General features: G+C 39.6%; 13 protein-coding genes and 1 long non-coding RNA gene across 17 annotated transcripts; 8 read left to right on the top strand and 6 right to left on the bottom strand.

The window, feature by feature from the left end:
- Nucleotides 1-1,028: 1,028 nt before the first annotated feature.
- Nucleotides 1,029-26,106, top strand: LOC134677987 (tRNA pseudouridine(38/39) synthase). 2 transcript variants are annotated; one of them, XM_063536423.1, is made up of 10 exons: nt 1,029-1,152; nt 1,233-1,357; nt 2,781-2,916; nt 3,913-3,978; nt 7,303-7,457; nt 8,911-9,116; nt 14,774-14,921; nt 19,725-19,877; nt 24,041-24,210; nt 25,977-26,106. In XM_063536423.1, the coding sequence occupies exons 1-10, from the start codon at nt 1,078-1,080 to the stop codon at nt 26,054-26,056; spliced, it is 1,314 nt and encodes a 437-aa protein (XP_063392493.1). In that variant the 5' UTR covers nt 1,029-1,077; the 3' UTR covers nt 26,057-26,106. The 2 variants fall into 2 exon arrangements, with proteins under 2 accessions (XP_063392493.1, XP_063392494.1); XM_063536424.1 differs by lacking the exon at nt 19,725-19,877.
- On the top strand, nt 20,033-21,197 carry LOC134678005 (uncharacterized). The gene is made up of 2 exons (XR_010100147.1): nt 20,033-20,686; nt 21,006-21,197. It is a non-coding gene; the product is annotated as an uncharacterized LOC134678005 (long non-coding RNA).
- Nucleotides 26,107-26,950: 844 nt separating the features above from the next.
- LOC134677798 (dendritic arbor reduction protein 1-like) lies at nt 26,951-136,301 on the top strand. Its single transcript, XM_063536225.1, has 9 exons — nt 26,951-27,386; nt 30,422-30,618; nt 31,600-31,661; nt 37,566-37,622; nt 78,385-78,469; nt 127,954-128,017; nt 133,778-133,855; nt 135,877-136,112; nt 136,183-136,301. Exons 3-9 carry the CDS (start codon nt 31,650-31,652, stop codon nt 136,299-136,301), a joined length of 651 nt encoding a protein of 216 aa, XP_063392295.1. The 5' UTR covers nt 26,951-27,386; nt 30,422-30,618; nt 31,600-31,649.
- Nucleotides 136,302-155,491: 19,190 nt separating this feature from the next.
- Nucleotides 155,492-169,411, bottom strand: LOC134678049 (CUE domain-containing protein 2). 2 transcript variants are annotated; one of them, XM_063536493.1, is made up of 7 exons: nt 169,026-169,411; nt 165,054-165,182; nt 162,040-162,124; nt 160,670-160,802; nt 159,660-159,823; nt 158,911-159,040; nt 155,492-155,931 (listed from the first exon to the last, which is right to left on the bottom strand). In XM_063536493.1, exons 1-7 carry the CDS (start codon nt 169,189-169,191, stop codon nt 155,869-155,871), a joined length of 870 nt encoding a protein of 289 aa, XP_063392563.1. In that variant the 5' UTR covers nt 169,192-169,411; the 3' UTR covers nt 155,492-155,868. The 2 variants fall into 2 exon arrangements, with proteins under 2 accessions (XP_063392563.1, XP_063392562.1); XM_063536492.1 differs by lacking the exon at nt 165,054-165,182 and adding an exon at nt 164,902-165,030 and having other exon boundaries at nt 155,493-155,931.
- An 11,540-nt stretch (nt 169,412-180,951) lies between these two features.
- LOC134677974 (P protein-like) lies at nt 180,952-215,950 on the bottom strand. The gene is made up of 17 exons (XM_063536404.1): nt 215,779-215,950; nt 212,464-212,689; nt 207,647-207,812; nt 207,418-207,454; nt 205,965-206,100; nt 205,265-205,422; nt 204,768-204,986; nt 191,830-192,033; nt 191,008-191,123; nt 190,004-190,142; nt 188,660-188,795; nt 187,807-188,009; nt 185,980-186,073; nt 184,425-184,567; nt 183,440-183,550; nt 182,781-182,928; nt 180,952-181,507 (listed from the first exon to the last, which is right to left on the bottom strand). Exons 2-17 carry the CDS (start codon nt 212,663-212,665, stop codon nt 181,329-181,331), a joined length of 2,391 nt encoding a protein of 796 aa, XP_063392474.1. The 5' UTR covers nt 212,666-212,689; nt 215,779-215,950; the 3' UTR covers nt 180,952-181,328.
- A 5,795-nt stretch (nt 215,951-221,745) lies between these two features.
- On the bottom strand, nt 221,746-289,563 carry LOC134677971 (P protein-like). 2 transcript variants are annotated; one of them, XM_063536402.1, is made up of 20 exons: nt 289,289-289,563; nt 255,083-255,396; nt 241,818-241,998; nt 241,352-241,388; nt 240,284-240,419; nt 238,970-239,166; nt 236,541-236,668; nt 235,919-236,048; nt 235,468-235,557; nt 234,125-234,238; nt 232,442-232,557; nt 231,584-231,722; nt 230,581-230,716; nt 229,603-229,682; nt 228,639-228,761; nt 227,218-227,311; nt 226,269-226,411; nt 225,153-225,263; nt 223,821-223,968; nt 221,746-223,324 (listed from the first exon to the last, which is right to left on the bottom strand). In XM_063536402.1, exons 2-20 carry the CDS (start codon nt 255,270-255,272, stop codon nt 223,146-223,148), a joined length of 2,472 nt encoding a protein of 823 aa, XP_063392472.1. In that variant the 5' UTR covers nt 255,273-255,396; nt 289,289-289,563; the 3' UTR covers nt 221,746-223,145. The 2 variants fall into 2 exon arrangements, with proteins under 2 accessions (XP_063392472.1, XP_063392471.1); XM_063536401.1 differs by lacking the exon at nt 289,289-289,563 and having other exon boundaries at nt 255,083-255,637.
- Nucleotides 289,564-300,893: 11,330 nt separating this feature from the next.
- LOC134677797 (IQ and AAA domain-containing protein 1-like) lies at nt 300,894-341,755 on the bottom strand. Its single transcript, XM_063536224.1, has 21 exons — nt 341,627-341,755; nt 340,044-340,219; nt 338,981-339,083; nt 337,853-337,960; nt 336,369-336,432; nt 335,850-335,940; nt 334,687-334,812; nt 334,052-334,172; nt 332,783-332,931; nt 332,231-332,381; nt 331,416-331,583; nt 330,845-331,002; nt 324,588-324,738; nt 313,017-313,126; nt 311,555-311,718; nt 310,570-310,718; nt 306,700-306,799; nt 305,652-305,775; nt 304,255-304,374; nt 303,139-303,217; nt 300,894-301,055 (listed from the first exon to the last, which is right to left on the bottom strand). Exons 1-21 carry the CDS (start codon nt 341,735-341,737, stop codon nt 300,894-300,896), a joined length of 2,685 nt encoding a protein of 894 aa, XP_063392294.1. The 5' UTR covers nt 341,738-341,755.
- A 7,401-nt stretch (nt 341,756-349,156) lies between these two features.
- LOC134677795 (uncharacterized) lies at nt 349,157-364,642 on the top strand. The gene is made up of 8 exons (XM_063536223.1): nt 349,157-349,211; nt 349,740-349,820; nt 350,634-350,840; nt 352,663-352,812; nt 354,249-354,452; nt 360,240-360,368; nt 361,673-361,867; nt 364,500-364,642. Exons 1-8 carry the CDS (start codon nt 349,157-349,159, stop codon nt 364,640-364,642), a joined length of 1,164 nt encoding a protein of 387 aa, XP_063392293.1.
- A 5,172-nt stretch (nt 364,643-369,814) lies between these two features.
- LOC134677771 (uncharacterized) lies at nt 369,815-377,544 on the top strand. The gene is made up of 8 exons (XM_063536198.1): nt 369,815-369,937; nt 371,927-372,121; nt 373,096-373,260; nt 374,709-374,786; nt 375,687-375,796; nt 376,438-376,569; nt 376,787-377,006; nt 377,175-377,544. Exons 1-8 carry the CDS (start codon nt 369,880-369,882, stop codon nt 377,414-377,416), a joined length of 1,200 nt encoding a protein of 399 aa, XP_063392268.1. The 5' UTR covers nt 369,815-369,879; the 3' UTR covers nt 377,417-377,544.
- Nucleotides 377,545-378,229: 685 nt separating this feature from the next.
- On the top strand, nt 378,230-379,548 carry LOC134678027 (zinc finger protein 808-like). The gene has a single exon (XM_063536463.1). The coding sequence runs from the start codon at nt 378,495-378,497 to the stop codon at nt 379,479-379,481; it is 987 nt and encodes a 328-aa protein (XP_063392533.1). The 5' UTR covers nt 378,230-378,494; the 3' UTR covers nt 379,482-379,548.
- A 1,523-nt stretch (nt 379,549-381,071) lies between these two features.
- Nucleotides 381,072-382,862, bottom strand: LOC134678009 (uncharacterized). The gene is made up of 2 exons (XM_063536449.1): nt 382,622-382,862; nt 381,072-381,273 (listed from the first exon to the last, which is right to left on the bottom strand). The coding sequence occupies exons 1-2, from the start codon at nt 382,859-382,861 to the stop codon at nt 381,127-381,129; spliced, it is 387 nt and encodes a 128-aa protein (XP_063392519.1). The 5' UTR covers nt 382,862; the 3' UTR covers nt 381,072-381,126.
- Nucleotides 382,863-385,095: 2,233 nt separating this feature from the next.
- LOC134677998 (serine/threonine-protein kinase BRSK2) lies at nt 385,096-468,414 on the top strand. Its single transcript, XM_063536439.1, has 26 exons — nt 385,096-385,476; nt 387,959-388,099; nt 395,827-395,921; nt 396,947-397,032; nt 397,915-398,055; nt 399,303-399,453; nt 411,638-411,754; nt 412,124-412,222; nt 412,711-412,845; nt 413,375-413,439; nt 415,919-416,054; nt 431,319-431,392; nt 432,787-432,842; nt 433,972-434,037; nt 435,062-435,133; nt 436,731-436,829; nt 438,189-438,275; nt 439,949-440,062; nt 442,146-442,315; nt 444,191-444,295; nt 446,994-447,075; nt 458,883-459,014; nt 459,826-459,947; nt 463,706-463,765; nt 466,975-467,062; nt 467,595-468,414. Exons 2-26 carry the CDS (start codon nt 388,024-388,026, stop codon nt 467,726-467,728), a joined length of 2,562 nt encoding a protein of 853 aa, XP_063392509.1. The 5' UTR covers nt 385,096-385,476; nt 387,959-388,023; the 3' UTR covers nt 467,729-468,414.
- LOC134677831 (kinesin-like protein KIF23) lies at nt 402,679-405,529 on the bottom strand. The gene has a single exon (XM_063536258.1). It carries the CDS (start codon nt 405,309-405,311, stop codon nt 402,681-402,683), a length of 2,631 nt encoding a protein of 876 aa, XP_063392328.1. The 5' UTR covers nt 405,312-405,529; the 3' UTR covers nt 402,679-402,680.
- Nucleotides 406,292-407,974, top strand: LOC134677838 (uncharacterized). The gene has a single exon (XM_063536263.1). The coding sequence runs from the start codon at nt 406,433-406,435 to the stop codon at nt 407,531-407,533; it is 1,101 nt and encodes a 366-aa protein (XP_063392333.1). The 5' UTR covers nt 406,292-406,432; the 3' UTR covers nt 407,534-407,974.
- Nucleotides 468,415-473,758: the final 5,344 nt, after the last annotated feature.

Raw genomic sequence — 473,758 nt, 5'->3', positions numbered from 1 at the left:
AAACATGAAATGATGGCATGGCAAGCATCATTATGTAAATTGTCCCATTATAGGAGGTATGCAGTTTTACAGCTCCTATAATGGGATTGGGCCAAATACCACTATTTTTTTACATCTGTGGAGTCACAACATAGTATGTTGTATACCTTATCTCATGGTAAATGCAATTAACAAAACACATTCTAGTATTCATCAAGTATTAATTAATTAAAATTTAATAAATTAACTCAACTCTCTTAGCGAAGTTGTTAAGAATTCGTAGTGGTATTTTTTTTCAGTAACACGACAACTTTTGTGTTGACGCCAATTTCTTAAAAAACAACCAAATTTAATAAAAATTCTAACTGAAACAGCTCTAGGACTCTTATTTATGATAATATACAGGCAGTGTTTATAAACTACTTTTAGACACTTATTTTAGAGGATTTGTGGTTTTTTGTCCCATTACTGGTTCCACGCCCATCATAGGGTACACTACTATATATAATACAATCAGACACTTCCAATATGCCAGTAGAAAAAGGCGCGAAATTACATTTTTCTATGGGAAGACCAGGGAAGACTCGACTGTTTGCGCCTACATTTTTTTAAATTTTCCGCCTTTTTCTACTGGCAAAGTGAATATGCTAGAGTATAGGTTTAAGTTCTAGGTACTTTTATATTATTTTCTTTTGAACATCCTATCTTGGGCTTATTTCTAGCTTTGTCTAAGTATCTTACTACGACAATCTTGTTTTAAAGTCACACTACGATAACAACAACAACAAGAAAAATGACTAAATTTAACTCAATCAATATTAATTAATTAAAGTATTTTTATGTAAATAGTTTTTTTTTTCACGGTTGTACCTGACTGTACTGTATGTCGTAAAGTTTGCTTTTAACATTAAGTAAAGTTTACAGTGGCATACCATACGGCAGTATGGCTTAAGTGCTTTAGTCTAAACAGAATGACGAAAAAAAATTGGAATGACATATGTCACTGTCATGGCATACAAGTGTCAAAGATCTTTGCAAGTTTACTGAGTTTGTAAACATTTGTTTTATTACTTAAAATATAATAAAATACCTAACAAAATGGACACAGTGCCTCCTAAACCGAAGAAGCTTAAAAGTGCCACCAGAGAAGAGCTACTGAATTTGAATAAAGATGTATGGTTAAAAACTTACGGCGAGATGACAATCTTAACCTTTAAGACAACATATTTTTCAGTTAAAACGTTTATTTTTAGGATTTGGTGGATAAAATATTGCAGTTAGAAGCTCATAATGCACAGCTGAAGAATATAATTGGTAAAAACATTTCTGGCGATGAGGAGACTGAGCGAAAAAGGAAGAAACCGTTTGATTTTAGCAGGTTAGTATATCATCATCTTAGCCATAAGACGTCCACTGCTGAACATAGGCCTCCCCCTTGGACCTCCATACGTGCCGATTGGAAGCGACCCGCATCCAGCGTCATCCGGCGACCTTAACAAGGTCGTCTGTCCATCTTGTGGGTGGACGTCCTACCTGCGCTTGCTAGACCGTGGTCTCCACTCGAGCACTTTTCGACCCCATCGGCCATCTTCTCTGCGTGCAATGTGGCCTGCGTGGCAAAGGTTAGTATATAAGCAATAATATTTTATTTCCTGTTTACAAATTGAATCAGTGTCACCTTGTTCTGTATAAGTACATATTTATCAAAAAGTTATTATACTAACACTAGATGACCCGGCGAACTTCGTTTCACATACCTATCTATTTTTAGATAAGAACATTCTCCTGACAATAACAAACAACAAAAAGAATCTGTGAATTTGGTTCAGCCGTTCACGTGTGATGCCATGATCAAGGGAAATAAGGATTAATTTTTATATATAGATAAATAATACTACAAACGCGAAACTAATTCTGTCAGTCTGTCTGTTACCTCATCACTCTTAAAACGCTAAACCAAATAAGATAGAGTTTGGTATGAAGATAAGAGTCCCGAGGAAAGACAAAGGATTGTATTTATCAGTCAACATTCTCATTTTCACACATGAAGTCGCAGACAGAAACTAGTTTATTATAATAGAGGCACAGAATAAATAATAGTACTAGGTACAGAAGACTCACTCTCTAACAAAACGCGTCTGTTACGATCAGCACAGATATAGCCGCTAAGTGGCTACAGCGCCACGCGCGGCTTAAGGCTTTCCCCAAAATTGGTGTGGAACAGATGTACTTTTAGCTGCATGTAGCAAAGCGACGAAATCGCGGAGTGAGCCACGCCTGATAGAGGTGAAAAACTTAAGATAATTGTGCTCCTATGTTTTACAGTCATGTTCTGCAGTAAAGTAACTGAATAGTCAATCATAAATTTTTGGGAACTAGAGTTACTGCATGATTTATGTGATGTGGCCGTACCGTATGGTGACATATAGACAATAGAATAGATAGACAGTGACCTACATACCCCTTTATTTCATTGGAGCTCATCAGTGCGGCTTTTATATACTGATAATAATGAAACCCACGTAATACATATATACATTTGAAATTCTGTAAATATATATTTTTTTTGTTAGCCTGTTGTAGTGTCCCACTGCTGGGCAAAGGCCTCTCCCTCTGATTTCCATGACTCCCGTTGTAGTGCCTTCTCCGGCCAGCCACTGATGAAGGCATCCAAGTCATCCCGCCATCTCCGTCTGTAAATATGTTGTAAATATAAGTTGTAAATTTTATTTCTGTAAATATTATGTAAACCTGTGTTGTGTGCAATAAAGTGATTACTACTACTACTACATTTGTCACAGATGCCAATACCGCAGAGTCCTGCTCCGCATCCTGTACTTCGGCTGGGACTACCAGGGGCTAGCGGTGCAGGAGGACACCACGCAGACCATTGAGCATCATCTCTTCCATGCGCTGACTAAATCCTGCTTGATACAGGTGAGAGAATTAGATATTTCTCTTAGGGGCTGTCCATAAATTACGTCATCGATTTTTGACGTTTTTTGACACCCCCCTCCCCCTACCCCCTATAATCATCCAAAAATCATGCTTCAAATGACCCCATTTCCTCCTACTTCATGCTACCGTCATCCGATGTCCAGACCCCCCCCCCCTAATTTGAAATGACGTAATTTATGAATAGCCCCTTAGAGCCACTTGCACCATCCCATTAACCCGGGGTTAACCGGCTAAACCGTTAACCCAGTGTCAAATTGTACTGGTTACTCCAGGTTTAACCGGTTTACCCCGGGTTACTGGGATGGTGCAAGTGGCGCTTAGAGCATTTAGTGACAACTGACAGGCCGATACCGTCCGGCGGACTGTTGATCAGTGGGGCCCTTTAGATACATTATAATATGGCAACAGAAAGGCCATCCTTCACCGATCGGCCTGACGGATGAAACTTATATTTTATGAAAGAAATGTTCCTGAACATAAATAAATAGGGTTGCATAAACAAATATGGTCAAGGCTATTTTTAATTAATTTAAAAAGAATTATTGTTTCTTCAAATTTCACCGACTTGCTTACTGAACAAACAGTAGTTTTTATTTTTATTTATACGAATACCGGTATATTTTTCATACAAATTAACCGGTATTCATCTTCGGTATCTTACTTACTTGGTTGGCGCAGTGACCCAAAATGAGTCTTGGCCTCCAACACAAGAGCTCGCCACTTTGCTCGGTCCAGAGCGGTATCCCGCCAGCTTTCGCCGACGCCAAGCTCACGGAGATCTGCCTCCACTCTATCTGCCCAACGGTATTTAGGACGACCAACAGGACGGTGCCCAGTTGGTCGACCCAAGTAGGCCCTTTTGGCTGCCCGATCGTCACCCATCCTTTCGAGATGGCCAAGCCAAAAAATAATGTGAATGCTATGAGATATTTTGATTTTTACTTATGCCGGTAATGGTCCCTAATTTATTCACAGAGCCGTGAGACATCACAGTACCATAGATGCGGAAGGACTGATAAAGGTGTCAGTGCCTTTGGGCAGGTTAGTAGACTTTTTATTTACTTTTATTAGCCTAGTATCGTTTTTCTCTAGTTGGCCCTTTGATATGATTTTGAATAAATATGTTTTTTTTTAGTATACACGGTGTAACATGAGGAAACCGAATCATTTTAACCACGCATTTCTGAGGTCAAAAGAAGGAAAAAATGTAAAACGAGTTAAGTTCAATTTCGCCAAAAAAAAATTTTTTTTTTGTTTTGTTTTTTCAATTTTTTGAATGTATTTGTACATAAAAAATAAATTTTATTGGTAAACTTGTTACTTAAAATTGATATTTACATTTTTTTTTCGTACAACCTTTTTGCAAAGTGTTACTTGTCACTTTTTGACATCTATCAATAAGGATATTTAGACTACGTCCCATAGCAGCAACATCAGGGGCGTAGCTAGAGGATATGGCGCCCGGGGCAGACACCAAATTTGCCCCCCCCCCCCCCCCCCAAACGAAATGAATGTAAGGTGGCCACTGACAAGCCTTCCAACAGTCCAAATAGCGTGGCTGCAATCCAAAATCGGTCCGTGAATGTCAAAAACGTACAATGTTTAATATTAGGATGCCGTCCATTTGGATGAATCCATTGTAACGGCATCCATTTGGAAGGCTCGTCAGTGGCCTGCTTAACGAAACGAAAGGGTTATTTTTTGCTTTAATAAGTTTACTTTTAATGTAGACAAATACAGTGTAGGTACCTATGTTTTTTTAGTACATCGGTGGCCAACAAGCTTATGACCCACCTGATGGTAAGCGGTCACCGCATCCTATGGACGTCTACACTCCAGGGGTGTTACATGCGCGTTGCCGACCGTTTTAAAACTTATAAACTTCTTTTTTGGAAATCTCTATTCATAGGTACTGCGCGGCTTTGGACTGATTTGAAGGACCCAAGGTGGCATCCAGGTGCTCCTGTCCAAAGGTGACAGCAGTACTCAATTTATGGGATCAGTCTACCCCAGAGTAAAGTATGGCGGTGGCCTCCCTTTATTGAGCACACCGAGTTTTTTTTTATACGAGCGCAGCCTACCCAGCAAGGTGGCTACGAAATTATTGGACGTCACTAATGGAGATGTCAACACCGATCGAGGCTCCCAAGTCCCAATACTCCCTGACATGGGAAGGGTTGTGCCTTGAAAAATGAGGTTTTCTTAGCGGTAAACGCGCAAACTTGAGTCATGGTAGGATTGAATGGGATTAAATTGTCCTGATCCCACACCGAAACTCTGGATAGAATGCCTCGATACCTGACACAGTTATTTCTACTATTATTTTATGGGGTCACTTCCCCATCGCTATTTCAGTTCAGTCCAGTTCAGTTATCAGTGCAAATACCACGAACAATTATTAGAAGGCAGAAAAGCAAAGCAAAGCTTCACCCCAGAATTTCTTAACAAAAGTTATAAGACTCGAAAACTACGAAAAATCGGCTAACATCTGGTACATGGGGTATATTCTGATAACCCACGACGAAGATTCTAAAAAAAAAAAATGGGCGTCAAGGTTTGGACCCGCCTGTAGGTATACAGGGTGGCTAAAAAATAACTGCATTTTCGTTGCCAGGCAGGTTTTTGGATTATACTGAGCAACTTTTACTATTAGTCCAACCCCTAAGTCGCGAAAAAAAATTTGGCTGTTTCCTACATTTTAGCTGGTCCATTTTCTATGGGAGGGTAAACTTTTTTTTCGCGATTTCGGGGTTAGTCCCTTAGTAAAAGTTGCTCAGTCCCAAAACCCAAAACCTCCCTGGCAACGGGAATTTAGTTATTTTTTAGCCATCCTTGTATAGTACTGTCGTCCGCATATCGATGAATGTCGTCGATAGACAACATGTCACAGATATGCAGCAGCTATTGAAGCAGCCGGCCTAGCCAAGGTTACAATCGCTATCGCTTCGACAACGAAAAGCATTATGTCTCTCTATCACTCTTCCTTATTAGTGTGACAGTGACAGTTGCGTTTCGATCGCTACAGAGCGTAAGCGATTGGCATCTTGGCTACGCGGCCAGGTTCCGTCTACTACGGCTCATATGCGCCTGCCGGACAAAGGGCTAGCGATCCATCTGCATAGGTAGTCTCTTGGAGAGTCCATAAGATGGTAACTTCGACAGGAGACCCCTAACGGAAAAGACGCGCTAACACGGGACACAACTCTGAAGCACTCGGCCCGCTCGCCTTATAAAACGAAAGCATAGCAACTCCCGCCTTGATGGAAGTTTCTTGCATAGAGTATTCGCACTGCGGGATGGTGGGCGGTAGGGCGCTACCGTCGTCTGTCAAGGTCGAGTTCGAGGCAAAAAGAGTAAGAGTAAAAGATCGGCTTTCTCTTTTGCGCTGTGGGCCAGAATACCATCCGCATTTCACACTTCACAGTGGTGGTAAATATGACTGACAAAAGTTTCCCTGCTGCCTTTTAGCAAGGCGGAGAGGTACAGGTCTTTTGCTCATTTTGGCGCCCCCCCTTGGACGGCGCCCGGGGCACGTGCCCCCTCCAACCCCCCCCTAGTTACGCCTCTGAGCAACATTACCATCAAAAAAGCCTTTTACATTATGTAACAACAAAAACTTGTTTATTTTTAAATTATTATTATCTCTGAAACTAGGCGTTTTTAAAAAAAAGTTTATAGGACATTTTTGTCTCTAAATATGATCAGCAATACGCTGTTAAAATTATTCGGTTTACTCATGTTACACCGTGTATACCATTATTTTTATTATAACATACTATAATCCGAACGCTTCGCCAGTCGCATTTTTTTGAAGTTCGGATTATCGAGGCCTACTGTATACCTTTTTACCCGACTACGGCAACGCAAAAGGAGGGTTATGATTTTGACCGGTATGTATGTGAGTATGTATGTATGTATGTTCATCTGTTCCCTCATAACTTCTAAGGTACTTATCTATGTATATAAATAAAAAAACCGGGCAAGTGCGAGTAGGACTCGCGCACGAAGGGTTCCGTACCATAATGAAAAATAAACAAAAACAAAAAAAAGCAAAAAAAAAACGGTCACCCATCCAAGTACTGACCCCTCCCGACGTTGCTTAACTTTGGTCAAAAATCACGTTTGTTGTATGGGAGCCCCATATAAATATTTATTTTATTCTGTTTTTAGTATTTGTTGTTATAGCGGCAACAGAAATACATCATCTGTGAAAATTTCAACTGTCTAGCTATCACGGTTCGTGAGATACAGCCTGGTGACAGACGGACGGACGGACAGCGAAGTCTTAGTAATAGGGTCCCGTTTTACCCTTTGGGTACGGAACCCTAAAAACCCTTGCATAAAGGTTTTCTCTCAAAATTTCAGGTCATATCAATATCACTGCGTAGCAACCAGGGCGAAAACGGCGATGTTGGTAAAGAGATGCCGTACTGCAAGATCTTGAACCGACTGCTTCCTAAGGATATCAGAGCTGTGGCTTGGATGCCTATACCGAGTGACAGGCCTGAGTATAGCGCTAGGTAAATAGTTTTGAGAATTAATTAAATGGAAAAACCGAAAAGTAGGTATAGTTCCACTGGCCGAATATTTGGCCGATGGTCAGGCCGTACATCCGGTATCCGGCCAAACAACTATCCGTTGCATGTCTAATCTAAAGTATTAAGTATTATTATGTATGTATGTATGTCACTTTATTGCACATAAACAGGTTTACATAAAATGGACAAAAACAAAACAAAAATAAAAATGTTATGTACAGTCACCTGCAATAATATTTTACACAACGAAGGCCGCAAAAATATCTGACACGATCTTGTTTGTAGAGCCATAAGAGCGTGTCACATATTTTTGCGGCCTTCGAAGAGTAACATATTATTGCAGGTGACTGTACAAAGGCGAACTTATCCCTAAAAGGGATCTCTTCCAGCTAACCTTTGAGAAAATGCCTTGATTATTTGTTCCTGAATTATGGATCCATCAAGCTTACTCTGGGACTAGTAGAGTTGCCAACTTTTTTTTGGTGGAATACCTATAGTATTTTCCAAAATAAGGCATCAAAAATATAGTACTTTTAGATAAAATACTAAACATGAGTGTAAATATACGTTTAATCGGAAATATAGTATTTTAGCGTACTATACATTTTTCCAAAAGTATATACCTAGTTCAGAGAGCCAAAATATAGTACAATACTATATAATATGTTATATGTTTTAGTGAGAGCTGTTAAGGAAATAAGTGAATGTCCTTAGTGTGTCTCTGTAAACTTATCTCCTGCTCACTTATTTCTGTTTGCTTTCCAAATAAATAAAAAAAAATATAGTACGGTTGGGAGCCCTAGGGACTAGGCCGATCTGTGAATAATTATCCTATAATATTTATTTATTTATTCGGTTCGAACTGAAACTTTTTGCATTTCTTTTTTAGATTAGTATATATTTTTCCACAAGCTTTTTTATTTAAATATATAACAAATATAAAAACCGGGCAAGTGCAAGTCGGACTCGCACACGAAGGGTTCCGTACCATAGTGCAAAAAAGAAGCAAACAAATAACGGTCACCCATCCAAGTACTGACCACTCCCGACGTTGCTTAACTTTGGTCAAAAATCACGTTTGCTGTATGGGAGCCCCATTTAAATCTTTATTTTATTCTGTTTTTAGTATTTGTTGTTATAGCGGCAACAGAAATACATCATCTGTGAAAATTTCAACTGTCTAGCTATCACGGTTCGTGAGATACAGGCTGGTGACAGACAGACGGACGGACGGACGGACAGCGAAGTCTTAGTAATAGGGCCCCGTTTTACCCTTTGGGTACGGAACCCTAAAAAGTAATATTATAGAAATTTACAGGCTAGGGTCGATAGGTACCCGGGTAAAGTAATTTATTTATTTATTAAGGCCAGGAAACCAGGATTAAAAAGATGGATAGACTCTTTTTGTCGAATCTAATCTGCTATTTAATTCCAGGTTCGACTGCACCCAACGCCAATACAAATACTACTTCCCCCGCGGAGCCCTCGACCTGGCCGCCGTGCGCGCCGCGTGCGCGCAGCTTCCGGGCGCGCGCGACTTCCGCCATCTTTGCAAGATGGACGTCGGAAATGGCGTCACGCAGTTCGTGAGGGAGGTGAAGAGAGCGGAAATATTACCCGTGGATGAGGAGGGAGATAGCCGTTAGTATATAAAAAAAATTTTTTTTGGCTAAAATTTCATTTTTGGTACAAGCTTTTATCGCTGACTACTTTTCTTACGACAGAGAACTAATACTCATCGAGACAATTCTAAAGTTCCCTAACACAATTAACGTTGTTTCATCACAGATAGGAACTATGGCCACCTCCTGTCTCCATCATCAGATCAGCTCGATGGTACCATACTATTGCATTGTCATCCGATTTATACATGCATGCAAAATTTCAGCTCAATCGGAAACCGGGAATTGGATCAAATTCAACTTGCAAGATTTGATTAGAATAGAATAGAATAGAATTCTTTATTGCGAAACCATGGTACATTTTGTTGTTACAGTAAAAGGTTGTGAGAACACATGGCACCCTGTTAGGGCATTGCAAATAAAATCTTACATCTAGGTAGTTTATAAGCATTAGGACTATGCCTAATTTAAAATTAAATTAAAACATTTTCTACTTACAATTAAATAGTTGTACCTACTTAACTACATTATTATTTACACAGGGGATTAGTATTAGTACCTGGTAGTTACAAAAGAAAGTTATCTTCCATGAACTCTTGGACGGAATAGTATGCCTTCTCTATTAATACGAATTTTAATTTTGATGTGAATGAATTTAAGTTTTCTATGTTTCTGATATTGTTAGGCAGTTTATTGTAAATCTGGATGGCCCTGAAATAAGGGCCTTTTTTGTAGATGTCTAAAATTGGTTCCGGAGGGACGAGCTTATTATTTCTACGTGCGCTTTTACAATATTCAAATAATTTTATATTCTTTCTGACAAAAATTGAAATTTCTAGAATGTACAGAGAGTGGAGAGTCAGAATTTGGAGGTTGGTGAAATGTTTCTTGCAACTGTCGATTTGTTGTATATTAGTAAGTATGCGGACACATTTTTTTTGGGCTATAAAGAGATCATGAACGTCACTGCTATGACCCCATAATATAATACCGTAACGAAGCCAAGCTTGAGCGTATGAGTGGTATGCGGACAAGGCGCACTCAGTATGTGTGTTTGCCTTTAGGATGCTCAGGGCAAAAAGGAAAGAACATAATTTAGATTTTACTTTTGATATGTGTTTTTTCCAGTTGATATGGGTGTCAAGAGTTATCCCTAATAGAGTGCAGTCTTTGTCTTCTTTTATTTTTAGATCCTTCAACAGCGGTGTTAAATCGGTAGGTTTTTTCTGGTAGGGCCTGAATTGTATTAACTTTGTTTTATTTGTATTTATTACTAAATTGTGATCCTGTAACCAGTCAGAGATATTTGTGAATGTTTCTTTAATGTGCGAGTAGTCATTGGAGTCGTTGTCATGTCTAAACAGGAGGGTAACGTCGTCAGCAAATATGATAGATTTGTGGTTGGTAATTTTAGAGAGGTCGTTAATGTAAATTAGGAATAGCAAACATCCTAATACACTACCTTGGGGAATAGAGCTATTAATAGTGTGCCAGTTAGATTGCGGTTTTATTAGTTTGTCGGAGTCTTTACAGTGGTGGTCTATTTGTACGTACTGTTGTCTATTGTTCAGATATGATTTTAGCCAATTATGAGCATTTCCGCGAATTCCTATTTCATACAGTTTGGTGAGTAATATGGGGTGAGAGACCCTGTCGTAGGCCTTGGACATGTCCAACATAAGACCAATTGCGTAGTTTTTAGTTTTAAGGTGTTCCAGTATTCCTTGGATAAATGTGTAGACTGCTAAGGTGGTTGATCGATTTTGGCGGAAGGCAAATTGGTTCTCTTCTAATAGGTTGAACTTTTCGAGAAAGTTATAAATTCGGTCTGCCATACATCTTTCAAATATTTTTGAGATTGTGGGTAGGAGAGCGATTGGTCTGTAGTCAGCAAGATTATGCTGGTTTCCGCCCTTTTTTAAAATTGGTTTTATAGCTGTAATTTTTAACTTGTCAGGAAAACAACATTCATGGAAGGACTGGTTAATTAATAATGTGATCGGTGGTGTTAGTTCGTTGTTACATGCTTTTATTAAAATTGGGGGTATCTCGTCAAAGCCGCAATTGTATTTGTTGGGTAGGTTATTTATTACTTTTTGCACTTCTAATTCTGTCACGGGCTGAAGGAATATTGATTTGATGGACGGGGAAGGACAAGGGCGACCACGGGGCTGATTTATGTCGCTTTGGCCTACAGAGGTAAAGTAATCATTAAATGCATTGGCGATGATCTGAGGATTATCAGTTGTAGTGTTATCGATTGTTAGTTCTATATTTTTGTGTTGTTTACTGGTATTTTTTCCTGTTACCCTTTTTATTACTTGCCACATAGTTTTAGTTTTGTTAGTTGATTTTTTCATGTCCTTGATGTAACTAAGCTTTTTCGATTTTTTAATGCATTTTTGTAAGATTTTAGAGTATGATTTATAATGCTTCTTTAGAACATCGTTGTCATTATTATTAACTATAGTTCTTAATAATCTCTTGTGGAGGCATGATTTTTTAAGGCCCTCTGTTAGCCAAGGTTTAGGTTTACTTTTATTAACCCTAATTTTTTTTGCGGAATTATCTCATTTAGTAGTTTCTGTAAATGACAATGAAATATATTATAATTAGTGTTAATGTTATTGTGTTTATCTAAAATGTTGTTCCATATGATATCATTTAGGGCTGCTTTAAATCTCTGTACATTGTTATTATTAAAATTTCTTTTGAGGGTGAACATGTTATTCAACAAATTTACATTCTGCTTAAAGTTATACGTTAAAGATTTGTGATCGGAGAGTCCCTCATCTTCTACTTTCACCTCAAAGTTTCTATAGTTAGAGAATATGAGGTCAATACAGGTGGCTGAATTACTTGTTTCTCTGGTAGGTGCATTAACAATTTGGTGGAGATTAAGCTCAAGCATTGTATTGATTAGTCTTTGGTAGTGCACAGAGTTCTGGAACTTGTTACCGACACACAGACAGACAACGGGACAGGTGAAACTAAATAAAAGCTTGTATAAACCATGAAAATGCCTCACGTAATGGGGCTGGCCGGTCGAAGTATTTAGCAGATGGCGCCAGGGTTGGGCAAAATACTGGCTTCCACGTATTTCAAATACAAATTACAAAATACATTTTTAAAAGTATTTGAAATACCAAATACAAACTACTTTGGTGACTGGTATTTGAAATACAAAATACAAATTACAGTGTTTAAAATAATGTATTTCAAATACAAAATACAAAATACTTTTAATTCTTTTTGTCTAATCGTTTAGTTTGTTTAACGAATATCCTTTCCTAAAAACGTATAGGGTCATTGCGCTTGTTTTTGTCCAGCTCTAGTTTTCATCCACTTGACGAAATTTGAATATAAACCTACATTGCTGCAAATAGTAAATTAAAAATGAAATATATTATTTGCCTATCTGTCAAGTGGTCGAAAACTAGAGCATGGACGGAAACTACTGTAATGACTCTATCCCCTGGCTGTTGACGAAAAGTTCCGCGCAGAATAACTCGCGCATGGTACATATTTGCCCTCGTACAAGTTGTACATTATATTTAAAAAAAAAACGTTCCATTTTAGGATCATAGAATTTAATAAAATGTATTTTGTAGAAATGTATTTTGAAGCTTGAAGTATTTGAAATACAAAATACAAAATACATGTGAGTGCAGTATTTGAAATACCAAATACAAAATACTTTTCCAGGTAGTATTTGAAATACAAATACAAAATACTACAATGTATTTCAAATACGTATTTCAAATACATGTAATTGAAATACTGCCCAACCCTGGATGGCGCCATCATAGAATTGTCTGTCAATCCCTAGAATTGTGTCAATTTTTTGTTTTTTTTAATGGAATTTTTATACCCTGGATTCCTGCCGTTTAAGCCAAATCTCAGAAAAGGAGGCCAGGGAGACAAGAGGTGGCCACAGGAACTCTGTGATAAAACAACGCAACATAATTGTGTTTGGGGTTTTTAGAACTGTATCGATGAGTATTATAATAGTCGCACCAAACAAAGTCTGCAGCGGATTTGAAATGAAATGAAATGAAAACATTTATTTTCAGGCAACTATTGGCCCATAGATAAATACCTTAAAACTAGCATACATATTATTACAAAATATATCTTAAAACTAAAAACACAATTATGGTTGCGACGCAGTTCGCAACCCCGCAGTGTCAGGGAGCCGGCCGCGGAACCGCCGGAACTTGACACCCTTCGGCCAAAACTCCTCCTTGGTGAAGGTCGCTAGATGTTCAGTCGGAACGCTCAGCACAAAAGAATGTGAATTTTAAACATTGTGTCGAGATTCCAACTTCACGACCCTCAGGATCAATCCGGACTTGGCTCGTACATACTCGAATCTTCGGATTTGATAGCCCACGCAGTGTAAGTGTTATGTATACGTCATAATTTCATAGAAGTTTGACGTTTAAAATTACACTTGCACTGCGTGGGCTATCAAAATCGCTGCAAACTTTTTACGGTCTGTTTATAGTTACTTGTGGAAAGATAAGTAGGTACAGTCAGCGATGAAAGCTTGTATGAAAAATATTTCTTTTGCAGAAAAACATTTCTTACGACAGGCCTGGCCTAGTTAGTGACCCTGCATATGAAGTCGATGGTCCCGGTTTCAAATCCCGGTAAGGACATTTATTTGTGTGATGAGCACAAATATTTGTTCCTGAATCATGGTTATTTTGTTTGTATAGACCAGCGGTCGCCAACAAGCGGCCCGCGAACCTCTCACTTGCGGCCCGCGAGCCCCTCCGGCTATTTTGTATGTAATATTGTCAAACAACAATGTCTGATAAAGTCACACATTCAACAAAGTGCGGCCCGCGTCAACTTCCTTAACTAGGTACTATGTGGCCCTTGGCTGCTAAAAGGTTGCCGACTGTTGGTATAGACAACAACATATATGATATACATATATGTCGGCGGCCGATCGTAAGCTCAGGCGTATCGTGAAATTCCTAAGCATATCGTGAAACGTGAAAATCTTTGACTCGTTCCCTGAGTCGACGGAGCCCCGCTACGCGGGGCTCCTATTTCTGGACAGTTTGCCCTTCGGGCATCTGAAGCAACCTAACGAACCTATCTTACCTATACAGGGTGTCCCAGAATTCGACGTCAAGCCGTAAACGGATGATAGACCAAGTCATAACAGTTATCATAAAAATACAAAAAAAAAACCAACTCATGTTCTTTAAAAAATATGGTCACTTTAAAAATTCACTAAAAAATCCACACCCTGTAATTATTCAAGATTACACAATAATAAAAAAATTAGAGTAAATTATGGAATTTGTAGTAACAAGAGTTAACGAACCATTACAGGGTGTGAATTTTTTAGTGAATTTTTAAAGTGACCATAATTTTTAAAGAACATGAGTTGGATTTTTTTTTTGTATTTTTATGATAACTGTTATGACTTGGTCTATCATCCGTTTACGGCTTGACGTCGAATTCTGGGACACCCTGTATATTGGTTATTGTACCTCAAAACAATACACAGGAACATTACGATCTGCCTGATCTTACGATCGGCCGCCGACATATATATCGTTGTCTGAGTATCCACAACACAAGCCTTTTTAAGCTTACCGTAGGGCTTAGTCAATTTGTGTGAAAATGTCCTATAATTTATATTTATTTATATTTCAGCGTACTCAATGTACTACCTACTGATAGAAGGCAACGCGTTCCTCTGGCACCAGATACGGTGTATTATGGGAGTCCTACTGCTCATTGGTCAAGGCAAAGAGTCGCCAGATGTCATTACCGAGCTGTTGGATATCGAGAAAAATCCTAGGTACGTTTATTGCATCAACTCAATCACATTGCTTACCGTGAAACACGACAGTCGAAAGTTCGGTTTCTGGGCGTTTTCAGAAATAAATATTGAAAACCTGATTCTTTCACATCTGGACGTTCTTGGGCTCATTCTACTCAGAATCGACAGCATTCTCCATCCCACCATTAAAAAAAGATGTCCCAAAATGTCCATTCCATTACGTCACGTTTTAGTACGAAAAATGTTTTCACTTGTATGTGCGTGACGTAGTGGAATGTACAATTTTCATACAAATTTTTGGGGCATTTTATTTTATCATCAAAATTGAATATGCTAGTGATTCTGAGTTGAAAGAACCCAAAAACACCGGGATCCGAGAAACGATCGGGTTTTCGATATTTATTTCTGAAAACGCCCTTCGGCCTCTCTATCATAGATCGATAGAGAGGCAGATAATAAAATTTTTATTTTCGCGTTTCCCAGTAGGCCCTCTGTAAGCAAACCGCCTCGATGTATCAATGTCATATTTTATTGTCTGTGAAAACTTGTCAAAAACCGGGCAAGTGCGAGTCGGACTCGCGCACGAAGGGTTCCATACCATAAAGCAAAAAAAAACGGAAAAAATTGCAAAAAGAAAACGGTCACCCATCCAAGTACTGACCACGCCCGACGTTGCTTAACTTTGGTCAAAAATCACGTTTGCTGTATGGGAGCCCCACTTAAATCTTTATTTTATTCTGATTTTAGTATTTGTTGTTATAGCGGCAACAGAAATACATCATCTGTGAAAATTTCAACTGTCTAGCTATCACGGTTCGTGAGATACAGCCTGGTGACAGACAGACGGACGGACGGACGGACGGACAGCGAAGTCTTAGTAATAGGGTCCCGTTTTACCCTTTGGGTACGGAACCCTAAAAATCAGTTTTAAGGCCTAGTATGTATAACTTACTCTATGGTTTCCTAAACAAATTAGTGCTGCACTCTGGCGGCAGAACATTGCAGTAATACTATTGGCTCCCAAAAATAGGATAGATTCTGTAAGCAAGTGTTTTTACCCGACTACGGCAACGCAAAAGGAGGGTTATGATTTTGACCGGTATGTATGTGGGTTTAACAAACGATGTGTCATTCGAATCGTCTTAATCGTCCGCTGGTTATAGGCTATATGGCATCACAAAAAAATGAACATTGCGCCCTCTAGAGGTCATAAAGTCACGAACCAAAAAACTAAAATTAAGTAATGATGATGTGTTATACATCATTGGAAAGAGCTCAATTAGCACATTTCAAATATATAAATATTGTTAGCTTTTGCACCCGGCTTTGCTTGCATGCGCCAGATAAAACATTAATTTATCGGTTAGGTGATTCGAACTATGAATCTACAAACGCTCTGGATTCTATCCGCGTGTTACTCGACTACGGCGATACAAGAAGGTTTTTGCAAAAGAAATTTGTTTGGCCGCTATACATGGTGTTTTTTTAATGTCCTGCAACATTTTATAACGTGAACAGGTATAGAAGTCCTGATCAGCCAAAATGTATGAAACAGTCAATTTTTTTACAAGATACGAACGTGTTCCGAAGCCGGGCGCCTTCGGCGCCCTCGTACTAAAATTGTCGGGCGTAGCCCGACGTACGCGTTCCAGAGCCGGGCGCCTTCGGCGCCCTCATACTAAAAGAGTCGGGCGGAGCCCGACATACGCGTTCCAAAGCCGGGCGCCTTCGGCGCCCTCATACTAAAAGTGTCGGGCGTAGCCCGACGTACGCGTTCCAAAGCCGGGCGCCTTCGGCGCCCTCATACCAAAAGAGTCGGGCTACCGCGTTCCAAAGCCGGGCGCCCTCATACTAAAAGACTGGGGCGGAGCCCGACGTACGCGTTCGAAAGCCGGACGCCTTCGGCGCCCTCATACTAAAAGTGTCGGGCGTAGCCCAACGTACGCGTTCCAAAGCCGGGCGCCTTCGGCGCCCTCATACTAAAAGACTCGGGCGGAGCCCGACGTACGCGTTCGAAAGCCGAGCGCCTTCGGCGCCCTCATACTAAAAGAGTCGGGCGTAGCCCAACGTACGCGTTCCATAGCCGGGCGCCTTCGGCGCCCTCATACTAAAAGAGTCGGGCGGAGCCCGACGTACGCGTTCGAAAGCCGGGCCCCTTCGGCGCCCTCATACTAAAAGAGTCGGGCGTAGCCCGACATACGCGTTCCAAAGCCGGGCGCCGAAGGCGCCCTCATACTAAAAGCATCGGGCGTAGCCCGACGTACGCGTTCCAAAGCCGTTCCAAATTTTTTTACAAGATACGTACGTGTTCCGAAGCCGGGCGCCGAAGGCGCCCTCGTACTAAAATTGTCGGGCGTAGCCCGACGTACGCGTTCCAGAGCCGGGCGCCTTCGGCGCCCTCATACTAAAAGAGTCGGGCGGAGCCCGACATACGCGTTCCAAAGCCGGGCGCCTTCGGCGCCCTCATACTAAAAGTGTCGGGCGTAGCCCGACGTACGCGTTCCAAAGCCGGGCGCCTTCGGCGCCCTCATACCAAAAGAGTCGGGCGTAGCCCGACATACGCGTTCCAAAGCCGGGCGCCGAAGGCGCCCTCATACTAAAAGACTGGGGCGGAGCCCGACGTACGCGTTCGAAAGCCGGACGCCTTCGGCGCCCTCATACTAAAAGTGTCGGGCGTAGCCCAACGTACGCGTTCCAAAGCCGGGCGCCTTCGGCGCCCTCATACTAAAAGAGTCGGGCGGAGCCCGACGTACGAGATCGAAAGCCGGGCGCCTTCGGCGCCCTCATACTAAAAGAGTCGGGCGTAGCCCGACATACGCGTTCCAAAGCCGGGCGCCTTCGGCGCCCCCATACTACAAGAGTCGGGCGTAGCCCGACATACGCGTTGCAAAGCCGGGCGCCTTCGGCACCCTCATACTAAAAGTGTCGGGCGTAGCCCGACATACGCGTTCCAAAGCCGGGCGCCGATGGCGCCCTCATACTAAAAGCATCGGGCGTAGCCCGACGTACGCGTTCCAAAGCCGGGCGCCTTCGGCGCCCCCATACTAAAAGAGTCGGGCGTAGCCCGACATACGCGTTCCAAAGCCGGGCGCCTTCGGCGCCCTCATACTAAAAGTGTCGGGCGTAGCCCGACGTACGCGTTCCAAAGCCGGGCGCCTTCGGCGCCCTCATACGTACGCGTTCGAAAGCCGGGCGCCTTCGGCGCCCTCATACTAAAAGAGACGGGCGGAGCCCGACGTACGCGTTCGAAAGCCGGGCGCCTTCGGCGCCCTCATACTAAAAGAGTCGGGCGTAGCCCGACGTACGCGTTCCAAAGCCGGGCGCCTTCGGCGCCCTCATACTAAAAGAGTCGGGCGTAGCCCGACATACGCGTTCCAAAGCCGGGCGCCTTCGGCGCCCCCATACTACAAGAGTCGGGCGTAGCCCGACATACGCGTTGCAAAGCCGGGCGCCTTCGGCACCCTCATACTAAAAGTGTCGGGCGTAGCCCGACATACGCGTTCCAAAGCCGGGCGCCGATGGCGCCCTCATACTAAAAGCATCGGGCGTAGCCCGACGTACGCGTTCCAAAGCCGGGCGCCTTCGGCGCCCCCATACTAAAAGAGTCGGGCGTAGCCCGACATACGCGTTCCAAAGCCGGGCGCCTTCGGCGCCCTCATACTAAAAGTGTCGGGCGTAGCCCGACGTACGCGTTCCAAAGCCGGGCGCCTTCGGCGCCCTCATACGTACGCGTTCGAAAGCCGGGCGCCTTCGGCGCCCTCATACTAAAAGAGACGGGCGGAGCCCGACGTACGCGTTCGAAAGCCGGGCGCCTTCGGCGCCCTCATACTAAAAGAGTCGGGCGTAGCCCGACGTACGCGTTCCAAAGCCGGGCGCCTTCGGCGCCCTCATACTAAAAGAGTCGGGCGTAGCCCGACATACGCGTTCCAAAGCCGGGCGCCTTCGGCGCCCTCATACTAAAAGAGTCGGGCGTGGCCCGACATACGCGTTCCAAAACCGGGCGCCTTGGGCGCCCTCATACTAAATGTGTCGGGCGTAGCCCGACGTACGCGTTCCAAAGCCGGGCGCCTTCGGCGCCCTCATACTAAAAGAGTCGGGCGTAGCCCGACGTACGCGTTCCAAAGCCGGGCGCCCTCATACTAAAAGAGTCGAGCGTAACCCGACGTACGCGTTCCAAAGACGGCCGCCATCGGCGCCCTCATAGGCACTAAAGGAGTCGGGCGTAGCCCGATATAGGCGGCGCTCTGCGTACATTTCTGTACTGAGGACGCCCGCGCAAAAGTAATATAAAGTGACTTCAAAAAGTTAGTAACGAAATCATGACCCCAAAATTAATTAAATAAAAAATAAGTTCAAAAACTAAAACCCGACTACTGCAAATCGCGCTTTAAAAAGTATGAAACAAGATAGAATTCTTATCTACAATTATCAAGCAGGAAATATTATAAATGTTACCATTTTTTTTATATAAAAATACAACGTAATATAATTTACTGATTTTTTTTATATATTTACAGAGATTCAGAGAATAGCCGTGGTCGTATGCCACTTTACTTTTAAGTTTATAATCGTGGCATACGACCACGGCGATCCTCTGAATCTCTGTAAATATATTTAAAAAATCAGTAAATTATATTACGTTGTATTTTTATATAAAAAAAATGGTAACATTTATAATATTTCCTGCTTGATAATTGTAGATAAGAATTCTATCTTGTTTCATACTTTTTAAAGCGCGATTTGCAGTAGTCGGGTTTTAGTTTTTGAACTTATTTTTTTTACACATTTAATTGTATACCTATTTTTCAACAAATATTACAGGAAACCTCAATACAGTATGGCGCTGGATGTCCCACTAAATCTGTTCCATTGTAGTTACGATATGGAACAAACGCATGAGTGGATATACGATAGAGACGAACTCAAAACGGTCATAACTCAGTTGCAGGGTGAATGGACTATACATAATATCAAGTGAGTTAATATTAAGTTTAGTTTAGTATACTACATATTATCTGTTATTATTGTCTGTTGTTTTTCTGGTTAGCTAACAAAAATATGGATCTCATGGTCTGAAATAAACAATTTTATTTTATTTTATTTATTTATTTATTTATTATACTCTGCACCTCTAGCACATCTTGCATCCGCGACTTAGACCGCGACTCGAGTCGCCATTCCCGCGGCTGTCAAATCTGTCGATTTCCGTAGCATAACTTGTACCCGCGACTGCAACAGCCGCGTAGAGAACTCAAAGTCGCGGCGCGACTCGTCAGTGTTACCCGGCGAAATCAAAGTCTAAACAAATCGATATTTGCAAGTGGCAACACTGAATCGGAAACCAGGGATGCGCTAAATCATTCGTTCTTTGGTGGTAAAAAATCTAGTTTTTTGTCGATGGTTAAGTTTTTCCTGTCAAAGTCAAAGAACTTTCAAATTTTGTCAGCATTTAATTATGGGAAAAAATATGAAAAAATGTAAGTAATAGAGCCTTATATAATTAATATTGATAATATTCCTTAAAATATATATTGTTTAAAAATTTCTGTTTAATAAACCTTTTAAATAAAATATTTTTGTAAGTAACTATAATAATGGAATTGCTGTTATTGGGTTTGTTCTCATATTCCTGTTGTAAATAGTGTTTTTCTTTTTCAGAATAAGTTCAGCATTATCCTAGACACGATTGATATCCCAGCACCCAAAGGAAAATATTATTAACAGGAACGTGCCAACGGGACCCGAAGTGGAGATTCAGGAAAAGAAACACACTAGGCAAGCTTGTAGGTTTCAAACGCGGAGCTGTCCGCTTTTCTAAATTAACTAAGATGTGAGAACCGCTTTAGCTTTAAGAACACCACCGACGAAGTGAACTATTAATAATAACCCTAATGGTTATGGCGTACCTATCTAAGCTGCCACAGTAACTCTCAAATAAGTTTCATATAGTTTTTCTTGTGCCAATAATGGATGGCATGTGTGTGTACTGTGTACCTAACTGTTTATGATGTGACAAATTGATATGAGAAGCTTATTTCATAGTCCTCGATGAAGTCATGACCATATTTTATTGTCTTGTTTATAAACCAATTTTCTTTCCAGGGTGATATTTAATTGTCCTACGCCGCATGTCGAAGAAAAAGGAAGAGAGAAAATACTTTTCAAGGGTAATAAAGAAGATTCTTACAATTTCTCTATAGTGGTTCTAGATGTTAATATATATTAGGTTTAATAATAAGAAGTCGAATATTGCAAGAATATATAAGGCAAAGCAATATACTATTAATTTAAATATTGTTTTTTTTCTCTCCTGTATTTTTACCTGAAAAGAAACAAAAATAAAGTAGGTAGGTAAGTACCTAGAACTCCTAGAAGCCATGATTAATTAGCTCCCCAAGGCCCACTTCATACCTAATGCTGACAGCAACTTATCATAGCATGATCGTATCAGGCCCTGTCAAACATGAAGTGAAACATCTAGAACACGGGTTTGATCTAGAGGAGTTTCAATATGGTAGACCATATGATAACCGTACCTATGCTACCTACGCAGACTATGACATGAGCGTAATAACTCCTTCAAAATATTGTTGGTCGGCTCGGTCCAGTCACGTCACGGTATGGTGTTGTCAGGGGACGGAATGGTTTAGTGGGTGATGACTGATAATATTTCATACAAAGCATGATTTTGAGCCGGACATGATCCTGTTATGTTATAGCCACGTATTACATCATTCTGTTACAGTACGATGCAGCGGGCACAGGCCACATGTACATAGGTATGTTTTGTTGAAGTCGAGGAAGGTTCCAAACGGTACCTAAATAGTAAGAGATTGTTGAAATTAGACATGTAACCGTGATCCTAAATATTACTACTAAGACTATGGCTTACTTAATAAGTTGGATAGTTTGTTTTGAACATTTGTACCTACCCACCTCATCGGCTTCATTTATGTACAAGCAAGCGGGCTCCGTTGTTAGGTTGATGAAAGTTTTGTGTAAGGAAGTCTTAGGATTACTTTTACAAACTTACGAACCTGAATTGAAATTTAAAAATCCTACATATGTACCTAATTACTTAATTGAGTACCTACAAACTAGCTGCTTGAAATTAAAGTTGTAAACATGATGGGTGTGTTGTGGTACTTGTAGGTATCACCGTGCATAATCAACATAAGAGTGCGTAAAACGCATTTAGTGATTGTTCCATACTTCCGTATTCCTTAGGGCAATAAGTAATTATACAAATTATATTATTACATAATATATGAAACTTGTTTTTAAGTTATAATTATCAAGAGTTTAGTTAAAAAAGTACAAGCAAACCACCCGCGAGAGCGAGTCGCGTTATAAAGTCGCGTAGACTTCGACTCGCGGATTGACATAAAGACGAGAGAATATTTTGTCTCAAAATAGGCAGTTGTGCTACGGATTTTAGTTCAAAGTCGCGATCGTTGTCATTTTCTGACAGTGACACCTGATCGCGAGTTTGTCGCGGCTCTCGCGCGTGAGTTGTGCTGCCAACACGCGACAAGCCGCCAAGTCGCGCCGATCTGTCACTTCTCACGCCTGTCGCGGCCAGTTGTGCTAGAGGTGCTGGGAAACCCATTTTGTCAGTAGGAAAAGTCGCGAAATTCAAATTTGCCGCCTTTTTTTTACTGAAGGAAATGGTTAGCCAAACCATAGAGAAACAAGACCGAAGTGATCCCATAAGTGTTCCGTAAACAAAGTTTTGTACGGAACACTAAAAAATACATAGAGTGCTCACTCCATACATCAGCAGTAGCAGGTAGACTTTCCGGCCGGTGCTACATGTATTGTCACTTGACAATACTACTACTGCTACTTAGCAGTGCTGATAATTCCGCTACTCGATGCTAGATGTCGACTATGAAAATAATAGTGTTTTTGGTACCAATACTCAAGTCAAGTCAAAGTCAAAAATAATTTATTCATGTAGGCCTAGTAACAAGCACTTATGAACGTTTTACATAATAATATATTATCTTAAGCTAATTATCAGAGCAATTTATTGAAGTTAATATTATTCCATAGTAATATTGGATTATTATACAGATCAAATTTAATACTAAGAATTTCACAAAAAGATCGTCAAACATAAAAAAAAAATTGTATAAAAAAATACTAGTCTAGAATAAAATCTAAATGTCAATAACAAATGTCAATAAAACTTAACAAAGAAGTACATACATTGAATTATCTATTTCGAGTCACCATTAATCCCACGTTGTTTTATCACTCATGTAGTCTTGTGTGGTATAATAAGCTTTAGAAATAAGTTTACGCTTTACATAATTTTTAAATTTATTAATTGATAATTCAGTAATATGGTTTGGAAGTTTATTATAAAATCTTACACAATTACCCATGAATGATTTTTTAATTTTATGGAGCCGTGTGAACGGCACTGCGAGCTTATGTTTATTTCTAGTATTAATATTATGAATGTCACAATTTTTCCTAAAATTAACAATATTTTTATGTACATACAGAATATTCTCATAAATATATTGACAGTGCACTGTCATTATGTCAATTTCCTTGAATTTATCTCTAAGTGAGTCTCTATGGTTCAATTTATATATTGCTCGAATAGCCCGCTTCTGCAGAACAAAAATGGTATTTATCTCTGAAGCACCGCCCCACAGTAAAATACCATATGCCATAATGCTATGGAAGTAACTAAAATATACTAATCGAGCTGTTTTCACATCAGTTAACTGACGGATTTTGCTCACTGCAAAAGCTGCAGAACTCAGTCTACTCGAAAGAGTAGCAATATGGGGACCCCACTGAAGTTTAGAATCTAAAGTTATATCAAGAAAAACTGTACTATCAACTAATTCCAATTCCTCATCCTTCACAATGACACATAGACTGCTCACTCCATACTAGTGTAGTGAGCAGTCTATGTATTTTATTCTCTATGACTAAATAAATTATACACCGAAACCTTCCTCATGAATCACTCTATTGATATGTTGAAAACCGCATGAAAATCCGTTCAGTAGTTTTTGAGTTTATCGCAAACACACAAACTGACAGACGCGGCGGGAGACTTTGTTTTAGATGTAAATTTAAATATCCCGTTTTTAAGTAAACTTTTTTGTTTTTAGATCCACTATGATAAGAGACGCCTTAAAGCAATTAGAAAAACAATACGAAGACACGTGTAAAAGCGAGACGGACGAGTTAGAAAGAGACAGAGTGACAGCACACACGGATTGTCTACTACACGGTGTGAAGCCTAAGGTTTATAAGCCTCTTTTGGAGAGACAGACTTGTTGTAAGTATTAAAATTAACACGTAGTCGCTTTTCTCAACAAAGCGGAAAAACGCTGGGATCTGCTACGAGCGTAGCACTACGATAACGATGACGGGAAATTTAATAGGCCCCGTACATGAACTATAGGGGGCAGCATTCCGCCGTCAGAATTTTGGCGCGAGGCGTAAATGTGTCGTTTATGCTTCCGATGTATCCCACAAGATGGCAGCACCTACTATGCACAAGGAAACGTACCGACGAGAACGGTAGATGGTAACTTGCTTTGGCAATGTACATGTGCACATATGTTTCTGATTCAGGCCACAAGATGGCAGACCTCTAAGTCCCTATAGTTAGTTAGTTAGTTAGTAAAATAAGATGCTACTTATTTATTTCTTACTCAAATCATTCATCTCTATCACGCACATAATTTCCAGGTTGAATTCTCATAACAATCATGTGATTTAATCGGAATTTTGAATTTAAATAAAACTAAAAAAAAAAGTAACTACTCAACGCCAGATGGCGTTAACATGTAAGTTTAGAAATAAGATAGTTAGTTAGTCCACTCAACGCTAGATGGTGCTAGCTTGTAGTTTTATAGAATGAGTAGGGCAATGGGCTTGGCCCTTCGAGCAACACCGGCTTCCGACATGTCGGAAGGGAGGGGCCCAAGCGATATCTCGCCGTACAAATCTTTCTGCCATTTTTCGCGGGGGGAAAGGTGCACACAGTCGCATTTCTCACACACTTATACAAAATCCAATCTGTAATGACGACACAAATACATAGAAAATGACACACGTCAAAGACAAATCTTGCAAACCTCGATCTCTTTTTGTGTACGGACGAGTGACTAGTGTCACAACACGCACACTAACACATTTTCGTTGAAGTATGTCATTGTATTCTGAGAGATGAGAAGTCGGATTTGTCGCTCGACCGATCCGCAATTTGTACTGAGCGAGCAAAATCGATAAATCCAACAATTACTTGAGACTAAAATATAATAATTGTATTTAAATGTAATTTAACGTATGATATGTAAAAAAAAATATTACATGTGAAATGTAACACTTTCTTTTTGTAAATTTGATGTCCCCGACCTCTTTTTATAACAAAAAACCGAGCAAACAGGCATTTTTGTGCAGCAGTGTTCACGCGCGCGTCTGGACTCGGTCTAGTGAAAAATCCAAGTGCAACTAGTTTTATTACCCGCGCTAGATTAAATTGACGCGCTAATCTTGTACCTCGGCAGAGGGGAAATAGTGCGAATGCCGCCTCCCTTCCGTGTTGCTCGAAGGGTTGGCCGGTCGAAGTATTTAGCAGATGGCGCCAGCATAGCTTGCCCTGTCAATCCCTAAAATGGTGTCAAATTTTGGTTTTTGAAGTGAAAACTTTTCTAGCCGCGCTGTGCACTTTTTGTGATGGGGAAAAAATGTTAAACTCGCGACAGGTCACGTGGCCGTAATATTCGTAAGACGGACACGTGACCTGATCGAAAAAAGTTTTCACTTCTGCCGGCACTCCCGGAGTGCAACCCGTTGTTTTTTTAATGGAATTTTATGCCCTGGAGCCCTTTAAGCCAAATCTCATAGAACTAAACTATTGAAAGAGGCAAGCTATGATGGCGACATCTATGCAAATCTTTGACAGTTGCCAACCCCATTCACAATACCAAAGAGAATTTGTCAACACATAGTAAGGAATCCATGTATGGAGTGAGAACTCTATGCTTAATTTATGTCTCTTTGTCTAACTAATGGTATTTCTTTTCTTTTTTCCAGCAAGTCTAGAAGAAAGGATAGAGTATTATAAGAAGAAAAGAAAAGTTCAAAACGATGGCGATGTCAGCTCAGATGTTTAATATAATTGATTGTTATATACATATTTGTGACGTTCCACGGCAAAAGGTACCCTATGGCGGCTGGCGCTTACGTCGCATAGCGCCGCAATAATATTGGAGCGGCGTTAATAATAGCGTAAGCGCCAACCGCCATAAGGTACCTTTACCCGTGTGACGTGACATTTACATATGTAATAAATATAATTTTAACAATTTGATGTATTTATTGTTTATGAGAGACCCCAAACACAAAATTAGAAATGGAGAGTCAAATAACGAAATATCGATTCTATGAGACGATAATCCTTCGCGCCTACATTTTTAAAATTTGCCACCTTTTTCTAATGACAAGATTTCCTTGACCAAGTATAATTATCTATACTATTTGGCGGTTGGCCCTCTAAAAAGAAAACAGCGCCATCTAGATATAATATTGAGGCAACTATCAGCTTTAGACAAACACCGTATATTCTTTCTCAGTGCCTCAGTCCTACTTTATAAATTATAATTTTAGCATATTTGATAATTAGTCCTACTATTATTAATGAAGCAATTAAAGTTACAATGGCATCAATGAATCGATAGAAACAATTCAGGCACGCGCTACAAACACGAACGAATTTATACATTAATTCATTAAATACCCAATTCCTTATCGATGTAAACTTGCAAACTATTCGCGCGTATTGCACGCAAAGTTTCAATTCTACAGTAATTTTAACTTAGGAACTAATAATTAAAGTTATTAAAGAATGATTATATCACTAAATGCTACAGTCCTACAGTAAAAGATTAACCGATTCAAGCATTCGACCTCCAAAGCGTGGTTTGAATTTGTATCCGTAATTGTTCAAGTAATTATTATGGCATTGTAAGTGCATTGAACACTATCGGTTCGGTAGGTAACGAACCGGGTTTCGCTATCCCGCGTTGAGAATAAACACTTAAACAGTATTAGAAGGCCGCTTCGCGCGGACAGCGGTCTGTGTCGCGGGCAACCAAGCGAAACTAAATTTATAAGTAAATTTAATATAAAGCCTATAGGATTTTTAGATTAATATGCTTAATGTCTAAGCCTCGATTGTAAAAAAATATAATTATGAAAAAAAAAGTGATATTAACCGTCTAAGTTGACAAGACACGTGTCATGCATTGTTTGCACGCTAGTTGTCTTTTTCAATAAAGTCGGTTAATAATTTGACAGTTCAATGAAAACATTTGCACAACTTTTTTTGTAGTTTATTTTATCCGCTTCATAAGTTCTTATTCAGTTGATATTTTGTAGTTTTTGTTATGAAGTTTTGAAACAGTGATAACGGGATTGCAATGTAGTGTTGCAAAAAGGATATAGGTGTGTAGAGTTGGTTTTTATTCGTTTTATTAGGCTATGTTTATTTATTATGTTATGCTCTAGTATTTTCGTGCATTTTGCTTAATTTTGGGCCAATTTTCGTGTTTTATACCCGTAAATCTGTAGTCATTACGTTGTTCATGTTTATAATCCATTCGTTATCCCTTTAATGATTATTAATTGCAAAAGCCAAAGTAATTATTAGTTATCTATTTATTTTCGTTTTCTGCTTTTAAATTAGTGGGTTGAAGCGGATATTTAGCAACAATATGGTTCAAGTTAAATATATAATTAATAGGCATAACTTAAAAAGATTTTACTAATCCTACACTTTGTGCCTGTTTTGAAAAGTCACATTAAAATCATTATGCATGATACGAGGGCTGCTACTTATGTATCCGGAAACACAAAAAATAACAAATATCTATAGTTATAAATGGTTTTATTGCCTTTGTATTTGTCCACCAAGATGAATGATGCACTTTTGCATAATGTTGAAACGACTTTTCATAGCACTTTTTCCATTCTGATCTTGGTATACAAGACGTGCATTTTGTACGCAAGAACGGCTCTTTCGCAGGTTTTTCTTTTTTTTTTGAGCCAAATGTTCATGTAATATCGTACAAATGCTCGTCATACTATTGCCATGAGATGCCTCTATCTTGCGATATATACTATGACCATCTTGCATTATGAGTTTGTCCACAGCATCTATATTTTGTGGGATAAAAGCCGATTTTGAGCGTTTTTTTTTAATTCGTCCTACCGTAATTACCGTAATATACTACGACCACAATTTATTCACTAAAACATTGACCTTCGATGGAACTTACTCCCCAAAAGTCGAAAAAAGTCGATCTATGCACTATTTTTGAGTTTAACCACTCCGAACATCGTAAAAAAAACATCTGCACGAAAATTTTCACAAGTAAATCCGTTGAAGATGAAACAAAGAATTTAAAAAAATAATTCTACTATGTAAAACCAATTGATAGACATGTGAAACAAGCTGTATTTTGCTTTCAAAGAGTTCCATTTTTATATGTTATATATATATTTTTAATACAGTTCCAGTAAGTGGCCCATTCCGGATACATAAGTAGCAGCCCTCGTATACTCTGTTCCTGTTAGTATTAGGTAGTTAGTGTGTGTGTGTGTGTGTGTTTCATGAGTAACTATCATGGTAATCAAACACAATATTCTTAAAAAGTAAATCAAATATTAAAGTCAGTCTATAAGTGCACACGGTCTACAATAGTGGTGGTCAAATTTTCGTCATGGGGAGCCAAAAACTTTAAAGAAATTTCAGAGGGCTCAGAATTGCAGCATAAATGCATTTTTATTATTTCACAGGCCATATACTAATTATTCCGCAGGACCTTTGGTGGGCCGGATAAAATTCTTTTGTGGGCCAGAACTGACCCGCAGACTGTACTTTGCCCACCATTGGTCTTATCTTATCTTATTTAGTAGGGGCTATACTCCAAAGGCATAAGGCTCCAAAGCCTATGTATCACTGCGACCATTCCTGATCTATTGTGATCGCCACCTAGGGCTCATCCATTAATTACGTCACACGAATTTCTAGGTTTTTAGACCCCTCCCCCCCTCCTTGTCACACTTGGTCACATTTGGCAAACCCCTCCCCCTAGTGTGACGTCACGTCACATTTTTTCTACGAAATCGCCAAATCGAATTAAGTAAGTACCTAAGTATTATTAATATTATATCAAAATATTTTTGACGATACAAGTATTAGTAATTTTATAACCCAAAACTGCTTAGGAAAGAAAATTAAACGAATAAAAACGATTATCGTTTTAAAAACTTGTTATTTAAATGTACAGCGAATAAAATAATTTTAATAAATTTTCGGTTACGATGAAGCTAATGTGACGTCACAAAGTTTGTGTCTCCCCCCTCCCCCATGTCACAATATGTCACATTTTCTTGACCCCTCCCTCCCCCTAAACGTGTGATGTCATTAATGGATGACCCCCTACTACAACTCTCGATCCAACCCTGCAACTTCAAACAGCTGCAGGATCCTTTTGGTTTCGAGAGACTTTACCTCCTCTGAGTGCAATATGTGTCCGCCCAAGATTAGGTCACGAGTACGCATTAGGCAAGGGCACTCTGTGAGGATGTGCAAGGGCGTCTCTTCTGTCTCCATGCAGAGTCTGCACCGTCCTATGTCACGTTTCCCCACCACTGGTCTACAAGCTCTTTTGTCGTTTTTAACTCTTGTGTTTGTACAAATACACTTGCAGAGGGTCGGTAGAGCGGGAGGAACTATGTTCCTAACTGTGTCTGAGCGATATATGTAGGTATACAAATATGAGAGTTGTTGCCCTATGAGGGTCTTCCCAACCAAAAATGTTGTATACCAGTCTTCCCTGTGTTGACCTCATTAAGATGGATTAAATTACAATATATTACATGAGGGATAAAATTAATAACAATTGCAATAAAAATAAATTACCATACATTAGTATAAATTAAATAAAAAACAGGTACACGAGCAAAATGTCAAAAATTCTAATTATATAATGCTATGTAGATTCGCCTCGCACCTCGCTTCGCTCGGCCGTCTATATGTCTTTGGCCGGCAACCCCTTTCGTCCCGGCCTCTGTAATAATGTACTACTTCAACACAGATTAATATTGTCAATATATGTCTCGGACCGTTTTGCTTTTTTTGATATTTTTGTTTTTTAAGGCGCTAGAGCCCTTCAAAAATGGCTCAAATGGCCTAATTGACTATGCCGCAATGAGAGGCGTAGTATTCAAAACAGATATCAATTAGCCAAAAAAGAAAAACAGATAATTTCATAATCATTTAGATTTCCAAGTTTGATTACGATTGGTTAAGTTTTGGAGGAGGAAACAGTCGAGTACGAAACCTCGATTTTTGAGATTTTTACGCGGGATTTTTCGCCTTGTCCTTATCGCACTAGTTTTAGGAGCCGCTTCCGTTACTACAACACTCGGTCACTAATTTCACTTTTAACAAAATATTTTTGCCCTTGTTTCAGATCATGCCCCAACATCGATATATTAACCATTTGAATGAAATAATTTAAAATTCTATAGAAAATATTTGTACTGCGAACGTAAAAAGCGAGTGTTTTACTAAAATACTATGTGATAACTTTGTATGTAGTTATTAGGCCAGTATTAGTTCGTAAAATGGTGCTACATGGAGGTTGTGAGACAGAGATACAAAGATTTGGTAAGTTTCGTCATATTATTGACTATGCGCATGACTCTTGCCGCCCTAGTGGCTTTAAATAAATAATAGTTATTTGTTTCACAAGGGGGCAAAGTTATTGTTTAACTGCTCGTCCTAATATTGATACCCGAGCGAGCGAAAGATTCCAAAATTAAACCACGAGCGTAGCGAGTGGTTCAAAAAATTTAATCTTGAGCGTTGCGAGGGTTTCAAAGCACGAGGGTTAAACAAAATTTGCCCCCGAGTGAAACACAAAATTTTTCACCACACCAACCCGAAGCAAATATTAAATGTAAAATAGCAAACAAAATCAAACCAAATAAAATCCAAATGAATGTTTTAAAATATTTATCATTTAAAATCATAATTTAATAAAAGTCAATTCTACCAGCAAACATAAGAAAACAACTCAAAATTTGCATTTGACTAAGTACTTTGCCTCACATGTGAATAAAATGCAACTTTGCTATCAGTTTTTGAAGTGCAAAGTAAGACTTTCCGAGCTGGTGTGGTGAAAATAAATAAATTCTTTACATAAGACCATCGACATATTTATATTTATGGGACGTATTTAGTGTGTTTTTTAGGGTTCCGTACCTAAAAATGGGACCCTATTAGGTAATAAGGCTTCACTGTCCTTCTGTCTGTCACCAGGCTATATCTCATGAACCGTGATAGCTAGGCAGTTGAAATTTTCACAGATTATATATTTCTGTTGCCGCTATAACAACAAATACTAAAAACAGAATAAAATAAAGAGTTAAGTGGGGCTCCCATACAACAAACGGGATTTTTGACCGAAGTTAAGCAACGTCGGGCGGGTCTTTTTTGCATTATGGTACGGAACCCTTCGTGCGCGAGTCCGACTCGCACTTGCCCGGTTTTTTGTGTAATGGTACGGAACCCTTCGTGCGCGAGTCCGACTCGCACTTGGCCGGCTTTTTATATTTATTTTATTTTGATATTGTTTATCTTTCACAGACCATGAAGCCATCATATAGCGAAGGTGGTGTCGGCACAAGCTACACTTAATGGTTTTCATGGTGAGTTCCATTTGTCCATACTTTACTGGAGGCTCTAAACCGTCACACAGGGCGTTTTGCGGACGGCGCGTGAGCGGGGCGCGCCGCTTTTACATATAAAACGCTCACGCCGCGCCCGGAAAACGCGCCTGTGTGACGGAACCTATAGCAGGCATGTGTCACTCCGCGATTTCGTCGCTTTGCTACAGGTAGCTAAAAGTACATCCGTTCGACCCCAATTTTGGGGTTTGCCGTATGCCGCGCGTGGCGCTGTCGCCACCTAGCGGCCATATCTGTCCTGATCGTAACAGACGCGTTTTGTTAGAGAGTGAGTCTTCTGTACCTGGTACTATTATTTATTCTGTGCCTAATATAGCAACAAACTGGACCAGCCGGCCCGGTTTTCTGGCCATAAACTTTTATGTAAATTATTTTAAAATTAAAACCTCTGACCATTTCTTAGAGACGTCAAAGAGAGAAGAAGAAAAGAGATTTCGTATATGTAACATCTTTCACATCAATCGAGATAAAGAAGTGTTTTTTTTTAAACAATGTTTAAAAAAATCATATTATCATAAAAAATAAGTATTCATTCAAAATCCGATAGACAAAAATGGAGATAAATGATTGAACCGATAGCCGTTTGTCTTATAATTCTATATGTAGTGCAAAAGTAGGAGATACGATTCAAAACTTGTCAAAAATCGATGAAAACCTCGGTAAGACCCTTAAAAACGAAACAAGTATTTTCATTTAAAATTTTTAAAGTGTGTGAATCAAATTAATGTGTACTTATTTACTCAATGAAGCATTAAAGAGTAAGGTCAGCGCATCAATCTTAATTGCGAAACGCTCATCTCAAAGAGACTCCAACAAGGCAAAATATGTCCGGAGCCGGAGTAAGTGTAAGGCCTGAGTGGACGCTCGAAGCGGAGCGTTCGGCGAGGCGTGAAGCGTGGCGTCGGGCTCACAAGTGATTTGATTGAGCAGCGTGCACTAAGGCCGCTCCTATACATTTGCATTTGTTTAACATGCACGCCGCACGCCCCGCCCCGCTGCACGCCCAACTCGAGCGTCCACTCAGGCCTTACACTAAGGCTGCGTTTCCACCAGAGATGTGCGAGGAAGCGTAGCGAGGGATAATGTGTGTTTGTTAAGCACAGACCTAGTTAACAACCAATAGATTATAGAAGGATAACATAGGAGAGCGCTGGTGGCCTAGCGGTAAGAGCGTGCGACTTTCAATCCGGCGGTCGCGGGTTCAAACCCCGGCTCGTACCAATGAGTTTTTCGGAACTTATGTACGAATTATCATCAGATATTTACTTACGTACTTACGTACATAGTAATTAGTACAGTGCAGTCTGAAACCGAATGGTACCTTTATACGCAACCGAAACAGGAGCAGGCGTGGCTCACTCTGCAATTTCATCGCTTTGCTACAGGTAGCTAAAAATACATCCGTGCCACCCCAATTTTGGGGTTTGCCATAAGCCGCGCGTGGCGCTGTCGCCACCTAGCGGCCATACCTGTGCTGATCGTAACTGACGCGTTTTGTTAGAGAGCGAGTCTTCTGTACCTAGTTACTCTTATTTATTCTGTGGCCGGAGGCATAGATTAAATAAGGACGCGTGAGTAGAATCGATCAAAGCTTTAACATCTCGCCGCGCCTGCGTTTTCTACTGACAAGATTTGCTTGACCAAGTATATCTTTTAGGGGAGACCGAGGTGACTTGTGACAGAGGAGAGTTGTGACATCGTCTATTTTTTGGAATCTATTAACTAGAAACTAGGTCGCAACAGTGTGCGTTTGTTAGCTCGTAACTTGAACTAACAAACGCGCGCTATTGCGACCTACTTTCTAGTTATAGATTCTAAAAAATCGACGGTCACAACTCTCCTCGTTCTCCCCTAGGTATCGCTGTCTATTAGGATGTTACGAAATTAGACTGCAAACTAACGCGATACAATAGGATTAGTAATACTAATTGGTGGTTCTATCCACGATCAAACTTCGATCGAGGATGCTATGAGTTATGGCGATTTAACACGCTAACATTTAATTTAGTTGTGTTATCCACAGAGTCGGAATATAGACAGAGGTAGAATATAGCGTGCAGCCAGTGTTGGCCGAAAGTTAATGCGAATTGAAAATGGTGGCCATTAACCACTATAAATTGAACCTTAAACCGTAACGGACGATTACAGTTTACGATTCAATTTATAATGGTTAATGGCCAGCATTTTCAATTTGCATTAACTTTCGGCCAACACTGCGTGCAGCACAAGAGCAGTAAATAAATAAATATTATAGGACATTTTTACACAAATTGACTAAGCCCCACGGTAAGCTCAAGAAGGCTTGTGTTGTGGGTACTCAGACAACGATATATATAATATATAAGCACTTAAATACATAGAAAACAACCATGACTCAGGAATAAATATCTGTATCATAATACAAATAAATGCCCTTACCAGGATTCGAACCCGGGACCATCGACTTCATAGGCAGGGTCACTGTCACTACCCACTAGGCCCGACCGTTTGTCAGCAGTGGGGAGAGACTCCTGACTTCGGGCAAATTCGGCTCCGTTCGGCTCAGCATTGCTCCGAGAAATTATTAGGGTTGACACTATTTGACGTCCTTTTGCGTGCACGACCACAGATAAGATATAATAAATGATTTAAAAAAAGATAAGATAATGACTTGAATTTTGACAACCCTAAATAGCCGAAAGGGATAGTGCCATAAGTTAGAAAGGGATAGCAGGATTCGTCTCTGAATCGCTGACAAACTTCGGTTTTGTAGAAAGCGTCCTTTCTGTACGGTAGTACTATTATTCTGTGGCTTGATGCAAAGGGACGTCAAGATAAGTCAAGATACGACAAGTGTCAACCCTAATAATTGCTCGGAGCAATGCTGGGCTATAACCGCGAAAATCGAAGTTCTCAAATTGCGGGGATTTTTCTCTGTCACTCTAACTACGCCTTCATTGGAGTAAAAGAGAAAGATCCCCGCAATTTGCGAATTTCGGTTTTCGCGGTAGCCGCGCTGAGCCGAACGGAACCGAGTTTGCCCGAAGGGACAAGTTTCGCGCCTCTGCGTGACTTTTAACTCTGTGTTAATCTAATCCCTTACAATGTTCCGCTTCGCTAATTTTCTATTATTACGATTTAATAAGTGCGGTTAATCGTTTATCGTTATTTTAATAGTTTTATTAATGCCACGGCGGTGACCCGGTCACAAACAAGTCAAACAACCAAACGCCTCTTGGTACAGTGGAGCCAGGCGTGGCTTATGGTATTTTTCTTAATTAGGGGTCATCCATTAATTACGTCACACGCATTTCTAGGTTTTTTGACCCCTCCCCCCTCCTTGTCACATTGGCAAACCCCTCCCCCCTAGTGTGACGTCACATTTTTTCTACGAAACCGCCAAATCGAATTAAGTAAGTGCCTAAGTATTATTAATATTTAGTAGGCTTGTGTCAGTCGTCAGTCATGTGACCACGATAAGACGGGAAGAGAGTACCAGGCGGAGTATATTATTATACCTGCTTTTAATTAAAGTAATTCACACGAAACTGATCTATTATTCGAATTTAGAGCCTCCCGTTCTAAACTAGACCAGCCGCTGTACCGAGATCATGCGTAAATCAAATGTAGCCGTTGACTACCTCCTCTAGATGTAGCATTATACCGCGCGATCAGTACCGTGAAACATGGTAAAACCACCCAACTTCCGTGTAACAAAACTGGATCAATTGTTATTTAAAAATAAAGAATGTGCGATGCGATTTAAGAGGAATTTCCTCCCGCGGACGCTCCGGCTGTGGAATGAGCTCCCTTCACTCCTTTCCCGAGGGTTTACAGTATGGGGTTCGTCAAAAACCGGGCAAGTGCGAGTCGGACTCGTGCACGAAGGGTTCCGTACCATAATGCAAAAAAAGGCAAAAATCGGTCACCCAACCAGTACTGACCCCGCCCGACTTTGCTGAACTTCAGTCAAAAATCACGTTTGCTGTATGGGAGCCTCCACTTAAATCTTTATTTTATTCTGTTTTTAGTATTTGTTGTTATAGCGGCAACAGAAATACATCGTCTGTGAAAATTTCAACTGTCTATCTATCACGGTTCGTGAGATACAGCCTGGTGACAGACGGACGGACGGACAGCAGAGTCTTAGTAATAGGGTCCCGTTTTACCCTTTGGGTACGGAACCCTAAAAAGGAGTGTACAGGTTTTTAAAAGGTCGGCAACGCGCATGTAACACCTCTGGAGTTGCAGGCGTCCAAAGGCTACGGTGACTGCTTACCATCAGGCGGCCCGTATGCTTGTTTGCCATCGATGTGGTAAAAGTAAAGAAATTTGTATGGTCTATAGTAGTTATACAACTATGATCAACACGTTCAATACGTTTTATTTTGTATTTATTTCTACAATTTAAATGTTTATACCTGAGTAAGTCATTGTTATAAAGTAAATTATAATGTTGTGTTTTGTACATTAATAGACACACATTAAGATACGTAGTAAGCACAATCTTATTGTGTTCTCTGTTTTAAATGGCGATGTTATAACGTTAAAAAATTAAAGTTGGAAATTGCGGAACGGCAGATGCCAGTTCGTCCAGAAACTGACTTATGTACGGAACCCTAGAAACGCGAGTCCGACTCGCACTTGGCCGGTTTTTATTGGTTAAATACGCATATATATAAAATAGAGCGGATTAATTGATCTAATTAAATTTATGAGTAATAACGCTGTTTTTGTCTATCCTGCTTTGAAAAAAAAATTACACGTGATATCATCTCTGACCCCCCTCCCCCATCGTGATCGTTCCTGATATTTTTCTTACCCCCCCCCCCCCCCCCCCCCTGTAAACGATCGCATGATTTCTGGACTATGCACTGTCTAGTGGGCTCCGTCAGTGTTAGCCGAATGCGCGCACGCAGTGAAAGCGCGAAATGCTAGGTTCCCACGCCGCGGCCTCGCAGGACGAGCCTAAATGATCGAGATCGATATAGATCACCGTTTACGAGCTTTTTAGGGTTCCGTAACCGTATTGGTGAAATCGGTTCTCTTATCAGCGACGCAATTTATACAGGTTAGTCCATTTTGACCCATTGACCAACTATAATGGCTCCTCTACACGATAGGCCATCGCCGGCAACTCCAAGGGACGCAGCCATGCGGTAGAATGAGATAGCAATATCACTTGCTCCCTCTAACGCATGAATGCGTCGCTTGGAGTGGCCGGTGCTGGCCCATCGTGTAGAAGAGCCATAACACATACACGACGATGTGGAATTCTTCTTAGGAACTATGTCATCGATTTTAGTAACAAGAAAAACTGCATTCATACATTTAAAAAAATAGATTACCGCCGCTCATAACATCAGAGAGGTTGCAAATGCGTTGCCGGCATTTATGAAGGGAATACGCTCTTTTTTTGTCGTCAACTGCAAATGAAAACCATAAAATAATGTCATACTGGTTGTGAACTCGGTTCTGTTTTGTTACCTGCTTTTAGTTTTGTATTGTTTTATTGTAATTACCATTTTTTTTACAAGCTTTTATTTACTTTCACCTGACCGTTGTCTGTCTGTCTGTGTGTAATCAAATCTTGCAAGTTAAATTTGATCCACTTCCCGGTTTCCGATTGAGCTAAATTTTTCATACATACGTAAGTCGAGTGACAATGCAATATTATGGTGTCATCGAGCTGATCTGATGATGGAGACCGGAGGTGGCCATAGGAACTATGTGATAAAATAACGAAACCTAATTGTGTTTGGCGTTTTTAGAATTGTCTCGATGAGCATTAGTTGCCTATGGAAAGAAAAGTACAGTCAGCGATAAAAGCTTGTACTAAAAATGAAATTTTGGCCAAAAACTTATTAAATATGGCTGTTGTTTTAGGATGAGCGGGAGGGCGCGGGGCGTCGAGAGGACGCCGTGCTGCCCACTACCATGGAGGTATGTTATAACTATTCATTAGGGGGGGGGGGGGGGGGGTAATTGGTTAACCAACCAAATACAAAAAACGTCGCAACTGTCACATCACATCACATATGTCATTAAACGACCTGACTTTAACCTACATTATTAGATCATGTAATGTTTTCGTCTACCCTCAACTGGCTTAAGAAGCCATTTGAGGGTAGATTTTGTTTACTTTTATTTAAATACCTAAAGATACAGAGTATAGTAAGGGGTCATCCATTAATTGCGTCACACGAATTTCTAGGTTTTTTGACCCCTCCCCCCCTCCTTGTCACACTTGGTCACATTTGGCAAACCCCTCCCCCCTAGTGTGACGTCACATTTTTTCTACGAAATCGCCAAATCGAATTAAGTAAGTACCTAAGTATTATTAATATTTTATCAAAATATTTTTGACCATATAAATATTAGTAATTTTATAACCCAAAACTGCTTAGGAAAGAAAATTAAAGGAATAAAAACGATTATCGTTTTAAAAACATGTTATTTAAATGTACAGCGAATAAAATAATTTAAATAAATTTTCGGTTACTGATGAAGTTAAAGTGACGTCACAAAGTTTGTGTCTCCCCCCTCCCCCATGTCACATTTTCTTGACCCCCTCCCTCCCCCTAAACGTGTGATGTAATTAATGGATGGCCCCTAAGAGGCATTTATATTTTAAGGTGTTATGAAAAGAGCCCACGAAAATGTAGGTCCCCCCCCAATGGTGGGGCAACATGGTTACCAGATACAAATTTAGAATTGCCTGACAAAATTCCTGATTTCCGAATATTTTTCCTGACGACCGGTCTGGCCTAGTGGGTAGTGACCCTGCCTGCGAAGCCGATGGTCCTGGGTTCGAATAGTAAGGGCATTTATTTGTATGATGATACAGGTATTTGTTCCTGAGTCATGGGTGTTTTCTATGTATTTAAGTATTTGTATATTATATATGTATATCGTTGTCTGAGTACCCACAACACAAGCCTTCTTGAGCTTACTGTGGGACTTAGTCAATCTGTGTAAGAATGTCCTATAATATTTATTTATTTATTTCTTCATATTTTTGACGACGACGACGTCTAGCAGTCAACGCGGTACGATTCGATTCGATTTCTATGCTTGAGTACAGATAATAATTACGAAGTTATTGATAAGTTGAGTGGATCTCAATTTTTTTTTTCAATGTTTTTGGATTAATTTTAATATATAAAAAGGTACTTTATAAAAAAGTCTCAATTCAAAAAATTCCTGATATTTTCGTGTTCCGTCCCCATTCCCGACAAAAGGCTAAAATTCCTGACATGTCAGGAGAATTCCCGTCATCTGGTCTGTCTACATGGCGGGCCACTTTTGCCGACCAACGGTTTACGGACGTATTCAAATGCACAGAATGCCCGTTTGTGCAATTGATCCGATGATGAGATAAAGTTTCGTCACCGCGCAAATACACAGAAATTGTATGCAAAGTAGGCGTAAAGCCCGATTCCATGTGACAGACTGAAGTCAACGCGCCTAGGGTTACCATTACCACCAGACGTAGAAGTTTTAGTGGTAAAATAAAGTGATTGACAAAATAAAATATCGGCATGTCTGTTATCCATGTTACCTTAACATTATACTTACTTACATATTTGGGCTTGTGCACAAATCACGCGAGGTTCGATGGGGGGTGGGGGGGTCAGGAAAAACTAACGATAGGTCACGTTGGGGGAGGGGGTATAAGGAAACCTCACGTGTATTTTTCTACAGTGAACGAAACTAACCTAATCTAACCGTAAGCGACTTTGGATTTATGTAAGTAAATTTGACTAAACACTTTAAACTCGCGTTTTGTAAGCATATTTGTAACGTTATCTATGAAAAGGGACCTTATTGTTCGACGGCGCTTACGCCATTATTAACGATCCGATCCGGTACAAATACCTAATACAATACATAATACAAATACCTGTCGGCGTCGGTCCAGCGCTATGGAAAATGACGTCGCTGCGCAGTTGCGTCGACGCCGCGTCGACGTTGCGTCGACGTCGGCCATATAATTGTAGACGCCGACGCTCGAAAGACGCCAGATGTGGGGGGGCCCTTACGCGACGACGCGGCGTAAGCGCCATCGACAATAAGGTCCCTTTTCATAGATAATGCCCCATTTAATTACACAAACTAAACACTACACACTAACTGTATAGTTATACAGTTATTTAATAGAAACGTCGGAGTTTAAGATAAAAACAATGAAATTATATCGCGGTAGATCCGTTTGTGTAATTTTAAATAGTTAAATTGAATAATGTACCTTTTAAGGTACAGTCAAGGAATTTAAATTCCGACCCATTTCGTACTTTGTCACAGTGACAATCAATATGAAAGCCGCTAGAGACCTCATACGGTTGTCACTGTGACAAAGTACGAAATGGGTCGGAATTTAAATTCCTTGACTGTACCTTTTAAGGTACATAATAGAAAAGTCTGTTAATTCACTAAAATTCCTGACATTTTCGTATTCCGGACAAACGGCCAAAATTCCTGACATGCCAGGAAAATTCCTGGTATGTCAAGAAAATTCCTGACATCTGGCAGGCGTGGCTCACTTCGCGATTTCGTCGCTTTGCAACAGGTAGCTACAAGTACATCCGTTCTACAGATGCGCAGATAATAGAAGTCTGTTAATTCACTAAAATTCCTGACATTTCCGTATTCCGGCCGCATTCCTGACAAACGGTCAAAATCCCTGACATGTCAGGAAAATTCCTGACATCTGGTAACCCTAAAAGCGCCCCAATTCTGTACATTTGAATAGTTATATAAACCGATCGATATCCGGTAATTGATCTATTGATTTGTCACTTATCGTATCGTTAGACTGTGCCCTTATATGAAGTGTGCTACAATGAGATAGTGAGGTTTGAAAGTACGCAATAGAGTCGATTCGAGTACTTTAATAACTTCATTATCTTCCATCATTCCTTCCGTCATTTCTGATTCCATCATTCTAATCAATTCACTGTCAGTAGTAATGTCATTTCTAGTATCATTACTTTGACATAACTCCAATACTGACGGAAATTATTTAAATAAACTTCATTACTTGCCGTCATTCCTTCATGACAATCTCTACACTATCACTAAAAATGTCGTTCCTTCAAAGTAATGTCAGTATTCATGATAGTGTCCGGCCCATGTACAGTAGACAATTTCATCATAAATACCCACACAAATCATACAAAATTTAATTTCGAATTATACAATTTGTGTAGGTATTTTTTTTAATTGTCAGGTAAATCACATTCTAAGTTTTGTTCCTATTCACCCCAGCCATCTCTATTCACCTCGGTTGACGGTATATAGCGGTCGAGGTGGTTAAAGTTAAAACACCTGAAAACGCACTCTAGCGCACTGACAATAGGGGCGTGTTTACATATTTGTGGGCACCTTGGCCGCTCCGATATATCTGATGGGGATTCTGCAGATTGGATTGTGCACAAAGTGCATAAGTAAAATTATCCGATTTTTATTTTGCTATCAAAAAATTTTTCGTCAGATTTCGATAAAATTGGGTAATGAAGTAGGATAAAAAATGTTCCCTATTCGGTACAATATAAGCGCAATTTCACAGTATGCCCTTAAGACGAAACAGGAGCTGAGTTTTAAATATTTTAGGTAAATATACCCGTCTCACTAACGGAAGCGGCTCCTCAAACTAGTGCGATAAGGACAAGGCGCTCAAAAATCTAGGTTACGTACTGCCCAAGTCTGCCCAAACAAGTAGTAGAAACCCTAGAAAAATATCCTGATAAAGCAAAGAGTACACTTAAGAAAGCACTGATTAACATGAATTAATGTAAGATAGTCCCTAAGATAACGGCAGACCTAGAAGGAGGTGGCGGCACGATCTCGACGTCTTTCGGAAAGATTGGCCTAATATTGCCATAGAACGAGACGCGTGGAAGAAAGAAAGGGAAGCCTTTGCCCAGCAGTGGGACACAACAGGCTAACAAATAAAAATAATGTAAGATAAAACTAGTAAGCACTAACTACTAACTGTAACAAAACAATAAAATTTTACATATAATTAAGGCTAAGCTTAGTTAAAATAATCTCCAAATATAGAGATTGTAACTGAGATTGATTGTAAAACTAACCTATTAAGTGAAAAAAAAAAACAGATTAAGTTTTTTTAATTCTTTTTTTACTCGACTGTTTCCTCCTCCAAAACATAACCAATCGTAACCAAATTTGGAAATCTAAATGATTATGAAATTGTCTGTGTCGGACCGTTTTGCTTTTTTGGCTAAATGATATCAGTCTTGAATACTATGCCTCTCATTGCGGCATAGTCAATGAGGCCATTTTGGCCATTTTTGGAGGGCTCTAGCGCCTTAAAAGACAAAAATATCAAAAAAGCAAAACGGTCCGACACAGATGTTGACAATTTTAATCTGTATTGAAAAAATCATTGCTCTATAGTTCGTTTTTTTAGCATTAGAAATAAGGTAAACAATCTTGATGTGTCTTTTAATTGAAAAACACATTTTAAAAATAAGTCACGGCAGATTTGTAACTATTATGAATCTAATACGATCATTTATATTCTTCGGCTTTCATAAGTAATAGTTTTTGATTTTTAAAAAGCGTTTTTCAATTAAAAGACATGTCAAGATCGCTTACCTTCTTGCAAGTTCTTTCTAATGCTAAAAAAAACGAACTATAGCATCAAAACCCACGGAGGAAACAGTCGAGTACGTTTGTATGGAGAAATGACCACTCCTGTTGGCTCTTAAAACTCTTCCTGTAACCTAAGAAAACATACCAATGGTCATATTGTAACTCAACAGAAAATCAGGTCAAAAGTTTTAAACCTGTTTTCAAATTAGCCTATAGGATTTGTTCTGTCCCTACACTGAGAGAAAAACCGGACAAGTGCGAGTTGGACTCGCCCACCGAGGGTTCCGTACTTTTTAGTATTTGTTGTTATAGCGGCAACAGAAATACATCATCTGTGAAAATTTCAACTGTCTAGCTATCACGGTTCGTGAGATACAGCCTGGTGACAGACGGACGGACGGACGGACGGACGGACAGCGGAGTCTTAGGAACAGGGTCCAGTTTTACCCTTTGGGTACGGAACCCTAAAAATCATCACCAGGGGTCCGTTTCTCAAAAGCTTGTAACTTGTAATAAAAGCGGATGTCACTTTTTGACAGCATATGTTAGAAAGGGACTTCCACTTGTATTACAAGTTACAAGCTTTTGAGAAATGGGCCCCAGAAATTAAAAAAAACAGTTCTGTACTGGGGGAAAAAAATGAAGTTTTAGTAATAATTATGGACGTTTCCCTATTTCTGTAAAGTTTATTTATTTCTACAAACAGCTCAGTAATCCCAAATATAATTTCAACAAACAGATAATAGAAATTGCAAGAACTAATAGAAATTACAAAAGTCAATTTGTTCCTATTAGTTAACTCTCCTTGTCCCCGGATTAAGTTTATTTTTGTAATTCTAAGTGTATTTTTGTTGTACTTTTCTCTCAGTGTAAGTCAGCGGCTCTCAAACTTTTTTGGCGACGGAACAAATATTTGACGGAGCCCCAAATAAAAAAAAATCGTTCGTCAGTATTTAACTGTAGACCGGAGATATAGAAGTGCTGTTTATTGATTTGTTTTCGCTTTTTCTCGCGGCGCCCCACAGAGGCTTTGCGGAGCCCTAGGGGTCCACTTTGAGAATGGCTGTCCTGGGTAATTTCTAGAACGAAGCCCCCCCCCCCAACCTAGCTAGATTTTGATGAATAGCGACTGATTGCCCCCTTTTAAGGAGATGCCTGGATTGTATAAGTAGCCGAAGATTAATTGGAAAAGTTTCGAAATTGCTATTAATACTAGTCTATTATTGAACTAGGTTTAGCCTGCGGTTTCGCCTAGATTTCTAGCCCACACTTCTAAGGGTGTTATATTCGGGATGTAAGGAAAAATACTTAACTAAAGCTTTCTACCTCTGTACATAATTGTTAGGGCCCAAGAGCTTAGCAGTCTTAAGAGCCAACAGGAGTGGTCATTTCTCCATACAAACGTGCTCGACTGTTTCCTCCGCGGGTTTTGATGCTAGAGCAATGATTTTTTCAACACAGATTAATATTGTCAATATCTGTGTCGGACCGTTTTGCTTTTTTGATATTTTTGTTTTTTAAGGCGCTAGAGCCCTTCAAAAATGGCCAAAATGGCCTCATTGACTATGCCGCAATGAGAGGCGTAGTATTCAAAACTGATATCAATTAGCCAAAAAAGCAAAACGGTCCGACACAGATAATTTCATAATCATTTAGATTCCCAAATTTGGTTACGATTGGTTAAGTTTTGGAGGAGGTAACAGTCGAGTAAAAAAAAAAATTAAAAAAACTTAATCTGTTTTTTTTTTCACTTAATAGGTTAGTTTTACAATCAATCTCAGTTACAATCTCTATATTTGGAGATTATTTTAACTAAGCTTAGCCTTAATTATATGTAAAATTATATTGTTTTGTTACAGTTAGTAGTTAGTGCTTACTAGTTTTATCTTACATTATTTTTATTTGTTAGCCTGTTGTGTCCCACTGCTGGGCAAAGGCCTCCCTCTCTTTCTTCCACGCGTCTCGTTCTATGGCAATATTAGGCCAATCTTTCCGAAAGACGTCGAGATCGTGCCGCCACCTCCTTCTAGGTCTGCCGTTATCTTAGGGACTATCTTACATTAATTCATGTTAATCAGTGCTTTCTTAAGTGTACTCTTTGCTTTATCAGGATATTTTTCTACGGTTTCTACTACTTGTTTGGGCAGACTTGGGCAGTACGTAACCTAGATTTTTGAGCGCCTTGTCCTTATCGCACTAGTTTGAGGAGCCGCTTCCGTTAGTGAGACGGGTATATTTACCTAAAATATTTAAAACTCAGCTCCTGTTTCGTCTTAAGGGCATACTGTGAAATTGCGCTTATATTGTACCGAATAGGGAACATTTTTTATCCTACTTCATTACCCAATTTTATCGAAATCTGACGAAAAAATTTTTGATAAAAAAATAAAAATTGAATAATTTTACTTATGCACCTCGTGCACAATCCAATCTGCAGAATCCCCATCAGATATATCGGAGCGGCCAAGGTGTCCACAAATATGTAAACACTATTGTCAGTGCGCTAGAGTGCGTTATCAGATGTTTTAACTTTAACCATCTCGACCGCTATATGTGACGTTATCTATGAAAAGGGACCTTATTGTCGACGGCGCATACGCCGCACAGCGTCGCGCGGCATTGTATTTATATCGGAGCATCGTTAATAATGGCGTAAGCGCCATCGACAATAAGGTCCCTTTTCATAGATAACGTCACATATAGCGGTCGAGATGGTTAAAGTTAAAACATCTGATAACGCACTCTAGCGCACTGACAATAGTGTTTACATATTTGTGGACACCTTGGCCGCTCCGATATATCTGATGGGGATTCTGCAGATTGGATTGTGCACGAGGTGCATAAGTAAAATTATTCGATTTTTATTTTTTTATCAAAAATTTTTTCGTCAGATTTCGATAAAATTGGGTAATGAAGTAGGATAAAAAATGTTCCCTATTCGGTACAATATAAGCGCAATTTCACAGTATGCCCTTAAGACGAAACAGGAGCTGAGTTTTAAATATTTTAGGTAAATATACCCGTCTCACTAACGGAAGCGGCTCCTCAAACTAGTGCGATAAGGACAAGGCGCTCAAAAATCTAGGTTACGTACTGCCCAAGTCTGCCCAAACAAGTAGTAGAAACCGTAGAAAAATATCCTGATAAAGCAAAGAGTACACTTAAGAAAGCACTGATTAACATGAATTAATGTAAGATAGTCCCTAAGATAACGGCAGACCTAGAAGGAGGTGGCGGCACGATCTCGACGTCTTTCGGAAAGATTGGCCTAATATTGCCATAGAACGAGACGCGTGGAAGAAAGAGAGGGAGGCCTTTGCCCAGCAGTGGGACACAACAGGCTAACAAATAAAAATAATGTAAGATAAAACTAGTAAGCACTAACTACTAACTGTAACAAAACAATATAATTTTACATATAATTAAGGCTAAGCTTAGTTAAAATAATCTCCAAATATAGAGATGTAACTGAGATTGATTGTAAAACTAACCTATTAAGTGAAAAAAAAAAACAGATTAAGTTTTTTTAATTTTTTTTTTTACTCGACTGTTACCTCCTCCAAAACTTAACCAATCGTAACCAAATTTGGGAATCTAAATGATTATGAAATTATCTGTGTCGGACCGTTTTGCTTTTTTGGCTAATTGATATCAGTCTTGAATACTATGCCTCTCATTGCGGCATAGTCAATGAGGCCATTTTGGCCATTTTTGAAGGGCTCTAGCGCCTTAAAAGACAAAAATATCAAAATAGCAAAACGGTCCGACACAGATGTTGACAATATTAATCTGTGTTGAAAAAAACATTGCTCTAGCATCCAAACCCACGGCGGAAACAGTCGAGTACGTTTGTATGGAGAAATGACCACTCCTGTTGGCTCTTAAAACTCTTCCTGTAACCTACGAAAACATACCTATGGTCATATTGTAACTCAACAGAAAATTAGGTCAAAAGTTTTAAACCTGTTTTCAAATTAGCCTATAGGATTTGTTCTGTCCCTAAGTCAGCGGTTCTCAAACTTTTTTGGCGACGGAACAAATATTTGACGGAGCCCCAAATAAAAAAAATCGTTCGTCAGTATTTAACTGTAGACCAGAGATATAAGTGCTGATTATTGATCTGTTTTCGCTTTTTCTCGCGGCGCCCCCACAGAGGCTTTGCGGAGCCCTTGGGGTCCAATTTGAGAATGGCTGTCCTGGGTAATTTCTAGAACGAAGCCCCCCCCCCCAACCTAGCTAGATTTTGATGAATAGCGACTGATTGCCCCCTTTTAAGGAGATGCCTGGATTGTATAAGTAGCCGAAGATTAATTGGACAAGTTTCGAAATTGCTATTAATACTAGTCTATTATTGAACTAGGTTTAGCCTGCGGTTTCGCCTAGATTTCTAGCCCACACTTCTAAGGGTGTTATATTCGGGATGTAAGGAAAAATACTTAACTAAAGCTTTCTACCTCTGTACATAATTGTTAGGGCCCAAGAGCTTAGCAGTCTTAAGAGCCAACAGGAGTGGTCATTTCTCCATACAAACGTGCTCGACTGTTTCCTCCGCGGGTTTTGATGCTAGAGCAATGATTTTTTCAACACAGATTAATATTGTCAATATCTGTGTCGGACCGTTTTGCTTTTTTGATATTTTTGTTTTTTAAGGCGCTAGAGCCCTTCAAAAATGGCCAAAATGGCCTCATTGACTATGCCGCAATGAGAGGCGTAGTATTCAAAACTGATATCAATTAGCCAAAAAAGCAAAACGGTCCGACACAGATAATTTCATAATCATTTAGATTCCCAAATTTGGTTACGATTGGTTAAGTTTTGGAGGAGGTAACAGTCGAGTAAAAAAAAAAATTAAAAAAACTTAATCTGTTTTTTTTTTTCACTTAATAGGTTAGTTTTACAATCAATCTCAGTTACAATCTCTATATTTGGAGATTATTTTAACTAAGCTTAGCCTTAATTATATGTAAAATTATATTGTTTTGTTACAGTTAGTAGTTAGTGCTTACTAGTTTTATCTTACATTATTTTTATTTGTTAGCCTGTTGTGTCCCACTGCTGGGCAAAGGCCTCCCTCTCTTTCTTCCACGCGTCTCGTTCTATGGCAATATTAGGCCAATCTTTCCGAAAGACGTCGAGATCGTGCCGCCACCTCCTTCTAGGTCTGCCGTTATCTTAGGGACTATCTTACATTAATTCATGTTAATCAGTGCTTTCTTAAGTGTACTCTTTGCTTTATCAGGATATTTTTCTACGGTTTCTACTACTTGTTTGGGCAGACTTGGGCAGTACGTAACCTAGATTTTTGAGCGCCTTGTCCTTATCGCACTAGTTTGAGGAGCCGCTTCCGTTAGTGAGACGGGTATATTTACCTAAAATATTTAAAACTCAGCTCCTGTTTCGTCTTAAGGGCATACTGTGAAATTGCGCTTATATTGTACCGAATAGGGAACATTTTTTATCCTACTTCATTACCCAATTTTATCGAAATCTGACGAAAAAATTTTTGATAAAAAAATAAAAATTGAATAATTTTACTTATGCACCTCGTGCACAATCCAATCTGCAGAATCCCCATCAGATATATCGGAGCGGCCAAGGTGTCCACAAATATGTAAACACTATTGTCAGTGCGCTAGAGTGCGTTATCAGATGTTTTAACTTTAACCATCTCGACCGCTATATGTGACGTTATCTATGAAAAGGGACCTTATTGTCGACGGCGCATACGCCGCACAGCGTCGCGCGGCATTGTATTTATATCGGAGCATCGTTAATAATGGCGTAAGCGCCATCGACAATAAGGTCCCTTTTCATAGATAACGTCACATATAGCGGTCGAGATGGTTGAGATGGAGATGGAACAAATATTTGACGGAGCCCCAAATAAAAAAAATCGTTCGTCAGTATTTAACTGTAGACCAGAGATATAAGTGCTGATTATTGATCTGTTTTCGCTTTTTCTCGCGGCGCCCCCACAGAGGCTTTGCGGAGCCCTTGGGGTCCAATTTGAGAATGGCTGTCCTGGGTAATTTCTAGAACGAAGCCCCCCCCCCCAACCTAGCTAGATTTTGATGAATAGCGACTGATTGCCCCCTTTTAAGGAGATGCCTGGATTGTATAAGTAGCCGAAGATTAATTGGAAAAGTTTCGAAATTGCTATTAATACTAGTCTATTATTGAACTAGGTTTAGCCTGCGGTTTCGCCTAGATTTCTAGCCCACACTTCTAAGGGTGTTATATTCGGGATGTAAGGAAAAATACTTAACTAAAGCTTTCTACCTCTGTACATAATTGTTAGGGCCCAAGAGCTTAGCAGTCTTAAGAGCCAACAGGAGTGGTCATTTCTCCATACAAACGTGCTCGACTGTTTCCTCCGCGGGTTTTGATGCTAGAGCAATGATTTTTTCAACACAGATTAATATTGTCAATATCTGTGTCGGACCGTTTTGCTTTTTTGATATTTTTGTTTTTTAAGGCGCTAGAGCCCTTCAAAAATGGCCAAAATGGCCTCATTGACTATGCCGCAATGAGAGGCGTAGTATTCAAAACTGATATCAATTAGGCAAAAAAGCAAATCGGTCCGACACAGATAATTTCATAATGATTTAGATTTCCAAATTTGATTACGCTTGGTTAAGTTTTGGAGGGAGAAACAGTCGAGTACGAAACCTCAATTTTTGAGATTTTTACGCAGGATTTTTCGCCTTGTCCTCATCGCACTAGTTTTAGGAGCCGCTTCCGTTAGCGAGACGGGTATATTTACCTAAAATGTTTAAAACTCAGCTCCGGTTTCGTCTTAAACAGGGGGCATAAAAGTATTGGTCACGCTCTGAGTTCCTGGTACGGCTGGTACATAGTTTCAGGGCCCACTTATTTGAGAAATGCTTTATTATATGTAGTGTTCCTCTGTAAACATCCTCTTACACCAACTTAGGGGTCATCCATTAATTACATCACACGTTTAGGGGGAGGGAGGGGGTCAAGAAAATATGACATATTGTGACATGGGGGAGGGGGGAGACACAAACTTTGTGACGTCACTTTAACGTCATCAGTAACCGAAAATTTATTAAAATTATTTCATCGCTGTACATTTAAATAACAAGTTTTTAAAACGATAATCGTTTTTATTCGTTTAATTTTCTTTCCTAAGCAGTTTTGGGTTATAAAATTACTAATATTTATATCGTCAAAAATATTTTGATAAAATATTAATAATACTTAGGTGCTTACTTAATTCGATTTGGCGATTTCGTAGAAAAAATGTTACGTCACACTAGGGGGGAGGGGTTTGCCAAATGTGACCAAGTGTGACAAGGAGGGGGGGGGAGGGGTAAAAAAAACCTACAAAATTCGTGTGACGTAATTAATGGATGACCCCTTACCTTAGGTATACATGTTTACTATGCTTGATTTCATTTTTGCGCGAAATGAGTAAAGTTTCATTCAATAAATACATAATAGCTTAGTAATTAAAACTTCGTGCAACATTAACAAATTTACATACATCAACACACAACTAATTGTATAGGTTATTAAAGTTATCGTGTATTCGTTGTTTGGATTTCATTTTTTTGGTAAATATTTTGTGATTTCGGAGTTGGTCCCATAGAAAAAGTTGTTCAGTATGGCCTACCCAATCACCTCGCACAATATGGCATATGGCTAACGGTCCAAAAATTACCCTGTACATATACACATGATGAAGATGGACTACTTACTTTATTACACTCTGGTTGTATGGGTGCGGTGCATATGGGATCGGATTGTGGGTCTAATTGCGACGCTCATCGCTGTCGTAACGGCCACGCCTAGGCATGCAACTATGCAAGTATGCAGTTATGCATTACTATGTTTACTACCTACTACTATGTTTACTTTATTACTGGGTGCACTTATTTTTAATACCGTTGGAGACCGTTTAAGCTGATGAGATGAGGAACTGAAAAAGATTTTGCAATTTCATCGAGAAAGTGCGGAAGTGAAGTGACACTATAAACATCATATTTTCATAGCGCATTGCGGGATTGTTATGACATCTATTAAATTATAGCATTTAGTAACGAAAACACGGTCTCATAGCGAAGTGTCTCGACCAACATCTTGAGAGACTCTCGCTAGGTGGTGAGGTGATTTCGGAGTTGGACCCATGTAAAAGTTGCTCAGTATAATCCCAAAACCTCCCGGTAACAGGATTGCAGTTATTTGATTAGCCACCCTGTAGATTTTAAACTCGGTACATTCTTATACATGTTCCTTATCGCAGCTTTTCAATGTCTCAAGTATTATCTACTTCCTTAGAGTATTAATAAGAGTCGGAGTAAGGAGTCGGTCTTAAGGTGCAGTGAGTTCAGAAAACGGAGTTTTTTAAAAGCCGTAGCTCTTTTTTGGATCACAATACGGCTGCCATACATTCAATTAGCAAACTTGAGGGCTTTTTCTAGTGAGTGGAGTGATTAGAATCCTAAGTTTTTGACTTTTGCTCGATAGAAAACGATCACGAACATAGGTCTAAAACGGACTTTAAAGATTCGTAACAATTTGTGCACAAAAGATAGAAATATGAAAACTGCTTCTATGTACGCGCAATTGTATGCTTGAACGACTACCAGGATTACTTTTTTTTTTAATTTCACATTCACTAAATAAGTTCGAAAATATGATATCAGCGGTTCCGTGCACGCAACTTCTTTGATCAGATGCCCGCTGGGCTCGGATCAAAGCACACGTATCGCGAATTTAATTAAAATGACAGTTGGTTTTCGCATTTATTTCGACATTAAGTCATATCATATACATATACGAAAAAGTATACCAGTAGACAAATAGTATTTAAAAAAACAGGGTAAATAATTATCATCACATGGAGCTCGAGTCTCATCTTAGATTTGATTTGTTGGGGCATAATGGTTGAAAAAGGCAGTAAACTATCTTAAAACAATACGATTCCAATATCATCAGAAAAAAGTTTGAAGACTCATACTTACTGATTGGAATTAATTTTCATTATGCTGGTATTAATATTGCATACCTATTTGACGTACTTTTGTACGTCAACGTCAATGAACTGTTATGACAATGTTGTGATCTTGTATTTATGTTAGAGAACTTTTGATCTTCAAATATTACCTATTAATACGGAACATTATGTAAATATTTCGTGTACTACTTGAAAATCGTGCAGTGGTAAACCTGTTTTGTTGCTGTGAGGTCCGTCTAAGATAGATGTATAATGCGGTTACGTACTGTTCTGCAAACCTTCATGAAATCAAGAATAAATAAACGGCTATGGTCTAGACTCAGTCCTAGCGAGTTTTTGCGGCTTGTGAGGCCGAGATATACCTACTGGCCTACGAGGCTTACAGCCCAAAATCGCTGCGGCCTGGATTGTGATTGCCTGTGTATCGAGTGTTATACTAATTTACTATAAAATAAAACAAAGTTTTTAATTCAATGATATTCTGTGCATATTTAATTTTATTTTTTATACCTCGTCGCTAAAAAACAAGCATACGGCCCGGCCCGTCTGATGATAAGCAATCTTCGTAGCCTTTGGACGCCTGCAACTCCATGCGCGTTGCCGAGTCTAACACTCCGCACCCCTCGTTGATAACTGGCAACCATACTCACCGGCAGGAAGGACACTATGAGTAGGGTCTAGTGCTAGTGTTATTTGGCTGCAGATTTCTGTAAGGTTGAGCTCTGCTCTAGATCTGGAATGACATCCGCTGTGCTGTGCCCTACCACACAAAGCGAGATGTCATTCTCAGTTCCCATTCCCATACCTCTCTTTGGACGTAGTTCAAGGACCAGAGGTATGTCCATATATCTTAAATATTTTCGTCTTAAATGACTATAGAGATTCAGAGTCTGAACATATAACCGTAAGTTTACCAAAAAATTGCCGTAATAGCTATAGGTACAGTCAGATGCAGAGAGAAAGAATCCGCCAAAATGAAAGTTCCACCCTGCCAGGACTTAATTTATTGATAAAGATAACCATATATTTATTTGCAAAAAATACATATAGTGATGAACATAGGTGGACAGTAATTTTGGATGCGTAGGGTAGAGCGGGGAGAAACGTAACACTTTGTACTTTGACCTTAGTTTCTGGTTAACCCTTATTATTTTGATGAGTTTAATGTAGTCATATATAACGTCAGTGCATGTTCTGTACATTAACGTCTTGACTAACATTATAATTGTGTATTTTGTTTTAAAAAAATCGTCTTTTGTTACTAATCACCCCGTTGGCGTGCAGAAAGTAACACGTTGTGGGTCAAAAGTAACAAGACACAGTGGGCTGTAATTTAATATAATATGACATATCAAATCAAAATAAAAACCGGTCAAGTGCGAGTCGAACTCAAGTCCCAAGGGTTCCGTACTGCACACATTTTTGAACGAGCGAGCAAAGCGAAGTTCTTAAGTACATTCAACTGTTTATTCAATTTGTCCACACACAGCTGGCTATCTTAGGATAGTTAGTTACCCATTTTTTTTTTGTTCAAGTATTATGTTAAGCATAGTGCCTACATTTTTTTTTCATTGTTAGGTGTATCTCTGTTAATTCAAGATAACAGGGCTATAACCGCGGAAATCGAAGCTCGAAGTTCGCAAATTGCTGGCATTTCTCTGTCACTCTAATTACCTACGGTTTCATTGGTGTAATAGAAAAATCCCCGCAATTTGCGAAATTCGATGGTCGCGATATACGGCAGTTCAGCCTTCTCACTTAGCTACTCGTACTTAAACCAGTTATTTGTTCTGTTTGAGCTCTAACCTCCTAAAGGTCATGCTTCGACCTTGCGTGGAGGTGCACCTCTCTCGGATGCGTCAGGCCTTTGGCCCAACGCAGAGCTTGGCCATCAACCTTCGCACTAGCTGTCCGCACCACGTTTCACGTAAACCATTACGGCTGTGTCCTTAAAACAGCCCAACCGCGTTTTCTTTCTTAAGTCCGACTCACGCTTGACTCTAGATTTCTAATAGGTTTTCCTGTCATCTAGAGGTAGAAGGTTGTGTATTTTTTTTTTCAAAATTTTAGACCCTGTATTATCGGCGATAAGGGGGGGGGGCGGTCATTTTTTGCCTATTTTCTTAAATAATTTCTTAACTGTTTTATATAAAATTATAAAAAAAATATATTTGAGATCCTCAAAATAAGCCCTTTTAATATGTAACACGATATGGTTTGCAAAACTTGGTTTTATAATTTTCTCATATTCCCCTTAAAATAGCCCCCTATACTTAAAATTTATTTGTTTATGTTACATGTCCGTCTTTGGGTAGCAGACTTCCATATGTGTACCAAATTTCAACTTAATTTGTCCAATAGTTTTGGAGAAAATTGGCTGTGACAGACGTATAGACAGACGCACGAGTAGGCGTCACAAACCCGGTTTCACCGAAATCGAAAAAACCGGAAAAACCGGGTTTACAGCCAATTGTCAAAACCGGGTTTTTACTTTAATAAAACCGGCTTTTTCGAGTTTTTCGATTTTACACTTTTGTAAACATAGTTTCATTATTTTGAAGAGCAAATTAAAAAAACAATACACTATACGCACTAACGCTACGTCTTACGTAGGCGAACAACGCGCGAACGCGGCGCGGCGCGGCGCGGCGAAATCAATCCTTTGATGCCCATAGAAGTGTCCTACGTAAGCGATCTCGTTGCGAACGCGGTGCGGCGCGATTTGCACGCGAATGTCAGGCGGCGCGGCGCGGCGCGGCGCGGCGGCGGCCGCTTTCGCCGCGCCGCGCCGCGCCGCGTTCGCGCGTTGTTCGCCTACGTAAGACGTAGCGTAATTGTATAAATGAACAGCTTTTTAGTCTCCAACGTTATATCTATTTGCCCAGTTTTGCAGATAGACTGCTTTGATGGTCCTTGAAGTTAAGGCTTCAATCCAGGATGCTTCGGAGATATTTAGGAAGGAAGTTGTGTCGGAGAAGATTGCCTCTGAATTTTAATATCAGCTCCGTGTTGGCTAGTTTGTTGCACTGGTGAACGCAGAACACCTCGGTCTTGGAAGGGCAGGGGCACAAACGCCACTGAGAGAAATAGTCATCTAATAGATCCAGGTCCTTTTCCAGGATATTTAGTTCAATTTTCAAGCTGTCTTTTTGTGTCACAAGGGCATCATCAGCATAAGCAAACTTCCGCGATGTGGTGTTAGGCAGGATACGACTCAGACCTTTTCAGACCTATGACAACTAATACTAGGCTGTGTTGAGAGTGTGGAAAATCCGCTAGCACGTACAGCTCGGCGGCCACTGGGGTACCGTCTATTGCTCTTGTTGTGAAGACTAGGTCCGGGTTCACTTCTCCATCGAGCTGATTTGAACGTTCCTTTGCCTTTGTGAGAAACGACTAAAACAGTGTTGTTTTGTTCCTATCTGCCCAGTCCATGATCGCCTTCTCGTTGGCGTCAGATTTCCTTTATTCCCAGCCGGTATGGTGGCTATTCAAGTCTCAAATGTAAAGGGATGGGTGTTCCAAGTAAGGAAGGCGTGGAGTATGCCAGCAGCTACGTGGAGGATTATATATGCTGCATATCCGCGTTCCGCCGATTTGAATAATCGTGGTGGCGATATTGTTGCCATCGATGTTATTTGAAATCACGTTGACCAGGGCAGTAAGAGAAGACCGGCCGCATGTCGAAGTTCTATATTAATTGTTTATGGTATTATAATGCCGCTACCAAATCAAATCCTGGTATTTTATCTCGTTTAGCGAGTTGGGCATCATCAGCGGTGTATTTCCAGAAGGAGGACTATGTCAACACCGTTGTCATATAATAGGTTGCTTAGGCAAACCGGTTTAGAATTACTGCTTAGTTAAAAACTTTATTGATGGATTTGGATTGATTTATTGATATGGTCTTGGTAAAGTAAATAGAAATGTCGTGGAAGACGTAATATCAAAACATTGAACCTAAAAATAATTGCTTATTTTACAAATTATACGTAAGATCGAAATCACCGAAAAAACCGAAAACCCGGTTTTGCAATCTCACAAAAACCGAAAAACCGGTTTTATAAAATACGCACGGTTTTGTGACCCCTACGCACGAGTGATCCTATAAGGGTTCCGTTTTTTTCTTTTTGAGTTACGGAACCCTAAAAGTACCTACTAATCATGTAAATTATTATTGATAAGAGTGACGTCACGGACGGGAGTGACGTCACGGACGGTAACACACACTGTCACACTCGCGGTACTTTATTTGATTAAAATAGTAAACGTGATATTTACCTGCATCCGCAGTCATCGCTGTGTGTATCTGTGTTGTCCTAAACTGTGTGAGTGTGCGTGATCCGCGCGCGCTTGTGATAGTGCAATAAAATTGATAGCGACTGTTTACTGTGTAACACTAAGTGACTTTTTTGCGTGTGGGGGTAGGTGCTAATTAAGAAAATACAGCCGTTTATTCAGTAAATAACTTTGAAACTTTTTCTTAAAGAAATACAATTTGGTACTACGACGGCATACACTTACAAACTCTCAATAATACCACCGCAATCGGAATATTATCATTTTATATAAATTATATAGACACAACTTTAATATTAGAGCCATCTAGTGGCTCCCGTAGGAACTTCTCAGCTCTAATCCATAGCGAGCAAAATGGTTGTCTGCGCCGCGGCTTGTGGTAAACCCCTTGGTGCGACAGGTGTCGCTAAGTGCGGCTGCGGCCAATCATACCATAAAGCTTGTGTGGGCATGGGCCAAAATGCGCGTGTCGCAAGCACATGGGCGTGCCCGGCGTGCAAAGCGACGACCCCTCGGCGTGACAACTCCGACAATACGCCGGTGAAGCCGAGCGGGGCCGGCGACGGCGATGCGCCGTTGGATCTGCAGCCCGATGTCGCTGAGCAGCTGCGCTTGCTTCGTGGGGACTTCGGCGCTGTGCGCGATGAAGTTGCGGGCCTGCGCCAAGAGGTGGCGCGCTTCAATGAGCTCCTTGGTGGTCTCACTGGCCGTCTGGATGTCCTGGAGGAGAAGGTCAGGCGCCTGGAGGAGCGGCCCGTGGAGCTCGTCGACGGTGAGCCAGGAGACAGATCGCCGTCAGGAGCAACGGTGGAGCTGCAGCAGACAGTGGCGCGCCTTCAGCTGGAGCTGAATGACCGCGACCAGGACGCGTTGCTCTCGGACCTCGACATTGGCCACGTTCCGGAGACGAAGGGCGAGAACGTTGTCCACACTGTCACCGTCCTCGCGGCCAGGTTGGGTGTCGCCCTGGAGCAGCGCGACGTGGTGTTCGCCGAGCGAGTCGGGGCGGTGGGCCGGGCCGGAGAAGGGGCCGACAGTGAGGCTGGAGGCCGGCCGCGTCGCGTCGTCGTTAGGCTGGCGCGGCGGCAGCTGCGGGACGAACTGCTGCAGGCCGCCCGCGTTCGGCGAAATTTCACCTTCTCTGTTGACGACTTGCCAGGCCCCCCGCGTCGCGTTTTCGTCAACGAGCGCCTCACACGCACGAACCGCCTCTTGTTCCACAAAGTTCGAGAGCTGTGCAGGGAACATCAGTGGAGGTTCTCGTGGACAAGGCGGGGCCGAGTCTATGCCCGACAAGGCGAGGGAAAGCCAGCTTTCTCCATTCGCTCGGACGCAGACCTGCATCGTGTTTTTGGAGTCAGCACCGTCTGAGGTCTGGGCGGGCGAATGTAGCATATATTGTTTTATCATTACACAATGGGGCGGCAATGTCTGTTTGTTCATCTCATTAATTTTCAGCATTTATATAATTATAAAGTTGTTGATAATCTGCAGGCTCTGGTATCTACGCGACACTGGTTCTGTTACTGTTATACGTTTTGTTAAAGTAACGTCATCTGTCTGGTGGTCTGTCTGGTCTGAGGTGTATCTATATAACTATAGTAGTAAATAAAACACTTAAAATAGGTTTGTACAATGCAGGTTCTCTTGGGACAAATCATGATAATTTCATAGCGGCTGCTACTCGGCAGGATGTTGATGTGTTGGCGATCAACGAATCATGGTTAAGGGCGGGCGAAGAAGGGCGGGCGCCGAGACTTCCTGGATACAGTTTCCGGCATATTCCTAGACCGCAGGGCGACCGGTCACGCGGTGGAGGCGTAGGCTTTTATATTAAGTGTAATCTCAAAGCTCGGACCTGGCCTCATCCCGTTGACCCGTTGCATAAGCTGGTGGAGCAGATGTGGATCACTTTTACTCTCAACGGAAAGAAGCTGGTAATCGGAACGGCATACCGACCACCTTGGATGGATCTGCAATTATTTTTTGATGCCTTAACTGACTCAGTTAGTGCAATCCGTAGCTACGATAATCTAATTATACTTGGTGACTTCAATGTTAATTTATTGAATAGCACCGACACAAAAACCACTCAGTTCAATAACTTCATAACGAGTACTGGATTATCTCAATTGGTGTCACAGCCTACGCATTTCACTGACACCAGCCAGACGCTGATCGACGTTGTGTGCTCTGACTTGCGGGCTGCTAGCACTAACATGGATCATGTGGGTACCCTGTATGGTCATTGTCTTGTTATCTGTAATTTTAATATTAAGCGCGAGAAACTAAAACCTTACCACATTACCTACAGGCCTTTTAAAAATATCTGCGACATAGATTTAGATGTGGACTTGCAGTGCGTGAGATGGGACTTAATATCAAATCTTGAAAATGTAAATGACATGATTAATGCTTTTAATCAACAAGTACTTAGTCTATTTAATGTACATGCCCCTATAAAGACGTCCCTAGTTACAACACATTCCTACCCCTGGATTACTGACACCATCAAACATATGATGAGGCTGCGTGACAGTGCTGCGGCAGACTTCCACAAAAACCAGAGTGATGTTATAAAGAAATACTACAAAGATCTTAAATCTGTTGTAAATAAAGCTTTATATTTTGAAAAAGTTGCTTATTTCAAACAAAATATAAATAATAAAATAAAAGAACCTAAAACTTTATGGAAAAACTTGAAATCAGCAGTCTTACCTAAAAAGGATAAAGAATTACCTACTTTTTTCAATAACCCCGATATCTTAAATAAACATTTTCTAGAGCTGCCGGGAACTACAGGTGTCACTATATCACAGTTAACTTATTTTGAGTTCCATAAGTACAATGACTCTGTTTTTCACTTAGACACTATTAATTCTAGCCAGATTATCAAAATAATTAAATGTCTAAAATCTAACGCTGAGGGTTTTGATGGGATAAATTTGAATATGCTTCTCTTAACTTTCCCATACACAATTGACATCATTACAAGCCTAATAAATACCTCTATTGTTACATCCACCTTTCCAGATATCTGGAAGTTAGCATTAGTAAACCCCTTGCCTAAAGTATCAAACCCAACCATGCCTAAAGACCTCAGGCCCATAAGCATACTACCCTGCCTATCTAAAATATTGGAAAAAGTTGTCTGCTCACAGTTAACCACCTACCTAGAAAAAAATAATATTTTGCCAGATGTCCAATCAGGTTTCCGCAAAGGACGAAGTACAATGACTGCTCTATTGGATGTCACTGATAACATTTTGGATGCTCAAGACAAGGGAATGTGTACACTTTTAGTACTCCTCGATTTTTCAAGGGCATTCGATTGTTTGAATATTAACCTGCTATTATCGAAGTTGAGCTACTATGGTTTTGACCATAAAACTATAATGTGGTTTGCAAGCTATCTGTCCAACCGATCGCAAATTGTAAAAGTGCATCTCAGTGATGGTTCTTCACTTTTTTCTGAGAAAGCTGAGCTAACTAGAGGAGTTCCGCAAGGATCCGTGATTGGCCCGCTCCTGTTTATATTATATTCCGCAGATATTACATCTCACATCACGCATTGCAAATACCACATCTATGCAGATGACATACAAGTGTATATATCATGTAAGCCAGCCGATATCAACAGTACCATAGGGAAACTAAATGAAGATCTCACCAGAATTGCTGGATGGGCTACACAAAACTGCCTACTACTTAATCCCAGCAAAACAAAATACCTTGTGTTTGGCAGCAAGCAGCAACTGGCTGGTGCCAGCATTTCAGTGGATGTTCTGCTAATGAATGAACCAGTTGAGAGGGTGTATGAGGCGCGTAACTTAGGTCTCATAATGGACTGTGGACTACGATATGAGAAACATACCGCTGAGGCCATTAGGAGTTGCTTTTATAAACTTAAGGTACTATATAAAATTCGGCCATATTTAAGTGAAAACCTGCGCATTCAATTAATTGAATCACTCGTCTTATCAAAGCTGAACTACGTGGATGTTGTGTTTGGGCCTAGACTTCTTGCAAAAACTAAACGACTCATACAGCGTGTTCAAAATGCCTGTGCTCGCTTCTGTTTCGATATTCCGTTGAGAGCTCACGTGACCCCATATCTGAATAGCCATAGGATGCTCAAAATGCAACACCGCCGTAAACTACACTTGGCTTGTTTGCTCTTTGGCGTACTGAACTATAAAACTCCTTCATATCTCTTCAACAAGCTATCTTGCATCAAGCTCCGCGAACGCCGTGATTGTGGGATTCATCTGTTGACGCCGCGTCATGCCTCAGCCGCTTTCCGAGGAAGCTTTAAATATTCTGCGTCCCGCTGTTGGAACAACATTCCGCCTCCAGTGAGAAACCTGCAAAGTATATATAGTTTTAAAACAAAGCTCAAACAGTTTATGCTCAATCACCAGCTTAACCAGGAAACCTGCAGATTAGAAACCAGTTGCCTGTAGTCAAAACTCTTGCTATTGTTGTACTGTATTGTATTGTATTTTTGTTACTTACCACAATGTTTTTGTTCCTTCCGCATAGGAGACGACACCATTCCCGACACGCCATCCTTATTATCTGTGTCATTTCATTATAATGTTTATATTTGTTTCTTTCGTGTTGTTTTTGTTTATGTATTTTAGCCAACTTTGTAACTTGTAAGAAGTAAAAACTGATTGAGATTTTATATTAGGTTAACTCACTTTATTGTTTGTCAAATCTGTCATCGAATTTAATTTCACGTAGCTACCGCTGGCGCTAGTTATGCGCGCTTAATGCCGCGCCACGATATGACCCGACCGGATGGTACAAGTTCGATCGGTTCTCATTGTCATGTATTCACTTATGTCGTCATGTTGTATCTCTTTTTTGTATTAGCTGTGTAAAATGTTTGTAATCTATTTTTTGGTTTATTTTATGTTTCTTTCCTTTATGTTTCTTTATTTTAGTTTTTGTCTGTTACCTTCCGTGAATATTTCTCACTTGATGGTCTCATCGGAAGATCAGCGCTGGAAGTCGCCAGCAACATGCTGAGATGGTACCATTTCGTGACACTTTATTTTACACTGTTTTTTCTTATGTATGTCTGTTCTCTGTGTGTTTACGAATAAAAACCTATTCTATTCTATTCTATTCTATAACACACTTTAATATTTGCATTTCAACTACATAAACATTAGTATTTTAAGAAAACAAATCAATATTAATTCCTCGTTAGAAATTGTTTTTATTTCAAGTGATGAGATAAACATGTTATCTCATCAGATAATTCAGGGGTCAGAGTTTTTTCACTTACAAATATGGCATACATCGTTTACTAATATGGCATAGATCCAATAGGTATATTGTATGGGATGTAAATGTTACTTTTGTATGGCTTTGTTACTTTTGTACCCGACCGCATTTTTCTGAAAACATGAAAGATATCTTTGAATTTGAAACGCAACGTGTGCGAGAAAAATAAATTGCAATCAATCTAATCAATATCCCTTCGGGTGGCAGGGCCTCCGGTTGAACGGTAGGAAAAATGGCGCGGCCATTTTTAAAACATGCCCCTGCGTGGCAGAGGCCGGGAGCCAGACACTCCCCAATTAGCGGTGAACCGGGAGACGGTTCCGTCACAACAAGCCCGTGTGTGGCAGAGACCGTCTCCCGGCCTCTGTGCGACGCCGTATTTTGCGCCTAAAATAAAACCATTAAAACTATGCCTTGCTTGCTCACTTTTGCAAGATGCATTCTTCATTAAACAAGGATGGTATTCCTTAAAGGTTGAATTCCCGCGTAAAATAATGTTTTTTAGAAATGGCGTGATGTTCATGCCCCACCAGACCTCGTAAGCAACGACCGTCGAGCCGCGAACATTCAGAAACCAGAAATTTATTTGCTAACAACATTGTCCTTACAAAGGTACACAAATGGAATACGCAGTGATAAAAAGTGAAATAAACTGTGTGAATCGTGTTAAATGTAATGTTTTGTCATAAAGACTGCTTTTTTTCAAATTCATATAAATATTATCAAACTGCACAACGGGACTTAATCGCGTATTTGTATTTGCGTGGTCTTCTCCGAGACCACGGGGACAACGCCGTCCTCGAAACGTCGGAGGTAAATCTTAAAACTTAAATACGCGATTAAGTCCCGTTGTGCAGTTTGATAATGTTTAATAATCGTGAAAGTTTAAATCAGTGTTTCATATAAATATAATGAAATTCATTGGTACCTATACAATTAATTCAATTCAATCATACATATTTTTGAGAAATGGTCATATTTCTAGCACACGCCAAATTCGCGATGACCACCCATGGAGGCGCCGCCACTTGACGTATATTTTTCTAAAATGGCCGCACCACTCAACCTCAAGCCACCGTTAAATCTGAGGCGCCGCCATTCAACGGCATGTTATATCTGTCCATCTCCCGGCTCCCCACCACCATAGAGACCTAGCCAGACAATGCCACTCTAGGGGATATGCAAATATTCAGAAAATGTATGAATTTTAATACAACATAAACATCAAATAACTAAAAGTCAAAAAACGTACTTTTGATTCGAAAAATTTTGCGTCACGTTGCGTCCTCTCACACAACCTAATAGCACGTGGCGCTCGTTTCGACTGAATGCGCTGACTGAGTGAAGGGGGCACCACTGTCTATCACTTAATAGCAGCGGAGTGGTATTTTGTCTATTAGATAAACCTACAGAGCAATAGTTACTTTCCACCCGCAGTTACCTTTGTCCCCGCTCTCCCCTATATTTCACTTGAAGAAGCATGCAAATTTTGCTTAGTAGCTAGGTAGTATAACTAAATATATACAAATTGAAGCTAAGCTAAGGTAAGTTATATAATAATAACATCATCGGAATACACATATGATTTTAATGAAATTGTCATTGAATTGATTTGTGCCTTATCGAAAGCCCTATTAATTAGAGTAGTACCTAAATAATATTTTTCATTTGACGACTTCTGTATTTATTCGGTTTATTTAGTTCGAGTATCTAATGAATTCGATTATTTAGTTAATTTACATTTAAGTACGTCACATGTGACATGAACAGACAAGGAGAGCAAGATAAAATATATTGTTTTGTCTTCCTTCTTTTTTAGAGTTTCTCTTCCTCAAAGGAGGCTAGTGGTTAAGACGAAACTCAAAATACTCTCTTTTGCATCTTAAAAAAAACAGGATGGGTCACTGACCTGTCCCGGTAAAGTGAGGTAGTGTGAGTGACGTTTGCTTGTGTGTGAAATGGGGTAATTTGACAGAATCTGAAAATTTTCCCCGGGCATACCTCACCTTAAGTACCCCTCTGCTGAAAACCTTGCAGAAATGTGCATACTTTTTTATGGACTGACGTTTATCTGACATGGCTATTTCGTACGTAACGTAAAATTTGACGTTCCACGGCAAAAGATACCTTATGGCGGCTGGCAGCAATAATATTGGAGTGACGTTAATAATAGCGTAAGCGCCAACCGCCATAAGGTACCTTTACCCGTGAGACGTCACAAATAGCCATACATTGGACGTGCCCCCTCCCCCGCAAAAATCGGTAGACTGTTTTGTACAGAAAATGACAGACAAGGCGTCCCCAGTTACTAAGGCCCACTTGCACCATTCCACTAACCCGGGGTTAACCGGTCAAACCTGCAGTTGCCATGGTTACCGGTACAATTTGACACTAGGTTAACAGTTTAACCGCTTAACCCCGGGTTAGTGGGATGGTGCAAGTGGGCCTATGGTCTAAACTCACTTCTCAATTTATGCACTGCCTGCATGGAAGGGAAGATGGCACAAATATCTCGGCGGGCGTGGCACGGCACGGTTGCACAACCCGAGTTGCGAGACAATTGTGGTCAGGCTCCACTTTAAGCGGAGAAAGACTGTAGTCTATATTTTACTGATATTATAAATATAGAAGTAACTCTGTCTGTCTGTCTGCCTGTCTGTCTTACTGTCTGTATGTCTACCTGTCTGTCTGTCAGGCTGTTTGTCTTACTATATGTTGGTCTACCTGTCTGTGTGTCTCTCTGTCTTACTGTCAGCCCTCTCAGCCTGTCTATCGGTCTGTCTGTCTTTCTGTCTGTTTGTTTACCTGTTTGTCTGTCTCAACCGATGTATGCACTGCCTGCATAGAAGGGAAGATGGCACAAATATCTCGGCGGGCGTGGCGCGGCACGGTTGCACAACCAGAGTTGCGAGACAATTGTGGTCAGGCTCCACTTTAATCGCATCAACAAACTAGAATAACTAAGTATACAAGTCTGACTGGAGCACTGAACTATTATTACTAACGTATAGAACCGGCACAGAGAACCAGTATTTTGCGCCATGAGTTGCTGTCGTTTTGACAACAAACCATAGAAGAGGAGCGTGAATCTCGCGACCTAAACGCGTGTGATATGAGTCAGATAAATGTCAGCCATATAGTGCGTTTGCCGAAGTCAAAAATGTATTGAGACCTTCGTCGATATATACAGGTTGCGTTTGCTATCACTGACCAAACTCTGAGGGGTGAATATGTAGGTCATACTGATTAACTTTCACGATGGCGCCAACCCCGAAATCGCGAAGAAACATTGAGTCTGATTCACCGAAGTATGAGACGGCAGATTTTTTTTTGTCACGATTTCGGGGTTGGCCCCATTAGCACAGATAATAGTTCTTACGAACAGATACTTATATCTCAAACAAAACGCAAATACCTATATGTCCCTGCAGTATCCGCAGTGTTTACACCGTTTTATAAACCGCGTAATAATCCCAGCAAGAATTAGTTTTAAAACTTCGTGTAATTTAAAACCAGATAGAGTTTAAAGTTACACAATAAAGAAAAATAATAGAAACTCCATGAATACAGGTACTTAATTAATTATAAGTTAACCAGAGCAAAACTGAGTAGGCACTTTCCGGTGTAAAGTTAACTTACCTACTGTCGTTAAAATAAACATTTACCAAAATAAATTAAAAATTTGCTTCCTATTTCAGATATCTAAAACTATACATTTGTCATACATAATAAACATTACGTGTTTAATTAAAGAAATTCAATAGTAGGTAGTACTACGTAGCTTGTAGCTATCGTAAAAATTGACAGTGCGGCGCGCGGTGACTTGCGTACGTGCTGAGCGTGTGTGGCAACCAACTGGCTTGCTTTTCTACCGTGAACGGGAGCAGATTCGTAGGTATTAATCCGAGCTCGCGCGGAGAGTTCCATAGGCCTGCCATTAGTAAAATTGCTCAGTATGACCTACATATTCACCTCAGAGTATGGCCGGTGATAACAAAATCAACCAGTATATTTTACCCACCAAAAACATTCTGTAAAAAACTAGCCAAGTCTCGATGGAGCTGCTTGTTTATCTCTAAAAAGTAATGAAATCTAGACAAAGTCGTGCCAAGTCTAAGGTTCCTTACTGCGATTTCTTTATTATTATAGTTAATGTTGTGTGACTTGGCCGTTGAAGGGTACACAAGGGTACAAAACCAGGTGCTCCATGACACCATTGCACCAATCTGTCGCCAGAACCGCTACCCATTGACGATGGAAAATTGCCACTTGGAAAACGTTGATTCAATAACCAGTCAATTGTAGGCTTGATAAAGCTGCGTATTTCAATAATACTTATGTATGGGCGAGCCTGAAACAAACACTTCTTTTTGGTGCAATGGTGTCATGGAGCACCTGGTTTTGTACCCTTGTGTACCCTTCAACGGCCAAGTCACACAACATTAACTATAATAATAAAGAAATCGCAGTAAGGAACCTTAGACTTGGCACGACTTTGTCTAGATTTCATTACTTTTTAGAGATAAACAAGCAGCTCCATCGAGACTTGGCTAGTTTTTTACAGAATGTTTTTGGTGGGATTTCACTTCTTTTTGTAGAAACGTGGGCATATTGATTTATTTTATTTATTATAAAGCGTTGCGAGACTTGCACCTTTTTACATGTAATGTTTTTGATGGGATCTCATCTCTTTTTGTAGGCAGTCCTTCTTTTCGGGTACTCATACCCATACTATGTATACACATATCACAACTAAACATATCTTCATTCATACTCACATCGTACATCGTAGTGTACCTTTACTTTACCTACTATTTGTAGGAACTGCAACAGTAACTTTGTAATATCATATATTTATATGGGATTACAAACTTACTTATGCAGTTCTTAGATCTTTAAAACGTGACTGATATTGCAATATTTTTAGGTTTTCCCTTTATGTGGCCGTTAAACCCTAACTCTGTACCAAATTTCAGCTCTCTGAGTTTATGGGAAGTACTAGTTCTATTCTGATGATCATGAGTGAGTTTCATAAATGCGAAACTTTGCTTTCGCTTAACTTCGGAACTAAATGACCTACAGACTTGAAATTTTGGATTTTAAGCATGTGATTATAGCTTACTGGATGACCAAAATTTCTGCGTTCTGGTCTTATCCAGAGGTTCTCAAATAGGGGCCTGAAAATGCGGCGAAATGGTTCCAGTAAAGGATGGTACGGCAGTGTTTGCTTCGCGCTCGACTTGGCGGGGGCACTGCCGTGCCCCCCGATACTACGACAGTTTCGAAGTGTCCCGCTGTAACTGGCGCCGCGCCAACATCAAGTAACTATGTTGTATACGCTAAGGCCACACACGGACACGTTTGCAAGTCGTTTTTAGGTTACACGATCCACGGGAAATGGTCCAATTAGGCTTTGAAAGCATAGTGTTACGTGATTTTATTTATTTATTTAAAATTAATTGTACAAAAGTAAACTTAATTGTGTAAAACTTAATCAGTCGCGCTTTCATAAATCCCGGCCAAGTGCGAGTCGGACTCGCGCACGAAGGGTTCCGTACCATTACGCAAAAAACTCTGTAGATCATAAATCTCTTGAGAAAAATTAAAACCGGGCAAGTGCGAGTCGGACTCGCGCACGAAGGGTTCCGTACCATTACGCAAAAAAGTCTGTAGATCATAATTCTCTTGAGAAAAATTAAAACCGGGCAAGTGCGAGTCGGACTCGCGCACGAAGGGTTCCGTACCATAATGAAAAAAAAAACGGAAAGAAATACGGTCACCCATCCAAGTACTGACCACGCCCGACGTTGCTTAACTTTGGTCAAAAATCACGTTTGTTGTATGGGAGCCCCATTTAAATCTTTATTTTATTCTGTTTTTAGTAGGTATTTGTTGTTATAGCGGCAACAGAAATACATCATCTGTGAAAATTTCAACTGTCTAGCTATCACGGTTCGCGAGATACAGCCTGGTGACAGACAGACGGATGGACGGACGGACGGACAGCGAAGTCTTAGTAATAGGGTCCCGTTTCACCTTTTGGGTACGGAACCCTAAAAACTAAATTTCACCCCATACAAAAAGCTCCACTCCGTCACATTTTTTGCGGAAAAAAAACAAGAGAATGAAAATAATTTTGACCCAGGTAACATGGATGCTGGTGAAGAGGATTGCTTCCCTAACGGTGCCTCTCTGTACTGTCTACGGCGCCCCAAACACAGAATAAGTAATAGTACTACCGTACAGGAAGGAAACTTCCTACAAAACCGAAGTTTGACAGCGGTTCAGGGTCGAGTCATGCTGTCCCTTTCTAATATATCGCACTATCCCTTTCGGCTATTTAGGGTTGTCAAAATTCAAGCGATTATCTTATCTGTGATCGTGCACGCGAAGGGACGTCAAGTTGTGTCAAACCTAATAATTGCTCGGAGCAATGCGGATGAGATAGCCGGACGGAGCCGTGGTTGCCCAGGGCGCCGCGGCGCACAGTTTGGGAACCCCTGACCTAAATGGATACATATTATTGCGCGTGACCGGCCCCGTCACGCTTAAAGACTATGGTTTTTACTGCATTTATTCCTACTACCATATACGCAGCGAATTGTCTGCATGTATTACTTTTTAGGGGCCCGTATAAAGAAACTCGGTTAAATGTATGAAAAAACATGTGTAAATATGCATTAATCATTCCGCTAAATGACTCATGTAAAATTTACATGGTTCATTGATAGTGACAGAGAAATAATGAAGTCTGAAAAAAAAAAAGATTTTCTCGACTGGTCTGGCCTAGTGGGTAGTGACCCTGCCTGTGAAACCGATGGTCCTGGGTTCGAATCCCGGTTAGGGCATTTATTTGTGTGATGGACACAAATATTTGTTCCTTAGTCATGGGTGTTTTCTAAGTATGTATTTATCTCTATGTATAATATGTGACGTTATCTATGAAAAGGGACCTTATTGTCGATGGCGCTTACGCCATTGTTAACGATGCTCCGATATAAATACAATGCCGCGCGACGCTGTGCGGCGTAAGCGCCATCGACAATAAGGTCCCTTTTCATAGAAAATGCCCCATATGTATATATGAGTCGCTTAACTTCAAACTCGGGTAAATCCATCTGTCAGATAAGTCAGATTATGCGATTTTGGTATTAAGAAAAGGTAACAGGGTAGATATTTGCTGAGAGATGATGATATTTGCGAATGGATTTACCCGAGTTTGAAGCTTAGCGACACGTATATAGTCGTCTATTAGCACCCATAGTATAAGCTTTGCTTAGTTTGGGGCTAGGTTGATCTGTCAGATCTGTGTAAGATGTCCCCTAAAATATAATATTTTAAACTTTCGCGTTTTGAACACCCGCTCAAAACTCCCAACTCAACTCCTCGCGTTTTGATTCGCGTTAGACCCGTCTATAAGGGGTCATCCATTAATTACGTCACACCAATTTCTAGGTTTTTTGACCCCTCCCCCCCCTTGTCACACTTGGTCACATTTGGCAAACCCCTCCCCCCCTAGTGTGACGTCACATTTTTTCTACGAAATCGCCAAATCGAATTAAGTAAGTACCTAAGTATTATTAATATTTTATCAAAATATTTTTGACGATATAAATATTAGTAATTTTATAACCCAAAACTGCTTAGGAAAGAAAATTAAACGATTAAAAACTATTTTCGTTTTAAAAACTTGTTATTTAAATGTACAGCGAACTAAATAATTTAAATAAATTTTCGGTTACTGATGAAGTTAAAGTGACGTCACAAAGTTTGTGTCTCCCCCCTCCCCCATGTCACAATATGTCACATTTTCTTGACCCCCTCCCTCCCCCTAAACGTGTGACGTAATTAATGGATGACCCCTAATGTGAGTTAATATGTCCCCTAAAATATTTTTTTTTCCTAGGCGGACAAAGTTGCGGGTGGAAGTTATTTTAAACGTACCTATACAACACCATAAATATGTATTAGAATATTTTATCATACACCTTTCCTAAACCATGACAAACGTTTTTGCTCACATGTGGCATAATGTCATCCATTACTGCATTTTCAAGCGTTTCTTAATACAGATCAACATAATTATGGATGTTTCATACAATAATAAGCGTTTTTAATTAATAATTATGATGATCTTTAGCGGGAAGTAGTATTTTAATGTGTTTGTCCACAGATAAAAGGGGCATTATCTATGAAAAGGGGCCTTATTGTCGATGTGGCGCATACGCCGCACAGCGTAGCGCGGCATTGTATTTATATCGGAGCATCGTTAATAATGGCGTAAGCGCCGTCGACAATAAGGTCCCTTTTCATAGATAACGTCACAAATAGTGCACCCGTTTAGTAATTAATCTTAAGAATAATAAAAAAGGGGCCCGTGAGATCAATGTACATTCGTCATCAGATATATCGGAGCTGCCTGGGTGTTCCCAATATCTGAACACGCACTCTAAACGCCCTGACAATAGAGGTGTGTTCAGATATTTGTGAGCTAATTGGTCGCTCCGATATATCTGATGGCGAATGTACAGATGTAGTGTAATAATTATTTTCCATCGTATTTTCACGGAAACGTACGAACGTGTCTCGCTATCTCAGTCAGTCTCGGTACAAAAAGTACTGACGTTGTGACTGAAGTAGCATGACAAATACGAACGTTTCCGAGAAAATACGATGGAAATTAATTATGCACTACATCTGTAATAATGGGTTAGATTGCGGTTTATGGCATCTACAGTCGCCATCAGATATATCGGAGCGGCCAAGGCGCTCACAAATATCTGAACACGCCTCTATTGTCAGGGCGTTCGAGTGCGTGTTCAGATATTGTGAACACCTTGGCCGCTCCGATATATCTGATGGCGACTGTACATACGTCACCGATAATCGCATGCGATTTGCAATACATTGCAGCATTTAAGGCGCCATTCATTTATTACGTAAGATGATTTTTGCTAGTTTTTGATCCCCTCCCCTCCCTCCCTCCCCTATGTAAGAAAAAATAAGAATAGCCCCCCTCCCCCCTGTCACAGTATAATAAAGAGTACTAACGTATAGTAGTTATGGACACTCCCTGCCTCCCGTTGAAAGTGCCGCCCACCCGCTCTCGGTTACCTCACAGTTACCGGCTGGCAAGGACGCGACGCCGCGGTGCGCAGAGCGGAGGCCACGTAAAATATTCAAATACTAAACAAATATTTACAAAACCTATCAGATCACACTGAAAACAACACAATATCTATATGAACAAAAAAACATGTTTTCAACTTACGTAGGTATTATTTTGGTGGTCTGAATTTCCTTACAAAAAATTTGTTACTTCGTTTATACTGATTCTAAATAGGAAATTATTGTATAAATCGAGCTTAGATACCCACATTACAGCATAACACGATTCTTAGTTCTTCCTAATTCGCGCAATGAGTTTCGAGTCATTGAGGTCATCGAACTTGACAATAAAATGGCGGGATCCCTAGCACGTCTTATCTCACTCACACAAGCATGGTACGCGTTGTCGCGCGTCGTGTAGGTGACACGAGCTTAGACTGTGTGCGTAGGAACGCGATTGTTTCATACATTTGATCGCCAGTGTCCGAGGTGTGCCGCTGTTTAATATTTATTAAATCATTATGTAAGAATCTAAAATTACTTTTATTTTTCGGTAATAATCAATTTTGGTTTTTCTTTGGTTCAACTTCGGGCAAACTCGGCTCCGTTCGGCTCAGCATTGCTCCGAGCAATTATTAGGCTTGCCACCACTTGACGTCCTTTTGCGTGCACGACCGCAGATAAGATAATGACTTGAATTTTGATAACCCTAAATAGCCGAAAGGAATAGTGCCATACATTAGAAAGGGATAGCATGATTTGACCCTGAATCGCGGTCAAACTTCGGTTTTGTAGGAAGCGTCCTTTAGTTTATGTAGGTAAAAGGCTTGCTTTGCTACACGGTCGCCGACAAGCCCCCAGACCGCGTGGCCTTGGCCGGTCCCGGACCGTGTAGACAGTTGTTACCAACAAAATTTGACCAAAAGGCTTGCTACACGGTCGCCGACAAGCCCCCAGACCGCGTGGCCTTGGCCGGTCCCGGACCGTGTAGACAGTTGTTACCAACAAAATTTGACCAAAACTGACCAAGGACAGACCAAGGTCAGACGGTTAGAAGGCTTGTCGGCGACCGTGTAGCAAGCCTGCCCAACTAGCAAAATAGTCGTATAAGAATTGATTTACTCAGCCTGTAATCGTATAACAGCCGAGTTACGGTTGTTGAAACACCAATATATCGTATAATAGCGGTTAACTCGACTATTTAGCAATTTTCGCTAATTAGTGCTATAATCATGTCGTATAAACGTTTATAGCACTATCTTTTAGCACTTTTATTCCACCTTTTAATAAATGCTGAATTAGCGCTACTAAATCACTTTTATTCAGCATAATTGTTCTATTAAAATCATATAATAGCTATAGAATAGCTAATTGTCTGAATAAGGCGCTTTAATACAACTGTTACTCAACTCTCTTCTCTGTTGCTATAAAAGCCTATTAAAAGCAATCCAATAACCATTTGGCAACAATGCTGCTGTAACAGCGCGCTTATATCATAATTCGGGTAATGGGGCTCAAACCGCTGTTATAGGAGCTGAAGTGTATTTACAGGTTTTATTCAAAATGTATTCAGCTTAGAGTACTTTTAAAGAGTTTTGAACTACATTAACAGCACAAGTCAGCCATGTTGTACGTTTCAATATAGTCCGGTGGCCAACTGCATGAAACCCTACCTGATAAAAAAATAGAAAATCCTACTCTGTAGGGGTAGCTGACTTTTAGTAGCATCAACTGCTCTTGGTCGGCCGCGGCTTAATTTCGCAAATTTTGCGTAAATGGCAAAATAGTGGCACAAAAATTCATCAAAAAAAAAACCCCATCGTATAATAGAATGAAACTTGCAGGGTAGGATAGCTGCCTTTGAGGACAGCAAAACAAAAGTGGTCAGCTACATCCTGTGTTGGCAGGTTCCTGTGTTCGACCGAATTTGTGGTACCACGTGACAACTACAATTTACCTCATCGAAAAATAGAATTAAAAAAACTGATTGTAATACCTGTAGGTATACGTATGTCTTGGTCGGCCTCACCTTAGCCTGATAGCTTTTGCAGTCCGTCCGCATTAAAAAAAATGTGAATGGCAGCAATCCTACCATACAAGTGACATTCTATTTTTCGATGAAGTAAATTGTAGCTCACGTGGTACCACAAATTCGGTCGGACACAGGAACCTGCCAACACAGGATGTAGCTGACCACTTTTGTTTTTTTGATGAATATTTGTACCACTTTTTTGCCATTTGCGCAAAATTTGCCAAGTTAAGCCACGGCCGACCAAGAGCAGTTGAAGCTGCTAAAAGTCAGCTACCCCCACAGAGTAGGTTATTCTATTTTTTTATCAGGTAGGGTTTCATGCAGTCGGCCACCGGACTATAAATCCATAAACATGGCGACAACATGTGCTATAAGTGTAGCAGTAAACGCAGTTACTCGACTTATAGTCGAATTAATGAGATATAACAGAAACTAGATCGTGTAAGCAAATTTTTACTTATTTTAATTAATATTTTTTTATTGAAATTTAAGAAAATAGGCGGCCCATGAATATATATGAACCAGTGCCTTTGGTTTTATCAATAAAGTATTTTTCGCGCTAGGTTTTACTGTATTACGTGTACTTACAGACAGTAAAAACTTATGTACACAATCACGGTAAAAATAAATGTCATGGATGACAGCAGTAAAAAAATACTTAAGTACCTTTTTGTTTTATTAGATACGTGAAGACGATTAAGGCCTCAAACTTATTAATCAAATAATTGAAATATAATCGCTTACCTGAGATCGTTTTTAGCACATATTAGTTGAATAAAAGCATTTACTGCACTCTTACACATTTAAAATGCCGAGTAAAAGCAATTCGGCTACTTTTACGAAACATTTTTGCCGAGAAAAAGCAGTGCGGCTGCTTTTATAGAACACTTTCACTGAGTAATAGCAAATTGATAATGTTTATAGAACAAATAATCGAATAAAAGCACTATCGTTGCTATTAAAACACTAGAAGCGCTTTATATCAACTTTTACTCAACTCTTACAGCATCGATTTGCTTCTTATACAGCGCTTACTCTATTTTTATAACACTTTTAGTCTGTATAAGTGCGCCTTTTCGCGTTGAGTAAACGCTTACAGGACTTTTATTCGACTGTTTTTACACCGTTTATAGCACCAAAAAGCGAAAATAAAAACGTGCTCTCAACTTTTATAGCACATAGATTTGCTAGTTGGGTGTACTCTTATTTATTGTGGCCGTAGTCACTGTTTTCATAAAAGGCTTGCTACACGGTCGCCGACAAGCCCCCAGACCGCGTGGCCTTGGCCGGTCCCGGACCGTGTAGACAGTTGTTACCAACAAAATTTGACCAAAACTGTCCAAGGACAGACCAAGGTCAGACGGTTAGAAGGCTTGTCGGCGACCGTGTAGCAAGCCTGTACTCTTATTTATTGTGGCCGTAGTCACTGTTTTCATAAAAGGCTTGCTACACGGTCGCCGACAAGCCCCCAGACCGCGTGGCCTTGGCCGGTCCCGGACCGTGTAGACAGTTGTTACCAACAAAATTTGACCAAAACTGACCAAGGACAGACCAAGGTCAGACGGTTAGAAGGCTTGTCGGCGACCGTGTAGCAAGCCTGTACTCTTATTTATTGTGGCCGTAGTCACTGTTTTCATAAAAGGCTTGCTACACGGTCGCCGACAAGCCCCCAGACCGCGTGGCCTTGGCCGGTCCCGGACCGTGTAGACAGTTGTTACCAACAAAATTTGACCAAAACTGACCAAGGACAGACCAAGGTCAGACGGTTAGAAGGCTTGTCGGCGACCGTGTAGCAAGCCTGTACTCTTATTTATTGTGGCCGTAGTCACTGTTTTCATAAAAGGCTTGCTACACGGTCGCCGACAAGCCCCCAGACCGCGTGGCCTTGGCCGGTCCCGGACCGTGTAGACAGTTGTTACCAACAAAATTTGACCAAAACTGTCCAAGGACAGACCAAGGTCAGACGGTTAGAAGGCTTGTCGGCGACCGTGTAGCAAGCCTTTAAAAGCCGAAGTTTGGCAGCGATTCATGGACGAATCATGCTATCCCTTTCTAATGTATGGCACTATCCTTTCAAGGGGAAAAACAATTCGTTCTTGACTCTTCCGATAAACGGATTAAGCACTAATTGATTACATTAGGCATAATGGCGGCTGGTTGCGCAAACGCATGTAGCTGCGATTAGCGGCTTGTATACTAATACGGAAACGGCAAGCGTGAGTCGGGTTTAAAGCCGCCCGTACATGATTTCAATGTGAAACCCGCCTACATCTCATATAGAAATGAAAATTATCCTTTTCAGGCCTAATAGTTGGCCCATAGATAAATACCTTAAAACTAACATACGTATTATTATAAAATATATCTTAAAACTAAAAACACAATTATGGCTGCGATGCAGTTCGCAACCCCGCAGTGTCAGGGAGCCGGCCGCGGAACCGCCGGAACTTGACACCCTTCGGCCAAAGCTCCTCCTTGGTCAGGTGTGGCTCACTCCGCGATTTCGTCGCTTTGCTACAGGTAGCTAAAAGTACATCCGTTCCACCCCGATTTTGGGGAAAGCCATAAGCCGCGCGTGGCGCTGTCGCCACCTAGCGGCCATATCTGTGCTGATCGTAAGAGACGCGTTTTGTTAGAGAGTGAGTCTTCTGTACCAAGTACTATTATTTATTCTATGCCTTGGTGAAGGTCTAGAATAATAAAAAAGGGGCCCGTGAGGTCAATGTACATTCGTCATCAGATGTTCAGTCTAGATGTTCAGTCGGAACGCTCAGCACAAAAGAATTAAAATTAATTAATTTATTTATTTAATCTTTATTGCACGTAAGAAAACACACTGTGCAAAAGGCGAACATAATGCCATAAGGCATTCTCTACCAGTCAACCTTTAGGCAAAGCAGATAATTTGTAGGCGGTTCGGAAAATTCATGGATAGATTTGCATTCCGGGCTATTACTCGTAAAGTGGTTAAGGGCGATAATGAACCATTGTGAACGTCAGCTGCCGCTGCGCTGCCAATCAGTGTTTTGTGTCAGATAAGTGATAAGTGTCAGTCATCATTATCATCTCAGCCATAAGACGTCCACTACTGAACATAGGCCTCCCCCTTATGGGGGGTGAATGCCATAATCGCCTTGCTTGGCATTGGCAGGCGGGTTGGCGATCGCAGTCGAGTACACCGAATTTGAGGGACGCTGTTGTCTGTCCACCGGTGGTCTTGGACGTAGTTTAAGAACATACCCGGGTCCCGGTTCCGGGTACCAAGTGTCAGTCATATGGACTGTATTCTGAAGTCAAACCTATTTTTCCATAGCTTCGTCTATATAGCTGACTGGACCCTAAAATTAACAAATCATTACAATTGCAATGTTAAGTGGATTAAATTAGTTTGACTACTGCTTACCGTTAAACTCCGTATAAGGTAATCGATTAATGTATTATGTCTAGTTCCATTTCAGTGTTTAAGAGTCACACGGACTTAGCCGCCGCCATACAATCGAAGCTACTCTCTATTTATGAAATAGCAAGAAATTTGACATGAATATTCAAGTAAATTTAATGACAAAACTTCCGTGATACACAGACATATTAAATATTATTGAAAACCAGACATGTCGAGCGTTTTTCGACTTAAAATACGTGAGTGACCAATTTTTAATATATTTAATATTCAAGTATGTCTGCTACTAGTTTTCGTTTCTAAAGAACGCTTACCACGGACGCGTAGCACAAGGAATTTCGTACATTGACTCGCCTGTTTTTAGCTCTATTGTTGTGTGTTCCGCTCGCATAGTAGCAGTACAGCAATATAATTTTGCTCGTGCAATAGAGAGAGGAACTTGTAGGACAATGTACGAAATTCCTTGTGCTACGCGTCCTTCCTTTTCGAAATTGTAATAAGAAGAGAGAATAGAGCGAGTATAGGTAAAGAGGTAAAGTTTTATACATACAAAGCTTCTACCCACTCTATTTTGTTTGTACAATCGCCATCAGATATATCGGAGCGGCCAAGGTGCTCACAAGTATCTGAACACGCCTCTATTGTCAAAGCGTTAGACTCTAATGCTTTAACAATAAAGGCGTGTTTGACAATAGTGGAGACAAAAATATCTGAACACAAACTCTAACGGTTAGAGTGTGTGTTCAGATATTTTTGAGCACCTCGACGGCTCCGATATGTCTGATGTAGGGCTTGCATTCCGGAATTCCGGAATCTCGGACAAATTTTCCGATATTACAATTCCGGAATTGAGACCACTGAATATCGAAAATTCCGGAATTGGATTTAAGTACTTTTATTAGATTTTAGTACGTTTACTATATTGAAAATTGCCAAGAAACTACACTATGCTGGTGGTATTAGTCGTGGCTGACAAAAGTCTGATGTCTAGCAGCATGCCTCATTAAATTAACCATTGATTTTTTTACTTTTGATACTTGCTAAAGCAAAGCCATACCTACATTTACTTGCACAGAATCCTACCTTCGCGAAACCTTTGAATTAAAATGTGCAAATATTTGGATATTTATTTCTCAGTTCAGAAATAAATTTCCTCAATGACAGATTTCGGATTTTATTATTTTACACTTAATAAGAAAAAGCAATCAGGAAATTTACTTTTTTTCTCACCAGGCTGTAATGAAGCGCTAATTAAATCATTTAGCCCATTTGGTTTAATCTCAATAAGGCTTGCGTTTTGGACACTAGTCGGCAATGTATAAAGATAATACATACCTATTAGCCGAATAGGTACTTAAAAAACAACCTTAATCCAGGAACAAATAATCGTTATACTTTAACACAATAAATGCCCTTACCGAGATCGGAACCCCATCAGCACCTTCATCTTCGTAAACAGAGCCACTAGGTAGTGTCTGCGAAGCCGTTATGTGTATACATAGTTCGTTTTTTTTTAGCATTAGAAAGAACTTGAAAGAAGGTAAGCGTTCTTGACATGTCTTTTAATTTAAAAACGCTTTTTAAAAATCAATAACTTTTACTTATGAAAGCAGATAATGATCGTATTAGATTCATAATTGTTACATATTTGCCGTAACTTATTTTTAAAATGTGTTTTTCAATTAAAACACACATCAAGATTGTTTACTTACCTTATTTCTAATGCTAAAAAAATGAACTATAGACATTATATCAAATTAGGCATCAAATGGTTTGCCAGCTTTCGTAGTTTCCCCAAATAAATACGCCGTATCATTGAAGTGAATAAAAGTGACCATAGTAATACGGTGCTAAAATAAGAGGTGCAAAGACGGCACTACTCAATTTATGAAATTTTTTTCGATTAATAATTCTGCAAATTAAATTCCACTAAAACAATACTATCTTTAATAAACGCAAAGTATCAGAATTTCACATTTTTTGTTATTTTTTATTAAAAAATCGAATACAAATATGATTAACCCTAATTCCGGAACCAGTTCCGGAATTCCGGAATTGGGAGCCAATATCGAAAATCAGTTCCGGAATTGGAAACCGTCCGATATTGCAAGCCCTAGTCTGATGGCGACGGGTATTATGGCTTCTCTACAAGATGGGCCAACGCCGGTCACTCCAATGGACGCAGCCATGTGGTAGAATGAGATAGCAATATCACTTGCTCCCGCTAACGCATAAATGCGTCCCTTGGAGTGGCCGGCGTTGGCCCATCGTGTAGAGGGCCCTTTTACACTTTCTATACCAACAAAAACTAATACCACAGATACATGTTATTTCTGCTTGTCATTTTAAAGTGAGAGAGTAACTTCTATTGTATGGGAGCGCCTTTTTAACAGCGGATTCGTTTGACTCTTAACTTAATATGGTTTAGTATTTATGCTTGCAATAGTGCGCTGGAGCGTATAAATATTTCGTTCAAGCGAATGATTTGGAAGTATTTATTTGACAAAAAAACTGACCAAAATCATGTCGGACAATGCATAGGGTTCCTAGCTAGTTTGTAAATACATGTTGATCTAGGGTGATAAAAAAATGGGACAATCTACGGGTCTAAAGCACGCAAAGCTTTATGCAAGGAGTAGACTCCGGTTGGAGCAAAAAGCTCCAAAATACCAAATCAAAACGAGGGTGTTTACTGGCCCCTATTTCACCAACGTGACAGGTGCGACAATTTGACAAGTCTCGTTGTTGCTGACGTCACAGGCATCCATGGGCTACGGTTATAGCTTACCATCCCCCCTACGTTTAATTCATAGTTTGGTAATTATTTTATGATAAACAAAGTTATAAAAACACGAAACCATTCCCGCTCCGAAACCCCCGACGTATGAAGATAAGATAAGGGTGATAAAAATTGAAAAACCACTATGTATACAGGGTGGGTTATAAATATAATAATGCGATTATATTGTTACAGGCTTGCGGCCCCCCGGTACAAATGGAGCCGGTGGACTTGAGCCTCAAACGACCCCCCACTCCTAGGAGACGCGGCCGGCCTCCTGGTAAGTACTAACCTAAGAATTCCTTTTTTAGACAATTTTAGTGTCCCACCGCTGGGCAAAAGACGCCCACTGGGCAACTTTAACGCCGTTTTTAGGGTTCCGTACCCAAAGGGTAAAACGGGACCCTGTTACTAAGACTTCGCTGTCCGTCCGTCCGACCGTCCGTCCGTCCGTCTGTCACCAGGCTGTATCTCACGAACCGTGATAGCTAGACAGTTGAAATTTTCACAGATGATGTATTTCTGTTGCCGCTATAACAACAAATACTAAAAACAGAATAAAATAAAGATTTGAATGGGGCTCCCATACAACAAACGTGATTTTTGACCAAAGTTAAGCAACGTCGGGAGTGGTCAGTACTTGGATGGGTGACCTTTTTTTTTTCCTTTTTTTTGTTTTTTTTTTCATTATGGTATGGAACCCTTCGTGCGCGAGTCCGACTCGCACTTGCCCGGTTACAATTTAAGTGTCCCACCGCTGGGCAAAAGACGCCCACTGGGCAACTTTAACGCCGTTTTCACGTGGTCGTCCAAATCGTCCAACCGTCTCATTATATATGGGCTTTTTCACTTAAAAGTGTACCGTTTATCTTTATTCGAACATCCATGAACTTTTTTTATTTCTACTGGGTTGTTTCTCCTCAAAATTACGAGGACTATCGATTAAAAGCGAAAAAAACCGTTGTCCAAAAAAAACAAGACAGCTTTGTAACGGATTAAATATCACATACATTTTGTATGGACCGTTACAAAACAATATGTATGAAAAACTGGGCTTTTTTTCTCTGTCCCTTTCAATAGTACTCGTTATTCTGAGTCTAAATAACCCAAAAGTTGATGGTTTTTCGGAAAAAAGGAAATGGTACCTTTTTTTTGAAAACCCCTATAATCAGGCGGTTTTCTGTGCCTATACCTAATTTAATAATGGTTATATTCAACTCCTCAATTCGTGACATGTGAAATGGGCATGCCTGGAGCTAAATATTGTAGCTCTGTTACGATAGTAAACGTCGCAGCCTAGTTTATATTTTATTGATTTAGTTTTCTTTTGTTTCTAAATATGAACGATCTTCACGATCTGAACGAAGGTCGCGGGAGTCCGCTGGATGCGGGTGGCGCAAGGCCGGTCATTGTGGCACTCTTTGGGGGAGGCCTATGTCCAGCAGTGGACGTCCTCTGGCTGATATGATGATGATGATGATGATGAAATAGGCATCATCATCTCAGCCATAAGACGTCCACTGCTGAACATAGAGGGAGGCCCCTTGGACTTCCATTCGTACCGGTTGGAAGCGACTCGCATCTCGTTGCAGTCGTCTGTCCAGATAGATAGATAGATAGACATCGGCCATCTTCTCTGCGCGAATCTCTGTGAAATAGACATTAGACATGCCTGGAGCGAAATATTGTAGCTCACGTTACAATACTAAAACGTCGCAGCCTAGTTTATAGTTTATCCGCAATTAGACTTTAATGTAGAGAAAGCTTGCATTATTCGCAGCGGAATGGGTTTCGTGGTTATTGTTGTTCGATTTATACCTTCCTTATACTAAACTTCAATTGCTCAAAGGTTAACTGGTTGACAACAGACGGACAGTGGAGTCTTAGTAATAGGGTCCCGTTTTTACCCTTTGGCTACGGAACCCTAAAAAGTTGATGATGCACCAAAACGCCAGTATATGAACGCCCTTATCTCAATGTGTGTTAGCCTAAGCCATAGATAAAAATACATAGAGTGCTCATTCCATACATCAGTTTTTGTACCAAAACTACTATTATTTTTCGTAGTCGACATTTAGCATCGAGTAGCGGATTTCTCAGTACTTTAAGTAGTAGTAGTAGTATTGTGTTGTCAAGTAGACAATAGATGTTCCGACGACCGAAAAGTCAAATGCTCAGTGTTGCCAACTCGGATTTTGAAAAAATGCTAGACTAATGTCTAGATTATGCCAAAATTATGCCAAAGATTTTTGAAACACCTATGCTAAAAAAATTCTAAAATATCACTTGAAATTAGACACTTAAAACACATATTTTTTTCAAATTTACTGCCTTTTAAGATCTGCTTCACCAACTTTATATAGTCCGTTTCCGTCGACGTCCATCCGTCCGCAAAAATCAAAATTCATATGAAAATATGAACCACATAAGGCGATGGCGCATATTGTTGCTGCCAAGTTGGTGCAAACTTTGCTTAAACTAAAAATATGCCACATTCTAAATGGAAAATTTTGGTGCCAAAGCGAGTGAAAATATGCCAGATCTGGCTTCATTTATGCCAAGTTGGCAACACTGCAAATGCTCAACAATTTTCAGCTAATATTAAAACCGGATTAACCGGAAGTCCATTTTCAACACCTTCTGCCTTTAATATTAGTTGTAAATTGTTGTTCAATACAATTTTCGTGAGTCGCGACTAGAGAATTCCAGTATCAAGTAGCGGTTCTGATAATTCCGCTACTCGATGCTAGATGTCGACTGCGAAAATAACAGTCGTTTTGGCAACAAAACCGAAGTATGGATGACCACTCTATTCTTACTATATTTCTGTATGCCTACGCCTAAGTGCTATTACTGAATCACAATTAAAAAGGGATTGAGATAGCTGTCAATCCATATTGATTTTGACGTAAGTGTATGGAAATCTGTTATTTCTAATCCCTTTCTGATCGCGGCATGATAATAGCATAGTCAGGCGTGGCTCACTCCGCGATTTCGTCGCTTTGCTACAGGTAGCTAAGGGCCCCCCCACATCTAGCGTCTTTCGAGCGTTGGCGTCTGTCGGCGTCTGGTCAGCGCTATGGAAAATGACGTCGCTGCGCAGTTGCGTCGACGCTGCGTCGACGTTGCGTCGAGCAGCGGCCATAGAATTGTAGACGCCGACGCTCGAAAGACGCCAGATGTGGGGGGGGGGGGGCTAAAAGTCCATCCGTTCGACCCCAATTTTGGGGTTTGCCATAAGCCGCGCGTGGCGCTGTCGCCACCTAGCGGCCATATCTGTGCTGATCGTGACAGACGCGTTTTGTTAGAGAGTGAGTCTTCTGTACTTAGTACTATTATTTATTCTGTGGCATAGTGCTAGTGAAATCGCTAACAAGGGCGAACCGTATAGTATAGACAGATTTATCGGCCCAGGAAATCTGCATTAACCATCTAACAAGCCTGATACATGATTTATATCTTAGTATATACGGCCTATGTGTAACATCGTGGAACTAAGTAGGTACAGTCAGAATCACTAGTAGCTAACGAACTAGAATCAGGCGTGGCTTACTCCGCGATTTCGTCGCTTTGCAACAGGTAGCTACAAGTACATCCGTCCCACACCAATTTTGGTGGCTATGGAAGCCGCGCGTGGCGTTTGCGCCACCTAATGGTCATATATGTCCTAATCGTAACAGACGCGTTTTGTTAGAGAGTGAGTCTTCTGTACCTAGTACTATTAATTATTCTCTGCTACTGTTCATTCTGACTGTACCAACGGCAACATGACTGATCGTAAATGTGCCTTGTGTCTTCACAATAAGGTTTATGTACTGTCAGTTGTGTGGACGATGCTAGTAGGCAATTATTTAATAGAAATACAGAAGAAAGTTACGACAGAGAAAAAGAAGTTTACCATAGGTAGCCGTACAACGCCATCTTGTTTAGCTGTCGATGTTATGAGAACAAAATTTTCCTAGACTTTCTAAGATTAAATGTAAATCGATGACTCTTAGCTAAATGAGCCAAACCCAGTGGGGAGACACTCCTGGCTTCGGGCAAACTCGGCTCCGTTCGGCTTAGCATTGCTCTGAACAATTATTAGGGTTGCCACCACTTGACGTCCTTTTGCGCGCACGACCACAGATAAGATAATTTCGTGAATTAGTGCCATTAGAAAGGGATAGAATGATTCGTCCCTGAATCGCTGTCAAACTACTTCGGTTTTGTAGGAAGTGTCCTTTCTGTACGGTAGGTATGTACTACAGTGAAACCTGGATAAGTGGGATCTCAAGGGACGAGCAAATTTGTCTCACTTAAAGAGGTTTTCCACTTACACAGGCTCCCAGTTAGCCAGGTACAAATAAATTTCTGTCTCATTTACAGAGGGTTCCCTTAATAGAGGTGAGAATAGAGTATATTTCAGTTATAGAGGTGGTTAATAAGGTATTTAGTAATTATCTTTAAAAATAAATAAGGTAAAATAATCCTTGTCCCTAAATATTTTTTAAGTCTGTTTAAATATTTCTTTGAATTTATTTTGAATGATTCTCCAAAGGATAGATATTTCAAAATTATTAAATTTGATACGGACTTCATTGCGTATTTTTTCATTAGAAATTTAATAAATGAATATTTATTTTTTCGTGTTACAAAATTACAGCTATCTTTTCGATAGTTTTAACTACTTACATAAATTAACTAAATCAAACTTGAAGTTGGTTAGACACAATTAGGCAAATGCGGAATTTGTGGATAGACTAAGAGTTAGTAAGAATACGGAAATTGTTCAATGAAGTCCAAGTTAGAGAGATCATAGATTGACGTTATCTCAGATACAGAAGTCAATTCCCTATAAAATTCTAAAAAATAATTAGGAAAATCTTATCTTATAAATATAGTCTCAGTAAAAGAGGTAAAATATACTCTCTGTCTCAATTATAGAGGTAAATGTGACTATAAAATCACAACAACGAATCCCAGTTATAGAGGTTCGTTTTTTCTCAGTAACAGAGGTAATTCAGTGCTAAAGTGTCGGGACCGCACCATGAGTCCCAGCTATAGAGGTTTCTCACTTATCCAGGTCCCACTTAACCAGGTTTCACTGTAATAATTTATTCTGTGCCAAAGCCGAACTCTAAATTGGCCGCAACTTGACACAACACAACACAACACAATCGTGTCCATGTCAAGATTGTTAAGTACAGTCGCCATCAGATATATCGGAGCGGCCAAGGTGTTCACAATATCTGAACACGCACTCTAACGCCTTGACAATAGAGGCGTGCTCAGATATTTGTGGGCACCTTGGCCGCTCCGATATATCTGATGGCGACTATACTAGCATCCGATAAGGCATATAACGTGTCTAAATTCGTATACTCTCTTAAATGCACTAAATCGTGTAACGCCATGTAAGCTAGTGCGTCTTAGGCTGGTACACACAGCTAGGACAGCCACATAAAGGCATTTACAGTACATATGGTCCTATTTTCCCGCACTAGTGCGTAAAAAGCAAGCTTTTCGTGCGTATGTCAAAAGTTTAAACGGTACCATACGAGTATGTACTGTAAAAAGTTGTACGATACACGTGCGAATAGGTAATTAGCAACTCGTGTCGGTTTAAAACACTGCCTTCGGTCGTGTTTCAATTTATGGTCTTGTCAAATTTTTAGGGTTCCGTACCCAAAGGGTAAAACGGGACCCTATTACTAAGACTTCGCTGTCCGTCCGTCCGTCCGTATGTCACCAGGCTGTATCTCACGAACCGTGATAGCTAGACAGTTGACATTTTCACAGATGATGTATTTCTGTTGCCGCTATAACAACAAATACTAAAAACAGAATAAAATAAAGATTAAAATGGGGCTCCCATACAACAAACGTGATTTTTGACCAAAGTTAAAGCAACGTCGGGAGTGGTCAGTACTTGGATGGGTGACCGTTTTTTTTTTGCTTTTTTTTTGTTCTTTTTTTTTGCATTATGGTACGGAACCCTTCGTGCGCGTTCCGACTCGCACTTGCCCGGTTTTTTTTCCTGATTATATAGAAAACGATACTGGTTATGTTATGGTGGTGTGTCCTACGCTTTACTGCACTACATCCGATGTATCAACGATATACTATACAAAACGGCCTATGTTTATACACGACTCATGGCGCTTACGACCTTCTGTCCAAGGGAAGATAGCGTCCCTTTCACTGGGGTGTACCTTAATTAGTTACGTAGATGTTTTGGTGTAAGTACACATTTTACTATGGGCCCGATTCGAATTATGAAATAGACATCTATTAGACATCACCGAGATACGGTAACGATATATTTAAGATCTAACCTGTCAAATTTGACATTTGCGCGATTCTGGAGATACTCTTGAACGATTTCCACAGGATATGGCTTAGAGATCTAATTCACATCTAATAGATATCTTATACTCTTGAACGATTTCCACAGGATATGGCTTAGAGATCTAATTCACATCTAATAGATATCTTATACTCTATCTAACGTAAAAGTGACATAGCGCTGCAAAAGAGAACTAGTTGATATCTAAATTATAACGTATCTAGAATGGATCTAGTACGTGTCGTCTCTTGTGAATATCTTGAAGTTCGAATACGGCAGTAAGTACTTAAGCTTTACCAAAGAGAATTTGAAATAGAGAGTTACTGTCACGGTATATTATGTAGCTACAGTACATTTTGGTACAAAAAAATTTAAGAAATAAAAATCGAGGTGGCAAAGTAGCAATTAGGTACAACTCCTTGTATGTATGTTATTGTTAATTTCGGGGATCCCGGAAACGGCTCTAACGATTTCGATGAAATTTGCTATATGGGGCTTTTTGGGGGCGAAATATTGATCTAGCTAGCTCTTATCTCTGGGAAAACGCGCATTTTTTAGTTTTTACACAGAATAATTAATAGTACTACCGTACAGAAAGGAAACTTCCTACAAAAACGAAGTTTGACAGCGGTACAGGGTCGAATCATGGCCCTTTCTAATATATGGCACTATCCCTTTCGGCTATTTAGGCTTGTCAAAAATCAACTGATTATCTTATCTGTGGTCGTATACGCAAAAGGAAGTCAAGTGGTGCCAACCCTAATAATTGCTCGGAGTAGGTAATGCTGAGCCGAGCGGAGCCGAGTTTGACCGAAGTCAGGAGTTTCGCACCCTGGTTTTTATACGTTTTCCGAACAAAGCTCTCCCAGATATTGTTATTGTTATACCGGGTGTGACCTGTAACATGAGCAAAAAATTAAACTGTAGGCTGTACCTACTCCTCATACTGACCAACAATTGTTCAGCGAATTTAAAAAATAACTTGTGGTTTGATTTTTAAAACACTTAAAATTTTATTCTAAGACGCAATGTATTGCGAATTTTGTTATGTTTAAGGCGTGACAAGCAACGTCAATCACAATGACATGGCGTGGCGATAACGTCCATTGAAAATAGTATTTATTTTGTATGAAAGATAGGGAGTCTAAATACTTCATAATGTTTAAAAGTTGTTGAACAAAAGTGTCACCGTTTGAGGAGTACAATCTATGTTTTAATTATTTGCTTGTGTTACAGGCCACACCCGGTATACAGTTGTATGTTAAGTCGGTATCTTCTTTACAATATTATTGGTATGATCGTGAACTATACGGTAGAGCGAGGTCGCTTGCTGTCAGCTTGAGCCGGATCTCATGTTTTACATTAAAAATACTCGATAAACACTTGTAGTAAACGTCTCTATTAAGGCATGTGCACACCGGTTGCGTGTGCGTAGACGCGTTGTAAAATACAGATCCTTATGGGAGACGGCACACCGCTTGCATGACGGTGACGCACTCTATCTCCTTGATAATCGAGGCGTGTTCAGATATTTATGAGCGCCTTGGTCGCTCCAATGTATTTGATCGCGACAGTACTTTTTATACAATTTTATGTTAAGTCGGTATCTTCTTTACAATATTATTGGTATGGTCGTGAACTACGGTAGAGCGAGGTCGCTTGCTGTCAGCTTGAGCCGGATCTCATGTTTTACATTAAAAAAAACTTACTTGATCATCTTTTAACCGACTTTGAAAAGGAGAAACTTAGTTTAGAGTCTGGCCAGCGAGTCGTGGCACAAGAAAACGCGGGAATTTCAATAAAAACCGCACCTGAGGGCCGATTTTTGAATTTCGATCGTTCGAGTTCGTCTCACTCGAAAATCGGTGGAAAACGGCGAAATGCTAATTTTTGAAATACGAGTGATCGAAATTTGTAATCTAGTGGTATTGACCACTCGATTATAATTCTATTAGTACAATTTAAACACCTAGTAGTGGAGATATCATTTAACGAAATACACGAAATCGAGTGGTCGAATTTCAAAAAAATTGTATGAAATTAAATAACAGCTTGAAACTTACAGCTTATTTGATAGGAAAAATAGTTGCCATATAAATAATTTTAAAAAATAGCTTGTTACACGACTCGCTGGCCAGACTCTACCGACTTTTCTTGCCCGCCGCTTTTTACTCGTTATTGAAACTTGAAATTAATTGGTTGTAGATCCAGCTCAGGGTCCAGAGGGGTAATAAACAGCAGTGTTGCCAACTCGGATTTTGAAAATTATGCCAAAGATTTTTGAAACACCTATGCAAAAAAAATCCTATATTTTAGGATTGAGTTAAGACACTTAAAAAACATACATTTTTAAAAATTACCGCCTTTTTCTACTGACAAGATCTGCTTGACCAACTTTATATAGTCCGTTGACGTCCATCCGTCCACAAAAGTCAAAAATCATATGAATATATGAACCACGTAAGGCGATGGCGCATATTGTTGCTGCCAAGTTGGTGCAAATTTGGCTTAGACTAAATTATGCTAAAAAATATGCCAGATGCTAAATGGAAAATTTTGGTGCCAAAGCGAGTGAAAATATGCCAGATCTGTCATCATTTATGCCAAGTTGGCAACACTGATAACAGTGACAATATATTGATTTAAACTAACACCATTTTCACTTATACTTTTATTTATTACTACTTTACTTTTACTTTTTACTTTTTACTTTTATTTTTTACTTTTTTTTATTATCCCGGGACTTAATTACTTAAAACCACAGAATAAATAATAGTAGGTACTAAGTACAGAAGACTCACTCTCTAACAAAACGCGTCTGTTACGATGACGACAGATATGGCCGCTAGGTGGCGACAGCGCCACGCGAAATTGGTGTGGAACGGATGTACTTGTAGCTACCTGTAGCAAAGCGACGAAATCGCGTAGTGAGCCACGTCTTCTGGTAAAACTTTCGTTTTTTTATGGCCTGACGTGTCGAACGTAGGGTTGCCAACTTTTTTTTGGTGGAATATAGTATTTTCCAGAATAAGGCATCAAAAATATAGTACATTTCAAAAAAATATAGTACTTTTCCCACCCACAAGATGGACGGACGACCTTGTTAAGGCCGCCGGAAGACGCTGGATGCGGGTCGCTTCCAACCGGTGCGAATGGAGGTCCAAGGGGGAGGCCTATGTTCAGCAGTGGACGTCTTATGGCTGAGATGATGATGATGATGATAGTACTTTTAGATAAAATACTAAACATGAGTGTAATATACGTTTAATCGGAAATATAGTATTTTAGCGTACTATATATTTTTTCAAAAGTATATAGTACAGAGAGCCAAAATATAGTACAATACTATATAATATAGTACGGTTGGCAACCCTAGTCGAACGTGACGTTACGTTCGTCAGGCCACAAATGACGTCCCGTGTATTTATAAAAGTATAAACAGTAACACGTTCTTATGGCTCCTCTACACGATTAGCCAACGCCGGCCACTCCAAGGGACGCATTTATGCGTTAGAGGGAGCAAGTGATATTGCTATCTCATTCTACCGCATGGCTGCGTCCCTTGGTCGGCGCTGGCCCATCGTGTAGAGGAGCCATTAAATCTGAATGAGGCTCCGGAAAGGGTATTTTATCGCATTAATAATAATCATTAAAGTAATGTAATAAGCTACCGGACACCGTCCACCTGCAATACAAATATTAAATAGGCCAGTAAACGCGTTTAAACATGTACTTTACTAGTAATTTTATATTATACTTACATATAAATGTGTTATTATAATTTTTACTGTGTTGTCGACCTCTGACATTGTCACAGTATACTCAAGTAAACAGTAGGTACACTTGCACTTATATTTAAATATACACCGTGTTTTTCTTTGATTTCCGTTAATTTCAAGGGTGCATTCCTGAGCTTAAATCAAGTAACTTTCCCAAAGACACCGTTATTCTAATTAACTCCATTTCGGATTTCGGAGTCGGAATCAATTATTATTTTTTCCTATAAGGCCTCTACAAGCGTGTGTTACACTTGCCTTAGGGCCGGTTTACATATTGATTAGTGTTTAGAGCGAGTTCGTACATTTACTACTAAACTTAAGTACAATCTCGCTCGATCGTTGTTCGAAATAACATTGATATGTCACAGATTTCAATTGTTTGGTTGAGTTAAATGTAATGTCCGTGTTACAATAACGCTATATGCTCCATTTAATTACTTTTTAAACTTAAAAAAAAAATTAAAAAAAGTGTTTTTAATTGCCTTCAGTTTTAAATTAACTTTGCCATTTAATTCTCTTAAACGTACTTAACCATGCCCCGAAGTTAACGGAATTAAAAAAAAACACGTTGTATACTTACCCCGATTTGACAGGTGACAATTATCACGTAAGACACCATTATGTAATTTTGTTATTATTCGATGGAATAATTATTGTCAGAATGGCTTTTAAGTCGGTTATCTGATATTTTCAATTGGGTAGGTAAAGTTTTTTGAAGATAGGCAAATTATATTTTTTCCCGATAGTATTCATTATAGCGATCACGGAAATGCAGCTCTTTTATTTTTATATCATTTTATTGATTAAATATAATTTTTTAAATGATCGATATGACGTTTGTGAGATGGAATGGCAGATTCGAGTAATTAATTCCTTTGCGCCTAGTAAATGGGACGAGATAGAAAAAAAATCGATGTCAACTGTCAGTGTCATTCTTGGAAAATAACTTGCAAATAATTGGAAAATAATGGTCGTACGAAACATTTGTGTTTTCTTGTAATTGGATGTCGGTGTGATTTCTAGAATAAGTATTTTTAACGTCCCTAGCACGATCAACACGGATATTTTGATAATGATAACGATTGCTTTCGACTACTTGGCACTGCTTCTTGGAGAACATTTTCATTAACGCCTCCACCACGACTCTTGGACTGCTACACGAGTCATTTTGGATCTCAGTATCAACACAATAGATGGAGACGATCCCGGAAACGTTCGAATGGAAATAGAATATTACAGAGATGAACTCAAAGTGCGTCGTACCGTCTTGTAGGAAGTACAAACGTTACTTTCCAAATTCAGCGTATTTGAGCACACCAAAGTCTTTAACAGCGATTCGGTGCCAAGCTTTGAAGATATATTGGCCAAAATGGTAACTTATACGTTTGTGAGGACTATATAAACGTGATTGTTGTATTATACATACATAATGATTAAGATTGTAATAGTCTTATAACTAGGTCGTTATTGGCTATTACATATGGGCTCGGCAAGGTGTTCACAATATCTGAACACGCACGCCCTGATAATAGAGGCGTGTTCAGATATTTATGAGCACCGTAGCTGCACCAATATATCTGATGGCGACTGTACTTTAGAAAACTTATAATATAAATCCAAAACAATATAATATAAATCCAGTAAATTTCGTTTCGTTTTATTTCATAAATCTACAAATTATTATCCTGTAGCATTAACATTACAACAGTTATATAGAATCACGCTGTGTGGCGTGCCCTTGAAGAGAGTTGAGAGGTTCAAATATGGTCAATATGGATAAGTATGTCTGTAGGGTAAATGTGCTTCACGTTGGGGCCTGTTTACATATTGATTAGTGTTGATTGCGGGTTTAATACATTTGCCACTATACACAAGTAGCAAGTGTATCAAATCAACTCGCAAAAATACTACATTTTTGCTTCCATTGAGGTATACATAGTAAGCACTATTCTCAAATTATGTGAGGAAATAAAACAAATTCAATTTAGTAAAGCGTATTTAATAGGGGTAAAGTGACGCGAATACAATTAAAAAAACAACGCATATTCTTAGTTTATATTAAATGTAGATGGCTTTTTAGTTTTCACTTGGTCACAGAAGTTTCAGAGTAGGTGTTTCTTGCGTTTTGGCTGTCCTTCTTGTGTCCTTCCACAGCATGAGCATGTCGTAAGTCCTGTTGTATTTGTCCCAGGACTTACCAGGAAGCTAGTTATTCATTATTAAGTTTGCTTCTGCTTTCAAATGAGGCGGTGTGCCGTCTATTCCAGGTCGTTTTCGTCACTTGAACTCATTTTGTTTATTACGAGTATTAAAATAACAAGCGGTAACTTATTGAGTATTGCACAACGAATAAACTTTGCCGCCTTTTATTTGCATATTTTTTAAAATTATATTACCATAGATACGCGCATACGGTACGCGCATGCGTCAATCCGCGCGCACCGCGCAGCGCCCTTTCGCGGTGCTAAAGCGGTATCCAGACGGGACTGAACAAATCGGTCGATTTGATCAGAAATGAAATTGGCGTCAATCTCCAATTTTAGATTTATGGTGATATTAGACCCATTTAAATTGAATAAATGCCCCATAACGAAAATACTAGCCTCACAAATTGGTGTTCTTGTGTCCGCACCTCATTTTATTGGTCATTATCGGCGGTTGAATTGGGCGAGCCAAATTGGCGTTTGCGTCCGTACGTCCCGATTCGATCGGGCAATTTAATCAGATTGGCGAAAAATTTACTAACCGGGATACGCCTTAAGCAACATCGAGTTCACGATAATTTGACATATAATTAATAATAGATTTTTAGCATAAGTTGCATTTCATAAAACTTAACCCAAATCATTTGTACATTTTCAAGTCAAAGATAAAGACATGTTGGTTTTAAAATTTTAATAAGTATAGACCATAACATTGTCATGATCTTGTAACATTGTTAAAATAAGAGAGTCTCCCATTTTCATTTTATTGCATTTTTTATAAAATGACTTTAGATTCTCGGGATATCTTGGTCCTAATTCGATTGCTCTTTTTTATGGAAATAATTATATCCTTCAGATTCACAGGATGCTCGAGGCTTAGCCGAATAACACTGCAAGGAAGTATGTCATGGCTCAATGGTTCTAATTAGCCATCAGTATAATACCGCCAATGAATGTTTACATCCACCTGAAAATAAGAACAACATTCATAAAATGAGGATAACCACACAAAACTAACAGATGGTTGAAATTGTTAGAAAAAATTAGACCGATTTCTTGTTTACGAACTTAACAGCTTATGGCAATTTAATAATAAAAATCAAAACACAAGTGAAGAAAGTTTTATGTACCTATGTATTTCACGGATACGTACTCCTGTACGGCCATTCCTCCTCTAATTCAACGGCATTGTGCTTATCACTGTTATGATAATAATTTCAAATTTGTAGAATCTGCTCGCAATCTCGTATGAACTCGCTTATTTTTCTTGCAAAACTCTGTCCAAGGGTCAGCGTAGGGGCCGTCGTGTAGGGGTGGGGAAGAAAACGTTGTCCAATAATTATGCAGTGCCAAGTTATCGAAAGTATATTCAATCTTTGTCCAAATACGCGCAGATGTCGTGGGGAATCAGAAGTCCGTGGGTCGTGCTGAGGTCGTCGAAAATCACAATGATAACATTAATAGCAATTCGCAAGGTAACATGAGGCTTGTCCGTTATTTTTCGGGAATGAGAGCTAAGTGACACTGACAGTTGACATCGTTTTTTTTTTCTATCCCGTCCCATTTACTACGTGCATGGAATTAGTCGGATCTGCCATTCCATCACACAAACGTCATATCGATCATTTAAAAAATTATATTTAATCAATAAAATGAAATAAAAATAAAAGAGCTGCATTTCCGTGATCGCTATAATAAATACTATCGGAAAAAAATATAATTTGCCTATCTTCAAAAAACTTTACCTACCCAATTGTAATAAGTATAAATGAAACACGATTTCAAAGAGGTAATGAAACTAACGCTATCAATTAATAATGCTTACTTCAAGAATGAGTCACATCTTTTTTAGGGTTCCGTATCCAAAGGGTAAAAACGGGACCATATTACTAAGACTCAGCTGTCCGTCCGTCTGTCCGTCTGTCTGTCACCAGGCTGCATCTCATGAACCGTGAAAGCTATAGGCAGTTGAATTTTTTACAGATGATTGCCGCTTATAACAACAAATACTAAAAACATAATATAATAAATATTTAAGTGGGGTTCCATATAACAAACGTGTTTTTTTTCCGTTTATTGCGTAGGTGGTACGGAACCCTTTGTGCGCGAGTCCGACTCGCACTTGACCGTTTTTAACCTTGTCCAATACCCTTTTAAACCACGTATCGATATTCTAATTCTCTACCTGAACATATTCATAAATATGAACCTTACGCTCATCTAAATAAGGTCGTAAATCATCTAAAGTTAAACTCTATTAGGCTTAAGGCCTGTGCACACCGGCTGCGTGTGCGTGACGTGCACGTGCGCGTGCGGCGTTGTAGTATACAGATCCTTAAGAGAGACGGCACACCGCTAGCGTGACGTGTGCGTGTGCGGCTCCAACATTTTAGCGCACGCACACGCGCACGACACGCACACGCAAGCCGGTGTGGCTCGGCCTTTAGCCTTTACCTATGCATGGAAAGCCTATAAAAATTGATTTAGTGCAGAGCGCGACGCACTAGCATTCAATTTTACACGCATAGGGAAGCCGATGGTTCGACCAGATAGCTGCTGATATAGATGCATATCTGAATATCAGAAGTGACACTTACTGCCGTATTCGAACTTGAAGATATTCACAAGAGACGACACGTACTAGATCCATTCTAGATACGTTATAGTTAAAGTGGCCCACTGATTAACAGTCCGCCGGGCGGTATCGGCCTGTCAGTTAGAACTAAATTTTGACAGTTCCGAACAACTGACAGGCCGATGCCGTCCGGCGGACTGTTAATCAGTGGGCCCCTTTAAACTAGTTCTCTTTTGCAGAATTCGGGCAACCAATGTCACTTTTACGTTAGATAGAGTAAGATATCTATTAGATGTGAATTGGATCTCTAAATCATATCCTGTGGAAATCGTTCAAGAGTATCTCCAGAATTGCGCAAATGTCAAATTTGACAGGTTAGATCTTAAACATATCGTTATCGTATCTTGGTGATGTCTAAAAGACATCTAATAGATGTCTATTTCAAAATTCGAATCGGGCCCTTAGTTACTACGTACAATTAAATAATAATAAGTACCTATAGTTGTACACTCCACTAAAAAAGGGTCCCCAGATTTTTAGGGTTCAACTTTCAAAATGTAAAAATAGTTTCGATTTTGTTTGTTGAACCTAATTTTGTTTGGGCTTTTTAGAATTGTCTCGATGAATATTTGTTGCCTGTGGTCAGAAAAGTACAGTCAGCGATAAAAGCTTGTACATTCAACGGTAAAAATATGTGTGTAGACAACTTACTCAAAAATATGTCCCATAGTTCTTATTTCACTGACATAAGAGTTATGGGATATATTTTTGAAATGATTTGTACACCCATATTTTTACCGTTGACTGTACCAAAAATATTTTTGTTGATTGAATTATGATAATGAACATTTTGTACCAAAAAATAAGGGCATTTTTTTGCCAGGGAGGTTTTGGAATTATACAGACCAACTTTTACTATGGGACCAACCCTGTAATCGCGAAAAGAAAAATTTCTCTCCCATAGAAGCAGCCAATTTTTTTTGTCAGCCTGTATACATAAAAATGAATCCCTATTTCCCTTGGTCACGGCATCACGCGTGAACGAAAAAATAAGAAAGTGAAAAAAAAATACATAGATATAGGTAGGTGAAACGAAGTTCGCCGGGTCATCTAGTAAAATATAATGTTCAACAGACTTAACGTATATAATATAATTGATTTATAAAATATATGTAATCCATAGATCTTAATCCTATATCTTCAGAGATCGCCAGAGCAGATAGCAAGTGATATAATAGCAGATGGCTATCTAACTAACACCTTATGAATTTAGAAACGTTCCCATTTCAAATTATGGCTAGTGGCAAAACTGTATAGGGACCGTGCGCGTTGGAGGGTCTGCCATCTTGTGGCCTGAATCGGAAACATATGTGCACATGTACATTGCCAAAGCAAGTGCTACCATCTACCGTTCTCGTCGGTACGTTTACTTGTGCATAGTAGGTTCTGCCATCTTGGCGGCTACATCGGAAGCATAAACGACACATTTGCGCCTCGCGCCAAAAATCTGACGGCTCCTATGCTGCCCCCTATAGTTCATGCACGGGGCCTATTAGGTTTGTAACAGGGGCAGATATACTATGTTTTTAAAGTGAGGGAAATCCTTAAAATATATAAGAGAAGGCTCTGCCCGCGATTTCGTATGTGTTGAATTACGAGTAACGATCCAAAATACGTTGATTTTTTTATTACCTACCTAAATGTTTTTTGTTACGTATCATTAAGATTAAAACTACTATAGTTCGTTTTTTTTAGCATTATAGAGAACTTGGAAGAAGGTAAGCGATTTTGGCATGTCTTTTAATTGAAAAACGCTTATTAAAAATCAGTAACTATCATTTACGAAAGCAGAAGAATATAAACGATCGTATTAGATTCATAATTGTTACATATTTGCCGTAACTTATTTTTAAAATGTGTTTTTCAATTAAAAGACACATCAAGATTGTTTACCTTATTTCTAATGCTAAAAAAAAACGAACTATATCAGTGGACAAAAACAAAACGTATTATCTAAGGCTAAACTGGTTAACGGTTATAGATTTCACTTTCAACTATTTCATATTGAAATAATAAAGTATATTAAATATGGTTCTATTCCTTATTAAGAATTGCCATTGTATTGGCCCAGCTTTCGTAACATGATTATTATTGTATCGTATTTAGTCAATAGTTATGCTCGTTAGTATGATAAGATCTTGTTAAGTAAGTAGTCTTTTCATTTACTAAGTACGAGTATTAAATAAGGGGTCATCCATTAATTACATCACACGTTTAGGGGGAGGGAGGGGGTCAAGAAAATGTGACATATTGTGACATGGGGGAGGGGGGAGACACAAACTTTGTGACGTCACTTTAACTTCATCAGTAACCGAAAATTTATTTAAATTATTTTATTCGCTGTACATTTAAATAACAAGTTTTTAAAACGATAATCGTTTTTATTCGTTTAATTTTCTTTCCTAAGCAGTTTTGGGTTATAATATTACTAATATTTATATCGTCAAAAATATTTTGATAAAATATTAATAATACTTAGGTACTTAATTCGATTTGGCGATTTCGTAGAAAAAATGTGACGTCGCACTAGGGGGGGAGGGGTCAAAAAACCTAGAAATTCGTGTGACGTAATTAATGGAAAACCCCTAAGTAGATACAAACACAACTTGGTCTAGGAAATGAAGTTTCTTCGACCACTCGTAAGTCATACATTTATTAATATCAACAAAATGAAAAAAAAAAAACTAAACGTTAAAATTAAAACTAAACTATAACAAATATTAAACTAACTAATAAGTAAAAAATGCTCCCCAGGTCACTTTCATGCGTTATGGTGCCCAGAAGGCTGGCAGCGTTACCTTTTTGGTTGCCCACTGCCCAGGCTTATCCTCTGGCGGAGGGCTGTCAGCCCTCCGGTCACTTTAGGTGTCAATGAGGCGCTGGGACATTTCCTTAAAGAAGGTTTTTGCGCTAGGCCTCCACGGTCCCAGAGTTTCTACGCCAAACGGCGTAAATATGTAGCGCTCACCGATGACAGCATTTTTGCGCCGCTTGTTCTGTTCTGCAGTTATATTTGATAATGATAATTCTGGTACCTAAGGGGTCATCCATTAATTACGTCACACGAATTTCTAGGTTTTTTGACCCCTCCCCCCCTCCTTGTCACACTTGGTCACATTTGGCAAACCCCTTCCCCCCTAGTGTAACGTCACATTTTTTCTACGAAATCGCCAAATCGAATTAAGTAAGTACCTAAGTATTATTAATATTTTATCAAAATATTTTTGACGATATAAATATTAGTAATTTTATAACCCAAAACTGCTTAGGGGCTGTCCATAAATTACGTCGACGATTGTTGACCCCCCCCCCTATAATCATCCAAAAATCATGCTTCAAATGACCCCATTTCCTCCTACTTCATGCTACCGTCATCCGATGTCCAGACCCCCCCCCCCTAATTTGAAATGACGTAATTTATGAATAGCCCCTTAGGAAAGAAAATTAAACGAATAAAAACGATTATCGTTTTAAAAACTTGTTATTTAATTGTACAGCGAATAAAATAATTTAACTAAATTTTCGGTTACTGATGAAGTTAAAGTGACGTCACAAAGTTTGTGTCTCCCCCCTCCCCCATGTCACAATATGTCACATTTTCTTGACCCCCTCCCTCCCGCTAAACGTGTGATGTAATTAATGGATGACCCCTAAGTGAAAAAAATTATTGAATAATGTTTATCCTTTAGGTACGGTTAGCATTCATCCCATTTTGTATTGTATTAATTTTATATATGCACAGAACAATTTTGCTGACTGTAGGTACCTATAGAACTGACTGTAACTAACGAACCTGTAGCTTCTAAAACCGGCATTACTAGCGCATTGTCTTCCCAGCATCATATCTTACACGATTTCTAATAATTATTTATAATAGTACCTAATAAGGGCCTGCTGTACTAATATACCGGGTGTGGTCTGTAACATGAGCAAATAATTAAAACATAGATCGTATTCCTCAAACGGTGACACTTTTGTTCAACAACTTTTAAAAATTATGAAGTATTTAGACTCCTATTTTTCATACAAAATAAATATTATCTTCAATGGACGCCATCGCCACGCCATATCATTGTGATTGACGTTGCTTGTCACGCCTTAAAACATAACAAAATTCGCAATACATTGCGTCTTAGAATAAACTTCAAAGTGTATTAAAATTCAAACCACAAGTTATTTTTATAAGTCGCTGAACAAATGTTGGTCAGTATGAGGAGTACAGCCTACAGTTTAATTTATTGCTCATATTACAGGCCACACCCGGTGTACACGGTGGCCAAAACATAAGTGCATTCCCGTTGCCAGGGAGGTTTTGGGATTATACTGAGCAACTTTTACAATGGGACCAACCACGAAATCGGGAAAATAAAATTTACCCTCCCATAGAAAATGGACCAGCCAAAATGTATGAAACAGCCTTTTTATTTCGCGATTTCGGCTACCTCGGTACAGTCAGCAGCAGATATACCTGAGCGGGCAAGGTGTCCAAGAAAACATATACACTTCAATCGTCACAAAAATAAGGACATCTTAGATGTCATTTTCACGTAGGCTTTCAGATCGTCACAAATACCTTAACTTCTGAGTTTTTCTTTAACACATACACCCTTATTTAATCACAATGACAATAACGGTTAAAAAGTCAGTGGTAACTAAGCAATCAAATTCAAGCTGCTGTCATTAATACCTACACGCACTGCCAATCACGTACGTCAGCAGCCAGGGTGCCACCAGTTGCTAAGCAGTTGTTATTTCAATGGTAACTAAGCATCAACATTTTATCTGTTTAACTTTAAAATAAATACTGTAGCACTACGAATTGACACCTCCTTTCTTAAAGAAGTATTTTATCGTTAAGTGTCAAACTTATACAATAAATAAGTAGGTTCTACTAGAATGATCGGTTTTTTTATTTTAACTGTCATATGCAGCTGTTCTTCCAAACCGTTGATCATATTATATACCTATGTTAATATATTTATTTAGCCCACTTATTGTAGTAAAATATACTATACAGGGTGGCCCATTTAGATCGGCCAGTATGGGAAAATCTGATACTATACGATATACACCGATCTCTTCTTAGGAATCATGTCATCGATTTTAGTAACACGAAAAACTGCATTCATACATTAAAAAAAATGTGTACTCAGCTCGGGAATCGAACCCCGAACGTTTTGAAAAATAAAACTAAGACTATTTCTATTTAGATATCGATTGTGTAGGTCTTAAGCAATAAATGTTACTATGAAACATGATGTCTGAAATTAATAAAATGCATTGTTTTCATATCCTTTAATTTAATTTAGTCAGTTTTCGAAGAGACCAGCATTTTTAGGGTTCCGTACCCAAAGGGTAAAACGGGACCCTATTACTAAGACTCTGCTGTCCGTCCGTCTGTCCATCGACATCCGTCCGTCTGTCACCAGGTTGTATCTCAGGAACCGTGATAGCTAGACAGTTCAAATTTTCACAAATGATGTATTTCTGTTGACGCTATTATAAGTAACAAGAAATACTAAAAACAGAATAAAATAAAGATTTAAGTGGGGCTCCCATACAACAAACGTGATTTTTGAGTAGTAAATATCAAATGGCATTCCGCACAGGAGTAATGTAAGTAACGCCCACTGCGGGTTCAAACCTACAACGTCCTGATAGAAAGTCGTACATACGCTACATGTGACATTATCTTCAAAAATTATATAAACTAATGCGAAATTAACATAAAACCAGAAGACACAAATTAATAATAGAAATGAAATCCAAAAAAAAACAAAAAGCTGTAATCTCTAGGTGCGTACGACTGAGACTTGAACCCGCGGTCTCTGCTTTGAAAAGCAAACGCCTGTTACTGAGACCACGACGTGCCTTGACAATTGGCTCTAAATTCGGCTTCAGTTAGCTTTTGCTATGTGTCATTCGTCTTGACGATTCTGTTAAAAGAAATAGTTTGCAGTAAGTTGACCGAAAGGCTCCTGTCAAATGGTTGAAGGGCAAAACGTGAGATAGATGTATGTGATGACAAGACTGTACTGCTTTCGATGATTGTCAAAACGCTTTACCTGAAATTAGCATGGCTATCTTTTATTCAATATTCGACCATACTTGTATGCTTTAAAGTCTATTTTTCCATATTGTTCAGATATATTTGACACGTTGACCGCTTAGATACCATTGGTTTTTTGACAGCTAAGGTATCAATGACTTGTTGTAAGTGTAGAAATTAATGAATAGCGACTGTTAACATATTTGTGACACGTTGAGCGCTCACAAGTAAATACTACCATGACAGTCAACAACTTTTTGACAGTTTAAACGTTTACCTCTCTTTGAGCACCTGGAGTGTATAGCGACTTCTGCTGCTGACTGTACTTGATATACCTAGACTGGCTAAAATAGCAAAACACGTTCGTACGTTTCCGTGAAAATACGTAGAAAAATAATTATGCACTATAGTTCGTTTTTTTTAGCATTAGAAAGAACTTGAAAGAAGGTAAGCGATCTTGGCAAGTCTTTTAATTGTTAATTATTTTAATTTAATCAATAACTATTACGTCTATTACTTATGAAAGAAGAAGAATATGAATGATCGTATTAGATTCATAATTGTCACATTATTGTTGTAACTTATTTTTAAAATGTGTTTTTCAATTAAAAGATACATCAAGATTGTTTACCTTATTTCTAATGCTAAAAAAACGAACTATACATCTGTAACGGGCGAGGCAGATGGTTTGAGGGTTTGAGGCCTCACGACTTGCATCTACACACACACACACACACATCACACTTGAGGTCAACGATGAGTGTGTGTACTTGTGAGTGTTAGATATTTCTTTGATAATGACAAAACACGTCCCCATTCTTTATTCATGTTCTCCAACATATAACGAAACCAGTAATTAATTATATATTTTTTTTTAAGTTTTTCATAGAAATTAGAAGATTTGGTCAATTTTCAGTACTTTGAAGGCCATTTTCTCCTAACAGGTTGAGTTTGGGCAGCTAAAAAAAAATACGTGTCCGTTATTTTAGACTACTCTATAACATATATCAAAATAAATCAAATCGGAGTCGGACAGTTGGGTACCCTTCCTTGTTAGTGAAACTTATTAATGGTAGCAGAGCCGATTGTAAAATCTCGAACCGACTTGATACCGCGATGAAATGCACAATGGTTTCCGATAAAAGTGACGCCAAGTCCGAATTTGGCGGAACTATAGGGTCCCACTGATTAACAGTCCGCCAGACGGTATCGGCCTGTCAGTTAGAACAAAATATTCACAGTTCCGAACAACTGACAGGCCGATACCGTCCGGCGGACTGTTAATCAGTGGGCCCCTTTACCGAAAGTACATTTTAAGTCGATAAACGCTCGACATGTTTCACTCCGTACCGAGGAATGTCATCAGGAGCTTGCGTTGACGACACTCGCGAGCGTTTTTCGACTTGAAATTCGTGAGTGACCCGTTCTTAATATATTTAATATGTCCGTGTAACACGTTTATCTCTGTAAAATCAGCTCCCGTATTTCCAACATCAAAATCCTATCTAAATCCAATATTCTAAGATCGATATACATAGATTGAGTATCGTATCAGCTTTCCCCTCGATCTACAACAATAGATCGCATCTTAATTGTAACCAGTTCACAGTTTATAGGGCCGCCTTCGGCGAGTTGCGATTCGTTTCGCTGATTGGAAAGGTTTGGGCGCAAGTTGCACGATCTAGCGGATAATAAAGCCGGATACTCATTAGCGAGCCGTAACCGTAGCCCGTTGCATGTACTGTAACCAAAAAAATATGTGTTAGAGACCGGTCACGTTAAGTTTTCCTACGAAGTGCTACGTCAAATATTGGGCTATGACACTTGTCCCAGTACCGGCGAGGATGCGATTAGCTATTGTGTTTTTTCTAGCTCAAGAAACGAACAAAAGATATACATACTTTAATCCTATGTCAGAAAAAAGTCTGTCAAGACATTTCCGTTAGTAGAAAAAAGCGGCAAATTTAAAAAAATGTAGGTGCGTAGAGTTATGGTCCCATAGAAAAATTTAATTTTGCGCCTTGTTTTACTGACAAAGTTGTTTGACAGACTATATATTAACCCGTCGACTGCCTTGTCCCGTATACGTCACAGACAATTTGAACTTTAATTTACAATTTCAAGGTTATTAATTCAATACCAAATTTTTGACACGGGCGTTCGATGGGGTTAATAGTTGAACAGTGGCCGTTCACACTGCCGGCGAAAATTATCTTTTGACGAGTTTGTCGCAGCGATTAGAGTTATCGAAGGTAAAACTCGCTCGGCGGTAATAGCTTAGCGAGCGATGCTCGGCATTTATATTAAGAATAAATATTATGGAGACACGTTTGAGAACGATAACCAAACCAAGCCTTGTCTGTAATTTTCGGTACAAAACAGTCTGCCGATTTTTGCGAGGGAGGGGCACGTCAAATGTATAGGTAACGTAAAAATAGCCATGTCAGATAAACGTCAGTCCATACAATGTGTATGACCATGGGCCGCCTATTTTCGACAGAGGGGAACGCCTGTTAATGACTACTCCGTTTGCTTATATCCTGTAAGACCGTACACCTTTCCGCTTAATTTTATTTTATTTATTTATTTAAAAACATAATATACAGCATTACAATCGAAACCAAATCACTGTACACATCGGATTACAGAATACGTAATGTATTTTGTGTATGAAACGCTCTGCTATCCCTCAGGTAAAGTTCGTATAGCCCTCATGATAGCCGACCTCCGGTAGGAGATGGCACTGGAAGAAGAAGAAGATCCCTCAGGTATTAGATAAGCGGGTTTTCCTGTGTCCGCTAATCGCTCATAGCTCGCGCCACACGCGAATTGATTCTCACACTTTACTCTACAATTACGTACGATTTATTTTATTCGGTAGCCATTGTTGCCTTGCGAAACTGTTGGCAAATGAACCGTTACGGCTATATGACAATAAATTAATGCTTTAGTTTTACTTGGATTTAGTAACTTGGGGTTAAGCGGTTAAACCGTTAACCTACTGTGAAATTGCACTGGTAACCATGGCAACTCCAGGTTTCACCGGTTAACCGCGGGTTAGTGAAATGGTGCAAATGGGCCTTAAGCGTCTAATATCTGGGAGACCGAGCGTTGCTCGGAAAACATATAAAGACTCAAAAATTGTGTAGCCACCGTTGGCGCTAGTAGTATATGCAGCTGTAATGCTCAGCCAAGGTATGGTCGGACCGGATCGATACAGTGATTGTGAGCACGATGCTTGTTTATGTATTAAATAATTTTAGTTGTAAATAGTCGTTATGTTGTAACTTCTTGCTGTGTAATTTTTTTCTTATTTAACTATTTGTTTACTGTATGTTATTTCTATGTCTTTTTTTTCTTCTTGTATGTTACCTCCCGTGATTCTTCTCACTTGATGGTCTCATCGGAAGATCAGCGCTGGAAGCCACCAGCAACATGCTGAGATGGAGCCATTTCGTGGCACATTAATCTTATTTTGTGTTTTCTTGAATCTAATCTATTGTACCGATTGTTTGTTTGTGTTTACGAATAAATCAATTCTATTCTATTCTATTCTATTAAAATGTGCGTTTTCCCAGAGATAAGACCTAGCTAGATCGATTTTTCACCCCCGAAAACCCTCAAATGGCAAATTTCATTCGAGCCGTTTTCGAGATCCCCGAATACAAGAATTGCTTTTATTCACATGTGAGGCAAAGTAATCAAATGTAAATTTTGAGTTGTCTTCTTATGTTTGCTGGTAGAAATGTAGATATCTAATAGATGTCTATTTCAAAATCCGAATGGGGCCCAAACTCCTAGTTGTTGCACACGACAAGCGAACTAATTTAGTAATTTATTACAATATTACAACTATCAACAAGCATCGATACAATTCCCACGTGTTACGGATTGCCAAATACATCTGCGGTAGTGCCGCGAAGGGCAGAGAGCGGGGTATTGTCGCGACATCCTTTCTAATGACCATAATGCGCGCGCGCAGCTCTATGGATCACTGGATGTGGCTTAAGCCAGACAGCTTTATAGTTAGGGCATACTGAAAATTCGTGGACTGGCCAAAAAATAAGTCGTCTCATACCGGGTGTGGCCTGTAATATGAGCAAAAAATTTAACTGTAGGCTGTACTCCTCATACTGACCAAACATTTGTTCAGCGACTTTTAAAAATAACTTGTGGTTTGGTTTTTCACTTTGAAGTTTATTCTAAGGCGCAATCTATTGCGAATTTTGTTATGTTTAAGGCATGACAAGCAACGCCAATCACAATGATATGGCGTGGCGATGGCGTCCATTGAAGACAATATTTATTTTGTATGAAAAATAGGAACTCTAAATACTTCATAATTTTTAAAAATTGTTGAACATTAGTGTCATCGTTTGAGGAGCACAATCTATGTTTTAATTATTTGCTCGTGTTACAGGCCACACCCGGTATATCAGAATCCAGAAACTTTCAGTATGGCCCACGTGTACTTCAAAGGAACCGACAGGGAGAAGTGGAGAGCTTGGAGAAAGAAAAAAAACCGGGCAAGTGCGAGTCGGACTCGCGCACGAAGGGTTCCGTACCATAATGCAAAAAAAAAACAAAAAGAAGCAAAAAGAAAACGTTCACCCATCCAAGTACTGACCCCTCCCGACGTTGCTTAACTTTGGTCAAAAATCACGTTTGCTGCATGGGAGCCCCACTTAAATCTTTATTTTATTCTGTTTTTAGTATTTGTTGTTATAGCGGCAACAGGAATACATCATCTGTGAAAATTTCAACTGTCTAGCTATCACGGTTCGTGAGATACAGCCTGGTGACAGACGGACGGACGGACGGACGGACGGACGGACAGCGAAGTCTTAGTAATAGGGTCCCGTTTTACCCTTTGGGTACGGAACCCTAAAAAATTAGCAAGCGGAGTCACGATCCTCAGCAGCGAGGGACCGACTTAGGCCCACTTGCACCAGCCCACTAACCCGGGGTTAAGCGGTTAAACCGTAAACCTAGTGTCATATTGTACTGCACTGAGGGAAAAATCATCACCAGGAATTAAAAAACAGTTCTGTACTGGGGGAAAAAATGAAGTTTTAGTAATAATTATGGACGTTTCACTATTTCTGTAAAGTTTATTTATTTCTACAAACAGCTCAGTAATCCCAAATATAATTTCAACACACAGATAATAGAAATTGCAAGAACTAATAATAGAAATTGCAAAAGTCAATTTGTTCCTATTAGTAAACTCTCCTTGTCCCCGGATTAAGTTTATTTTTGTAATTCTAAGTGTATTTTTGTTGTACTTTTCTCTCAGTGTGGTAACCATGACAACTCCAGGTTTAACCGGTTCACCCTGGGTTAGTGGAGTGGTGCAAGTAGGCCTTAGAAGACAGATAGTGTAGTCCCATCCAGTAGCTCTACATTGCTCTATGCGGTGTTGTGACATGTTTGGATGGTTGCTCTATATGCAGCTTAACGTAAGTTGCGTTTATACTAAACGACTAAGTTAAACATCAAACATCAACATTTATTCAGCAAATAGGCCACAAGGGCACTTTTACACGTCAACATTGAATTTACACAAAAGCAAAAATAATAACATCAACAATTTTATAAAATAAAACTAACAATTCAATCTAACGTATTACAATTACTAAGAGATGTATATGGTCTCTTAATGTCGAATTACATACAAAATACAGATAAAAAAAACACACAAAAAAATCTATAATATTTAGAGGTGTAAATGTCTCTAGGTGTCAGAACTATAAGATTATATAGTTTATCAAGTTATCCTTAGAGATGTATAGGGTCTCCAAGAGTCAATATCCTGTATAATTAATACATTCATTAAGAGAAAAAAAACATACGAGAACAGAATGAGGCGTCTCACTGTAATTAATTAATAAAAATAAAGTTACTAAGTATAATAGCTCGTGTTAGCTTAAACAGACCAGTCTCCACAAACAGCACCCGTTCACGAGTATGACGCGTATCTCAGCCATCGCCTCCCTCAACCTTCATTCGGGAAAGTGGCGACCCGTTCTAATGTAAGAAAGTAGATCAATTTGTTATTTAATCAACTAAAACTAGTTAGTTAATCATTGTAAACAGCGGAGGTAGATAGATAGAATACTCTTTATTGGCACAACTCAGTAAAAAGATACAAAAGAAAAGTACAATTGATTAAATGTAGAGGCAGACAACAGGCGGTCTTATCGCTAAATAGCGATCTCTTCCAGACAACCTTTGGGTAGCGGAAACAGAGAAGTAATCGAGATAGTAGGTGTTGCAAAGAAAACATTATATAGGATTAAATAGGAGGATTATTATATAGGAGGTATATAGTTATGTCTTTGGGTTTCATTTGTTATCTGTATTTAAATAGAGTTATGTATTTTTAACCTTATCGACGCCGTCAAACACGCGGACACGCACATTTCTAATAGGTTTTTCTGTCATCTATAGGTAAAGAACTATTTTGTGTATTTTTTTCAAAATTTTTGACCTAGTAGTTTCGGCGATAAAGGGAGGGGGGGGATGGTCGGACAGACATATAGACGCACGAGTGATCCTATAAGGCAGCGGGCGGCAACAGGCGGTCCGCGGGCCGCATCCGGAACGCGAACCTCTCACTTGCGACCCGCGAGCCTCCCTGGCTATTTTGTATGTTATATTGACAAACGACAAAGTGCGGCCCGCGTCAACTTCGTTAACTAACTACTATGTGGCCCTTGGCACAGAATAAATAATACTTAGTACTAGGTACAGAAGACTCACTCTCTAACATAACGCGCCTGTCACGATCAGCACAGATATGGCAGCTAGGTGGCGACAGCGCCACGCGCGGCTTATGGCAAACCCCAAAATTGGGGTCGAACGGATGGACTTTTAGCTACCTGTAGCAAAGCGACGAAATCGCGGAGTGAGTCACGCCTGCCCTTGGCTGCTAAAAGGTTACCGACCGCTGCTATAAGGGTTCCTTTTTTCCTTTTGAGGTACGGAACTGGGAAAATACTCTGTAATACGTAAATCATGCTCATTTATCTTTACCTAATACATTTTTGGTATTATTGCCGAGTTTGTCCATATCATCGCTCGCGTATCAAGCGACATTGTTACCGAAAGCGCGTGACGTCCCTTCACCGTTTTACATGCGTATGTTAATCTCGTGGGAAACCGGACCGACTGGACAATGTGAGCGTTTCAAAGAAACACACGGCTCGATTCGGGAAATGAATTAGAAACTCACTAGATATGGAATAGTAAAGATATGTGACGTTCCACTGCAAAAGGTACCTTATGGCGGCTGGCGCCGCGATTCGGGAAATGAATTAGAGATTCACTAGATATGAAATAGTGAAGATGTGTGACGTTCCACGGGAAAAGGTACCTTATGTCGGTCGGCGCTTACGCATAGCGTAGCAATAATATTTGAGCGGCAACCACCATAAGGTACCTTTTTTCGCGGGACGTCACATATCTTTACTATATCGTATCTAGTTAGTCTCTAATTCATTTTCCGAATCGCGCCGACAGTTAAAGTCAGACAATATTTCCTTTACCTATCATTGTTTATACCTCCTTAGCGCCACTTGCACCATCCTACTAACCCGGGGTTAACCCGTTAAACCAGCGGTCGGCAACCTTTTAGCAGCCAAGGGCCACATAGTTAACGAAGTTGACACGGGCCGCACTTTGGTAATATTTGTGACTTTAGCAGACATTGTCGTTTGTCAATATTACATACAAAATAGCCAGGGAGGCTCGCGGGCCACAAGCGAGAGGTTCGCGGGCCGCATGCGGCCCGCGGGCCGCCGGTTGCCGACCGCTGCATTAAACCGTTGACCTAGTGTCAAATTGTACTGGTAACCATGGTAACTCCAGGTTTAACCGGTTAACCCCAGGTTAGTGGCGCTTAGGAATTTTGTCTAATAACTAGTTTGCCCATATCTTCGCTAGCATATCACAGCTGCCAATACTGTAAGTAGTAACAGCCGTCCACTGGACAGATAAACGTATGGTAATAAGATCTTGTGGGAAACTGGACCGAGGGGACAATGCGTTCGCTCCACAGACATATACATAAGTAGACCACGCGAACGCACTGAGCCATGGGGCCAATTGCGTCGTTCCTTTCTTAGAATTTGTCCAGTTGCGTCCGAAGCTGCTGGTTCGGATCCAGTGTCCAGGATTTAGCATTTTTAGGGTTCCGTACCCAAAGGGTAAAACGGGACCCTATTACTAAGACTTCGCTGTCCGTCCGTCCGTCCGTCCGTCCGTCTGTCACCAGGCTGTATCTCACGAACCGTGATAGCTAGACAGTTGAAATTTTCACAGATGATGTATTTCTGTTACCGCTATAACAACAAATACTAAAAACAGAATAAAATAAAGATTTAAGTGGGGCTCCCATATAGCAAACGTGATTTTTGACCAAAGTTAAGCAAAGTCTTGCGTGGTCAGTACTTGGATGGGTTGGTTGGGCTTGGATGGGGTCTTTTTGCATTTTTTTCCGTTTTTTTTTTTTGCTTTATGGTACGGAACCCTTCGTGCGCGAGTCCGACTCGCACTTGTTTAGAGTTAACGGAAGTTAATGTCGTTTAACTTCGCATTCTTGAGGAGAAAGAATATCGCTAGAGCTTTATCTATAGTTCAGCAGGTCCTGGGCCAAGTGATAGGACTTCAAATACACCCCATTAAAATAATGAACACCTTATACTTTATTTTGAAGCTAAACACTATATAAACCGTAGTTTAATTAGAAAATATCGGATATGTAACTAATTATACCTTATTTTTTCCCAATTATTGGGATACTAAATAAAAATATTCGCTCACATAGCAAATATTCTGTAGGGATAAATAAATAAATAAATTGACTAAGTCCCACAGTAAGCTCAAGAAGGCTTGTGTCGTGGGTACTCAGACAACACACACACAGGACAGGGTTGACCTAACGAGAACATTGGCTTCCTGTAATGGTGCCAAATAGCAGTAAGATTCCCTAATAGTACCTCAGTGACTGCACATAGAGCGCCGTTTTTCACACAATCGCGCATGCACATCTATCGCCATATATGTCTGTGGCTCGTTCAAATTATGTCCGACTCGGACGCCTTGGGTGGTCACGACAACTGACTTATGGGTGACTGAATTGGGTGATGATAAATCTGAAGTGTGACCATAGCTTTACACTCTAGAGTGTAAAGCTATGGTCACACTTCAGATTCCCTACATCATACAGGCCTAGGCCTGTGACTCTCACACGTCGGGCTAAGGTGTAGTTTTAGTGTAGTAATTTTTTGTGTGTGTTTTAAAAATGAAAGAGTACGTAAGCGCTGAGTTCCCTCAAGCATAATATTAGTGTTAGGGTACGCCAAAAAATGCTGCAAATTGTGTTAAAAACATAAAAATTGGTACGAATGATATTTTTTTAGAATTGGGTCAAAAAGCCCATTTATTTAACACACACGGTATTAGGTATCAAACAAAAAAAGTTTTTTCAGATCCAAAAAAAGATGACGTCATAATTTCTCTTTTTTTTATTTTTTTGGTGCTACGAGTCAAATTGATTCAAATGGCCTAAATATCAATACATAAACTAAACAACTAAATACTAAAAACCCTCGGTTGGCGATACCGACTCGCACTTGTGAACTATAACTAAGTACACATAAACTACTACTTCTACTAAAATGTGTACGTAGGTACGATCCATGCTAGAGTATGCCTTGGTTGAACGTCGTAACCCAATTGGTGCTCTTTTTGTTCCTTGTTATATCATTATCATTTAAAAGTCGGGCAAGACTGCAGGATGGTCGTTGGACGAAAGCAGCTACGGTGTGGCCCGGACCCACAGGAAAGTGCGGCAGAGACAAGCCGCGCACGCGCTGGTCAGACGACCTCACGGCGGTCGCTGGCCCAAACTGGATAACGACAGCTTCAGACAGAGAGCTCTGGAAAACCTTGGAGGAGGCCTATACCCTATAAAAAACCGGGCAAGTGCGAGTCGGACTCGCGCACGAAGGGTTCCGTACCATAATGCAAAAAAAAAACAAAAAAAAAGCAAAAAAAAAAAACGGTCATCCATCCATGTACTGACCCCTCCCGACGTTGCTTAACTTTGGTCAAAAATCACGTTGTTGTATGGGAGCCCCATTTAAATCTTCATTTTATTCTGTTTTTAGTATTTGTTGTTATAGCGGCAACAGAAATACATCATCTGTGAAAATTTCAACTGTCTAGCTATCACGGTTCGTGAGATACAGCCTGGTGACAGAGGGACGGACGGACGGACGGACAGCAGAGTCTTAGTAATAGGGCCCCGTTTTACCCTTTTGGTACGGAACCCTAAAAAGGGGTTCTCATACATTCTTTTAATCTTTTTATTTATCGTCAAATTCTTAATATCTACATTATAAAATAAATTACAAATCATTATCACAGCGTACTCACAATGGTAATATACAACTTAACTACTACACTACACCCAAATTACAAAACTACAAAACCTATAAATAACAACACATAATTACAAACTACAAATTACATAACATAAAAAAAACACACACACACACAAGTCAAAAACCAAACAGTCACCCGTCAGTCAAATATCCCACCCAGCGTCATCCCTGGCGCAAAGGTGCCCAAAACGCTTGCCGCATTACCGCGCTGAATCGCGATGGACAACCTCTGCACCAGGAATGACCCGGAGCGGGGATCCAGGCCTCTATCTCGCAACCGGTTCCCAACCTCCTTAAAAAAATCTCTAGCCTCTGAGCACCATCACTGAGCAGTTTTTTATTTTGTAAATTATAATATTTATTTTTGTGTTTTTGTGTGTGTGAGAAATTAAAGGCTTTTTTATTTATTTTATTTATCATTTAAAAAACCTTTTCGGGAATAGCTCTTACACTATAAAGTGTTAGTTACGATCCATGCTAGAGAATTCCTTGTTCGTTGTAACCCATTTGGCGCAATTAAATCCAAGTGTCATGCTACATGGCGGGCTAGCATGTACGCTAACGATCTTCTGTGATGGCGAAATATCAATGTACTATTGAGATCACGAAGTATAGTCCAGTCTATAGAGCAAGGAATATAATACTCACGAGGTCTGAATCTTTAGGTATTTAAATAAAAGTAAACAAACAATTTGTACATTTTCGGGTAGTTATAACATTTATTGATTAACCAACCAAATACAAAACCGCCTGGATCAGTCACTGAACGACCTGACTTTAGCATACATTATTTGATCATGTAATGTTTTCATCTACCCTCAACTGGCTTAAGGAGCCATTTGAGGGTAGATTTTGTTTACTTTTATTTAAATACCTAACGATACAGATTATAGCTGTAGAGGCGGTGTCATGACAATATTACAATTAAATCCAAGTGTAATGCTACATGGCGGCCTAACATGTACGCTAACGATCTTCTGTGATGGCGAAATATCACAGTAATATTGAGTTCACGAGGAATAGTCCAGTCTATAGTGCAAGGAATATAATACTCACTAGCTATAGAGGCGGTGTCTTGACAACATTACAATTAAATCCAAGTGTCATGCTACATGGCGGGCTAGCATGTACGCTAACGATCTTCTGTGATGACGAAATATCGCAGTAATATTAAGATCACGAGGTATAGTCCAGGCTATAGAGCAAGGAATATAATACTCACTAGCTATAGAGGCGGTGTCATGACAATATTACAATTAAATCCAAGTGACATGCTACATGGCGGGCTAGCATGTACGCTAACGATCTTCTGTGATGGCGAAATATCACAGTAATATTGAGTTCACGAGGAATAGTCCAGTCTATAGAGCAAGGAATTTAATACTCACTAGCTATAGAAGCGGTGTCTTGACAACATTACAATTAAATCCAAGTGTCATGCTACATGGCGGGCTAGCATGTACGCTAACGATCTTCTGTGATGGCGAAATATCACAGTAATATTAAGATCACGAAGTATAGTCCAGTCTATAGAGCAAGGAATACAGGGTGATTCATGAGACGTGAGCAGGACTAATCCTGCACACTCAGTAACTGATAATTGATCGATCACCGTCGTATATAGGTGAAACAACCACACTTTTTCCTATTTTTTAACTTTTTGGCGAGGGCAAATTTAATTCTCTACAATCATGGTCACCCTACAAGACCTAATTAATAAACATAAAACCTCTTTAACCGTAATGACAGCATTATGATTACGAAGAAAATAAACTGTCAAACTTGAGTGAGATACGAGTTTTCAAAAGTAACCAGACCGTGATGACATTCAATTTGACACAGAATATCGGTAGTTTAGTATTCTAATTGTAGGGTGACCGTGCATGTCGTAAATAAATTAATAACTTTTTTTTTTCAACACGACTAAAAAATTTACGTTAACCTCACTAATACTGATACGAAACAGTTGCTTATAATTTACGAAATGCGCTGTGTTAGTCCTGCTCACGTCTCCTGAATCACCCTGTATAATACTCACTAGCTATAGAGGCGGTGTCATGACAATATTAGTGTTGGTTAAGACTCGAGTCCTTTGAGTCCTCTGCTTCAAAAATCGACTCAGTTTTTCAGATTCTTATAATTAAGTCAAACTATATTTTAATTTTATCTTATTTTATTTAGTATTAGTTTTTAGTTTTAATTTAGTTTTATTTTATAGATAAGTTAGTTTATTTTCATTTTTAATATTTGTATCTATCTTATCAATAAACCTAAAGTCACATCAGTCAAACTCGAGTTCTTTTGAATTTGTTCGAGACCGGAGTCTTTTGTATAGACTTGAATCCTTTTCATAGAACTGTTAGTTGAGGTTTGAACTTCGAATTTGTCCCAACTCACCCCATTTTACGGTACATAAGTCTAGGTTTGAATGTTGCATATACCTTAGAAACCGACTGCCTCCTTGATTAGAGTATAGGCAAATAAAGGAAAGCTTCACAACTGAGTCCATCCATTCGCAACACTTTCGACGACCAAATCTAGTTAATAGTGAACAGACTTGGTGTGATTTTGCATAACATATTTATGCTCACGACTTGCACTAAAGAAAGGACGCGTAGCACGAGGAATTTAGTATATTGACCCGCCTGTTCCTGTCTATGGGCCCGATTCGGATTTTGAAATAGACATCTATTAGACATCTTTTAGACATCACCAAGATACGATAACGATAAGTTTTTAAATCTAACCTGTCAAATTTGACATTTGCGCGATTCTGGAGATACTCTTGAACGATTTCCACAGGATGTGACTTAGAGATCCAATTCACATCTAATAGATATCTTACGCTATCTAACGTAAAAGTGACATTGGTTGCCCGAATTGCGCTGCAAAAGAGAACTGGTTGATATCTAAGCTATAACGTATCTAGAATGGATTTAGTACGTGTCGTCTCTTGTGAATATCTTGAAGTTCGAATACGGTAGTTTATCGCACGCGCGTAAGGGCCCCTTACACCATCCTACTAACCCGGGGTTTACCGGTTAAACCTTGAGTTACCATGGTTACCAGTACAATTTGACACTGGGTTAACTGTTTAACCGGTTTGTCCCGGGTTAGTGGGATGATGCAAGGAGCGCTAAGTATATTTATTATTTATTATTATTTATTTATTTATTATTTATTTATTGGAAAACCAACAGCACATGAAACGTATTAGCACTATGTATAAAAATCGAAGGCCAATTATAGGTTTTCACAGATAGAAATTACATAGAAGATAACTTCGCTAAGTAAGTATATATAGTTTACAATTCTGCGTAGACTAAGCAAGTACATACATAAATTAAGAATAAAAACTATTGAGGACAAAAATCATTACAGACAAGATAGAAAGGTCAAGCTCACTCAAAGAATTTAAGCGTTAAAATACGTCGTATAGACTGCGTATTTATATTAAACACATCAATATCATGCTCTCTTGACAGACTGTTAAGTGTTCTACCCGCACGAATAAGGAAACTGTTACGTCTGTAATTCGAGGATGCAAAGGGAACAGAAATAGGGGGATAATACCTTTTAACTCTATTAGGAGTGTTGAACACAATACTACCTAGAAGATCAGGACAGTCAATGGTGCCATTCGTAATTTTCAAGAAATATATAATGTCAGCAATTTCACGTCGCTGTGACAAAGGTAACAAATGGTGTTTTTTGCACACGCTAATATAATTAGATGAGTTATATGGGGTACGTAATTTATAGCAGAGAAACTTTATGAATTTTCGCTGAATCCGCTCGATCCTATCTATATAAACGTTGTAACAGGGGTTCCATATCTGGGAAGCATACTCGAGTTTGCTTCTTACAAATGAACAATATAGGATCTTGAAAGTTTTTGCCTGTGTAAAATCGGAACAACTGCGCATTATGAACCCAAGAGACTTAGTAGCGCTCTTCACAATGCTATCAATGTGAGCGTCAAATAGTAATTTGGAATCGTGTATTACGCCCAGATCTCTTAGAAAAGATACTCTTAATAAATATTGATTATGTATAGCATAAACAGAAGTGATCGGTGATTTCTGACGTGAGAAAGTAACTACATGACATTTAGATGGGTTAAGATCCAACTTATTTTCTCTACAGTACATACCAAGACGATCGAGATCGGCTTGTAATAGAGCAACATCTTGAACTGATTTAATCTGAGCAATAATTTTCATATCATCTGCGAAACAAAGCAACCTAGAAAACTTAAAGCATACAGAGATATCATCAATGAAAATATTGAAAAGCAAAGGACCGAGCAAAGATCCTTGTGGGACACCACTCGGGACATTAACCCAACTAGAAACATAATTACTTATAACAACAGCTTGAGATCGGTTATTAATATATGATGAGAACCACCTCAACAGGTCACCATTTATCCCTAAGCGTTGGAGTTTCACAATAAGCAACTTATGATCAATACGATCGAAGGCTTTACTATAGTCTGTATAAATGACATCTACCTGATTACCTTTATCCATTGCCCCTGTAATAAAATCATTTAGTAGCACCAGGTTGGACACCGTAGATTTTCGCTGCATAAAACCATGCTGACTATGATTAAAAGAATGTTTAATAGCATCATAAACTTGAACATATACTAATTTTTCAAACACTTTAGCTAAAATACATAATTTAGACACAGGTCTGTAATTAACGATTTCTATCCGAGACCCTTTTTTGTAGACAGGAGTAATAAACGCAGATTTCCATACATTAGGAACAACACACTCACTAAGTGACCGTTTAAACAACAGTTCTATAGGCTTCAATAGACCTTTAGCACAATTCATTAAGAACTGAGCCGGAAGCTCATCAGGACCTGCAGATTTAGAAGGGTCAAGGGTCAAATTGCTCGTAATGTTTTCTTTGGCCACCGGTCTGGCCTAGTGGGTAGTGAGTAGTGATCCTGCCTATGAAGCCGATGGTCCCGGGTTCGAATCCAGGTAAAGGCATTTGTGTGATGGCACAGATGGAATTTAAACTGTTGTGAGCAAACTAGAATTGAATAATCTGAACCGTGAAATGATTCAATGACACAGATATTTGTTCCTGAGTCATGGTGGTTTTCTATGTATTTAAGTATTTATTTATATCGTTGTCTGAGTATACCCACAACACAAGCCTTGAGCTTACCGTGGGGCCTAGTCAACTTGTGTAAAAATGTCCTATAATATTTATTTATTTACTAATATATTTCATCTGAATAAATCACTTTCGATAAGTCATTTCCTTTTTCTGTGAATATACAAATAATCCTAGTTTAATAGTAGGTACAGTCACCTGCAATAATATGTTACACAAAGAAGTACGCAAAAACTCTGACACGATTTGTAGAGCCATAAGAGTGTGTCACATATTTTTGCGGCCTTCGAAGAGTAACATATTATTGCGGGTGACTGAATAATGAAGCGCTAGTGTCCTAGCGGTAAGAGCGTGCGACTTGCAAGCTAGAGGTCGCGGGTGCAAACCCGGCTCGTACCAATGAGTTTTTCGGAACTTATGTACGAAATATCATTTGATATTTACCAGTCGCTTTTCCGTGAAGGAAAACATCGTGAGGAAACCGGACTAATCCCGATAAGGCCTAGTTTTCCCTCTGGGTTAGAAGGTCAGCTGGCAGTCGCTTTCGTAAAGACTAGTGCCTACGTAGGTCAGGAAATGAATGCTCAAAAAACGTTGTAGAGGGAAATGCTAGGAACACAATTTTTGACTCCGTAACTTTGTTTGGACTAGTTAGAAGGTGAACATATCAAAAGTCCCCGGCTGTAGCCCCGGTGCTGGGGGGTAGAGGGGGGTAAGAAGACTAAGAAGGTCGAATTTTTCGGTTTTTCATTGATATCTTGGAAACTTTGCGTCTTAGCGACATGACTACTAAGACAAACCGAAAGCTGATAAAATTAGTTACAAGTTTTATCCAGTCAAGTTTTTCGATATCTTGAATAGTTTTTGAGATACCCGCTCTTGAAAGTTTATTTAGGGATTTTAATTTTATCTTGATATCTACATCAGTGAAGCTGTTAGGCCATGTTTGGTATCATTTTCGTATAAATCGGGGGTGCTGAATTCATTTTTGGTATCACATTGACACTATTCCGAAGTAAAACCAAAATTTAAAAAAAAAATATTTTTTTAAATCCCTCTTCACTCTTAAACCGCTGAACCAACTTCGTTGAAATTTGGTATAGAAATAGTTTCAGTTTCGACACGGGACATAGGATAGTTTTTATAACCATAAACATCTTTTGAAGGTATGAAAAGTGGGGTGGAAATTTGTATGGGGAGTCAATAACCGCTGAACCGGTTTAGATGAAATTTAGGATGGTATACATCTGTGATTTATATGAAAATGATACCAAGCATGACTTCAAACCTTACCTTAAGCAGTATTAACCTCAAGAATTCAGTTTAGTCGACGAAGTTGAATTCCCCCCATACTCCATTTCACAACTTTAAAGGATGATTATTGAGATAAAAAGTATCTTATGTCCTGCCATGGGACTCAAAATATCAGTATACCAAATTTCAATTAAATCGGTTGAGCGGTTTAAGCGTGAAGAGGAATTTAAAAAAAAAGGTATTTGTTTAAATTTTATATGTTTTTTCTTAGGAATGGTGTCAATGTGATACCAAAAATGAATTCAGCGCCCCCGATTTATACGAAAATGATACCAAACTCGGCCTAGCAGCTTCACTAAGGTAGATATCAAGATAAAATAAAAAGCCCTAAATAAACTTTCAAGAGCGGATATCTCAAAAACTATTCAAGATATCGAAAAACTTGACTGAATAAAACTTGTAACAAATTTTATCAGCTTTTGGTTTGTCTTAGTGGTCATGTCGCTAAAACGCAAAGTTACCAAGATATAAGTGAAAAACCGAAAAATGAGACCTTCTTTCCCCCCTCTACCCCCCAGCACCGGGGCTACGGCCGGGGACTTTTGATATGTTCACCTCCTAACTAGTCCAAACAAAGTTACGGAGTCAAAAATTGTGTTCCTAGCGTTTCCCTCTATAACTTCTTATTGCTTGGCCTAACGCCAATTCTTGGGATCAGTTGCCAAGCGGACCCCAGGCTCCCATGAGTCGTGGCAAAATACCGGGACAACTTTCAGAAAATATTTTAATTTGTTTATATCAAGTAGAAACAGTACTATACAAATTATAAACTGAAATAAATGTCATATACTGAGAAAAAGTGACCGAGGCCTCCAGTGCCCCAGGCTGGAATCGAACCAGCGTCCTCTGCTATCGCGGCAGGTACAACCTGGGGCACTGGAGGCCTTGGTCACTTTTTTTAGTAAGTATACCGGGTGTGGCCTGTAATACGAGCAAATAATTAAAACATAGATTGTACTCCTCAAACGGTGACACTTTTGTTCAACAACTATTAAAAATTATGAATTATTTAGACTCCCTATTTTTCATACAAAATAAATATTATCTTCAATGGACGCCATCGCGACGCCATATCATTGTGATTGTCGTTGCTTGTCACGCCTTAAACATAACAAATTTCGCAATACATTGCGTCTTAGATATAACTTTAAAGTGTATAAAAAACCAAACCACAAGTTATTTTTAAAAGTCGCTGAACAAATGTTGGTCAGTATGAGGAGTACACAGCCTACAGTTGAATTTTTTGCTCATATTACAGGCCACACCCGGTACGACATTTATTTCAGTTTAAGATGATGATTATTGCAGGTGACTGTACCTATAGAATTTGTATATGCTTAAGGGGCAAGACGGCCTAATGACGCAAAACCCCGTGTTACCGTATAAGCAGCTGTCATTATCCATTTAGCGCAATTTACGCGCACGCGCACATTCCACGCGGGAAAAACGCCTCTGTGAGTAATGGCGGCGGTTCCGTGCAAAATAGTTTTTAGGGTTCCGTACCCAAAGGCTAAAAACGGGAATGTAAGACTCCACTGTCTGTCTGTCACCAGGCTGTATCTCATGAACCGTGATAGATGTAGTTCGTTTTTTTAGCATTACAGAGAAGGTAAAGTGATCTTGACATGTCTTACTTGAAAATAATCGTACTCATTTAAACGTTTCTATTAGAGTTTATATCCGTGAGAAACTGTACTTCATCTAGCTAGATATCTTTCGTCAGTACCTACGGATGTAGATATTACCATACCAGTATGTCTAATTACTGCTATAAAAGGCCTGGTTTTGTATATCATTAGTAATCATACACTTGGAAATAAGTTTTTATTTTAACTTCGATCTCCATACACTGCCCCTCTAATACCTGGGCCATTTTATTTAAAGTTGTCCCCTACACCTTTTTTTTCAAAAATGGGATTTTTTATGTTATTTCTACTCAGAATCATGAGCTCTTTTAGGAGAATAATAGGAGAAAAAACCGGGCAAGTGCGAGTCGGACTCGCGCACGAAGGGTTCCGTACCATAATGCAAAAAAAAACAAAAAAAAGCAAAAAGAAAACGGTCACCCATTCAAGTACTGACCCCTCCCGACGTTGCTTAACTTTGGTCAAAAATCACGTTTGTTGTATGGGAGCCCCATTTAAATCTTTATTTTATTCTGTTTTTAGTATTTGTTGTTATAGCGGCAACAGAAATACATCATCTGTGAAAATTTCAACTGTCTAGCTATCACGGTTCGTGAGATACAGCCTGGTGACAGACGGACGGACGGACGGACGGACCCGTTTTACCCTTTGGGTACGGAACCCTAAAAAAGTGTCCCAAGATTTCCATACATTTTTCGATCTTTCCATTCCGAAACCGCCATACAAAGTCTATGAAAAAATGGTAACGGAATGGGAAAAATACCTTGGGACACATTTTTTGTCCTATTAGGGTAGAAAGAGCTCGTGATTCTGATCAGAAAAAAAAAAAACAATCCCAATTTTGAAAAAAAAGTCCTTAGCTGAGATTTTGTTCAAATATTAAAAAGAAAATTAAACATTTATAAAAACAATAGTTCTTTGTTTTCAAGAGGGCAAAGTGTCTGTTTAATCCCTGATTGATAACCGAGCAAGCTGAATATTCCAAAATGTAACTACGAGCGAAGCGAGTCTAACAGCGAGTGGTTCGAAAAGTGGAATCTTGAGCCTTGCGAGGGTTAAACATCAGCTCACGAGTGAAACGCAAAATATTCTTCACCATCTCAAAGGGTCCTCCCTACTAAATACTAAAGGGGCCCACTGATTAATTTGCCACAGGAGTGGTCATTTCTCCATACAAACGTACTCGACTGTTTCCTCCGTGGTACTGGAGTCAGTTATGTAACGCTGCCATACATGACCCAAAAAAATTTTATTAAGCTATGAGCTTCATCACATCTGATATTTGAGTAATTCTAAGCATTTCTAGCGTGAAGTGGGGGGGAGGGTGGGGTACAAAGACGGCCGCCATCCGTCATCTTTAAAAAAAATCTACTCTGATCCTGGTGGGTACTAGGGCAAGTTTGGTATCATTTTCGTATAAACCAAAGACGTAGAATTCATTGCTGATATTTGTTTTTTCAATTTCATAGTAATTTTACAAGAAAAACGTAAAAAGGTGAAAAATTTGGTTGGAGATTTTTGCTACGCGGAGCCGAAACTACAAAAGATAGAAAGTTGAAATTTGCACACTAGATTACATTTATAAAGTGTACAAGAGATAAGAAGCGATTTTGAGAAATTCAACCCCTAAGGGGGTTAAAAAGGGGATGAAAGTTTGTATGGGGTTCAAGTTTTATTTTAAGCTAGGAATTTGAAACTTCGTAAAACGATATATTATTAAAATACAAGAAAACTAATTTCAGCGTTTTTGAAAATTCATCCCCTAAGGTGGTGAAAAAGGAGTTGAAAGTTTGTATGGATATCAAAAAAATTTTCGAACGCGGGACTGAATCTTTGTATTTGGGGATATTATTAAAAGACAGGAAAAGTAATTTCAGCGTTTTGTAAAATTCATCCCCTAACAGGGTTAAAAAGGGGTTGAAAGTTTGAATCCATTACAAATCCGAGTAGACACACATTTCTTATTGGCTCCCAGGCTTGAAATGCTTAGAATTACTCAAGGAACATATGTGATGAAGCTCATAGCTTAATAAAAAATTTTTGGGTCAACTTTATAACTGCTTCCGCTAGTGGGTTATGATGCTAGAGCAATGATTTTTTCAACACAGATTAATATTGTCAATATCTGTGTCGGACCGTTTTGCTTTATTTGATATTTTTGTTTTTTAAGGCGCTAGAGTCCTCCAAAAATGCCCAAAATGGCCTAATTGACTATGTCGCAATGAGAGGCGTAGTATTCAAAACTGATATCAATTAGCCAAAAAAGCAAAACGGTGCAACACAGATAATTTCATAATCATTTAGATTTCCAAGTTTGGTTAGGATTGGTTAAGTTTTGCAGGAGGAAACAGTCTAGTACGAAATCTCGATTTTTGAGATTTTTACGCGGGATTTTTCGCCTCGTCCTTATCGCACTAGTTTTAGGAGCCGCTTCCGTTAGCGACACGGGTATATTTAACTAAAATATTTAAAACTCAGCTCCTGTTTCATCTTAACAGTCCGCCGGACGGTATCGGCCTGTCATTTAGAACAAAATATTGACAGTTCCGAATACTTACCGGCAAAATAATAACAAATGCTTATATTTAATTTTAGTCTATCTGACAGTGTCAGTCGTTCCTTTTGTGATATCCATAATCGCAAAAGGAACGACTGGAATGGAATAGATGGATGAAGGTAATAATTCTTTAAAGTAAATAAAGAAACTTGAAAACGAATTAAGCTGGGATTTAAGACGAATTTTATAGGTAACTTCGAGTGGCATCTACACAAATTGCTAGTTTTATATAATCTCAAGAATTTGGCGCTTAACCAAGATGCCAATCGTTTGCGCTACGAAAACGAAACGCTATCTGTCTCTCTATCGCTCTAATAGTCTAATAAGTAAGAGTGATGGAGAAACAGAAATCGTTTCGTTGTCGTAGCGCCAACGATTGGCATCTTGTCTAGGTGCCCAGGACCTAGGAACAAGAAAAGTAGCCAGACGAGATTGTGCCGACAAAGCCTTCGATAATTTATGGTCGGCGCAAAAACAACAGGAAGACTGGTCCTGATTAGCTAGCGGGGCTTAGTCTATACCATAGACTAGTAGATATTTAAGACCGACAACCTCCATACAAAACCGCGCTCCCCGCGTGCTTTATCATTGTGGGTGGTGCTTTTTATATAAAACAACAGGAAGACTGTGTCAATAAAATCAAATGCGGTTGGTAATGACAAAATTAGCAGAGTGATGATTGTCCACATCTTAGAGTGTATCTTACCTGTTGTCACGCATATTGTCAACTTGTCCATGCGCTCTGGTGTATTTCCTGGTTTATGGCGAAATGCTCACGTCATTCCACTACCGAAAGTCTCTAATCCTACCGCACTGAAAGATTTTCGCCCTATCTCCATACTGCCATTTCTGTCAAAAGTCTTGGAAGCGATTGTGCATAAGAAACTGTCTTCACACATCTTTAATAACAGTCTTCTCTCACCAGTACAATCCGGTTTTCGTTGTGGCCATAGCACGACTACTGCATTACTGAAGGTTATTGAGGATGTGAGGCAAGGTATGGAGTCTTCTCAATTAACTGTGCTTGTTCTGGTGGACTTTTCAAACGCGTTTAATGCCGTCGACCACGAGCTCTTACTTACCACCTTGAAACACCTGAATATCTCGTCATCAGTGGCTGATTGGTTCGCTTCTTATCTGCAGTGTCGTCAACAGGCTATTCGAGCTGATAGTACCATCTCCGATTGGTGTGAGCTTTCTTCCGGCGTTCCTCAGGGTGGTATTTTGTCTCCTCTTTTGTTCTCTGTATTTATAAACTTAATCACAGATCGAATTAAATGCTCATATCACCTATACGCTGACGATCTGCAACTTTATGCCCAAGCAAGTCCAAGTAACTTGGATAAAGCGATCCAGAGAATAAATGATGATCTAGAAAGCATATCTGCGTGGTCTCGCAATTTTGGGATTTCTGTCAACCCCAACAAGTGTCAGGCCATTATACTGGGTAGCCCACGTCTGCTGTCCTTACTTGACATCACGCTTATAGATCCGATTAAATTCGAAAATAATGTAGTCCCGTTTCAGTCTGATGTGAAAAACCTTGGTCTAATCGTAGACAGTGGTTTGACTTGGACCCCCCAGGTGTCTGATGTTTGTCGCAAAGTTACCAACATGCTGAGATCTCTTTATAGATTCAAGCACTTTCTCCCCATTAGCACAAAACAACTTATTATTCAGGCATTGGTGTTGCCCGTGATTGACTATGCAGATGTGTGTTATTCCAATATTAGCCAGGAGTTACTCAACAAACTAGACAGGCTACTGAATAGTTGTATTAGGTTTATATATGGGCTTCGTAAATACGATCACGTATCGGCCTTCCGCCGCAAACTGAACTGGCTTCCCATCCGTGAACGTAGGTCACTAAGAACTCTTTGCACACTTTATTCTATATTATTTGATCCAGCCGCTCCCGATTACCTTAAATCTAAATTTAATTTTGTAGCACCGCGTCCCGGTTGCGAGTTGCGTACATCTCGAAGTCTTAAACTGACTATTCCATATCACCGCACTGGCTTTATTTCCAACTCTTTCGCCCTTCAGGCTGCTCGTCTTTGGAATGATCTCCCCCTTCCCTTAAGGCAAGCACAGAGCAAATTTTCTTTTAAAAGCAAGTTACGTAAACACCTCTCTAACTCGCTTAAAGATAAATGATCCGCATTTTACTTATATTCTTGGGTACATAACAGAATATAACATATTTATTTATATATGTATGTATGTATGCATGTTTGTATATATGTAGGTGTCTATTGCTATTATCTTTATATGTGTAGTTTATAATTAGAATATTGTTTAGAATAACCTGATTTGTGATTCATAATTCTTCTCGTTGTCTACAATCCTGCACTAAGTACAAGTTTTCTGATTGACCCAATGGTTGACTGGTAGAGAATGCCTTAAGGCATTAAGTCCGCCATTTGTACATTTTGTTATCGTGCAATAAAGTTTAAATAAATAAAGACTGGTCCTGATTAGCTAGCGGGGTTTAGTCTATACCATAGACTAGTAAATATTTAAGACCGACAGACATACATACAACACCGCATTCCCCGCAGGGAACTCGAAATATATATGGGTGGCCCAAAATTACGTTGCCAGATCGATGGGTAATACAATTTTTTAGAATATTATACTTACACATCATTATCATTAAAATTTAATATTGTTCTTTACCTTCGATAGTGTAACGCAAACGTTTGTGAAAATCAACAGTAGTAGGCCAGGTACCCTGTAAAAAGGGCGACCTACAACAATGTAGTACCTAATAAACACTTGTACAAAAAAATATCGGTTAGCAGATAATTTATAATGGTGTAGTACAAAGGCGTACTTATCCATATGAGGGATCTTTTCCAGCTAACCTACAATGATGAGGCACTCGACTTGTACGCGCACGCATAAATAGAGGATGTCAGTCTTCTATGTTTACTAGCCTCTGGTATATAACAACATTTATACTTCATTACTGTCCCATCGTCTACGCCTGATAATTAGTACATAGACCTTATTGCAATAGCATAAGGTCCACCGCTGGTCATTTAAAACGCTTTTAGTAACTTAGGACTTAACGGCATTGTTGTTAATATAAAAACGTAACAGCCGCATCTAAAGACCCCAGTACACAATGGGCCATCGCCGGCCACTCCAAGGGACGCAGCCTTGCGGTAGAATGAGATAGCAATATTACTTGCTCCCTCTAACGCATAAATGCGTCCCTTGGAGTGGCCGGCGATGGCCCATTGTGTATACTGGGGCCTTAAGTTATGTTAAAAGCCTACTGAATGGACCATGGAATTCTATTTTTATTACAAGCTTTTATTTAGTTTCATTCACCTGACCGTTGCAAATAATTAAATCTTGCAAGTTAAATTTGACCCACTTCCCGGTTGCCGATTGAGCTGAAATTTTGCATACATACGTAAGTCGGGTGACAATGCAATATTATGGTGTCATCGAGCTGATCTGATGATGGAGAACGGAGGTGGCCATAGGAACTATGTGATAAAACAACGAAACCTAATTGTGTTTGGGGTTTTTAGAATTGTCTCGATGAGCATTAGGGGGCCCACATCTAGCGTCTTTCGAGCGTCGGCGTCTACACTTGTATGGCCGCGCTCGACGCAACGTCGACGCAACGTCGACGCAACTGCGCAGCGACGTCATTTTCCATAGCGCTGACCAGACGCCAACAGACGCCGACGCTCGAAAGACAGCCGCTGCAGCGGACATGGCCCTGCCCCTCCCCCGCGCACTCCGAGTGCCTCTGGATATCTTTACCCATTCACAATGATAATATCAATAACATGTACTCACAGCAAAAATACTTAAATATAGGATGCACGTATATCCCGCCCGGCACGAACCATAAAGACACTGTCGTCTCATTTTTTGATTTAACTTCTCAACTTATATACGATCACCCAAACGATTTATTTCTTATCACCGGGGATTTTAATATACCTCAGGCTGAATGGATGGAACTGAGCTCGTGCGAATTATCACTAAATCCTTCTAGTAATATTTTAGTAACGTCAATGTGTGACTTTATGTCGCTTAATAACTTAAATCAATTTAACAACATCGCTAACGTTAACAACCGCATTCTTGACTTAATATTTAGTAATACCTTTTGTAACGTTAGTAAGTGTGATTTTCCGTTAATTTTAGAGGATGTACACCACAAAGCATTATATCTAAACTTAAAACTAAACTATACAGCCCCACTTAAATCTGCGCAGTCACTTGTTTATAAATTCCATATAGCTAATTTTGAAAATATTAATAGTGAAATATCAAAAACAGATTGGGACCTATTTTTTGGAGGATTAAACGTCGAAGACTGTGTAAATAAATTTTATAGATTACTACATAACTTATTAGACAAATACGTGCCTCGTTTTCCTTCTAAAAATTCGAGCTCAGCTCCACTATGGCATAGCAGATCTTTGAAAAAAATCTTAAAGGAAAAAAGAAAGTATCATAAACTATGGAAACGTTTTGGAAATCCATTAGATTATGAAACTTTTAAGAAATTAAGAAAAAGAGCTGAAATGGTTGAGAAAGTCTGCTACAAGAATTACATAAAGTTCTCCGAAGATCAAATTAGATTTCGCTCAAAGTATTTTTGGAAATTTATTAAGTCTACTACATCAAATAAAGGTATACCGCAAACAATGTGTTGCAGTGGTGCCTCGGTCTCTGACGGTCCAAGCATTTGTAACATGTTTAATGATCATTTTCAATCAGTATTCGAAATCCCTAATATACCACCTTTGGACGTTGACTGCTTAGAACCTTCTTTAAATCCAGTCTTTAACATTAGTTCTATTAATTTATCAAACGACTTAGTTTTAAAATATTTAAAATCAGTCGATGTAAACAAGGGAGCTGGACCCGATAAAATACACCCATTATTAATAAGGAAATGTGCTAATACATTAGTGGTTCCCCTTACAAGAATTTTCATGCAATCAATTAATGAGGGGTGCTTTCCACAAATCTGGAAAAGAGCGTGGATTACACCTATCCCCAAAGGTAACATAAGTCAACATATAGAAAAATATAGACCTATTTCTAAATTGTGCCAGTTTGGCAAAATACTGGAAAAAATTGTTACTGACCAGCTCTCCCAAGCCGTACGCCGTCATATCAACCCAGACCAGCACGGTTTCTATAAGGGTCGTAGCGTTGAAAGCAATCTCTTATCATTCACCGAGGTAATTCGTCATGCCATGGATAATAAATATCAAGTTGATGCTGTATATACAGACTTTGCAAAAGCATTCGATAAAATCTCTCATAATACGCTTTTGTTAAAAATATGGAACTTGGGTATACACGGTGATCTTTTTCGGTGGATTAAGTCTTACGTAGAAAATAGGACACAAGCTGTAGTATTAGGAGGCTTTACATCAGCGTTCAAACAAGCCACGTCAGGCGTCCCCCAGGGATCCCATCTGGGGCCTCTGTTATTTGTATTATACATTAACGATATAACGGAGTGTTTATCTAACTCAAAAGCTCTTCTCTATGCCGATGACACCAAAATATTCCGAGTTATTAAGACCCCTGCCGACTGTTCTATGCTGCAAGAGGATTTACTCAGATTTGAGGATTACTGCGCTGGAAGTAGTTTGTTTTTAAATAATAGCAAATGCTCCGTTATCACATTTGCACGTAAAAAAAATCCTATATTATACAATTATAAATTATGTGGCAGTACTCTAACGCGTCAGAACAGTATACGTGATTTGGGTGTATTAATTGACACTAAACTAACCTTCATTCCTCATATCGACAACATTTTAAATAAGGCTTATAAGCAATTAGGGTTTATTCTCCGTATTGCTAAACCTTTTCGTAGACCGTTAACCTACAAGATACTTTATAATAGCTTCGTCAGAAGCCGCCTGGAATTCGCTTCGGTTGTATGGAATCCCTACTACGACGTACATAAAAAGAGAATAGAAAGGGTACAAAAGATATTTATTAAAGCTCTTGAATTCCGAATAAGGGGTAACTATGAAAATTACGCCTCCTCAATCTCAAGACACAGGCTCCAACCTCTGTCATTAAGGCGCTCTTGTAATGATGTAGTATTTTTATTTAAAATAATTAATAATCTTATAGATGCTCCTGAACTGCTCCATAATATTGGTTTTCGAGTGCCTCGTAGAACAGAACGTGGTTGTCGGAACAAAATGCTGTTCAGTGTTGGAATATGTCGAACTAAATACGCACAACAATCATACATTAAACGCGCATGCAGGTTGTATAATGAAAAGTGTATGAATGCGGATATATTTGGCAGTTCGTTAGGGTTATTTAAGAAGAAGATTTATTCTTTATTAAATACCTCAGTGTGAAAGTTAGGTTAAGTTATTTATGTACATTATGTGTTCTTTGTTGTTTTTTTTTTTATAGTTGTTATACTTAGATAGCATTTCATAGTATTAAGTTTATTACAAAATATGTTTTACATATAGGGAACTATAGGTCTACACTATATGAAATTCTAGCTGTTAGCTTACTTACCTACATGTTTTATAAGACTGTTTGTTTCTAAATAAAAAATTAAAAAAATTAAAAAGACGCTAGATGTGGGGGGTGGCCTGTGGAAAGAAAAGTATAGTCAGCGATAAATGCTTGTACCAAAAATTATTTTTTTGCCAAAAACTTATTATTTATTTATTTATTTTATATGTAAGCCTGTTGTGTCCCACTGCTGGGCAAAGGCCTCCCTCTCTTTCATCCACGCGTCTCGTTCTATGGCAATATTAGGACAATCTTTCCGAAAGACGCCAGAAGATCGTGCCGCCATCTCCTTCGGTCAAAGGTTAATCATAGAAAAATACCGGGTGTGGCCTGTAACATGAGCAAATAATTAAAACATAGATTATACTCCTCAAACGATGACGCTTTTGTTCAACAACTTTAAAAAAATATGAAGTATGTAGACTCCCTATTTTTCATATAAAATAAATATTATCTTCAATGGACGCCATCGCCACGCCATTTCATTGTGATTGACGTTGCTTGGTACGCCTGAAACATAACAAAATTCGCAATACATTGCGTCTTAGAATAAACTTTAAAGTGTATTAAACATCAAACCTTAAGTTATTTTTAAAAGTTGCTGAACAAATGTTGGTCTGTATAAGGAGTACAGCCTACAGTTTAATTTTTTGCTCTTATTACAGGTCACACCCGGTATAAGTAAGGAAACTGTGGTAATGTATGAGGAAGGTTGCAAATATGTACATTTAAAAAAAATATTAAGGAAGGAAGATATATCGGCGGCCTCAACGCAGCCGCAGTAATGTCGGTACGGTAATGAAGCTGCAGTTGAATTCCGAATGTCACCTTTAAGGTGACAGTCCATTTCCAACGACAGCTGCATTACTGTTCATTTTACTATGGAAAATGACGATGACAATGACAGCGACGCGTTCAGTACCAGTAGTGCAGTGCTGCGGTCAGAAATGGAATGTTACCCTAATGGTAACATTCCATTTCTAACCGCAGCTGCACTACTAGTACAAACGCGTCGGTGTTATTGTCAATTTCCATAGTAAAATGAATGGTAGTGCTGTTGTCGTTGGAAATGGACTGTCACCTTTAGATTTACGAGGGTCTAATAAAATCCTTTTTGTATTGTTTCAGCCAGCGCAATGCCTACATCATCGAAGATCAACAGAGAACTGCCGCCCACGCAACTCCCTATTGAGTAAGTAAATTATACCGGGTGTGGCCTGTAATATGAGCAAACAATTTAACTGTAGGCTGTACTCCTCATACTGTTCAACATTGGTTCAGCGACTTTTGAAAATAACTTGTACTTTGATTTTTAATACGCTTTAAAGGTTATTCAAAGACGCAATGTATTGCGAATTTTGTTATGTTCAAGGCTTGACAAGCAACGTCAATCACAATGATATGGCGTGGCGATGGCGTGCATTGAAGATAATATTTGTGACGTCCCACGGGTAAAGGTACCTTATGGTGGTTGGCGCTTACGCTATTATTAACGCCGTTCCAATATTATTGCTGCGCTATGCGACGTAAGCGCCAGCCGCCATAAGGTACCTTTTTCCGTGGAACGTCACATTTATTTTGTATGAAAAATAGGCAGTCTAAATACTTCACAATTTTTAAAAGTTGTTGAACAAAAGTGTCACCGTTTGAGGAGTACAATCTATGTTTTAATTATTTGCTCGTGTTACAGGCCACACCCGGTATTAGCGATCCGCCCCGGCTCCGCATGGGTTTATAAAACCTTAACAAATTGTACACCTAAACCTCTCTATTGATAGGTGAAACCGCATGAAAATCCGTTCAGAAGTTATTGAGTTTATCGCGAACATGCGTAATTGCGTACACACAGACAGACACGTACGGCCGAAACCGAAATAAATTCAGATTCAGATTCAGATGTTTTATTGGTAAAAGGCAATCATTTTACAAGTCAATGAATAAATGTACAATATCTAACTGTTATTTACATTTCAGGTATTTACTGATTAATTATTATTACATATTGATATTAAAAGAAGCAGTGGTAGCCGAGTGGATATGACGTCTGACTTTCAATCCGGAGGTCGCGGGTTCAAATCCTGGCTCGTACCAATGAGTTTTCGGAACTTATGTACGAAATATCATTTGATATTTACCACTAGCTTTTCGGTGAAGGAAAACATCGTGAGGAAACCTGCATACATCTGCGAAGAAATTCAAAGGTGTATGTGAAGTCCCCAATCCGCATTGGGCTAGCGTGGGGACTATAGCCCAAGCCCTCTCGCGCATGAGAGGACGCCTGTGCTCAGCAGTGGGACGTATATAGGCTGAAATGATGCCTCCAGCTGGAATCGAACCAGCGTCCTCCGTTTACGCGACTGAACCGCTCGGCCACTCGATCACGGTGGTATGGGTTGAAATTTCCAATTTTGGATTGTGCACGTGCACAAATCTCTCGAGGTGTTTTCGGCTACTCTTTGACCACCCTCCCCCTGGGTGATAATTTGGTGAGGTTTTGGCTACCGCACTGTAGATAAGTACATGTGAGGTCTCTTTATACCCCTCTCCTCCAACGTGATCTGTCGTGATTTTTTTTCGTAATCTCACCCCACCTTCTATCGAACCTTGCGTGATTTGTGCACACAAAACAAAGAAGTAATAGAAGTGAAACGTATGTCTATAGCGTGTGGCAAGATTATGGTTAGCTGCATACACTTTCAGCACAGACTATTGTCAGTCGTGTGACAGTTCAGCATGGCGCTTTTGACATGTCAGATGTGAAAACGATTCCAGTAAAAATTAGAAATAATTACGAATATGCCGTGCTGCTCCATTTTGGAGTGTAAAAACACTAGCGGGACAAAAAATATTAGATATGGAGGCATTTCATATGATCGGTAAGTATTATTTTATGTAATATTTCAATTTTTTTTACATTTTCGGTTTCCGCAAGGATTTTTGGATTGTTTAGTACAAAAATCAGATTTATGTAAATGAGATAAGGTTGATATCTACTTAGCGTAAAAGTCATGTACGGGTGCGCTATTCGCCCACAGTGCGAGGACCATATCAAAAAAGTTATCGATGTCGATGTTCGTATAAATATACACAGTTCGGTTTGTTTATGTTCATAGGTACATGTTCTTAATAATTTATTTTTGTTTTGCCTCTGGATGATCATATCAAAAAAGTCGTCGCTTATGCACATTTTATATTATGTAGGTACAAAATATGTTCTTACTTATTTATTCCAATTCAATGGATTATTTGATTTTAAGTTTTTCTTATAGTATAGTATCTAGTATCCATACATATTTGTAAATTTTCTCTATTAAATACGAGTAGGTAAGGTGTCAGTTTTAAGCTGTCACATAATTTTACTGCCCGGTATTTGCTGGCCAGTCTAAAGCCCGCTCCACAAGCTTGCACAAATCTTGAAGCGGTCTTCACATTGGATGCGAGTACACACCATGCTCCGGTAAAAACGTGCATAGTGCTATCTCGCTCGTACATCAGAGCGGCATTTCTATCCGCATTATTGCGATAAGTTGATAACCGTCTAAGTGCAAAAAATATTGTTAATATTTCCATTGTTTATAATTAGCATTTTTTAATAATTTTGCATACGAGCTTATATCGGAGATTCATATTGATGTATGACACAACATTATTGCTTTGTTTTGCCTTAAAATAATAACGTGCTAGTTAATAAGTATTGTGAACACTTATTAACTACACTTACTTGCGTATTTTTTACGCACGCATCTAGTGAGAATATTAATTGCAGGTAAAAAATACGCATCTCGCGTATTTTTCACGCACGCACACACGCATCGCGGTGGGAGGGTAAGAAATTTGATTTAATTAAAAAAAACTATAAGTACACAATGGGTTAGCACTAATTGGCTAGCAGGTTATTATTTCGCGTCATTACAAAGCAATATTGTTCTGGGGTGTGCTAAAGAGTAACAGTTTTTATTATATACCTACTCGCTTACAGTTATATGCGTGGTTGGTGGCGTGATTACTTTCAATACGAGATTTTTTTTATTAAAAAGTAAGTAGGTAAGTACCTAATCGCCGAAAATAAAGTAATACATATGTATAAAAAAAACTGAATAGTTTACGTGTACATTGATAATTAATAAGCGTTTATCGATATCACACCGAATCATGCACATCCCTATCGCATGTGTCAACCTCATAGTCGAATATTATTTTATCTTATCGCATTCACTCTTGGAAAAACCATGCAAGTGTAAAAGGGATAGAGCATAAATGACAATTTGTCAATGATTTGTGTATTTCTACAAAAAATAAAAATCGTAGTGCAATTTTGACATAATTTTCTTGACTGTAAAGTTCAAATTACTGTGATGGGCAAGGGCTCATAATTCCTTTCGAAATAAGAAAATATGGCCAATTTTTGTGACAGCGTTTTGGCGACATAGGTTCTCATACTAATCCAGGCACATGCCGTTTCCCGTCAGAGCGCGGCGCGCTCATTCTTTCTTCCGTGTTTGTGCACAATCCCTTTCTTCAATATGTATCTTGGCTAGTCCCCCAGTTAATTGCGCGGTAACTCCCGCCTAAAAGAAAAGGGCCAGTGATTTCGATCGTTAATTCGAATTATGCCATCCCAGTGAAAGCGAACCGCCTAGTTACTTCTTACTCGTATGTGTACAAATTAGTGAAAAACATGTGCCTGCTCAGGTGTGTAAACGATTCGTTGTAGCAACTGCTTAGGCTCAGTGAAAATTGTGCCGCGGGGCGGATTAGGTTGTCTAAATCCGATATTTGTCTGTGATTCTTTTATCGCTTTTAAAAGTTCCAAAAATACGTCGACAAAGATTTTTTAGCTCTTTCATTCTTACTTAAAGGTCTTTTAATGGCATTAAAATTAAAATGATAATTATTTAACTAGAATCTTTAAAATATTTACCTAAATCTTTGTAACATAAGTTTATTAATGTATTTTTGAAGATTACCTACTACCCTGTATGAAAATTCTTCTGAATCCGTATAGTGAAAAAGTTATAAAGATAAAATTGGTGTCTGTGCCTGCAGTAGGTACTGATAGTGCGTTTTATTAGAATAAAAGAATAGAAAAAAATATTCGCAAGAACGAACACAGAAGAGAAAATTATAGAAAACAGAAACATATTGGATGAAAAAGTGCCACGAAAAGGTCTTATTTCAGGAAGGACTTTCAGCGCTGATATTCCGATGATACCTTAAAAAGTAGACGAACATGAAAGACTAAGTTCCGGAAGAATGTAAGGATCCATCTTCAAAAACCAAAAAATATTCTAGATAATGTTTATAGTTGCTGTGAAACTGAAGATATTTAACAGAATGTGTTTACAAACTGAAGCTTACATATATTGACATAATAGAAAGAGTATAAGGTATAGTGCCTGTATCTTGGATATCATTAGCGGACCTTTTGAAACAGAAGCTGGGGATGCAAACGTGATAAACGCTACAGGAGAGAGAAAAGTAAATATTTAACTCTACAATAAAATAATATCCAAGTTTGCGGATCTTTTATTGCCTTTATGGAGCCTTGGTTTATTGCACTTAGTGTTACAACAGTTACAATAAAATTGAAAAGACTATCTAATGAGCAGCAAATTGGAAGAATCTTGGGTTTTTAGGATAATATGAGAATGACAACAAAAGAACAAGGCAAGATACCTATCCTAATCCATCCAGTTTGAAGCAATTCAACTCCAAACTAAATTTGTGACGTGAGAAATATAAATTAGGTTGATCAAGAAGCCAGCACAATGGATTTCACAGAAGAATCATCAGATCCCTGGAAAAATGAAACAGAAAACGCTAACTTGAATACCAGACCTATTGAAAGCACTGTACAAGGCTTCACAGGCAGCGATTGTACAACCAAGCCTTCTTCCGCAATATATAGTGCAGCACGAAGAACCTCAACAGTGACTAGCTATGCAAATATGGCCAGCATATCACGAGCTAGACCTTACACATATACGAGTATCACGGATTCAACTACATTGTCTAGTTTAACACAGGAAAGAACTCTCACTGACATAAGACCTCAAAAATTTACTAATACATCATTAAAAGGATGCTCTCAAGTTAAAGGCGATACTTCAGCATTTTCAAAAGTTTGTAAAACTGATTCAACTGCCACATCGTCTACTAGATTTCTAGAAGATTCCACGACGATCGGAGATTTTTCGACAACGTCCGGAAATAGAAACGATTCATCGACATTGTCAAAAGCTTGTAGAAGTGGTTCAACTGCTGGCACATCTAGCAGATTTTTAGAAGATTTTACGATCGGAAGTTTTTCGACAGTTAATAAAGGATTAAATGCGGTACCCTCACCTAGTACGTCTTCAGGATATAGCTCTACAAATATTAAAGGGACCATCCAAGGATGCTCAACGAAATATAGGTTCGCGTACATTCATTCATAACTTTAACAGCTTTTTGTTTTTAGTGTTGAAATTTTAATGGTGGACTTCTGTGATTTCTGTAACTTTTGGGGTGTCACATGTGCGGCTGCTATCAGTATAAGCACACAATATTTACAGAGCTGTAATTCTTAAACATTAATAATAGTTTAATTAATAATAAATAATAATAGTTTATAAACTGAAATAAAATACTAATGATATATTATTGGTGGCTGTGGGGCGCCACAGCGGTTCAGTAAGAAGTGCATATACTTGGAAAAATTCGACCTATGCCGCTGTGGCCCGGTGGCCGAGTGGTTCAGGTACCTGCCGCGATAGCAGAGGGCGCTGGTTCGATTCCAGCCTGGGGCACTGGAGGCCTTGGTCACTTTTTCTTAGTATTTATATGACATTTATTTCAATTTATAATTTATATAGTAGTGTTTCTACTTGATAAAAATAAATGAAAATATTTTTGTGAAAAATAATTTAATTTGTTCAAATACTTCTAATAGTATGATTTAATATTATTGCAGATTGAGTCACGAGATACCGAAAATCAAGGTGGGCCCGGATCTCCGCAACGCGAGAAAACCTCAACACAGCACGACAAAGTAAGTTTTCTTTTTGCTTTGAAACAATGAACTAGAATAACCATAGAAGGGGCTTTTCATAAATTACGCCATTTCAAATGGAGGGGGGAGTCTGGATATCGGATGATGGTAGCATGACGTAGGAGGAAACGGGGTCATCCGAAGCATGATTTTTGGATGATTTTAGGGGAGGAGGGACTCCACGTGTATTGTGCAGCTCAACTGTACAGTCTCACCTTCAATAATATGTTACTCTTCGCAGGCCGCAAAAATATGTGACACGCTCTTAACTTTACTGACTGATCACAACTATTTTTTCTAATTAGCGGGATATAGAAGAAATATATTTGCGGAGAAGGGATAACTTAAGTGTCGCAATGTGACAAAATAAGGTAAATGAAGGTATTAACGCCCCCCTTAAGGCAGTTTAAAATTCGACCATAGTTTTTAAGTATACAGGTTGCCCTCAAATTCACTTTTCCATTTTTATATGCTAATATCATGTTTGTAAAAGGTAATTACTAAGTTGCCTATACATAAATAAAGGATTAAGATGTAAAAAATCATTTATAAAGTTACTGAGTCAATTGTTACTATTACCGACCCATAAAAATGGCTGTGAGGTTATTAACGATTTTAAAGCTGCTAATTCCGATCGTGTATAAGATAAAGTATGTGACCAGCAGTGAGACGCATATGGTTGCTGGTGTAGGCTGGTGTGGTGAAACAAAATAAAAATGCAAATATTTGCTTCTATTTAAAAAAATAAAAATAGGACCACTTTTTTGCTAAATAATTTTACTTTTAAGAAATAATCAACATGAATTTATTATGATCTCAAAAAATATATCAAATTTCATGACATCCAGACATAAACTTGTATAACTTGGATGTATTTATCTACATAAGTATGTATATCGTTACCTAGTTTCATAGTACACGCGTGTATTTATAATAATAGATACCTAACACAAAATTAAGTATAGTAATATCGATGATCGGTAATACTTTCTTATGGTTGCTATTACCGATTCCTATGAGTCGGTGATAAAATATGTAATTACGAATATAAAATGTATTACCGACCCAATTTTTTTTTTAATTTTTTATTTAATTGACCTTATGACTACAAAACACTGTGATTATGTGACTTAAAAAATATAAGCACTAACACGCAGTTTTAACTAATAAAAAGTTACATATTAATGAATCTTGTTACTACACAACATCGGTCCTCCAAAAATTACATAACTTTGCGTAATTTTACAATGTTGAAAGAAGAAAACTAGATAATAACGTGTATGTCGGTAATAGATTTTTAAAAAGAATAATTATTTAGATTTATACGGGTCCATTAAAATAATTGTTTTGCTATGATATAATATTATAAAAGGAAGAAAAACTAAACCTTATGTTATGGTCATTACCGACTTACGGGTCGTTGATAGCTGCTATAACTAAAAGAAATGAAGCCATTACCGTCCAATTAAAATTTAATGTTTTATGGTTGTAAATGACTTTTTTTAAACAAATTGTTATACAAAATCAAGAATTTACAATAGGAAGAACACATTTAGTAATAAATAGTAAAGTACAGGAGTCAATTGTTAAAATAAATATCTTAAACAGAAAAGTCACGTACTTACTTGAAGGTACAAGCGCCAGTATGACAAGACTTGCGTACACGCCTCCCGCGGCTTAATTGGCGTATTTCATCTTTTTTTCGGACTACCACTCAAACTAACATAAAACTACCCGGTACTCAAGGAACAAACGTTTGTGGAAGTTTACCTACCTACCGCTGAAATAGTTCAGGCAACGAAAACATATCTAATTAGTTCAATAGGTCGGCAATACCTGCAGATTTTTGGTGGGGCGTTGATAGCTGCGTTTACCTTATATGGTCTTACTATAGTCCTAGCCGTACGCCTGCCGCCCGCACCTTCCCCGCCACCCTTAGTCGTCCTACCCCGTCGCCCCCGTACCGCGCAGGCGAGGACTCATTTAAGCGGTCGGACTATAGATTCAATATGTATTTCCAGATTAAAACCACCACATCAAGATAAATACCCGTTGATACCACCCCACCTAAAACCCGGCTACAACCCCGAACTGAAGAACTTCTTCCTAAATACCGCGCTCCAGCTCTCCGGCCTCAGCCAGCTGAAGAAAGAAGAAGAACAGGACAGAAGGAGACTGCACAAGTGCGATGTGGCGGGGTGCCTTAAGGTGTATACTAAGAGTTCGCATCTGAAGGCGCATAAGAGGACGCATACAGGTAAGAACACTGATCCCATCCCACCTAAAACCCGGATCTGAAGAACTTCCTTCTCAACACCGCGCTCCAGTTCTCCGGGTTCAGACAGCTGCAGAAGGAAGAAGAACAGGAGAGAAGGAGACTGCACAAGTGCGATGTGGCGGGGTGCTACAAGGTTTATACTATGAGTTCGCATCTGAAGGCGCATAAGAGGACGCATACAGGTAAGAACACTGATCCTATCCCACCTGAAACTCGGATCTGAAGAACTTCTTTCTGCATGAACACCGCGCTCCATCTCTCTGGTTTGAGCCAGCTGAAGAAGGAAGAAGATCAGGACAGAAGGAGACTGCACAAGTGCGATGTGGCGGGGTGCCACAAGGTGTATACTAAGAGTTCGCATCTGAAGGCGCATAAGAGGACGCATACAGGTAAGAAAACTGATCCCAACCCACCTAAAACCCGGATCTGAAGAACTTCTTTCTGAACACCGCGCTCCAGCTCTCCGGGCTCAGACAGCTGAAGAAAGAAGAAGAACAGGACAGAAGGAGACTGCACAAGTGCGATGTGGCGGGGTGCCACAAGGTGTATACTAAGAGTTCGCATCTGAAGGCGCATAAGAGGACGCATACAGGTGAGAACACTGATCCCATCCCACCTAAAATCCGAATCTGAAGAACTTCGCTCCAGCTCTCGGATAAGAACCAGCTGAAGAAAGAAGAAGAACAGGACAGAAGGAGACTGCACAAGTGCGATGTGGCGGGGTGCCACAAGGTGTATACTAAGAGTTCGCATCTGAAGGCGCATAAGAGGACGCATACAGGTATGAACTTGACATAGAAAAAATATATTTATTTTAGGGCCATCATTGGAGCGCGTCAATACCCTTATTTGTGGACACACTTGACATATTGGCTGTTTTCAATTATTTTGTAGAAACCCTGTTTTTTACCAGCTAATTGCAAACGCAGGTAATCAAAATTCAAAATATAATGCAATATATACAAAAAGTTGATTTGGAAGTGACGCTCAAAAAATCACGTGAGCAGACGTCAACTAAATTAACGCCATATAAAAACAGAAAAATAAATCAACTGTTAAAATTGGGTTACAATGTTTTCTTGCAACATTATGTAAGTAATTACTTAGAAACCTTTAACGAAGTTTAAATCGGAAAAGGCTGTTTCCATTTTATAATTGCAGATGAGCTGAATAAATGCTCTATTAAATAAAATGCATTACTTTACTAATCCAGCTTTAAGACGAAACAGGAGCTGAATTTTAAATATTTTAGGTAAATATACCCGTCTCGCTAACGGAAGCCGCACCTAAAAGTAGTGCGATAAGGACAAGGCGAAAAATCCTGCGTAAAAATCTCAAAAATCGAGGTTTCGTACTCCTCTGTTTCCTCCTCCAAAACTTAACCAATCGTAACCAATTTTGGAAATCTAAATGATTATGAAATTATCTGTGTCGGACCGTTTTGCTTTTTTGGCTAATTGATATCAGTTTTGAATGCCATTGCGGCATAGTCATTTAGGCCATTTTGGCCATTTTTGAAGGGCTCTAGCGCCTTAAAAAAACAAAAATATCAAAAAAAGCAAAACGGTCCGACACAGATATTAACAATATTAATCTGTGTTGTTAAAATCATTGCTATAGCTTCAAAAACCACGGAGGAAACCGAGGAGTACGTTTGTATGGAGAAATGACCACTCCTGTTGGCTCTTAATACCAGATATGTACAGTCAGCGTCATATAGTAGGTAGCATCTAAAGTATTCCAATAGTTCAGTACACCATATTATTTGTATGGCGTAACGAACTACTCGTATTTGAATACTTTGGATGCTACCACAGAATAAATAATAGTACTAGATACAGAAGACTCACTCTCTAACAAAACGCGTCTGTTACGATCAGGACAGATATGGCCGCTAGGTGGCTACAGCGCCACGCGCGGCTGATGGCTTTCCCCAAAATTGGGGTGGAACGGATGTACTTTTAGCTACCTGTAGCAAAGCGACGAAATCGCGGAGTGAGTCACGCCTGATGCTGGGTTTTTAGAATTGTCTCGATGAGTATTAGTTGGCTGTTGTAAGAAAAGTACAGTCAGCGAGAAAAGTTTGTACCAAAAATGAAATTTTTGCCAAAAACTTAACTACAGACAAGTTGGGTGTGTTTGGGTATAAATATATATTATTTATTTTCAGGCGAGAAACCCTATTCGTGCGGTTGGGCCGGCTGCGACTGGCGTTTCGCTCGCTCCGACGAGCTGACTCGACACACACGTAAACACACAGGGCATCGTCCTTTCACGTGTCCCCTGTGTAGACGGTCCTTCGCACGCTCCGACCATCTAGGACTGCATATGAGACGGCATTGAACATTTTATTATCATTCTCTACCATTCTAGACAGACTTTTTCACTATACCAGTATCTACAATTAATATATGAGTTGTAGCGCCAGTGTCATAAAACCATACCACTGAGAATACTGCTTCCACTGCAGTTAAATTAAAGATAAAATTAAATGGTCAAAGCATTCACATTGTAAATGCGAGATACCCTATTCGTGCGGCTGGGCAGGCTGCGATTGGCGTTTCGCTCGCTCCGACGAGCTGACTCGACACACACGTAAACACACAGGACATCGTCCTTTCACGTGTCCCCTGTGTAGACGGTCCTTCGCACGCTTTGACCATCTAGGACTGCATATGAGACGGCATTGACCATTTTATTATCATTTTCTACAATTCTAGACATTTTTTCACTATACCAGTATCTACAGTATGTGTAGCGAAAACCATACTACTGCGAACAATGCTTAACTGCCTTCGACGAGTTGGCTCGACACACGGGGCATCGTCCTTTCACGTGCCCCCTGTGTAGACGCTCCTTCGCACGCTCCGGCCATCTAGGACTGCATATGAGACGGCATTGACCACTTTATTATCACTTTCTACCATTCTAGACATTTTTTCACTATACCAGTATCTACAGTATGTGTAGCGCCAGCGTTATAAGACCATACTACTGCGAACAATGCTTAACTGGCTTCGACAAGCTGACTCGGCATACACGGCATCGTCCTTTCACGTGTCCCCTGTGTAGACGCTCCTTCGCACGCTCCGACCATCTAGGACTGCATATGAGACGACATTGAACATTTTATTATCATTTTCAACCATTCTAGACACTTTTTCACTATACCAGTATCTACAATGAATATGGTTGTAGCGTCAGGGTCATATACCATACCACTGCGAATCCTGCCATTAATGCTTTGACCATTTATCTTTAATTTTCCATCATCTTAGTCTGCACATAGTCTCTTCAGTGGTGTTGAAATACTTGAAATTAATAAACCATATGGGTTTAAACTGCCGGTGCGAAAACTATACTACATGCTAACAATGCTTAATTGGCTTCGACGGGTTAAATATATTAGTTTATATTCAGCTCTCTGCACTGGTTTCATGAGTTGCAGAAGCCGAGTCCAAAAACCATACTACTGCGAGCAATGCTTACAAAGTTGTTTGACAGACTATAATTTTACGAGTAAACAACGTATAAGATTCAGTAAGTAGCCGTCGAATTTTACAAGGCTTTCTCTATTTAATTTGAAAGGCTACGACTACGAATAATTATGTAAATTAATGTACCTACCTAAGGATTATGAATAAACTTAGTACTCAATGTAGGTAATTAAAAATTCGAAGAATCGTTAAGATTATAATAACATTTATATATCGATAAAATATACAGATTTTAACACAAAAAGGACTGAATTATGTTTCTGAATGGAAAAGACATTAAATGTGACGTTCTGGGACAAAAGATGCTACTTTTGCAGTTATCAATTAGTGGAATTTCTAATTGTAAAATGCCCGTAGGGCCTTATCGACAAAATTGGCACCTTTTTCCTAATAACGACACATAGATATACTTATTGTGGCATTAATACTTAAACTAGGGCCAGTATAATTACATTTATATTTTTAAATAATTATGTTAAAGTGATATTTTATGTGTTTCATTACTAGATTAGATATTACATTATTATGAATAGCTAAATATATTTTATATGAGTATGTAGTTACTTTTTCAGAGAGTACTTGTAAGTATTTGTTAATTTGATGACTTTTGAATATATTTAAGTTTTGACTATTTTTATGTGCTAATGCTCAAAAAGTTCCACAAAAAAAAAATACAGGGCAGTTGTGGCAATATTAGATAGAGTTAAATATGTAAGACGAAAATTCCTATATTTTAAGTATTAAAAATATATTTTTGTACTTAAACTTAAATGTTCTTAGAACTTGTTTTGTTTCAGATGTTTAATGATTAATGAATAAATGAATAATTAATATTTTGATATTTGTATACAATAATTAGACGTAAGTAGAACATAGGTTTTTTTTTTACATCACAACATGACGATATTGTTAATTTAAATAATTATTAAAATGGGTGAAAAATTGATAAACTAGAAAATAAAGGTGCTTAAAATGTATACAATTTTTAGGTATTGTGATATATTACCGATTTATTCAAGAATTCCCAAAATAATCCGAATGTACGATAATTCGCATCGTATTAAAACTATTAATGATGTGAAATTCAAGAAACATAATATACAGGTTGGCTCAAAAATTCCTTGTAAAGATTTTTTAGGAATATTCTTTTACATTACAATTTTTTTTCAAACTGAAACAAATCGTATTAGATAAAAAAAAGACTCCTTTGGCTTTATATTATACAGAAACGCAAACTTTTCTTAAAATTATTAACAATATGCGACGCAGTGAAAAAATTTGTCAACGTATTTTTTACCTGTCACCTGTATTGTAAAAAAAACAAGTAAATATTTAGAATAGATACGTGCCAGTAATTCTGGGGCCAGTATTTTGGAAATTAAATAGATTTAGGCGAATAGTTATGATATCCTTTTAAAACATAGGCATTAAGAATCTTGGAAATTTATACTGAATGCAATGTATTGATCTCAAATTGGTATTCCTGTCTACTAACTACGGCTGATCTCAAAAATTATGCGCAAAACTAAAAAAAACGTATTTTATTAAATGTATTTCCTAAGTAAAAAGGATCTGTGAACTTGTGCCTAATGTTTTTTCTACATAGGCAAATCAAAACGAAGTCATTTTGAATTGAAAAGAAAAACGAAAGTGTATATTGTTTGTTGTTTTCATTGATGTTTAAATTATTGCACTTTTTTATTTTTCTGACAGATGTATTTCTTAGTGTTATTTTCGGGCATACATTTTTACTTTTAAAATAATATAATAATAGTAATAACCAGCATTTTGGCGGCCAGTAAAAAATGCAAATTTTTGTATGACAATAATTTTAAGATTTTATTACAATAAGCATAGGTAGTAATATTTTAGTGTAAGGAGCTGATCTAAAACAATGAAAATATGGTCATGTGGGGTAAGACAATTTATTTTGCTTGGGGCACAACAGCCCAAATGATCACAAGTGTATGTTTTGCCCCAGTGTTAGTCTTACCCCATCTTACCCAACTAATAATAAAAAAAGAAGAAAGAACCTATTGATTGTATCACAAACAAATAATAGTCTTTTTTTTTTAAACACGCACTTACTGTAGTTTATAAATATCAAAGAGTTATTTTTTTTAAATTAGTCATTTCCACATCATAAAACTGTATAAAACGAATTTAAATCGCAATTTGTACTTAATTATTATGTATTTGAAATCACCTTGTTGATCACATCACATATGTACCTTTTTCATATTTTTATGTATTATAATAATACACCTAAACTTGTCTTATTTTTTAATCCTCTCCTCGGATAATCGCTTATCTGCTGAATCAATGTTTCGTGCATCTAGTTTCCAAAGTTACGTCGCCTGGGTCACACTTTAAAATGCTATTCTAGTTTGACGTCAATCCATGAAATTAATAAAAAAAATAAAACTTGCACTATCAAAATCGTTGCAGACTTATTTTGGTCTAATAAACTAGTTCGTCACCCTGACCAAAACAATCATATGCCTGTCTTCACCACATGGTTAATCTAGAGATGCCCCGAATATTGGTTTTGACCGAATACCGAATATTCGGCCCCTCGGCCGAAGCCCCGAATAATCGGCATGACATGCGAACATTTCGATTTTGGCGTCATAATTATTATGAAAACTGTTCGCCAACAAAGCACGTTTGCGTCAATATATTTTTGGTTGAACACAATTAATGACTGTAGTTGGAGTCAATCAAATCAGAGACCCATGAAAATTTAAAATAATTTTTGTAATCAACAAATGCTCAAAAAACGGTCTTCGTATTTAACAACTTTCTATATATATTAGTATTATGTGTTCCGTACTCCACATCGGATATCTTCATTGAGAGAGTAACGCGATCGTTGACCAATGATGCCGCTAGCGTCTATGTAGTCGCTCCGCCCCACGCCGTGACGTAGTTCCGCTTCCACTTCCTGCGAACCGTTGCTCGCTTCCCGCCACTCGCCACCGCCATGTCATTGTTTCGTCGACCGTCTTGACCGATGGTCCGCAAATATTTTTTGCGTATATTTTTGCAGCATGGTGCTTTAACATTTCCGATCCAAAGCTCGGTCGATTAAATAGTGAGATATGGCAGAGATCGCCACTATTAGTCTTTTGGCGGTCTCGCGATCGAAGTCATCGAACGGTGCTTTTCGATTCTACCCACTTTTTTCTTGCTAAATTAATTTTCACATTCCATGCTGCTAAAATCGTTACCGTTAACTCGCATTTTCGAGATCGAAGTAGGAAGTGCGTCAGTGGTTTTTGTTAACAAGTGGTAACAAGTCGCTCCGCATCGGAGAGGGAACGTGCGGTCATCGTGCCTGCGGCGGCGGCGGCGGCGCCCGGGCGGCGCGGCGGCGGACGGCCTGCGCGCGCTGCTTTCGGGCGCCGCGCTTCGCTGATAAGGAGGTTTGGATTGTCTCGAACCATCCGGTGAGCCAGTTTAAGATATTCTAATTTTATTGGCGTTCAGAAGTTACTTCGTCACTCGCGGAGGGTTCTCAGGCAGTAGCCTGGGAGTACCTCGTGTTGTTAGTTGCGGCGCGCCCGGGGCGCCCCGTCCCCCGGCGCCCGCCCCCGCCCGCGCGCGCCTCGCCGGCGCCGCGTCTTCTGCTGTCGTCCAAGGTGACTCCGAGACACCGCGACGCTGCGGGCCACGGTGGACACCGCTCCTGTTACTGCAGTCGCGGTGCGGACGCCTCCAGTCCGCGGGACTCCGAGAGACGTCACACGCCCGCTCCTGTTGCTGCAGTCGCGGTGCGGACGCCTCCAGTCCGCGGGACTCCGAGAGACGTCACACGCCCGCTCCTGTTGCTGCAGTCGCGGTGCGGACGCCTCCAGTCCGCGGGACTCCGAGAGACGTCACACGCCCGCTCCTGTTGCTGCAGTCGCGGTGCGGACGCCTCCAGTCCGCGGGACTCCGAGAGACGTCACACGCCCGCTCCTGTTGCTGCAGTCGCGGTGTGGACGCCTCCAGTCCGCGGGACTCCGAGAGACGTCACACGCCCGCTCCTGTTGCTGCAGTCGCGGTGCGGACGCCTCCAGTCCGCGGGACTCCGAGAGACGTCACACGCCCGCTCCTGTTGCTGCAGTCGCGGTGCGGACGCCTCCAGTCCGCGGGACTCCGAGAGGCGTCACACGCCCGCTCCTGCTGCTGCAGTCGCTGTGCGGACGCCTCCAGTCCGCGGGACTCCGAGAGACGTCACACGCCGGCTCCTGTTGCTGCAGTCACGGTGCGAACGCCTCCAGTCCGCGGGACTCCACGAGACGTTACACGCCCGCTCCTATTGCTGCAGTTGCGGTGCGGACGCTTCCAGTCCAGCGGGACTCCGAGAGATCCGCGTGGCTCTGCGCGTCATACGCCCGCTCCTGCAGCTGCGGGCGCATCGCGGGTGGATCGCGCCAAGGTGAAGGCGGACCGCTTCTGCGTCCCGACTGCTCGAGCAGAAGGAAGGTAAGTTACGTGTAAGCAGTGGAAAGGCTACGAGTACAGCGACGATCGCCGCGTTGGTTGCCGGCCGTCATGACGTCGCTGGTGACCTACGCGCCGGTGGTGGCCACCACGATGGCACCGCCGAGGGCAACAGCGTCGCCGTGATGATGCGTGCAACTACGAGCCTAGCCATCGGCGCCTCCCGTGCCGGTAACGTCCGTCACGCGCACCGGCGCCTGTCGAGCTGGCCGCCACGACGGCGCCTCTCGCACCTGAGCCTGGCGACGGTGGCCGCCATGATGGCGCCGCCCGCTCGATGACACCGCCTGCCCCCCGAGCTGGCCGCCACGATGGCGCCTCTCGCATTACGCATCGACGCGGCGGCGGCGGCTGCCACAATGGCGCTGCCCGCCACGATGATGCCGCCCGCCACGATGGCACCACCACCTGCGCACTGGCGCCTCTCGAGCTGGCCGCCACGATGGCGCCTCTCGCCTCACAGCAGTGCCTCCCAGACCAGCCAGCCAGACGGCGACCGCCTCATGCACCGGTGCCTCCCGAGCTGGCCGCCACGATGGCGCCTCTCGCCGCACGCACCGGCGCCTCCCGAGCCGGTGGCGGCGGCCGCCACGATGGAGCCGCCCGCCTCACGCGACAACGCCTCTAGAGCGGGCCGCCACTATGGGTCCTCGCCTCACGCACCAGCGCTTCCCGAACCAGTGGCGGCCGCCATGAGCCGCCCGGCCTCAGGCACCGGTGCCCCACCCCCCCCCCGAGCCGGCCGCCACGATGGCGCCCCTAGCTTCACGCACCGGCGCCTCCCGAGCGGCGGCGGTTGCCACAATCACGCCGATGCTGTCCACCGATGCTGCAACTACGACGATGTCGTCCCTTGCTCGCTGGGCGCCACAGTATCAGTTTTGTCCTGTCCACATGGTTCCATTGAGGTACGCAGGCGCCTATAGCTATGGTGCAGGTATAGGTATGGTATGGTACAGCACGAACAGACCGCTAAGCTCTTGGTTTCGGTTAAAGAATCCTCCGGCGACGGCAGACAAGGTCGTAAAGAGCCCCGTCCTAGCGCGGCTCGACTGCCCGGAGTTGAAAGCGGTAAGATATGTCGATACTCAGAGGAAAATACGTCGTGTTCCCGGGCTTCATAAAGGTGCTGATCGACTTCGCTGTGTCGCTTCGAAGCTCCTACGACTTCTCGAGGCCATGGAGTGGTCCAACCGGAGAACAGCTAGCGACAAGGCCCTGTGCGACCGCTCGAAACCGAGGTGAAAGGCATCGAAAAGGTCTGCAGACTTCACATAATTATCTCTACTTGCTCGCGCTCTCCAGCTTAAGTTCCGTCTTACAAAGACGAACTCGTGCGAAAAGCCATAATAAACAAAATGGGACAAATAAACCCGCTGCGCCTGAACAAGCTTGAGTTTCCGGTGCTAAGAGAAAGGGGCCAGGAGGACTCCAGCAGTTTCCATCTGTCTGTATTCGACTTTATCGAAACAGTTTTGTTACGCAAAGCGCCAAAATCGATTTTAGACTTGATTTCATCAGTTCGATTTCCTTAAAAGCATGCTACTAACTCGATGCCCTATACTAACTCGATATAGGGTGTCTCTTCGGATAAAGCGAATTAGACCATCACGCTCCTAGACATCACGTGGGACACGCGGCACAACACACCGATTGAAAGTTTTCTTTTTCGCGACATACAGGCCTGCCTTGCTGCAGAGTTTCTCGCAGAAATGAGACTCAATGCCTTCTGTTCAGTCTCAAATTCGCAAACTTTAGTTCATGGAGGAAGGTGAAGCCTTCGCAGTCCCCAGCAACACGGAGCTGCCGAAAGCCTCGCACCACTTTCTTCCTCATCTTATGCAAGCAGTCCGTTACAATCTCCAATATTGGTAGACAATGTACGAGGTAAGGCCCTTTCAGCGAAGAGTAACCGTTAACGGGCCGCATCTGCAGCGCTGACGACAGAAGTGTAAACATACAACCGCACCGGTACAGTATACATAAAACGACGGCGACACTACATCCCTTCCGTTACTACGGCTGTCGCAAAAACTGCTGATGCCAGCAGACCGTCTACAGGTCGCGCTGGTTGCTTGCTACTTGCCAGGTCGGTACAACCCCCGAGGGCAACGGTTTATCAAGAAGTCACTGCGCGCCCGAGTGGCAGCTGCGCCCAGCAGCCGCCGAGACTGTCTTCACCTGACAGGCGCCTTGTTGGCCGGCCTCCGCTTTCGAGAGCCCTCGCACTGTGCCACGGTATTTCTTAACAGACTCATTGAACTGCTACCACGACCTTTGACAGCTGCCTGTGAGACTTGGCATGGATGTCTCCACCTCCCAGCCTAGTCTGTGTACTGCGACGGCGTGATAAGGAGTCCTAAAGCAGCTGTGGTAAGCTTGCAATTTACTGGCGGTCCTAGTGAACACAACGTCAGACCGCCCTCCCTTACGAGTCAACGACCTTAAGAATGAGGCGTAGCTCCTGTCAGATAGGACGCTCCAACACCGAGCTGGCGGGATCAGGAGTGACGTCCGCTACTGGCGTGACTGGCGCATGCATATAACATGCCAAGGTCTAACGCTACGTAGCGAACGAAACGCAACTGTCTAATATGGAAGAACCGGATATTCCCGATTCCGGTACTGTGTTTGTATAGAAAACAGTAACGGGAGCCCCTAGATCGTCCCCTTGTCTAGGCTGCATGTACGGCCACAATGTAGAAACGGTCTTTATGGTGCATCAAAAATAAGATAAACTGCCAGGTACCTCTATCCAGTGAAGTAGCGAGCTATCTCAGACGTCTATTTCTATTATCCATGTTAGCTTTCAGAACGATACTCGTTCATAAGCCTCTCACAAGTGCTGTGTATGAACCACTATCGGACACTATGCCTTCTTCCAACGCCATTAATAGCGAGACCAGCGCCTCCCAAAGCACCAGCTTGGGACGCGAGACATCTACTTGCCCTAATTTAAATAGCCCTACAACGTTAGGTACGTTAGAAGAAGTACGATAGAATAGCTGCCGCACTTATGCTGTTAGCATCAGGCCGCAGGGTCAATGACCTTACTCTACTACACTGTAGCCCGGGCAATTATATAGATAACTTTAACGCTATTATTTTGTGTCCGAAATTCGGCTCTAAACCAGATAACGTGTCTTACCGACTGGACTCTTAGAAGCTCCGGAATAAAGTATAGACCCAGTATAAGTAGGTAGTCTGGGTACGTCACCTTGCGAGAATTACACAAAATGTTAGGGGACACTTCGCTTATTTCTTTCAGCCACAGTCTCATCCAAGCCGGCCTCGCCTACGATTGCTTTTGATCCACGATGTACTTAATAACTAAATTGGCTGGAAAGCTATTCACTTAGCGATATTTTCGCTTATGTTAATTGGGAACATGACTCGCCGAGATTCTGCGGATCGGATGCGATTTCGAATGAGAATTCTCTTAAACCAGTTTAACGTCAGATTCGAACCTGAGATTACAATTTCAATTCTCAATTTCCTGTAATTCACATTATAACGAGTCACTGTGATTTCATGGGTTGCAATATGGTGTATACATATTTATTCGTTCTCTGAGTTCTATGACAGTAGGTGTAGCCCTATCGCTTGCGCGCCCGCTAACTCGCCACCAGGAGATAATAAACAGGTCTCAATGAAGATATCCGATGTGGAGTACGGAACACATAATATAAAAATTTTACCTTCCAATAAAATTATTATTATGTTTCCTATCCACATCGGATATCTGAGTAATGCCTTCCTGGCAGGCTACTAGGCTACTTTTATGCCGACGGTACTTCTCCTCAACAATGACATGGCGGTGGCGAGTGGCGGGAAGCGAGCAACGGTTCGCAGGAAGTGGAAGCGGAACTACGTCACGGCGTGGGGCGGAGCGACTACATAGACGCTAGCGGCATCATTGGTCAACGATCGCGTTACTCTCTCAATGAAGATATCCGATGTGGATAGGAAACATAATAATAATTTTATTGGAAGGTAAAATTTTTATATTATCTAGTTTTGGTTATTTCTGTGTAATTTTTCTTTTTAGGTAGGTGCAATAGATATTCGGTATTCGGCCGAATAGTAGGCAAAATTCGGCCGAATTCCGAATATTCGGCAAAGTGGCCGAATACCGAATAGCTTCTGAATATTCTGCATTTGCTGCGATTTCGTTCGTAATTTTGGGGTTTGCCATAAGCCGCGCGTGGCGCTGTCGCCACCTAGCGGCCATATCTGTGCTGATCGTGACAGACGCGTTTTGTTAGAGAGTGAGTCTTCTGTACCTAGTACTATTATTTATTCTGCGCTGTCGTCAATATTACCGCTCCAGCGCTGAAAGGGTTAAGAGTATAAATAAAACCAAGAATAAGAGGGGTAATGTATAATTTATACATTTCACATCGAAAATGGAGATATGACAATGCGCCCAGTTTCACGTATAAGGTACTTGCGCCTAATAAGGCCCACTTTTAATTAAATTTTTTATTTTTTTCATTTTTGATATGAACTTGCAATTTTGTCTATGGTACTAACGAAACATGGGCGAGAAATTTAAACTCATTTACACTTATAAAAGTATGATATTTTGAAATTGAGCAAGCTTTAAAACTGGGCCTTATTAGGTGCAAGTACCTTATTTATTCCTACCTAAACTAAACAATAATAACAGTATAAAATAAATGCTGCCACTGTCCGCTGCCTTTTGGGATGCCGCCACAAATAATAGCAAAAAAATATAAAAACTCGAATATTGTTTATATGATACAATTTTTGAATAAAAAAATGTTAGAAATCTGTCAATAGGTAAAACAAGGACGCTAAGCAAAAATAATTTCGTACATTGACTCGCCATTTCCTATCTTTATCGCATGCGCATAGCTATATTGCTGTCCCGCCGATAATGTCAGTGGGGAGACACTCCTGACTTCGGGCAAACTCGGCTCCGTTCGGCTCAGCATTGCTCCGAGCAATTAGGGTTGGCACAATTTGACGTCCCTTTGCGTGCACGGCCACAGATAAGATAATGAATTCTGACAACCATAAATAGCCGAAAGGGATAGTGCCATCAGTTAGAAAGGGATAGCGATATTCGACCCTGAATCGCTGTCAAATTTAGGTTTTGTAGGAAGTGTCGTTTCTGTAAGGTAGTACTATTATTTTGTGATGATGTCGGCGGTCAATGCCACTGTGCGAGCGGGACAGCAACATAATTATACGAGTGTATAGAGATAGGAAATGGCGGGTCGATGAACGACATCCTTCGTGCTCATCTTTACTGCTTTTCACTCACATCTTAAAGATTAAAAATAGATGGTATAGTCTGTCGATTTGTAGCTGGCCCCGAACTGCTAATCCTTTGTCTATTGTTAAGTAAAACCGCACGTGCTACTTACCTGCTAAAACGGGTCTTAATTATTCTAATTGGCACCTGAGCGCGGGCTAGTCCAACGGTCTAAAAACCAGTGTACGCCTTTGTTACGCATCTCGATGACACATTTTAGACTGGGTCGACTCGCCAGCTTTCAATAACCGTAGAGAATTACACGACCCTTTTTTACAGGTAGGGGTACGTGCGGTTTTACTTAACAATAGACATACAAATCGACAGACTATAAATTTCATATTTGCGATCGACATTTGACAATTGTGCCAACATAACTATTAACTAATTCACATTTAAGGTGACATTTCGTAGTTGACTGCAAAAATTGTACCTTAATAACAAAACAGTGTTATAAAAATAAATATAAAATGCCAGCATCCCATCGCATCTGTGAATTAAGATAAAACTTAACCTAACATTTAAAATGTAATTGCAGTCAAAAATAAAATAACCTATAAAATAAGGGGCTTAATACTAAATTCAGATCGTCAGAGATAAATAGTTAAATAATTTATACTTAAAAATTAAAACTTATCTAAAATAATGACAGAGTTTTAGAGATATTAATTTAAATAATAATATTTGTATTTGCTGGCTGTTTTAAGATATTACGAAATAATAATTAACAATTAACTAAAAAATATCAATTTTTATTCTTATAAAAACATTACATTTTTTCACGAATCCATTTAAAATATCCATGTACCTATATAATACTGGTATCCTCTTCATAAAATTGCTAAGGACGCGCAGCGCAAAATCATTTAAAGTATTTGAAAATACTATATTTTATTGAAAAATTAACAATTTAAAAATGAAGCATCAGTTTGTCATATTTTAAAAGTCATACATTTAAAAGCTGTTCAAATGGCTCATATTTATAATTAGTATAACTAATATTTTGATGAAGAAAAATATCAGAAAAATACACCTAATCCTTGTGACGAATATTTTACTAGACGAATTCTGAATACGGGCACTCAGAGAGAACGCAAACCGGTTTTTAAATGTATGAAAAAAAAAACCGGTTATTAACCGAAATTCCGTACAAATAAAAACCGGTTTGCATTCCCTACACTCACAGTAGTCATATAAATATTAAACGCTTAAAACGAGACACATCATGTTAAGACTGTTATAAATTTAAGATACTTTCAGTAGCTTATAAATAAATAATAATACATTTCACAGATGCTTAAAGACAGCGTAGTAATTAGGAATCACATTTTAGGAATTAATCATATAAATATCGTTAACAATTCAAAAATCACAGGTCTTAAGACAGATCTAATACTCTTAACACTATCGTAAGAACTTGCGTTACCCGGAACATATGTGACGTTCCACGGTAAAAGGTACCTTATGGCGGCTGGGACTTAAGTCACATAGCGCCGCAATAATATTGGAGCGGCGTTAATAATAGCGTAACCGCCAACCGCCATAAGGTACCTTTACCCGTGGGACGTCACATATGTTATGTTATATAACGCATGAAATAAATAATACTAGACTTTCTAGGATTTTAAGATAGGATCCACACTTGCCCAAACAAAAAGCCGCTCCCATACAATCTAAGTTACGTTCTCATTTCAAAACGACATGCGTATATTACATGAAACTTGGCATGAACATTAACAATATGCCAGCTATGTTGGGCGTAATGTAAATTAATTTGTAATTGCATTACGCATTAAATTACACTTAATGCAATTACGTATTAAAATTAAAAAATGTAATTTCTAATTGCATTGCGAATTACATTTTGTAATGCAGTGAAATTCAATGCAATTTGTCTTTTTCTTCGTATTTAACAACTTTCCAAGAAAACATGTTAACATTAAATATCGTCGGCTGACAAGCAAAAGTCACTAACTAACAATGGTGTTATTGGACAATAAACCGTGTTACAAGTGTATTGTGTAATAAAGTGCATTGTTACTTTAATTTTTTGATAGTACTTAGTGAATTTTGCTTGTTACCCGACGAATTATAGTGATTTGCGGTTTTTTTTATTGTGTAATTTTTCTTTTTAGTTAGGTGCAACAGATGTTCGGGTACAGAATATTCAGCAATATGGCCGAATAGGCCGAATACCGAATAGTTGCCGAATATTCGTGGGCTCGTGGCATATCTACTTATACTCGCTCAATATTTTTTGTATTATAATTTCTAGAAACGTAAGTATGTATTGAATGTGAATGTTAAATTTCATGCTATCTCAAAATGTCGTTTTAAAATGAGTGTAACTTCGATTGTATGGCGGCGGCTTGGTTCGATACTCTTTAGGTGTTTTTTTATCTAGTTCTCTATGTTCTAGTATTATTTATAGTTGTTACTTCACAATCTGGGAATGTATCGATATAACAAAATGTATTGCGGGCGTTCAAGCTATATTAAAGTCACTTTCAAAAGTTTTATACTATACGATCTACATATGCGAAGTTCCACGGCAAAAGGTACCTTATAGCAGCCGACACAACGGAGCCACGCCGTTTTGTCGTCTAAATAGTGTTTAGTTTTAAGTTTATAAAATACATATGTATGTTAGTCTGTAAGGTATTTGTAATATGGGCCTTGTTGCCTGAATTAAATATCTAAATAAATAAAGTATAAATAGCGGCTGGCGCTTACGTCGAATAGCGCCGCAATAATATTGGAGCGGCGTTAATAATAGCGTAAGCGCCAACCGCCATAAGGTACCTTTACGTGGGACGTCACATATAGTTGACTAAAATGTAAGTTAATTTGTGATGAAACGACAATCTAAAAAGGTTTAATTAATGTGAATCTGGCTAATTCCATCAAAGGGGGCTATTCCGTCCACTAGCGTTATTCTGTATTGCTTATAGTTTCAGCATTCAAAAGCAAATGGTTTTTTTTCCTACGATTGAAAATCAAAGAAATATACGCTCTTGGACGGAATAGCCCCTATGACGGAATTAGCTATGTTGACCTTGATATAAATAATTCATTTTCATGACATATTTTCTAAATATTCCCTAATATATTACTGAATATAAATTGCTATAATAAAATAGGCAACTAAACTTAACTATTATGAAAGCGGCTTTACTGCAATTTTTTTTCTTTTAACAGTACCTATTTTTAACAGACTTAAAAAAGAAAATAATTGTATGTAATTTGATTATCAAGCAGATATTAAAAATTCATCTCAATTCTTCGAAAGAGTCACTTTTACTCATTGTTTTAACTATATTTTTTTTATTATTCGTAGTCAACATCAGATATATCGGAGCGGCCAAGGTGTTCACAAATATCTGAACAAAGCCTCTATTATCAAGACGTTAAAGTGCATGCATGTATAGATATATTTGAGCACTTTGGCCGCTCAGATATATCTGATGGTGACTGCACAATAAGTATGTTATAACATAAAGAATAACACGGACAAATGTTAAGAAATGTTTAAAATAATTGTGATTATGTTAAAATCCATTCTGCATTTAGTTAAAGTACTGTTCCATTTTCGACTGCAGCCAGATTGCTACTGTCGTGGAACAATACTTTAAATAAATATGACGTTCCACGGCAAAAGGTACCTTATAGCGGCTGGCGCTTACGTCGAATAGCGCCGCAATAATATTGGAGCGGCGTTAATAATAGCGTAAGCGCCAACCGCCATAAGGTACCTTTACCCGTGGGACGTCACAAATATCAATATTATAGCTGAAGTAAACTGACATTTGTTTTATGCAACATATAATTACGGTGGAATATTTTAGTTTAAGTTTTTTAATTATTAAATTTATCCTAATACTTTTAGTGCTTTAACCTATACCTATTGTTATGTCTAAATATTAAATTATTTAAATACATACTAGTCAATTTAATCCAGCTAAAATAATTACATTTAATCAATCAATCATACTAAATTCTATCATAGTGATGTGCCTGCATTATTACTATCGATATCGATACATTCCCCTAACTAATCGAATGAACACTTCCCATAGACTAGAGTTGTCGCGACGGGACGGCCTGACGCCGGTCGCTGTATGGTTGGTACTAGTGATGCGCGTAATGTTGCCATATCGATATACTTATATATTTTAATAAAAATATATGGCTGCAAGACAATAGTGTTTTCAAATAGATACATAGATGAATTCTGTTCCTAGAGGTATGTAAAATTTATTCATTAAAAATATCTCAGAAAACACATGAAAAATGCCAGAATTATCATTATTAATAGATTTAGATGAAACCGAAAAGTTTGTAGGTACCTATTGTAGACAGAATAAATAGAAATAAATAGTAGTAAAACTACATAAATAAACAATAAATATTAGTAAAGGCATACACGCATCACCTATAACAATATAGTTCTAATATAAATAAATAAATCACGCTGGTGTTTATATGCAATGATGAACAGATCTAGTTATTAGCCAATTAAAAAAATAAGTAAGGTGCAGCGGTGCAATTTCGACTGTGGGGTAATTTCAAGTAACCAAAAAATTCAAGGTTTAAATTATTAACTAGAGTCACACGCAACACACATAGCACAACTTTTTCGCTATCTGGACGTATGACACTTTAATTTATAATATAAAACATGGAAGATATTTCGATTAGTTGACATTACTCCGCAGTCGAAATTGCCCCGCTGCACCTTAATTAATATAAAATCAACGACGAGTAAATGACGTTATCTCGACATTTAGGGAAACTTTAATAATGGTTTAAATATTTTTTTGTGAGGATTAAATATCACCAAGGGTTCAACTTTATAAAAGTCAGAGAGAAAATAAAGTAAAAAAAAAATACCGAGTATTTTTACTTTTCATGCAATGATTTTTTTAAGTTTTTTTTAAACTAACTAGATTTGCTCCTCGTTACATATAAAACAGTATCCAGCTTAAAACGAATCTAAAACATCACAGGCCGCCTACAGGCGGCCGATAATCAGACTAGCATATTTTTGGCCAACTCTTAAAGCGCCTAAGTTCATTTCTTTTCAAGAAATTTCATTAAATAGAAAACAATTGAATATCTATTAAACTAGTTTGATATGCGGGTAAATATCGAAATGGGATCATTTTAAGTCCACTGTTAGAAAATTGGGTTCAATTTTTGAGCCAAACATCGACTTTAAAAAATTATTTAGTATTGTTTTAGTAATGTATAAATGTGACGTTCGACGGCAAAAGGTACCTTATGGCGGGTTGCACTTACGTCGCATAGCACCGCAATAATATTGGAGCGGCGTTAATAATAGCGTAAGCGCCAACCGCCATAAGGTACCTTTACCCGTGGGACGTCACAAATATTATTTCGACTTTTTAAGTGTGATACTTTGACTTGAAGCGCTATAAAAAACGAAAGATTACACTCACAGCAGTGATTATTTACAAATAATACTAGAAAATTCATTTAAAAACCTATCTGGTACAAGTTTGTGTTCAGTTACGATATAAAACTGTGTAAAAACAATATAAGGCTCTAAACAAAACTATCATAAGCTTACTCTTTATTAAAACATTATTTCACTTCCCAAATATTATCAGTTTATTAAGTATATTAATAAAATTACAGTCAATTGTCAAATGTCGATGTTTTTGTAAAATTTACATGGGCGGCCAAATAAAATTTTAAATGTATCCATTTATTGAATAAAGAATACAGGATGGTCCCATATAAATTTCGTTTGTACAGTCGCCATCAGATATATCGGAGCGAACAAGGTGTTCACAATATCTGAACAAGCACTCTAACTCCTTGACAATAGAGGCGTGCTTAGATATTTGTGAGCACCTTGGCCGCTCCGATATATCTGATGGCGACTGTACAACATGTAAAAAATTTTAAGCAGTAAGTAGTTTATTTAATGAAGATTGCCTTCATCTTGACGTTTTTCCATATACGAGTATCATACTGCAGAAACGTAGCGTCCGCTCAGACATCTAATCCCAAGTGTCAATGCCATCTAATCATAAGACCCAAGCGGATAACTGTCAATTTTGATGCAAAATCAGCATCATAAGCTCTTTTAATGGCGATACGAGATCTTATTCAATTTCTCGCATATTTAATTACAACAAAATGACAATAATTGACTTCATTGATCCACATTTCGACGTCAACCCGCACACACAAACTATACACTAAAACCATATAAAAATCTTAATCGACCGCGCGTCAGACCCCGTCGCGATTCGCAACTCGCACTAATAAAAGACCTATTTGAAATAATACTGCCAAGAGAGAGCGTAATAGTAAACTTAAGCACTAAAATCATCAAAACCAAAATCAGTACGGGGAGGGAATGAACGCTACACATGAGGGGAGAGCTAGGGCCGCAGGGGCCGGGGGCAGGGCGGGCCCGGTACTGATGTGGTTGTAATGGTTAAGGGCAATGCTGTTTTTTGGGCTTTTTCAAGTTTTCCTCGTCGACTCCAGACCTTGGTACCTGGAAAATTTCGCATTATAAGGGTGAATCTTTTTCTTGTCACTAGTTGCCATGGTTACGGTCTCCTATTACTAAGACTTTGCTGTCCGTCCGTCCGTCCGTCCGTCCGTCCGTCCGTCCGTCCGTCCGTCCGTCCGTCCGTCTGTCACCAGGCTGTATCTCACGAACCGTGATAGCTAGACAGTTGAAATTTTCACAGATGATGTATTTCTGTTGCCGCTATAACAACAAATACTAAAAACAGAATAAAATAAAGTTTTAAATGGGGCTCCCATACAACAAACGTGATTTTTGACCAAAGTTAAGCAACGTCGGGAGTGGCCAGTACTTGGATGGGTGACCGTTTTATTTTTGCTTTTTTTTGTTTTTTTTTTTTGCATTATGGTACGGAACCCTTCGTGTGCGAGTCCGACTCGCACTTGCCCGGTTTTTTTAGTAGTAGTAAACACTTTATTGCACAAAACAAGTACATAACACAGAGAGAATACAATAAATGTGTACAAAGGCGAACTTATCCCGTTAAGGGATCTCTTCCAGCTAACTTTTAAGTAACTGAGAGATACATATGAAATTGTAGTTTTTTCGTATTTAAATGAACCAAACTTAAATTTTTTGGTAGTTATAAGGCCTTTCCATAATGGGACATCTACCAAGCACGTTTGTAGAACATGGTACAGCAGCTCTTCTAACAAATTATGCTACTATTGTCTCCTGGCTGATGGGACAGAATAACAACAAGAAATAGTTGATCGACCCATAATGTATTGCACATTTTTTGCATTTTCGGCGGTTATAACACTGGCAAAGTATCCGGTTGTGGCGAGTTAGAAGACCTTAGGACTACCAAACATTAGTGAACTATGCTACCGTTATTCGCTATATATAATCTAACGAGCAGGCCTCGGAATTTAGGGTGTTTCTATATAGCTAAATTAAATTATCGATAACTTTCCCTAATACTAGTGATCGCCCCTAGCTTCGTTAATAATCGCCAGGTAAAAAAAAATGATGATGACTTAATGTTTCAAAACACACTTAAAAATGAAAAAGGGAATTTATTTATTGTTTTGTTTCATGTTAATACTTTCAATAAAATTATATAGTGCGTCAAGCAAATCTTGTCAGTAGCAATGTAAAGCAAACTAAAGAAGGGCAACACTCAAAGAGTAGTATTGCGCTAAGAAAAGCAGCAATGTACAATGTACATCGAACCAAAACTTTTTTTTCACCACACCAGCTCGAACAAGGGTACTTTGTCTTATCTCAAGGGTACTATCTTAAAACTTAAATACGCGATTAAGTCCCGTTGTGCAGTTTGATAATGTTTAATAATCGTGAAAGTTTAAATAAGGGTACTTTGCTTCTTAAAAACAGTGAGCAAAATGCGATTTTGCTCACTGAGTCATTTTGTCTCACTCAGTGAGCAAAATCGCATTTTGCTCACTGTGTGAGACAAAATGAGTGAGCAAAATCGCATTTTGCTCACTGAGTGAGACAAAATGTCATTCAAGTGACCTTTATAGTCAAATGTCATTTCAACATGCGGGGTCTAATACAAGTTCGATATACTTGGGTTCTATTATCTCTGTCCCTCTAGGTATGTTCTCACTGCTTAGGGTGAAAAATTTTGTGTACGACACGAGATCAAAGTTATTTACATCTCGTGCGCTTTTGAATCCCTTACTACGCTCAAGATTCTAAATTAGATTCACTCGCTACGCTCGTGAATCTATTATAGAATCTTTCGCTTGCACGGGACTCAAAATAAGCACTCGAAGAAATATCAAACTTTGATCTCTTGTTGTACAAATAACTATTTCCGCTGAGCGTGCCTTGTCACGTACGTCAATTCAAATTGTCACTCGCGGATTCTCTATTGAAAATGTTTGAAATTGTTATTAATACGTATGGACGGACAATTTAAAAGCGGTGTGTGATGTTGATAAAAATGATTAACTAATTTGAAGATCTCAAAATAAAATTGTAAGTGGACTATGCCGTTAAACAAGAATGTATGAATAAAATCATTGCTTCAGCAGGTAGATGTCATACTGGATTTTCATATTTTATTAGATTTCTCAGTTGGCACTGTAGGCATTGTAGGCACCTTAGCTTTAATTAAGCACAGTCTTATTTTAATATATTGGTATTTAATGGTGACACAGCAGAAATATCTCTTGAAATAGAATCGATTCAGAATGTAAACATTGTAAACCATTTGTAAACAAACAAGATGATGGCTGTCATTCGCGATCCACATTCCACAGATAAAACACAGATGACACGCGATTTTCGAATTATTCGAACACAGTGTTGCTAACCCGCGATTTTTCAAATTTGCCGCCGTTTGCTACTGACAAGATTTGCTTGACCCAGTATATGTTTACAAACAAAACTTGGAGCGATCACTAGTTTTAGGGGAAAAGTATCGATAGTTAAATTTGTCGATATAGGGACTCCCTACTTGTCAATAAATGGTCCATCAAGCGGACCATCTCGGACTAACTTCACCTACTGTATGTGATGTATGTAACCATGTCACACTCACCTCAGTGTACCGCTCGCCCTTGAGCGACACTATCTTGTTGTCCCGGTAGGGGACTATCTTGGACTCACTTCACCTACTGTATGTGATGTATGTAACCATGTCACACTCACCTCAGTGTACCGCTCGCCCTTGAGCGACACTATCTTGTTGTCGCGGTAGCGGACCATCTTGGACTAACTTCACCTACTGTATGTGATGTATGTAACCATGTCACACTCACCTCAGTGTACCGCTCGCCCTTGAGCGACACTATCTTGTTGTCCCGGTAGGGGACTATCTTGGACTCACTTCACCTACTGTATGTGATGTATGTAACCATGTCACACTCACCTCAGTGTACCGCTCGCCCTTGAGCGACACTATCTTGTCGTCCATCTTGGACTAACTACTGTTTGTGATATATGTAACTATTGTAACCATGTCACACTCACCTCAGTGTACCGCTCGCCCTTGAGCGACACTATCTTGTTGTCGCGGTAGCGGACCATCTTTTTCGGCTCCATCTTGGGCGCGAGTGGCTTGTGCTCCTTAGTATCAGAGTTCTTGTCCACGTAAGAGTAACTAAAACAACAATAAATAAATAAATATTACAGGGACATTATTACACAAATTGACCAAGTCCCACGGTAAGCTCAAGAAGGCTTGTGTTGTGGGTAGTCAGACAACGATATATGTAATATATAAATACTTAAATACATAGAAAACATCCATGACTCAACAATAGTCATGTTAACTCTCGAAATAATAAGTAAAATTTATTATGGTTAGTTTATTCCCTGATCCCTATAAGACAGGTTTGATAATAGTCTGTATCTTTGGGTATTTAAAAAAGAGTAAACAAAATCTACCCTCATATGGCTTCTTAAGCCAGTTGAGTGTAGATGAAAACATTACAGGATCAAATAATGTAGGTTAAAGTCAGGTCTTTCAGTGACAGATCCAGGCGCTTTTGTATTTAGTTGGTTAAACAAAAAAAGTTGGTTGGTTATATCTTTATTTATATACCTAAAGATACATACTACGTTTTAAACACTCTCGAAATAATAAGTAAAATTTAATGATGCCTGTGGGCTCGCGGCGGTGCAGCAGCGTCGCCACTGCTCGCTCCACGTCACCGCAAGCGATGGAGACGCAGTGCTTCATCTGTAGTAGTGAGATTTAATGTTTCTGTAGTACTGACCGAGCGATGATACGGTTCTTGAGCTCCGAGTCGTCGCAGAGCGGGGTCTTGCTGGCCTGATGCAGGGCGGCGGCCGACAGCGCCTGGCCTTGCTCGCGGCGGTGCAGCAGTGTCGCCGCTGCTCGCTCCACGTCACCGCAAGCGATAGAGACGCAGTGCTTTATCTGTAGTAGTGAGATGTAATCAATGTTTGTACTGAATTCGGCTTTAGTCTGTAGATTTATAAATGGACCCGAGCCGCTAATCCTTTGTCTATTTTTAAGTAAAACCGCACGTGCCTCTGTAAAAAAAAGGGTCGTGTAATTATCTACGGTTACTGAGTGCTGGCGAGAAGAACCAGTCTAAAATGTGTCATCGAGATGCGTGACGAAGGCGCGTTATCGGAGAGCGCACCTACACTGGTTTTTTGAGCGTTGGACTAGCCCGCGCTCAGGTGTCCTTGGCCTCTAGCAGGCTTCGTTAACTCTCGGCATCCTCAAAGCTCGCCATCCTCAAAGTTACTATATTCCACACCATGGGGTCCTGAGTCCTAATACTATTACCACTGCCCTGAGTAGCGTCTTCGATGCAAGCGCTTACGATGTTATATGAAAGATCCTGAATATCCCTTGTGACCCATAGATGATATAAGCAGTGATAGGCACGGACGGTGCCACACCGCGGGTTTCCATGTACAAATCATATTGAAAAACTCGTATTTTAAAGAACACTCAATAGAATTCCTTTTTCGAACAAGATCGCGGCATTTGAGTCATGTCCATTCATGTCCATAGAGTCAGACCAAGAATAGTCTGCAGCGGATTTGATAGCCCACGTAGTGAAAGTGTTATTTTAAACGTCAAACTTCTATGAAATTATGACGTATAAATAACACTTGCACTGCGTGGGCTATCAAATCCGCTGCAGACTTTTTTTAGTCCGATTCTATTAAGATTTTTGTTCGGTAAACCCAGGTGTGGCACCATCCGTGCCGATCACTGGATATAATATATTTATATTGTCAATCTTACCTCCATGGCGCAGGTATTCGGGAACATCTCATGCAGGACCGCGCATTGGGCAGCGAGCATGGGCAGATCCTCGGCCTCCAGGAGGCTTCGCTGACGCTCGGCCTCCTCGGAGCTCTCAGAGCTTGAATGAGAGCTGGAACAGAGATTCTAGTTTCTAGTTTTTATACAATATTTTTTGTTTGACGATCCTTTTGTGAAATTCTTAGTATTAAATTTGATCTGTATAAGAATCCAATGTTATTATGGAATAATATTAATATCAATAAATTGCTCTGATAATTTAGATTAAGATAATGTACCTAAGTAATAACTATTCGTAAGTGCTTGTTCCTAGGCCTCCTATATGAATAAAGTATATTTTGATTTTGACTTTTCCAAACAAGAGTAAAGATGAGGTTTTTTTTTAATACACAATACAATTTTTAAAATTAAGTTAGTAGGGTAATTCGCCAGTAACTGGCCACTTTTAAAACTGGTCGCCCTAAACTAAAAATGAATTCTATTCACCTATACACAGAATTCATTTCTTCAATAACTGGCCAGCGTTCAATAACTGGCCACCCTATACTAAAATGAATTCTATTTATGGGTGAATAGAATTAATTTTTGAAAGTTTCAAAGGTTTCTTTGAGTATTCTTAAATTCATGCTTCAGAACTACTGCGTTTTGCCAAAAAATGGGACACCAATCGTTTTGAATATATTTTCTTGTTTTTAAATGAGTTGGGAGGATAAAGGAGAAGGGTTAAAGATAATTAGGCATTTAACCGAATTTCAATTTTTAAGCGCCACTAGCACCATCCCAATAACGGAGTTTAATCGGTTAAACCGTTCACCCAGTGTCAAATTGTACTGGTAACCATGGTAACTCCAGATTTAACTGGTTAACCCTGGGTTAGTAAATGGTGCAAGGGGCCCTAAGTCGATTTAAACAATATATAGACTGTCAAGCAAATCTTGTCAGTGGAAAAAGGCGCGAAATTCAAATTTTCTATGGGACGATAACCCTTCGCGCCTACATTTTTTAAATTTGCCGCCTTTTTCTACTGACAAGATTTGCTTGACCAAGTATAAGGGTCCATATTGGGTTGCATAATAATTGATTGTCCAAATGTAATGTTACGCATAAAACTCATTTCGCATAATTGTTATTGTGCTGGAAATATTAACATTTCTGAAAAATTATAGCACAAACCTAACCTAACCTACCCTATACAACATATTTTAGAAAATACTTTCTGTTTCAGCTGGAGAAAAAATATGCGAAAAGAGTTTTATGCGCAACATTACATTAGGACAATCAATTATTATGCGACGAGATAGGATCCCCAAGTATAATTATGTAACTACTGTAATTATTGATCATCTCACCGGCTGGGCTTGGTGGCCGTGGGCAGCATCTCACTCAGGGTGTGAAGAGTCATCGTCAGCTTGTCGCTGCTGCTCGACGACTCCTCTGTAACAAGAAATTACAAATTAATTGTTAACAAGCAGAAACGGCTGCAATCAATCCTATTAAGCTTTGAATAAATTTAAAAGTGGAAAAGCTACTGCCTTGGATGAGACTTGAACTCACGGCCTCTGGATCGAACCTCGGGTTATTTGAGCACAAGCCCTTACTACAAGTTAACTAAGTCAAGTAACAAAGACAATGAAGTTTTCGCTGTCTATGAAGGACATAAAACTAGCCTTAGACTAGATTTTACGCCTTCAAGGCAGTTAGGAACAAGTTGTTCAAACCTTGACTCAAGGACTTCAAGCAAATCTAGGCTGCTTAACTTAACATTGTAAGGACATATTCCTAGCGGCCTGTTTACATATTGTGCACTATAGTCTATCTTTAGGTATTTAAATAAAAGTAAACAAACAATTTGTACATTTTGGGGTAGTATGTAAGGCTTGTTCACGTAATAAAGTAGCCACCTAGAACTAAGTCTTCACAGGAATATAGAAACTTTTTGCAATGCTGGTACGTGACATTCCAAAAAATATATAATAAAGTTTAAAAAAAGTATAAAATAGATGTCATTGAGTAAATAGAATCAAAATGCCGAGAATAAATGAAAATATTCGTAAATTAATTATTGTCGCCTATTGCAGCGAAAAGGGTGTCTCGATACGACAATTAGCAAAACGATATAAAATATCTAAGGATGGTGTGCGAAAAGTGATCAATAAATTTGGGCAATTTCATATTCTACATGATCTACCAGGTCGCGGTCGAAAAAAAGGCTGCGTGAAGCCTAAATTGGATGCCGCAATAGCTTCCTCGTTCCGCCATAATCCATCGGCCTCTGTTCGAGATATCGCCAAAAGGGTAAAGACATCGGTTGGAAATGTACAAAACGCTAAGAAGAGAAATAATCTTGTGACCAGAAAGAAACAAAAAATCCCAAAAAAAACCCCTGCTCAGATCGAAAGAGCAAAATGTCGTGCCAAAATTTTGAGCAAGTTTTGTCAATCAAAATCGCGACCGATGCATTTTAATGGATGACGAAACATATGTAAAAAAAGACATGAGAACTTTACCGGGGCCTCAATTTTATACGTGTGTGGCTGGCCAGGATGTATCGGAAGAGCATAAGTCCATCGCTTTTGAAAAATTCGCCCCCAAAATCCTGGTATGGCAAGCTATTTGCTCATGCGGGCTGAAGAGTTCGAGCTTTTTTACTACTGGCACAATCAACGGAGATGTCTACCGACAGGAGTGTATTATGAAGCGAATTTTGCCCTTATATAGGAAACATGAACGGCCCCCTATATTTTGGCCTGATTTAGCTTCAGCTCATTACGCTCAAACAACCTTAAATTTGCTCGATAATCAGAATGTTATTTATGTGGCGAAAAACATGAACCCGCCAAATTGCCCAGAACTTCGCCCGATAGAAAGGTATTGGGCGAACATCAAGCGATACCTGCTCAAGAAAGGTGCAGTAGCGGACAGTGATGCTGACTTCAAAAGAATATGGAGCGCAGCCGCTCATCAGTTCACTAACACGTCAATAACTACACTAATGGCAGGCGTTCGAAAGAAAGTAAAAAAATTCGCCAGTTCTTAAGGATTCCGCAAAAAAATGCATTGTATTTAATTTTTTAAATGTTTTCTTATATAATTACCTGTTTTTGTTACCTGTAGCGTTTGAAGTAAACGATTAATTTACATTTGCATATGGCTACTTTATTACGTGAACAAGCCTTATGTATGTATTTACTTTATTGTACATAGAAATATAAACACGAGAAACACAGTTACAGAGTCAATTAAATACAACAAAGGCGAACTTATCCCTGAATGGGATCTCTTCCAGTTAACCTAACACATATAGTTAGTTATAACATAGGTAGTTATAACATTTATTGGTTAACCAACCAAATACAAAACCGCCTGGATCAGTCACTGAACGGACTGACTTTAACCACAGAATAAATAATAGTACTACCGTACAGAAAGGAAGCTTCCTACAAAACCGAAGTTTGACAGCGGTTCAGGGTCGAATCATGCTATCCCTTTCTAATACATGGCACTATCCCTTTCGGCCAATTAGGGTTGTCAAAATTCAAGTGATTATCTTATCTGTGGTCGTGCACGCAAAAGGAAGTCAAGTGGTGCCAACCCTAATAATTGCTCGGAGCAATGCTGAGCCGAGCGGAGCCGAGTTTGGCCGAAGTCAGGAGCTTCGCACCCCTGCTTTAACCTACATTATTTGATCGTGTAATGTTTTCATCTACCCTCAACTGGCTTAGGAGCCATTTGAGGGTAGATTTTGTTTACTTTTATTTAAATACCTAAAGATACAGAGTATAAGCAATAGACGCTATATGGACACTGAATGTCGTTGGTGCACCAATTTCAATTAGAAATAATCTAATCCTATTCTTACTGGAAGCTTATTGGACGAAGTTTAATATAATCTGGATATCAGTATAGTAATACGATCTGATTGAATCTGGACATCAGTATAGTATAGAAGATGTATGAAGATGCGGTAGGGGAGGCCTTTATATTTGAGAAGGAGGCTGGCTCAACTGGAATCGGCTGGAAAGAGCTGAAAGTAGCCGCTCAACATCGTGACAAAAGGAGGATTCTTCTGCGAGCCCTATGTCCAGGGAATGTGGGATAACAGGAATGCATCATCATCATAGATATTTGTAGGTTTTTTTTTCTCAGTTAAATCTGCAGCTGTTCTAGCCATGTTTGTGAGTGGCTAAAATGATGTAGGTAAAGTAACTAACCGTGGCTAGACGGAGGGTCGCTCTCCTCGCTCGTGAGCAGGGCCTCCAGGTCCACGACCCAGGAGCACACGCGCTCCACGTCAATGTTGGCGAACTGCGGCACATACGCCGCCATCATCTCTATGAACCCTGGGTTGGGGGTTGTTACTAACCGTGGCTAGACGGAGGGTCGCTCTCCTCGCTCGTGAGCAGGGCCTCCAGGTCAACGACCCAGGAGCACACACGCTCCACGTCAATGTTGGCGAACTGCGGCACATACGCCGCCATCATCTCTATGAACCCTAGAAGGCAGATAAGAAATAGGCTTGAGAATTGATTAAGTATATAACCATAGAATAAAATTTCGCTAAATACGGTAAATACTTTTTTTAGTTCCGTCGGTAAGAATTTAGCGGAGGTGACGCTCAATAGAATGGGAGTAAGTGAGACGTACTTGGCCAAAATGCACCAGGGTGAATGTTCTCCGGTTTCGTCATTCTTCCTCCGACCTACAGACACTCACGAGGTAGCCTCTTTTATTGGTCAATTAAAGGTTGGTAGTTCCCCGGGATTAGACGGTATCACACCAGATTTATTAAAAATGACTGTGACTAGCGTTACCGAGCCGATCACTTATTTGTGTAATCTGAGCATAACTTCCGCTACTTTCCCAAATCTTCTTAAACTAGCTTCAGTAACACCAATTTACAAGGCGGGTAGTAGAGAACAAGTCACTAACTATAGGCCAATTTCCTTGCTTAGTATAATTGGTAAACTCATTGAGAAAATTATCAATTCGCAGTTGTTGTCGTTTCTTGAGCGCAATAACAGCCTGTCGCCTAATCAATTTGGCTTCAGACAAAAGAGATCCACCGAACAAGCGATTGACCTACTTGTTGGTAAAATAGTAGATTCCTTAGATAAAGGCGAAAAGTGCGTAGGCTTATTTTTAGATCTTGCCAAGGCCTTCGATACAGTTTCTATTCCGATCCTTTTGGCCAAACTCGAGAGCCTTGGCATCAGGGGACTCGCACTTAAGTGGTTTGAATCTTATTTACGAGATCGTAAACAATGTGTTCGGGTGGGAGACAATGCCAGCGACTTTGCTAACGTAGAATTTGGGGTTCCCCAGGGAAGTGTACTCGGCCCAACTCTGTTTTTGGCTTATATCAACGGCCTCTGTAACCTTAAACTAACAAATGCTATAACCATATCTTTTGCCGATGATACAGCTATTCTGGTACGCGGAAAAAGCTGGCCAGAAGTCCAGAGCGCCGCGGAGCTTAACTTAAAACTAGTTGTAGAGTGGCTCGATTCCAACTTGCTGACATTAAACGTACAGAAGACCAAATATGTTTGTTTCTCAATCGACTCCAGAGGCCAACCTCATGACGGATTTTGTATTACGGTTAGACATCAGAATGACGTGTTATCAGGGTCCTCTAATTTAACTAGTGCTAGCTTCTTAGAGCGTTCAAACACCATGCGTTACCTTGGTGTACTGCTCGATACTCACCTCACGTGGCGGCAGCACATCGAGTCACTCAAAAACCGTCTTCGTAAGCTTATGTATGTCTTTCGAACTTTAAGAAATATTGCATATCCCGAACTGTTGAGGACAGTTTACTTCGCTCTTTGTGAATCCGTGCTATGCTACTGCAATTCAGTGTGGGGAGGGGCGGCAAAGACGCACCTCATTACTCTAGAAAGAGCTCAACGGTCTCTTCTCAAAGTTATTTACCGGAAACCATCACGATACAGTACTAAAGAACTATACACGCTTGCCAATGTTCTCTCAGTTCGCCAATTATATCTCAGAAAAATCATGTACAATTATGGAAAACTGCATGACAAGATTTTTGAAGCAGACACAAGACGCCGTCAGCGCTGGAAAACCACAAAAACGCGTACAAAATTTGCCCAAAGATTTCACCCCTTCATTTCAGCTCTAGTAATGAAATCATTCTGCAAGCTACATCCTATAAAGAGACCTCCTAGTAAACGGTATTTAACTAATTGGCTTACCCAACTACATTACCACGACACTGAACTCCTCCTAAACGTCTTAAAATAAAATAATTAATTAAATATTTACAATACTTACATATATATACATTTTATAATAATAACATTGAAATAATACTTCCTTATCATAAATATTATAGTATGCATTTTTACACACTAACACACACGCACACCCACACACACACACACACACACACACACACACACACACACACACACACACACACACACAAACACACACACACACACAAATAAACAAACACTCGTACACACGCAGTTCACAAATAAAAACAATATACATGTTAAAAGAGGCATAGCTATCTGTAAGTTTCAGTGTAACTCTCTGTACAATTTGTACCTACCAATAGGTATATAGATTAAAGAAACTAGTATAAGTAACGAAACTGGGTCCTGTAACACAGGGTTTCCTAGATCAGGACTCAGGGACGTGATTTACTGTATGTGTAATTTTATACAATAAACTTTTTTCATTTTTTTCATTTTCAATAAGTAATAGTACGACCATACAGAAAGGACACTTCCTACAAAACTAAAGTTAACAGCGATTCAGGGTCAAATCATGATATCCCTAACTTATGACACTATGCCTTCCGACTATTTAGGGTTGTCAAAATTCAAGCCATTATCTTATCTGTGGTTGTGCATGCAAAGGGATGTCAAGTTATGTCAACCCTAATAATTACTCGGAGCAATGCTGAGCCGAACTGAGCCAAGTTTTCCCGAAGACAGGAGTGTGTCCCCACTGATATAACTAAAGCTTTCTACTGAGCCCATGCTAGTTTGCTAAGCCAACCAATAAAGAGGTGTGCCCCGCCAGGGGTGCGAAACTCCTGACTTCGGCCAAACCCGGCTCCGCTCGGCTCAGCAATGCTCCGAGCAATTTTTAGGGTTGGCACCACTTGACTTCCTTTTGCGTGCACGACCACAGATAAGGTAATCACTTGAATTTTGACAACCCTAAATAGCCGAAAGGGATAGTGCTATATGTTAGAAAGGGATAGCATGATTCGACCCTGAACCGCTGTCAAACTTCGGTTTTGTAGGAAGTTTCCTTTCTGTACGGTAGTACTATTATTTATTCTGTGGCCCCGCTGGTAGGAAATTCTTTCATTACATTCTTACTATACAGAGAGCCTTATACATTGCTTATATACTTTGAATATTCACATTAAAAAATATTCATTTATATGTCTTTCGCCATTAACATTTTCCTAAAAACTTATTTGTTTCTAATGAAAAAATTGCAGCTGCAATGGATACACATGCAGTCAAATGTCAAACTTTAATTCAATAAATAAATTCTCTCTTAATCTTTTGATTTGATGGAACTCATATACTGGAGCAATACTCACTAAGAAATACTTCTTCACCACACCAACCCGAAGCAAATATTAAATGTAAAATATAAAAAAAAACCCAATCAAATCCAAAATGAATGTTATTAAATATTTAACATCCAAAATCATCATTTAAAAGTCAATTCTACCCGCAAACATAAGAAGACAACTCAAAATTTGCATATGATTTACTTTGCATCACATGTGAATAAAATGCAACTATGCTATCAGTTTTGGAAGTGCAAAGTAAGCATTTCCGAGCTGGTGTGGTGAAAATACTTTTTTTTGTGACATTTACCCTGCTGCTCACAAAATTAACAACATAGGTGCAGCTGACTCCACCCTGTATTGATTGATTTTTTTTTAAATTGTTTTTACAGTTATTTTCTGATATTAGCCATTTGTAATCCAGCTGTAGATTAGAGAATACATTTTTTTAAAGGAATACAACTGAAATCAACTGATTTATACAACTTGTTTTCTTCAATTCATACCTATTGATTTTGTATAAAATTTTGTATATATTTTTTAGATCTCTATTTAAATAAAGCGTAAATACATTATATGTTACTACCTAAACTGCATTTAAGTAGTTTATAAAGTAATTTATAAAAATAATGTGTAGCAACTAGGAACTTTGACACGAAATGCAAATTAAGTATTTTATTCAGACGAAAATAGTTCGTTTTTCGTCATATTTTCCATCCCAAGACCTAGTTTACTTATTTATCTATTGATATATAACATTTTAAAATTATTTACCTTCAACATCGAAGCAGGGATCTTGTGAAGATTCCTCCACGAAAGAAATCACATAAGACAGTACTATATCGTCAATTACGTTCAAGTCCGCCGAGGGGACGTTCTTAGTTATAAATTGAAACAAACTCTCCTTAACAGCAGACTCCTGCGAGGCTGTAGTGCTCATTTTCACTTACAACAATATATTTTTCAAGAAAACTAGAGTTAGTAAATTCTATTCGCACCCAGGCCGCGTTACGCCCCGGTAAACAGGTAAAAGGGACGACGTTTTAGAGCAATGGGCGGCTCTTGAAAACCTTTTCTCTTATAACTAGCTGGCTTGTGCGTTAATATTAAATTACAAGGAAAAACTGGGCTATTCCGATGGAATTCCCGAATTCGGCGACGGAAAATCAATAAAACACAATGCAATGTTTTTTTTTCTTATGTCATAAATTTGTTTATGTTGCGCGGGCATAGACTCGCGAGTATACAGCCACGGGTGACATTATGACAGATCGTACAGATTTAAAGGCGCCGTACACTTACCAGCATTGTTGTATAATGCACTGTGCTTCGGCCTTCGAGCAACACGGAAGGGAGGCGGCATTCGCACTATTTCCCCTCTGCCGAGGTACAAGATTAGCGCGTCAATCTAATCTACCGCGGGTAATAAAACTAGTTGCACTTGGATTTTTCACTAGACCGAGTCCAGACGCGCGCGTGAACTCTGCTGCACAAAAATGCCTGTTTGCTCGGTTTTTTGCTATAAAAAGAGGTCGGGGACATCAAATTTACAAAAAGAAAGTGTTACATTCCACATGTAATTTTTTTTTTACATATCATACGTTTAATTACATTTAAATACAATTATTATATTTTAGTCTCAAGTATTTGTTGGATTTATCGATTTTGCTCGCTCAGTACAAATTGCGGATCGGTCGAGCGACAAATCCGACTTCTCATCTCTCAGAATACAATGACATACTTCAACGAAAATGTGTTAGTGTGCGTGTTGTGACACTAGTCACTCGTCCGTACACAAAAAGAGAACGAGGTTTGCAAGATTTGTCTTTGACGTGTGTCATTTTCTATGTATTTGTGTCGTCATTACAGAGGGCCTACCGCGAACCATGTTTGACGTGTTGCCTCCCTGTCACACTTACGTATGAATTTACAAGTGCCATAGAGAGGCAACACGTCGAACGTGGTTCGCGGTAGGGCCTCTGATTGGATTTTGTATGTAAGTGTGTGAGAAGTGCGACTGGGTGCACCTTCCCCCCGCGAAAAATGGCAGAAAGATTTGTACGGTGAGATATCGCTTGGGCCCCTCCCTTCCGACGTGTCGGAAGCCGGTGTTGCTCGAAGGCTTCGGCACTATCCCTGAACGCACCCGTTGTGTAGGGACTTTTTATGCCGGCTACATACGTAACGATAAATCGTTGCGATAAAACTGTGCAGATAAATCGAACCGTAGTTATGACAAATCGTTACGATAATCGACAACGATTTGTCATACACACGGTTCGATTTATCTGCACAGTCGGACTGCACAGTTTTATCGCAACGATTTATCGTTACGTATGTAGCCGGCATAAGTTTTTATTCTAACTTTTTTCATGTTGTTTTGAAGTTTGAGTTTGAGTCATACCATTTACCTTGTTTTTTACACCGAATTCGTCGAATTCTTTTAGGTCTTAAGCCCCCTCCAGACTATGCGCGTGAATCGCGGGCGAAGCCGCGAACGCGAGTGTGGAGTCGATTTCGCTGTCTGCGAAAATCGACGACACACTCGCGTTCGCGGCTTCGCGCCGCGATTCGCGCACGAGTGTGGAGGAGGCTTTAGATCTTGTATGGGTCTCGTGAAAATAGTGGTATAGAATTTAAATGCATATTTCTTTAAACCAGCATTTACTTAGTGCTAAGTGGTATATTGTTATTGGTATTGTTATTGGTAAATACAAAAGACTGTGTCCTAATAATGTGCAATAACATAACAACTAATGTAACTCCGGAAATATCTTAGACACAGACTTATTATCTTAAATACAGGAGATAATTACAGTAGTATCAAGTCAAGTCAAGTCAAAAATACTTTATTCATGTAGGCCTAGTAACAAGCACTTATGAACGTTTTACATAATAATATATTATCTTAAGCTAATTATCAGAGCAATTTATTGAAGTTAATATTATTCCATAGTAATATTGGATTATTATACAGATCAAATTTAATACTAAGAATTTCACAAAAAGATCGTCAAACATAAAAAAAAATTGTATAAAAAATACTAGTCTAGAATGTTTCTAGAATAAAATCTAAATGTCAATAACAAATGTCAATAAAACTTAACAAAGAAGTACATACATTGAATTATCTATTTCGAGTCACAATTAATCCCACGTTGTTTTATCACTCATGTAGTCTTGTGTGGTATAATAAGCTTTAGAAATAAGTTTACGCTTTACATAATTTTTAAATTTATTAATTGATAATTCAGTAATATGGTTTGGAAGTTTATTATAAAATCTTACACAATTACCCATGAATGATTTTTTAATTTTATGGAGCCGTGTGAAGGGCACTGCGAGCTTATGTTTATTTCTAGTATTAATATTATGAATGTCACAATTTTTCCTAAAATTAACAATATTTTTATGTACATACAGAATATTCTCATAAATATATTGACAGTGCACTGTCATTATGTCAATTTCCTTGAATTTATCTCTAAGTGAGTCTCTATGGTTCAATTTATATATTGCTCGAATAGCCCGCTTCTGCAGAACAAAAATGGTATTTATCTCTGAAGCACCGCCCCACAGTAAAATACCATATGCCATAATGCTATGGAAGTAACTAAAATATACTAATCGAGCTGTTTTCACATCAGTTAACTGACGGATTTTGCTCACTGCAAAAGCTGCAGAACTCAGTCTACTCGAAAGAGTAGCAATATGGGGACCCCACTGAAGTTTAGAATCTAAAGTTATACCAAGAAAAACTGTACTATCAACTAATTCCAATTCCTCATCCTTCACAATGACACTTGTTTGCACATGCCTTACGTTACTACTAGTGACAAACTGAATACATTTAGTCTTTTTCTCATTTAACAATAAATTATTAACATTGAACCAATTTACTACCTTTGAAATAGCATCGTTTACATCATTGTACGCTTGTTGCTGTCGTTTGACTTTGAAAATAAGTGAGGTGTCGTCTGCAAACAATACTATGTCATGGTGGGTCTTTACAAGGAATGGCAAGTCATTTATGTAGATAAGGAACAGGAAAGGCCCCAATATTGACCCCTGTGGTACACCCATAGAGACCAATGACCCCGGTGATCGCTGTCCACTCACATCGACCCTTTGTATTCTACCATTTAAGTAGGACTTAAGTAAATTCAGTGCCGATCCTCTAACTCCATAATAGTGTAGTTTCCTGATCAATGTTTCATGACAAACGCAGTCGAACGCCTTAGACAAATCACAGAAGACACCTAAAGCATCTCGTGACTCCTCCCAGGCATCGAAAATATGCTTAATTAGCTCAACACCAGCATCGGTTGTTGAGCGACCCCGTGTGAAACCAAACTGCTTATTATGCATTAAATTATTGCCGTTAAAATGTCGTACTAATTGTGAAAGAACTAATTTTTCAAAAATCTTGCTGAATGTTGGTAGCACAGATATCGGTCTAAAGTTAGTGGGGTCAGAGCTGCTACCAGATTTAAACAAAGGAGTTATTTTACTATGTTTCATTAAATCAGGAAACTCGCCGCAATCGACACTGTTGTTAAATATAACTACCAAGTCAGGCGCTACAATTTCTACTAAGGATTTGACAGCATGGACAGAGACTCCCCAGAGGTCATTCGTTTTTTTGACATTAATTGATTTAAACGCCTTTATTACATCTGAGGTACAAACATGTTCAAAATGAAGGTCTCTACAACACTCTGGAGCGTTATCTTTTAATAATGTAACAGCAGATGAGGGTGATGAATTTAAATCCTTAGTTGTGGATACTGGTACCTCGGTGAAAAATTTTTCAAATTCAGTAGCTACTTCTAAATTGGAATCTATAATTTTGTTATCAATATTTAGTTTCAGTTCTTTCATTGTGTGTTTCGAGCGACCAGTCTCCACATTAATAACTTTCCAAGTTGCTTTAATAATGTCCGGACTATTTTTAATTTTCTGACTTAGATAATTCCGCTTAGCTATATGACAATCTATTTTAAACTTCTTCGAATATTCCTTGACATGTTCTTTAAATTCATCACTCGTATTAAACCGCCGTTCCTCATACAAAGCATACAGTTCACGTCTCCGTTGATGTAAGTCCGCAGTAGCCCACTCACTAAAAACAGATGCACCACTAACTACGACCGATTTTGAAGTAAATATCGCGTTATAATGTTCCATAAAAGTGTGAAAGAATGAATTATACATACTATTAGGACTCATATCGGAAGACAAAAAGGGTAGCGCCTGAACTAGACTTTGCTTCATTCTTTCCACGCGGTCCGAGGTTACTGGTACAAAAGTAATTTGTTTTCTCAATGTATTTTTCCTTAAGGCCTCAAATACCATTAATTGGCCTAAGTGGTCTGATTCTAAATTGCTGATAACTTTTTTAGTAATAGGAAAAATATCACTGAAAATATTATCTATACAGGTGGCACTAGTAGCAGTCACTCTAGTAGGCTCCATAAACATGTGGTTGAGATTAAACGATTTGAAAAGATTCAACAATCTACAAGACATTGTTGAATGTTCCAAAATATTTATATTAAAGTCGCCGCATATAAGTAATTTCTTACTAGAAGGTGATAGTTTAAGTAGGACAGATTCCATTGTTCTTTCAAATATTTCAAAATTACTTAATGGCGGCCTATACACACAGACAACAATAAATTGCTCCAATTCTACTGCACTTAGTTCTATAGTCCGTTCAACAGACATGGATACAATGTCCTTACGTTCCTTAGATTTTAACTGACTATTTAAAATAATTAATGACCCACCATGTATGGAACTAAGTCTGGTGAACGAACTTCCCACCTGGTGATTATTAAATTGAGGCATTAATTCATTATTATTTAACCAGTGTTCAGTAACGCATAAAATATCAATATTGAAATCATTCAAAAAAAGTTCAATCTGTAAATCTTTTCCTCTAATACATTGAATATTTTGATGCACCAGGTGGATATACTTTCCATTTTTGCAGTATTTTTCATTATATTTATTTAATTCTAAATTGCCAGAGACAGAATCCTTTGTCTTAACAGCTAGTTTAAATCAATTAAATCATTGGTTATGACTGGAACCAATTCCAAGTTCATGCTAGGCTGCTCAATAGGAGCAGAATTATCTGCCAAATTCTTGGCAGAAATGTCAAGTAAATAGGATAGCGATAAAGCTATTTGTCTTTTGTAATAATTTGAAAGGCAACACTTGCCTTTACTCAAAAACACCATAGGCATATGGTATTTACTAACAAATTTGTTAATGTCAATTATTTACTTGATAAACGTAACTTAAAATAATTTAAATAAACGCTGATGTCAGTACAAGGTGTAGGAACCTCAGAGGTTCCAACCTGCACTGGCCGTTTCTTTGCCATATAATGATATACCATACTTAATGTCGACACGTCAGTTTTTGACTGTTAGAAAATTCTCTTATGTTAATTTATGTTCAATACGAATTAGGGGTCATCCATTAATTACGTCACACGAATTTCTAGGTTTTTTGACCCCTCCCCCCCTCCTTGTCACACTTTGTCACATTTAGCAAACCCCTCCGTAGTGTGACGTCACATTTTTTCTACGAAATCGCCAAATCGAATTAAGTTAAGTACCTAAGTGTTATTAATATGGGGGATGAAAGTTGCTCACGTCCGTAGGAATTGCCACCATATAACCCTACACGTGTCCCCTGGGTGGCGCTAATCGAGCAACAACCTTTGGCTGCTGTACCTGTCTGAATAGACCTCACAGCACGTAAACCGAGTCGCTTCACTGGAATGCAATATGATGGATACTTCGAACACTATGTCACAAAGTCCCAATACAACCCCTCCCACAATAGATATTGGGCCTAACTTAATAATCTGCCAGTTAAACATTGAGGGAATAAGTCTGGCAAAGTGTGAACACCTACACAGAATTTTGACGATACATAAAGTTGATGTCTTACTGGTACAAGAAACCCACGCTAAAGATGAGGACAACTTGAAGTCTAGAGGCCAGATCCCAGAATATAACATTGTTCACTCCATAAACCACCCAAAGTATGGTATTGCAACTTATGTAAAAGAAAATATTACCGATGTCTCTGTCCTACCCCAAGACTCACATCCGAATTACTTTATCTCTACAATACAAGTATGCGGCCTTATAATTTCCAACATCTACAAGCCGCCCAACTCCACTTGGGAAGTCAGCCCACCGGTGTACCCACACCCATGTATTTACGCGGGGGATTTCAACAGTCACCACACAACATGGCGTTATAACGCCAATGACACAAATGGAATCCAACTCACTCAGTGGGCTGAGGTTAATAATTACCATCTAGTCTTTGATGCCAAAGATAAGGGTTCCTTTCGATCGGCGAGATGGAAGAGAGACTATAACCCAGATTTAACATTCGTCTCAAGGGATGGTGATATGCCCCTCGCGACAAAAAGGAAAATCCTTTCAAACTTCCCTAACAGCCAGCATAGACCTGTCCTACTGGAAGTAGGAGAGCAAATCCCACTCGTCAACTCCATGCCACTGCCCAGATGGAATTTTCAGAAAGGAGATTGGGCCTCCTTTGCTGCTGACATGGACTCGGTAATCAGATGGATAACTCCGAAATCAGAGAACTATGCAAGGTTTGTGGGGCTACTTAAGGCTACAGCAAAGAAACATGTTCCTAGAGGCTTCCGAAAAGTGTATGTCCCATGCTGGAACAATGACAGTGAAAGCCTGTATCAGCTGTACAAAGAAACTGGAGACCAGGAAATTGGGAAAAGTTTGTTAAGGTCCCTAGACACCCAGCGTCAGAACAAGTGGATTGCCACCGTAGAAAAGATGGATTTTAAAGTGTCTAGCAGGAAAGCATGGAGAGTTCTCAACAGGCTCACGGGTAAAACAGGCACAAGGTCACCCTGCACTTCCCAAACTCTGACTAATAGCATTGCAAGCCGTATTGTTGAAACATCTCGAGTCAAGGGCGACAAGCATCACACTAAGATGATTAAAAAATGTACCCGAAACTTGGCAAAAACGATGACTCCGGACGAAAATATCTCAAAAGCTTTCACTGCCGAGGAAACCTATACCGCGATCAAACAGCTGTCCTTGGGCAAAGCTGCAGGAGAAGATGGCATTTACAATGAATTCATTAAGAACTTAGGTGCCAACTGCCGCAAGTGGTTGGCTGCTTTCTACACGGACATATTAGAAAGAAACACGCTGCCCCCAGGCTTTAAGCATGCCAAGATAATAGCCATCCTAAAACCCGACAAACCAGCTGAAGACCCGAAAAGCTATAGACCTATCGCACTACTTAGCGCATTATTCAAGCTTCTGGAAAAACTAATTTCGAATAGGATCACCCCTCTCATCGATCGCATAGTCCCCGTCGAACAGGCAGGGTTTAGAACTGGACGTAACTGCACGGATCAAGTTCTGTCTCTCACAACGCATATAGAAGCTGGCTACCAGAAGAACTTGAAAACTGTAGCTGCTTTTATTGACTTAAGTGCAGCCTATGATACGGTGTGGAGACAGGGACTCTACTATAAGCTAATGAAGGCTGTTCCATGTCGTAAAATTACCTGCCTGATTGACAATATGCTTAGGAACAGGAATTTTGTAGTTCACCTAGGAGATAAACAAAGCCGCCTTAGAACCTTAAACAATGGCATTCCACAGGGATCTACACTGGCCCCACTGCTCTTTAATCTATATACTTATGACCTACCTAAAACAGTCTCTAGGAAATTTGTGTATGCAGATGATATCACCATTGCGCACCAGCACAAGACATTCGAGGTATCTGAAGAGCAGCTCAACAAAGATCTAGGTTCTCTAAACGAGTACTTTAGGAAATGGCGGCTTGTTCCAAATGCCAGCAAAACGGAAGTGTCGACGTTCCACCTCAACAACAAGCAAGCTGCTTATATTCCAACGGTAGCATTTGATGGTGAAATATTAACTTTCAACCCGCACCCTAAATATCTTGGTGTTACGCTGGACCGCTCACTTACTTTCGGTCCCCACCTTCAAAAGCTGAGCAAAAAACTTGTGACCCGAAACAACATTCTCCACAAATTAACTGGCACGACTTGGGGAGCAAAAGCGGACGTTCTTCGTACAACTGGCCTGAGCTTAGTCTATTCTGCTGGTGAATACTGCGCACCAGTCTGGCTCAATAGCGCACACACAGAGAAAGTTGACGTGCAACTGCGTAATACTATGCGATGTATATCAGGCACGATCAAATCCACACCCGTACAATGGCTCCTAACCCTAAGCCACATCCCACCACCTCATCTTAGACGACAATTGGCACTGGTAAAAGAAGCGAACAAAATTCACAGCGACCCGAACCTGCCGATCCACCAGGAATTCCTTAACCCACCACAGCATCGTCTGAAGTCTCGACACCCGCCCTATCAAACCGCTCAAAACCTGACGCAAGGTGGCTTCAATATAAAAGACGCTTGGAAAGATGAGTGGCAATCTAACCTGCCAAACCCCAGCCTAAATGCCTACGATCCTACCAAAAAGCCGTATGGCTTTTCAGCATCTAGGAAGGAATGGTGCCAACTAAACAGACTCCGTACCGAACATGGACGCTGTGCGGACTACCTGTTTAAGTGTGGTTGGCGAGACTCACCAGCATGTGACTGCGGGGCCCCAGTACAGACTATACACCACATTATACATAGTTGCCCGAAACGGAAATATGTCGGAGAGGCCCTAGACCTTCACTCGCCTAATGCACACGCTGCCCAATGGGTGAAGAATTTAGATATCGTATTGTAAATATTGTAATTGATAATTAGCGACTCTGTAAATGCCATACGAATAAATAAATTAATATTTTATCAAAATATTTTTGACGATATAAATATTAGTAATATATAACCCAAAACTGCTTAGAAAAGAAAATTAAACGAATCAAAACGATTATTGTTTTAAAAGCTTGTTATTTAAATGTACAGCGAATAAAATAATTTAAATAAATTTTCGGTTACTGATGAAGTTAAAGTGACGTCACAAAGTTTGTGTCTCCCCCCTCCCCCATGTCACAATATGTCACATTTTCTTGACCCCCTCCCTACCCCTAAACGTGTGATGTAATTAATGGATGACCCCTTATTTACGTTTATCTTATTAGTCCCCAGTATATCCCAGAAGTATCCCAATTTAAATACAGTTTATGAACCATACACAGTGGTTTGATTGTGAATCCACAAAGGTAATATTTAGATAAATAAGTCTTGCATCAAGCTTGCATCATACCTCATACCGTTATCTATAAGGAAAAAAACGCTACCTAGTTTTAACAAACTATATTAAAACATATAAGGTGTATTCGGGTAATACCGAATGTCGGATAATTCCCAAATACAGATGAAAGTCACCGTAAATTCCATCATAATAAAAGTCTCTTTTCGGAATTATCCGACAGTTTTGGACATTCGGAATTAGCCGAGTAACTATATTAATAATCCTTTCGCATTTTCTCAAGGGTTAGCTGGAAGAGATCCCTTTTAGGTATAAGTTTGTCTTTGTACATAACATTTTTATTCTTGTTCCGGGTTTGTCCATTTTGTGTAAACATGTTGTGCAATAAAGTGACATACATACGTATATTAAAATTATCATTTCACTATGTACGGTCAGCCAAGAAAGTGGTCTACCACTTTTCGACTCTATCATCTGATTGATAGAGTCGAAAACTGGTAGACCACTTTCTTGGCTGACTGTACATAAAAACACCTTATTTTGACGACGCGCCAACCATATTAGATTACTTGAATGAGGACTGCTGGAGAGCTGTGCTGGACTACATACCCGTTGCTGACATCATCAAGTCCGAGCGAGTCTGCAAAGAGTGGCAGCGGGTGGTACTGGTGTATTTGAGAGGTCAGGAGCAGTTGCTTAAGTCTTTATAAGTGAGAGGGAATATATTTCCCATATGATTTTGAACTTTGTTTCAATATGATGAGGGAATATATTTCCCACATGATTTTGAACTTTGTTTCAATATGATAGGGTTCAATTGGGTCCAGAGGAGACCTCAAACAAGATGGAAGGATGAACTCAAACTCACAATGTTTATTCTAATTACTTATGGTTGCCACATAAAACATTCAATGTTTTTTAAAATAAAATAAATGCATTATTTTATATAAATCTATACCAAAGCCTAAAAAGGATACGGACAATAATAAATCAATACCTATCCATTTTCTCAATTTTATTTATTTCAATTAATTATTATATATTAGTTATTAATTTCGTTTAGTTGTACCACTGTATATATATTGTATGTATGTAAATAAATGATTCATTTTTATAAAAAAAAAATTATAATTATATTTCATTTAAAATTTCAAAATATAACGAACATTCATACTTTCAACTTTTATTCATAAAATGTCAAAATAAACACAACGCCGAATTCACAACTAACATGGTTTTTATATTATAATTACAAGAGAATTTTTTGCAATAATTATTACTTTCCAAGTGCCTAATATCACCGAATATTACCAAGGGGTAGGGGGGTCAAAAATAGACCAAATATGATCACATGATTTCTGAACGACCCCTAAGGCCCCATTCGCACGACAGCTTAAAAAGCGTTGCGTTAAAACCCGACGTTGGCGCTTTTTTACCGTTTCCAATATTATTTGTGTTCATATGAACGCTTAAAAATCACTTGTGAGTCGTACTGCCACGTACGCATCTCAGCAAAGCCATACTTTATTTGCTATTACGACGTATTATTTGAATATAGCTTGAATATTTCAGGAATTTGTAAGCATAAGTTGACATTTTTAAGGTGAAACTAATAATAATCTTGACGATTGACACCAAAAATTGACACTTGACAGCCAACTGACAGCAGCGCCGGCGCTTTTTTAACGCTTGTGAGAACAGATACACGGAGTTCCGTATGCTCTATTCAATTTGACGCCAACGCTCAACGCCGAAAATCGAACAGTGCTCGATAAAAAAGCGCCGCGCTTAATAACCGCCTTCGTGTGAATACATACATGGTTATCCATTTGTGTCATTCAAACGCTTTTTTAACGCGCGTTGAAAAAGCTGCCGTGCGAACGGGGCCTAAGTCTGGAATAATAGTATATGATATAAAAGGCTAATATAGGCTCGGTGTTGAAAATATATAATATAATATGTAATATTACTGTTTCGTCCAGTTGGTATTATTGCAATACGTTTGGCCTTTGACAGCATTTTACCTTTTTAGGTGAACAATTCAAATTTTGTATGTCAACTCTTTGCGCCTACATTTTTAGGGTTCCGTACCCAAAGGGTAAAACGGGACCCTATTACTAAGACTTCGCTGTCCGTCCGTCCGTCCGTCTGTCCGTCTGTCTGTCACCAGGCTGTATCTCACGAACCGTGATAGCTAGACAGTTGAAATTTTCACAGATGATGTATTTCTGTTGCCGCTATAACAACAAATACTAAAAACAGAATAAAATAAAGATTTAAGTGGGACTCCCATACAGCAAACGTGATTTTTGACCAAAGTTAAGCAACGTCGGGCGTGGTCAGTACTTAGTTTTCTTTTTGCATTTTTTTCCGTTTTTTTTTTGCTTTATGGTACGGAACCCTTCATGCGCGAGTCCGACTCGCACTTGCTCGGTTTTTTAAATAAAGACAAAAGAGACAAAGCATTTATGATTTTAAATTGTTTTTATTGATTGTAAAGTTCACATAATTACTATTTATTATTATATCTAAAATAATTCAACATTGGTTACATTTTGTACTTAAAGTTACTATTATTTAAAGTAGAAAAAACTAAAAATATATTTGTACAATAATATACTGTCATATGTACCTATTAACACAATTTATTGAATATAATTTCTACGCCAGTGAAATGGACGGACATAATTTTATTTCATTTACTAACATAATCTTAAAAAGGTACGGAAGCCTAAAAAAGGAAATGGTACCATTTTTTCTGAAAACCCCCTTATTGAGAGTCTTCGAGTATTTCCCATCTTCATGGGTCTTTAAACACTTTAAAAAAATAAAGATGTACACTTCAATGCCAAGTAAACACACAATGGCACAGTAACAGATACACGGAGGCAGCAGCCATATGCCCGATCATGATGGGGAAGCCGACCTTGAAGAACTGCACGAAGGAGATCTTGTAGCCGTGCTGCTCCGCCACTCCTGCGCACACCACGTTTGCGCTCGCGCCGATTAATGTGCCGTTGCCTGTGACATTACAGAAATTATTGGACGAGTTTAAAAACTTGCACAAACCACTAACCTGGAGTTACCATGGTTACCAATACAATTTGATACTGGGTTAACGGTTTAACAGCCTAACAGGTTAACCCTGGGTTAATGGGATGGTGGTGTGGCGCTATGAAATTAGAACTGGCCCCAATTTCACATCGGTGACAGGTGCGACGAATTGTAAAATCACTATTGCTGACGTCACAGGCATCCATGGGCTACGATTACCACTTACCATCGGGCGGGCCGTATTCCTGTTTGCCACCATCATTGTATTATTTAAAAAAACTTTATTATATCGGAAAAAAACAGATATTTCTCCTGCGAAGTTTCTGACAATTGTCAAAGATTTAGAAGAATTGTAGGTAATTCTTGACAGGTAATGAGTTATACGTCGGAATTTCGTGACAATTGTAGTGTTTCTTGTGACAATTGTCATAAACTTAGCAAGAGAAATATCTGTTTTTTTCCGATATCATAAAGTTTTTTTTAATAATACAATGATGGTAGCAAACAGGAATACGGCCCGCCCGATGGTAAGCGGTAACCGTAGTTCATGGATGCCTGTGACGTCAGCAACAGTGATTTTACAATTCGTCGCACCTGTCACGTTGGTGAAACAGGGGCCAGATCTCAGTATAAATAGTTAGGTAACTACTTTCTGTGTGAGACTTCATCTTCGTATAAAGGGGCCCACTGATTAACAGTCCGCCGGACGGTATCGGTCTGTCAGTTAGAACAAAATTTTGACAGTTCCGAACAACTCACAGGCCAATACCGTCCGGCGGACTGTTAATCAGTGGGCCCCTTAATGATGATGTTTGAGATAAAAACTCTTCTACGACCCTTCTTGGGACACAAACCTAAATCCACAACTAATTTAATCTAAATCGGTTCAGCAGTTTCGGTAACAGTCAGACGGACAAAATTTTTTAAGCCTCCTATAGCAGCGCCCAGACAAGGGGAGCGAGCAGGTTGAGATCAGGGTTACTACCGATGGATGTTATCGGTATTATCACTCTGATGGAGATACCCCAATTGCGCCGTGGCCAAAAACAACGGTAGGTATAACGCTAGAAGAATGACGAAGGTTTCCTCCTAAGCAGGCGCCATAGAGGAGTGCCCAGACGAGAGGTGCCAGAGGCAAGTTGAGATCAGGGTTGCTGCCGATGGATATGACCACTGATGAAGGGCTCCCAACGAGCTGGGGCCAAAATGCTGGGACAATGCTAGAAGGATGATGATTTACCTCCTAAGCAGGCACCATAGAGGAGCGCCCAGACGAGAGGTGCCAGAGGCAAGTTGAGATCAGGGTTGCTGCCGATGGATATGACCACTCTGATCATCATCGTGGTCATCGGGAGGTTGTCCACGAACGCTGAGATCACGCCGCCTACCTGCCCAGATAACATATGATTAAGTAAAATGTAAACTGTAAAAACAAATAATACCTACTTTAACTAGAGATGTTTAATGTTTAGTTGTTTACTATTTTATGCTTTGGTTGTACAACATACAAGCTATCTCTGGTAAAAAATTCCTTTAATCTGGAATTGCATATCAATGTGGTTCATCAAGGGGGAGGCCTATGTTAAGGGGGAGGCCTATGTTCAGCAGTGGACGCCTTATGGCTGAGATGATGTTGATGATGATGTGGTTCAGTGAAGGGAACGGACTGAAAACCGCCAATAAGGACAATTGGACAAGGATATTACCGACAAAATGAGGTGCGGACGCAAGGATACAAATTAGTGAGGCCAGGTATATTTTTCGTAATGGGGCATTTTTTCAATTTAGAGAGCTCTAATATCACCATAAATCTAAAATTGGAGATTGACGCCAATTAAATTTCTGATCAAATCGATTGATTTAATTAGGCCCGTCTGGATACCGCTTTATAGACCTTACCCACAGAATAAGCAAGATGGCGACCGCCAGCCTCGCGCTTTCATCCACTCTCAGCACCAGAACCTCCATCAGGCCACCAATGTACTGGATCAGGCCCAACTTGGAGAGAGCCTGCAACCAATATTCTTGAAGTAAAGGCTCAGAATATTGCTAACGCAGCGTACTACATAGGCGAACAACCCACGAACGCGAAGCAAAGCGATGCCGCGCGGGGTGAATCAATCCTTTGGTACCCATAAAAGTGTCCCACGTGGGCGATCTTGTTGCGAACGCGAACGCCTTGGGCCCGCCGCGCCGCGCCGCGCCGCGTTTTGGGAGTTGTTCGCTTACGTAAGACGCATCGTAACAGTCGCAAAACGACGTCAGGACAACAAAAACTCACTAGCCGCAAGCCCAGAGCCATAGGGAACCGTACTAGTACTAAATCAAGGTAGATTTTTATTTAACAATTTTTTGCAGTTTTGGTTGGCGATCAAGGGATTTGCTTGGCCAAAGTCAACGATGGCAGTATATTTACTGTGACTACAAAATTTCCTTTGACACACCTCTATACTAAATTATCTTTGCTACTTATCTTTCTCTGACTGTAGTAAAGTTTAGTAAACTGTAGTAACTGTAATGACTCCTCTACACGATGGGCCAACACCCGGCCACTCCAAGTGACGCATTTATGCGTTAGAGGGAGCAAGTGATATTGCTATCTCATTCTACCGCATGGCTGCGTCCCTTGGAGTGGCCGGCGTTGGCCCATCGTGTAGAGGAGCCATAATAAAGAGGCCTGTAAGCAGCAGTTGGTAAAAGTAGCGTAAGGCGCCCTCAGACTAGATTGAGCGATGACTTTCGCAAGGCGGCTGGCAAGAGCTGGATCAGAGTTGCCGCAAATCGTGCTCAATGGCGTACATTAGGAGAGGCCTATGTCCAGCAGTGGACGAGAGTAGGCTGATGATGACGTTAGCAACAGTAGGAACTCGTAAAGTCATGATACCTCCATGAGAACGAAGAGGGCAGCAAAGAACAGCAGAGTGGACCATTCCACCCGCCTCAGCACCGGCTCCAGGTCTTCACGGTCAGCCAGCAGCAGCAGCAGAATTGCTGCCAGCAATGCCGTCCAGCTCAGAGAGATGCGGTCTGTACAAAACAACATTTCAACATAAGCGTTGTAGAAATTAAATAGTTATTTGTACAACAAGAGATCAAAGTTTGATATTTCTTCGAGTGCTTATTTTGAGTCCCGTGCAAGCGAAAGATTCTATAATTTAGAATCTTGAGCATAGTAAGGGATTCAAAAGCGCACGAGATGTAAATAACTTTGATCTCGTGTAGTACACAAAATTTTTCACCCTAAGCAGTGAGAACATACCTAGAGGGACAGAGATAATAGAACCCAAGTATCGAACTTGAATTAGACCCCGCATGTTGAAATCACACTTGAATGACATTTTGTCTCACTCAGCCAAATCATTTTACTCAATATAAATAGGTGGGTAAATAGGTATCCATAGGACATTTTTACACAGATTGACTAAGTCCCACAGTAAGCTCAACTATGGCTTGTGTTGTGGGTACTAGACGACGATATATGTAAGGGGTTGTGCACAAATCACGCGAGGTTTTTTCGGCTACTTTTTGAGTCCCCCTCCCCCTTGGTGATATTTGGTGAGGTTTTTGGCTGTCCCTCCTCCCCCACACAACCTCACGTGTATTTTTTTGATATTTTTCCATTCGTCCTAATATAATATTAGTACTTATTGTACCGGATAGCATGTGCTTTCTCTGCCAAAAATGTGGGAGGTCGTGCCTCTCACGCATCGGCCTCCACAGTCGCCAAACCTTGTCTATACAGCAATGTATAAATCGTCTGTAATAGACGGAAAGGCCTGTGATGATGTGATGATGAGTATTGTATATAGAAAATCTTGTTTATTAGGGTTCCGTACCCAAAGGGTAAAACGGGACCCTATTACTAAGACTTCGCTGTCCGTCCGTCCGTCTGTCACCAGGCTGTATCTCACGAACCGTGATAGCTAGACAGTTGAAATTTTCACAGATGATGTATTTCTGTTGCCGCTATAACAACAAATACTAAAAACAGAATAAAATAAAGATTTAAATGGGGCTCCCATACAACAAACGTGATTTTTGACCAAAGTTAAGCAACGTCGGGAGGAGTCAGTACTTGGATGGGTGACCGTTTTCTTTTTGCTTTTTTTTTTTTATGGTACGGAACCCTTCGTGCGCGAGTCCGACTCGCACTTGCCCGGTTTTTTTTCTATTTTCGTTAAATTAGACTCGCTATTTTGAAGTGCAACGTGAAGATTTATGTTTAACCCGCGTCAGTCCCGCGATTTTCCGAATGTCATCCACCCAACGAGCCAACGGACGCCAGACGCTTCTTTCATCAGAAAGCGGCCACCATTCCGTCAACATTTTGGTCCACCTGCCATCACTCTGCCTGGTAACATGTGCCCAACTCCATTTAAGCTTGGTAGCTTGGCAATAGGCAAGTTACGTAGTTATAAGAAATAAGTAGTTCATCTTACTTAGTTCAGGAATCGAATGGAGGAAGAAAACAGCTACAGCGAAGAATATGGCGACTGAAGCCTGCACCAGGAGGGCCTTGTCACGGATCTTGTACTGAAACATGACAAAACAGAGTTGAAATGTTGAAATGTACAGTTTTGAACGCAGTGGCGGATTTGCCCTAAGGCCAACTAGGCCCGGGCCTAGGGCAGCGAGTAGGGAATGCAATCTCGCACCAAGATTGGCCATTCGAGATCTCGCACGAAAAATCTGAATCGAGATAGGGTGTTTCGAGATCTCGACCATCACACTTTCGAGATCGAGATTATTCTCGACGAGATCGAGATTTGACAAAGTAATTAAAAATTTGTTATTTTGAGCAAAAATCTCTAAAAATTCCGTAAATACTACTTATTTAGAGTACCTACGTCATGTTTTATTTTGAAGATCTTCAAATTAATCAACATTGAACAAAAAACTACTTTTATTAAAAAAAACTAATAATATTTATGGAGCTCTAGTTTGCATGTAATTGTGAAAAAGTGGTATTAATTATTTTTAATTTTACACAATTGTATTAAGCAGAGGCAGTAACATGCTCAGTTGATATTTTTGACAAGCACTCGGCAACTTGCAAAAAAATGCAGGGTAAGCGAGCAAAAGTCATAAATATTTGTGACTGGGTACGTTAAGTTCGTCCAATTTTTCCGCACAGAGCGCGCCACAGTGCTTTTATCGTCAGCTAAAGCCGGCCGCATACAATAGCACTGATGCCTGATCAACATGAACCTAAGGTCAAAAAGATTACTCAAAACAAAGTAGGTAATTCACACGGATCAATCATTCAATCTCGTTCGAGATCTCGACAATATTAATCAAGCTCGACCGAGATTGCTAGAATCCAGATTTCCTGTCAACGAGATTGAATCTCGAAAATTCGTGCGAGATCTCGCGAGATCTTGAAATTGCGAGATCGAGATTGCATTCCCTAGCGGCAAGATATTAGGGGCGGCAATTGTGACAAAACATTCGCTGATGACAACAAGAAATAAGTCAAAATGTAGTCAATATGATGGGTGCTGAGAAAGGGGCGGCTACTACATGGGCCTGGGGCCTAGGGCGGCAAAGACTGCAAATCCGACACTGTTTAAACGGTTTATAAATGTATTTATTTTCATTATTTAACAGTGTAAGATTTTTAAGCGCTGGTGGCCTAGCGGTAAGAGCGTGCGACTTTCAATCCCGGAGGATTTAAACGCCGACTCGTACCAATGAGTTTTTCGGAACTTATTACGTACGAAATATCATTTGATATTTACCAGTCGCTCTTCGGTAAAGGAAAACATCGTGAGGAATCCGGACTAATCCCAATAAGGCCTAGTTTCCCCTCTGGGTTGGATGGTCAGATGGCAGTCGCTTCCGTAAAAACTAGTGCCTACGCCATTTCTCGGGATTAGTTATCAAGCTGACCCCAGGCTCCCATGAGCCGTGGCAAAATGCCGGGATAACGCGAGGGAAATGATGAACAGTGTAAGAATTTTAGGGTTCCGTACCCTAAGGGTAAAAACGAGACTCCGCTGTCCGTCCGTCTATCTGTCACTAGGCTGTAACTCATGAAACGTGATAGCTAGGCAGTTGAAAATTTGACAGATGACGTATTTCTATTACGGCTATAACAACAAATACTAAAAACAAAATAAAATAAATATATTAAGTGGGGCTCCCATACAACAAACGTGATTTGCCGTTTTTTCCGTAATGGTACGGAACCCTTCGTTCGCTAGTCCGACTCGCACTTCGCCGGCTATTTTCCTTATTTTGTACAATAAATAAATAAAAAAGCAAACCTTCTGCTTCAAGTCCCGCAACGTACTCTGGAACTCATCCCTCGGACACGCACGTTTGCTCGTCTCTTTCATCATGCGGCTGAGCTGCGCGCGCAGCTTCTCGATCTTTCTGTCCAGGCGCGCGCGCACCACGTGCGCGTTGCCGCTCAGCTGCGGGAGGGAGTCGGCGGCACGACGCCATATTGAAATTTGGTGGCGGAGATCTGAAAATAGTAGATTGCTGAGATGGAAAGCACTCATTTCTGACGAGGTAGTTTGGTGGTCGAACGCAGTGAGGCTAGAGTCGGACCAAAAAAGTCTGCAGCGGATTTGATAGCCCACGCAGTGCTAGTGTCATTTATACGTCATAATTTCATAGAAGTGTGACGGTTAAAAGAACACTTTCACTGCGTGGGCTATCAAATCCGCTGCAGACTATTCTTGGTCTGACTCTAGTACTGGGAAATAAAATTCCCACCTTTTACCACTGGTAAAAAAGTTGCCAAACCAAGTTGGTGGTAACTACCTACTGTGAATTATTTTTCCCAGTAGTTACCACTGGTAGGTGGAAATTTTATTTCCCAGTAATAGTCTCACTGCGTTCGAAGAGTATTAGGCTCAATGGAAAAAAAAACCCAGTAGTTACCACTGGTAACAACTTGGTGGTAACTAGTGGGTAGGTAATAACCCAATCGGGCCCGTAAAGTTGTATGAATAAGACTCACTTGCACCACTCCACTAACCCGGGTTAACCGATTAATCCTGGAGTTACCATGGTTACCAGTACAATTTGACACTGGGTTAACGGTTTACCAGTATAACTCCGGGTTAGTGGGATGGTGCAAGTGGGCCTAAGGGGGTTAGTTATAGTTACCCTGTATATCCCTGGGAACGTTGAGCCTTAGCTTGTTGGTGTCTCGGAACATGTACCGGACCTGCAGCGAGGTCTGAACTGCCACGAGGAGGATGCCCAGAGCCATGTGGGCCGTGAAATTTGTGAAGTTTATGCCCTGGAGTAAAGGTATAAATAATAATATTAATAATAAATTCAGCGATTATCGGTTCTGCGCCATATGTGACCAGCCCATTGCCACTTCAACGTACTAACTTTCAAAGCTATGTCGGTGAAATTGGTTCTCTGGCGGATCACTTCGGAGTAAACCTATTCTGGAGTGGAGACCGCGTCTGGGCAAACGTAGCGTAGCGCCCTCTGGCCAGATGGCGGGATGACTTGCACAGGAGGGCCGGCAGCAACTGGGTGCATAAAGCGGCAGACTGGGCCACGTGGCGTACCTTGGGAGAGGCCTATGTCTAGCAGTGGACTGAAACGGGCTGATGATGACGATGAATACTTTCTGCCTATAAACGTCCCACTGCTGGGCACAGACCTCCTTTCACGCGCGAGAGGGCTTGGGCTATACTTAGTCCCCACGCTAGCCCAATGCGGATTGGGCACTTCACGTACACCTTTGAATTTCTTCGCAGATGTACCTTGTACGCAGGTTTCTTCACCGAAAACCAAGTAATAAATATGTCAAATGATATTTCGTACATAAGTTCCGAAAAAACTCATTGGTACGGTACGAGCCAGGATTAGAACCCGCGGCCTCCGAATAAAGGTATAGGATAGGTATTCAAAATTGCTTAGGGTTCACTATTCTACTCGTAGACTTAGATATGTCGACCGGGATATGAACCGTGATTAATTGATAAGCTACAAATAACATTAGAAAACTAAGGGATTCAGATAAAAGGTCATTGGCGTGGGGGTAGGGTTACCAGACACAAATTTAGAATTTCCTGTCAAAATTCCTGATTTCCGAATATTTTTCCTGACATTCATTTTTTTGACGACGACGGAACCGATAGCCGCGTTTTATTAATTAAAGTTTTATTAAATTTATTATTTGTATTAATGTAAGTAAATAAAAAGGTACTTACTTTGTAAAAAAGTCTATCAATTCAAAAAATTCCTGACATTTTCGTGTTCCGTCCCCTGACAAAAGACCAAAATTCCTGACATGTCAGGAAAATTCCTGTCATCTGGTAACCCTACGTGGGGGAGCCCCTTTACCTCTAGCCGCACATACGTCAAACCTTGCCAAGCAAAATGAAATTTTATTTTGTCAACACAAAGTTCAAATTAGAATGGAACAGGAGACCTTTTTATAGGTCTCTGGGCGGCTAGAAGTTAAGTAAATAGTAGTTATAAACTTACAGCGTCTATGACGTGCTTATTGGACGCCACTATGACGCATGGTGGGTCTCCGACGGGGGTCGCTGTGCCGCCTATGTTGCTGTATATGGCCATCAGCATAAGAATCGGTACGGGGTCCAGGTCCATCACTTCACATAATCTAGAAAAAGGTTTTATTTTGTCACTATCGTACTAAATTCGTTTTTATACAGTTTGTGTCTGACCATGGGGCTTTAAATCCAGGGCTTGATTTTACTCGCTAAACTGAGCTACTTTTACTATGGGACCAACCCTAAAATCGGGGATTTTTTTTTGGCTTTTCCATAGAAAATGTCGACATCTGATCAGCCAAAATGTATGAAGAAGTGAAAAAAAAATTCGGAATTTCGGGGTTGGTGCCATAATAAAAGTAGCTCAGTTTAGCGAGTAGAATCGAGACAAGGCCGCCTAGCCAAGGTTACAATCGCTATCGCTTCGACAACGAAAAGCATTATGTATCTCTATCACTCTTCCCCATGAGTGTGACAGTGACAGTTGCGTTTCGATCGCTACGGAGCGTTAGCGATTGGTATCTTGGCTACGCGGTCTGGATTTAAAGCCCCATGGTCAGACACACCCTGTATAGGGTCGAAAGTCGAATTGATTTCGTTTGATATTTTTACAGTTAGTATTTTCCTTGTGTTGGTGTGGTGAAAAATTAGGTTTTTCACTCGGTGGCAAAATTTGTTTAACGTTTGTGCTAATATTGATACCCGAGCAAGCAATGGACTCCAAAATTAAATTTTAAGCGTTGCAAGGGTTTCAAGGCAACTGCAACTTTGTAAGTCAAATACAACCGTCTTGATAAGCGAAGCGTCACACGAGAGGGGGAAGATCGAGCTTAAACACGAACCAATAGGAAAAGTGTCTTGACAAGCTCACGTCGGGCCTAAGGCCTTATTATTAAGGCCTTATAGGGCCCGACGTGAGCTTGTCAAGACACTTTTATTAAGCGTAAGAGAGACATTCTAGATCTATGGTCTTACCTGATAGTGACAGGAGACATGAGGAGAACTGTAGTAACGTTGTCGAGGAACGTGGACACCACAGCGGTGATACCGCAAAGCAGGTATATCAGCGGCCAGAGGTTACCTTTTGTCACCTGAAACCAATATAAACAATGAATCTTTGCTGCCTAGCAGACACTTTTTTTTAGGATATATTGTGTCACACTGGCAAAGGCCTCTCCTTAGAGCCTGCCGCGAACGACGTTCGACATTGTTGTCACACTTGTACTCGTAAATTTGTACGTAAGTATGACAGGGAGGCAACACGTCGAACGTGGTCCTCTGTCTTCCGCCACTCTTCACGGCTTTGTGCATGCTCCCGCCAATGACCACAAACTGACTCCAGCGGCGGTAGCACTGTCGCATTTTTTATCACTTGTCACCTTGTCACTTGTCACGTTCTAACAAGTATATATTAATAATGAATTGCCTGATAATTGATGTAAGCTTAAGTCCCAAAATATATGATTTCTATTTCACTTTATCCAGGCGCTGTTACTGATTCCACGCAGACGAAGTCGCGGGCAAAAGCAAGTGTACTTATACTTACTTCGAAAGTAAAGACCGCAAGGAAGTCAAACACGCCGGTCTCAGCCATGATGGCGACCAGCAGCATCATACTAAACAACAGGAGTAGCGTCTCAATATCCAGCCAGGAGACTATCTCTGGGACGGTCGGACGCTCGCCCACCATAGTTAAGGCAGCGAGGGACATGGTCGATACTAGTACTGCTACTCTAGCTGCTGTTGCTGTTACTGATTCCACGCAAAGTCGCGGGCAAAAGCTAGTGTAATACTTACTTCGAAAGTAAAGACAGCAAGGAAGTCAAAAACGCCAGTCTCAGCCATGATGGCGACTAGCAGCATCATACTAAACAGCAGGAGTAGCGTCTCAATATCCAGCCAGGAGACTATCTCTGGGACTGTCGGACGCTCGCCCACCATGGCCAAGGCAGCGAGGGACATAGTCGATACTAGTACCGCTGCCATCGTGCGGTTTATAATCTGAAAGAGACAGAGATTACCAAAAAAATTAATCAAGCAGTTGGAGTAAGGTCTAGGGGAGCACCGTAATCTCACGCTCTTCTCTCTCTTCTTTCCCGCCATTTGGTCCCATCCGATGCACACTTCCGGCACTCTTTACAAAAAAATGGTATGTAAATATTTCTTAATAATTATAAGAAGCCTCGATAACGTGTAACACATTGTTATGGCCATTTGGCAGGTATCCGACCTTTCTACAATAGCCCAGTCTCATTGTCCACCCAAACTATAATCTATAGATCGGTAAGTATACATAAGAGTCAGCAACCCTTAAGCCCCCTCCAGACTATGCGCGTGAATCGCGGGCGAAGCCGCGAACGCGAGTGTGGAGTCTAGTTCGCTGATATGCGAAATCGACTCCAGACTCGCGTTCGCGGCTTCGCGCCGCGATTCGCGCACGAGTGTGGAGCGGGCTATACATTCAAAATGCGACCGTCTAAAAGCGCATCGTTACCGGATGTCGTCACTGAAAATGCGCTATTGCCTATCATGGATACGAGATGGCGCTATGTCACATCCAAATCATAGAACTCCTAACGACATCTATAGTAGTGGACCCTATAATGGACGTGGAACCAGTAATGGGACAAAAAAACATAATTCCTCTAAAATAAGTATCTAAAAGTAGTTTATAAACACTGCCTGTATATTATCATAAATAAGAGTCCTAGAGCTGTTTCAGTTTGAAGTTCTATTAAATTTGGTTGTTTTTTAAGAAATTGGCGTCAACCTAAAAGTTGTCGTGTCACTGAAAAAAATACCACTACGAATTCTTAACAACTTCGCTAAGAGAGGTGAGTTAATTTATTAAATTTTAATTAATTAATACTTGATGAAAACTAGAATGTGTTTTGTTAATTGCATTTACCATGAGATAAGGTATACAACACACTATGTTGTGACTCCACAGATGTAAAAAAATAGTGGTATTTGGCCCAATCCCATTATAGGAGCTGTAAAACTGCGTACCTCCTATGATGGGACAAATGACAGAATGATGCTTGCTATGCCATAATTTCATGTTTAAACAATACATAAATAAAATGTAGTTGAGAAATATGTCAATCAGGAGGTATTCTCGGACTTCGGATAAATTAATATCGTTTTTCCAAACTTTTATTTAACTTGCCCTGTTAGTTAGTGTGGGTCCAATCTTGGTAGCTGAATTTGAGCCACTTTTCGATTTCCGATTCAGTTGAAATTTTGTGTAAGTACGTAATTAAGTATGCAAATCGGATGATAATGCAATATTATGATAACATGGACCTGATCTGATGATGGAGACAGGAGGTGGCCATGGGAACTTTATCGCATTAAACCCTAACTAATTGTGTTAGGGTATATTAGAATTGTCTCGATGGATCTATTACTATAATAATTGGCTGTGGATAGAAAAATACATTCAGCGATAAAAGCTTATACCAAAAATTGTTTTATTTTGCCGATTTATATTTTTACTAATTCACTATTAAGTAAATATAAAACATTAAATTAGCTTACAAATAATAATACAAACTATCTCTAAACTAAATAAACTTAAAATAAAAAGCCTATAAATAAAAAACGTCCCCCAAGTCACTGCCGATGGGCAGTGTGCCCAGAAGGCTGGCCGCATTGCCACGTTGTATGGCAATACTTATGCGTTGAGCAAAATACTGGCCAGCCCTCTGGTCTCCTGCGGCATCTATAAGGCGCTCCGCTAAGGCCCTGTACATACGGTGCGCGCTTGGCCCCCACGGCCCCAGCGTTTCGACCCCAAACGCCTCAAAAATATAACTACTGCCAAGGGTGGCATATTTGCGGCGTTTTGCCGTAATTTATTCCCCATTTCAATATTTTATACTGATAGAGCAATGTCCATTATAGGGGGCCCATTACTGGATCCACGTCCATTACCGGGGTGTAACGGTCAAGAATGACTCTCCCTATAATACACTACACTCTAACCCTTCTAACCCATATATCTAAAACAACCCTCAAAGCAAACCTACTTTACCTAAGAACATAATTTGTCTCTGTCTTGCATTTAAAACTTTTGGCCATAAAAGTGATATGATCGTCTAGGAAATGGAAGGATCCCGTAGCTGTACGTAATAACCCCTGGTTCTTTTACAAAGAGGAGAGTTACAAATCTATAAACCCAGAAACTAACCTAGCTAAATGAAGAGCACAGTAATAATTTGATATTAACCCATAGGAATCAAACAGTAGCATAATAAGAAAGGTTACTAATAAAAGTAGGTAAATGAGAAATGCAATGTACTAAAGAACATATTTTAATAAAGATAAGATAACAAACACAATGATAATTTATTTTAGAATTAAAGTATTGTAAATATTGTAATACTGCTTGCAATTGATAATGAGCTTTCTGTATACTAGTAGATAGCGATGAGAAGTTCTATCTCACTGAAGTAACCGCAGACCATCTAAATATAGTGGAATGAATAATGGAATATATATATATGAATAATAGAATATATAAATAAATAAAAATATTTTTTTGGTAAAAATTCCCCTACTCCTATTGGACTCCGGATAACATTGAGGAGCATTTTTCCTGGGATAAGCCCTTTAAGTCACTTCTTAAGGGAAACTTAATATTTATAACCTAACAACATCTGAATGCTATTCTAGATGCCACCTCAATGCTTGATGGGGTTTGGAGTCATCCTAAACCAATCCCTGTGGGAGATCCCGTCGATTGGGCTTCCTTCCCCTACCTCCCTATTCCTAGGAGTTTAAGACTCAGCGAAAGGCTAGATACGTTTCACAAACCCTAAGTGGTATCTGAGGAAAAGAAACGTCAAGTATTCCATCAGCCACTCTACCTACTTCTTTTCACACAAAGCTAAGAATACTGAATCCCTAAACCCATCCCAAAATCTGTAAGCTATAATTAATGGCAGGTCCATAGATAATTTAACCTTTAAATATAATATAATAAATGTGATAGGCCTTGGCCTAATTTATAATCATGACCTTAGTCAGGAATACAATTCATTAGGTTCAAGTTGCGTGAATCGACTGCGTTCCAAGTATACAGTACGACTCCTAACTTTACGTTGCGATCAGTTAGTGCAAAATTAACCATAAAAATGATCACCTGAACAATTTGTCAATAACCAATAAATATATAGTATAGATCGTATCTACTTCAAGCCATCAATAGGAATCAAATACTTCAAAATGTTAATAATTCTTTAGGAATGTCGATAATAATATTTCTTTTCATGTAAATACATTCAATAGGTAGTATATCAATCTCTATTAAATCGAGAACAGATAAATAATATAAGTTGTAATTATTTCCACCTTTGAGCCATAATTACCAATATCGCACTACTAATTCAATAAAATCATTTTAACTTCATAAAAATAATGGCTTGTAAACATATCCTCCCCCACATTAAGTATTTCTTTTTCTTCCACCAAAACATCAATTTTCAATATAATTAGGTTCAGTAAGTATCAAACTAATTTAGTTCAACATCTATTCATAATATGTAGGTAGGTACTTGCGTCGCATTGCGGCATGAAACATGAACGTTCCCTTTTTCTATGTAGGGATCTTTATACTTCATTTACTCTCACATCGTAATCTTCATATAAAAATATATCACTGATAGGTATTTTAACAAGTAAACACTATTCTCATAAATACGCAAGCGTTGGTACAGAATACCATCCCTTTCAATAAAGATCGAACCAATTTATTTCCATTACTAAATTACGGTAAAACTCGATGGCACGACACATTCACTAAAGATCCTTCCAAATTACTTTCTGTTATTGAAATACACTAGGAAAATATCGTGTTTGTACTTTATAATTAATAAAACTCTGACGCACGTATTATTTGATAAATAAAGCTAAATAAAATATCTATCGCCACGTACACACTCGCGCGATCATCTCACAATGCCGCCATCTTGTCTCCTTGCCACGAACGGAAGCGCGCGCGGATTTGTTAGTGAGAAATCTTCGTAAATTAAAACAAACTATAGCGACACTGACTTCAGAGAACATTAAAGGTAGGTATTATGTTTTTACTGTGTTATTGTGTTTTAGGCGAGAAACTAGAATTATTATTTGTTAGTTATGCACGCATACGTAATTCAAACAACTAGCTAACACAAAATCGGCATTGAGAAAAAGCTTCAAGTAATCACGCACTCAAATGATAAAGGCACTGTACTTAGCTTGTGTTTAGATGTCCTAGATTTTCTATTATCTGACGCTGTCTATTTCAAGCTCCTTTTAATAACTTCTTCTAGTAAATCACTCCGTCCACTGACAAACTTCGAACGTACTCTTACGAAAGTCAGACAACGAATGCCCCGAGGCTCCCGCGCAACTGCTTTTTGTCAACCTATGTGGCTCGCGCCTGCGCAGAACAAACTCACGCCGCGTTCCTCATTGCTACAAACCGACTAGCAAACTATGGTGCAACTTTTGTATCAAAATATGTTGACTTCTATTGATTTTTAACTATCTCTTGATTATATTATATTTTGTTCTAAGTATTTTTCCTTTATCGTCATGTATGTCTATAGATATCAATAATATTCCCCACGGTTGTTAGCTTTTAGAGCTGTCGTAATTTACTCACCCTAATTTAGTGACAGTACTTTAACTCCCTAACACGCTTTTACTACCTTATATGGCCATGCGTCCTGCGCTCGCACTTTTATTACCTTATATGGCCACAAATCATGCGCTAAGCTTCCTGGCTTATGATTGGTCTGCGGTTAATATGGTGCAATTTGACTGCGCGACCGAGTATCGACATGTTTTGTATTATGTTTTATTTAATTTTTAAAATAGTATTAATTTGATGAATAGTGAGTGATTTCTGTAATAAATCAATACATCATGAATTCATGCAACACATAATTGATTATATAAATAAAACCATATTAATATTATATGTATATATAGATTTGTACGGAACGGTAATACCGTACCGTCACAATTGCCCCCCCATTTGAGCATAGAGTAAAGGTTTAGTAAACCTGGCTCGGAGCTCAAATGTTCATATTCAAAACCAGGTATTGTTATTTTAACCCTTTGATGTAAATGTGGTGTGTAAAATGACCATTACTAGAAAGGAAACAAATCATCCAGCATGAATTATAAACCCACAGAATTATGACCCATGAGTCCAATTGTTTTCAGACAGAATTTCCACCCTCATTGAGACACTTGGTTGTGAGGCAAATGAGCCCTAAATAGCAAAGTCCTCGCGCTTCATCCGGAATCTGTAGCCACATTGCCCGGCAGGCGATTCCACCGCTCACATTGCCCGAACGTCCAGAACCAACGAAAACCTCCTCATATCGAATGGAAAGACCTTTGCGGTAACCTCCAACACTTTTTCCCAGTGGTCATAATCCCAGTCCACAACCCATACAGAACAACCGGTTCCTTCCTTTCTTGGCGAATGTAGTACTCTATTTCCAAGCAAGAATGCTAGCAGTATTTTGAACTCTTATTTTACGTTATAGCTCAGTTGCTTTCTACTCGATTCTTTTTTTTTATACTCGTGTAGAACCCAACCTTGCTCTCTACTCTATCTGAAGTTCACGTCTGGACAATCGGTCGTAAAAATAGTCAAACATGTGTATTCAGATATTTAACCAAATCCACGCCCTGCACTAACCGTGAAGCGGACGGACCACAATTAAAAGCATAGAAGATACCCTTAAAAGTATCCGACGGGTTCGCCGGCGTGTGGCACTACATACGGACAGCAAGGTACTCCTGGACAGCCTCAGCTACGCTTACCACATCAATAATAACTTTTGTTTTATTATGTTTAAGTTATTATTATATCTAAAAGACTCCAATTTACAAAATCTAAGTATGGTGTAAATTAACTTAACAAATATAAACGAACAGTTTATATCGGCTAAAACGCCATTTTAATCTACATTGTAATTTTTCAACTATACAATATGTTATGCAATAAATATTAATTACTAATTAGCAATAACCAAGACTCTCAATCAGATGCACACTGTACTCTCAATAGGTAGGTCCGCCTCGAGCATACCTACAGCAAACGCATGGTTCTTTTTTATTTTTCCACACGTAAGTGCGCAACCCGGATCCCGGATCCCTCCAGACAGGTTTAAGCAAACTATATCAAAACACTACTTCTGCAATCCCACGCGTTCATAGAGGTGTAACCGTAGATTAGTGATAGCTTCTTGTTGAGTGTTGTGTTATCAAAAAGAATTTACCTTTAAAAGGTATGACTTTAACCTAACTCCTATATTCTCTTGATAACACACTATTGTTCCCCATTGCCCCATTTGCAAATAACAATAACTGTTGTCAATATTCTAAGATAAGCAACTTTTAAGAAACTCACTCATACACAAACATACTTCCACTCATTCATTCATCCCCTTTTATCTACACATAACATTCATCAACTGAGTCATAAACATACCATATCCTCACTCGCTTTTCCATACAGTTTCATACAAAATTGCAGATCACATTTGAACATTGACAGTAAATAACAAATTGTCCCATTTTAAGTTATATTTTTACCAAATACGCTTTGCCATATCATTGAACACATTGACATGATGTTATGCTACGCTACAATAATTTGTAATTTACGCTTGATGCTTACGTTTACGCTTACACTTATTGCAAAACAAATTGAATGTAACATGCTAATATAATTACGCTGAATATTCATATAGCCAGAGCAACGCAAGAATTGATCCCCGACAGCCATGAATCAACCCTTACACATACGAAACCAAGACTTGCCGTTTAACAGAAAGCCTCAGCCCCACACACGCATGAGCAATCCACAACCACCAACAACCAACCCCACGCTACTCCAACTATAGTAGATTACGTCTTATATGCTTTAAAATGAACGCTAAATAAATTACGCCAAATATGTTTTTAAATTTACGCTAAATAAATTACGCCAAATATTTTTAAAATTTACGCCAAATTGCCTTAACTAAAACTACTCCAATGAAAATCATTACGCATTATGCCACTTAAATTTAATATTCTAACTACGATAAGAATCTGATGTTCTACTTACAGTCAACCGGCCACTAATTCCCTTAACCTTGATTATACTACCGCTCTACCTTTCTCTATCTCTCTATTCAATTCCTCTTGTAATAAGTTGAACTTGCTTACACCTCTTTAATAGTTTCTTCCCGTACATATCTTATTGTAGAGGTCGCTCTTCTGTTTCAGCAAAACCTGTTCATTATAAATTAGACTTGGATGAATCATATTATGATGTTTTTTTTTTATAATCCTTATTTGTAAATCTACCAAGCAATATTGATAAGTATACTCTACTCATATAAATATCTATGAATCGTAGATGTTTGGATGTTAAACCTATTGTTTTTATACATACCCCCCTATTTTTTTCAAGTATTATGACATTGACATCAGTAATAACTCTTGAAAACTGTTGATTCGTAAAGTAAAACTTCTTGGAACTTCTTATTGTAATTCAAACCTCATCTGTTAATTAAGTTAAAAGAATATATGATAACAACATACATACGTACACCTACACTACAACTGAACTTTGAGAAAAGCTAATTTATTACAAATATCTATAAACACTTGCATACATGCCCCCCTGCGAATTAGACTTAACTACAGCTGTCGAATATTTGGTTTAAATATGAACTACGATTTTCAAATCATTCGCTGAACTGAGAAGGTTAATAGACTGAAATACTTTACTTTCTCTATCCTTTAGTTATGCTTAATGTTATTCCAAGATTTTTGATGAAATTCTGTAATTCCTAAAGCCAGTGCATTTTATTTCATACATACAAACATACCTAACTTTAAGTATCAGAAACTAATTTTAATTAAAATGAACATAATTTAAATTTACGTTAAATGTTATATTATGGCCCAAGACAGTTTAAATTCGATTAAAGTTTAAATATCAGATAAGCATTTATGTAGAACGCAACTATTATTTTTGTTTGAATATTAACATCAACGTATTTTGTTAAGATTCTACTGATTCACTACTATATGTATTTACTACTACTACTCCTTGCTGACAGTAAAATTGAGTTGAAATTTGACAAAACTATATTTTCCTATTTTAACAAATTACTATTATATGATCAAACAAAAGCGATACAATATTAAAGTATGAATAAGCTAATAAAGTTACTTATAGGTTTACTGAACAGAAACTATACTCTAGAAAATTGAAGATAAAAACTCCTAGATATGGAATCCCATGTTTTATATAAAACTTTTGTTTTTGTCTAAGAAATGTACCGAAAAAGATTTTACTTTAAGTTGAAATTTGAAACATGTCGATTATGCAGCAATATAAACCACGAAAAGAATCTAATTTACTTAAACTATAGCAATATCAAACCTGTAGAAAAACAAATTAACACACAAAGTTACAAAACAAATTGAAATTACTTTTAATATGCACATTTCCTTTCTTTATGATATTAAAAAAAATACTATACAACTCTTTCTTCATCTAGTCTTACCAATGCAATTATCTCTTATACCTTTCGAAACAATTGTAATGCTAGTTTCAGTTCTTGACATTACTCACAGTTTGCCTTGAATCATGCCTGATAGGCTTATATCTTTCCTACGCTTTAAAAGAAGAAACAAATTAAAGAAAAACATAATTAAATATAACAAAAGTAAATAACATAGAACAATAAGAGTAAAAACAACACAAATAAATCCCGTTTATATATTGCAACTTCATTCGTCAAATTCGCCGCTCTTTCACGTGCCCCCCCTTTCAGTAAAGTTTTGACCCACATTTATACACACAACAAGTAATTACGATAAACTGAAAATTAAAGATTATAATTTAACATAATAAACATGTAACTCTCAACTCCTTGCATCCATAACACGGCAACAAATTGTGGCACTCGCATGCCACTAGCAAGACAGACTCAATTAACGAATTACTCACATAAATACACAGTGAAGCTGGTTTTATCCTGGTGAAGCTAAATTTATCCTGGTCACGGCACCAAATTGTAACGGTCAAGAATGACTCTCCCTATAATACACTACACTCTAACCCTTCTAACCCATATATCTAAAACAACCCTCAAAGCAAACCTACTTTACCTAAGAACATAATTTGTCTCTGTCTTGCATTTAAAACTTTTGGCCATAAAAGTGATATGATCGTCTAGGAAATGGAAGGATCCCGTAGCTGTACGTAATAACCCCTGGTTCTTTTACAAAGAGGAGAGTTACAAATCTATAAACCCAGAAACTAACCTAGCTAAATGAAGAGCACAGTAATAATTTGATATTAACCCATAGGAATCAAACAGTAGCATAATAAGAAAGGTTACTAATAAAAGTAGGTAAATGAGAAATGCAATGTACTAAAGAACATATTTTAATAAAGATAAGATAACAAACACAATGATAATTTATTTTAGAATTAAAGTATTGTAAATATTGTAATACTGCTTGCAATTGATAATGAGCTTTCTGTATACTAGTAGATAGCGATGAGAAGTTCTATCTCACTGAAGTAACCGCAGACCATCTAAATATAGTGGAATGAATAATGGAATATATATATATGAATAATAGAATATATAAATAAATAAAAATATTTTTTTGGTAAAAATTCCCCTACTCCTATTGGACTCCGGATAACATTGAGGAGCATTTTTCCTGGGATAAGCCCTTTAAGTCACTTCTTAAGGGAAACTTAATATTTATAACCTAACAACATCTGAATGCTATTCTAGATGCCACCTCAATGCTTGATGGGGTTTGGAGTCATCCTAAACCAATCCCTGTGGGAGATCCCGTCGATTGGGCTTCCTTCCCCTACCTCCCTATTCCTAGGAGTTTAAGACTCAGCGAAAGGCTAGATACGTTTCACAAACCCTAAGTGGTATCTGAGGAAAAGAAACGTCAAGTATTCCATCAGCCACTCTACCTACTTCTTTTCACACAAAGCTAAGAATACTGAATCCCTAAACCCATCCCAAAATCTGTAAGCTATAATTAATGGCAGGTCCATAGATAATTTAACCTTTAAATATAATATAATAAATGTGATAGGCCTTGGACTAATTTATAATCATGACCTTAGTCAGGAATACAATTCATTAGGTTCAAGTTGCGTGAATCGACTGCGTTCCAAGTATACAGTACGACTCCTAACTTTACGTTGCGATCAGTTAGTGCAAAATTAACCATAAAAATGATCACCTGAACAATTTGTCAATAACCAATAAATATATAGTATAGATCGTATCTACTTCAAGCCATCAATAGGAATCAAATACTTCAAAATGTTAATAATTCTTTAGGAATGTCGATAATAATATTTCTTTTCATGTAAATACATTCAATAGGTAGTATATCAATCTCTATTAAATCGAGAACAGATAAATAATATAAGTTGTAATTATTTCCACCTTTGAGCCATAATTACCAATATCGCACTACTAATTCAATAAAATCATTTTAACTTCATAAAAATAATGGCTTGTAAACATATCCTCCCCCACATTAAGTATTTCTTTTTCTTCCACCAAAACATCAATTTTCAATATAATTAGGTTCAGTAAGTATCAAACTAATTTAGTTCAACATCTATTCATAATATGTAGGTAGGTACTTGCGTCGCATTGCGGCATGAAACATGAACGTTCCCTTTTTCTATGTAGGGATCTTTATACTTCATTTGCTCTCACATCGTAATCTTCATATAAAAATATATCACTGATAGGTATTTTAACAAGTAAACACTATTCTCATAAATACGCAAGCGTTGGTACAGAATACCATCCCTTTCAATAAAGATCGAACCAATTTATTTCCATTACTAAATTACGGTAAAACTCGATGGCACGACACATTCACTAAAGATCCTTCCAAATTACTTTCTGTTATTGAAATACACTAGGAAAATATCGTGTTTGTACTTTATAATTAATAAAACTCTGACGCACGTATTATTTGATAAATAAAGCTAAATAAAATATCTATCGCCACGTACACACTCGCGCGATCATCTCACAATGCCGCCATCTTGTCTCCTTGCCACGAACGGAAGCGCGCGCGGATTTGTTAGTGAGAAATCTTCGTAAATTAAAACAAACTATAGCGACACTGACTTCAGAGAACATTAAAGGTAGGTATTATGTTTTTACTGTGTTATTGTGTTTTAGGCGAGAAACTAGAATTATTATTTGTTAGTTATGCACGCATACGTAATTCAAACAACTAGCTAACACAAAATCGGCATTGAGAAAAAGCTTCAAGTAATCACGCACTCAAATGATAAAGGCACTGTACTTAGCTTGTGTTTAGATGTCCTAGATTTTCTATTATCTGACGCTGTCTATTTCAAGCTCCTTTTAATAACTTCTTCTAGTAAATCACTCCGTCCACTGACAAACTTCGAACGTACTCTTACGAAAGTCAGACAACGAATGCCCCGAGGCTCCCGCGCAACTGCTTTTTGTCAACCTATGTGGCTCGCGCCTGCGCAGAACAAACTCACGCCGCGTTCCTCATTGCTACAAACCGACTAGCAAACTATGGTGCAACTTTTGTATCAAAATATGTTGACTTCTATTGATTTTTAACTATCTCTTGATTATATTATATTTTGTTCTAAGTATTTTTCCTTTATCGTCATGTATGTCTATAGATATCAATAATATTCCCCACGGTTGTTAGCTTTTAGAGCTGTCGTAATTTACTCACCCTAATTTAGTGACAGTACTTTAACTCCCTAACACGCTTTTACTACCTTATATGGCCATGCGTCCTGCGCTCGCACTTTTATTACCTTATATGGCCACAAATCATGCGCTAAGCTTCCTGGCTTATGATTGGTCTGCGGTTAATATGGTGCAATTTGACTGCGCGACCGAGTATCGACATGTTTTGTATTATGTTTTATTTAATTTTTAAAATAGTATTAATTTGATGAATAGTGAGTGATTTCTGTAATAAATCAATACATCATGAATTCATGCAACACATAATTGATTATATAAATAAAACCATATTAATATTATATGTATATATAGATTTGTACGGAACGGTAATACCGTACCGTCACAGGGGGCCCATTACTGGAACTTTGGTGTCCATGACTGGAGAAAAAAAGCATAGTTTTAATTTGTTAAATATGTGGAAACTAATTGCAGTATCTTTGATACAACACGCCTAAAACATGAAAGACGGATAGGACTTTCATCTTTTAACACGCTAAGCGGTAGACCATTTACATGTATAAGGGAAATATCATAAATACTCCAAATTTCCTCTTAAATGTCCCATGACTGGTGCTGTTACTACATCTTCATTGAAAGTTAGTAGACATATGCCGTTGCCAATGATTAGGAATAATCAACAGATGTCGCTTTATAGTGAGACCGGTTCCAGCACGCGTTCTACATGACATTAAAGATCTCCAGGGGGCCTCTAACGTTTTTTATTTATTTATTTTCAGGTAATTACAACACAATATCTAAGCTTAATTACAAAAGTATCGTTAAACCAGTAAGGTTTGTCTCGATACTCCATCCGCGGTAGATTTTTTTGACGTGTTGGATCTATATACCCACGCAAGCTATCAAAAGACTGGGATTTACAACCCCGTGAAATCCAAGGCGATACAAATATAACCATCAACGCACCTCAAAAATAATCAATATATACAAGCCAAGCAGCAACACCAGCGCATAGATAACCCCAGTAGTGTCATCTACCGGGTTTTCCATGTAACTGTAGGTGAACGCGACGGCGGCGCGTGCGTCGGTGCGTACGCGCAGCGCGCAATGCGAGCAGTTCAGGCGTAGGGTGCGCGAGCGCTGGTGGGTTGATTTGTGGAGGGGGATGGACCAGGTTTTTGAGGCCTGTGAATAAAAGATTAATTCGGTTACTACTGTACTGAGTAAAGCATTATGTGCGATTGCCAAGTCATTAAATACGTATTAAAAATTAAAGATATCTTATTGATACGGTCTATCACCCCCTGGCACTGACTAAAATAACCTACTTGGTTTCACATAACATCTCAAAACTTTTTTGTAGGTAGTAGAAGAATTGCATTGCGAGACTTGCTTTTTTTACATGTAATTTTTTGATGGGATTAACTTTGCATTCATGTGCTGTAAATGTAGTTAATTCTCACCTTAGTAACATTGTTCCTTTCTTCTTCCAGCCACACTTCTAGTTTCTGATGGTACAGTAACGCAGTGGAGTTCAATCGCCTTTCGTCATTTTTGGTCATGAACGGACCCGTTAGTTTCAGAAGTATTGACTCTGCTTTTTCTATCGGCAATGGGAACTCTGGAAAAAAGCAGTTACGTTTAAAGAACTTTATTTCTCAAAGAAATTTACATTTCTCTTAATGAGAAAAATTACATAAAATACAATTATATTTATCTTGCATTACAAGAGCATCAAAAGAGCAGTTTACATGAGTAGGTATTCACTATTTTATCTAAAATAAAAACTAATATTAAATACATATAGGTACCTAGTAACTAAGCAATCATAAATCATTATAATATAATATTATAATCGCTATCCCTTCGACAAAGAAGCTTTGTGTCTCTCTATCACTCTTGCATATTAGTGCGACAGTGACAGTTGCGTTTCGATCGCTACGGAGCGTAAGCGATTGGCATCTTGGCTACGCGGCCTGATCAAAGTAGGTATACTTAATTTTGACAGATTTTAACATTTCACATACGATTCCTACAAACTTCATAATGTTTGGCTACCGGTATAGCGCCGTCTCGACTCGAACATCGACTCTTTTCTATCCCAGTCTAGATGTTATAATATAAGTCGATAGAGAAGGAAATATGCGATGTTCGCCTTGTTACCTTTAATTTCTCCAGGCACCACCGCAGTTATGGTGAAGTTTTCCTTCTTTTCATTATACATCAGGAAGCAGGCGGTGAAAAACACCCAGCAGCCGAGAAGAATTGTCATCTTCACGTAGTGGCGGCCGCGCGCCATCTAACAACACACATATAAATAAATAAATAAGGTTTTTAGCAAAAAAAATATTTTTGGTACAAGGTTTTGTCACTGACTGTACTTTTCTTTATAGGCAACTAATACCTCCACCAAGGAGGAGTTTTGGCCGAAGGGTGTCAAGTTCCGGCGGTTCCGCGGCCGGCTCCCTGACACTGCGGGGTTGCGAACTTCATCGCAGCCATAATTGTGTTTTTAGTTTTAAGATATACATTGTAATAATATGTATGCTAGTTTTAAGGTATTTATCTATGGACCAATAGTTGCCTGAAAATAAATTTTTTCATTCATTCATTCAACTCATCGAGACTATTCTAAGAACCCCAAACACAATTAGGTTTCGTTGTTTTATCAGCAGCAGAGTACCTATGGCCAACTACTGTCTTCAACATCAGATCATATTGCATTGTCACCTGACTTTTATATGTATGCAAATTTTTAGCTTCATCGGAAACCGGGAAGTGGGTCAAATTTAACTTGCAAGATTTGGCCCGTACAAACATAGTTACAAACATACATTCATAAATGACACTCATAAATGAAACGACATATATATATAATACTTAAATTTATGGAAAGCACTGCTGGCCTAGCGGTAAGAGCGTGCGACTTGCAATCCGGAGATCGCGGATTGAAACCCCGGCAGGTACCAATGAGTTTTTCGGAACTTATGTACGAAATATCGTTTGATATTTACCAGTCGCTTTTCGGTGAAGGAAAACATCGTGAGGAAACTGGACTAATCCCAGTAAGGCCTAGTTTACCCTCTGGGTTGGAAGGTCAGATGGCGATCGCTTTCGTAAAAACTAGTGCCTACGCCAATTCCTGGGATTATAGTTGCCAAGCGGACCCCAGCCTCCCATGAGCCGTGGCAAAATGCCGGCACAAAGCGAGGAGGAAAACATCCATGACTCACGAACAAATTGTTACTTTTTACAAACTTTTATTTAGTTTTATTTTATCACTTTCATCTGACCGTTGTCTGTAATCAAATCTTGCAAGTTAAATTTGATCCACTTCCCGGTTTCCGATTGAGCTGAAATTTTGCATGCATGTATAAATCGAATGACAATGCAATATTATGGTACCATCGAGCTGATCTGATGATGGAGACAGGAGGTGGCCAACTGGCCATGGGAACTCTGTGATGAAACAACGTAACCTAATTGTTTTAGGGGTTTTTAGAATTGTCTCGATAAGTTAAATTAGTTTCTGTCGTAAGAAAAGTACAGTCAGCGATAAAAGCTTGTACCAAAAATGAAATTTTTCCCAATAACTTTTTGAATTGTTGAAACATACCTGCGATGGTCGAACAGTTGGAAGAGAATGCTCCGAACTGAAAGAAAAGTAGGTAGTATCGTTTTATGCAGTTACATATCAAATGAAAGAGCTCATTTTGAATCACAAATATATTGTTGTTGTAATTTTAAAAATAGTTTAGAACGTATTTAAGAAAATAGCCAAAAAATTACCAATTCTCCCCATTATCTTCGAAATTACTGGTAAATTTAATTGTAAGAATACTTACATTGGTTTCCCGTCATGGTTGCCCAGTTTCTCTGCAGCTTCGCTCTTGGTGCAGCCGTCTATGTACTGAATCTCGTCCGACTGTACCGACTGTAGCATCGGGGCTGACTGTACGTTCGCCAGCCGCTTCTGCGCCTCTGGATTCTTTGATATTTCTGGGATTTTTCCTGAAATTATTGACATGTCTTTTAATTGAAAAACGGTTTTTAAAAATCAGTGACCATTACTTATGAAAGCAGAAGAATATAAATGATCGTATTAGATTCATAATTGTTACATATTTGCCGTAACTTATTTTTAAAATGTGTTTTTCAATTAAAAGACACATCAAGATTGTTTACCTTATTTCTAATGCTAAAAAAACGAACTATAATTACTTTACATATATTCATAGTTATAGTCTATATCTTTAGAAAGGTATTTAAATAAAAGTAAACAAACAATTTGTATATTTTCGGATAGTTGTATGTTATAATTTGTGTGTATAATCAAGGATAATCTATATCAGGGGTATTTCTAAGATATCTTCCATCCATTCATATCATATCTATTTTTCGTAATAAGTTTGTAATATGCATATAATATTTCGTAATGTCATTTTAAATGTATGGCATTACAAATCGTTTAAATATCGTAAGAATGATTTAAAAACAATTGCATGTAGTTTAGCAATTAAAAATGCTATTCTATTATCTACAATGTCGCTAGTTCTCTAATTACATAAGGAAGGCAGCAATAATATGCAATTGGACCCCTATTCGACAAGCGACGTTTGACGTATCGTGTTGATCTCCCGTTGATGTGGGAAAAATCATAAGTTCTCGAATACGTACAATGTCAACATCCACAGTTAGGGTGACAAGCAAACCAAACCAAACCACCCTTAGTTTAGAGTTGAGTTTTGGTTGTACCAAATGATACTATCCACCGTTGATGGAATCAACACTCAGTATGCAATAAAATCAACTGTTGATTTGACGTGGATGCGAAATCTGACAGTTGTACATGTCGAATTTGGCCCCTGATCGCCATTATAGAATTTTATAAACATATATACCTACTTATCCTTCTAAGGCCCAAGGTCCTACCTATAGTACTTATTCAGTTCGATGAGATTTAAATCATATTCAATTGGAACAGAGTCGCATTTGTTAAGTTTCGTTCAATTTTCAAACAAAACCGAACTCAACTCTATTCCCTGCACTAAAAGTTCAAATTTCAGTAGGTAACACATTCTTAATTTTTAATTTACCACGGCTGGTGGCCTTAGGAGGTTATAATATGTGTTTACAAAAACCGGGCAAGTGCGAGTCGGACTCGCGCACGAAGGGTTCCGTGCCATAATGCAAAAAAAAAAACAAAAAAATGCAAAAAAAAACGGTCACCCATCCAAGTACTGACCACTCCCGACGTTGCTTAACTTTGGTCAAAAATCACGTTTGTTGTATGGGAGCCCCATTCAAATCTTTATTTTATTCTGTTTTTAGTATTTGTTGTTATAGCGGCAACAGAAATACATCATCTGTGAAAATTTCAACTGTCTAGCTATTACGGTTCGTGAGATACAGCCTGGTGACAGACGGACGGACGGACGGACGGACGGACAGACGGACGGACAGACGGACGGACGGACGGACAGCGAAGTCTTAGTAATAGGGTCCCGTTTTACCCTTTGGGTACGGAACCCTAAAAACGAGAACCCTTTATAATGACGATAATATAAAACTAGCGTTTGCCCGCGACTTTATGCGTGGAATGATGATGATTGTTAAAATCTATCATATGTTATGTGTATAATCTATCGCAGCGGTTCTCAAACTTTTTTGGTGACGGGACCCTTTTGGCAAGCGAAATATTTGACGGAACCCCAAATTAAAAATTTTCGTTCATCACTGTGGACCAGATATACCTATAGAAGAGCTGGTTTTTTAGGGTTCCGTACCCAAAGGGTAAAACGGGACCCTATTACTAAGACTTCGCTGTCCGTCCGTCCGTCCGTCCGTCTGTCACCAGGCTGTATCTCACGAACCGTGATAGCTAGACAGTTGAAATTTTCACAGATGATGTATTTCTGTTGCCGCTATAACAACAAATACTAAAAACAGAATAAAATAATGATTTAAATGGGGCTCCCATACAACAAACGTGATTTTTGACCAAAGTTAAGCAACGTCGGGAACATGTCACACTACCTAAAATGATTTATACAAACAAGTTAACATTACAACTAGGGTTGTCAACTTTTTTTGGTGGAATATAGTATTTTCCTGAATAAGGCATCAAAAATATAGTACTTTTAGATAAAATTAGGTACTAAACATGAATGTGTAATAATACGTTTAATCGGAAATATAGTATTTTAGCGTAGGTACTTTATATTATTCCAAAAGTATATAGTACAGAGAGTCATAATATAACATATACTAATCTATGGTCAAAATATAGTACAATACTATACAATATAGTACGGTTGGCAACCCTAATTACAACACTACCTACATTCAAATTATAGACAAACTGTGACACAAATGTTGTCATAAAGCAAATCTCTGCAGGTGCCATACATTTATTACGTAAGACGATTTAGGGGGGAATATTTCAAACATAAATAATATTTTATTTTTTCTTACAAGGGGGAGGGAGTTTTTCATAAATTTCATAATCCTTACGTAAGATCACAAAGATGCGCTTTTTTTAAATTTCTATGAAATTATGATATTTAAAATAATACTTCCAGACTCTATACAGTGCTATCAAACACGGCGCAGGGTTAGCTTAAATGGGCTCCAGTACCTTTGTAGGCACAAAAACATTTTTGAAAAATAAACATTAAAACAAACCAAACGTGTAACTACAAATTTTTTCCTTTAGATTCTTACGTAATATTTAGTAACATAGGGGGGACGGGGTCAGCCTATTCTTATTTTTTCTTACATAGGGATGGGAGGGGGTCAAAAATTGGAAAAATCGTCTTACGTAATAAATGAATGGCCCCTAGTAACTATACACATGTAAATTATGAATGTATAGTAATGATTAGAGTTGACCTTTTTAGGACATCCTTTATTTCTATTTGGCAGGCTGAAATAAAGTGTGTCGCCCCACGGGTAAAGGTACCTTATCGCGGTTGGCGCTTATGCTATTATTAGCGCCACTCCAATATTATTGCGGCGCTATGCGACTTAAGCGCCAGCCGCCATAAGGTACCTTTTGCCGTGGAACGTCACAAATGTGTACCTATTTGCATGACTATAGTTTGGCAAACAAAAGGGTTTAACATTGACAGATTGACAGAGACGGCCTTTTGAGAGTAACCTTGAACAGTTGGTAAAAAAATTTGCAAGTTTTGGGTTCGGTACCTCAAAAGGAAAAACGGAACGCTTATAGGATCATCACTCGTGCGTCTGTCTGTCTGTCCGTTTGTAACAGCCTATTTTCTCGCAACATAAAAACTAGTTTGATGTATTCAAAAGATACTTAAATACACAATACAGTCCGTAGCGGCCCCCATTTTTAAATACCTGTCGTTAAATTTAAATAATCACGATTATTTAGCAGTGGCGCTAGTGTGCACGTTCAAGGGCTCTTAATTTATCGCCACTCGTTTCGAATTTCCTCTTTTCCGCACTTGTATCGTAAATAACTATTTTCTACACCAGAACTACAATTTGTTAATTAAATGACTGACAGTCGGTGTAGGTACATACCCTATATACACAATGAAGGTATATTTTGATATATCTTGATTTATTGATGTTATCAGTGTGTGTCACAATATTCACAATGCGGTCACAATATGAGTACAAATATTCACAGTTGCGTTTGATTTCAAACATGCAATCTCCACTTTTGTTATTTTTCACCACACCAGCTCCAAAAAGAATAGATAGTATAGAGGGGTCCTGTCATTGTCAATTTTGTAGTCACGGTACATTTACTGCCATCTATCGACACACGATTAAAACTTAAAATAAAATTGTAAATGTATAAATTAATCAAAATATGTTTACGGATAAATGATTCTTAATTTTTATTGTTCCATACTGACCCATGTTCTTTCACTGATATGTGTTAAAATTGTTAAATACCAAACGGTGTCGTTAACGCCATCTATCCGAGAATAGGCCAAAGGTAATGGCGCCATCTATTCGAGAATGACTTTTTCTTGGCCGTCCGAGGCACGTTTTTTTCTTAGACTTTATTTATCTTATACGGAGTTATATATATATCTCTGCCAGCTCGGAAAGGCTTAGGTACTTTGCACTTCAAAAACTGATAGCAAAGTTGCATTTTATTCACATGTGAGGCAAAGTAATCAAATGCAAATTTTGAGTTTTTTTCTTATGTTTGCTGGTAGAATTGACTTTTAAATGATGATTTTGGATGACAAATATTTAATAACATTCATTTGGATTTGGTTTGGTTTGATATTTTACATTTAATATTTGCTTCGGGTTGGTGTGGGGAAAATTTTTGTGTTTCACTTAGGCAAATTTTGTTTAACCTACCAACCTGCTTTGAAATCCTACCAACGCTCAAGATTCCATTTTTCGAACCACTCTCTACGCTCGTGATTCAATTTTGGAATCTTTCGCTTGCTCGGGTATCAATATTAGCACGAGCGGTTAAACAATAACTTTGGCTCCTTGTAAAACAAATAACTATTGTTTATTCGGTAAATATTCGGCAGCTCGAATCGAACATTGAAAAATTTGCCGTAATATATTAAAAAATGCATTCCAAATTCAAAACAATAAATAAATGAATGAATAAATGCATGAATGAATGAATGAAAGAATGAATGAATGAAAAACTCACCATGCTCTTTTTCATACAGTTTCTTAAACGGAGCCAGCGACGGATCATTTTTCACCTCATCTGGCAACTCAAGCCATATCGGCAGGATATCCGCGGTCAGCTCGCCGCACGACACCAATGAATATTGGCTTCTATTGCCTTCAACTTTAGGTTGCTTTTTGGATAAGCCCACCCATTCCTTTGTGCTCTGCCACCAATCCATATTGGTGTTTAGGGTTGACAGCTTCTGAAAATTATAAAATAATCTTTTTAGGGTGGTGGCTAATCGGCGCATTGTGGTCTATATGTCGGCGGCCGATCGCAAGATCAGGCAGATCGTAATGTTCCTATGTAATGTTTTGACGATAGTCACATTAAACCAATTTGTAGGTAGGATAGGTTCGTTAGGTTGCTTCAGATGCCCGGAGGGCAAACTGTCCAGAAATAGGAGCCCCGCGGGGCTCCGTCGACACAGGGAACGATTCGAGATTTTCACGTTTCACGATATGCCTGATCTTACGATCGGCCGCCGACTTAGTAACGATTGGCGATAAATTGAAACACGACCGAAGGGAGTGTTTTAAATAGACACATAGTTATCTTCATAGGGCCTTGAAACCTTAAAGGCCCCAGTAGACAGTCACCAACGATGGGCCATGCCAAGCCAGTGCCATGGGTGATTGTGTGAACGCTACGCCAACAATAGGGGATATTACTGCAATGTTCTGCCGCCAGAGTGCAGCACTACCGACTCAGTAAATTCATAGAGACTAACTTATACAAGTTTTCACAGACAATATGACATTGATGCATCAAGGCGGTTTGTTAACAAGGGCCTACCGGTAAACGCGAAAATCGAAATTTAGTGATCTGCCTCTTTATTGCTCGAATATGCAAGAGTGATAGAGAGATTATATAACGAAATTTCGATTTTCTTGTTTCGCGGTAGGCCATGTGTCAACGCAGAGCTTTGCCTAATATTCCCTTATTCTTATGTAGTGACGAAAAACAAACAACTTCCCGATTGCGCACGACCATAAACAACTGACGGCCGGTCGTCGGCCATTGTATAGTTGTATACTATTGCCCCCTGTACACAATGGCGATGGCTTGTCATGGGCCATCCTAGACCACTGTATACTGGAGCCTTAAGAATAAACATTACTGTACTTCTCTTCTTTCTCGCGTTATCCCGGCATTCTGCCACGGCTCATGGGAGCCTGGGGTCCGCTTGGCAACTAAACCCAAGATTTGGTGTAGACACTAGTTTTTACGAAATCGACTGCCATCTGACCTTCCAACCCAGAGGGTAAACTAGATCTGATTGGGATTATGGTCACGATGCTTTCCTTCACCGAAAAGCTACTAGTGAATATCAGATATTTCGTACATAAGTTCCGAAAAACTCATTGAAGGTACGAGCCGGGATTTGAACCCGCGTCCTCCGGATTGAAAGTCGCACGCTCTTGCCGCTAGGCCACCAGCGTCACATGTTGTACTAATCAGTAAGTAATAATCATTTACTCGTAGCTCCACATGGCAATGATCCCAGATGATTATTACCGACTGATCGTCAAGATATCGACATGCGACATATATTAATGTTACGCTACGTCTTACGTAGGCGAACAACGCGCGAACGCGGCGCGGCGCGGCGCGGCGAAAGCGGCCGCCGCCGCGCCGCGCCGCGCCGCCTGACATTCGCGTGCAAATCGCGCCGCACCGCGTTCGCAACGAGATCGCTTACGTAGGACACTTCTATGGGCATCAAAGGATTGATTTCGCCGCGCCGCGCCGCGCCGCGTTCGCGCGTTGTTCGCCTACGTAAGACGTAGCGTTAGGATTTAACGACAGAGATCAATATGTGACGTGCCACGGCAAAAGGTACCTTATGGCGGCTGGCGCTTACGTCGCATAGCGCCGCAATAATATTGGAGCGGCGTTAATAATAGCGTAAGCGCCAACCGCCATAAGGTACCTTTACCCGTGGGACGTCACATATGTTATAAAGACTTGTGTTGTCTTACCAATAATGCATCCTTATAAAACAAAGTCCTCCGCTGCGTCTATCTATATGTCTGTCTGTATGTTCGCGATAAACTTAGAACTACTGAAAACTTAATTGAAAGCGGTCAGGGTAAAATAAAACTTCTTAGCTAAAGATATGTATAGAGTTACCCAAAACTTTAACAAATTGTGACGTTATCTATGAAAAGGGACCTCCTTTTGCGTTGCCGTAGTCGGGTAAAAACACATATACATCGTGCTTAAGCTCATTAGAAAGGTCTCCAGAAGTACTCGATAGACATATTAGACATATTAATGAGAAGTAGTAGGTATACAGTCAACAAGGAAAATTTGATACGAAAAAAATTAACAGTTATTTGTTAATTTTGTTACAAACTGTACACAACTAGGATATAACTAAGTACTTATGTTTTTACCTACATTGTTATAGATACATACTAGACGAACGATATAGGGTAATTCGCCAGTAACTGGCCACCGGTCAATAACTGGCCACCCTAAAGTAAAATTGAATTCTATTCACTTATATAAATAGAATTCATTTTAGTATAATGTTTCAATAACTGAATGAATGAATGAAGTATGTTTATAGGTGAATAGAATTCATTTTTAATAGAAGGTGGCCAGTTACTAACAGGTGGCTAGTTACTGGGGAATTACCCTACGATACGAAATGTACTTAAATGCATAGATAACTTCCATGACTCAGGAACAAATACTCGTGACGTGACCATTATAAAAACCGGACAAGTGCGAGTCGGACTCGCCCACTGAGGGTTCCGTACTTTTTAGTATTTGTTGTTATAGCTGCAACAGAAATACATCATCTGTGAAAATTTCAACTGTCTAGCTATCACGGTTCGTGAGATACAGCTTTGTGACAGACGGACGGACAGCGGAGTCTTAGTAATAGGGTCCCGTTTTACCATTTGGGTACGGAACCCTAAAAATTATACATCTTTGCAACTAAAGTCTAGGTTTACTAAAGTGATAAGTGGGGCATTATCTATGAAAAGGGACCTTATTGTCGATGGCGCTTACGCCGCACAGCGTCGCGCGGCATTGTATTTATATCAGAGCATCGTTCATAATGGCTTAGGTGCCATCGACAATAAGGTCCCTTTTCATAGATAACGTCACAAGTGTACATCAAAAAATCTTATCATTCACACATTTCTCAACTATGAAATTATAAAAGTAAAGTTATAAAATAAGTAGAGTCATTGTTTGCAATTATCAACAAACTATTATTAAACGTTCCTGCAAAATTATAGCCACAATAATACATTATTACTTCACATTACTCACATTTTATCACAAAAATTACACCGCATACCAAACTTTTGAAACTTTGAAATAAATGCGCTTCTATTTTGTTTATAATTTCGTATAATCACTTCTATTGCTCGTATAATCTGGCGTTCGAATGATTTGAATTTTAAATTTAGAACGCGCTGTGGCGGGCGCGTGCGCCGTAGTATGTTTGGATACTGACTATGTTGTCAGCCGCCACTGACATTGAAATGTGGATTTTTATCAATGAAACGTTCGGATTTGTGTTGCGAATTTGCGATGCGAATTTGTTATCTTGTAGATAAAATGAATTAAGAGCGTAAAGCTTGTATTTGTACACTAAATTTATGTCATGGCTGCATCGCTATGCAGCCATAACATGATAAATTTGCCGAAAGTACAAAGCCAAAGTTAAATAAAATTTTAATAATCCAGGATTAGGGTTTGTAGCTTGTAGGGCTTGTTAAAGTTATGGAGGTCCAAGGGGGATGCCTATGTTCAGCAGTGGACGTCTTATGGCTGAAATGATGATGATGATGTTGAGGGTTTGCAGGTATTCCTTAAAACTTTTTAATACTTTTTATATGAAATATGTAGAAGAAATAATTCAGCCTTGGGAAAGTCGGGAAGTAAAAGCTTTGATAACTTTTTTAGAGTTCCGTTCCCAAAGGGTAAAAACGGGACCCTATTACTAAGACTCCACTGTCCGTCTGTCCGTCATCACGCTGTATCTCATAAACCGTTATAGAGGCAGTTGAAATTTTCATAAATGATGTATTTCTGTTGCCGCTATAACAAAAAACACTACAAACCTAATAAATATTTAAGTATATAGAAAAAACGTCGTCGTAATGCATGTTAATTATAAGATGTAATAATGTTTTGAAAAGATGTGTCCCGCCGAGTTTGTTGCCGGTCCCATATTGGGATACCCTCCTCCAATTGAGGGGGGATTTAAATCTTCTCGGGGCAGAGGTGTACGGTTGGAGCCGGTAAAGGTTTATTTGACGTTCATAAGCGCATTGTAATATGCCTACTTGAATAAACTATTTTTTATCTTTATCTTATCTTATCGTGATTTTTTGCTTAAATGGTACGGAACCCTTAGTGCGCGAGTCCGGCTCGCACTTGGCCGGATTTTTTTACGTAATTTATACACACAAAGTATCCGAACAATTTGCAATCATATGCCAAATCCGTTCCACTTGAGGTCACGCCGTGTGAAATGATTATGTCCTTGTTCCACGCACAGACATATAGCACCGTCTGCGTCTGTCTCATTCACACAAACAAGTTTGCGTTTAGCGTATTTGTAGCGGAACGAATACTAGAGTTAGAGCAAGATAAGTCTGCAACGATTATGATAGCACACACAGTGCGAGTGTTACTTACATAATACGTCATAATTTCATTATTATTCTATTCTATAGTTAGTTTTTTTAGCATAAGAATAGTAGTAGTAGTAAAACACTTTATTGTACAAAAATCAAAACAAAACAGGAAAAATAACATTGGTCATTAGTACAAAGGCGAACTTATCCCGTTAAGGGATCTCTTCCAGTTAACCTTTGAGCAATTGAGGGAGAATTGGAGACGGTAGGCATCCGTACAGTACCAACAGTGTAAATAAAAGAACAAGAAAAGAAAATTATAATGATAATAAAAACGAAAAGTTTCTTAGTTACTTATAAATATACACATATATACACAATTAAATACATATGTACACAACTAAATACATATATATATATTTTCTATAATACATATTACATATATATAAAACCTACAATACCGCGCACATCCTTTAAATTAAGTTTTGTCTGCTAGCCATAACCTTTTTAAATTCGCCTTTAGCGATGCGACCGATTGACACTGAGAATAAATAAGGTAAACAATCTTGATGTGTCTTTTAATTGAAAAACACATTTTAAAAATAAGTTACGGCAAATATGTAACAATTATGAATCTAATACGATCATTTATATTCTTCTGCTTTCATAAGTAATAGTTTTTGATTTTTAAAAAGCGTTTTTCAATTAAAAGACATGTCAAGATCGCTTACCCTCTTGCAAGTTCTTTCTAATGCTAAAAAAACCGAACTATAGTTTTTGTCGCATATTGGGCCCAATAGAAAGTACCTAAATAAATTTCAATTATTAAATAATAAAACAAAACATAATTGCAATAAAATTTTATTTGATATCTTAATATAATTACGTCATTTGTGATTTACAGCATTTTTCTCAATAATAATTAATACATAGCGCTAATAATACAACTAGGGACAATACTTTGAATCACAATATTGTTAAAATAACTACTATTAAATATAAATCTACTCTTACATAATTATTGCTAGTAGAATATTTATTATTGTGATCATATTATTTTTTCAATAACAAACAATACGGCTATAATTTAAGTGATCATATAATTTATATAAAATATTAATATAAGAATTTCATGCACCTTATGTTCAGGATATAATCCATTATGTATTAAATGGAATGTACAAAAAACAGTGTATACTTATACTATATACTTCATAGTATTTTAAAGTAAAGGTGCTTATATATATTTCGGCGATCTCGGAAACGGCTCTAACGATTTCGATGAAATTTGCTATATGGGTCTTCGGGGGCGAAAAATCGATCTAACTAGGTCTTATCTCTGGGAAAACGCGCATTTTTGTGTTTGTGTATGTATAATATGCTTAAAAAAATTTAGCGAATATTTGATTATACATAATATGTATTTTATTATGTAATACAAACACTTTTAATGTAAATAATTTCTAAAGGACGGAACAATAATGACATTACACTAATATTTAAAGAACTAAATAAATAACGAACTTTGTGACCTCAATAGTTATTAAATGATGTTACTTAATATTTATTATAATTATTATATAATGTCATCTAAAACTTTAAAGATTATAATCTGTGACGTTATCTATGAAAAGGGACCTTATTGTCGATGGCGCTTACGCCATTATTAACGATGCTCCGATATAAATATAATGTTGCGCGACGCTGTCCGGTGTAAGCGGCGACAAGAAGTTCCCTTTTCATTAATGCCCCATAATATAATAATGAAAAGTACAGTCGGCCTAACCATTAACTAAACACCTTTAGAAATTCATCGCAATAACGCATGAAAAGCGTCAACATTTTTTGTTTGTTTTAATCACATCAGTTTGCTTATTATTATCAAAATTAACATGAACGTAAGCAATTTGGAAGAAAAAGTTAGTTACCTATATAAATACATATATGAATAAAAGGATCTCAGTTGATTGGAATAATCGTGTTCCAAGTGATTTTACTGTATTTTGTTTAGTTTTGCTATGTCCAGAGAAATTAAACACCGACAGTACATTTCAGTTAATGTATCACATTAAAGTATGTATTTTGGACATAGTGTGGGTACATTGACCGCTATCATATTCATACAATTTATATTATAATCTTCAAAAAAATATATTGAGATGACGGCTTTCACCGTGTCCAAGGTACGAGAAATTTTTTTATAGTCAATTTCAGAGAAAAGACAGCTTAGTTTCGCCTACAGTGGCGTTCAGAAGTGCATCATGGATAGATGTCGACCGTAATGCCTCAATATTACGGTTGAAATATCTCCATGCACTTTTGAACGCCAGTGTACCTATATTGGTACACTTATTATGTATATACATACATAATAATTGTAGTGGGTACAAAAAATAAATACATAGCAAAAAAACGACATTTTTGAAGAATCCTCACTTTTTTTGTGGAAATCCACAAATTTCCGAAAAGTTTTCAAACTTTTTGTAGACCTTCCGCAACTTGAGCATGTCATATGCCTATGGAATCTTTTCCCTGAATACAGCAAGGACACACACAGTATTATTTTATTAACAATAAAGTAACGTATGTATTTTTATTGTTTTTATATTTATGCTTTTGTATTTTACTTTATTATTCATGTTATAAACAACCTAACTTAAGAAAAATAAATAAAGACAAATAATTTAACGTATTAAGTACGTGTTAAAGGTACAAAATGATATTCGTGACGTTATCTATGAAAAGGGACCTTATTGTCGATGACGCTTTCGCCATTATTAACGATGCTCCGATATAAATACAATGCCGCGCGACGCTGTGCGGCGTAAGCGCCATCGACAATAAGGTCCCTTTTCATAGATAATGCCACATGTAACGAAATAAAAAGGTGGGTAATATTGATCATGATCACACTTCATAATTATGAAGTACAAGCTCTTAAGTCCCAATGTCATTTTAAAAGAACATAATATTCACATCGAATTTATAAAGCAGGCCACTGACGAGCCTTCCAAATGGATGCCGTTACAATGGATTCATCCAAATGGACGGCATCCTAATATTAAACATTGTACGTTTTCGGCATTCACGGACTGATTTTGGATTGCAGACACGCTATTTGGACTGTTGGAAGGCTCGTCAGTGGCCTTTAGAAATTAAAACGTGCAATACTGTTAGTGTCCCGTTTTCTTAGATTGATTTAAAATATCTTATCGATACGGTTTAACACCCCCTTTTTTTTTTTTTTTTTTTTTTAACGTTGGGGAAATGCGTTTACGCATGCTACCTAGCCCGGGGGAACCAGGAGCGATGACGGACTAACCAGTATTAGGACTACCGTCTAAAACCACCAACGAATGCCAACTCCGCCTTGTAGAGGAGCGCCGCAGGATCACTGTCAGCATTCGACTGCGTACGCCCCCGGCGGCCGGCCCATGGGCCGCAGACGATTTGTGGGTGCCAGTTTGGTGAGGCACTCCTAGTCCTGTGAGCCTTTAACAGCAGGGACTCCCCCCGGAGCCCTGCACAGCCCACTACGGTGGAGGCAGCAAGTGCGCATAGCGCCTGGCTCTGCCTCCAGCCCGTCGCCGGCGGAGTGGGTGCGCGTCAGGATCATTCTCGCGCGCACGTTCCGCTGCTTCCTTCTGTGACATTATTTGGTCACTGAAGGAGGCCATCGCTTTCCATGCCTCTTCGCTGTCGAGCATGGCATTAACAACGCTCGGCAACGAAAGGTCTGCTCCTAGTATTGCCTGGAGGGTGGTCCGTTGAAGCCCCCATGCAGGACACTCCTCGAGAGTATGACGCGCCGTGTCTACCTGCGCGCCACACTCATGACACATGGGGGATTCCTCCCTCCCTATGCGGTGCAGGTACTTACCGAAGCATCCATGGTCAGTAAGTATCTGCACCATGTGAAAAGTCAGGGTTCCCTGCCGCCTTTCTACCCATCGTTCCAGGTGCGGCAGTATAGCCCCTACCGTTGACAGCCCATATTCTGCTGCGCCGAGCTCTACCCTCCAGCGGCGAAGTGTCTCTTCTTGGGCTAACGCCCGGATGTTCCGCACTTCTTCTTCTTCCGGGAATTCTGCCGCCGCTCTTCTCCCAGCCCTGTAACGGTGGACCTCCGCAAGAATGTGAGCTTGCAAATGCCAGGGAGGGTCTGCAGCCAAGATCGTTGCCGCTGTAAAGGATACCGTCCGATACCCGCGGACGGCTCTCAATGATATTGCCCTCTGTGGCCTGCACAGTAGAGCCCTATTTTCCACAGAAAGGGCATCTACCCATATAGGAGCGCCATATAGGGCCATGCTACGCAGGACGTGAGAGTAAAGGAGCCTACATGTGGCATTCGGCTCACCAACGTTAGGAAGCAGCCGGCTGAGGGCTGCGGCTGTAGACATTAGCCTGAGGGCAAGACTGGCAAAGTGCGCCTTAAATTGCCAACGGCCATCCAGAATAAGGCCTAGGTATTTCATTTGGGCCTTAACCGCCACAACCTCCCCATTTACTCTAATATGGGCATTGTGAGGGGGTCCTCTTCTTGGGCCATGGAAAAGAAGAGCTTCCGTCTTTGGTAGGGATACCTCAAGACCCAGCTGGTGGATTCGGTCCACCATAAGTGAGGTTCCAATAGTCACCTTTCTACGGTTTAACACCCCCTGGCACTGACTAAAATAACCGTTTTGGTTTCACATTACATCTCAAAACTTTTTTGTAGTAGAAGAATTGCATTGCGAGACTTGCATCTTTTTACCTTGTAATGTTTTTGATGGGATCGATTTAAAGGGACGACTACAGTATTGCCACTTTTTAATTTCTATTATTATTTGTCAGACTGTACATACAAAAATCATTATGCCGCACACTGTTGGAATCCTAACGCTTAACGTGCGCGGCGCGCCAATGTGAACCTTATCGCAAGACACTAAGGTTGATATTAGGCTGTAGCCGCGCGCGTCAGCTGACGTCTTTTGCGGCAAAACTACAACGGCAGAAGGACTTGGTCACTAGTGCGACGTAAGAAAAAAGTGACAAATCGAACACTATCGATTATTGCTGGCCCAAGTTTCCAGTCCACCAGATGGGGAAACCGACTTTTAAAGGCCTACACGAAAGTGCTCTTGTAGCCTCGCCACTCTCACGGACACCAAAAAAAGTGTCCAATCTTCAAAGGTGATGGTGATTTGGGATTTTGAGCTTCGAAGGTGGACCTAACACCTCAGTGCCACGTAAGAAGATCAGGTACCTACTGGCTACTACTAAGTGTCCAATCATAATCATGATATAATAGGGAAACCGACTTTGAAGAACTGCACGAAGGTGAATTTATAACCGACTGCCTCGCCACTCTCACACACACCAAAAAAAAACCCAATCTTCAAAGTTAGATCTTCAAGGCCTGATGCTTCGTCATCTGGGCTTTGAGTTTCGAAGCTGGACCTCAGTGCCACGTAAGAATACAATGACATACGATCAGATACCCGCTGGCTACGACTAAGTGTCCAATCATGATTGGGAAACCGCCTCTGAAGAATTTCACGAAGGTGAATTTAGAACCGTTCTGCCTCGCCACTCTCACACACACCAAAAAAAACCCAATCTTCAAAGTTAGATCTTCAAGGCCTCCCTGCTCCGTGATCTGGGCTTTGAGTTTCGAACAGGGCTCGGAAACCGTTCTCATTTGTCAAACTGGTTTCGTTCATTCGCCCGGGAACAAAAAGGATTTCGTTTCCGTTTGCGGTTACCGGTTAAAGAACTGTTCTTTTGAGATAACGGTTTATGCTATATACATTCTCATCTCTTTCACGTATGACAACGAGTTCAACCGAGAGTCTCTGAAATCCAAGAGTAACCGGAATTATATCGTTCCCTGCGAACCATAAAGTTCCGTTCCCTCTTCTTACCGGTTAGGAGAGAGAGAACGTAATTTGTTAGTTTGCGTTCCATCAATTAACCGGTTTTTTAAAGAACGAAATAATATAACGGTTTGGGAACGATATTAACAGGTATTTCAATACCGGTTCCGAGCCCTGGTTTCGAAGCTGGACCTCAGTGCCACGTAAGAAGACAATGGCATACGATCAGATACCCGCTGGCTACAACCAAGTGTCCGAGCATGATAGGGAAGCCGACTTTGAAGAACTGCACAAAGGTGAACTTGTAGCCGTGCTGCTCCGCCACCCCGGCGCACACCACGTTTGCGCTTGCGCCGATTAATGTGCCGTTACCTGTGATCAGGAAATTTTTATCAGCAAAATGGCTTGTTTCCTATAGAAATAATAGGAAATATTAGGCAAACCTCTGCGTAGGTGGCACCTTTGTGGCACATACAGTAAACAAACCACATTGACATGGCCTACCGCGAAACAAGAAAATAGAAATTTCGTTATCTAATCTCTCTATCACTCTTGCATATTGCGATAAAGAGGCTGATAACTAAATTACGATTTCCGCGTTTACCGGTAGGCCCTTGTCAACAAACCGCCTTGATGCATCAATGTCATATTTTATTGTCTGTGAAAACTTGTCAAAAAACAGTTTAAGGCACAGTATGTATAAGTTAGTCTATGAATTTAATGAGTCGGTAGTGCTGCACTCTGGCGGCACATTGCAGTAATGTCCCCTATTTAGGGGCTTTTTTATTTTTATGGATATTTTTTAAGGGGCAAGGGGGGTCAAAAGGTAGCCAAAAACAACTCGCGTGAGTTATACATATCTCCTTACCTCCCAAGCAGGCTCCGAATGACAGCGCCCATATGAGAGGCGGTAGAGGTAGCCCCAGCGCAGGATTAGTGCCCAGTGATGTCACTACCCGCACCATCATTGTCGTCAGAGGTATGTTGTCCACGAACGCTGACGTCACGCCTGATATCTGGAGAAAGAATTATTGTCACTTAGGCCCACTTGCACCAATCCACTAACCCGGGGTTAACCGGTTAAACCTGGAGCAACCATGGTTGCCAGTACAATTTGACACTAGGTTTAATCGGTTAACCCCGGGTTAGTAGTATGGCGCAAGTAGGCCTTAGGAGTCGCAGAAAGCAAGCCGGGACTGCCGGCCTAGCCAAAGCAAGCGTGGCTCACTCCGCGATTTCGTCCCTTTTCAACAGGTAGCTAAAACTACATCCGTTCCAATTTTGGTGGCTAGCCATAAGCCGCGCGTGGCGCTTTCGCCACCTAGCGGCCTTATCTGTCCTGATCGTAACAGACGCGTTTTGTTAGAGATAAAAGCCTGTACCAAAAATTAAATTTTTGCCAAAAAAATTTTTTTCAATTAGAGTGCTCTAATATCACCATAAATCTAAAATTTGATATTGACGCCTATTTCATTTCTGATCAAATCGACCGATTTGATCAGTCCTGTCAGGATACCACTTTAAGTCAGGTTCAACATGCCCTAATCTGGTATCGTCTTGGGTCGTCCCATTCGTTTTTCGTCAAGTTCTTAAATTAGTCCTATTCTGCTTTCGTCACTCATGCTACATTCGTCACAATCGTCGGTGGCTTTCAATATAGAATGAGTGACGAAAGCAGAATAGGACTAATTTAAGAACTTGACGAAAAACGAATGGGACGACCCAAGACGATACCCCTAATCTCTCGTTTACAGGGCTCGGAATCGTTATCAGGTTTCGGACATTTGTCCGGGAGCGAAAAGGATTTCGTTTCCGTTTGCGGTTACCGGTTAAAGAACTGTTCTTTTGAGATAACGGTTTATGCCATATACGTTCTCATTTCGTTCCCGACGAACGAAATTAACCGGTTAAATAGAAAATATCGAAGCGAGATAGAACGAGTAAATATTGCTATCTCTTTCACGTATGACAACGAGTTTAACTGGGAGTCTCCGAAAGCCAAGAGTAACCGGTATTATATCGTTCCCTGCGAACCATAAAGTTCCGTTCCCTTCTCACCGGTTAGGACAGAGAACGTAATTTGTTAGTTCGCGTTCCATCAATTAACCGGTTTTTTAATGAACGAAATAATATAACGGTTTTGGAACGATATTAACAGGTATTTCAATACCGGTTCCGAGCCCTGCTCGTTTATCCTTACCCAGAGTATGAGGAGAAGGGCGACCGCCAAACGATGGGTTTCGTGGACCCCCATGATGAGGGCTTCGGTCAGCCCGCCGATGTAGTCGATCAGGCCTAGCTTGGTCAACGCCTGTGGAAGAGCAGATTTTACGTGATTTACTATATGAACTATATCAAGAGTTTCCAACAAAAACCGGGCAAGTGCGAGTCGGACTCGCGCACGAAGGGTTCCGTACCATAATGCAAAAAAAAAACAAAAAAAAAACGGTCACCCATCCAAGTACTGACCACTGCCGGCGTTGCTTAACTTTGGTCAAAAATCACGTTTGTTGTATGGGAGCCCCATTTAAATCTTTATTTTATTCTGTTTTTAGTATTTGTTGTTATAGCGGCAACAGAAATACATCATCTGTGAAAATATCAACTGTCTAGCTATCACGGTTAGTGAGATACAGCCTGGTGACAGACGGACGGACGGACGGACGGACAGCGAAGTCTTAGTAATAGGGTCCCGTTTTACCCTTTGGGTACGGAACCCTAATAAACCGAGTGTTTTAGATATGTCATCTTGTTTAAAATTGATTAGTAGGTTTTAGTTTTCTTGATTGTTTAAAAAAAAAAAAAAGTTTTATTGCCACAACTACCAAAAAAGAAAAAGATAATACACGAGAGAAAAACAAAATAGTTTTGTATATGTTCCAACCAAGACGATGTAGAAGCATTATTAGTTATCTGCCTCTTTATCGCTCGAATATGCAAGAGTGATAGAGAGGTTATTAGATAAAGAAATCTCGATTTTCTTGTTACCTACGCAGAGTTTCGCGTAATATTCCCTATTGTAAAAACCAGATGACCAGCTCAAGGAATTATCCTGCCCTTTCGAGATACATCTCGAAGATCGAGATATATCTTGGCACATTGGTTGCGTCGCAACAAGTAGCTACAAGTACATCCGTCCCACACCAATTTTGGTGGCTACTGTGGCTAGCCACAGACCGCGCGTGGCGCTTGCGCCACCATGTGGTCATATCTGTCTTAATCGTAACAGTTAGAGAGTGAATCTTCATCTGTGCTATAACACAGAAGGCGAAAAATGAGGAGAAAAATTGTGAAGTATCTTTAAAAACTAGTATACCTCCATAAGTACGAAGAGAGCCGCGAAGAACAGTAAAGTAGACCACTCCACCCTGTGCAGGATGGATTCTATATCCTCCCTGTCAGCCAGGATTAGGAGCAAGATGGCGCCCAGTAAAGCTGTCCAGCCGAGCGACACGCGATCTGGTGGGAATATTACAAAATTCAAATTTTTAATAAAGACGGTTGAGTGGAGGAAGCGAGGGGAGGCCTTTGCCCAGCAGTCGGATACTAAAACCTGGCTAAAAAAGAGGGCAAGTGCGAGTCGGACTCGCGTTTCTAGGGTTCCGTACATAAGTCCGACTCACGCTTGATTGCACATTTCTAATAGGTTTTCCTGTCATCTATAAAGGTAAATAACTATCTTGTGTTTTTTTTCCAAAATTTTAGACCCAGTAGTTTCGGAGATAAAGGTGGGGGCGATGGTAATTTTTTGGCTATTTTCTTAAATAGCTTCGAACCTATGTATTTTAAAATTATAAACAAATATGTCCATCTTTGGGTCACTAATTTACATATGTGTACCAAATTTCAACTTAATTGGTCCACTAGTTTCCGAGAAAATAGACTGTGACAGACGGACAGACAGACAGACGCACGAGTGATCCTACAAGGGTTACGTTTTTTCCTTTTGAGGTACGGAACCCTAAAAATTAACAAACAGAAACTAGGCCAAAGTTATGGCGCCATAGCTCGAAAAGATGGAAAGAGCTTCCGCCTAGTCTCGAGTAGATGGCGATATACTCATTCTCAATCCGATCCTTTCTCGTCACTCCACATATCCATCTCAATATTCTTAACTATACAGTCAACAGCAGAAGTTGCCCTATTACCTTGACACGCTTTTATTCTCTTAACAATAAAGTCGCGTCAAGATCATTTTGAACACCTGGCCCGCTTAGCAACTTCTGCTGCTGACTGTACTACATATAAAGTTTAATTTTACTCACTGAATTCAGGGAAGGCGTGAAGGAAGAACATTATGACCACAAATCCGATGGCGACACAGGATTTTATCAGCAGCTTCTTATCCCGGATCTTGTACTAGAAACGTAGATAAAATTAGTCTTACATTAATTACTCTAGGTCCATGGGGTCCCAGCGCGCATAAGTTGTTCGCAGAAATCGCGAAGCGTCTGGTTGACGTAACTGGTGACCGAAGAGCTGGCGGCTACCTCGCACGACGTATCAGCATTGCGATACATCAAGGAAATGCCGCCAGCATCCTTGGTACAATGTCTCAATGGCCTATTTTAGATTTAAGCTAGCGAAAAACATTTATTCAAACCCATTAATGCGTAGGTCACACTGAGCAACTTTTAATATGGCACCGACCCCGAAATCCGCCGAAGAAAAAGATTGTTTCATACATATTTGCTGGTCAAATTTTGGTATTGTCTTGGGTCGTCCCATTCGTTTTTCGTCAAGTTCTTAAATTAGTCCTATTCTGCTTTCGTCACTCATTCTACATTGAAAGTCACCGACGATTGTGACGCATTGAGTGACGAAAACAGAATAGGACTAATTTAAGAACTTGACGAAAAAGGAATGGGACGACCCAAGACGATACCGAAATATTCTTTGGGAGAGTTTTATCTTGTTTTTAAATAAATGATTTTTATACGTAGTCTTACATTGTAATAAATACAAAATAATTAATTTAGGAACTTTCCGATGGCACACACGAGTTTAAGCCGACTTAGGATCAAACAAGGCTCAGAACCGGTATTGAAATACTTGTTAATATCATTCCCAAACCGTTATATTATTTCGTTCATTAAAAAACCGGTTAATTGACGTAACGCGAAGTTAAAAAAATTACGTTCTCTCTCCTAACCGGTAAGAAGAGGGAACTGAATGAACTGAATTTTATGGTTCGCAAGGAACGATGTAACCGGTTAGGTACTCTTGGCTTTCGGAGATTCTTGGTTAAACTCGTTGTCATACGTGAAAGATAGCAATACTTACTCGTTCTATCTCGCTTCGATATTTCCAATTTAACAGGTTAATTTCGTTCCACAAAAACGGAAGGCGAACGAATTTCCCATAAATAAGTTTCTCAATAGAACAGAGGGGCGGGTTACCGCGAAAACCGTTTTTCGCAAATTGCGGGGATCTTTCTGTTTTACTCCAATGAAGGCGTAATTAGAGTGACAGAGAAAAATGCCCGCAATTTGCGAACTTCGATTTTCGCGGTTATAGCCCAGTTCTTTAACCGGTAACCGCGATCGGAAACGAAATCATTTTCGTTCCCGGGTGAAAGAACGAAACCGGTTTGAAAAATAAAACGGTTTCCGAGCCCTGGGTCTAATAATGCAGGATACCTTAGGGCCCTTAGAACAGTTATATTGTGTATTAGGGGTCCAAATACCTTTTCCTTGAGCTCGGAGAGGGTCCTCTGGAAGGTGTCTTTAGGGCACGCACGCTTGTTGCTCTCCTTTAGAGCGATGGCCAGCTGCGAGCTGATCTTTTGGACCTTACGTTCTAACCGCTCCTAAAATTTAAAAGGCAAACATTAAGTACTGACCAAGACGACTAACAGCCCGTTCACACAGAGTCTCCGTATTTACGGTACCCGTTTTAACGGATACAACAAATAAAAACCGGGCAAGTGCGAGTCGGACTCGCGCACGAAGGGTTCCGTACCATAATGCAAAAAAAAAACAAAAAAAAAGCAAAAAAAGAACGGTCACCCATCCAAGTACTGACCACTCCCGACGTTGCTTAACTTTGGTCAAAAATCACGTGTGTTGTATGGGAGCCCCATTTAAATCTTTATTTTAATCTGTTTTTAGTATTTGTTGTTATAGCGGCAACAGAAATACATCATCTGTGAAAATTTCAACTGTCTAGCTATCACGGTTCGTGAGATACAGCCTGGTGACAGACGGACGGACGGACGGACGGACGGACGGACGGACGGACAGCGAAGTCTTAGTAATAGGGTCCCGTTTTACCCTTTTGGGTACGGAACCCTAAAAATTATGCTTTGTTCACACATAGGCACCGTATAACGTATCCGGCATTAACTGAGAGCCCAGATATATGACGAATACGTATTCCGTTCATCCAGTATTCGATGATGAAACGGAATGTCATAATTTAAATGACCGAAATTTTTTATTGTATACTGAATACTGTGTCATATGGGAAGTCGCTCATACAACTCCATACGCCATCAATGAAAAAACACGTATACGTGCCTATGTGTGAACAAAGCATAATTTTTTGTTATATCCATTAAAACGGGTACCGTAAATAAGGAGACTCTGTGTGAACGGGCTGTAGGTAAGTGGTCACAGACCACTGAGTAGTCAGATAGACATAATTTTTACCTTGACGACTAGCTCATCTTTACTCATGTGAGGAAGCGAGTCTGCTGCCCGTCGCCAAACGTTTAGTTGTCTTCTCAGATCTGAAAGACCGGTACGCGCGGTTAGATAAATAAATATTGGGTACATCTTACACAGTTCGGCCTAGCCACAAACTAAGCATAGCTTGTACTATGGGTACTAGGCGACGATATAAACATACTTATATAGATAAATACATACTTGTAAGTATGCGTAGAAAACACCTATGACTCAAGAACAAATGTCTGTGTTCATCACACAAAACACAAATAAATGCCCTTACCGGGATTGGAACCCAGGACCATCGGCTTCACAGGCAGGGTCACTACCCACTAGGCCAGACCGGTCGTCGATATCGGATATCGTATGGTGTAAGAGTTCCACGAAAATTAGGCTTTATTGTCTACAGAATAAAAGTATGTGTACAGTAAATAAAGACCAGTACAGAATAAAATTATATGTACAGTGTTCGGGTATCGGACGTATACAGGGTGGAAAGATAAGTCGGGCCCTGGAGGGAAACTACCTTAAATCCTTAAGCTGGCTCATTTTACTTAAAGGAGACATTCCTTTATTTTTAAAAAGAAATAAAACTGGATTCAAAGATTTTCTTAAACTCGCTTGCCTCGTCCGGGACTCGAACCTACTAAAAATTCAAAAAAATAAAAACTCGCAATTTTATCCTACTAGTCGATACAGTCAATGTTAATGATAACATTTCTCCAAGAAACATTAGGTCTTACACTGGTCTGTCGTACAAAATATCCATAAAATCTAATATATAGTATTTAAGATTTTTTAGGACAAGCCAAATTGAAGAAAAAAAGAAAAATACTTTGAATGCAGTTTTGTTTTTTTTTTTAATAAAGGAATGTCTCCTTTAAGTAAAATGAGCCAGCTTAAGGATTTAAGGTAGTTTTCCTCCAGGGCCCGACTTATCTTTCCACACTGTATACAGACCTTGTATCTCCCGCGGCTCGCTCGGTCGCAGCTTGCTAACGTCTCGATACATGAACCGCAGCTGTAGGTATGTCTGTAGACACACCAGTACGATGCCCAGTGTCATGTGCAGTGTGAAGTTCGCGAAGTTGATGCCCTGAAACCAAACAAAATCCATACTAATATTATAAAGGCGAAAGCAGGGCTCCGAACCGGTTTTTTTTAAATCCCAAAATAGCCCATTATTTTTAATTATTTTATGCTCATTACGTAGGACTGTATCATGTATTTAGGTAACATCTTCGTAGATTGTCCCATTCAAAATTTAATAATAAACCAAAGAGCGAAAAAGAACGTAATACATACCGGTTTTTTATGTATGGGGTCATCCATTAATTACGTCACACGAATTTCTAGGTTTTTTGACCCCTCCCCCCTCCTTGTCACACTTGGTCACATTTGGCAAACCCCTCCCCCCCTAGTGTGACGTCACATTTTTTCTACGAAATCGCCAAATCAAATTAAGTAAGTACCTAAGTATTATTTATATTTTATCAAAATATTTTTAACGATATAAATATTAGTAATTTTATAACCCAAAACTGCTTAGGAAAGAAAATTAAACGAATAAAAACGATTATCGTTTTAAAAACTTGTTATTTAAATGTACAGCGAATAAAATAATTTAAATAAATTTTCGGTTACTGATGAAGTTAAAGTGACGTCACAAATTTTGTGTCTCCCCCCTCCCCCATGTCACAATATGTCACATTTTCTTGACCCCCTCCCTCCCCCTAAACGTGTGATGTAATTAATGGATGACCCCTATGAATAAAAAACCGGTTCCGTGCCTTAGGCGAAAGTGTCTGTCAGTCTGTTACCTGCTCAAGCTTAAGCCGTTGAAATTTGGTATAGAGATAGTTTGAGTCTCGGGGAAGGACAGGATAGTTTTTATGTCGGAAATCATCGCTAAAGAGAGTGAAAAGGGGGGTGAAGGGGAGGGGGGTGATAAAATAACACTCACCGACTGTATGACGATCTGGTTGGAGGCTATGATCACGTTGGGCGGATCGCCGACCGGCGTGGCCGTCCCGCCGATGTTGCTATATAGCACCATAGCTGTCAGTACAGGGATCGGGTGCATCTCCATAACCTCGCACAGCCTGGAAAATGCGAAATTATATTTAAAAGTAGATGGTTGTACAGTAAAAAAAGCGCTGGTGGCCTAGCGGTAAGAGCGTGCGAGTTTTAATCAGGTCGCGGGTTCAAACCCCGGCTCGTACCAATGAGTTTTTCAGAATATGTACGAATTATCATTTGATATTTACCAATTGCTCTTTTCGGTGAAGGAAAATATCGTGAGGAAACCGGACTAATCCCAATAAGGCCTAGTTTCCCCTCTGGATTCGAAGGTCAGATGGCAGTTGTTTTCGTAAAAACTAAAACCTGCGTCAAATCATAGGATTAGTTGTCAAGCGGACCCCAGGCTCCCATGAGCCGTGGCAAAATGCCGGGATAACGCGAAGACGAAGAAGAAGAAGGTTGTACAGTTACCTGCAATAATATATTACAACAAAGGCCGCAAAAATATCTGACACGATCTTATCTGTAGAGCCATATGCCATATAAGATCGAAGAGTAACATACTATTGCAGGTGACTGTACCAAGAGACATAAAGGCAGTTAATATTTTGATTAGAGGCCACATCTTGCCCTTCGTTACCTGCAGATATAATCTCACTCACTTGATGGCGACGGGCGTTATCCAGCAGCACGGTAGTGACGTTGTCCAGGAATGTCAAGAGCACGGCCGTGATAGCACAGAGCTCGTTGATGATCCGCTACAACTTTCTCCATTCCCTGTAGAACTAATCTCACTCACTTGATGGTGACGGGCGTTATGAGCAGCACGGTTGTGACGTTGTCAAGGAAAGTAGAGAGCACGGCTGTGATGGCGCAGAGCACGTTGATAAGAGGCCACATCTTGCCTTTCGTTACCTGCGGTAAAATAATCATTGATGGCTCAAAACTGATCGAAAACAAGGGCATTTTCCATACACTATAAAATGTAACAACTAAGGTACATTCTAGTATCTCGTAATTACATTTATCATATTTTTTTTAAGAAATAGAAGACACTAACGTGCTTTTAAGGGTCAACAAGACATGAAAATTAGGCCTTAAATTAAACTCTTCTTTGAGAAACTCATTAATGAAGCACAGACGTTGAACGAGTGTAAAAAGAGAGCCAAGCCCACAGAGCTCGGAACCGGTTTTTTTAAATCCCAAAATACCTTAGTATTTTTAATTGTTTTTAGCTCTTCACGTAGGACTGAATGTATTTAGGTAACAATTTCGTATTATTAGATTGACCCATCAATAATAAAATAATAAAACCAAAGAACGGAAAAAAACGTAATGATCCCGGTATTTTTTGTATGAAGAATAAACCGGTTCCGAGCCTTGCTTACCCAGACGATGTATACAGAATAGAATAAAAGAAATTTATTCAAAAAACACTTTAACTTAGGTATTACATGAGACAACAGGAACTAATAAATTATTAAGCGTCACTGAAAAGGTCTCCTCTCAGCTTAGCGTCAAGATCAGGGATCGGAACCGGTTTTTTGCAAAAACTTCCAAATAACAATATATTTCGAATTCTTTCATACTCTATATGTAGGACTCAGTTGTGTTTTTAGGTAAAGACTTCGTACTATTAGATTGCAAAATTAGAAATGAAACAATTAACTAAGAATGAAAAGAATACCGGTTTCGTTCGCATACAAAAAATACCGGTATACCATCCCTGGTCACCCGAGGATCTCAACGCTGGTCTTCCGTGCAAACCCTTCAGAGAGAGCGTAAGTCCACAGAAATAAGTACAAAGACGACTGGTCTGGCCTAGTGGGTAGTGACCCTGCCTGTGAAGCCGATGGTCCTGGGTTCGAATCCCGGTAAGGGCATTTATTTGTGTGATGAACACAGATTTGTTCCCGGGTCATGGATGTTTTCTAAGTCTAGGTATTTGTATATTATTTATTGTTGTTTGAGCACAACACATAACAAGCTTTCTTGAGCTTACCGTGGGACTTAGTCGATTTGCGTAAGAATGCCCTAATAATATTTATTTATTTATAATTATTTGATCAATGGACGTATGAGGTCATCCATTAATTACGTCACACGTTTAGGGGGTGGGAGGGGGTCAAGAAAAAGTGACATGTTGTGACATGGGGGAGCATAACCGGAAATTAATTTATATTTTTTTATTCGCTGTACATATAAATAATGAGGTTTTGGAAGTAGGTAATTTTCGTTCCTAATTGGTTTTGTGTTATAAAATTACTAATATTTCTTTTACCAATAATATTTTTTTATTAAAAAAATAATGCCGAGTTAGTAATGCCGATTTCGTTGATAACAAAATTGCCTAAAATGTGACGTCACACCAGGAGGGGAGGGATTTGCAAAATGTGACCAAGTGTGACAAGGAGGGGGGGAGGGGTCAAAAAAACCTAGAAATTCGTGTGACGTAATTAATGGATGATCTCTATGTAAGTACCTGGAAAGTGAAGACGGCCAGGAAGTCGAACATGCCCGTCTCCGCCATGATGGCGACCAGCAGCATCATACTCAGCAGCAGCAGCAGGGTTTCCACATCCAGCCATGATACCAGCTGGAATAATAATAAGTATTCGTTTTATTGTTTATCGTGGAATATAATAATTATTTGAAATAATTAAACAATTTGACGACCAGTCTGGCCTAGTGGGTAGTGACCCTGCCTGTGAAGCCGATGGTCCCGGGTTCGAATCCCAGTAAGGGCATTTATTTGTGTGATGAGACAGATATTTGTTCCTGAGTCATGGTTGTTTTCTATGTATTTAAGTACATATTTATATATTATATATATCGTTGTCTGAGTACCCACAACACAAGCCTTCTTGAGCTTACTGTGGGACTTAGTCAATCTGTGTAAGAATGTCCTATAATATTTATTTATTTATTTATTCATTTATAATGGGTCAGTCTATGAAAATTCACTACGAAGCTGCCCCCTTTTCTAAATACCTGTCGTTAAATTTAAATAATCACGATTAATTAGAAGTGCACGTTGATGGGCTCTTAAGGAGATACCCAGATCAGCGTCTCATTGAATATTCGTATAGTCACACCAATAAAAGTCTGCAGCGGATTTAATAGCCCACTCAGTGGAAGTGTTATTTATACGTATTAATTTCATAGAAGTTTGACGTTTAAAATGACACTTGCACTGCGTGGGCTATCAAAATCGCTGCAGACTTTTTACGATCTAACTCTAGTGATGATCCAGCGTTCATTTTCTTAGGCTGTAAATTACGCAAATCGGTGGAAATCGATCTCTGTACATAGACGCTCCGCCACTAATATTATACCCCTTATATTTAAATTACCCCACAACATAATGCCATAGGACATAACAAAATGAGACTACAGTAAGGTAGAATTTATTAACGAGTTTCAGTTTTCTGATCGAACCACCACCACTAACGACTAGGTTATTAAAATAATGGTAACTAATCTAAACTTTGTAATTTAAACAATCTCTAGTATCTCTATCCACTGGGGGTTAGAGATACTAAAGATCTCTACCTCTTCTTATACAATACCAGGGGGGGAGGGGGTAGCTATAAGCGATATCTATGTACGCTTGATACATTGTTTAAATTTGATTTGTTTTATGTGAGTTATTTTAAATAATATACCTTTTTAGATACATAATAGAAAGGTCTCTTAATTCACTAAAATTCCTGACATTTTCGTATTCCGGCCGCATTCCTGACAAACGGCCAAAATTCCTGACATCTGGTAACCCTATACCAACTAAGCTACCGAGACTTTAAAATGCATAGGGTGAAAAAGTACCTGCTCTACTGAAGGGCGCTCTCCAGCCAATGACAGCACCGCCAGTGATAATGTCGACACCAGTATTGCTGCTAGTGTACGGTTTATTATCTGAAAAAAAAAACAATAAAAATTCACTCAATATCATAAAGGCATAAGTGTGTCTGTCTGTCTGTTACCTCTTCACGCTTAAGCCGCTGAACCGATTTAGTTGAAATTTGTTAGAGATAGTTTAGGCGCGCAATTCAAATTTTCTATGAATCGATATTCCTTTGCTTTTTCAAATTTGCCGCCTTTTTATACTGAAAAGATCTTTTTATACTATAGGTATAAGCAAAAGTAGATAGCCATCATCTGGTTTTTGCGTTGACAGCTTATATACATGTATGCCGTACGCTAATTTATCACAATGGTATAAAAATTAAAACGTAAATTATGCATTAGTATGGTAAGTACACAATAGTATCCTTACCTCAAATATAATCAACGCATATAACATAACCAGAAGCAGACAGGCGTAAGTGACGCCAACGGCGACATCTATCGGATCGTCCTGGTAACTTAACGATATGGGAGCCGCCAACGCAGAGTCTGACAACATTCTGAAACAGAAATTAGTATGCAGGGTGACTTCAAATTGGTAATACAAATTCAATATAATACACACATCTTCCTTAAACTAAGAAATGATGAAATTTGCTATATGGGGGTTTTATGGGGCGATAAAACGATCTAGCTAGGTCTTATCTCTGGGAAAACGCGCATTTTTGAGTTTTAATATGTTTACCGAGCAAAGCTCGGTCTCCCAGATATTAAATCATATTACGAGTACATCAATCAAACTTCAATCTAAAGTTGAAGACGGACTTTGGAGCAGGACTCGGAACCGGTATTTAAAAAAAAATCCCGAATTAGCTCAATATTTTGAATTATTTTATGCTCTTTAAGTAGGACTGAATCAAATATTTAGGTAACGAGTTTGTATATTGTCACATTAAAAGTGATATGATAAACCAAAGAACGAAATAATACCGGTTTTCTGTATGGAGCAAATACCGGTTTCCGATCCCTGCTTCGGAGACAAAATGTCTTACCTGATAACATAAACGGCCGTTGAATTCAAATTTGAACGGTGTTCGAATTTAGCCGACCGCGGCGTGGCCTCGCTGAATTCCAACTCGTTGGGGTCAAGAAATAGGAACGAGTGAGGTTGAGAGAAATTCTGTTGAGAAACGAAAAGTTACTCTGTTAAAATAAGTTTCTTTGGCAATTATTTATACATTTGACTTGGGTTAAAATATTTATTTATTTTATGTTTAAATTTCTTCGTTGTTCTATACTTGGGTATTATGTTATGACATTTTTAGTCATTAAACTCACAAACAAGTTTTGATAGCTAGTTACGACATAATTTATCGAACCGTACAGTGCCATCTAGACACGCGGCAGCGTGTCAAGCCAAGTTCAAGCAAAGGAACTGGCTAGCCAGCGCCAAGTGTAATATTACACGAACCACTTGGTGCCACTTTTGACCCTTCTATAACTCAAAACATCTTTAACGTAAACACATAAAACTACGTGTGTTTAATTATATCCATAAGGACATCTAGAAGCCCAAATTTCATGAAGCTAGCTCAAACGGTTATAAAGATATGAAGGTCAAAAAGTCGTAAATTTTAAGACTGACTGACATACCTATAGTACCTAAACCTAACCTACTTCCAGATGACCTAGAAGGATGAAATTTGGAATCCAGCTCAGTTATTGTGTGAAAGCGTAGGAAAAAATCGAAAAATTAAAAAAAGTTATAAAATAGGGGGGGTCCCCATACAAAAAAACCATATTTTATTGTGACTGACATATAAGTACCTAAACCTAACCTACTTCCAGATGACCTAGAAGGATGAAATTTGGAATCCAGCTCGGTTATTGTGTGTAAGCGTAGGAAAAAATCTAAAAACAAAAAAAAGTTAATAAATAGGGGGGGTTCCCATACAAATTTCTTTTTTATTGTGACTGACATATAGTACCTAAACCTAACCTACTTCCAGATGACCTAGAAGGATGAAATTTGGAATCCAGCTCAGTTATTGTGTGAAAGCGTAGGAAAAAATCTAAAAATTAAAAAAAGTTATAAAATAGGGGGGGTCCCCATACAAAAAAACCATTTTTTATTGTGACTGACATATAAGTACCTAAACCTAACCTACTTCCAGATGACCTAGAAGGATGAAATTTGGAATCCAGCTCGGTTATTGTGTGTAAGGGTAGGAAAAAATCTAAAAACAAAAAAAAGTTAATAAATAGGGGGGGGTTCCCATACAAATTTCTTTTTTATTGTGACTGACATATAGTACCTAAACCTAACCTACTTCCAGATGACCTAGAAGGATGAAATTTGGAATCCAGCTCGGTAATTGTGTGTAAGCGTAGGAAAAATTCTAAAAATAAAAAAAGTTAAAAAATAGGGGGGGTCCCCATACAAAAAACCTGTAATACGCGCTAAACAACCGGCCAACGGTGTGTCGTTGGCGGCGCGCGGCACCACATAATTAATACAAAGAACAGAAGTAAAAAACATGCAGCGGAAACACAAGAAAAAACATTAAATCTCAATACCTGCCTAGTTTTCTTTACAAAAAGTATTGATATCCCATCAAAAACATAAATGTAAAAAAGGAGAGCCAAGTTCAATACAAAAATTATGCTTGGCTGTGGGGTTCGCCGCAAAAAGAATGGAGATTTAAATGAGTGCCAAGTTCTATGCAAAATCCAAATATGTATTTATAGGAACAAAATAACATTATAAACAAGTATTAAACTCTATTTCTTTGCTTTATTGGATACCTATAACAATTGCTGTTATTTAAAAAAAATGTGAGATCTTAAAGTAGGTTAGATTTGGCTTGGCCAGTTTTTATCAGAATTACAAAATATATATGTTGAATAACTTTATAAAATGACTGATGTAATGAAAACTGGCCAAGTCAAATCTAACCTGCTTTAAGATCTCGCATTTTTTTTAAATAACAGCAATTGTTATAGGTATCCAATAAAGCAAAGAAATAGAGTTTAATACTTGTTTATAATGTTATTTTGTTCCTATAAATACATATTTGGATTTTGCATAGAACTTGGCACTCATTTAAATCTCCATTCTTTTTGCGGCGAACCCCACAGCCAAGCATAATTTTTGTATTGAACTTGGCTCTCCTTTTTTACATTTATGTTTTTGATGGGATCTAAATCAACTGACAATTTTTTGTAATTTACAATAATGAATTTTTATTTTATTGTATGTCTTTCCCATCACGGAACAATGGTGTTCCGGACCTTTGGGAGGCATGCGCGGACCCGAAGCCAACACGTAGAGGCCCTTTTGGCACTTTAATGAAATGTAAGGGGTTATTTTATTTATTATTATTTAATGGTACAAACAGCAACACTCTTCGCTGGACCTTATGCCTTTTGCAATAAGGTTTACGAACTGTTAGTTAAGTGTGAGCGATGTTAGTGAACTAACCTCTCTCTCCACTATATCCGTTTCTTTAATATCGCCCGTGTCTCCCCTCACGGCCCATCTCTCCACCCACACATCGACTTTGGACCTTGAGTCCCTCTCCGTAAGGTTCAGTTTCTGTTCCTCCTGTTGAGTCAGGAACGGGCCTGATACGTCCACCAATAGTGTTAGGTGACTCTTTGGAATCTCGAGGATGTAATCTGAAAGTTATGTTAGTATTTTAGATAAATCAGTAGAAAAAGCATAGGAGAGTTTAAAGGCATTAAAAATTAATCATAACCATTGAGATGGGTCCTGAGCATTATGGGCTCGGAACCGGTTTTTTATTCAATACAAAATATACCGGTATTATTACGATCTTTTTCGTTCTTTGGTTTATTATTTAATTATTAATGGGACAATCTAATAATACGAAGTTGTTAACTAAATACACGATTCAGTCCTACGTAAAGAGCATAAAATAATTTGAAATATTGGGCTATATCGGGTTTTACAAAAAACCGCTTCCGAGCCCTGGTCTTGAGCTAGATACCTACATTAAAACTAGCATATTATTATGAGCAATTCTATACCTCTTCGCATGTGTAAGGTTTTCTATGCCGTTGAAGGTTGCCGCAGTTTCCCGCGAATCGGAAATCGTTTTTATTTTTCAAACGGGTTTCGTTCATTCACCCGGCAACAAAAAGGATTTCGTTTCCGTTTGCGGTTACCGGTTGAACGTTCTATTGAGATACTATGTAATTTATGCCAAGTTTGTTAATCTTTCGTTTTTGTGGAACGAAGTTAACCGGTTAAATTTAATATATCGATGAAAGATAGTACAAAATATAATAAAAATTCTTATAATTTATAATGATTATTATTTTCTGTTAATAATAGTCGCAACATATCGGTATTATTTCTCTAAGATTCTTACGTTACATGCTGAGCCTAGTGTGCACTGCACTGCCTCTCTTGGAATGCAAATTTCTTGAAATAAATATATTTTGAAATTTGTTTTTTTTATTTTCAGATAGAACGAGAAAGTATTGGTATTTCTTTCACGACTGAAGACGAATTTAACCGAGCGTTCCTGGCAAATCTTTATCTAAAATTGGACAAATTTGCAACATTAAGGCTTGTGCACACCGGCTGCGTGTGCGTGACGTGCACGTACGCGTGCGGCGTTGTAGTATACAGATCCTTATGAGAGATGGCACACCGCTTGCATGACGTGTGCGTGTGCGGCTCCAACATTTTAGCGCACGCACACGCGCACGTTACGCACACGCAAGCCGGTGTGGCTCGGCCTTTAATGTGTACAAGACTAGTTCTTACCTTTGACTTGTCCAGGTATAAGCACACAGTTCCTGACGATGACCTCCTTCTCATTGAAGAGACAGAACACGACGGTGAAGAACACCCAGCAACCCACCAGGAGAGACAGCTTGGTGTAGGTACGGGCTGTATCCCACTTAAACAAATTGATAATTTCATTAGCGTGATCAGAGTTTGCTCCCATCCAGGCTCGGAACCGGTTTTTACTTCATACAAAAAATACCGTTATTATTACGTTCTTTTTCGTTCTTTGGTTTATTATTTCATTTTTAATGGGACAATCTAATAATACGAAGTTGTTACCTAAGTACATGATACAGTCCTACGTTAAGAGCATAAAATTATTAAAAAAATATGGGCTATTTCGGGTTTTTCAAAAAAACCGGTTCCGAGCCCTGGTCCAATCCAGGAGGTGTGGGAAAAATTTTGCTCCTATTCAGTTTTTGCTTGTAACAACTTGCTGTTTGGTTTTTGTTTTAATTTGGAATTTAGAGCCGTGGTCGCCCAGACGTTTGTCTACGTTTCATGTTTAATTTCCAAGAGGTTCTATATCGAGTACTTACTTGCTATTGTAATTTAACTCTATCCTTCAAGCGGTAAAGATGTTATTTATCTGTTTCGAATGACGTTATCATGTGGGTTTAAAATTAGCCTCCATTGGATCAAAGTAACCCGAGTTTACATTCTTCTTACTCTTCGTACTTTATCATAATGATACTTTTTATTTATTCTATTCTATACTGAAATCTTACATTAAATCAAACAGAAAAGTGCCGTGAAACCCTATCGGGTTTGTACCGACACGACATTCGTGGATACATTTTACATTACACATTGTTGTGATACATAGGATAATCAAATGTTATATAAAATTAATTAAGTTCTACGAGAAATAAATTAGCGGGTAAAACTAAATAGCTCCCACTCGGGTACACAAGCGGCCGCCGTGCATTCCTTATCGCTGTGCGGTTTACATCTCAAGAAAGTCTTAAGCGGCTCAGGTTTTCCTTAAGGCGTATGCCATTAAAATTACAATAGATCGAACGAGTTCAATGAGTATGCACTTACTTTTGAAGGTTTCTTCTGTCCATGTAGTAAGTGATTACTGAAAAACAAAGAAAACGCATGCATTGTAATATAAAGCTAGGACTATCGCCTAATCGATTGTCACTGATTTTGCTTTACACATCCATACCTACTAATATTATAAAGGCGAAAGTGTGTCTGACTGTCTGTTACCTCTTCACGCTTAAGCCGCTGAACTGATTTACGTAGTCAAAATTTGGTATAGAGATAGTTTGAGTCCCGGGGAAGGACATAGGATAGTTTTTATGTCGGAAATCACTGAAGACAGTGCAAAGGGTGCTGGAATTCAAAGAGTTAATGAATTGCCTAATAATTGAAGTAAGCAATGCGCGAATTGAATGCTTGCTATTAGCATTATCCAGGCGCTATACCTCTACTTAGCTGCTGTCACTAATGCCACGCAGACAGAGTTGATTACCAACCTTAACCTTATAAAAATAAAGCTTACTTTGCCTCCGCAGCTTCCACAGGTTTATAATCTTGCGTAAAGTAGACGGATCCATTCTGCGCCTGTGGATCCTCGGAGATCCTGTCATTGTTGTTGAGGTGGGGAGCTGAGTTGACTGCTGGAAGCCGTTTGACCTTCGGCGCTGATGATCTTCGAGGGCGAAGGGGAAGGGATTCTTGAGCTGGAAAAGACATGTTATTAAAGTAGGCTGTACAATCGCCAACAGATATATCTGAGCATTCAAAGTTTTCACAAAAATCTGAACAAAGTATCTACTATCAAGACGTTAAATTGAAATATTTTTATATCAGTGACACTGACAACCCTACAAAGTTATTTAAGTACATTTTAAATGTATTTATTTCGTCATCAGTGTCATCACAGGTAACACTTAGGTGACAGTTAATACATTATTTTACAAAATGTCATTAAGGTAAGGTAATGTCATAAGACGTTAAAGTGTATGGTCAGATATAAGAGCACCCGTATTTTGTAGTGCCAAGGTGTATTACAGGGGCCATAATGACAATCGTAGGTATATCGACCAATGTCAAAGTAAGAGTCGGAATGTATTGGTATGAAAACGAAAAGTGACGTCATCATTTAAGTTGAGGTCGTTTTCTATAAACGACTCTCATTTGGCTAGGCCCCTTGGTTATTTAACGTTTGCACCTGCGAAAAGAGTCTCACTTTTTCCTGTCGTAATTTTTTTAGTTAATTCTATATTATCCTTAGTTCATTAAGTGAATTGTATATATAAATGACAATGTATGACCATTACTGAATAAATGATATGATATGATATATGATATAAGACGAGAAAATAAAGTAGTAGGTATTTATATTAAATAATGGTCTTGTCTCATCACCATCATCGGCGCCATAGTGTAAAGTTGTCACCAGGGCCACAGAATAAATGAGTCGCTTAACTTCAAACTCGGGTAAATTCATCTGTCAGATTATGCTATTTTGGTATTAAGAAAACGTAATAGGGTAGATATTCGCTGAGAGGGTCCAATGGATTTACCCGAGTTTGAAGTTAAGCGACACAAATAACAGTACTAGGTACAGAAGACTCACTCTCTATCAAAACGCGTCTGTCACGATCAGCACAGATATGGCCGCTAGGTGGCGACAGCGCCACGCGCGGCTTATGGCAAACCCCAAAATTGTGGTAGAACGGATGTACTTTTAGCTACCTGTAGCAAAGCGACGTAATCGCGGAGTGAGCCACGCCTGCCAGGGCTCGGAACCGGTTTTTTTGAAAAACCCGAAGTAGCCCAATCTGCCCAATATTTTTAATTATTTTATGCTCTTTACGTAAGACTGTATCATGTATTTAGGTAACAACTTCAAATTAAAAATGAAATAATCAACCAAAGAACGTAATAATACCGGTATTTTTTGTATGAAGTAAAAACCGGTTTCGAAACTTGGTTGTCACCATAAACGTCAAGTTTCTAGAAATATATGACATTTATAACGGCACTTCCTCACTTCGGTTCAGAGTTACCTTGACGGGCTTGATAAATAAGTAGGCACCAACAATGTACATTTTTTACTACACCCAAAATAAACATAAAATTGGAATAATCATCATAATGACAATAGTTCTCCGCAATCTCCATTTCGTAAACGACACCGAATGACATTATGTCAATAACAGTCTCGTTAGGATCAATGTCAATGCGATGAGATCAAAATAATGACAATGATTACGTAAACATAGTTTAAGGATGGTTTTTTGTTAAAAAAAAATCATGTTTGTTGTATGGGAGCCCCATTTAAATATTTAATATGTGGGAGTCACATAAAAACTCAAAAATGCGCGTTTTTTTCAAAGATAAGAACTAGCTAGATCCATTTTTCGCCCCCGAAAACCCCCATATAACAAATTTCATCGAAATCGTTTAGTTTCCCCATATACTGTATGGCGATAAGAACAAGGAAAGTTTAAAAATGTATGGAAATTTTAGGACACTTATTCCTACTATAAGGATGAAAAGGGCTCGCGATCCTGGCTAGAAATAACACAAAAGGGGTCATACATTAATTACATCACACGTTTAGGGGGAGGGAGGGGTTCAAGAAAATGTGACATATTGTGACATCGGGGAGGGGGGAGACACAAATTTTGTGACGTCACTTTAAGTTCATCAGTAACCGAAAATTTATTTAAATTATTTTATTCGCTGTACATTTAAATAACAAGTTTTTAAAACGATAATCGTTTTTATTCGTTTAATTTTCTTTGCTAAGCAGTTTTGGGTTATTAAATTACCAATATTTATATCGTCAAAAATATTTTGATAAAATATTAATAATAGTTAGGTACTTACTTAATTCGATTTGGCGATTTCATAGAAAAAATGTGACGTCACACTAGGGGGGAGGGGTTTGCCAAATGTGACCAAGTGTGACAAGGAGGGGGGGAGGGGTCAAAAAACCTAGAAATTCGTGTGACGTAATTAATGGATGACCCCAAAGTGGCAAAAAAGGTCCAATAAAAATGGCAAGATATAAAAGAAACGCTGCTTTACCGTCTGCAAAGAGCAATAACCTATAAGTGGCATTAAGTATTACACATCTATGTCTAGGCTGTCTGTAAAATAGCGTTTCTAACATTATTATAGGTATTACACGCTGATGGCTGTTTTAGAAACCTTAGGAATACTTATAACAAGTTTTTACATCTAAATTACACTGGATTCAACTTGAATTACTTGAATGTACAAAATAATTAAAATACTTGAATTACTTGTATGTGCATGAGTAAGCCCATTCATAATTAAAAAAAAATACATCGAGAATTTCCATATAAAACCGGACAAGTGCGAATCGGGCTCGCCCACCGAGGTTTCCGTACTTTTTAGTATTTATTGTTATAGCGGCAACAGAAATACATCATCTGTGAATTTCAACTGTGTAAGCTATCACGGTTCATGAGATACAGGCTGGTGACAGACGGACAGCGGAGTATTAGTAATAGAGTCCCGTTTTTAGGGTTCCTTTACTAAGTTTCCTATTACTAAGGCTCTGCTGTCCGTCCGTCCGTCTGTCACCAGGCTGTATAGCTAGACAGTTGAAATTTTCACAGATGATGTATTTCTGTTGCCGCTATAGGTAACAATAAATACTAAAAACAGAATAAAATAAAGATTTAAGTGGGGCTCCCACACAACAAACGTGATTTTTGACGAAGGTTAAGCAACGTCGGGCGGGGTCAGTACTTGGATGGGTGACCGTTTTTTTTGCCTTTTTTTGCATTATGGTACGGAACCCTTCGTGCGTGAGTCCGACTCGCACTTGCCCGGTTTTTATTACCCTTTGGGTACGCAACCCTAAACTTTTAGATATAAGAATATTTACATTACATGTGACTGTACCAAACATTACCATACATCGTCCTTGGCAAAGCCATTGAAACTTTGAATTAATTTTTTTTTTTTTTTTAATATTTACAATTAATTGATTTAAATTAGTTATTTTTTATCACCATGTTTGTTATGGGTTTAACACTTTTCCTTTTACGACAGAGTTTACACGTCGTTCAATGTCATCTCAAGGTCAAATGAGCAAAGAGCTGCCACGGAAAAATGTGAATGTGTGTGTGTGGGTGAATCAACTTTTTCTTGTCACTAGTTGCCATGGTTACGGTCTCCTGGGTCACTCTTAAAATACTAGTTATTTCGTAAAGTTTTAAATGAGCCAAACTTGAAATTTTTTGGTAGTTTTAAGGCCTTTCCATAATGGGACATCTACTAAGGACGTTGTTCCTAGTGAAAAAAGGTATAAGTCTCGGGCAGCGCGGTTGTAAATGGGTATAAGTTCCAAGTAACACCTGTGCCCTTTTACTCCTAAGCTGCGTGAGACTTGTACCCTTTTTCACTAGGGTCACAGGTTTGTAGAGCATGGTACAGCAGTTCTTCTAACAAACTATGTCACTATTGTCTCCTGGCTGATATAACAACAAGAAATAGTTTATCGACCCACAGTTCTTCTCGTAATTTAAAGGGTAACACAGACGTTTAAAGACGTTTAATACTATTAGGTACTCTGTATCTTTAGGTATTTAAAAGTAAACAAAATCTACCCTCAATATATTGATATAATAAAGCTTTTCAATCTCGTACCTCATTTAGGCAACTCAGCAAGCTTCGTTGCCTAAACACGGTACTCTACTGTAAAGCTCTCTATTATATCACGATTGTATAAAATACTGATGTATGTCTCTCTGTTCATACCCGTGTTAAACCAATAATCTTTAGGTTTAATTTATGTTAATTATGTTACATATAATACCATACTAACAAGTTTTTTGTACAATATTTTAACTTTTCAACTTATAATTAGTCACGCTACGATTTACGATTTCAGTTTTTTATATATTATAAAAACTTACCTATTAATCTTAAAAACATCTCAATAGTACATTTTTTATTGATGTTTTTTGTGAATGGCGCGTGTAACGCAAAAGGGCATGACAATTAGAGTAACCATCTTGAAAGGAACTGCGACCTTCGTAGTTAAAGTATCACATTTAAGTCATCAAAGTAATGTCATCTTTTTGTCGCCAGAGTATTACTGTTTTTTTTTATACAAGTCGGAAATGAACACCAGGAAAAAATAAACAAAGAACATAACATCCGTAACAACATAAGGGGTCATCCATTATCATTTATAATAATAACATCACATGAATTAGTAGGTTTTTGACCCCTCCCCATCATTGTCACACTTGGTCACATTTGGCAAACACGCCCCCCCCCCCCCTCTGGTGTGACGTCACATTTCTTTTTCAACGAAATCGGCAAGTCGAATTAAGTAGATTGTACCTAATATTAATAGGTTTATATCAAAATATTTTTGAAAAAAATAAATTATATTAGTAATTTTATTATCCAAAACTGATTAGGAAAGCAAATTAAACGAATGAAAATCATTATAGTTCCAAAAATTTGTTACTGAACTGTACAGCGAAATAAGTTAAAGTGACGTCACAAAGTTTATGACTCCCTCCTGTCACAACATGTCACTTTTTTTGCTCAATAAAACGTGTCACGTACTTAATGGATGATCCCTAATTAAGGGCTCATTTAAGAGCCAACAGGAGTGGTCATTTCTCCATACAAACGTACTCGACTGTTTCCTCCGTGGGTTTTGAAGCTAGAGGAGCAATGTTTACACAGATTAATATTGTCAATAAAGACTGTATCGTTAAGTATAGGGACAGATTAAACCTGGTCTAACTGTTGGCATGTGTATTATTTTGTATTACTATGTTCTAAAGGTTTGATCTGGGGGTATTTTTAAGCTATATCTAATTAAAGGAGGTTTGACATTTTTTTTATTATTTTAGGGACTTTATGATGCTTTTAATACCGTATAGCAAATACACTCCGGACAAGCCTATCGAGCTGAATATTAGACTACTTCACCGACTCGTTGGTACGATTTAAAGTAACAACAGGTTAATAGGCTGCCAAAACATGTTATCTAAGTGTCCTCTTCATGACTGTTCAATTGAGCAGCTGCGGAATAAATATGGTGATTTTTTTTTTACATAAAAACGATTTTTCACCCTACGTTTTGGAATCCCTTTAATTTCTGATGCAAGCGTAATGACGGAGACCGCTAGAAGAATAAGCTTAAAACCAAAGCCTAACGGACATTCATGGCGTTACACTGATTTAAACTTTCACGATTATTAAACATTATCAAACTGCACAACGGGACTTAATCGCGTATTTAAGTTTTAAGATTTACCTCCGACGTTTCGAGGACGGCGTTGTCCCCTTGGTCTCGGAGAAGACTGGCTCAAGTTAAATACGCGATTAAGTCCCGTTGTGCAGTTTAATAATATTCATGGCGTTGATCCATCGCTACAGCGGGTCGATAGAAAAGCTCCATGATAGTTATATTAGATGTCAAAGTCATAGTTGTCGTAAGGAGCATGCCATATTCTATATAATTGACTATGGCGTAGTATTCAAAACTGATATAAATTAGCCAAAAAAGCAAAACGGTCCGACACAGATAATTTCATAATCATTTAGATTTCCAAATTTTGTTACGATTGGTTAAGTTTTGGAGGAGGAAACAGTCGAGTACGAAACCTCGATTTATGAGATTTTTACGCAGGAATTTTCGCATTGTCCTATCGCACTAGTTTTAGGAGCCGCTTCCGTTAGCGAGACGGGTATAAGTATTTACCTAAAATATTTAAACTCATCTCCTATTTCGTCTTAAGGCCAGAGCACACCAGCTGGGTGTGCGTAGACGTACACGAAAAGGTACCACCCCTGCATACAAACTGCAATACGAGTCAAACAGAAAACTGTGTTAAGTCTTTCCTGTAGACATACACAAGAGTTAAGGGCTATAAAGGTTAATTTTCTTATTTAACCCTTACCCACAAGCTGTTAACTATTGCCCACAGGAGAGAAAAATGTACAGTTCGCGCGAACACACTAGTTTTCTCTCCTGTGGGCAATAGTTAACAGCTTGTGGGCATGTAAGTAAAGATTTTATCATAGTTCTCTAAAGAAAAGGAGGACCTTTTCACGTGGAAAAGGGTTAAATAAGAAAATTAACCTTTATAGCCCTTAACTCTTTTGTATGTCTACAGGAAAGACGTAACACAGTTTTCTGTTTGACCCATACAGGGGTGATACGTTTTCTCTACAGCTGACTCACTGTACCTATCCTCCTAATAAGGCCCAGCCATAATGAAAATCCAAAATTACCACTGAAATTTGAACCTACAATGCAGGGAATAGAGTTATGTTTGAAAATTGAACGAAACAAAATTGCAACTCTATTCCTATTTCAATATGGTTTAAATTTCAACGAAATGATTAAGTACTATACGTAGGACCTTGGGCCTTAAGAGGTACGTATTTGGCATGGACCCTACAAATATTTGCCTTGATAAAAAGTAACGATTAGAAGTAAGTAGTTAAACAAAGAGAGTCCGTGGGCTTTTCAAGGTCTGTTTATTTAAGCAATTCATACTAAGCATGATGACATTATCATGACATAATTGTGGTAAGCTTACTAAAATTACTATGAAAAACCGGGCAAGTGCGAGTCGGACTCGCGCACGAAGGGTTCCGTACCATAATGCAAAAAAAAAACAAAAAAAAAGCAAAAAGAAAACGGTCACCCATCCAAGTACTGACCCCTCCCGACGTTGCTTAACTTTGGTCAAAAATCACGTTTGTTGTATGGGAGCCCCATTTAAATCTTTATTTTATACTGTTTTTAGTATTTGTTGTTATAGCGGCAACAGAAATACATCATCTGTGAAAATTTCAACTGTCTAGCTATCACGGTTCGTGAGATACATAATATATAAGATACATAATAGATAAATAATAATAATTCAGACTATATAACGGCCCAGGCCCGGGCACAGGCCTCCTCTAGCGCGAGAGGTCTTGGGCTATAGTCCCCACGCTAGCCCAATGCGGATTGGGCTAATAATTATTGATGATATTGATTTGAAATTGGACAGTAAAAATGTTTAATATTTATGAGTTTGATATACCTAATTAATTAACGCTGGGGCCGTGGGGGCCAAACGCGCGCCATATATACAGGGCCATAGCGGAGCGCCTTATAGATGCCGCAGAGGACCAGAGGGCTGGCCAGTATTTTGCTCAACGCATTAGTATTGCCATACAATGTGGCAATGCGGCCAGCCTTCTGGGCACACTGCCCATCGGCAGTGACTTGGGGGACGTTTTTTATGTATAGGCTTTTTATTTTAAGTGTATTTAGTTTAGAGATAGTTTGTATTATTATTTTTAAGTTAATTTAATGTTTTATATTTACTTAATTGTGTTGTAATAAATATTTTCTTATTAATTATCTTTTCAACATCTAGGCCATTTTATTTAAAGTTGTCCTCTACACTTTTTTCAAATTTGGGATTTTTATCATTATTTCTACTCAGAAACATAAGCTCTTTTGATCCTAATAGGAGACAAAAAGTGTCCCAAAATTTCCATACAATTTCCGATCTTTCCATTCCGTGACCACCATACAAAGTCTATGAAAAATGGTAACGGAATTGAAATAGAAAGCTTGGGACATATTTTCTCCTATTAGGACAGAAAAAGCTGAATGAAGCGCTGGTGTGAGAGCGTGCGACTTGCAATCTGGAGGTCGCGGGTTCAAACCCCGGCTCGTACCAATGCGTTTTTCGGAACTTATGTACGAAATATCATTTGATACCAGTCGCTTTTCGGTGAAGGAAAACATCGTGAGGAAACCGGACTAATCCCAATAAGGCCTAGTTTACCCTCTGGGTTGGAAGGTCAGATGGCAGTCGCTTTCGTAAAAACTAGTGCCTACGTCAAATCATGGGATTAGTTGTCAAGCGGACCCCAGGCTCTCATGAGCCGTGGCGAAACGCCGGGATAACGCGAGGAAGAAGAGGACAGAAAGAGCTCGTGATAGTGCCGCGTAGCCAAGATGCCAATCGCTAACGCTCCGTAGCGATCGAAACGCAACTGTCACTGTCACACTCATGTGGAAGAGTGATAGAGATACATAATGCTTTTCGTTGTCGAAGCGATAGCGATTGTAACCTTGGCTAGGCGGCCTGGGTAGAAATAACATAAAATTTCACAATTTAAAATAAAAAGTGTAATGGCCCATCTGGAACCCATAAACAGATTTTAATAGTGCATTTCATCATTACAAATATATACAGTGAAACCTGGTTAAGTGGGACCTGGATAAGTGAGAAACCTCTATAGCTGGGACTCATGGTGCGGTCCCGACACTTTAGCACTGAATTACCTCTGTTACTGAGAAAAAACGAACCTCTATAACTGGGATTCGTTGTTGTCATTTTATAGTCACATTCACCTCTATAATTGAGACAGAGAGTGTATTTTACCTCTTTTACTGAGACTATATTTATAAGATTACATTTTCCTAATTGTTTTTTAGAATTTTATAGGGAATTGACTTCTGTATCTGAGATAACGTCAATCTATGACCTCTTGAACAATTTCCGTATTCTTACTAACTCTTAGTCTATCCATAAATTCCGCATTTGCCTAATTGTGTCTAAACAACTTCAAGTTTGATTTAGTTAGTAAATTTATGTAAGTAGTTAATACTATCGTTATTTTATTTTATTTCGTTTTCGTTATCGTTCTTGTTATTTTTCCTGTTTTGTTTTGTTTTTTTGTACAATAAAGTGTCTTACTACTACTACTACTACTACTATCGAAACAAAAGCTGAAATTTTGATAAGTAACACGAAAAAAAAATTCATTTATTATTTATTAAATTTCTAATATGCAATGAAGTCCGTATCAAATTTAATTTAATTTTGTACTATCTATCCTTTGGAGAATCATTCAAAATAAATTCAAAGAAATATTTCAACAGACTTAAAAAATATTTAGGGACAAGGATTATTTTACCTTATTTATTTTTAAAGATAATTACTAAATACCTTATTAACCACCCCTATAACTGAAATATACTCTATTCTCACCTCTACTAATGGAACCCTCTGTAAATGAGACAGAAATTTATTTGTACCTGGCTAACTGGGAGCCTGTGTAAGTGGAAAACCTCTTTAAGTGAGACAAATTTGCTCGTCCCTTGAGATCTCACTTATCCAGGTTTCACTGTAATTGAACGCAATAAAACGACGCATTCTTTTTGTCATCGCTCCAAGTCTGCAGGCGAGCTATTTTAAACCGGTTATATCTGGTTTGAGATATATACGAACATACATACGTATAGACAGACGGGCGTCATACTGAATAAGTAGATACGTCACTTAAACGTGGCCTTTTAAGGGTTCCGTACCCAAAGGGTAAAAACTACTAATTGCCGTATTTGAACTTCAAGATATTCACAAGAGACGACATGTACTAGATCCATTCTAGTTTAGATATCAACTAGTTCTCTTTTGCAGCGCAATTCGGGTAACCAATGTCACTTTTACGTTAGATAGAGCAAGATATCTATTAGATGTGAATTGGATCTCTAAGCCATATCCTGTGGAAATCGTTCAAGAGTATCCCCAGAATCGCGCAAATGTCAAATTTGACAGGTTAGATCCTAAACATATCGTTATCGTATCTTGGTGATGTCTAATAGATGTCTATTTCAAAATCCGAATCGGGCCCTAAGACTCCACTGTCCGTCTGTCACCAGGTTGTATCTCAAGAACCGTGATAGCTAGTAAGTAGTAACATACAAACACACAAACAGACAAACGCGGCAGGGGACGTTGTTATTACAAGCTTTTATTTAGTTTCACCAGTTTCACCTGACCGTTGTCTGTAATCAAATCTTGCAAGTTAAATTTGATACATTTCCCGGTTTCCGATTGAGCTGAAATTTTGCATGCATGTATAAATCAGGTGACAATGCAATATTATGGTACCATCGAGCTGATCTGATGATGGAGAAAGGAGGTGGCCATAGGAACTCTGTGATGAAACAACGCAACCTAATTGTGTTAGGGGTTTTTAGAATTGTCTCGATGAGTATTAGTTGTCTGTCGTAAGAAAAGTACAGTCAGCGATAAAAGTTTGTACCGAAAATGAAATTTTTGACAAAAACTTATTATTTTATAAGATGTAGTGATGTGTTGATGACTCATATTTTGTACAGTCGACGTCAAAAATATGTTTACATTTTTCGCCATATTACAAAGGAGTAAGGTGCAAAAGTGTAAACATATCACCCAATCATATCATATCAATTGTCTTTCACCTGTTAGTATCTGATCCTTTCGCATTTTCTCAAAGGTTAGCTGGAAGAGATCCCTTTTAGGGATAAGTTCGCCTTTGTACATAACATTTTTATTTTTGTCTTGTTTTTGTCCATTTTATGTAAACCTGTTTATGTGCAATAAAGTGACATACATACATACATACATACATACATATCTTTGACGTCGACTGTACCTTGTCACAGTGACAATCAATATGAAAGTCGATAGAGACCTCATTCTATTGTCACTGTGACAAGATACAATGGGTCATAAATCCTACACCAGAGCAAGTGAGGCCGCAACAGAAAACTGCGTCACGAAACTGATTTTTTAGTATTTAAAATTTTTATTATTGTATATACATATATGTTAGTTTGTAAGGTATGTATCTATGGGCCTTAGTAGCCTGAAAATAAATGCTTTGATTGATTGATTGATAAATTAAAACTTCCGACTGTACAAATCTTTTTCTGTGTGTGTTTGTGGTATGTCTATTTCATTTGTATAGTCTGTGGTAGAGCCGCTAACCGGCCGGGTTTATTACCTTCTCAAAGCTGTGAGCTATAAAGAGGTTATTGCTTCCACGTCCGAGTTTCTAGACGGCTAAAAGTCTGCAAAAAATCTGGTATGCGTAAAACAATTCCTATCTATATATAGGTGCACAGTTGTAGGTATTTGACACGTTCGTATTTATTTTGTCATGCTACCACAGAATAAATAATAGTACTAAGTACAGAAGACTCACTCTCTAACAAAACGTGTCTGTTACGATCAGCATAGATATGTCCGCTAGGTGGCGACAGCGCCACGCGCGGCTTATGGCAAACCCCAAAATTGGGGCCGAACGGATGTACTTTTAGCTACCTGTAGCAAAGCAACGAAATCGCGGAGTGAGACACGCCTGATGCTACTTTGTTTTCCATCGTATTTTTCGGGCACGTTCGCATTTATTTTGTCATGCTACTTCAGTCAACCTCAGTACTTTTTGTACCGAGACTGACTGAAATAACTAAGATACGTTTGTACATTTCCGTGAAGATACCATGGAACATATTAATGCACTACATCAGTATAATATAGGGTAATGCGCTAGTAAGTGGCCACTGTTAGTTTATTTATTTAATCGTATGGCATAGTATGATAAACAAAAAACCGGGCAAGTGCGAGTCGGACTCGCGCACGAAGGGTTCCGTGCCATAATGCAAAAAAAAAAACAAAAAAAAGCAAAAAAAAAAACGGTCACCCATCCAAGTACCTACTGACCACTCCCGACGTTGCTTAACTTTGGTCAAAAATCACGTTTGTTGTATGGGAGCCCCATTTAAATCTTTATTTTATTCTGTTTTTAGTATTTGTTGTTATAGCGGCAACAGAAATACATCATCTGTGAAAATTTCAACTGTCTAGCTATCACGGTTCGTGAGATACAGCCTGGTGACAGACGGACGGATGGACGGACGGACGGACGGACAGCGAAGTCTCAGTAATAGGGTCCCGTTTTACCCTTTGGGTACGGAACCCTAAAAAGCTTAGAATAAATATAAATGTGGAAAAATTACTGTATTGGGTTCGATTTATTATCAAGGTGTTCTGATATTTCTGAGCGCCTTGGCCGCTTCAGTATATTTGACTTTTGTCACTATCTACAGGAATTTGCAGCTAACTTTACAGTCGGCATTAGATACAGTCGTGCTTTGACAATGGAGGCTTTGTTCCGACGTTTCTTACCTTATTTATAGCGACTGTATATTTTAGGGTACAATAAACTGGAAGCTTTGTTCCGACGTTTCTTACCTTATTTATAGCGACTGTATATTTTAGGGTACAATAAACTGGAAGCTTTGTTCCGACGTTTCTTACCTTATTTATAGCGACTGTATATTTTAGGGTAAAATAAACTAGAAGCTTTGTTTAGACGTTTCATACCTTATTTATAGCGACTGTATATTTTTGGGTACAATAAACTGGAAGCTTTGTTCCGACGTTTCTTACCTTATTTATAGCGACTGTATATTTTAGGGCAAAATAAACTGGAAGCTTTGTTCCGACGTTTCTTACCTTATTTATAGTGACTGTATATTTTAGGGTAAAATAAACTGGAAGCTTTGTTCCGACGTTTCTTACCTTATTTATAGCGACTGTATATTTTAGGGTACAATAAACTGGAAGCTTTGTTCCGACGTTTCTTACCTTATTTATAGCGACTGTATATTTAAGGGTAAAATATACTGGAAGCTTTGTTCCGACGTTTCTTACCTTATTTATAGCGACTGTATATTTTAGGGTAAAATAAACTGGAAGCTTTGTTCCGACGTGTCTTACCTTATTTATAGCGACTGTATATTTTACAATAAAATAAACTGGAAGCTTTGTTCCGACGTTTCTTACCTTATTTATCGCGACTGTATATTTTAGGGTAAAATTAACTGATATCTTTGTACAGACGTTTCTAAGCGCCTTACCTTATACCGACTGTATGTTTTAGGGTAAAAAAAAACTTAAAAAAACTTACCAGTCTCCTTTTCGTAGAACTGCCTGAAGGCCGCTAGCGCCGGGTCGTACTTCACCTCCTCGGGTAGCCCGAGCCACAGCTGCAGCGCGCCCGCGGTCAGGTCCTGAGACACGAGCGAGTACTGGCTCCTCGTCAGCTCGGGTTCTCGCTCTCTGGAACCCCGCACTTTTACTCGCTTCAAAAACGACATCTCCCTCGCATTATGTACATCTAGTTATGATTGGTCAGTGATCACTCGATTTTTTTGCACTCTAGGGACTTTTTTAACTGTTTTTTGGCACTAAAATTTTATTACTTCGGGACTATGTTGCACTCTGTAATCATACTTAATTTAAAAATATGTTTGTAACTTTATAATATTCTTACTTGTTAATTACAAACAATATATTTTTACTCAAATACAACATTAAACTAGTATAAATGTCAACGGTTTGCTAGATAATCTATGTTCTTTAATACTATAATTACAGGTCTTGAGACACGAGCGAGTATAGGCTCCTCGTCAGCTCGGGTTCTCGCTCTCTGGCACCCCGCACTTTTACTCGCTTCAAGAACGACATTGCAATAACATAGTGTTTGTATTTTTATCGTCTGATATTTTGGGATTTTTACACTGTAGCTGCTTTTAAATTGTCTTTTTTGGCACTAGATTTTTTATTTAAAGCATAATTATGTCGTAAGTTTGAGAAATATTTTTTAATTTCAAATATTCTTAGATTGGATTAAAGTTACAATAAAATAATATATAAACATTAAAAAAATGTCAACGGTTTACTAGATAATCTATGTGTAATAACAATTTAAAACCACTAAAATTAGACGAGAAATGTTAAAATATGTCACGATACAATATAATAGTACGTAAAATATTTATTAGATCATAATTAATTAAACACAAAACATTAAATAAGCTTTAAAATAATAATACAAACTTAAAAATAATTGTGATTTCAACAACATAACTCGTAAGAATGTCAATAGTTTTCTAGATGATCAATATTATACTAGATATAATAGCGTGCCATGAACGAGCGAATACAGGGGGCCTACCGGGAACCACGTTTGACGTGTTGCCTCCCTGTCGCTATTACGTACTAATTTACAAGTACGATAGAGAGGCAACACGGCCCTCTGGCTCCGTGTCAACTTTTACTCGCTTTAAGAATAACATCTCACTCACATTATGTACATCTAGTTATGTTTGGTCACTCGATTTTAATGGCACTACAAATTTTATTACTTTAGGACTTTGTTCGTATGCATACTTAATTTAAAAGATTGTAACTTTCAAATATTCCATACTTGTTCATTAAGTTATTAACAATAGACAAAGGATTAGCCGTCGGGGCCTGTTAGAAATCTACAAACTATACCTACTGGCGTCTCGTCATCTCGGGTTCGCGTTCTCTGGAACCAGTGGAACCCTGCACTTTTACTCGCTTTAAACCCGACATGGCACCTGACACAGACACACATTCTGTAGACACATCAAGCTATTGGTCACACGATTTTTTCGCATTTAAGCACTTTCCCTAACCTTTAAGGGTCTTTTCGGCACTAGAATTTAGTTTCATTTTTACTACATTGTAGAAATATAGAACACTGCTGGTTACTTATTGCGCTGTTTTGTACTCATATCATAGCGTTTGTGTATAATTTTGTATCATTAATTCATGTCTATTTGTTATAATGGTACTTGTGTGAATAGTAAAAAATATACCTACATCTAAAATGTTAAAACAAAAAGATTATGAAAAGAAATAACACAAAAATTTAACTGTATACAACATGTTTTGACATAATTATTACAAAGAATGTCGTAAAAATGTCAAAGATTTAGATACTTAATTTATGGAAAGTCCTTCTAAAACCTTTTTGTAATAGTGATAGAGTTAGAACAAGAAGTCTGCAGCGTTTTTGAAAGCCCACGCAGTGCAAGTGTCATTTTAAACGTCAAACTTCTATGAAATTATGACGTATAAATAACACTTGCACTGCGCGGGCTATCAAAATCGCTGCAGACTTTTCTTGGTCTAACCCTAGTTGGTATTTTGGTCCTAACCTCTAGCCGTCCAGAGACCTATAAAAAGGTCTACTGTTCCATTCTAATATGAACTTTGGATTGACCAAATAAAAGTTCATTTTGCTTGGCAAGGTTTGACGTATGGGCGGCTAGAGGTTATATACCGTTGGGCAGATAAACTGGAGGCAGATCTCCGTGAGCTCGGCGTCGGCGAAAGCTGGCGGGATACCGCTCTGGGCCGAGCAAAGTGGCGTACTCTTGTGTGGCCAAGACTCATTTTGGGTCACCGCGCCAACCAAGTAAATAAGTGAGTAAGTAACCCTAAGTAGTTGGGTTCATTACAAGCTTTTATTTAGTTTCACCTGACCGTTGTCTGTATGTCTGTCTGTGTGTAATAAAATCAATAAAATCTTGCAAGTTAAATTTGATCCACTTCCCGGTTTCCGATTGAGCTGAAATTTTGCAATTATAAATCGGATGACAACGCAATATTATGGTACCATCGAGCTGATCTGATGATGGAGACAGGAGGTGGCCATAGGAACTCTGTAATGAAACAACGCAACCTAATTGTGTTAGGGGTTTTTAGAGTTGTCTCGATGAGTATGTCTGTCGTAAGAAAAGTACAGTCAGCGATAAAAGCTTGTACCAAAAATGAAATTTTTGCCAAAAACTTATTTTGTATTGAAAATGGGGCGCTATTTCTATATACGTACGAATGTATGCTTGTGATGGTGCCAATGCTGTCCAGCTCTATGTCCTCACCCATCGTAGATCAAAAGATTTGGTATCTTAATACTATCGTGCACTGGCAGATTCTAGACTTTTCCTTTCTGTTATTTTAGCCTGTGGTTTCTTTAACACGTACGAATAAATGTACCTACTGTTAATTATATAATAAACGTAATAAATAGTACATTGTGTATTAAGGGCGGGAAATAAGAAATTACGAACGAGTGTCAATTTTAAGCCCGACGCGAAGCGAGGGCTTAAAATGTTCACGAGTTCGGAATTTCTTTACCGCCCGTGGCACACACAATGTTTTTCATCACACTTGTAAGGAAAAAGGAGAATTAATAAAAACAAACTTCTGTATAAAACACTTTTCCGCCCTAGGGCGAAAATTTCAATTTCCCGCCCGCAAGCCCTACGTGTAAATAAGTGTTTTTCATCACACTTGCTCGGAAAAGATTTTTTCCGCCCTAGGGCGAAAATTTCAATTTCCCGCCCGCAAGCCCTACGTGTAAATGAATCTTTTCCGAGCAAGTGTGATGAAAAATATAATAAACGAAAGATTCTGTACCATTACGTAAAAACGGCAAAAAATCATGTTTGTTGTATGGGAGCCCCACTTAAATATTTATTCTGTATACCTACATATTCTGTTTTTAGTATTGTGCTTGTGGTTCATAGATATTAATATTTGCAAATTTCTAAGATATCCCGCTTTCCAAGTTACTCCAATGCACTAATTGAGTTTTTATTACCTACTATAGATGGAGAAAAGCCAACGAAATTGTCGCAATCTGTACCACGCGCCCAAAATGTCGTAAGCGCCGTAAAATTCATGGCGCTTACGCGTTTTAGGTCGCGAGATTCACGCTCCGCTTCTATGGTTTGATGTCAAAACAACAACAACTCATGGCGTAAAATACTGGTTCTTTGTGCCGGTTCTATACGTTAGTTCGTACGTTTTCGTGAAATATTATAAGTATATAATACTTAAAAGTTCATTGAATGCACCTTAGGTATATACAATACCTAGAAAATTCTTGTTAATTCGATACACTCGGTCGGTTAGTAACATATTTCTGTAGAAAACATAAATAATATGTTTACAAACATAATATTATATAACAATTCCGGATTCTCTAAGAAGGTCATTCACTCAAACATGTACGTGCAGAGCTATTCTTGCCCACCAAATAACCAGTATAAACTTGAGCCATGATTACGTACAGTTGTCACAGAGTAAGGGATCAAGTTATATTGGAAATGTTAAGATAAAGATAGATATAAAATACTAAAGATGCGATTTATTCTTGGCGCGTGCAGACGCTTCTTTCTTTATAATAAAAGGTCGCAACCGCCATTTTTAGAAAACAATATTGGCAATGACCACTACACCTTATAATCCATACTTATTTTTAATATATAAATGAGTCGCTTAACTTCAAACTCGGGTAAAACCATCCGTCAGATTATGCGATTTTGGTACTAAGAAAAGGTAATAGGGTAGATATTTGCTGAGAGGGTCGAATGGATTTACCCGATTTTGAAGTTAAGCGACACAAATAATTATATATATTATTTAATATTATAAATGCGAAAGTGTGTCTGTCTGTCTGTTACCTCTTCACGCCTAAACCGCTGGACGGATCCAGTTTAAATTTGCCATAGAGATAGTTTAAGTCCCGAGGAAGGACATAGGATAGTTTTATGTCAGAAGTCATCCCTAAAGAGGGTGAAAAGGGGGGTGGAAATGAGAAAATTAATGAAGAGCCTGTTAGCTAAAGCTAGTAATATATAAAACAAAGTTCCCGCCGCGTCTGTCTCTTTGTATGTATGTTCGCGGTAAACTCAAAAACTGGCTGATCGTGCGTGCTAGTCAATAGGTGCTAACCCGTTATACATACTTACTTGTGTATTTTTACATGCAATTGAGTCGCTTAACTTCAAACTCGGGTAAATCCATCTGTTAGATTATGCGATTTTGGTATTAAGTAAAGGTAATAGGATAGATATTTGCTGATAGGGTCGAATGGATTTACCCGAGTTTGAAGTTAAGCGACACAATTAATGTTCCCACTCTCCCAAAACTAAGAATAAGAATAAGTCTAAGGTACATTTTATTAATAATCTCTATCATTAGAATCGAATGAGCTCGTGAATCTCGTGATAGTCGTGATTCTGAGTAGAAATAACACAAAAAAATCTAAAAAAAGTACAGTGAGCTGTAAGTATTGTGTGCTAGCTTTGAAGTATTGTTTTTGCTAAAAACAATAAAAATCTACTGTATATATATCTTTCGAAGCTTGGCAATAATTCAAACAGAGATCAAAATATACCAAATGTCTCATGAAAAATAAATAATCTTGATGAATATTGTATTTTCCTACTAGTCAAATCTTCGAGCAACACCGGCTTCCGACATAGTCAAATGTTACTTTTTTAGTACTGTCAAAACGATTTTTTGTGAGATTGGCTTTTGCTGCCAGGTCACTTTGCCAACGTCAAGTTTTTTGAGTTTAAACTGAGGAGTTCATCAAAACGACTTGTTAATATGGAATTTATATGAAACATTACATCGTGACGTCACGGTCAACTCACCTACTTTTTATATTTCTATCCGATTTATTAAATAGAAGTGTTTAAAAATAACTCCTATCTGTGTTTTTCTAAAAATTATCTGGTGCTTTATTTCATGCATGGTATAAAATAATTTATTATAAATACAGTATTATACTCTATTGATTTTCTTCGCAGCTCGTATTCTAACGTCTGGGTTTTAAGTTGGCAAAGTCGCACGCTGTAATGCAAGACTTCCTTGCTTCCTATTTAGTTTGAAAACATTTTGTCTCTGGTTTTCTTTTTTTAGGGTTCCTTACCTAAAGGGTAAAACGGGACCCTATTACTAAGACCCCACTGTCCGTCCGTCCGTCCGTCCGTCTGTCTGTCACCAGGCTGTATCTCACGAACCGTGATAGCTAGACAGTTGAAATTTTCACAGATGATGTATTTCTGTTGCCGCTATAACAACAAATACTAAAAACAGAATAAAATAAAGACCAAATTTAAGCAACGTCGGGAGTGGTCAGTACTTGGATGGGTGACCGTGTTTTTTTGCACTTTTTTCCGTTTTTTTTTTTGCATTATGGTACACATAAGGAAAGGAAGGGTTCCGCCTTCGTGCGCGAGTCCGACTCGCACTTGCCCGGTTTTTTTTCCACTCGACCTATCCTATCATCGACATTTTCCCACCATTTGGGGTAGAATACGTCCACGTCGTCCCACCATCTCCTTTTCAGTTTGCCTGAACTCTAGTTACACGTTCCGTGGGTCCCACTCAGTAACCATTTTATTTAGTTTATTTAAACAAGAAGAGGCATCAGAGCCAAGTGACTGCAGTGGAAATGAGAGCGTTGAGAAGTGTGTGTGGTGTGAGATTGCACGATAGAATTAGGAACAGTGTGATAAGGGAAAAGTGTGGACTGAATGTAGATGTAGTGACAAAAATTGAGAAAGGTATGTTGAGATGGTTTGGACATGTGGAAAGAATGAGTGAAAGAAGGCTGACAAAGAGAGTGTATGAAGGAGAAGTGGAAGTGGGAGTTGGAAGGGGTAGACCTCGGCGGACTTTCTCTGATCAGATTGGGGAAATCCTGAAGAAAGGCCAGGTCAAGAGCATCCTACACCGGCGAGCGTGTATGCATGAGGAATGTTATGAATGTGAAGGAAGCGAAAGAGGTATGTCAAGATCGTAGCAACTGGAAATCCGTGGTCTCTGCCTACCCCTCCGGGAAATAGGCGTGATTATATGTAAGTATGTATGTAAGTTTATTTAGAGCGAGTAATACAAAACTGTTACTCGCTCTCTCTCTGTCTTTTCTTCTTTGTGTGTATTGTCATTTTAGCAACAAATAAGTTTTTGGCAAAAAATTTTGGTACAAGCTTTTATCGCTGACTGTGCTTTTCTTACGACAGACAACTAATAATCATCGAGACAATTCTAAAAACCCCTAACACAATTATGTTGCGTTGTTTCATCACAGAGTTCCTATGGCCACCTCCTGTCTCCATCATCAGATCAACTCGATGGTGCCATAATATTGCATTGTCATCCGATTTATACATGCATGCAAAATTTCAGCTCAATCGGAAACCGGGAAGTGGATCAAATTTAACTTGCAAGATATGATTACAGACCGACAGACAACGGGACAGGTGAAACTAAATAAAAGCTTGTAAAATTAGTACCAGACATAAATCTATCTACATATAGGTATATGTTACGTAAATGTTCACGTCAAGTTTCGTGGATTATAAAATTTATAAATAAGTTAGCCAACGGTACCAAAGTACACATAGGCCCGTTGTTGGGCATCAGTGCCACAGTCAATGTTGATAAATGCGATGGTGGGCTAATACAAATTTTAATGTTGGCTACGGAACGAACCTCATCCCAACGTTTTCCCTACCGTTGGCACCGTGGGCCCCAACGAAAATGCTACTAGGGTGTCGTGTATCTGACCAACAGTGAATTAGACACCTGCCGGCCTAGCCGAGGTTACAATCGCTATCGCTTCGACAACGAAAACCATTATGTCTCTCTATCACACTTCCATATTAGTGCGACAGTGACAGTTGCGTTTCGATCGCTACGGAGCGTAAGCGATCGGCATCTTGGCTACGCGGCCTGTTTTATCAACAACAAACAGTCACAAAAACAGGCAACTTTGACCTTTACCCACTAGACTTAGGGTTTTAAATTGTATAAATTAGAATGCATTCCACTGCATGAGTCAGATGACGGAGTGGAACAAACAAATAAACAAACAGACACCTGTCACACCTGTGCTACAGATGTGTATATAGTCAGACCGTAAAAAGTCTGCAGCAATGTTGATAGCCCACGCAGTGCAAGTGTCATTTTAAACGTCAAACTTCTATGAAACTATGACGTAAATAACACTTACACTGCGTGGGCTATTAAATCCGCTGCAGACGCGTTATTGGTGCGTCTCTAGTACATAATTATTTTCCATCGTATTTTCACAGAGAACGCTGGTGGGGTATCGTCTTGGGACGTCCCATTAGTTTTTCGTCAAGTTCTTAAATTAGTCCTATTCTGCTTTCGTCACTCATTCTACATTGAAAGCCAGTGACGATTGTGACTGTAACATGTCAGCGGCTTCCTTCCATGTTAACATTATATGTGAACATAGTATTGTTCTATTTTTAAGTCGGTTAAATTTCAATATTGTGTCCCACGGTAATATTTCTTCTCATATCTCAAGTAGGCCATTTCGTCTGAAATTCTAGATATGGTTTTGGAGGGCTTAGTGATTAATAGTAAACCAAAATATTAAGATACTTATTCATAAAATGATTTGAACTTTATTTCAGTGTCATAAAGCTTTTGTAGTATAAAATTCTGTTAAAAATCAGTTCGGTTTCTTAAGTTTCAAGTGTGTCGACTTGGATTTCAAACGTCATCGTAAAATGGATGAATAATGTTTGTTTTGGTTAAAATATTCTATGCAAATTTGAACCATATTATAAAGAATTAACAAAAGGGCGGAGCGGGTCAATATGTGTCATATAGAAAAACAAAGGCGGTTAGAATAAAAAACTGTAGTGTCAATCCCATAGGCGTAAAATAAATAGTTTAAACCACACCCCAAAGTAGGTCAATTTGGACCTTATTTTAATTAGGGAATAAGGTGTAATTAGTGAGAGGATTGTACGAAATTATGAAATTCAGTATTGGTTATTGGGAATACCAATCAGGTTTAAGGAAGTGGGGTTCCAGGATCATAGTAGGGGTTCATAATAACCCATGCAGGGGATTCTTGGTCGCCTTCCGCGGACCGTCGGACGTGTTTCTCGAGTTTAGGAGGTTAGGTCTATCTAGGTTACCTATGTTGTGTCCTAGTCTGAACTTTGCTAGTTTCTCATGATGCTGGTAGAGTTTGGATTGGAGCATAATATAGTGTAATTTGTTGTGGGGTTTTACTTGAATAATTTTAGAGAAGTACATTTAAATTGTGTTAATTTTAGTGGGTTTAATTCTTTTTGTGTTATTTATTGATTTGTGCTCAGACAAGCGCTAGTGTGTAATAATATACTAAGTGAAGTCTAAGTTATAAATCAATAGAGTCTTAAATATTGTATAGTCTTGAGTTGTTTCCAGTGTAAATTAATTAATTTGTGTTTTAATTGTGTTTAATATGTGTAGTGTTTTGGCTTGGTTTATTTTAGTGATATTATATTAAGCATTGAAATGAACTTGGCTGGAATACTCTATATATTAATTTTAATTTAGTTTAGTGAGTTATTTCGTTCATACTTATGGGGTAGAGAGAACTAGTTCCGATCCAACATAGTGTTGGGGGGTTAGTAAGTTGTGCAGGTAACCTAACGGTGGCAACTACAGCGCAGATTACTAACTTGCGGTGTTTTGGATAAAAACCAGGTGGGGGCCTGGCAGTTCCTGCTTTTATTAAGACAGGTTCACCCCCTAGGATCTGGAAGATTTGGGTTGTCATCTAGACTTCTTAAAGAAGCCAGGTTCTAGTCCAATTATCCCGTATCTATATACTTATATATTCACTTTTATATTACCCCTTTCCGGCCTTACTTTCGCTGTCCTAATCCACTGTGTGAAAGTATGGCTAGCACACGGAGAAATAGGGTTTTTAGGTCTAAAACGAGGTGTCTCCACTCGTCTTAGTTAGCTATAGCATAGGAATTACTCATTGCACATCGAGTAATTGCGCGAGTAAATTAAATGTGCATCCCGGGATGCTAGTTTGCAAATATTTCGGTAGAATAGTTGGATAGTATAGCTGTTAGGACTAGGTTTTATTTGTTTGGTCTAGGGTTTTGTAGAATTGATCTAGATTTATAAATTTAATATATCAAAGCCATATTTACAGTAGATAGCTAGGTTCCCTTTCGATACATTTATGGCTATATTATTGCATTTGTTGTTCATTATTATGGGTTTATGGGTTAAATTCAGATTAGAGATAGCTAGGATGTAGTTTGGGGTTAGGGATTGTTAGGACTTTATTACATATACTTATTTATGACTTATTGACAAACTTGACTTACTTATGACATGACTGTATATATTTGTACCCTTGCAACGCTACTGGTAGAAATATATTGTGGGAAAAACTAAAGTTAATAACCACAATATAATGTAGTATTGTAGAATCAATTTGCTTACAAAGAAATATTTGTTTTGCCTGTCCCTTAGCAGTTTGTATGATGATTACATTCTGTTTTCTGCAGATTATCTGTGATTTTCACACTTGACCTTAAAAATACAGGGTCATATATATTATTGAAATTATATCAATGAGTGATTTATCCAGGCTAGATCGAGGCAGATGCAAGATCCGTGGTTTATTTTGGTCCGAAAGTGTGATTCAAAATGACTACAATTATAGTTTGGTTAATATTACTTCATTGATTACTAAAATGTATTACAAAATTGCAGAGTTCTGGAGAATTAGAGTGGATCAAATACTGCTGCTGCTCTACTACCAATATTTTGTTGGGTTAAATTGTCCCTTTTGAATTTATTATTCCTCCCATTCATGATTGAAATGAAGATTGATCTGGTAAAGTACATATTACATAGTGCTCAGAAATACCTATTAAAAATAAAATAAAATAAAATAGGTATATTTTAGTCTAGGGACCTGACTCCATCCGTCCGTGACTGTAGATAAGTAAGTTTGTACATACAATAATAGAAAAAAAATTAAATATTTTGCCATGACGATAATATAATTATTTTCCTTTAGCTAGCTAGGTTAGTAAGCAAATACATAAAAGGAAAATATAAAGTACAAACAAAAAGGACTTTCTACTTTCATGGTAACTGGTCACGGTAGGCTCGGTGGGAGATAAATTAAATAATATATAATTTATTTTTATTCATCAAATTGACTTAATGATTACAATGTATTTCTGATTTCATTTGAATAAGATTTACTTACATTATTTGTTTATAAATATGCAATGATCTTTCTTTCAACTCTGACATATTTTGCTTTAACATAGATCAAGTTTAATAATTATTTGACATTATTAGGATTTATAGGGATATATTTATTTATTAATTATTATTTATTTATAACTCTTTTCTATTATGCGAAAAGGATTTCGGTTACTATTAACGGTTACGACGAAGGGTTCTACATAAACATTAGACGATCATTTGGCCAATCTACTGATCCAATTCAAGATATTAACTTATTTAATTAGAATTTATTTGGACTATTTGCGTTATTTTATAATAACTAGTACAGGTAATTACGGTTTACGGTATTTTAAAGAATTTTAGATTTTTAGATTTTCTTATTGGAATTTTTAGTATTTTAGGCAAGTCTAGGTTTAGCTAAGTAGGGGTAGTTAGGGTTAGTTGAAGAGGAGAGAGGTGGGAGAATGTTACAATTGGTGCCGTGACCAGGATTAATAATATATATTTTGTTATAATTCATATTTTTGTACAATCAATTGGTGCCGTAGTGACCAGGATAAAATTATTATAATATATATTTTATAATTATTCATATTTTTGTACTATTGGTTCGCATGACCAGGATTAAGTTTATTATTTTATAATAATTCGTATATTTATTAAAATTGTTGCCTGAGTCCAGGATAAAGTTTACTTTATTATGTATATTTTATAATAATTCAAATTTTCCTGTAATTGTGCCGCGAGTCTATTTAATTTGGTTTTTATTATTTTGATTAACGTCACTAATTTTCATTTTGAGTTACATGTCTTGTTTTGGATCAAAGTTGTTGTTATAGTTGATTAGTGTAAACGGTTGATTATAACAACACAATTGTTGTCGTGAAAATGGATAGCATATTATGGAATAGAGTTATTGAGTGAATTAAGAACGGTTTTATGATTTTTATGTTTAGTACAATTTTTATGCGTATGCCAATTTAGTCATGGCTTTTACATGTTAGTTACGCGATTAAATACTTGAGTTAAAAAAATATATATTTTGTAATAATTAAATAATTGTTAGTGCAGTAAAGTGCTTAAATTATTAAAGTGTATACATGGGGAGGCGTACATAGTAATGTTCTTAATGTAATTTCATACTGGTTAGCTTAAATTATTAAAGTTGTATACATGGGGAGGCGTACGTAGTTATGCTTAACATGGTCTAAAATTGTAATTTTGTTGTTTTTAGATTTTGATTTGAACTTATAGAGTTGTACAGTGTAGATTTTAGAAATTATAGACACAAGTCTATATATTTATATATTATTTCGTCTTATATAAATTAAACATAAAAGGTTCACTAAGCGTATAATGATACCATGTTAAGTTTAGCTTTAGTTTGTGTAATAATAGTTCATCAATCTGTAATAAAACTAATTTCACAATACATTTTACGTTCGTTTATATGACATAAATGTCTAAGTTTGTGTTGAAGTCGGTTGTGTAATTACAATAAATAAAATCTGGGTTCGACTCCTAGATGCTGTAGCTTATAATAGGGATAGCTACAATAAGAAAACGTTTTAATACGTATTATTTTAGTATACTTAACACAACACAAACATTGCCAACTGGTAAGGCTAGTTGAGTTTTGTAGTTTTCGGCATATGTGGTCAATGTAACAGTTTAATTAGGACAATATTGACATCTTTATAATTTCAGTCGGTTAATAAAAGTTGAAAAGAAAATACGGGTACATTTTATTACGATAGTATCACGATTGAACATACGTAGATAATATGAATTACCTGTTTTTGTAGCAAATTTTTAAACGTCATCATTTTATCATTTTATTTGTTTTCATAAATAAAAGTTAATAACTGTTAAAATTCGGTCATATACTATACATAATATTATTAATTACCTATCAAAATTGTACAACTAGGGAGATTATTATTCAGGGATAAGTTCATTTTGTTGCATTTATTAACTTTGTATCTCGTATTTCTGTTTCTATAAATCATAAACATACATACACTATTAGTACATTTTCATTAATGCGTAGTATTATTAAAGCTTTAAAAATTATACTGCTGTTAGTCATTCAGAAGTATTACTAGTTTACTTACCTATCATACAGTTAATTTTTACTTATTAGGAGACCAAAGTTAAAGTTAATACATTATTTTAACTCTGTTTGTGTACGGTTAATTTGTTATCGGCGTCACTCGAGACATTCTTAAAAGTTATCGAGAATAGTTAGACTGTTAACAAAAACACGTCGCGCCGGCCACTTGACTGAAAGTTGAGTTTAAAGTTTAAGTCATTCGAAGAAATTACAAAAAGTGTTGTGCCAACCACTTGAGTGCTATATGATAGGAGTGTGCTTTGTCGCTCAAAGTTAAAATTTGAATGTTTTTATTTTTTTATCATGTAAGGAATAGCGTTTGGTATGAATTCAAATAAATTTTATAATTTACATATTTATAGGTTGGTTTTATGCTTAGTGCTTTAGGTTAACATTATTTTAATAGATTCACTACATTTGGTTATGATAACAGTCTAATTCATCAAGGTATATTAATTAATTCCTTATATACATAATTGAACATTAATTATATATTTCACTAATATAATAGGATGTTACTTTCAATCTTGTTAACACTGCGTTATTAAACAAACTTTTTAGACAAGTTCGTAGGATAGGTATATTGACTTATAGACTAGGTATTTCATACAAATGGGCTTTACTAACATAACGAAATAAGCTAGAACATTGGTACGCAAATAGAGTTAGTGCACAATACTTTGTGGTGCATATTCGCTCGGCATTATATGAATGAATCTATCTATTTATTTTCGAAATCTTTGAGTAGGTATAGGAATGCGTGAGTTACTCGGTCGGGATTAAGTTATTTTATTGTATCTGATGTTTATTGAAGTGGCTAATAACTTTTGTTATTATTGTTCTTATGTGTAACCATAGGTTGTTAATAGTATTATAATTTCTGATCTATAATTGATATCGAATAAATTAAAATATAAAATGACAATAAGTATTTTGAAGTTTAACTGTTTTACGGTACCTATATAAGAATCGGGTTACATTGTATTTATACGTTCAATTACTTTGAGACTTGAATTTTTCAGGTTACATAATTTATATATTCATGTATATACTCAGAATTATTATGAGTAGGTAAATAATACAGTAAAATATTTTTCTATAAGCCACAATTTTGCGTTTGACTTAAATAGTTTTATTTCCATGACTTTTAAGCAAACAGGTAATTTGTTGTAGCTTATGACACATATTAATAGGGTCGATTTTTGCAGTGATTGACAAGTTTTGGTTTAGGTAACTTGGTTTTGCATTTTGATCTAATTACATGTGAATTAATAAATATAGACTAAAATAAACATAAATACTAAAATTTCAATGTGTACTTTATATTGGTCAATAAGTAGGTTAGGTTAAAATAGAAATATTAATAATGTATTATCTACATATTACATTGCAAACATATTAGTTATTCTTTATTTACGTTTTGAATTTTTAGTAATTTCTAAATATAGTTTAAAGTTTATTTATTTTTATATTTGGTTATCCCATTGGTTCTTTTCAGAAATATTTTAAATAAATAATTTTAAATAAATTCAAAACTTAATATATTTATTATTATTTTGCTTGGCTCTTCATAGTTATATTTTATAGTAAGTAGATGTAGTTTAGTTTTTTATCACAAGATGGTATAAACTATGTAGTATAATTTTGCATTGGTATTTTCAAATAGGTAATAGAGTTGGAAAAGATTTTTTTTTTTTGTTGTAATAGATGTATTGATTGTATGTTTGTTAACAGTAAATTTTCATAAAAGGATTACATAATCATTAATATTTCTTTAAATTTAATTGTTTTTATTAGCGAAAGTTTTGTTAGATTTTCAGGGACGTGTGAAAGTGAGAGTGTTGAAGCATAAATATGACGAATGTTTGGTGAAACAAAAAAAAATGTATGTATGGCTCTGAGAAAATAGCAAGACTAAAATCAAAATAGTTTCTTTTGACATTCTGACTGGAACACTACACTATACAAGGGAGGTAACACGGTAGTTTGGAGTTAGGTTAGGCTCGCTAAAAAAAAAAGAGCATACTTGCAGATTTTAAACTGCCTCCGTGTTATCTCTACACTACACACAACACCAGAACTAGAACTCACACACCCATCATTAATGTGACGTCATAGTGCTTTCTTCATGGAAAAGCATAATGCGAAGTGAGCTTAGATTTTTTTTTTTGTAATATGTATTATTTAGCTCATTTCGAATCAGTTTAATGATTAGTTGTGCTTTTTTATTGGTCAGTACTATTTAGGAATTTTAATAATTATTATAAATCAATTTATTTATTTAGCGCTTTATTGTAGAAGCGAAAGGTTAAGCATTAGTTTAATCTTTTATTTTAACGTCCCGTTAATGATGAACATGCGCCCGACTAGGAAAGGCTTTTTGAAGATTTAAGTCATAAGTTACGGTGTTGGAATTAAATCTTTTAAAGAATAGTGATCCCTCGAGTGGCAAAGTGTGCTCCTTAGTAAAAGGTTCAATCTTGTCTTAAAAAGAGATACGTCTGTTCCTTTCTTGGTCGCTAAAATATAGACATAAAGTCGGAAACGTCGTATGTATCATTAGGATCGATAGAAGGTTAGGACAAATGTCCTACAAGCACAACTTCTATTTTCTTGTTGAGGCAAGCTGAACTGGTTGCGTTTTTTAATTGTTTATTTCTAACATGTCTGAACTTAGAAACTTATTCTTTCAGAAATGTCCATTCTTTAGTTTGGTTTAAACACACACCACACACAGCCGCAACAAAAAAAAAAAGGCACACACAGAAGGGAAGAATGTTAAAAGGGTTCTTATTATATTCTAATTGCATTATTTTTATTACGATTATTTTTCTTGTTTTGTTTAGTTTCGAAAATTTACTTTCGCAAATATATAGTTAATATATTTAAGCTACAGCAAATTTTGGGAGGCGATTGTAACATGTCAGCGGCTTCCTTCCATGTTAACATTATATGTGAACATAGTATTGTTCTATTTTTAAGTCGGTTAAATTTCAATATTGTGTCCCACGGTAATATTTCTTCTCATATCTCAAGTAGGCCATTTCGTCTGAAATTCTAGATATGGTTTTGGAGGGCTTAGTGATTAATAGTAAACCAAAATATTAAGATACTTATTCATAAAATGATTTGAACTTTATTTCAGTGTCATAAAGCTTTTGTAGTATAAAATTCTGTTAAAAATCAGTTCGGTTTCTTAAGTTTCAAGTGTGTCGACTTGGATTTCAAACGTCATCGTAAAATGGATGAATAATGTTTGTTTTGGTTAAAATATTCTATGCAAATTTGAACCATATTATAAAGAATTAACAAAAGGGCGGAGCGGGTCAATATGTGTCATATAGAAAAACAAAGGCGGTTAGAATAAAAAACTGTAGTGTCAATCCCATAGGCGTAAAATAAATAGTTTAAACCACACCCCAAAGTAGGTCAATTTGGACCTTATTTTAATTAGGGAATAAGGTGTAATTAGTGAGAGGATTGTACGAAATTATGAAATTCAGTATTGGTTATTGGGAATACCAATCAGGTTTAAGGAAGTGGGGTTCCAGGATCATAGTAGGGGTTCATAATAACCCATGCAGGGGATTCTTGGTCGCCTTCCGCGGACCGTCGGACGTGTTTCTCGAGTTTAGGAGGTTAGGTCTATCTAGGTTACCTATGTTGTGTCCTAGTCTGAACTTTGCTAGTTTCTCATGATGCTGGTAGAGTTTGGATTGGAGCATAATATAGTGTAATTTGTTGTGGGGTTTTACTTGAATAATTTTAGAGAAGTACATTTAAATTGTGTTAATTTTAGTGGGTTTAATTCTTTTTGTGTTATTTATTGATTTGTGCTCAGACAAGCGCTAGTGTGTAATAATATACTAAGTGAAGTCTAAGTTATAAATCAATAGAGTCTTAAATATTGTATAGTCTTGAGTTGTTTCCAGTGTAAATTAATTAATTTGTGTTTTAATTGTGTTTAATATGTGTAGTGTTTTGGCTTGGTTTATTTTAGTGATATTATATTAAGCATTGAAATGAACTTGGCTGGAATACTCTATATATTAATTTTAATTTAGTTTAGTGAGTTATTTCGTTCATACTTATGGGGTAGAGAGAACTAGTTCCGATCCAACATAGTGTTGGGGGGTTAGTAAGTTGTGCAGGTAACCTAACGGTGGCAACTACAGCGCAGATTACTAACTTGCGGTGTTTTGGATAAAAACCAGGTGGGGGCCTGGCAGTTCCTGCTTTTATTAAGACAGGTTCACCCCCTAGGATCTGGAAGATTTGGGTTGTCATCTAGACTTCTTAAAGAAGCCAGGTTCTAGTCCAATTATCCCGTATCTATATACTTATATATTCACTTTTATATTACCCCTTTCCGGCCTTACTTTCGCTGTCCTAATCCACTGTGTGAAAGTATGGCTAGCACACGGAGAAATAGGGTTTTTAGGTCTAAAACGAGGTGTCTCCACTCGTCTTAGTTAGCTATAGCATAGGAATTACTCATTGCACATCGAGTAATTGCGCGAGTAAATTAAATGTGCATCCCGGGATGCTAGTTTGCAAATATTTCGGTAGAATAGTTGGATAGTATAGCTGTTAGGACTAGGTTTTATTTGTTTGGTCTAGGGTTTTGTAGAATTGATCTAGATTTATAAATTTAATATATCAAAGCCATATTTACAGTAGATAGCTAGGTTCCCTTTCGATACATTTATGGCTATATTATTGCATTTGTTGTTCATTATTATGGGTTTATGGGTTAAATTCAGATTAGAGATAGCTAGGATGTAGTTTGGGGTTAGGGATTGTTAGGACTTTATTACATATACTTATTTATGACTTATTGACAAACTTGACTTACTTATGACATGACTGTATATATTTGTACCCTTGCAACGCTACTGGTAGAAATATATTGTGGGAAAAACTAAAGTTAATAACCACAATATAATGTAGTATTGTAGAATCAATTTGCTTACAAAGAAATATTTGTTTTGCCTGTCCCTTAGCAGTTTGTATGATGATTACATTCTGTTTTCTGCAGATTATCTGTGATTTTCACACTTGACCTTAAAAATACAGGGTCATATATATTATTGAAATTATATCAATGAGTGATTTATCCAGGCTAGATCGAGGCAGATGCAAGATCCGTGGTTTATTTTGGTCCGAAAGTGTGATTCAAAATGACTACAATTATAGTTTGGTTAATATTACTTCATTGATTACTAAAATGTATTACAAAATTGCAGAGTTCTGGAGAATTAGAGTGGATCAAATACTGCTGCTGCTCTACTACCAATATTTTGTTGGGTTAAATTGTCCCTTTTGAATTTATTATTCCTCCCATTCATGATTGAAATGAAGATTGATCTGGTAAAGTACATATTACATAGTGCTCAGAAATACCTATTAAAAATAAAATAAAATAAAATAGGTATATTTTAGTCTAGGGACCTGACTCCATCCGTCCGTGACTGTAGATAAGTAAGTTTGTACATACAATAATAGAAAAAAAATTAAATATTTTGCCATGACGATAATATAATTATTTTCCTTTAGCTAGCTAGGTTAGTAAGCAAATACATAAAAGGAAAATATAAAGTACAAACAAAAAGGACTTTCTACTTTCATGGTAACTGGTCACGGTAGGCTCGGTGGGAGATAAATTAAATAATATATAATTTATTTTTATTCATCAAATTGACTTAATGATTACAATGTATTTCTGATTTCATTTGAATAAGATTTACTTACATTATTTGTTTATAAATATGCAATGATCTTTCTTTCAACTCTGACATATTTTGCTTTAACATAGATCAAGTTTAATAATTATTTGACATTATTAGGATTTATAGGGATATATTTATTTATTAATTATTATTTATTTATAACTCTTTTCTATTATGCGAAAAGGATTTCGGTTACTATTAACGGTTACGACGAAGGGTTCTACATAAACATTAGACGATCATTTGGCCAATCTACTGATCCAATTCAAGATATTAACTTATTTAATTAGAATTTATTTGGACTATTTGCGTTATTTTATAATAACTAGTACAGGTAATTACGGTTTACGGTATTTTAAAGAATTTTAGATTTTTAGATTTTCTTATTGGAATTTTTAGTATTTTAGGCAAGTCTAGGTTTAGCTAAGTAGGGGTAGTTAGGGTTAGTTGAAGAGGAGAGAGGTGGGAGAATGTTACATGACGAATGTAGAATGAGTGACGAAAGCAGAATAGGACTAATTTATGAACTTGACGAAAAACGAATGGGACGACTGAAGACGATACCGCTGGTGGCAGTGTTGCCAACTTGGCATAATTGATGCCAGATCTGGCATAATTTCACTCGCTTTGGCACCAAAATTTTCCATTTAGCATCTGGCATAATTTTTAGCATAATTTAGTCTAAACCAATTTTTTACCAACTTGGCAACAACAATATGCGTCATCGTCTTATGTAGTTCATATTTTCATATGAATATTGACTTTTGTGGGCGGATGGACGTCGACGGACTATACTTGGTCAAGCAGATCTTGTCAGTAGAAAAAGGCAGCAAATTTTCAAAAATGTAGGCGCGAAGGGATATCGTCTCATAGAAAATTTGAATTACGCGCCTTTTTCTACTGACAAGATTTGCTTGCCCATCTGTATAAATGTATATTTTATTTAATATATTGCCAAACAATAGCAGACTCGTAACCATCGTAACTATAGTCTGTTAAGCCATTTCCGTTAGTGAACAAACGCGGCAAATTTTAATAAAAGTAGGTGTTACCAATTTATCATCCCATAGAAAATTTGAATTTTGCGCCTTTTTCTATTGACAAAGTACGGTGTTTTTAATGAATATTTTTAGACATCACATTATTTTAAATGTTGTAAGTGTGTATTTTCAAGTGATATTTTAGCATTTTTTTTAGCATACGTATTTCAACAAACTTTGGCATAATTTTGGCATAATCTAGACATTAGTCTAGCATCTTTTCAAAATCCGAGTTGGCAACACTGGCTGGTGGCCTAGCGGTAAGTGCGTGCGATTTTTAATCCGGAGGTCGCGGGTCCACATCCCGCCTCGTACTAATGAGTTTTTCGGAACCAATGTACGAAATATCATTTTGATGCCGATAATTATTGTCCTACATGACTATCGCCATGCCGATGTTGATACATACATACAGGATGATTCAGGAGACGTGAGCAGGACTAACACTGCGCATTTCGTAAATTATAAGCAACTGTTTCCTATCAGTATTAGGGTGGTTAACGTTAATTTTCTAGTCGTGTTGAAAAAAAAGTTATTAATTTATTTACGACATGGATGGTCACCCTAACATTAGAATACTAAACTACCGTAATTCTGTGTCAAATTGAATGTCATCGCTGTCATCACGGTCTGGTTACTTTTGAAAACTCGTACCTCACTCAGGTTTGACATTTTATTTTCTTCGTAAATGAGGTTTTATATTTATTAATTAGGTCTCGTAGGGTGACCATGATTGTAGAGAATTAAATTTGCCCTCACCAAAAAGTTGAAAAATAGGAAAAAGTGTGGTTGTTTCACCCAAATACGACGGTGATCGATAAATTATCAGTTACTGAGTGTGCGGGATTAGTCCTGCTCACGTCTCATGAATCACCCTGTATAATCACGCCTATTTCCCGGAGGGGTAGGCAGACCACGGATTTCCACTTGCTACGATCCTGACATACCTCTTTCGCTTCCTTTACATTCATAACATTCCTCATACACGCTCACCGGTTTAGGGTGCTCTTGACCTGGCCTTTCTTCAGATGGCCGATGTTGATATGTGTCAGTGAAACCACAGGCTATAACCACAGAATGTAGAAATCTAGACCAATATTAGTGGGTAGGCAAGCTAGTTGCGGGCGTCCTGTCGCCGCCACTGTTCACACTGAATTTCACAAGTACAGTTGGAAAGAGAATCGCCGCTTTCAAATTACTACTTCATTCTAGAATATATTAGACTCTTTCTACCTCGTGGCATAGGTAGGAAGTAGGAATGAATTGCAAAAAAAATGTACATAGTTGTCTGTATCTTTAGGTATTTAAATAAAATTAAACTAAATCTACCCTCAAATGGCTCCTTAAGCCACTTGAGGAAAGCAGAAGAATACAAGGTGTAACATGAGGAAACCGAATAATTTTAACCACGCATTTCTGAGGTCAAAAGAAGTAAAAAATGTAATATGACTTTAGGTAATTTCGGCAAAAAAAAAATTTTTTTGTTTATTTTTTTTCAATTTTTTTAATGTATTTGTACATACAAAATAAATGTTATTGGTAAACTTGTCACTTAAAATTGTTTTTAAAATTTTTTTTTCGTAGAACCTACTTTTTGCAAAGTGTTACCTGTCACTTTTTGACATCTATCAATAAGGATATTTAGACTACGTCCCATAGCAGCAACATTACCATCAAAAAGGCCTTTTACACTGTGTAACAATAAAAACTTGTTTTTTTTTAATTGATAATATCTCTGAAACTAGGCGAATTTCAAAAAAGTTTATACGACATTTTTGTCTCTAAATATGATCAGGAATACGCTGTTAAAATTATTCGGTTTACTCATGTTACACCGTGTATAAATGATCGTATTAGATTCATATTTGTTACATATTTGCCGTGACATATTTTTAAAACGTGTTTTTCAATTGAAAGACATGTCAAGATTGTTTACCTTTTTTCTAATGCTAGAAAACGAACTAAAGGTAGAGTCTGACCGAGAAACGTCTGCAGCAATTTTGTTAGCCCACGCAGTGCAAGTGTCATTTTAAACGTCAAACTTGAAATAATGACATGTAAATAACACTTGTAAATATCAAAATCGCTGCAGACTTTTCTTGGTCTAATTGATTTTTCCACAAAACATTTTCTCGACGACTGTACCTTCGAACACAGAACTCCACTCACTAAGATCAGATAAGGCGGCACACACAAATAATAACAGAGGCGTCGAAATAATACTCCGACACCGACACCCAAATGTAAGCTTAACGACTTTACAGTTCTAAGTTGGATTTACACGACGCGGTGGCGACCACGACACGATCGGCTTACGGATCAGGGATGTTGCGAATATCCGCAACTCTGAACTTCCGCATATTCCGGTAGACTACATCGAAAATAGATGCCTCAACCTCACTGTCCAAGGCCCTAGACCACTCGGTAGGCCTAAAAAGCGCTGGCTGGACGTCATGACAGCAGACATGGTCTTCCATGTCTGCTGAACAGTGTGCAGTGTGCAGTGTGAAATGTGTGTTCTCTTGAACAGTGTGCAAAGTGGAGAAGATTGAGCAGGAAAGCGGACCCTGGCGCTAGGCTGGGAAAATGCTAGGTTGAAGAAGAATCCATTTCTATTTCTAAAATAGCTTCAGTGATTAACATAGTAATATATCCAGATAGAACTACATGGTTATCTAAGGTCAATAACAGTTTAATTACTAACATCATATCTAGATAACGTATGCTAACAATATATTTCAAAGTTAGTTTGTCTATGTATTTGATAAAGTTTCCTGTTTTCTTTAGGATATAGTTATTAGCCTTCTAGTAACACCGGCGTTAGACACGTCGGAATAGCCCAAGCGATATTTTACCGAGCAAATCTTTCTGCCATTTTTTGCGACGGGATACGTGCACACAGTCGCACTTCTCACTCACTACATACAAAATACAATCGGTAATGTAACACAAATACATAGAAAATGACACACACAAAGACAAATCTTGCACAACTCGATCTCTTTATTGTGTACGGATGAGTCACAACATACACCGCGCTAGTTGTGTGCATGCACAGTTGATCTTGTGCAAATGCATGGCGAATCCCGACTCCCTTCCGTGTTGCTCAAAGTTATTAACAGTATTACCTACCCTGACATTAGAATGATATGGGTAAAATAGATCACTGTGTTACGTCTTTCCTGTAGACATACACAAGAGTTAAGGGCTATAAAGGTTAATTTTCTTATTTAACCCTTATCCACGTAAAAAGGTCCTCCTTTTATTTACAGAACTATGATAAAATCATTACTTACATGCCCACAAGCTGTTAACTATTGCCCACAGGAGAGAAAACTAGTGTGTTCGCGCGAACTGTACATTTTTCTCTCCTGTGGGCAATAGTTAACAGCTTGTGGGCATGTAAGTAATGATTTTTACGTGGATAAGGGTTAAATAAGAAAATTAACCTTTATAGCCCTTAACTCTTGTGTATGTCTACAGGAAAGACGTAACACAGTGATCTGTTTGACCCATATTTGAATCATATTCTTAAGAAACACCACGCTGCGCTCTAAAACCGTAGGCGAGAAAACCGCTAGGCTCAAATGGGACTGGGCCGGTCACGTCTACCGCATGCATCCGGAGAGGTGGGTAGCTTAGCCACCAAGTGGATGCCGGTAGAGGGACGTGGACGCGGTAGGTCCACGGAGATGGCGAGATGACCTGGACAGCTTCCTGAACAACTGGAGGAAACACCAAATCGGGAGTCGTGGAAATTAAGGGGAGAGGCCTTTGCCCAGCAGTGGTACACTCAAATAGGCTAGGAAAAACAAAATATTTTTGTTATCGTGCGTCTCGCCCGCGCCAAGTAGGTATTGGCGGACAAGTACGAGCGAAATGCACGATATGTGAATGACATCTGAAATGGCATTATTATCTTTTCTTGATAAAAAAGATAATTTAATCGTGATGATGATGATGATGTCCTCAAAGACGTATCCGTCGACGGCGACATCTTGACAAGCGTTTTTAGGGTTCCGTACCCAAAGGGTAAAACGGGACCCTATTACTAAGACTTCGCTGTCCGTCCGTCCGTCCATCCGTCTGTCACCAGGCTGTATCTCACGAACCGTGATAGGTAGCTAGCAGTTGAAATTTTCACAGATGATGTATTTCTGTTGCCGCTATAACAACAAATACTAAAAACAGAATAAAATAAAGATTTAAATGGGGCTCCCATACAACAAACGTGATTTTTGACCAAAGTTAAGCAACGTCGGGAGTGGTCAGTACTTGGATGGGTGACCGTTTTTTTTTCCTTTTTTTGTGTTTTTTTTTGCATTATGGTACGGAACCCTTCGTGCGCGAGTCCGACTTGCACTTGCCCGGTTTTTTTTTCTTTAGTAAAGCGTTTTATTTTTAATTAATCGTATTGTGTAAATGACGCTGTAAATCCGAAAATAATGAGTTTTTAATAAAAGCCCTGAATGGGGATCTATTTGACTGTAACATTTTAGCTTTAGTCAAATAGAGGAAAATATAAATTCGGGAGCAAGTCTGTCTGTATTTTTTTCATTTCTCATGTTCTGAAAGAGGGTCATTGTTGTTCTAAAAGGTATGCAGAAAGTGATACGATTCTGCACTAGAGCATTTTAGGTTCCAAGTACGATTTTTTTTTACGATTAAGCAATTGAAATTTGGGTATAAATGGATTTGTCATACAATTTCCATTCTGATATTTGACTCCCCATCCCATAATCACGATACTTTTGCCTAAATTGTTAATTGGAAGTAACCTCAAAAAATACTATAAAAAATATACTTAGTCATGTTTAAAAAAAAACACATGCATTTTACTTTCCTCGTATTCGAAATCTACTATTGTGTATCTATTATCTCTTCACGGTTAAACCTAAAATGTAAAATCCTAAGAGGAAAAATCTTAGAAAATTGTTTAATATTCTCTCAACGTTTGTGTATGAAGTACCTACACATGTATTTCTAAAACACGTTAAATAATTCAAAACATGTCAACGTTGCAATTCTGTATTGCATTAAACACAATAGCTCATTTAAATTCATAAGTTTTATGTGTTTCTTTGAGGATAATGCCTATACATAGTGACTAAGATTCTTAAAATAAGTGTGTTAGTTTATATATTTTACACTTTCGCGTTTTGAACACATATTAACTCACATTATACACGGTGTAACATGAGTACACCGAATAATTTTAACAGCGTATTCCTGATCATATCTGGAGACAAAAATGTCCTATGAACTTTTTCGAAATTCGCCTAGTTTCAGAGATAAATTAATTAAAAAAAAAAACTAGTTTTTATTGTTACATAGTGTAAAAGGCCTTTTTGATGGTGATGTTGCTGCTATGGGACTTAGTCTACATATCCTTATTGATAGATGTCAAAAAGTGACAAGTAACACTTTGCAAAAAAGTAGGTTTTACGAAAAAAAAAGTGAAAATCAATTTTAAGTAACATGTTTACCAATAATATTTATTTTTTATGTACAAATACATTCAAAAAATTGAAAAAACAAAACAAAAAAATAAATTTTTTTGGCGAAATTGACCTAAACTCGTATTACATTTTTTCCTTCTTTTGACCTCAGAAATGCGTGGTTAAAATGATTCGGTTTTACTCATGTTACACCGTGTAGACGGATTATATAATTCGCGTTAGACCCGTCTATAATGTGAGTTAATCTATGTTAGTTTTTATTGTGTAGTTGGTCTAAAAATGCGAAAAAAACAATAGCGTAAAGCGAGGAATTTAGAAGGAAACAAAAGATATGGCGCGCCGCGTGAAATTGCAACATAAAGAATAGCTCTCGCACGGGTTTTTAACTTTTATGTATTGTAATATATCTGGAAATATACTTTAGCTTAAAATGTTGCTATACAAATTCCTCGGAAATATGACTATAGCTCTTGTTATACTGATATTACTTATACATACAGTATGTATCAGAACGAAAGGCAAAGAAAGAGACCTATAAATGTTTAGGTCATACTCAGCAACTTCTACTATGGGACCAACCCCGAAAACGCGGAAAAAATAATGACTCTCCCGTAGGAAATTTCAACATCAGACCAGCAAAATGTATGAAACATCCAATTTTATTTTCGCGTTTTCGGGGTTGGTCCCACAGTAAAAGTTGCTCAGTGTGACCTAAACATTAACGGGTCTCTTTCTTTACCTTTCGTTCTGATACATACTGTATACTGCTATTGTGATGGTATACAGGGTAGCGACATACCTACTTACAGCTTACAGCTGAAAGAAAATAAAAAATTACATGTCATCGTGATTTTTTTCTATCGAGCTAACTTTAACCACTTACGGTTCTTTAACCACGCGTGATCATATTCCTTGTCAGGCTATAAATTTCGATAAAAACCCAAACATCTACTTCAAAACAACCGAGTACGTGCCAACCTTGGCTAGAGACTAGACTACACACCCCTATTACACACCTCTATATTAACTTAATTACGACTTAACACGCCGCTATGTTACCCCATTTCGGTGATATAACATCCTTCATTCAGTGTATGATTTTATATTAACTTGTTACACGATTCTGTTTTAACATTTTTAAGGTTGTGATTTTGTTTTGACACGACCTTAACGATTCCTCACGCGGATTCGGCTAATTGGTGTGCGAACGACATCAAAATAAAAAGTGATTAATCCGAATCGGCGTCCTGTAAAGGCTGTGATTTCAGCAGTCTAGAGACCAAGATAAGCCTCCAACAATTTTGATAGCACACTTAGAGCCACTTGCACCATCCCACTAACCCAAGTTTAAGCACCGCCGTGTCGCCGAAATAATTTTTTAGCTTGTAAGATTTTACTATTGTATGTATGTTAGTTTGTAAGGTATGTATCTATGGGCCTTAGTTGCCTGATAATAAATGATATTTGATTTGATTTGATTTGAGCAGATAAACCGTTAACTTAGTGTCAAATTGTACTGGTAACCATGGTAACTCCAGGTGTAATTGGTTAACCCGGGGTTAGTGGAATGGTGCAAGGGCGCTTAGTGTTGTAGTCCATCTGTTTTGGCACTAAGTGTAAGCGTAATTCTATTATGACGCAGATCTACGAGTATATTAGGTCACATTTGACTAATACTTCAATGGTATCTACCTAATCGTAAATATTTACTAGCCCGCAATCCATTCGCAAATAAAAAAGCGTATAGCAGACTTGTACAGCATACTAGCGACCCGCCCCGATTTCGCACGGGTTACACAAAATCTTAACAAATTATACACCTAAACCTTCCTCAAGAAATCACACTATTGATAGGTGAAAACCGCATGAAAGTCCTTTCAGTAGTTTTTGAGTTTATCGCGAACATACTTACATACACACAAACAGACAGCCGCGGGACTTTACATGCTTGGGGGCTACATGCTTACATAAGAGATGAGAATAAGTAATATAATTAGTTAACAACAGCTTGTTCTCCGAGCAAAGAAATGATAAGAATCTTTTAAATATCCTTAATGTAATGCCATGAAATGGCAGATTTATAGAAACGATAGCTCTTAACAACTTTAAACTGACAATAAACGAAGGGAGAGTGTTTGTATGTAATAATTATGTCTGTGACTGTAATTACATAGGTATTTATTTTTTTATAAGCTTTTATTTACTTTTTCACCACACCAGCTCGGAAAGACTTACTTATTTGATTTGGTTTGATTTTGTTTGATATTTTACATTTAATATTTGCTTCGAGTTGGTGTGGTGAAAAATTTTGTGTTTCACTCGGGGGCAAATTTTGTTTAACCCTCGAGCTTTGAAACCCTCGCAACGCTCAAGATTCCATTTTCGAACCACTCGCTACGCTCGTGGTTCAATTTTGGAATCTTTCGCTTGCTCAGGTATCAATATTAGCACGAGCGGCTAAACAACAACTTTGCCCCCTTGTAAAACAAATAACTATTCTTTTTTTATAAGCTTTTATTTACTTTTTATGGACTTTTTGTGAACTTAAGTTTATGCTCTTATTTCGTTATAAGCAAAGAATAAAATACTTATAAGCCCCGAGCACACCGGCTGCGTGTGCGTGTCGTGCACGTGCGCGTGCGCTATAATGTTGGAGCCGCACACGCAGTCACGCAAGCGATGTGCCATCTCTCATAAAGATCCGAATACTACAAACCGCACGTGCACGTCTCCGGTGTGCGCAGGCCTTTTTAATCGTTTTCTTGCGTTTTGATGCCTACTTAAGAGTGTCTATAGAGGAATCGTAGCCTACTTCAGCTGAAACAGAATCAGAATCAAGCATATTATTCGTGATAAACTTAAAACTAAGATTATATAAAAGAGTATATAACTGGATGGTGTTTAGCAAAAATGAGTCATTCCACATACATTTTGCAATAAAATGTCAACTTCGAGCGTCAATTTTTTGAGTTGACATCTTATTGGAAAATTAATGTGGGTTGACACATTAATTAACATTATTGCTTAACAGCATCTAACTAAAACTACAAATATTAATAAAATTGGTAAGCGTTAAAGTTTACCACGAAATGGGCTCACCAAATACTGACCCGAAAGTCAGCGCTGATCTTCCGGCGAGACCATTTGTGGGCCACGAACGCAGCCGCACGACACGGCCCTATCATAAGCAGCCGGCGTATTATGGATGGCTTTATCCATTTTAATCCACGTGATAAAACAACTGTCACTTTTTAACACCGTTAGAAAGTGAAGGACACCGTTTTATCACGCTGACACGTGATAAAAGAAACCGTTTTATCACGCTGTCACATGACAAGAACGACCATCATATCCGTACTGAACGCAGCCTTTGCAGCAGCGACCGGCGCCATCTTGTCTACTGTCTATGGCAGCACACTTCAAAAACTGCATTTTCTGCATAACGACAGTGCCGTATAATTACAACATTTATCTCTAGATTCTTTAGTCATCAAAGTAACCACTTCTAGTGTTATCTGATCACAACAATGTTGCAGAGGCCACTAGAATATGAGTTTAGAAAAATATAATCTACATAGTGAAATCATAGAAATACTCTTAACACATGCCACTATTATTTATTTAAAAGAGGACAAGTGTGAGCCGGACTCGCCCACCGAGCGTTCCTGAAGTACATAATAGATATATGTAAAAATATGTAGACGGCTTTCAGATTTTTTTTGCTGTACAAATTAGTAAAAGTTTAAAAATCTACAAAACGATTTGGTCCCCCACAGAATATTTTTCTACTAGTCAAATCAGGTAGGTACCTACTTTTTTAGAACTGTCAAAACGATTTGCTAATATGGTATTTATATGAAACATTACATCGTGACGTCACGGCAAACTCACCTGCTTTTTCTATTTTTATCCGATTTGTTAAATAGAACTTGTGTTTAATAACTCCTATCTGTGTTTTTCTAATAATTATGCGGTGCTTTATTTCATGCATGGTGTAAAATAATTGATTTTAAATACAGTATAATATAATACCCTATTACCAAGGTAATGTAGCTAGCTCTAAACACAAGACCTAAGTGATAATTATCTTGTCTGGTCGTTAAATCTAGATCACATGCTCACTATTATCGCAACATAAGATAATTGATATTAATGGCTTTAATCGAAGTGCGATTTGCTTATCGATCCAATGATTATTGTGTCACCTAACCACTTAAGTGTAGTTTTAAGTCAATTATCTTGTGATAATACCGATAATTGTGATCTAGATTTAACGACCCCTACCTTAAGCCCCACATTCACACTCCTACCTTGTAGGCCGCCTCGTAGTCCGCCTCGTTGGGTAGGATTGTGTATGGGGGTTGCGGACTACGAGCCGTCCTACCGTTTAGCCGTTTGTAGGACGGCTCGTAGTGCGCAACCCCCATACACAATCCTACTCAACGAGGCGGACTACGAGGCGGCCTACAAGGTAGGAGTGTGAATGTGGGGCTTTTGGTCCCCCAGATCTATCCCCTGCGGAAGGGTGCCCATAAGTCTGGCTACATTCCCAAGCTGAATAGCGACGCCTATTCTTTGGCCTAGAAATGAGCCAGCCCTAGGTCAGCCGTGGTTTCAAAAAGGCTTTCCTAGTTTTGGAGTCTAATCTCAAGAATTGGCGCAGGCACTAGCACTTTGATCGAGCCGAAATGTTTTACAATCGTGTGAAACATTACTTTAATATGTTTATATTCTTTATCTTAAGTCTCTATTGTTTCCCATAAAGTTTTAAGTCATAATGTATTGTTTGTCCGCATTATCGTTGGTTTTTCTCAGAAATGTGTAACTTTTCAGGATTGCCATAAAACAAACGTAACCTATCTATAGGATAACCTTACAAAAATCTTGAAACATTAACGGTTTCAGAATTTTTTTTTTTTTTTTAATGGCTTTTACTCCTTGCTAAATTTAGCAAGGTGGATTCTGCCAATGTCGAGGTATAGACTTTTGACTTGTGAGACGAGAATGTTCGGTTAAATTTTGATTTTTGTGGAAGGATAGACGGGAACCTAAAACAAACAAATTATTGTGGACATCACAGACAAATACATTACATGACACAATTAACACAGTAGCAACATTAGTGAGAAAGAGCGGAAAGCGGATGACAGATTGTTAAGGCAAGCAACATAGCGGATGAAATGGAGGAAAAAAACGTAAAAATTAAATATAGATAGATAGAAGAGCTGTAATAATTAAAGTTTTATATTATGTTCTTGTACATACTTAATAATGACAGAAGTTAGGGGAGGGTCCATTAGAGTGAGAAGTGAGTAAAAGTTAATGGGTCGCGGAATATTTGAAGGTAACACATCATACAAAGAGTAACTGAATCTCGGACAGGAGAAGAAAATGTGATCTACGGTGCCTTCGTCTAACCCACATTCGCACAGTGACGTATCCCGGACCCGTATCTTGGCAAGAAATACAGGGGTACAAACTGGCCCCAAGCGTAATCGACAAATTGTAGACGTGACCCATTTAGGATAGACTCGGAATCTGGAAAACCATGGTTTACGTGGAATATTGGGTTGAATGTGGCCATAATGTTTTCCTACCTCCAATCTGGAAGAATTCCAGAGATTTTGCCACGTGTTAAACATATCAGTCTGTGCATGGCTTAGAAGGTCAGAGCTGTATATCCTGTAGTGACCTGGTGATCCCATCTCAATAGCTCTCTTTGCCCACAAATCTGCAGACTCGTTTCCAGGAATGCCACAATGACCTGGGATCCACCCGAGCACTATTTTTAACCCCTTTGAGTCACATTTTCTTAATAATGTTTTGATCTGAAGTATTAAGGGGAATTTTGCCTTCATTTTAAACTGATTGCCCATAATAGCCTGCAGGCAACTCCTGCTATCTGTAAAAATGATCATTTTTGCTATATTGTGAGAGTCAGCATATGCAATAGCTTCCAAGATGGCAACTGCCTCGCCGGTAAAAATGGATGATTGAGGAGGGCACTTGAACATCAAGACAATGTTATATTTTGGAATCACCACTGCTGCTCCAACACAATTTGCGGGATCATTTTTGGATGCGTCAGTAAACACTGGTAAGTAGCCTTCCCACTTTTCTAAAAGATTTTTAAATTTGTTGTTAGCTCCCGGGTCATTTTCAGAATTATGACTTAATGATAATCTGACAATCATTAGGTACATTATGACTTTGAATAATTATGTCAAACAAAGGGATCTGTCTTTATAAGCCGCTTGTGATTGACCAACAATCGATATTTTTTTTATTCTTAGAATTGTTATCATTCCTAGGGAGTTATTTCTATTAAATTTAATATTAAATAATAGCCATTATTATCAATAACTATAAACGCAGTTGAATTTGAATTGAACTAGTTAGGACAGATGTCTTATAGTTTTAGATTTTCACATACTGACCGATCTAAATGGGCCACCCTGTATACATTCCGCTAGGTCACCCATGTTATTTTTTTTGGTATTACTTTTAGTTTTGTTGGTAATTTTAAATTTAGGTTACATTTTCATTTCATGTTCAAGACCTGTGGTGTCATTGAGATACGAAATTGTATTGAAATAAAATTCCTTGGCGGTACCTACCTAGATCTAGGCTAAGCCGTAAATCTGGATCTATATTTAGCCCCGCAACGCTCGGATGACCGAGATGTCAATGCACGTCTTTGTAGCCTCTACCGTAAGAATACTACCAGAGACATGTAAATAATATAGACTTCGAATCCATAAAAAAACTACGCTTACATCATAAATTATTCGTTTGAATATAGTAATTAATTACATAATTAATGTTATTAATGTTATTATGACTTACGACGGTATAAATCAGATTTTAATTTAGGACAACAACGAAAAATAAACAGTAATTAAGATATATGTATAACAATTATATGAAAAAACAGTATATACATTCTTAAAGTGTATTTCCATGGAACTTGCTAACTATGTAAACAACAGTCACTAGTAAATTCATCATTCAGAGAAAATTTCAACATGGCGGTTTGTTTACATAGTAAGTTCCATAGAATTACACTTTACATCAACATGTAAAAAGTAGCAGACCTTACCTACTTCGCCATACATAATTAAGTAGGTAATTAATTCTCGAAAGATATTCAAACTATTTCATAAGTTCATAATCATAACTGACATATGTGTCGCTTAACTTCAAACTCGGGTAAATCCATTGGACCCTCTCAGCAAATATCTACCCTATTACGTTTTCTTAATACCATAATCGCATAATCTGACAGATGGATTTACCCGAGTTTGAAGTTAAGCGACTCATATGTACTTTGTAATAAAAGAATAAATAAATATAACTTTATTGTACGAATATGAAGTAGATGAATAAAGGTACATCAGATAGAACATAAAATATAGTACAAGGGCGAACTTATCCCTAAAAGGGATCCCTTCCAGTCAACCTATAGGTACCTAAGGAGTACTTGTAAATAAACTTTGTATTATTTTTAAAAGACATGTTCCAAAAATAACTTCTAAAGCTCACTTGCACCATACCACTAACCTAAGGTTAACCGGTTAAACTGGTTAATTTTCCCTCAACTGCTCAAGGGTTAACTGGAAGAGATCCCTGAAAGGGATAAGTTCGCCTTTGTACTAATGATGTGTGTTCTTTCATGTTTTATGTTTCTTTTTGTACAATAAAGTATTTTACTACTACTACTACTACTTAAACCGTTAACACAGTGTAAAATTGTGCTGGTATCCATGGTAACTCCAGGAATAACCGGTTAACCCCGGGTTAGTATATGCTGCAACTGGCCCTAAGAATAATAGGTAGAGGTATATATCTACTAGTATACTTATTTCCAATTTTGCTTAAACCAAAAAATACCACGCCCTAGTATGTTAGGAAATTGTTATATACACGGTGTAACATGAGTAAACCGAATAATTTTAACCACGCATTTCTGAGGTCAAAAGAAGTAAAAAATGTAATATGAGTTTAGGTCAAATTCGCCAAAAAAAAATTTTTTTTTGTTTTGTTTTTTTCAATTTTTTTAATGTATTTTTACATAAAAAATAAATGTTATTGGTAAACTTGTTACTTAAAATTGATTATTAGTTTTTTTTTTCGTAAAACCTTCTTTTTGCAAAGTGTTACTTGTCACTTTTTGACATCTATCAATAAGGATATTTAGACTACGTCCCATAGCAGCAACATTACCATCAAAAAGGCATTTTACATTATGTAACAACAAAAACTTGTTTATTTTTAAATTAATATTATCTCTGAAACTAGGCGTTTATTAAAAAAAGTTTATAGGACATTTTTGTCTCTAAATATCATCAGGAATACGCTGTTAAAATTATTCGGTTTACTCATGTTACACCTTATATATCTACTAGTATACTTATTTCCAATTTTGCTTAAACCAAAAAATACCACGCCCTAGTATGTTAGGAAATTATGATATACATACTTACATATATTCGTAATCAATAAAGATAACAAATTGAACTACTTCATTCATGAAAACGACATGAATTGACGTAGAGATTTATATTTATTTTTAATGAGAACACTCATTTCCTCATAGTGACATAAATACATTATCTAAAAACCGGGCAAGTGCGAGTCGGACTCGCGCACGAAGGGTTCCGTACCATAATGCAAAAAAAAAAAGCAAAAAGATAACGGTCACCCATCCAAGTACTGACCCCTCCCGACGTTGCTTAACTTTGGTCAAAAATCACGTTTGTTGTATGGGAGCCCCATTTAAATCTTTATTTTATTCTGTTTTTAGTATTTGTTGTTATAGCGGCAACAGAAATACATCATCTGTGAAAATTTCAACTGTCTAGCTATCACGGTTCGTGAGATACAGCCTGGTGACAGACGGACGGACGGACGGACGGACGGACGGACGGACAGCGAAGTCTTAGTAATAGGGTCCGTTTTACCCTTTGGGTACGGAACCCTAAAAACTGATTTGGGGACATTCCATTAACTCGAAAGCGAAGTAAAATAATCACTCGGTGCACAGATTATCATAATTAACATTTCTAATATGCACTGATAATCGGATTATCTAGCATCCGTCAACATTTCCAACAAACAATTAATAACCTACGAAATCACAACACTTCTATTTTTACATTTGCCGCGAAACGGTCACAGACAAGGTTTATTTTTATTTTTTATTTTTAAAACGCGTGCGTTCGCGTTGGCGCGCGGCTTGATACTGGCTTGTTTTTATTGTGGTTTTTATCGACATTGACGTTATCAAGTGTAACATAAAGTTACTGTTTATACGTTAGAACGAAAACGACATATGTTTTGTCATATTTGTACGGGGAACATGCGTTTCGTTACGCAGTTTTCATGATTGGAGATGTCGCGAGATGAAATTTGCAGCGATTTACTTCCTATGACGAAATATGCTAGCAATTAGTATTTGATATCGGAGTGTACATATTTGAAGTGTACAGTTTACGTCACTGATTGATTATACACATATATAGCTGGTCAAGCAGATCATGTCAGTAGAAAAAGGCGGCAAATTAAAAAAATGTAGGCGCGAAGGGATATCGTCTCATAGAAAATTTAAATTTCGCGCCTTTTTCTACTGACAAGATTTGCTTGACCATCTATATCTCATTGGTACCTAGTACTATGGGATATTATCTATGAAAAGGGACCTTATTGTCGATGGCGCTTACGCCGCACAGCGTCGCGCGGCATTGTAGGTATTTATATCGGATCATCGTTAAAATAATAAAAATGGCGTAAGCGCCATCGACAATAAGGTCCCTTTTCATAAATAACGTCACATATATAAATACCTACCAGACCGGGCATGGGAAGCCATTTATGCAACTTGAAAACTCTACAAGAAACGTGATGGGTTTGTATTTTTACAAGCTTTTATTTACTTTCACCTGACCGTTGTCTGTCTGTGTGTAATCAAATCTTGCAAGTTAAATTTGATGCACTTCCCGGTTTCCGATTGAGCTGAAATTTTGCATACATACGTAAATCGGGTGACAATGCAATATTATGATGTCATCGAATATTATGTATCTGATCTGATGATGGAGACCGGAGGTGGCCATAGGAACTCTGTGATAAAACAACGAAACCTAATTGTGTTTGGGGTTTTTAGAATTGTCTCGATGATTATTAGTTGTCTGTCGTAAGAAAAGTACAGTCAGCGATAAAAGTTAGTACCAAAAATAAATTTTTTGCCAATAACTTATTTTGAAATAGAAGGCAAAGGGTCTAATCGCCTGACGGTAAGCGATAACCATCGCTCATGGACACCCGTCACAGAGAGGTTATAAGTGCGTTGCCGGCCTTTAAGAAGGGAGTACCTACGCTTTTCATGAAGGTCGTTTCGGTCCGGCTTGGAAATACGACCCTGAATCGCTGTCAAACTTCCGTTTTGTAGGAAGTTTCCTTTCTGTACTGTAAGTAAGTACTAAGTATTATAAATTCTGTGGTTTAGCTGTGAGAGGTAAGAAGTTACTGGGGATAAGCACAGCATACCTGTCAAATGGTGTCAAGCATACTGCATAGTTAACTTGGTCCAACTATAACCATATAATATGAATAATATTCAACTATATAATATGAATAATATTACAAACAGCTACTAAAATCCTCAAATTTAATTTTAAAATCATTAAGCAATAAATTAACGAAACTATTAATATAATTTTTAAACTTACAAAAATATATTTAAATTTTAAAAAATATATTTTTACGTCTAAAGTCACTTTAAACTAATACAGTTCAAATTACTCCATCAAATTACTATATGTATAAGCAAATGTACCCCAAAAAGGGGGAGGCCTATGTTCAGCAGTGGACGTTTTATGGCTGAGATGATGATGATGATGATGATAAGCAAATGTGATAAAAATATTAGGTAATTAATTTCCTAACTCACTAAGTACCTACTGTCACATGTAGTGTAATGATTAGAGATGCAACGGATAGTTGTTTGGCCGGATACCGGATACCGGATATTCGGCCTGACCATCGGCCGAATATCCGGTATCCAGCCGCCGAATATTCGGCCAGCGGAATTATACCTACATTTCGGTTTTTCAGGTGCGCATTCTGCAGGTTTGACCTGTTTCCTAGTGAACGTTCGCTCGGACAGATTTCTAGGTTCGAAATGTTTGCGCGTGCAAGTCAGTGGAAAGTTTAAATCGTTTTAAAATAATAAACAAGTACGATTATGACCGTGTCTGTTTCTTAAATGCAATTTGTTTACTCCAAAATCAAGCATTGTTACTATCCGGTATCCGGCCGGATAGTAAAATAATGGCCGGATAGGCCGGATACCGGATAGTAACCAAATATCCAGTGCATCTCTAGTAATGATATAATTATGTTTAGGTACCTTATGATTGTGTATAATGTAGATACCTAAACCTACGTAGTAATACAGATATCATTAACAAACACGTTGGCCGAATGTTAGCGAAGGTCTACGTTTCAGAATGGGCAATAATAGGATGTTCTCCTCTGCAAGTTGCATTTCTAAACCGATTCTTATGAAAAATTTTTGTAGGTTCGGTAAGATAGAATTTTAGAAGTCGTTTGTTTTTTGGGAATAATTTAAAATGGCGGAAATTGGTATAAAGGACTGAAGCAGCAGCAGGATGGCACTTAAGACTATTATGAAATCTGTATGATAATGAGTCAACTTAGAGGATATAACCAACGGAGACGCCATGTCTAAAATTTTCGGTACAAAATAGTCTGCCGTTTTTTGCGGGGGAGGGGCACATCAAATGTATAGGTACGTCATGTCAGATAAACGTCAGTCCATACATATGGTTGACATGTGGTTGACCATTGGCCGCCTATTTTCGACAGAGGGGAACGCCTGTTAATGGCGGCTCCATTGTTAATTACTCCGAGTCAACGAAGTTTTTATTTTTACATTTTCTAAGCTAGGTCTCACATATAGTTCATTCTTTTTAGCATTAGAAATAAGGTAAACAATCTTAATGTGTATTTTAATTGAAAAACACATTTTAAAAATAAGTTATGGCAAATATGTAACAATTATGAATCTAATATGATCATTTATATTCTTCTGCTTTCATAAGTAATAGTTACTGATTTTTAAAAAGCGTTTTTCAATTAAAAGGCATGTCAAGATCGCTTACCTTCTCTCAAGTTCTTTCTAATGCTAAAAATAACGAACTATAGCTAGTATATAGTGGTAGAATATTTTATGTTTCTTAGTCTTTTAGTCTTTTTGATATTAAACATGATATAACACAAGCCTGCGAATCAAAACCAACAAAAAAAAACATTTACTTTCAGAAAACAAAGGCCCATTTTATCCTCCATAGTCCTCCTAGTCTTGTCATTATTGCAGTTTTGAATTTTGTACCTTCTTGTATTCCATTTTATTTCAAAATTCTACACCTTATACACCATACACCTAAGCCTTACAAACCACTCTATTGATAGGTGAAAACCGCATGTAAATCCGTTCAGTAGTTTTTGAGTTTATCGCGAACAAACATACAAATACACAAACGGACAGACGAGGCGGGGGACTTTGTTTTATAAGGTGTAGTGATTTTCTTTTATACTTATATGGGATAATGTCTATGAAAAGGGACCTTATTGTCGATGGCGCTTACGCCCCACAGCGTCGCGCGGCATTGTATGTATATCGGATTATAGTTAAAAATGGCGTAAGCGCCATCGACAATAAGGTCCCTTTTCATAGATAACGTCACATATGGTTACCTCGCATTCTTCGTAAACGAGTCATAATGAGAAGACTGTGTAGCCTGTATCTTAAACATACGACATAGATAAGTCTTATCGGAGGGATTAATTACGATTGCTTTATATGTGTTTAGTCTTCACGCATATACACATACGTCGCAGTACCGCTTCTTTCCGCCATAGGCAGGCATGGCTCACTCCGCGATTACGTCGCTTTGCTACAATACAATACAGGTACATCCGTTCCACACCAATTTTGGTGGCTAGCCATAAGCCGCGCGTGGCGCTGTCGCCACCTAGCGGCCATATCTGTCCTGATCGTAACAGACGCGTTTTGTTAGAGAGTGAGTCTTCTGTACGTAATACTATTATTTATTCTGTGTCATAGCTCTTCTTCCTCGAGTTGTCCCGGCATTTTGCCACGGCTCATGGGAGCCTGAGGTCCACTTGACAACTAATCCCATGATTTGACATAGGCACTAATTTTTACGAAAGCGACTGCCATATGACCTTCCAAGCTTATTGGGATTATTAGTCCGGTTTCCTCACGATGTTTTCCTTCACCGAAGAGCGACTGGTAAATATTAAAAGATATTACTAGATACAGAAGACTCACTCTATAACAAAACGCGTGTGCTACGATCAGCACAGATATGGCCGCTAGGTGGCGACAGCGCCACGCGCGGCTTATAGCTTTCCCCAAAATTGGGGTGGAACGGATGTACTTTTAGCTACCTGTAGCAAAGCGACGAAATCGCGGAGTGAGCCACGCCTGCCATAACTAGCTACACCTAAAGGCTCTGTACACACCTGATACTGCACATACCTACGCGTTGTAACATACAGATCATTATTAGAGATGGCACACCGCTTGCGTGACGCGTGCGGCGTGCGTGCACAATGATCACGCGGATAAGCTAGCGTGCGCACACGCACCTAATGAGTTCTAGCCTTAAGAATCACTACTGTTTGAAGTAGGTCAGATGCGATGAATAAACAAACATCTAATCCATAAATCAATAATAAGATAACGATTTCTACGGTTCATTGTCAAGAGTAAGCATTTTAAACACAAACACCGGCACTAAAATACATTTAACACTAGCTACCCGCCCCGGCTTCGCACGGGTTAAACAAAACCTTAACAAATTACTCGTATACATCTAAACCTTCCTCAAAAATCACTCTTTCGACAGGTGAAAACCGTATGAAAATCCATTCAGTAGTTTTTGAGTTTATCGCGAACATACAAACGGCTCGATTCTGAAAATGAATTAGATCTCTACTAGACCTCAACAAGTTACGATATGGATAATTTAAAGATATTTGTAAGATAGATATGTCAAATTTGACGTTTCAGCGATTCTGGAGGTCCTCTTGAACGATTTCGACAAGTTATGATTTAGATATCCAAGTCACATCTAGTCGATATCTAATGTAAATCTAGTTGATCTCTATATAGTCTCTAGATCTTGTGATTAACTCGTTTCCCGAATACGCGTGAAACACACAAACAGACAGACGTGGCGGGGGACTTTGTTTTATACGGTGTAGTGATATAGGCATATTTATGGTCTGGCAATCCATTTTGTCAGTAGAAAAAGGGGTGCAATTCAAGATGTGTTATCTTAAAATGACTATAATTATAATAACCCTGCGGATTTCTTGCGAGCAAACTTACTAGAATAATGATCGCTGTTATCACAGAATAACAGGCCAATTCGAACGTAAGCCAGTTGGGAGACACTCCTGACTTCGAACATACTCGGCCCCGGCCGCGTAGCCAAGTTGCCAATCGCTCACGCTCCGTAGCGATCGAAACGCAACTGTCACTGTCGCACTAATATGGAAGGGTGATAGAGAGACATAAAGCTTTTCGTTGTCGAAGCGATAGCGATTGTAACCTTGGCTAGGCCGGCCGTTCGGCTCAGCATTGCTCCGAGCAATTGTTAGGGTTGACGCAACTTGACGTCCCTTTGCGTGCACACCACAGATAAGATAATTACCTACTTGAATTTTCACAACCCTAAATAGTCGAAAAGGACAGTGCCATAAGTTAGAAAGCATCCGGTATCCAGCCGGATATCAAATTAGTGGCCGGTTAGGCCTGATACCGGATAGTAAATGAATATCCGGTGCATCTCTACTAATAAGACTTCTATAGGTATTCTGTTGCTGTATTTAAAAAAAAATGTAAATCAATCCCACTCGCAACAGAAACTTTTTTTTTTGTTATGAATGGGCTTACTCATGGCCACAGACTAGCCGAGGCGTAGACGTGGCCTACGATGGAGCGAGCTCGCCCAGAAGGTGCCTGTTCACTCTTGATTTGAAGGTTGCCGGGTTATAAGAACACGGAAATATAGACGCCGGCAAATATAAATTCTAAATTCTATTATAAGTAGCTACTTATCATAAAAACGTTTATGGCTCATAAACGCTTTAATTACAAATACATATGCGAGTGTGACGTTTACTAACAAACAAACAAACAAACAAACAAACAAACACATGCAGTGTATGTGTCCTTGCGTATTGAGTCGTTATTGATATCTATATGTGACGTCCCACGGGTAAGTACCTACCTTATGGCGCTTGGCGCTTACGCTATTATTAACGCCGCTCCAATACCTATTATTGCGGCGCTATGCGACGTAAGCGCCAGCCACCATAAGGTACCTTTTACCGCGGAACGTCACATATTATAGACCGACCGCTTAAACGAGTCCTCGCCTGCGCGGTACGGGGGCGACGGGGAGGGACGACTAAGGGCAGCGGACCCCCTCTGCCGAAAACCTAGCACATTGTGCAATCTTTTGTATGGACTGACGTTTGACATGGCTATTTGTACGTTACTTACAAATCATGTAGATAGAGTAAATAGCTATACATTTGACGTGCCCCTCCCCCACAAAAATCGGTTGACAATTTTGTGTCCAGTTAGTAAATGCTCTAAGTCGCAGTGGCGGATTTCCCATAAGGCACAGTAGGCCCGGGCCAAGGGCGGCAAGATATTAGGGGCGGCAAATTGTGACAAAAAATTCGCTGATGATAACAAAAAATAACGAGGGAAATGCTTGCAACACAATTTTTGACTTTGTACCTATACTATTTTTATTTGAACTATCTAGGAGGTGAACATATCAAAAGTCCCCGGCCGTAGCCCTTGAGCCAGGGGAAGAGAGAGCTCCGAAACTGCCGGACCAATTAAGTTGAAATTTGGCACACATATGTAAGTTTGTGACCCAAAGATGAACGTGTAACGTAAATAATAGTACATTGTGCAACATGGGGCGTAAGTTGAATAATGCAAACGAGAGTAAGTTAAATCGCGACGGCTTGCCGGAGCGATTTATAGGCTCGAGTTTGCAATATTATTACGCCCCGAGATACACACAATGTTTTTCATCACACTTGCGATACAAAAAATAAGTTTAAAGACAAAAAACTGTTAATTATGGCACTAGAAACTTCATAACTCCCTAGGGAAAACGAAATTTCTATAACTCCCGCACATTTACTGAGCGAGTGTGATGAAAATGAATATTAAATATGGCCTCCATATTTTGGGGGGTAAATGAGAAAATTTAAAAATAAAGTTTTTCAAACTATATCATGTTACATATCAAATCAAAGAGCTCATTGTAAGAATCTCAGATTTTTTTTATAATTTTAGGATAAATAGTTAAATAGTTTAGCAGTTATTCAAGAAAATAGTTTTTAATGTTTTTGTAGGTAGTACATGAAAGTCAATGTTATTGGTAAAACTGTCACTTAAAATGAATAAGTATTTGCTTATTTTTTTCATAAAACCTATGTTCCTATCATCATGTCACAAGGACGTATAGTTTCTAAGATATAATAAGCGAAAAACCGAAAAATGTGACCTTCAAACCAAAGCCCCCAACTTTTGATATGTTCACCTCCTAACGAGTCCAAAAAAGTTACTAAGTAAAAAATGTGTCCCAAGCATTTCCCTCTATAATATATCTTTCCGTTGCCTGATCTAAATGTAGTCAATATGATGGGTGCTGATGCTGAGAAAGGGGCGGCTACAAGGCTTGGGGCCTAGGGCGGCAAAGACTGCAAATCCGCCACTGCTAAGTCGTCATCACTCATCAGATATATCAAAAATATCTGAACACGCACTCTAACGGCTTGACAATAGAGGCGAGATATTTGTGAGCACCTCCACCGCTCCGATATATCTGACGCATGTGTACCGCCAAATGGCACCTACACAAATCAAAGTTTTACCATTTTCACTATTTACTAAAATATGAAACTGAGCTTTTCAATTGCGGGCATTTTTCTCTGTCACTCTAATTACGTCTTAATCAGAGTAAACGAGAAAGATCCCCGCAATTTCCGAATTTGGGTTGTCACGGTAGCCCTCCTGTATTATAAATCAAATTCCAGTAATAAATTATCATATTAATGCTGTATAATATTAAAATTAAAATTATTATAAACTGTAGGTATATTATCGTATATTCGATGTTTTGTTTATAGTTTTCAGATTAATAATATAAAAATTACACTGTTAAAGTAAAAAAAGTAAAAAAGAAAACACTCACTTGCTTTCGGTTTCCAGATTGTATTTTCGAAATGACCGTCTGTTCCACAGTTTTTTCCTAGTTTGCTTGCGTAAACTTAAAAAAACACCAGAAAACTTCTTCACCTTTGTTAAATGACCATCGTTTATTTCAAAAAAATCATCATCCCTATTGTCCTTAACATTATTTATATTTTCTGCATTTATAGTACTACTTTCTGTGCTATAATTATCGTCATTGATGATTTCTGTGTTATTAATGTTTTCCTCAATTTGTAAATGTGCATCATCATCATTATCATCAACGATTTTATCATCTATTTTATCGTTATTATCATTTATCTCATCTTCTATCCCTTTTCCCATTATTTGGGGAACAAAACTCTGGTCCTCAACTGGGCTTTTATTATTATTCCCTTTATCATCATTTATATTCTCTATTACAGCATTATTTTCATCCATACATTCGTCTACATAGTTGTTAATATGTGTAATGTCGTCTTCTTGAATATCAAATGCTTCATTTATTATCCCAATCTTCCTGACAACCATCATTGTATAAAGTTTACCTGTTAAAAACATTTAAATAATCGATTCGAACTTTAAGATACATTCATTAATAGATCTAGAAACGATATGGATTAGATATGTCAGTGTCAAAAGTGACCTTACTGTTTAAAGAAACGGCACATTTGCCACTGACATATCTAATCCATATCGTTTCTAGATCTATTAATTGACATATCTTAAAGTTCGAATAGGGCCGTATGACAGTGAAACTACCTATAAAATCTGGAAAATTAAATGACTAATGTCATAATATATCTTGTCCTGGGCAGGCGTGTCTCACTCCGCGATTTCGTCGCTTTGCTATAGGTAGCTAAAAGTGCATCCGTTCGGCCCCAATTTTGGGGTTTTCCATAAGCCGCACGTGGCGCTGTCGCCACCTAGCGGCCATATCTGTGCTGATCGTAACAGACGCGTTTTGTTAGAGAGTGAGTCTTCTGTACTTAGTACTATTATTTATTCTGTGTTTTGGGTATGATAAAGACGCTAACTGAATTTTTGGATAAAATTACCGAAAAAGATGCAAAATTACCTTTTTCTCCTCTCAATAGCAATATAGCACAACTGAGGTTTGAATCCACGGATTTTGACCACCACACAAATATTTCTATTTATTTATTTTTATAATATTAAGGGATAACACGTTTCAACAAGGACTTTTAAACAATGTCACAAACTAAAAATAAACGCACAATAAAACACTCGTTTAATCACAGATTCGCGAAGCGTGAGAACGCAGCGCGACCATTGAAACGTATGGATATAATATAATATACCTACGTGCCCGCGCCGAAACAATGCGCCAAAGAATTTTGTTATTAAAACATTATTCAAAATGTTTACGTGACAATCGCGAGTGTACAAACCTTGGAATATCTCAAATATCTCACATCGGCACAGAATAAATAATAGTACTAGGTACAGAAGACTCACTCTCTAACAAAACGCGTCTGTTACGATCAGCACAGATATGGCCGCTAGGTGGCGACAGCGCCACGCGCGGCTTATGGCTTCCTCCAAAATTGGGGCAGAACGGATGTACTTTTAGCTACCTGTAGCAAAGCGACGAAATCGCGGAGTGAGACACGCCTGACTTCGGTGACAATGGATTAAGAAGAACTTTTTACTTTTTTCGCATCTTTTTTGGAGTTGGTTAAAAATGTAACCTAAATATGTTACTTGGGCTATAAACTTAGGCTGGTCCATTTTCTATGGGAGGGTAAATTTTTTTTCGCGATTTCGGGGTTGGTCCCGTAGTAAACGTTGTTCATTATAATCACAAAACCTCCCTGGCGACGTTACGGGAATGCAGTTATTTTTAGCCATTGGTGGCCTAGCGGTAAGAGCGTGCGACTTGCAATCCGGAGGTCGCGGGTTCAAACCCCGGCTCGTACCAATGAGTTTTTCGGAACTTATGTACGAAATATCATTTGATATTTACTAGTCGCTTTTCGGTGAAGGAAAACATCGTGAGGAAACCGGACTTATCCCAAAAAGGCCTAGTTTCTCCTCTGGGAGGTCAGATGGCAATCGCTTTCGTAAAAACTAGTGCCTAATACGTGGGATTAGTTGTCAAGCGGACCCCAGGCTCCTATGTGAGCCGTGGCAAAATGCCGGGATAATGCGAGGAAGAAGAGTTATTTTTAGCCACTGTGTACCTATACCTACCTACATGAAAAGCCAACACCATTTGGTTTATGCCTCAAATTCCTATGACTATACATTGGTAGGCACATGCCAGGTCACGTCCGCAGCAATTCGTAGAAGTGAGATGCAGCTATCTCTACCATAGCTGTCTGACATACAGCTGCGTCCCTATCGTCAGTTACTGGATAGGGAATATTAATACGCAAAACTCTGCGTAGGGGGCCCCACTATAGTGTAAACAACATTATTTGCGGTATTTGACGTCTGTCACTCACAACAGCAATACTACGTAAAATGTCTTGCACATCGAAATCACAAAGGAAAACAACTGCACTGCGAACGTTTACGTTCTACGTCTTTTTTTTTAATTTTAGTGTTGGCCGGACACCACCGTCATGAATCGGTAGTCGTCTAAATAAATCGATATGAATTTTTCATTTTTCTTTTAATAAAAATAAGGAAAAGGTGGATAATTAACTGTAAATATGGATATATTTATCGTCACTTAACAGACAACAAATTTGACATAGAAATAACATAAATAAACTTTAAAATAGATCCCCAGTTAGTTTAAATTTTGACAGTGGGTGCGACCTACTCGGTCGGTGTATTAAATGAATTTAGTTTGCGGGAAAACCATATAATTCTAGCTTTATTTAAATCTCAAATAAAAATTCATTATACGTCACAATTCGATACCTCAGTCTACGTGCCATCCAATCGTAATCGCTTGCTGTGACAATCGATTTGCGTTAGTTACATCTCTATATACGTCAGTCATAATGTGTCAAATACCGCAAATAATGTTGTTTATACTATACCACTATTCATCACAATCTGGAGGTCTACCGCGAAATGTAATACTTACGACCGGTCTGGCCTAGTGGGTAGTGACCCTGCCTGCGAAGCCGATGGTCCTGGGTTCCTTGGAATCTCAGTAAGGGCATTTATTTGTATGATGATACAGATATTTGTTCCTGAGTCATGGGTGCTGTTTTCTATGTATTTCAGTATTTGTATATCATATAAGTATTCTGTATAAGTTGTCTGAGTACACACAACACAAGCCCTCTTGAGCTTACTGTGGGACTTAGTCAATCTGTGTAAGAATGTCCTATAATATTTAGTTATTTATTATTTATTTATTATTTATTTACTATGTGCAAAAGCAAACCCACCATCTTCTGACTTCTCTTATCCTTTCTATTCCTTCTTTTTCTCTTTCTCCTTTTTCTCCTTCTCCGCTTTCTTCCTCAGTTTCTCATAAACGTCCGCCCTCCGCCTGTTTATATCGGCCAGCTCAGCTCTCGGCTTCTTCAGATAAGAGTGTTTTATGAAGAACTCCTCGTACTGCTGACGATAGTCCTTGTCAATGAAATCACCGATCAAGGGCCTTATATTTAAAAAACCTCACAAGAATCTGAATTTAACAACTTTTTGTTCAGTAGTTTTTCAAAAACCATTTTTCAATTAAAAGACCTGTCAAGATCGCTTACCTTCTTTCAAGTTCTTTCTAATGCTAAACAAAACGAACTATAAGTTACTATGTGCAAAAAGAAACCCACCATCTTCTGACTTCTCTTATCCTTTCTATTCCTTCTTTTTCTCTTTCTCCTTTTTCTCCTTCTCCGCTTTCTTCCTCAGTTTCTCATAAACGTCCGCCCTCCGCCTGTTTATATCGGCCAGCTCAGCTCTCGGCTTCTTCAGATAAGAGTGTTTGATGAAGAACTCTTCGTACAGCTGACGGTAGTCCTGTCAATTAAATCACCGATCAAGGCCTTATATTTTACCTTGTAAGTCCCTGTGTACTTGAACAAGTACACGTTATCCTCGTAAGTCCCCGTGTACTTGAACAAGTACAAATTATCCTCGTAAGTCCCAGTGTACTTGAACAAGTACAAATTATCCTCGTAAGTCCCCGTGTACTTGAACAAGTACAAATTATCCTCGTAAGTCCCAGTGTACTTGAACAAGTACAAATTATCCTCGTAAGTCCCAGTGTACTTGAACAAGTACAAATTAAATTCGAGTTCACTGTAGAAATAAAAGAAAGTTCCAAATTCAAAAGCGCCAACATTTGCCTGGGTATTACGAGGTTAAAAACCGCACAGGGATCTAAATTTAACTACTTTTGGTTCAGTAGTTTGGAAAAACCAGGAAAAGGAACGAACGTAAAAAAAACCGGGCAAGTGCGAGTCGGACTCGTGCACGAAGGGTTCCGTACCATAAAGCAAAAAAAATGCAAAAAGAAAACACCCATCCAAGTACTGACCACGCCCGACGTTGCTTAACTTTGGTCAAAAATCACGTTTGCTGTATGGGAGTCCCACTTAAATCTTTATTTTATTCTGTTTTTAGTATTTGTTGTTATAGCGGCAACAGAAATACATCATCTGTGAAAATTTCAACTGTCTAGCTATCACGTTCGTGAGATACAGCCTGGTGACAGACAGATGGACGGACGGATGGACGGACGGACGGACGGACAGCGAAGTCTTAGTAATAGGGTCCCGTTTTACCCTTTGGGTACGGAACCCTAAAAAAAACAAAAAAAATGTTTGGCCGTTTCATACATTTTGGTCGAGTAGAGGGCGTCACTAGCATACTCACAGGGCCTAAAATCGAAAATTCGGTTTCTGCCTCTCTATCACTCTTGCTTATTCGATCGACAGAGGCAGATAACGAAATTCCGATTTTCGCCTTTGGCTGTAGGCCACCTTGATTAGGGTTGCCATACGTCCGGATTTGTCCGGACATTTCCTAATTTTTGACCCTTTGTCCGGATTGCGGCCGGTCTTGGCATGTGTCCGGATTTTTAGGAATGACCGCCCGAGGAGGGGGCTACGGGATCGGGCGAAGGGAAAGGGAAAAGTAGATCCACGATACAGTACACCGCAGAGAGCAGCGCGCCACCGGGCCGGGCGTCGTTCAAGCTACGCCAAATCTCTGCTACAAGAAATGTCCGGATTTTTAGGGTGATGTCCGGATTTTTATCAAGACATTTAATTCTTCCATATGGCAACCCTAACCTTGATGCATCAATGTCATAGTGAGAACTTGTCAATTTTTTTTTAAGACTTATAGTATTTGTATAAGTTACTCTATGGTTTACTGGATGCACTAGTGCTGCACTCTTGTGGCAGAACATTGCAGTACATTGCAGTGCATTGCCCTATTGTCAGGCGTGGCTCACTCCGCGATTTCGTCGCTTTGCAACAGGTAGCTACAAGTACATCCGTTCCACACCAATTTTGGTGGCTAGCCATAAGCCGCGCTTGGGGCTGTCGCCACCTAGCGGCCATAATTATCGGTCCTGATCGTAACTGACGCGTTTTGTTAGAGAGTGAGTGAGTCTTCTGTACCTACTACCTAGTACTATTTTTATTCTGTGCGATTGTTTTTAATAATTATAGATATAATAGTGCTGTGATAGGGCCACTATACCTACCTCTATACTGAGAGCCTCGAAACCGCAGTTCTCCATGGCGTCGTAGAATTCCATCGGCGAGAGCGGAGTGATGTTCAGTCTACAAAATATCGTAACTACTCATTGACATTTATTATATTTAAAGACGGGCACTAAAAGGCTTGCTACACGGTCGCCGACAAGCCTTCTAACCGTCTGACCTTGGTCTGTCCTTGGTCAGTTTTGGTCAAATTTTGTTGGTAACAACTGTCTACACGGTCCGGGACCGGCCAAGGCCACGCGGTCTGGGGGCTTGTCGGCGACCGTGTAGCAAGCCTTTAAGAATGGTGCTAGTTTAGCGGTGTCACTCACGAATTCGAACCAATCGTGCAGTGTAACGCAACTAGTTGCGAGTTGCGACCAATCGCGCGCATGATGCGAACTCATCAACCAATCGCGTGCGTGGAGTTCGACTGCACTATTGGCTCGAATTCGTGTGCGTGACACCGCTGTATTCGTGTGCGTGACCATTACAAACTAATCTAGAATGTAAACTAACGGGTGCAGAATCTTACGGTATCTCCATGTAACATTTTATAACATTTTCATTTTATTTACGTAACCCACATAACAGACAAAACATCCTCCAGACTGAGCATAGTCGCGCTACCCCCGCTGCCACGCATACGGTAATTTTACTCCACGGTCGAGTCGAAAGTGTCTTTGTGTGACGTCCGTGAACTCGTTCGTCGTTTGAACAGACCAATCACGGCACGGGACATCGCTCACCTCGTCCCGCGCACCCCCGCTTTTTTGGCAGCATCGGTTGCATGAAATAATTGCTCTAAACTACGTCTAGAGGATTCCTAGTCTATGACGTAACCAGGGAAACCGCTGAACCGGTTTAAATGAGATAGTTTGAGGTCCGAGGACGGACATTAGATAGTTTTTGAGCAATCATCGTCATCATATTGAATAGGTAACTCTAAATAGGTATCGGAGACCAAACTTTGCTCCGGAAACATATAAAAATCTCATAAATCCGCGTTTTCCCAGAGATAAGCAACCTATATACCAAATTTCAACCAAATCATTAGAGCCAATTCAGAAATCCCCAAAATATATAAATATACAAGATATATATAACACAATCTAGACCTGACAATTCTCTCGGCAGACATGACTTGTTTGAACACCTCCATGATGACTCCGAACCCGTAGCCCTGCAGCATCTTGGCTAGGCTCTGCACGCAGAAATCACGTTCCACGCTTCTTATGCTGGAACATTCCAACATCATCATTCATCACGCATTTTACTTCATACTGCATTTTGAGTCAAAAGTGAAAGTCAAAAGTAAGATGCTGGCCTGCCCGCAATCAAAAAAACCGGGCAAGTGCGAGTCGGACTCGCGCACGAAGGGTTCCGTACCTTAATGCAAAAAAAAAAAAAAAAAGAAGACGGTCACCCATCCAAGTACTGACCACTCCCGACGTTGCTTAACTTTGGTCAAAAATCACGTTTGTTGTATGGGAGCCCCATTTAAATCTTTATTTTATTCTGTTTTTAGTATTTGTTGTTATAGCGGCAACAGAAATACATCATCTGTGAAAATTTCAACTGTCTAGCTATCACGGTTCGTGAGATACAGCCTGGTGACAGACGGACGGACGGACAGTGAAGTCTTAGTAATAGGGTCCCGTTTTACCCTTTGGGTACGGAACCCTAAAAAGGCAATGAAAATATATGAAATTGTTAACCTAGGTGTTAAGCGTAGATAATAAGAGTTGATTTGTTTTGCTAATTTTGCTATGTCACAATAAGGGTGACAATTTCAATTGTGAAAAATAAAGATAAAAAAAAAGTAAGATGCGTAAAATCTAAGACAATTTCGTGCTTCGAATTTGACAGGTAGAGATGGCGCTGTACAGGGCTATAACCGCGAAAATCTAAGTTCGCAAATTGCGGGCATCTTTCTCTGTCACTCTAATTACGCTTCCATTGGAGTAAAAGAGAAAGTTCCCCGCAATTTGCGAATTTCGGTTTTCGCGGTAGCCCCTCAGCCGCCAAAATTGCACTGGGTTTTACGAGGCTAGGATAATCTCATCGAAAATGGTCCATTGGAGCCGCTGTTAGCGACAATGAACCTTATTAACAATATATAAAGTCTAAATACCTTTGCAGCCTGTGGTAGAGGAACAACTGTAGACTATTGTAGTCGGTACGCAGTACTAAGATCATTACATCGAAAATGGATACCATTGGACAATAAACCTTATTAACAATATATAAGGTATAAATACCTTTGCAGCCTGTGGTAGAGGAACAGCTGTAGACTATTGTAGTCGGTACGCGGTACTAGGATCATCTCGTCGAAAATGGATACCATTGGACAATAAACCTTATTAACAATATATAAGGTATAAATACCTTTGCAGCCTGTTGTAGAGGAACAGCTGTAGACTATTGTAGTCGGTACGCGGTACTAGGATCATTTCATCGAAAATGGATACCATTGGACAATAAACCTTATTAACAATACACAAGGTCTAAATACCTTTGCAGCCTGTGGTATAGGAACAACTGTAGACTATTGTAGTCGGTACGCGGTACTAGGATCATCTCGTCGAAAATGGATACCATAGGACCTGGCCGAAAGCCGTATGGGGTTGTGCAGGTCGCTGAAAATTATGTAAAAAATTTTTAGCTGAACCAATAATAACATTAATAACACAGATCTTAACCTCCAGCGCCTACGTCAAGCCTTGCCAAGCAAAATGAAATTTTATTTCGTCAACACAAAGTTCAAATTAGAATGGAACAGGAGACCTTTTTATAGGTCTCTGGGCGGGTAGAGGTTAATGTACAAAATTGATTGTCAAATATAGGTAATAAAACATTTATAACTTTCGCGTTTCGCGTGGGAAGCGCTGGTGGCCTAGCGGTAAGAGCGTGCGACTTTCAATCTGGAGGTCGCGGGTTCGAACCCTTATTTATATACGAAATATCATTTGATATTTACCAGTCGCTTTTCTGTGAAGGAAAACATCGTGAGAAAACCGGACTAATCCCAATAAAGCCTCGTTTACCCTCGGGGTTGGAAGGTCAGATGGCAGTATGTATTAGGTACAGTCGCCATCAGATATATCGGAGCGGCCAAGGTGTTCACAATATCTGAACACGCGTCGCGCACTCTAATGCCTTGACAATAGAGGCGTGTTCAGATATTTGTGAACACCTTGGCCGCTCCGATATATCTGATGGCGACTGTACATAGAGCTGTAATCAGATTTCAAAGTAAGTAGGTATAGTATGAACACAGAAGAAATAATAGTACTACCGTACAGAAAGGACACTTCCTACAAACCCGAAGTTTGACAGCGATTCAGGGTCGAATCATGCTATCCCTTTCTAATATATATCACTGTCCCTTTCGGCTATTTAGGGTTGTCAAAATTCAAGTGATTAATCTTATCTGTGGTCGTGCACGCATAAGGAAGTCAAGTAGTGCCAACCCTAATATGTAATTGCTCGGAGCAATGCTGAGCCGAACGGAGCCGAGTTCGACCGAAGTCAGGAGTGGCTCCCCACTGGTATGAACTTACCTATAAAAATGATTTTGTCCTCAGCAGCTATCCCTTTCACACACTTAGCTAGCACCGCCTTCACACGTGATGCCTTCAAGTATTTCTGATCTGGTGGAACCTGCAACCAGCAAACGTGAAGTTAAAATTGAAGAAATTGGGTATTTTACAATTTTTAGGGTTCCGGTTCTCAAACGGAAAAAACGGAACCCTTATAGGATCATTCGTGCGTCTGTCTGTCTATCCGACCATCCCCCCTCTGAAATTATCTCTGAAACTACTGGGCCTAAAACTTTGAAAAAAATACACAAAAAATAGTACTTTACCTATAGATGACACGAAAACCTATTAGAAATGTGCAGTCAAGCGTGAGTCGGACTTATGTACGGAGCCCTTGGAACGCGTGTCGCACTTGACCGGTTTTTTTAGGGTTCCGTACCCAAAGGGTAAAACGGGACCCTATTACTAAGACTTCGCTGTCCGTCCGTCCGTCCGTCCGTCCGTCTTTATTCTTTATTCTTTATTTATTCATAACAATAAAATTATTGTGTTGAACATAAGCTTAAAATTAAAAATTAACACTACATTAAATTAAATTACATTAAATTAAAGCTCAATTAAGTGATCCCAAGCTGGTGATATTATTGAAAGTATATATATTAAAATTCAAATTGTTTTAATTAAAATTGTATCAGGTCAAGGAATAAAATGTAAATAAAAATAAATATATTTATAATTTAAAATTACTAACTAAGATATGAGCAAATTAAATAATATCATCACTTTGGTATCGTCTTAGAAAATAAGTCACATTAAAACATAAAATCAATGAAAAATATGTATATCAGTATAACAAACTACTATTAACAGCTATCGGCTATAAAGTCAGTTATACAATAGTACGACTTTTTTAATAGATAATTTTTGAGTCTTGCATTGAAAATTTTACTGTTGCTAATTGTTTTAAACTCAGTTGGTAATTTATTGTAGAGAAAAACGGCCTGATAACTTGTGGCGTGCTTCATAACGTTAAGCCTCGGGACTACAGAATTTTTAATGTCTTTTCGCCTAGTAGACAGCCTGGTTTCCCTCTCGGTCGTGCTCTCATACTTGTGTAGGTGTTTTACTAAGTCCGTTAAAAGTACAAGAATGTAAAGACACGGTGCGGTAAGGATTCTGAGTTTGATGAAATGGTCTCTGCAAGAAGCCATTTGAGGTATGCGTACAATCGTTCTGATTGCCCTTTTTTGTAATATAAAGGCAGCATTTACATTATAGTTATAGCTGTTGCCCCATAATTTGATGCTATAACGAAGCTTTGCTTCTATAAGAGCGTGATATACCATTTTTAGTTGTGGGATATTTATAGAGTCTCGCAGACAGCGTAAGGCATAACAAGAGGAACTAATGGTATTGCTCAGTGCCTGTATTTCGTGCTTCCAGTTAAGTTGTGCGTCAATATAGACCCCCAACAATTTAACAACATCAGCTTGCATAATTTTGTTACCGTTTAAACTTATTTCCAAACTATCCGATTTTTTTGCTGTCGCTGAAAATAGTATGACACTGGTTTTGTTGCTGTTTAGTCTTAGATTATTTATTGCGAACCACTCATTAAAAGCTAATACTGCAGCATTCCCCCTTTCATTTAACTGCATCATATTTTCAGCAGTTATAATAGCATTAGTGTCATCTGCGAAAACAGCTAACTTGGTATGAGGTTGTGAATTTATTATGTATGGTATCAAATCGTTCATAAATAGTACAAAAAATAATGGGCCGAGTATTGAGCCTTGTGGAACTCCGCGTCTTATAGTAGCAGCCTTTGATTTGACCACTTTCTCAGTGTCTCCATCTATTGTTTTTAATTCAATGTACTGCTTCCTATTATTTAAATACGAATCTAATATATCAAGGACTTTTCCTCTAATACCATAGTGCTCAAGTTTTTTTAGCATTATTTCATGGTCTACAGTATCGAAGGCGGAACTGAGGTCAAGAAAGATGCCAGCTACTTTCATCCTGTCATTCAGACCTGTTACCACGTCCTGAACCAAGGCGCCTATGGCCTCTCCAGTACCTACTCCTTTCTGGTATCCAAACTGTCTATCGCTTAGGACATTATGAACAATCAAATGTCTTTGCAACCTTACCTTTAATAACTTTTCAAATATTTTAGACAGCGTAGGTAATAAGGATATCGGTCTATAGTTTTTGGGGTCGCTACTGATGCCTTTTTTGTATATCGGCAGTACTTTCGCAACTTTTAATTGATCAGGGAAGACACCTAATTGGAAGCAGTTGTTATAAAAGAGCGCCAGTGGTTCCGATAACAAATCAATGTTATCTTTAAGTACGCCTATGGGTATCTCGTCGTGTCCCGTTGAAAGTTTCTGTTCCATTTTTTTTACGATCCCAAAAATCTCTTTTGGGGTTACACTCTCACAACTTATGGACTGCTTCACCCTTATTGAATTCTGCCTCAGGATATGCATAGCAGATGTAATATCAGCGGTTGAAATGCCTTTACTATGATCAAATACACTTGAGAATATTTCGGCTTGTTCTTGAGCATCTTCAACAATCTTGTCTGTTTTGAGGATTAATTTGGCATTTGACTTAGCCGTTGTCCTGTTGCTTTGTCTGTTTACAATTTTCCATAATTGTTTAGTTGAGTTGTTAGCCTTGCTTATTTCCAAACTTATGGCTTTTTTCTTAGCGTATCTTACTACTCTATTATAAATAGTTAGATATCTTTTACGATATGCATCAATTGAATCATTGGTATTGTCTTTATCTACGCTATTTAAAAAGCGTTTCATTTTACTCGAGATTTTGATGCCTGTGGAGATCCATGGTATACTAGGTTTATTTCTAACCATTTTCGTTCTCTTTTTCTTGAAGCATGAGTCAAATAGGCCACTAAATTCACTCAGAAAGTTATTAACACCAATATTATTCCAATTCTGCTGTGATATCCCTTGTCTAAAGGCAAAATTGTTATTCATGTTCAGTACGCGGCGTTCGGTATAAATTACCGGGTCGTCTCTCTTGCCACCAGAACAATCTAATACCATTTCACAGCACAAACCTGCGTGTCCGTCAGCCAAACCATTATGATCGATCCAAGTGTTTTCTATCTTGTCTTGAGGTATATTGGTCAAAATATTGTCAATGCAAGACTCGGACTGATTTCTTTTAAAGGTAACATCTTTAATGAGAGGAATAAAATTGTAACATTTAAGCAAAGACTGAAATTCAATAGATTTTTTATCATTTTTATGAAGATCAATGTTAAAATCCCCACAAATAATACAACTCTTACCAATAGAGAAATCAAGTAACCGTTCTAATCTTTCAAGGAAATTGGCTATATTGTTATCGCTAGGACTCCTATAACAGCTAATTATAAGAACATTAGTCTCACAGTCTTTAACACCACACACTTCAAAACTTCCTGTCTCATATAGTGACTTGCAGAAGGACAATTCTTCTGATTTTCTGCTCGAACGTACTAGGATGAGGCTGCCACCTCTTTTTTTGTTTGTTCTAACATTATGAGCAGCCATATTATACAATGACTGTCTGTCTGTCACCAGGCTGTATCTTACGAACCGTGATAGCTAGACAGTTGAAATTTTCACAGATCATGTATTTCTGTTGCCGCTATAACAACAAATACTAAAAACAGAATAAAATAAAGATTTAAATGGGGCTCCCATACAACAAATGTGATTTTTGACCAAAGTTAAGCAACGTCGGGCGTGGTCAGTACTTGGATGGGTGACCGTTTTCTTTTTTTGTTTTTTTTTTTTTGCATTAAGGTACGGAACCCTTCGTGCGCGAGTCCGACTCGCACTTGCCCGGGTTTTTTTTATAGATTACCTTGGCGGGTTTGACAAACACCCTCTCGACGTTTCTCATGTAGACCACGCAGGGCTGAAACACCCGAGCGGCCAGGAATACGTCTTGGACCGTCTTTGCTGGCCGCGCCACCACGGCGCTGACCATTTCTGGCGATATGTCTATTTTCACTGCATCTAGCGGACAGCAATTGAAATTATTATGTTTAAATTTAATCATAAACATTATAGAGTTAGACCAAGAAAAGTATGCAGCGATTTTGATAGCCCACGCCACGCAGTGGAAGTGTTATTTTTACGTCATAATTTGATATACCTAAGTTTGACGTTTAAAATGACACTTGCACTGCGTGGGCTATCCAAATCGCTGCAGACTTTTCTTGGTCTAACAATAGGGTAATTCGCCAATAACTGGATGGTTGTAGTAACTGGCCGCCCTAAACTAAAAATGAATTTTATTCACCTATAAACAATTCAGGAATAAGATTTCAATAACTGGCCAGCCTTCAATAACTAGCCGCCTTATCGACGCTCCAATAGCGTGACCGCCATAAGGTACTTTTTGCCTTGAAACGTCACATATACACCGTGTTTTTTTTTATTTCAGTTAATTTCAGGGGTGCATTCCTGAGCTTAAATCAAGTAACTTTCTTAAAGACACCGATATTCCAATTAACTCCATTTCGGAGGTAATCAATAACTTATTTTTTTCCTATAAGGCCTCTACAAGCGTGTACACTTGCCTTAGGGCCGGTTTACATATTGATTAGTGTTTAGAATGAGTTCATGCATTTGCTACTAAACTTAAGTACAATCTCGGTCGATCGATGTTCGAAATGACATTGATATGTCACAGATTTCAATTGTTTGGTTGAGTTAAATAGAATGCCCGTGTTTTAACTTACTTTTTAAACTTAATATTTTTTTTTTTAAAAGCGAAGTTTTTTTTTTAATAACTATGCCATTTAGTTCTCTTTAACGGAATTCAATAAAAACACGGTGTATGTACTTACTCATCTCCCCCGCGACACAGTCCACGAGAAAGCTCTTCCCGTTGCGCGGCGGGCCGAGCAGCAGCACGGCGCGGTTGCGCGCGGCCCCGGGTTCGAACCCGACCCCGAACACGCACGACAACACGAGGCGTCGGCGCACGTCGCCGTAGCCCGGCGGAGGGAAGCTGTCGTAATAAATAATAATACGTGTCGGAGCGTAATGTAGGTATAGGTAATCAGCAATGGCTAGATGTACTAGGTAGTACAGTCGCCATCAGATATATCGGAGCGGCCGAGGTGCTCAAAATATCTGTGTTCAGATAATTGTGAGTGCCTTGGCTGCTCCGATATATCTGATGGCGACTGTACATCCGTAAGGCGTAGATATTTAACGCGAGAACAAGTACGCGAGGCGTAATTAATGCAGTCTCTTTATTGCTACTGTCCGACCAGAATGATGGCTCCTCTAAGACGCTAGATGTGGGGGGGCATCTAGCGTCTTTCGAGCGTCGGCGTCTGGTCAGCGCTATGGAAAATGAAGTCGCTGCGCAGTTGCGTCGACGTTGCGTCGAGCGCGGAGATAGAATTGTAGACGCCGACGCTCGAAAGACGCTAGATGTGGGGGGGGCCTAAGACACGACGGGCCAGCGCCGGCCACTCCAAGGGACGCAGCCATGCAGTAGAATGAGATAGCAATATCACTTCCTCCCTCTAACGCATAAGTACGTCCCTTGGAGTGGCCGGCGTTGGCCCATCGTGTAGAGGAGCCATGAGGTTCAATCCCAGAGTGACGCCAGCCTGCAGCCTGGCCTTCCCACTCACGTTACATGCGCTGTCCTTCCCTGGGGCTCAAACTATCTCTATACCAAATTTTAACTAAATCGGTTCAGCGGCTTAAAGGGTGAAGAAGTAAAAAACAGACAGACACACTTTCGCATTTATAAATTATAATATTAGTATGGAATAGTTAGGATTAGTAAAGCGTCATTCTATGGAACTTGCTATGTAAACAAACCGCCATATTGAAATTGTCTCCGAATTATGAATTTACTAGTGTCCTTTGTTTACATAGTTTGCAAGTTCCATAGAATGACACTTTATGGATTTATATTTATAATAAAGAAGGATTAAGCGCTGGTGGCCTGGCGGTAAGAGCGTGCGACTTGCAATCCGGAGGTCGCGGGTTCAAACCCCGGCTCGTACCAATGAGTTTTTCGGAACTTATGTACGAATAAAATATCATTTGATATTTACCAGTCGCTTTTCGGTGAAGGAAAACATCGTGAGGAAACCGGACTAATCCCAATAAGGCCTAGTTTACCCTCTGGGTTGGAAGGTCAGATGGCAGTCGCTTTCGTAAAAACTAGTGCCTACGTCAAATCATGGGATTAGTTGTCAAGCGGACCCCAGGCTTCTATGTGAGCCGTGGGAAAATGCCGGGACAACGCGAGGAAGAAGAAGATTTATAATAAAGAAGGATTACCTTGAATTCGGATCCGCAATGTTGCATTCGTAGGCTACGTAGTTAGAGTCGCCTATGATGTCGCCGATCTTCCCGGACGGTTTCGAAATTAGCCCGAGGTCGAACAGGTACTATTAAGCAGAAAATCAGGATCATTAAAGATGAAAGGGGATGACCGCCAAGTCGCCGTGTGCCTGCTACACTGCCACATCTCAAAAAACCTTTTTTTCGAGAAATCGCGTCTCAAAGTTGTGAGAGTATAGTTCAGGGTGTTTAATAGGATCTTACTCCTTTAGTTTTAAGTCTATGAATTTAAAATTTAGCTTTTTTTACTCGGAATGATATAACCCTCCTTATGACCACGCCACTTTTTAAAAGAAATGTATATTTTTTAAGATACAAGGCCCGAAAGACAGGTATTTAGTGTTGTGGCCGTATTGCAGAAACGTTTTTTTAAGATTTTGAGATGCGGCCAAATTTAAACACATAATTATTGGATAAAGGTTACCATGTAAATATAAATAAAAACACCAAAATAGTTAAAATCCCTTTATTTTTACCCGACTACGGCAATGCAAAAGGAGGGTTATGATTTTGACCGGTATGTATGTGGGTATGTATGTATGTATGTATGTTCATTTGTTCCCTCATAACTTCTAAAGTACACATTATAATTTGACAAACGATATGTCATTCGAATTATCTTAATCGTCCGCTGGTTATAGGCTATATGAAGTCACAAAAAAATGAACAAGGCGCCCCTCTAGAGGTCATAAAGTCACGAACGAAAAAAATAAAAATAAGTAATGATTACGTGATGTATATCATTTGAAAGAGCTCAATTAGCACATTTCGAATATATAAATATTGTTAGCTTTTGCACCCGGCTTTGCTTGCATGCACCCGATGAAACATTAATTTATCGGGTAGGTGATTCGAACTACGAATCTACAAGCGCTCTGGATTCTATCCGCGTATTACCCGACTACGGCGATACAAGAAGGTATTTGCAAAATAAATTTGTTTGGCCGCTATAAACATAGTGTTTTTTTAATGACCTGCAATATTTTATAACGTGAATAGGTATAAAAGTCCAGATCAGCCAAAATGTATGAAACAGCCGTACAAGAGACGTACGAAGCTCGCTGTACGCGTTCCAAAGCCGGGCGCCTTCGGCGCCCTCATACTAGAAGAGTCGGGCGTAGCCCGACGTACGTGGCGCGCTGCAAGCGGTCCAAAGCCAGGCGACTTCGACTTTCTCATACTAAAAGTGTCGACATACGTGACACGCTGGACGCTTACCAAATCCGGGCAAATGCATGAAACAGCCGTACAGAGACGTACGGGCACGCTCTACGCGTTCCAAAGCCGGGCGCCTTTGGCGCCCTCATACTAAAAGAGTCAGGCGTAGCTCGACGTACAAGACACGCTCTACGCGTTCCAAAGACTGAGCTGTTGTATCCCAGTTTGGGGGGGCAGCATTAAAACTAAATTCATAGAAGTCGAAAGAGCACAAAGATGTCTCATTAAAGTCATGCTTTCGAAGCCGTACAGGCATCCTACTGCTGAATTATACAAAGAATGCGGTCTTCTCTCAATGCGCAAACTGTATATAGTTAGCGCTATTGTAAAAGTGCACAAGACTCTGAATTATAACCCTACCACTGCGGGACGTCGGAGACGAAACAATGTGGCCCCTAGACCTCTAACTAAATCTAAATTTGCTCAGAGACAATTCGCTGCACAATCTGCCTATTTATACAATACTATCAATAAACTCATTAATATATATCCGCTACAACTATTTGATTGCAAAACTGCAACCATAGACTGGTTAAAAACACAAACATATGCAAATACTGAGGCGCTACTTACCTGCATCACATAGTCTGGCCACAACTGATTAATAACATGACACACACACACACACACACACACACACACACACACACTTGCGTGCACCACTCAGGCTCTAAATATAAAATTAGGAATTCTTAGTGTTAGTAATTAATAAGTATTAGTTATAAATTGTAATTATCCTGCTAGTACTACTTTTTAGTATAAAAGAAGTATTTAGTTTTAGTGTTAGTTTTAAGTCCTAAGTATTAGATTTATATACCTACACAAACATATTGAATATAATTCGCGTTAGACCCGTCTATAATGTGAGTTAATATGTATTTAAAACGCGAAAGTTTAAAATATTATATATTGGTTTAAACCCTGCATTTGTGGAAGAGCGGGGTTTTCTGTCACAAGCATATCTGTTGCTTAAAAGAAGATCCCAACCTATATTGTAGCAATACTTATACAAAACCAATAAATATTTTTTCATTTTCATTTTTTCAAAGACGGGCGCCTCCGGCGCCCTCATATTAATAGTCGGGCGTAGCCCGACGTAGGAGGCGCACTCTACACGTTCCAAAGCTGGGCGCCGAAAGCGCCTCCATGCCAAAGGATGGCGCAGCCCGATATATGTGGCGCTCTGCGTGCATTTCTGTACTGGAGATGCCCTCGTAAAAGTAATATAAAGTGGCTTCGAATAGTTAGTAACGAAGTCATGACCCCAAAATTAATTAAATAAAAAATTTGTTCAAAAACTAAAACCCGACTACTGCAAATCGCGCTCTAAAAGTATGAAACAAGATAGAATTCTTATCTGAAGTTATCAAACAGGAAATATTATAAATTAGGGATGTACCGACTAGTCGCCGACTAGTCGGGAAAGCCGACTATCCGGCCACATTTGTAGTCGGCGATTAGTCGGCGACTAGTCGGCAAAAATGGCCGATTAGTCGGCACTTTATTAATGAAATAATACCATATGTTTTATGTTTATTTTACTAAAATACCTTATCAGGATGCATACGAAAACTTTTGTTCATATAAATAATTGACCGTTTGATCGTTATCGTATGTCGGTAGGCTGGTGTTTTCCTCTTCAGGTCGATCTCAACTGATTCTCGTGTAATTTCATGTGCAAGTTCGACAGTTAATTATTTTGATTGTTATTTAGTTTTTTTTTAATGGTAGAACCATGAGGAACTGTTATTGCAAAATTTAGAGACAGACAGGGCTCGTGAGGGCTAGACGTTGCTCGTGAAGACGCTGACCACAGGGAATAGGTTCTTAACTGGCGACTTCATACGGAAATAGAGCCTTGGAAATACCTCCTACAAGCTGTACTGACGGTCTGCTCAGGATCGTAGAATAAAAGAACTAAAGACTGAAATTGAACGAGGATTCTTGTGATAGGTCTTTGAACCTGTAGAGAACACCTTTTAGCTAAGCTAATATGATGAATAGCTCAACAAAAGGAGCAAAACTATTGTTTTTCACCTGAACTTATACGAAACTAATGATCTGGCCGACTAGCCGACTAGTCGGCCGACTAATCGGCCATTCGAGCGCCGATTAGTCGGCTAGTCGGCTAGTCGGCCAAATCAATAGTCGGTACATCACTATTATAAATGTTATAATTTTTTTAATAAAAAAATACAACGTAATATAATTTACTACATTATTTATATTTTTACAGAGATTCAGAGGATAGCTGTGGTCGTATGCCACTTTATCTTAAAGTTTATAATCGTGGCATACGACCATGCACGGCGATCCTTTGAATATCTCTGTAAATATATCAAAAATGTAGTAAATTTTATTACGCTAATTATTATTTTCTAGGACGCAACTCAAAAGCTTAATTGAAAACGTGTGCTATATAGCCACAACTCAAAAGTGGCTGTATTGCAGCTGACAATTTATGGGCAAATCCATAAGGCCACTTGTGAGAAAAAGGCTCTTATGGCTCTCGAAATAAGGTCGTAAATTGAACAATTTTGAATACGAATCTGCAATAATCCAGAAAATCAAAAATTTTGAATTGTGGCCGTATAGCAGGCACACGGCGAAGTGGTAAAATGTCCCCCCCTCCCCTGTAACTTCTAAAATAAGTATGTAATGTATGTAAGTATGAGTATGATAAAACTAAATAAAATAATATATATGATGTCCTATGCAAACATTGCAAACTTCCACCGAAAATTGGTTTGAACGAGATCTAGTTCTAGTAAGTAGTTTTTTTAGGGTTCAAAAAGAAAAAACGGAACCCTTATAGGATCAGTCGTGCGTCTGTCTGTCTGTCTGTCCGTCTGTCACAGCCTATTTTCTCCGAAACTACTGGACCAATTAAGTTGAAATTTGGTACACATATTTAAGTTTGTGACCCAAAGCCGGACTTCTAAAATTTTGAAAAAATACATAAAATAGGTCTTTACCTATAGATGACAGGAAAACCTATTAGAAATATGAGTATGTATTCAAGAGTGAGTGCGTGAGTCGGACTAATTAGGTACATACTTAGTTTTTGATCCGACCCCTACGGGTTTTTTAAAGGCAATTCACTCGCGACATATAAAAAATACATTGTTAAAAATTTAGTAATGTACGGAACCCTTGGAACGCGATGAGTCCGACTCCCACTTGTTTTAATACGTCATAAATCGTAAACCGCAATTTTATTATGTTACTTGCTGCTACGGAACCCTTCATGGGCGAGTCCGACTCGCACTTGGCCGCTTTTTTTCTCTTTTGTCTGTTACCTATTTTTTATAAACTAATACTGAGCAAATTTACTATGGGACCAATCCCGAAATCGCGAAAATTTGGCAGTTTCATATATCACTGGTTCATTTTCTATGGGAGGGTAATTTTTTTTCTCGCGATTTCGGGGTTAGTCTCCAAGTAAAAGTTACTCAATATAATCCCAAAACCTCTCTGGCAACGGAAATGCAGTTATTTTTTAGCCACCCTGTATGTTTGCAATACATAAGAATAGGTAGGTACATTATCATAATTTTGCTGCCAAATGTCATTATTTTTTATTATAATCTCATCCGAGCTGGCCAAATTACCTACTAATCGTTTTAGATATACGATAAACACGATCAAAAATATATCCTACATGAGTAACAAACAATGAATATAATTACGACATTCAGGGCCCGATTCGGATTTTAAAATAGACATCTATTAGACATCACCAAGATACGATAACGATATGTTTAAGATCTAACCTGTCAAATTTGACATTTGCGCGATTCTGGAGATACTCTTGAACGATTTCCACAGGATATGACTTAGAGATCCAATTCACATCTAATTGATATCTTACTCTATCTAACGTAAAAGTGACATTGGTTGCCCGAATTGCGCTGCAAAAGAGAACTAGTTGATATCTAGTTAAACTATAACGTATCTAGAATGGATCTAGTGTCTCTTGTGAATATCTTGAAGTTCGAATACGGCAGTCATTCGTTGATAATATAGGAAAATGATCGTTTAGGAAAAAATAAGTGGCACGAGCATAATACAAGTAAAACTCACCATGAAATTACGCACACTTTTGGCAATAACCATATATTTCGAACTCGTATACGCGTCAGAGAAATACGTAGCGACATGGAATTCTCTAGAGAATTGCGAGCACCCACCCTTACCTTACAAGAAGGATAATCCATTGAAAGTTCACGTCGAAATATATAATAACAGCCAAGGAATAAGTTATCTACAAGGCAGTGCAGAATTGACTGAGAATATCAAAGAAGATAAGAACTACGCGATGATGTCCGTCGGCTTCGAAACACAAAATGGCGTCAAACCGATGTTTGAATTGGATAAAATTAAGTGTGAAAGTTTTGTAGCGAAAGCGCTTTTCAATGCATTAGGTATTCCTTTTACTAAGAAGTGTATGTTGAAGAAGGGGATATATGATATTAATAAGGTAGATATTAATAAGTTAGACCATGTGATCCACGGCAATAGTGCGAGGAAATATGGTGTGTATGTGGCTACTCTTGCGTTCAATACGGAGACGTACACTATGGCTTGTTGGAAAGCAAGGATTAATGTCCAACCGGCTAGGAAGAGAATATAAAGATTTTGTTGAGTTGTCCATAAATATTTACAGACACCGATTTGACGAGTGCAACTTGGTATGGCGTTTAAAAAGTGCTAAACTTACTATAAGTCGATGTCAATAAAATTATGAAGTCAGATAGCATTACGGATAGCACCGTTATGTAATTCTTAAATATATTACTTAAAAATAAAATTATTTGAATTATTCGATGTAATTTTAATTATTGTAAGAATGAATTGAGCCAATCTATCTACAGTTGTAATAAGAATAGGTAACTCAAAGAGATTTTCAAATACATAGGTCATAAAAGAACGAACTTCTTCGTCTTGTCATTCATTCATAAACATTCATTCATTCATTCATTTGTCCTAAGCCTTATCCGATTATCTGGGGTCGGCCAGCAATGCACCGAGGAGAAGTTTCTTAAGTTGCGAAACTTCTATGAACAATATTCTCTGGGACTTAAATTTAATAAACAATCTAATCGTGTCAAGACCGACGTAGACACATGCCATTTTAAATAGTTCGCCTGCCTGCTTTACTGTTATGTGGCGTGTAATATCATATATTACACAAAACGTTAAAGTTCTCATGGGAACATTCTCACAGAGAACTTTCTAAGTTTCTTTCATGTAATTGCTCTGAAATTTCCGAGAACATTTCTGCTATTTCTGCAATTTGTACATTGCTAGGGTTGGCTCTCCTTGTCTACCTTTCCCACTGTTCCACGTTTTGGGCTACGGTGTTATCTACCATCTCTTTTAGGTCCTTCTGGACCGTCGCCAACCAGGCGGCGGGCCGTCTTCCAACGCCTCGCTATGCTCTGGATATTCCAGCCTTTTCTTCCAGCATTCCTGGTCCAGCAGTATGACACCCGCTGACCAGCGTAACATGCGCATTTTTGTCGTGTGTAACTTAGACATCTGCATGCTGTTTTTTGGATATGAGAATATAAGGGTCAAACAGATTACTGTGTTATGTCTCTCCTGTAGACATACACAAGAGTTAAGGGCTGTAAAGGTTAATTTTCTTATTTAACTCTTATCCGCGTGAAAAGGTCCTCCTTTTATTTAGAGAACTATGATAAAATCTTTACTTACATGCCCACAAGCTGTTAACTATTGCCCACAGGAGAGAAAAATGTACAGTTGGCGCGAACACAATAGTTTTCTCTCCTGTGGGCAATAGTTAACAGCTTGTATTCTCTAAAGAAGAACTCTCTAAATAAAAGGAGGACCCTTTCACGTGGATAAGGGTTAAATAAGAAAATTAACCTTTACAGCCCTTAACTCTTGTGTATGTCTACAGGAGAGACATAACACAGTAATCTGTTTGACCCATAACTTTTTTAGTAGCCTAATTTAGTGTCCCACAGCTGGGCAAAAGCCTCCCCTCCTTTCCCCCACCCATCCTTGTCGTTTGTATTTTACCGCTAATATGCCATTTCCTTTTCGGTCTGCACCCCAGCCTGCAACATCAATGGTGTTCCGTGGGTCCCACTCGGTAACCATTTTAACCCTTTCTGGGTGCAAGCGGCAGACATGTCCCGCCCAGTCCCACTTAAGCTTAGAGAACTCACACTCTTAATTAGTCATCTTCATCATTAACTTAAGAGTTATTCTCTAGCCGGTGGAGTATCTTCCAGCTTTCCCTATCTTGCGCCGGTTCTTTGACTTTTTGATACGTCACGACCGTTACTTTTTCTTTCACTTGCTCCAAAAAGCTGCGTCTGGGTTTTCCTCTTCCCCGCTTGCGTGCTATCCGCCCCTCCAGGATAGTTTTAAAGAAGTAGTCGTGTCGTATTAAGTGTCCAATCATATTTCCGCGTCTATTTGCGATGGTGTTCAGGATAGCTCTCCTTTCATTCACTCTTCTTAGCAACTCCTCATTCGAGAGCCCAACTAATGCCTTCTAATACGAGCCCCGATGCAAATTATTTCGTCTAGTTCCACGAAAAAATTTTGTTTATTTTAATAAATTTTACACATAAACATAAAATGACCCAGTAATGGGAACCATAATAGTAATGTTTAATGTAGTTTATTTTGATCGTATAATAAAATTGCATGAGACTTTTACTGCCGAAAAAACGTACTTTTCAAAAACGTTGTCCAAATCATATTGTCCTCTTCTACAGCACTGCTGCATGCATGGGCTCGAAACAAAATTGTCAGTACATTGGCAGAGCCCTGTTGCTTTCTTTAGTAATAGCCCTTTTCACATATGTTGTAATCCTACCCGTCAATAAAAAATTAAAAAATCGTTATTTTTTTTTCTTTCAGTACAAACAGTATTTCTTGTATTTGGATTTAGTTATTGCAGAGTATTACCATATAAAATTAAATTACATTAGTATTTTAAGCATTAAATATTAGTATTTTTTAAACTAAAACATTATTTTTCAACAAACGCGAGAACCTCAAAAAATGGTCTCACTAGACGAAAACATGTGCATCGGGGCTCGTAATTTGGAATGTTATCATTTATTACATTTGTTATGATTTATAAACTGCTTGCTATCAATCTCGGTAACATACGTAAGTACATATTTATTTTTTCTTAGCCTGTTGTAGTATCCCACTGCTGGGCAAAGGCCTCTCCCCCTGATTTCCACAACTCCCGTTGTAGTGCCTTCTTGTACGTACATATATTCACGCATATTTCCCGGAGGGGTAGGCAGAGACCACGGATTTCCACTTGCTACGATCCTGACATACCTACACGCTCGTCGGTTCGTTAGTTTTGCAGTTACTAATACCAACACCTTATAACTAAGGCAATACGCCTTCAGCTTATCCAGACTAGTAAATTTTTCGCCAATCTGATTAAATTGGCCGATCGAACCAGGACTTGCGGACGCAAACGCCAATTTGGCTCCCCGAATTCAACAGCCGATAATGACCGATAATACTTATAAAATGAGGTACGGATGCAAATATACCAATTTGTGAGGCCAGTATGTATTTTTGTTCTGGGGCATTTTTTCAATTTAGAGGGCTCTAATATCACCTAAAATCTAAAATTGGAGATTGACGCCAATTTTATTTCTGATCAAATCGACCGATTTGATCAGTCCCGTCTGGACACCACTAGATTTGTCTCCAACGATCTCGATATCCCGTAGCCATATCCTTTTGAAAATATGTTACGGTTGACGAAACCCTAAAACGCGATCGGCAATATTTTCTACAGTAGCAAACAAAATTAATATAATGACGATAAAATGATATTCATTCATTGATAAATGATAGCATAGTAGTTTCGGTAAACGATGAGTTAAACGAGCATACATCAAACCCAACTCACCATGAAGTTACATACGCTTTTAACAATATCCATGTATTTGGGTATTATATTCGCGTCGGAAAAATACGTGTCGACGTGGAACTCTCTAGAAATTTGCGAGAATCCGCCACTACCGTACCAAAAGGATATTCCTTTTAAAGCACATGTTGAAATATGTAATAACAGCCAAGGAATGAATTATCTACAAGGTCGTGTAGAAGTGACAGAAGATATTAAAGAGGATAATCATTATGCGTCATTGTCTTTCGGTTTTGAAACAGAAGACGGCGTCAATCCGATCTTTGACATAGATAAACTAAGATGTAACAGTTTTGTAGTCAAAGCGCTATTCAGTGGATCAGGGATCCCTTTTACTAAGAAGTGTATATTGAAGAAAGGGATGTATAATATAAATAGGGTGGATATTAATAAGTTGGACCATGCAATTAATGGGAACAGCGCGAGGAAATATGGTGTGTATGTGGCTACTCTAGCGTTCAATACGGATACACACACTATGGCTTGTTGGAAAGCAAGGATTAATGTCCAACCGGCTAGGAAGAGAATATAAAGATTTATTTTATTAATTCATTTTGTTTGTATGAATTAAAGATGCAACGGATAGTTGTTTGGCCGGATACCGGATATTCGGTTTGACCGTCGGCCTAATATCCGGTATCCGGCCGACGAATATTCGGCGTTCGGAACTATACCTACATTTTGGTTCTTCAGGCGCGCATTGTGCAGGTTTTGACCTGTTTCGTAGTTAACGATCGGTTTGAAATGAGTGCGCGAGCAAGTGAGTGGAATGTTTAAATTGTTTTAAAATAATAAACGGGTACAATTATGACCGTGACTGTTTCTTAGATCCAATTTGTTTACTTAGAAATCAAGCAATGTTACTATCCGGTATCCGGCCGGATAGTAGGTCACTATCCGGTATCCAGCCGGATATTAAATAATTGCCCGGATAGACCGGATAGTAACCGGATATCCGATGCATCTCTAGTATGAATCATCATCATTCTCTTGCCCCTGTCCCATTCACTTGGGGTCGGCGCAGCATGTCTTTCTCTTCCACACCTCTCTGTCGCCCGTCATCTCATAATTCCCTTGCGTTCCTTTAATATCATCTCTCACACAGTCCATCCACCTTTTCCTCGGTTTTCCTTTCCTCGTACTTCCTCCACATTCATTCGTAATACTTTTCTCGTCACATGACTTTTATCCCTTCACACCACATGCGCGTACCAAGCTAAGCGATTTGCCCTTAATTTTTTCTGTTATGGCACAGAGTAAATAATAATACTAGGTATATACAGAAGACTCACTCTCTAACAAAACGCGTCTGTTACGATCAGCACAGATATGGCCGATAGGTGGCGACAGCGCCACGCGCGGCTTATGGCTTTCCCCAAAATTGGGGTGGAACGGATGTACTTTTAGCTACCTGTAGCAAAGCGACGAAATCGCGGAGTGAGCCACGCCTGGTTATGGGTGCAACTTTCTGAATAAAGAATAATAAAGGCTTCTTTACACGATGGGATACTGGCCCACTAAGATGGGCCAGCGTGTTGAGAGAATAGTGCGTGTTGGATGGCTTATGGCGCGGCGGGATGGCGATGGGATGGCCACGGTGTCAGTTTTTCGTCCGCACATCAAAGGTAGTGGGCCAGCGATGGTGCGATTGGTGCGCATCTACACGTGGCCTATTCCATAGTGCGTGCACTCAATCGCATGGCCTTCTCGCCGGTCCAGCGCTAGGCCATCGTGTAGAGGAGCCATTACGTTGACATCATCCATGTTCCATTTAACCCTGAGATGTATCTGAGACCCAGAAGCACTTGTTTTATTTTTAAATTTGGAACCAGCTATTCTCTAAAGTTGTCAGCCTAGCTTTCGAGTTTTAAAAAGATACTGAGGATCGGGACACTTCGCGATCTATTTTAAAACGGCAAAGTCGACTTTACCGTCCATATTTGAGAAATAGCAGTTTGTGTTACAAGGGATCAAAATGATATATTTCCGTCAAGGGCGTACAAATCCTGAATGCAGCGATAGATTCTAAAGTAGAATCCTGAGCATAATGAAGGGATTCAAGTACCAAGCGCGCCCAAACGCGAAATAATTTTGATACCGTGTGACACATACTGCTTTCAACATCAGCTATGAGGAAAATAAAACAATCTTAGTGTTGACACAATCTGATGCTATAACAGATTATTTAAGCTAAAAAAATAATATACAAAAATTGTAAAAAAAGTGTGCTACAACAGAAAAATGTTACTTTGATCCCTCCTAGCAGGCAGGAAAAGCGCCACTTTGATCCCTCCTAGCAGGGAAGAAAAAACTGTTTTCCGAATAGGTGGTGTGAAAAAAACCATTACCTTAAAACGATCAAGCTTATCGAAGTCCACGTTGAAGGGTTGGCGGACCCGGACGGGGGAGGGGGGCCTCTTCGGCTTGATCCCCGGGTACTTCCACCCCATACTCTTGTATTCCAACTTGTGCGTGTCCACGAGAAGTTTCAGCTCCAATCTGATGTCAAAATGTGTACAGTCGCCATCAGATATATCGGAGCGGCCAAGGTGCTCATAAATATCTGAACACGCCTCTATTGTCAGGGCGTTAGAGTGCGTGTTGAGATATTGTGAACACCTTGGCCGCTCAGATATATCTGATGGCGACTGTATTTATAAATAAAATAACCCTTCAAAGTATAAGTAAATTAGTAATACCGGGTGTGGCCTGTAACACGAGCAAATAATTAAAACATAGATTGTACTCCTCAACTGGGGACACTTTTGTTCAACAACTTTTAAAAATTATGAAATATTTAGACTCCCTATTTTTCATACAAAATAAATATTATCTTCAATGGACGCCATCGCCACGCCATATCATTGTGATTGACGTTGCTTGTGAAGCCTTAAACATAACAAAATTCGCAATACATTGCGTCTTTGAATAACCTTTAAAGTGTATTAAAAATCAAACTACAAGTTATTTTCAAAAGTCGCTGAACATATGTTGATCAGTATGAGGAGTACAGCCTACAGTTAAATTTTTTGCTCATATTACAGGCCACACCCGGTATAATCTTTTCATTTGCCATGCTCTGAAAAAGATCCATTGTTCTAAAAGGTGTGCAGAAAATGATACCTTTCTGCACTAGATCAGTTTAGGTTCCAAGTACGATTTTTTTACGGTAAGCAATTAAAATTGGGGTATAAATGGATTTGTTAATACAATTTTCGTTCTGATATTTGACTCCCCAATTCATATATAACGGTACTTTTGCCTAAATTGTTAATTGAAAGCACCCTCAAAAAATACTATAAAAATTTATACTTAGTCATGATTAAAAAAAAACACATGCATTTTACTTTCCTCGTATTCGAAATGAAAAGAACAGTGTTTAACTCGAGTATCTCAGAAAGGTATTTCACCCTCGGACTATTGGCGCTCTCACTGCGTTCGAATGCCAAACTACCTCGGCAGAAATTAGTGCCTTTGATCCCTTGTTAAAAATTTACTTATTGTGCAGAAAGTTAAAAATATAGTACACAGAAACTTAATTACAAGTTTAAAACTATACACAGACTAGGAACAGGATGTTTTATAGCTAAAAAATGATCTCTTCCAGACAACCTTTGGGTAGCAGTAAAGGCAATTCAAACATTATATTCAAAAATTATATCGCCTATACAAAACTGTATAAAACTACTATTGATTGTGTGATATATGTACTTGGGGGTAGACGCAACTAGGTATGTAAATGTTATGTGGGTAGGTAATCCAAAAATCAGTTCTGTAATAAACGCCGTATGAACAGCACCGTGTTCCGTTACTTCATCCCCTAAACAACCCCCGTATACCATATTGGCGACGATTTCGAGTCTACGCGAAGTTTAACAGTGTCATTTACAAGTAAATATGGCCATTGGTAAATTAGAAGTGTTTAATGTTGAGTCGGACACCTGGTCGACTTACGTGGAACGGTTGGAACAATATTTCGTGGTCAACGAAACAAAGGAAGAACACAAGGTGCCGACGTTGATAACGGTTATGGGAAATCAAGCCTACGAACTATTAGTAACCCTGTGTACACCCGATAAACCGGCAAGTAAAAAATTCGTGGAGTTAGTGAAAGTGATGAGCGGCCATTTGCAACCGAAACCGAGTCTGTTAGCAGAGCGATACCGGTTTCGTAACAGGAAACAAAAGACGGGTGAATCGGTGGCGGATTTTGTTGCAGAACTCAAAAAGTTAGCAAAGCATTGCGTCTTTGGGACCCAGCTGACAGAAAATTTAAGGGATCAGCTAGTGTGTGGGTTTTGTGATGAAACAATACGGCAGCGGTTGTTTACTGAAGATAATATTGCGTTTGACCGGGCATTACAAGTGGCGGTAGCGATGGAGGCAGCGCAGACAAACGCAGCGGCAGTAGTGGAGGGTCGGGCAAAAGGCTTGGAAGGCAGCCCGAGTACATCGAGTGGTTGTCATGCGGTATCAGCGCAATCATGGCGCGGCAGGAGAGCCATGGCGTCATACCGAGCGACCAACAACAAGGAGACGCGGCCGCCTGGTAACAGCGCGTCACAACCTTTGGGGTCCAGGCGCCAGGACCAGGCACCTCGAGATTGGCGCCGCACCGAACAAGCAGCACCACGCACTTCATCGGGGCCGGAATGTAGTGTTTGTGGTCGGCCGCATGACTCATCGAGTTGTAAATTTGCAAATTATGTTTGTCGCGTGTGTAATCAGCCGGGGCATTTGAAGAAGATGTGTCCTAGGTTACAGATGAGCGTTAGTACACACAAGAATGACATACGAGACGAAGCAAACAGCGATTTCAGCGATGAGGTACATTTAAATGTTTTTAATGTAAATGATATTTACCAGTGTAAGCCGTTCATGTTGCCAATTAAATTAGAGGGAAAATTAGTCGAAATGGAAGTTGATACAGGATGTGCTATTTCTTGTATAAATGGGGACTTGTACTTAAAATTGTTTTCCCATTTGCCATTGCATAAAAGTGATATTTTTATGAGTTATTATACTCATGAGAAAAGGCAACCGTTAGGAAAAATTGTAGTAAATGTCATGTTTAAAAATATATGCAAACCATTGGACTTGTATGTAGTAGATCAAGGCAAAGGACCGTTATTAGGAAGGAGATGGCTACGTGAGTTAGGGTTCAAATTGGAAGAGTTGTCATGTCATGATGTCGAGGTCACTGCACGATTTGATTTGAATGAACTTAATTCCAGATACCGTGAAGTATTTGCGGAGGGGCTCGGGCGGTACACGGGTGGCGAGGTGAGTCTGCGGGTGCGCGAGGGCGCGAGGCCCGTGTTCCTGCGCGCGCGGCCGCTGGCGTACGCGCTGCGCGAGCCGGTGGAGCGCGCGCTGGATCAGCTGGAGCGCGACGGCGTCATCACGCCGGTAGACTCGTCGGACTGGGCCACACCGATCGTACCCGTCGTCAAGACGGACGGAACTATTAGGGTATGTGGAGATTTTAAGTCTACGCTTAATAAATGCCTGGAGGTAGATCGTTTTCCATTACCTAGAGTAGAGGATTTGTTAACCAAGCTAAATGGAGGGGAAAAGTTTACCAAAATTGACTTGTCCCAGGCATATGCACAGTTTGTCCTGGATGAGCGCTCTAGACCTTATACAGTTATCAACACACACCGAGGGTTGTATAGGTATAATAGGTTAATTTACGGGTTGTCCTCGAGTCCTGGCATTTTCCAGCGAAAACTGGAACAGATGTTTGCCGATCTTCCCAGAGTAGGAGTGTTCTTAGATGACGTTATTTTGACGGGAACGAACGACCAAGAGCATATAGAAACATTGCATAAAGTGCTAGACAGGTTGCAGAAGTTTGGCTTAAAAATTAAAAAAGAAAAATGCAAATTTTTCGCCACGTCGGTCACTTATTTAGGATATGTAGTGGATAAAGAGGGCATCCATACAAATCCGGACAAAATAAAAGCTATCGAGCAGGTACCTACTCCTACTGGCGCAACAGAGTTGCGAGCGTTTTTAGGTATGGTCATGTATTACGCGAAATTCGTTAAAAATATAAGTTCGACGTTGGCACCTCTGTATGCGTTACTAAGAAAGGGAGTAAAATTTGAATGGTCCGAACAATGCAGGGAAGCATTTTGCGAGGTAAAAAAATTATTGGCAAGTAGTACCGTATTAGTGCACTATTCTCCGGGGTTACCGGTGATACTGACCACGGATGCGAGTAGCGTGGGGGTAGCTGGGGTCATCTCCCATTTGATGCCAGACGGAAAGGAAAGACCGATTGCATACGCTTCGCAGGTACTTAACGCGGCCGAACGCGGATATTCCCAAATAGATCGAGAGGCTTTAGCTATAATTTTTAGTGTGAAGAAATTCCATCAATATTTGTATGGTCGCAAGTTCCTCCTTAAAACAGATCATAAGCCTCTCGTTGCCATTTTTGGCCCAAAGTCGGGTATACCTGTGATGGCGGCTTCGAGGATGCAAAGGTGGGCAGTGATACTTTCGGGTTATGACTATGATATACAGTACGTTAATACCAGTCAAAATGGCGCCGATGCATTGTCGAGGTTGCCGCACAAGGGGGACGTTGGGGAAAAACAAACGGAGTGCACTTACATTAATTTTGTTAACGATTTTTTACCTATCACTCACAAACAGGTTTGTGAGGAGGTAAAAAAAGATATATTATTGAGTAAAATTGTTTTATACTTACAGTCAGGGTGGCCCTCTCACAACTCGCACGCCGATTTGCAACCCTATTTCATAAGGAAGAACGAGTTATACTTAGACTCTGGTTGCGTTATGTGGGGTTATAGGATTATTATTCCACCGGGACTTAGGGAACAAATCCTTCAGGAATTACATGTAGGACACCTAGGAATAGTAAAAATGAAGGCCGTTGCCCGAAGCTACGTGTGGTGGCCCGGTATTGATGCCGACATCGAGGCGTGCTGCGCGGGTTGTCACACGTGCGCAGTGGAGGCACCGGCGCCGCCGCGCGCGCCAGTTAAGCCGTGGGAGTACCCCGGGGAGGTATGGACGCGGGTGCATCTCGATTTTTTAGGTCCGTGGCATGGTAAAACATTTTTGATTTTAATAGATGCGTCTTCTAAGTGGATAGAGGCTTTCTTAATGACAACCACTACAGGAGCGGCGGTGCTAAAAGTGCTAAGGGAGATATTTGCACGTTTTGGCGTTCCTAAACAGGTAGTTTCGGACAACGGGCCTCCATTTACTAGCAGGGAGGTGGATACCTTCATGCAATATTATGGTATTACTCATACTTTTACACCAGCATACCACCCGGCATCAAATGGAGCCGCCGAGACAGCTGTTAAGTTGTGCAAAAGGGCGCTCAAAAAGGCAGTTAGAGATCAGGTAGATGTGGAAGAGGCTCTTCAGGAATATTTGATGGCGTATAGGAATACTCCCCACAGCACCACGGGACAAACACCGGCCATGCTTCTCCAAAAGCGGGCATTGCGTTGCCGTCTGGACATGTTACGGCCCGGTCGCGGGCTCGAGCAGCGTGTGGAGGCGGCACAAGAAAGGCAGGTGCAGCAGGCGGGGGGTACAGATAGGGCGTTCCGGATAGGAGACCTTGTGTGGTTTAGGGATTACAGCTCGGGGGAGAAATGGCTTAAAGGGAAGGTGGATAGCTTGATAGGTTCTAGGACTGTGTTAGTGGTAAAGGAAAACGATTTATCAACTAGGTTTAAGAGGCATGTAGATCAAGTTAGAGCGAGATCACCAGTTTCCGCGTTGGCGTGGCCTGGTCCGATGGACCATCCGGGAATCACCCAACTACCACCGATACCACCCGTGCCGTCGTCAGTGCAGAGGCCTCGTCGGAATATACCACCGGTCGATCACTACGGTGATCCTTTTTTATATTAGTGGACTGACACTATTTATATATTTTTGTATTCTTTCTTATCGATTGTATTAAATAAGTTTAACTGTTAGCCCCTTACGGCATGTAATAAAAACAAAAAAAAAATATCCATTTAAATTCGAACTTTAATATCGGTCTAAATAATTAAATATCATAGCCGCCATATACCTATGGCTTAGTATGCGGTAAAGGGTTAAATAAGTTAAGTATTTAATAGGTATAGCATAATTTAAGTGTAAGGGTGTGATATATGTACTTGGGGGTAGACGCAACTAGGTATGTAAATGTTATGTGGGTAGGTAATCCAAAAATCAGTTCTGTAATAAACGCCGTATGAACAGCACCGTGTTCCGTTACTTCATCCCCTAAACAACCCCCGTATACCATAGATTGAAACAATATTAAAATTGGAATAAATGAATAAGTGACAATACCTATTATTCACCTTATTCTTACGGATATTGTCTGAACCACAATTTTGTTTTGTTCCATAACATGTGACGCTGCGTCTTACGTAAGCGAACAACTCGCGAACGCGACGCGGCACGGCGCGGCGGGCCCAAGGCGTTCGCGTTCGCAACGAGATCGCCCACGTGGGACACTTCTATAGGTATCAGAGGATTAATTCACCCCGCGCCGCATCGCTTCGCTTCGCGTTCGCGTGTTGTTCGCCTACGTAGTACAATGCATCAGTGAAAGTAATACCTCATAAGCTCGTCTACATATCGCCTGCATTCAAGATGGAGCTGGTTCATCAATTCCTCGCTCATGATGGCACGGATGTAGCCATACACCACCTCGCCGTCCAACTCTGGCGAGAAGCTATCGTAGAAGGACCAGCAACCGTGGTAGCGCTGCAGAACCTAACATAAATCATTAAAGTTTGTAATCTTGAGAAAAAACAATTTATCAGGGTTCTATAATCTATTGCCAGGGTTCTATATAAATAAGGCCTCCCTATTATTTCTCCACGTATCCCTAATATCCCTATCCCCTGAAGTCTCTGTCAAAGGCATCAAGCTCGTCCCGCCATCTCTGACGAGGACTGCTGTGACGCCTTACAATCCGTGGGACCCAACGGGTGGCTGTTTTGGCCCACAGGTCATCCGGCATACGGCAGACGTGTCCCGCCCAGTCCCATTTAAGCTTGGCGGCAGTTTCAGCTACGTCAGTGATTTGCGTTTTGGAATGCAGTAGGTATTGTATTTTTAATGCGATCGGGAATTTCGCTAAAACATCCTTATCAAGTAGGTAAATAGTCTTATTCACAAAATACCTTATGCAAATCCTCCATATTGCGTGACTGCTTAATCTTGTAACCCGGGTCAAACAGCGGGTTACCTCTCAACTTGTATTCTAGTTCGGCCATCTTCTTTTCTCTCTCTTTCTCGGCTAAAGCCTTTTCTATGGCGTCGAATTTCGCTCTCTTCTTCTCTTCTCTCAACTGGATATAAAGGAACTTGTAAATACGAGTAACTAGATATTATAAGAGGCTGAACAGTGAACACAAATTACGTCATCTATTTTTGATGACTTTTGCCCCCCTAAAATCATCCAAAAATCATGAATGACCCCGTTTCCTCCTGCGTCATGCTGCCGTCATCCGATGTCCAGACAGACCCCAATTATGGAGGGGGGGCTAATTTGAAATGACGTAATTTATGAATAGCCCCTAAGGCAATTAAAAACGGTACCGTTACGTTCCAATTCGGCCCGCAACGCAATATGGCCCTCAGATAAAAAAGTTTCGAGACCCCAAGGCAACAACCGGTTACAAGACAAGTGTCAAGTTACAGAAAGTCTTGGGCGAATTTTTAAGGCATTTGACGACTGGTCTGGCCTAGTGGGTAGTGACCCTGCCTATGAAGCCGATGGTCCCGGGTTCGAATCCTGGTAAGGACATTTATTTGTATGATAATACAGATATTTGTTCCTGAGTAATGGTTGTTTTCTATGTGTTTAAGTATTTATATATTATATATATCGTTGTCTGAGTACCCACAAAACAAGCCTTCTTGAGCTTACCGTGGGGCTTAGTCAATTTGTGTAAAAAATGTCCCATAATATTATTTATTGATTTATTTATATCACCATTTCTTTAGTTTTCCCTTTGGTAGCAAGTCTCAATTTCTCATCTGCTTCCTGCTTCTCTTCAACAGTGATATACTGCTCGCTTATCACCAGAATGGTGCCGCCTTCCGCATCATACGGGTAAATGGGAAAGAAGCCATACCCGTAAAACCTACGCAACAAAAAAAGTAAAAAAAAACGTTTTGAAACTGAAATAAAGTTGTATCCAGACGAGACAATTTTTCGCCAATCTGATGAAATTCTCCGATCGAACAGGGCCGTGCGGACGCAAATACAATTTGATTCCCCGATCACATCAGTAGGTGCGGACACAAAAATGCCAATTTTCATAGTAGAATGCAAATTGGTGATTTAATTTGTGTACGTGTGGACGCTAGATGGGATTGACCAATTATTTTCCTGAACAAATCGACTGATTTCGTCAGTCCCGTCTGGATACCCCTTAAATGTTCGAATACGGCTGTGTCTCATTTCAATCATAGACAGAGAGAATCATACTATCTTTGTCTTACACTAGTACTAGCACCTAAAAGAAAAGGATGAGTATATTACCATTCTTTAAACCACTCCCGTATATGTTCGGTGATGTCTTCTATCTGTAAGTCTCTCTTCAACCAGATCAGCCTAGTGTTCTCTCTGTCCAGCTCTTCCATATACTTCTGTCTCGTTCTCTCGTTGGTGCGGCGTCGCAATGAGTATATCTGTAATTATGTACAATATTTGTGACATTATCTATGAAAAGGGACCTCATATTGTCGATGGCGCTTACGCCATTATTAACGATGCTCCGATATGAATGTAATGTAGCGCGCCGCCGTGCGGCGTAAGCGCCATCGACAATAAGGTCCCTTTTCATAGATAATGCCCTTTTTTTTTCAGAGGCTGAGTTCAAGTCTGGTGAGACTTGGACTTGTGTGCAAGACAGCAATTTTTCCAATTTTAAGTTTCCTTACTTAAATAATAAATAATATCTAGAAGACATATAAAACCATATAAAAACTCAAAAATGTGTGTTTTCCCAGAGATAAGACGATATTAGCTAGATAAGACGATATTAGCTAGATTCGATTCGGCCCCGAAAACCCTGATATACCAAATTTCATTAAAATTGTTACAGCCGTTTCCGAGATCCGGATAATAAATATATCTAATATTACAAGGCTCAAAGGGCGTAAGGGACAAAATGGCAAAAATTTGTTATGAATGCAATTATACTCAGTATTTTTTTTCTATCGAATGGTATAGTTAAACTCGATATCTTGAAAAAAATGTCAGTTAAGCCCTATGAAAAATCAATGCTTGAACACAATTTTCCAAATCATTTTGGCGTATCTGCTAACTTAAAAAAATCTTGTGAGACATTTTGGCGTAACTCCCAACTTTGTGTATTATATACAAGTATTGTCCGTTTAAACTGTTTAAAATTATAAGATTAAGTTGTATCAGCTCACAAAATAAGTTTTTGGCAAAATTTAATTTTGATAGGTACAAGCTTTTATAGCTGACTGTACTTTTCTTACGACAGACAACTAATACTCATCGAGACAATTCTAAAAATCCCTAACACAATTAGGTTTCGTTGTTTTATCACAGAGTTCCTATGTCCACCTCCTATCTCCATCATCAGATCATCTCGATCGTACCATAATATTGCATTGTCATCCGATTTATACATGGATGCAAAATTTCAGCTCAATCGGAAACCGGAAAGTGGATCAAATTTGACTTGCAAGATTTGATTACAGACTGACAGACAGACAGACAGACAGACAACGGTCAGGTGAAACTAAATAAAAGCTTGTAATAATGGAATGGCCTTACTTTCTTAGACTCTTCTTTGAGGTCATGCCCTCGCCCTTCGCGCCACGGGTCTGGAATTATACCCAATAAAATATCCCTCCTATAGTCACGCATTCTTTGCCTCTTGATCTCCATAAAGCGCCTAGAAATAAACAAAATACACCCTGTCTCTGACCATGGGGCTTTAGGAATATTTTAAAAGTAAATTATGTAGTCAGTACATTTACTGTCATCTTTCAACATACGTGGTGTGTCTGACCATGGGGCTTTAAATCCAGGGCTTGATTTTACTCGCTTTCATACACATCATGTATGTTGAAAGATGGCAGTTAATGTACTGACTACATAATTTACTTTGACAATATTGCTCTATTTCAAATTTTCTTTGTTACCTACTACATACCTATACTATAAATGGAATTGGGCGGGACATGTTGCTAGGCAGAGTGATGGCAGGTGGACTAAAATGTGAACAGAATAGTGGCCGCTTTCAAATGAAAGAAGCGCCTGGCGTCCATTGGCTCGTTGGGTGGACGACATCCGGAAAATTGCGGGTCACTTCTCGATGAGATTAGCTCAGGACAAGTGGCGTACTAGAAGAGAGGCCTATGCTCAGCAGTGGGCGATAAAGGGCTGATATGATGATGATGACATACCTATACACCCTTTGGACGAGGGTCGCGGCTGCGGTCCTCAGGAACTCCGGAGCAGGCTTCACTTTTTTAGCAAAATACATTCGTCGCCTCATACATTTGGCTGCGTAGTCTCTCATGAAATACTGTCTGAAACGTAAAGGGGCCCGCCCTGATTAATAGTCCGCCGGACGGTATCGGCCTGTCAGTTGTTCGGAACTGTCAAAATTTTGTTCTAACTGACAGGCCGACACTCGGCGGACTGTTAATCAGTGGGCCCCCTATTAACTCTCGCGTTTCGTAGACATATTTAATTACACAAACGGGTCTACCGCGATATAATTTTGTTTTTACCTTAAATTCCGACGTTTCAGCTGAGTTGCATTAGGTGTTGTGTGGTGGTGTGGGTGTGGTCAGGTGTGGTCTTTCCGTGACCACAGCTGGTGCAACTCAGCTGAAACGTCGGAATTTAAGGTAAAAACGATGAAATTATATCGCGGTAGACCCGTTTGTGTAATTAAATACTGTCTGAAACGTCAATAGAAAAGTGGAAGTGTTGAAATACGTGCTTTTGTGTTTTCTTTGTATTGTACAGTCAGCAGCAGAAGTTGCTAAGCGGGCGAGGTGTTCAAAATTACCTTAACACACTCTTATTTTCTTAGCAGTTGATAGAAATTAAACCACTATACACCGTTTCTACCTAAATATTATTGTGTTTTAAGCATAGGCACACAGTCGAATATCACATAGGCAACGCCATATTGCCCATCGAAGACAATACTTTTTATCAACCTTCGTGGTGTAACAACTATTTAAACAAAAATATATGACGCTGTAGAGTCACGTTCCGTAATTTTAGAGCCATTTAGGGTTCCTAGCTAAATTGGACATTCGATAGCGTATGTATTAAACAACCAATATAGCTAGCTAGGAATACATGGCAATATAGAGGGTAAGGTACAGATGTGCAAGTTGCGGAAAGTTTCCATAAAAATCTATACATTCTCGGAAATTTCATGAAACTTTCACTAGGAAATATGGGAACCTTAAATTTAAAATTGGAAAGTTTCAACTCTCATAAGTACAAAAATGTAAGAAATTTTCCGAATTTTTCCTACGTTACATTTCCGAAATATTTCGCAATTTTGGAAAGTTTCTTTAGGCATATCAGTAGGGTAAGGTTTTACCTATATCGTTCATGTGATTGGATGATGGTGGCTCGTATGTATTCCTCGGGTACGACGATAATTGACTCTTTCTTCGTGGGAACTGTGGGAACTGCAACAGGCAAATAAAGATAATAATAATAAATAATAACCCCTTAACAAGGTCGCCTGTCCATATTGTGGGTGGACGTCCTACGCTGCGCTTGCTAGTCCGTGGTCTCCACTCGAGCACTTTTCGACCCCATCGGCCATCTTCTCTGCGTGCAATGTGGCCTGCCCATTGCCACTTCAGCTTGCTAATCCGGTGGGCTATGTCGGTGACTTTAGTTCGTCTACGGATACCCTCATTTCTGATTCGATCACGTAGAGAAACTCCGAGCATAGCCCTCTCCATATCTCATTGAGCGACTTTGAGTTTTGAGATGAGGCCGATAGTGAAGGACCACGTTTCGGAGCCGTAAGGCATCACTGATAACACACGTGATCATCCATCCTTTCCTAAACATGTTTTGATTGGCGAGTGTGATTCTGAATACTTACCTTCGGCTACGGCCTCTTCGCTGCTTAGTTGCCGGTTGTACAGGGCACTGGTGGATTGGTGTACCTGTATAAATAAAGAGCCAACAGGAGTGGTCATTTCTCCATACAAACGTACTCGACTGTTTCCTCCGTGGGTTTTGAAGCTAGAGCAATGATTTTTTCAACACAGGTTAATATTGTCAATATCTGTGTCGGACCGTTTAGCTTTTTTGATATTTTTGTTTTTTAAGGCGCTAGAGCCCTTCAAAAATGACCAAAATGGCCTAATTGACTATGCCGCAATGAGAGGCGTGGTATTCAAAACTGATATCAATTAGCCAAAAAAGCAAAACGGTCCGACATGGATAATTTCATAATCATTTAGATTTCCAAATTTGGTTACGATTGGTTAAGTTTTGGAGGAGGAAACAGTCGAGTACGAAACCTCGATTTATGAGATTTTTACGCAGGTGTTTTCGCCTTGTCCTTATCGCACTAGTTTTAGGAGCCGCTTCCGTTAGCGCGACGGGTATATTTACCTAAAATATTTAAATCTCAGCTCCTATTTCGTCTTAAGATTATATTGAAATAAGGACGGAATAGTCCCTATGACGGAATAAGCCACCTTAAATTTTCAGCTAAACCTGGAGGCGAGGACACAAGAATACCAATTTTTGAGGCTAGTGTTTGCAATTTTTTTTAAATTTAAAGCACTCAAATATCATTATAAATAATTAAATTGGAGATTGACACCAATTTCTTATCTGCTCAAATCGGTCAATCATCCCGTCTGAACCGACGTTGAAACATATTTAATTACCTACACAAAAGGGTCTACCGCGATATAATTTCATTCTTTTTATACCTTTAATTCCTAAATTTAAACTTTAAAGGGTAGCTGCCATTTTTTTGTCTATCCCGACCATTTTTATAAACGAATTTCGGGTAGTATAGTGGTGTTTTATTAATATCATAGTCTAATAAAACATGGTCTTCTCTTCCCAGAGTGACACAGGCCTACGTCACACTAACATGGCCGCTATATATAGCGCTATCGCATATTATCATATAGCGCTGTCGCATGATGACGTAGGCTTGTGTCAGTCAGGTGACCTAGAAAAGACGGGAAGAGAGTACCAGGCGGAGTATATTATTATACCATGATTAATATCTCCGATGATATTTGTTGGGACGTCAGTCTTTCCGTGACCACAGCGGTTGCAACTCGGCTGAAACGTCGGAAAGTTAAAAAACAATGAAATTATATCGCGGTAGACCCGTTTGTGTAATTAAATATGTGTACAAAACGCGAGAGTTTAGACTTTAGAGTGTTACGTTGAAACATATTATTCTTAACCTCTAGCCGCCCAGAGACCTATAAAAAGGTCTCCTGTTCCATTCTAATTTGAACTTTGTGTTGACAAAATAAAATTTAATTTTGCTTGGCAAGGTTTGACGTATGGCCGGCTAGAGGTTGAGCTAAAATAAACGGCTTGAAACCTTACCAAAGTTGGCGCAGCCATCCTCTTTATAGATTCCGCCCACATTTCCTGAAGTATTGCTTCTATGGAATCTTCTCGTGTCTCCATCGCGAAGTGACATGGAACTACCACCTGTATGGATAAATCATCACCATCATCATATATTTAATAGTATGACTCTTGTCGGTGGAGCAATTTCCGTTTTTGGCGGTCCTCTGTCTTCTCTTTGACAGCCTGATACGACACGACGTTGATTTTTTCCTTTATTTGATTAATGTACGCTCTCCTTCCTTCTTCCTCTTTGCTTTTTAAACTTGCCCTTCTACGATGTTTTTGATATATTCGTCGTATCGTATCAGGTGCCCAAACAGATAAGACACGTAGGGATATATATGTCGGCGGCCGATCGTAAGATCAGGCATATCGTGAAATTCCTAGGCATATCGTGAAACGTGAAAATCTTTGACCCGTTCCCTGAGTCGACGGAGCGCTCCTATCTCTGGGCAGTTTGCCCTTCGGGCATCTAAAGCAACCTAACGAACCTATCCTACCTATATATTGGTTTAATGTCACTATCGTCAAAACATTACACAGGAACATTACGATCTGCCTGATCTTACGATCGGCCGCCGACTTATACACTTTACCTAGTGATGTCCCGATGAGAACGTTCTCGTTTCTAAGAATTCCTTTCCGAAGAAATTTCCGGAAATTTTCCTACTTTCTCTAGAACGTTCTCTAATAAATAAGTTATGAACAATCTTGATATTTTTTTAATGGAATGACATATTACTTTAGTTAAAAGAATGACATATTATTTTGGTTATTTTTATACCTTTTGTTTCGAATAACTTGTTTTATAGACCGATCGCTTAAACGAGTCCTCGCCTGCGCGGTACGGGGGCGACGGGGTGGGACGACTAAGGGTGGCGGGGAAGGTGCGGGCGGGTGTACGCCTGCCGCCCGCAGCATTTCTCTGAGGGGCTACCGTGAAAACCGAAATTCGCTAATTGCGAGGATCTTTCTCCTTCACTCCAATGAAGGCGTAATTAGAGCGACAGAGAAAAGTTCCCGCCATTTGCGAACTTCGATTTTCGCGGTTATAGCCCTGTTCTCTGGAAAATTTCGAGAACGGCACATCGTTAACTTTACCTCAATATCTTGAGGAGTGAAATGCTGCTGCATAAGGGCGGCATCCACGTAAATGTAGTCGTTCACTATCAGCAGCACTAGCTCCTTCCGCAGCTCATATAACCTGAATAATAATATACATTTGAATAATTATACTGAAATGAGGAGATCCGTAAACGAACTAAAGTCACCGACATAGCCCACCGGATTAGCAAGCTGAAGTGGCAATGGGCAGGCCACATTGCGCGCAGAGAAGATGGCCGATGGGGTCGAAAAGTGCTCGAGTGGAGACCACGGACTAGCAAGCGCAGCGTAGGACGTCCACCCACAAGATGGACGGACGACCTTGTTAAGGCCGCCGGAAGACGCTGGATGCGGGTCGCTTCCAACCGGTACGAATGGAGGTCCAAGGGGGAGGCCTATGTTCAGCAGTGGACGTCTTATGGCTGAAATGATGATGATGAATTATACTATTATTGGGAGCCTATAATATCCCACCGCTGGGCAAAGGCCTCCCCCCTCTTTTTACAGTCTTCCCGATCCTGTGCAATCTCTGACCATTCCTTTAAAAAGGAGTCTAATCCTTTCGGTACCAAAACTGATGTATGGAGGCAGCACTCTATGTACTTGTTTCTCTATGCTAGAATTGATTGCTGTCCAAATCTGCGATCATATAGTCCAAATATAATATGTAATTATGTATGACTATGACTGTGTGTGGTATGACATTGGCACCATACAACATTTTCAGCTTCTGCTTTGGAGCTAAAGATAAGATCAGATTTATTGTTCAAGTAGACATATTACGCGGCTCCAACCCTTTAAATCCCCCCTCAATTGGAGGAGGGTGTCCCAATATGGGACCGGTAACAAACTCGGCATCGACAGCGAAGCGTCGGCGGCGGTGGCGCGAAAATTGTGTCGGCGGCGGCGGCGCGCCGGCGCGGCGCTCATATCTAACTCGCCGGCACTCAGTGACCGAAGTACGTATTTTTTATGCAGGTGGCTGTGGCACGAGCGGTTTTACTTAACAATAGGCAATAGGATTAGCCGTCGAGCTCTATTAGAAACCTACAAACTATACCGTCTCATGATAACCCTGATGATGTCAGCAATGTACGGAGCGCGCTGTAACTGCACGCTGTCCAGATAAGACTGGTACATCCGGTTTGCGAGGCTGCAGTACTTCGCGTACAACCCCCCGAGCACTTCCGGAGGAATGCGACGCTCTTTGAGACGGAGACCTTTCGCTGCTTTCGTCTGAAAAATATAGTGCCTATATTTCATTTCTCTACCGAAACCGACATCGCGAATTTATTACCTATTACCCTTACACAGAAAATGGACTAGCCAACATTTTTAGGGTTCCGTACCCAAAGGGTAAAACGGGACCCTATTACTAAGACTTCGCTGTCTGTCCGTCCGTCCGTCCGTCCGTGCGTCCGTCCGTCCGTCCGTCTGTCACCAGGCTGTATCTCACGAACCGTGATAGCTAGACAGTTGAAATTTTCACAGATGATGTATTTCTGTTGCCGCTATAACAACAAATACTAAAAACAGAATAAAATAAAGATTTAAATGGGGCTCCCATACAACAAACGTGATTTTTGACCAAAGTTAAGCAACGTCGGGAGTGGTCAGTACTTGGATGGGTGACCGTTTTTTTTTTTTGCTTTTTTTTTTTTTGCATTATGGTACGGAACCCTTCGTGCGCGAGTCCGACTCGCACTTGCCGGGTTTTTTTTTCGCAATTTCGTACCTAGTTGGTCACATAGTAGAAGTTGTTCAGTGTAATCCCATGGCAACCATGGCAACGGGAATGCAGTTATTTTTTAGCCAACCTGTATAGTTTTTTACGGGGCTCGGAACCAGTTTTTTTATCCCAAAATAGCCCAATATTTTTAATAATTTTATGCTCTTTCCGTAGCACTGAACTGATTTAGGTAACGACTTCGTATTATTAGATTGACCCATCAAAAATGAAATAATAAACCAAAGAACGTAAAAGAACGTAATAATACCGTTATTTTTTGTATGAAGGATACACCGGTTCCGAACCTTGATTTCTTACGCATCGTGCGTAGACGAACAACACACGAACGCGAAGCGAAGCGATGCGGCGCGGGGTGAACCAATCCTTTGATACCTATAATAGAAGTGTCCTACGTTCAGTGTTGCCAACTTGGCATAAATGATGCCAGATCTGGCATATTTTCACTCGCTTTGGCACCAAAATTTTCGATTTAGCGTCTGGCATATTTTTTAGCATAATTTAGTCTAAGCCAAGTTTTCACCAACTTGGCAGCAACAATATGCACCATCGCCTTATGTGGTTCATATTTTCATATGAATTTTGACTTTCGTAGACGGATGGACGTCGACGGACCATATAAAGTTGGTCAAGCAGATCTTGTCAGTAGAAAAAGGCGGCAAATTTGAAAAATGTATGTGCTTTAAGTGTAATTTCAAGTTAAATTTTAGCATTCTTCAAAAAAGTCTGGCATAATTTTGGCATAATCTAGACATTAGTCTAGCATTTTTTCAAAATCCGAGTTGGCAACACTGCCTACCTTCGGCGATCTCGTTGCGAACGCGAACGCCTTGAGCCCGCTGCGCCGCGCCGCGTCGCGTTCGCGAGTTGTTCGCTTACGTAAGACACAGCGTTACCTGTAATTCTTTGTCCTTCTCCATCAAAGCCTTCGTCTCCTGGACAACCCGCACCCATTTCCGATGAGCCTCGATGTACAAGGTTAGGTTAGAAGGAATCGGGACCGGCATTTTTCAGGCTGGCAGGAATAAGTATTGTTTTTAAGAATAAGGATAAGAATGAATACATATGGGCAGGGGTCGGACAAAAAGTGCGGATGACGTAAAAATGACGTAATCTTGCACACAGGATGATGTTTGAGTTTGTATTTAAACTTCAGTGTGACATGTAGTAACAAAATAGTATTAATGAAGTAACAAAATAATCGTAAATAAATCCATGGAATTAATAATACAGGTGGTAGGGTGATGTAGTGAATAAAATAAATTTCAGTAAACTTGTTACCATAAGGTATAATTATTTCTACGTTTCCAATATGTTTGGTTGTCTCCAAATGTCTTTTAATATTGCTTACCTTCGTTGGTATATCTTGATTACAGCAAGAGCAGTATACGTGTTTGTCACGTACCTCCAAAAACGAAAATTGCCACAATATTCGAGTAAAGATGACATTTTAGAGCGTTTTCTTATACATTAGTAAATATAAATTTTAGCTAAATATAATCGTAAAGATACAATAGCTAAACAATAACGAAGTCAATTTATTGTTCATCTGATTGACAATGTGTCAGTCAAAAACGTACTTACTCATTTCAAGTGGCGATATTGTTTAATAAAGAGGTTGATAAATGATAAGTGATAATTGTTTATGAAAATCAAAAATACTATTTGAAATCATCCTATAAGTGGTTTGACGTCATCCGCACTTTTTGTCCGACCCCTGCATATGGGACATTATAATGTTTAATTTCACAAACGGGTCTACCGCGATATTATAATTTCATTGTTTTTACCTTAAATTCCGACGGTACAGCTGAGTTGCACCAGCTGTGTGGTGTGGAAATTTTTAAAAAGGTAAAAACATATAAATAAATAATTTTGAACTTTCCACGGAATTTCGAAATTATTAGAGATGCAACGGATAGTTGTTTGGCCGGATACCGGATACCGGATGTTCGGCCTGACCATCGGCCGAATATTCGGTGTCCGGCCGCCAAATATTAGGCAGGCCGGCAGGCGGAAATATACCTACATTTCGATTTTTCAGGTGCGCATTGTGCAGGTTTTAAGTGTTCTAACCTGTTTCGTGGTGATCTTTCGCGTGGACTCTTTTCTAGGTTCGAAATTATCGCGCGTACAAGTGAGAGGAATGTTTAAATTGTTTTAAAGTAATAAATGAGTACGATTATGACCGTGACTGTTCCTTAAATCCAATTTGTTTACTCCGAAATCAAGTAAACTTACTATCCGGTATCCGGCCGGATATAAGTCACTGTCCGGTATTCGGCCGGGAATTTTAATAACGGCCGCATAGGCGGGATACCGGATACAAACCGAATATCCGGTGCATCTAGAAATTATTTCAAAGGCTTACCTTAATCACAAGGTGGTTCTAAACTTTTAAAGGTACAAACAAAGGCCAAGATCTGCTAACACTAGTTTAACTTTCTTATTTAGTATTTCATTCTAATGCCATTATATATATCACGTAAAATAAAAACTAATCCTATAAAACTTGTTACTAAAAATTATTTGGGTTTAGTTTAAATTAATTCTTGATGTTTTGGTGTATATCTATATCTAATCAATTTAAAATTACTTTACTAGTTTTAAACAAGTATATTTATATTCACTTTTTTAATAACGAATATTTTGAAATGTTATTTATTTTAATATTAACAAGATTAACATAACAAATAATTTCACAAGGGGCTTACGAATAATTTTACATTCACTGAAAATTTTGAGATAACGTGAATTTAGAATTTCGACAATCTAATTGTCAGACATATCTGACAGTTCATTCTTCTGTCAAAGTTGCTGATATGTTGTTGACATTTTACAGCTGGTCAAGCAAACCTTTGTCAGTAAAAAAAGGCGCGAAATTCAAATTTTCTATGGTACGATATCCCTTCGCGCCTACATTTTTCAAATTTTCTACCTCGGAGTAATTAACAATGGAGCCGCCATTAACAGGCGTTCCCCTCTATCGAAAATAGGCGGCCAATGGTCAACCATATGTATGGACTGACGTTTCTCTGACATGACGTACCTATACATTTGATGTGCCCCTCCCCCGCAAAAAACGGCAGACTATTTTGTACCGAAAATTTTAGACATGTCGTCTCCGTTGTTAATTACTCCGAGTTTTCTACTGATAAGCCGCCGCCGCCTTTTTCTACTGACAAGATCTGCTTGACCAAGTATATTTACTGACTTATCATCATAGACTTATCCAAATAGAAGGCAAATAAATCGTGACTACTTTGAAAAAAACTCGTATCTTGTTCTGTCAATAAAAATAAAAATGTGGTAACTATGTATGGTATGCATACAGAGTTACTGCGTTTTAACTTTGAGTAGCAGTGCGAGATACGAGATTTTTTCTAAGTAGTGACGAAATATTGCTTTATATATCTCTTGCACACGGTGCACGTGACTTACGCATTCTGGAGTTATAGTATGGCAAATATATAGTTGGTCAAACCAATTTGTCAGTAAATAAGAACAAAGAAAACTATACTCATCCTTTTCTTTTGGGTGCTAGTACTAGTGTAAGACAAAGATAGTATGATTCTCTCTGTCTATGTTTGAAACGAGACGTCCTTTGACAAACTATACTTACCTATAGTTTCATAGTAAAAAGACAGTAGAAAAACAAATAAATAACTTATGAACTAAATACATCTATAAATAATACTAAATTAAAACTAATAACCCTAAATATATCTAAAATAAAACAAGGAATATAAAAACTACTCAAAGAGGCCTCCCCGCGCTACCCCCGGCGCAAAGGTGCCCATCACACTCGCTGCGTTACCGCGTTGAATTGCGATGGACAGCCTTTGCACCAGGAAAAACCCGGAGCGCGGGTCAAGGCCCCTTTCTTGCATGCGGAGACCTACTTCCCTAAGGCTCACTTGCACCATCCCACTAACCCGGGGTTAAGCGGTTAAAGAGTTAACTTAGTGTCAAATTGTACTTGTATCCATGGCAACTCCAGGTTTAATCGCTTAACCCCGGGTTAGTGGTATGGTGCAAGTGGGCCTAAGGAAGGTTTTTGCCTCAGCGCACCAACATCCGGACGTCTCCACGGCTACAGGGACGAACAGTGGCCAATTTTATAAAGCTACAAGTTACAATTTACAAGCGGAAGTCTCGTTCTGACACATAGGGTTAGAAAGAGATTTCCGCTTGTAAATTGTAACTTGTAGCTTTATAAAATTGGCCGCAGGTAGTCGGTGAGTGCTGCGTATTTTTGGTGTTTATGGAGGTTTTTCACCTATAGTTTGCCAAAGGACTGTCTCATTTCAATCATAGACAGAGGGAATCATACTATCTTTATCTTACACTAGTACTAGCACCCAAAATAAAAGGTTGAATATGGTTTTCCTGGTTCTTACTGACTGACAAATTGGTTTACCCAACTATACTAAAATACTCTTTGAGTTATAGGTAGTTTACTAGCGGCCCGCCCTGGCTGCGCATGGATTACACAAAACCTTAGTAAATTATACCTTCCTCAAGAATCACGCTATTGATATGTGAAAACCGCATGAAAATCTGTTCAGTAGTTTTTGAGTTTATCGCGAACATTCATACACACAAATAGACAGACGCGGTGTAGTCAGTCATCTAGGAATTGATATATTGTATGTAAATAAATGATTTAAATATATATATAAGGTGCTACTTTATTAGTTGCAGATATTTATACAGCTGATGGTACTCGGTTCCTGGAGTATATTTAAGTACTAGCTGTGCCCGCGGCTCCGCCCGCGTGGAATTCGGTTTGTGTCAGTAAGCTGCTAAATATATAAAAAATAGTAAATTACATTACGCTGTATTTTATTATTCAAAAAATTATAACATTTATAATTTCCTGCATGATAATTTCCTAAAATAATTCTATCTTATTGTTTCATACTTTTTAGAGCGCGATTTGTAGTAGTCCGACTACGCCCGACTCTTTTAGTATGAGAAAGTCGAAGTCGCCTGGCTTTGGACCGCGTGCAGTGCGCCACATACGTCGGGCAATTCCCGACTCTTTTAGTACCTATGAGGGCGCCGAAGGAGCCCGGCTTTGGACCGCATTCAGCGCGCCACGTGCGTAGGGCTTAGCCCGATGCTTTGAGTATGAGGGTGCCTTCGGCTCCCATCTTTGGCAAGCGTACAGCGTGTCACGTACGTCGGGATACGCCCGACGCCTTGAGTATGAGGGAGGCGCCCGGCTTTGGAACGCGTACAGCGTATTACGTACGTCGGTCTACGCCCGACACTTTTAGTATGAGGGCTCCGAAGGCGCCCGGCTTTGGAACGCGTACAGCGTGCCACGTGCGTCGGGCGTAGCCCTGAGTATGAGGGTGCCTTCGGGGCCCAACTTTGGCAAGCGTACAGCGTGTCACGTACGTCGGTCTACGCCCGGCTCTTTTAGTATGAGGGCGCCGAAGACGCCCAGTTTTGAAACGCGTACGTTACGCCCGACGCTCTGAGTATGAGGGCGCCGGAAGCGCCCGTCTTCGGAACGCGTACAGCGTGTCACGTACGTCGGTCTACTCCCGACGCTTTGAGTATGAGGGCGCCGAAGGCGCCCGGCTTTGGAACACGCACAGTGTGTCACGTACGTCGGTCTACGCCCGACTCTTTGAGTATAAGGGCGCCGAAGGCGCCCGGCTTTGGTAACCATACAGCGTGTCACGTACGTCTCTTTTAGTATGAGAAAGTCGAAGTCGCCTGGCTTTGGACCGCGTGCAGCGCGCCACGTTGTCGGGCTACGCCAGATTCTTTTAGTATAAGGGCACCGAAGGCGCCCGGCTTTGGAACGCGTACAGCGCGACACGTACGTCGGGTTAAGTCCGAAGCAGTGCCGGATTAAGATATTTTGATGACATAAGCATTTCTAGACCATGGTGCCCCCTCTCCCTAGGGTCATTAAGATTACATTTTTTTTGGTAAATTGAGTGAAGTTCATTGCCGCATTACAGCTGAGAATGGAAATCAGTTACATCATTTTATCTCGAAAATTGACAGTGCCGCAGCAGTAATCTTGCAACAGAGTACCTAATGCTGCTGCAATCGCCACCCGAATGTCACCTTTATCATATCTTAGGTTAGAATGTAATTGAAAACGCGAGCGAAGCGAGCGCGAAAATTTTTGGATATAAAAACGCAATTTGATAGACAGTTGTACATTTTTACTTTTAGTATGGAAATCAGTCACATCATTTTATCAGGAAAATTGACAGTGCTGCAGCAGTGACGTTGTAACAGAGTAATGCTGCTGCAGTCGCCACCCGAACGTCACCTTTATCATATCTTAGAAAGTGATTGAAAACGCGAGCGAAGCGAGCGCGAAAATTTTTCGATATAAAAACGCAATATGATAGACAGTTGTACATTTTTACTTTTAGTATGGAAATCGGTCACATCATTTTATGACGAAAATTGACAGTAACGTTGCAACAGACTAATGCTGCTGCAGTCGCCACCCGAATGTCACCTTTATCATACCTTAGAAAGTTATTAAAAACGCGAGCGAAGCGAGTGCGAAAATTTTTCGATATAAAAAACGCAATTTCACTTTTAGTCCCAACCAGGCGCGAATCCAGAATTTCATACAAAGAAGGGATGGGACAATTTTCTATCAGCCTAGCTTCGCATAGGGCTCGATATTTAAGGGTTTCAGCGGGGTTGTTTTCATGCATAAAAGATGCAAGAAAGCAGAGCTTGGAATTGACCAAGTGAATTGAATTGGCGAAGTGTGAGCAAGGCAGTAGGCCCAGCTGCGAAAGAGGAAAGCTTGGATCCACGCCCAAGTGTAATTAAGGCAGAAGATCAACTTTGCCGTAAGGCAGAAGGCCTCGCATAAGACCTAACGCCGAACCGCAAAAGAGTGAGAGAGAGTGAAACCCAGATAAATAAATATATACCTACATACAAACACGAACGCTGAAAACACAATACACTCTCTCTCTCTCTTTTCTGGGTAGTCGTGAAAAAGATGTCACTGTGCAATGAGGGGTAATTAATTTACTGTCGTTTAATTTTGTTGTATATTATTAAATCGACATAAATATTCAATTAAATTTGTTGATGTCCGTACCCCCTCATCTAAACTTAGAGTTAATTTGGCAAAAACCTTCCTCGGTGGCTATTCATGTTAGGTACGTATTAAATTCAGCGCCATCTGTTAGTTTACCAGGGTACTCAATAGTGGTAGCACATATCTGAAAAAAGTTTGCCCCTCCTTCCTAAGTAGCGCCATAAGATTCAGGGGCAAACTTAAATCAAGCGAGTGTTGTGGCTACCCCCTCATTTAAAGGTTGATTTTTTATAGCCTATAACCTGGCCGGAGATTTTCTCGACAGATTAGTAAAGTTTGCATCAAAATCCGTTCAGCCGTTTCCACGTGATGCGCGTTCAAATAAACAGACAAACAGATAAACAGATAAACAGATAAACAGACAAAAATTCTAAAAACTGTTGGAACGTGTTCTGTTGTCGATTCTAAGTATCCCCAGCCAATTTTTTTTCAAATATCTTCCATGTACAGATTTTCTACCCTCTACAGCTTTATTATATGTAATAGATATATATTGCGATACAAAAAATAAGTTTAAAGACAAAAAACTGCTAATTATGGCACTAAAAACATCATAACTCCCTAGGGAAAACGATTTTTCTATAACTCCAGCTACGCCTGCGTGCAATTCCACATTTACTGAGCGAGTGTGATGAAAATATTTAAATACGGTTTGATGTAAAGTTGTATCCAGACGAGACAATTTTTCGCCAATCTGATGAAATTCTCCGATCGAACAGGGCCGTGCGGACGCAAATAACAATTTGATTCCCCGATCACATCAGCAGGTCTTCTTCTTCCTCGCGTTATTCCGGCATTCTGCCACGGCTCATGGGAGTCTGGGGTCCGCTTAACAACTACCAGATCCGATCCCATCACTCCACACACCGATCACATCAGCAGGTGCAGACACAAAAATGCCAATTTTCATAGTAGAATGCAAATTGGTGATTTAATTTGTGTACGTGTGGACGCTAGATGATATTGACCAATTATTTTCCTGAACAAATCGACTGATTTCGTCAGTCCCGTCTGGATACCCCTAACCCCGGCTACTCACGTAACGATAAATCGTTATAAATCGAACCGTGTGTATGACAAATCGTTACGATAATCGACATACACACGGTTCGATTTATCTGCACAGTCGGACTGCACAGTTTTATCGCAACGATTTATCGTTACGTGAGTAGCCGGGGTAAGTAAAGCGCACTGAACAGGGAAAACGGTAATCCTTGCAGGATAAACCTCAGTTATGACTCAGATGTGCTCCGCGTGACCCGTTTTTATGATACAATTAGCAACAACATAACCTAATAAATAAGTTAATACATTTCACTATTATATAATGTATACGCTAGTGTTTTTATTAGTTTTCTCGGTTAACGTCTTTGCTGTTAAAGGTAAGTGATAAAAATACGCTGTGCAAGTGTTATTTATTCGTCATAATGTCATAGAAGTCTGACGTTTAAAATAACACTTGCACTGCGTGTGCTACCAAAATCACTGCAGAGTTTTCTTGGTCTAATTCTATCGGATGTGCTTCAGCTTCGCGTCAGTAACGGCGTTTTTTTAGCATTAGAAAGAACTTGGAAGAAGGTAAGCCATCTTGACATGTCTTTTAATTGAAAAACGCTTTTTAAAAATCTGTAACTATTACTTATGAAAGCAGAACAATATAAGTGATCGTATTAGATTAATAAATGTTACATATTTGACGTAACTTATTTTTAAAATGTGTTTTTCAATTAAAAGACATGTCAAGATTGTTTACCTTATTTCTAATGCTAAAAAAAAACGAACTATAGCAGAAAGTTGCGCAGGATCAGGACAGATGGCACGCTCTCGTTTCGGAGGCCAAGATTCTATTTGGATCGCTGAGCCATACATAATAGTTATTAGTTAGTTTAATTTTTCACCTTTATTTCCAGGAAGTAAGGAGTTTGAGAGAATTGAGGCTAAGAAGTTTCTAGAAAAAGAGACACGAAGAGAGTCCGAAGCTCGTATATCAGGTAAGAACTTAAGAATCAGGAAAATGAATAATTCCTTAGACATGTTAAATATATATATAGAATATGTAGATGGTCAAGCAGATCTTGTCAGTAGAAAAAGGCGGCAAATTTGAAAAATGTAGGTGCGAAGGGATATCGTGGCATAGAAAATTTGAATTTCGCGCCTTTTCTACTGACAAGATTTGCTTGACCATCTACACCTATATTAAAACGGAACTTTGGGAACAAATCTAAATTATTTAAAATTCAATAAGTTTCTGGCAATAATTAAATTTTTGATACAAGCTTTTATCGCTGACTGTACTTTTCTTACGACAGACAACTAATACTCATCGAGACAATTCTAAAAACCCCTAACACAATTAGGTTGCGTTGTTTCATCACAGAGTTCCTATGGCAACCTCCTGTCTCCATCATCAGACCAGCTCGATGGTACCATAATATTGCATTGTCATCTGAGTATAGGATGCTACCTTCTATTGGGTCCCATGGATTTATCCGAGTTTAAAGTTTGGCGACACAAATACGTACCTTTACCTTTTTAGCCATTTCGTATGTTATTTGAAAAACATTTTACAGTACACTAGTGCGTAAAATAGCACTTTTTGTGCGATGTCAAAAGTTTAAAGGGCCATATGTACTGTAAAACGTTAATTGTACGATACACGTGCGACGTGCGAATAGGTAATTCGCAACTCGTGTCGATTTAAAACACTCCCTTCGGTCGTGTTTTAATTTATCGCCACTCGTTTCGAATTTCCACGTTTTCGCACTTGTATCGTAAATAACTATTATTGAAAGGTTTTTTTACAGATCCCCATACTGTATCCCTCAAGATAAAACAGTTGAATATTTATTCGGAAAATAGGAATCAGGCCCTGAAAATATATAACGATACATTCACACACGAGAAAAGGATACAATATGACTGTGTACTGAGTAACCCTACGGATAACGAGGAAAAATATAAAATATCCTATTACGTAGACGGAAGCCCAAAGGCCAAAACAAGTGGAAACGGTATATTTACAGCTTATAATCCCTATTAATAAGTTTTTGGCAAAAATTTCATTTTTGGTACAAGCTTTTGTCGCTGACTGTACTTTTCTTACGACAGACAACTAATACTCATCGAGACAATTCTAAAAACCCCTAACACAATTAGGTTGCGTTGTTTCATCACAGAGATCCTATGGCCACCTCCTGTCTCCATCATCAGATCAGTTCGACAGTACCATATTATTGTATTGTCACCAGAACTACATACAGCTGCCAATTTTCATGACGCTACGATCCTTGGAAGATGGTTAAGTTAGTTACCTTAGATTCCATTACATAGTTAGTTACATACAGGTCGACCTAATAAAAGCTTGTTAATAAAAATAACATATGGGAGACCGAGCCTTGCTCGGATAACATATAAAACATACATAAAGGGTCAAACAGATCACTGTGTTACGTTCTTTCCTGTAGACATACACAAGAGTTAAGGGCTATAAAGATTAATTTTCTTATTTAACCCTTACCCACGTAAAAAGGTCCTCCTTTTATTTACAGAACTATGATAAAATCATTACTTACATACCCACAAGCTGTTAACTATTGCCCACAGGAGAAAAAACTAGCGTGTCCGCGCGAACTGTACATTTTTCTCTCCTGTGGGCAATAGTTAACAGCTTGTGGGCATGTAAGTAATGATTTTATCATAGTTCTGTATGTGTATGTCTACAGGAAAGAACGTAACACAGTGATCTTTTTGACCCTATATGTGACGTTATCTATGAAAAGGGACCTTATTGTCGATGGCGCTTAAGCCATTATGAACGATGCTCCGATATAAATACAATGCCGCGCGACGATGTGCGGCGTAAGCGCCATCGACAATAAGGTCCCTTTTCATAGATAATGCCTCATATATGTTTGTAAGGGAACTTTAAGTATTTAGCTATTAAGGTTAACTTGCTATACCCTATTCAGGGTCCATGTTGTCCAATTCAAATGCGCGTTTTTCCCATTGACGTATATCTCAGGCCTGGCCTTACGGGTAATAAGAATGGGGCATGATTGGGGCCAGGGCTATAACCGCGAAAATCGAAGTTCGCAAATTGCGGGGATTTTTCTCTGTCACTCTAATTACGCCTTCATTGGAGTAAAAGAGAAAGATCCCCGCAATTTGCGAATTTCGGTTTTCGAAAGTCGATTCCGTGAGTAACACCGCTGAGCTAATACCATTTTTAATGCCCGTCCTTAAGACGAAACAGGAGCTGAGTTTTAAACATTTTAGGTAAATATACCCGTCTCGCTAACGGAAGCGGCACCTAAAAGTAGTGCGATAAGGACAAGGCGAAACATCCTGCGTAAAAATCTCAAAAATCGAGGTTTCGTACTCCTCTGTTTCCTCCTCCAAAACTTAACCAATCGTAACCAAATTTGGAAATCTAAATGATTATGAAATTATCTGTGTCGGACCGTTTTGCTTTTTTGGCTAATTGATATCAGTTTTGAATGCCACGCCTCTCATTGCGGCATAGTCAATTAGGCCATTTTGGCCATTTTTGAAGGGCTCTAGCGCCTTAAAAAACAAAAATATCAAAAAAAGCAAAACGGTCAGACACAGATATTGACAATATTAATCTGTGTTGAAAAAATCATTGCTCTAGCTTCAAAAACCACGGAGGAAAACGACGAGTACGTTTGTATGGAGAAATGACCACTCCTGTTGGCTCTTAAGGCGCGTCCTGAGATATACGTCAATGGTTTTTCCAGAGATAAGATCTTTTAAATTAGCGGTATAACTTTTAAACCCAACCCTTAAAAGCTACACAACAACATTTTTTTTCAGTGACATTAGCACCTCACACAAGTGAATCATTGATATACACTTTTACGCTTCATAAGGCTGACCGAACTATTATATGTTCTGCGGTAGACCTAAGCTCTCGAAAGGAAGCACCTAACCCGAGAGTTGAAATATATCTAAAATATATATCACGTAAGTACCTATAAAGGATGACTTACACTAGACCGGGCCGTGTCCGGGCCGGAGCTTCCGGCGCATTTTCTATGGAAAGCATCACGTCAAAAGTAAGCTCCGGAAGCTCCGGCCCGGACGCGGCCCGGTCTATCGTGAGTCATTCTTAACTTCTGTAAATTCTATCAAAGATTTGAAATTCATGTAGGTATAATACTTACCTACCTAACCTTACCCTTACCTAAACAATTGTTTTTTAGGGTTCCGTACCTCAAAAGGAAAAAACGGAACCCTTATAGGATCACTCGTGCGTCTGTCTGTCCGTCTGTCACAGCCTATTTTCTCGGAAACTACTGAACCAATTAAGTCGAAATTTGGCACACATATGTAAATTAGTGACTCAAAGATGGACATATATTTTTATTATAATTTTAAAATACATAGGTTCGAAGTTATATAAAACAATAGCCAAAAGATGACCATTCCCTTTAGCTCCAAAACTACTGTGTCTAAAATTATGAAAAAAATACACATAATAGTTCTTTACCTATATATGACAGGAAAACCTATTAGAAATGTGCAGTCAAGCGTGCGTGAGATAGAGGTCTCGCTGATGAAAATTAAACTTTAACGAAATAAAGTACCTACTCTATTTCTTTAAAGTTTAATTTTCCTACATTTTATTTATTGGTATATTTGATAGCACTATGTTCCTTTATTAAAACAGATATTAAATAACAAAATAAATAAATCATAAATCTAGCCCTAAATTAGCCTGAGGCATTGTTCCCAGGACGCTGGCCGCGTTCCCCCTCTGCACAGCGAGGCTGAGTTTTTGTGCGAAAAAAGGGGCAGCTCGTAGGTCGCCAGACACCCAGACTAGTTCCTTGTGTATAAAAAATCCTTGCACATAACTATTCGACTCATAGTTTGATATTGTTCGTTTCCTATATATCGAGCGCCAGAATCAAAAATTCGGAATTTTTTTTTTTTTTTTTTCACTATTTCGGCCATAACTTTTTTGTTTTTCGACTTTTTCGAATAATTCTTTTTGCACCTTACATCTCTCGTAAATACAGATTTAAACGCTACTTGCAGATTTATAACTCTATTTATAAAACTATTAAGGTGTATTCGGATAATTTCGTAAGTCGGATAATTCCGAAACCCAGATGAAAATGACCCAAAATTCCATCATAATAAGAGTCCGTTTTCGGAATTATCCAACGGTTTTCGACATTCGTAATCACCCGAATATACCTTAGTATAAAAAGAAAGTAGAAAGTAAAAAGTAGAAAGGTTGTCTGGAAGAGATCGCTTTTTAGCGATAAGACCGCCTGTTGTCTACCTCTGCCTGTATTTCTGTTTTCTTTTGTATTGTCTTCTTTTATTGAGGTGTGCAATAAAGAGTACCTATTTGTATTGTACTGTATTGTATTGTATATATTTTATTACAGCGCCACCTGTATTTCCTGTTATAAAAACACCAAATGTGACAAGAGGGAAGTATTTCCCGAATAATTCTACACAAATATACTATTACAACTTCACCGATGGGGAACAGACTAAATTCGAATGTGCTTTGAATGATAAAGGAGACAATTCAATATATCGAATTGCCTTATATACTGATGACCACGGGAATAGAACATTTACACCAGGTACCTAATAAGGTTTACTCGGGTAATTCCGAATGTCGAAAACTGTCGGTTAATTCCGAAAAGAGACTTTTATTATGATGGAATTAAGGGTGATTTTCAGCTGAATTTCGGAATTATCTGACATTCGGTATTACCCGAATACACCTTAGTTCTTTTTGGATTTCGTAGTCACCTAGAAACCCTTATAGTTTCGTAACAGACGCGTTTTATTAGAGAGTGAGTCTTCTGTACCTACTATTATTTATTCTGTGGTTGAGCTGAAATTTGGTATACTTGTAAACAGACATAAATTTTATAGCATTTTCGGTGCAGCGGAGTGGTGTTAACGGAATTGGTATAAACAATTTCAACCCTAATGATTAATTAGCGTTAATTACGTTAATATTAACCTTAATTAACCATTTCAGGAAGAAATATCTATACCGATTCCGTTAACACTACTCCGCTGCACCAAAAATGCTATAAAATTTAGGATGTCTGCTTATTAACGCATTCACTGCCAGAGGGCGTGGCCTAGGAACATAGAGGCACAAAACAGATAGGTACAGAAGTCAATCACATGTATGTACTTTCCTTTTCATACCTACGCTCGGCGGTCGCTCTAGGGTTGTCAACTATGGCTTATGCACAAAAAACTATCGTGGTAGTGGCACTCTTATCTATCGTATCGTATCTCGTATCTAGTTGTTTGATTTATTGTTGAAGATGAAACGGGAAGAATTGAAATATAAATTAATAACAACATTAATAACTCAAATAGGTATTTTAATTTTAATGTCATTGTTATATTACAAATTTGTCACAGAAAATATCTTGCGATGATTTCGATATTGGCGACATGCACGATTATTATATTTTAAAGTGTAATAAATTCGCATTCTCATGTACAATGTAATAAATTCGCATTCGCATTCTCTTTGAAACCGTACCTGGTAGCTTAAAAAACGACAATTCACCGTTTAATGTTGAATTTAAACAACCGTCCACTGTACAGTTATAATAACTTTTTTTTTGTTTCTCCATTATTGCACAAAAAAGTTCACAGACGCGTGTCTCAAGCGGATGGCACTCGCGCTCACAGTGGTCCCAACCGGTCCGAGATATCGTGTCCGCGAGCAGTGTCTATGTGTGCGTTGCGTTGCTCGAGCGCACTTTATATGTAGATTGATTTCTGTACCTATCTGTTTTGACATAGAGGAATATAAGTAAAGAAAGAGTCGTAACTCCATACATCAGCTTTCTTATCAAAACGCGCGTTATTTCGGAGTCGACATCTAGCGCCGTGTAGCGGAACTATCAGTACCCCTACTCGACACCAGATGTCACAAGTGTAGCTACTGACGAAAAATGTATGTTTTGGACCCGGGTATGTCCTTAAACTACGTCCAAACCAGCGGTGGTAGGTCCCGCAAGGGGCCGCCTGGTTTGCTACCACCCTCCCGCCGGAGTCAGGCGCCAAGCAGCCTTGCTGCGTTTCGTCTATGAGCGGGAGTACCAGTGCCTTTGGGGGATGATTTGCTGTCAGTTGTGTTGCATAATGCCGGTTTTTGGATCCTTGAGTGACGTCGGGCCGAGCAGCTCTCGCTGGAGGGTAGCGGGATCCGAGGCACGGTCTTGCCGGTGGCCGACCGCAGGAAGTTGGGGGCCCAATTGTACGACAGCCACGTGCGAGAGGCTGCCCCGCCACCTAGCGAAAAATCCTGGAATAGCTCCACCGTGCCAGTTGGCGACTGGACGGGAGGACCCGGTGGGTTATTTCAGGGGGGCTCGGGCGTCCCCGCAGTCTCCAAGTGAGCTCCTCATTGTCCGGATTAGCTCAAGTGATCCAATTGGTAAACGCAACACCTCGACAGGCATTTTTTCACCCATCCCACACTCCACAAATATGAAAACAAAAAGGAAAAAGAATAGGGTTAAACACCGGCTGCACTTCCTCCCATTGAAAGTGCACCTCACCAACATCAGGGGGTTGCACTCAAATATCGATCCGGTCCACCACCATCTTGAAACCGAAAAACCGCACCTATTCTTTTTGACGGAGACGCAAATCAAAACCCCAGCGGACGCGTCGTACCTCAACTACCCAGGCTACTCACTGGAACATAAGTTCAGAGCACGTGCTGGGGTCTGTGTGTACGTCCGCGACGACATTTGCTGCAAGCGTCTCCGTTGCTTTGAGGCTGCCGGGTTTTCCACTTTGTGGATTATGGTCGACTCGGGCTCAGAGAAAACTCTGTATGCCTGTGTCTACCGATCGCACAGCGGAAACCAGGAGACAACTAGGCTCTTTGACCACCTTACTGAGATGGCAGATAAAGCCCAACAGCGGTACCCCGCGGCTCAACTCGTATTCCTTGGGGACTTTAACGCCCACCACGAGGAGTGGCTGTTCCCGTACAAGAACACTTGCCACGCTGGGAGGGAAGCGCGCAAATTTGCTGTATCCCTAAACCTTACCCAGCTGGTAAATGTTGCGACGCGGATACCGGATGTTACTGACCATACACCCAATTGCCTTGCCCTTTTGCTGACAACTGATCCAGACAGGCACTCGGTTTCGGTCTCAGCTCCGCTAGGATCGTCCGATCACTGTCTGGTGAAATCCGTGTCGATCCACTCTCCTCCTGATCTCTGCCCTAGGGGCACGAGGAGAGTATGGCGATACGAGTCAGCGGACTGGGATGAGATGCGGCATTTCTTTGCGTCTTTCCCCTGGCAGCAGGTCTGTTTTTCTTCGGGTGACCCCTCGTGTTCTGCTGAGGCTGTTGCGGATGTGATTCGGCAGGGAATGGAATATTTCATTCCGTTCTCCGACCTATCGCTCGATCACAAGACCCGAGCATGGTACAGTTCGGACTGTGCTCGAGCCGAGGCTCTTAAGCAGTCTGCATACCAGGCTTGGGTACTAGCCCGCGATACCAAAGCTGGAGCACAGAGGGTTCGCGCGAAGAAAAAAGCCTTTAACTCAGCTGCCAAGTCCTGCAAACGGGTGCTTCGAAAGGCTCGATTCGACCACGTCAGTCGAATAGGGGCCAAACTCGCCTCCTACCCTCCTGGTAGCAAGCGGTTCTGGTCCCTGTCGAAAGCGGTCGAATCCAACTTCTGCCGACCCACATTGCCACCTCTGCAGAAACCTGATGGGACACTGGCCCACTCCGCGACAGAGAAAGCTAACTTGTTTGCTTCTCTGTTTGCGAGCAATTCACGTCTAGATGCAGGCTCAAAACTTCCACCTACGCTATCTCATTGCAGTTCCTCTATGCAGAGAATTGCTATACATCAAAAAGAGGTACGCCGAGCTCTGCTGAATCTTGACGTGAATAAGGCCAATGGACCAGACGGTATACCTGCACGTGTACTAAAGCAGTGTGCGCCTGAGTTGTCTCCTGTACTGACACGCCTGTACCGCCTCTCTCTCCAAACAAGAACGGTGCCGAAATCCTGGAAGCTTGCAAACGTGCAGCCAGTACCCAAGAAGGGTAGTCGTGCTGATCCCTGCAATTACCGACCAATCGCCATTACCTCCATGCTCTGTAAAGTCATGGAAAGGGTACTTAACGGCAAACTGCTGGCATACCTCGAAGCAAATGATCTGCTCAGTGACCGTCAATATGGCTTTCGCCGAGGTCGGTCTACTGGGGATCTTTTAGCGTATGTCACGCACTGCTGCGGCGAGGCCATCGAGAGGAACGGTGAAGCGCTTGCTGTTTCACTGGACATCTCGAAGGCCTTTGACAGGGTTTGGCACGCAAGTCTCCTTAGCAAGCTTCCTGCTTACGGCATCCCTGCTGATTTTTGTAGCTGGCTATCTGATTTCTTGAGTGAACGGTCGATCAGAGTAGTTATTGATGGCTGCTCTTCGGACCTCATGGCCATTGACGCCGGTGTTCCTCAGGGGTCTGTTCTCTCCGCAACCCTTTTCCTGCTCCACATTAACGACATGCTGCAACCCAGCATTGTAGGTTATGCAGATGACAGTACGGTTGTTGAGAGATATTTGGCTAGTGCAAGGGACAGCAGGGAGGATATACGTTCACAGAGAGAGGCCATGGTTGAGCGAATGAACTTGACCCTTAGTCTCGTTTCCCAGTGGGGTGATGACAATCTGGTCACGTTCAATGCCTCCAAAACGCAGGCGTGTCTATTTTCCGCTAAACGGAGTCCATTCGACCTGACTCCTTCTTTCCGGGGTGCATCTGTACCTATTACCGACAGCCTGGAACTCCTCGGCATGGAGCTGAGTTCAGTCCTCGGCTTCGGCAGCTTCATTGAGTCTAAAGCACAAACTGCGGCCAGAAAGCTGGGCGTCCTAAATAAGGTGAAGCGATACTTCACACCTGGACAGCTTCTAACACTTTACAAAGCTCAAGTCCGGTCGTGTATGGAGTATTGCAGCCACCTGTGGGATGGCTCAGCTAAATACCAACTCGCCGCTTTGGACTCAGTGGAGCGCAGAGCCAGGAGGATGATTGGCGACAAGAAGCTAACGGCTAAGCTTCAGACTTTGGCCCATCGGCGGAAAGTCGCCAGCCTGTCGGTATTCTACAGGTTGCACTTCGGGGAGTGTGCCCAAGAGCTACACGAGCTCATTCCACCGTCCCCATTCTACCATCGGACTTTTAGACGCACGGCCGGTTTCCATCCTTACTTGGTAGATATTCCGCCAATTCGCACTAAGCGCTTTGCTTCTACTTTCCTTATGCGCACTGCCAAGGAATGGAATTCCTTGCCGGCGTCTATATTTCCGTGCTCTTATAACCCGGCAACCTTCAAATCAAGAGTGAACAGGCACCTTCTGGGCGAGCTCGCTCCATCGTAGGCCACGTCTACGCCTCGGCTAGTCTGTGGCCATGAGTAAACCCATGCATATTAAAAAAAAAAAAGTACTATTAAAACAATTTACAACTAATATTATAAGCAGAAGGGGTTGAAAATAGACTGCCAGTTAATCCGGTTATAATATTACCTGAAAATTATTGAGCATTAGAGTTTTCGCTCGCCGAGACATCTATTGTCAACTAGCAGTACTGATAAATTCCGCTACATGACGCTAGATGTCGACTCCGAAATAACGCGCGTTTTGGCAAGAAAACTGATGTATGGAGTTGCCACTCTTTCTTTATTTATACAGGGTTACTTTTTTACCAGTACAATAAATCAACATACGTAATTGTTGCCAAAAATAAAACATACCAGCATTCTTTGTTACTACTATTTGGGAACAAAAAAACAAAAATACCAATGCCCGAACTTATCCGCTAAAGTACTAGAAAATGTGGATGCCTTACGCATCAATTAGCAAACGCACGAACTGGCAACTGTTTGTTTACGTCATCGCGCGCGATTTAGCGAGCGGCTTAGTGCAACCAGGCGGCGTAGCACGGTCGCGATTTTATCCCTTGTCACCATGCCTGTCACGTTCTAACAAGTATGTAAGTGCGAAAGGGACGCGCATAGTGATAGTCGATAAAAATGGAACCGTGCTGCGCCCGCAGAAGTTACTAAATTGGTGAAGGATAAATGATAAATTAATTGATGCGAAATAAAAAAAAAAAAATATTTGTGCAATGTGATCTATTATCGATACCAATGATGTGGTAAAATTTATTGTACCGGTAAAAAAGTAACCCTGTATTACTCTATGCCTAGGAATAAACTTGTATGACGGTGAACGTACATGTGCGTCGGGGGCAGTGAATGTGTTCAACATATATAATGCAAATCAGCCACGAAAAATTTGTATGTAGATTGGACATATGAACTAATATTTTTATTTTTATTTTACAGAGATGCCCGTCAGTCACTTATTTAATCTCAAAAAGGATAATAAAATTATAACTTGTATAGTTTGGAATTCGCAGAGTCTGCAAAAGTTTTATAATATAGTATATCTTAACTGTAATCGTGTATCACCTGGTATGTACCTCAGTTTATTTAGGTATACTTACATATAAATATAATTAACCGACAGAGCTTGAGAGCTCGAAGCGCGAGGAAAGCTTCTCCGTTTCTCTTTGCCAAAAATGCTTTCATAAAAAAAAACTAGGTCCGGAAAAAAACATCCTGGGGGCCGACTTTTGAAATTCGACCGCTCGATTTCGTATATTTCATTCAACAATATCTCCATTACTAGGCATTTAAATTCTACTAATAGAATTGAAAACGAGTGGTCAATACCACTAGATTCCAAATTTCGATCGCTCGTATTTCAAAAATGAGCATTTCGCCGTTTTCCACCGATTTTCGAGTGACGAAATCGAGTGATCGAAATTCAAAAATCGGCGCCCAGCTTGAGTAACAAGTTAGGGTATATGTCCGGAAAAAATATCCTGTATGTCATACATAAAAGCGACCGACCATACATCTAATATGATTGATTGTTGAGGCTCCTCTTCACGTTGGGCCAACGCCAACACCAACGAGGGACGCAGCCATGCGGTAGAATGAGATAGCAATATCACTTGCTCCCTCTAACTCATAAATGCGTCCCTCGTTGGCGTTGGCCCAACGTGAAGAGGAGTCTTTAGTGCAGATGTGGCGCAGATAAACGCTTAAATCTTACTATGCTAAAAAAAGCGTCGTAGAAAGTAGAGCGTTCTCAGAAAGTGACGTACCTACTCAGAATTTGACAAACTCTGAAAGTGACGTTCCCAGAACGTGACCAAACTTGAAAGTGACCTCCTCAGAAAGAGATTTCAGTTTCAATATTGTACGCCCAGACGGCTAATCATGGTTTATGTACACCATTACATATACAATTTATACTGTCACCCTGTTAGGTACTTACCGTACCGTCCGTACCTTCTTCTTCCTCGCGTTATCCCGGCATTTCGCCACGGCTCATGAGAACCTGGGGTCCGCTTGACAACTAATCCCATGATTTAACGTAGGCACTAGTTTTTACGAAAGCGACTGCCATCTGACCTTTCAACCCAGAGGGTAAACTAGGCCTTATTGGGATTAGTCCGGTTTCCTCACGATGTTTTCCTTCACCGAAAAGCGACTGGTAAATGTCAAATGATATTTCGTACATAAGTTCCGAAAAACTCATTGGTACGAGCCGGGGTTTGAACCCGCGACCTCCAGATTGCAAGTCGCACGCTCTCACCGCTAGGCCACCACCGTACCGTCCGTACCTGTGATGACGAAATATCCATAAAAAATAAACTTGAAACTTGATACTTGTCTCTAAATTTTACTTATAACTTCTAATTACACAGACACACCTGAAATAACTATCAGAGGATCTAAAAATCTGCAAAAAGGGGACTTTTTCTCAGCAAACTCAACACAAATGTACAATTACACAATTTGCGACAGCGAAACGGTTAAACTTAGCTGCAATGCTATAGGGAAAGCGAAAACATATGACCTCATATTTTATTCTGATGGTAAAGAAGTTGCCAAAAGTGAACGTAAGTATTATCAAAATCATTTCATCATCATCATATCATTGGCATATAGGGGTCATCCATTAATTACATCACACGTTTAGGGGGAGGGAGGGGGTCAAGAAAATGTGACATATTGTGACATGGGGGAGGGGGGAGACACAAACTTTGTGACGTCACTTTAACTTCATCAGTAACCGAAAATTTATTTAAATTATTTTATTCTCATTCTGCTGGCGCTGCGGCTTCCTCAGCCGAAAGCCTCAAGCGCCGCAAATATGCCGCTCTGGGAAGCAGCTACATATTTGCGGCGTTTGGTGTCGAAACTTTGGGGCCGTGGGGGCCAAGTGCGCGTCGACTGTACAAAGACTTGTCGGCGCGCTTAATAGAGGCTTCTGGTGACCAGAGGGCTGGCCACTATTTCGCCCAGCGTATTAGCATCGCTATACAGCGGGGAAATACGGCCAGCCTTCTGGGCACCTTGCCCGTTGACGGCGATCTGGGGCAAATTTTTTACCTATAGTTTTTGTAAGTTTTATTATGTTTGTTAATTTATTTCTTTGTTTCTATCAATAAAGACACTTTTATTCGCTGTACATTTAAATAACAAGTTTTTAAAACGATAATCGTTTTTATTCGTTTAATTTTCTTTCCTAAGCAGTTTTGGGGTATAAAATTACTAATATTTATATCGTCAAAAATATTTTGATAATATATTAATAATACTTACGCTACGTCTTACGTAGGCGAACAACGCGCGAACGCGGCGCGGCGCGGCGCGGCGAAATCAATCCTTTGATGCCCATAGAAGTGTCCTACGTAAGCGATCTCGTTGCGAACGCGGTGCGGCGCGATTTGCACGCGAATGTCAGGCGGCGCGGCGCGGCGCGGCGCGGCGGCGGCCGCTTTCGCCGCGCCGCGCCGCGCCGCGTTCGCGCGTTGTTCGCCTACGTAAGACGTAGCGTTAGGTACTTACTCAATTCGATTTGGCGATTTCGTAGAAACAATGTGACGTCACACTAGGGGGGAGGGGTTTGCCAAATGTGACCAAGTGTGACAAGGAGGGGGGGAGGGGTCAAAAAACCTAGAAATTCGTGTGACGTAATTAATGCATGGATGACCCCATAGGACGGGCCTTGCGGGCAATAAGAATTGGGCCAATACAGCGGTGTCACGCACACGAATTCGAGCCAATAGTGCAGTCGAACTCCACAACGCGATTGGTTGATGAGTTCGCATCATGCGCGCGATTGGTCGCAACTCGCAACTAGTTGCGTTACAATGCACGATTGGCTCGAATTCGTGAGTGACACCACTGAAAATAGCACCATTCTTAGTGCCCTGGTAATGGATAAGGGCCCCACATCTGGCGTCTTTCGAGCGTCGGCGTCTGTCGGCGTCGGTCCAGCGCTATTAGAAAATGACGTCGCTGCGCAGTTGCGTCGACGCTGCGTCGACGTTGCGTCGACGTCGGCCATAGAATTGTAGACGCCGACGCTCGTAAGACGCCAGATTTGGGGGGGCCCTAAGGCCCGTTCGTGGCTCGTTCTTATTACACGACTGCCCAAAAAAAGAGTGTATTGTTTTTTTAGATATATGTCAATGATCATCACACGTACACCGCAAATTTAACTGATCCCCCGGATAGAAACTTGTTGGCTTTTTGGAGTTTTCTCTGCAACTTACTGTAACATTTTGCATTTTGTATGCCTACTAGTATGTCCGTATTTGATGGTCCTCATGGTCCTATCTTTAACGCCCCGTGCGTCGTATATCAGTATATTTTTATACATAACGAAACTGTTTTACATAAAATAATTATACATAGTAGAGTTAGACATAACGCTTAACGAGTTTGATAGCACACGCAGTACAAATATTACTTGTATTAACTTTGTTATATCATTTTGGTAATTTAATATTCATTTACCTAGGGGCTATTCATAAATTACGTCATTTCAAATGGGGTCTGGACATCGGATGATGGTAGCATGACGTAAGGAGGAAACAGGGTCATTCGAAGCATGATTTTGGATGATTTTAGGGGGCAATCAAAAATCGTCAAAAATCGTCAAAAATAGGTGACGTAATTTATGAACAGCCCCCTATACGTCATAATTTCATAGAAGTTTGACGTTAAAAATAACACTTTGCGTGTGTTATCAAAATCGTTGCACAATTATCTTGGTCTAACCCTATTTGCTTTCTGATTTTTAGTAGAGATGCACCGGATATCCGGTTACTATCCGGTATCCGGCCTATCCGGCCATTATTTTACTATCCGCCCGGATACCGGATAGTGACCAGCTATCCGGCCGGATACCGGATAGTAACACTGCTTGATTTCTGAGTAAACAAATTGGATTTAAGAAACAGACACGGTCATAATCGTACTTGTTTATTATTTTAAAACAATTTAATCATTCCACTGACTTGCGCGCACACTCATTTCGAACCAAGAAATGAGTCCGCGCGAACGTTTACTAGGAAACAGGTCAAGCCTGCAGAATGCGCACCTGAAAAACCGAAATGTAGGTATAGTTTCGCCGGCCGAATATCCGGCGGCCGGATACCGGATATTCGGCCAGAGTCCAGGCCGGATATCCGGTATGCGGTATCCGGCCAAACAACTATCCGTTGCATCTCTAATTTTTAGAAGTGACATTCATCGAAAATGATTTCGATATTACGGAGGATAGTAGAAACATAACTTGCGTGGCGCTGAATGCAACCCACCACCCTCTTATTACTGCAGTGGTGCAGCTTCTATACAGTCCGTCTGAAAATTATGGTGAGTGACATGGGGGGGGGGGGGGAGGCAAATATTAGAAATAACTGGTGACCGAAGATCTGGCGGAATTGACGTATGTATATGGCAACTTTTCGGTGTTCGACCTATTCGGCCACTTGGCCGAATATTCAGTATTCGGGCGAATGGTGCCTACTATTCGACCGAATACCGAATATCTGTTGCACCTACCTAAAAAGATTTTAGACAAAAAAATAATTAAAATCTAGGTGTTTTTAATATATTGAATGTATTTTTGGAAAGTAGTTAAATACGAAGGCACGTTTTTGAGCATTTGTTGATTCCAAAATATTTTATTTTTATCATGGGTCTGATTTGATTGATTCTAGCTACATTAAGGCGTGCTTTTTCCGTAGGAGCTAAGCGAACCAGTTTTTTGAATCCATTAGAAATATAAGAAAAGAAACAATGTTTTAAAATTGTGAAAAAAATATATCTTATACTTAAGGATCTGGCAGATACGTTTTGGATCTCAAAAACATGATTAGATAAACTTTGCTCGATAGAAAAAAATTCCAAAGTTACGCCTTTTTTTAACAATAAATCCAAACGATATCTACAATACAAACTTTTTTGACTTGTTTTTTACACAAATGTATAGGTAATAAGATAATCTAGACGTTTTGGATCACTTTGTCTCGGTAACATCATTAAAATAATTTCTATGTTTCAATACCTACTAAATCCGCAAGCGCCATCACTCGCGAACGCACTTACGCCCTGTTCAGTCACGCGGCAGCGCTTGTAGAGGACGGACCTGTGTCAGTGTGTTCCGCGCGGTCACGTGATTTTACCATTTACAAACAATGGAAAACAAAGCATATGAAACGTAAGAAAAAGTCACTAAGTGCTATAAAAACACACTTTCTGATAACAGAAGCATCTAATACTTTACGAGGTGGTTGAAAGCGCCTAGCTTTACTACATCAACAGTTAAAATATTTCAGTACTTTCACTAGGTCAGCAACCAATTTCAATGTAGGTAAATAATATTATACTCCTAGATAATATAATTGTGAGTATGTAAGTATGATATATTTACAGTATTTCACCTTTACTGATATACCTACGTCCGATCTGCAAAATGATTATATTCCTTCGTGCTCTTTGACTCCTTTGAAAATCAGAAATTATTTATTTGGATTGACACAGTATGGGGATGTTACAATATATGTATAGTGTTACGCTTTTAGTATGAGGATGCCGAAGGCGCCCGGCTTTGGATCGCATGCAACGTGCCAGGCCCGTCAAGCGTGCAAATTCATCATCATAATCATAAATTTATATAAATATAAAATGTCAAATTGAAATAATTGAAAAAATTACCATAATAGGCATATCGCAATACAATTATTTAATAACTAAATACATATCACTAATTTTAATATTTGACCACGGTCGACATGAATCAAATATAATTGAGAGTTCCAAGTGCCTACAGGCAGTTCATCTTGTGCTTGGTTGTATTAGTCTTGTTCGAGAAACTGTGAACACGGTGAAAAATAGAGATAATACTCCTAAAAATACGTGTGATACCTCATTAGATTCGTCATAATGCCTAGAAAAATGTATTCGAAGCGTGTAGTAGCACACACAAAATATCAAAAGTTATAAGCAAAAAAAGGGGGGAAAAGTAGAGATCTTTAATTTCCCCAATATCTCAAAAAGTATTCATATTACGGTGCGAGATGGGTGGGGGGTGCTCGACCAAATGTCATAGATCCCAATGGGCCCAAGACAAAACAAACTGCATTTAAAAAAATTCACACAGGGTGACTTTTTTTTTTAATTTTTTTCATGTTGGTCCGACTGCGCTGAGATTTGGCATGCGGCGAGCTTGGAGGCCCAAGATTACTATGTGAAAAAAAAAGGAAAAATCCAAAATGGCGGCGGACACAGGCCAAATTCAAATTTCCAAGTAGGTTAGGCGAGCCCGAAGGAGGCTGAAGGCCGACCCCGCGGAGGGTCGTCAGGCCCGGAGCTTTATCTCGAATGTCCAAGCATGCTCCACCCCCAGTAATTTTGGGCGAGGCCGAAAGTCGAGCTGCGGGAATGACGAACAAAGCAAAATCCTATACAAAAGTTTATAGGATTATTAAGCGATTTGTTAACCCGCGCGAGGCCGGGGCGGGTCGATAGTAATAAATAAACATAAAGCATACGCTAGACTGAATAAAAATATAAAAGTTTCACTAAAATTTACTGGATTGTACAGTCAGCAGCAGAAATAGCTACGGGGCCTAGTAATCAAAATGATGACACGGAAATGTCAAGATAATAAGGTCTGTGTCGATCATTTTGAACATGTTATTCTGCTTATCTATTTCTGCTGCTGCCTGTACTGGTTTTAGAGTCTGGCTAATTTAGGTAGAACTAGAGTTTAGCTAAGAAAGGTAGAAGAAATTAATTTGACTGAACCATATCTGGTAGAAAAAGAAAGTGATTGATGTTTTAAACCTGTTCAAGGACGTGGAATAGTAGATATTAATTCGGCGTCCTTGAACAGGTTTTCAACAACAATCAGTTAATTATTTAATAGATATTTGGAAGAAACAAAACATAATATTGAAAATAATTTGTTACGTTACGGTATGTACGTGTGGCGTAAAGCCAGTGGACTGTAGTTTTTTAAGTTAGTTCCTTCGCTACACTATACTGCTTTACCAGATTGTAGAAGGGCTTACCGGGATTTTGTGGTCTGCAGCTGGCAGAGGCCTCAGCGGGTGGATTGCTCGCTGCTGGCTTCCTCGTTATTTCAAGGCACTGTTTTATGGTATATTTTGCGAATTCAGATATCCTTTCTGTCGCGATGTTTTGGTGACACTGACACCGTTAGTTATTACTTTGTAGACCATTGCTTGTGTGTCGCCGGCCAGTAGCCTCGCTACCTCAAGTAAATCAGTATAGCAGTAGGTATTAAGGATGAATACTAAACACCCCCCACCGAAAGCACTATGTGGCTTTCTCATAATATGAAAAAAGTTAAAAGTTAGACCAAATCAAAGTCGTTGCAGACTTATCTTTGTCTAGCTCTGCCAATCAATTCAATTACATCATCCGCTCCTCCATCTGACCTTTAACTGAGTTTTCCCTAAACCCGATAAAAAAGAAATTAAATTATTTTTTTTGTGAGTACCTCTTATAATGAAGGATATTTTTGCTGAGTATCAACATCCTACTAGTGACAGTTTTTGACTTATGATTTTATTATTATTTTTCTTTAATGTATTGTTTTTCGGGATGTATTCAAGCGATTTGCTGAAATTTATTGAATAGTGTTCTTTATTTAGGTATGCCTTGATACTCAAAAACCGAATACCATTTGTCATATAAAAAAAAATTACTCTCTACTCAACCGGTGTTTTACAATGTAGTATGCAAACTCTTCGATTATGTTTGCGTTTTCTTATCAGGTCGTATTTAAGAGTAAAATGCTAATCTCTCACCCCGATTGATTAAGGTTCTACCTACCTACCTACCTACCTACCTACCTACCTACCTTACCTACCTACCTACCTACCTACCTACCTACCTACCTATCTACCTACCTACCTACCTACCTACCTACCTACCTTACCTACCTACCTACCTACCTACCTACCTACCTACCTACCTTACCTACCTACCTACCTACCTTACCTACCTACCTACCTACCTACCTACCTACCTACCTACCTACCTTACCTACCTACCTACCTACCTACCCACCTACCTACCTACCTTACCTACCTACCTACCTACCTACCTACCTACCTACCTACCTACCTTACCTACCTACCTACCTACCTACCTACCTACCTACCTTACCTACCTACCTACCTACCTACCTACCTATACCTTACCTTTATATGAACAATACCTTACCTTAATTGACCGTCACCTTAAAATGTTTATTTCCTTTCGGTACTTTAATTCTACTACGCTGCCATTAAATTAAAACGTTGTTACCGATCACTAAATAATAAGTACACATGGCTCTGTAAAAATAATAATTCTAAATATAATGATCAGAAACACGTAATGCAAAAAATATATAGGTACATATACAATAAAAAGTATAAAAACGTGACCCTTGCACGGTATGGTTAAAATACTGCCATCATAAGATCCTTATACTGTGACCCGTTTGCTATCGCCGCCGCGCACAGCGCGCGCTCACGTGCTCGTCGAGCGGGTCGGGACGCGCGGGCGGGGCTTCACGGTTTGCCGCGCACCTCACCCCCTCAGATTCGTTGATGAGTCGAATCATATCGCCTTAATTGATTTTGTTCAATGCAGTGCCGTGCAGTCTAACGCAACTAGTTGCGACCAATCGCGCGCGTGATGCGCACTCATCAACCAATCGCGTAGTAGGAGCATTCCATGAAATTGTCTACCGTTTGTCCCGTACAAACTCGAATTTTCTGAAGAATTGCAGGTGTAAGAATTTCCTTTTCGATGACAAATGGTCAAAAAAATACACAGAAAAATAATCGCCTGCTTTAAATGCCGAAAAAAAAGTCGCAACACAGGAAATAAAATGCGTTTGTATTACGGGACAGCCCGTGGAATACTCCAGTAGCGGTGTCACACCGCTGTTTTGGCCCCATTCTTATTGCCCGTAAGGCCCTTCCTGAGATACACGTGTATGGCTGGCGGCTTCGTATCACAACGTATCAACATTGCGATACAGCGAGGAAATGCCGCCAGCATCCTTGGTACAATGCCTCAAGGGCCTATTTTAGAATTAAGCTAGTTATTAATTTAGTGTAGTATTTGCACTGTAGTACCATGTATATATATTATGTATATGAGGCTGTCCATAAATTACGTCATAGATTTTTAAGGCTTTTTGACCTCCCCCCCCTCCTAAAATCATCCAAAAATCATGCTTCGAATGACCCCGTTTAATCCTACGTCATGCTACCATCATCCGATGTCCAAAGCCCCCCCACCCCTAATTTGAAATGACGTAATTTATGAATAGCCCCAATACAAAATGTACTATTATACCTAATGTTATGAAACTCACAAAAGGTTATTACGATAAGGAAATCGACCGGTCAAAACACCAATGACATGTACGAATGATTCACATTTATTGTAACCAATATGGCTGCCAGGAAAGCTGCAACTGAAATCATTATCCTTGTGATATTATTATGCTATTTACGTTATAATACTTGTAATATAATATTAATCGGTGGTGCTAAAGTCAGGGTGTTGGAAGATGTGATTTTGGGAAGTGATGATGATTATTCTAATTTTGTGTGTGTTTGTGGTTATAATGGGAGCTGGTTACTCTGGTAAGCATATATATGTCGGCGGCCGATCGTAAGATCGGGCATATCGTGAAATTCCTAGGCATATCGTGAAACGTGAAAATCTTTGATCCGTCCCCTGAGTCGACGGAGCCCCGCTACGCGGGGCTCCTATTTCTGGAAAGCCTGCCCTTCGGGCATCTGACGAAACCTAACGAACCTGTCCTACCTATATATTGGATTAATGTTACTATCGTCAAACATTACACAGGAATATTACGATCTGCCTGATCTTAGGCCCCCCCCCCCCACATCTGGCGTCTTTCGAGCGTCGGCGTCTACAATTCTATGGCCGACGCAGCGTCGACGTCGCTGCGCAGCGACGTCATTTTCCATAGCGCTGGACCGACGCCGACAGACGCCGACGCTCGAAAGACGCCAGATGTGGGGGGGCCCTTACGATCGGCCGCCGACAAATATAATAAATATGTCGATATAGGTACATAATACAATAAGGTTAGGTGGGTTAGAGTGTAGTGGGTGCGCTACGGGGTCCCTTTGTTTCCCATAAAGTTTTAAGTCATAGTGTATTGTTTGTCATATTATCGTTAGTCATAAAACTGAAACCGTTAACTTTTCAGGATTTTCGTAAGGTTATTCTATAGATAGGTTAGGTTAGGTTAGGTTTGTTTTATGCCAATCCTGAAAAGTTACGCGTTTCTGAGAAAAACCAATTATGACTAACGAAAATTCGGACAAACAATACATTATGACTTAAAACTATTTGGGAAACAATAGAGACCCGTGCGCTACGCGTACACTGACACTCCCTTAATGAAACGATACCGCAATACAAACACTTGTATGGAAAATAGACGGTTTGAGATAAGTACTTAACAATATTAATTAAACATATTTATTTCAAAATCAATAAAATCAAAATTATTCATTTGGTATCTAGGTGGATTTATACAATAATTTGTGGCGGATACCTCCTGTTAAGTATAGCAATACTTGTGTTAGGCGGTACCGCTCCTTCCATACGGAATCAAGAAATTAGCATTCCAATAGGCAGTAGGTACAGTGACCCCCACAAGTCTAAAGGCTCCTCTTCACGTTGGGCCAACGCCAACGCCAACGAGGGACGCATTTATGCGTTAGAGGGAGCAAGTGATATTGCTATCTCATTCTACCGCATGGCTGCGTCCCTCGTTGGCGTTGGCGTTGGCCCAACGTGAAGAGGAGCCTTAAGGTCTGAAGTTCAAATTCCGGAGCATAATATCTTATGGCTCCTGTACACGATGGGCCAGCGCCGGCCACTCCAAGGGACGCATTTATGCGTTAGAGGGAGCAAGTGATATTGCTATCTCATTCTACCGCATGGCTTCGTCCCTTGGAGTGGTCGGCGCTGGACCATTGTGTAGAGGAGCCATTATGTATTTCATTAATTTCATTATTCATTGTTTCTCATCCGTGTTTTCCCATCTTTAGGATTCCGTACCTCAAAAGGAAAAAACGGAACCCTTATAGGATCACTCGTGCGTCTGTCTGTCTGTCCATCTGTCACAGGCTATTTTCTCGGAAACTCTTGGATCAATTAAGTTGAAATTTGGTACACATATGAAAATTAGTGACCCAAAGATGGACATGTTTTTTTTATAATTTTAAAATAAGTACATAGGTTCGACGTTATTTAAGAATATAGCCAAAAAATTACCATTCCCCCTCCCCTTTATCTCCGTAACTACTGGGTCTAAAATTTTTTTAAAAATACACAAAATAGTTCTTTTCCTGTAGATGACAGGAAAACCTATTACAAATGTGCAGTCAAGCTTGAGTCGGACTTATGTACGGAACCCTAGAAACGCGAGTCCGACTCGCACTTGGCCGGTTTTTATTACAGCGTCATTATTTCTCATCCGTAATTTTCCATTTTTGTTACAGCGTCATTATAAGTATATTTCTCATCCGTAATTTTCCATTTTTGTTACAGCGTCATTATTTCTCGTCCGTAATTTCCCATTTTTGTTACAGCGTCATTATTAGACCTCAGTGTCACTGGATTACCTGACGACAGTTGTACAACAATTGACGAATATAAAATAAATAAACATTGCGCCTACACTTTTAGCTACAGCGCACTCGGAGACATAGTTCCCTTAAAATGCACCTTGACGGGAATACTTTCCGAGGACTACTATATGAGTTTCGGAGATATACAAACAATAGGTACCTATTATTTATAAATATTGTGATATAAACCTATACATAATAAGTTTTTGGCAAAAATTTCATTTTTGGTACAAGCTTTTATCGCCGACTGTACTTTTTTTTCCACAGGCAACTAATACTCATCGAGACAATTCTAAGAACCCCAAACACAATTATAGGTTTCGTTGTTTTATCACATAGTTCCTATGGCCACCTCCGGTCTCCATCATCAGATTAGCTCGATGACACTATTAATATTGCATTGTCACCCGACTTACGTATGTAGGTACTTATGCAAAATTTCAGCTCAATCGGAAACCGGGAAGTGGATCAAATTTAACTTGCAAGATTTGATTACACACAGACAGACAATGGTCAAGTGAAACTAAATGAAAGCTTGTAAAAACTATACGACCGTAAGGGAGAAGTAGGTACTAGTGCTCGACGCTGCACTAGTATTCGACATGGGTACTTTATGTCAAAGTATACTCGTAGGTTAAATTTGAACGGCGGCTTACCGAGAAAGCATACTACTCTATAACAGAATTTTTGACTGACTTGTAAATTATTGATCCTGACCACTATTATCACATAATATAAGGATTTAATTTTTTTCTAATTACCTATTAAGATTTACTGCATGTAATAACCCTGTTTTGACTATTATTGTTTATCTGTGATAGAGTGTGTATTTTTATTGAATTTGTATGCCAATAGACACGACATAGTGATACTGAACCATTTATTTAACATCTTGTAACCTAGACCTATGTTGAACAAATAAATCTTTGAATCTTTGAAGATTTTTCTGTATTCAAATTTAATCCTTGTCACTTTGACATAAAGTGCCCATGTCGAATACTAGTGCAGCGTCGAGCACTAGTACTTCTATCTTACTATGGTCAAACACCCCAGGAACCTCCTTCTGGGAGAACAATAAATATTGTCAATAATCATTAATAAAATAATCATGTCGTTTTATTGGTTTTTAGCCCTCAAAAAAGAACCCGTTACCACACTACCTAATGAAATCACCCTAAAGGGAAAGAACGATACAATAGAATGTAAAGCGAGGAGAAAAGGCGGCGGTTTCCTTTATTCTGTTGTTGTATATTTTAACTACATCCCGCCACCGCCTACTACTGAACGGGCAACAAGTAAGTACATACTTACCCAATTTTACCTTTTGAACGTCAACTGACGACCAGAGATGTTGCGGATATTCGCATCGGCATCCACATCCGCGGAACATCTGCATTATTTTCAACATCCGCATCCGGATAAAATCGATGCGGAGCATCCGCATGATGCGGATGTCGACCAAGTCGGTAACAGGAACGTATTAGCGGCGGCGCCGGCGGCGTAAGTGCTAGGTAATTTCGTCATTATATATAACGAAATTGTCTAGATCGCAAAAAGTCAGCCAAGATACTGTTTATTAAATAAAACGCACCTATATTCTTGCTCAAATACTAAATTTTTCTTTTTTTTTTATAAAAATTATAAAAATGTAATATTTCACGTTTATTAAGTACCAAATCTTGACATCCGCATCCGCGGATGTGAGGCTTAAAATATCCGCATCCGCATCCGCGGATGTCAAAAAATCTGCATCCGCAACATCCCTGTTTTGAACGTCAACTGGCGACACACTGACGACATATGGTAGTCCCATACAGATGTATTACCACTTGTCCCCGCCCCACGTGAGGGCCTTAAGCCCCCTCCAGACTATGCGCGTGAATCGCGGGCGAAGCCGCGAACGCGAGTGTGGAGTCGATTTTCGCAGACAGCGAAATCGACTCCACACTCGCATTCGCGGCTTCGCCCGCGATTCACGCGCATAGTCTGGAGGGGGCTTGAGGCAGAGACAATTTTTTTTTTAAGAAAACACCCTTCGGCCATAACGGCTTCTGTCTGTGCTCGGTGCACTCGACGATTCGCTGCACCACATAGGTAAATTATAGTTTGTCAAGCAGATCCTGTCAGTAGAAAAAGGCGGCAAATTTGAAAAATGTAGGCACAAAGGGATAGCGTCTCATAGAAAATTTTAATCACCATCCACATCTATAGTACTACCGTACAGAAAGGACACTTCCTACAAAACCGCAGTTTGACAGAGGTTCTGGCACGAATCATGATATCCCTTTCTAACTTATGGCATCCCTTTCCGCTATTTAGGGTTGTCAAAATTCAAGTCATTGTCTTATCTGTGGTCGTGCATGCAACGAGCGTCAAATTGTGTCAACCCTAATTGCTCGAAGCAAATTGGCATCCAGACGGGCCTTATTAAATCGATCGATTTGATCAGGAAAATAATTGGCGCCAATCTCATCTAGCGTCCGCACGTACACAATTTAATCACCAATTATAGAACCATAAACAAACGCACGTACTGATCCTAGCATTCCATAGATACTAGCTGCGAAAATTGGCATTTTTGTGTCCGCACCTCCTGATTTGATCGGGCAATCGAATCAGCGAGCCAAATTGCCGTTTGCGACCGCACTTCCTGATCCGATCGGGCAATTTAATCAGATTGGCGAAAACAAGCCTCAATTCTGGGCCAAATTATCTTAAATAAATATCTTATTTATTTCTCCAGCGCTCACAGACAAACCTACAACAATTCAAGTGCCATCGCCATCAGTTCTAGAAAGCAAAAGTTACACGTCACCAGCAGGTAAACTATAATTATATAAGATGGTCAAGCAAATCTTGTTAGTAGAAAAAGGCGGAAAATTTAAATAATGTAGGCGTAGCGTCCCATACAAAATTTGAATTTCGCGCCTTTTTCTACTGACAAAATTTGCTTGACCATCTAAACCTAACTGAACCGGCAACCGCCAGTTTTTTATTGAATTTTTATGCGGACAACCGATACAAATGGGGTTGCCATACGTCAGGATTCCTCTTGAAATGTCATGATTTGTGGTCCGTATTAAACCTATCCCGCGCGGACCGTAGCGGACCCGGGTATGTCCTTAAACCACGTCCAAGACCACCGGTGGACGGACAGCAGCGTCCCTCAAATTCGTGTACTCAACTGCGATCGCCAACCCGCTTGCCAAGCGTGGCGATTATGGCATTCACCCCCCAAAAAAGGGGGAGGCCTATGTTCAGCAGTGGATGTCTTATGGCTGAGATGATGATGATGATGATTAAGCCTATAGTTCGTTTTGTTTAGCATTAGAAATAAGGTAAACAAATCTTGATGTGTCTTTTAATTGAAACACACATTTTAAAAATAAGTTACGGTAAATATGTAACAATTATGAATCTCATACGATCATTTATAGTCTTCTGCATTCATAAGTAGTAGTTATTGATTTTTAAAAAGCGATTTTCAGTTTAAAGACATGTCAAGATCGCTTACATTCTTTCAAGTTCTTTCTAACGCTAAAAAACGAACTTCAGACTACGTTAGTAATTTAGTCGAGTACCTAAAAAATAAATAAACATATATAAATATTAGATCACCCAGGTCCGATCCCTGTGGAAGGATTCCCATAAGGCTGACAGCGTTTCCCCTTTAGATTATAGATTGAAATGTTACAGATTTTCACATAATAATAATTTTCAGGAAACGAGTCTCCCTGGTGGCTTAAATTCGTGCTAGGAGGTTGCGCAGTTATAATTGCTCTTTGCGTCCTGGTGTGCGTTATTGTGTACTGTCGCAAGAAGAAACCGCTGGTAAGTGTAGTACGTAATGACGAGGTAGCTAAAAATAAATGTATGTTACTCTTCGAAGGCCGCAAAAATATGTAAAAAACCGGGCAAGTGCGAGTCGGACTCGCGCACGAAGGGTTCCATACCATAATGCAAAAAAAAAGGCAAAAATAAACGGTCACCCATCTAAGTACTGACCCCGCCCGTCGTTGCTTAACTTCGGTCAAAAATCACGTTTGTTGTATGGGAGCCCCACTTAAATCTTTATTTTATTCTGTTTTTAGTATTTGTTGTTATAGCGGCAACAGAAATACATCATCTGTGAAAATTTCAACTGTCTAGCTATCACGGTTCGTGAGATACAGCCTGGTGACAGACGGACGGACGGACGGACGGACAGCAGAGTCTTAGTAATAGGGTCCCGTTTTATCCTTTGGGTACGGAACCCTAAAAACTTCTTATTTGCAAGCGCAGCACCTATTACCTAGCGCAAGTACCTACTGCGAGATTTGCGCGTAACCATTAACTCAGTGTCAATTGTACGTAACCATGCTGGTTTAACCGATTAACCCCGGGTTAGTGGAATGGTGCAAGTGGCGCTAAGTGACATTTTTGTTATGACGTAACTCGTACAAAGGGATAATTTTGATGTATTTTCCTTCCAGCCTGACGATTTGACCTACGCAAACTTGACCAAAGATCATAATAACTACGCGACACTACCAATGCCAACACCGAGGACCCTGCAGAATGCCAAGTCGAAGGTGACAGTCGAGGGCACCTACAGTGAGCCAAAGGTACACAGTGAACCACGCAATAAAACTGTGTAGTCGAGCGAAAATTTAAATCACAATGGCAGATTGATTAATCGTTAACATACATATCATATAAAACATATGTTTATCTACAATTCTACACATACTTACCATAACCATAAATCCTCTATCATGTGCTCCAATTTAGTTATATAAAAATCTTTTATCGACTTTGAATTGTTAATATCTATTTTTCCAGGACTCCCAAGACATGAGCGAAGCCCTATACGCCAACCCGAACCGTTTCAAGGGTTCCGAGACTTACGCCGAACCGTACGTCAAGTCCGGTCCCAAACCGTGTACTTACGCCGAACCGAACAAGGCAGATTATGCGGAACCTTACATGCCTAAGGAAGGGAGTTATGCTGCAATTGGTATCTCCGAAGGAGGTTATGCTGCAATTGGTAACTCGGAAGGAGGTTATGCTGCAATAGGTGACTCTGAAGCAGGCTATGCTGCAATAGGTGACTCTGAAGCAGGCTATGCTGCAATTGGTAATGTCTCAATTGGTAACTCTGAAGCGGGTTATGCTGCAGTAGGTAATTCGGAAGGAGCTTATGCTGCAATAGGTAATAACTCTGAAGGAGGTTATGCTGCAATTGGTAGCTCTAAAGGAGGTTATGCTTCAGTTGGTAATTCGGAAGGTAATTATGCTGAAATTGGAGCGAAATCGGAAGGAAACTATGCTGAAATTGGTGTAAATAATAATGGCAATAAGGAATTGTATGCAAGACCTATTCCTAAAGCTCAGAGACCATTTAAGGCGAAAGATGAGTCGAATTATTCAAACGTGTTTAAGGATTTGTACGCGAATGCGAAGAAAAAGTGAAGATTGTTTAATATTTAGGTTTAACGCAACAGTGATAAGGTCGCCTGTTTATACCTCGCTTCATGTATTATTTGTATTTCCATATACATTTTTTCTGAGGTTGTGCAATAAAGAGAATTTGTATTGTATTGTAGTTTTTGAACTATACGCAAGAAAGCGCGTAACTGCCGCCCCATTTTGATGAATTTCTTTATTTTCAAAGGTCGCAATCGCAATTGTCATCAGAACAGAAAACATATTTACATACTTTAGTTAATGGGCTATAAGCTATAAATAAATAAATGTATTTCCGCTTATTATTTACTCCTCTGTATCATTTTCGTCCGATGTAGTTAAACTCAGGAAAGAAATAAATAGGGTTGTGCAAAGATGGTCTTATCCAGACTAGTCCATTTTTCGCCGAATTTTCCGATCGAATCAGGACGTGCGGACGCAAACGCCGCCGAATTCAACCGCCGATGATGACCGATATTACTGATAAATTGAGGTGCGGACGCAAGAATACCAATTTTTGAGGCCAGTATTTTCGTTCTGGGGTATTTTTTCAATTTAGAGGGCTCTAATATCACAATAAATCTAAAATTGGACTACGCCAATTTCATTTCTGATCAAATCGACCGATTTGATCAGTCCCGTCTGGATACCGCTATAATCTTCTTGCATTACATTGTTAACTTGTTTTAGTTTTATAATTTTCCATTATTTAATATATAATAATTAAATATTTCTCATTACAATATATTGCGATAAAGTAAAACTCAGAAAAAATTATGACCTGAATTTTACCCTGGCAATTATAACTGCGTCAAAATTAAAAAGTTATCACTGTCATTAACCGCTTAAAAAAAAACCAACGCGCTTCGCTTCTCTTTTGGAATTTATGGTACTGTAACAAGGCTTCCTTTTGTGTCTCGCCCCGTGTGTTGTAAAATTCGGTGCAAATCATATCAACAATGCACAATTAAAGCTTCTATAACGACGGGCCGCGCGTAGACGAATTTGATTACACGTCCCCGTTATTACGGATCAATATCGAAGTTGCGTTGCGTCGCGATGCTGTGATAGCGTCGCTCATTAAATGGAGGCAAAGTCAGGCTCAGGCGTTGGCGTTCACCACCATTGGATGAAAAGCATGATGGAGCCGGCCGGCGGCGAGAAATCAAGCGATAATCGTCAATCGGTGAAGCGAGAGAAAATGGCGGAAGCGTACAACGGGTCTGAAGTCAATTACTCGCAAGGTGATTCCCGGTTCCGTTGCGACGTATGTGATCTGACGTTCGAAGGGATGGAGTATTTGATGCTGCACAAGAAATTTCACGGGAATGACAAGGATTCCGGGCCAGTTTCCCGGGATCCCGAGCCGCAGAGTCACAAGGAAACTGCGAAGAAGCGTCGTAAGTTTCGCTGCGACCAGTGTGACGTCAAAGTCAACAGTCAGTATCACTTGGACATCCACCGCAGTAAGCACGAGGGTGTCACCTCCAAGAAGTACATTTGCGAAGTCTGTGACCGCAGCTTCGTGGCAGCTCAGTTCTTAAAGTCACACATGCAAACTCACTCGGCTACCAGCACTATCAATTGTGAGATTTGTAACAAAAATTTCACCGGGCAAGCTTACTTGAAGCTTCACATGCAGCTGCATAACGATATAAAGAAGTTCAAATGCTCTAAATGCGATGAGATGTTCCCGACTAAGAACTGTCTTAAAGTTCATATGAAGAAACATACAAAGGTGAAGAATTTCAAGTGCGATATATGCAGCAAGCTGTTTGTATCGAAGATAACCATGGAGAAGCATAAGCTTACGCATGAGGGGCAGCCCGTAGACTGCCTGGTTAAGTGTCCGCAGTGTGACCGTACGATGCACTCGTCACTCCTGCGCACACACCTGGCCCGCGCTCATCCTCCGAACATTGATGATGATGTAAAACGGCCCTATAAATGCTCGACCTGCGGGAAATCATTCATCGTAAAGATCAACTTGAACCTTCATATACGCGTATGCCACCCGGACTTAGCTGAACCCGAGGAGGAAGAGGAAGATGTTATGACGGATAACTCTTAGTTTTATTTCTTTAATCTGTAACCTATCATGTATTGGATATAATTATACTTTTTTATTCTAACCATTAGGAGTTGTTTTTGTTGACCCGACCTTGGTTTTTGTGTTAGATGAGTCATTGAATGCAAAAATACCTGGCCGCACTAGTCTAATGATAGAGTTAGACTTAGAAAAGTCTGCAATGATTTTGATAGCCCACGCATTGCAAGTGTTATTTATATGTCATAATTTCATAGAAGTTTAAAATCTCTGCAGACTGTTCAAAATACTGCAGATAAAATTCAAATAATTTAAAATGAAATAAAACTGCTTTACTATGGAGTGGCCTATGACCAATAAGGGGTCACCCATTAATTACATCACACGTTTAGGGGGAGGGATGGATCAAGAAAATGTGACATGGGGGAGGGGGGAGACACAAACTTTGTGGCGTCACTTTAACTTCATCAGTAACCAAAAATTTATTTAAATTATTTTATTCGCTGTACATTAAATAACAAGTTTTTAAAACGATAATCGTTTTTATATTCGTTTAATTTTCTTTCCTAAGCAGTTTTGGGTTATAAAATTACTAATATTATTATGGTCAAAAATATTTTGATAAAATATTAATAATACCTAGGTACTTACTTAATTCGATTTGGCGATTTCGTAGAAAAAAAATGTGACGTCACACTAGGGGGGGAGGGGTTTGCCAAATGTGACCAAGTGTGACAAGGAGGGGGGGAGGGGTCAAAAAACCTAGAAATTCGTGTGACGTAATTAATGGATGACCCCCTATTAGTGATCATGCCTAGTAGTCTGTGGTAAACCAATTAAAAACCTACTGGTTTTCTATTTCTAACATTTATAAAGATATTACCTACTTTACACAACCGTTTTAATAAGGTCCCCATCTTGGGAGTTGTGGGTCAAACAGATCACTGTGTTATGTCTTTCCTGTAGACATACACAAGAGTTAAGGGCTATAAAGGTTAATTTTCTTATTTAACCCTTATCCACGTGAAAAGGTGAGAAAACTAAAGTGTGTTCGCGCGAACTGTACATTTTTCTCTCCTGTGGGCAATAGTTAACAGCTTGTGGGCATGTATTAAGTAATGATTTTATCACAGTTCTCTAAATAAAAGGAGGACCTTTTCACGTGGATAAGGGTTAAATAAGAAAATTAAACTTTATAGCCCTTAACTCTTGTGTATGTCTACAGGAAAAACGTAACACAGTGATCTGTTTGACCCTTGTACTAGTTTCCATCAGATTTATCGGAACGGACAAGATGGTCACAAATATCTAAACACGCACTCCTTGAGAATGGTTCAGGTATTTGTGAGCAGCTTGGCCGCTCCAATATATCTGATGAGGTCTGTACTATGAATGAAATTCAGCTTATTTTATGTTTCTTTTTGTATGTTATTCTCATTTGACGGACTCATCGGAAGATCAGCGCTGGAAATCGCCAGCAATACTGAGATGGGGCCATTTCATGCATGACTTCACATAAGTAATTCTCACTATATTCTTTTTATTAGTTTTTATGTATGTCTATTGTCTGTTTATGAATAAAAAACTATTATATTCTAAATAAAACAATTATTTTCTCTTAACTTATATTTTATCGTGAATAAATAGAATAATATTTTTAAATAGATATTTATTGCGAGTACAACGCCGCTACAGTCTCCTTTTTGTCTTCCTCTTTCACCTCCTCCTCTCCTTCTTTGCTTTCTTCCACTTTATCTTCTTCTTCTTTCTTTGCTGCATCAGCCGCGGCTTTCTTCTCGGCTTCCTCTGCTGCTTGCTGTAAATAAAATCATATTAATATTGATAGTATTGCTACTCGCCGCTAGATGGCGCTGTTATCAAAAAATATTTGTACAAGTTATGTCATAGGTTACGTGCTGCAAGTATTTTAATGATTAATAAGTTGGTTTACACAGTCGTTTGTGGAATTTTCATAAGAATGTAATAGAATAAGAAACAATTAATTAGTAAAATTGTGAAACTTAAAAATTACGATGTCGACATTAAATTATTCTTTCTGCACCGGAGCAGAGCATCGGCGAGAGAAACTTCAATTGTTTAATTTGATGAAAAGACTAAAAAATCGAACCCCAAACATATTGGAATTGGAACACCGTTCCCATACCGGTGTATTTCCACTTCCCCCACGTGACCACCGCCTTACGTCACAGAATAAATAATAGTATATACTAGGTACATAAGACTCTCTACGCGTCTGTTACGATCAGCACAGGTATGGCCGCTAGGTGGCGACAGCGCCACGCGCGGCTTATGGCTTTCCCAAAAATTGGGGAGGAACGGATGTACAGTCAAGGAATTTAAATTCCGACCCATTTCGTACTTTGTCACAGTGACAACCGTATGAGGTCTCTAGCAGCTTTCATATTGATTGTCACTGTGACAAAGTACGAAATGGGTCGGAATTTAAATTCCTTGACTGTACTTATAGCTACCTGTAGCAAAGCGACGAAATCGCGGAGTGAGCCACGCCTGCTTACGTGAGGCGAAGACAACAGGAATATTTTTTAAGAAAACACCCTTCGGCCATAACGCCTTCTGTCTGTGCACCGACGTATATACTGTACTTGATAGTCACAGAATAAATAATAGAACTACCGTACGGAAAGGACACTTCCTACTAAACCAGCTTGACAGCGATTCAGGGTCGAATCATGATATCCCTTTCTAACTTATGGCACTATTGCAATATTGCAACTAATTAGTAGGTTAAAGGGATGTCAAGTTGTGTCAACCCTAATAATTGCTCGGAGCAATGCTGAGCCGACCGGAGCCGAGTATGACAAAGCCCCACTGGCTGCACAGCAAATGAGTTGAAAACTTCAAAATTAAAATAGATAAACTGCAAAACGTAATTCAAGACCAAAAAAAGTAAGAAATGTTGCAACATTTTTACTATCGCGTCTTGTATTTATGTACAAATAAGTAAATAAAAGTACTTTTTTAAATAGTAGGAGTAAAATTACTAATGAATAAATTATCTTAGCGTGATTATTTGTCAAAAGAAATTTATAATTTTACAAACAAATTATTGCAGTGGCAACATTGTCTTACTTTTTTTGGTCTTGAATTACGTTTTGCAGTATAGGTACTTTGAAATATTTCACCTTAGCCTTCAAGATATCGTCATCCTTCTTCTGCTGCAGCGTCTGGCTGACCTCCCTGATGACGGCCAGCTGTTCCAGCTGTTCCTCCCGCAGCTGGTCGAAGACCTTAACGACCGGCACGTCCATGAGAAGCTCGTCGATGAACTGGTCGAAGCGGCCGCGGAGTACGGCGAAACGTTCGGGAGTGACGGTGGTGAAGTAACGGCTGTGCTTGCCTATAGATGGCGTCGTGGTCGTCATTCTGAAGACAAGTATATCAAGTTACCGTCATAATGTAAATGGTGCTATACTACGCCATGTTTTGTGGTCATTGGATTGTCATATTTCAATTTTAACAACCTGACCGCATAATTACTTATGTACTGTGCTGTATCGCGACATTTTTAGGATAGACGCCATCAGATATCGGAGCGGCCAAGGTGCTCACAAATATTTGAACTCACCTCTATTGTCAAGGCGTTAAAGTGCGTGTTCAGATATTTTTGAGCACCATGTCCGCTCCAATATATCTGATGGCGACTGTACTTCTTGCTTGTCTATCAAGTACTGCGCGAGACCTTTCTTATTGTCTATCAAGTACCATCGCTTACAATGTTAACTGTACATAGGTGGATTAACTGTCCCTTACGCCTTTTCTAATAAAGTTTACGGACTGTCAGTTAACAGTGATGGACGATGATATCCATACTTAATATTATAAATGCGAAAGTGTGTCTGTCTGTCTGTTACCTCTTCACGCTTACACCGCTGAACCGATTTAGTTGAAATTTGGCATAGAGGATATTTGGTGTCACGGGGAAGGACATAGGATAGTCTTTATGTCGGGAATCATGCCTAAAGAGAGTGAAAGGGAGGGGGGGGGGTTGGAATTGACAGAGTTCATGAATTGCCTAATCACTGATTGAAAGTTATGCTCAAATTTGAATGATTGCTATTACACTTTATTCAGCGCTATGCTTAAACTAGCTGCTGTTACTGATTACACACAAACGAAGTCGCGGGCAAAAGCTAGTGTTTGATAAAACAAAAATACTTTACCTGATTTTCTTTATTCACGAGATACAAACAAGACGGATATGAAAATACAACTGATGGAAAAAAGTATGTAAACAATTTTAGGATTCTCTACAAGTCAGGGGTTTGTAACATTTTTTAATTAACTTTCCATTAGAGTAGGATAAACTGGGTACGGTTGAAACTATCCAGGTTTCAAGGGGAAAGAGAGTTGCGTAGCCATAAACATGTTTATAGTTAATATTGCGCCCTCAACGTGGTAAATATATGTGCGGGTAAAATGTATTTTTTTTTGCACTAAAATACGTTTTTTTTTCTCGAAATATCTTAATTATTAAAATATATTACGATAATAAAATTCATAGATTTTTATTTGTATTCGTCATACTTTAACAGAGTTATTATTCACCACTACGGGACTTAAGACTTCAAAAGAGAAAGATCCCCGCAATTTGCGAATTTCGGTTTTCGCGGTAGCCGCTCTGACGCTTATTAGTCACAATCTTTATATACAAAATGTTGGCAGCAACTGGGATCAAAAGCTACACTAATTAATAAAACTTCAGGGCATTAATTATAAGTTCAATGGGTATCATTATTAGCATAAAAATAGACTTGCTAATGGCGCTCCCGCATACTCTTTCCGTTGACATTACGGTATTTTATTTTAATTTCAGTTCGGCTAATATGGTCGGCTCTTTATCATTTTGTCGCCAAGCCTGTCACGTTTTAACAAATGCGAAAGTGACGCATAGCATGATATGTGATAAAATTGCAACCATAATACCGTTGCTGATGTTTAGTACCATTGTACTTATATGAAAATAAATTTTGTTTAAGTATTGTTTTTTTTTTGTTAAAATTAAGGTAATTAGTTTTTAAGACTGGAGTTTTCCTATGTCCGTAATAAAAATCTATTTTATCGATTATTATTTATAATATATTATAATAATGCATTGTGATTATAGTCCGATATTTTCGCTTTATGTATATGGGAAAGGAACGTTTTCTTTTTTATAAGATGTGTATGGTGGAAAATACATATTATGTACATTTTATTCTCAAATAGGTTTCGTATTCGTATCGTATAGGTAGTACATATTACGAATACTACCTACGAATACGAATTCGTGTTTCGCGGTAAGCCCTGTGATTGCGTTTATGACCCCCTCTACGCAGAGTTTGCGTAATATTCACTATTTATGTGGGTCAGTATTGACATAGAAAAAAAAGAGATTGCCTCCTTCCTATAGGAAAATTAAAAAAAATAATAACTAATTTAAAGCAGAAATTATAAAAATAAAAACTAACATTATCAAGAAAAAATATAGAAAAATATTATCAATTCTATTCATATTTCGTGCACATTTTTCATTTTAAATATTTTAACAAAATATAGTTAGCTTTAAATATGTTTTAAATATACAGTATGTTTATTAATACTACTAGCACGCAAAAATAAATTAAATAGTATGTGTTAAAATAAAATGCGTGAAACGAAACGCAAAACCACCCCTTCGAGGCTAATGACTCACTCTTCACCCTCGGCCGACCGCCCCCGAGCCTGCCCGAGCCCCCTCGGCCCGCGCGCTCTGTGCCGCACCGAAAACACACCAAATTCACAATTATTATGTAACACACATAAGTTTTTTAATAAAAAAAATATCAATTGAAATGTCTGTGACGGAACGTCGCGTTCAATCGCACGCGGGTGTTGTTAAATTAGTTTTTAAAACGGACTTTAGTGAAAACAGATATTGATTTTCTCGTGACGTCCCGTGAATGCGGACTGTGTTATTACAGTGTACATATACGTATATATGCAGTGTAATTTATTTATAGTAAGTGCAACGAAGTGTTTAAATAAAATATATAACAAAAAATTCGAAGCGTAATAGAAATATCAGTGCCTTTTACAATTAAAGTAAAATTTTAAAAATGCAGTTTAAAAATCTTACATAAACGCATTCTAAATTTAAAAAATTTAATTAAATACAGGTATTAAACTTATACAAAAATAAACATAAACATACTTTTAATAGACGCCATATTTATATCAAATATATCAAAATACAAATTAAAATGTAGTGTTTAGTTTTTGCGACTAAAAATATTAGGCATCAATTCTCGATCGATAGTTCAAGCAAAAGCTAGACGTAGGTGGTTCTATTTTTAACTTGTAATAGTCCTATCTATGGTTTTGCGTATGTCTTGCAAGGATATTGAATGAATAACTAGATTATTACATTTACTACATCCAATTTCCATGATCTTAGACAGTATTTCAGGTTAAATATATCCCCAAAAACATATTATTGTAAATAAGTGCAATGAAAATGCTATTAAACAAATCAATGTAACCTTTCCAAGCGATTCCAGAACCCTGTCACCAAAAAGTAGTAAAACTATTAGACCATGACAAATCTGCAACGTTTTTAATAGCGCACGTAGTGCAAGTGTTAATTATATTTTACGTCATAATTTCATAAAAGTTTGACGTTTTAATTAACACTTGCACTCCGTGTGCTATCAAAATATTGCAATTTTTTTTGTCCTGACTCTAGTAGCTTTTGATGTTCATTTGTTTGAAGCATATTATTGTTTATATAGTTTTACCCACGTTTATATTTCAATACAAATTATAGGTAACTATATAACATCATTATTTTGAATAATTTTACAACAATACAATACGTGTCACTGACAAAATAAATAAATATATCCGACGTAGAAAATGTGAGCATTTAAAATGTTAGTGTTATTTCGCATAACAAGTGCAAATCTTGCATTTAAAATGTTAGTGTATTTTCGCATGTAACAAGTGCAAATCTTGCATTTAAAATGTTAGTGCATTTTCGCATTTAACAAGTGCAAATCTTGCATTTAACATGTTACTGTACATATTTTCGCATTTAACAAATGCAAATCTTGCATTTAAAATGTTAGTGTATTTGCGCATTTATCAAGTGCAAATCTTTTTTTACTTTAAGTATAAAATTATAAATACCTACGTGAATCTAATTGTGTATACATGCCATGATACGAAGTTATATTATAAAAACGTGTTTATAAAAGCATGGTGATATAAATGTTATAACCTCCTAACTCCCTGCGCACCGTTTTTTGTACATATTCCAAAATCTATTTTGAACTTTCATTGTGACTGGGTTCCAATTTCAAAAACAATTGCTTCTAGGTCTCAGGAGGATATAATAAAATAATCATCAGTTGTTATGCGATGGTCCTTCGAACCAGATTGTACAAATATTACGCCCAAAAATTTCAATTTAATATCTGAATCATATAATGGTGTTTTTTTTACTGTACTAATAGGTATTCAAAACACAGACGTGCCAGTATACATTTTCTTCGCAGATCTTCGCAGATTTATTATTATGACTAAGAAAGCGTAGCGTTCGTAGCAAGCTTACCGAATCTGATGGCAATTTGATGTAGGAACGAGATATGATATTTTATTTTTTAAATCTGAGAATTCCTTAATTAATTCTTTCATCAAGATTCCGTTGCCTTTTAATGCAGTTTTTCCATAGCATACGTAGTGCAAGTGTTATTTATACGTCATGTCATAATTTCATAGAAGTTTAAAATAACACTTAAACACAAATTAAACGCGTATTTTTCGCAGCTTACAAAATTTTATTCTAACTTCTTAATAAATATATTTCACACAAAGAAGCACCTTAAACTAAATTACCTTACTTGGCAACTACAAGTTCATATGTCTCTGTACAAAGACAGTTAATACGCTAACAGAGCCTGCATACCCAGTAACATTGGAAGCGTGCCAACTAGTCTAGCTCCTACGAATTGAAGACGTGGAGAAGAAAATTGCCATCTGAAAACGATCATTATCGTATTCATATGACGTTCACGTAACTCATATATGAATGAATGGCCTGTGATTTAAGAAAATCCTTATTTCGAAAACTAGTTTTAAATACAAGATTTTATTTACAATTATATCGTTTGTCAATTGTTTTAGGTCGTACTGTGAAATGACGCTATGCAGAATAGGCAACTCGGCAACTCTATCTATTCACCAAATTTTATCTAAATCTGAAGAAAACAATAAAAAAATAATGCGTTGTACCTTTAAAAACAATTAAGTACCTATGCCAATTTTCAATGATACATTAAATAGAAATCTAGAAATTTATTTGCTAGATTTAGATACGATTTATTGGTTTGCATTATCTTTTAGTTTCTGTAAATACTATAATTATTAATCATAAATATAAAGGCACTGACATTCTATTACGCGCTAAAACGTCACACCATTTTAACAAAACGTAAACATTCCAGTGATAAAACAGTTATGACAAGATTAAAAAGCAACCCGCATACGCCATGAGGCCCTGACCGCCACCATGGAGACCACGACGGAGGCCTACCAGTATGTGGGGCCCTTTCGACTGGAGAAGACCCTGGGAAAGGGGCAGACAGGTGAGCTTTTGGTTTAATGCCCCATGGTTTTATTACCGGTCACCCTGTATAAAATTCTTCTTCGCGTTTTCCCGGCATTTTGCCACGGCTCATGGGAGCCTGGGGTCCGCTTGGCAACTAATCCCAAGAATTGAAGTAGGCACTAGTTTTTAGGGTTCCGTACCCAAAGGGTAAAACGGGACCCTATTACTAAGACTTCGCTGTCCGTCCGTCTGTCACCAGGCTGTATCTCACGAACCGTAATAGCTAGACAGTTGAAATTTTCACAGATGATGTATTTCTGTTCCCGCTATAACCACAAATACTAAAAACAGAATAAAATAAAGATTTAAGTGGGGCTCCCATACAACAAACGTGATTTTTGACCAAAGTTAAGCAACGTTGGGCAGGGTCAGTACTTGGATGGGTGACCGTTTTTTTTTTTGCCGTTTTTTGCATTATGGTACGGAACCCTTCGTGCGCGAGTCCGACTCACACATGCCCGGTTTTTTTATGAAAGCGACTGCCATCTGACCTTCCAATCCAGAGGGGAAACTAGGCCTTGTTGGTATTAGTCCGGTTTCTTCGCGATGTTTTCCTTCACCGAAAAGCGACTGGTAAATATCAAATGATATTTCGTACATAAGTTCCGAAAAACTCATCTGTACGAGCCGGGGTTTGAACCCGCAACCTTCGGATTTAGTTTAGAGTCAGACCAAGAAAAGTCTGCAACGATTTTGATAGCAGACGCAGTGCAAGTGTTATTTTAAACGTCAAACTTCTATGAAATGGTGACGTACAAACAGGGATCGGAACCGGTTTATCGCAAAATTTTCAAAATAACCATATATTTCGAATTATATCAAATTAAAATGAAATTCAGTAACAATATTATAGCACGCATGTCACGTATGTAAATTAAAATGAACTATAAAAGCTACAAAAAAAATCTAAAACAATAAAACGTTAAAATGCGGTCATAATTTTAATGTTTAAGTGTCACGAAATGTTTTTAAACGTTAACGCCATCTATCGGGTAGTAGCTTATACCAATAATTTACTTTGTTTTTTTTTACTTAAAAAATGTTCATTACAAAATATGAAGTGAAGATAATCCTATTATTACGTATTTCAAAACTAAGTACATAATATCTTTTTATGATGCGCTACATAAATTACATATTACTACATTAATTAATATTTAGAAGTATATTCAGGGGGTGCGATACTCCTTTCTTCGGGCAAACTCGGCTCCGTTCGGCTCAGCATTCCTCCGAGCAATTATTAGGGTTGACACAACTTGACGTCCTTTCGTGCACGACCACAGATAAGATAATGGCTTGAATTTTGACAATCCTAAATAGCCGAAAGGGATAGTAAGTGTCATAATATTAGAAAAGGACAACATGATACGACCCTCAACCGCTGTCAAACTTCGAGGATTATGGAAGTGTCCTTTCTGCACGGTAGTACTTTTATTTATTCTGTGGTATACAGTCTGTTTTTTTTAGCATTAGAAAGAACTTCGCAGAAGTAAGCTTGTGGTTCCAAATCCGGCACTTTTAGCGGTAATAATTTGAAGTAAATTATATGTATTTACCATGCTACATTAGATAATTCAATAATTATAATTAACAATTAAAGAGCCTGATAAAAACTGCACGCTTGCTTCTGTGGAGTTCTTTCTAATGCTAAAAAAAACACTTTTGCACTGCGTGTGCTATCATAATCGTTGCAGACTTTTCTTGGTCTAACTCTATGAAAGCTTTGAAAATTTAAAATCATTCTTAAGGTTAACTTTCGAGTCACACAAACCTTGACGCCGTCAGGCGTGGCTCACTCCGCGATTTCGTCGCTTTGCTACAGGTAGCTAAAAATTTATCCGTTCAACCCAAATTTTGGGGTTTGCCATAAGCTGCGCGTGGCGCTGTCGCCACCTAGCGGCCATATCTGTGCTAATCGTAACAGACGCGTTTTGTTAGAGAGTGAGTCTTCTGTACCTAGTACTATTATTTATTCTGTGGCGCCGTCATCAGCATTCAATAGCGCAATAAAAGCCGTAACAGACTATACAGCACCGCGACCTTGGTGCGGTCAAAATATCTCTTTCTCACTCTTAACTTACTGCATGTAAGAACCGTGACGAGTGGCAGAAGAAAAGCTTTTTCATGTATCATGCTCTGAAAGAGGGTTATTGTTATTCTAAAAGGTGTGCAGAAAATGATACGTTTCTGCACTAGAGCATTTTAAGTTCCAAGTACGATTTTATTTTATTTTTTACTATAAGCAATTCAAATTTGGGTATAAATGGATTTCTTATACCATTTCTATTCTGATATATGACTCCCCCTCAAAAAATACAATAAATTACATTACAATACAATAAATGCTAAAAAAAACGTACTATAGTTACAATTCGAAGCAATTTCCATTAAAGCCATACCAATAAGAGTAAAGCAAACACAATACAATATTGAAAACGTTAGCGAAACGTCAGAACGGCGCGTAACATTTCCGTTGGTTGAATGTATGTGGGTCACCGGTTGTCCAGACAATTCCCGTTTTCCAATAATATGGGCCATTTTATTTAAGGGGCTCACCCACGCCAATGACCTTCGATCTGAATCCCTGAGTTTTCTAATGTTTTTTGTAGCTTATCATATTAACAGTAAGGGCTTTAAGTAATATAGTATCCCATATTTACTTTAAAGTTCACTGTCTTCGAGATATTTGGCATCAAAGTTGAACAATTTTAAGCTAAAAAACTGGTTTTCTGACCATAACTTTTGTGTTAATTAGTTTAAAATTAAAGCCTTGGACACGATTTTCGAGACTTCAAAGACGATCCCAAATATGTAGATTTCGTACATGTAAAATTCTTCACTGCAAACTAGATACAAAAAAAGTGTTTTTTTTAGACAATGTTTAAAAAATTCATAAAAAAATAAGTATTCATTTTTTTCAAAATCCAGTGGACAAAACCGGAGATAAAAGACTGAAGAACCGATAACCGTTTGTCTTATAATTCTATATGTAGTGCAAAAAAAGAAGATACGATTCAAAACTTGTCAAAAATCGATGAAAACCTCGGGTAGCCCCTTAATGTTGTAACTTTGATTTCTTGTTTTCTTACATTTTGTAGCCTCAATCGAATTTAAACTGTTGTGTTGTGAGACATACTAACATTGAATAATTTTACGGTTTAGTACTAGTAGACTCACTTGTTTTTAGTCCCTCGCGCGACATGTTTCGGAGAGCCTAGATCTCCTTTCTCAAGCACTACAGTCGCGCCAGTGACTAAAAACAAGTGAGTCTAAACCGTAAAATTATTCAATTTCTGTAGCCTATTTTGCGTCTCACTGTTGGGCAAAAGTAGATTGTAAACCAAGGGATGAAATTCACTCATTGCTACTGAGGTAGTTTATATAGTCCGCCGCCAATAGTCCGAGGCTGAGGTTATATGCCTTTCATGGCTCCTCTACACGATGGGCCAACGCCGGCCACTCCAAGGGACGCCGCCATGCGGTAGAATGAGATAGCAATATCACTTGCTCCCTCTAACGCATAAATGCGTCCCTTGGAGTGGCCGGCGTTGGCCCATCGTGTAGAGGAGCCATCACACGAGTTTTAAACACTCTAATTTTCATTTCTAATACGAGGAAAGTAAAATGCATGTATTTAAAAAAAAGCATTACTAAAATAGAAAAATTTATTGTATTTTTTGAGGGGGAGTCATATATCAGAATAGAAATGGTATAAGAAATCCATTTATACCCAAATTTGAATTGCTTATAGTAAAAAATAAAATAAAATCGTACTTGGAACTTAAAATGCTCTAGTGCAGAAACGTATCATTTTCTGCACACCTTTTAGAATAACAATAACCCTCTTTCAGAGCATGATACATGAAAAAGCTTTTCTTCTGCCACTCGTCACGGTTCTTACATGCAGTAAGTTAAGAGTGAGAAAGAGATATTTTGACCGCACCAAGGTCGCGGTGCTGTATAGTCTGTTACGGCTTTTATTGCGCTATTGAATGCTGATGACGGCGCCACAGAATAAATAATAGTACTAGGTACAGAAGACTCACTCTCTAACAAAACGCGTCTGTTACGATTAGCACAGATATGGCCGCTAGGTGGCGACAGCGCCACGCGCAGCTTATGGCAAACCCCAAAATTTGGGTTGAACGGATGTATTTTTAGCTACCTGTAGCAAAGCGACGAAATCGCGGAGTGAGCCACGCCTGACGGCGTCAAGGTTTGTGTGACTCGAAAGTTAACCTTAAGAATGATTTTAAATTTTCAAAGCTTTCATAGAGTTAGACCAAGAAAAGTCTGCAACGATTATGATAGCACACGCAGTGCAAAAGTGTTATTTGAGACATTATTGGGACAAAAATACAAACTAAACAATAATAAAACTAAACTACATGGAATATAAAACTTATATAAGGGGTCATCCATTAATTACATCACACGTTTAGGGGGAGGGAGGGGGTCAAGTAAATGTGACATATTGTGACATGGGGGAGGGGGGAGACACAAACTTTGTGACGTCACTTTAACTTCATCAGTAACCGAAAATTTATTTAAATTATTTTATTCGCTGTACATTTCAATAACAAGTTTTTAAAACGATAATCGTTTTTATTCGTTTAATTTTCTTTCCTAAGCAGTTTTGGGTTATAATATTACTAATATTTATATCGTCAAAAATATTTTGATAAAATATTAATAATACTAAGGTACTTACTTAATTCGATTTGGCGATTTCGTAGAAAAAATGTGACGTCACACTAGGGGGGAGGGGTTTGCCAAATGTGACCAAGTGTGACAAGGAGGGGGGGAGGGGTCAAAAAAACCTAGAAATTCGTGTGACGTGATTAATGAACCCCTAAACAGACTTATAAATAAAAAATGATCCCTAGGTCGCTGTCATGTGTTATGGTGCCCGTAGACTGGCAGCGTTACCTCGTTGGATGGCCAGACTTAGTCTCTGGCCGAAGTAGCTGCCAGCCCTCTCACCAGTGTTATTTTAGACGTCTACCTTCTATGAATTTATGATGTTTAAATAACACTTGCATTGCGTGTGCTATCGAAATCAATGCCAACTTTTCTTGGTTGGTGGAAGTAAATGGATTACAAACGTTCCAATAAGGTCTAGTTTAGCCTCTGGAAGGTCAGATAGCAGTCGCTTTCGTAAAAACTAGTACCTACATCAATTCTTGGGATTAGTCGTCAAGCGGACCCTAGGCTCCCATGAGCCGTGGCAAAAAGGCGGGATAACGCGAGGAAGAAAACTGCGTGTCAAAATCGCTGCAGACTTTTCTTGGTCTAACTCAAGTGCTCTAGGCTTCAATATTTTTCATCGTTACCTTTTTGCCTCACAACGTGACGTCATCACGTCATAAAAGCTAAAAAGCCAATTAAAGTATAAATTGGCAAAGGTTTGCACGACTGGGCCAGTCACTACAAACATCGCAAATATTGGCGCCAACACAACCAACATTTCAATTGCTACTTTGAAGTTGTCGTATCTTATGCTATTTTTTCAATATAAAAACTTAAAAACCCAGTACTTACCCATATCGCAATGCTGATACGTTGTGCGAGGTAGCCGCCAGCTATTCGGTCACCAGTTACGTCGACCAGACGCTTCATGATTTTTGCGAATACTTGTGCGCGCTGGGACCCCATGGATCTAGAGTTTCAACTCCAAATGGTACAAAATGATACACTCTACCATGAGATATATATAACTCCGTATAAAGGATGACTCACGTTAGACCGGGCCGTGTCCGAGCCGGAGCTTCTGGCGCTTACTTTTCTATGACATGACAGGCGATTACGTGATGCTTTCCATAGAAAACTATGCGCCGGAAGCTCCGGGTCGGACACGGCCCGGTCTAACGTGAGTCATTCTTTAGATAAATAAAGTCTAAGAAAAAAAACGTGCCTCGGAAATCAAGAAAAAGTCATTCTCAAATAGATGGCGCCTATTCTCGGCTAGATAGCGTTGACACCGACACGACACCGTTTGATATTTAACAATTTTAACACATATCAGTGAAAAAACATGGGTCAGTATGGAACAATAAAAATTAAAAATCATTTATCCGTAAACATATTTTGATTAATTTATACATTTTCAATTTTATTTTAAGTTTTAATCGTGTGCCGATAGATGGCAGTAAATGTACCGTGACTAAAAAATTTACTTTGGCAATAGCCCTAGCCCTGTATATTATCTATTCTCTTTGTCTCTAGTGAGGCACCTATATTTCTTACGTTTTAAAATTTCGGCGCTTTCTGCCGCCCCGCCCGCTTTTACATTCGTCCGTTGGAGGTGGGACGGTGCCAGTGTGTCTACGCAGGTAGCATCCCACACTGTCCCAAGCTCCAAGGAACTACGGACACCCAGTGGCGTAGCTAGGGGGGGGGCGGGGCCGGTCCGCCCCGGGAGTCACCCATTAAGGGGTGACACCCGACCGTGAACATCAGTAGTGACAAAACGCGTCTGTCACGATCAGCACAGATATGGCCGCAAGGTGGCGACAGCGCCACGCGCGGCTTATGGCAAACCCCAAAATCGGGGTCGAACGGATGTACTTTTAGCTACCTGTAGCAAAGCGACGAAATCGAATGAGCCACGCCTGCCCTTACTCTTTTTATTTAATACTAGATATGAGATTAGTTACCTTTCTTTAACAATGCGAGATACGAGTTATTCCAAACTAGTTCCGCAAAGCCCCGAGGAATGTGCAGAATTTTCCGCGCAGCATGAATGGAATTATAAATGTGAGCCGGATTCCTAGGACTTTGTTTACCGAGCTGACAGCGTCTATTGCCCTAGATAATTAAGCTCTCTTTTATGGCTGATGTCAAGCGTGTCTCACTCCGCGATTTCATCGCTTTGCTACAGGTAGCTAAAAGTACATCCGTTCGGCCCCAATTTTGGAGTTTGCCATAAGCCGCGCGTGGCGCTGTCGCCACCTAGCGGCCATATCTGTGCTGATCGTGACGTGACAGACGCGTTTTGTTAGAGAGTGAGTCTTCTGTACCTAGTACTATTATTTATTCTGTGCTGATATAGACACCGCGCGAACTCGTATGCGATTTAAGTTTGCTGTTGATTACGTACAATCCAATCGACCGATCAAAACCCGCAATGTAATGATACTCGAATCGTCTATAGTTCGTTTTTTTTAGCATTAGAAAGAAATTGCAAGAAGGTAAGCGATCTTGACATGTCTTTTAATTAAAATACACTTTATAAAAATCAGTAACTATTACTTTTGAAAGCAGAAGAATATAAATGATTGTATTACATTCATAATTGTTACATATTTGCCGAAACTTATTTATAAAATGTGTTTTTCAATTAAAAGACACATCAAGATTGTTTACCTTATTTCTAATGCTAAAAAAAACGAACATAAATGAGCCCTTAGTCTAGCCGTGAATGGTGATTAATGGTGGTAACGGGGTGATTTAAAAAAAACTGGCCACGTGCGTGTGGACCACGCATAATGGACGGTTCCTTCATTCGGATGCCACGTCACAGAGCTGTCAATAACGAAATTGAACTTTATGCATATGCACGTTATTCTATGTTGCTCTGTGGTCTGTGACCGATTCATCGGTCTTTGGCATTGAACCTGCGGTGCGGATATATCGGTCATTGGTTCCAAAAGGTTAATAAGATCGTTTTTTTACCTCTTTAATAAATAAATATATTGTCGACAGGTCTGGTCAAGCTGGGTGTCCACTGCGTCACGGGCAAGAAGGTCGCCATCAAGATCATCAATAGGGAAAAGCTGAGCGAATCCGTGCTAATGAAAGTACGTATCAATGTTTCGTAGCCGTTTAATGTAATACTCCTACGGTAGATGTCGCCAGGCGTATATGAAGTTTATGGTAACCACAGATAAGATAATTACTTTAATTTTGACAACCCTAAATAGCCAAAAGGGGTAAGTGCCATAGTTAGAAAGGGATATCATGATTCGTCCCTGAATCGCTGTCAAACTTCGGTTTTGTAGAAAGTGTCCTTTCTGTACGGTAGTACTATTATTTATTCTGTGGTACGTATCAATGTTTCGTAGCCTTTTAATGTAATACTCCTACGGTAGATGCCGCTAGGCGCATATGAAGGATATGGTAAAAATATTCGCTGTCAAAAGTTAAGCCTCGATTGGCCCAAAAATCTTTTACGTGATAGACTGTACTGATATCCGTATCAGTAATATTTATAATATGAAAATCAAATTGAAACCTAAAATTTACAAAATGCATGAAAGATGCACGTCTTAACGGATTAAATTTGTCATTGGCGTTAAAGAGATAAGTTTTGGCGAGCAAAGGCTTAATAAAATCAATGGCTAACAGGCTTAACGATTGTCATGGAAGCTTAAGGTCATCCTACAGCGGATTTCTGTCACATAACATAATATTGAATTAACACGCGATATTTTTAACATTTGGGCCGATGTTGAAAATCGGCCGGCTTTTTGAAAATGTGGGTCGTGTTGACATTGCCAAATGTTTCTCCTGATAGGTATGTACTTGTATTTATCTAATTAAGAGTCATATGTAGCGTCATATGTAGTCATATGTAGATTCAATGTAGAGTCATATGTAGAGTCATAGCTATACGTAGCTATACGTTGAGTGGTTAATAAGAAATGTTTATTAGCACAAATAAACAACACATAACTGAAATTCATTTCGAACATGAATATTTGTGCCTAAAGGTTGTGTCTCAGTTCTCGCCTAAAAGAATATAGAGAAATTAAAGTGAAAATTCAAGATGTGATGGTTTTAATAATATTCTACAAGTTATAATTTGCAATTGGTTTTGTTTCAGGTGGAGCGGGAAATAGCAATTATGAAATTAATAGAACACCCGCACGTCCTAGGATTGTCCGACGTTTATGAAAATAAGAAATACCTGTAAGTGCTACTATTTTAATAATACCATAGAGAAATATAGTAAGAATAGAGTGCTCACTCCATACATCGGTTTTGATACCAAAAAGACTATTATTATCGCAGTCGACATCTAGCATCGAGTAGCGGAATTATCAGTACCGCTACTCGAGACTAGATGTCTCTGGTGTAGCGACTCACGAAAATTGTATTGAACAACAATTAACAACTAATACTCCTTCTCTCTCTAACTATCCTTCTGCTTCTAAAAGCAGAAGGAGTTGATAATAGAGTTCCGGTTAATCCGGTTATAATATTAGCTGAAAATTATTGAGCATTAGACTTTTCGGACACCGGTACATCTATTGTCAAGTAGCAGTACTGATTATTCCTCTAGTCGATTCCAGATGTCGACTACGAAAATAATAGTCGTTTCTGTACCAAAACTGATGTATGGAGATGTACTTTTTAGGGTTCCGTACCCAAAGGGTAAAACGGGACCCTATTACTAAGACTTCGCTGTCCGTCCGTCCGTCCGTCTGTCTGTCATCAGGCTGTATCTCACGAACCGTGATAGCTAGACAGTTGAAATTTTCACAGATTATGTATTTCTGTTGCCGCTATAACAACAAATACTAAAAACAGAATAAAATAAAGATTTAAATGGGGCTCCCATACAACAAACGTGATTTTTGACCAAAGTTAAGCAACGTCGGGAGTGGTCAGTACTTGGATGGGTGACCGTTTATTTTTTGCTTTTTTTTGTTTTTTTTTTGCATTGTGGTACGGAACCCTTCGTGCGCGAGTCCGACTCGCACTTGCCTGGTTTTTTCCTCTATGATAATAGGGACCGTGCGTAATGTTCTCTACTCACCACAAGATGGCGCTAACATCAATCTGTCACAGGTACCTGGTGTTGGAGCACGTAAGCGGAGGGGAGTTATTCGACTACCTTGTGAAGAAAGGCCGGCTCACTCCTAAGGAGGCACGGAGATTCTTTAGACAAATTATATCTGCGCTCGACTTTTGTCATAGCCATTCTATATGGTAAGTAAATCCTGAAACAATGCATACGGTATATATATAGATAGTCAAGCAAATCTTGTGAGTAGAAAAAGGCGCGAAATTCAAATTTCCCATGAGACGATGTCCCTTCGCGCCTACATGTTTCAGATTTGCCGCCTTTTTCTACTGACAAATTCTGCTTGACCAACTATATGTATTTGACCAGTGGCATAGCGTGAACTGATCTAACTAATCTAGCCGGGCGAAGTCGTATCTGTGAGGCCCTTTTTTCCACTATGCCCAAAGGGGGCCCACGCGAGGCCCTCCTTGGGGCGCGAGGCCGTGGGTGATGGGCCACTTCACCCACGCCTATAGTTCGTTTTTTTTAGCATTAGAAAGAACTTGCAAGAAGGTAAGCGATCTTGACATGTCTTTTAATTGAAAAACGCTTTTTAAAAATCAAAAACTATTACTTATGAAAGCAAAATATTATAAATGATCGTATTAGATTCATAATTGTTACATATTTGCCGTAACCTATTTTTAAACTGTGTTTTTCAATTAAAAGATACATCAAGATTGTTTACCTTATTTCTAATGCTAAAAAAAACAAACTATATAGCTACGCCACTGTATTTGACGGTCTAAACATCTAGTATCAATTAGCGGTACTGATAATTCCGGTACTCGATGTCGACAACGAAAATAATTTATAGTCACACCAATAAAAGTCTGCAGCGGATTTGATAGCCCACGCAGTGTAAGTGTTACCTATTTATACGTCATAATTTCATAGAAGTTTGACGTTTAAAATGACACTTGCACTGCGTGGGCTATCAAAACCGCTGCAGACTTTTTACGGTCTAACTCTAGTCGTTTTGGTACCAATACTGATGTATGGAGTGGGCGCGAAATGTATTTTTTTTCTATGGTCATGGCCGGGCGGCCTGGAGGCCGGTTCGATTCCGGCCTGAGCCACTGGGGGTTTAAGGATCACTCACGTTAGACCGGCCGCGTAGCCAACATGCCAACCGCTTACGCTGCTGCGTAGCGATTGAAACGCAACTGTCTCTGTCGCACTAATATGGAAGAATGATAGAGAGACACAAAGCGTTTCGTTGTCTAAGCGATAGCGATTGTAACCTTGGCTAGGCCGGATGGCCGTGTCCGGGCCGGAGCTTCCGGCGCATCGTTTTCTATGGAAACCATCCACGTGATCGCCTGTCATGTCATAGAAAAGTAAGTCATCCTTTAGTCGCCAATTTCAGTCTATAATATTTCTGTTACAGCCATCGCGACCTAAAGCCCGAAAACCTATTGCTAGACGAACGGAACAACATCAAGATAGCTGATTTCGGCATGGCGTCTCTACAGCCCGCCGGTTCCATGTTAGAAACGTCATGTGGGAGTCCGCATTACGCCTGTCCTGAAGTTATACGGGTAAGTGAGAGTTGTTACAGCGACATCTAGTGGAGATTTTTATTATTATTTCGGCATGGTGCGAAAGAATTTAATTCAGACACTCTTGACTCTTCTCTTTGCTACGGGCAAGTCTACAAAGATACTACGTGTGAGATTTATTACAGCGACATCTATTGGAGATTTTTATTATTATTTCGGCATGGCGCCTCTACAGCCCGCCGGTTCCATGTTATAAATGTGTGGTAGTCCGCATTACGCCTGTCCTGAAGTTATACGGCTCAATCAGGGCTCAATCAATTACCAACTAAGGAAGAGCGGTGCCTCTTAACACAAGTATTTGCTACATAAAAAGTGGCGCCAACACTTACAACTGTATTTTAAGTAATTCTTAATATGAATAAACATTTTTTTCCTTTTTTATTTTATTTTCACTCTACGCCTCTACCTCATACACCAGCCAGTTTTACCGAAGAGTCGCAAATCGTGATCCAAAAGACTCGAGCATTATCTCTTGACGCCTAAAAGTCTATTTTACTAATTACATAAATAAAACCGGGCAAGTGCGAGTCGGACTCGCGCACGAAGGGTTCCGCACCATAATGCAAAAATTAAATCTTTATTTTATTCTGTTTTAGTATTTGTTGTTATAGCGGCAACAGAAATACATCATTTGTGAAAATTTCAACTGTCTAGCTATCACGGTTCGTGAGATACAGCCTGGTGACAGACGGACACCAAAGTCTTAGTAATATAGGGTCCCGTTTTACCCTTTGGGTACGGAACCCTAAAAAGGCTCCTTTTAGGCGTCAAAAGATGAGGCGAGCCCTAAAGAGGTTCACAGAGTCTTTTGGATCACTAGCCGCAAAACCGCGGTTTTACTACGGGCGATACGAGTCGCGAGTAAAACCGCGGCATAACGGCTCGTACGCCATTCATCCGCTTAACCATAGAGAAATATAAGTTAGACAAGAGTGCACACTCCATACATCAGTTTTGGCACCAAAAATATTAGTATTTTCATAGTCGACATCTAGCACCGAGTAGCGGAATTATCAGTACTTTTAGTAGCAGTAGTAGTACTGTCAAGTGACAATAGATGTAGCACCGACCGGAAACTAATCTCAACAACATAAGACTTTTCGATGACCACATGATGATGACATAGGACTTTCTAGATGTCGACTATGAAAATACTAATATTTTTGGTGCCAAAACTGATGTAAATACACTGATTACTGATGTATGGAGTGAGCACTCTTGTCTAACTTATATTTCTCTATGGCTTAACAAAACTATAATTACTCTTGCTACTCGCCCAAAGATGGCGCTAGAGGACATACAAAGTTGTAAAAAAAACTATAATTATACCGAATAGGGTAATTTATTAGGTTACAAAAGAAAATACCTACTACTTACAAACAAAATAATTCTAGAAAAGCTACAACTTAATATAAAACTACAATATTCACAAAGTCTTTTAACGGGTAATGGGTTACTTATATAAAATAGTCTAAATTAAATTATTTCTTATGCGAACCGCACTTAGCTCCAGTGTGTGAGCGGGACATCACTATGCATATATTTCTGTCGCGCTCGCACAACGGAGCGCCTTGCGGATCCGTATCCAATGGGAAAACCTGCTTGACAAATAACTATATGTGACAATCCCAAGCAAAAGTTACCACATGTTAGCCATAAGGACACTCTAGACAGGCTATTCGTATAGATATACGAGCAAATTTCGTCCTTATGGTAAGCGACAATGTGGTACTTTTGCTAGAAAATGTCACAAATGGTCAATAAAATTAAGGGCCACCCCACATATAGCGTTTTTCGAGCGTCGGCGTCTGGTCAGCGCTATGGAAAATGACGTCGCTGCGCAGTTGCGTCGACGTTGCGTCGAGCAGCGGCCATAGTTGTAGACGCCGACGCTCGAAAGACGCTAAATTTGGGGTGGCCCTAAGAGGGAAATCAATAATAGACTGCTGTCCTTTTTAAACTTTTATACGCATTTGAAAGTCAACTTTGGAAATTAGTAGTCTTAAATGTCCCTATTTAAATTTTAATATGATATTAACCTAATTAAGTACATCATAATACAGGTAAATAGTTAGTTTTTATGGGTTATTCCTACTAGTTACCACCAAGTTGTTACCACGTGGTAACTAGTAACTGTACTGAAATAGAAAAGGGGTTTTTTTGCCCAGTAGTGACCACTGGTAAAAACTTGGTGGTAACTTAGTGGGAATAATCCTTTTATACCTATTCGGAATATAATTGTGTACATATTTTTGAACCTTTCGTCTGTGCACATATATCTGATGACAATATTTAATCAAAACCATATTCAAAAGTTTCAAGAATCATGATTAAATCAAATGTAATCAATTATTTTAATTTAATTAAACTAAAAATAACAACCACCCAATCAGCGAAGTAAAAAACTAAATCTATTTTGTTCTTAAAAACAATTAAAAATACAAATGTAATCACAGATTAAAAATGTACTTATTAGGTTTCTGAGATTTCCTCCAAATCCTTATACACCGTGGGTCTAAATAATCTGACAGATTATAAGAGTGTTTTGGTACCCTAACCAGTGGCGTAGCTAGGGAGGGCGGCGGGAGCGGTCCGCCCCGGGTGTCACCCGTTTAGGGGTGACACCCGACCGTGAACAGTAGTGCCACCTATAAAAATTCGTAAAATGAAAGCGATGGAGTAAATCCTGAGCTATTTAACAAAAATTACAATTACTCTTTTTAAATATATTTTACAATTTTGATTGAATTTTGGGGTGACACCCACAATTTCCGCACCGGGTGCCACCCATGCTAGCTACGCCACTGACCCTAACCCTAACATAATCATGAAACTATGATGTATTAATTGTAAATTGTTTTTTAAATTATACAAAATTACAATTTTATTTTATATTCCAAGTTCTAATCGAAGGGATGGTTAACATATGAAAGTATTTTTTTTAACTAAAATACAAGAAATTATCTTTACAAATATCTGCCAGGTATCTCAGGATGACTATAGTTGGTCAAGCAAATCTTGTCAGTAGAAAAAGGCGCGAAATGCAAATTTTCTATGAGAATATATTTCGCGCCTACATTTTTCAAATTTGCCGCCTTTTCTACTGACAAGATCTGCTTGACCAACTATATGTAGAAAATGTGCTTTAATTATGTTGGTAATCGTAACAAAGAAGTAAAAGCATCTTTTTATTTTGTCACTCATATTCAATCATCATCGACCCTTTGTTTCTTGCTAGTATTAGACGGAGTTTGAGGCGGCGAATGCGTTGTCTCTCTTCTCTTTCCAGAATGTCTAGCGCAGCCCGATGTTCTCTGAGTATTAGACTCCCTAGTCTCTCTGGATTCTCGAGTCGGAGAGAATTGCTTAAGCATTTCCACATCGTTGAAAATAACTTGAGCGCCCCCTCCGCAAGTCGGTACAACATCACCTTTGTAAAGCTTCGTTTCTAGCTCCCCATCCGTGTCTTGCTCTTGAGATATTAAGCAGTACTTCGACGCCTTAGCATTAGCTATGTCTTTGACTGTTGTTAGCTTGTTAACTACTTTACTGTTGACTATGGAGGGTTTCATAACGGTGCCCATTGGGACGAGTTTGTTAGGGGCGTGTTCGATCCAGCCTCGACCGTCAGCCGATAGCGAACGGCGGTGTCTAGGGTTGGCAACGGCTACACCACGACGGGACGATACTGCCGATGCTGGTGTGTCTCTAGTTTCCCTAGTATGCGGTACGGAGCTGAATGGAGTCAGCAAATGCGCTGGTAAAGCTCTAGGTGTCGACCCTGGTGTGTAGTCTCTCACACTAGTCTGCGCTGCGAATTCTCCTGTATGCTTCGGCTCCATATCACCTCTGTCTAACGCTTCAGCTATAATCCTTAAGCGATTCTCTTTATCTTCAATAGCGTTGCGTAATTTCTCTTTTTCAGTATGAATTTCCTTTGCTCGCTCATGCTCTGCCGCTATCTTATGATTATATTTCCTTTCTAATATACGCTTCATTTTCTCTTTCTCTAGCTTATTCTGGCTGAGCTGTAGCTCCTTCTCTTGCAACTCCCGTTTAAGAGTGCTTGTGTATTCGGTCAACTCGTTTAGTTTTCGTTTGTTTGAAGTTGATTCATTCTCCGTAGCTGTCAGACGGTCCTCTAAAGCTCTGATTCTACGTTCAGATGCAGCCAGCTGCCCTCTCAAAGCGGCATTCTCTCCTCTTACTTCTAAAGACTCTTTCTCTAAGTCTATAAGTGCGGCTCTGAACCTCTCATCCTTCAATGCTTTGCTCCGTTTTAAAGTCTCTCTCCGATCTAACCTCATCTCCAAATGGGCCATGAGTTCTTTAATAATATGGCCAGCTTGTGAGCTATTCAGTTCTAGACTTGGGAAGTCTGGGCCTAAGCTGTAGACTAGACCTAGGTCTAGCTCAAGCTCTTTAGCATCAGGTCTAGCTAGATTGTCTCTCGCAGTTGCAAATAGTCTGTTTGCTTTGCGTCTGCCGGACACCAGGCCTATAGAGGCCGCTATATCGTTGACTTGAGCTTTGGTTACCTCTACTTCAGCAGCCATTTCAGCAAACCTCATAACTTGGAGCGTTTCATCGTAGTCTTCTGCTCTCGGGTTAGCGCAAACAATCATACGTACCTGCCCTTCACCTTCGAAGAAGTTCTTGAACAGATGAGTGATCTTGGACTCCCTGTATGGCACCATATTATTAGCCCCAGTAGCTTGGTTCTCCCGTAAAACTTCCAGACACGTTCGGAGCGTCATTAAAGACTTGTTAATGTTGCCAGCCTCCCGTAACCGCTGGCCAGTATTTTTCGTCCGATTCGTTCTTTCGCTGCCAGCTAAATCGACCAGGCTTATTTGGCTGATGGATAGAAACTTCTTATTCTGGATTACAGCTTCACCGACCTCATCTACTGGTGCCTGCACCAACCTGATGGTAAAAACGGAGTGACTACGACTTGATTCCGCATTAAGAGTTGTATGAGCCATCCTTTTCCGTTTCAATCCTAAATAGAACGCATCAAATGCCTCCTCTGCAGACTTAATTTCAATCTCGGTGACACCATGGACGTACATGTTCTTCGCTGCGTCTTCTCTGATAATTTTCGCAGGTAAATTCTTAGTCACCGGCGGTCCATCTTCCAGCAAATCAAAGACGCTGTTATTGTAGACTTCTACATATGAAACAAACACTGCATACTGGTTATCTTCATTCAAACCTTCGACTTTTGTCACCTCCATGGAAGCCATTGCCAAGTCCGGGTTCGAATTGTTTTTTTTCCCTAATTTGAACTTATGGAGCTCCTGCTGCCGTTCCAACATGGCTTCCACCTCAGACTGAATCTCAAACATGTTCATTTTGTCAGGTTTGAACACGTATTTATGCGCCTGACACTCGTTTATAGTTTTAAATATGATGTTCAGACATCTTGGCAAAATACCGCAATTGTGAGGCTCGCCGGTCATTGTGAAGGTTTTCCCGCTGCCGGTGACGCCGTAAGTGAATAATAGACCATTTTTACCTTTGATTAGGCCTTCTACGAGCGGATATGCGACTTTATCAAACACTTCTTGTTGGGGTGTTTCAGGAGGGAATACTTCTTTAAAAGTGTATTTCATCGACTTGTTGTTCTCATTTCTGTAGCTCAAGGCCGTTGCTGGTGGAGTTAGGAGCACTGTGGTCGGTGAAATTATCTTCATACACGGGATATCGGATTCTCGTTGCATCGGGCGTAATCTACAGAAAACTTGTACTGGATCGCGCTCGCCGTTCAAGTTTTGCTTACTCCGCGCCGGCGTACGCATCTCGTTAATTTTCTGTTTCGATTTGGCGGACTTCATTTTGATTAATTCCCGTTTTTACACTCGTAGGACGATAAATCACACTTTGTTTATAAGAATTAACGTTTTACAATTTCGACGGTTATACGAAATCAAAGCAACCGTTGCCCGTTGATTAAATTAAATGCGAGCAAATTTAATATTGTCGGTTCAAGGGTTAGAATAAGTTTGTCTCTTTTACTCTTGAGCTATTTGCATTTGGTATCTCTTTCGACTGTTGAAAAGCTTGACTCTTTAAACGGGTTGGGTAGCATTAAAAATGACGTTTACTAGCGAGGAGTGTTGCATGCTTTTTAAATATTTTCCCACATGTTTAACCAAGGTTTAACCAAATGTTTCCCACATGTTCATTAAATAAAACTCGCCAATAAAAATTTAATTGCGCGATAATTTTAAAGGGCTTTATTTTCATTATCAACGCTTTATTTTTAAAGGAGTAAATATTTGGTTGGTTTTTATTGACATTTTCCCTAGGAGTCATACACAACCTAACATGGCTACACTAAAAATACGTTCCTATCCTATTGTGAAAATTATAAAAATTATTGAATATTAAGATTATTTAATACCTGAAATTTTTACGATGATTTAATTGTGAATGTCTTATATTATAATAAAAACATGGTTTAGAATTGTAATCTTAATAAACGATTTATTATCAATATAATCGAATATAATATGGCGTATAAAGGGACGTTCCAAAATGTTGCCACTACTCAAAAATGTATTTAAATTAGAAATAAAAACGATGAATTTTTACCGAAAAATTGCATACTTTTATTTTGATCATACTACATAACATTAATTGGAACCAAAACATTTATCACTTAATTTTTTGCTTGTAAAGTTCAAATATTATACAACTATTTTTTATACAGGGTTAAATGAACTCGTATTTTCTTTTTTTTTGTTTTAAGCGAAAGAAGAATTTTGGGGATTTTAGCTTTTGCCGTATGGCAGCATTGGCAGCTCTGTATTTGACAGGGACTTTTTGGCGGGAAGTCGAAAAAAGCGGGCGATTTAATTTTCCCAGATTTTCTCAAATTGATTTCTTTGTATATATTAACTTAAATTTGGTGTAAATAGTAAATTTGTGTACATAGAACATTGTGTAAATAAAAATGGGTGAAAACACCGGCGGGGGCCAGCCCCCCGGTGATAAAGAACCAAAAGAAAGAAAGAAACGAAAGTTGGCGGCTTCGGACGTTACCGCAAATTATAAAATGTTTGTTAAGCCAAATTACAAGCGACAATTCCCAGACAATCACAGCGCTGAGTGCGTCGTGTACGTAGAATCGCAGGAAAACGACAAGTTGGGCAATAGGAATCCCATTGCTCTGACAAAACTATTCACGGACAATGTTAAAGGAATAGTCGGCGTGCATCGAGTGAACGCGCATAAAGTAGGCGTCACTTTTAAGAAACCTGCACCGGCCAATAACTTTCTCAAAATGGACAATTTTTTGGGCAAAAATAAGTTGAAAGCTTTTGTACCAGCACACCTTACAGAGACAACAGGCGTGATACGTTACGTGCCTAAGGAGATGACTAATGAAGAGATATATAAAAACATTACCTGTGACACGGAGGTGATCTCGGTTAAGAGATTTATGAGAAAAGTGGACGGCAAATTGGTCCCCTTAGGTACGATTGCCGTTACTTTTGCGGCTACGACATTACCCCAATATGCATACATGCAAATGTACAGATACCCGATTCACATGTATATACCACCACTGCTGCAATGCTACAAATGCTTAAAATTCAACCACTCAGCAAGAGTTTGTCGAGGCGAACAAATGTGTTCAGCTTGTTCTGGACAGCATTCATATAAAGATTGTGATGTAGATGAACTCACTTGCATTAATTGCAAAGGCAATCACTTGGCGATCTCCAGAGACTGCCCTGTGAAACAAAAGAAAATTGAAGAAAAGAAAGCTAAATATGAAAACCTCAGCCGTAGTTTTGCCACTGTGGTGAGTAATACTGTACCATCAGCCCCTGTACCTATTACAAATCCAAAAGTATTTCCAACCATAACCAAACCAAATAATAATGTAGGCGTAAGCCAAACTTCCCTGAATATTGAGCAACTACTGAATGACGAGACTATCATTAATGCTTTAATCAAATCTTTGGTTATGCTGGGAAATGACAGGAGTGATACTCCAATTAATAATAAAAGAATTAAAGAAATACTCAAAACAAATTTATTAAACTAAATCATGGACACTTTTTTGCATCTAGCACAGTTTAACATTCAAAGTTTGTTACATAAGAAAGCCCTATTAAATACATTTCTTGCAGAGCAACAGATAGACATTTGTTTATTAAATGAAACATGGCTCAAAAGTACAAGTACAATTCCTAACTTTGCCCCGTACAACTTTATACATAAAATTTCAAAAAATGCCAAAAATGGAGTAGGTATACTTATTAAACAAAACTTACAATATAATATCATAAACACAACTTTTTATGAATCGATTCAGAATATCTGTGTAGCTATTGAAACATCAGTTGGTAAATTATACATTCTTTGTGTTTATTGTCCACCCAATGGTAGCAGGTTTGATGTTCGTAAAATGAAAAAGCTTTTGCTTGAAACCCCCAAGCCATGTCTAATCATGGGTGATTTTAACGCTCATCACATATTATTTGGCTGTCAATCAAATAACAGTAGAGGCAATAGTTTATACAATATTATTGATGAATTTGATTTGTGTATTTTAAATGATGGCAGTCCAACAACAGTGCAATATCCAAATAGGAATCCATCTGCAATTGATATAGCTCTTGTCAGTCCCACAATAGCTCCCCTTTGTGAATGGCGAGTTCATGATGACCCAATGGGTAGTTACCACTATCCGACTCTGGTTGATGTAAATGTGAAGCCATCCATATATGAAGTCCGACCTGTGGAAGAAAAATATATTTATAATAGAGCAGATTGGTCCAAGTATTATAATTTATCAGAAACCTGTTTTTCTCATTTAGACATTGATGATAATACAGAACCTCTTAATTTGTATACTAATTTTGTAAACATTTTATATGATATTCGTTCAGAAACAGTTCCAAAACTAGAGTCCAAACAATCCGTGAAGGTCATGAGGAAACCTGTTCCCTGGTGGAACCAAACATGCCTTGAGGCTGTTAAAAAGTCTAAAGATGCTTTAACTCAGTATAGAACATCACCCAGTATTGCTAACTTTATAAATTACAAAAAGCTTGATGCCCAGAAAAAAAGAACATTAAAACAAGAACGTGTGAGGTCTTGGCAAGAGCTATGCAGTAGTTTTAATAGGATGACACCGGTTTCTAGGATATGGGGATACATGAAAAAGTTTAAAAGAATTGGCTCTTCTCACAATAGACATTTAAATGATGAATGGGTGCCAAGTTTTTTAAATAAATTATCAGATTCATCTCCATTAAATAAAAATCATTTAAATAACATTATTAATCAGTCAGACGAAACTCCAAGGAACTCTTTTCTGAATAGACCGTTTACACTTAATGAACTTTTTATATCACTCAAAAGTAGAAAAGACACATCACCAGGGTTAGACAATATACCATATATGTTAGTAAAAAAGTTGCATCCTAATGCTATAGAAATACTTTTACATATTTATAATAAATTATGGGATCATTTAGTCATTCCAGAGTCATGGAAAACACAATGTGTCATTCCCATCTTAAAGCCAAATAAACCAGTAAATAGTCCTTCATCATATAGACCAATTTCATTGTCATCATGTTTAGGCAAACTTTTTGAAAATATGTTAAAGTTACGTTTAGATTACTATGCAGAAACTCAGGGAAAGCTACCGGATGTTCAGTTTGGATTCAGAAAAGGCAAAAGCTGCACTGAAAGTTTTGTTTCATTTATTAGTGACCTTAAAAAGGCTAAACTTAGTCATACAAATGTTATATGTGTTTTTCTAGATGTAAAAGGTGCCTTTGATAATGTTAATATTGAAAGTTTAATTACTGTATTACATCAATTAGATCTCCCTGCTAAAATTTTAAATTGGATTTTTGGTTTTTTATATAATAGGACTGTATATGTAAAATTTAACAATAAGCTGTATGGCCCTACAACAGCTAATAAAGGAACAATGCAAGGTGCAACCTTATCACCCTTATTGTATAACCTTTACACATCTCAAATCCTTAGTTTTGTAAATACATCCCAAGTTAAAATATTGCAATTTGCTGATGACTTGCTTTTGTACTGTGAAAATCAAAATCTAAATATGGCTGTTGAAAATATGAACACTGCTTTAACTCAATTACAAAGATATTACAGCAACATTTTAAAATTAGAAGTTAGTCCCGATAAAAGTAAAGTCTTAGTAATCAGTAGAGACCCATATGCACAGTCCATTGTAAATATTAGTTATAATAATAATGTAATTCCTATTGCCAATCATCACAAATTTCTAGGTGTTATTATAGATGATAAATTGAAATTTGATAAACATATAGACTATATAAGCCAAAATGCTATGAAAAGCATAAATATTATGAGAAGTTTAGCAGGAACATTCTGGGGTTCTGACCCAAAAACACTAAACATGCTTTACAAAAGCATAGTCAGAAGCCATTTTGACTATAGTTCCCTAGCATACATGAATGCAAGTAGCACGCTTTTAAGAAAGTTGGATGTCTTACAAAACATTGGTTTGAGAGTCATAAGTGGAGCTATGCGCACCACTCCCATTAACTCAATGGAAATTGAAAATTGTATACCTCCATTGTCCTTGCGTCGTTTACAGCTGGCTGAGAGATTTTGTTTAAAGGAGTTGTCGTGTGAGAATCTTGTTGTCTTGGATAAAGTCTTATACCCAGTAGAAATTGCTCAGTCAGCTAACATCTCGGCTAATACTCTCATTACAGGTTCTTTGCCTGAAATATCCATAATTATGATGAACACCAAAAATTTGACAAAAAATATGTACATAAATAACCAGTGGCCAATTTATAAGTACTCATATAATACTATACTAAGTTATTTTAATGTTAAATCTCACTTAGACTTGATTAAAAACAAATTTGACTTTCTTGAATTTATAAATGATAAACATGACTACTATATTATGTATACTGATGGCTCTAAAAATGACCATGTTAAAGCTGCATATTATGACCCTCAAATGAAAGTGACAAAATGTATCAAAATCAATAGTAATTGTAGTATATTCACGGCTGAAGCTTGGGCGATATTAGAAGCTTTGACATATGTAAATAGTAATGTAAATAATGTAAATATTCTAATTGTAAGTGACTCTAAGAGTGTTTTAACTGCCTTATGTAATAGTTCGTTAGAATATAAGCAAAATTATATAATATGTCAGATTAAGGATAGGCTATGTAAGTTACAGAAAAATGTAGAATTTTTATGGGTGCCCTCCCACAGTGGCATAACAGGAAACGAGGTTGTGGATCAGGCGACTCGTCGGGACCACGACCTGGACCTCACAGAATCTTTTAAAGTGCCATTTACTGACTATTACCATTACTTCAAAAGTATTACTAAAGGAATATGGAAAGAATATTGGAGACATAACACAGAATTACTGGATAAAGGAAGATGGTATGCAAGCATACAAAACGACTTACCAACAACACCGTGGTATTATGCCTTTAAATACACCACCAGGAAATTCATGACATGCATAAACCGTCTGCGATTTGGTCATTGTTTGGTCCCGGCACATCTTAAAAGGAAGAATATTATTACTGATGATAAGTGTACATATTGTTTTAAAGAAAATACGGACATAAAACACGTTATATTTGATTGTGTATCGTTTGCCATGCAAAGGCTGTTACTTGTCAGTGTCATTAGTGATGTAGCTGAAGAGAACTCGTTAAGTGTTCCCCGCCTCGTTCAAGATTTATTATCTAACCCAGTTTATTTTATACCAGTATTTAATTTTATTTTAAATACTGTAAAAGATATTTAATTTAAATGTATATATTTGATTGTCATGTAAGATATAAATTACTTGTACATTAAGTTTCAAAAGAGTTAATGTTATATAAGTTGTGTTTGCTAATTGATACTAAAATTGTTATTCTTTGTGTACTAGTTTATCTCATGTTGTTATGGCTATTATTGTGGATTTTTATGGTTTTTATGTAATGTTTATGAATACGACTGAAGGACTTGTATCCATGGTCATGAAATAAAAAAAAAATAAAAAAAATGTATTTGACAGCGAAAAAAAACTCGAAAAGTGACATTCACAGAGACTGAGTTGAGTTTGTTTACAGTTCAAAATGTTTAATAAATTTATTCTCGTTTGTATTTTTAGGGCGAGAAATACGATGGCCGAAGAGCGGACGTGTGGTCGTGCGGCGTCATCCTGTACGCGCTCCTCGTCGGCGCCCTGCCATTCGACGATGATAATCTGCGACAGTTACTTGAAAAGGTTTGTTTATATTCGCTCTTTTTTTAGGGCTCGCCTCATCTCTTGACGCCTAAAAGCCTATTTTACTAATTAAATAGAAGATGAGGCGAGCCCTAAAAAAAGAACTGAAAGGCTCGAGTCTTTTGGATCACTAGCTACGTCCACTTTAAAACTTTTTTTCTTAATTTGGAAAACAAACAGCCAACTTGTTTTAAATTTATTTGGAAAACAAACACCCTTTTACGAACATCTACAATGATGAACTAAAAATAGGCCTAAAGTTAATAAAGTTAAACAAAGTAAACTATTACAAAAAATTGTAGAAACTTATTTAAGAAAGGAAGAAAACTTACTACACTGATTCAGCCTAATGATGATGTTTGATTACAGGTGAAGAGAGGTGTCTTTCATGTCCCACATTTCGTGCCGCCCGACTGCCAGCAGCTTTTGCGAGGCATGATAGAAGTCAACCCGGAGAAGCGAATGACTGTAATTCTGTTTTTGATTTCCTTTTTTAGGCTAACCCTAAACTCAAATAAACTCAAAATTTACTGAACGGTTTTTCATGCGGTTTTCACCTGTCAATAGAGTGATTTTGGAGGAAACTTAGTTAACCCGTGCGAAGCCAGGGCGGGTGGCTAGTTTAGTAATAATGGTATAAATATCTGGGAGACCGAGCTTTGCTCGGATAACATATAAAGATATAAGGAAAAATCTCTGGGACATTTTTTTGTCCCATTAGGATTGAAAGAGCTTGTTCAAGTTTTTTTTCCTATTGTGTTACCATTTCCACATATACTTTCTATGGTGGTAACAAAAAGGAAAGTATGAAAAATGTATGGAAATCTTATGACCCTTCTACTATAAGAATGAAAAGGGCTCGCAATCCTAGCAAAAATGTCAGAATATATAAAAATGGCAAAAAATTAAAGAAACGCTCATAAAATCTATAAAATCCTAATGTGTTTCTTCTACAGCTTGCAGAAATTACGCGACACGGCTGGGTGACTGCAGGAGGCCGGGGCGAGTTAGAACAAGAGCTACCCATGATGGAGGTGGTTCAGACCAGGGTGCTACCCAGCGCTGAAGCTATAGACCCTGATGTTCTACAGGTACTTTAAAAAAATCAAAATATTGATTTTGCATTGTATAAAGCAATAATGGGGGTGTCCTTTTAATCCCTGAATCACAACACTTTGAAATGCAAAAACCTCTAAGAGCTCCACTCCCTCCCGTTAAGAGCGCCACTGCTAATTTAAGACCTGTGCACACCGGCTGCGTGTGCGTGACGTGCGCGTGCGGCGTTGTAGTATACAGATCCTTATGAGAGATGGCACACCGGTTGCGTGACGTCTGCGTGTGCGGCTCCTACATTTTAGCGCACGTCACGCACACGCAAGCCGGTGTAGCTCGGCCTTTATCGTGATCATTTAAATTTAACGAAAGATATTTATGTAAAAAATTGCTATTGTACTGTATTTTGTATTTAAGTACCTTTTGAATACATCAAACTAGTTTTTATGTTGCTGGATTCGTCGATCTATGAATTCAAAACAAAAACGGCCGTTTTAACTTTGCACGCATAGATTGTATGTATACATTGAAGAACATTGAATATTTATAATATTATGTATGTTGCAGGCTATTTGCAGCTTAGGATGTTTCAAACAACGGGACAAATTAATTCAAGAGTTGCTCAGTCCGCAGTAAGTTATATATTTATTGTTATTGTTATATACTTCGAGCAACACCGGCTTCCGACACGTCGGAAGGGAGGGGCCCAAGCGATATCTCGCCGTACAAATCTTTCTGCCATTTTTCGCGGGGGGAAAGGTGCACACAGTCGCATTTCTCACACACTTACATACAAAATCCAATCTGTAATGACGACACAAATACATAGAAAATGACACACGTCAAAGACAAATCTTGCAAACCTCGATCTCTTATTGTGTACGGACGAGTGACTAGTGTCACAACACGCACACTAACACATTTTCATTGAAGTATGTCATTGTATTCTGAGAGATGAGAAGTCAGATTTGTCGCTCGACCGATCCGCAATTTGTACTGAGCGAGCAAAATCGATAAATCCAACAATTACTTGAGACTAAAATATAATAATTGTATTTAAATGTAATTTAACGTATGATATGTAAAAAAAATATTACATGTGAAATGTAACACTTTCTTTTTGTAAATTTGATGTCCCCGACCTCTTTTTATAACAAAAAACCGAGCAAACAGGCATTTTTGTGCAGCAGTGTTCACGCGCGCGTCTGGACTCGGTCTAGTGAAAAATCCAAGTGCAACTAGTTTTATTACCCGCGCTAGATTAGATTGACGCGCTAATCTTGTACCTCGGCAGAGGGGAAATAGTGCGAATGCCGCCTCCCTTCCGTGTTGCTCGAAGGTTATATATCTACTCCTTGTTATAAACTTAGAAATATTATTGATATACTTGGTGTTTTTAACTTAAATTCTCACATGATACTGTATAATGTACTTAAATTTTTGACTAACAACTACTATTGAATACTTATTAGGGTGGTTCACGTTTGTATCGGAAAAATTCAAACTCTAGCTAGAAGAAGCGGCACCCTCCAATTTTGTTACGCTTGTTCTGTTGACTAAATATGCCAAGTTTTGTAATCTTATCTCAACTACAAGGGGGTGCTCAAACACTTTGAAACTTTTCAAAGTTGTATGAAATATAAAAAAATCTAGTTATTATTTTTTTGAGTTTTATGTACGTAGTAGTTTTCACATTATTTGAAAGTGTGATTTAAAAGTTATTTGGTGAAAATCCATTTTTATTTCTATTTTTAATGATTTTTTTAGGTGAAATGCTAAAAATCTTACTTTTGAAAAATTATAAAAAATAGAAATAAAAATGTTTTTCTACTTAAAAACTTATAAATCACATGTGCAAATAATGTGAAAACAGACTTAAATAAAATTCTGAATAATAAATACTTGTTTTTTTTTGGTTTTCATACAACATACAAAATTTTCAAAGTGGTTGAGCACCCCCTTGTAGTTGAGATAAAATTACGAAACTTGGTGTATTTTATCAGCATAATAATTGTAACAAAATAAGGGGGTGCCCCGTCGGAAAATTAAAAAAAAAATGTTTTTTTAACCACCCTAATACTTATTCCTTAAAATGTCTGCCTTATAATAGAGAGTATTACTGCAATGTTCTGCCGCCAGAGTGCAGCACTAATTTGTTTAGTAAACCATAGAGTAACCATAGGGAGTATTATACATACTACGCCTTAAACCGTTTTTTGACGAGTTTTCACTATGACATTGATGCACCAAGGCGGTTTGTTTACAGGTGACTTACCGCGAAACGCGAAAATCGAAATTTCTTTATCTGCCTCTCTATCGATCGAATAAGCAAGAGTGATGGAGAGGCAAACCGAATTTTCGATTGTCGTGTTTCACGATAGGCCATGTGATTGACCTAGTGACGTGTGATGTGTCATTGATAATGTCAATGAGGTTTGTTTACTGTATGTGCTAGTGGTGCCACCTACGCAGAGCTTTGCCTAATATTCCCTGTTGGTTACCTATTGTGTGCCATAATTTTCATGATTGAATATGGCAACATTTTACTAATGTGTGCACTAAATTCTAAACAAATTTATAATTTCGTTGTAATAAACGACCAATTTCTTTTTCACCTCAGCAGCTCGAACAAGAGTACTTTGCTTCTTAAAAACAGTGAGCAAAATGCGATTTTGCTCACTGAGTCATTTTGTCTCACTCAGTGAGCAAAATCGCATTTTGCTCACTGATTGAGACAAAATGAGTGAGCAAAATCGCATTTTGCTCACTGAGTGAGACAAAATGTCATTCAAGTGATCTTTATAGTCAAATGTCATTTCAACATGCGGGGTCTAATACAAGTTCGATATAATTGGGTTCTATTATCTCTGTCCGGTATGTTCTCACTACTTAGGGTGAAAAATTTTGTGTACTACACGAGATCAAAGTTATTTACATCTCGTGCGCTTTTGAATCCCTTACTACGCTTAAGATTCTAAATTAGATTCACTCGCTACGCTCGTGAATCTATTATAGAATCTTTCGCTTGCACGGGACTCAAAATAAGCACTCGAAGAAATATCAAACTTTGATCTCTTGTTGTACAAATAACTATATTTCAATCAATTTCAGCCATAACACGGAGAAAGTAATCTACTTCCTGCTTCTGGAGCGCAAAAGGCGGAGGCCCGCGCGCGACGACGAGCCGCGCCCCCCGCCCGCGCCGCCCGCGCCCGACCCGCCGCGCAAGCGCCTGGACACCTGCAGGGTAAGAGAAGGACACCTGCAGGGTAAGAGAAGGAGACGACGAGCCGCGCCCCCCGCCCGCGCCGCCCGCGCCCGACCCGCCGCGCAAGCGCCTGGACACCTGCAGGGTAAGAGAAGGACACCTGCAGGGTAAGAGAAGGAGACGACGAGCCGCGCCCCCCGCCCGCGCCGCCCGCGCCCGACCCGCCGCGCAAGCGCCTGGACACCTGCAGGGTAAGAGAAGGACACCTGCAGGGTAAGAGAAGGAGACGACGAGCCGCGCCCCCCGCCCGCGCCGCCCGCGCCCGACCCGCCGCGCAAGCGCCTGGACACCTGCAGGGTAAGAGAAGGACACCTGCAGGGTAAGAGAAGGAGACGACGAGCCGCGCCCCCCGCCCGCGCCGCCCGCGCCCGACCCGCCGCGCAAGCGCCTGGACACCTGCAGGGTAAGAGAAGGACACCTGCAGGGTAAGAGAAGGAGACGACGAGCCGCGCCCCCCGCCCGCGCCGCCCGCGCCCGACCCGCCGCGCAAGCGCCTGGACACCTGCAGGGTAAGAGAAGGACACCTGCAGGGTAAGAGAAGGAGACGACGAGCCGCGCCCCCCGCCCGCGCCGCCCGCGCCCGACCCGCCGCGCAAGCGCCTGGACACCTGCAGGGTAAGAGAAGGACACCTGCAGGGTAAGAGAAGGAGACGACGAGCCGCGCCCCCCGCCCGCGCCGCCCGCGCCCGACCCGCCGCGCAAGCGCCTGGACACCTGCAGGGTAAGAGAAGGACACCTGCAGGGTAAGAGAAGGAGACGACGAGCCGCGCCCCCCGCCCGCGCCGCCCGCGCCCGACCCGCCGCGCAAGCGCCTGGACACCTGCAGGGTAAGAGAAGGACACCTGCAGGGTAAGAGAAGGAGACGACGAGCCGCGCCCCCCGCCCGCGCCGCCCGCGCCCGACCCGCCGCGCAAGCGCCTGGACACCTGCAGGGTAAGAGAAGGACACCTGCAGGGTAAGAGAAGGAGACGACGAGCCGCGCCCCCCGCCCGCGCCGCCCGCGCCCGACCCGCCGCGCAAGCGCCTGGACACCTGCAGGGTAAGAGAAGGACACCTGCAGGGTAAGAGAAGGAGACGACGAGCCGCGCCCCCCGCCCGCGCCGCCCGCGCCCGACCCGCCGCGCAAGCGCCTGGACACCTGCAGGGTAAGAGAAGGACACCTGCAGGGTAAGAGAAGGAGACGACGAGCCGCGCCCCCCGCCCGCGCCGCCCGCGCCCGACCCGCCGCGCAAGCGCCTGGACACCTGCAGGGTAAGAGAAGGACACCTGCAGGGTAAGAGAAGGAGACGACGAGCCGCGCCCCCCGCCCGCGCCGCCCGCGCCCGACCCGCCGCGCAAGCGCCTGGACACCTGCAGGGTAAGAGAAGGACACCTGCAGGGTAAGAGAAGGAGACGACGAGCCGCGCCCCCCGCCCGCGCCGCCCGCGCCCGACCCGCCGCGCAAGCGCCTGGACACCTGCAGGGTAAGAGAAGGACACCTGCAGGGTAAGAGAAGGAGACGACGAGCCGCGCCCCCCGCCCGCGCCGCCCGCGCCCGACCCGCCGCGCAAGCGCCTGGACACCTGCAGGGTAAGAGAAGGACACCTGCAGGGTAAGAGAAGGAGACGACGAGCCGCGCCCCCCGCCCGCGCCGCCCGCGCCCGACCCGCCGCGCAAGCGCCTGGACACCTGCAGGGTAAGAGAAGGACACCTGCAGGGTAAGAGAAGGAGACGACGAGCCGCGCCCCCCGCCCGCGCCGCCCGCGCCCGACCCGCCGCGCAAGCGCCTGGACACCTGCAGGGTAAGAGAAGGACACCTGCAGGGTAAGAGAAGGAGACGACGAGCCGCGCCCCCCGCCCGCGCCGCCCGCGCCCGACCCGCCGCGCAAGCGCCTGGACACCTGCAGGGTAAGAGAAGGACACCTGCAGGGTAAGAGAAGGAGACGACGAGCCGCGCCCCCCGCCCGCGCCGCCCGCGCCCGACCCGCCGCGCAAGCGCCTGGACACCTGCAGGGTAAGAGAAGGACACCTGCAGGGTAAGAGAAGGAGACGACGAGCCGCGCCCCCCGCCCGCGCCGCCCGCGCCCGACCCGCCGCGCAAGCGCCTGGACACCTGCAGGGTAAGAGAAGGACACCTGCAGGGTAAGAGAAGGAGACGACGAGCCGCGCCCCCCGCCCGCGCCGCCCGCGCCCGACCCGCCGCGCAAGCGCCTGGACACCTGCAGGGTAAGAGAAGGACACCTGCAGGGTAAGAGAAGGAGACGACGAGCCGCGCCCCCCGCCCGCGCCGCCCGCGCCCGACCCGCCGCGCAAGCGCCTGGACACCTGCAGGGTAAGAGAAGGACACCTGCAGGGTAAGAGAAGGAGACGACGAGCCGCGCCCCCCGCCCGCGCCGCCCGCGCCCGACCCGCCGCGCAAGCGCCTGGACACCTGCAGGGTAAGAGAAGGACACCTGCAGGGTAAGAGAAGGAGACGACGAGCCGCGCCCCCCGCCCGCGCCGCCCGCGCCCGACCCGCCGCGCAAGCGCCTGGACACCTGCAGGGTAAGAGAAGGACACCTGCAGGGTAAGAGAAGGAGACGACGAGCCGCGCCCCCCGCCCGCGCCGCCCGCGCCCGACCCGCCGCGCAAGCGCCTGGACACCTGCAGGGTAAGAGAAGGACACCTGCAGGGTAAGAGAAGGAGACGACGAGCCGCGCCCCCCGCCCGCGCCGCCCGCGCCCGACCCGCCGCGCAAGCGCCTGGACACCTGCAGGGTAAGAGAAGGACACCTGCAGGGTAAGAGAAGGACACCTGCAGGGTAAGAGAAGGAGACGACGAGCCGCGCCCCCCGCCCGCGCCGCCCGCGCCCGACCCGCCGCGCAAGCGCCTGGACACCTGCAGGGTAAGAGAAGGACACCTGCAGGGTAAGAGAAGGAGACGACGAGCCGCGCCCCCCGCCCGCGCCGCCCGCGCCCGACCCGCCGCGCAAGCGCCTGGACACCTGCAGGGTAAGAGAAGGACACCTGCAGGGTAAGAGAAGGACACCTGCAGGGTAAGAGAAGGAGACGACGAGCCGCGCCCCCCGCCCGCGCCGCCCGCGCCCGACCCGCCGCGCAAGCGCCTGGACACCTGCAGGGTAAGAGAAGGACACCTGCAGGGTAAGAGAAGGACACCTGCAGGGTAAGAGAAGGAGACGACGAGCCGCGCCCCCCGCCCGCGCCGCCCGCGCCCGACCCGCCGCGCAAGCGCCTGGACACCTGCAGGGTAAGAGAAGGACACCTGCAGGGTAAGAGAAGGAGACGACGAGCCGCGCCCCCCGCCCGCGCCGCCCGCGCCCGACCCGCCGCGCAAGCGCCTGGACACCTGCAGGGTAAGAGAAGGACACCTGCAGGGTAAGAGAAGGAGACGACGAGCCGCGCCCCCCGCCCGCGCCGCCCGCGCCCGACCCGCCGCGCAAGCGCCTGGACACCTGCAGGGTAAGAGAAGGACACCTGCAGGGTAAGAGAAGGAGACGACGAGCCGCGCCCCCCGCCCGCGCCGCCCGCGCCCGACCCGCCGCGCAAGCGCCTGGACACCTGCAGGGTAAGAGAAGGACACCTGCAGGGTAAGAGAAGGAGACGACGAGCCGCGCCCCCCGCCCGCGCCGCCCGCGCCCGACCCGCCGCGCAAGCGCCTGGACACCTGCAGGGTAAGAGAAGGACACCTGCAGGGTAAGAGAAGGAGACGACGAGCCGCGCCCCCCGCCCGCGCCGCCCGCGCCCGACCCGCCGCGCAAGCGCCTGGACACCTGCAGGGTAAGAGAAGGACACCTGCAGGGTAAGAGAAGGAGACGACGAGCCGCGCCCCCCGCCCGCGCCGCCCGCGCCCGACCCGCCGCGCAAGCGCCTGGACACCTGCAGGGTAAGAGAAGGACACCTGCAGGGTAAGAGAAGGAGACGACGAGCCGCGCCCCCCGCCCGCGCCGCCCGCGCCCGACCCGCCGCGCAAGCGCCTGGACACCTGCAGGGTAAGAGAAGGACACCTGCAGGGTAAGAGAAGGACACCTGCAGGGTAAGAGAAGGAGACGACGAGCCGCGCCCCCCGCCCGCGCCGCCCGCGCCCGACCCGCCGCGCAAGCGCCTGGACACCTGCAGGGTAAGAGAAGGACACCTGCAGGGTAAGAGAAGGAGACGACGAGCCGCGCCCCCCGCCCGCGCCGCCCGCGCCCGACCCGCCGCGCAAGCGCCTGGACACCTGCAGGGTAAGAGAAGGACACCTGCAGGGTAAGAGAAGGAGACGACGAGCCGCGCCCCCCGCCCGCGCCGCCCGCGCCCGACCCGCCGCGCAAGCGCCTGGACACCTGCAGGGTAAGAGAAGGACACCTGCAGGGTAAGAGAAGGAGACGACGAGCCGCGCCCCCCGCCCGCGCCGCCCGCGCCCGACCCGCCGCGCAAGCGCCTGGACACCTGCAGGGTAAGAGAAGGACACCTGCAGGGTAAGAGAAGGAGACGACGAGCCGCGCCCCCCGCCCGCGCCGCCCGCGCCCGACCCGCCGCGCAAGCGCCTGGACACCTGCAGGGTAAGAGAAGGACACCTGCAGGGTAAGAGAAGGACACCTGCAGGGTAAGAGAAGGAGACGACGAGCCGCGCCCCCCGCCCGCGCCGCCCGCGCCCGACCCGCCGCGCAAGCGCCTGGACACCTGCAGGGTAAGAGAAGGACACCTGCAGGGTAAGAGAAGGAGACGACGAGCCGCGCCCCCCGCCCGCGCCGCCCGCGCCCGACCCGCCGCGCAAGCGCCTGGACACCTGCAGGGTAAGAGAAGGACACCTGCAGGGTAAGAGAAGGAGACGACGAGCCGCGCCCCCCGCCCGCGCCGCCCGCGCCCGACCCGCCGCGCAAGCGCCTGGACACCTGCAGGGTAAGAGAAGGACACCTGCAGGGTAAGAGAAGGAGACGACGAGCCGCGCCCCCCGCCCGCGCCGCCCGCGCCCGACCCGCCGCGCAAGCGCCTGGACACCTGCAGGGTAAGAGAAGGACACCTGCAGGGTAAGAGAAGGAGACGACGAGCCGCGCCCCCCGCCCGCGCCGCCCGCGCCCGACCCGCCGCGCAAGCGCCTGGACACCTGCAGGGTAAGAGAAGGACACCTGCAGGGTAAGAGAAGGAGACGACGAGCCGCGCCCCCCGCCCGCGCCGCCCGCGCCCGACCCGCCGCGCAAGCGCCTGGACACCTGCAGGGTAAGAGAAGGACACCTGCAGGGTAAGAGAAGGACACCTGCAGGGTAAGAGAAGGAGACGACGAGCCGCGCCCCCCGCCCGCGCCGCCCGCGCCCGACCCGCCGCGCAAGCGCCTGGACACCTGCAGGGTAAGAGAAGGACACCTGCAGGGTAAGAGAAGGAGACGACGAGCCGCGCCCCCCGCCCGCGCCGCCCGCGCCCGACCCGCCGCGCAAGCGCCTGGACACCTGCAGGGTAAGAGAAGGACACCTGCAGGGTAAGAGAAGGACACCTGCAGGGTAAGAGAAGGAGACGACGAGCCGCGCCCCCCGCCCGCGCCGCCCGCGCCCGACCCGCCGCGCAAGCGCCTGGACACCTGCAGGGTAAGAGAAGGACACCTGCAGGGTAAGAGAAGGAGACGACGAGCCGCGCCCCCCGCCCGCGCCGCCCGCGCCCGACCCGCCGCGCAAGCGCCTGGACACCTGCAGGGTAAGAGAAGGACACCTGCAGGGTAAGAGAAGGAGACGACGAGCCGCGCCCCCCGCCCGCGCCGCCCGCGCCCGACCCGCCGCGCAAGCGCCTGGACACCTGCAGGGTAAGAGAAGGACACCTGCAGGGTAAGAGAAGGAGACGACGAGCCGCGCCCCCCGCCCGCGCCGCCCGCGCCCGACCCGCCGCGCAAGCGCCTGGACACCTGCAGGGTAAGAGAAGGACACCTGCAGGGTAAGAGAAGGAGACGACGAGCCGCGCCCCCCGCCCGCGCCGCCCGCGCCCGACCCGCCGCGCAAGCGCCTGGACACCTGCAGGGTAAGAGAAGGACACCTGCAGGGTAAGAGAAGGAGACGACGAGCCGCGCCCCCCGCCCGCGCCGCCCGCGCCCGACCCGCCGCGCAAGCGCCTGGACACCTGCAGGGTAAGAGAAGGACACCTGCAGGGTAAGAGAAGGACACCTGCAGGGTAAGAGAAGGAGACGACGAGCCGCGCCCCCCGCCCGCGCCGCCCGCGCCCGACCCGCCGCGCAAGCGCCTGGACACCTGCAGGGTAAGAGAAGGACACCTGCAGGGTAAGAGAAGGAGACGACGAGCCGCGCCCCCCGCCCGCGCCGCCCGCGCCCGACCCGCCGCGCAAGCGCCTGGACACCTGCAGGGTAAGAGAAGGACACCTGCAGGGTAAGAGAAGGACACCTGCAGGGTAAGAGAAGGAGACGACGAGCCGCGCCCCCCGCCCGCGCCGCCCGCGCCCGACCCGCCGCGCAAGCGCCTGGACACCTGCAGGGTAAGAGAAGGACACCTGCAGGGTAAGAGAAGGACACCTGCAGGGTAAGAGAAGGAGACGACGAGCCGCGCCCCCCGCCCGCGCCGCCCGCGCCCGACCCGCCGCGCAAGCGCCTGGACACCTGCAGGGTAAGAGAAGGACACCTGCAGGGTAAGAGAAGGAGACGACGAGCCGCGCCCCCCGCCCGCGCCGCCCGCGCCCGACCCGCCGCGCAAGCGCCTGGACACCTGCAGGGTAAGAGAAGGACACCTGCAGGGTAAGAGAAGGACACCTGCAGGGTAAGAGAAGGAGACGACGAGCCGCGCCCCCCGCCCGCGCCGCCCGCGCCCGACCCGCCGCGCAAGCGCCTGGACACCTGCAGGGTAAGAGAAGGACACCTGCAGGGTAAGAGAAGGAGACGACGAGCCGCGCCCCCCGCCCGCGCCGCCCGCGCCCGACCCGCCGCGCAAGCGCCTGGACACCTGCAGGGTAAGAGAAGGACACCTGCAGGGTAAGAGAAGGAGACGACGAGCCGCGCCCCCCGCCCGCGCCGCCCGCGCCCGACCCGCCGCGCAAGCGCCTGGACACCTGCAGGGTAAGAGAAGGACACCTGCAGGGTAAGAGAAGGAGACGACGAGCCGCGCCCCCCGCCCGCGCCGCCCGCGCCCGACCCGCCGCGCAAGCGCCTGGACACCTGCAGGGTAAGAGAAGGACACCTGCAGGGTAAGAGAAGGAGACGACGAGCCGCGCCCCCCGCCCGCGCCGCCCGCGCCCGACCCGCCGCGCAAGCGCCTGGACACCTGCAGGGTAAGAGAAGGACACCTGCAGGGTAAGAGAAGGAGACGACGAGCCGCGCCCCCCGCCCGCGCCGCCCGCGCCCGACCCGCCGCGCAAGCGCCTGGACACCTGCAGGGTAAGAGAAGGACACCTGCAGGGTAAGAGAAGGAGACGACGAGCCGCGCCCCCCGCCCGCGCCGCCCGCGCCCGACCCGCCGCGCAAGCGCCTGGACACCTGCAGGGTAAGAGAAGGACACCTGCAGGGTAAGAGAAGGAGACGACGAGCCGCGCCCCCCGCCCGCGCCGCCCGCGCCCGACCCGCCGCGCAAGCGCCTGGACACCTGCAGGGTAAGAGAAGGACACCTGCAGGGTAAGAGAAGGAGACGACGAGCCGCGCCCCCCGCCCGCGCCGCCCGCGCCCGACCCGCCGCGCAAGCGCCTGGACACCTGCAGGGTAAGAGAAGGACACCTGCAGGGTAAGAGAAGGAGACGACGAGCCGCGCCCCCCGCCCGCGCCGCCCGCGCCCGACCCGCCGCGCAAGCGCCTGGACACCTGCAGGGTAAGAGAAGGACACCTGCAGGGTAAGAGAAGGAGACGACGAGCCGCGCCCCCCGCCCGCGCCGCCCGCGCCCGACCCGCCGCGCAAGCGCCTGGACACCTGCAGGGTAAGAGAAGGACACCTGCAGGGTAAGAGAAGGAGACGACGAGCCGCGCCCCCCGCCCGCGCCGCCCGCGCCCGACCCGCCGCGCAAGCGCCTGGACACCTGCAGGGTAAGAGAAGGACACCTGCAGGGTAAGAGAAGGAGACGACGAGCCGCGCCCCCCGCCCGCGCCGCCCGCGCCCGACCCGCCGCGCAAGCGCCTGGACACCTGCAGGGTAAGAGAAGGACACCTGCAGGGTAAGAGAAGGAGACGACGAGCCGCGCCCCCCGCCCGCGCCGCCCGCGCCCGACCCGCCGCGCAAGCGCCTGGACACCTGCAGGGTAAGAGAAGGACACCTGCAGGGTAAGAGAAGGAGACGACGAGCCGCGCCCCCCGCCCGCGCCGCCCGCGCCCGACCCGCCGCGCAAGCGCCTGGACACCTGCAGGGTAAGAGAAGGACACCTGCAGGGTAAGAGAAGGACACCTGCAGGGTAAGAGAAGGAGACGACGAGCCGCGCCCCCCGCCCGCGCCGCCCGCGCCCGACCCGCCGCGCAAGCGCCTGGACACCTGCAGGGTAAGAGAAGGACACCTGCAGGGTAAGAGAAGGACACCTGCAGGGTAAGAGAAGGACACCTGCAGGGTAAGAGAAGGACACCTGCAGGGTAAGAGAAGGACACCTGCAGGGTAAGAGAAGGAGACGACGAGCCGCGCCCCCCGCCCGCGCCGCCCGCGCCCGACCCGCCGCGCAAGCGCCTGGACACCTGCAGGGTAAGAGAAGGACACCTGCAGGGTAAGAGAAGGAGACGACGAGCCGCGCCCCCCGCCCGCGCCGCCCGCGCCCGACCCGCCGCGCAAGCGCCTGGACACCTGCAGGGTGAGTCAAGTTTACCCAATCGTACGCTAGCTGGCGCTGTACTAGTACGCGTGGTTCCTACATCGCGCTAACGGTGTGTCGACGTAGAATACATAGGTATCAATGTCTAGAAGGTATTGAGTGTTTTCTTCCTGCGTCTAAATCGTAAGATACGAAGACCACAACCCGCCTCGCAAGCGCTTGGACACCTGCAGGGTAAGTTTACTCAATAGTCCGCTAGATGGCGCTATACGGGGCGGCGTTATTCCTACATCGCGCTAACGGTGTGTCGACGTAGAATTCATAAGTACGGTGTAGGTCTTTCGGGTACCATACTGGATATAACCAAAATTCTTTGAATTTGTTCTCTACTTCCTTCTTCTGGAGCGCAAAAGGAGACCGCCTCGATAGCGGCTGGACTCGTGCAGGGTAACTTTACTCAATAGTCCACTAGATGGCGCTGTACGGGGCGGCGTTATTCGTACATCGCGCTAACGGTGTGTCGATGTAAATTACATAAGTACGGTGTACGTCGTTCGGGTACCATACTGGATTTAAGGTGAGGTATGCCCGGGGAAAATTTTCAGATTCTGTCAAATTACCCCATTTCACACACAAGCACACGTCACGCACACTACCTCACTTTACCGGGACAGGTCAGTGACCCATCCTATTTTTTTTAAGATGCAAATGAGAGTATTTTGAGTTTCGTCTTAACCACTAGCCTCCTTTGAGGAAGAGAAACTCTAAAAAAGTTCCATTGAAAGAAGGAAGACAAAACAATATATTTTATCTTGCTCTCCTTGTCTGTTCATGTCACATGTGACGTACTTAAATGTAAATTAACTAAATAATCGAATTCATTAGATACTCGAACTAAATAAACCGAATAAATACAGAAGTCGTCAAATGAAAAACGTTATTTAGGTACTACTCTAATCAATAGGGCTTTCGATAAGGCACAAATCAATTCAATGACAATTTCATTAAAATCATATGTGTATTCCGATGATGTTATTATTATATAACTTACCTTAGCTTAGCTTCAGTTTGTATATATTTAGTTATACTACCTAGCTACTAAGAAAAAATTGCATGCTTCTTCAAGTGAAATGTAGGGGAGAGCGGGGACAAAAGTAACTGCGGGTGGAAAGTAACTACTGCTCTGTAGGTTTATCTAATAGACAAAATACCACTCCGCTGCTATTAAGTGATAGACAGTGGTGCCCCCTTCACTCAGTCAGCGCATTCAGTCGAAACGGTCGCCACGTGCTATTAGGTTGTGTGAGAGGACGCAACGTGATTTTTCGAATCTAAAGTACGTTTTTTGACTTTTAGTTATTTGACGTTTATGTTGTACATATTAAAATTCATACATTTTCTGAATATTTGCATATCCCCTAGAGTGGCATTGTCTGGCTCCCAGTCTCTATGGTGGCGGGGAGCCGGGAGACGGACAGTCATAACAAGCCGTTGAATGGCGGCGCCTCAGATTTAACGGTGGCTTGAGGTTGAGTGGCGCGGCCAATTTAGAAAAATATACGTCTAGTGGCGTGGCCTCCATGGGTGGTCATCGCGAATTTGGCGTGTGTTAGAAATATGACCATTTCTTTAAAAATATGTAAAAATGATATTAATTATGTATCATTGAATTCAGCATAAAATGGCTTATTTGATTGTATACCAATGAATTTCATTATATTTATGTGAATTATGCTGGACTTGATCAAATCTCATAATACCAATTTTTTTTTTCATGTATAAAAATACGTATAATTAGGAAATAAAACAATTGATTGTAGAAAAAGCAGCCTTTATGACAAAACATTACATTTAACACGATTCACACAGTTTATTTCACTTTTTATCACTGCGTATTCCATTTGTATACCTTTGTAAGGACAATGTTTTTAGCAAATAAATTTCTGGTTTCTAAATGTTCGCGGCTCGACAGTCGGGTTCCGTAACTCAAAAAGAAAAAACGGAACCCTTATAGGATCACTCGTGCGTCTGTCTATCCGTTTGTCACAGCCAATTTGCTCCAAAACTACTGGACCAATTAAGTTGAAATTTGGTATACATACATATGGAAGTCTGCTACCCAAAGACGGACATGTAATATAAACAAATGAATTTTAAGTATAGGCGGCTATTTAAGGGGAATATGAGTAAATTAGAAAACCAAGTTTTGCAAACCATATCGTGTTACATAATAAAAGGGTTTATTTTGAGGATCTATATATTTTTTTTATAATTTTATATGAAACAGTTTAAAAGTTATTTAAGAAAATAGGCAAAAAATGACCGTCCCCCCCCCCCCTCTTGTCTCCGATAAAATTGGGTCTAAAATTTTGAAAAAAAATACACAACCTTCTACCTCTAGATGACAGGAAAACCTATTAGAAATCTAGAGTCCAGCGTGAGTCGGACTTAAGAAAAAAAACGCGGTTGGGCTGTTTTAGGGACACAGCCGCAATTGTTTACGTGAAACTGAAACGTGGTGCGGACAGCTAGTGCGAAGGTCGATGGCCAAGCTCTGCGTTGGGCCGAAGGCCTGAAGCATCCGAGAGAGGTGCACCTCCACGTAAGGTCGAAGCATGAGCTTTAGGAGGTTAGTGCTCAAACAGAACAAATAATTGGTTTAAGTACGAGTAGCTAAGTGAGAAGGCTGAACTGCCGTATATCGCGACCATCGAATTTCGCAAATTGCGGGGATTTTTCTATTACACCAATGAAACCGTAGGTAATTAGAGTGACAGAGAGAAATGCCAGCAATTTGCGAACTTCGAGCTTCGATTTCCGCGGTTATAGCCCTGTTATCTTGAATTAACAGAGATACACCTAACAATGAAAAAAAAATGTAGGCACTATGCTTAACATAATACTTGAACAAAAAAAATGGGTAACTAACTATCCTAAGATAGCCAGCTGTGTGTGGACAAATTGAATAAACAGTTGAATGTACTTAAGAACTTCGCTTTGCTCGCTCGTTCAAAAATGTGTGCAGTACGGAACCCTTGGGACGCGAGTTCGACTCGCACTTGACCGGTTTTTATTTTGATTTGATATGTCATATTATATTAAATTACAGCCCACTGTGTCTTGTTACTTTTGACCCACAACGTGTTACTTTCTGCACGCCAACGGGGTGATTAGTAACAAAAAAGGATTTTTTAAAAACAAAATACACAATTATAATGTTAGTCAAGACGTTAATGTACAGATCATGCACTGACGTTATATATGATACATTAAACTCATCAAAATAATAAGGGTTAACCAGAAACTAAGGTCAAAGTACAAAAAGTGTTACGTTTCTCCCCGCTCTACCCTACGCATCCAAAATTACTGTCCACCTATGTTCATCACTATATGTATTTTTTGCGAATAAATATATGGTTATCTTTATCAATAAATTAAGTCCTGGCAGGGTGGAACTTTCATTTTGGCGGATTCTTTCTCTCTGCATCTGACTGTACCTATAGCTGTTACGGCAATTTTTTGGTAAACTTACGGTTATATGTTCAGACTCTGAATCTCTATAGTAATTTAAGACGAAAATATTTAAAATATATGGACATACCTCTGGTCCTTGAACTACGTCCAAAGAGAGGTATGGGAATGGGAACTGAGAATGACATCTCGCTTCGTGTGGTAGAGCACAGCACAGCGGATGTCATTCCAGATCTAGAGTAGAGCTCAACCTTACAGAAATCTGCAGCCAAATAACACTAGCACTAGACTCTACTCATAGTGTCCTTCCTGCCGGTGAGTATGGTTGCCAGTTATCAACGAGGGGTGCGGAGTGTTAGACTCGGCAACGCGCATGGAGTTGCAGGCGTCCAAAGGCTACGAAGATTGCTTATCATCAGACGGGCCGGGCCGTATGCTTGTTTGTTAGCGACGAGGTATAAAAAATAAAATTAAATATGCACAGAATATCATTGAATTAAAAACTTTGTTTTATTTTATAGTAAATTAGTATAACACTCGATACACAGGCAATCACCATCCAGGCCGCAGCGATTTTGGGCTGTAAGCCTCGTAGGCCAGTAGGTATATATCGGCCTCACAAGCCGCAAAAACTCGCTAGGACTGAGTCTAGACCGTAGCCGTTTATTTATTCTTGATTTCATGAAGGTTTGCAGAACAGTACGTAACCGCATTATACATCTATCTTAGACGGACCTCACAGCAACAAAACAGGTTTACCACTGCACGATTTTCAAGTAGTACACGAAATATTTACATAATGTTCCGTATTAATAGGTAATATTTGAAGATCAAAAGTTCTGTAACATAAATACAAGATCACAACATTGTCTTCACAGTTCATTGACGTTGACGTACAAAAGTACGTCAAATAGGTATGCAATATTAATACCAGCATAATGAAAATTAATTCCAATCAGTAAGTATGAGTCTTCAAACTTTTTTCATTCTAAGCCGGGTTTCAAGGAGCAAATTACTTAAATGATATTGGAATCGTATTGTTTTAAGATAGTTTACTGCCTTTTTCAACCATTATGCCCCAACAAATCAAATCTAAGATGAGACTCGAGCTCCATCTGATGATAATTATTTACCCTGTTTTTTTAAATAGTATTTGTCTACTGGTATACTTTTTCGTATATGTATATGATTTAATGTCGAAATAAATGCCAAAATCAACTGTCATTTTAATTAAATTTGCGATACGTGTGCTTTGATCCGAGCCCAGCGGGCATCTGATCAAAGAAGTTGCGTGCACGGAACCGCTGATATCATATTTTGGAACTTATTTATTGAATGTGAAATTAAAAAAAAAAGTAATCCTGGTAGTCGCTCAAGCATACAATTGCGCGTTATTAGAAGCAGTTTTCATATTTTTATCTTTTGTGCACAAATTGTTACGTATCTTGAAAGTCCGTTTTAGACCTATGTTCGTGATCGTGTTCTATCGAGCAAATGTCAAAAACTTAGGATTCTAATCACTCTAATCAGTAGAAAAAGCCCTCAAGTTTGCTAATTGAATGTATGGCAGCTGTATCGTGATCCAAAAAAGAGCTACGGCTTTTAAAAAACTCCGTTTTCTGAACTCACTGCACCTTAACCAAAATTCTTTGGAAAGTAATGCCAAAAAGAATAGATAGTATAGAGGGGTCCTGTCATTGTCAATTTTGTAGTCTCAGTACATTTACTGCCATCTATCGACACACGATTAAAACTTAAAATAATATAGAAAATGTATAAAATAATCAAAATATGTTTACGGATAAATGATTCTTAATTTTTATTGTTCCATATTGATCCATGTTCTTTCACTGATATGTGTTAAAATTGTTAAATACTAAACGGTGTCCTTAACGCCATCTAGCTGAGAATAGGCCAAAGGTAATGGCGCCATCTATTCGAGAATGACTTTTCCTTGGCCGTCCGAGGCACGTTTTTTTCTTAGACTTTATTCATCTTATACGGAGTTATATATATCTCTGGTAATGCTAATGTACGTCCTTCTTCTGGAGCACAAAAGAAGACCACCCGCCCCTGAAGCGCCTGGACACGTGCAGGGTGAGTTTACTCAACAGCCCACTAGATGGCGCTGTACGGGCTGGCGTTATTTCTACATCGCGCTAACGGTGTGTCGACGTGGAAAACATAAGTACATATGACAGACAGTGTCAATGTCAAGAAGGTATTGGGTGTTTTCTTCCAGCTCCTAAATCGTAAGACACGGAGATCACAACCCGTGCCGCCGGCGCCCGACCCGCCCCGCAAGGGCCTGGACACCTGCAGGGTAAGCTTACTAGATGGCGCTGCACGGGGCGGCGTTAGTCCTATATCGCTCTAACGGTGTGGCGACGTAGAATACGCATATCGTCAGGTAACAAGCAAAAGTCACTACTATTACTAAACAAAAATCGACCTTCTTTTAGTACTTATATGGTTCACTATGGCTATGATCTTGTGGTGGTACTTGGTGACTTTTGCTTGTCACCCGATGATACAGTGTCAATGTCAAGGGGCTATTCATAAATTACGTCATTTCAAATTAGGGGGGGGGGGTCTGGACATCGGATGACGGTAGCATGAAGTAGGAGGAAATGGGGTCATTTGAAGCATGATTTTTGGATGATTATGGGGGGGGGGGTCAAAAATCGATGACGTAATTTATGGACAGCCCCCAAGAAGGTATTGGGTGTTTTCTTCCTGCGTCTAAATTAGAGATGCACCGGATATCCGGTTACTATCCGATATCCGGCCATTATTTTACTATCCGGCCGGATACCGGATAGTAACAATGCTTGATTTCGGAGTAAACAAATTGGATTTAAGAAACAGACACGCGGTCATAATCGACTTGTTTATTATTTTAAAACAATTTAATCATTCCACTGACTTGCACGCGCATTCATTTCGAACCTAGAAATGAATCCGCGCGAACGTTTACTAGGAAACGGGTCAAACCTGCAGAATGCGCACCTGAAAATCCGAAATGAAGGTATAGTTCCGCTGGCCGAATATTCGGCGGCCGGATACCGGATATTCGGCTGTACTTTATAACTTTAATTACTTTCAGGTGAACGGTCAGTCTGCACATTTCGGTCAGATCAGCGAAGGATCGCCGATCACACCCCGCCGGTCACAATTCAGGTACACACTTATGTTTTCACCACTCTCTCTCCATTCTCCTCCCCCCTCCCCCCTCCAGACTGCAATAGTAGTTTGTGTTACAAGGGATCGAAATGATATATTTCCGTCAAGGGCGTACATTGAATCCGGAATGAAGCGATGGGTTCTACAATAGAATCCCGAACGTAGTGAGGGATTCTAAAGTAGAATCCTGAGCGTAATGAGGGATTCAAGTGTTAACGCCCGAGACGAAATAATTTTGATACCGTGTGACACATACGTTACTGCTTTTCACACCAACTATGAGGAAAATAAAGAATCTTAGTGTTGACACAATCTGATGCTTAAACAGATTATATAAGCTAAAAAAATAATGTACAAAAAAATGTAAAAATAGTGTGCTTGAACAGAAAAGTGTTACTTTGATCCCTCCTAGCAGGGAGGAAAAGTGCCACCTTGATCCCTCCTAGCAGGGAAGAAAAAGCTCATTTCCGAATAGGTGGTGTGAAAAATAATTTGGCCCACCCCTCTAGACTGCAATAGTTATTTGTTCTACAAGGGGGCAAAGTTGTTGTTTAATCGCTCGTGCTAATATTGATACCCGAGCAAGCGAAAGATTCCAAAATTGAACCACGAGCGTAGCGACTGGTTCGAAAAATGGAATCTTAAGCGTTGCGAGGGTTTCAAAGCACGAGGGTTAAACAAAATTTGCCCCCGAGTGAAACACAAAATTTTTCACCACACCAACCCGAAGCAAATATTTAATGTGAAATATCAAACAAAATCAAACCAAAACAAATCCAAATGAATGTTTTTTAAATATTTATCATCCAAAATTATCATTTAAAAGTCAATTCTACCAGCAAACATGAGAAAACAACTCAAAATTTGCATTGGATTACTTTGCCTCACATGTGGATAAAATGCAACTTTGCTATTCGTTTTTGAAGTGCAAAGTAATTCTTTCCGAGCTGGTGTGGTGAAAAATAATTTGGTGGAGTTGGCATTAGGAAGACACTCCTGAGTGAGTTCGTGCAAACTCGACTCCATTCGGCTCAGCATTACTCTGAGCAATTATTAGTGTTGGCACCACTTGACGTCCCTTTGCACGCACGACCACAGATAAGATAATTATTTGAATTTTGACAACCCTTAATAGTCGAAAGGAATATCACGATTCGACCTTGAACCGCTGTCAAACTTCGGTTTCGTAGGAAGTGTCCTTTCTGTACGGTAGTACGACGTGGGCCATACTGAAAGTCTAGATTCTGATAAATGAGACGACTTATTTTCTCTAAGTTGCCAGTTCAGGAATTTTCAGTAAGTATGCCCTAAGTATTACTTATTCTGTGGTGTTGAACATTTTGAATTACTGTATGTATGTAATTTGATATAATGGTTTGTTTTGGCGGCAGGTCAGCGTCGCGGCGAGAAGGCCGCAGCTCGCCGCAGCTGCCGGCAAGCCCGCCGAGTGAGTATACACAACTTTGTTAATTGAAATAAATGTCATATACTAAGAAAAGTGACCAAGGCCTCCAGTGCCCCAGGCTGGAATCGAACCAGCGTCCTCTGCTATCGCGGCAGGTGCTGTGCCATTCGGCCACCGGGCCACAGCGGCATAGGTCGAATTTTTCCAAGTATATGCACTTTTTACTGGAGGCTTATGGCGCCCCCTGGCCATCCCTAAGGTAGAACAAAAGGAGAATTTTCTGAAAATAATTTAATTTGTTCTAATAGTAATACTTTGCGAAGCGCTGGTGGCCTAGCGGAAAGAGCGTGCGACTTGCAATCTGGAGTTCGCGGGTTCAAACCCCGGCTCGTACCAATGAGTTTTTCGGAACTTATGTACGAAATATCATTTGATATTCCCGCCAGTCGCTTTTCGGTGAAGGAAAACATCGAGAGGAAACCGGACTAATCCCAATAAGGCCTAGTTTACCCTCTGGGTTGGAAGGTCAGATGGCAGTCGCTTTCGTAAAACTAGTGCCTACGTCAAATCATGGGATTAGTTGTCAAGCGGACCCCAGGCTCCCATGAGGCGTGGCAGAATGCCGGGATAACGCGAGGAAGAAGAGTAATACTTTGTTATTTTACTTTGACAATATACCTCTATTTAAATTTTACTTTGAAATTGACTGGACGATCATTATCCATAACAAAGTACATCTAATCCGTGGACGTGATACGATGCATATCTACAAGATTTTGAATATTTGCATGTGCATGTCGATAATTTGTTTCTTTTCGAGTACCTAAGTGCTCAAGCCGATCGGATCAAGCCGTGTTCTTAATGTATGCGAATCGAAATCGCGGAAGAACCAATGTAACCTGGAGATCTGCGTACATGTAACCTAATCAGTAATCACAGCCACATGACTTCAGACTCAAGAAGTAAACAAGTACATATGTATATATAGTATTTGCTAGAGTCAGAAAGTAATATACCTATCAGTGTTGGCAAAATATCAATTCGAATTGACGATTGACGATTGAGGACTGACCGATCAATCCGAATTGACGATTGACGAAACTAATTCTAAATCTACTATAACATCTATATTTATGTGTGGATAATAATATGTATAATATTACTGTCGCAGCAGGTCATACGCCGCACAGGGTATCTTCGCTCGGAGGCACACCTGCCACCCCGGGCTCCCCACTGGGTACGTATAAGAATTTCATAAACATTTGTATCTTCAGATCATCATCATCATCATTCTAGCCTTCAGTCGCCCACTGCTGACTCGTTCGTCCGTTGGCTCGTTGGGTGGATGACATTCAGAATAAGTTTATGGCAAAAATTTCATTTTTGGTACAAGCTTTTTTCGCTGACTGTACTTTTCTTTCCACAGGCAACTAATGCTCATCGAGACAATTCTAAAAACCCCAAACACAATTAGGTTTCGTTGTTTTATCACATAGTTCCTATGGCCACCTCCGGTGTCCATCATCAGATCAGCTATCATGGTATTATCGATCATAATATTGCATTATTACCCGACTTACGTATGTATGCAAAATTTCAGCTCAATCGGAAACCGGGAAGTGGATCAAATTTAACTTGCAAGATTTGATTACAGACAACGGTCAGGTGAAACTAAATAAAAGCTTGTAAAAACGCGGGCCACTTTCGGATGAGACTAGCCCAGGACCGGGATAAGTGGCGTACACGAAGAGAGGCCTATGCTCAGCAGCGGGCGACTGAAGGCTAGAATGATCTTCAGATATAGTGTGTAGCTTTCAAATCGCTCGACGGCTAATCCTACTGTCTATTGTTAAGTAAAACCGCACTTGCTACTTACCTGCAAAAAAGGGTCTTCATTATTCCACCAGTGTAGGTGCGCTTTCCGATAACGCGCCTTTGTTACGCATCTCGATGACACATTTTAGACTGGTTCTGTAGCGTTCGACTCGCCGGCACTCAGTAACCGAAGTACGTATTTTTTATGCAGGTGGTTGTGGCACGTGGCACGAGCGGTTTTACTTAACAATAAACAATAGGATTAGCCGTCGAGCTCTATTGGAAAGCTACACACTATACCGTAAAACTAATACCCAAATATAGCTATATTTCTCTCTCTGGAAGACCGGTCTTGCCTAGGGGGTCGTCCAATAATCATGTGATCATATTTGGCCTATTTTTTACCTTTAAATACAGTCAAATACCCTATTGTATTGTATTTGCAGCATCCCCGTCGGTTCGTGAACACCACCATCAGAGAGCTAATTCTACGGGGCCTACGATAAGCCTCAATATCAGTGAGTTTACCATTTTGTTTTAATTATTTAGGGTTCCGTACCCAAAGGGTAAAAACGGGACCTTATTACTAAGACTCCGCTGTCCTTCTGTCCGTCTGCCTGTCCGTCTGTCTGTCACCAGGCTGTATCTCACGAACCGTGATAGCTAATAGGCAGTCTTTTCACAGATGATGTATTTCTGTTGCCGCTATAACAACAAATACTAAAAACAGAATAAAATAAAGATTTAAGCGGAGCTCCCATACAACAAACGTGATTTTTTTGCCGTTTTATACATAATGGTACGGAACGCTTCGTTCCAGAGATACACCGGATATTCGGTTACCGGATATCGGATAACTTTGCTTGATTTCGGAGTAAACAAATTGGATTTAAGAAACCGTCACGGTCATAATCTTCGAGCAACACGGAAGGGCGCACGCACTATTTCCCCTCTGCCGAGGTACAAGATTAGCGCGTCAATCTAATCTAGCGCGGGTAATAAAACTAGTTGCACTTGGATTTTTCACTAGACCGAGTCCAGACGCGCGCGTGAACACTGCTGCACAAAAATGCCTGTTTGCTCGGTTTTTTGTTATAAAAAGAGGCCGGGGACATCAAATTTACAAAAAGAAAGTGTTACATTTCACATGTAATATTTTTTTTTACATATCATACGTTAAATTACATTTAAATACAATTATTATATTTTAGTCTCAAGTAATTGTTGGATTTATCGATTTTGCTCGCTCAGTACAAATTGCGGATCGGTCGAGCGACAAATCCGACTTCTCATCTCTCAGAATACAATGACATACTTCAACGAAAATGTGTTAGTGTGCGTGTTGTGACACTAGTCACTCGTCCGTACACAAAAAGAGATCGAGGTTTGCAAGATTTGTCTTTGACGTGTGTCATTTTCTATGTATTTGTGTCGTCATTACAGACACAAACATCACAGATTGAAGAACGTCATTACAGATTGGATTTTGTATGTAAGTGTGTGAGAAATGCGACTGTGTGCACCTTTCCCCCCGCGGAAAATGGCAGAAAGATTTGTACGGCGAGATATCGCTTGGGCCCCTCCCTTCCGACGTGTCGGAAGCCGGTGTTGCTCGAAGGTCATAATCGTACTCGTTTACTCGTATCATTTAAATTTAATTCAATTTCATTGAATTGAACCTAGAAATTCTAGAACTCTAGGACTAGCTTTTCGGTGAAGGAAAACATCGTGAGGTAACCTGCATACATCTTCGAAGAAATTCATAGGTGTATGTGAAGTCCCCAATCCGCATTGGGCTAGCGTGGGGACTATAGCCCAAGCCCTCTCGCGCATGAGAGGAGGCCTGTGCTCAGCAGTGGGACGTGAATAGGCAGAAATGATGATGATGATGATGAACCTAGAAATTAACTAGTCCGACATATCACTGCGCATCTAACAAACCGAATTATGGGTATAGTTACGCCGGCCGAATATTCGGCGGCCGGATACCGAATATACGGCCGCTGGTCAGGCCGAATATCCGGTATCCGGCCAAACAACTATCCGTTGCATCTCTACTTCGTACGGGAGACCGACTTGCACTTTTTGTAAAATTAATATGGAATTTAATTTCAGGCGGCGAACCAGGCGAGGCGGTTATCATTATAAACGAATCCCCGTTGCTAGGCAACACCGTGCCAGTCAGACCGCACAGCCCGTCGCAGTCACACAGAGGTACAATACCGTCAACCGGGGTTAATAGGGAACGCTGGGGTGAATAGAGACAAAACTCGAAATGTGATTTACTTGACACTTTAAACTCTTGCGTTTTGTACACATATTTAACACGTTGATTGCGACATCACGCGACGTCGCGTGATGCAGTCCATTACCCTGTGGCCGATGACGCGATGTCGCGTGATAAAGCCATACAGTTTTGTTCGCGCCGCAAAATGGTGGCCGTAGCGTATTGGCTTATGGCATCAGTTTTGGCCACTAGAGAAGGGATTTACCTATTCGACATTCGTTGGCCATCTCGGTATGTTCGCCATTTTTGGTTTGGCAATCAACGTGTTAATTACACAAACGGGTCTACTGCGGTACAATTTCATTGTCTTTACTTGGTCACGGAAAGACTAAATTTAAGGCAAAAACAATAAAATTATGTCGCGGTAGACCCGAACGTGTAATTAAATATGTGTTTTTTTTTAAATACCCACACACATATTATCATTCGATTGAAAATAATAGTACATTTATTTACCAATTTTTTTAAAAGTAAATGTCAGCTAAATCACCCTATTAGTTTTATCTCTATTCACCCCAGCCGTCCCTATTCACCCCGGTTATAAGATTTTAGCACGATGACATTAACAAATCCCACATATTTGACCGATTTGTTTTTCTCTGAATTCATAAAAGCACATTAACATCCCATTAGAGCCCGTCACTTGCTCGTGATGCCTCCGCCCTCGCATGGGGCTGTCCATAAATTACGTCATCGATTTTTGAAATCCTAAAATCATCGAAAAATCATGCTTCGAATGACTCTGTTTCCTCCTATATCATGCTACCATCATCCGATGTCCAGACCCCCCCCCCCCTAATTGGAAACCTGCCTCAAACAAACAGCTAGAAGTTCATTTTATATGTGTATAAAAATATTTAATAGGTTGCCAGCTGACATAAAAGACCTTCCAATCAACAAGTTTAAAAAGAAATTATTTTTATGGCTTAATGACATGTGTTTTTATTCCATACATGAATACTTTGATTATGAAATGGAATAGAAATAGGAATTTGAAATTGTAAATAATGAATTGCATGACTTTTCTAATGTTAATAATTAATCTGACATGTTATTTCTAATATTTTTTATGTTATAATTTTATGTTAGTGCGACTATACTTTAAATTTTGCATGCTACACCAAGCAGGGTATGGTTGAACTAATTAATATGTTATTGTACACCTTTGTAAACCCATATTCAGCAAATAAATAAATACAATACAAATGACGTAATTTATGAATAGCCCCCATGACTGTCTCGCTCGTGATTCCGCCCTCGCATGACTGTCTCTCTCTAACTTGCAGTTCGGGAACGCTCGTCGTTACCCGGCCCGCCGAGCACGCAGTCGCCTGCGCAGCCGACTCTGTTCCCCAATTTAAATACTATTACTGGTAAGCGAGTTTTTATTAGAGATGCCCCGAATAGTGAATTTGGCCGAATACCGAATATTCGGCCTCCCTCTCGGCCGAATACCGAATATTCGGCCTCTCGCTCGGCCGAATACCGAATATTCGGCATGACATGCGAACATTTTGAGTCACAATTATTATGACAATTGTTCGCAGAACTTTTGCTAAGATATATTTTTATATTGAACTGAATTATAACTATATACATAATTATATGTATATAGTAGGTATTTAGAATGTTGATTTTTAACTTCGCTCAAAAGTTACGTTTTTTTTTCTGTTTATTTCTCACTGCACCCACATGGACGCTTTTCTGTTTCGCCCTATGGTTGACTGGTAGGGAATGCCTATACCGGCATTAAGTCCGCCTGTTGTACTTTTTGTATGTGCAATAAAGTTTAAAATAAATAAATAAATAAATTAATGAATTTAGTTAGAGTCAATCAAATCAGACTCATGATAATAATATAATATTTTGTAATCAACAAATGCTCAAAAACGTACCTTCGTATTTATTACATTCCAAGAATTATTAAATATACATAGTTTTGGTTATTTTTTGTGTAATTTTTCATTTTAGGTAGGTGCAACAGATATTCGGTATTCGGCCGAATAGTAGGCAACATTTGGCCGAATACCGAATATTCGGCAGAGTGGCCGAATAGGCCGAATATCGAATAGTTGCCGAATATTCGTGGCATCTCTAGTTTTTATATTTTCTTGCCGAGGATTTGACTTTCAAATGCATGATTATTTGCCTGAAATTTATACATACAGGGTGCTTCATGTAACAGGAGCAATAAATTAAACTAAAGGCTGTACTCCTCAAACTGACCAACATTTGTTCAGCAACTTTGTGCACACAAAATTAAGAATTATTTTTACAAGCTTTTATTTAGTTTCATCTGACCGTTGCGTTGTCTCTCTGTCTGTCTGTAATCAAATCTTGCAAGTTAAATTTGATCCACTTCCTGGTTTCCGATTGAGCTGAAATTTTGTATGTATGTATAAATTGGATGACAATCCAATATTATGGTACCATAGAGCCGTTCTGATGACGCAGATAGGAGGTGGCCGTAGGAATTCTGTAATGAAACAACGCAACCTAATAAGGGTTTCTAGAATTGTCTCGATTAATATAAGTCGTCTGTCGTAAGAAAAGTACAGTCAGCGATAAAAGCTTGTACCAAAAATGAAATTTTTGCCAAAAACGAATTTATTAATTTTCACCACACCAGCTCGGAAAGGCTTACTTTGCACTTCAAAGTTCAAAGTTGCATTTTATCCACATGTGAGGCAAAGTAATCAAATGCAAATTTTGAGTCGTTTTCTTATGTTTCCTCGTAGAATTGACCTTTTAAATGATGACTTTGGATGATAAATATTTAATAACATTCATTTGGATTTGATTTGGTTTGATTTTGTTTGATATTTTACATTTAATATTTGCTTCGGGTCGGTGTGGTGAAAAATTTTGTGTTTCACTCGGGGGTAAATTTTGTTCGCTCAAGATTCCATTTTTCGAACCACTCGCTACGCTCGTGGTTCAATTTTGGAATTTTTCGCTTGCTCGGGTATCAATATTAGCACGAGCGGTTAAACAACAACTTTGCCCCCTTGTAAAACAAATAACTATTGTGTGTGCGCAGGCGCAGGCGCGGCGGGCGGCAGCGCGGGCGCGGGCGCGGCGGCGCCGTGGCGCGCGCGGCTCGCCACCATCAAGAACTCCTTCCTGGGCTCCCCCCGCTTCCACCGCCGCAAGATGCAGGGTGAGCTTATATATTACTATCTACATTTTTAACCCCTTATCACGATCATAACGGTCAGCCTTGATAATATACGTGGTGTGTCTGACCATGGGGCTTTAAATCCGGGGCTTGATTTTACTCGCTAAACTGAGTTACTTTTACTATGAGACCGATCCTAAAATCGGGTTTCTTTTTTGGCTTTTCCATAGAAAACGTCGGAATCTGATCAGCCAAAATGTATGAATAAGTAAAAAAAATTTTTGGGATTTCGGGGTTAGTGCCATAGTAAAAGTAGCTCAGTTTGGCGAGTAGAATCGAGCCTTGAATTTAAAGCCCCATGGTCAGACACACCCTGTAGATGGAGAGCTAGCTACGGAAATAGGTTTGCAATTTATAGAGCAACGAAATCCCTCTACTTTTAATGTGCCATACTATTTATTTTCTCTTTATTTATTTTTCTTCTTAAGTTAGGTTAATTATAATATGAATATAAAAGTAAAATATAAAAACACTTACAAAACAATAAAAAAAAATTATAAACACATTATAAAAAACCTAACCTAGTGTGCCGCCGGCAGCGGGGCAGGGCCCAAGCTGCCGGTGGTCAGGGCCGCAGAGTGAGGAACCGACGTACTATACGCGCCGTGTCCAAAATTACCGCCTTCTGCATCTGACCCTTGATCCAACCACCTAGCGAGAGTCTCTCTAGGTGTTGCCATAATATCATTATTAATTATTTCGGGCTCCTGGCAGCTTTTCAGCGGTGGGTGTGAGAGGTGTCAAATTGAAGGTTTACAATTTATTAAAGCTCTGAGTTCGGTGTGATATAGTACAGTGAAACCTGGTTAATTGGCACCTGGATAAATGGAAAACCTCAATAATTGCAACCAAAAGTCCGGTCCCGGTCCCTTGAGACCAAAAGGCCTCTATAATTGAAATTTTGGAACCTCTATAATTGCAATTTAGATTTTAGTGCTTTTCGTAATTTTGCCTCTATAATTGACCACATCGCAACTTAAGACCTCTATAATTGACACTGTGCTAAAAAAAATCCGTTATTTTTGATCTTGTTTTTACCTCTATTATTGAAACGAGTCTTGCTTATTACCTCTGTAATTGAAATAATGTAGTTGTATACAGCAGAAACAATATTTTAATAGCAATGATCATTTTATTTATATCTCCATCCAGAATTTAATTTATTTATTGGGTATCTATCACAGCCTGTAGTAGGTGAAATAGTTTTGATCAATAAAAAACAAAGTATGCTTTTTACATTCTAATAAAACTTTCTTCTACAATTCAAGGGAATTTTTTAAACCCAAATGATAAGAAAATAAAGTGGTAATTAATGTAGTGTAAAAGTGCAAGTATAGACGGAAGCAATATATAGAATGTAAGCGTGTAAATCTACTTAAAATGGTTATTTGCACCTCCATAAAAGAAATTTGTCAGAACGCAACCTCTATTAATGAAAACCTCTATAATTGACACAACGATTTTTTGAACCTCGTTAATTGACACGACCTGCTTAAATGAAAAACCTGGTTAATTGAAAAAAATTGGCCGGTCCCTTGAGATTGCAATTATCCAGGTTCCACTGTAGCTACTTATGTATTTAATGCCCAATAGATGACACTTTGCTGTCACCTCTATTAACAATGACTTAAGTTTCAAATGGCAAAAGTAGATGTCGTAATTTATCTGTGGCTAAAAATACACATATTTTTTAGCCACCCTGTATAAATAACATACTTTCATAATTTAATTTCGATAAATAAAACTGCCCTATTATCCTTTCGAACCTGATTGGAGTTAGACCAAAAAATGTCTGCAGCGATTTTGATAGCCCACGCAGTGCAAGTGTTATTTATACGTTTTTTTTTTATTATGAATGGGCTTACTCATGGCCACAGACTAGCCGAGGCGTACGTTATGATTTCAGGGAAGTTTGACGTTTAAAATAACACTTGCACCGCGTGGGCTATCAAAATCGCTAACTCTAACTGTATAATTATATAATTACCATTGTACCAATCAAATTAGCATAAGTTTTAAATGAATAAATATTATCTTATCCTAACTATCCCCATTTTACTCCCAGCTTCATCAGAAGAAGTCCATCTCACCCCGGAAACGTCGCCAGAGTTAACCAAGCGCTCGTGGTTCGGGTCGCTTTTACTGTCAGCTGATAAGGAAGAGACCTTCACGGCGCTCGTCAAGGGGAAACCCCTGGCCACTGTCAAAGCGGACCTCATACATGCCTTCTTAAGTGTAAGTCCGATATCCTATTGAAAAACTGTTAAAAATTATAAATGAGGGGTCATCCATTAATTACGTCACACCAATTTCTAGGTTTTTTGACCCCTCCCCCCTCCTTGTCACACTTGGTCACATTTGGCAAACCCCTCCCCCCCTAGTGTGACGTCACATTTTTTCTACGAAATCGCCAAATCGAATTAAGTAAGTACCTAAGTATTATTAATATTTTATCAAAATATTTTTGACGATATAAATATTAGTAATTTTATAACCCAAAACTGCTTAGGAAAGATAATTAAACGAATAAAAACGATTATCGTTTTAAAAACTTGTTATTTAAATGTACAGCGAATAAAATAATTTAAATAAATTTTCGGTTACTGATGAAGTTAAAGTGACGTCACAAAGTTTGTGTCTCCGCCCTCCCCCATGTCACAAAATGTCACATTTTCTTGACCCCCTCCCTCCCACTAAACGTGTGATGTAATTAATGAATGACCCCAGATTATGCTTTTCTTTTCATTTTGTTTTGTTTCTTTTCTTAATTAGTTTTCTTGTATTTTGTATTTTCTGTTTTCTTAATTATTTCTTCTGTGTATCTTTTGCAATGTTTTAAATATGTATATTTTTGTGTTATCTGTCGTGGCATCACCGAATGGGCCCTACGGAAGACCAGCGCTGGCTTTATAGCTAGCATTATGCTGAGTTGGGTCCATTTCGTGATGCACACTTATTGTTCTCTTCTGTTCTTGCTGTTGTTGTCTGTACATGTTCGTACATGTTTTGTGATCGTCATGAATAAAAATCTTTTATCTTATCTTTATCTAAAAATTAGAGATGCACCGGATATACGGTTACTATCCGGTATCCAGCCTATCCGGCAATTATTTTAACCGATACCGGATAGTGGCCGAGTAACCGGCCGGATACCGGATAGTAACATTGCCTTATTTCGGAGTAAACAAAATTGAAAAACTGTTAAAAATCATTGTAAAAATCGACGCCATTTTTAATTTTTTAATTTTTAGTCCGTACGTGTCTTGCTAGCAGGACTGGGAAACCTTTTTTTTCAAACCGGTTTCGTTCATTCACCCGGGAACGAAAATGATTTCGTTTCCGTTTGCGGTTACCGGTTAAAGAACTGTCCTATTAAGATACCGATTTATGCCAAATTCGTTCGCCTTCCGGTTTTGTGGAACGAAATTAACCGGTTAAATTGAAAATATCGAAGCGATAGAACGAGTAAGTATTGCTATCTCTTTCACGTACGACAACGAGTTTAGCCGAGAGTCTCCGAAAGCCAAGAGTAACCGGTAATCGTTCCTTGCGAACCATGAAATTCAGTCCCACTTCTTACCGATTAGGAGAGAAAACATTTTTTTTTACTTCTGGCGCCCTCTCAGTAAAGCGACTTACCCACACATACACAATGACGCGTGTACAGACGTGCCGCGCACACATATAATCGCAAATGATTTTTGATGTATAGCGTGTCTGCCGTGTGCTTATAGTTCGCTGACTATTTTGATGTTGATAATATACAATAACGTTTCATTTTACAAGCTTTTATTTAGTTTCACCTGACCGTTGTCTGTAATCAAATCTTGCAAGATAAATTTGCATCCACTTCCCCGTTTCCGATTGAGCTGAAATTTTGCATACATACGTAAGTCGGGTGACAATGCAATATTATGGTACCATCGAGCTGATCCGATGATGGAGACCAGAGGTGGCCATAGGAACTCTGTGATAAAACAACGAAACCTAATTGTGTTTGGGGTTTTTAGAATTGTTTCGATGAGTATTAATTGCCTGTGGAAAGAAAAGTACAGTCAGCGATAAAAGCTAAGTACCAAAAATGTAATTTTTGCCAAAAACTTGTTCCAGATAGCAGAGCTGTCTCACAGTGTGCTGAGCCCTATGTCATTCCGGGTGGAATACAAGCGGGGCTCCAACGCGCCCGCCATGTTTCAGAGACATGTTCGGTTTCAGGTAAGACCAAAAAAAAATAAAAACCGGCCAAGTGCGAGTCGGACTCGCGTTTCCAGGGTTCCGTACATAAGTCCGACTCACGCTTGACTGCACATTTCTAATAGGTTTTCCTGTCATCTATAGGTAAAGAACTATTTTGTATATTTTTTTTCAAAATTTTATACCCAGTAGTTTCGGAGATAAAGGGGGGGAATGGTCATTTTTGGCTATTTCCTTTAATAACTTCGAACCTATGCATTTTAAAATTATAAAAAAAACATGTCCATGTTTGGGTCACTAATTTACATATGTGTACCAAATTTCAACTTAATTGGTCCAGTAGTTTCCGAGAAAATAAGCTGTGACAGAGGGACAGACAGACAGACGCACGAGTGATCCTACAAGGGTTCCGTTTTTTCCTTTTGTGGTACGGAACCCTAAAACAGATAGAATAAATGTCGACGAAACAATGACATGGCGGCGGGGCGGGGGGGGGAAGCGAGCAACGGTTCGCAGGGAGGGGAAGCGGAACTACGTCACGGCGTGGGGCGGAGCGACTACATATACCTCGTTTTTTTTAGCATTAGAAATAAGGTAAACAATCTTGATGTGTCTTTTAATTGAAAAACACATTTTAAAAATAAATTACGGCAAATATTAGGTCCTTACATATGAAATTGGCGTTTGGCGAACTGGCAACTTTGGTTCAAAATATGTGGCGTTCGGCTAGGAATTCCAAATTCAAATTTATTTCAAATTTAAGACCATGTATTTCTGTGTTCGAATTACGAAATTTATTTGTTATCGCGTCATTTGTTTTTCTTTCACATCGTTCTGTTCACAATATGGAGAACTTAAAATATCGCTATATTTACGAATATGAGTTTCACCTCGGCACCAGTGCTGCAGAAACGGCTCGTAGGATTAACAATGCGTATGGGGAAGCTACTGCAAAAGAAAATACGGTACGTTATTGGTTCCAACGTTTCCGTCCTGGAAATTTTGACCTACAGAACAAGCGCCGTGGACGGCCGGAGACAGAAGTTGATAACGAAGAATTAAAAGCAATTGTGGAAGCAGATCCATCGCAAACCACGTCAGAGTTAGCGGCAGGCTTCGGTGTGAGTGATAAAACCATTTTGATTCACTTGAAACAAATTGGAAAAGTGAAAAAACTTGAAAAATGGGTACCGCATGAATTGAGCGACGCAAACAAAGAAACACGCGTCGAGTGTTGCGTTTCACTTCTCAACCGGCACAATAATGAAGGCATTTTGAATCGTATCGTTACTTGTGATGAAAAATGGATCCTGTACGATAACCGGAAACGTTCTTCACAATGGCTGAACCCAGGTGAACCAGCCAAATTCTGCCCGAAACGAAAGTTGACTCAGAAAAAGGTACTGGTAAGTGTCTGGTGGACTAGTGCCGGTGTCATCCATTACAGTTTCTTAAGATCTGGGCAAACAATCACGGCTGATGTGTATTGTCAACAATTGCAAACGATGATGGAAAAGCTAGCCATTAAACAACCCAGACTGGTCAATCGATCTAGCCCACTGCTGCTTCAGGACAATGCTCGACCACATACGGCACGTTTGACGGCCGCAAAACTAAGGGAGCTGCGACTGGAATGTATTCGACACCCACCATACTCCCCGGACCTTGCTCCAACTGATTACCATTTTTTTCGGAATTTGGACAACTTCATGCAAGGAAAAAAATTCAATTCTCACGAGGCTGTCCAAACGGCCTTCAAAGATTTTATTGATTCTCGCTCACACACTTTTTTTAGTAAAGGAATCAATGAACTACCTTCGAGATGGCAAAAGTGCATAGATAGCCATGGTACATACTTTGACTAAATAAAAAAATAGTTTCATAAAAAAAAATCGTTTTCATTTCTGCCATATGAAACGCCAATTTCATATGTAAGGACCTAATATGTAACAATTATGAATCTAACACGATCATTTATATTCTTCTGTTTTCATAAGTAGTTACTGATTTTTAAAAAGCGTTTCTCTATTAAAATACATGTCAAGATCGCTTTCCTTCTTTTTAATACTAAAAAAACGAACTATACAGGGTGACATTTGAGTCGTGATCAGTAATATGTTTTTCTTACTCCATAAACAACGAGCAATTTAATGCCCCTACTCTTACTAAAATCTGACAAGATTTTTTTTATTTTTTGTCATTTATTTTACTTGCAAGGGGGAGGCCTATGTTCAGCAGTGGACGTCTTATGGCTGAGATGATGATGATGATTTTACTTGCAGATTTTGTATGTATTATGTATGTACTATGCAGATTTCTATTTATTATGTATGTACATCATTATACATATACAGTTACAGATGTAGTGAACAATCTTTTGCCATCGTATTATCTCGTGAGAATACGATGGAAAATAATTATGAACTACATTTGAGTCGCTTAACTTCAAACTCGGGTAAATCCATCTGTCAGATTATGCGATTTTGGTATTAAGAAAATGTAATAGGGTAGATATTTGCTGAGAGGGTAATGGATTTACCCGAGTTTGAAGTTAAGTGACACATTTGTACCTATATTCAATTACACAAACGGAATCACGGGACGGGTTCATTGAATATGTGTACAAAACGCGAGAGTTTAAAGTGTTACATTTGTACCTACATTTTAATATGAAGGCTTAATGTAAATAAGTAATTAATTGTATAAATGTATGTTGCAGGTTGATATTTCAACTATAACTAAGGCGCCGGGCGAGAACGGGAAAGAATATCTATACGCTATCACTTTCACATTATTGTCAGGCAAGTTTAATATTTTTGATTTTTCGACGCCGTTTCAAACACAAAAGTTGTCACTCGGACGCCACGTCATAGACCGCGGGCCAGGAGCAAATATCGTCAGTCATCGCCTCCCGCTTGATACTTTGTCAGATGATAGTTTAGATGCTATCATGAATTAAAAAATAAGTCAGCCGGTTGTGTCGCGGTGGAAAGACCGTCAGTTGATCATGTCTGCAAATTCATAGCGCGTTGATTAAAATGCCTGATAAAATCATACATGCAAAGTTTCATGATTTAGTTATTGCTATAATAAAAAGATACAGCGCTTATTTTTTACATGTTTATGCAAGTAGCTGACGGTCTTTCCACCGCTATACAACCGGCTGACGTATTTTTTTATTTATAATAACATCTAAACTATCTTCTGACAAAGTATCAAACGGGAGGCGATGACATAATTAATTTTATTTTTTTACCTGTTTCGGTGGCTGCCATTCCTCAACCCCCCAACGGAGCGCCAGCTGACGTCCATGAGGGATTATCATACATAGCCGTTAATTAATATACAAGTTATCACCCGGGAGGCGATTGGTCATGAAATCTGTTCGTGGCTCGCGGTCTATCACCGAAGTGTCAAAACTGAAATTAGGATTTTATGCATACCAATTAGGGATGTACCGACTAGTCGCCCACTAGTCGGGAAAGCCGACTATCCGGCCTCATTTGTAATCGGCGATTAGTCGGCGACTAGTCGGCAAAAATGGCCGATTAGTCGGCACTTTAAGTGACAGAAAAAAGGGCAAAAAAAAAACACCAAATATTTACCATAGCGTTTCACCTATTTCCCCAAATTCCTATTTAGGGTGCTTATGAAAACTTTTGTTCGAATTATTGACCGTTTCTTTTCTTTCTTGTCCGATTTGAATAATATGAAAAGAGCGACGAAAGGGGTAAAACGATTGTTTTTAAGTGCATCTGAACCGAACTTAGACGAAACTTATGATCTGGCCGACTAATTCGGCTATCCGAGCGCCGATTAGTCGGCTAGTCGGGCAAATCAATAGGGTATTATACTGTATTTAAAATTAATTATATTACAACATACATGAAATAAAGCACCAGATAAGTATTAGAAAAACACAGGTAGGAGTTATTTTTAAACACAAGTTCTATTTAATAAATCGGATAGAAATATAAAAGGTAGGTGATTTGACCGTGACGTCACGATGTAATGTTTCATATAAATTCCATATTAGCAGAGAGTATATAGTGTATACGGAATTATATATATCTCAGATATTAGCAAATCGTTTTGACAGTTCTAAAAAAAGTAACTGAATAGGAATAGTTATTTGTACAACAAGAGATCAAAGTTTGATATTTCTTCGAGTGCTTATTTTGAGTCCCGTGCAAGCGAAAGATTCTATAATAGATTCACGAGCGTAGCGAGTGAATCTAATTTAGAATCTTGAGCGTAGTAAGGGATTCAAAAGCGCACGAGATGTAAATAACTTTGATCTCGTGTAGTACACAAAATTTTTCACCCTAAGCAGTGAGAACATACCTAGAGGAACAGAGATAATAGAACCCAAGTATATCGAACTTGTATTAGACCCCGCATGTTGAAATGACATTTGACTATAAAGGTCACTTGAATGACATTTTGTCTCACTCAGTGAGCAAAATGCGATTTTGCTCACTCATTTATTCTCACTCAGTGAACAAAATGCGATTTTGCTCACTGAGTGAGACAAAATGACTCGGTGAGCAAAATCGCATTTTGCTCACTGTTTTTAAGAAGCAAAGTACTCTTGTTCGAGCTGCTGAGGTGAAAAATACCTTATTATATTTGTTGTGCAAAAGTAGGAGATACGATTCAAAACTGTCAAAAATTGATGAAAAGCTCGGGTAGCCCTTTAATCTTTTGAACGCCACAGACCGCAATCGATGTCATTGTCAACGCAAAATCGTGACAACGACGCCAAAAACGGCATTCGACGTCGATCGTTTTTGACATTGGAAATGTCTTTTCGTTCGCTCCAGTATAGGGTCCGATTTCACGAAAAAGTGCGATCCCCTAATATCTTGGAAAGTTGTGAAGATATGATATTAAAAAAAAGCGGCCAAGTGCGAGTCGGACTCGCCCATGAAGGGTTCCGTAACAGCAAGTAACACAATACAATTGCGGTTTACGGTTTATTACTTACCAAAAAACTTAAACTACTTACCAAATCTTGTTCAAACCAATTTTCGGTGGAAGTTTGCATGGTAATGTACATCATATATTTTTTTTAGTTTTATCATACTCTTATTTTAGAAGTTACAGGGGGGGGGACACACATTTTACAACTTTGGAAGTGTCTCTCGCGCAAACTATTCAGTTTAGAAGAAAATGATATTAGAAACCTCAATATCATTTTTGAAGACCTATCCATAGATACCCCACACGTATGGGTTTGATGAAAAATAATTTTTTGAGGTTCAGTTCTATGTATGGGGAACCCTAAAAATTTATTGTTTTTTTTCTATTTTTGTATGAAAATCTTAATGCGGTTCACAGAATACATCTACTTACCAAGTTTCAACAGTATAGTGCTTATAGTTTCGGAACAAAGTGGCTGTGACATACGGACGGACAGACAGACTGAGGGTAGTTTGGAATTCGAACTAACAACACGCGAAAATAACAGCTCCGCATTAATTAAATCGAAACGGTGGAAATAAGCCCCCGGGAATCCGGAAGCGGGCATATTCTTTAGTTTAAGGTGCATGTGAATCGATAGTGACGATACTTATACATAAAAGTGCTGTTTGAAGTGAAAAATAAGTGCAACAAACGTTAACGGCTGTGATCTAAGTCGACTCATCGTTCATGCCGGCATCTCTGTCGCGCGCGTGGACTTGCATATAGGACTCGCCGCTCGCACTCGCTGACATCGACAACTACGCATGAACCAACCGACTGCACAGCAAGTAAAATTAGAGATTAAGAACACCAGATACAGTATAAACATTTAAAAATGAAGTGCTTTGGTTGCGAATTAGTTATAAATGTTCGCTTAGAGCTATTGACATGCGTCACCTGTCGGGCAACGTATCACTATTCATGTACTAGTATGACTTCAGCTTATTATAGGGAACACGGAAAGGATCTTAAGCTATACTGGACCTGCCAAAATTGCAATAACATCACACGCAGGAAAAGAGACGATAATACCCCCGTACGAAACCGGTACTTACCCCCAGCACCGCCACCGGCCCCGTGCCTTGACGACACCACCATGTCGGTCGACGATCTTCTAAACTTAGATGAAGATACACATTCTCAAATATATAATAAAACAGAAACAATAAACAATATCACAACACAAAATTCATCTACAAATATCGCATCACCAACAACTACAAACGACCGGCCACTCACACTAGATCAACTTAGCGCCCTTTTAGACAATAAATTAGATAGATATAAATCAATCATGTTGGCTGAAATGAAAACTACAATCCAACAAGAAATAAATACAAGTATACACCAACTAAAACAAGATATAACTCAAGAAATCAGTACACTAACATCACAACACGAAATTCAAAAAAGTGAACTACAGAAAACTAAGGCAAAAATAGAACAATTAGAGAAGGAAACCCACCAATTAAAGACAGAATTGCACCAGCTAAAACATCAACTAGGGACAGAAACAAACACAACTAAAAATATCGAACAAAACAAAACAATAATCCTGTATGGCCTGGACGAGTATGAATTGGAAACGGAATCAGATCTATGTCGCCGTGTTGATAACATGTTCGCCGATATTATGAATATAAATATCAACGGATTTATAGATCAAGCCACCCGCATAGGTAAAAGAGGGTACCGGCGCCCTTTACGGTTAGACCTCTTAAGTAGACGAATGACCAACTACGTACTTCAAAACGCACACTATTTTAAAAACACAGGCTACGCAATTTCACCCTTCTTAGATCAAAAAGCATTAGAAGAAAGAACGTTACTTAGAGAAAGAATGAGAAAAGCACGCCAAGAGGGAAAACATGCCATCATTAGGAACAACAAGCTTTTTATAAGTGGTGTAGAATACGTCGATAGCGAAAATAGGTCACGACTGTCACGAGAAGTGCAAGCGCAGCATTTAAATACAAAACAAAGCGCACCGATCACGTCATCTTGCACACTTCAACAAACAACCTCGAACGCACCAAATGAAAAAATACTCATAAGTACACAAACAGATAACTCTCACAATAAAACTGATTCCTTTCGTGAATGAACTTACCATTCTAGTTCAAAACGCTCAAAGCCTAAAAAACAAGATCGACATTATGGAGACGCTTCTACTAGACCAAAATATCCCAATAGTATGTGTAAGTGAAACTTGGATATCCGAAAACCAAAAGGAATTAGTTACACTTAACAACTATGATTTCGCTGCCTCATTTAATAGGAGTCAACGCCAAGGAGGAGGAGTGGCAATTCTGTTACAACAAAACATCGAATTTACGGAAAGAACAGACATATCTAAACTATCAATAGAGTTCATTTTTGAGTGCTGTGCTGCAGAAATTCCTAAAGAAAATATACTTTTAATAAACATTTACAGACCAGATCGCGACATTGAAACCTTTTTTGACTGTTTAAGTAGATTACTCTGTAAAATACAGCAAATAGAAAAATATAGGCAGACTTTTATAGTCGGTGACTTTAATATAAACATGTTGGGTAATTCTCCTATTAAAAACAGATTAATTGACACTATGTTATGTTATAATTTCAAACAAATTGTAAAACAACCTACAAGGGAAATAAATAACTCATCTACATGTATCGACCTAATTTTTACGAATCAGACAAAATGTAATGTTAAGATAGAAGATAACGGCATATCGGACCATAAAAGCGTTTTGCTGACACTCCAAAGACAAGATAATACACAAAAAACTCAAAACCCGTGGTATACATATAGTAGAATCTTTAGCGAAAAAAACATGCTACTATTTAAACAGGAATTAGCCAAAATAAATTGGAACAACGTGCTACTGCAAACAAATAACTTAAACCAAAACTTTGAGGCATTCCACAATACATTACAAGACATTTTAAATACCTATTTACCGAAGAGACGTATTAAACTATTACCAACATCCAATAATAAAACTTGGTTAACAAAAGGCCTAAAACTCGCTTGCCGACATAAACGACAACTGAAAAGCTTCGTTAATACTACAAATAATTTAATAATTCATGACCACTATAAAAAATACGAGAAAATTCTCAAAAAATGTATAAAAAAATCAAAGAAATTAAATCATATTAATCAATTAAAAAGATCTAATAATAAAGTAAAGACTATGTGGACACTTATAAATAACATAACCTGCAGAAACAAAAAAAATATCCACAAAAATATTACATTAAAAACAGACAATATTATTATAGAATCGCCCCTACAAATAGCAAACCTGTTTAACGAGCACTTCGCATCGGTGGGTGAATCATCGGCTCCCGCGCCGTGTTCTCCGGCCGCAGGAGCGACAACACCGCGCATCGGACGGCCTGTTATATATCCTACTACCAATTCAATCTATATTAGTCCAGTCAATGAAGACGAAATAACTAAATTGATACGTAAATTAAAAAATAAAAAAAGCTATGGTATTGACGAACTGCCACCCACTTTAATGAAGAAATGCGATGTTGAACTAGCAGCCCCATTGACTAGACTGATAAACCAATCTTTTGACGAAGGCGCTTTCCCGGAACTACTAAAAATAGCTAAAATTAAACCAATCTTAAAACCAGGCGGTACTGCAAATAACCCAAATCAATACCGACCTATTGCTCTGCTACCATCTGTGTCAAAAATTATTGAAAAATCTATGTCAAACCGATTGTATAATTTTCTCGAAAAATATAATATCTTAGACTCAAATCAACATGGATTTCGAAAATGCCATTCAACAGCTTTAGCAGTGTACAAATATATAACACATATCTTAGACCACCTAAATATAAAACAATATAGTATAGGGCTACTCTTAGACATGACTAAGGCATACGACAAAGTATCCCATGAGATTCTACTGGCCAAATTATACGGCATGGGAGTACGTGGCATGGCCCACAAATGGTTCAAATCATACCTACAAAATCGGAAACAATACGTCCAAATAGATTATTACGACCACCAGAGCCGAGAGATAACGAGCGTAAACTCTCAACTACGCCAGACCACTTGCTCCCTCCCACAAGGAAGTATTTTAGCCTGCACCCTATTCTTAGCGTATATCAACGATCTGCCTAAAATTATAGACAAAAGTACAAAATGCGTCATGTTTGCAGACGATGTCTCTTTGCTATTTAGCGCTACGGACAGTACCGAAGCTAACCAAAAACTCTCGACCCTTTTACACACTGTCAAGAAATGGCTTGCCGAACATAAATTAGATATAAACCTACAGAAAACAAAAATAATTCAATTTAAACCGACACAGAAAAAACCATTAGAACTAGAACTACAAATAAACAACAGTACAATAGAAGAGGTAAATGACTTCAAACTATTAGGTATAACTATAGATTCAGGGCTAAACTGGAAAGCGCACATTCAAATCCTCAAAACAAAAATAATCAAATTTATTTACGCTCTTGGCATATTAAAAGCAAACACGGATTTTGAGTCAGCTTTATCGGTCTATTTTGCATATATTTATTCTGGGCTCCGATATGGCGTACTTCTCTGGGGAGATAGCACAGATGCCAATGAAATATTCATCTTGCAAAAAAAGTGTATACGAATCTTAGCGAATGTACACATCCCTAACAGCTGCCGCCCTCATTTTATCAAATATAAACTGTTGACACTACCCTCAATATACATAATGGAGGCTGCACTTTTTGTCAGACAACATACAGAACTATTCCCACCGAAAATCGATACGTATAAAACTAGAAGCCAATATAGAAATAAGCTGTTATTGCCAATATCTACGTTAGCTATGTATAAAAAAGGACCACAGTACAAATGTATACAAATTTTTAATAATATCCCTAATGCTATCAAAGCCGAACCAGATGATAAAATGTTTAAAAATAAACTGAAAACCCTATTAATAGAAAATTGTTATTACACAGTAGAATCGTTTCTCAAAGATAATACGCTAGTTAAGTATGACATTGAATTAATTTAGGATTTTTTAAATTATAACTTGACCTATTCGTACCACTAATAAAACTTATTTATTACCTATAATATTAGAATGAAGACATTCGTAAAATATACTATAAAATAAGTTGACCAAATAATTTAATTAACTATTTATTATTTCAATATATTTTTTGACATTACAATCCTGAATTAATTTTATGTGACTAGCTGACATTTTATTGATTAATTGATAAGTTTAAATAATTATTATATTACCTTCTAGACTTAAATCGTTAAATTAAAACGTATAAAACTGTAAATAAGCATGTATCTACTATTGTGTGCCCTTACAGGGTGTCATGAACTGGCCTTTTAAATTGTAACACCTTATTATGTACATGACAATGCAATATTGAATAAATGACTAAATGACTAAATGACAGACAGACAGACAGACATGACGAATCTATAAGGGTTCCGTTTTTTGCCATTTGGCTACGGAACCCTAAAAAGGCTCAAAAGACGCATAATCACGAGAGCTGTAAGGTTCAAAAATAATTACTCGAGAAAGTCAAAAACGAAAAAAGTTATGGTCGAAATAGTGAAAATAAAATTCAATTTTTTCCGAATTTTTCATTTTAGTGCTCGATAATTTGGAAACGAAGAATGATATCAAAAATTTGAGAAAAACGGCTCTGGAGAATTTAGTCAGCTACAATTTGAGCCTAAAACAAAGACGATCGGGTTAAGGGTTTGCCCTGTAGCCTAACCTTAAAATAGTCAAAAAGTCAGAACGACATTTTTCACATGACATTTATGACTTCATGTTTCGCAGAGTTCGTTATCGGTGTTTGTTGTGAATTATCGGGATTATGACGGCAGAATAACACTTGCACTGCGTGGGCTATCAAAATCGCTGCAGATTTTTCTTGGTCTAACTCTACGAGCCCCGATGCAAATGATTTCGTCTAGTTCCGCGCAACAATTTTGTTTATTTTAATAATTTTTACACATGAACATATAATGACCCAGTAATGGGAACCATAATAGCAATGTTTAATGTAGTTTATTTTGATCGTATAATAAAATTGCATGAGACTTTTATTGCTAAAAAAAAGGAGTTTTCAAAAACGTTGTCCAAATCATATTGTCCTCTCTTACAGCACTGCTGCATGCATGGGCTCGAAACAAAATTTTCAGTACATTGGCAGAGCCCTATTGCTTTCCCTGGTAATAGCCCTTTTCACATATGTTTTAATCCTACCCGTCGAAAAAAATAATAAAATATCATTATTTTTTTTCTTTCAGTACAAACGGTATTTCTTGTATTTGGATTTAGTTATTGCAGAGTATTACCATATAAAATTAAATTACATTAGTATAAGCATTAAATATTAGTAATTTTTAAATAAAAACATTATTTTTGAACAAACGGGAGAACCTCAAAAAATGGGGTCACCTGACGAAAACATATGCATCGGGGCTCGTATCTATCCTGTTTGAGACGGGCGTAGATAACGTGTTCACTATTCGACAATCTATGCATTCTTGTGGTGGTGGAAATAGAAATAGAGATAGAGTTAGAGGTAGAGGTAGAGGTAAGGGTAGGGGTAGACCTAGAGGTAGATGTAGATGTAGAGGTAGAGGTAGATGTAGAGGTAGAGTTAGAGGTAGAGATAGAAATAGAAATAATTTTATTCGTGAGCACAAACACAAAATAAAAACTTATACAGAGAAACATAAAAAAGAGAAAGTGCCACGAAATGGTCTCACCTCAGCATGTTAGGAGAATAGTACCCAAGATAGAGCTGATGCTGAACCCTGGCTATACCTAAAGGAACTCAGGTTTGTTGCAACATAGGCATACGCTGTTTTGGTCATCCGACTCGTCTTGATGAGCACTTGGGAGAGTAGTACCCAAGATAGTTAGAGCTGATGCTGAACCCTGGTTGTACCCAGGGACAGGAACCGGTTACCTTAACCGGGGTTTTTCATAGGGTTATTTTAGAAGCGGTTGTAAAAACCCCTACCATAACGGTAACGTAACCGTCTGATAAGGTAACACTTTGATTCGGTAACCGTATCAGATACGGTTAACCCCTGTTACCGGTAAGGGGTCATCCATTAATTACATCACACGTTTAAGGGGAGGGAGGGGGTCAAGAAAATGTGACATATTGTGACATGGGGGAGGGGGGAGACACAAACTTTGTGACGTCACTTTAACTTCATCGGTAACCGAAAATTTATTTAAATTATTTTATTCGCTGTACATTTAAATAACAAGTTTTTAAAACGTTTTATTTTCTTTCCTAAGCAGTTTTGGGTTATAAAATTACTAATATTTATATTGTCAAAAATATTTTGATAAAATATTAATAATACTTAGGTACTTACTTAATTCGATTTGGCGATTTCGTAGAAAAAATGTGACGTCACAATAGGGTGGAGGGGCTTGCTAAATGTGACCAAGTGTGACAAGGAGGGGGGGAGGGGTCAAAAAACCTAGAAATTCGTGTGACGTAATTAATGGATGACCCCTAACCGAAATAAAAACCCAGTCTATTCAGTTACCTCATTATAAGGTTTTTGACCAGTTCAAACGATTGTAATCTTTACGCACACTTAAATTCAACTTGTTATTGAATAACCGAGGTTGGCATGGGCGGTCTATGAAGCCTCCAGCACAAACAAGTTTTTTTGCCGTTCCTTTGTTCATCTTTATACCTACCCGTGTGGTGTGTTCTTATTATAAATCTTATTATATTATAAATAAAATACGTAAAATAAATAATGCAAAAGAAATAAATAATGTAAATATAATAAATAAAGTAAAAAATGTATAAAATAAATATAGTAAAAAAAAAAGTAAAAAATAAATAAAAAATAAATGAAATAAATAAAATAAATGAAATAAATGAATTAAATGAAATAAATAAATAAAATTAAATGAATACAATAAATAAAATAAACAAAATAAATAAGAATAAATACTCCCGGTCCTGTAATAATTATAGGTCGTCCGTTTAAAACGAATCCTTAATCCGCAAGTAGCTACTTAAGCCTCGACAATAATGTACTAAACATGTAGCAAACCAATAAGCAACGGATAATAAAGGTTACCATAACTGAATGAAAACCTGTTAAAAACCCTTAACAATGTTAGGGTTACCGTTTCAATAAGCTTACCATTACAATCAGGTGACCGTATGATAGGGTTACCGAATGATAAGGTAACCGAAACGATTGGGTTACCGAATTGATAGGATTAAGCGTAAAGAGGGGTTTTCCGGTCCTTGGTTGTACCTAGCGGAACTCATGTTTGGTGCAACATAGGCACGCGCTGTTTTGGACATCCGATTCGTCATGATGATCACATGGTAGAGCATTACCCAAGATAGCTGATGCTGAACCCTGGTAGTACCTATTGGAACTCAGGTTTGGTGCAACATAGACAAACGCTGTTATGGTCATCTCTCGTCGCGTCAAACTGCTGTCAAGAAAATTTCATATCTTGCAGCAAATGGGCCGCTGCCGATCAAGACTCGAGTGACGATAACGGCGATGTGGCTACCACTTCTCGAGTTGACTACGGATTTGCCGTGTAATAATTTTCTTGTACTTTGAACATTAATATATCCTGCTTATTAATCGAAAAATGAAATATGTACCTATACTTATGCGCCACGGCGACAGTTATTCAAACTTCGATACGCGTGTGGAAATTTTGCAATTTGTTTGTTCACATGCGTTATGTCCAGGATACTTGTGTTAATCTAAGAATAAAATAATTATCATTCAACGTTGTAGTTTTATTTTGTAACTTTTTTCTTATCCAGACTTTCTCGTCTCTCAGCGACAATATTTTTTCGAATTCCGTAGATTCATTTCCAATGTGCTCGATAGTCGTGTGAAGCACGAAATCTGTGAATTTTTGATGAAAATCTACTGAAATACACCCCACTTTTAGGTTGGTATTATTTATTCATAAATATTTATTTGTTTTACAAGTGGGAAAAGTTGTTGTTTAACCGCTCGTGCTAATATTGATAGCCGAGCAAGCGAAAGATTTCAAAATTGAACCACGAGCGTAGCGAGTGGTTCGATAAATGGAATCTTGAGCGTTGCGAGGGTTTCAAAGCACGAGGGTTAAACAAAATTTGCCCCCGAGTGAAACACACAATTTTTTACCACACCAACCCCAAGCAAATATTAAATGTGAAATATCAAACAAAATCAAATCCAAATTAATGTTATTAAATATTTTTCATCCAAAATCATCATTTAAAAGTCAATTCTACCAGCAAACATAAGAAAACAACTCAAAATTGGCATTTGATTACTTTGCCTCACATGTGAATAAAATGCAATTTTGCTATCAGTTTTTAAAGTGCAAAGTAAGCCTAGCTGGTGTGGTGAAAACTAAATTATACCCCCGTGGCGTCAGGGGCACGGCAAATGGATGCGCCGCTTGGCGTTCAAAAGGTTATAGTCAGTGTGTGTGTCTCCCCACAGGTAATAGTGAGTGTGTGTGTCTCCCCACAGGTAATAGTCAGTGTGTGTGTCTCCCCACAGGTAATAGTCAGTGTGTGTGTCTCCCCACAGGTAATAGTCAGTGTGTGTGCCTCCCCACAGGTAATAGTAAGTGTGTGTGCCTCCCCACAGGTAACATCCGTCGGTTCCGGCGCGTGTGCGAGGTGGTGCAGGGCGCCGTGTGCCGCGCGCCGGGCGCGGGCCGCGCGCCGCCCCTGCACCCGCCCTCGCCCCGCGCCGCCCGGAGGAACATCCCCTCGCACCGTGAGTATTAAACTAGGGACACACTTATCCCATCTACGCAACATATGCAATGCATTATGACAGGACTCAGGGCCCTCGACGCCGACGGTGGCCCGCGCGAAAGTTTCTAAGGCGCAATATGGCCCTCAGGTAAAAAAAAGTTTGAAGACCCCTTTATGACATCTGAACCCTGAAATTTGTACGCTTAGAAACATACCTGTCATACTCAACTCAGAAATTCAATAACATAATATACCAATTAAGTTGGTTCCTTTATTATAAAATATTACTTAACTTATTTATAACGTGTGACAGAGACGATACAAATGAGCGTCTTTCCGATAGAGCGAATTTAAGTTGACCCCGGCTAGCGTATTAATAGACTAAGCCGCGGGTCAACTTATAGTGGACGCGTGCGCCGCCATGTTGTTGTGTCGCTAAGGGCCACTTGCACCATCCCACTAACCCGGGGTTAAGCGGTTAAACCCTTTGCCCCGTGTCAAATTGTACTGATAATCATGGTAACTCCAGCTTTAAGCGGTTAACCCGGTTAGCTTTTAGCGGGTTAGTGGAATGGTGCAAGTAGCCCTAAGGACGCTGCGCGCGAGTTCAGTTCGGTAGCCGGCTTGTCCTGTTATATAAGTGTGCGCGTATCCGACCCTACCACTGGTCATAACTTTGAATTGTAATAGTTTTAGTAATTTTATAGTGTAAATAATGGACTGTATTGTATCAAAAAACGTGTTCTTCAAGTAAAATAAACTATTTTAGTTTCAGTGCCGGTTATTATTATACAAATTCAAATATTACCAAATTCCCTTTCATATTACAGCGGCCAACGAGATCCCAGACAGTCCGGAGACGCCTCATCATCAAGAGCACGAGGACACCGCCTTCGACACCACGAAAAGCCCCACCAACACCAGCCATAACTCCATAGATAATCTAGAACAGGTATTTTTACAAGCTATTACATATTTACTTTCGCCTGACCGTTTTCTGTCTGTCTGTAATCAAATCTTGCAAGTTAAATTTGATCCACTTCCCGGTTTCCGATTGAGCTGAAATTTTGCATACATACGTAAGTCGGGTGGCAATGCAATGTTATGGTGTCATCGAGCTGATCTGATGATGGAGACCGGAGGTGGCCATAGGAACTATGTGATAAAACAACGAAATCTAATTGTGTTTGGGGTTTTTAGAATTGTCTCGATGAGCATTAGTTGCATGTGGAAAGAAAAGTACAGTCAGCGATAAAAGCCTGTACCAAAAATGAAATTTATGCTAGAAACTTTTTTTTCTTCCCTGCAATTATGCACAGGGTGAATTTGCCAATCCAATTCAATTCTTTATTGATAAAAATAGAATTTTACATGTCAGGTAAATACAATGCTTAAAGCCGAGTCTTATAATTAATTAATTATTAGATTTCCACTTTTCCTATTCCAATTTAAATCCCCCCCCCCCCACCCAATACCACCTACAATATTTTCTGCTTGGCCTTAAGGTTGACTGGTAGAGAATGCCTCATGGCATTAAGTTCGCCTTTTGTACATTAAGTTATTCTTTGGTGCAATAAAGTTTAAATAAATAAATCCAAAGCTTGGAGGAGGCCTTTACCCAAACAGGGACCACAAAAAATGAAAAGAAATATACAGGGTGATTCAGGAGACGTGAGCAGGACTAACACTGCGTATTTCGTAAATTATAAGCAACTGTTTCCTATCAGTACTAGTGAGGTTAACGTTAATTTTCTAGTCGTGTTGAAAAAATAAGTTATTAATTTATTACGACATGGATGGTCACCCTAACATTAGAGTACTAAACTACCGATATTCTGTGTCAAATTGAATGTCATCACTGTCATCACGGTCTGATTACTTTTGAAAACTCGTATCTCACTCAGGTTTGACATTTTATTTTCTTCGTAAAACAGGTTTTATGTTTATTAATTAGGTCTTGTAGGGTGACCATGATTGTAGAAAATTAAATTTGCCCTCACCAAAAAGTTGAAAAATAGGAAAAAGTGTGGTTGTTTCTCCTAAATACGACGGTGATTGATCAATTATCAGTTACTGAGTGTGCAGGATTATTCCTGCTCACGTCTCATGAATCACCCTGTATTTAAGTAATTTGAAATGAAAAATGTGAATTTGTGGAAATATAAAAGGCTATATAAAAAAAAATCTGACTGACGATTCCACCCAGGATGTCATCTCATTTCGGGCTGTCCTCAGAATCAGCCAGGAACCAATCCATTAAAGAAGCTGTTCGGGTCATTCAAATAAAAGTCACTGTATCGCGGTCAAACACACTCAAGCATAGACTATTTCAATATGACATTCCATCAAACGCAGCCGTCATACATTCATTATAGACGGTCTGCGACAAACACGGTATAACATGGGGAAACCGAATAATTTTAACAGCGTATTCCTGATCATATTTAGAGACAAAAATGTCCTTTTAACTTTTTTGAGATTCTCCTAATTTCAGAGATAGATAGAATTTCTAGGTTTTTTTACCCCTCCCCCCCTCCTTGTCACACTTGGTCACATTTTGCAGATCCCTCCCCGCCTGGTGTGACGTCACATTTTAGGCAATTTTGTTATCAACGAAATCGGCAATACTAACTCGCCATTATTTTTTAATAAAAAAAATATTTTTATAAAAGAAATATTAGCAATTTTATAACACAAAACCAATTAGGAACGAAAATTGCCTACTTCCAAAACCTCATTATTTAAATGTACAGCGAATAAAAAAATATAAATTAATTTTCGGTTACTGATGAATAGTGATGAAGTTACAATGACGTCACAATGTTTGTGACTCCCCCCTCCCCCATGTCACAACATGTCACATTTTCTTGACCCTCTCCCACCCCCTAAACGTGTGACGTAATTAATGGATGACCCCTTATGATGCCAAAAATGCGGGGGTGCGCGGGACGAGGACGTGAGCGAGGTCCCGTGCCGTGATTGGTCCGTTCAAAGACACGGACGTCACACAACTTTCGACTCGAACTCTTCTTCTTCCTCGTGTTATCCCGGCATTTCGCCACATAGGAGCCTGATGGGGTCCGCTTGACAACTAATCCCATGATTCGACGTAGGCACTAGTTTTTACGAAAGCGACTGCCATCTGACCTTCCAACCCAGAGGGGAAACTAGGCCTTATTGGGATTAGTCCGGTTTCGGTTTCGGGTTCGGAACTTTCGACTCGAACATGGAGTAAAATTACCGTATGCGTGGCAGAGGGGGTAGCGCGACTATGCTCAGTCTGGAGGATGTTTTGTCTGTGGCACAGGGTGAATTTGCCAATTCAATTCAATTCTTTATTGATAAAAATAGAATTAAGTAAGTAAGTAAATACTCTTTATTGCACCACAAAGAAAAATAAAATAACAGATTTACAGTGTAAATAATGGTAGCAACAGGCGGTCTTATCGCTGTAAGCGATCTCTTCCAGACAACCTTGGGGTAGCAGGATATAAAGAATAGAAAACTTTTAAAAACAGGTAGTGCACGAAATAAGTTACAGGAATAGGAAGATTACACATTCGGTCATATACAATTATATAAATATGTACCAATAGGTACAAACAAATAGTTTAATATATATAACATACATATACATATATATAAACACATACAAAAATACAAACACAAGTTTACATGTCAAGTAAATACAATGCTTAAAGCTAAGTCTTATAATTAGTTAAGTATTAGATTTGCATAGTTGGACAGGCAAGGCTAAGCCAGCGAACTAGCTGTTGACTGCGACACTTTTTCGATTCAAATCTGACTGACAGTTCCACTCAGGATGTCGTCTCATTTCGGGCTGTCCTCAGAATCAGCAAGGAACCATTCCGTTAAAGAAGCTGTTCGGGCCATTCAAATAAAAGTCACTGTATCGCGGTTAAACACACTCAAGCATAGACTATTTCAATATGACATTCCATCAAACGCAGCCGTCATACATTCATTATAGACGGTCTGCGACAAACACGGTATAACATGGGGAAACCGAATAATTTTAACAGCGTATTCCTGATCATATTTAGAGACAAAACTGTCCTTTTAACTTTTTTGAGATTCTCCTAATTTCAGAGATAGTATTAATAAAAAAAAAACTAGTTTTTATTGTTATATAGTGTAAAAGGCCTTTTTGATGGTGATGTTGCTGCTATGGGACGTAGTCTAAATATCCTTATTGATAGATGTCAAAAAGTGACAAGAAACACTTTGCAAAAAGTAGGTTATACGAAAAAAAAATAGTAAAAATCAATTTTAGGTGACAAGTTTACCAATAACATTTACTTTTTATGTACAAATACATTCAAAAAATTGAAAAAAGTAAACAAAAAAAATGTTATTTACGATACAAGTGCGAAAAAGAGGAAATTCGAAACGAGTGGCGATAAATTAAAACACGACCGAAGGGAGTGTTTTCAATCGACACGAGTTGCTAATTACCGTACGTTTTACAGTACATATGGCCCTTTAAACTTTTGACATCGCACGAAAAGTGTTATTTTATGATTTTTATGCACTAGTGCGGGAAAATAGGACCATATGTACTGTAAAAATTTTTTTGGCGAAGTTGACCTAAACTCATATTACATTTTTTCCTTCTTTTGACCTCAGAAGTGCGTGGTTAAAAATGATTCGGTTTCCTCATGTTACACCGTGTATATGTTGTTGTTACAGAACGGATCCCACACTCTGGGTTCGAGCTCGTCAGTAACTAGCGGCTCGAGTGGCTACAAAGTAAGTATTTACTCCTTCATACACTTGCATTTAAAACTAAGATAAACCGTAAAACACTTTAACATTGCCCTTGCAACATAACTTTGCCCACCGCGTCACAGTTCAGTACAAGCGAAATTACTTAAAAGTAGTTACAGATACACTTTCTGATGAAAGTGATGAAAGTGAAGAAAGTATCTGTAGCTACTTTGAAGTTTCACTTTCTGAAGAAAGTATCTGTAGCTACTTTGAAGTTTCACTTTCTGAAGAAAGTGAAGAAAGTATCTGTAGCTACTTTGAAGTTTCACTTTCTGAAGAAAGTGAAGAAAGTATCTGTAGCTACTTTGAAGTTTCACTTTCTGAAGAAAGTGAAGAAAGTATCTGTAGCTACTTTGAAGTTTCACTTTCTGAAGAAAGTATCTGTAGCTACTTTGAAGTTACACTTTCTGAAGAAAGTAAAGAAAGTATCTGTAGCTACTTTGAAGTTTCACTTTCTGAAGAAAGTGAAGAAAGTATCTGTAGCTACTTTGAAGTTACACTTTCTGAAGAAAGTAAAGAAAGTATCTGTAGCTACTTTGAAGGTCCACTTTCTGAAGAAAGTGAAGGAAGTATCTGTAACTACTTTGAAGTTACACTTTCTGAAGAAATTCTGAAGAAAGTAAAGAAAGTATCTGTAGCTACTTTGAAGGTCCACTTTCTGAAGAAAGTATCTGTAACTACTTTGAAATTATTTCGCTTGTACTGAACTGTGACGCGGTGGGCAAAGTTATGTTGCAAGTGCAATGTTATAGTGTTTTACGGTAGGTTTATATGTGACGTTATCTATCAAAAGGGACCTTATCGTCGATGGCGCGTACGCCTTTATTAACGATGCTCCGATATAAATACAATGCCGCGCGACGCTGTGCGGCGTAAGCGCCATCGACAATAAGGTCCCTTTTCATAGATAATGCCCCATATTTCTACTGCGATTGGCTCTTCTTATAAAAAGAGAGGGGTCGCCCTGTTATAGATTTACCAATTATTTTTAAATTACCCGAGCAACGGTTTCAGTAAAAGAGCATGCAGGATGTATTATGAAAAATTTCAAAATTAAGATCTTTTTAATTAAAAGTTTTGTAGATTCAAACGACTGACCTTAAAGTGTCCCCCCCCCCCTTGTAACCCCCTTATTCATAAACGCGCTACAAGCCTCAATTGGCTAATAATCTTTTGTCTTTATCTGTCATTTTGACTTATGTATTTGTAAGAAAGGGATAAAAGATAATTTAACTAAATTAGGCCCGTAATGTTTTATGAATAAGGGGGTATGGCTTTAATTGGATAGTTAACTCTAAATGCACTTTTTGTTATTACATTTTAACCTTTTACGTTTTTTGTTAGGATGTACGAATATTTTTGTATTATCATATTAACAATTTTAATAACAAAACTTCCGTGAGACACATATTAAATATATTATTTTTTACGTGAGTGACCCGTTTTTAAAATATTATATATATCATATTGACAACTTTGAAATTCCATTTAGTTTAGTACTACTTATAATATAACTTACATGGTTTATATATTATAATTAAGGAAACTGTAGGTCTATAAGTCTGAAAGACTGTTTGTTTCTAAATAAAGAAAATATAAAAAAGGCCTACATATTAAAATATTGATAAGTTAATATGATAATACAAAAATTAGTGTCCGACCGAAGGTTCGGTTTCGGTTTCGGCCAGTTTCGGCCAAAAAATCATGTTTCGGCCGTAGTTTCGGTTTCGGCCAAAATACGGCCGAACCTTTCGGCTGGGCCGAAACTTACGAAATGGTACTTCGGACAAAGACCAAAAGTTGGGGAATAATTCAAATTATGTACCTATAATAAATGGTATAGGTACATAATTTAATTGGTTTATTATAAAACACAATTCCACTAGTAAGGGGGCCACTGGACGGTCGACTCAGTCTTAAGAGGCTGTCAATACCTATAACGCGCACACTGTCTAATTGTATCGGAGTGAATGAGATAGCACTGTCGCACGTAGCCGTTGGCCGAGTATCCGCTCGGCCCGAGTCGAACGATGTCTTTTTCGCTCTTATTCAATCACTTATACAGTCATTTTCCTATCTACCTCTAATGACAAATTTTAAGCGAGGCTAAAGATTACGCTCAACTAGTGCTGCAAAGTTGATTTTTTCAATAGTTAATATTTTGCGAGGTCAGACAGCCTGCTGACTATTGATTAAAACGAAGAAAAAACCCTTAAAAGTGCCCCCAGTACAGTTTTTCATACGAATGCTCAACCTTAGCCTCACTTTTTACCTCAATTTACCATTGGTTTGTGTTCCACATGTCCTCTACTTCAGCTTAGCCTTTGGCCTCGCTGCGCCATGCTCAGCCTGCGGTCTCGCTTTTTAATACAATGGACATTGGTTGGAGTCTGTGCTCAACTATTTATTTTGAAGCCTGAAGCACGGCTTTGACTTCGCATGAAAGTTCGCCTCACTGGGGCACTTCGGACTTTTAGGCCCAGGTGAAGATCGGTACCCGGCCTTGCGATATTATTAACAAAAAATTTCGCGCTCGCTGCGCTTGCGTTTTTGGTTGACCCTGTATCTACATGTTAGCTTGACTTGTGAATGAATAGAGTTACACCAAGAAAATTCTGCAATGATTTTGATAGCATACGCAGTGCAACTAGTGGAAATGTTATTTGTACGTCTTATTTCATAGAAGTTTTGACGTTTAAAATAACACTTGCATTGCGTGTGTTATCAAAATCGTTGCAGAATTATCTTGGTCTAACTCTAGTAATTTTCTTAAAAAACTGCTTAAGTAACATAAATTTCAAGGACATTGGGTGTTGACAGCCCCATAATATGTGTGTAAAAGCGGTTTTATGACATTTTTTCAACGATTCTAACAAGTCTACAAAAGTTTCGGTTTCGGTTTCGGTTTCGGCCGAAACTAGAGCCAAAGCCGAACATTCGGTTTCGGTTTCGGTTTCGGCAAAAAAACATGTTTCGGTCGGACACTAACAAAAATACAAAATATTTAAAATTATGAATGTCAATACAGAAAAGGGCCTTAAGAAAACGCTTGATTGATAATCTTTTTCCGGTGTGCGAGTGAGACAGCGCTGCAAGTCTATAGCACTGTCTCGCTCGCACACCGCGTGATACCCATACGCTGCATCTCTGTAACGCTATCAATATGCATGATGACAGTCGTCCGATTGCAGCAAAGTGTGCGGCGGCGGCGCGTCGACCGCGAGCCGGCGTCCGCCTCCCTCGACCACGAGATCATGAGCTGTCCCAGAGAACTGCCCGGTAAGATATAGTTATGATATTTAACATGTGGGCAAAGTTGTGGATGCGCAAAGTTAAAGGTGGGCAAAGTTAAAGGGAAAGTGTTGACAGGGCAAAGTTGTAGCGAATTATTAGCGTTATTAGTGAGCAAAGTTATGGGTGGGCAAAGTTAGAGGGAAGTAAAGTTATACGCAGGGGAGGAATGTTGTCAATGGGCAAAGTTGTAGGGAGGAAATGTAGTCAGTGGGAAAAATAGAAGGTAGGCAAAATTAAGTCGTTTTATGAATAACGCCATAAGTAATCGATATTAAACTTTCGTGAGACATATTTTAAATTGTTTATGCGACAACGGTTTCACTCACTTGAATTTTTAGTCGCTATTGGCGACAAGTTTTGGGCCCGTCGGGGGTCCAGTCGCCGCGAGCACTCGAGCCTGAGGAAGGACTCCCGACGGGCCCGAAACATGTCGCCAATAGCGACTAAAAATTCAAGTGAGTGAAACCGTTGTCGTATAAACAATTTAAGGCCTTAAGTGTTTATGTTTAATTTCCAGGCACCCACACAAAACGCTCGTCCTCCGAGCACCGAGACTCCCTAGACTCGCGTTCGTCCCTCAAAGACGACCTGCGACGCAACAACAGCTTACGAGAACGCCGCGGCGACCGAGACTTACCGCGCGTCGCGTGAGACACATACTATAAACTTAACCTTGGAATTTATGTCTTGCCTGGGCAAAGTGATGCTATGTCAGATAAGTTGAGGTAACGCGTGGGCAAAGTTGTAGTCATGGGTCATATAAATTTGTCGGGCTTCGCGTCAGGCGCAAGTTACAAATACTTGACCGGGCAAAGTTGTAATTTTGCCGCGGTTCGCGTCAGACAGACACTACAAATACCTTGGAAGTTACATGTATAATAGCGAGAGATCCTTTCCTGAGTCCACTATTTGCTATTCGAACATATTCGCGTTTGCTATTCGTATTGGCGTTGTTGCATATGTAAATGCGGCACACGTGCCCTCTTACTTGGGCAAAGTTATTTTATATCGTGTGGGAAAAGTTGTATTTGGAAGCAGTCTACCAGAGCCCCGTACAGACACAAATTTTAGTTGCGAGTTTTTTCTTTCACTGAGGAACTTAAAATGCGTCTTCGATTAATACAGAAAAAATAATGGTAATAGATGAAAAATACGTTTGTACGGGACATGTCCGTAGAATGCTTTCGTTATTCACTTGAGCGAAATATTGGTAAAGTACGTGATACGTGAAGTCTCGGTATAATCACGCTTTGCAAAGTTGCGATAGTATGCTGGCAAAGTTTTAGTAAATTGATATTCATATCGGCAAATTAACGTGACGTCTCGGTGGGCAAATAATTTCGGCGCAATTTCAATAGCTTGTTGGCAAAGTTGTAATAAATTTTGCTTTAATGTTAGATTTGTGTCCGAGATAAAATATATTGATTAATTTTAAATTCAAACTGTGTTTTTCAATGTTTTAGCGACAAAGTAGACAAAATTTGTCAACATTGTATGTAACAAATATATTCTGAGGCGTCACGTTGAAATGTTTAAATATCGCAAAATATTTCAAATACGTTTGGTTGTATTAAATCTTTAGTATGTTTTTTTTTTAGTTAGAATTGAATAAATCAAAAGACAAGTAGTAACACTTACAGCAAAAATCATTCTAGTTATTTAATACTAATAAATAAAAAAATAATACGCGTGTTGTTGAGGTAACAGTTTTTGTACAGTTTTAAATCGCTAATAAATATCTTTGGTGTGAATTGCCAAACATTTTAATATACTAAATTGGCTCGTACGAGTACGCATTTGATATTTAAACCTACTCAATACAATTAAGCCTCCCCTTATTCATAAACGCATCACAAACCTCAAGTAGCTAATAATCTTTTGTCCTTATCTGTCATTTTGACTTATGTATTTATAAAAAAGGGATAAAACATAATTTAACTAAATCAGTCCCAGTCTAAGTATTTGTTACTCAAAGAGTTTTGATTGCTGACAAATGACGTTTTTACTTAGACATTAATAAGAGCGGAAATCACGTGACATTTTAGGTGGGCAAAGTTGAAAAATTAGGAATAATTGAAAAACAAGTATGGTATTTACACCAGAGATATTGGCATCTAGTCAAATTCGTTTTCTACGCCAAAAACTAAAAAGTATTAAGTATTAGGTAATTTTTAGTTGGCTTAGGAGTGCACAAAAATGAAAACTGATGGACTTTTATGAATTGGCTATTTACAGTTGATATCGGCGTAACTATGACGTAATATATGAATATGACAGTTCTTATTGTCCACTGTGTAGGTATACCTATAAATGATCTGTACAAATTAATGGTATCAACAGGCTCTTTGGGAACATACAATAAAATCCTTAAAACTACTTGGTTGGTGCTGAGGCTTTCTTAATCTTAATGAGTTAACAAGAGTCGGCAACGCGCATGTAACACCCTGAAGTCGCAAACATTCTTATATTCTGTCAATTTTGTGATAGATTGGGGCAATCGAACAAAATATAGGTAAGCCATAGCTTTGATATTAAACAAAGTGGGCAAAGTTATAGGTGGGCAAAGTTGAAGATGATCAAAGTTGTAGAAAAGTAATGTAAACTCATAGCTACGCCAATAACGGTTATAGGATTTTTAAAATCTCACAGACGCTTCCTTACAAACACGATTTTCGAGAAAATTCGGCGGACTTCCAATCTTTAACCGACTCTGTATTGTATATATTTATTAGCGAATCTGCTGAACGATGATGAATTAAGATATTCTTGGATTTATTTTAAATTAATTATTAATAGTATTATTTCCTTTTTCAAGAACCAACACCTTATTTAACCCTTTGAACGCTACGCCTCTCGGTACGCGGCGCGTCATCGTGAACCTTAGCGGTCAAAGGGTTAAAAACTTATAAATAAAGGCCTTTTCTTTCGATTTATCATACATCATATAACAGGCAGGCGTCCATAGGCTACGGTGACGGCTTACCATCCGACGGGCCGTATGCTTGTATGCCACCGACGTGGTATAAAAAAATTTAAAACGGAAATATCAATTGGAAAAGGAAATACCATAAATCTTGAAATATAGGAGTGCTTTTGAACCCGGAGTCGGTTTTTTAAAGGTATTTTGAAGCCAAAATTCGAGTTTTAACGCCCAATGGGAATTAGCGAATTTTTTTATATATACTATATATAATAGCTGTATCTAGTAAGCTTAATTGATGTACGTTGAAAGTTATATGCGTTGGGGGTGTACCTTAGTTATAAGATTGAATCTAGGAAGAGCTGGTTTGATTTTAATAATGTTTTTGCCTTTAATTCCTCATCATGATGTAGCTTTATCATTGGACTTTAAAATATTAGTTCAGTTATTATATTACGTATTACATAATTATTTACCACCGTATTTTCACGGAAACTTCGAACGTGTCTTGCTATTTCAGACAGTCTCGGTACAAAAAGTACTTACGTTGATTGAAGTAGCGCACAAACACTGATGAATACGGACGATTCCGAGAAAAATTTCAATTTCCTATCTGTAGGTCTCTATGTTTTATGAGACTTTAAACTCTCGCGTTTTGTACACATATTCAATTACACAAACGGGTCTACCGCGATATAATTTCATTGATTTGATATTTGCTGGGACGTCAGTCTTTCCATGACCACAGCTGGTGCGACTCAGCTGAAACGTCGGAATTTAAGGTAAAAACAATGAAATTATATCGCGGTAGACCCGTTTGTGTAATTAAATAATTCTGTTTTATGAGATTGTAAATAATTTTATCCATAATTAATTAAATTATTTCGTGACCGTGGTAGTATTACCTGTTGTTTTATCTATTAAGTTTTGTCACGAATAAAAACATTCTATTCTATTCTATTCTAAATGATGACCCAAGTAAGTTAATAAAAAAACAAAATGGGCTGATCTTTAAATTAAGATATATTCCCAACGTGTAACATTATTGAAACCGCCCATTGTATGTTTAAATGCTATCCATGTACTGAATTATAATTAAAATTAAGTTAAGGCCTGGAGATGTAAACTTAACGCTGTATTTTTGCAAAGAATGTGTTTAAAGAAACCCTATTAAATTTTCGGACAAGATTTTTGACCGACAGTCAATTGGGATTATTATGTTTGTGGGCAAAGTTATAAGAAAAACGTGACTTATAACTTTGCCCACAAACCACTTGAATAAAAATTATGTACAAGCATAGATGACGATGTTTGGTGACATTCCTTGTCAATTGTCATGACATAAACGTATACACCGTGTTTTTTTTGATTTCCGTTAATTTCAAGGGTGCATTCCTGAGCTTATATCAAGTAATTTTCTCAAAAACACCGATATTCTAATTAACTCCATTTCGGAGATAATCAATAATTTATTTTTTTCCTATAGTGCGTGTGCGTGTACACTTGCCTTAGGGCCGGTTTACATATTGATTGGTGTTTAGAATGAGTTCATACATTTGCTACTAAACTTAAGTACAATCTCAGTCGATCAATGTTCGAAATGACATTGATATGTCATAGATTTTAATTGTTTGGTTGAGTTAAATGTAATGCCTGTGTTACAACAACGCTATATGCTACATTTAATTACTTTTTAAACTTAATTTTTTGGGAAAAAAAAAATGAAAATTTTATTTTTTCATTTAAATTAACTATGCCATTTAGGGCCATTTGCACCATCCCACTAACCCGGGTTAACCGGTTAAACATGGAGTTACCATTATTACCAGTACAATTTGACACTGGGCTAACGGTTTAACCGGTTAACCCCGGGTTAGTGGGATGGTGCAAGTGGCCCTTAGTTATCTAAAACGTACTTAACCATACCCCGAAGTTAACGGAATTCAATAAAAACACGGTGTATATGTATCTATGCAATGAACTTTCATGCTTTTCCCAGCATTATTCAAACTTACGAGCAATACATATTTTGTGCGGCCGCCTTCGGTCATCTGTCTTGTCCTACCTACTGCCATATTAACCATAGGCATTGCTTAGAGATTCGGCAGAAATCGGTCAATGGTATATCATGCACGTATATATTCATGTATTTTCTACTTCTGTCGGTCTAGCATAAGTTGCGTTCACGCGCGCGGCTCCATACATCTAGCGCGACTTCAAATACGGACTCGCGCGTGAGAACGCAACTTATGCTAGACCGACAGATCAGACAGATCGTCATAATGTATAATCAAATCATTACATTATTTAAAAAAAAATTACTGTCCAATATTACATGTTACCATTCCGATTTCTGCCTCCTATGTATAAATAAATTATATAGTGTGCACATAACTTAGTCGAAACCGGTGTCCACATTAAATATATGTATAAATGCTTATATGTCCGGTAATATACTATTACTGTGCGATGCAGGGGCGAAACTTGCCACATGTAACAAATATGTCAATTTAATCTGACTTAGAGACCCTTTCATTTGTGGTCATGATTGTAAATGACAGAAATATCTACTAGTAAGTAAACTAAGTACAGTCGCAGATATATAGGAGCGGCCAAGGTGTTCACAAGTATCTGAGCAAAACTTCTATTATTAAGAAGTTAAAGTGTAGATATTTTTGAGCAATCTGGCCACTCCATTTTTTTCTGATCGCGACTATAATAGCACCGACATACATAGATATACATAATTCTGAATATCGAAAATATAATCAACAAATGAGAGGGTTATCTTTAATTTATATTTTCATTTATTTTGTTTTGTTTTATTTGTTAAAACATAATTTAAAGTTGTATGAACCATATAGTTAAATATTACTGTATTATGAAATAGCACAGAGCGTTAAATGTATCTGTATTAAGTACCTACGCGAAATCTAATTTTATTGTAGACCTCATCCATATAAAATACAGAATCACGTATTTTTATCATATACAGAAAATCACCTAAGCATCACAAATATAGAAAACATAAAATACATCTAGTCACTAATTTATATAATTTTCATGAAGCAGTGTTCTGTCAAAAATTGCGCCTATTACGTTATTTTAAAAATGTTATGTAACTTTGCCCGTTTGATATAACTTTGCCCATTTTATTTAAAAATCGAAAATATACAATAAAGCATATTCACTTATTCGAAAACAAATAAATAAAGTGTGTTTATGTTATTTGATTATTTGTTAAAGTAGTGTTCTTATTTTGTTGCTTTTAAATCTGTTTACTTTTATTGAATTGAGGTGTGCAATAAAGAGTATTTGTATAAAACAGTATGGGCAAAGTTTCTAACTAATCAATAGTTTCTTAACTACATCGTTGATGGAACATTGCAGTATTGAATGTAAAGTTACTATACTCGTTGATATTGGTACATTTATTATAATTATATTAATTAATAATTACATTTAGTTCGTAATTTACTTTCAGGTGCTAGTTTAATAATAATGATCTCGTTATTTATAAGTTTATATGTAATAAGCTTTAGCAGTTGACAAGGTTACACTGATTTACAAATTTATTCAAATTAATTTGTCTGTAAATGAAACACGTTACAGAGTAAATAATAAGTACATAACTTTACCAACTTTGAACAACAAAAAAATTACAACATAAAAAATAATTGCATCTATCATACATAACTAATTTAATGGTTCCCCAATTACAGATGTAGTGCATAATTGTTTTCCATTGTATTGTATTTTCT

Source organism: Cydia fagiglandana, chromosome 27, assembly GCF_963556715.1.
Source record: "Cydia fagiglandana chromosome 27, ilCydFagi1.1, whole genome shotgun sequence".
Classification (NCBI taxonomy): domain Eukaryota; kingdom Metazoa; phylum Arthropoda; class Insecta; order Lepidoptera; family Tortricidae; genus Cydia; species Cydia fagiglandana.
This window is presented reverse-complemented; position numbering and strand designations above follow the sequence as displayed.

Excerpts from the sequence above, each read along its gene's own strand:
- LOC134677987 (XM_063536423.1), top strand. The coding sequence starts at position 1,078 with ATGGACACAGTGCCTCCTAAACCGAAGAAGCTTAAAAGTGCCACCAGA. Across the intron at positions 2,917-3,912 it reads CTAAATCCTGCTTGATACAG|AGCCGTGAGACATCACAGTA; the intron begins GTGAGAGAATTA and ends ATTTATTCACAG. Across the intron at positions 24,211-25,976 it reads TTTGGAGAGACAGACTTGTT|CAAGTCTAGAAGAAAGGATA; the intron begins GTAAGTATTAAA and ends TCTTTTTTCCAG.
- LOC134677798 (XM_063536225.1), top strand. Across the intron at positions 37,623-78,384 it reads TGCTGCCCACTACCATGGAG|GCTTGCGGCCCCCCGGTACA; the intron begins GTATGTTATAAC and ends ATATTGTTACAG. Across the intron at positions 128,018-133,777 it reads CCCACGCAACTCCCTATTGA|ATTGAGTCACGAGATACCGA; the intron begins GTAAGTAAATTA and ends ATATTATTGCAG.
- LOC134678049 (XM_063536493.1), bottom strand. The coding sequence starts at position 169,191 with ATGAGCACTACAGCCTCGCAGGAGTCTGCTGTTAAGGAGAGTTTGTTT. Across the intron at positions 162,125-165,053 it reads CGACCCTCCGTCTAGCCACG|AGGAGTCGTCGAGCAGCAGC; the intron begins GTTAGTAACAAC and ends TTCTTGTTACAG. Across the intron at positions 160,803-162,039 it reads ACGGCCACCAAGCCCAGCCG|CTCTCATTCAAGCTCTGAGA; the intron begins GTGAGATGATCA and ends TCTCTGTTCCAG.
- LOC134677974 (XM_063536404.1), bottom strand. The coding sequence starts at position 212,665 with ATGGATTGGTGGCAGAGCACAAAGGAATGGGTGGGCTTATCCAAAAAG. Across the intron at positions 205,423-205,964 it reads GGTGCCTGGAGAAATTAAAG|AGTTCCCATTGCCGATAGAA; the intron begins GTAACAAGGCGA and ends GCTTTTTTCCAG. Across the intron at positions 191,124-191,829 it reads TTGCTGTCTTTACTTTCGAA|GTGACAAAAGGTAACCTCTG; the intron begins GTAAGTATTACA and ends TATTGGTTTCAG.
- LOC134677971 (XM_063536402.1), bottom strand. The coding sequence starts at position 255,272 with ATGTCGTTTTTGAAGCGAGTAAAAGTGCGGGGTTCCAGAGAGCGAGAA. Across the intron at positions 234,239-235,467 it reads AGCGCCCTTCAGTAGAGCAG|CTGGTATCATGGCTGGATGT; the intron begins GTACTTTTTCAC and ends TTATTATTCCAG. Across the intron at positions 231,723-232,441 it reads ATAACGCCCGTCACCATCAA|GCTGTGCGAGGTTATGGAGA; the intron begins GTGAGTGAGATT and ends CGCATTTTCCAG.
- LOC134677797 (XM_063536224.1), bottom strand. The coding sequence starts at position 341,737 with ATGCCGGTCCCGATTCCTTCTAACCTAACCTTGTACATCGAGGCTCAT. Across the intron at positions 340,220-341,626 it reads AGAAGGACAAAGAATTACAG|ACGAAAGCAGCGAAAGGTCT; the intron begins GTAACGCTGTGT and ends TATATTTTTCAG. Across the intron at positions 336,433-337,852 it reads GGATGGCTGCGCCAACTTTG|GTACACCAATCCACCAGTGC; the intron begins GTAAGGTTTCAA and ends TTATTTATACAG.
- LOC134677795 (XM_063536223.1), top strand. The coding sequence starts at position 349,157 with ATGTATACGCTAGTGTTTTTATTAGTTTTCTCGGTTAACGTCTTTGCT. Across the intron at positions 349,821-350,633 it reads GTCCGAAGCTCGTATATCAG|ATCCCCATACTGTATCCCTC; the intron begins GTAAGAACTTAA and ends GTTTTTTTACAG. Across the intron at positions 360,369-361,672 it reads CTGTAATCGTGTATCACCTG|ACACACCTGAAATAACTATC; the intron begins GTATGTACCTCA and ends CTAATTACACAG.
- LOC134677771 (XM_063536198.1), top strand. The coding sequence starts at position 369,880 with ATGATGATTATTCTAATTTTGTGTGTGTTTGTGGTTATAATGGGAGCT. Across the intron at positions 373,261-374,708 it reads TACTACTGAACGGGCAACAA|CGCTCACAGACAAACCTACA; the intron begins GTAAGTACATAC and ends TTATTTCTCCAG. Across the intron at positions 375,797-376,437 it reads GTCGCAAGAAGAAACCGCTG|CCTGACGATTTGACCTACGC; the intron begins GTAAGTGTAGTA and ends TTTTCCTTCCAG.
- LOC134678027 (XM_063536463.1), top strand. The coding sequence starts at position 378,495 with ATGGAGGCAAAGTCAGGCTCAGGCGTTGGCGTTCACCACCATTGGATG.
- LOC134678009 (XM_063536449.1), bottom strand. The coding sequence starts at position 382,861 with ATGACGACCACGACGCCATCTATAGGCAAGCACAGCCGTTACTTCACC. Across the intron at positions 381,274-382,621 it reads ACGATATCTTGAAGGCTAAG|CAAGCAGCAGAGGAAGCCGA; the intron begins GTGAAATATTTC and ends TTTTATTTACAG.
- LOC134677998 (XM_063536439.1), top strand. The coding sequence starts at position 388,024 with ATGGAGACCACGACGGAGGCCTACCAGTATGTGGGGCCCTTTCGACTG. Across the intron at positions 397,033-397,914 it reads TATGAAAATAAGAAATACCT|GTACCTGGTGTTGGAGCACG; the intron begins GTAAGTGCTACT and ends AATCTGTCACAG. Across the intron at positions 413,440-415,918 it reads CAAGAGTTGCTCAGTCCGCA|CCATAACACGGAGAAAGTAA; the intron begins GTAAGTTATATA and ends AATCAATTTCAG.
- LOC134677831 (XM_063536258.1), bottom strand. The coding sequence starts at position 405,311 with ATGAAGTCCGCCAAATCGAAACAGAAAATTAACGAGATGCGTACGCCG.
- LOC134677838 (XM_063536263.1), top strand. The coding sequence starts at position 406,433 with ATGGGTGAAAACACCGGCGGGGGCCAGCCCCCCGGTGATAAAGAACCA.